At 40.8% G+C, this 543339-nt stretch overlaps 8 protein-coding genes, 2 long non-coding RNA genes, 2 other non-coding genes and 2 pseudogenes across 40 annotated transcripts; 9 read left to right on the top strand and 5 right to left on the bottom strand.

Moving 5' to 3' along the window:
• Positions 1–50807: 50807 nt before the first annotated feature.
• On the top strand, positions 50808–51385 carry LOC150060857 (ATP synthase F(0) complex subunit C2, mitochondrial pseudogene; annotated as a pseudogene).
• Positions 51386–63908: 12523 nt separating this feature from the next.
• Positions 63909–67023, top strand: LOC150060856 (uncharacterized). 2 transcript variants are annotated; one of them, XR_016536169.1, is made up of 3 exons: positions 63909–64062; positions 66415–66532; positions 66937–67023. It is a non-coding gene; the product is annotated as an uncharacterized LOC150060856 (long non-coding RNA). The 2 variants fall into 2 exon arrangements; XR_016536168.1 differs by having other exon boundaries at positions 66415–66545.
• A 71270-nt stretch (positions 67024–138293) lies between these two features.
• Hnrnpll (heterogeneous nuclear ribonucleoprotein L like) lies at positions 138294–175560 on the bottom strand. 3 transcript variants are annotated; one of them, XM_090337124.1, is made up of 14 exons: positions 175516–175560; positions 174645–174816; positions 167599–167717; positions 162113–162350; positions 160561–160646; positions 157548–157644; positions 157390–157462; positions 152934–153005; positions 147008–147225; positions 143662–143783; positions 142252–142453; positions 141097–141154; positions 140705–140803; positions 138294–139290 (listed from the first exon to the last, which is right to left on the bottom strand). In XM_090337124.1, the coding sequence occupies exons 4-14, from the start codon at positions 162341–162343 to the stop codon at positions 139235–139237; spliced, it is 1314 nt and encodes a 437-aa protein (XP_090193250.1). In that variant the 5' UTR covers positions 162344–162350; positions 167599–167717; positions 174645–174816; positions 175516–175560; the 3' UTR covers positions 138294–139234. The 3 variants fall into 3 exon arrangements, with proteins under 3 accessions (XP_090193250.1, XP_090193248.1, XP_090193249.1); XM_090337122.1 differs by lacking the exon at positions 175516–175560 and having other exon boundaries at positions 174645–175185; XM_090337123.1 differs by lacking the exons at positions 152934–153005; positions 175516–175560 and having other exon boundaries at positions 174645–175186.
• LOC150060855 (small nucleolar RNA SNORD88) lies at positions 150521–150610 on the top strand. The gene has a single exon (XR_016536317.1). It is a non-coding gene; the product is annotated as a small nucleolar RNA SNORD88 (small nucleolar RNA).
• A 24897-nt stretch (positions 175561–200457) lies between the features above and the next one.
• On the top strand, positions 200458–242920 carry Galm (galactose mutarotase). Its single transcript, XM_090337120.1, has 7 exons — positions 200458–200866; positions 208932–209086; positions 215330–215536; positions 221289–221370; positions 239387–239528; positions 241181–241355; positions 242755–242920. Exons 1-7 carry the CDS (start codon positions 200677–200679, stop codon positions 242830–242832), a joined length of 1029 nt encoding a protein of 342 aa, XP_090193246.1. The 5' UTR covers positions 200458–200676; the 3' UTR covers positions 242833–242920.
• Positions 242921–249287: 6367 nt separating this feature from the next.
• Srsf7 (serine and arginine rich splicing factor 7) lies at positions 249288–257330 on the bottom strand. 4 transcript variants are annotated; one of them, XM_090337117.1, is made up of 8 exons: positions 257162–257327; positions 254498–254678; positions 253644–253820; positions 252691–252765; positions 252509–252610; positions 251555–251608; positions 251033–251068; positions 249288–249581 (listed from the first exon to the last, which is right to left on the bottom strand). In XM_090337117.1, exons 1-8 carry the CDS (start codon positions 257187–257189, stop codon positions 249527–249529), a joined length of 708 nt encoding a protein of 235 aa, XP_090193243.1. In that variant the 5' UTR covers positions 257190–257327; the 3' UTR covers positions 249288–249526. The 4 variants fall into 4 exon arrangements, with proteins under 4 accessions (XP_090193243.1, XP_090193242.1, XP_090193245.1 ...); XM_090337116.1 differs by having other exon boundaries at positions 252500–252610; positions 257162–257322; XM_090337119.1 differs by lacking the exon at positions 251033–251068 and having other exon boundaries at positions 257162–257330.
• Positions 257331–257453: 123 nt separating this feature from the next.
• LOC150060851 (tetratricopeptide repeat protein 39B pseudogene) lies at positions 257454–264411 on the top strand (annotated as a pseudogene). 2 transcript variants are annotated; one of them, XR_016536273.1, is made up of 2 exons: positions 257454–257749; positions 262222–264411. The product of XR_016536273.1 is annotated as a tetratricopeptide repeat protein 39B pseudogene, transcript variant X2 (transcript). The 2 variants fall into 2 exon arrangements; XR_016536272.1 differs by having other exon boundaries at positions 257454–257808.
• Positions 264412–270719: 6308 nt separating this feature from the next.
• Positions 270720–275441, top strand: Gemin6 (gem nuclear organelle associated protein 6). 5 transcript variants are annotated; one of them, XM_090336166.1, is made up of 3 exons: positions 270720–270799; positions 272258–272398; positions 274933–275441. In XM_090336166.1, the coding sequence occupies exons 2-3, from the start codon at positions 272271–272273 to the stop codon at positions 275330–275332; spliced, it is 528 nt and encodes a 175-aa protein (XP_090192292.1). In that variant the 5' UTR covers positions 270720–270799; positions 272258–272270; the 3' UTR covers positions 275333–275441. The 5 variants fall into 5 exon arrangements, with proteins under 5 accessions (XP_090192292.1, XP_090192295.1, XP_090192294.1 ...); XM_090336169.1 differs by having other exon boundaries at positions 270736–270799; positions 272262–272398; XM_090336168.1 differs by having other exon boundaries at positions 270775–270809.
• A 2405-nt stretch (positions 275442–277846) lies between these two features.
• Positions 277847–323295, bottom strand: Dhx57 (DExH-box helicase 57). Of its 3 annotated transcripts, none has more exons than XM_090337110.1 (24): positions 323248–323295; positions 318909–319120; positions 317519–317677; positions 315569–315757; positions 314455–315293; positions 310583–310761; positions 308525–308646; positions 306851–307046; positions 305621–305745; positions 303438–303571; positions 302718–302772; positions 301687–301892; positions 296718–296834; positions 294911–295007; positions 294004–294177; positions 293154–293354; positions 290665–290941; positions 288926–289021; positions 288754–288837; positions 286964–287098; positions 284762–284836; positions 282748–282882; positions 281081–281281; positions 277847–279662 (listed from the first exon to the last, which is right to left on the bottom strand). In XM_090337110.1, exons 2-24 carry the CDS (start codon positions 319112–319114, stop codon positions 279519–279521), a joined length of 4146 nt encoding a protein of 1381 aa, XP_090193236.1. In that variant the 5' UTR covers positions 319115–319120; positions 323248–323295; the 3' UTR covers positions 277847–279518. The 3 variants fall into 3 exon arrangements, with proteins under 3 accessions (XP_090193236.1, XP_090193235.1, XP_090193234.1); XM_090337109.1 differs by having other exon boundaries at positions 323157–323285; XM_090337108.1 differs by lacking the exon at positions 323248–323295 and adding an exon at positions 322835–322925.
• A 90-nt stretch (positions 323296–323385) lies between these two features.
• Positions 323386–334279, top strand: Morn2 (MORN repeat containing 2). Of its 4 annotated transcripts, XM_090337111.1 has the most exons (6): positions 323388–323475; positions 326595–326748; positions 328070–328123; positions 329316–329422; positions 331487–331623; positions 334044–334279. In XM_090337111.1, exons 2-6 carry the CDS (start codon positions 326739–326741, stop codon positions 334144–334146), a joined length of 411 nt encoding a protein of 136 aa, XP_090193237.1. In that variant the 5' UTR covers positions 323388–323475; positions 326595–326738; the 3' UTR covers positions 334147–334279. The 4 variants fall into 4 exon arrangements, with proteins under 4 accessions (XP_090193240.1, XP_090193237.1, XP_090193241.1 ...); XM_090337115.1 differs by lacking the exon at positions 329316–329422; XM_090337112.1 differs by lacking the exon at positions 323388–323475 and having other exon boundaries at positions 326580–326748.
• Positions 334280–339518: 5239 nt separating this feature from the next.
• Arhgef33 (Rho guanine nucleotide exchange factor 33) lies at positions 339519–458596 on the top strand. Of its 10 annotated transcripts, none has more exons than XM_090337106.1 (19): positions 339519–339669; positions 346643–346715; positions 364709–364816; positions 367048–367097; positions 375479–375643; positions 375962–376083; positions 378086–378228; positions 382989–383048; positions 384547–384771; positions 388904–389033; positions 392379–392511; positions 394985–395068; positions 396017–396100; positions 398481–398629; positions 399540–399704; positions 401046–401853; positions 407329–407468; positions 412329–412403; positions 458016–458596. In XM_090337106.1, the coding sequence occupies exons 3-18, from the start codon at positions 364792–364794 to the stop codon at positions 412378–412380; spliced, it is 2535 nt and encodes an 844-aa protein (XP_090193232.1). In that variant the 5' UTR covers positions 339519–339669; positions 346643–346715; positions 364709–364791; the 3' UTR covers positions 412381–412403; positions 458016–458596. The 10 variants fall into 10 exon arrangements, with proteins under 10 accessions (XP_090193232.1, XP_090193223.1, XP_090193233.1 ...); XM_090337097.1 differs by lacking the exons at positions 412329–412403; positions 458016–458596 and adding exons at positions 372872–373015; positions 414541–416731; XM_090337107.1 differs by lacking the exon at positions 458016–458596 and adding an exon at positions 414541–414621 and having other exon boundaries at positions 401046–401844.
• On the bottom strand, positions 380720–401195 carry LOC150060847 (uncharacterized). Its single transcript, XR_016536271.1, has 4 exons — positions 398936–401195; positions 386635–386738; positions 382318–383135; positions 380720–381841 (listed from the first exon to the last, which is right to left on the bottom strand). It is a non-coding gene; the product is annotated as an uncharacterized LOC150060847 (long non-coding RNA).
• On the bottom strand, positions 425599–530546 carry Sos1 (SOS Ras/Rac guanine nucleotide exchange factor 1). 3 transcript variants are annotated; one of them, XM_090337096.1, is made up of 23 exons: positions 530421–530546; positions 498960–499085; positions 496298–496426; positions 493250–493414; positions 490433–490642; positions 486769–486912; positions 479262–479372; positions 478347–478445; positions 466889–467016; positions 465453–466108; positions 455877–455958; positions 454753–454875; positions 454378–454481; positions 453416–453638; positions 451780–451899; positions 448487–448649; positions 447481–447598; positions 440523–440695; positions 439973–440089; positions 436881–437145; positions 430854–430898; positions 428541–428659; positions 425599–426204 (listed from the first exon to the last, which is right to left on the bottom strand). In XM_090337096.1, exons 1-23 carry the CDS (start codon positions 530505–530507, stop codon positions 425914–425916), a joined length of 3798 nt encoding a protein of 1265 aa, XP_090193222.1. In that variant the 5' UTR covers positions 530508–530546; the 3' UTR covers positions 425599–425913. The 3 variants fall into 3 exon arrangements, with proteins under 3 accessions (XP_090193222.1, XP_090193219.1, XP_090193221.1); XM_090337093.1 differs by having other exon boundaries at positions 426114–427135; positions 530421–530545; XM_090337095.1 differs by lacking the exon at positions 430854–430898 and having other exon boundaries at positions 426114–427135; positions 530421–530545.
• Positions 427503–427633, top strand: LOC150060846 (small nucleolar RNA SNORA33). The gene has a single exon (XR_016536314.1). It is a non-coding gene; the product is annotated as a small nucleolar RNA SNORA33 (small nucleolar RNA).
• Positions 530547–543339: the final 12793 nt, after the last annotated feature.

Raw genomic sequence — 543339 nt, 5'->3', positions numbered from 1 at the left:
TCTGTTCAGGAAACCCTAACCATTTCTTCTTAACCCTATCCATCATACCCTCGGCCTCTGGCTCTCAGCGCCTGGGCCGAAAGCACTGGATCAGAAAATGAATTGTAACAGGTCCTTTCCTGACCATGGTGGACCTTCTTGGGGTGAGTCCAGTGACAGCCTGTAGGAAGTTCAAGTCCCAGTTTAAAGTTCAGTAGAGGCGTCTGTGAAACGCGGCCCCTGTTCCCTTGGATTTTTACCACAGCCTGAGCTGCATTTTAAAAGTGTCCAGGCATCCAAATGGCTATCTAGTCCAGGTATTCTCGTAAAAAATCTGAAGTTCACAGAGCTTTTCATCCTCTAAAAAGGCAGTGGCATGAAGCTTATATAGTGCCTTTCAAGAGGGGCTTTTGTTGGGGCCGGGAGTTTGGCCTACTGGTAGAGTGTTTGCCTAGCATTCATGAAGACCCGGGTTCAATTCCTCAGTACCACATACATAGAAAAAGCCAGAAGTGGTGCTGAGGCTCAAGTGGTAGAGCTCTAGCCTTGAGAAAGTCCAAGGACAGTGCTCAGGCCCTGAGCTCAAGGCCAGGACTGGCAAAAAAAGGGAGGGGGGGGGGCTTTTGTTGAGTTGTTTGGGGCATTGTTTAGTCCCCTGTCTTCCAGGGAAAGGGATTTGGAAGTTTCTTCTGGTCTAACTCCCTTCATACCAGTTCAATGCCTCTGACCCAAGCCAATCAGCTACTTGCTTAATAATAGGGTTCCTTTCATAACCTCACAGATGACATCTATTTAATATTGGCCAGCTCACTCTACAAAGTATCATCTTGGGCATGAAAGATACAAAAATGAGTGTGTTTGCCTTTAGAGACTAAGCTTTTGTTTAGACTCAACAGTTAATGTAACACTGACCATGCTTCTCAAGGGGCCCCAAGAGAATTTAGGTCATTCCCAAGGCTACACTGCTGACCAGTTAGTTTCTTTTTTGTTATAGTTTGTTATTATTATGGTAATGGTGATATACAAAGGGGTTACAGTTATAGAAGTCAGGTGATGAGTACACTTCCTTTTGAACGATGCCATCCCTTCCTTCACTACCTCCCAGGCTTTCCTCTCCCATCTCCAACACACAAGTTGTATAGTTCACAACTGGTTTTATAATTGGTGTCTTCTCTACTATCAGACATTGTTAATATCATGGGCTATTATTATAGTGCCCCAGACAGGTACATAGTTCCTGACTGCAAAAAGTGTTATTCCATTTCCCACACTAACCATCTCTCTCCCATCTCTTATCATAGTGAAATTTCAGCTTCATTCCAGACTTTGTTATCTCTTCTGCCCTCATCACTCAGAAAATCCATATGAAGTTGAGCCTGACTTCTCCATTTCTCTACAGGATCTAGACCAGTGCCTGGAACATGACAGAGATTCAGGGGCAAAAAAAAAAAAACCAAAAAACAGTGGAATGAACAAATGAGTAAATAAACCAATAAATAGGTTTGTAACCCTAATTCTATCGGTAACCCATCTCATACTTCTAAACTTCCAGGTTCTTGTTTTGTACAACTAACAGTATTCTTAAGAAATCAAAGTGTGAGAAGTTTCCAAAGAGTGAATACTTAGATGATGTTTACTATTTAGGCACTAGTCTACATAAACACATTTAGTCATTTAATCCTTACAACAATCCTAGGAGTCATGCCATTATTAGTCCTTTCCTACAGATGGACCTTACAGAGGCACTACAGGTAAAACAACCTGCCTAAATGACAAGTGTGGTACTAGAAGGTGAACATTGTGGGTACAGAGCTTCTGCTTTCACTCACTATAATGCTGTACAGGCTGTGTGTGAAGTCCAGAATCCATAGCGTATCCATAGTAGTAACTCAAGAGGTCTGCCTTCAATAAATGTAAATTATGCCAAAAGCTATTTCTTCCAAAGAAGCAACTTGTTTTTTTTTAATCTCATAGGGAAAAGTGAGCAAAAGCAATTCTCTATAAGAAGTTCTAAAACTGAACCCTACATATATAAAAGCACTCAATCTTATTGATAAGGTGAGAAAGATGAAGAAAAATGGCAGTAAGAAACAACTTCTCAACCATCCATTTAGCAAAAATTCAAAAGCTTGTGATTATAGTGTGTTGGCTGAGATGTGGAGGGATGTTATTCTTAAACTGCTTATTGCTAGTGAGAATGAATGTTTTTACATGTTTAACCCCTATGGATAGAAGCTTGCAACATAGCCATCAAACCTATTTGCTTTTACTTCAGCCCATATTTACCCCAAAGATACAACTAAAAAAAGTTATTGTCCAAAAAATATGTGTGGTGTGTGTATTAGCAATGAAATTCATTGCCATATTACTTACAAAATATTGAAAACTATCTAAATGACCAAGCACCAAGGACTGGTGATAAATATTCATGATGGAGTATTTTGTGATTATTTTAAAAAAGAGGGGTTGATCTCCATAGACTTCTATGAACTGATTCCCATGAAACATAATTAGATGAAAAAAGTAAAATGCAAAAGATCATATCTAATTTTTAATCAGGATACTTTTGATATGAGAAGAGGAAATGATAAGAATGAAATCCAGAAGTTTAAACCAAAGCAATTAAACGAGTTCCAAGGGCAGAAGGAATCTAGTAGAGGGATACTTCTCTCTGCCTGTCCCTTTATGGGATAGCATTAACTTCTGCAGACATTTTCTCTGTGATCAAATAAATTAATAAGAACTAAAAGTGATTGTGATTGCTGTTTTCACTGTACTATGTGCAGTTATTTCTTTTCTCTTTTTTTCCCCTTATGATTAATCTCATGTGGTTTCTGTATCTGACTTTTTTTACCTGGTGCATTGTATATATGTTCATTTGTTTATTTGAAATAGGAAAGGGAAGAGGGAAAACAAGATGACTGGGAGGGGATGAGCTAGGGAAAGGGGGTCAAAAACAGGAGAAGGGTATCAATGTTGAAGAAGTAATGCACCCACTACCTGACGAGTGTAATTGTAACCCCTCTATACATTGCCCAGACAATAAAAATTTTAAATTATTAAAAAGAACTAAAAGTGAAAACAAATTAACTGAGTGATCTCAACAGTATTTAAAAATAATATAACCATTCTGAAAAGGAAAAAAAGCCAACTAAACCAAACAATTTACAAGTATTATATTGGACACATAAATATTTCTCAATATTGTTCCATCAGAGGAGCAACAAAAAAACTAGTATTAATTCTTTATGATATACTTGTAAGTGTAGAACTATGAGCAAAGAAATTCTGAACTTATTTTAGAAGCATCATAGGATTGAGCAAATGAGTGAATGTCTTGATATTACAGAGATCCATGGTTCTCATCAGGGAAGAAAGGACATTCAATTATAAAAGAATGATAGCAAGATGGATCCCTCCAGATGGACTAACTTGGAGATAACTGATATGGTCTCAAGATTGCTAGTGTGTGTGTGTGTGTGTGTGTGTGTGTGTGTGTGTGTGTGAAACCAAAATCATGTAGGCTGGAAACATGGTCTGCCTAGTAAGCTTGAGACCCTGATTTCAAACCACGACTTCTTCGGTTTGTGAAGGATGGGAGAGAGAGAGACAGAGGAGATAAATGATATGTAACTTTAAATTATATGTAAATAGTGCCTTTGTAATTGTGTGTGATTGTATGTAAATAATTGTATGTAAATAGATTGTATGGCAAAATGAAATGTCCTTGGTACAACAAATTGGTATTAAATTTGTTCATGTGAAGGAAGAAAGGAAGTCTAAACATGCATATAAATGAACACACAAACATATAGATATGTGTGTGCATGTATTTACCAACTTTGTCCACAAAACAGGCTTATTAGCAAAAACTCAAGAGTAGCAATGATCATATGTTGTGCCCAATCTTGGTCATAACACCATTTCCCAAAGGAAGCAGGAGTCCTTAGAGAGATGGCTGAGTTGGGTCAAAGTAGGTACAGGACAGGTTATGAATACTGTTTCTATGGCAGAATTTAGGAACATACTCAAAAACTTAACAAGGTATGTCAACAAAGCACAGAAGTTAACCTGAAGGGGTTACCAATAAACTAATCTGAGACGATTTGGAATAAATGGCTATAATGTATGCAAATGCCACTTGAACAGTCAGAAAAAAATATGTACATAGAGAAAGAAGGTGGTATGGAAAGAGAGAAAAGCTCAAGCTTAATAATTCATCAATCTGGTAACTATTAGGCAAGAATTTTAGATCTTATTCTTGAAATTTCATTATTATTATTATTATTATTATTATTATTATTATTATTATTACCAGTCCTGGGGCTTGAAGTCAGGGCCTGAGCACTGTCCTTGGGCTTTCCTCAAGGATAGCACTCTACCACTTGAGCCACAGTGCCACTTCCGGCTTTTTCTGTGTATGTACCTAGGAATCAAACCCGGGTCTTCGTGCAAGCTAGGCAAGCACTCTACCACTAGACCAAACTCCCAGCACCTTATTCTTGACATTTCTATAAGTTTGAAATCTTTTAAACAATTGTAAAAAAATTATTTCTTTTGCAGAGCAAACATCTTATCTCCTTGATGGATCAAAGGTTTGGTGAAACTTACATTCCATATATTATTATTGTAATTTAAAATCCCCATCATTAATAATTTAATAATAGAAAAGTGCTTGTAATATTAAGTAGGAAAAACATGCATCATATGTTTGTGGAAAGCAAGAGATAAAGAACGGTAAAAGAAAATAATGGGGTTATATGGAATATATCCAAGTTCTTTGTAATATTTTGTGAGCAATTAATAGTTTCGTTCTTGAACTACCACTACAATCCAAAGAATAATTACCCTCCCTCTCCTCTCCTTCAAAGCAAGAACAAGCTCTTCATCAACTTATGAAGCAGCATTGTCCTTATGTCGTTGTTACAATTTGGAGAACTCACTTTGTCAGAACATTTTCTGTTTTATTATCAATCCCAAGAACATAGTGCTTCAAAGGAGGAAGAGGAGGAGCAGGAGGAGGAGGAGGAGGAGGAGGAGGAGGAGGAGGAGGAGGAGGAGGAGGAGGAGGAAGAGGAAGAGGAGGAAGAAGAGAAAACCCTTCCTTCCTTCCTCCCTTCCTTCTTTTTTTTTTTGTCAGTCCTGGCATTTGAACTCAGGGCCTGAGCACTGTCCTTGAGCTTTCTCTAGTGCTCTACCACTTGAGCCACAGCACTATTTCTGACTTTTTCTATGTATGTGGTACAGAGGAATTGAACCCAGGGCTTTGTGCATGCTAGGCAAGCACTCTACCACTAGGCAATACTCCCGGCCCCAAGAAGAAAACTTCAAAAGGATCATTTAGCTAAGATCTATGCACTCTTCACTTACTGACTTAAAAAAAAAAGTTACTGAGACACATAGAAAAGAAATAAATCATTCACTAACAGAGTTGTTAGTTTTTTTAATTTTTAGAAAGTTATTTCCATGTCAAAATTAAAACATAAGCCATTTGCTAAATTAAAGTTGTCGCAATCAAAGTTGTTACATGACAATAAACGGCTGCCTAAATGCATTCCTGCATGTAAGGTGCACCTAAGTCAGCTCACTTTCTTATTGTCCGCATAACACTCTTCTGGAAGACGAAGTGATCTAAGTGTAATAAGAGCTTTTATTCTCCTCTTCTCCCTGCCTTTAAGGAATCCAACTCTATTTAGTAACAAGTCAACTACTCCCTCTGTTTTTCTTCTTTACTTTTCTTTTGTTTCCTTTCCTCTCCTCATTTTGGCATTCTGCTCATTTTGGTCTCCCAAACCCATTCCCTTCCCAATATGTGTCATATCTGAGCCGAACTTTTATTTTTCAAGAAAAGGAATGAAAGCATGGCTCAAGTAGTATGGCACCTGGGTTGCAAGTTTAAGGCACTCAGTTCAAACTTCTGTACTGCCAATTATAATAACCTCTTGGAGGGATAGAGGTGTGGCTTAAGTGGTAAAGTTCCTGCCTAGCAAGAATGAGGCCCTGAGTTCAAACCCTAGTAAAACACACACACACACACACGCACAAATAGTTGCCCCCCAAAAAGTACAATGATTCCTAAAGAAACTATTTCACTGCCACCTCTCAGAGAGACATTCTTTCTTTCTTTTTTTTTTTTTGTGGGTCATGAGACTTGAACTCTGGGCCTGGGTGTTGTCCCTGAGCTCTTCAGCTCAAGGATATCACCCTACCCCTAGGCCTAGCCATTGTCCCTGAGCTCCTCAGCTCAACACTATTGCCCTACTCCTTAAGCCACAGAACCACTTCTGCTTTTCTAGTGGTTAATTGGAGATAAGAGTCTCATGTTCATTAGTGCCCAGGCTGGCTTTGAACTGCGATCTTCAGATCTCAGCCTCCTGAGTAGCTAGAATTATAGGCATGAGCCCCCATGCCCGGCCAAAGACATTCCTTCTTAGAAGTCTTCTTCAAGAAGAGGAGATACCAAAGGCAAGAAGAAAGCAAGCACTGATCAGAAATCATCCTGCCATCTTGTTCATCTTCATAAAGCTAATGTAAGATATAATGTTCTTCCACATGAGATGAGAAAAAAAAGCCAGCCAGGATTTAGATGTACTTTAATAAAAATCATTTCCTTGATTTGGAGGGCATCAGCTAGAAGAGGAAGGGCGGGGCTGGGAGAGACAGGCAGACAAAAGTGAAGTGGTGCGACTTTCAATAGAAAGGTAGTATTGCTGTGGTTTAAATGCGCTAAATGGCTTTCTCTGAAAATGAAAGTCAAAAAATGCTGTGGCAAATTACACTCTCTGAAGATCTGGTTGCTTTTTCAATGATGTAAGGGGTTTTTGGAAAGGATTGCTTTTGTTCCTCTGTTCTTGGAAGCTGTGGTTCCTAAAGATGCATGCAAGAATGTGCAAGGAAAGCTCTCAGGGCTGGGAAGGTGTCTTAGTGGTAGAGTGCTTGCCTAGCATGCATGAAGCCCTGGGTTCAATTCCTCAGTACAATATACACAGAAAAAGCTGGGAATGGCTCTATAGCTCCAGTGGTAGAGCGCTAGCTTTGAGCAAAAAGCAGCTCAGGGACAGTGCCTAGGCCCTGAGTTCTAGTCCCATGACTGGCACAAAAAGAAGAAGAAGAAGAAGAAGAAGAAGAAGAAGAAGAAGAAGAAGAAGAAGAAGAAGAAGAAGAGGAGGAGGAGGAGGAGGAGGAGGAGGAGGAGGAGGAGGAGGAGGAGGAGGAGGAGGAGGAGGAGAAGAAGAAGAAGAAGAAGAAGAAGAAGAAGAAGAAGAAGAAGAAGAAGAAGAAGAAGAAGAAGAAGAAGAAGAAGAAGAAGAAAAGCTCTCAGAAAATGAGTGAACTGCTTTCCTGGACTACCTGGGGATCTGTACAGGAGAGAAGTTTCTCTAAGACCTAGAAGACTAAAACCAGGGAAGGGCTTTTAGGGACTGGCCTCAGAGCCTGGTAGCATCAAAAGCACGAGAATCAGTCAGTTGCCCCATGATTGATTTTCATGGGGAACTCTACAGGTGTTTTTCCTTGACCTCGTTGTGTTAGTGGACATTGCCTAACCCCAGAAGTTGTGCAATGATTGGCAAACTGATTTGTTGCATCCATGCTTTGAGGACAAACATTTGGAAGGAGAAAAGTTCTTGTAGAGTCAGTAGAAAAATCAGAGTTCCTACTGTACTAGAGGCAACTGGATTGATTATTGTGTTAGCTTCATGCTCCTATAACAAATGCCTTAGATGATGTGTAAGAAGAAAAGATTTGTTTTGGTGCAAAGCTTTGGAGACACCAGTCCATGATCGCGTGGAGCTATAGATTTTAAGCCTCTTGTAAGAGACAATGGCCTCTTCTAGGGGTGCCAGATGGCAATGTCAGGAACCATATTGCAGAGAAAAATGGGTCACTTTATTATAAGCCAAGGAGCAATGACAGGGAAGGAGGGATCTGGGTCCCCTAATCCCTCTTTCAGACCAGCCCCTAATAACCTAAAGACCTCCCACTAGATCTCATCTCTTAAAGGCTCTACTGCTTCTCAATGATGCTAGCCCAAGGAACAAGACTTTAACACACGGAACTCAGAGGAACATGAGATCCACAGCCAGCAGCTGTTCATAGGCAGAAGATTTAATTTGCATCCAAACTGATAAGCCACAGTCTGACTCAGTACTCTCTAGAGATAATTGAAAACATCAAGGATTCTTGAGGCTAAGGTATGCTATAGGACCATAAGTACAGGTGGATACCTTCCTGTCACCTTATTTGTCTCAGAATGAGAATTGTAGGCATCTTGCAAAGCAGTTTCTCCTCAGACACCACTATCAAAGGCTGGGTTTCTACATGGGCTCAATGCATGGTATCAGAGGTTCAGTTTTTCTCTAAAGCAAAGGACTGCTATGTGTCATGAATGCAATAGGAAAATTATGGTCCTTCTGATCTCTATTTATCCACAGGAGCAGTGACTTAAACTGCCATATGTAAGCATTCATTTGGTGAAAAGAACACCAGCTATGGCATTTGGTTTTATGACCTTGTGAAAATTAACCTCTCTGACCTTTGTTTCCTCTGCTAAAAAGCAAAGGTCTCTCTACCCAGCCTTGTTCATTATGATTACAAATAGTGTAAATAAAATACTTACCTTGATGGCTGGCACTTGTCAATAAATGATAGCAACATGATTATTGATCTAATGAAGTAGATACTTCAAGTCTAAGACCTACCTTTGAATAACAGGAGCATAATTAATAGAATAGCTATTCTTAATTTCATGTAACCTACAAAAATAACTCCTCAAGGCAAGCATTGTTCACATAATACTCATTGTTAGCCTTTTACAAATGAAAAAAATTAAGAATTAAAATGTAACCTGATTTATTCAAGGGCACGTGACAAGTTAGTTGAGGATCTGAGATTGAACCTAGTTCTATCTGCTCGGATTGCCCATGTTCTTAAGCATGTATTATCTTAAACATGTATCATGTATCATCTCTGGATAATACACTGTCCTACAGCTAAGCACTGAAAACTCTATAGACATAAGAACCATTTTTTTGACTGAGCACTATAACCTTAGTTCCTAAGGAAGCTGATATCTCAGGATCAAGGTTCAGAGCCAGCTCAGTCAGGTACATCTAGTGACTCTTAACACACACACACACACACACACACACACACACACACACACACACACACGCATGCACACACACAATCATTTAGTATTCATTCAGGCCACTGAATAGCCAGAAGCATAGCTCTTAAATGTCTTTAAAACAGTTGAGGATGCCTGGAGGAGCTAAGGTCCAGGATGAAGACACCTATAAGTGTCATGGATACAATAAGGATTGTCTGCATGGACAAGTGACTTCTACAGAGTTCATAAGTGCCTTGGAGTCCACTAAAATAGTTTAGTAAAGGGAGAAACAGAAATGCAAATCCATCAACTGGACTTGCTAAGTATGTTTTGAAAAGTAGCTAGAGCGTAATCTTTAAGTCAAGATCACCATAGGAAAGAATGCTGATAGAAACCAGGTGCAGTGGCTCACGGCTGTAATCGTAGCTACTCAGGAGGCTGAGATCAAAGCCAGCCTGGGCATGAGAATCCAGGAGACTCATCTCTAATTAACCACCAGAAAACTGGAAGAGGCACTCTAGCTCAAAGTGGAAGAGCACTAGCCTTGAGCTGAAGAGCTCAGGGACAGTGCCTAGAACTATGTCATATTTCATAGCATTTTGAAAAAATAGTTATGAAGGAGTAAAAATAGCAATGATACATAAAATGTACTCGTGGCTTGAACAAATATTACTGTGTGCTTCAGATCCTCTGAGAACAGGGAAGTGAATGGAATCCACCTCAGATAGCCTATGGGAACACGACCTAAATGTTTCCCACAAGTCCTGCTCTCAAGAATGCCTTTGAAGTCAGTGGGAAACCAGACTTCATAGAGGAACTGTATGTTTTGGCTGCTTTTAGATATAGACATCTATATTTATATTACGATCAATGTAATTTATTTGCAATGGCAGGGCAGTCTAGTCTTTTTTTTTTTCATCACACACACACACACACACACACACACACACACACACACTTATGAACTTCTGAAAAACAGACCTGCTGGCAGGAAGAAACACATACATTGTCCTTGTTGTAATCTATTTAATCTAGAATTTATGGTCAAGGGAATAGCTTCATTGATTCTACTTTGATGATAAAAATCTCTCCTCATCCCTAACACAATCTTATGCCATGTCTCTGCTTTCCTAACATTCTTAAGATCTGACTCTAACTATATTGCTCAGAATTTGAATTCCTTCTTTCCATTTCCCATAATAGTTCTTTGTTCAAGCTAAGATAGCAGCATGTAATGTCACTGCCACCTGATCTGTTGGGCAAATATTTATCTTTCAAGATCATCCTGTTCACCATCCAGTGGTGAGATTTAACGCTGTGAGATGGTTGTTGCTCTAAGACTCTATATTTTGGCCTAATTCTTCATACAGCAATAGATAATTACAGGGAATAATACTAATGTATATCTACATGTGAAGTAATCACAGGTAAATGCGTAGCAATAATACTGAGTTCTCGCACCAGCAATCCTTCTTTGGTAAAGTTACATATTTCTGCTGCCTAAAGCAGCATTCTTAATATTTTTTGTTTTGATCAATGCAAGTGATATATACCATTCACCTGCAGAATTATAGGCCATGTAACTCCATCAATAATTGATTGAAAATTCATAAGCCTAAAGTATTTACAAATTGGGGAAATGCTTCAAGAAAACAAATTATTAAATGTGTAGAGTGTAAAAGGGAATTCTCCCAAGTCACAAACTTTATAAAGCTAATGCATACAACAAACACAAAAAAACACTCAAAAAGGTAATATTTTTAGTAATTAACTTCATTATATACCTATACCTTCCAAGGTTGCAGAGTCTTTGGCTGTTTATGCTTTCTAAAGAGAATGTGGGAAGAAAATTTATTTTGCCCTGTAGCATAATCAGTAAATATTTTATTTATTGGTCACCTAGAAAAAAAATCTTCCTCAGACTCATAACATTTCATTGCTAATGTTGTATAAATTCTTAGACCTGCCAAAGTTGGGAAAAGTTCTGTGAGATCTTCAGATTTCAAGGTATATCAAATTTTCTTTTCAGTAACAACCACAAATACTCTTCAGGCTTGGAAATCTATGGAACATTTATAATTGCACTTTTCTGTGTACTACTGATAGGAGAAAATTTACATTTTTGACCATTGATGATGACAAAAATATTCTTTTGAAATTTTTGCTCAACTAGTGATTAGAAGAATTTTCATAGATTAGTTTTAAAGTTCATACATCTCAGATACTATTTTCTACTCCCCACATACCTAGTGCTGCTATCAGACATTGTAGAACACATTTAGCCTCCAAACTTATTTATCCCTGTTTCTATCTCCTTTGAACCCATGAACATAAGAGGACGTCAATGTTTCCCCTTCTGAGCTTATTATGTGGGAAGGTGATATTAATTATATCAAGAAGAAAATAGAACTGGGGGGATTGCAACCTTCTTTTCTGTGTGGATCATGGAGAAAACCCATGCTGCACAGGATGATCTTTATTCCATTTAAACACACACACACACACACACACACACACACACACACACACACACTGCACTAAGCTAAGTACTGGCGGTTCCCCTTTATTATTATTCAGGAGGCTGAGATCCAAGGGTTGCAGTTTAAAGCCAGCCTAGACAAGAAAGCCTTGAGACTCTTATCTCCAATTAACCACCAAAAAGCCAGAAGCGGAACTGTGGCTCAAATGATAAAGCACTAGCCATAAACACCAAAGCTCAGGGATGGTGTCCATAACCTGAGTTCAAACCCCAGAACTAGACTAGCATCCCCCGACAAAAACATCCAAGGAGGGCATAGGGAGAGGGAGATGGGGACAAAAACATGAGAAGGGGTATCAATATATAAAAAGTAATGCATGTAACTGTAACCCCTCTATACATCATCCTGACAATAAAATACAGTCAAAAGAAAAAATCCACTGTATTTACCTTTTACATCTTTTTATTTCTTCAAAACTGAAAGAAGGAAGGAAACATTATAGGATTATAGGCCACATAATTCTATTAGAGACTGGTTGGCTCAAAACATGATAGTATTGTTTATTCTATATAAAAATTTAAGATATTTGTCAAAGATGGAAACTTCTATCATGTCTCTTTCCTATACAAGCTTCAGGTTTTATTTTTTTAGTGTTGATGTAGGCTTCCTGTTCCCAACAGCCCTTGTTTTTCTCAAAGCCCTTGTGGACAGAGCCATATCTTTACCAGGACTGGCAGTGCCCGTGGAGAAAGTTAGGGTCTGTGCCAAATGTGCAGAGTTCTGATGCTTCCAGAGTCTCTGGTCCACTGAGTACCAAAGCTAAGAGGAATTCTATGCAGAACATCACATTCTTCCAAGAAGTCTGTTCGTGCCTGTAGATTTTCATCCTGTGAATCGCTTTCCGCTTCAAACCTTCATCCTCTAGCTAGCACTGTCCGCATGCCTTGGGAAACCAACTCAATGGTTTCTGGCCTTCCCAGTCTAAGCAGTGGTCTCCCACCCCACTCAGGAGGGAATGTAGGAAACTGATAGTTGGTTCTCATCTTAACTAATTAATCCTCATAGTCCTCTCTCAAGGGCATTGGGGGGTCTCATGAATGACAATGGGCACAAATGTATACTGGGAAGAAAGAAACAGGAATCAAAAAGGACTGCAAAGATATTGTTCTTACTAGTTATATTTTGGCCACAGGTCAGTAGTTCAAAATTATCTTACAAGATGTGTTTGACAACCTTGTTTTAGAATAATCATACTGGGAGAAAGGAATCACTTGTGAGAAGCTGAACATGGAAAAAGGACTTACAGGACATCCAACTTAGGAAGAAAAGGACAGGTTGACCAAAGCCAAGAAATGCCCATCATAAATCATGAGAAAAGAAAAAGAAATTAAACAACAACAAAATTTTCAACAATCAGAACTCAGGGATCCTCTCCCTCTCTCTCTCTCTCTCTCTCTCTCTCTCTCTCTCTCTCTCTCTCTCTCTCTCTCTCTCTCTCTCTCTCTCTCTCTCTCTCTCTCTCTCTCTCTCTTTCTCCAAAAAGATAGAATGTATTAAAAAGTTTCAAATGATTCTGGGAAATCTAAATCCACTTCTGAAAAGATTGTGTTTCCAAGCTTCTCAAGTAAGAAAATAAACAATAAGGTGGTCTTGACTTCTTATCTATCCTGACCAGCATCCACTAAAGCAACAACTCCTCAGAGAGGGCAGAAGAGTTCAAACAACAATGGAAGAAACAGGAACAACAGTAGCAGCAAATATTTTAATATAGAAGAGATGTAGCTGAGAAACTGAGAAAAGAGCAGCATCTAAGCTGACCACAGACCGAGTGCCCTAAGCCTGAGAGGATCTACAGTGGGCTAGCCAAAACACTACTGTGTAGAATCATAAATCCTTTGGCGACCATTTGTTAGGAAATGGAAAGACTTAGAAAAAATCATATTAAGTGAAGTAAGCCAGACTCAAAGGAACTTAGGTTCAATGGTTTCCCTCATTCGTCATAATCAGTAGAAACCTTGGGCTCTACTAGCAGAGATTTGCAATAGAGCAAAATCTTGATACATAAGGACATATAATGTGAAGCTAATTGAAAGGACCTCCAGGATAGTGAAACAAAAGCCATATAATGAATGATTGTTGTCCTTAATGTACTATGTTGTCTCTCATCTCCTTTGCTGTCCCTTGGTTATCTCATATTGGTATAGTATCTCACTTTGTTATCTGATATATTGAATTTATTTGTATTTGGATATTTGAAATTTGATAGGGAAGGGGGGAAAACCAAGATGGGTGGGGGGTGTGGGGGGGAGGGAAACGGGTACCAAGACATGTGAAAGGGTATCAATCTATGTGAATTAATGCACCTTCTATCTGGCAAATATCATGTAACCCTTTTACTAATTACAATAAAAAAATAAGCAATAAAAAAACAAAAAAACAAACAAACAAACAAAATATAAAACATATTATCATATTGTATTTTCTCATTTAAGGAACAGATGTTTATTTTAACCAATAAAATTACACAAATAGTTATTTGAGGCTAATCATGGATTTCCACTACACCTCTGAATTCTCCTCTAAGAATCATTTCTGTGCATTGTAATGATGAAGTACATTTTTTTGTTATCATTTTTGTCACTGAAAGAGTTTGGACTCCTGATAATCATCCATTTGAGGGATAAAACATTTGTGTTATTGTGGTTTAAAGGAGAATTTATCTATAAATATTTTTTAACTAGCCAATTGGAATTTTCTTTCTGTGAATTATGATTAGACTCTATTTTTAAGAGTTCTTTATTCCCCAGTTATAAACAATGAATAATTTCAAAAAAAAAATCCTTTGGCGACCGAGATAAATCAGGTGAAAGTGTATGATTTCTTTTTTTTATTTTTTATTGTAATTAATAAAAGGGTTACATGATATTTGCCAGATAGAAGGTGCATTAATTCACATACATTGATACCCTTTCACATGTCTTGGTACCCATTACCCTCCCCCCATCCACCCCCCCCCCCCCGTCTTGGTTTTCCCCCCTTCCTTATCAAATTTCAAATAACCAAATACAAATAAATTCAATATATCAGATAACAAAGTGAGATACTGTAACAATATGAGATACCCAAGGGACAGCAAAGGAGATGAGAGATAACATAGTACATTAAGGACAACAATCATTCGTTATATGGCTTTTGTTTCAATATCATAGAGGTCCTTTCAATTAGCTTCATACTATATGGCCTTATGTATCAAGGTTTTGCTCTATTGCAGATCTCTGCTAGTAGAGCACAAGGTTTCTACTGATTATGACAAATGAGGGAAACCATTGAGCCTAAGTTCCTTTGAGTCTGGCTTACTTCACTTAATATGATTTTTTTCTAAGTCTTTCCATTTCGTAACAAATGGGTCAATGTCGTTTTTTCTGACAGCAGCATAGAATTCCATTGTGTACAAATACCACAACTTGTTGATCCACTCATCAACTGAGGGACATCTAGGTTGGTTCCATATCTTTGCTATGGTGAATAATGCTGCAATGAACATTGTTGTGTTAGTGGATTTAGTATGCCCTAGATTCTGGATGGTTGGGTAAATGCCAAGTAGTGGAATTGCTGGGTCGTAGGGGAGTTCTATGTTTAGCCTTTTGAGGCACTGCCACACTGCTTTCTATAGTGGTTGAATGAGTTTGCACTCCCACCAACAGTGTAGTAGTGATCCCTCCTGGCCACATCCCCTCCAGCATCTGTTACTATTCGTTTTCCTAATCCTGGCCATTCTAACTGGAGTGAGGTGGAATCTTAGAGTTGTTTTGATTTGCATTTCTTTTATGACCAGAGATGTCCAGCATTTCTTCATGTGTCTATAGGCAATTTTTGTTTCTTCTTCAGAGAAGACTCTCTTTAAGTCTTTGGCCCATTTTTTAATGGGATGGTTGTTACTTTGGAGATTAGTTTTGGAGTGATTCAATTTTTTGAGTTGTTGATATATTTTAGATATGAGGCTTGTCGGTTGTTTGGTTGGTGAAGATCTTCTCCCACAACATATGCAAATCAATTAATATAATTCAACACATCACCAGGAGCAAGGACAAAAATCACATGATTGTCTCAATAGATGCAGAAAAGGCATTTGACAAGATCCAACACCCCTTTATGTTAAAAGCTCTGGAGAAACTAGGAATCCATGGAACATTCCTCAATGTAATAAAGGCTGTGTATGAGAAACCTACTGCTAGTATTACACTTAATGGTGAAAATCTAAAGCCATTCCCTCTAAAATTGGGAACGAGACAAGGATGCCCACTCTCTCCACTACTCTTTAACATAGTACTAGAATTCCTAGCCAGTGCAATAAGGCAAGAAGCAAGCAAAAAGGGGATCCAAATAGGGAAAGAAGAAATAAAACTATCCCTCTTTGCAGATGACATGATTCTGTATTTAAAGAATCCTATAGACTCTACTCCCAAGCTCCTTGAGCTGATTCAAAGCTTTGGAAGAGTAGCAGGCTATAAAATCAACCCTCAAAAATCAACTGCCTTCCTTTACGCCAGCAGTGAGAGGAACGAGGCAATAATCAGGAAAGAAACTCCTTTCACAATAGCCTCAAAGAAAATAAAGTACCTAGGAATTAGCTTAACTAAGAATGTAAAGGACCTTTTTAAAGAAAACTTTAAAACCCTAAAAAAGGAAATTAAAGCAGAACTAAGGAAATGGAAAAACCTCCCATGCTCCTGGATTGGAAGAATCAACATTGTGAAAATGACAATCTTGCCAAGGGCTATCTACAAATTCAACGCAATACCCATCAATATCCCAATGTCATTCTTTAAAGAAATAGAAGAGGCAATTCAAAATTTCATATGGAATAATAAAAGACCCCGTATAGCAAAACACTTCTTAGCAGAAAGAACAGTGCTGGAGGAATTTCAATTCCAAACTTTAGACTCTATTACAGGGCTATAATTCTCAAAACAGCTTGGTACTGGCACAAGAACAGGCCTGAAGACCAATGGAATAGAACTGAGGACCCAGATATTAAACCACGGACCTATGGCCACCTTATCTTTGACAAGGGAGCCAAAAAAATAGAATGGAAGAAAGACAGCCTCTTCAACAAGTTGTGCTGGCAGAACTGGTTAAGCACCTGCAGAAAACTAAAGTTGGATCCTTCTTTGTCACCCTGCACTAGAATTAACTCCAAATGGATCAAAGACCTGGAGGTAAAAGCTGACACACTGAAAACTTTACAAGAAGGAATAGGAGATACACTAGGCCTCCTTGGCACAGGTCGAAACTTTCTTAATAAGGACCAAGAATCACAACAGATCAGAGAAAGGCTGGATAAGTGGGACTGCATTAAACTGCAGAGCTTTTGTATGGCAAAGGACATAGCTAGTAAATTAATTATGATTCCTTTTTTAGCTGTCTTGGAGACCAAACCCAAGGCCTTCTGCAGGCTAAGCAAATGTTCTACTACTGAGCTAGAGCCCAAGATCTGAATATGGGTGATTTAAGTCTATGACTCTGCCTGATTCCCCAGACAATATACCTAAGGATAAGAGTTGGGCACAAGCTTCCAATCCACCATAGATCACAGATAGCTCTCCTCCTGCTGCTGACACGTGTGCTCAGGCCTACAAGCCTTCAGCTGCTTCCTCCATGGACTGACAGTTGTAACCTACTAAGGCTTCTGTTTAATGTTCATAGGCGACTTCTAGCAAGGTCATTTTGAACATGACCTAATTTTGAGAAAGAAACCAGGTTATTTCAACATTTTCAGTGGAGTAATAACTAATAATACATGGTTTAGTTAGAATACTTTAGGGTAAGGGTAACAAGAGACCCAACCTCAAAAATTTTAACAATTGAAAAGCATAACATAATAGCTCATATAATAGTAAAATCAAAAGTAAATATATCTCTGAATTGTTAACTTACCATTCAAGAATATAATAAGAGAATCTAGGTATTTCTTGCCCAATTTCTGTTTTTGGTTTGTCTAAATTTTTTTTTACCAGATAACTGTTATTGTTATTATATCACAACTGTTGTGAAAATGAATAAGGTTATGCATAAACATTTCTAGAATGTTTTGAATGCGTGCAGGTCATTAACCCTTGTTATTACAATAGTAATATTGTTAAGATAAAATATAAATATTTGAGATCCTATATAAAGAACTGGAATTATTAATATGGACAGTTGGACTCAGCTCCTGCCCTTGAGAAATTCATGCTTTACACTGATAGACAAACACTAAATGATGAATTATCCTCTTACTTGATTACAGTTACCATAATGCTGCCCACAGAGGCAGAGAAAATGCCTTGCCTTGTTCAAATAGCAAGGGGAACTTTTCAGAAAAGTCAGTTCCCGGCTCCTACACAAAGCACACTGAAGTGAAAACTCTGGGTGTGTGTTTGTCTACATTTTATTAACAGATTTTTTTTTTTTTTGCCCATACTGAACTTAGGGCCAGGGTGCTCTCCTTTAGCTTTTTTTTTTTTTTTTTTTTTTTTTTTTTTTAGTGTTGCTTGTGGGGCTTGAACTCTGGGCCTGGGCACTGTCACTGAGCTCTTCAGCTCAAAGCTAGTGCCACGGCACCACTTCCTGTTTTCTGGTGGTTAATTGGAGATAAGAGTCTCACTGACTTTTGTGCCTACACTGGCTTTGAACTGTGATCCTCAGACCTCAGCCTCCTGAGTAGCTAGGATTACAGGTGTGAGCCATGGGCATTCAAGGCTTTCTTTAGCTTTTTTGCTCAAGGCTGGGTCTCTACCACTTAAGATGTTAAGATACAGCTCCACTTCCACATTTTTTTTTTTGCTGACTTATTATAGATAAGAGTCCCAAGAAGTTTTCTGCCCCAGCTGGTTCTGAATCCTAAGATATCAGCCCAAGTTTCTCGGATTACTGGCAGAAGTCACTGGCACCCAGCTCATTTGTTTTTCCTTTCTCTATACATTTATTTGTTTTACTTTTGTCTACTCCTCTATCTTTTATAGTTGAAATTTTATATGCCACCTCAAAACACAACAGAGAAAATAAAAGAGGGTGTATTTCCTACCTTGAAACTCTTCCCATCAGACAGAAAATTTCCTGAAGCTCTTAGATTCTCACTCAGTATCATTGCTCAGAGCTACTACATATTACCAGTCCTAACCTAATGGTTGACAAATAAAATGTAATTGACATAGTTACATCAAATCTATTAGAAAAGCATACATATTCGAAGTTGTCTTGATACCTGAGCAAAATTACAATACTGCCAGCAAGAATGAGGGGAGAAGAGTAGCCATTAGAGACATAGGCCCATAGTACCTGTCATTGGTAATAACATGAGGTATGATTTTCAAACATGCCCTGATCTGCCAGCTTCTTCTCTTCTGCTCCAATAACCTACTTGCCACAAAGAAAATGCCCTCAAGAGGCCAGAGGAGTGGCTTAAATGGCTTACCCAGCAGGAAACAGGCCCTGAGTTAAACAGACAGACAGGCAGAAGGGGAGGGGAAAGGAGGGGAAGGGAAGGGAAGGGAAGGGAAGGGAAGGGAAGGGAAGGGAAGGGAAGGGAAGAGAAGGATGCCTTGCCCCACTTGAGCATAAGAGAGGCATTCTGTCACATCAAGTCCTGAGACCCAGTCATGAATTCTTCAATTACAAGAGAAATTAATGTGAATTAAGATGTCTTGGTTGAAACATGCCACTTATGTTAGCTTTCTGTTTCTATAACAAATCCTGCTGTAATCAATTCTAAAAAGAAACAGTTGATTTCATCTGACAATTTCAGAGGTTGTAGTCTATGAATAGGTGGATGCCTTCCTTGTACGCCTCTGGTAGAGATGCTAGGTGGTAGTGGCAGAGAGCATATGGTGGAACAAAACAATTCATCTCATGTCCGGGAAACAGAGAACAGAGGCAATCCCACTATCCTCCTCAAGGGCATATCCCACTACCTAAAGACTTCTCATCAGACTCCACCTCAAAAATTTCCACTATCTTTCAATAGCAGCATGCTAGAAATCCACCTTTCACCACACAGACCTTTGGGGAACACTTAAGAGCCAAATGATAGCTGGGAGATGATGGCTCACACTTGTCACCCTAGCTACTCAGGAGGTTGAAATCTGAGGATCCCTGTTCAAAGCCAGCCCAGAAAGGAAAGTCCATAAGACTCTTAGCCCCAACAAATGATTCAGAAAAAGGCGGAAGTATCACTGTGGCTAAATCGTAGAGCACTAGCCTTAAGCACACAAAGTCTCAGGGACAGTGCCCAGACCCCATGACCCTTCCCTCCCCCCCACAAAAGTAATAATAAAGCTACTTAATGGACCTGGAAGTAATAAACTCAAGTGTCATAGGAAGCCTGGAATTGAAAAACAAATACATAAATAATAAAAGAATAGAACTATCTGAGACCTGAGACCTACAGACCATTTCCAAAGGAAAAACCTGAAATTCTCAGCCTGCCTCCCCCTCCCTACAAATCTTAGGAAGCCAGCCAATCCTGATAGGAGAGAAAGAGGAGAGGACAAAACATCCCTTGTTTCTTGGTCTGGCCTACAACAATCCCTGTGTTATGGGAGACCCAGAGCACTAGATCTGATTACCTGCTGACCATGATTTCAGCTTGCAGAACAAGCCTCGTCCCGCTAGCAAGGGTATACAATTACTGTCTGCTATGCCTTCAGAATCTCACCACAATATTCTTTTCAGGAATTTCTTACTTATTCGGCCATCCCCTATCCACAAGCACACTCTATCTTAATATTCCTAAAGGCAAATGGCCCAAAGAGACTATTTTCCAGCTCTCTAATGTTTTCTTGAGATCCATGTTGTCTTCCTTTTTAAATTTCCCCCTCATTATTCCCACTAAAAGCTATCTTTCTTAGCCAGATGCCAGTGGCACATGTTTGTAATCCTAGGTACTTAGGACAGTGAGATCTGAAGATCATGGTTCAAAGCCAGCCCAGGTAGAAAACTCTGTGAGACTCTTACCTCCTCTAAACTGAAAACAAAAACAAACAAAAAACAGAAGTGGAGCTGTGGCTCACGTGGCAGAGCACTAGCCTTGAGCAAAAGAAGCTCAGGAACAGCCCCCAGGTATTCAGTTCAAGCCATAAGACTAGCATACATACATACACACACACACACACACACACACACACACACACATACACACACACACACATATCTTTCTTGCTAAATGTCAAGGTCCAAAACAGAAAAAAGACAAGAAAATTCTTCCATCCATTATTGTCTAATCTGAATCTATATCAGAACAATTAAATTGTACTAACTTAACATCTAAAAATGAATGATGCCATATGTAGAAATGGGCAATCAAGTTCAGATCTTTTAGCTTATGAGATAATAGGCATTGTACAGTACTTTTAAAAAATGAGCCAGGGGGTGGCCGGGAGTTTGGCCTAGTGGTTGAGTGCTTGCCTAGCATGCATGAAGACCCGGGTTCAATTCCTCAGTACCACATACATAGAAAAAACCAGAAGTGGTGCTGAGGCTCAAGTGGTAGATCTCTAGCTTTGAGAAAGTCCAAGGACAGTGCTCAGGCCCTGAGCTCAAGCCCAGGACTGGCAAAAAAAAAAAAAAAAGAGCCAGATTTTTTTAATGGAGAAATAGTCTTGTGATTACTATGGTCTTTAGGGAAATTTATATCAAACTGGATTTAACCATAGGGAAATCAGGTTAATGTAATAAGAACAGACATTTGAGCTCAAAGTACCCTTTTTTCACAGCATGACTTCCAGCTTTTTTTTATATGTACATAGTACTGAAGTCTTGAACTCAGCTCTTCATGCATGCTAGGCAAGCACTCTACCACTAAGCCAAACTCCCAGACCCAAAGTATGCTTGTAAGCATAACAAGGCACAAACAATGCCTTTTCTGGATACATAGGTTAAACAGTCTTCTGTTTTACTTTCTTACTTCCTTGTGATCTAAGGTACATGTTTCAGAAAAACACAGGTTTGGTTTGTTGTTGTTTATTTGTTTCAGAGTACTAGGGTTCAAACTCAGGGTCTCATACTTACTAACAGGCACTCTACTGCTTGAGCCACCTCCCCACACTGTAGAAGAGCTCTTTCTACTCAAAGGTCTTAGGTTATAGCTCTGGATGAACATAAGTTGGACACTCTCTAAAACACCTCTCTCCTGGTCTTCTCCTTACCCCAAGAAGTACGTGGAAACAGAGCGATTAAGCAAAGAACTACAAACATTGATACACCCCATCAGTCTTGGTGGACTTACCTGTGGTATGTACACTGAGACTGAGATCTGAGGGTCACAGTACAAAGCCAGCCTAGGCTGTGAAGTCCCTGTGAGACTCTAATCTCCAATTAACCACTCAAAAACCAAAAGGGGCACTGTGGCTCACGTGGTAGAGTGCTAGCCTTGAGCACAAAGAGGCTCAAGCACCAATACCTAGGCCCTGAGTTCAAGCCCCACAACCAATGAGAGAGAGAGAGAGAGAGAGAAAGAGAGAGAGAGAGAGAGAGAGAGAGAGAGAGAGAGAGAGAGAGAGAGAGAGAGAGAGACTATTACCTTTTGATAATGTCTCAGCCATCAAGGATCCAATCACTTACTCCTAACCTATCGGCTGACAACAACCAACCCTTGAACTATGTGACTATAGGGGACATTTAAATACCTAATTTACAGCAGGCAGTATCTATGAATACACACACACACACACATACACACTCCTCTGTATTTGAGTGTTCTACAACCATGGTTTCAACCAATCACATATGGAAATATTTGAAAAAATTGTGCATGTGTAATCTATTTGTATGTACTATTTTTCTTGTCATTTTTCCCTGAGCAATACAACATAACAATTAGCTTATGTTGTATGAGATAGCCTAAGGTTTAAAGCATATGGGAAGATGTGCATAGGTTAACAAAAGTCTTATACCATTTCTTAAGGGACTTGAGCTTCTTCATATTTGGATGTCCTTGTGACCATTTCTCTATAGATACAAAGAGATGAGTGGCTTCTATGGCCTACCATATATCTGGACTTAAATCTACCTGAAGTTCACATATATTTTCACCAAAGGATATGTATAAGAAGAGTAATAGTAGCATTGTTCATAATAGCCCTTACCTGGAAACACTCTAAATGATTAGTAGTAGTAGAAGGCAAGATGTAATACATTCAGGCAATAAGAAGATACTGCAAAATAGTGAGAATAAACGACAATTATAAGTACAACATGGATGGGTTTCACCAATATAATATGCAGAAAAGAGGTCATATATCATTCATAAACCTCAAAAAAACAAGTACAACTAATCTAATGTGATAGAATTGAATTCGACATTTACCTTTTGGGATGTTTGTTGTTGGGACAAGATAAGAGGAGAACACTAATAATAATCTGAGTATTGTTAATAATGATAAACTTCTTGACTACCCAAGTTTACTTAGTGAAACTTCCTTGGGCACTATAGGATGTGCATGCTTTCTTACGTACATTGTCAGTAGAAAAATCCATGAAATAGTTACAGTCAAGCATTAGAATCACCATCAACATTTCCTAAAGAGGTCTTTCTCTTTTTTGTTTATTGTTGTTATTGTTTTTGTAAGGTTTGAATTCAGGGTCTGGGCAGAGTCCCTGAGCTTTTGTGCTCAAGCGCAGGCCTTTCCCATTTAAGCCATAGCTCTACTTCCAGCTTTTTCAGTCATTAGTTGGAAATAGGAGTCTCATAAGCTGTCCTGCCCAGCTGGCCTCACACCATGATCTTCACAGCTCAGCCTCCTGAGTAGTTAGGATTATAGACATGAATCACCAGCACCCAGTTCTCCAAATGATTTCTATGAGTGGCAAACTGAAGCCCAGAAGAACTGTAGGACTGCCTTCTAATAATCTGGGTGGGACAAGGAATTTTAGGCTTCACTCCAGGATCTGTTCTGTCGCTGACTTTATAGGTAATTTTACAAAAATGTCATTTCTATTATTTCTGTTTAAAAAGATAGCAAGGTTGGCTTTTATTTTTCATTCCCCATCAAACAGATTTTCCTTTAAGGTAAAAATGCATGATATTACATAGCAGTCAATGCTTTTGACATTAAGTCCAAATGAAAGCCTTTATCTACCATAAACCTTCAGATTTTCCACCATTCTATCCACGTAACTCTTTCCCATTACCCAATTTACTGCCTCATACCTGTGCAAAGCTCCACCAACATGTCCCCAGTCCAGCATCCTACAAGTTCTTTTATGATTCCATACTATGACACATGCTGCAAAAATACCTTTGCAAATATTTTTCCCTTAGCAGACGAGAACATGAGAATTTTAGGAAACTAATATTGCCAAAGTAACTCCAAGCATGTGCCATCTTTATGAATGCATCTGGCCCAACAAGCTCAATGGCTAGAACACATTTGATGCTAAATAGCTGCTCATTGACTGTATGGTTGTGTACTGGCTTTTCACAAGGCATAATCTTGGGCACAGGATAGTAACACAAACTATTGTAACTATTTGATGAGTCCAAGTTGGAACAATGCATACTTAATTCCTAACTTCCCAGCCAATGCAGCAAATGTTATCAGAAAGTTTAGTCCTTGCATCTGGCAAGAGAAGAATTCAGGCAAGATGTATACGCAAATAAAAATGATAAGGAAGTTTCTTAGAAGAGAAATATGACAGACAAAGAAAGCGCATGATATAGATAAGCCACAGGTAAGACGGCACAGTTCAGTTTATATCTGCCATGTCTTCTTTGTTACAGAGCTTGTAGCCTTGGCCTAAACAATAAGAATCAATGGCTTTTTGATTGGTGAGCTCCTTTCTGTTTTCTGTAATATTCCGATGCCAAAATATGTACTGCTTTACTCTTCTTTCCAGTTTCTTTTGTCCTTCTTGCCTTCTCATTCTCATCTGTCCCTTTGCCATCATCTGGTCGTCAAGCAGGTTTTGCCTTATCATCTTACTCTACTACCTAACTACAAGCTGTGTTGTCCATTATTGCAGGCCAGCATTTCTACGTAACCCTGTGTCACTAGGACCTCATATCATGACAGTACAAGAAATATAGGTTATGTTAAAGGAAGATTCCTCCTCCAGGGCTATCATGGACACCAGAAGTGAATGCTGTATGACACAGGTGAGAGGGACTTAAGAGGCTCTGATTTCTGCTTTTAGCATCCACGAGCAGACTAGGTTTCCTCAAAATATGGTCTAAACAAGATCAGGAAAATTATTTCATTTAGTTTTTATCTTTTAGCCATCATCACTGTTTCTTACTCAAAGACTCCGGGTGTTAAAGAGTGCTGTGTGTGTGTGTGTGTGTGTGTGTGTGTGTGTGTGTGTGTGTGCACGCGCGCACACATGTACAAGGGGTTCACCTGAAACAAGACTAGTTTTCTGATAGGAATAATGATTCACACAGAGGAAGACTGGCAAGGAGAAGGACCACTCAGTGTACTGAACTGTAGGCTGGAAAAGAGCAAGAAGAGAGAGTTCCAAGATTTAAAAAAAAAAATAGTTTATTGCCTGGCACTGGTGGCTCACACCTGTAATCCTAGCTACTCAGGAGGCTGAGATCTGAGGATCTCAGTTCAAAGCCAGCCCAGGCAGGAGAGCCCCTGAGACTCTCCACTGGAAGTGGAGCTGAGGCTCCAAGTGGTAGAGTGCTAGCCTTGAACACAAAGCTCAGAAAGTGCTCCCAGGCCCTGAATTCAAGTCCCATGGCAGACAGAAAGAAAGGAAGAACAGAGAAAGAGGGGGGGTAGGGGGAAAGGAAGGAAGGAAGGAAGGAAGGAAGGAAGGAAGGAAGGAAGGAAGGAAGGAAGGAAAAAAGAAATCATTTATTTACAGATCGTCCTGGCAAAAACAAAAGAATTCCTCAGATCCCAGAACATAGTACCAAGAAGGAAAAAGGGGAGGGGAGGAAGGAAAGGGAAGGGAAAAAGGAAAGGGAGGGAGGGAGGGAAGAGAAGGAGGAAAGGAGGGAGAGGGAGGGAGAAAGGGAAAGAGATGGAAGGAGGGAGAGAAGGAAGGAGAGATAGAGGGAGAGGGAGGGAGAAAAAGGAGAGGGAAATTGGGAGGAAAGGAAGGAGAGGAGGGAGAAGAGAGGAAAAGAGCTGGAGGAAAGATGGAAGGAAGGAAAATAAAAGGGAAGGGAGAAGAGGAAGGAAAAGAGAGGGAGGAAAAGGAGGGGAGGAAAGGAAGGAAGGAGAGAGGGAGAGCTCAAGAGGGAGGTGGCTTCAGGCAGGACATGGCAGGCTCGTTGTAGTACTCCACTGACATGTGACCCACAAGTGCAGGTAGAGGACTGAGGTGGACCTCGGCGTCAAGTCCCGTCCTGTAGCGGAGGCAGCATGACCTCTGGAGTTTCTTATCCATACCAAGGGACAGTTGGCCACAGGGTCTTAAAGGTTGCTTCCAACTGGAAGGTTGTTGTGTTAAGAAGCAGTGATGTTTGTGAGCCCTGACCCTCTGCCATCAGTAGGAAGCCACGCCTTTCTCTGACCACTTCCCAATTAACCCAAAGCAAGGATTAGCCAAGTAGGTCTCAGTCGCCCCTCAGTCCATTCTGCAGAGTCTTGTTAGTAATCAAACAAAAGAGAAAGCCTTGCAGGAAAAACAACCATTAAATTGAATTCCTTCCTTCCTTTGACCTTGAGATAAGAATGCCTTTGTTTGGATCTCCAGTTACATAACTCACTTTTATTAAAAAAAAAAAACTCTCCCAGACTGTTTTATATTCCGCTTTTTTAACTGCCCTGGTTTTGGCTTTAATTAAATAGGTGGCCTTGTATTTATGCTCATTTTTGTCCTTTCTCTTCCAGATCTTTCCAAGATAATCACATTGGTTTGTTTAGTAAACACCCAAACCAACTCAACCATCTCAGACCTCACAGTAACATGGGCTGTTCCCACAGTCTACCCCAGAACAAGCCCCGCCAAACTCAGCTCTGCCTCCTCCCCAAGCCTACAACCTTCACCCACACAACTTGTTTGTTTAACAAATAAGCTTTTTCATCTCTAGCACACATTCTTGTTTAACACTTCACAAGGATAAGATTTGTGCCTCTAACCCCTAGAGGACTCATCTCTGATGCCCCACCCAAAGAGAGGTGTCTCCTGCCATCCCTCATCATTCTTCATATTTCATCTTCATATCACATCTACTGTTGAAGCTATCCCATTTACTTACTTTGGTTTTATTACTGATGCGTTTCACCAGGCAGTGAAGTATGACCTTCACCTATCTCACACACACACACACACACACACACACACACACACACACACACACACACACACTACTCTACCTTGCCAAGAGTAAGAAATTACTTACAGGTGTCCATCTGTTCTCTTTTTTTCTGTCATATTTCTCTTCTAATAAACTTTCCTATCATCTGTAACTTATGTTCATGTCTTGTCTGAATTTTTCTCTTGCCAGATGCCAGGATTAAGATGGTTTGGCTGCTTTAACTTTCTGATCACATTTGGTGTGTTGGCCAGATTGTTAAGGATTAAAATTGTCTTCTTCTGACTTGCAGTCCCAAATAGTTTCAGTACTCTGTGCTACTATATTAATAATATGAAACTACCTATACCCTCCACGTTTCCTCTATTATTACAAATGAGGAAGAAGGAAAACAAAAATCCTGACTTACTCAATGAGTTAAAAGGCTAAGTATTAGCTACCCGAGCCAGGCAGGCTGGTGGTTATAGCTGTCAATCTAGAAGAACGCTGTTCAAGTTAGTTCAATGAACAGTGAAGTGGCTCTTTGTGTAGGACCTGCTGGCCAGGTTGAAGTAGAAGGCAGGCTCCCCATGTTTGACAGGTTTCCCGGGCATGTTTGGTCCTCCTACCTCTTGCTACCACCCTGCTGGATAGCAGGCAGAACTGGCAAGCTCTCCAGAACAGAGCAAAGCCTTGGGAGAGAAATTTTTCCTGCAACTCTGCCAGCGTCTCTAACTATTCTGGCTCTAGAGATCTTCAGACTTTAAATGACAAAGTAATAGATCTAAAATTTAGTTAGCCATGCCAAACAAACTAAAGACTGCCCATGGACTTGAGAATTTTAGAAGGGTTAGTTTTGAGTAACTGGATTTTGTAATACCAGCAAAGTATGCCAGAGAAAATGAAAACGTGCACTTCTGTGGGACCAGGTCCTTTATAGACTCTTTCTCTTTATTGGGCCATAAATTTGCACCAAAATAAAGGGTACCAGGCATCAAATGAGATGGCCTTGCTGAGTTGTTTTGCATCTTTCTGTGATTTTATCTGGGAAACAAGACCTTTTTCCTTCCTTTGGGTTCCTTCCAAGTTGAACGGTCTTTTAGCTCTGCTGTCTTTGGAGGTGAAAAAAATACAAAACATATGTTTAAGTTTCTAGTGCTAAATTTCTAGGACAATTCAAGATTGAAATCTCCCAGGATAACCAACTGCTTCCAGAGGGCAAATTCACACAATGCACCTTGAAGGGGAAGAGAGGGTTAAAACAGAGAGGAACACACCTGTTCAGTGATGCACAAGAGTGGGTTAATAACCTCCCAACTGCCTCTCTAGAAACTGCTACCCACCTTTCCTGACCATAGCCATAGCAAAGTAGGACCTACCTTGTCCTGGAAGTGTATTCACTCTGCAAAACTATCTTTTGAAGAGCCACCAGAAAAGCTTCATTTGATCTTATCACTAAGGATAGACATACATCTCTTGAACAATCTGGAGATTGTATGAATTTTTACAAACAGTCCTGGAAAGTGAGTCATAAATCCCGGATGGATTCTGCTGACATGAGAAAAAACTGCCTGCCCAGACTTCAAAGTCCCAGAGGACAGGACATCTTCCATGATAAGAACTCCATTATCAACAAAATTCTGACATCCTAATTCCCAAGTTCTTTCCTTCTGTGCTTCATCATAACATTATCTCGCATTCATACCCATTTCTCCATCCAGCCTAATCATTCCTGGCTGTGAAGGGCCTCTCTAGGCCTAAGCAGAGCATTTCTATAAACACAGTGATAAGTGAGAGAGCTAGCCACATGGAACTCACCTCTATTTCTCCAGGAGTTTAGAGAGCCTTAAAATACATGGCCAGCCGAGTGCTATTGGCCCCCGCCTGTCACCCTAGCTACTTGGGAGTCTAAGATCTGGGGACTAATTTGTTGTTCACTGCTAGCCTGGACAGGAAAATCTGAGAGACTTATCTCCAGTTATTCCCAAAAAGCCAGAAGTATAGTTTAGGCTCAAGGAATAGAGTACTAGCCTTGAGCAGAAATATAGTGAAGAAATCACATGCTGATATAATTTCTAGGCGTACAAGATAGTCAAAACCGTGGATCTACGAAGAGAAATTTTCAAGCAGTCATTTCCTTTTTCTCCATTGGCTTTACTGGACAAATGAGCTAAACAGACCTTGTGCCCTGATGTCAAACAGACAGACCAACAGCTAATCTTTCTCAACTAAGCTCAGGTATTTGGGAGCAGAAAACTTTAGGAACTATCTGATACTTAGACTAATTCTTTCTAGTTACTATGCTGGAAGACAAAGGTCAGGTATTTTCTGAAAGTACACCAGAGTTATCTGAGGATGGATTTGAACATAAGTGTTTAAGGATAAACAAAGAGGGGGGGGACCCAATCAAGTCCTATGTACTCTCCAATCTATGAAGTTTATGCTCTTCCAATGGATTGGTGTTGCTGTGAGGTTGTGTCCTGAACTTCTAGTCCACTAGAAATCATAAATGGCTCTATGACCTACGATGTAGCTCATAGGAGCAAGACAATCTACCAGCTGGGCATAACCTTACATATTATCCTGTCCATGTGTCTCTGTATGCCCAGCTTAGTTGGCATACATAGATTAATCTCACATTAATTACACAGATTACATTAATCGAGTATGTGATTATATCTCAAAGTATTATTGTACTATCTTAAATCACTTACAATTGCTATAAGCATTCCTTTCTGAGTGCAGAATATACGTTGTTTATTTATATAATGAAAGCTCTCAGGTTTTTTTATCAGCATACTTTAAACTATCACACAGTCAGTCTAATTCAGTGCGACCTGACCTATATCAGGTTCCCATGATAATTGCCTAATCAGATATCATGAAGAATAATTTTAATTATAGGTGTCACATGGTTTATTATGTATAGGTCAAGACTTTTATGAACAGTATTTTATTTGTTCTTTACAACAATGTCATTATTCATCTCCACTTTATAGGTGCTGAGTCTCAAATGCAGACGAGCACAGTTTTAAGTGGGGAGAGCCAGTGTGAGTTTGGATACAGCACTGCAAAGCCAGTAATATGGCAGACTCCTTTTCCTGAGTAGGTGTGACTAACGGACAGTCAGTCTTACCTTACATTCTTCATGACAGTCATCACAAGAGCTCAAAGTTTCTTTTTAGAATAAATTTCAGAGAATCTACAAGATGACCACAATGTTCTCCACACGACTGAGACCTTTTCCTTCATGTTCCAAACACAAAATCCAGACTAATAGGAATAATGGCAAGAGATGTTGACAAATCCTGGTGGGTCTGAAAATGCCAGGGACTAAGCTGGGCAAGGTGGCTCATGCCTGTAATCCTAGCTACTCAAGAGGCTGAGATATGAGGATCGCTGTTCAAAGCCAGCCCAGGCACTAAAGACCAAGAAAATTTTATCTCCAAATATCCACTAGAAAACCATAAGTGGCACTGAGGCTCAAGGGGTAGGGCAGTAGCCTTGAGCTAAAGAGCTCAGGGACAACACTCAGGCCCAGAGGTAGTGCTGTAGACTTGAATTCCAGAGCTCAGGGACAGTGCCCAGGCCCAGAGTCCAAGCCCCATGACCGGAGCGGGGGAAAAAAAAGAAAGAAAGAAAATCCAAGGAACTAAAGGGTGACTAGACTGTTAGGCAAAAAGCAAGATGGGAAATAGGGGAGACCTCCCAATAATCGAGTTTCATGTTAGAAAATATATACATACCAAAGAAAAGTGAATCTCACTCATTCTAACTTTTCTCAAACACCAGTCATGTGCCAGACTGTGAGCTGAATATTTGAAAATAAGAAATAATTCAAGTGGGGTACACACCTGTAATCCTAGCAATTCAAGAGGGTGAGATTTGAGGAAGATGGTTCAAAAACCATCTCAGGCAGAAAAGTCTATGAAATTCTTATCATTGACTAGTCAGCAAAAAAAAAAAAGCCAGACATGAAGATGTGGCTCAAATGATAGAAGTCCATCCTTGATCAAAAAAGATAAGAGACATCCAGGTCCTGAGTTCAAGCCACATACTAGCACGAAAAGAAAGAAGAGAAGTAGAGTCGGGGGGGGGGAGAAAGAGAAGGAAGAAAGGAAAAAGAGAAGGAAGGAGGGAAGGAGGGAGGGAAGGGAGGGGAGGGGAGGAGAAGAGAAAACAGGGGAGGGAAGAGGGGAGGGGAAGAAGAGAGGAGAAGAGAGAAAAGGAGGGGAGGGGAGGGGAGGGAAGGGAAGGGAAGGGAAGGGACTAAGAAAATTGCAACTCAAGGACATCTACTAATCTTCAGGAGATAACAGATCCCCCCCCCCAATTCACTGCTGATAAAAATATCGATAAAGGAAAGCTTATTGAGTCTAAAATTCAACATCCAAGAGTTTGTGTTAGCTCTGTCAATTGGCAACTGTTTTATTTTTGTATAGAGAAATATTTTAGGACTCTATCATTTCTCTGCACCATCATTTCAGGAGACTACACTTTCTCTTCTTGTCTTCTCAGCTTTGCCTATGAGAAACTGTTGAAAGCATCCACTATTCATTCTGGTAAAGTGATAGGCACAGTGTTCTTTTCTATGATAAAGCCTTCATTTTATCTTTTCATGTTCAAGCAAATATCCACAAGCCTGAGAGGCCTCTCAATTTGATTTTCATGCCAGTTTGGGAAGCTTGCAATTTTGACTCAAGCCAGGGATACTGAACAATAGCAACAACAAAAACATTGAACAAATTGAGCAAGCCAGTGCAAAAAGTTCAGGAAAGGAATATAAATATATATCCTCTTTGGCCAGATTCTTCAAGTTGGCAATGTTTCATCACACAGCTCAATGGCTCCTTTAATGGTAATGCCTGACCAGCGTGGCACTTCTTGGAGAGCTGACAAAGCAGGTTTGTTATCTCCTGACCCTACCTGCAGTCCCAGACCCTGGAGATGGCTGGGGTTATCACAAAGCAGGTGTTGGACTATGAGCCAGAAGAAAAGAGCTCTATCTAGTTCCAGCCAGTTGATATCCTGGAGTAATTTCACTTAAACTCTGGGTACAATTTTCTTTTTTGCATAACGGAGCTAAAACACCCAAAGATAGACAGTTAACAAAGCTTCAGCTTCAGAACACAGGCCATGAACCGAATCCTTTTCCTTAAAAAAAAAAAAATACTGATCTGTATAACCCCAAGACCTGCACAGCATTTTTGTAATGTTTTTCTTTCACTTTATTTTGAGTATTTGTATAAATACACTCATCTGTCCCCGTCCCCCCCTCCCCACCGCCCCCCCCCAAAAAAAGTAGAGGGGGGAGGATTCAGTAGAGGGGGGAGGATTCTCAAGACCCAAAAAGCCTGAGTCAGTCCATTAGTAATACCTGCTCCACTGAGCTCCAGGAAACTGGAATATGACAGGAATCACTATATCCCAGATTGATTGCTGTTTCCCCGGTCAGTGTTCCTCCTGGGTGGCTGTGAGGGGCTGCCGGCTGTCCCCTTCCCCAGGGAATTGCTTATGGCCACACAGTATCCCTTTGTCCTAGAGTTTACATCCCCATCCAAGATGACCCCAGCAGTGCCTAGTTGGTAGAGAATAGTTGGCTATACAAAAAGTCCCACCCCTTCCTGGGGGTGGGACCAGCTCAGTAGGGTACAATTCATATTCCCCTGGGATTAGACCAAGCCAAGTCTTGAGGGAAAAGAATCATATATTTGCTTAGCTCCTCCCCATATGCCTCGTCTGCCTCCACTACCCTCTTTCTTCGATAGCCTACACCACTAAGACATACATCTGAATTCAAGCTTGGGATCTGGCCTTTAGAGTACACCAAGCTAACACACAGAATGGTCAAAACAGTGCTACTAATTTCTTTCCTATGTACATGTTTGTCTGGTCCATGCTCAAACACAATCAAAAAGCCTCAAGTTTGGAAGCCAATGATCAAGCTATTACAAAAATGTATTTCTTCTACCAGTGACCTGGTCTAAAACTCATGATGAATGTCCATGTCTCAGATTTAGAGTTTTCATTTGGGGCTGGTGATCTAGCTCAACGTTACAGTGTGTGCTTGCTTTGCATGAGCAGGGCTCTGGGTTTGAGTCCCAGCAGTACTAAATATGTGTCTGTGTCTGTGTTTGGGAGGCTGAAAGCAGGAATGCTGACTATTTTGTAAAATCCAACACCATATAAAACATTTGTGTATCTCTCATTTATTTTTTTTTTTGCTTTGATATCAGGAAGGGTGCCAAAGAATTTGCCTAACATGTGCAGAGCCCTGAGCTTAATCCTCAGCATTACCAAAAAAAAAAAAATGGGGGGGGATTATCCAAGTTAAGAGAAGAATGTACAGTAATGTTATGTCCTTTTTATCATTTTCCAAGCTGTTTTTACCCCCAGGAAATTTACATCTAGTTACTTGTCTATAAATATTCAGGCTCTGCCATGTTGCCTATCACTTTAGAGAGGTACAGAATTAAAAGTTTTAAAATTGAGCGATTCCTTTCTCACCTGTGACTAAGTTCATGACTTAAAATGAATTAATCACTGTCTCTTAGCACGCCTATATATGGCATGGAGATTTATTTACATATCTTACAAAGGGCAAAGATTCTGAAAAGGATCACTGTAAGGGCAAGACCACTATCCACATGAAAGACACAATTCTGAAATCATTTGAAAGGACATGCAAAGGGAATGAAAAGAAATGCTGTGGGGTCCGAATGAAATATATTCACTACTCAAGCAAGCACAAACTCCTCCAAGACCCTTACTGGAGGGATCTAGAAATAATCGACTACTACCTTCTTCTATTAAAGGGCTTTGCAGGCAAACTGTAATTAGCTAGGTCCAATCCACAGTGTCATTCAATAGAGAGAAGATTGCAGGTAGGCCAGGAGTTGGATCTATCAAGATGGGGGGGAAGGGGCTGGGAGAAGCAGGAGCCCATATGAGTTTTCTTGAGCAAATCCATTTCTCTTCAGCCAGAATCATTAAGTTTCTGAGTCTATTTCCCATAGACTCCTTGACCTGATCTCAAAATGTAGGAAGCCATGAACTTGTATACGGAGCAAAGTAACAGGATTAACTGTACATGACCTTGGTAACATAACTTGACCTCCATTTCCTCATCTGTAATAGTTTCCTCTTTGCGTATTTCTCTACACCGTCATCAGATTCAGTCTGAGGCGGTGAATATGAAATGTGTACAAACGGCAAAGGAACCAATGTAAATGGAAGGCAATGGGATCTGTGGCTAGAGATGTGACTCTGGAGAGGAAATCTCTTGGGAACAGAAAGGGATTCAAGCTTTGCAGGCTCATCTTCTTGGTCTTTGAGCCAATTCAAGACCAAATTTGCAGAGCAAACCTTCCCCCAAATTGGAAGAAAGCTAGAAAGAGTTCCATACTCCATGTCAGATATTCCTAGGGTTTAAAAAAAATCTGTATTTAGGGAAGGAACTGTAGTCCATCACTAGCCACTGCATATGGCCCACCTGTCTTCTTAGTGAGTCAGCCGTGACTTCCTGGTCCTGCTCCTTTTTCGGCTCTTTGGAACTAGGGTCCATCCCTGTACACTTGTACCACTGGCTAGGGCCCTGTTTGTTTCAGATTTCCACACACCCTCCCTCAGCCCCACCCCACAGATAATCCCTTTAGTCCTTCAATAAACATGGCAGATAAAAATAGTGCATCCAAATTCTTCTTGGAAATCCCACTCTAAATGGAATTCCTTGCAGACCAACCCAGCCTAGATCAGATTCAGCTCTTCCCTAGCTTATTGCCTTGGGCCATGTGTCTTTCTCCCAGAGAAGAGGGGCTTATACACACTTTTTTTGCCTCTATTTCCTCTCTACCTTTTTTTTGTGGGGGCGGGGGGATATCAGTCATGGGGCTTGAACTCAGGGCCTAGGTACCACCTCTGAGCTTTTTCCCCTCAAGGCTAACTTTGAGTCACTGCTCCACTTTCAGTTTTTAGGTGATTAATTTTAATTGAAAATAAGAATCTGACACTTTGCTGCCCGGACTGGCTTCGAACTGCCATCCTTATAGCTTATCCTCCTAAGTAGTTAGTATTACAGGCATGAACCACCAGTGCCAGGCTTTCCTCTCTTTTCTTCTAATTCAACATTAATTTCTATTGCTCCTTCCTTGCCATAAGGAACCCTTATGGGAACCCTTATGATAATCCTGATAACAGTTTTTAATCTTTCTCCAAAAAATAAATAAATAAATCAGCAAAGAAAACAGGGCCACAAAATAAAGGTTCAAAAGAAATAGGAAATAACATATTTTCAGTGTTTACACCTCTCCAAGAATGTCAAAGATAATTAAAATATTGTGAGAGTAAAACAGATAGGATTGTAGTTGCATATTTTTCAAATTAATTTTGTGTTCTTAGGGGAAAATCCTTTAAGAACTTAGCTGATTAAAATGATAACATTTATAGAACTCTAAATACATATAAAACAAATACAGCTTGGGTGAAAATATAACTTGGGTTTTATCCTACTGCACAAAGCATAGCAATATGGCATTGATATTCATTTGGCATATGAATAATCATTGATATATTGAACGTGTTGGTTAATTTATGGTCAACTTGACTAGACCACAGTATCCAAACCTTACATAATAATAAATGATTTGGTCAGACATTATTATGGATGCTGCTATGAGAGTTTTTTTATATAAGATTAATATTTAAATTGATAGAATGAGTAAAACATATGTCCCCTACCAAATATAGGTAGGTCTCATCAAATTGGCAGAGTATCTGAACAGGATCTGAAGTAAAAGAGAATTCCTTTTTCTTGCCTGCATTTACGTGAGGACATGAAACTTGTATTCTTCTCCGGTCTTCATTCTCCTGACCTTCCAACTGGAACTACACCATCAGCTCTCCAAGGCCTACTGACTTTATCTTACCCTATACAGTCAGCTCTCTTGGGTCAACAACTTGCTGAATTACCCTGTAGATCTTGGTACTTATCAAGCTCTTTAATCATGTGAGCCAATTCTTTAAATCTCTTTACACACCACACACACACACACACACACACACACACACGCACACGCACACGCACACACACATTTAACATCCTATTGGTTCTTTACCTGGAGAACCCTGACTAATACACTAGGCTATCTTCAAATAAACATTGAACAGATAGATAGTAAGCTATTGGGCCAGAATGAAGTTGTTTCTGTTCCTCACCATCAATCTGCAAATACATCAGGTCATGATTGCTTTCTTGCCTGACCAGGCAGGAGTGAACTGTGAGTGGTTGAGTGGAGGGCAGAGGATACCTTGGCCTGATAGTGCTATACCCAGGTTCAAGAGGAGTACCCTAAAGGCCTCATCGGGACACCCAGACCAAACCAGGCTATGGCAAATCCCATTGACAGGTGGTAAAAAGCACCTTCAGTAGCTTGGACTGGAAGTTAGAGAGGCAGAGCTAGAAGAGATAGGTGTGAATAGATGGGAAATTGTCCTGGAGCAGATTTTACTGGAGCCTGCGTAATCTTGCACAGTCAGGAAGGGAACTGTTTAGTCATCCAGTGCGTCTGTATGTTTCCCTTCCTTCTGGACCTTAGAGATGGAAGAAACTGAAGACGTTTCTGGTTTTGCTTTTTTTTCTGTGTATGTTGATACTGAGGCTTCAACTCTAGGCCTTGCAATGATCCCTTACCTTTTTCACTCAAAACGAGCACTCTGAGTGGATGAATCTGAGCGAATCATGTTGAGTGAGACAAGTCAAGACCAAAGGAACAAAAGGTGCATGGTATCCTTAATATGTGGCTATTAGATCCAAACAGTACAAGAGTGAGGACTCATTATTTGCATACACAAAGCTATGGACATAGTATTGGAAATATAAACACAACTACATAGACATAAAAACCTATGACTCTATAGACATAATGTTTTATTTCATAAATTAATATGTATCTATAATATATGAACCCTTAGCCTAATTTTGATTATGTTCTAAAAAACTAAGTGCCAGTGATTGTATATATAGATTCCCTTCTTGAACACTTGTTTGTTAAACATGTCATTGGAAACATGATGTAAAAATCAATGTTAATAAATTCTTTAATAAAAAAGATACAAAATAAAAAAAAGAAGACCCCCACACACAAAAAAAACTAGCACTCTGTGCCTTGAGCCACAGCTCCACTTCCAGCTTTATGGTGGTTAATCGGAGGTAAGGATCTGACAGACCTTCTCTCTTGGGCTGACTTTGAACCTCAGATCTCAGCCTTCTGAATAGCTAGGTTTACAAGTGTGAGCCTCCAGTGCCTGGTGATATTTCTGTCTTTAATGCTTCTTCACCAACAGGACAAAGAGTTGGTGAGGACTTTCTCCTGAGATCAAAATTCTATCACTATTCTTGTCATCCCCAGTAGGCCCAGCCCGAAACTCAGAATATCTGAGTATTTGGAACAGAAACATCATACTTTGTTTGGATTTTTGGAAAGTCACTGCTTCTTTTAGCTTGAGTATTAAGTAATGTGACTGATTATTTAGGTCAAGTCTAGCAAATAAAGCAGGTCATTGAGTGAATAATATGATCTGAGACCCCAGATTATGCCATCTGTATGGCCAGAACATGAAGGTATCCCTAACGGGGACAGCTCCTGGGGGCTATGTTAAAGCTGGTGATTAATTTGGAGTGCAGAAAAGACGTCTTTTCAGAGGGTAAGGGTATATCCATGAGAAACAAAGGGACCCTTGTGTGGGTCAAATACTGAAATGACTACATATTGTGCTTACAGTCGCTCTCCTGCTTAAAATTCTCCCTCTGCTCCCAATTATTCATAAACAACAACTCTTGCTCATTAAAGTGACACACAGCACTTGACTCTGCTGTATAGCTGAGCTGACCTGGAACTCTCCATCCTCCTGGCTCCGCCTCCAGATGGCTGGATTATAGGCATGTCCACCACCTCACCAGGCCTCACTGTCTTTTGACATCATCTCCAGATTGCCAGGCTGTCTCACCACACGGCAGCTTCCCTGGCTTTACAATGATTTCCTGCTCTGCACATACCTGGGGAATGCCTCCTCACTCTTAAGCATCAACTGCTCCTTCTCCCTCCCGCTTTTCCATCCTTGATTGCTCCAGTGGCCTCAGAGCCATTTACCAAGACTGTGAATCCCTCCATGGAGAGTTGCTAAGTCTATGAGCCCCTCTGTCTCCAGTGCCCCCAGCACTGTCCGTGCACATAAATAGGTACTTAGCCAATACTTGTTGAGTCAAATGGAATTGAAACTGGAGAATTAAATGAACTGCTGACACTCACAACTTAGTTATACAATAGAGTGTGTGTGATTCTATGATATGTGTGTACATGCATGTATGAGTTGGTATTGAGGCTTGAACTCAGGGCCTTATGCTCTTACTTGGATCTTTCCATCAAGGATGGTATTCTAGCACTTCAAAATCAGTTCTAAGCCACTCGTGGTGGCTACTCCTTGCTACTCAGGAGGCTAAGATCTGAGGATTGTGGTTCAAAGCCAGCTCGGGCACTAAAGACCTAAAGACCGTGAGACCCTTATCTCGAATTAATCACTAGAAAATGGCAAGTGGGGCTGTGGCTCAAGGGGTAGGGTGGTAGCCTTGGGCTGAAGAGCTCAGGGACAGTGCCCAGGCCCAGAGTACAAGTCCCATGAATCCCCCCCCAAAAAAAAATCAGTTCCCTCTTTTATCATCTACCCTCTCCCACTAGCACCCCTTCCTTATTTTCTTTTCCTTTGTTGACTCATAAGCAATATGAGAAGAAAGAGTACTGTTGCATATCACCACAGAAAAATTAAAGAACAACTCCTATGAAACTTCTATATAGGCAAATGCTGTCAGAGTATACCCCTATGTTAGGCAGGACCGAATTTGTTTCTTAAGTTTATAGAAAAGAAATCAGTTTGCCTTGATTTTTTTTTTGCCAGTACTGGGGCTTGAACTCAGGACCTGAGCACTATCTCTGGGCTGTGTCAAGGATAGAGCTCTATCTCTTGAGCCACAGCACCACTTCCTACTTTTTCTATATAAATGGTACCGAGGAATCGAACCTGGGTTTTTGTGCTTGCTAGGTAAGCACTCTACACTAGGCCAAACTCCCAGCCCCATGACCTTTATTACTTTTTTTGTGGGTCATGGTGCTTGAACTTGGCCTGGATGCTGTCCCTGAGTTCTTCAGCTCAAGGCTACCACCCTACCCATAGGCCTGGGCATTGTCCCTGAGCTCTTCAGCTCAAGGCAATTGCCCTACCCTGGAGCCAAGCTCCACTTCCCGTTTTCTAGAGGTTAATTGGAGATAAGAATCTCAGGTTCTTTTGTGCCCTGCTGGCTTTGAACCTTGATCCTCAGATCTCAGCCTCCTGAGTAGCTAGGATTACAGGCAGGAGCCACCACACGGGCCCTGTATTACTTTTATTCTAGTTTTTCTACTCTACTGTTTCCTATGGACTTTGACTCAAGACATTCAGTATCAAAGTGTGGTTTATAAAATGTTCTTATTTAAATTGCTAGATAAGTTAGAAATGGATCTGCCAATGTGAGGTAACATTAGGCATTAGGCATAGAAGACCACTTTCCCCAGAACGAATATCATATCAAATACATTTAGTGCCAAAAAGCATAAAGTAACACTTTCCACATTCTTTGATAATTCAGAAGGATACTTCTGAGTCATCATCGCCTTTACCATCACACTGCAGACACCAGCTTGTAGAAAGTTTCATCTGATAGCATGCTACATAAAACTTTTCTTCTTGATAGTACTGAGGTTTGAACTCAGGGCCTTGAGCTTACTAGGCAGGCACTTTGCCTAAACAACATCTCCATCTCTATTTCACACCTCTTATTGGAGATAGCATCTCTTTTCCTGCCCAGACACTCACGTGATCTACTTTCAGGCTTCCTATCATCGCCAAAAAGACTGACATACACCACTGTGTCCAGCTCCCCTCTGATGAGATGAAAACAGGGATTTTTCTGTATAGGCTGGCCTGGAATCACAGTCCCATGTAGCTAAGGATTTCAGGTACTGAATATGCCAATAATGAATTGAGAAGGGGGTCTCTCAAACTATTCTGTCAAGGCTGGCCTTGGACCGTGATCCTCCTCTTTCTTGGTCTCTCAAGTATCTAGGATTACAGGTGTGAGCCACTCGTGCTCAAAAAAAGACCAGTTTCAAATACTGTTGGAACTCAGACCTAGGTCCTCACACGTGCCGGGCAAGCTTTCTACCAATTTGTGTCATTTTTGTTTGGCACCCCATGGAATTACCTAATGAGGTTATCACCAAAACAATCGTAAGGTTCTATGAGTTCAATGGAACGGTTTGATCTGACTCCATCGGATTAAACACTGTTAACTGGTCCTCAGAAGGTTTGGGCCAATGGTGTTAAACATCACAGTGTGTGGTCAGTGATTCACATCCAAATCATTGTTTATAGTCCAGAGAACCAAACATTTGGACAATAAACCTTGAAAGATTCTCCACTGTAGAGAGGCCAGACAGTCTTGGAGATTAATTTCGTCCAAAGAGAATTTTAAAGGCCTTCGTTAACTGAAAGTCTGAAAATTCCTTGTTAACCACAATGCCATAGTAACTGTATTCTAGGAAAAATAGCGGTGCTCCCCAGACTGTTTGGAAAGCATACGTTCTGGTGATTACTTCAAAAGGAAGTAATGGTCTGGGGCTGAACAAGAGTGGTAAATTGAGTCTTTATAAAATGCATTCACCACAGGGAGATCCTGCTTTGTCTTCTTGTTAGAACCAGAAAGAAAAGGCCTGAGACTCTTCTTGATGCATGGACTATATTATAATCTCTAGAGAAATAGAAGTAAATGGGATAAAGTGTGAAGGAAAGAGAAATGATTGAATGTATAAGCAAACAAAATGAGCCAGAAATAGATCAAGAAGCCAAAAATCAATGGAAAAAAAGTAACAGAGAAGCTACGGGAGGGAATTTGGCCAATAAAACAAAACGAAAGAACCACAAAAAAAAAGATTAATCTTATGCAATGTTGAAGCTTGAATAAGCCTCATCATTTTTGACACAAGCACAAAAAAACACCATCAGTGATCCACAAGCTCTCAGGTATGAGAGAAGCAGAGCATTGAATGGAAGCTTGAGGGGCAATGCTGGGCTTCAGCTAAAAAGGGTGTGCAACCCAGGCTGGGTCCTTGTTCCTAAGTGAGAGCCCAGTTGCTGTTGTTGCTGCTGTTGTTTTGGGTTGATTTGGTTTGGGTTTGGGATGGGTTTTTTTGTTGTTGTTTTCACACTGCAGGGGATTGAACTCAGGGTCTTGTGCTTTCTCTGCCTCCTAAACCACAGTGTACATCCTTTGGGACTTTTCATTTTATTTTTCAGGTAGGATCTGGTTTATCTGTCCATGCCAGCCTTGGACTATAATCCTCCTACTTCTGCCTCCTGAATAGCTAGAATTACAGGAGTGTATTTATGATCCTTAGATCTACTGAATCTGCATCTGCATTTTAACAAGATCTGCAGAAGACTAGAGATACAGTAGTGTGTGTGTGTGTGTGTGTCCCTCTTCTGTTTTTGTGTGTATGTATAGGTACTGGGGCTTGCAACTCAGAACCTGCTTTCTCTCTTAAGGCTACCTCTACCACTTGAGCCATAGCTTCACTTTCAGCATTTTGCTGCTTAATTGAAAATAAGAATCTCATATATCTTCCAGGCTGGCTTTAAACTCAACCTCATGAGAAGCTGGGGTACAGGCTAAGCTCCCCTGGCCCAGATAACTTCTCCTATTTGTTTTCTCTCTTTTCCTTTCTCTTTTAGCATCTTCCTCAAATTCCCAAAAAGAGTCGTGTATGAAAATCATTATGTTATGTGCCTACAACTCTGGTCTAATTCCAAAGCACAAATGAGTCTCAGTTCATAAACATCTGAGAAAAACCATTGCATTGAGCCCCAAAGAAGTCAGTAGACATCATGAGCTCTCCCTCACAAGATCTATATTTATATCATTTATTTATACAAAGCCTTAAGCTGACACAGTGCTTTGTTGTGGGGAACATGCCAAGAAAAGAATTCCTCCCTGGTGAAAAATATTTTTCTTTTTTTCTCATAACCCTAGAGAATAGTCAGGGTGGGGCTGGAATTATGAAATCTTTAGACCAAAACATTTAAAATGAATAGAAGGAAGCTGTGGGCATTTATTAGGACCTCCAGATCATTGTAAGAAAACAAGCAAGACTTGTCCCAAACAATATGCCTGAACAGATTTTTGCCTTGTGTGAAAACAAGCCCTGAGTTATCTTCAAACTCACACACACACATGCACGTATACTCAGACACCACAGAAAACAGATTTTTAATATATTTTGGTCATAATGAAGAAAAGAGGGGAAATGTAGTCAAGAATTCAAAGTATATCCTACAAAATTTAGAAAAGTAAGGGCAGAGGTGGGGAGGGGAGGGATGAGTGAGAAGGTTGAAAGGGGTGTCATTGGTCAAGATATACTCATAAACTACTTCGTCAAAGGGCAATCTTTGAACAACTACTTGAAGATCCTTTTTTTTTTTTTTTTTTTGGTTTGTCATGGGGCTTGAACTCTGGGCCTGGGTGCTGTCCCTGAGCTCTTCAGCTCAAGGCTACTGCCCTATCCCTTGAGCCACAGCACCACTTCCGGTTTTCTACTGGTTAACTGGAGATAAGAGACTCATGGTTTTTAGTGCCAGGGCTGGCTTTGAACTGTGATCCTCAGATCTCAGCCTCCTGAATAGCTAGGATGACAGGCACGAGCCAACATTCCTGGCAAAGTTTTTTTTTTTTTTTAAAGAATAAAATGAAAAAATACAGTTTGGTGAAAGATATCCACACTTCACATTAAAATAAAATTTTAAAAGAAAAAATGTAACAATACAAAATCGTGAAAATGTAGGATAAAACATGATGAAGCCATTCAAATCAGGGCTTCAACAATATTTTTTGGGGGGTCAGGGTAATGTATAGAGGGATTACAGTTAGATTCGCCAGGTGGTAGGTGCATTACTTCTCACACATTGCCACCCCTTCTCATGTTTTTGTCTCATTACCCTCCCCCACCCCTCCCAATCATCTTGTTTCCCCCGCTTTGCCTTTCCTATTTCAAATAAACAAATAAACCTATATACAATATGCCAGGTAACAAAGTCAGATGCTGTAACAATATGAGATTAACTAAAGGGCAACAAAAGAGAAGAGAAGTAGCATAGTACATTAAGAACAACAATCACACCATATAAAGCTCTTGTTTCCATATCCTAGAAATCCTTTCATTTAGCCTCATCCTATACGGTATTATGTATCTAGGTTTTGTGCTATTGTAATCTTCTACTAGGAGAGTCCTAGGTATGTAGTAATTATTACAAATGAGGAAACCATGGAGCCTATGTTCCTTTGGGTCTGGCTTACTTCACCTAATATGATTTTTTCCAAGTCTTTCCATTTCCTTACAAATGGGGTGATGTCATTCTTTCTGATGGCCACATAGAATTCCATTTTCAACAATATTTATGCCCAACTAAAATAAGTAGTAAATCATCTACTTTTATGTAAATACAAGCAGGGGAACTAAATATATCAAAACAGTAACAGTTTGTATCTCTGAAATGGATATTATGAGTGATTTAAATGGCCTTCTTTGGATACAGTCATAGAAGAAAACACATAAAGGGCTATGTGCATATACACATGATCAAACTGATGAAATGAACAATGATATATACCAGGGTAGGTTTCCATGGTGAAACTTCTTTGAACAAATAACAATTTAACAAAATAAATACCAAGAAGCTGAAACATTCCTTTGATGGAATGGCAGGGTGAGGCTTTAGGGGAGGGTGACAGGTGAATGGAGAGAAACAGAGTGTGAATACAGACATAATACTCAATGTACATATGTGAAAATGGAACTAGGTAACATGAGGTGAGGTTGGATAGAAGAGTAGGAGAGAAGGATGAAAACGATGACTCTGATCAATATACATTGCACACATTGTCACAGTGAGTTGAGACCCCTTTGTACAATTATTTAAAGAGAATTAAATCAATACATCATTTTTGTTTTCTGTATGTCCCTAATGTTTGTAACTAGTATTTGTACTTTCTAGTCCCTTTTATTTGGGTCAAATTTCTTTCTTGATTTCACTAAACTTTCTTTTCTCTCTGTGGCTTTTAGTAACTCACCATTTACTTAACTATTTCTTCCAATCCAGAAAATAGATTATTGCCCTGTCTGATGATTTTTTTTCATTGAAAATTCATGCTACTTCTGCCCAATGAGAAGAAAAAGAGGCTCCAATAGAAAGCAGTCAGAGCTAGAAAACTTAGCTTCCCAACCTCTTTAACCAGACATTCTGTATATGCCTTTAAGATTTCTTCCCAGTATTTTGTATTATTGATTAACACTAAGCCTATTTCAAAGCCCAAATGTGCCTTTTGTACAGAAGCTGCAGGAATTTTAAAGATCACCTAATCAAACACAGTGCATATTGGTGTCACCTACACAGCTTGAAATTTTCCTGATGCCAGAGTCCTCCTGTTAGAACTCCTGCCGAACTGTCCAGCCCTAGATCACTGAGTTTCCTTATAGCTACCAGGTGATTTGATATAGAACAAAGTGGATTAGAGGAGCAATGCTCTAATCCAAACTTCACCACAGCCCATTAATATGTACATTAATATGTACACTATGGTGTACAGTGGTGATTCCAGCAATCATTGATTCCCAGAGTCTAGTCAGGTCAAATAGTCATTCAGACCATAATAGTTAATTGACCCAGTAGTTGGTCAAGTTCTGTGGTTGTGGAAGGAGGGAAGGACTATTGTCAGTGGACAAGTTCCAGGCCATATTACACTGGTATTATTCTTTTCATTTCATGGATACTTATCTGTTGAAGATCTTTCAACTAGTAAGTGATCAGGCCAAGGCCAAGATTTTTCAAGAGGTTTTGGTTTTATTTCTTGTTTTTGTTTTGTTTTGTTTTGTTTGTTTGTTTTTGTCAGTCATGAGGCTTGAACTCTGGGTTGGGGCACTGTCCCTGAGCTCTTAAGCTCAAGGCTAGTGCTCTATCACTTTGAGCCATAGAGCCACTTCCATGTGCCTGGGCTGGCTTTGAATCATGATTCTCAGATCTCAGCCTCCTGAGATCAGCTAGGGTTACAGGAGTGAGCCACCAGCTCCCCTCAAAAGGTTTTAGAGAAAAACATAAATAACAGAATCAGCATAGAGTTTCTGTATAATCCTTCCTCCATTTTCTCCAAATAATATCTTGTTCAGCCAGATGCATTTCCCAAATCAAGAACTCAACATGAGAGTAATATTGTTAACTAAACTCTCAACTTCATTCGGGTTTCATCAACGTTTTTCCACTAATGGCCTTTATTCCAGAGTTCCACAAGATTACATTTTAATTTAAACATGAAGCAAATGTTACTGGATAACAGAGGACCACTGATTATCAGATACAGTCAGAGAAATGCTCACCTTCCCTGGGCCAGAGGCCTAGGTATACACCCAAGAAGTAAAATAACCTGACAGAGTTGGGCCTGAAAAGATAGGAAATTGTTTCCTGGTGAACAGAAAATGGTCTCCCTTACATGTCTCACATTACATGTGGCTCAGTATGTGTTGACTGTTTTAAGGAAATTGCAGTTCACATCAGACAAAGGAGGTGGAGTTCTAATTATGGACTCTGGGGCCAGAGAAGAAGCAAAGATTTAACATGTGCACACATTAAAGCAAAATTGTTCCAGGCCTCAAAGTTACACTCTTTGGCTCTGTACTATGGGAACAGTGTAAAGCCTCAGAATTCAAAGTTAACTTTCTTTTTTTGTGTGCCAGTCCTAAGGCTTGAATTCAGGGCCTTGGCACTGTCCCGGGTTTTGTTGTTTTTGTTTTTCTCAAGGCTTGCGCTCTACCACTTGAATCACTGCTTTACTTCTGACTTTTTTTTTTTTTTTTGCCAGTCCTGGGCTTGATCTCAGGGCATGAGCACTGTCCTTGGACTTTCTCAAGGCTAGAGCTCTACCACTTGAGCCTCAGCACCACTTCTGGCTTTTTTCTATGTATGTGGTACCAAGGAATCGAACCCGGGTCTTCGTGCATGCTAGGCAAACACTTTAACCACTAGGCAAAACTCCCGGCCCCACTTCTGACTTTTTGATGGTTAATTGAAGACAAGAGTCGCATAGATTTTCCTGCCCAGACTGGCTTTGAATTGTGATCCTCAGATCTCACCTTCCTGAATTGCTAGGATTACAGGCATAAGCCATCAGTACTCAGCTCAGGCTTAATTTGCAGGAAGTTTTCAAGCAAAAGAAACAAACATCACAAATCAAATATTTTGACCTTTATCCATAAGTATCCCTGATTTTGACCTCTCTACAGACTCCCTGTGCCCAGAAGCTCCACAAGGCTGCTAACACTGACAGGCCTCGGCCAAGAGAGAAGAAGGTTGAAGTTTCCTCAAGGCTGTCTTAACCCCCACTCGGGAACATCCAGCTATGGCCTTCCCTTCTGTGAGATCACTGGTCTGTGATCTAGTGCCCAGGAAGGCAAAGATCTATTTCTCACACTCTAGCTGTCAGGGGTTCTCTGGGGTGCTAGGCAAACACTCCAGCTCTAAGTGACATACACACACACCGCCCCCATTCCACCAACTGCATTCAATTCAGATTTCACTCTTCAACAAGGATAGAAAATTTCCTCTTCCCATTCCCTGCCTCAGAACCAGAGCCAAGATGAAGAAACCAGAGCCCAGCATGTAGAGAGGCTCTTACACAACCTTGAGAGTAAGCACCCAGCTTCTGAACTTTGGTATCCTAAGCCTTTTGCTTGCCTCACTCACATCCTGGCATGATAAATCCTTCCTCATCCCCTCCTCCACCTGCATCATGGCGCCACAATGATTTAGCACCTATGACAAGAATAAGGGCAGACAAAACCCCAAAATGTCTACCTTACCCTAGCTAATACTTGGGATAGTTTCATATCCCAACTACCAGCTTTAATGCAGGACTAAATAGACTACACAGTCTTTCAGAGGCCAAGTTCAAGAACCCTAGACACCTGCCACATGACACAGAGCAAAGTACCCTCTGTTCTAGCTCATCTATGAAATGAGTAAATTAAGAAACTGGGGTTTAGAAGGAGATGTTTAAGATCCTCTGAAATTTCTGACTTCAGAATGTACAACCAGCGAGGAAGAAGAAGCAGGATGATCAGACAAGTTGTCCAGATAGAACTATTGTGCAAAAAAGAGCTGGGAGTTTGGCCTAGTGGCAGAGTGCTTACCTAGCATGCATGAAGACCCAGGTTTGATTCGTCAGTATCACATACACAGAAAAAAAGCTGGAAATGCTGTGATTCAAATGGTAAAGTGGTAGTAGCACTAGCCTTGAGAAAGACCAAGAACAGTACTCAGGCCCGGAGCTCAAGCCCAAGACCGGGAGAAAAAAGAAAAGAGCTGGAGCCAGGAGTTTGGCCTAGTGGTAGAGTGCTTGCCTAGCATGCACAAAGATCCAGGTTCAATTCCTCAGTTACCACATACATCGAAAAAAAAAAAAAAGCTGGAAATGGTGCTAAGGCTTAAGTGGTAGAGCTCTGGCCTTGAGAAAGTCCAAGGATAGTGTTCAGGCCCTGAGCTCAAGCCCCAGACTGGCAAAAAATAAAGAAAGGAAGGAAGGAAAGAAGGAGGGAAGGAAGGAAGAAAAGAAAAGAGCTGGACATTACTGGTTGCTCTGATTTCCAGCTCTTCACATTCTCTGGACATCCAAGCCAGGCTAACAGCCCAGAGTCACCCTAAACACCTTGGTTCTCATTTTCTCACATTAAAATAAAGAATTTTTAAACATGGAATGATTCACAATGCTGACTATTTATTAGCCTTGTGAGAGAGTGTGAAAAGAAAAAAGCCAGTATTTGAGTCTACCTCTACAGACAGTATTGAATAAGTTGGAGTGGAGATTTGGGGAGTTTATTGTTTTTCTAGTTGATTGACTGGGGTTCTGTTGTTGTTGTTGTTGTTGTTGTTGTTGACAGCATCTTGTTCTGTAACCCAGGCTGTCCTCCAATTCAAGATCCTTCTGTCTCAGCCCTCTGAGGTTACAGGTATATGCTACCACACTCAGCTAATCTGTTTTGGTTTTTGTTTTTTTCTTTAACCTCGGTAAGCAGCTCTAATCACCAGGCTTGAGAACCTTTGTGGCAGATGATATTTCAATCCTTCTTTCACATTCTTTGGAATATTAGTGACCAAAATATTAAATAACTCCTTTTTTTGACTTGGTTTCTTCTGGCGAAACCTACTTCAAACATTCCCATCCAGATGACCAGAAGTTTCTAAAGGAAATTTAAGGATTTTGACTGAAGTCTCTGGCCCCTGGCAGAAAAGAAGCTGAAGCAAGGTAGTTCATGATGATGATGCTCATGAGTAAAATTCCAGATGGAAACTGTGACAGTCTCGGCCACAGCGGCAGCAAGCAAGTCAAAGCTGAGTGGTTGGTTGTGTGTGCTCAGAGGGCCGCGGGCCCAGGTCCCGAGCAGGACTGTAGTGCTCGAACCATGATGCAATTATCCAGCTAAAATGGGTGCTGGCCCTTGAGGAATCAGCTGACAGCCTCAGCTGCCCTCCTGAGAGGATGCCATCTGAGTTTGCTAGGAAGGTGACCAGCCTGGGCTTCCCAGACCTCTAAGTCCATAGCACACAGCAGTGCAATCACTGGGAGAGCCTAACTGTGCTCAGTACTGCGCTGGAACACAGTGACAAAGGCCTCTGGAAGATTGGGCAATGGCTGATTATAAGTCCAAAGTCCCGGGCAGAGAAGTACACGGAGTACTCCATGGTAGATAGTACTAGGCTGGCCGCTCAGTGTTACAACTGTTCAGGCTCTTATCCAGGACAGAAAGGGGTTTTTTGTGTCTTTTCATTCCCTCCCTGCTTTTTATCACTCTCCTCTGGACCTTCTGTGTACTATGAACCCTGGAGTTGGCTGCCCCCAAGTGCCACAGAATATGTGATGTGGAGCTTTCTGTAGCCTGGCCACTGAAGTCATCCTTGGCTGTACTCTGGACACAGTTGGTCTGGAGTGATCTTTAGGCATTAGATGTTTGGTTTTGGTTGGTTTCTTTTTTTTTTGCCAGTCCTGGGCTTGAGCTCAGGGTCTGAGCACTGTCCTTGGATTTTCTCAAGGCTAGAGCTCTACCACTTGAGCCTTAGCACCACTCTGGCTTTTTTCTATGTATGTGGTACCAAGGAATCGAACCTGGGCCTGCGTGCATGCTAGGTAAGCACTCTACCACTAGACCAAACTCCCGGCCCCTTGATTTCTTTTTTTAATGTCCCCCCCACTTCCATGTGATTCTTTTGGGCAGTTGAGAGTGCAAAACACTGGGCTAAGCCATTCCTCCCTGGCCTACTTAAGGTGTGGGATGGACTGGGAGAGGATATGGCACAGATTCTTGAGGTTCCAGGAGATGAAAAGAGAGCCAAGGCATGGAGATCTGGCATGTTTTCAGAACTGATCTAATGATTCTTTTTTCTTTTGCCTCTTTTGCTTTGCTTTCTTCCCTCCCTTCCCTCCTCCTCCTCCTCCTCTTCCTACCTCCTTTTCTTCTTTCTTTCTCTCCTGTCTCTCTGTCTCTGTCTCTTTCTCTCTCTCTCCCTTTGTCTGTCCCTCTCTCTCTCTCTTTTCGCTTTGTGTATGTGTGTGTCTTCCCTCCCTCCCTCTTGCCTCACACTTGATTTCTAGCCCAGGCTAGCCTTCTGCTCAAGATCCTCTGCCCTAGGTTTCCTAGTACTAACATTAGGACTGTCCCCCCACTCCCAGCCTACTGATGTCTTTCAGCATCAATACCATCATTGTGTCTCATTAATTCACTATTTGCCAATTATTAACATGCTATGGTTTAGAGATACAAAAGTGACTTGCAACCCAGGTCCTAGGGAGCACACATCTAGCAAGGGAGATTGACACCTGGGTACATAATGGTGAGATCATGAGGGTAGAAGCCCCACAGTTGCATTAGGAAAGGAGGCCCATATCATACCCTGCATCATCTGAGAACTCTACAGAGTCCCCACCAACAAGAAAGCACTGGCCGACTGTGGTCCCTCAACATGGGACATTCCCAGTATCCAGAAGTGTAAACCGAGTAAGTCTTTATTCCTCCGAAGTCATACAGTGTATAGTACCCAGTTGTAGCCATGGAAAGAAGCTAAGGTAGGGAATAAGAGACCTCAGCCAACCGGACTGAGAGTAGCAGTCCAGCTACAGGAAACACCTTATGTGCATGGGCAATGGGTCAAGAGCTTCCCGTGACCTGGAACTATCTGCAGCTAAGACCTGGGGTCTAGGAGGCTGGAGAGCAGTGGGAAGCACCTGAGCTGAGTGCACACCCAGCTTGGAAGTGTAGACTTTGTCCCATAACAGACAAGGGACCCCAAAGAACTGTAATGAGGATAGCTGCTGCGGGGAACTATTGCCAAGTGATAGAATGGCCTTGAGAAAATTAAGACTCCTTCCCAGCCTCTTGCTCCACATCCTGCTTTTGCAGGAAAGGGGAGATTAGTGGATTTGTGTTGAATCCTCAACCATCCATGTGTCTCTCACTGACAGTGAAGGAGTTGGTATAGGTCTCAACTGCATTCTCCATGGCTCACAATTTCCAGGCAGCACAAAAGCTTTGCTTTCTAAGTAGGATCTAACCTTCTCTCTGATTACACTCGTAAAATAGTTTATCTCTATCACTCGAGGCAAACTAAAAGGAATTACGTTTTGAATGTCAGGGGCCTGACTGCTTCCTAGATGGAAAACAAGGCACCTGAGTGAGGTCCTCCTCCACCTTGAGCTAGCTGACCTTGACCTTCCATCAACATTCCTTTCCCTAACACCCTGATTCTCATCACTGTCTGAATCGACCTCATGCTTCCTTCTTTCTCTACTCAGTTTCCTATAAGAAAGCACGCTCTGCCCTGGGAGCAGCTCTCTTGCCACACCCCATAGCCCCCGAAAATGTTCGCCTGCTCCAAGTTTACCTCTACTCCCTCCTTGGTCAGGAGCACCTATCAGCTGCTGAGCCGACCTCTGTCTGCAGTGGTACTGAACCGACCAGAAACACTGACAGATAAGAGCCACAGCTTAGCAGGCCCACGTCCCCTGACCTCACCTGTCCCCAGCCGCAGATTCCAAACCAGCGCCATTTCAAGGGACATTGATACAGCAGCTAAGTTCATTGGAGCTGGGGCCGCCACAGTTGGGGTGGCTGGCTCTGGGGCTGGAATTGGCACAGTGTTTGGGAGCCTCATCATTGGTTATGCCAGGAACCCTTCTCTGAAGCAGCAGCTCTTCTCCTATGCCATTCTGGGCTTTGCCCTCTCGGAGGCCATGGGGCTCTTCTGCCTGATGGTGGCCTTTCTCATCCTCCTCGCCATGTGAAGGAGCCGTCTCCACCTCCCATAGTTTTTCCTCCCATGTCTTGTCTACCCTATGTGTCCTTTTCCTGTACCTCCCCAGGAAGTCTGGGGAAAGTGGTTGGCTCAGGGTTTGACAGAGGGAAGACAAAATAAATACTGTATTAATAAGATTTAAAAAAAAAAAAGCACTACCCAATCCCAGGACTTGCTAATTCAACAGCCATTTCTAGGGTGCAGGGATTGTAACTCAGTGAGAAAGGTCATGCTTAGCACACTTGAGGCCTTGAGTTTAATCCCAGCAGTACTGTGTGTGTGTGTGTGTGTGTGTGTGTGTGTGTGTGTGTGTGTGTGTGTGTGTGTGAGAGAGAGAGAGAGAGAGAGAGAGAGAGAGAGAGAGAGAGAGAGAGAGAGAGAGAGAGAGAGGAAGGGAAGGAGGGAAGGAAGGAAGGAAGGAGGGAAGGAAGGAAGGAAGGAGAGAGAGAAAGGAAGGAAAGAAGGAAGGAAGGAAGGAAGAAGAAAGTCTATGCTATACTTAGATCAGAAAAAAATCTTGTGAGAAGAGACAGACAGGTAGAGACAATCAATACCTGATCATTTCAAAAGCACTATTTTTCAATTAGTTTGATTAGTGACTTCCAGATAGCTATTAGAACAAAAATCACACTTTGGGGCAGCTATGTCTATTTTTGTCTTAGTGAGTGAGCCTCTGCTGAGAGTCCAGGTACTGCTTATTAATCTTATATGTACTTGCCAAATGTTTGGATAAATAAAGGTACTGTGTGAAATTTGCTATCTGTTCCTCTACCACAAATGAGCATAGAATTGACTCACCAGTGGTTCATGTTCTGTTTTGTGGCAGTGTGATTTCCATGGCCAAGAAATGGCCGTAGTATGAGTGCCACTTCTAGCTTTTTACTGGTTAATTGGAGATAAGAGTTTCACAGGGCCTTTTCTGCCTGGGCTGGTTTTGAACCACATCCTCAGATCTCAGCCTCCTGAGTAGTTCAGATTATAGGCGTGAGCCACCACACCTGGCTCCAGCCACATTTCCAGTATTCCAGGAAGAATCAAATACTCCAGTCATCGTAGCAATGCCGAGAGGCAGCGGGGCCTCACAGTTTTAAAAAACAGGTATCTCTCTGACAGTCTCTGCTCCTCCCTATCATGCATGAAATTCCTGGTTTCTCACATATTAGAAAATCCAAACCAGATGCTGTAGGCTCATGCCTGTAATGCTAGCTACCCAGGAGACTGAGATCTAAGGATCGTGTTTCAAAGCCAGCCCAGGCAGGAAAATCCCTGTGAAATTCTTATTGCTCCAACAAACCACTCAGAAAAAGCCAAAAGTGGCACCGTGGCTCAAATAGTGGAGTGACAGCCTTAAGCACAAAGAGATTCAGGGATAGTGCCAAGGCCCTGGGTTCAATCCCCAGAATTTACAGAGGAAGGAAGGAAGGAAGGAAGGAAGGAAGGAAGGAAGGAAGGAAGGAAGGAAGGAAGAAAGAAAGAAAGAAAGAAAGAAAGAAAGGAAGGAAGGAAGGAAGGAAGGAAGGAAGAAAGGAAGAAAGGAAGAAAGAAAGAAAGAAAGAAAGAAAGAAAGAAAGAAAGAAAGAAAGAAAGGAAATCCAGATGTCAACAACTCCTGATTTATTTCATCCACTAGAGAGAAGACCTCCATTTCTTTTTTTCTAATTTTCATCCTAAGTCCTCTGAGAAGTCCCTTGGTCTACTCTGCCATAGGGAGGCTTCCAATATAGAAAGGAGATGCAACATGGCATGACAGCCCCCAAAGAAGAGCACTGCCACTACTGATCAGAAGAGGTGAGGGTCCAGAGCTACTTCCCACCAATACCAGCCCATCTAGCCAAATAAGCATCTCCTTCCCTGTTGGGTCTCAGCTATGTCAAAAATATGGAGGCTACAGTGCGTTTCAGATAAGACGTTTCTGGAATCCCTATCAATAATTGGCTAGTAATATGGAAAATTCTTTTGAATCACTAGGTAATGAAGAAAAAATTGTGGTACCCAATATGAAGTCCCTGTGTCTTAGAAAAAGACCTTGTTCTGTATCATGAATCCTGCCAGTCCTCAACAAAGTGCAGCATCACCAAGAGAATAAGGTGTTCATTTAAGGCTAAGTTCAAATCTTTGCTCTAACATTTATAGCTGGATATATAGTCCCAGTCTGACCATATAGATAAAGATACTTACGCATAAAGAGCACTTGGCATGCAGGTTCGTGGCACAGGCAAGATTCTTCATAACCTGGTCTTCTTGACATAGTCTTAAGTAATGTCCATTTCTCTTTCTGATATCATCATCATTCACTCTCCTGACATTCCCCAATGGACCCAGGGCTCTGCCTCCAGGCTTGCTCCCCACCTGTTCCACTTCCGTACAACTTGTCACCGGAACTTTACAGAAAATACATCTTCATCCCAATTTCAAATCCTTCATGTCTCACTAAACCTACCAGGATAACTAGATGCTGATGGCTCATGCCTACAACCCTGGCTACTCAGGAGGCTGAGATCCGAAGATCACAGTTCAAAGGAGCCCTAGCAGGAAATTACATGAGACTCTCATCCTTCCTGCCTTCCCTACCTCTCACCACGCTAGATCACGTGCTCTTTCACCCCAATATATTCAGCTGCTTCACAGGGAATGGAATCCAATACTGCATATAAATGTTAGAATTTCAAGTGGCTGGGAGTTTAACCTAGTGGTAGAATGCTTGCCTAGCATGCTCAAAGACCTAGATTCGATTCCTCCGTACCGCATACATAGAAAAAAGCCAGAAGTGGTGCTGAAGCTCATGAGGTAGAGCTCTAGCCTTGAGAAAGTCCAAGGACAGTGCTCAGGCCCTGAGCTCAAGCCCAGGACTGGCAAAATAAATAAATAAATAAATAAATAAATAAATAAATATTAGAATTTCAGATCTGAACACGTACCTGCAAATCCTCCTTCTTGTGATCTTGGTCTAATGCTTGAAACTTGTTTTTCTTAGGTAAGGAAAACATAGTTTATGACATATAAAATTGGCACTGTTTTCTGAGTGGTATTGCCATGGTTACTACTGAAAAGATGACAAATTTCTGGATTGTGAAGCCAAACTGAGTCCAAGATAATGCTAGCCATAGTTACTGTACTCCAGTGTCTGGGAATTGGAAACCTGGGGGTTTCCTATGCATTTTATATTCTCATGTCTGTGTACCTTCACTACAGCCCAGTTGTGATGCTGAACTTTCCTCAGAGGCCAAGCTGTGCAAGTAGGTTACAGGCAAAACTCCAACAGTGTGCTCTTCCTAGCACAGCTAGAAAAAACAACTTGGATAAGATATAACTTGTACTTATACAGATTTGTATGTGGATTATAATGAGATGAATAATAAAATGGAGATGCTAAATTTGTGAGAATGAGAGTCACATTATTCACCTGTAAGGATCATGTATTAGAACTTAGGTTACTTATATTAAACATCACGGGGCTTCCTCCTATTTATAATTATTAATAAGTTGATAATTATCACCTGGGAATACCACTCAAAGAGTGTACAATGGAAGAAGGTTAACTAGTTCCTGCGGTTAGTTGATGTCAAAGGGAGCCGTATATAAAATTATAATGTAACCATGAGCAATGAGGCCATGATCTATCTCACAGGTTTGAATTGTCTGAACTTGGAAGGAGGTACCATGACCTTGTCATGATTGGCATAGTTCTAAATTTTGTTCTGCTATGAATGGTGTGCCTGTGGTTGGCAACTCCTAAGTAAGTACCACTTGGAACCCAGAATGTAAACTTGGGGCAGGGTGGAAATTAGGAGTCCTTGTTCATTGCATAAATATTAAGGAAGCACTTTTAAATATCTGGCACAACAGCAAGTCCATTAAGCTCAGTGCCCAACCCCCAGAGGGACCCAATAATGTGATAAGGGCAATCTTCCAGATGTGCACATAGTACCAGGGGAAAGAGAAGCTAATCTTTCTTAAGGACTTTACAACAGAGATCTTTGAGGACATGACTTTTAAGCTAAGTCTTGACAAACTACCCCAACTGAGCAAAGGAAAGGGTGTGCCAGGTGAAGCAAAGCAAGAGTCTTTCAACTCTTGCTGTGCAGAAGACTGAGCGGGCTCTCCCAGGGCATGTACCCGGAAAGCTGGCCAGGATGGAAAAGCCAAGCAAAATGAGAGGAGAGAGCCAGAAAGGAAATGGCCAACACTTGAGCACTGGGAAGTCGACAAGAACCAAATTTAGGTCAGTTGACAAGTCAGAAGCTGTCAGAACAGGTACAAAGATCAGAGCTAGAGGGCATGGAGTCGCCTCATTACAGGTGAGCCATTTGTGGGTGGCTGTGGGTGAGCCTGGCTTAAAAGCACGGGACTGTAATAGCTAAGTTTCATGGCATAACAGTGGTGTTTGGTTAACAATAGCAAACTGACAGAATAGGAACAAATGTTGAGGAAGTTAAAGAGGCAGGAAGTGGAGGCAGGCAAGAGCCACTCAGAAGACTTTCCTGTAGCCTTCGTCTTGTACTCAATGAGAAATCAGCAAGGTTTTTTAATCTAAGGAGTGATAAAGAATTATATTCCAAAAAGATCATCCTGGCAAGCACTTCGGGCTGCTTGTTTGTTTTTATGATGATGGTACTGGGATTTGAACTCAAATCCCCGTGCTCTTTGCTTGGCTTTTTCTACTCAAAGCTGGTGCTCTGCCAATTGAACCACACCTCCACTTCTGGCTTTTTGCTGGTAAGTGCCACTCTTCTGTGTAGGCTAGCTTCCACCTGTGATCCTCAGATCTCAGCCTCCTGAGAAGTAGGATTATAGGCATGAGCCACAGCACCCGGCAGAATGACCTTTCTTGAAGACAATAAGAAGCCCACCTGTCTGAGGACAAGGATGAATGTTGTACATGAGGATGCAGCATTTGCACTCAACTCTGGGCTTACTGGTTTTTTTAATTCCCTGGGTAGATCTAGGAATCTGTATTTAATCAGAGTCTCTTTCTAGTCATGGGGAAGCACCTAGAATATGTAAACAGTTGAATTCTCAGGGTAGAAGTAAAATAATCAGGAGACAACAATCATCCAGGCAAGAGAAGGCAAGGCCTAAGCTAGCAGGAAATAGAGTAAAGAACTGCAAGTAAAAGCCCTGCCCTGCAAGTAAGCATGTGGTAAAACCCTGCTGAATACTGAAAAGGATGAGTGAAATATAGTCAGGTTCTAGAGACTTGTGAGATAAAAAGCGACGTCAAATTTAGAGGAGTAGATAAAACCATATGACGTTGCTATGTTTGTCTTAGCAAAGTATGATTGGAAATTTATGCACTTCCATTTCATGATGAAATTTGTATCAGATCTTCCTTACCATTAAGTTTCTTCACAGCCGGTAGTTTCTCCAAGGGATGACAAAAGGACTTGTACTCTTCTTCTGTGACAGTCTATATGGAGTTCAAGGGACTTAGGGCATATTAAGGGAAAAAAAAAAAAAACAAGACTGCCATCAGTCTTTTTTTATGGCACAAGAGAGAGGGAAGAAGGTTCCTTATCAAAGAGGCCAATGGGAGTTTCATGTAAGAGAACAAAGAATGCCCAGGAGGCCCCGGAGAGCACAACAGCCAGCTCTGATGAATATTCCAGTAGTCTGCTTGCTCCTTGATGGGTTTTTTAGTCTCGCCCCTCACTTGTATAACCCTATGAGTGATTCTGGTTTTCCATTTGGCTCCCCATGAACACACTCTCTTTATTCAAAATAATAATAAGCATGGTCTTTAACATAGAAAAATATTTACAAAGCCTTCCATAAAATGTGAACAAAGACAATTATAAAAAGAAATTTACCTATTTAAAGAATGCTATCAGAGGAATGGGGTGTTTCCCAGCCCAAGGTAAGGCCCCAGTTCCTCCCTTCCCCTCCATCTGGAAGCCCTGCTCTACTGAAGTCTCAGAATCACATGTTCACAGCAGTACTTCCTCGCAGTACTGTATCACACATGGGCCCTGCAGGGAGACAAATGAGGCCACCACCAATCTAGCAACAACCCAGTTATGATTCAGAGTGGAAGCCAGCTCTTCCAGACTGTAATACACCAACAGTTACAAGCTAGATTTTCTTAGAGAATTATCTAACTCCTAAAGTTCACTCATCTTTGATAAGCATCCAAGAACTACTTTTATCAAACCAAACCAAAACAAAACAAAAGCCAGTAAAATCACCTATGGTTCCAGAATTCCAGAGATAACCTCCTATTAACATTTTGGCATACTTCTACTTCAATGTGATCCAATGATAAATGATACTCCTTTAGTATCTGATTTTTCAGTTTAGTAATCTGTGAGCCTATCTCTAAATCTGTATTTAAAAAAAATAATGTGGGTGAAGCAATACTGTGCTTTGAACTCAGGGCCTTGATTCCATAGGCACACACTATACCACTTGAGCTGCACCTTTTTGCTTTAATCATTTTTCAGATGAGGTTCCACACTTTCGCCAGGAGCCAGCTTACAACTATGATCCTCCTACCTCTGCTTCCCAGAGCTGGAATTACAAGCAAGCATGCACCTGGCAAATGTATAATACTGTGTTGGCTTCCCATAACTAATAGCTGAGATCAGCTACTTAAGAAGAGAAGGACTTCTTTTGGCTCACAGTTTGGGGGTACCTGTCTGTGATCAAGCAGCTCTATGGATATTAGGCCTGAGACTGGAAACAGCACATCACAATAAGGATGTGTACCTGTGCAAACTTCTTCCCATTAGAGCTGGGAAGTAAAGGAGAGGGAGGGGTGGAGATTCCAATATCTAGTTCAAGAACATGATCCCAGCTCATGTCCCTTTTATCTAGGTGACAGCTCTTATTGTAATAACTTTTCACCACCTCCCAAAAGTGCCAACTAGAGGCTCAGTATTAAGCATATGGGCTTTGTGAAGAAATTGAAAATCCAAAGTACAGCCAACATTTAAGGGACTATCACCAAACCTCCATAGGGAGGAGTTTTGTTTTTGTGGTTCCCTTTAGGACTTTACTGTTTTAAGGGAATACATACTAGTACTACTAAAATACAAACAACGACAACAACAACAAAAAATGCCAACTACTCATGCGTGGTGGTTCATGCTGTTGTACCAAAACTCAGTCATGAGAAAACAGATAAACTACATTTTGAGAGATCAAATTGGGAGTCTTTATTGGAAAGCTAGCAGCTGCAGGTGAACTTCCATCTCAAAGACCAGCAGCCCAGAACAGAGCTTGAACCAAGCATCTATAGACAAAAACCACATGTTTGGGTGGGGCATCCAAGCCCAAGAAAAGCCATCTGTTGTCTTGCCCAATAAATTAGGCAATAGCTCAGGTACCAGCAGAGCTTTCCATCTAAGGAAATAGTTCAGGAGGAGTTCACTTAGACTTTCCATATTGGGGAGGTAGGAGATATACCTTAAACCTTCCATATAGGGAGATAGCCTCAGGGGTCAGCAAATTAAACCAGTAAGGGAAAAACCAAAGGCCAGCATTTTCTGTAGCAAAAGTTCTCCTAAGGTTAAACGACATACTATCTGCAATTCAAGGAATGGCCTCTCTCATCTCTAGGCTTTTCAGAGCTGTATAGAGAGCCCCCTTCACCTAGCAAGGCACCAGATGGTTGTGAGGACAAGGCCATGTTTCTTAGACCCAATCTCCTGACTTCAATGTCTTTAATTCTAGCTATGAGACAGGTAGAGATAAGAAGTGGGTGGTGCAGGGAAGCCCTGGGTAAAAGTGTAAGACTCTACTTTTAAAACAATGAACCAAAAATGGCTAGGTTGTAGTTCGAGTGGAAGAACACTTGCCTAGCAAGCATGACACTGTAAGTTCAAACTCCAGTACCACAGAGAAAGTGGGGAGAGAAAAACTAAAGCTAGATATATGCTACATGCCTATAATTTGCATCCTTGAGACAGGGGAAACAGGCTAAGACAGGAGGATATCATTACTTCAAAACCACAAAAAAAAATCCAGACTGGTCATAGTGAAACTTTGCCTCAAAACAAAAGTTAAATGGCTAAATTATAATTTCTAAGTAGTTAGGTTTGGCTAAGTACATTGTGATATCCTACATAGTGTCTACCCAGAGTCATGCAATAAATGTTGTGTCTTTAAAAAGCCATGTTTCACAAGGGTGTAGTGAACCTCTATGAATGATTTTCATAAAATAAGCACAGCCCAAATTTGTACAATATCAGGCTCTGCGGTACTCAACACCGACTATACATTAGAATCCCCAGGGAGCTTCATAAGTTACCTGAAGCTGGAACCCCACCCTAGGCCAAGTAAGTCAGGGGGCAAACCTGGTATCAGTTTAAACCAAAGCCCTCCAAGTGCCTTGAAGTTCCCTTGCCTCCAGCTTCCCTTGAAGATGGTGGATAACTGAGAGGATCTTGCTACTTTCCCCTGGTCATCTTAAGAGAAAACAGTATAGCTGGAATGAAGCTCAGCAGCCGTTTGGAGACCAACACGATTCACAGTGAGAGTTCACAGAGCAAGTTTAATACCTTTCAAAGCAAGGTGTTTCCTTCTGCTGGGAATGTGCCAAGCTTCCAAGAAAACCCTATCGGTTCCATCATCTTTCTAAGGAAACCAAGGCAACAGATGACAAGATAATAGATGATGTCTGCTCAAGTCAGAGCTGCTTTTATTTGTAAAGCACCAAAGTTCACACTGACTCTGACACAGGCTGATGGTATTTATTTCAAATGCAAATAAAAGCATCCTAGGCCGTGTCTGCACAGTACCCCAAGACAAAGTTTTGCCTTTGATCAAGACCCATCAGATGGCATTGACTGAAGCCATTTGCTAGGGCCACCTGTGGACATTCCTATACTCTGTGACTAAGCTGGAGAATCTCCATACGCCCCACCAAGAAGCCTAAATTCACAGCACAAATGGTTCCCACCAGCATCTCACTCAAGCAGAGTGGAGGGAAGTACAGGAGAAACACTGTGTATTGATTGATTGATTTTTACTGTTAACACTTTTAATTATATACTCCTATGTGTGCTCTCAAAAGCGCATCGTGATATTTTCGGAAGAAAATGCAATAGGAACAGCCCATTCATTCCAAAAAGAAGTGCCGCATGTGAAATGGACAACCAGTGCATACCCAGGGTGGTCCCAGCTCAGCCTCGTGGAATCCTGAGCCAGCCAGCCATGGGAGACTGTCTACTGCTCACTCTGCTCCTGCTCTGATATGGCTGCCTTACAGAAAATCCCCTGCCGGTGGGAAAGAGAGGGAGGAAAGGGAGCCTAGGGATGAACAAGGAAGATTCGAGCAACCAGAAGCTTCTTCCCCCAATCTGGGAAGAGGAGCCTCCAGGGGAAACACCACAGCAGAATGTTCCAGGGCGTTTTGGAGTAGAGTCAATGGTATCAAAAGGGCCTTAGATATTGGATCCCCAAGGTCATTGACGCAGTCTTGGAGATATAAATACCACTACATAAACATAAAAATCTATGATGGAATTTATACACTATAGACTTAATGTTATATAGATCGATAGATATCTATGACATACAAACTCTCAGCTTAAATTTTATGTTCTAAAATTTATGTGCCAGTGATTGTATATTGAGGTTCCCTTCTTGAATACTTGTTTGTTAAACATGACACTTGAAATACAATGTAAAAAAATCAATGTTAATAAAATGTTTTAAAATAAAAAAGGGGCCTTAGAAATCTTCTTGTTCACAACTCCTGATTCACAGATGAAAGAATGAGAGCAGATGGGAAAGCTGATCTGACATGGTGAACTGATTAAAGTAGTGTTTCAAATTTGGGTCTTCTCCTTCTCAGATCTATCTGCTTCCCATGAGAATCTCTCAAATCACTGCCAGATAAATAACCCACAGTCAGCCCCACCCCTACAGAGTCTGGTTGAACTGGTTGGAGCGTGTTTTTACAGCTCACTGGGAGATCTTCATGCACAGACAGAAACAGTAGTCTCACACCCTTCGAAGCTTGACTCTTCCCTCTACTCCAGAATGAGTTCACTAAATTGAATCAACTTGCTTCTTGCCCTAATGATGTTTGTCATCTGTCAGAAAATCAGAAGAGCTCATTACAACAGCAGAGTGATACACTGACAATATACATATAAATAAATAATAGCCAAATTGGCTCTGTATAGAAAGGTTGAAAGAAATGATAGTTGAGGCTATTGTTAAAGGACCAAGAGTTATCTGAGGAGAAAATGCAAAGATCTGAAGGCATGAAACAATGTGGTATATTTGTAGTTTGGTTTATCCAAAGAAGGTATAAAGTAGGAGCAATAGACCCTTAGGAAGCAGGCAAGGACAGAACCACAAAATATCCTTTGATAGAAGCCTTTCTAAGAGTTGAGATTATCCTGAAATGATAGCCACTGAAGAATGCTATGAAAAAAAGGACTGAGTACAATCTGTAATTGAGGAAAATAAGCCTATTGGTGGTATGATGGAACTACAAAGGGAAGAAGTCAGAAGCAGGTCGAGAAGTAGAGTGTAGGCACAAAGATGAGGAGCTGAGCTGGAAGGAGCCAGCTTGCAGACTGGGAGCAGAGGACGGTAACATCTAAATTTTCACCTCTGCCAGAAGTATTGCACTTGCCAGGTGGAACTGATAGGAACATGTAATTGTCTGGCTAAGGATGAGAAGGTCTGACTCCAACCTCATTTCTCTCTATTCTCCTTCACAATTTCTGAACTAAACAATTCCCCCACATTTTCACACAAAAAACTCTGTGTGTGTGTGTGTGTGTGTGTGTGTGTGTGTGTGTGTGTGTTGTGGGCATGCACCTGCCTGTACTAGGGTGTGGAGGTTGTCCCTTAGCTTTTTTGCTCAAGGATAGTGTTCTACAGCTCTACTGTCCCCAGCTCTACTTCTGGCGTTTGCGTGATGATTAACTGAAGATACAAATCTCACAGATGGGGAGCCCCGGTGGCCCCGCTCAATGGCCAGTGGGTGCCAGGACCTTGGCCTGGAACTGTGAATGCTGCTCTTTTGACTTCACCTGGGTTTTCTAAGCAAATCTCAAAGCTTGTGGCAGTGTCCGTGCAATGGTACTTCCTGGGCGTCAAAAGTGCAGCAGCATGCGTACCTGAAGGAAAGTGTTGGGAAAAGAACGCAGGGCCTTCTGACTGCTATGGAGACTCTCTGGGAATGAGCTACATCTGAACCCTACAAACAATTGGAATGTTACGCCAAGTCCTCCTAAAGTGTCAGTGGCAAAATGAAAATAAGCATGTAAAGTGTAAAAAACAATGTTTGCCTTGTCTGAATAATATACCAATTATTGTGTCATGATATTATTGTATCATTTGCTATTTTATTATCATTTTGCATTTGAAGTGCTCATTGATTTTAAAAATCACAGCATACTTTATGGCATTTCTTAAGCAATTAATGCTCTTAATGCTTAAAAGGCTAGCATAGTTTGCACAAAAAGTTGGTGATTACCTTCCCTACATAGTAATGAAATTAATTCTGTTTAGTAAACTTTTTATTTCATTTTATAATTTAGGCTGCCAGAAACACTGTTTCTATTCATAAAAAATGCTTTTGCATATGTATTTGATTTTAAAGAAATCATGTAAGATGATAAAGAATTTGAATGGTACAGTAAATGTAAAATAAATACAGTTTAAAAAATTTGTTTTGACATTTTTTATTTGAAATTAACCGACTTTGTACAAAAAGCTCAATAATACTAAAAAAATCACAGGATACTTAGGAAGCAGTCAATGTGTACATTTTCAAAAGTTAAAATATTGTTGTTTTATATGAAATTACAATAGAATCCCTTCGTTTTGGGGCTTTGAAATAAACTGTTAGTGTTTTATAAGAAAAAAACAAAAGAATCTCACAGACGACCCTGTCTGGATTAGCTTTAAACTGCGACCCTCAGATCTCAGTCTCTTGTGTTAGCTGGACTGTAGGTATGCGCCAGCAGCACTCAGCACAAAAAAGGAAAAAAAAAAGAATTTTCTTAACGAAAGAAGAAAGATCAGCAAGTTCACACTCTGTGTTTTCATCTCATCTTCTGAAAATAATCTTCTCATCTACAAGGAAACCACCATTCCTTCAAAACACTGCTGAAGGTCCTGTGTCTGGGGAGACATTATTAGCACCTATAGACCTGACTTATGTCTCCAGAGTACTTTTGCAATTCTCTGTCAATACTTTGAGGACAGTTCCATGTGGCTTGTATTTATTACTTTACACATGTACTCCCAGCCCACCAGGATAAACTCTTCCAAAATTCCCATTATCCTGCCAGTCCTGTAAAAAGGCAATCGCCTGTGTGAATAAAGATAACGACCAAGGGTAATCACCAGGGGGATTTTAGCAGGCAGGAACATAGCCTTAGTTGTTTCTTGTCCTAAGACAATGCACAGACAATGATCAAAGCTTGTTAAATCAATGAATGTTGGAGGCTGAATTCATGAATTCTGGGGAAATGGTCTATAATGATGATGACTAAACTCATGACGCCTATTGTATGTTACAATCCCTCCACTACAAGAAAATACCTGTTTCAACTTTGAAGGCTCACTGGAAGCCACAAGTAGAATATTAGACTAAGAACCCACACCCAAGTAATTGAATGAGGTCACAAGACTGCATGAACATTCTGATTCTGAGACATTCACAATGTTGGAGAAGCACTTCTGGGACATTTTTCAGAGAAGACTTTAAGCACGACAGGAAATAGAAGGTGGAAATCACCCATTGTGGGCCTATCCAGGAAAAGAGAGGCTTGTTGTTGCGATCTGGAAGTTCTCCTTAAGTTTTCCTTAAGTTCTCTTCTGCCTCCCTCTTTCAGGTAGCAAATACTTTCCATAAGCCTCTTCCTTGAGAGACAGGGAGTTAAAAAGATTCTGATTATCTGATATACTTTATGCCAGCACTGGTGGTTGCAATTTTAATTGCACCAAGGTATAACCCATTCAGAATGTTACAAGATTAATGGGAATTACAGGTATTGTTGAAAGGTAGAATTTAAGGCCATAGTAGTGTCTACTCACTCCCTACCATGAAGGAGACAAATACGTAAGTTTTTTCCAGCTTCTAGTGAGCCACAAATCCAGGCAATAGGGTCCAGGCTTTGAGACTTAGCTAAAGGCAACTGAAGGATGAGAGCTAGCATCAAATTGAGGGCAGCAATGGTTTGGCAGCAGTACTTAAATCAAAAGAGATCCTTGTTTCTGAAACAATCTCTCTACACACTGTTCCTCCCCCAGGGGAGTTGTGTGATGTTTAGATGAATGCTTTGAGTGAATATGTGAGGCTGAGGGGATTTGAGGAAGGAACCCCAAATTTTGTCAGGTGTGCTGCTAGAAGCAGCAGAATGAATGAACGCCTGCCACCCATGCTGCATTCCTCCAGAGAATGAGAAGAGCACGGCCTCACAGTGAGATTTCTAATGAGTTCTTGGCCCTGCGGCTAGCTCCTGGCCACTCTTGGGGAGCTGAGGCTAGCTCCTGGCCACTCTCTGAGAGCTGAGTCTGCCACGGAAGGGAGTACACAGGTAGGATGTGGGAAGAACATGCAGAACTGGCACAGTACTTCCTGATCAAGTCTAGTCTTCAGGACTTATGCTGTTACTTGGGAATGGTATCTGGTGGGAATGTCCATGTACAAAAGCTATTCTTTCAGGGAGACTCATCAGTCTTCACTCCCCTGTATAAATTCTGGGGTGGAAGCCAGTATGCAACATTAAGATAGTTAGCAACAAAAGGTGCAAAGAAATCTTGCTGAGAATAAGTAGAAACATCAGTCAAGATGGAAAATACAAGCTCTGCGTGAGGAGTGTCCAGGGAGCGCCCGAAACTAAGATGAGTGGACATGTTCTCCCCAGGAAATGCTGAAAAGCCTCCAGAATTTTTTTCTCAGCTGTCTGATTTGGTTCTTAAAGGCCAGAATTCTTCCTCCCTTCTACCTTAACTGGTAGTATTTTCAGACTGCAGCCTCAATACAGACCATTAGAGATTTCCATGAAAATCTTTCCTATGGGCCGGGAGTTTGGCCTAGTGGTAGAGTGCTTGTCTAGCATGCACAAAGACCCAGGTTCAATTCCTCAGCACCACATACATAAGAAAAAGTCGGAAGTGGTGCTGAGGCTCAAGTGGTAGTAGCACTAGCCTTGAGAAAGTCCAAGGACAGTGCTCGGGCTCTGAGCTCAAGCCTAGGACTGGCAAAAAAAAAAAAAAAAGAAAAGAAAAAAAGAAAAAGAAAATCTTTCCTATGCCTAATTGTACTTCTGCCCTGTATTTCATACAGACGCCTACTGCAGTGTCGACCTAGAACCCAGGTCTCAGCCAGAAGCTCCTCTTTTCTAAAGCATAAGCTAACAAAAGGAAACTGATCTTTTTTTTTCCCCAAATGGCCTTGAAGGGTCCTCTAAGTGGCTCCTTTCTAGGTACACTTAGCAAACATCCATTGGGCACAAAAGAAGACTGAAGAGGGAAATTGCAAACATCAAGATCCTTTTTTCCCTTGGGAATGGAGGACCGGCCATCAAGTGTGACATTCTAACTGAAAACTCTCATTTTTCAAGCCTCCCTTCTTGCCTTCACTGCAATTAGTCTTCTGGATGCTATGCCAGTGATAACAGAACTGAACTCTCTTACTGTTTCCTCCTGGCACAAGTGCACCTCATTGAATGTGGGAGGAGGAAACACAAAAGCATCTAGCATCGAGGCAACTCAAGCCATTCCATGCACGCTACCCGCACGTTGGCAGACTGTCACTGTGACTACTTTGTCACAGCCTACACCAGTGGCCCCTTCCTGACCTGCTCTCTCCCAGCAGAAGAGGATCAGGAAAAACAATTATGCTAAACCAGCCAGAGAATCTGGACCCACATTTCAGAAAACCAGTGCAGCTGATGCTTTCCTGCAGCTCTATCTTTAAGTCAAAGCTCTGCGCTCATCTTTCCATCAGCTAATGTGGGGGAAGGTGTGGCCTCTGCTTTTTTTATACTTCTTTTCCTCCTGTCCTCCCTCCCTGCCCCCATGGATTCAAGTCTAAAGACTTGAGGGAATTATTGCAAAACAGCTCACTTTCTCTCTCTACCTGGGAGCACTGAAAGGTTGGAAGCAAACATCAAAGTCTTAAAGAGCCATTATAGTCAGAGCAAGCACAATTAGTAGATGTTTTCAATTTCTGCCTTTAGAGTTGATACCAGTCTCCAGGCCAGTAGTTCCAGGGACCCTGGGCAATTCCAAGGACCAAGTAGTTGTATCTGAATAACGGAATGTTCTCAACTGTTCTTCCCTGCAACTGGGCTTACAGTAAGTAGTAGAGGTAGGCTACTGAGTATGAATCCTTTTTAAAAGTATGATCTTATATTTGATTATAAATCCCACTTCTGTAGCTCCTAGCATGTGATCACTGGGTCTCAGTTTCCTGGTCTGTGTAATGAGGTTAATGATCGTGTATGCTTATAGAATCCATGTGATGATTACAACACAAAGCAAGCATAAAGTATGCAGCAAAATGTATGGACCATAATTGCTACTCAAGTAATGGCCTGACCCTGTGTTATGGGTCTAAAGTAGGAGGCAGGCCACATGCTTTTGACAACTATTGTCTAGTGACCAGGAAAACTGAGAAGGTAACAATTTAGCCTAAATGAAACCTCATTCCTTTTCCCTTGTTTATAGTGATCGGTTCATTGTTTCTTGATTGTCTGTAGGAACATGGATTAGGAACCAAAGGCCAACATGACAACTTGAATTTGAGTTCTAATGTTTACAGGTAACATTACTCAGGAAATATATAATCCAAAGGTGGGGAGACCTGAGCTACTTCTGGAAGTATTGAATTCAAAGTCTCTTCAGCTCTTGCTGATTCACCGGACCTCATAGGAGAGTTTTACACAGCAAAAGGAGATCCATCATACTTCTCAAAGGTTTTTCAAGTCACAAAATCCCCCAGCAATATTCATCTACAAAGCAAAGAAATTAGGAACCTTAGCTGGGATGTGATTAAATGAGTCTCTGAGATGTAATAAAAGTCATATCCAAGGGCAAATATATCCATATAATTCCTCCTGCCCCTTAATTTCATTCTGGCTCCCCTGCCACAGGCTCTGAGTTAAACAAACCTCTGTTAGCTAATGAGAGAAGATACATTACAATTTGGTTAGTCACCACTGGATAGTTTGGATCCAGTTACGATATGTCCCCATATTTACAGTGGCTTTGCTCTTGAAAACAACAAAAACTTACAACACATAGTTATAGAACTTCTGAGGCACAAGAGTCCCTCAGCAATTAAAAAAAAAAAAAAGAAATCTGCAAATAACCCAGGAATTATCTTTATACCCTTCATCAACATTCCAGGGAATGTCTACTGTGCTTCTCCCTTTTAATCTCTTAGAAATCCCAGTGATGATGAGTGTGGGGGAAGGAAGACATGGGATGAGTAGGTCTGGGGTTTTCTGCTCCAGGGTGCTTGTATTTAAAAGATGCTTCAGCTTGAAATGGAAGCAAAGGCTCAGCCTGGCTCATCATGGCTCTGAGGAAATCATGATTCCAGACAAAGAATCGGAGTAGGAATTTGTCTGTATTTGTTTTATAAAGTAATACGACCAGGGAAAGTTCCTTAATGCTATCTGTAGACTTGCTGGGAGTTGGGAGGAGACTTCAATGCTGGAAAGAAACTTCCTGTCTCACAAGAAAGAGCATCTATCCTCAGAAAGGTCCCCAAAGCTATAGCTCAAGGCTTTGCCTATTCAGAAAGTATGGCTCACAGCTTACCCTTCCCACCTTCGAAAGTCCCTTCCTCCTGGAATTCCTACCTGCCCAGCTAACCCCATCCATCCCAGTGGCCTGGGTCACTGGAATCATCAGAACACCAGGCATGCGCAAGGTCACCCCCCAAATAATTCATCCAGACTCCTCAAAGTTAGGCTTGTAGCGAACCGGGTATTTTCAATGGGGAAAAGGAGGTAGATTGAAAAGAACAATGACAAAAAAACAAACAAAAAAAACAGCCTTCTTAACCTGCTTTATATTCATCTTTTACTGAGACCTAATTACCAAGTGCACTTTGGTCGCTCCTATCTCCTACCTCCTAACCTTGCTTTATTTTCTCCACAGAAACTGCCTTTAACATAATTGGTTTTTAAATTTGTATGAGTATGGCATCTCTTTTCAATAGATTCAAAATGGCTGAGATTCTTGCCTATCTCGTTCAGTATTCCAAAACCTACACTGGCATGTACTCAGTCAACATGTCTTTAGAATCAGTGCCCATGGATAGCAGCTTCTATGCCAGCCCTGTAAGTGAATGTTGGCTTCTGTGGAAACCTAAGTGTCTGCCCCAGGAAGAAGTTGAGTCACCCCAAGCCCTGGAAAGAGTTCTACTCTCTGGGGGAGTCTTAAGTGACTACTGTCTAATCACTGCCTGGTTAAGTGTCTCAGGATAAGTGGTAATGTTTTGTTTTCTTCTGTTGTTTTCTTAAATCCAAATTTCTTGTTCTTACTGGAAGAAGCTGAACAAGGAAGGAAGGTCCATTTCTAGCAATCATGTCTCTTGGTTGAACAAAAGAAACCCAAATGGGATCGTTTCTTCAAAAAGAGATATTGAAGAATATTATTAGGTCGTTCATAGACTCTATGGGAGGTTCTGAGAAATAGGCCTAGATGCTATGCAGTTTGAATAATTCCTCAAGTCACTCCACAAAAATGTTGCCCTAGACATTTGCTGAAAAGTAGATAAAATTAGAGTGAATCATGTTGAGGGAGATAAGTCAAGACCAAAGGAACAAAAGGCGCATGGTATCCTTAATTTGTGGATATTAGATCCAAGCAGTACAATGGCAACTCAATATTTGGGTACCCAAGGTTATGGACATGGTCTTGGAGATATAAACACAACTACATAGACATAAAAAAATCTATGATGAACTATATACTCTTTAGACAGAATGTTTTATTACATATACTAATTTGTATCTATGACATACAAACCCCCAGCTTAATTTTAATTATATTCTAAAATCTATGTGCCAGTGATTGTATATAGAGATTCCCTTCTTGAATACTTATTTGTTAAACATGACATTTGAAATGTGATGTAAAAATCAATGTTAATAAATTCTTTAATAAAAAAGAAGTAATGACCCACTACTTGATGAATGTAACTGTAACCCCTCTATACATCACCCCAACAATAAAATATAATAAAAAAATTTTTAAAGAAAAAATGCTGCCCTAGAGCCTGAAATCCTAGCTACTCAAGCAGCTAATATCTGAGGATCGCAGCTCAAAGCCAGCTAGGGCAGGAAAGTCCATGAGACTTTTATCACCAATAAATCACAGAAAAAAGTCAAGTGGTAGAGTGCTAGCCTTGAACAAAAGGAGCTTAGGACAGTGCCCAGAACCAGAGTTCAAGGCCCAAGACTTGGGAGGGACAGGACGGGGATGGGAGATGTGTGAAGTTCTGTCATCCAAGAGACAGCATTTCACCAGTCCCAGGTTCAGACATTACAGCACTTTCAGCCTACAAACACCTCAGCTAGAACATGAAGATTACCACAGAGCCTTGTCCACGGTACCTGAGAAACACCCAAGTGTTGGTGCTCGGGCCTGTAACCCTAGTTATTCAGGAGGCTGAGATCTGAAGGTTACAGTTCAAAGCCAATTTGGGCAAAAAAGTCTATGAGACTCTTATCGCCAATTAATCACTGAACAGCCAAAAGTGGAGCCATGGCTCAAGTAGCAGAGCACTAGCTTGGAGCAAAATAGCTAAGAGATCAAGCCCAGGCCTGGAATTCAAGTCCCTCAACTAGCACAAAAAAGGGGGAGAGGCAATTTGCCCTCAAAAAATGTGCAAAGCTGTTGATGTAATTAATTCTATTTCTAAAAGCATATCCTAAAAAAAGAAATCAAGATATGCATGAAAACCAAAAACGTTCATCCTGGCACGAAAAACCAGAAACAAGCTAACTGTCCAATTATCACAGTCTACTAAATATACCACATCTGCACTGATCATCAACCATAATGAAATCTTACTGTACAAAGACACTTAATGACATGGAAATGTGTTCAAGATATATGAAGTAAAACCACAACGGCAATGTAAATAGAAAACAACCCAAAGAATATATCCTACAAAGCCAGACACTGATGGCTCATGCCTGCAATCCTAGCTACTCAGGAAACTGAGATCTGAGGATCATAGTTCAAAACCAGCCTGGGTAGGAAAGACCATGAGACTCTTACAAAAAAAAAAAAAAAAAAAAAGGCAGAAATGAAGCTGTGGCTCAAATGGTAGAATGCTAGCCTTGAGCAAGAAAAAACTAAGGTACAGTGTCCAGGCCTAGAGTTCAAATCCCAGTACTGGTAAGAAAAACAAAAAGGCTGACCGTATTGACTAGTGTTTGTCTCTGGGTAGAGTGACCATAGAATATCTTATTTTCATTTTATTCATCAGTATTTTCAAACTTTCAACACTGAACATGTATTACTTTAAGAAAATAAATAAAATTGGGGGAAGAAGATTTGATCCTTACTATGTGTCCATCAGTAAAGAAGCCTTCTGAAGAAGTCCTCAGGGACCACCCCCTTCACACCCTTGGGCTGGACAAGTTTTTTGGCAGCTGTGAGAAGTGTGGGAACAAGAGCTGCTCAGTTCAGTCTCCAGCTTATTTGTCAGGACAACACCTTTGGGGCAACTGAGGAAGAACTCTGGCAGTGCCCCACCTATAGCCCTGGCCCCAGCTGCGAGCCTCGGTTTCACACAAACACAGGGGTGAGGGAGACATTTGGGTACAGATTCCAAGAGGAGGAGATCACATATTGACTCCCTAGAAGGCTGGTTGGTTTGTGGTTAACCACACTGCCTGAGGAATGAACAAGGGTGAGGCTAAGTGAGAATCCAATGTGTCAGCCCGTCATGGGAGATGGGGGGAAATGTAGTAACCAAGACAGAGAGGAAAGCTGAATTCCAGTGTAAGTGCTGGCAGTGACAGGACCTTCATTACAGACTTTCATGGGTTAGGTCTTTAAAGTATAACCAATTGTTTAACCAAAATGCTTTTGTGTAACCCCAGAGCATAGAGCTAAAATAATAATAGCCAGTGCCTCATTCCTGTAATACTTACTACACAGGAAGGTGAGCTCTGAGGATCACACTTGAAACCCAGGCAGGCAGGAAAGTTCATGAGACTATTATCTCCAATTACCTACCAAAAAGCCAGAAACAGAGCTGAAGCTCAATGGTAAAGCACTAGCCTTAAGTACAAAAGCTCAGGGACAGCACCTAGGCCCTAAATTCAAGCCACAGGACTGACACAAAAACAAAGAGGGGGAGGGAAATGGGCACAAAAACATGAGGAGTATCAATGGGTGAGAAGTAATACACCTACTATCTGGTGAATGTAACTGTAACCCCTCTATACATTACAATTTTTAAAAAGACAAGAAAAAATCATCTACTTTTGATTATAAGGAAGTGTCCACTGGGAGTTTGGCCTAGTGGTAGAGTGCCTGCCTAGCATGCACGAAGACCCAGGTTCGATTCCTCAGTACCACATACAGAGAAAAAGCCAGAAATAGTGTGGTGGCTAAGGGTAGAACACTAGCCTTGAGGAAAGCCCAAGGACAGTGCTCAGACCCTGAGCTCAAGCCCAGGACTGGCAAAAAAAAAAAGGAAGTGTCCAATGCTGAATATGACAAGCACATAACCACAATCCCTGACTTGGCACGGTGAGGCAGCAGCGTCAAGAATTCAGAGACAGTCTAGATTACATAGCAAAACTCTTTGCTGATGAAACAAAATAAAGTGACAGCAACAAATGTCCAAGATGAAGACTATACATATAATTTATAATTTACCCTCCATCCAACCCCCCATACATATGTACCATAACTTTTTTTTTTTTTTTTTTTTTTTTTGCCAATCCTGGAGCGTGATCTCAGGGCCTGAGCGCTGTCCTTGGACTTTCTCAAGGCTACAACTCTAACATATGAGCCACAGCACTACATCCAGTGTATGTGGTGCCTGGGTCTTCCTGTATGTTAGGCAAGCACTCTACCAGTAGGCCAAACTCCTGGCCCCTACCATAACTTTCAAATGGCTGAAAAGTTTCTAAATTGATTCTTTACAGTCAACCTCCAAGGCAGACTAGCAGTAGATGGCTCTCACTTTTCACATTAAGAAAATACCAGGGGAATTAAAGACAACTTTCTTCCACTTGATCCTATTCAAAGGTGACACTGCACAATCTATCCCATACATACTTTGATTTCTCTTCAGATCTTTTAAATCTTTCGCGTTTTACAATATATCCCATCCATTGTTTTACCACTCAAATGAAGTCAAAGACTGTGGATTTCCACATGGAATATAGACAATTCCATATGACAACATAGCTGAAGCTGTGGCATAACTCTCTAAATATCCAACTACCATACAAGTCTGGGTTCCAGCCCTATACCTAAGAGAGTTGTCTTACCTCCAGAGTGATCGTCTCTGTTATGGAAAGTGAAATTTACTACTCCACCAAATGCCTAATGAGCTCCCACCTGATAAATATGTCAGAGATAGGAACCAGTGCCGCATGCCTGTAATCCTATCTGTTCATGAGACGGAAATCTAAGGATTGCAGTTTGAAGCCAGCCCAAGTAGACAAATCTAAGAAACTCTTATCTCAAAAGAAAAAAAAATGACTAGCAGGGGTCGAGAGTTTGGCATAGAAGTAGGATGCTTGCCTAGCATGCACCAAGATCTGGGTTCAATTCCTCGGAACCACATAGATAGAAAAAGCCAGAATTGGTGCTGTGGCTCAAGTGGCACAGCTCTAGCCCTGAGAAAGCCCAAGGATAGTGCTCAGACCCTGAGTTCAAGCCCCAGGACTAGAAAAATAAATAAATAAAACAGCAAAAAGCTAGAAGTAGAATGGTGGCTTAAGTGATAGAGTGCTAGCCTTAAACAAAAGAGCTAAAGAAGAATATGAGACCATGATTTCAAATACTGGTAAATAGATGATAGATAGATAGACAGACACCAGGCACTTATGGATCATGCCTATAATCCTAGATACTCAGAAGCCTGAGACATGAGGATCAGGATTCAAAGCCAGCCTGGGCAGAAAAGTCTGTGAGACTCTTATTTCTGGTGGTTAACATCAGAAAACGAGAAAGTACAACTGTAGCTTAAAGGGGTAGAGTGTTAGTTTGGGGGAAAAATTGCTCAGGGACAACACCCAGGCCCTGAGTTCAAGCCCCACAAATACAAAACAAACAAAAAAGGCCATGAAAGAGATTCTAGGGACACATGATGAAACATTCCTGCCCTTGCGGGAATTGGTAACTATGGCCTACAAACTGTCTTCATATCCTACAAGTTAAAAATGTTCATTTTTTTTAATTCATGAAAGAAAATCAAAATGAGGAATATTTATATAACTTGTGAAAAGCTATATGAAATTCTGATTTCAGTGCTCATAAATAAAACTGCATTCAAAGACAGTCACCTTCATCTGTTTCTGTATCATCTATATCTATCTTCATGTACATTAATGGCAGGGCTAAACAGCTCTACCAAAGAATATATTGTCTATAAATTTAAAAATATTTACTGTCTGGCTATTTACACATCTAAAATTTTTTGGACTCTTGGACTAAAGTAAGGAAAACAGATAATTATAGGCTCAGGCAGGTTCTAAAAAGCTAAAGAGGTAGGGCTGGAGCTTTTCTTTTCTTTTTTTCTTTTTTTATATATTTGTTATTATAGTGTATAGAAGGGTTACAGTTACATTCACCAGGTAGTAGGTGCATTACTTCTCATACATTGATACCCTTCTCATGTTTTTGTCCCCATTTCCCTTCCCCAACCCCCTCCTAATCATCTTGTTTTCCCCCCTTCCCTTTCCTATTTCAAATAAACAAATAAACGTATATATAATATACCAGGTAACCAAGTAAGATACTGTAATAATATGAGATAATGAAAGGGCAACAAAAGAGAAGAGAAATAACATAGTACATTAAGAACAACAATCATACAAGATAAAGCTCTTGTTTCCATATCCTGGAGATCCTTTCATTTAGCCTCATCCTATATGGTCTTATGTATCTAGGTTTTACACTATTGTAATCCTCTGCTAGGAGAGTCTTAGGTGTGTACTAATTATTACAAATGAGGGAAACCATTGAGCCTATGTTTGTTTGAGTCTGGCTTACTTCACCTAATATTTTTTCCAAGTCTTTCCATTTCCTTACAAATGGGGCGATGTCATTCTTTCTGATGGCAGCATAGAATTCCATTGTGTATAAATACCACATCTTCTTGATCCAATCACCTACTGAGGGGCATCTGGGTTGGTTCCATATCTTTGCTATGGTAAATAGTGCTGCAATGAACATCATTGTGCTAGTGGCTTTAGTATGTCCTTGTTTCTGGACCAATGAGTAAATTCCAAGTAGTGGAATTGCTGGGTCATTAGGGGAGCAGTATGTGTAGTCTTTTGAGGAACTGCCATACTGTTTTCCATAATGGTTGAAGGGGTTTGCACTCCCACCAACAGTGTAGTAGGGATGGAGTTTTTCAAGGACCAAGGATTCAGGGAAGGTCCTGAAAACCCTGAGAGACAGGAGCTTGCTTTAAGGTTGTGTTCCTCAAAAATCACACATGGTAGCCAGGTGCTGGTGGCTCACACCTTTAATCCTAGCTATTCAGGAGGTTGAGATCTGCCTCAAAGCCAGCCTGGGCATACAAAAGTCCATGTGCTGAAGAACTCAGAGACCGTGTCCAGGCCGAGTCCAAGCTTCATGACCAACCAAAACAAAACAAAACAAAAAAAGAAATCACACATGGTTCATGAGCTGGAGTGCTCCCTGGTCTCACTGGACTCTGAGAACTAACCAGGTGAAAATAACAGGAGTGTCCACAGCTTTACTAGCCCACCAGGTCCACTCTGAGCCCACAGACGATCGGCGCCTGGGAAGGAGTCTCCATCACTCAAGCTGCCCTTCAGAATGCACCGGTATGCTCGCCGATGGCATGGGAACCAACATGGAGTCCTTGTAATCTCTCTTTATAAGAGCAAGCAATTTCTGCCTCCTTGGAAGTTACTTTGGTACCAAAGCAGACAACTGCCTCTGTCACCCAGAAGCCCTGTGAGAACTGCATCCTCAGTCTCCCCTACCACCGTCTCTCTCCCTGCCACCACCTTCCACTGAACTGGGAAACTAGGTCAAAGACTCTCTTCTTTCTATGCAAAACTCTTCACTCTCTGCCTCTCCCCCATCTTTGTTTTCTCTCCTTCTCTCATGCAAACGACATAATCAAACACATCAAACCTATGATGCCTGATACCATTTTCTCAGTATTTCTTCATCTACCTCCCAATTGGTCACTCATCCCCTTGTCTGATTTTTACTACAATTTCTGCCCAGTGAATACAACGTTGAAGTGTTCATTGGTTCAATTGGATGAACCTTCGGATGGTGATCCCGTTTCTCTCAGCCCCTCTCAGTTTTGTTTTGTTTTGTTTGCCACTTGTGGGGCTTGAACTCAGGACCTGAGCACTGTCCTTGGGCTTTCTCAAGGCTAGAGCTCTACCACTTGAGCCACAGCACCACTTCCATCTTTTTTCTATGAATGTGGTACCAAGGAATCGAACCCGAGTCTTCATGCATGCTAGGCAAGCACTCTACCACTAGGCCAAACTCCCAGACCCCCCTCCCTCTCAGTTTTAATGACTCCCTCAGATCCTAGATAGGCCCCAGGCAATTCTGCTAATACATCAGCTCCATGTTAGCCTCCAAAGCCCAACATTCCTGGAGGAAGATCTGGGGGCCTGGGAAGGCACCACACAGCAAGATCACAGCCTTGAAGAGGGCTCCTTCCACTGTACCCTGCAGGTGCCGTGGCTTCCCCCAAGGACTAGGCTGAGTCCTGATGTCTGAGAGGGCTGTAGCCTGCATAGGCTCTGGTTGCTGTAAAGGCTCTGATTCCACCAATGCTATGCTTCTCCTGTCATCCTGGCCATGATTCCTCTCAATCATCACAAAACCTCACTTGACTTTCACGTGCCCACTGAACCTTATACTCAATGGCCAAGCTAAGTGAGTACCCTCTCCATTCATGCTCGATCTTCCTATCCCCAAGAAATTTAACTTTTTAAAAAATCTGCTATCTTCCTTACCCTACAATTGCTCCCCAGTTTGCATGAGAGAGGGAGTGAGCATAGAACAACTTTGCTGCTCTAATGAGTTTTTTCCCTACCTGGCTTCCTGAATGACATGGGTCACCAAAGTGCCAGCATGGTTCACAGCCCAAACCTATTTAACTATGGTGGCAACCCGGAGTCACAATCTGATTCCAAGCTTACTAGAGAAAAACCCAAGGAGGGAGATAAGTGGAAAGGGTGACGATTCATCCATATCATGGACCACTTCTGGGTGGACTCAGAGAAGAGATGCACCCAGTTTCATGGAAAAAGGCAGGTAATGACCATCCAGAAGAAAAAACAGAGGGGCGAGAGAAGATGACAGGCCATTCCCCAGGGCCACGTCTGTGCTCTTCATGTCTGTGATTTTTAAGGAGACAAGAGAGCAAAGACAAAAATATATGGAGGGGTAAACAAATGAAGAAAGGAAGACAGGGGAAATGCAACCATAATATTCAATCTATATGCTATGAAACTAGGAAAATTGAAGGGATGGGTAGGGTCAGAAGGGTTAGGGAGAATGGTGAAAGGAATGATCAAGACACATTTTACTCATAAACTGACATGTTGAATGGTAGCCCCTTTGGACAACTACTTAAAGGTAATAAAAATAGGCCTAGCATGCAATTCCTCTGCACCACATTCATAGAAAAAAGCTGGAAGTGCTGCTGTGGTTCAAGTGGTAGAGCTTTAGCCTCCGGGAAGCCCAAAGACAGTGCTTAGCCCTGGGACTGGAAGAAAAAAAAAATAGATAATAAAAATGTGGGCGTACCCAACTTGTTTGTTTCTCTGTCTCTCCTAACCAAGGGGATGTTTGCATTAAGTGGGTGAAATGTCTCAGGTCCGGTAAGGCCTTCCATACCTCTACAATCAGTTTGTAAGAGTCCAGGTTCATTTTAATTCAGTTAGCAAACTTGGAATAGCTCATGCTCATTTCTGACTCTGCAAGACAAAGCTGAAATTTATGAAACTTTTTATGTGGAAATTGTAAAGATGGTGTCCATTATCTCACCAGCAATGCCCTTGACAATGCATTCTCGGAGACTAATAATTAACAATCTATCGGGAAGAGTTCTCTCGTTGGAAAAGTTTTAACTGGAGAACTTCTAAGTCTCTTCTAGCACCACACATGTGCGTGTGCGTATGCGTATGTGTGTGTGTGTGTGTGTGTGTGTGTGTGTGTGTGTATCACCCCTGGGTAGGTAACATCCTTGAGCCACAGCTCCACTTCCAGCTTTTTGGTGGTTAATTGGAGAGAAAAGTCTCATGGACTCTCATGCCTGGGCTGGCTTTAAATCTCTATCCTCATATCTCAAGCTCTTGGGTAGCTAGGATTTCAGGCATGAGTTACCAGCACCTGGCACTAACGCCAAAGTTTTATAAACTAGGGCTAAGTAGAGATCAAATCTCAGGCAAGAAAAATCATCTCACACAAAGATTTTTTAATGACTTGACCCAGTGTTTATCCAGAGCGACGTGTGCAAACTAGAGCTGTCAGTGAAGAACGTGTTGGCAAACCACGTGAAACTCAAAGTAAACCTCGGTAGGCAAATGAGAAACCTTCCCTAAAAAGGTAATCAGAGGGTGAGTGATGAAACTTGAGAGTGGTATTAGTAAAGATCTCACCACCATTCAACATGTTTTCACACGAGTAACTCTACAGAGACTGGAGCACATGAAGAAAAGTCCGGAACCTTGAAAAGTTGATGGAATCGTGCCCACGAGGCAGCCTGGGAAAAGCTGGAGGGAATGGAGTGTGTCAGGGGGGACCCAGAGGAGGAAGTAAATCCTGAAGGCTACTACAAGGGAGGGACAGGCAGGGGCTGGGCGGAGACCCCACCCCACAGCCTCACTGCCAGTGCCCAGTGCAGGAGGCAGCCATCACCATCTTCCTTTCTTCCTAGGCCATTGTGATCCCTTAGGGCACTACATTTGGAAAAGGCCTAATTCCTTTGAAGCTCAGACTTTTCCACCATACTAAATGCTCTCCCTTTTCTTTAAGTGGGGAGGGAATGGCTTGGAAGACCATCCCCTTCGGCTAAATGTATTTTTTAAATTGTTGTCATGGTGAAATAAACCATACAAAAGACTATAGCTCATCATCTATGAAGAGTTTAAATAGTATTAATGAGCCAGTTGCTAGTGGCTCATGCTTTCTAGGTGTTCAGGAGGCTGAGATTTGAGGATAGAAGTCATCACCAGGAAGAAAAGTCCTTCAGTAGGTCCAATCAACCACAAAAAGCCACAAGTGGAAGTGTGGCTCAAGTGGTAGAGTGCCAGTGTTAAGCTAAAAAGCCAAGTAAGAGTATGAGGCTCTGAGTTCAAGTCCCGGTTCAAATACCATAAAGAAGGAGAAGGCAGAAGAGAAGGGAAAGGTGGAGGAGGAGGAGGAGGAGGAGGAGGAGGAGGAGGAGGAGGAGGAGGAGGAGGAACCAAACACCCATGCGTACACTACTAGATTAAGCCAGGAATGGAACACTGTTGGTCCTTGGACAGTCCCTCTGTGCTGGGCCCCAGCTGCCTCTGTCTCCCTTCCTTTCCCACCCCAGGGTCAGCCATCAACCTGTCATTCATGTCATTCATCCCCTTGCCTTTCTTTACAGTTTTAATCCATTTGTTTGGGGTTTATAACCAGTATGTCATTTGATGATGCCTGGTTTTGAACGTCAGATGCTGAACAGATTAATTATAGTCCCCTCAAGCTGCTGGTCTTTGCTCAATAGTTTTCTTGGGTCAGTTGGAAGGGGGTTTTTTGTCTTTTTGATACAGGGCTCTTGCTGTGCATTTGGAATTAAACTGAACTCATGACGCCCTGCCCTCACCTTTCAAGTGCTGGAATTGCAGGAATGCTGCACCTCGCCTGGTGCTTCTCAGCGGTGATTGTGAAATTGGTTCGTGCTGATAAGTAGAGCCATACTGTATTCTCTGACTCTTCTATTAAGAATTCTACCAAATAATTTTGCCATGATCGCTTCTCTGTGCTATTATTTATGGACCTCTTTTGTTTCTTTTTATTATGAGCCAACTATTATGAGCATCCTTATATTTGTCTTACACAGAATGTGCAAGAATTCCCCCTTCTATTATGAGCAAACTTTCCTGAGCATTCTCATATTTGTCTCTAAGCAAGAATGTGCCAAGAATTCCTTCAGGGCAGAGTTCTGTACCTGCAGAAGCACTACTGGGTCTCAAATGATGGCCACTTAACAACAAAATAAGGAGTTTGAGCCACACTATAATAAAGCAATCACATCATTAAATCATTGTGCATTTTAACTGGCATTTTCCTAGCAGGACTCCTTTTCAAAGGAATAGTTGATTTACATTCTGTCACAAACTGCTAAGTCCCTCCCACCAGCAGATCCCAGCACACCCTCTCCCTTTCCTTTTCAGTCATTAACCAACCTCTGGGTCATCTCTACTTTAGTCAGCAGACATTGGCTCAACTGAAAAACAAAATTATGGGATGGACTAGCAATATAGCTCAGCGGGAAAGCATGTACTTAGCATGCATCAGGCCCTGGCTTCTACCCCCACACCACACACACACACACACACACACACACACACACACACGTATACATGAATGAATGGCAGGCCCTTCCCCAGTCATCCATCTCTCCCAGAGCTGCCATGCTCTTCCATGAACAGCTTGTCTAGGGGATAAGGATGAGTTATCCAACATTTGTCATCTTGAAACCAAAGGGGATAATAATATCTCTCAAAGGTAGAAGCTACCATGTCACTGTCACTTCTCACAGCTGGGCTATCACAATCCTACTTATCACCTTGGGAGGAAGCCAGCTGTGGTGACAGGATGAAATGAGGCCTGGGGTAGAGGAGGAGGGACAGAAAAAGAGCAGAAACCTAGAGTCAGAACACGCAGTACCTTGGCCTGATTCCTGCATTGTTGGACTGGATCGCATCCTGTTCTTACCATAATGAGTTTTTCAGCTTTACCTTCAACTTCTCCTTTTTGCCCAAACTGATTAGAATTGTGTTCCATGACTAGAAGGAAAACGAATGCAGTGCACTTTAGTCCTGAAAGCTGGAATCCAGGTTGCCCTCGGGAATACAAATCTGAAGAAGAGGAAAAGGATTATCGTTTGTTTTGATTGAGTTTGGGCTGGCTAACTGGTTGGTTGGTTAGTTGGGTTTGGTTTTTGTTCCTAAGGCTTAAACTCAGAGTTTGGGTGCTGTCCTTGAGCTTCTTTTAGCTCAAGGATAGTGCTCAACCACTTGAACCACAGTGTCACTTCTAGCTTATTTAGTGGTTTATTGAAGATAAGAGTCTCACTTTTCTGCCCCAGCTGGCTTGGAACTGCTATCCTCAGATCTCAACCTCCTACTTAGCTAGGATTACAGGCATAAGCCACCCACCAGTGCCCAGCTTTCCTGCCTTTGTCTTCTCTTTCCTTTTTCTCCTTCCTTTCAACCAAGAAGAGACAAACATGTATCTAAAAGCATGTGTTTGTAGCAGAAGGGGGAGGGAGAGTTGAAGAATTCCCAGTTCCTTTCTCCCTACCTCAAACTCCAACGGAGAACACTATTAAATATGTCAAGAAAAATTATGCTTTAGTGGAAAGAGGGAAGGATTTGGAGTCAGAAGACCTGGGTTCAAGACCGCTAACATTTCTCAACTGCTGGTAAATTGCACTTTGGCCTATTTTATATGTCCAAAACCTGCATGAAGGTGACTGCCATACTAAACATACTAAATATTAGGACAGAGCTATAAAGAAAACACAGAGTCTAGCTCCAACTTTATAACAAAAGAAAGGACCTTCAATAAGTTATTCAAGCTCTCTGGACCACAGATGAGAAGTCAGAAGCTAGGTACATACCTATAATTCTGGCTACTCAGGAGATTGAGATCTGAGGATCAAGTTTCAATCTCTGGCAGACAAAACTCCAATTCCAGCTAAAATCTAGAAGTGGAGGTGTGGCTCAAGTGGTAGAGACCCTTGAAAGAAAAATCGAAGTGAAAGCATAAAGCTGTAAATTCAATCCCAGTACTGGCACATATGGACACGGAAAGAGGAGTGGGGAGAGAGAGAGGGGGGGGGAGAGGGAGAGAGAATTGAAAGTCCAACCGGCTTTAACACTGAACTTCTATTGTTTACATTTTCTGAATTCCCTTCACTATTGTATTAACACCCAGCCCTATTTGAATGGCAATATATACGCCTTCAACTAAGGTCTCACTAGTCATAACTTCTTATACTGATGTTGTTATCTTAAAATTTTGTCTTTATAGACCAGATATTTATTCATCCTTCACTTCAAAGATATAACTATTTCTCATTGAATAATTCACATTTTTGTTTTCTATTTCTTTTTAAGTAAGCTTATTTTAATTGGTAAAAAATGTATGAATTTATTATGTAAATTTATTGCTTTCAAATACATATGCCTTGTAGAATGGTTTAACTAAATTAATCAATGCATATATTGTCTCCAATACTCATGGTTTTATATGTCTGTTGAGAATAGTTAAAATCTTCTCTTGGGGCCGGGAGTGTAGCCTAGTGGTAGAGTGCTCACTTAGCATGCACGAGGCCCTGGGTTCAATTCTTCAGTACCACATACACAGAAAAAGCCGGAAGTGGCACTGTGGCTCAAGTGGCAGAGCAAAAGGCATCCAAGGACAGTGCCCAGGCACTGAGTTCAAGTCCCAGAATTTAGAGCAAACATCTAAGATCTTTTGGAAGCATCAAAAGCTTGAGGTGATTCCATATGTCAGTCTGTCTGTCTGTCTGTCTATGTCTTTCAGTGACACAGGCCATACTATGTATACATTCATTTATTCAGCACAAAGGCATGAGCACCCACAGTGTGTCAGGTGCTAGGCATATGGTGGGGAACAAATTAGAAAAAGCCCTGTTCTTGCAGAGCTTACATTCCAGCAGTAAACCAGTAGAAAAAAAGTAAGTTCAGAGAATGTAAAAGGATAACAAAGCCAGCAGACAGGGAAAAGCAGATGGGAGGACAAAAAGAATTGCTGGAGTGGGTAGTTACCACTTCACACAGAATGGCTAGCAGAAGCATTTGCTAATCCGGAGAGATAAAGACCGTAAGGGAGTAAAGTATGTCATTGTCTTGGAGCAGAAAGTTCCTGACAGAGAAACAAAGCGACAAGTGTCAGGCTACAAATATCTTCAGTCAAGTTCTGGTTACTTCTGACTCAGTAAGTTCTCACCAATAGTATAGTCCTAGAGATTATTGATGTTCATTTAGAAATACAACAAATTGCAATGGTTCATTTCATCTGCAGCCATCTCTATCAAATATCAAGGGTTCTGTGATAAAAGATACAGATTCCTGCCCTCAAGATCAATGGCTAAGGGTCAACACCTCCCTTGGTTTGAGTGCAAGGGAAATACTTAAGTAATACAGAGCTCAGTTAGGGCTATGCTTGTGGGAAGAATGTTGCTAATACTGCATACTGCTAATGACAACATGCAAGTCTTCCTGGAATAGGAAAAGGTGGGGTTTCAAGCAGAGGAAAGAGCAGGCAGGAGGGCACAGACTCAGGAGAGAGGGAGAAGCATTCAGGGTCATCATAATGTTTTTTTTGATTGGAAGATCAAGTGTCAAAGAACAAAGAAATAACTGGATACTGGTGTCTCATGCCTGTGATCCTAGTTACCTGAGAGGCTGAAAATGGGAGAATCCGTAGTTCAAAGCTAGCCCAAGTAGAAGAGTTGTGACACCTCTTCCAAACCCATAGCTGGGAAAAAAAAAAAAAAACAGTATATGCTGGTCATTCTAAACTATATGGGAGGCTGACATTGAGAGGATCACAGGACTAGGTCAGTCAGGATAGAAAAGATGAGACTTCATCTCTCAGCAGGGAGTAGCTGAACAAGATGATGACCTCCTGTCATCCCAGCAACATAAGAAAGCCTAAAATACACGAGGGAGGGAGGGAGGGAGGGAAGGAGGGAGGAAAGGAGGGAGGGAGCAGAAATGTGGATGCTGCTATTGAAATTTTTCCTAGCTGCAGCCAATAAAGCAGAATGAGGTGGGGTGCAATATGGGAAAAGGTTCTAGAAAGTAGAAAGGAGCACATCATAAAGTCATAAATTTTCATGTTCACCACAGAGGAATGATATGATCAGACTTGGCTTTTGTAGCGTCTACTGAGGAAAAGCCTCTGCTTTCTCCATCTGCAAATGTATTTCTGCCTTCGCTTAAATCACCAAGATAAAGAACTGGGTAAGAAGAGGGCTGTTGTTTTCACTGGCTGAGATTTAGGTTTCAGATCTCCAAGGCCGCGAAGAGCTAGAACTGCCAAGACTGTGCCTTTGCCACTGGGCCATCCCCTCCTCCCCAAATATTCTCCTTGGACCAGTGTGCCAATAACCTGGAAGTCCACCTCTAGGGTTAAACATGTTAACTCTTCCATTCTCCCAGAATCCCATTTGAACATAAGATCATGGAGGGAGGACATGGGTGACCTGGCATAGGGAAGAATTTGGAACCGTCCACAGGTCAAGGCCACAAGGAAGGAAGGGAGTCCAGAAAGGGGAGACAATGCCACAGAGAGTCCAAACTGCAGCTCCTTTCCCATTTTCTTATTCATTTATTTACATAGCCAAAGAGCATGTTCTGAACATGAATATATCCACCTTAAATATACTTCCTGCTTAACATAAAGCATAGCTATCTAATACAGGAAATTTGGCAGAGTTGACTGGCAACTAAAACTGCAATCTAATGGGTAACACTTTCAAGACAGTTGGCTTGTGGTTCACAGTTGGTCCTACAATCCAACAGCAGTGTGGAATTCAATGAAACAGATTATTGACAAATAGAAGTTTCAGGGAAGCATTGAAAATATGTATCCAAAGCAGGTGAAGATCATATTAAAATAGTTCATCTAAAAATAGTGTAATTCCACCCAGTGGCCAACCCCTACTAGGTTTCATGTTCATTTAAGTTCACATTCTGTCTGTAACCTCCTTTGACCTCTTTAGGACAAGCCTGGGAGGAAAGAGGGCCTCTTCCACTGTTTTTCTAGTTAACCACACACTGGCCCTTCTGTTGAAACACAGTGCAGAACTTAAGAGTTTCAGGGACCAGGAAAGGGAGGAAAAAATGGAACCTGGAGCTACTACTGAGGGCTGAGAAGGTTTGGAAAGTTAAAAGGGAAGTTGATATGGGCATGTGCCCAATCAGTGGCCCCGGCCACTGTGTGGCAGAGAGAGTAGGCTACTCTCAATCTCTCCTCTTTAGCAATGAGGCCAAGTGGTGAAGCGGTCAGCCTTTGTTTGATTATTACTTTGACTTGATGCCATTTGTCAGCCATTGCTTTTCAATCTCTGCTTAGCTGACCGACCCCTTCTTTTGGAGATTTAGAGGAAACCAGACAAGAAGTGACTAGGGAAAGGAACCATGAGGAAGCCAGGGAAGATGGCAGGTTAGGAAGAACAGACACAGGTACCATTAAGGCTGTGAAATAGCCTAAGACAGGGGCTGGGAGTTTGGTCTAGTGGTAGAGTGCTTGCCTGGCATGCACAAAGACCTGTGTTCTATTCCTCAGTTCCACATACATAGAAAAAAGCCAAAAGTGGTGCTGGGCTCAAGTGGTGGAGCTCTAGCCTTGAGAAAGCCCAAGGACAGTGCTCAGGCCCTGAGCTCAAGCCCCAGGATTGGCCAAAAAGAAAAAAGAAATAGCCTAAGAGTCATGGAAACCAGCCAGCCCTCTCCTCTGTGGGATGCTGTAGCCTCTGGGATGCGCTGCATTGGTCTGCAAGAATCATTAAACTACTATCTATTAAAGCCATTTATTTGATCAAGTTTGAAATTTTTCTATTTTGCAAGGAAATGAGCCAAAGGCAGCTCTGCAAAAGGTCCCTGGCCTCTGCCGAGCACGAAAAGCCTCGGTATGGTGGGGACCGGCAAAGGCTCCAGTGAAGATCAGATGACTCTACTTCCATCAGCCCTTTGTTCTTTTCAAAGCAAACAGGGCAAACCCATGGCTCTGTTTCTCTGTAGACGTGTGTGTGTGTGTGTGTGTGTGTGTGTGTGTGTGTGTGTGTGTGTGTGTGTGTGTGTGTGTATGAAAGAGAGAGAGTGTGAGAGAGAGAGAGAGAGAGACAGACAGAGATTATGTGTGGGGGGGGGTGTATCTGTGTGTGTGTTGTGTGCTTATGCCAGTCATGGAGCTCGAACTTAGGGCCTGTGGGCTGTCCATGAGCTCCTTTTTAGCTAAAAGCTAGCACTCTACCACTTGAGTCACAGCTCCTCTTTTGGCTTTTTTTTTTGAGGTGGGGAATTGTAGTTTACTGAAAATAAGAGTCTCACTGACTTTCTTGCTCAAGCTAGCTTTGAACCACAAATCTGATCTCAGCCACCTGAGTAGCTAATATTACAGGTGTGAATGACTGGCCCCTGGAAATGTAGGGCATTATTTTTAAAGTTCGTTTGCCAGCATTTCAAGGCAGTAATGTGGTACAGTATAAACTAAACTAGATCAGGGTCATACGACCTGTACCTTCTTAATTAGCAATGCAAGATTGGCCAAGTAATTTAAATCTATGTCCTAGTTTTCTCATCAGAAAGACAGGATGAATAAAATTCACTACTCACCATGGAGATGTTGTATGAAGACCATAGGAGAAAATAAGTATAAGAAGCCTGAGAACACACATATTAAAACTACACAATTTCATGAATGTGAATGAAAATGGGAGAAGTCAAGGAAACACCTTCCAAGTCAACCAGTAGAAAGAGAAGTCTCTGCCATTCCAGCTCTCCCCAGCATAAAGTTCTCAATCTAAGTCTGAAAAATGAGTGCTTGAATCTCCCTATAAGCAGCAAAGGTTATAGATACCCATTTATTTCCAACTACCCTAAAGTGGCTGTTAATTGTACAAAGGAAAAGTAGCAGAATTGGTATTTGTCTCCCTCCTTTATCCCCTTGATTTCTATTATCTATATAGATATAGATATAGATACAGATGTGTAGATACAGAAATCAGAACGGTTTCAATTTCTGTTAGCTTAAAAGTGGCTAAAACAATAGCACATTCTGTGTGTGTGTGTGTGTGTGTGTGCGCGCGCGCGCGTGCCTCTGTCTGTCTGTCTGTCTGTCTGTCTGTCTGTCTGTCTGTCTGTCGTGGGGCTTGAACTCTGAGCCTGGGCCTGGGGGCTGTCCTTGAGCACTTCAGCTCAAGGCTACCACCCTACCCCTAGGCCTAGGCGTGTCCCTGAGCTCTTCAGCTCAAGGATAGTGCTCTATCACTTTAAGCCACAACCCCACTTCCATTTTTCTAGTGGTTAATTGGAGATAAGAGTCTCACAATTTTTTCAGCCCAGTCTGGCTTTGAACCATCATCCTCAGAGCTCAGCCTTCTGAGTAGCTAGGATTACAGGTGTGAGCCACCATGCCCGGCTCAGTAGCACGTTCTTGTACAGGCTCCAGTTCCAAAATGTGTTATCTAAGTGATACCTCACCATCCTGGAAGACTAGCTTCACATTCCCTTTCTGCCATTTTCCTCATGCTGGCTGATGTTCCCAGGGCTACAGCCACAGGCTCCCTGAGGGTTACTTTAGTGTCACACACACTAAACACATGGAAAACCAGGAAGACTTTTCTAAATTATTTCCTCATGCTGCTGGGAGTTTGGCCTAGTGGGAGAGTGCTTGCCTAGCATGCATGAAGCCCTGGGTGCCATTCCTTGGTATCACATACTCAGAAAAGGCCGGAAGTGGTGCTGTGGCTCAAATGGTGGAGAACTAGCCTTAAAAAGGCTCAAGGACAGTGCTGGGCCCTGGGTTAAAGTCCAAAGACTGGTAAAAAAAATTATTTCTTCACGCACGTGTGTGTGTGTGTGTGTGTGTGTGTGTGTGTGTGTGTGTGTGTGTGTTTTCAAAAAACACGCAGGGAATGTTCCCCTCCTCTCACCCATCACCTCCACATAGGTCCAGCAGCTACAGAGGCTGGAAAAGATCCTCCACTTCTCTGGAGAGCTTAGCTCCTGCTGACAAGGAAGACAGAGAGGACGAAGGTGTCATGAAGGAGACCGCTGTGGCACTGGCAAGAGGGTTTGTGGGTATAGAGCAATTTAGATGCAAGGATCTAATTTATTCTTGCTGAATGAAGCAAAAGGGATTTGTTTCAGAGTATTAACGAGACTATAAAATCACTGCAGGGCTAAGGAAATTCAAAAGTCACCCTGCAGAAATGAGCCACCAAATAAACAGCTGCTCAGTCTGCATTTTAAAAAAAAAAAAAAAAAAGGTTCCAGAACCATGCCACCACAACCACAACCAGAAAGCCACCAGCGGTGGCTCTGCATCTTCCACAGTCCACATGAGCTCAAGAGATCGCCCACTCTGCCTCTAGACACCCACAAGGCCAGGGACCATACACACATTTCCACTCTGGCTGCTGCAGGAAACTCAAATGCTTCCTCAACTGAAATTGGCAGAAGGACCCTGGCTCCCCCTCCATCCTATGGTCTAAGCCTCAAAGGAAGAGGCTCCCATGGGCAGAAACAAACCACAGCTGCAAAGCCTGGGAAATGGGATTGACAATTCTTTTCTTTTTTTCCTTTCTGCCAGTCCTGGCTCTTGAACTCAAGGCCAGGCACTGTCCTTGGGCTTCCTCAAAGCTATCGTTCTTCCACTTCAGTCACAGCACCACTTCTGGCTTTTTCAAATCCAGGGCTTCATGCATGCTAGGCCATGCTCTGGGGGGCTCCACCCCCTCCCCCACCCCGATTGATCAGTTGTAAGCCCCTGGGATTCACAAGACACACCAGAAGGGGGAAGGTTACTGTTCCAACTCCAACAGCTCCAGCACAGCAATCAAGTCTGTCTACCACATTCCCCTGACCTCAACTTCCACCTGCAGTTTGAGTCAAGTTTGTCTGTTTAAGAGCAGTTGAGAGAGATGTTAAAGAAAGGTAGAAAGGATATCATTGATCAAGATGCATTGTTGTTATAAACTAAGATACTGAAATCCCTTTGCACAACTATTTATAGATATAAAGAAAAGAAGAAGGGAGATTGCTTCCTGATTCCAGGGGTACATCCCATGAGAAAGTATTTCACTCTCCAGGCCACAGCAATTGCATCAGGCTGCCTTGTGACAAGGCTATTCAAGCTGGTCAAACCTCAGGATTTAAGTTCAAGCTTCTGAAAAAGAGCTTGCTGTTTCCAGCTGAACATGAACGTGTGAAATGTCTGGAGCTAGTACATTTACTGTAAGAAGAGAAGCTCTCTGAGAAAGAGGCCAAAAGAGAGATGGCAAAGCCAAGAAGCAGAGAAAAACTAGCATCTAAGGACATTTTGAACCCTTAAAATGAAACTTTCCTGGACCCATCTGGGATTTCTAGGTCCATGAGTCAGTATCTTTTCACTTGAATGATCATCCACTTTGTTCATTTCTCTGAACATATCAGAGTCACACTGGCTATTGAGATCAGACCCCCAATCTTTAAATTACAACATCCAGAGACTTGTTTTTTAACAGCTTAGGTATCTATAGCTGTGCCTTGCTCCAGTGGCAGAAAAACTAATCTATACCAGACACTGGTTGGCTCACACCTGTAATCCTGGCTACTCAGGAAGTTGAGATCTAAGGATGAGGGTTTGAAGCCAGCTCAGGCAGAAAAGTCCATGAGACTCTTATCTCCAATTAATCAGCAAAAATCTAAAAATGAAGGTGTGGGCTCAAGTGGTAGAGTACCAGCTTTGAGCAAAAAAGCTAAAGGTGAGCACCTGAGTTCAAGCCCCACTAACAACACACACACACACCAGGAAAAAAATCTGTCTCTGAGTTGTCCATAGGTCAGGCAGAGCCCTGGCCAGCCAACTCCTAGGATGAGCTGCCTCGACCTCTCTGTGGGGATGGAAAAGCTGATTCTCCCAGGAATGACTGGGAGGTTGTCAGCAGATCTACCTCAGCCTTTCCTCTCTTTGGAGATTATTTCCACTGAACTACTTCACCAAAAGGGTGCCTCCTTCTAGAGACAGCTCACATCAAGGGACTCAACAATAAAGGTAGAAAGATCCATTTCCTTCACCCCCACTAAGAAAGGCAAAGCCCATGCCACTCCAGAGCTCCTAGGAGCTGGCCGTGGCCTTGATGGTACCAGAACTGAAGTCCTGCTCTCTTCCCCAGCCACAGATCTTGATGTTCACCATCCTCCCGGGTGCATATCTTATTCTCCCATCTCCTGTACAGAGACAGCTTCCCAGGAGCCCCTGCGGCAGGCAACAAAGGACAGGTAGGTAGGGGTTGCTAGATGCCAGGATTTTACCAGTTATAACACAAAAGGACTCCAGACCTATTTTCACATAGCTAACGGCATCTGTTCCTGCTGCCCTCTCACCCACCTGTCTTCTTGTGGAAATAAATGAGCCTTCATAGTCTACCTGCATGGTCTACCATCCCCACACAAAACTCCTCTAACCCCAATCTGTAGTGATCCTCTAACCTCTACCCTGAATTTCCCATAGCCTCTGTGTGATTTCAGGATGTGTCATCTGCTGGCATTTTTCTTTATTTTGCATTTTCAGTTTCAGACATGGAGCCCTTAGGTCAGTGAGGCACGTGCTCAGAGCCAGTTCCCTGAGGCATATAACACAACATCCAGGGGTTCAACAGAACAACCCGAACACCTATCCTGGGGCCTGGTCCCCAGAAAAAGCTCAAGATGTGAAGACCCTCTCTCCTGCCTCTCAAAGTGCCAAAAGGATTGTGTGCCTCTTTCTGCTTTCTCAGACAAGGACAGCAACAGGATTCTCTGCAGCACACGTTCCCTTCTGGGTATCCAACTTCACACAGCTTCACTGTACTTGGGGGTCGGGGTGTTGGTTCTTTGCAAAGAGGAAGAAGAGTGGTCTTTTCTCTTTTTTTGTACTTTGAAGAGACAAGGACCCACACAGGTGCTTCTAAGTGGGCATGCTGCAAGTCAGCTTGCCCTAAAACATCTACATCTCTACCTATTTTTAGGATCCGTTCATTTTCCCTGACTTGGTGTGATCAGCCAGGATGAGGGAGGGAGTTAAAAGTAGATGGTGTTTCACACAGAGCATAAATCCCAAAGAATTGGAAATGGAGATTAGAGGTTCTTACACACGAATGCTCATTGTAGCACCCTAGCCAAAAGTGACCATCATCACAAAAACAGATACACAGAAGATGGACTATTCAGCTTGAAAAAGATAAACGAGGTTCTGATACATGTGAATGAACCTTAACATGGCAGAACTCGACTGTGACTGTGATGAATGCCACTCAATCATCCACTTAAAAAATGGCTAGGAGGAGCCAGGAGCAGGCCTATTAGTAGAGCGCTCGGCTAGCAAGCAAGAAGCCCTGAGTTCAATTCCTTGGTACCATATACTAAGAAAAAGCCTGAAGTGGCCCTGTGGCTCAAGTGACAGAGCACTAGCCTTGAGCAAAAAGTGTCCTCCAAGGACAGTGCCCAGGCCCTGAGTTCTTCAGGATTGGTATTTAAAAAAAAAAAAAAGAGGGGGGGAGGGGAAGTGGGGGACGGGGAGGGGGTATCAATGGTCAAGAAGTAATGTCCCCTCTATCGGAAGAATGTAACTGCATCGGAAGAATGTACTATACATTACCCAACAACAAAACACAATTTACGAAGAAAAGGCAAGGAAACTGGAGCTGGGCCCCAGTGGCTCACTTGTAATCCTGTTCTCGAGGCTGAGATCTGAGGAGCACCAGCCTGGACAAGTAAGTCTGTGACACTCATCTCCACCAAGCTACCAAAAGAGCTGTAAGTGGAGCTGTGACTCAAGTGGCCGAGTGCTAGCCTTCAGACATATACTCAGGAACAGCACCCACACCCTGAGTTCAAGCCCTAGGACAAAAGAGGGGGGGGGAATCATGTTCACTGTAATTATTTATTCCAGGCCAAATTCAGAGAACTGTATAAATTTGAATACAAAAACAAAAAGGAGGAGGGAGGGAGGGAGGGAGGGAGGGAGGGAGGGAGGGAGGGAGGGAGGGAGAAAGGAAGGAAGGAAGGAAGGAAGGAAGGAAGGAAGGAGAAAGAGAGAGGGAGAGGGAGAAGTCTGGCGTCCTCAGTGGCAGTTTCCATTTGGACTTTCTTCTGAGCACACAGAGCCAGCTGCTGGGCTGCTTGGTCACCAGCAGAATTTCTATGACACATCCAGATTAGCTGCCGGCAGATGCATTCTCCCAGGTCTGTGGTCATTTCTTGTGGCAGCTGAGGACCCCAGCTGGGGCAGGCCTTGTACAGACAGACACACTGGAGCAAAGAAAAGGACTGAGCAAGGTCAAAGGCTGGCTCTAGGCTTGAGCAAGTGGGAGCAGGGAAATGGGAGTTGGAACATGCCGTCTTCAGACAGGACTCAGAGCGTGCTGGGCTGGCTGCAGAGGCTTCAGAGGCAAGAGCTTGCAGGTTCTGCCAGTCCACACCCTGTCCTCATTGCATACCTCGCTCCCTCCTACACTCCATGGCCACAGGTCCTGCAGCAAGCACTTCTCCAGTGACATAGTTCTCACAGGGGGGACTCAGCTCAACACGCATCATTAAATAGGAGCCTGATTCACATGATCATGCAGGTTCCAGGAACGCGGAGCTGTTAGGAGCACTAAGGGAAATCTAGATGAATGAATCAGGCCCCAGGGAGAAGTGGCAGTTCCTTGCTGTCACAAGGCTTCATTATCGGTTGCCATACATTGTCAGCGCTTCTGAATTGGAGGGAGGGGAGGACATCAGGAAGCAGTGCTGAGAATGGAACCCAGGGTCGTGTGCCTACTAAGCCAGCACTGCATTACTGAGCTACAGCCCCAAGCCTCATGCTTCTGTACTTCAAGAGACACCAGAAGAAAGTGAAATCCTCAATACCTATGGCATGGTTGGCAACTATCTCACTTTTAAAAGAAAGAAAAGAAGTAGCTAGGTTCTTCCAAAGACTAAACATAGAATTTCCCTACCACTTAGCCATACCACTCCTGGGCATCCACCCAGGATATAGTAAAGGTAACACACGAGCTCCATATTCACTGCTGCACTATTCACAATAGCCAAGTTGTGGGAACAGCCCAGATTTCCTACAACAGATGAGTGGATCCAAAAAAAAAAAAAGTAGTACCTACACACAATGCAATTTTACACTGCCATTAGAAAGAATGAAATTATGTCACTTGCAGGAAAATGGATGGACCTAGGACAAATCATGTTAACGGAGGTAAGTCAAGCTCAGAGAGACAAACAGGACATGTTTTCTCTCATATGTGTAAGTTAGATCTATACCTGGACATGATAACCTGTAGGCATTGGAGGGAACATTTAGGGGAAGAAAAACAGGTTAACTTGCTGGAGAAAAAAAAGAAGGAAGGAGGGAAGGAGGGAAGGAGGGAAGGAGGGAAGGAAGGAAGGAAGGAAGGAAGGAAGGAAGGAAGGAAGGAAGGAAGGGGGGAAGGGGGGAAGGAGGAGAGAGGGGAGGGAGAGGAAAGCTACCTTCTAGGTCTGGAGATACATGTCTGCATGTTGGATACTGTGACCTGCTAGGTATTAATATCTGTGTAAACACAATACTTGTGATGAGAAACTAGCACTGTGTCAATAGTAAAGACACTGCTACTTGCACACGGGCCAAAGGAGTACCTGGCACTCTCTGGAGCTGCTTCATTTTCTACTGCCACATCGAAACTGTGTTGCCCTTTTTATGCACATTATCCTATCTCAACTTCATATTCATTACCCTAACAATAAGCCAAGATGAGGATGGCAAAAATGCTCACTGATTCGGGTTCAAGCGCATGTGGGATCGGCCAGGGACAGCACTGAGGAGTTCACTGTAGAGTGTGTGTCCCTTTGGGAGTCACACGGAGAACTGCTGACCCCTGCCCATCCCAGGAATGCAACTCGAGGCAGCCTAAGGGCTCCAGTGTCAGAGATTCTCTGGTTTAACCCAAGAGCTAGGTTCCTGAACTGCAGAATGGACACTAATAGCTTGCAGCATCCTTGTGAGTGAGAGAAGTCTACACACATGTAAGCCATGGGCCTTTTCTCAGCAGCTGGTTCTCCCTATCCGACACATCTTCCTCGTGCTTCTTACTTGCTTAGCAGGTCCAACTTGAAAAAAAAATTATCTTGACTAGAGATACAAGACAAGCCAGAGCTCCTCAGTCAATAGTTGACATCCTTCTTAATAACAGATTTGTTTAGATAAATGGTATAAGGTTTCAAAGCAATAATAATTATTGGCATTCTTCCTATTTTGACAGAGGGGGAGACAAGCAGGAGCAGGTATGGGCAACTGGGTGTGGGTAGGTAGGGAATTTAGCCACGCCAGGGGAAATCTTGACCATCTGTCACCCAAGGAGCAAGACCCCCTCAGAGCTAACCATAGAGACCTTTCTACAGAGACCTCCGTCTCTGCTGTCTCTTAGGAGGAAGAGTGACATCTGCTCAGCATCCTTTGGTTTTCCTTTTCCTATCCCTTCCTCTTTCAAATGCTTCCCTCTCTGTTATAGAACACTCCCAGAGTCCTATGCATCTCCCTGTGAAAGACCCTGTCCTTCATCCCCTCATTCTCGGCTCTCACACCCTGACAACCATTCCCTGGCCACTCGCCAGGTCCACTTTGCACAGCCTGCCAAGAATATTTCCCAAGAGATCAGTGGTGGACTATAAAATGGCTGGAATCAAGAAGTCTTTACCTTGGCTACTAATAGCTCACACCTATAAATCCTAGCTACTTAGGAGGAGAAGACTGAGAAGATCACGGTTCCAGGCCAGCCAAGAGAAAAAGTTCACAAAACTTCCTCTCAACCAATAGCTAGGTATGCTGGTGCACACTTGTCATTCTAGCTATGTGGAAGGCCGAGGTGGTTCCAGGCCAGCTCAGGAAAACCAATCATGAGACTCCATCTCAGCAGAAAAAACTAGGCATGGTGACACACATCTACCATCCCAGCTATAGTTAGAAATATAAATAGATGTATCACAATCCAGGCCAATCTGAGGCAAAAAAAAAAAAAAGTGAACTCCTATTTCAGAAATAACCAGAGCAGAAAGGACTGGAGGCATAGCTCAAGTAGGAGGCCCCCTGCTCAGAAGTACGAATGCTAGGGTTAAAATCCAGTGCTGAAAAGCAAGGAGGAAGAAGAAGAGGAGGAGGAATCATTTTGAGAAAACCAATAAGTTTATTCTCTGCCTTATTACCTAAGATATTACCTAAGGCATAAGACTCTCTTTTTTCCAAGTTTCATTTCCTAATATCTAATGCCAGATGCAAACTCTGAAAAGAAAAACTATAACCTATATTTACTCAAAAGAGTACAACTGTCTGTTTATCTCTTCTCCTCTTTACAGGACAGCAGAAAATTTGGTTCAATGCAAATAGTAAAATCCTGCCCCTTGATGTTATGGTAGGGGCTGGGAAGGGAGGAGGAGAGTACAATGGGGGAGAGACAGACAGACAATGTGTCCTCTTGGTGTGAGGTTCCAGCTTGAAAACCCCAGTAGAAAAGTTCAACATTGGAAGTGGTGCTGTGGCTCAGTGGTAGAGCACAGGCCTTGAGCTGAAGAGCTCAGCGCTCAGACCCATAGTTCAAGCCTGTGTGTGACCAAAAAGCAAAAAGAAAAGTTCAACATTATCCTCAACTTTGGAGAGAATTGTCTCAAAAGAGTGAATCAATGACAATCATAAACTACATATCTCAAATCGAGAACAATGTGTACCTCATAACGGCTGTCATTTCCAAGTCTCAGGGAGTCTAAGGGAGATTCCCAAAAGAACACCACCACATCATGCAACGGAGTTAAGAAAAAAAAATCTGCTTTTTCTCTGCCTGGTTCAGGCTATTTTGAGATATTTAGATCTTTTACTCTTCTTTGAACCCAATCCTAGGCAAGCTCTTACTGCCCTCTTTGGCTTTGAGTCCCTAAGGCCTCCTGCGTCCCACTGACCGGCTCCATAATGGAGCTGCTCTTGGGGTTCACTCTGTTGTTGGCTGAATATTTTGCTGTGCTTAAGAAGTTGTCAAGGTGACAACTTCCTGTGTCTCTGGCCCTGGCTACTCCCACAGCCGTGAGGATGTGAACTCTTAACGTCAATGCAGCTCCTCGACATAGCGGCAGATGAGAGGTGAGGAAGACATTCCCGGTGGAGATTCAGCCCAGGGAGATTCTGCAGAACACGAAGATGGCTGCCAACTACAATCGCTAATGGGAGAACCCACCCGAGAAGGGGTGGGTTGCTTAGGAGTCTGCCCCTACCATGGGGACCCAATAGCGGCCTGTGGTTCTCAACCCCAGTGCTTAAGAATGGATAGAAAAGAGTCAAAATATGAATTAAAAGCAATTCTTTGGATCTAGCATGCTTATCTCACTGAAAGTACAAGTCCAGGAATGAGGCTTGCTATCTGGGCTGTCAGAGAGTTCAAAGATTCCATTCTTTAATCATCTTTATTTTTAGCTGTGGGGACAAGAGCGTTGAATTACTGTGCTATCATCTCCTTGGGCTGAAATCCATTGCTCTAAAGGATCCTAATGGAAAAGGTAGGCCGCCTTTTCCTTCTATAACCTCTGTTCCAGGGGAATCGGGAAGCTCTAAACTCGACTCTTCAATCATATGAATTTGCTAATCTGCCTAATCATCTTATTTTTTTTTCCTCTTTAGCTTGATCATCTCTGTCATCATCATTATTCCCCTCAGCGCTTCCCCACCCCCACCTGCACACCTACTACCTAGGGACTGTGGTTTTTAAAAGTCATCTTTCCTTTAATAGATACCTGCGCAGAACAGCAAAGAGGCACGTGGGAAGGAGATGGAGCTCGTCATGGAACTTGGACAGCGAGCTTGTGTTCAGGAATTCAGCAGTCAGCAAAGGTGCTAGGACCTTTTTTTGGAGCAGATCTGTCAGTCCTGGGTTGAAATATCAGAGGACACTCCAGAGCTGCCTGCAGCCTCACAAGCTGCTACTGACCTTTCCAGCAGGGTGTGTTACAATGGCAAGTTTCCCATTGGTTCACTAAGCTTCATTTGGAATCAGATGAGTAATTGTGTCTTTTCTGGCTTCCCACCCCATTCTGATTAGCCTCCTTTGCCTAACCAGTGCCAACAGGAACTGCTTCTTTGCATCCTTCTGAATGTTTGACTAGACAGTAAATGTTAATTGCTAAAAGTAGCTCTTCACATGTTCACAGGCTCAGGATTCTTCCTCCTTGGAGTCGACTACCCCTGCCCCATCTTTCTGCTTCCTTCTCAGTGTGTGTGATGATAATAGCATCATTCTTTTTTTAATCAGTCTTTTTGTCTTGGGGCCACACCTTTGACCTTTTCCGAGAAAGAACTTTCAGGATGGAATGGAATGGGCACAGGATGGTAGCAAACTGTGGTGCTACCTGAGAGCTAGGAGGCTCAGAACCTTTCTGAGGAAAGGGAGCCTGACCAGATTTCTGCACACAGTGCCAGGGATGCTTCACAGAGTGGAAATGACCAAGACGTGCGTCTCGGGATGAGCAGGCTAGATGAAGGTCACCCAGAAACTGGCGGCAGATCTGAGCCTAACACTTGCTTACTCTCATCCTATGTCTTCTCTCTAGATCAATGCTTCTTGCAGTTTTAGGCACAGAACCTTCCCTTGAGTCAAATATAGACAGAATTCCGCTGGTCAGAGTTGAAAAAAGCTGAGTGGCTGCAGTCAAGGGGATGTGATGGTAATCCCTACCCCCCATCCTAACCTTGTTGCTTCTTTTGAATAGAAAAACATTTTAATTGTAAGTCTTCCTCTTTCTCACCCCCCTCACCTCCCCCACCCCCAGCCAGAGAGGACAACACAGGCTTCCAAGCAAATGAGCTGAAATTTAAGTCAGAGACATTCTTCAGAGCTGTTTACTTGGTGTCTCACACATTCTGGGGTGCCCTCTGGCTGAATCCTACCTCTGACAGGCCAGCAAATGGTGCCAGGAAACAGGGCTGACATGGAGTAACAGCAGACACATGGTGTCTAATACCTGCCCACCTGCCTATGATTCTTGCACAGTTCCCTCTTGCAGACAGATTCCTGGCTTGGTTATTTGGGGTTTCCTCATTCTTCTTAGCCTCTCTTTACTAAGTCTGCACCAGGAAAGCAGGGAGGAGAGACGATATACAAATATTGATAGTCAGGAAAATCCTGCTCTTTGTAAAAGAAAGAAAGAGACAGACACAGAAAGAAAAAGAAAACTCTAGGAAATACTCAGCATTCATCCAGAAAAGTGGGGAAGGTCACTTTCACCTAGCCTAAGGAGCTTGTTTCACTAGCGAATCAATACCTTATCATCTGCACATCTCAATACCTCCTGAGGGCAGTGGCGTATGCTGGGCCTGAGTGTGGGACCAAGCTCTGCTTCTAACAATGCCCCATGGCCATTGACTGAGTAAATGTCTTGACCTTCTAAACATAGCCTATTTAAAATAAAAAGACGGCCTCTAAAGTAGCTTCTACTTCCTCCGATGTGTTTAAAAGCCTACTAATGATCATTGCCTGACACTTGCTTTACCCCCTGTTACGCAAAGGGACCCAGGAGACTCTAAGTAAAATGGCCCTGGTGAGTGTCCTGCCCTTCAATAACTTTGCCCCTGGCCTTCAGAAGTAGAGAAACCCCCTGGGCCAAAAGCCATCCACATGGATGAAGGGAGCTTAAGCACTAGAAGGATAGCTGGTAGCCACTCTATGCCAAGAGGGTCTTCTTATGGATGGTCACTAGACCCTACTGCCCACTTGGTTAACAAAAGCTGATATGAGGTACTTACAGAGAACATTCCAGAACAATCCAGAAGAAGGCCCCAGATGCAAGCAAGAACTGTGATTGTTCCTCTGCCCCAGGCACTCTCACAGGCCAGCTTCAGGAACCGTGGAACCCAGCACAGCTGTGCCATCCTTGCTCTCATTTTCTCATGTGTTACAAATGAAGAAAGGTAGGCCTGTCTCATCCTTACAGCCCATTCTATCTTGTAGACAGGTTGTGATGGGTAAAGCCTGGGTCTTAAATCATCTAGGTTATATATGACTGTTCCTGATCCAACACATAGAATTAATTCTATGTGGGTCAATGGTATATACAGTTCTCCAACATCCCCAAGCCCCAGTAGTTTTATTGCTAATAATGTGACCCCCTAAGAAGGAAGCTTGACCTCAGTCCTGGGGACAAGGTAATCCAATCACCTGCTTCCTACTACCTACCTACATTCCAAAGAAATCAAATGGAATCATGTATGTGAAGATAGCAGTGAAAACTCGGGCACACAATACCAGGTAGAAACAGGAGAACGGAGAAATGAAGAGCCCCGGCTGTAGGTGTGATTGGGTTCAAATGACGATGGCTTTCCCGGTCCCTGCAAGGATGACTTGCCACAGACTACCTCTCCTCTTTAGTCCTCAGCTTTCTCGCCTGTCGTGTGCTGCTCTCCATACCTACTTCATTTGGTTAAGTTAATGTATGTCCAGTGTTATGATAGTACCGAGCATACAGAAAATGCAGATGTCTTTGCCTCGATTGTTCGGCCCCATAGGAAGAGTATGCTCCCAGCCTGTCTGGAGCTCATTCCTCATATGGCGGAGGAAGCCACCCAAACACACAGGCTCCAGTCCCCTAGGGGCCTGCCCTGGGCTGACTGGTCATCTTGATAATGAGCTGGGAATGGGAGCTGGTTGTAGCCATTTGCCAACTCAGTGACCACTGCAGTAGTTCTAGTTAAAAGGGTCAGGCAATAATCTTGTGAGTGGTCTCTAGAACCAAAACAAGAAAACTGGTTAGGAAGCTGGTCCCTGGTTCTATGCAACTCTTCTGTGTGTAGTCATAGCTGCTGGCTAGGTTTTCAGCAAAACATCTTGTCAATGACACATTCGTGTCCAGCCAGCATGCCATTCTTGGCTTCGAGTGTGGATTTGCTGACACCAGATGTGATCTGTGAGCGGCAGACAGCAGCCATGACCCATCCCTGGTATTTGCTCAGATGGCACAGAGGTCTTTGTCCTTGAATCACATCCCAAGCCAAACCTTTGATTCTGTCACCCTCGCTTCCACAGTTGTTCCACGAGGAAGTCCCAATGTGAGAATTAGTATGTCGATTCTCAAGCTTAACCAAGGACACCAACAGACAAACCAAGAAATCTCCGGAGTTAGGAGAAGGCTGACAGAGCACAGGACACCAAATGATCGCACAGACCTTGTCATATGAAGCCACCATATTTCTTTTTTTGCTTGTTTGTTTGTTTTTGTCAGTCATGGAGCTTAGACTCTGGGCCTGGGCTTTGTCCCTGGGCTCTTCAGTTCAAGGCTACCTTGAGCCACAGTGCCACTTCCAGTTTTCTAGTGGTTAACTGGAGATAACGGACTTTAGTGGCCAGGCTGGCTTTGAACCACAATCCTCAGATTTCAGCCTCCTGAGTAGCTAGGATTACAGGCATGAGCCATCACGTCAGCTTACCCATCATATTTCTCAAGGAAAGAATTACTCTCTGTACTTGACCTGGGAAGGCAAGCGGTGAGATCTTCTCTCTGGCAGTCAAAAATGTTCTTCAGATTTTACCCTTTCTAAACAATAAATACATACAAATTTTTTAAATTGAAGATGCTTTCTGAGGCTGGAGGCATAGTAGGCCTACCAAACCGTGAAGCCCCAGAAAGCATGAGTTCAATACTCAGTATAGTAAAAAATAAAATAAAATAAAAAAGCTTTTGGAGGTGAGGTTTATGTAAAGCAAGAGACTACTGGTGGTATGAATCCTGTTACACAGCTAACCAAGGCCCAGGGATCATTGGAGCCTAATTCACTCTTTCCCGAACCAACATCTGAATAGCATAAAACTAAAACAGCCTGCTAAGCAGTTCACAGGGTGCTCTCCCTGAAGCGGCCAAGAGTCACATTTGGCTGTGGTGGGCAGAGCCTAATCATGACCTCAGAGACCACAGAATTGGTAATAAAACCTCGCCTCACCTCATAGAAAAACAGCAGCCTGATGAAGCAGGCAGCATCGCCCAAACGATAAACCACTTGCCTAGCAAATAGAAAGCCTTGAGTTCACATCCAAAGACCACAGAAAGCAAACAAAAATACACCAAGTTACATTCATTTAAAAGCTTCAAAGAAGGAAACCAAGAATCTGATTTTCCTCATTTTGAATATTCCACTAGTAAATTATCTCCACCCCTCTCATCTTCTCTCCTCTTATTATCACCCCTCTATCATGGGAGAGGCAGGGGAGGAGTGGCATTTGAGTGGCAGATGTGAGAATATTGACTAGAAAGTGAAGGCTCCACCCTCAAGGAGAGAGACCTCCTTATACTGCAAAAGTGGTCAAAAGTAGGCCATGGCTGCTGATTGGGGAAGCTGAGAATTCCCTAGGTGGCTGAGTCTAAGTGGGAAAAGGGCTGAGGCTCGCAGTCCGTGGCGAGAGAGTAACACTGGAAAGAAATCAAAGGGCACATATGGAACCCACACAGAGAAGTCATTTGATTCACCCAAGAAATCAAGAACAAAAACAGTAACTTTGTTTCTACAGAGAAATCCCTGTATACCTGGGAAAGAGAGAGGGGAAAAGAAAACGCTCAAGGAGAAATATTGGCTTTCAAAGCCCACTTCAGCAGACAGTAGACTCAGGGGAGGGGCCACTGAAGGGCGGGGGAATTAGGAACGCTTGGAAAAAAGTGTGGAATGGTCTTGGCCCACTTACGCTGAGCACGAAATCCACCGTCCTTAGGCTGGTTCTTCACTTAGCTGGGGACTGACTGGTTGCATATGGTAAATAGCGTGAGAAAGAGGCATCATAGGAGCCAAAGGGGGCTCAAACTGGGAGTTCCAGAACACCCCCTTTTGGAAAAAAGTCATTTCTCTACAACCTCGCAGAGGGTGATTTAAGGTCCTAAATAGTTCACCCCTTCTCTATTGGTCTATTTTTAGCTTTCATAGTTTCAACTTCCTTCACAGAAATAGACAAGATTTGTATGTCCTGCAGCTCAATGCTTCCAGGATCATTTAAGACACACGATTAAATCAACTAGATCTTTGAGAAGGCCACACCTCGGGGCCAAAGTGTAGTAACTTGATCCACTCCATCTTCTCTCTTTTTCTAGGTTGAAGAAAGTGCAAACAAACAAACAAACAAAAAGTAAGCAGATCTGGAGAGCTGGGGCCCTAGCTGCCTCTGGCTTTCTCTGAGCTGCCTGCATGGGAGGGGCGGGAGCACCTGAGACAAGTCCTAGAAACTTGCCACAGCTGCTTTCTGCCTTTGGATGCCCAAGCCCAGAGGGGGGTCAGCAGCTAAGCATGCTCTGTGTCCCCTCCATCTTCTAACTCAGTCATGGTAACATTTCCCACCACTGATTCTCAGATGGGGTTTTTTCAGCCTTGAGGACAGGTACCTTACTACCCTTTAATACCTTCTACCTACCTCTCCCCAGCCACACATTCCGACTGGCCCTAGCTGTCTGAGTTCAAAGACATTCTAGGACAGATACAGGCCTTTCCTACAGTCTCCTGGCTCAAGTTGTCAAGCAAGATATATGAGGCCTAGCCCAAGTATTTGATAGGAAGACCAAGAGAGGTCTGCCCTGCTCCCAACCCAGACACACACACACACTCACACACACACACACACACACACACACACACACACACACACACACACACACACGTGCTGTCAGCACAGGAAGAAGGGGAGGGGAGAGTGCGCACACAGAGAAGGCTGGATTATGTAAGCAAAGTATCTGCGTTTGATTGATGCTATTCACCTGTTGCTAATTAGTACTCTTGCCTGCCAGGAGCCAAGGAAGGGAAAAAAATCCGTCTACTGACGCAAGCTCCCCCACTGTGGAAATAAAGCACACCAATACAGGCAGTAATGGTTCCACCAAAAAGGAAAATTGATGCACCCTCTGGTGAGTTAGATGATGGGGAGATGAAGAAGAACCAAGCAGAGTCCCTGCACAACAGGTCTCCATGGTCAAGTAAAGGGACAGAGAGCTAGAAAACAATCCTGTGATGCTCAGATATAAAATGATCTCCAGTGTACGAAGTTTGAAAGTTGAGTCAGACCCAGCAGTTCCTTCCAGAAAAGTGTTCTTCCAGGCAGAGAGAACAGTGTGTACAAATGCTGAGAACTTGGGGACCAGAATTCTCCAATCCTGACATGGTAATAGTAAGCTCAGATTCCAATGGCAGGAGCCTAGTCACAAAAAGGCAGTTTCCTGCCAATGGGGCCAGTAAGGAGATTGGAAATCTGAGAACCAGAGAGGAGGGCTGGACTTGCTGGGGGGTGGGGGTGATGTCTGGGAGACCACCCAGACCATCTGCTAAGCTGTATGAGGCTTGTCTTTGAGCCAGTAGGTGCCACTTGGTGTAGCCCAGCTCAAATGACAGCACGTGCAACACAACTGAATGCAGGAAGAGTGGGCCTGCTTCACTGGAAGAGTGGAAGCTGACCAACGTGAAGACCTCAGAGACGGCTGTCCTTCTATATCCTGTGGGGGAGGTGTGATTCCAGATGAGGGGGAGAATCCAGGAGTGGAGATGTACAAGAAGTTTCAAAGAGCCCTGGGAGTCACAGAGGACACAAGGGCAGAAAACTACAAAGCAGAAAAGAATTCATTGCAGGTATGCTTGGGGTTTTCCCTCTATGTCTCAACCAACAATGAATGTGATGTTCATTCAAACAGTGGGTTCTGTCTATTTTTTTGTTCCAGTCCTGAGGCTCTCCTGAGTCTCCCTGTCCTGAGGCTAGTGCTCTACCACTTGAGCCACAGCACCATTTCCAGCTTTTTTCAAATAGTTTATTGGAGACAAGAGTTTTATAGACTTTCCTGCCCAGGCTGGCTTTGAACCACAATCCTCAGATGTCAGTCTCCTGAGCCACTGGCACCTGGCTGGGTTCTTCTCAGCATCATTTTTCCTCACTCCATCACTTGGGCTGTGACATCAGCGACACATACAACCTTGATCTCCAGACCACTGTCCTGCCTTGTGAATAAATGCTCAGTTAACACTTCCACCTATGGACACCTCAAAAGTTAGCATGTCTCACACTAAATATGTCCCCTTCTCAATGAATCCTAGCTCAGAGAATGGTCCTCACCTCACCTTGATACCTAACCAGAAATCCAGTGAAGTTTCTCTCTCTCTCTCTCTCTCTCTCTCTCTCTCTCTCTCTCTCTCTCTCTCTCTCTCTCTCTCTCTCTCTCTCTCTCTCTCTTTCCCTCCCCTCCCCTCCCCTCTCTCCCTTTCTCCCTTTCTCTCTCTCTTAAAAGGTAATGCACCTTGATCAATGTCTTTTTCTAATTGTGTCTAAATAGTCTGTAACCTATTCACCTTGTATTTGTTATTGCTGCTAAAACAAATCCCCACAGTTAGTGTCTTCACACATTCTCACTACCTTTGTAATCCTAAAAGTCAGAAGTCCTAAAACTCAAGTGGGCTACAGGTGTATTCCTTCAGAGCAGAATATTTCCTGCCACTTCCAGCTCCTCTTGAATTCTTCTCCCATTCATCTTCAAAGCCAGCATCACAGCGTTTTCAAGTTTCTTTGACTCTGACCTCCTGTCTTCCTGAGCTCACTACATCAACCAGGACAATGTCAAGATCCTTAATCACAGATGCAAGGCCTTTTTGCCTTCCAAGGTGGCATATTTACAGGTTGTAGGGATTCAGAAGTGCCCCTTTGAAGAATCCATGTTCTACCCAGCTACACACCTGATGCCAATATTTCTTATTCAGAGTCATCAGCACATTTCCAATAGCACCGAAGAATCACTAAGTATATCATTCAGAGGAATAAGAGAAAAAAAGAGGGGAAGGGGAAAGACTTCCTGTGGACATCCTGAAGAAAAGGATGTCCATATCCATTGCTGCCTCTGTTTCCCATCCCTGCTGACTCCCTACCCACACCATGCTTGACCTGGATATTTCCTCTGTCCTTGTCCTTGGCCACTGAACCTTTGTTCTGGATATTTCTCCATCTGGAACATTCTCTACTTCTAACAGCTCCCTCTACTCCTCCCTAACTTTGCACAATGCACTTGACCTTCAGGGGTTAGTTGAAATGTTATGTCCTCAGAAGCATCCTCCAGCTACAGAGTTTAGGGGTGCAAGGGCCTCCGTGGCCCCATCTCACTCTGCTCTTATCTGCCTATGCCCTTATCTCATCTGTTCAGACTTGTCAAATCTCCATTGTTTTCCCCACTGAGCTGTAAGCTTGACAGTGAGATCCAAACCTTCCTCATTGTGTTCCAGGTACACTTTAAGACTCAAAAATAGTTCCTTAGCAGGATTTTATGTGTGCCAGTCATAGGGTCCAGCTCAGGGCCTGGCACTGTCTCTAAGCTCTTTTGCTCAAAGCTAGCACTGTATCACTTTGAGCCTCGGCTCTACAGTACTTTCAGTTTTCTGGTGGTTAACTGGAGATACAAGTGTCATACTTTTCTGCCCAATCTAGCTTCGAACCTCTGTCTTCAGATCTCAGCTTCCTGAGTAGCTAGGATTACAGGTATGAGCCAGGTACCTGGCTCTTAGCAGGATTTTAAAAAATAAATTAACATCTGGGTGCTAGTACCTCACATCAGTAATCCTAACTACTCAGGAGGCTGAGATCTGAGGACCACGGTTCAAAGCCAGCCCAGGCAGGGATGTCTGAGAGACTCTTATCTCCAATTAGCCACCAGGAAACCAGAAGTGGAGCTGTGGCTGTAAGTGGTAGTGCTCCAGTCCTGAGCGAAAGAACGCAGGCCCCAAGTTAAAGCCCCAAGACAGACACCAAAACTAAAAATTAAATAATAATAATAATAATAATAGCAGTAATAAATTACACTCCTTTTTTTACCAAAAACCTAATGGAGTTGGTTGGTTTTGTTTTCCAGCCTATCCCATGCCCTGCCTGCCTCCCCACCCTCCGCTTGCTTATTAGCTATTGTTGGCTTGATTGGAGGATGTGATAAACAAAGCGGTGGACATTTGCTTATAGAAAGGGAGGGGAAAACACAGCTCAGTGTTTGTTTCTTGATCCCAGATTGGGAAGGCAACTGGGGACAAGGCCTTGGCAGAGAGAGAGAGAGAAAAAAAAAAAAAAAAAAAAGAGAGAGACAGGCCTGGGAGGTTGTCCAAAATGGGGAGCCAGAAAGAGAGGTTTCCCTGCTCAGGTCACATGGGCGAGACTGCACCTGTTGTCTGTAATGCCCACGCTAGCCAGAACCAGACTCCTGAGACGTAATGAGAATTCCAAGGCCTCCCCAGAGGCTGCAGCTGGGCATCAGTGATCCCGGTGCTATAGGCAGGAGGCAAGGCTAGCATGACAGGGCCAGCCCGAGAGCCTAAGGTCTGCTCCTGGAGCACGCCTCCCCACCCCAGGCCTGCCCTGTGCACCTCCAGAGTCCAAGCTCACTCAAGGCAGGTGTTTGAGTACCACTGAACTTCTAGCCTGCCCAACAAATCTTAGGACTGTTGGAGTAAAAAATGCTAACAAGGGGCCAGGAGCTTGACTTAGTGGTGAAGTGCTTGCCTAGCATGCCTGAAGATCTGGGTTCGATTCCTCTGTACCACATGCACAGAAAAAGCCAGAAGTGGTGCTGTGGCTCAAGTGGTAAAGTGCTAACCTTGAGAAAGCCCAAGGACAAGGACAATGCTCAGGCCCCGAGTCCAAGCCCCAGGACCAGAAAAAAAAAGACTCTTTTCCATCTGTCTTTAATAGATGAAGGACTTACAAAATCATAGTTTGTCTCCAGCAGTCAATGCCAATTGTTCTTATAACCCAGAAGATAAACAATATCTCTTTCTCCCCCTTCTCTGCTGATATTATTATTATTATTATTATTAAGTAGTTGTACAAGGGGACTACAAGTCCATAAATCAGGTTATGAATACAGTGGCTAATGTCACCTGTTCATCCTCCCCTTTCTCCCCCTCCCATCCCTTCCCTTGAGTTACATAATTCATTTTTCACATGATGTACATTCAATAGAATGACTATATTTTCTCACCCTTCCTTTATCTATTACATCTTAAAAATAAATATTAATAGGCCTGAAATGTGTCTTAGTGACAGAGTGCTCGCCTAGCATGCACAAAGCATGCACATACACAGAAAAGGCCCGAAGTGGTGCCGTGGCTCAAATGGTAGAGCCCTAACATTGAGCAGAAAGTATCCAAGGACTGTGCCCAGGCCCTGAATTCAAGCTCCAGGACTAGCAAAATGAATAAATATTAATGGACTAATCACTGCCCAAGTTCCATTTTTCACTTCTCCCACATGTGATAACTTTTACCTTGGTTTGTTTCTTTTCACAGCTTTATGGTTTTGTGTTGCATTGTTTGTCCCTCAATTTATCCATTCATTTTTTTTCCTCAGTGGACATTTAGGATGTTTTGAGAGGGGTTCTTTCAAACAATACTAAAATATATTCTCCTGAATGTCCTTTTGTACCTGAATAAGAATCTCTGAAGTGGAATTGCATGGTACTTCCCAGTCTTTGCTAAGTAAACAATAACTATCCCAAACAGTTAATCTGACTTATACTTCTACCTACAGAATGTATGCTCTTGCTGTTCCATTAGTTTCCCCAGTGCTTTAACAAATGTTTTTGGAGGTTTTGTTATTATTTTCATCCATCTTACCATATATATAAAGGTATTTGACTTTGATTTGTTTTGACGACTAAATTGCACATCTTTTTCTGAATATGTTAACCTTTTAGATAACATACTCCATGAATCACCTGTTTATATCTTTTGCCTAATCTTTGTTTATTTTCATTTTCTTATCGATGTTCAGTTCAAGCTTACATCTATTTCACTACATTTATTTCTGGTGCCTGACAGGTTTTGTTTCCCTTATAGAGGTTATGTTAATTATATGTTTTCTGTGGTTGGAAAACATTATCAATATGATCTTCTATCTAATAACCTTACTGCACTCTCCTATAAATTTTGAGGTTTTTCTTAACATATGTCTAGCAACTTTTGATGATTCTGTACCCAAGGAAAATCGAGCAGCAAGTAACTTCCCTTGGTCACCCAAGCAGTTAAGTAGCTACTTGCTAACCCTGCAAGCTTGTTCCAAAAAAGCCTTTGCCTATCCAATTGACACACAGGATAGCAACGCCCCCTTCTGGAGACCTGCCAGCAAGACCTAACCATCCTGAGTGATGGCTGCTATGCTTGTTTAAAGATTCAGCCTGGCTTGTCAGCTTTGCTGTTGCAAAACAGAATGATCCCCAGGCAAAAAGGCTCCAAGCCAGCTGGGTTAGAGCAGGGGCTGCCTGGATGACCTGATTTGATGAGGATGCTTCTTGATTGGCCACAGCCACTCTGCCCTTCTACTCCCCCACTACTTGAAAAGGCTTCCAGGACTTGAGAAAGCAGGCCAGAGGAGGAGCTGCACTGAGAAAGGAAGTTACCGGAAAGCCTGCCCTTCACTCACCTACCCTCCAGCTTGACCCTCAAGCTGTTCCCCAGCCAAGGTTGCTCCTTAAGTGTCCATCTAAGTGCTATTGAGTAATTTCTTTGTCTTTCCATTGGCTTGCTATAAAGGCCTAGGTTTTATTTCTGCACCTATCCAAGCTGAACATCAGTGCCTTGAATCAAGATAAGTCTGAGTTCAAATCCCTATGTGTACTTACATAATGATCTGGAGCTTTTGGGTTATTCTTTTCTCTAAGGGGGAGGGAACCCCTCCCTAGTGGGATTAATGAGCTAATCAGATGACTATTGAATTCTATGCATCACGCTGCTACAGTAGTGGCTGCCTGATAAAGCTGTTGAGAGTCCTTGGAAGGGTAGTGTGGAATCACTGAGTCATTCCCCTTGTTTAATGAAGGGTTGGCTACTTGCCAATCTCACTTCTTTTCCAGTGAACCAAGAAATGTGAGTTTGCCAGGCAGGAGAGGCAGCCACTAAGAACCCTGCAGTATGAAGGAGCAGGGGATAGAATTTACTGACTTTTTTTGGCTTAGGAAAACTCTGAGAGCTGGATCAACATTACATCTCTGCTCCAAGTGAAGAAACTAAGGTTCAGAAAAGCACTGTGATTTCTGGACACAGAAAAGCAGTTGTCATCTGCTCATAACCTATAGTCATAGCTACTCAGAAGGCTAAAATCTGATGATTGAGGCTTGAGGCCAGCCCAGGTAGGAAGGTCCATGAGACTTTTATCTTCAGTTAACCAGAAAAAAAGTCAAACGTGGAGGTGTGGCTAGAGTGGTAGAGTGCCAGCCTTGAGACCAAAAGCTAAAGAGAAATCCATGCATGGTGGCTCATGCCTCTAATCCTAGCTATTCAGGAGGCTGAGAGCTGAGGATAGCAGTGCCAAGCCAGCCCAGGCACTAAGAACGTGAGACTCTTATCACCAATTAACCACTAGAAAACCTGATGTGGGGCTGTGACTCAAGGAGTAGGGCAGTAGCCTTGAGCTGAAGAGCTTAGAGACAGTGCCCAGGCCCAGCGTTCAAGCCCCACGACTGACCAAAAAAAAAAAAAAGGCTAACGAGACATCACCCAGGCCTATATTCCGAGTTCATGCCCTACGACCAGCACCAGAGAGACAGAAATGAGAGAATAAAAAGCCAAGAAGCTGCGGGGTCCTTTCTGGGGGCCCCTGGTAATTTGTCTACCTCCCCCAGCTCGTTACCTAGAATCTAGTCCTGAGAACCTGGTCCCAAGCATTAAGAAACCCCACAATTTTTAGCCTGGCTCCTGGGCAATCCTTATCATTTTTAAGAGAGAATAACTTAATCATTTCCATTTCCAGAAGCAACAGTTCTGACTTCTGCCGTCCTCCCAGTCTCCTGCTCACAAGAACTGACCACAAAGCTAGTGTTTTATTGTTCCAGCTTTGCAGAGAGCCTGTCTCTGTAGAATGTCCATGTGTGCAAGTACATTCAAAGAGTGCTAGAGATGAAACAAAGGCTAATGGGAAGAAAAGAAGCATTCGGAGCAATCAGCACATCCTGATTTAATGGAAAGCAGTTGCCCTGTTACATACTGTCTTTATGAGAGTGATGTCTGCATTTGAATCTCTCCCTCCACTGGCTTGAAAGCTTTCCACTGTCTTTGTGTCCATGTGTTATATGTGTGTCCATGTATTGTGTGCTGTGTAGTGTGTACTATGTCTATAAGGTGTTTGTGTCCATGTTCCATCTTCCGCCACAGCTGGCCCAGCATCTGGCATAGCAATAATGGACCCTTAGAAAGAAAGAACATGTGGCTCATCTCCCCAGATAGAAAGGTGCTCTTTTCTGGTGTTCAGAGGGTCTCTGTTCCTTGAAGTCCATTACTTTCAATGAAATTAACTAGGTCTTACCCACCATCCCTAGAGAGGCACAGGTTACAACGGAAAGGTAGCAAAGCTGCCCCATGGCACAGTCAGTCCTGTGAAAGACCCAGAGGCCACTATTTGCATGGCTAGGCAGCATGGCTGGTCTCTTGCCCAGAGGATGAAAACTCTGGATAGCTGAGAAGATAAACTGTTCACATTCTGTCCAGACTGCTTTGATTTACAACCTGGTTCCAGGCTGCAGCCTCACTGGCAAGCTGAGCAGAGAGTGGCTCCTGTGTGTGTCAAGTATGTGACCTTACTCTCAGCTAAATGACTTTGGTCTCTTCCCTCAAGATTGAGTGGATGTGAGGAACACAAAAGTTCTTGGGAGCCTAGGAATCCCATGAGCCTCATTTCACCATGGCAGGCCAAGGAGCTACCTTATTTTACTGTTTTGATTGGGATGATGATGATGATGATGATGATGATGATGATGATGATTATGACGACGACGACGACGACGACAATGATCCTTCTCTAGATCCTTTCCCACAGAACCAAGGTCAACATCCTTCTAAGCTGCCTAAAAGAGCATTCAAGTCAATCCACGGCACTGGTCCTACTCTCTAGTGCACAGTATTCAGCCTGTTGCTTGTGAATATGATAGTTCATTTGAAGAATTTTGGTATCCAGTATAATATGGGGGCATCTGAATGACCTATTGGTCCCCAACCATCTCCCCTTTTGTCAGAAATTTCAAATATCAAAATCCAAAGTGAAAGAGAACATATGTAGAGCTACACAGGAAACTCAAGAGGAAATCTGTAGCACCTTCTGGCCTTCTCCTATCTATGTGTAGCTTGGAAACACGAACTAAATGAGTTCATCACCGCTTTGGTGCTGGGTTAGTGAGATGAAAACAAGTGCCAGAGAAAAGTCCATAGCCAACATCAGCCCCAGGGAAACAAGAGATGAAGCATCAGCCTGAAGCCTAGGTCTGGCAGTTAAGTCCCAAGGAGGAAGGAGGCAAAGAGACCCTGCAGGAAGGTGATAGGAAATAGAAAAATACCTGCTTTTATGTACTGCCATCTTCCTTATCAAAGGGGCTACAAGATGCATGAGAGAGCACCAAAGGAAGAGAAAAAAAAACAGTTTATCTCAAAAGGAAATCAGCAAAGATCAAATGACCTGACTTCTGACCAGCCACATGACCTTTGTTTCATTCACAAAAGCCTTACCTCTCTCTCCCTTATGAACTGCCCCACCTCTGCTCTTATCCTCAGGAAGATGTGATTTCTATGCAAGTCATCCCACAAGGAGACTGGCTTGCTTATTTCTGAGAGGATGTGGTGCAGATCCATGGAGGGAAAAAATAGACAGTACAATTCAGAAAGAAATATGTTTTCTGAAATCCGAGTATGCCTTCTACTACCCATAGAGACGGGTGTCAGGTAGCTGAGGGTGGAGGACAAGATCATAAACAGAGATGCATCTGTCCATGACTCTTCTCCCAGCTGTCTGGGGATATTCTCTCAGTGGGAGGGGAAGCAGCCTCCTTAGGCCTAGAAGCCAGTTCTAAGAGAACAGCAAACCTTGCTGGAAAGTGGCTTAGGTGAGGTCCGTAGCTTAGCGGACAATGATGCAGACACAGAGAGGATACAGGCACAGTTAAAGATGTGACTGAAGTAAGGAACTCAAAGCATAGTGGGTGGGGCCAATACCAGCACAGGCTCTTGAACATATGAATTTTGTAGTGCTCTGCCTACAACCTAAGGGCTTTACCTGTGTTGTCTCACCCTTATTGCGGCCAGGAAAAGATGCAGAAATAAGCCCAAGCTTAGTTGTTTACTTTCGATTACCCATCAGCAGTAGCTGATCCATTCCACCATGCAGTCCATGCAGGGAAACCAAAGATCATTAAAGGGTTATGCAAAAGAAGGTGAGACACAAGTGGGAACTGATAAAAAGAGAACCAGATTATCCCAAGATAGGGGAAAAAAATGTCCCTTCGGGGGCTAGGGATCTGGAGCAGTGGAAGAGCATCTGCCTGACAAGAGCAAGTCCCTGAGTTCAGTTCTCAGCTCTGCAAACACATACACACACACACACACACACACACACACACACACACACACACCTCTTCACATAATTGGGCAGAACTGAAGAGGAAGAGTGCAAGATGAAAGGGGTCCTTTTCGATCCATAGGGAAAAGATTGACGGTGAGGTCCCCAAGAAATTACAAGGAGTCACAGGAAAGAGAGAACCACAACACTCCCATCCCCCACCAAATCAAGAGAAATCCCAGGAAATCGAGGGTATAGCTCAGTGGTAATGGTGTGCTTGCCTGACATGCAGGACACACAAAACTAAAAGGTGAGGGCCTTTTCTTTTAACTATACACATGAAGAAATAAAGCTGTAATATAAAACAGGATATCTGTCATTGGATATTCAGCTAGCCTGTCCCTTCCCTATGACACCCCTCTGCATCTCATATCAAATGCTGTTGTCTGGGCTGGCTGCTTGGTGGAGAAGCTTATGCCTGGAAGATCCTCCAGGCAGAAAGTTCATCCAAGCCGAGTGGCTGCTCTCTGCAGCCCTACCAGGCCAGAAGCATTAGGCAGCTGTTACTGTCCCCATTGCAGAAAGCTGCTTGGCTCAGTCCATGAGACAAGCCACAAATGAAATGATGAAAAGCAAAATCAAGTCCAAAGCTTGTCAGGCCTTTGAGCCTGCCACCTTCAGCATCCATCTGCAAGCTCCAGCATCAGTGAGCGACTTCTCACCAAGAGCCCTGTGTGCAGCTGGCGCCGCTGATTGGGTGTCTGCCTCTAGCCAATGAGAACAGCCTCGCTCCTCCTCATCCTCCAGGAGCAGGCAGCTCAAGATACATCTTCTTTGACCAGCATTCTCTCTCAGCCCCTTAAAAACCTCAGGACATTGCATTCACCTCTATTCACAACACTGTCTTCATCTGCTTCTATTTATCATTCAAAGACTACAGGAAGTCCAGCAGTAAGTTGCGGTATATCTACTGTGCTTGTCATATTGTGCTATGGGTTGGACAGACTTCCAAGGCAACTTCACTAGCCTCAAGAGGCGAGGATGTCAGGGAGAAAGCCCAGTGAGTGGAACAGACAGGAGGGAGAGTGTGCTGTGGGCTATTGACCCAGGAGGCTGTTGGGTCTCCTCAGTATGAGTTAGGGACAAACAATGAGAGGACACAGAGAAAACTAATTCACAAAATCATTATCTCAGAGAGGAGAAAGACCAGGGCCGTAGAATAAGAAAGGAGATAAGAAAGGACTAAAAACTACACTTCACTTCTTGCATTTATATTTTTGGTAACTTTAACTTTCGGTCATCGAATATTTTAGGGTATTGAAAAGCAAAATCCTCTCCTGGAAAAGCAGCCCCCTTTAATCAAAACCAAGCTGAGAGAAATGAAGGTACATCAAGCCGATTTCATGAATTATTTCACATGACTTAAAACCATCGTCTGTCCCTGAGGGACAGAGCCTAAGGATAAAGAGATCTACAAAGAAATCTAAAGTCATTTTTATCAGTCTTCTTATTTGTTCTACAAGACAGAAGACCTAGTTTCTTCAACCATGTGTAGAAAAGAAGCATGGTGGCTCACGCCTATAATCCTAGCTACTCAGGAGGCTGAGATCAAAAAAATTGCACAAATATTGTAAATACTTGAAACCTACAATCAATGCAACTATAATAAGAATTTTGAAATCATCAGACAAATGGAACTCTAGTATTAAAATATTAATTTGTGAGTATAGTTTAGTTGAGTTATATGGCTGTTACAGTTTATTTTATACTATGGTTATAGACTGTTTATTTGAACGTGGTACTTCTGTTTTGTTTTAATCCATTCCCAGAAGTGGTTTGTTCCTCCTATGTCTCTTGTGTATTTGTTGATTTTTAAGTTTTATTATGAACTTTGGTTTTGGTTTTGTTTTGAGGCAGGGTCTTGCTGTGTAGCCCAGGGGACCTGGAACTCATTATGTGGCCCAGGCTGGCTCAAATTCCCCATCCTTAGCCTTCTGAGTGCTCAGATTACAGGCATGCTCCACCACAAATGGAAGCTAGTATTTCATTTGGGGTCTGCCTGGTCTGTCAAAAACTTAAATCTCACCTCACCAAAAGAAAAAAAAAATATTTTTGACTATTCTCCATGTATGTTCCTTGCTTTACTCTGCAATCATTTGCTTTTCTTTTTATTTTATTTTATTTCATTTTTGCCAGTCCTGGGACCTGACTGAGCGCTGAATGCTATCTTTGGGCTTTCTCAAGGCTAGAGCTCTTCCATTTGAGCCACAGCACCATTTCTGGGTTTTTCTATGTATGTGGTACCAAGGAATCGAACCGCAGTCTTCATGTATGCTAGAAAAGCACAATCATTTACTAAGAGTCCCCTTTAAATACAGTCCTGACTCCTCTACCCAAAAAAGAAACCAGTTTGGTTTTTTTTTTTTTTTTTTGGCCAGTCCTGGGCTTGAGCTCAGGGCTTGAGCACTGTCCTTGGACTTTCTCAAGGCTAGAGCTCTACCACTTGAGCCTCAGCACCATTTCTGGCTTTTTTCTATGTATGTGGTACCGAGGAATCGAACCGGGTCTTCGTCCATGGTAGGCAAACACTTTAACCACTAGGCCAAACTCCCGGCCCACCAGTTTGGTTTTAAAAAATAAAAATCATTTCACAAAATACAATCACAGTCAAAAATTGGAAAAAGTTGGATTTGGACAAATGGCTCAGTTGGTTCTGTGCTAGCCAGTGAGCAAATGTGTCAGGCACTGATTTCAAGTCCAATCTTAAACCAAAAAAGAAACATTTAAAAAGTGGAGTTTGGGACCGGGATTTTGGCCTAGTGATAGAGTGCTTATCTAGCCTGCATGAAGGTTCGATTTCTCGAAATCAAAAAAAAGCCAGAAATGGTGTTGTGGCCCAAGTGGTAGAGCTCTATTCTTGAGAAAGTCCAAGGACAGCACTCAGGCCCTGAGTTCAAGCCCCAGAACTGGCAAAAATAAATAAATTAAAAGTGGAGTTTTAAATTCCCAAGTACTGTGTAGGGAAGAGACAATGTTTCTCTCTACTTTCCATTTCTCCCTATTTTATTGTATTTTATTAAAGCTTAAAAATATAAAAAGCAATCTACTGCATCAAATTCAAAAGTACATCAAAGGAAACAATTACCAGAATCAAGAAACAACCCACAAAATAGGAAACAATCTTTTTACCAGCTATCCAATGGATAAAAGATCAATATCCAGAATATAAAGACCTCAAAAAAATCATCAAAAGAATAATCCAATTAACAAGGAGGCAAGTGATTTGACAGACATTCCTCAGAAGATCGACGTGCAAATGGCTAATGGACATGTGAAGAAATGTTCAATATCCTTAGCCATAAAAGAGATGAAAACCATGACTGCACTGAGTCCATCTCACCCCAATCGGACTATCATCAAGAAAACAAAAAGCAACAAATACTGGTGAGGATGTAAATTCCTATAAACATCACTATCAATGTCAAAACAGATTGCTAAATGATATCTCTTCTGTACAACACCCTAATAACACTAAACTTTTATTTTTAAAAATCAGTATAGTGGGTCATCAAAAAGCCATGCCATTCTTGAGCATATATGCAAAGGAAAATAAAGTAACATACTAGAGGGAGAACTTCATAACCACACTATCCCAGATCTATTCACAGTAGTCAAGCTCTGGAACAAGCCTGGGTTTCCAGAATGGAAAGATTTTTTTTTTAAATATGGTATATATATTTACAATGGACTATTACTTATCCATAAAGAAGAATGAAATTCTGTCTTTTTCAAAAAATGAATGGAAATGGAGATCATGATATTGAGTGAGGCTAAGCTAAAAAAATCAAATAGAAAATATTTTCCCTTATATGCAAAATCTAGGCCTAAAGTGATTTTAAAAAATTATAAATTTGAAAATGACACAGTAGGGCTAGGAGTTTAGCCTAGTTGTAGAGTGCTTGCCTAGCATTCAGAAAGACCTGGATTCAATTCCTCAGTACCACATACATGGAAAAAGCCAGAAATGGTGCTGTGGCTTAAGTGGTAGAGTCTAGCCTTGAGAAAACCCAAGGACAGTGCCCAGTCCCTGAGTTCAAGGCCCAGGACTGGGAAAAAAATGACACGGTAGTGAGTCAAAAGGAAGAGAAAGGGAAATGGAGAGGATATTGGGGAATGAAGAGGATTAAAGTACATTACATATGTGTATATTCAGAGATAGCATAAGGAAACTCGCCAAGCCAAGCTCTGATAGCTCATACCTGTAACCTAGCAACTCTGGAGGCTGAGATCTGAGGATCATAGTTCAAAGCCAGCCCAGGCAGGAAAATCAGTAAAACTCTTATTTCCAGTTGATAGGCCCTGAGTTCAAACACCACAAAAACAAGGGGTGAGGGGGAGGGAAATGGGGACCAAGACATGTGAAAGGGTATCAATGTATATGAATTAATGCACCTTCTATCGGCAAATATCATGTAACCCTTCTATTAATTATAACAAAAAATATATGAAAAAAATACCACCAACAACAACAAAAACACACTCTACACTTCCTTTGTCACTCCTCTTATACACTAATGGAGCTGGGAAGCTTGGATTGGTGGTCATAGGACCAGGTCTGGCTTCCTCTATAAGGTAAGGAGAGTACCCTGGCTGCACCCCAGGGCACTGATAACCCTCTGACCCTTACTCCCTTATTCAAATGAGCAGTATTACAGACATTGCTGTCAATTTTCATGACTGAAGGATCTGGAAAAGTGGGAGGAGGAACATTTGAATTGGCCCATAGTAGACAGATTCAATAAATGGTCAGCTGACAGGGTGGAAGAAGCAGAAGCAAAGGTCCTGAGACAGGAAGTTGCAGGGCCTGTCAGTGTTGCACTCCACTACATCAGGCATGCATGCAGGGAAGCCACAACGCTGAGGTGGGAACATACCCACATATATCTAGGATTCTAGTTCAGGATGCATTTGGCCCCATCTGAGTTTAGTCTAGCCTATGATGCTTGAAGGAGGATAAAGACAGCCAGGCAGCTGCTCTCAGGACTGGTGTTTGGGTTGGCACAGGCAGATGGAGCTAGAGCCCTGAAGTTCACTGGTGCCTGCAAGAAGATGGGTGGAATGGTTGTCAGCTGAGAACATCAGGAATACATAGGGCTTTTGTTTTGTCTTGAGACATAAAGTTAGCACAGGTCCTCTGCAGCTCAAGCCATTTTCCTGTGGGCAGCATGCAAATGTGCTAGCAGTTTATCCAGACACCTAGCTCACCCAAGAGCCCACCCCCCACATCAGCAGCACTGCACAGGGGTCACTGCGAACGGCCTCTACTCAAGCCAACAGAGCCTCTGTGTAACCCTGGCCAGTCACTCGCTATGTGACTTTGGACTCTGAATCTCAGATTCATCAAGAAAACACAGACGGATACAATTTGCCTTGCCTTGGGCGTTCAGAAAGGAAGGATGCGTACACACACATTGAACGGCGCCACTTGCTACCCAAGTAGGGAGTGGCAATACTCTGTATCTCTCTCTAGAGCATCACTGCAAGGAAGCAGAAAGGGAGGGAGAGAGGTGATGAAGGGAAGATGCGATAAACAGTGTCTGCCAACTTAAAAGAAAGGCAGGTCTCACAGAAACACTGCTTCCAGACTGCGGATGTGAGGGGTCCGCCCTTTCTCTGTTCCATCTCCCCACGCGATTTCTGTGGCACTAATCACCATGGTACCGAAGTACTCAAACCAGCTCATTAAGATCCCAACAGAGCCTTGTGTGGGAAGACATATGCCAAGCCTGGAGAAGGAGCAATAAGGGGTTGGGCTCCTTGGAGGGTAGGATGTTGAGATTCATCTCTAGCAAATGGCCACCCGGTGAACTGTCTGATTAGCTGCCTGGAGATGCAGCAGTAATAAGTTCCTGCTCCTTCCCCTCAAGGACTTACCGCCTCCAAGGCGAAAGCCAGCTCTTCCCCCTTGTCACACATTTGATTACACTAGGGTTCTTCCTTGCCAAAAAGGGACAGCCCATCTCACAAAAATATCAGGAGCAAACCTGGTCTCATCTCTTGCTGTCCCCTGGGGCAAACCAAACTAACTGAGAAAGGTCAGTACCTCAGATGATTAAATAGGGAAGATGCAATGTAAGCAAAATAGTGCACATACCTGTTAAACCAGTTTGGGTGGCTTTTTTATGGTGAGGTATGTCATTAAACACAATGACAGGTGGGTGCTGGTGGCTCATGCCTGTAATCCTAACTACTCAGGAGGCTGAGATCTGAGGATCAAGGTTCAACAGCAGCCTGGGCACAAAAGGACCGGAGACTCATCTTCAATTAACCTCTAGAAAGTGAGAAGTGGGATTTGGTTCCAGGGTAGGGTGGGAGCCTTGAGCTGAAGAGTCCAGGCTGAGTTCAAGCCCCATAACCCACCAAAAAAAAAAAGGGTTCAGAGACAGGACGAGGATTGTGGCCTAGTGGTAGAGTGCTTGCCTAGTATGCACAAAGCCCTAGGTTCCATTCCTTGAAACAACATACACAGAAAAAGCTGGAAGTGGTGCTTTGGCTCAGGTGATAGAGTACTAACCTTGAGAAAGCTCAAGGACAGTGCCCAGGACCTGAATTCAAGCCCTGGACTGGCAAGAGAATTATAGAGCCATTTCTTTGATGAATGTTGATGCAAAATGTCTCAACAAAATACTGGCCAACCATCTTCAGCAACTCATCAAAAAATTATACACTATGATCAAACAGGATTCATCACAGGGTTGCAAAGCTGGTTCAATATATATAAATCAATTAATATAATTCAACACATAAACAGGAGCAAGAACAAGAATCACATGATTGCCTCAATAGATGCAGAAAAGGCATTTGACAAGATCCAACACCCCTTTATGCTTAAAGCTCTGGAGAAACTAGGAATCCATGGAACATTCCTCAGTATAAAAAAGGCTGTGTATCACAAACCCACAGCTAGCATTATACTTAATGGCAAAAAAATTAAAGCCATTTCCTCTAAAATCAGGAACGAGACAAGGATGCCCACTCTCTCCACTTCTCTTTAATATAGTATTAGAATTCCTACCCAGAGCAATAAGGCAGGAAGCAAGCATAAAGGGGATCCAAATAGGGAAAGAGGAAGTGAAACTTTCCCTCCTTGTAGATGACAAGATACTGTATTTAAAGAACATAGACTCTACACCCAAGTTGCTTGAGCTGATTTGAAACTTTGGCAAGGCAGCAGGGTATAAAATCAACTGCTTTCAAAAAAAAAAATCAACTGCTTTCCTGTATGCCAACAACAAGAGGAGTAAGACAGAAATCAGGAAAGCAACTCCTTTTACAATAGCTTCAAAGAAAATAAAGTATTTAGGAATTAACTAAGAATGTAAAGGACCTTTATGATGAAAACTTTAAAAACATGAAAAAGGAAATTAAAGCAGAACTGAGGAAGTAGAAAAACCTCCCTTGCTCCTGGATTGGAAGAATTAACATCATGAAAATGACAATTTTGCCAAGAGCTATCTACAAATTCAACGCAATACCCATCAATATCCCAGTATCATTCTTTAAAGAAATAGAAGAGGCAATCCAAAATTTCATATGGAAAAATAAAAGACCCCATGTAGCAAAAACAGTCCTTAGCAGAAAGAACAGTGCTGGAGGAATATCAATGTCAAACTTTAGACTCCATTACAGACCTATAGTAACCAAAACAGTTTGGTACTGGCACAAGAACAGGCCTGAGGACCAATGGAATAGAACTGAAGACCCATAAATCAACCCACAGACCTATGGCCACCTAATCTTTGATAGGGGAGCCAAAAAAAAAAATACAATGGAAGAAAGACAGTCTCTTCAACAAGTGCTGGCAGAACTGGTTAAGCACCTGCCGAAAACTAAAGTTAAATCCTTCTATGTCACCCTGTACCAGGATTAATTCCAAATGAGATAAAAGAGATACCCTGAAAACTTTTTTTTGCCAATCCTGGGCTTGAGCTCAGGGCCTGAGCACTGTCCTTGGGCTTTCTCAAAGCTAGAGCTCTACCACTTGAGCCTCAGCACAACTTTCAGCTTTTTTCTACGTATGTGGTACTGAGGAATTGAACCCGGGTCTTCGTGCATGCTAGGCAAGTACTCTACCACTAGGCCAAACTCCCAGTCCCTGCCCTGAAAACTTTACAAGAAGGAATAGGAGATACACTAGGTCTCCTTGGCACAGGTCAGAACTTTCTTAATAAGGACCCAGAAGCACAAAAAAATATTAAAGAAAGTTTGGCCAAATGGGACTACATTAAACTGCAGAGCTTCTGTATGGCAAAGGACAAAGCTAGAAACTTAAATAGAAAGCCCATAGAGAAGATCTTCACTAACCATACAACAGACAAAGGCCTCACATCTGAAATATACCTGCAGCTAAAAAATTAAATCTCTCCAAAACAAATCTTCAAAGAAACAACCATCCCATTAAAAGTGGGCCAAAGACTTAAAGAGAGTCTTCTCTGAAGAAGAAATAAGAATGGCCTACAGACACATGAAGAAATGCTCAAAATCTATGGCCATAAAAGAAATGCAAATCAAAACAACTCTGAGATTCTGCCTCACTCCAGTTAGAATGGCCATGATCAAGAAATCTATCAACAACAGATGCTGGTGAGAATGTGGCCTGGAGGGATCACTACTACACTGTTGGTTGGAGTGCAAACCCCTTCAACCATTATGGAAAGCATCATGGCCGTTCCTCAAAAGACTAAACATAGAACTCCCCTATGACCCAGCAATTCCACTACTTGGCATTTACCCATTGGTCCAGAAACAAGGACATACTAAAGTCACTAGCACAACGATGTTCATTGCAGCACTATTTACTGTAGCAAAGATAAGAAACTAACCCAGATGCCCCTCAGTAGATGAATGGATCAAGAAGATGTGGTATTTATACGCAATGGAATTCTATGCTGCCATCAGAAAGAATGACATCACCCCATTTGTAAGGAAATGAAAAGACTTGGAAAAAATATTAAGTGAAGTAAGCCAGAGTCAAAGGAACATAGGCTCAATGGTTTTCCTCATTTGTAATAATTAGTACACACCTACAATAATGCAAAACCTATATACATAAGACCATATAGGATGAGGCTAAATGAAAGGATCTCCAGGATATGGAAACAAGAGCTTTATCTTGTATGATTGTTGTTCTTAATGTACTATGTTATTTCTCTTCTCTTTTGTTGCCTTTTGGTTAATCCCATATTGTTACTGTATCTGACTTGGTTACCTGATATATTGTATATACGTTTATTTGTTTATTTGAAATAGGAAAGGGAAGGGGGGAAACAAGATGATTGGGAAGGGGTGGGGGGAGGGAAATGGGTCAAAAACATGAGAAGGGGTATCAGTGTGTAAGAAGTAATGCACCTACTATCTGGCAAACGTAACTGTACCCCTCTATACATTACCTCGACAATAAAAAATAAAATTAAAAAACAAAAAACAAAAAGAGCTCAGAGACCATGCTCAGGCCTTGAGTTCAAGCCCCATGCCCAAAGGAGGAGGGGGGAATGACTCACAATGATAGTGTATTTACAAAACTAACTAGATCATCAGTCTAGTTCTTGGCCAAGAAAGCATCTACAGATCTGGGCCTCCATTACTGTGTCTTCAGCAGTTCTGGCTGAGGGATAAAGCCCTTGGAAGGGCTGCCCTTCCTCAATGGCATCCAGTTGTTGTCAACTATCCCCTGTGTCCAGCACCCTAAAGAGGCCCCAGCAAATCCCTTCCTTCAGCTTGTGTTCAGCCCCACAGCAAAGCTGACCACAAGAAAGGGAGTGGGCATGCTGCCTTCACTGGAGGTTCTACTGATCTTCTTGGTGCCTGACAGGAGGGGCAGCTGGTACAGGTAGTCTCCTATTGCGCTAGGCCTCCTCTCCTAGTGTCCCATGAACCCTGTGCTCTCCAGCAATGCCCAAAACTATTCTTCATTCCCTAAACATATTCCCTCCTCCTCTAGCACTGGGAATAGGAATGGTCAGCTTCAGAGTGTCCAGGTCTTTGTAAAGGTTCTCAAGGTTCTACCCAGAAGGCCTCTCCACACACTTCGTCATTTACAGGACCAGGCTGTAAGGAGAATCACAGGTGCTCTTCACAGGCCCACTGTGGCCGTTATACGGGAAAGTACAACGATATATGAAGTCTGCCTCTTTAAAATCATTTTAATACCCTTTCTGACAAGAAGTGAGGATAGAAAGAAATAGAAACCTGTGTGCAATGAATATCTAAGTACTTGGAATTTCCAAAATGCTCATTTTTAAAGACCCCCTCGTAAACTGAATCCCTTCCCAGCAGAAAGAACTGTGTGAAGCCTGATCCACCTCCTGGACACCCAGCCCAGAGAAGACTGCAGATGCCTGGCCTCCGGCCACTCCCATCCTTGCAACCTTGTCTGCAGCCTCCCACTCTTCCCCTCCTTCCCCCTGCCCCCGCCCTCCTCCACCAGCCAACTCCCTGCGACTAAGTGCGATCTGGACTCCAGGCCACAAGGTGGCGCCACAGGCTGCCACAGGCTGGTGGGCCATCAGGCCTTGGGGTTTCAGAGCGCTCAGGACCAAGCCTGAGTGTTCATTGCTCACCAACTCTGAGCCCAAAATGCTGCCCCAGGCCAACACACACAGGTAGTTTCGGCAAAATTGCTGGACAGTGTTGTTAAATAATCACCTCACTTGCCACTCCTAGGTCAATTCAAAAATTAACAAACGGTAACAAACAGGAGCTGTTTTAAAGGAGTATAACCCAGGCACATCCCTGTAACCCCAGCTTTCTGCAGCAGGAGGATAGTGAGTTCCAGGACTGGCTGGGCTTCTTAGTGAGGCCCTGTCACAAAACAGAAAACCAGAAACAGCAACTAAAAAGGTGCATGAGTTCCGGAGTCTGATGGGTGACTTCAAATCCAGCTTAATGACCTTATGAGCATTATCTTATCTTCATACAGTCCCACTGCCTCATCTACAAATGCAGATAATTTATCTGTGCATGCTTTAAATGAGTGTTAAATGCATATGTTCATGTAACACACAATAAAATCATAGATAATTGTTAATGCCTAGTACATAGTAAGCATCACCATTAGCTACATTTTAAATTTCATTATGCAACTTCCATGAGTTATTTTTTCAATATTTTATTCATATAAAAGAAAGTCAGGCAGTTGGGGTTTGGAGATTTGAACTCTTTATATGGAAATTTTAAACACTGCAAAAGTTGAAGAAATAAGGTATAAGAAATAAGATCGTCTTGGCCCATAACCCAGGCTTAATCAACACCTGACAATCCTATTTTAGTTCTACCGCATGCCTCCACTTCAGCTGGGCTATGTTGTTTCTTTAGTGCTGAGGACTGGATCCATGGCTTTGTGCAAGTTAGGCAAGCGCTCTACCACTTGAGCTATGTCCTCGGGCCTTTTCCTTTCCTTTCCTTTTTGTTAATTTGTTTTTATAAAGGTGACGTACAGAGGGATGACAATTGCATGAGTCAAGTAATGAGTACCTTTCCTTTTGTACAGTGCCTTCTGTTCCCTTGCTCTCTCCCAGTCCCTCCAGGTGTCCAGTATTTTTCTTTTGTTTTTGACACAGATTTTATTTTCCCTCTACATTTTGCCAGAGCTGGCCTTAAACCTGAGATCCTTCTGAGTAGAAGCTGGGTTTTTATAAAGCCAATTCCAAATCTCATAATTTGTAAATAATTGAGTAATGTATAATATATTTTAAATCAAAGTTTACTTAATATTGCTTCTATGCACAATATGTTCTACTCATCAATCCACGGATTTCCTGACATTGAAAATTTTTAGCATGGGAATTGAAACTGACTATTGAATCAGTTATGAAAATTTGAAGCAGCAGCTTCTTTCCAGTTTCTCACCTCTGGAGAGACAATTACTTTCAACTGTTGTCTCCTTCCCAGTGAGAATCTGAAGAGGGATCTTTTACCCATGGTGACACCACAGGTGGAATTATTCCATAATTCCATAAATGGGAGTAGATATCTCCTAATTAGCCACATCTTGCTCAGAGCAAAATACGATATATTTTTAGAAGGAAACCATTTCTCCAGACACTGGAAGATTTTAGGATATACATCTAATATTTCAAGAAGAATTTTTCATCTGCCCCAAGTGCTCCTAAAACAGTGTCAATATCACAATATTCACACTAAAATTTTAACCATATTTAACCAGCTATTTTTCTCAAAGAATTATAAAGCCATGTTAATACATTAAGTTGTTGGCTTAAAATACACACATGCATATGCATGCATGCACATACATGCATGCATCTGCATAATTACGTTAAGAGCCCTTTGAGAAGAAAGGGAAAATAGACAATGTCAACTATATGAGTGTTTTTGGTGGGACTTGGACTTGAACTCAAGCCTCACTTTACCACTTGAGTCATGCATGCCCTTACCTCTTATCAAGTGCATGTTTCTAAAATCCAGCACTTGCTCTATGCCACTAGACACTGCCTGTTTGATGGGCAGTGACAATATGGTGGAAAGTAAGATCATGCTCAAATATTTTTTAACTTTAGTATACTATTAACAGTAAATATGTACATTGCTTCTAATAACAGATCAAACATATGCCTAGTATTTAATCCTCACAACTCTGTGACGTTGGCACTTTTTATGAAGGACATAACTAAACGTAAGAGAACTACACTGTCATTTGAAGCTCAGTAGACTCGGTGGATTCTCTCATTAGCATGTATTACTGCTGTTATGTGTATAAAGCAGACATCTGTTGTCCTCTTATTCTCCAAACAGGAAAAATGTGATCATGTGATTGCAAGCAGAGAGTCTAGGCTAATAACAGTTTCTCATTTTGTCTTAGCAGCTTAGTGAATAATCTTGTACAACACTGCTTCCATCTAATTATTTTCTAGTGTCTGGGTTGGGATTCTGTGGCAGGTCTCCTTCCTATGGCCTCCACACCTTGGAAATGAGAATCCCAAGGGATCAAGATAGCCGAGCAGCAGCTGACTCTCAAGGTCTTCGAGTGAGACCAAAAACTAGTGACACAGAGGTCCAGAAAGTGAGTCACAAAGGGGCCAGGACCCTTGTGCACTGTCAGGACAGGAGCAAAGACCATTGTGTCTGTGAGTGTTGAGCAATAATCTGAAACATCAAGAACTGAAAATGTGTTTCTTAGTTGATCTCTTCAGGACACTATAATCACCTCTTCCGCTTCTTCTGCATTCCCGTGACAATTTCGGCACATTTCCCAGATGCTTGTACACACAAGCATCTTCCATTAAATCATGATCTCCTGAAGACAGAGGTTGGCTGATGCAGATTTTAATTCCTCAGTGCAAAGCCTTAGAAAGGGGAAGGTGCCCAATATATGTTGATTAATTTGACAAGTCAAACACCTGAGGTAACTTACTATTATCATAACTGTATTCTCTCCTACATTTTCAATTACATATTTTTGTCTTTGGATATGTTTTACATTTCTCACAAATCATCTCTGGTCTTGTTTGCCTGATTCTTTATATGAATATCCCATATCCAAAAGGTCTTTACTAAGTGAGGTTGAACAAAGGCTCACTGGGGTACCCATTAAATGCAGAATTCAGGAACTACTGTATGGAGAGCTGGTGACCAGAATGGTAAGTTAGCTTCATAGGAGAGGTCTGTTTTTAGTTTTCTGAGGAATCTCCTTATTGATTTCCATCGTGGTTGCACTAGTTTATAGTCCCATCCTCATTGTACGAGGGCTTCTTTTTCCCATATCCTTATCAGTAAGTGTTTCCTTGACCATGGCCATTCTGATTGGAGTGAGATTCATTCCATTTTTAATTTGCATTTCCGTTACGGCTGGCTATTCTTCGGGTATTTATAAGCCGTTGGTATTTCTTCCAAGCTGTCTAATCACTCCATTTGTCTGTTTATTTTAACTGGATCATCTGTTCTTTGAGCTCTTTGTATATACTGAATATCCTGTACCCATTCACAATGAAACGCCTTATATTACACATGTACACTAACACAAAATTAAATTAAAATAAAAAGAGCAGCACTTGTAAAAGGTAGCCTTGACAACATGCTCCCCCATATTCTCCCCCTTGGAGTCCTCTGACTGAAGTGGAATGCCCAGCCCTTCTTGCTTTCCTAAAGTGCTAGGTAGAAGGTTCAGCATCATCCTTCCTATTTGAAGCAGCTTTTCTTCTGGGTGGCTGCGATCCCCTGGCAACAATCCACAGGTGGAGAAGGTTATGGCATATGGATTGGTTAGAAATAGGCAAAGCTAAGGAGAAAAACAGGCTGGAGGCATAGCTCAAGTACTAAAGTATTTTCCCCAGTAAGCACAAGGTCCTGAATTCAACCCCATACTATGAAAAAGGAAAAATACGCCCCCCACCAAAAAATAAAAAATAAAAACCAAAAAAAATATCCTGAGTGTTATACTCTGCATGTATCTGTTTCTCTAACCTAACCTAGAAATTGGTAACCTTTACAGAAGGAAACTCTAATATTTCTTCTTTCTACACTGTCCATTAAGGCTTGTCACAAAGGCTGTTCTGCAATGGTACACCTCCAGCATCGATTCTTTGCACATAGCAATCCAGAACCACTGTTTCCTGTGAGGATAGAGAACAAGGTTCCTCTATCCTCCCCCCGGGGACCTACTGCACACTGCCAGCAAGCCTATTCCCTTTAAATGCCCACTCTCCCTGGAGTGCTTCTCTCAGGAATCGGATGTGGCTGTCCATTGCTTACCAGGAAAGAAAAAGACTACACAATTGTTTGGAATCAATTCCCCTATGAACCAGGGGGTGCCGGTTGGCAGAAGAATGAGAGCCAATTCCAAAACACACATTTTCCCTCACAACAATTGTGTATACAAAAGAATACAGAATTGTACAGCACTCTGTAATCCCCTGTCCCCCTCTCCCCGATGTGCCCTCGCTCATTTTTTCAAAAAAAAAAAAAATACCCTGCCATAGTCAGATCATTCTCTGAAAAGTCCTCGCATATCCTGCTCATTCACCCCATGAAATAACCCTTATTTACCTGCTATTTTAAAAGGTACAGATGTGTAAGTGAATTTGCCACAACAACCCTACTCCATGTACCCGCCCTCCATGCCAGCTTCTTGTCAGTGCACTCCAGCTCACTGCAGTAAGGCTGCAAAGCTGTGTTGACTAACCTCTTGTAATGATGGAGATGCAGGGGTTGAGAAAGACATCACCATAGGATTTGTGTTAGGAGAGACTCTGCTCTGGATTGGATGTTGTCAGGAAGGAAGGATGGTTCTCATAGTTACATTTTTTTAAATTATTATTTAGGTGGTGCTGGGGATTGTACTCAGGGCCTTCTATTTCTTAGGCATGTATCTATCATTTTAGCTATGCCCCAGTTCTTTTGCTTCTTTAGTTTCCTTTGAGATAGGGTCTTGTGCTTTTCCCAGGCTGGTCTCAAACCTCCACATTCCTATATGTTTCTATCTCTGCCTCCAATCACCACACCTGGCTGGCACCTTAATTCTCCTTAGAGACAAGAGAAAGAAAGGCTCTAGTTATCACCAGAAAAGAAGCAGTAGTCGCTCCTGTTAACCACAATGGGAAGTTTTTAGAAGTCATTCTTATAGTTAAATTTCTTGGTTTGGATTATGGTCCTATGTGATCCTGGCTCTTGTCACAGAGTGGTCTTGTCTACTTTGCCAGTTCTAGGGTATCATAGGTTTGGTGAAACTATATCAAACAAGAATGAATATACTGGCCGGGAGTTTGGCCTAGTGGTTAAAGTGCTTGCCTAGCATGCATGAAGACCCGGGTTCGATTCCTCGGTACCACATACATAGAAAAAAGCCGGAAGTGGTGCTGAGGCTCAAGTGGTAGAGCTCTAGCCTTGAGAAAGTCCAAGGACAGTGCTCAGGCCCTGAGCCGAAGCCCAGGACTGGCAAAAAAAAAGAATGAATATACTACAAAAATGATCATACTCCACATTGCTGCATATTTTCATTTAATAATATATTGTCTACACCTATCCGAATTAATACATTTTAATTTGGCTTTTCTTTTTGGTGGTTGCAAAGTATTCCATTGATGTACTTTATTAAACCAACCCACCATTAATCATGAGTTATGGCTATACCTTAACTGCTGTTTTGCTGATTAGTTCACCTGGACTACCTCTATTTTAGTTGGAATTTCCTAAATAACAAAGGCCATGTCTTAAACAGGAATTTCCTTTCTAGAGCCTGGCATATCACTGCCTACTCATGTCATGCATTCCCTTTTAATTTTGGAAATGCTCATAATGTCTTTTCATTTGCTAAGAGGAAGACAGTTCTTAAAATGAGAGGCACATATTTGGCACATTTACTGAGCAGGAGGATTTTTTTTTTAATTTTCTAATCCCATATGGTCCAATTTTTCCTCCATATGTCTATTTCCCTCCCAACAGGAACATATTTTCCCACAGAAATACCCTGGAATCACTACAGAAATCATGTACATTATACCTCTGTACTATATAATTATTTAAATTTCAGAGCAAGGCTGCTTAATTTTAAAATGAACAAATTGAGGTCTGGAGGGATTAATAATTTGTCCAAAGTCACATGGCTACTTCCCAGAGGAGGCTCGATCAATGAGTAGCTGATCGGTGCTTTTGTCACTCACCGATCTGAAGAAGGAACTCTGCCTGACCCCAAATCTATGACTTGTTTTACCCAGAGGATTTATCTTGCTCCCATTTGCAGTTTATATAAAAGTAGCCAGAACTAGGCACTAGTGGTTCTCACCAGTAACCAAGAGGCTGAGATCTGAGGATTACAGTTTGAAGCTAACCCAAACATAAAAGTCCATAAAGTCTTATCTTCAGGGAACTAGCAAGAAGCCAAGAGTAGAGATATGGCCCCAGTGGTAAAGTGCCAACCTTGAGTGGGAAAAGCCAAATTAGAGCACAAGGCTGTGAGTTCCAACTCCTAGTACTGGCAATAATAATAATAATAATAATAATAATAATAATAATAATAATAAAAAGTAGCCCCATCAGAAGTAGATCCAGAGTTGTACAGTCTAAAGCCTTTAAGATTTTCATGATCATTTTAATGGAATATAATACAAAAATACCTATTTCTTGCTATTTATATGAAAATGTACATATATACTGCTTATCTCCTTGTGTCTTAGAAAGGTATGGGACCTTTTAAAGTGAAGATGGGATGCATGAAGCTTAATTTTCTTTTGCTTCAGAGTAAAATTACTCTGGAGAAATGAAGTAAAGCAGAATATAGTTAATGTAGTACCATTTCTGATCTGTCTACAAGGGTAGAGGGGTTCAGCTCTCGCTTAGAGGTATACAGCAACCAGAAGCCCCCAGTTTTCAGGATAGTTCCTGCTTAGATACTTTGTATTAAATGGTTGATCTTGACTTTAAAAAATTAGGTAAGATGGAAAGAACAAAAAAGAAACGAAACCAAAATAAAATCAGCCTACTAAAAGAAATATAAATAGGGATAGAATTACCATTGTTCTCTCTGGATGCTTTCTGTTCTATCTCAGAATGGAAGGAAGAAGCCCAGAAGGATTATCTGCAGCATCAGCAACTGCAGACACATTAGCTCCCACCTGCTAAGGAAAGAGAAAAAAAATTATCTTCCCTTTTTAGGGAATAAAAATTATGCTGCCAAGCAAATCTTACCTTTTAATTTTATTTTAGTGCCCATCCTGGGGCTTGAACACAGGGCTTGGGCACTGTCCCTGAACTCTTTGGCTCAAGGCTAGCATTCTACCACTTGAGCCTACCACTCTATTTCCAGCTACTTTGGTGATAATTGGAGATAGGAGTCTCATGAACTTTCCTGAGTTGGCTTTAAACCGTGATCCTCAGATCTCAGCCTCCTGAATAGCTAGGATTACAGGTATGTGCTACCAGTGCCCTGTGAAATCTTACCTTCTAACATACGTTGGATGAGAAACAAAATTTAGCTGGCTATTCTGTGGGCATTTGAAATAGACTCTGTGACATGTGAATATTTTGTGACTGAAAAATTCCAGTCTAGAGTCCCATGAGCACACACTGTATATTTGAGCAGCAATAAGCAAAACCCATCAGGGTGGATTGAGTTACCATTCCATCTCCCAATGGGATGCTCCACAGCAGTGTCTCAGGAGTGGAGGGAGGCTGCTCAGGGGTAGGACTTTCCCAGCGTGTGTTAAGGCTCTGGGTTCTATCCCTTGCACCTCAGAACTAAACAGTTATGAAAAGGGATAGTGGATAAAAGGTAATTTTCCTTCTTTTTGCAATGTTTATCCTGACTATCATTTATAGTATGCATCTCAGAGACATCAAGGAATCAAGCTGGATTTGTTCTATCTCCAGCAAGGCCTGATAACCTTGTTCCTCAGTTTCCTCATCTCTAAAAGAAAATGTAATTACAAAATCTACTTCAAAAGGTTGCCTTCAAGATTAAGTAAATTAAGTAAAATGCTTAGAATCTACCTGGCCCACAATTGGCACTGGTAAATATTAGCTATTATTATTTCATTCAGAAACACAAAGTTTATTTAGTGATTTGTTTTGATTATATCAAAATGTCTCTGATATCAAGACATCACTGGAGGGAATATGGAGGGCCCTAGCCCTTTTCCTTCATCGCCTCACTTTTTACTATGAGTTGAGCTTCTTTGCTCTGTAAAACCTCCCCACCATGGCATGCAGACTCACTACAGGCCACAAAAAAATGATCTAACAGATCAAAATCAACACTTCCAAAGTATGAACCAAATATTTTCTCTTCAGAGTTGATTGCTTTATGATGCTAGAAGAGTGACTAATATAAACACAAAGCAATAAATCTTTGTCATATCTATCAATATATACCAATGTCCACAGAATATACTAAAGCAGGACAAAGCTAGTATTAAAATTGAGGCAACTGTAACCTCTTTGTATATCACCTCTATAACAATAAAAAATTTTAAAACTTTTTAAATTAAATGAGGAACCTTTTTTTAGCTGTTAGATTTTATCTTTCTATTTCCAAGCTATGGCTGAAGTATATCAAGATTGTTTTTAATCTTAATTCTGTGGTCTTCAGTATTATGATTTCCTTTAGATTTGTGGTATCTTCTTCTTGATAAACATGCTTATCAAGGGGTGGCTATGGTATCTATGGAGACAGCCTTCCATTGTAAAAATAACTTTATTTAGAAAATTCTAAAAGATATAGTGAGATATGATGTGATAGAGATAGATATCTATACAGAAATCTCTGGGCAAAATAGTGAGACCCACTCTTTTACCACCATCTCAACTGGGTGTGGTGGCACCTAGTCCAGCCTGAGAACCTAGTCATCAGAGATTGGGCTCCTAACAAAAACTGCAAGACTCTATCTTAAAAAAAAAAAAAAGCAAAAATAGGAGCTAGGTATAGTCATGTGATAGACCACTTGCCTAGCAAACATGAAGCCCTGAAGCATTTCTCATGCCTCATGCTAAAGGAATAGCACAAAGTCTCATCCTATCTTTTATTCACTGAAACTCCTGTTAAAATAGCAAAATCAGCAGAGAAAACAATTAACTTCATCAGTTTAAGAAATCTAAGCCATGCGTGGTGGCTCACTCCTGTAAACCTACCTGCTCAAGAGGCTGAGATCTGAGGATCAAGGTTCAAAGCCAGCCTGGGCACAAAAGGACCTGAGACTCTTATCTCCAACTAATCTCTAGAAAATGGGAAGTGGGGCTTGGCTCAAGGCAGTAACCTTCAGCTGCAGAGCTCAGAAACAATGCCCAGGTTCAGGGGTAGGGTGGTAATCTTGAGTTGAAGAGCTCAGGGACAAGATCAAGCTCAGGTCAAGGTCAAGCTCCATGGCCCATGACCCACAAAAAAAAAAAAAATCTATTTAGCTCGACCTTAGCTCCGCCGCCTTCCTAGAAACTACTGCACCATGAGAGCCAAGTGGAAGAAGAAGTGAATGTGCCAACTGAAGTGCAAAGAAAGATGAGGTAAACCAAGCTGTGTACCCATCCAGGCCGCAGGAGCAGAAATAAGGAATGCCACAGGCTGGGGAAGCTAATGCAAGCTGTTGGACTGCATATCACCACCTATGACTTCCCAGTGGATCTAGAACTTCCATTGCCAAGACCATCTCCGAAAGACACCCACCTTGCTCATGACCAAGCCTGCCCTGATGGTCCTGTGCCCGGGCCTGTGACATTCTCCCCTAGTTCTGTTCACAGTTGTGGCCAAAAGAGACGCATGTACAATAAACCATCTCTTTTGCAGTTAAAAAAACAAAAAAGGAAATCTAGATAATTCTAATTCAGGCATGATTAAAATAGGCCCTTCAACATGATAATTGATGAAACCAGAAAATAAGATTGATAGGATACCTTAGTGGTGGACTTGCCTTGTATACATGAGGAACTGGGATCAATCTCTAGCACTAAAATATAAAAAAATTTTAAAAAATTAGAGATTCCCTCCTTGAACAATTGTTTGTTAAACTTGTCATTTAAAATATGATGTAAACATAAACCATATAATTAATGATTGTTGTTCTTAAGGTACTATGTTATCTGTCATCACTTCTACTGTCCCTTGGTTATCTCATATTGTTACACTATCTCACTTTGTTACCTGATATATCGGATATATTTGTATTTGGTTATCTGAAATTGGATAGGGAACGGGGGAAAACAAGATGAGGGGTGGGGGAGGGGGGAAGGGAAATGGGGACCATGACATGTGAAAGGGTATCAATGTGTGGGAATTAAGGCACCATTTATCTGGCAAATATCATGTAACCCTTCTATTAATTACAATAAAAAATATATTAAAAAATCAAAGCAAAAAATTTGACAGGCCATTATTTATCATTCCTGACAGTCTCTATTCCTGTGAGATCCTTCCATTTGTCATTAGGGGAAAGCGTCAGAACTTATCACAAAGCTCTGACACTCAATGTGTCACATCTGCTGGCAAGAAGGGTAATGATAAGATTCTGAAGTGTTTTCCTCTTTGACATCCAGTGTTCTGCTCCACCTGTGGACCACACTGTGGTCCTAATGGCAGAAACTCCCTCAAATCAACCATACCTTCCCCAGAAATACAAATAAATAACAGGCTTGGATGATCCTGAAACTAGCATTTGAAGCAAATACTTGTTCCCTGTAGGGACTCAAGGATTATAACACAGCAAGGGGGAGATATAAGAGACTGTGGAACTATTTGCCTTTTAGATCAAGAGGCAGAAATATTGGCTCAATGATTATATTAGGCCTTTGTAGGAAAAGCTTGGATTTCTATGGATAGAAATCCTATAAATGCTATTTATCCATCTTACAGTCTGGCAAGAAAAGCTCTAGGTCTTCAATGTGGGCATCATTCCTATCAATTATTTCCTACTGGGCAGGAAAAACTCAAGTTTCATCATGTATCATCTCTAAACACACAAAATATATTAACTATCTCATTTGAGGTTTTAAGAAAAAGACAACTAAAGCCTTCTGGAAGACTTATACACATTAACACATTTTAATTAATTATTCTATTGAATTCCTCAGCAAGACTTCAAAGCACCTATATGTGCTAGAATATAGGTCAAAATTGAAATGAAACTAGGTAGGAGTGATGAAGTAACCCATGCCATTTTAAAATAAATTCATAATAGATCATATGTCCTCATCCTACCTCAGTGGAACATTTACTTGCACAAGCAAGGTCCTGAGTTTGATCTCCAGAACCATATAAAATAAAATCTCTAAGATTAATATCCAGACTCGAGGCTACATTTAATTTCATTATATTCCTATTAGGCTTAAATAGGCAGATCACAAAATGTTTCATCTCTAGCTTACAATTTACTGTACCTAGAGAAAGGAAGGGAAGAATTATAAGAATTTAAGAATTATAAAGATTATAAACAACTATAAAGATTCTAGTTTCAAAATAACACACATAAGTGTTTATATGAATAGCTGATGTGGTGCTTGAAGTCTCATAGAATAAGTACTTATCCCTTTAGCCATGAAATGTTTTTAGTGCCTTCTCAACAAAAACACATTCCTAGCTCGGTACTAGTGGCGCATACCTATATTCCTAGCTACTTGGGAGGTTACGAACAGGAGGAATGAGGTTCACAGCCAGCCCAGGCAGAAAAATTCTTCATACCCTTCTCAATCAAGAGCTGGGCACAGTGGCTCACTCTTGTTTTACTTTTGTGGAAGATTGAGAGGCTCAAAGTTCCAGATTAAGTTCAAGCCCCATAACCAACAACAAAATAAAAAGCCACAAGTGTGGCTCAGTGGTAGAGTACCTGCCTAACAAGAGTAAGACCCCATGTTTAAACTCCAGTACCAAAAATTTACAAGTACCCAACATACTACCAGAAATGTCCCTGGATACTTCTCTTAAAAGCCACAGTACAGAGCCTGGAGTTTGGCCTAGTGGTAGAGTGCTTGCCCAGCATGCACAATGACCTGGGTTCAATTCCTTGATACCACATACATAGAAAAATGCCAGGAATGGTGCCATGGCTCAAGTGGTAGAGCACCAGCCTTGAGAAAGCCCAAGGACAGTGCTCAGGCCCAGAGCTCAAGCCCCAGAATGGCAAAAAATAAAAAAAAAAAAAGGCATAGTACAGAAAGCAATGAACTAAGACAATTAGGCTCATGTCTAGCCTTTGTTTATGAAACTGGGTAGAGTGAAGATGAATATCTAGTAATAACCAGCATTACTAACTTCTTACTTAAGAAGTTAAAACAGGGAGTTTGGCCTAGTGTTAGAGTGCTTGCTTAGCATGCATGAAGACCCAGGTTCAATTCCTCTGTACCACATACATAGAAAAAGCAGGAAGTAGTGCTGTGGCTCAAATGATAAGAGTGCTAGCTAGCCTTGAGGAAAGCCCAAGGACAGTGTTCAGGCCCTGAGTTCAAGCCCCAGTCCTGGCAATAAATAAATAAAAATAAAAAAAGAAGTTAAAACAGGGGCCAGGAGTATAGCCTAGTGGTAGAGGGCTCACCTAGCATGCACAAAGCCCTAGGTTGGATTCCTCAGTACCACATACACAGAAAAAAAGCCAGAAGTGGTGCTGTGGCTCAACTGGTAGAGTTCTAGCCTTGAGAAAGCTCAAGGACAGTGCCCTGGCCGAGTCCAAGCCCCACGACTGGAAAAAGAGAAGTTAAAACAGAATTCAAGTGTTCCCCTAGACCTGTAAGATTTATAAAAGATATTGTTTCACATGGTTGAAATGTGAAGTCTCAATAAAAAAAAACCATCAATGGGGCCGGGAGTTTGGCCTAATGGTTAAAGTGCTTGCCTAGCATGCATGAAGACCCGGGTTCGATTTCTCGGTACCACATACATAGAAAAAAGCCGGAAGTGGTGCTGAGGCTCAAGTGGTAGAGCTCTAGCCTGAGAAAGTCCAAGGATAGTGTTCAGGCCCTGAGCTCAAGCCCAGGACTGGCAAAAAAAAAAAAAATAATAATCAGTATCATGAACTCAATATCCACCAAACTTAAAATCCTTAATAACCTTGGCTTAACAGGAATCATGCTCATACACTTATTTTTTGGTCAGCACTGGAAGTTATGTCAAGGGATAGAACCATTGAATCTTTTTCATTGTTTCATCTAACAAATCAAGGTTTAAGGCTTACCTCCTATGACTAGATGTGGGTTACTAAAGGCTTACTGAGTCTTCATGGGGACTCTTAGTGGACTGTGTTAGTGACTGTGTTAACAGTCATAAGGAAGCTATACTATTCTTATGGGGAAGTCTGTCACCTAGGGATCTAATTTTTTTTAAGCAAAGATCTCTGGCTTAGCTTCTTTTCTTTTTTTTTTAACCAGTCATGGGCCTGAGCACTGTCCTTGGACTTTCTCAAGCTAGAGCTCTACCGCTTGAGTCTCAGCACCTCTTCTGGCTTTTTTCTACATATGTGGTACCGAGGAATTGAACCTAGGCCTTCCTGCATGCTAGGCAAGCACTCTACCATTAGGCCAAACTCCCAGCCCCTCATCTTAGTTTTTAGAGAATGAGAAGGAGACAACAATCATTACACAGGCTTATAAATTATATTTTAAAACTAAGACTTTTTTTTTCTTTGAGGTTATAGGGCTTGAATTTGGCCTGGGCACTGTCCCTAAGCTCTTCAGCTCAAGGATATCACCCTACCCTTGAGCCAAGCCCCACTTCCTGTTTTCTAGAGGTTAATTGGGGATAAAGAGTCCGAGATCTGGCGCCAGGAGACCTGATGGTAAGAGTGCTTGCCTAGCATGCATAAAGACCCAGGCTCAATTCCTCGGTACCACACATATAGGAAAAAAAAAAAAAGAAGCTAGAAATGGTGCTGTGTTTCAAGTGGTAGAGTTCTAGCCATAAGAAAAAAAAGCCCAAGGACAGTGCTCTGGCCCTGAGTTCAAGCCCAGGTCCTTTTGTGCCCTGGCTGGCTTTGAACTTCGATCCTCAGATCTCAGCCTCCTGAATAACTAGGATTACAGGTAAGAGCCACCACGCCTGGCTCAAGACTTTTAATTTTTAAACTAAAGTATTTAAGATGGGGGAAAAGAAAAAACTATTGTATGTTTTGTTTTGTTTTTGCCAGTCCTGGGGCTTTAACTCAGGACCTGAGCACTGTCCTTGGGCTTTCCTCAAGGCTAGCACTCTATCACTTGAGCCACAGCACCACTTCCAGCTTTTCTATGTATGTGGTACCAAGGAATCAAACCCGGGTCTTCATACATGCTAGGCAAGCACCCTACCACTAGGCCAAACTCCCAGCCCAAAAAAACTATTGTATTAGAAACACAAAAAACCCAATATCCTACACTTACATATCACACCACCAAGTTACTCTTAGCTTAACTTATTAGGTTAATGTAAGGATCTAAAAATAACTTTTCTAGATTTTCAGAGTGTCTAAAGGGAAGATATTTTGCTGTCAAAATTTAATGGGAAGTCAGGTACTAGTGGCTCACACCTATAATCCTAGCTATTCAGGAGACTGAGATACAAGGATCTCCACTAGAAGCCAGCCTAAGCAAAATAGCCTATAAGACTCTCTCAGCTGGTTGCCTGTAGCTTACGCCTGTAATCCTAACTACTCAGGAGGCTGAGATCTGCAGTTCGAGGTTCAAAGCCAGCCTAGGCACAAAAAGTTTATGAGACTCTTATCTCCAATTTACCACCAGAAAATTGGAAAAGGCACTGTGGCTCAAGAGGTAGAGCACTAGCCTTGAGCTGAAAAGCTCAGGGACAGTGCCCAGGCCAAAGTTCAAGCCCCAAGAACAACAACAACAACAACAACAAAAGACTATTTTTAACTAACCAGCAAAAAAAACTGGACTGACGGTGGGGCTCAAGTGGTAGAGTACCAGCCATGAGCAGAAATGCTAAGTGAGAGTGCAAGGCCATGAATTCAAACCTCAATATCTGAGGAAAAAAATTCAAGGAGAAATAATGTTATTACTGTGTATCCAGTTCCCATCTAACCTTTCTATTCAACATCATATATTTTTTTCTTTATTTTTATTTTATTTATTTATTTGGTCAGTTATGGGATTTAAACTCTGGGCCTGAGCACTGTCCCTGGGCTCTTCAGCTTAAGGCTACTGCTCTACCACTTAAACACAGCGACACTTCTAGTTTTCTGGTGAGTAAATGGATATAAGAGTCTTACAGACTTTTGTGTCTGGGCTGGCTTTGAACTGCAAATCTCAGATCTCAGGCTCTTGAGTAGCTAGGATAAGCCACCAGCACCCAGCTTCAACATCTTAGTTTTCAATTCTTGCCTCAATTCTAAAAGAACTAAGAGTTGCTTTTTTAAATTAAAATTAGAGGGCTGGGAGTTTGGCCTAGTGGTAGAGTGCTTGCCTAGCATGCACAAAGACCCTGGGGTTCAATTCCTCGGTACCACATACACAGAATAAAAACAGAAGTGGTCAGGCCGAGAGTTTGGCCTAGTGGTAGAGTGCTTGCCTAGCATGCACCAAGACCCAGATTCGATTCCTCGGTACCATGTACATAGAAAAAAAAAAAAAAGCTGGAAGTGGTGCTGAGGCTCAAGTGGTAGAGTGCTAAGCCTTGAGAAAGTCCAAGGACAGTGCTCAGGCCCTGAACCCAAGCCCAGGACTGGCAAAAAAAAAAAAAAAAAAAACAGAAGTGGTGCTATGGTCCAAGTGGTAGAGCTCTAGCCTCGAGAAAGGACAAGAACAGTGCTCAGGCCCTGAGTTCAAGCCAGGACTGGCAAAAATAAATAAATAAATAAATAGAAATAAAGCCTTTATATGACCTGAATTGAACTTGAAATTTGTTTAAAAGTCTCTCGATACTACACACTGCTATTGCTAACTTTGGACTTGCCAGTTATTCTAGCTAGATCAAACAAATTCCTTCCTCTTTTAAAGAGGAAAAGAAAATGTTGCATCATTTATTACTGAAAAGCTGTGAATTTTATAATAAATGTGCTTATTGTCTTCTAATATACTTAGTTTTTAAATCTCATTTGTCTGTGTACGATTATGTAAAAAGAAAAGAAAGAAACAGACATGGTGGGAGAATATTTAATAAATGGTATTGAGACAAATAACTACCCATTTTGATTAAAAATAAAATTAGATCCTTAAATCTTGTACCAGATAGAAAAATACATATATTATGCTGGATCAAAGAGTAAAAAAGAAAATGTAAATAACCAAAATTCTACACATAATTTTGGGGGCTTATGAGTTCTGCAAAAGCTACCTATGGATCTTAGATTATCATATAGAAGAGTTAATTATAACCGCTACTAAAATTTCAAAGCCAGATATATTTTCAAGATTAGGTCGACATGCAACAAATAAAGATAAACACATTAACTCATCATTATAACTTTATAAAATCTCCAAACTGGAACTACAAACAGAAGCATGTCAATACAAATGGACAATGACTTAAAAAAAATACACCAATTTAAATAAGTTTGAGTGCATACTGTACAAGTGTTTCTATTAGCCTTTCAAAAATATAAAATCAGCTAAATCTATAGATCTTAAGTCAGCATGTTCAATGTTATTCTCAAACTTGATTTAAATAATAAATACAAGTTATTAATGCAACATACTTCAACATCTAAACATATGGTAGGAATTCTATATTAAAATGCAATACCTTCAGCTGCATTAATCTCACACAATGGAAAAATACTTGCAGATAATTAGCATTAAGAATGTAAATATATTTTACTGTGGAGGAAAAATTATAGTAATACAGTTAGAATTATATATGTGCATAATCTACAATGAAACTGTAGATAGTCTACATTATATTCTATCTTAAAATGAAAACAATATTTAAGTTTACAACCAATTTACTTGAGGCAAAATGTTTATTACAGAACAGGATCTTAAAGTAAGCAAGGCAACAATAATTAGATCAACCATTTTAGATTTTCTTTAATTAAGTGTAGCTTTAAAACTGTAATAAAGATGAACATAAATTCTAACATGCTCTTCTCTTCTTATAAATGGGATGATGTAGAAAAGCAAAGCTTCAACGTATAGGGATTGGAGCCATCTGTAAAAATTTAAAAAAAAAGTCAATACTTCATTTCACTTCAAACTTTCAAGATCACTTCGGACTGGCAGAGGAAATTATGTCATTATTTTACAGTTTTAGAAATAAAAATTCAAAGGAGAATTTATCTGTACCAGAAGGGGAAGACTAACTGCTACTTTACTAGAAGGTATGCTTCATCAAACACTGCTACATTACTACTGTTGAAAGCTTTAAAAGAGATTCAGTGAATTCATCATTACAAATTAAAAACAAACAAATATGATTAAGTAGCGAAGTCCACTTTGCAAAAAATACTGCACATCAGGGCTGGGAGCATGTCCCAGTGGTAGAGAGCTTGCCTCGGATGCATGAGACCTAGGTTCAATTCCTCAGTACCACACATACAGAAAAAGCCAGAAGTGGTACTATGGCTCAATGGTAGAGCACTAGCCTTGAAAAATGCCCAAGAACAGTGCTCAGGCCCTGTATCTAAGCCCCATGACTAGCAAAACAAAAACAAAACAAAAACATTACTGCACATATTATATTTATATAAAAGCCAGTTAAATGACAAGAAGAGGGGCAAATTACAAATATATATCTATGATTCCCAAAAGACTGTTTGGTTTTTGCAGGCTGGCAATCTAACCCAAAAGTCTCACATGTAAACTACCAACTAAGCCACAACCCCAGCCCAAATGTTTGCTATTTTAAGCCATTAAATTTTATCATAAATATACATCAGTAGGTAATAATGGAATTCTATACCTGTTTGTTTCCTCTGTATTAAAAAATGTTGGACACCAGGTTCCAGTAGCTCACACCTGTAATCCAAGCTACTCAGGATTACTAGCTGAGATCTGAGAACCATGGTTCGAAGTGCCCTCTCGCCCTCTCTTCTCCAGCTCCCTCCATCCTACCCCCCACTCCTCTCACCAGTTCTGAGGCTTAAACTCAGACTCAGGACCTGGACAATGTCCTTAAGACACTTTGTGCTCAAGGCTAGCACTCTGCCACTTGCGCCACAGAACCATTTCCAGCTTTTTCTGAGTACTTGGTACCAAGGATTTGAACCCAGGGCTTCATGCATGCTAGGCAAGCACTCTACCAGTAGGTTACACTCCTGGCCCACTGTGACTCTTATCTCCATATAATCACTAGAAAACTGGAAATAGCTCTGTGGATCAAAGTGGTAGAGTAGCCTTGAGCAAAAAAAAAAAAAGCTCAGGGATAGTGTCCAGGCCCTGAGTTAATGGCTCACAAAAAAAAAATCTTGGGCAAGTAAATGTAGCTTGGCAGCAGAGCATATACATAACATGTGCAAGGCTAATGTTCTATATTCCCCCCCTCAAAAAACTCTTATTATCTCATGTTTCTGAAGATAATTCCTACTGAATAATTATGAGACACTCAGAAAAAGTATTATACTTACTTGGGACTCGTATCTGGTAGTGATTAAGTGCTGTAAGAGCTTCTACTGCATCAGTTTTACATTCCCATTCTAATAGCCCGGAAAGTGTTTTGGCAGAGGCTAAAATAAAACATAAGCCCAATTGTTATTTGCTTATCCTATTTATTTTATTTTATTTTATTTTTGCCAGTCCTCGGCCTTTAACTCAGGGCCTGAGCACTGTCCTTGGGCTTTCTCAAGGCTAGAGCCCTACCACTTGAATCACAGCACCACTTCTGGCTCTGGCTTTTTTCTATACACGTGATACAGAAGAATTGAACCCGAGTCTTCGTGCATGCTAGGCAAGCACTCTACCACTAGGCCAAACTCTCAGCCCCACCAGAAAAATTTTTAAAGAGAAAATGTTCACTTACGTTTTGCATCAAACACTTTATATTTGATAAATGTAAGAACTTCATGGTCATTACACAACTGTCAAAGAAAAGCAAAACTTCATTAAAAATATGCCCCCCCCCAAATAAACCACCTTCTCTTTTCTGAGTACAAATAAGGCACCTTCTCTTTTCTGAGTACGGAATCAATTAAATGCACTGTATGTATTTTCAGGTTTGTATAAATTTCTCTGAGAAAGAAATTTTTTTATATTTTTATTGTAATTAATAAAAGGGTTACATGGTATTTGCCAGATAGAAGGTGCATTAATTCACATACATTGATACCCTTTCACATGTCTTGGTACCCATTACCCTCCCCCCCACCCCACCCCTTGAGAAAGAAAATTTTATAATGAAAAGTATATATGTAAATACGTTCATGCTTTACAATAAAAACACAGATTTGTGCATTAAAATATATATTCTAAAGGCCTGAGTATTTAGTAACTAAGGCTCTGAAGCATCCCTGTATATGGAATATGACAAAGACGGATATAGTTTTGTTGTTATTGTTGTTGCTGTTTTTAGGTCTGTTGTGGGGCTTGAACTCTGGGTCTGGACACTGTCCCTGAGCTCTTCAGCTTACAGCCAAATCCTGGAGCCACAGCCCCACTTCCCTTTTTCTAGAGAATAACTGGAGATATGAGTCTCACTGTCTTTAGTGCCCAGTCCGGCTTTGAACCTCAATCCTGAGATTTCAGCCTCCTGAGTAGCTAGGATTAGGCGTGAGCCACTGTGCCCAGCTAGATGGATAAAGTTTAGTGTGAGGCTTAAGATCATGGTAAAAGTAAGTTTCTGAAAACAGAAGTAAAGGTATCTCATTATTATTCCAACTCTCAGAAGGACCAAGCCACAAACCAACAGAGACTTAGTAAAGAACATAGTCCAGAAAATTTAACAGTGAAATAATAAAAGTGGCAAATAAACAAAATAGTAGTAATATCAAAAGTATAATAAGTGCCAAATGTGGTAGCACATGCCTATAATCCCAAAACTTTGGGAATGGAGACAGGATTGAAAGTTTAAAGCCAGTAGGTTACACCCACACATACACATACAAAACAAACACAGGTACTCAAAAGATACAAATCTTAAAACAGTAAACATCAACATTCCACAGATTTCAGCACCTACCTTGGTGAAAGTCTCTTCTGTGACACACAGTGGAACATTATAGTAATGCAGCACACACGAGGGTGGTTGGATTATATTCTTAGATGCTTGGCCAGCACTTGTAAAGCGATTATTTTTACTCATGGCAAAATCTTTGTAGCTACTTGTACCATCCTCTAGCTCAAATATTTGACTTGGAACAACTGAATGTTGTTTAGACACACTGAAAATTGGAAAGGAAAAACATTTACAATATACTTTGTTAGGTAAAAAACAACAGATAACATAAAAATGCTTACATGGATCTTAACAAAACAAGGTACATGGGCTATTTAAATAAAGCAAACTAGACTGAAGGTGTGGCCTAGTGGTAGAGTGCTTACCTATCAGGCATAAAGCCCTGGGTTCAATTCCTCAGTACCACAAAAAAAAAAAAAAAAAAAAGCAAAAAATAAATATACGCTGTCCATGAGGAATGAGGAATGTTTCCAGTATCTCTCCATGGATATAAAAAAAGACCTTATATAAGTGGCATACAATTTTCATACAACCTATGTGTGACCTCTTATGTTCTTTTTTTTGGGGGGGTGGGGGGCAGTCCTGGGGCTTGAACTCAGGGCCTGAACACTATCCTTGGGCTTTTTCCTCAAGGCTAGCACTCTACCACTTGAGCCACAGCACCACTTCCAGCTTTTTCTATGTATGTGGTACTAAGGAATCAAACCCAGGTCTTCGTGCACGCTAGGCACTCTACCACTAGGCCAAACTCCCAGCCCCGACCTCTCATGTTCTTTAAACCATATCTAAATTGTAACGTGTAATGCTATGTAAATGCTATAGAAGTAGTTATTATATTAAGAAAATAACAGCAAGAAGAAAGTATGTACAAATGGGGACAAAAACATGAGAAGGGGTAGCAATGTTGTTAAGTAATGCACCTTCTGTCTTGTGAATATAATGTAACTCTTCTATTAATTATAATAAAATATATTTAAAAAAAGAAAATATGTACATATTTGGTAAAAGTATGTACACTTAACTTTTTTTTTTCTCAAGTCTTGCACTCTACCCTTGAACCACGGCTCCACTTCTGGCTTTTTTGGTGGTTAATTGCACGTAAGAGTCTAATGGGCTTTCCTGCTCAGAGCTCATCATCCTGAGTAGCTAGGATTTCATCATGAGCCACTAGCACTCAGCTCATGTTAGAAAACATTTAAAATAAATATTTGCCTATTTTAAAATGCTGTTGTAGAATCACAGAAGTAAAACCTAAGTATATGTAGACAGATTCTGAACTGCACTAGCTCTAAAACTTTATAATGTCAAAACTACTGCTGCCTGTTTCAAATTCTTGTTATTGAAAACTATTCTAAAATTGAATGTCTCTAATAAAAAGACAAATATTTTAAAATAATCACTTAAGATAATTACCAAACATTAAGTCTTTTCCCAAATAATTTAACATTATTAAGATGTGTAACAGCTCTTTCTACAGCATACTCATCACCCATTTCTACCAGTGCTGTGCCAGGAATGGTCTTCATAAATTTTACCTGTTAACACAAAATCCCAAAAAAAAAGAGACCACTTAATTACCTTCCATAGAAACAAATTTCTAAAAGACAATATGATTTAAGTGGTTAAAGTCAAATACAGAAGATCACCCAGATTCTGCCATGAATAAGATACTTATCAAAATTAATGAAGTTTTTTTTTTAAAAAAAAAGGATTATAATTATATTCTGTGCCCACTGAAGATGAGCACTGGCTTATCCTGGCTTTTTTGTTTGTTCACCACATAATTTGGAGACTATTTAAGATACTAGCTAAATAGGGACAATGACCTAACTTTTTTCACTATCCATTCATTCAATAAATATTTAAGTATCTAATATGTTTTGATAAACACTGTGCCAAGTACTGGAGATTTAGTGGTAAACATAATCTCCCTGAATCTTATATTCTAATACATGGTCAAAATTTTTTAAGTAAATAAATAATAACTTCAAACTGATTGGAGGGTTCTGTTAAGACAAGATGCTCTAATAAATAGCACAAAATAACATTGAGGCAACATGGTCAGTAGGGGAAGTATAATATATGGGCAATCTAAAAATAAGTAATAAGTTTCATGGCATCTTAGGCAATGGTAATAGTTTTCCCCTCAAACTATTTTAAATATAAAATGATACTGTAAAAATTGAATGAGATAACTGGTTAAATCATTCAGACTTGTCCTTGAAAAGTCCTCAGTACCACAACTAACATGATACCTGAAACCAACTACCTTCTTACATGTCAATCTCAAAAGAATACCAAAAACATAAGACAAATCTTTATTGCAATCATTTCAATTTCTTATTGTAATAGGATATCTAAGTATTTTAGACCATACATACATATATACATACATACACTAAAACTTAGTAGTACCAGAATTTTGAACTACACTTGAAATCATTTTATCTTCAAGAGCAAAATAACTTAATTAGTAATATCCAACAAATCTAATAGTGAACCAATATACAATAATATATGTAATTCTTATATTGAAATCTCCCCTAAAAGGTTAGGAAAAATTAACTCTCTTAATAGATAAGTATCATATTACTTTAAAAATAAGGGACATATATTTAGATTTTTAGATGTACCTCTACATCTTTATTATATATAATACATAATATTTTATACATATATCTATAGATACATGTCTATCTCTAAGATAGCTATAAAGGTAGATCTATATCTTTATTATATATAATATGTATTTTTATTATGTATTTGAAATGATTAAACACAGGGTAATAGTGAAACAGATTAGAATTAGCCAAAATACAATAACATTCAGAAAAACAAGTTGGGTTTTTTGTGGTTTGATTTTTGGAACCTCTACGAGGCTTGAACTCAGGGCCCTGCACTCTCTCTTGGCTTTTTCACTGAAGGGTAGCCTAGTACTAAAGCCAACCCTCCACTTGCAGCTTTTTGCTGATTAACTTAAGACATACAAGTCTCATGAATTTTTCTGCCCAGGATGGCTTTGAACTTGATTCTCAGATTTCAGCTAGGATTACAGCTGAAAACTTAGGTTTTATTAGAAAAACAAAAATTATTTTGGGTTTCTAAATCATCTGAAACAATAACATAAAAGAAAAATCTGATGAAGATATGGATCAAACTGCCTAAGTCTGATGATTATACAAAGAGAAAAGAGATGCTATGTAATGAAAAGTTAAAATATACATTAAAGCCTATTAATTACCAGAAATTCAGTAGTTCTAAGATAAATACCTATGTCTGTTGATCTATTTAATCCAATGCTGCTAAATCAATCACATGTACTCCCAGCCAGTATCTAAGAAAAACTATTCCAGCTGTTATCCTCAGACCAAATTGTGAATAGTTTCTTTTCTTCTTCTTTTTAATTTTTTAATGGGTTGTGGGGCTTGAACTCTGGGCCTCGGTGGTGTCCCTGAGCTCTTGAGCTCAAGGCTAGCACCCTATCTCTGGGTCTGGACGTTGTCCCTGAGCTCTTCAGCTCAAGGCTACTACCCTACCCCTTGAGCCACAGCACTACTTCCGATTTTCTGGTGGTTAATTGAAGATAAGTGTCTCATAGACTTTAGTGCCCAAGCTGGCTTTGAACCACGATCTTCAGATCTCAGCCTCCTAAGTATCTAGGATTACAGGCGTGAGCCACCTCACCTGTCTCTTTTCTTCTTCTTTAACACAATTAAATCATTTCAGAATTCATAAAAGCTGTTTCTAGTTCAAGAAGACTTTAGAATTCATAAACTAAGAAGAGCTCCAACTTTCCAAGCCATGTTTCCCCTTCCATATACTAGGGACTCACATACTTGTATTCTGTTTTTAATCACTGTGATAAAGAATATTTAAATTTAAAACAAGAGAAAGTAACATTACTAAAGTATTGACATTCTACCTAAGTATATCAGTTTCAAACACTGACTGAGCTAACAACAACAAAAAAAGCACATTGTTCCTCAGATGTTACTTACAGCAATTAGAAGACAAGTGTGCAAAGCCGTAAACGTTTCCCCAAATTCACAACTTCTGGCCAAGCTATGAGGCATGTTTATATACATGTGTGGGCGCGTGTATAATATGTGTGTCTGCGTGTATAACTCAATGAAAGAGTAATTTCTAATATCCTATAGCTCAAAATGCTAAATAAATCTGTTCAAAGTAACAAAAAATACAGATGTTCCTCAAATTATGATAATCTCACTGTTAAGTAAAAAAATGCATATAAATACACATAACTTTACAGCTTAGCAACACAGTACAGTCACAAGTATCAGCTATTTACCATGGCAATCCTCTCACTCAGAATTACAAAGCTTACTATTTCCCAGTAATAGTATGCTTATCACTTGAGCATGGGGAAAGTTCAAAATTTTAAATGCAAAGTATAATTTCTAGTGACTGTACATTGCTTTTACACCATCATAAAGTTGAAAAATCATGTCAAACCAAAATTGTCTGTATAGGCTTTATGCCTATAATATACAGCAGTTGGTTAAACTACTACCTTGGGCTCTGCTTTACAATGGGTTATCTTAAAATATTTTTATCACAATCAATACTGATCCTTTATCAAAAGTATAAGCTCTGAAATTCAAGTATATTAGATTTGTAGTTTATGTAGATCACAATACTGAAAGAAACCGGATATTACCAATTCAAGAAAATGTGTATTTGTATCCTTTTCTGAATTATTAATAGATATTCTAGCAAAATAAACTTAAATGAACCTTACCTTTTCAATATTTCCATATAAGCAGAATAAGTTGAAGACTCTTGAACAATTCATTTTTAGTTGATGTAATCCACTAACCATGACAACTGAACCAGAGGGATTTCCTCCATGCATATAAGAGGAAGATGCTTGTGGTAATGGATATGCAACAAGCTCAGGTGTATCTCGAGAACCCATTCTGTAGCGACTCGGTAAAGGCAACAATGGGCTATGGGATCCTACGAAAATGACAAAAGTAAGTAAATAAATAAATAATAAAAGTACATGTACATACTTCCATTTGTAAATACTCTGGTAGGTTAATTTCAACACACATAAAAATTTATTTTTTTCCCCAGTGTAGGAGATTGAGGCAAACATTCTACCAACTAATCCTCTAACCCTAATCTTCCCAAACAAAAATTAGACTTATTATTAGCTATCTTGATGTACAGACAAACCCTTCAAGTATATGAATATTTAAGCATAAACTAGAGAAAATAAAATCAGTATTTTATTTATTTGCAGACACAACATACTGTACCTACATACACCAAGCTAAAAGTTTTGATTGATTTTAGTGCCGGTCCTGGGGCTTGAACTCAGCTAGGTCTCGGCATTGTCTCCAAGTTTTCATGCTTAAGACCAATGCTCTGCCACTAGAACCACAACTTCACTTCTAGATTTTTTGGTGGCTAATTGGAGATGAGAGTCTCACAGACTTCTAATTGTGATCCTCAGCCTCCTAGCTGAGATAGATGTGAGCTACCAATGCCCAGCTAAAAAGATTTTTAAAAACAATAGGTGAACAAAAAAAGTACATAAGATTATAGAGCTGCAAGGGAGGAGCCAATGAAACATGATGGGCAATTATTCTGTAATGTTACTACACATAAATATTACCTCAAATTAAAAAAAAAACTGCCAGTGTTCTTTATAAGAGTAATATACAATAAAAATCTAGGAAGCTATTTTTATGCAGATAGAACGCAACTTTTGTTTCACAAAAAGTATCTCCTTGAATATACTATAATGTACTCAGGTTAGTATTCATCTTCTAACTGAAGAAAACTAAAGCCTAATTAAATATGCCCCACCTACAACATAGCTATCTTATTATCTACAATCTCCATTTTTTGAGATATCAAAAAATTAGCAAGAAATGCTTCAATATCTACAACTATTCTCTCTCATATACTCAGACACACATAGACACACAGACATGGACACACACACACACACACACACACAGGCCCTTCAAATTGGGACTCCTCATTAACAATCTCAAATTGGGACTCCTCATTAACAATCAACTTGCTAACTTTAAAGTAGTTCTAAACAACCTCATCTGATTTTCCCTTCTTTGACTTGGGGGCTGGGGAGTGTATGCAGGGTCTGGAGCATACCTCCTACTGCTTGAACTGAGGGACTGAGTGCTTGTCCCTGAGCTTCTGTGCTCAAGACTACCACTCTACCACACTTGAGCTACAGATTCATCTCCAGTTTTTTGGTAGTTAACTGGAGGTAAGAGTCTCAGACTTTCCTGCCTATGCTGGCTTCGAACCATGATCCTCACATCTCACTCTCCTAAGTAGCTAGGATTGAAGGCAGGAGCCACTGGCATCCAGCCTATCGAGGACATTTTTAATCTTAATTTTTCTTCAAGTTTTTAACTTGAAAAGAAAAAAGAGCATGGGAGAGAAAATAAGTGTAGAAAACTGTGATACTAAAAATAGGCACAGGACATCTTTACAACATTACAAGGTAGAAGTTTAGAAACTTCTAACGGCTTACAAATCATAGGTGCTCCTGAGTTTATGAATACTGAAGCATAACCTAGGATGCATGCAAATGTCTTCTTGATGTACAATCAATCAAAAACAACAAAAAAATTAAAACCCAAGTCCATTCCTCTTTTTCAAAGAAAGAATGTAGCATTACTGACTTTCATTTTTATATAGGACTAAGGGATAGCTATGATCTACTAAGTGAATGTCTAAAACTACTAAATTTTAGTATTCATTACATGCTATCAGGGATTATGGTGAATTCCAGTTATCAATATTTTATTATAGACTCTGTTTATAATAACACAGCACTACTACTATTGAGCATGTACCAACAACAAAATTTCTGTGATTGGAAGCCGGGCAGTGGCTCATGCCTGTAATACTATCTACTCAGGAGGCTGAAATCTGAGGATCGAGGTTCAGAGCCAGCCGGGGCACTAAAGAATATGAGACTGTTATCTCCAATTAATCACTAGAAAATAGGAGATGGGGCTGTGGTTCAAGGGGTAGGGCGGTAGCCTTGAGCTGAAGAGCCCAGGGACAGCACCCAGGCCCAGAGTTCAAGCCCCATGACCCACAAACAAAAAAAACAACAAAAAAAAATTTCTGCAATCATGGAGGAATATTTATCAATACATCATTCATTTTAATGCTCTTCTGTGTATTTTAAGATGTTGGGGATGGTACCCAGGGCCTTCCATATGCTAAGCAAGCATTCTAACACTGAGCTACATCCAAGCTTGTAACTGTTCTTCTTGTTGACAACTGGTAGTTCACAAAACAATATAGCTTATGGTGATTAAACTAGTAATCATACATATTTTGACTTCTAATTTAAACTGTTTTACATCTCCCAAAGTTCAAACACCATAATTTTAATCCCTATTGTAAAAGTACATCTTCATATTATACTGCCTTCCAAACCCTACCATTTGTTTACATGCAGTAATGACACACACAATAATCACATGGGAAGTCGAAAGACCTGTAGTATACTCACAGTACGCTCACTCTGCTCAAGTTGTCTAAGGTACAAAACCCTATGTAATAACCACTCAGTGCAAAGGAATGCTTGTAATTAGAACCTTGACTATCAAGATTAAATCACAATGTATATCATAGTTTAGTATATAACTTGTCACCTAAACTGTTTAAGAAAAATTAGAAGTCTGAAAATTTTCTGTCCTATTGCTTCTGTTGCAGTGAAAGACTTGATGCTTAAAAGAAAATAATGCTTCGTATTAGCAAATCTATTTGCCTAAGGAAATACTATATAGAGGGCATTACTAACATTTTGAAAGCATTTCCTACATTTCAAACCTAAAAATATTTGGTCTAAGAATCATACTCAAATATGGTAGTAATGAATATATTAACTTTTCTTGCCCTCAAAGCAAATAAATCTGTATTATTTTGTCAATGTTCAACATATAAGCCTCTACTAGTTCACCTCATAGGGCTGAGCTTACTCAAACAAGAAGATTTAGCTGGGTGTCAGTGGCTCAGTCCTGTAATCCCAGCTACTCAGGAGGCTTAAGAACTGAGGATCATGGTTTGAAGCAAGCCAGTGCAGGGAAGTTCTGGAGACTCTTATCTCCAATAAACTTCCAAAAAGTAGTGCTGTAGCTCAAGTGATAGGCACTAGTCTTGAGCAAAAGAGGCTCAGGGAGAGAGCCCGGCCCTGAGTACAAGCTCCAAGAAGGAGCACACTCAAAAAAAAATTTTTTTAAGAATTATGACAATTAGGCCCTATGATGTCCAGCATTGGGCTCTGATAGCAGGATAAGAACATCATGCCTCCTGGGACCTTTGATACCCAGGTGCGGAGGGGCCCTGGCTGGGGGGGTGGGGCGCAAAAGAATTTTAACAATTAGAATAGATTGTATGCTGCTATAATAAAGCAACAAATAAATTTAATCTAATGGAAACTATGGATCTTGACTATTCATAGTTTCTTCCATTTCCTCTTTCTTTCAGACCAAAACATAGGTAAAGCTGCCCACAGTATAACTCCAAAATACAAATAAAGCTGTTTTGCCTAACTGCTGCTCTTGTGATCTGCAAAATTTATGAAAAGGCTCAAGATCACTACTTCATGTATCTTTCTACTTCTTCATCTTATTTCTCCATCTTTTTATTCATATTCTCTCTTCTCTTATACCCCATTTATGCTTACTTCCCTAGGAAGTAAAAATAAATCAAACCTTAGAGTTCAATACCTTAATGAACACAGCCCAGAATGGATATCCCTCTGCTACACAATCCACCACCTTTTCCCCTTTGCAGGACTATACAGAACTGCAATGCCATCCTGAAGAATTTTGTACTTTATATAACCTTACATACTACTCCCCTAGGCAATAAATTAAGACATGAAACGGGGGCCGGGAGTTTTGCCTAGTGGTTAAAGTGCTTGCCTAGCATGCATGAAGACCAGGGTTCGATTCCTCAGTACCACATACATAGAAAAAAGCCGGAAGTGGTGCTGAGGCTCAAGTGGTTGAGCTCTAGCCTTGAGAAAATCCAAGGACAGTGCTCGGGCCCTGAGCTTAAGCCCAGGACTGGCAAAAAAAAAAAAGACATGAAACGGTCAAAGAATTCCACAATAGGTTTTTTAAAAGTAAAAAGTTCTTATAGGGCATTTAGTATTATTCTATTTACCCAATAAAATGTGTTTTGCAAAGGTTCTCAAACCTAAAAACCAATGTTTCAGCACTAGCCCTACTTCTTTGTCCATTTATTCTGTCAAAGATTTTTCTAGGGGCCGGGAGTTTGGCCTAGTGGTTAAAGTGCTTGCCTAGCATGCATGAAGACCCGGGTTCGATTCCTTGGTACCACATACATAGAAAAAAGCCGGAAGTGGTGCTGAGGCTCAAGTGGTAGAGCTCTGGCCTTGAGAAAGTCCAAGGACAGTGCTCAGGCCCTGAGCTCAAGCCCAGGACTGGCAAAAAAAAAAAAAGATTTTTCTAGCCTTCTTTGACAAAACATTTAACCAGTTTTTAGCACTTAATTGTCCCTGACTTATTTAACTACTATGTTTGTAACCTCTCATCATGCAAAGTACAATAGGTTCCAAATAGTTTCTTTACTACAAGACCAAAACAACACAACAACCTATTTAAAATTCACTTTTAGAGTAACAACTAAGAAAAATAATCAAGAAATACAATAAAACAAGACTGCGCCTAGCCTATTGTTTCGATATTAGAGATCTTTTCAACTCCTTTGCTATATACACTAGCAGGATACCTTGAACAAGTACTTCAGATGCACATACAAGAAATAAAATTTTTAGATGTTTAAAAAAAAATACTAGGGAATAAGCCAAAACTTAATTAAGAAGGGCTGTAAGTTAAATATGGAAGAAACTTTAGGATAATAGACAACACCAGCAGCTCTGTGACAATAAATCAGAGTTCAATATAGTAAGTTCTATTTTTCTACCACTTCTAATAGTATTATTTCTCAATCTTGAAACAAAAAATAGGTGGGTAACTTCCCCCAAAAAGTGTTTAATTATAGCCAGCTAAAAACATCAATTTTCAGCATTTACTTATAAGAACAATAATCTGATGCCTAACTCCGAGAATGATTACTTTAGGTTTTGTAATCTTAATGTATTAATATTGCAAACAGTAAAAGCCAAGAAGCCGTAAAAGTAAAATTAAACACAAATGAATTAACCAAAGCCAAAGTATCAACTGTAGAAAAGTCAAAGCAAAAATATTTATCCTTTTGAACAAATACCGCATTCTTTCTGCCTTTATTACTCAAAATTCCTGTTTGCTTACAATTGCTGAATGAAAATAAACTTACTGACTGAACAATACTCCTTTTTGTTCATCTTATAGACCAGAGCCCTTTACAAATCCAAACCAAACCAAACAAAATGTAACAGCAAAAAAATTTCAATTCCCTTCAATAGCTCTGTTTATCAAGAATTATTTGATATATCTGTGTCCTGAAAAAAAACAAAAACAAAAACAAAAAAAAAACAATTTTAGACACCTGAATACATTATTAAGGGACTGATAACATATAAACCACAACAGGTAAGTGGGAAAAATGCAGACAAGAAATAATGCCATTCTACATCACAAATACAAAAATTCTAATAGTTCATCTATACTACTTTCCTTCTGCCTTGACAAACTTACCATAGCCATCATGTCTAAACGAAGAAGGGTGTTCTCCCAAAATGGCTTGTCTCTGGCGACCCTTTCCTCTATCTGACACAAAAGTAGAAACATGGTTTTAACAATTTTGACTCAAATACTTAAGCAGAGTTCTCACATGGGAAGCACCCATTCAAAACATCCATTATACTTCATAAAAGAAATAGGACTCCTGTTAGCTTTAAACATCCATTCATGTCCAATTTAAATACAAACACCAAAAGTTTAAGAAAATAATTCTATCTAACAAATTCCACTTAACTTGAAAATATCTTTTTGGCAAATGTCAGATACAATCACACTTTCAAAATTAAGAGAATACTTTGCAGAAAGTGAATGTACACAATGCTAGAGTTTGACACTGTACAGAAGTTTTTACCAATACATGTCTTTAAAACAAGCTTTTAAGTGCAGTACTTTTGAAAGACAGTACCTGAATCATACTATTAGCTTCAACAGCAACACATTTTCAAAGTGGGCTTCTTTCAAGAAGTTTCAGCATAAGCCAACAACAACCTGTATTACATGGTTTCACAATCAGTAAACACAGAGTACTTTATATGTATATACACATATCACAAACACCTACTGACTTGAGAGCTGAAATTTAGCACATCACTGGCTCATATTATGTCGTAGACAGGTCATTGTCTACAGACCTTAACATCAGGCAGAACTATGACCAACCCCTAACGTTTAAATATGCCAAGATAAATATGCTAACCAAGGGGGCTACATTATTGGATGAGAATACTACAATACTCTAAAGGTAATTTTATATTCTAGCTATATTTTCAGGAAAGACGTGCCAATTTTCCCAAGTCTTGAGATACCAGTAATAGGTTTCTAAAGTATCATTTCCTATGTTGGTTAGTAATTTTTTTAAAGAATATAAAATATTATTTAAAGTTTGTTGATCAAATTACAGTGCCCAATAAGATTGTGTGTGTGTGTGTGTGTGTGTGTGTGTGTGTGTGTGTGAAGATTCTGGTCATCTGGTCTTTGAAAATTCAGAGGGAGTATTTCTGTAACTCCTTAGTCACCTAAACAAATGAGGTTTATGGGAGATGAGAAATACCTTTAACTTTCACTTCAGCCTAGAAAAGTATAGTTTTAATTACTCATTTTAAGTATCTAAAACGACTAAGGAGATCATCTAGTTCAACTTCCATTCAATGTAAAAACTCTTCATCACCCTTACTATCTAGTCTCTACATACCCAATACTAGGAACAAGAAACAACTTCCCTTACATTTTCAGACACCCTAATTTTTTTTGGGGGGGGGGAGGTGTCAGTCATGGGGCTTGATCTCTGGCCCTGGGTGCTGTCCCTCAGCTCTTCAACTCAAGTCTACCACCCTACCCCTTGAGCCATAGCACCACTTCTGGTTTTCGAGTGGTTAACTGGGGATAAGTCTCACGGTCTTTAATGCCCAGGATGGCTTTGAACTGTGATCCTCACATCTCAGCCTTCTGAGTAGCTAGGATTACAGGCATGAGCCACCACACACGGCCATATACCCTAAAATTTAAGAATATGTTGATAATTATAGAAACTAATCCTCTACCCACATTACAATGCTGGAGCTTCCTACACTTAGTATCTGAAACTCTTCCAAATACTTTGTAAGTTAATATGATCCTTCCCTCACTTTCCCAAAGTCATTGCATCTCAAGCTTATGCCATTCCTTTTTTTCTTACATGGCATTCAATATCTCTCATCATTTAAGTATCAGTCCTCTTGAATCAATTCATTCTGCTAATCACTTCTGTTACTATTCCTCTGCTTTAGCACAAGCTACCAAACATTGAATACTTATCTATTTCTAGAAATCTTAAAAAACTAAAACCACAACGTCATAGTTCAATTATACTAACACAGTGCTATAAAGTAACTATGTTGGGAATCAATTGATTCTAATTTAACCACTAACTTGCTGTATAGACACAAAAACACAATCTTTATTCATAAAGTGAAGAGCAGATTTCCAAGGTATCTTTTAGCCACTCACTCTCATTACTATTAATTTTTTATATAAAGCAGTCACTACCTAACATACGGTCACATAAGAGAAGTAAACAGAAAATGAACACTGAATATATTCAACTGTAAACAGTGGTTTGTAAGCTTTGAAATTTGCTCAAAAAATATATATAATAACTATATAATATATATAATATTTAACTTTTGTTTAACATATTTGAAAGGTTCCTTGGAGATAAAGTAAGGATTCTTCACAGTAAAATATAACTAGGTCTATGAGACTTTTGAAAATGAAATTCTGCTTTTTAAATGGGCCCTATTTTTCTCACAGAAAAAGATATATGAAGGTTTTATTTGGGCACAGCAGTCAATTTTAATTATCACCCTGACTTCAAGTTAAGATCACTTCAGAAATAAAAATATAAACTGCTAGTCTTGGCAGAAAATTATCTTTAAGAGTAGAAATAACTATTTTGCTTCCTTTAATTATATTATTTAACAACCTACTTGCCCATTTCTAAACAGATTTCACTAGAACTGTATGAAAAACTAAATGTCTAGCTTTGTGTAACATTCAGAACTTTATAAATACATGTTAACATTTAAGAACTATTAATGTTTTAAGACAAATGCAACCAAAACTCTACTTTAAATGAATGAACAAAACCCCAAACAAGTGTTTAAAAAAACTGACAGAAGTGAGAGATTTCTCATCAACCACTTGTCCTGTTATTGTTCGAGTGCTAAGGTTTTGTTTTCTAATAATGGATTCAACTGTACAATGCCTAGGCTAAACAAGTTGCCATTAAGTTGCTGGGGTCTAGCCAAAGTTGTATTACAAAACAAAATTATTTATAGCATTAGGCTAATGACAAGATGACTTTCTCAAAGTTGAGTTAAAGAAGCAAATCATCCTAAAGTCATAAATGTTTGAACATGCAAAGATCAACACATTTTATTATCTTTCTTTTGATGGAGTATTCTCACTAGATTAACTATGACCCAAAATACTATAGATGTCACAAATTATTTTTCTAGTTGAATTTACCTACTCAATTTTTCCAATATGGGTCCAAAGACTGATATTGTAGTTAAGATGTAGCCAATACTGCAGCCCCCTTGTTTTTACAAGATGCGCATTTTAATTTGTATATTCCAGAATTGCCACACAGTTATTTGAACAATTTTTATCACTCAAATCTATGCTGATGAAATTTAGCATTTATAGGATTATGTGATAGTGCACCTCAAATAAAATGCTTAATTTCAGATTTATCATATTTAAATATATTCTATCATGAACAAACATGTTACTTTCACCTATATTTAAAATACCAAGTTTTCTAGTTATACAAACATTAATAACCTTAATTACAGAAAGTGACAACTTATAAACAGCCACTTTACAAAAATCAAACCACACAAAAAACACCATTTACATATAATACATTTTTTTCCAATGCTAGAATTTCTGCTCAAGGTTCGTAATTGAGAGAAAAAAAAAGTAAATATAAGTGCATCAAAAATGCACCTTCTTTTTTGAGGGGAAGATGTTGCTGAAAATCAAACAGTCTTGTGCATGCTAAGCACACTCTACCACTGAGCTATACTCCCAGCCAAGTGTACATCTTTCTAATCCACGTATCTTTACTATTTGTGTGGATTGATTAATCATGGGCAATTCCCAAGACCTCTAAATAAATAAACTGACCTTGGTTATTTTCCAATTAACAATTTGACTCTACTGAAAACAGTTACAGTAATGGGCATTAACATTGTAAATAAAGTCTAGTTTCCGTTAGTGAAGACTTAAATTCTATAGCTGAAACTGTAAGGGAAATCAGACCAATATATACATACATATATAAATGGGCACAGTCTATCATGGTGTTCATCCCATGCAAGTCTGAAGTACTGTTAAGTGTCCTCCTCTGAAAACGTGGGGTGGTGGTGCATGCAGTATGCAGTCAAGGTGAATTGCAAGTCTGAGTTTTGCAGAGGGCTTTTTGCTGATGCCGATGTTGTGCATGATGAAGTGTAGAGTCAGCCTGCTGGAGTCCTCTATCCTTCTTAATGCCTTGTCCAGCTTGGGGGGAAAGTCCTTTCCATGGAGAAGCAGTGTGCAAGTTTGCAGTTTGTAAGGAATAGTCTGAAATCAGTTTCCTCTCCTCCAAAGAGAGAGAGCTGCTTGGAGAAATGCAAGTCCTTGAACTGCGCTCGTGCCTGTATGTTTGGGCACCTTGTTGAACTAAATATAAATAGCTCAATACATACCAGTAGGGGGCACTAATGTTCGAGGTTATTTCCAGCATACAGGGCCTTTTGTAATAAAAGCATTTACCAACAAGATTTTCATTTGAATTAACTAGTCCATCTCAGAAAAAAGAAACCTAAATGCTTGTAAAACTCTCTCAGCCAATGTAAGTACATTTTCAAATGTACAAAATACCTACCTCGTCTTCCTAAATATGGTTTAGTGTAGTCCCAACTGTCATTGTCATTCCTAATAACATTTAGACGAGTTGGCTGTTAAAATTGAAAATAAAGTAAGTTCAAATTATATAGTCAAAGCATAAATATTTAATAAAGCATTGAAAAAAAAAGTATTTACCCTTGCATATTCAATTTTTAGTGTGCAACATCCAGCATATATATCTGCTCCATTGAGTGCCGCCTTAGCTTTCTGAGCACAAAGGACGGATTCAAACATAAAAGCTCTATTAAGGAAATATAGTTTAAAGTATCCAATGTTTAAGGAGTATCAATGGGTGAGAAGTAATGCACTCACTATCTGGCAAATGTAACTAGAACTCCTCTATTCATTACCCCAATCCCCCCATTTTAAAATTTCAAAGGACTAAAAATAAAAATCTTTTACTTCTGGAAATGTTTTCTTACATAAAATTTTATATATATACATTCATTTTTATTTGTGGTGGTAGTAGTACTACAAATGTGTGAATTCAAGACCCTTTTTTGCTAGGCAGGTGCTCTTCCACTTGAGCCATGCCACTGTCTTTTTGGCTTTCATTCTTTTTGAAAAGTCTTCTATTTATGCCCATAGCTGGTCTGGTCTACAATCCCTCTCCCTCTCCTCCTGACTGAATGACAGGGGCATGCTACCTTTCCCACTTTGTTATTAAGACTGAGTTTTTATTAACTTTTTGCTCAGGTTGGCTTTTGCTCAGGTTGGCCCGGAGCCTTCCAGTCTTCACTATCCCAACTAACTAGAAATATAGGCATGAAATACTACATCAGTTGAAGAATTTATATTTAAGATTAAGGGTATAAAAGAAAGCATCATAGAGTCAAACTGCCTACAGTCAATCCTTCTAAGTCATCAGAAGTAAATAACAAAAAAAAAAAACCTAAGCAATTCAAAACAAACACTTGATTTTTTATATATTACTTCTGAAATGGCATTGTATTACATAATCACTTCACAATCTCAATTTTATAGTTTTTTAATCACTATCAAAATTTTGTTTTTTAAATGACTTCAAGGCCAAGTGCAGTGCCTCACACATATAATCTCATGTAATTACAGCTACTCAAGAGGTGGGGAAAAAAAAAAAAAAATTACCAAGACCTGGGCCAGGAGTTTGGCCTACTGGTAGAGTGCTTGCCTACCATGCACAAAGACCGGAGTTCAATTCCTCAGTACTATATACATAGAAAAAAGCCGGAAGTGGTGCTGAGGTTCAAGTGGTAGAGCTCTAGCCTTGAGAAAGTCCAAGGACAGGGCTCATGCCCTGAGGTCAAGTCTAGGACTGGCAAAAAAAAATAAAAAAAAATAAAAAAAATTACCAAGATCTCACCTCTGTCAACAATGTCAGGCAGTGGTGATGTCATCTGTGATTCCTAGCTACTAAAAAAAGGCCTAAGTAGAAGGCTGGCAATCCAGGCCCATCCTGGACAAAAAACAGAAGACCTTATCTGAAAAATAACCTAAAGTAAAAAGGGCCGGAAGCATGGCTTAAATGGTAGAACACTTGCCTAACAAGCGGAACATCCAGGTTAAAAAAAAACCCAGAGTCAAAGCTGGGTGAGGTAGCTCACGCCTATAATCCTAGCTACTCAGGAGGCTGAGATGTGAGAATGACGGTTCAAAGCCAGCCCAAGCACTAGAGCACTAAAGACCGTAAGAAACCAGAAATGGCACTGTGGCTCAAGGGGTAAGGTGCCTTGGGATGAAGAGCTCAGAGTTCAAGCCCCACAATCGCCAAAAAGAAAAAAAAAACAGAACCACTTCAATCTAAAAAAAAAAAAAAAAGAGGGGTGGGAGGGGGCTGGGAATTTGGCCTAGTGGTAGAGTGCTTGCCTAGCATGCAGAAAGAGTTCTACTCCTTGGTACCACATACAAAAAGTCGGAAGTGGTGCAGTGGCTCAAGTGATAGAGCTCTAGCTTTGAGAAAGTCCAAGGAGAGTGCTCAGGCCCTGAGTTCAAGCTCCATTGGGAGTGTGGCCTAGTGGCAGAGTGCTCACCTAGTAGCAGAGTGCTCACCTAGTATGTGAAGCGCACGGTTCCATTCCTCGGGACCACATACACAGAAAAAGCTGGAAGTGGTGCTGTGGCTCAAGTGGTAGAGCACTAGCCTTGAGAGAGCTCAGGGACAGTGCTTAGGCTCAGCCCCAGGTCTGGCTAAAAAAAACCTATCATACACACACACACACACACACACACACACACACACACACACACGTATGTACATAAGATATATATCTATATATACATTAGATATATATGCATATATAAACATTATACATAGGTATATGATTTTGTAACTTGCTCTTTTTATCCAACATATAACAAATTTAACATAGATTTAAAAAACAGATCTTATATTAGTGACCATTAGAAGGTCCAATAAAGAAAGGTAAGAAGGCTGGAAATGTGGCTTAGTGGTAGAGCTTGCCTAGTGTGCATAATGCCCTGGGTTCAATTCCTCAGTACCACAGAAACAGAAAAAGCCAGAAATGGCACTGTGGTTCAAGTAGTAAGTAGAGCACTAGACTTGAGCAAAAGCAGCTCAGGGGCAGTGCTAAGGTCCTGAGTTCAAGCCCTAAGACTGGCAAAAAGAAAAGGTAAAAAAGATTCTATTGTGAAGCTAAAGTTGTGCTAATTTTAAATTATTTCAAGAAAAGTCAGAGGTCATTTGTGTTAAATCATAAAAATGTACATGTGATGGTGCTGGAAGTTGGGCCTAGTGGTAGAGTGTTTGCCAAGCATTCAAGAAGACCCAGGTTCAATTCTTCAATACCACATGCATAAAAAAGCCAGAAGTAGTGCTGTGACTCAAGCGGTAGAGATTTAGCCCTGAGAAAGCCCAAGGACAGTGCTCAGGCCCTGAGTTCAAGCCAAGACTGGCAAAAAAAAAAAAAAAAAAAAAAAAAAAGAGCATATGTGTATATGTTATCAAATAGTGTCACTCACAATGTATAGGATGAGGTATGGGGCTGTTGCATTATACCGAGTTATTCTTTAATAACATCTTCAAATCTAAGCTAAGTAGAATGTAGAGTGCAGAACCGTCAACATTGCTTGTCTAGAAATAGCTAAGTAAAAAGCTAAATGTAAGTTACACAGCATTCATAGACCTAACAAATTTACAAATAAAGGATATTCAACCATTGCCTGTATCCCATTTCTCTTGAATATAACAATGCGTTGTACTTTTCCAACCGGGTTGCATACAGTATACAACACATCCTAGAAGGAAAAAACAGAATTTTTCATTTAGAACATTAAACCTACACTTCATTTGACAATGTTCAAGACATTCAATTATTTACTAATTAAAACTTTTTTTTTTAATCTGTGTTATTGAGGATCAAACCCTTAGGACTTCACACATGTTAGGCTGGCAGTCTATTGCTGAATTGTGCTACTCTCAAGCTAAAAAGTTAGTTTTTAAAACTTTCAATATATCTCAGTTCTTTCCTAATACAACATTAGATAAGTTCCAATGAAACATCTGAAAAGCACTTTAAGAAAAAAAATTCTAGTCATATAACTTTTTGAAAGTACAAAGCAGTGGGAAATTTTAAGTAAATAAATGAGTTTTAAATAAGCTATGCCATGAGCTGGGCATTGATCGCTCAGGTCTGTAATTCTATTGACTCAGGAGACTGAGATTTGAGGATCAAAGTTCAAAGCCATCCATGACCCTAACTACTACTGCCCCCCCCCACTCCCACAAAGGAAAAAAAGCCAAAAGTGGAGCTGTGGTTCAAGTGGTAAAGCTTTAATCTTGAGCACAAAAGCCTCAGAAATAGCACCCAGACCCTAAGTTCAAACCCCAAGACCCAAACCAAAAAACACATAATTTTAAAAATTAGACTATGATATGCACATCTTAATGCACTATTGGGGCACTATCATTACTTAATTGATGCTTACAGTCTGGTATATTAATGAATGACGTTTCTGAACTATTTCCAACAAGTTTATTTATAACTCCTTATCAGAAAAAAGATAATTCCTTCTTTTTTTTGGTGGGTCATGGGGCTTGCACTCCAGTATGCACTGTCCCTGAGCTCTTCAGCTCAAGGCTACTGCCCTACCCTGAGCCAAGCCCCACTTCCCGTTTTCTAGAGGTTAATTGGAGCTAAGAGTCTCAGGTCTTTTTGTTCGGGGATGGATTTGAACCTTGATCCTCAGATCTCGGCCTCCTGAGTAGCTAGGATTATAGGCATGAGCCACCACTCCTGGCTCCCAGGATAATTTTTTAAAATTCTAATAAGCCTACTTAATGACTTCCTTTTTTGTTGTTTTATTTTAGTGTTCATGATTTCTTGTTCATTAAACTTGATAGTCAAAATTAAGATTTTTAATAATTTGCCGGGCACAGTGGCTCACGCCTGTAATCCTAGCTACTCAGGAGGCTGAGATGAGAGGATTGAGTTTCAAAGCCAGTCCAGGCTCAAAAGGACCTGAGACTCTTATGTCCAATTAACCACTAGAAAACCAGAAGTAGCACTGTAGCTCAAGAGGTAGTGCAGCAGCTTTGAGCTGAAGAGCTCAGGGACATCGCTGAGGCCCAGAGTTCAAGCCTCACAACCTACCAAAAAATAAAAAGGTTTTTAATAATTTTAAAATTATTTAAAAACAGTTGGCAGATTAAGAAAAACCAAGTTGGCCACTCTGTACATAGTTTGTCATAATAAAATACGTACCACTGTGATTGGATAAAGAGGATTCTGGATTGACAACAGGAGAACTTTGTTGCCTCCTGATGGATCATCAGTATTTCCTGGCCGAGTAATCCTTTTACTTGTAGAGTAGTTGAAAAAAGCCTGTTGACCAGCAATGTACACCGGCTCTTCTGCAGCAAATGTCACACATTCTTTGGCACTATCTATGTTTTCAAATTCCACTAGAGCTTGTCGTTTAAATGGCATCATCATGACATAACTGAAAAGGGAATATCCAAACATAACAAGTTAAATTAACATTACTTATTCTCAAACAAGTAAAAGCAGACTTCAATTAAAAAAAAAACAATGTGTCAAGGGCCGGGAGTTTGGCCTAGTGGTTAAAGTGCTTGCCTAGCATGCACGAAGACCCGGGTTCGATTCCTTGGTACCACATATATAGAAAAAGCCAGAAGTGGTGCTGAGGCTCAAGTGGTAGAGTTCTAGCCTTGAAAAAGTCCAAGGACAGTGCTCAGGCCTTGAGCTCAAGCCCAGGACTGGCAAAAAAAAAAAAGGTGTCAAGTCAGACAGTTTAATTTACTAATGTCCAATATAAATCAACTCTTAATCATGCACAGAAATTGTAGATCAGGTAGATGATACACGTTTTAAGTTTAGTGTCCTATGATTGCCAACTTACCCATTTCATGCACTCCTCTAGGATATTAATGATATATATCACTCAGTTTGTTCTTCTGCTACTGATATATAGAAATCAACTGCAATAAACTTTATAAAGGCTAGCAAAAAACCCTAAATGGCGCAAACTACCCTATATTTTTCTTGCCCAACAGTATCGAAGAACTGATTGTACTTTTAATTATCCTTTTTTGTTGGTGTATATAGATTTTTTTTTTCCTACAGGGGTGAGCCACCTGTACCTGGCTCATAATACTTTCAAAGAACTCCTAAAAAGATACAAAGATATTCACTAGACTATGGTAATCATGACTGCCTATGGCAGAAGGGTAAGATATTTACTTTTCATAATGTATTTTTTAAGTATATTTTTAGGGGTTTTTTTCTTTCTTTTTTTTTGTGATGGGTCCTGGAGCTTGAACTCTGGGCCTGGGCACTGTCCTGGAGCTCTTCAGCTCAAGGCTACCACCTTACCCCTTGAGCTACAGCCCCACTTCCCATTTTCTAGTGGTTAACTGGAGATAGTCTCCAGTTCTTCCGTGCCCAGGGTAGCTTTGAACCGAGATCCTCAGATCTCAGCCTTATGAGTAGCTAGAATTACAGGCATAAGCCACCACACCCAGCTTAAAATGTATTTTAATACAAACGTGAATAACAAAGAAATGGAGGAAAAGAAAAACCAACAGTATATAGCTCAAAACAGAGGAAACATGTTCTCAATTCATTGTAACAAGAACCTTAGTAATATCTAAAACCACAAATAACATGCTTGCTGTTAGATTGGGCCAAATGAATCACATCAAGTCAGTTAACCAGTGCTTCTCAATTAAGATCTACTTCTGTACTTTAGCAATTGAAAATGATAAAGTACTAATAAGAAATCAATCACTTCACAGTGCAGAATATCATTCTTATAAATTTTAGCTTCCCAATTTTTATTTATTTGTTGTTGCCAGTCTTAAGGCTTGATCTCAGGGCCTGGTCTCTATCCCTGAGCCTCTCTGTGCTCAAGGCTGCAGGCTAGTGCTCTACTACTTCTGGCTTTTTCTGAGTAGTTTGTTAGAGGTAAAAGTCTCACATATGTTTCTTCCTGGGCTGGCTTTGAACCACGATCCTCAGATCTCAATCTCCCAAGTAGCTAGGATTACAAGCATGAGCCACCAGTGCCTAGCCATCTTCCTAATTTTTAAAACTTGAAGAGAGCAATAACAAGGTTATTAGCTGGTATACTGCAGAGCCTTAAAAAATGGTAACTATTACTGCACTTTCTACAGACCTTCCTTGTTTGTCCTTCTATCTTCAGAAACAGCCTCCTCACTGATGCTCTAAAGTCTTGTATATGAAAAATAGAAAAAAAAAATTTTTTTTGGTGCTGGTCCTAGAGCTTGAACTGAGGGTCTGGGTTCTATATTTGAGCTTTTGTGTTGTATTCAAGGCTAGTGCTCTACCACTTGAGCCATGACTCCTCTTCTGGCTTCCTGGTGGTTAACTGAAGAGTCTCATGAACTTTCTTGCCTCATTTGGCTTTGAACCATGACCCTCAGATCTCACCCTCTAGAGTAACTAGGATTTACAGGCATGAGCTACCGATGAAAAATAGAAAATCATAAGCCAGTCCCCAGTGGCTTATAACCATAATTCTAGCTATTTACAAGGCTAAGATCTAACGGTTGTAGTTCAAAACCAACCAGGCAGAAAAAATCCATTGAGATTCTTATAATAAACATCAAAAAGCCAGAAGGGAAAATATGGCTCAAGTGGTAGAATGTCAGTCTTGAGCAAAAAAAAAAAAACTAAAGGACAGCACCCAAGCCCTAAGATCGAGCCCCAGTAACAGTAATAATTACCTTTTTTTTTGCATTTTTTATTGTAATTAGTAAAAGGGTTACATGATATTTGCCAGATAGAAGGTGCATTAATTCACGTACATTGATACCCTTTCACATGTCTTGGTACCCATTTCCCTCCCCCCCCAATAATTACTTTTAAGAGTGGAGTATGACTCAAATGGTAAAGTGCTTATCTAGTGATCTCCAGGCCCCAAAACCATATATTCATAAAATATTAAGAATCCTTAAATGTACTAGAGGAAAGGTAAAACAGATAAGTCATCTCATTGACTCCAGAATTCAAGACACCACTTATTAACCATTAGAAGGTCTTTACAGAATGGAGTTAGTCTCATGTAAAGATTAAAGAGTTGCTTAAATATATAAATACATAACTCTCCTAGATTTAACTTTTAATGACTTTCACTACAAATGACTGAGAATTGATAGTCATATTAGTGTTATCTCAACATATAGGCCTTACCAAGTCCACGGGGCACTTAATACCTATAAGGATATACAATCTCTACAATTGGTTTTTCAAGTGTTGGAGTTGTGCATTAAAGGTCTGCCAAGTCGTATGTCACTTAATGGGGTCATCAAAGTAATCAATAAAATGATGCACACAGGAAGGTATCACCTAGTACCATTTCTACTTGTTTCTCTTACTATCCCTATTACTATTTATGCATTGCCCTTTCAACACTCAAACTTTTTACAAAATATTTTATTAACGCTTTTTCACAAAATTAAAGCAATCAGGTTATCTTATCACTACATTTTATCTTCAATTTTCATATTTCAGTTTAGATTGCCTAGTGATCTTAACAGTTCACAGAACTATCAAAACCAAAAAAAAAAATTATACATCATAGAAATTCATTTTAAGGAAGTGGTGCTGTGGCTCCAGGGGTAGGGCCGTAGCCTTGAGCTGAAGAGCTCAGGGATAGCACCCAGGCCCAGAGTTCCAGTACCATGACAAGAAAGAAAGAGAAAGAAAGAAAAGAAGAACAGAAGGAAGAAAGGAAGGAAGGAAGGAAGGAAGGAAGGAAGGAAGGAAGGAAGGAAGGAAGGAAAAGAGAAATTCATTTTTTAAAATCTCTAAATATACTAAAATAAAAATAAAGCAGACATGTCATCTCATTATAACTATAAGACAAGACACCACTTATTTACCATTAGAACACCCTTGGACAATCGAATTAGTCTTGTGCTAAGATGTAAGATGCCTGTAACAAAAAGCTCTATATTCATCAAAAAATATAAAACCCAATTCTACATTATCCAAAATAAGAGAACAGATACACCGCAAAACTATTTGGATTTTTTTACTATTTTGAGCAGCATATTCACTCTTGTTATGATTTCACTTAAAATTTTTATATGCAAATTTATTACAGAGTAATAGGGGTTCACAGACCCACAAAATAAACCTATGCATCATCCTAGGAAGGTTAAAAATAACAAGCACTGTGCAGCTGTAACAAGCTGTGGCTATAGGTCAGCACACAAGGCCCTGAGTTCAAGCCCCAATACTCCCCCACTCAAAAAAAAAAAAAAAAAAAGCAGTGACAGAGCACTTGCCTAGGCATTTTCAAGCTACAACACTGAAGAAAACTAAGCACAGAATATTCCAAAGATAGATTGTGCCTGCAATGCCAGCATTGAAGTGGCTGAAGTAGGAGACCCAAAAGTTTGAAGCCATGGGAAAAGAATGGTAGAAGAAAAAGAGAAATAAGATGTGAGCTTGGGGGAGGGGGAAAAGGGGAAGAAGGGAGGTTGAACTAACAAGAAGGATAAAAGAGGTCTTGAAGACAACCGAAAAAAACTTGTTTGCAACTATGAGAGCAGAACAATGAGGGGTTGGGAATGTGGCTTAGTAGTAGACTGCTTGCCTACATGAATGAAGCACTGGGTTCCTCAGTACCACATAAACAAAAAAGGCCAGAAGGGGTACTTGGCTCAACCGACAGAGCTCTAGCCTTGAGCATAGAGAGGATCAGGAACAGAGTACAGGCCAAGTTCAAGGCCCAGAAGCAGCAAAAAATAAAAAATAAAAAATAAAGCTGAAACTGAAAATAGAACAATGAAATCTTTGAAATTGCTTTGGCAAGGCTTGAAGCAGAGAGAAAAGGGAAAGTAACAGAAGGATATGACTGGGATACATTGTAAACATGTACGGAAATGTAACAATAACTAATGTAAGCTACTTTATTTATTTGCCAGTCCTGGGGCTTGAACTCAGGACCTGGGCACTGTCCTTGAGCTAGTGTTAGGCTAGCACTCTACCACTTGAGCCACAGCACCACTTCTGGCTTCTTCTGTGTATGAAGTACTGAGGAATTGAACCCAGGGCTTCATGCATGCTAGGCAAGCACTCTACCATTAGGCCATGCTCCCGGTCCTGTAAGCTAATTATTTTTTTTTAAGTTTGGCCAGGAAGTGGCACTATGGCTCAAGTGGTAGAGCACTGGCCTTGAGGGACAATGCCCAGGCACAGAGTTCAGGCCCCACAACCGACCAAAAAAAAAAAAAAATTTTGGCCAGACATTGGTGGCTCAAGTATGAAATCTTAGCTACACAGGAAGTTGAAATTTGAGGATCGTGGTTCAAAGCCAGTCCAGGAAGAAAAACATGTGAGACTCTTATCTTCAATAAACTCAGAAAAAGTTGAAAGTGATATACTGTGGCTCAAGCAGTAGAGCACTAGCCTTGAGCAAAAAGCTCAGGAACAGAACCCAGGCTCAGAGTTCAAGCCCCAGGACCAGCAAAACAATAAAATAAAAAGAAATTTGATGCCAGATTTTGCTACATAGCAAGTTCTAGGCTATCCTGAGCTACATGGCAAGACTCTTGTCTCAAAACCTGAAAAAAAATTTTTTTCTAAAGAGATATAAACTTTACACATACATACAATGCTAAGCATCAAGACTTAGATCAATCAAGCAAGGTCTGTCCCATATTCAGTTTCAATTTGCACAAAGTTCCTATTGTCCTTACCATATTGTCCCAAATTTTTCCAGAGCTTCCACAAGGTCTGCTTCCACCACCGATTCACAGAGCCCCCGAACATGGACAACAGGTGAAACAGAAACTTTATGATGACTTCCACCTGCCTCCTAGCAGAGAGAAGACAAATTTCTTGTTCACTTTGAAAGTCTAAAGTATATTTTTTAGCAAATTCAAAAAGCGCAAACATAGAGAAATTCCCAACCAAAATCCTATAACATTCCCAACAGCAAACAGACCTAAGGATAAAATAATCAGTGTAATGTTTGGCTTGAAATTTTTACATAAAAATGAATACTCTATCTAAAAAGAAGGAAAAAACAAAAAGTATTGAGTAACAACTTAATTTCAAGGAAATCTCAGGAAAAAAACATTTCAATATGCAGGGCATGCTATGGGGCATGCTATGATTAGTAACTAATATTAATATTCATAAATTTACTTTTTACTTTTAATATAGATTATACTTTATTTTTCCTGTAATACACATATCCTTGTTCATACTGGTTTTAGCTGTTTATCTAATCCTAGAATAAATTAACTTGAAGCTATTCACTCATCAGTATGTAAGACAAATTTATACAAGGTAACATCTTTGCAACAAGGAGAATGACTCAAAACTGTAAGCCCTCTGGGCTTGTATGCAGTATCAAGTATCTTTGAGTATGTCTAGAGGATGTCTCAAAATTTAAGAATACAATCTTGGGTTCTTTTGCCAGTCATAGGGCTTGCACTCAGTGCCTAAGCACTGAGCCTGTTTCTCAGCCGCTCTATACTCAAGGACAGTGCTCAACCACTTGAGCCACAGTGCCACTTCTGACTTCTTCTGTTAACGTGGTACTGAGGAATCAAATCCAGGACTTCATGCATGCTAAGCAAGCACTCAACCTCTATTCCCAGCACCAAAAAGAACACAAGCTCAAAGTTTAAGATATAATATCTGTAAGAATTATTTTGAAAATGCAAACAGCAGGGCCAGGAGTTTGGCCTAGTGGAACAGTGCTTGTCTAGCATGCATGAAGACCCAGGTTCAATTCTTCAGTATCACATACACAGAAAAAGCTGGAAGTGGCTCAAGTGGCAGACCACTAGACTTGAGAAAGTCCAAGGACAGTGCCCAGGACCTGAGTTCAAGGCACAGGACTGGCAAAACACACACACACACACACACAAAGAATTTCTTAAAACAAAGACATTTTTCTCCTACAGACTAATCTAAAAACATAAATGTTTTACCATTAAAACATCCATTTTAAGAACGTTAAGGTTATTTTTAAATAATCATCAATTTTATTTATTATAAAGGCTTTATAACATTAAAAGGAGCACCCTGCCAATACGAATTTGTCAGATTTTAAAGAAACTGACTTAAATATATCACAGTATTGTCAAATCGAACTGACTCAATCCTTTGCAAATATTAACTTGATCTTTGAAATACCATTTGAATCGGTATGCTTAAGTCTTTCGTATGACTAAACAGCAATTAAATGTCAGAGTTTGGAGTTAATCATCCTAACCATACCCTAATACACTAACACTCTTGATGCAACTCTTAAGTATCACTTCCTAGGTGAAACTCAAATCCAACATGTTTATCATCATTAAATTCTTAAATATAAGCAGACAATAATAACAGGAAGAGCGCACTAAATAATATTTAATTATTTACAGCATACATTTGATGTATAAATACCAAATTTTACTTTCAAAATAAATGAACTGTAAGATATTCAAGACAGTCATTTAAAGCAAATCTTAATATATTCTATAGATATATTGATGTATAGATCAATATGTATCTATGACATAGAAAGTCTCAGCTTAACTTTAATTTTGTTCTTAAATTTATGTGCCAGTGATTGCATAAAGAAATTCCATTCTTGAATACTTGTTTGTTAAACTTGACATTTGAAATATGATGTAAAAAAATCCGTATTAATAAAAATTTTTAATAAAAAAAGAGCAACACACTATCATTTTGGCCTACATCCTTCAAGAATCTATTAAAAAAAAACTAGTATCAAAATACAGTAAAGTCTCTACATTGATATTAAAGAGTCACAACAACCAAATATAGACGGTAAACCTTCATTTTATAGTAAAAAAAATACTAGAAACCAGGTATTATTAGCTCACTTCTGTAATCTGAGCTACTCAGGAGGTTGAGATCTGAGAATTGTCATTTAAAGCCAGTTCAAGTAGGAAAGTCCAAAAACCCTATCTCCATTTAACAAGTAAAAAAAAAAAAAAAAAAAAAAAGTTGAGCAAGCCGGACCCTTAGTGGCTCACACCTGTAATCCTAGCTACTTAAGAGGTCAAGATCTAAGGATCTTTAATGCCAGCCTGGGCAAGAAAGTCCATGAGATTCTCTATCTCCAATTAACCGTCAGAAAACTGGAAGTGGGCTGTGGCTCAATGAGGTAGATTACTAGCCTTGAGCAAAAGAGCTCAGGGATAATGCCCAGACCCTGAGTTCAAGCCGCAGTACCAACCACAAAAAGTTGAGCAATAACAGAAGGCCCCACCCTGGAGTTTAGCCTAGTGGTGGAGTGCTTGCCTAGCATACACGAGGACCCAGGTTCAATTCCTTGGTACCACATACATAGAAAAAAAGCCAGAAGTGGCGCTATGGCTCAAGTGGCAGAGTGCTATCCTTGAGCAAAAAGTGTCCAAGGACAGTCCCTAGGCCAGAGTTCAAGCCTAAGGACTGCAAAAAGAAAAAAAAAAAAAAAGGAGGAGGAGGAGGAAACAACATATACAAAAGCCTTGATTGGCTGTACAGGTATTCAGTATCTATAATCCCAGCACTTGGAAGGCAGAGACAAGATCATAAGCCTTTTACCTACATGGTAAGACACTGTTCTCAGGAAGTGCTCATCTAGAGTACCAAAGCCCTGGGTTCAATTCCTAGGTACTACATACACAGAAAAAAAAAAAGAAGTGGTGCTGTTGCTCCAAGGGGTAGAGCACTATCCTTTAGAAAGCCCAAGCTAGTGCCCCAGGATAGGCAAAAAAAAAAATCTAAACCTAGTTTATTACCACATAAAGCAGAACTGAAACACAGAAAATAACAAAACAAAGTCCCTATGACATCATCTAAAAATTCCTAGATCCAACCATGTCTGAAACTAATACAATAACCTGGCTTTTCCAGTTATATAAACTAATAAATTCTCTACCTTCATTCCTGCTATTTCTTTTTTAAATTTAAGCTCATCCAAGATAATGCTGTGGCTGTAACAAGTCTTGAAATTTAAACTCAATTTCACAGGGCAAAAAAAGATAATAAATGATGTAGAATAACAGTCGAGATATGGAATTTTTTTCATTTGCTATTATATCCCCCATCACTGAGAACAGACCCTGACACAGGATAGGAGCTCAACTACTTTCCTTTTTTTGGCTAGTCCTCAGGGTCTTGGTGCTGACTCTGAACCTCTCTGTGCTCAAACTTAGCACTCTACCACTTGAGCTCCACTCCTAGCTTTTTCTGAGGTAATAGCCTCATGGTCTTTTCTCACCTTCCCACCATGATCCTAGGATCATCGTGCCCTAAGTAGCCTGAGCCACCCATGCCTGGCTATTTTTTTTTTTTTGGTCAGTCATGGGGCTTGAATTCACAGCCTGGGAGCTGTCTCTGAGCTCTTTTGCTCAAGGCTACTACTGCTCTACCACTTTGAGCCAAAGCCCCACTTCCAGTTTTCTGGTGGTTAACTAGAGAAAAGAGTCTCCCAGACTTTCCTGTGCAGGCTTGCTTTGAATCACAATCTCCAGATCTCACAGTACTAGAGATTAAATGTAGGACTCCATACTTGGAGCCACATGCTTAGTTCTTTTAGCATGTTTTTCAGATGGGATCATACTTTGGCCCTGTCTAGCCTCAGAGGCCTCCTAAATCAGTAGGTCTAGAGGCATGTACACTCATACCTGGCTTATTTATGAGACCAAATCTCACTTTTACCAAGGTACCCTGGAACCTCAAGCCTCTCATCTCCATCTCCTTAATAATGAAGATTTGTTCAATAGTGAGCGGTAAATCTAAAATTCTGGGTGGTTTTGCTCTGTAAAAAATATGGACTAGAAGATATAAAAATCCCAAAAGTGTCTTATTTCTCATATCAAAAACATTAACTCCCACTTCCCATTTACATTTTCAAACATTAAGATCATTCACAATGATCAAATTCATCTTTCCATTTCTCCGCTCTGCTCTTTAAACCTACTTTTTATTAAAGCACTCACAGAAACTTAATTATGAAATGCCAAACAAAGGAGCCATTGAGGTTTTAGTTTGCAACTGTTTGCAAATTCCCAATTAGAAATGAAATGATTGCCAGTCATTGTAACTGATCTGAACTTATCTAACTGTCTGACCTCAAAAGTATTTCTTCTTTGGGCTGAAGATTAGGTCACAATAAGGTTGGGTCACACTCTTCAGTTAAATGAACCACCAAATATCTGCATGAAGCAGCACTAGGTCAGAGGGAGGGAATGTCTGTCACATTAAATCGTTTAGTATATATCAGGACAAATATTTAGGCTTCTTATTAACTGCCCATGGCCTGCACTAGTAATTTTATTTGGACTTTAAATAATGTTATAAATATCTAAATAGCCCCTGGCAGGGGAAAAAAAAAAAAAAAAAACAGCTCCCTACCTCCGCTGAAAGAGTACATTTCTATCCAAGGCATATTTATCTCTAATAACATAATTTCATTTTTTACAAGTGTCCATAGTTGCAGGATTTCAAAATAGTACCAAAAATTAGAAAAGAAAAAAAATTTTTGAAACAGGAAAATAAGATTTCATAGTTAAATATCAGTTCTGCTATTTACAATGTGTGGAAAAGCAGTACAGAGGAAGCAGGGCTTGGCTTCACACTTGCTAGTTCCCAGTTCTATTGTTGAACGAAGGTAATTCATCTTTTCCTAAAAAATATAGTAGTAATTAGAGAAACAAAATCTAGAATTCATAGCCAATCTGCATACAATATTTCAAAAACTAGAATTCACAGCTAATCTGCATATATTATTTCCTACCTTCCTAACTCAAAAGCTGCCCCTTAATTACTTCAGGTAAGGAAGACTCAATAAACTCAAGAGTAGTACTTAAAAGACTAGTAGTGGGTCATGAGATTGGCCTAGTGGTAGAGTGCCTGCGTAGCATGCAGGAAGACTAGGGTTCGGTTCCTCCAGTATCCCACACATAGAAAAGCTAGAAGTAGTGCTGTGGCTCAAGTGGTAGTAGAGTGCTAGCTTTAAGGTAAAAGCCAAAAACAGAGCTCAGGCCCCAGTTCAAGAACCAGGGGAGGGACGGGGGGGGGGGGGGGGGGGGGGGCGGGGCGGGACTAATTACCAGCCTGAGTGTAGCCTAATGGTAGGGTGCTCCCCTAGCATGCACAAAGCACTGGGTTCCATTCCTCGGTACCAAATACACACACAAAAGACAGAAATGTTGCTGTGGCTCAGGCTCAAGTCATAGAGTGCTAGCCTTGAGAAAGCTCAAGAACAATGCCCAGGCCCTGAGTTCAAGCCCTAGGACCTGCCAAAAAAAATGCCAGTACTAGCTATCTTAGAAGAAAAAGTTACTTTTTAAAATGAGATCCAACCTATCTGTCATCTTTCCATTTTTTAGAACACTAGGGCTCACTGAGGGAGTATTTCACATAAAAATTCAACCAAAATCTTTAAAAGGCTTCCGAGTTGCCTCTCATTTAAAAAAGTAAATAAAAGAGGAAACATTGTAACCTAATGATAGAATGTATGTATATAACGTGGTAAACTTCTGTTACAGCTTGCTAAATTAATCACAATTCAAATGTTCAAAAGAATGTCTTAAGTCATTAAAGTGGGTAACGGCACCAGAAAAAGAAAAAGACAACAATATTTGCCATCACTTTGTTTTCTTAAAGCTTCCATCCAACTGAAGCTGAATGCTTGCTTGCTGCAGATAATAAAATGGTTTTGCATTCCTCCCGCCTCCAGCTAATACTTCTGATGAAAGACAAGACTCTAGGAATGTGTTTAATGCTGTCCTGCATTCCGTTCCGTCTTTCGTGAAGGGAAATTCGGAGGCAATTTCCAATAAAGAACAGAAGTCATTTAAAAATGCCCTTTCGGTGCAAAGTCCTAACACTTGTCAAAACATTTTCACAAACCAAGAGGGAAAAATCTGTACTGGCCCATCGTCACAGAACTAAATAGCCCAACATACATACATACGCTGCCTACAAACGTTTAAAAAAAAAAACAACAAAAAACAAACAAAAAAGGCTAGGGGGTGAGTGGCTCTCGCCTGAAATCAGAAAGCTGAAATCTGAAGATCAAGATTCGAAGCTAGCGGAGGCAGACAGGAAAGACACCACTTATCTCCAATGTACCCCCACCCCCGCAAAAAAAAAAAAGAAGCCTTTCCATTTTAACCCCCACCCCACAAAAAGAGCCGGAAACGGAGCTATGGCTCAAGTGGTGTAACACCAGCCTTGCACAAAAAAAGCTAAGGCAACTCAGTCAAAACCCTGAGTTCAAGTCCCAGGACCAGCACGTTGGGGCGCGCGCGTACACACACAGAGTAACATGAATAATAAAACAATAAACCTTCATTGAACTAAGGCGTTAGGTGTTATTGGGGTGATAGGTGACGGAGCCCCGCGCAGGGATGCTGCGAGCGGAGGGGAAGCGGGCAGGCGGGCCGGAGGAGTTCACCTAACAAAAGAGCGCCTGGCGCCCAAGCCCCCCGGAGCGGAAGCCACCGCTCCACGCCCCCAGACCCTCCCCAAGTTTAGGGCCGGGCCGCGGGGAGGCGGCGAGGCCTCAGCCTGGGCCGGGGCCCGATTCGCTTCTGGGGATCCAGAAGATGGGAATCCGGCCCCGCGGCAGCCTCCGCGCGACCCGGAGAGGTGGCGGAGACGCCGCTGAAGGCTGCAGGCCGGGCCGAGGCCCGGCCGCCGGGCCCCTCCGGCCCCTCCGCTCCCCGGCCCCCCCCTTCCCACCCCAGCCTCCCGGCACCGCGGACGCAGAGCCGCGCTTTGTTACCGGCTGTGAGAAGCTGCGGCCGCCGCCGCCGCCGCCGCCACCCTCGCCCCCGGCCCGGGGGGTGGCTTCCCGCCGGTTCTCGCCTTCCTCAGCCGAGTAGTCGATCTCCCCCTCCTCGGTCTTGAGGCGCTTGGCCTGGCTCTCGTACTCCTGGTCCTCCTCGTACGTCTCCCTGGGAGAAGAGGAGGAGGAGGACATGGCGGCGGCCTCAGGGACCCGCGGGCGGGCGGCTGGGGGCGGCGGGCAGCGCGGGCCTCGCTGGCGGCCGGTCAGTTCCCGCCGCGGGCAGCAGCTCCTCCGCAGACGTCTGCAGCCGCCGGGCCGTCCGCGAGGGTCGCGCGCGCCCGGGAGCTGGCGGCCGACAGCAGCGGGTGGGATTAACAGGAGGCGCCCCGGGAGGAGGCTCCGGAGCGGCCGCTCCCCTTTATCACTGCGCCCACATCCAGCTCCCGCCTCAGCCCTCGGGGAGAGAATCTAGGGATGGGGACGCGGCCGTAGCTTCCGGTCTTCTCTCCTCGCGGCCCTCCCCCCCCCACACCCGCTTCCCCGCCTCCCAGGCCGAGCCTCCGCCCCGGAGGCTTGCAGACGCGTCGGATCGAATCCAGCCGCAGCCCGCGGGAAGCGTTACACTACCACCCCCTTCGCCCCCCCCACCAGCTGAGGTCCTGCTTCCTATTGGCAGAGAGAAAGCCCACCAGGCTTCCAATTGGCTGCGAGCGCTGTCTGTCAAATCTCGCCGCGCGCGGCCCGGCCTTGGCCCTCTCCCGGCGCCTTCAGAACTCGACGCCGGACTCGGAGGTAACAACGCCCGCCGCGCGCCGCCCGTGCGGCCGTTGTAGCCCCGTGGCGGTTGGCGCAGTTGGGCTCCTACCGTGGCGGGACGCCAGCTGAACGGGTTCCGGCGAGGAGACGCGCCGTGGGGCCTGGGCTGGGCTGCGGGTGTTAACCGCTCCCGCAAATTTACATGTTCTTCTAACTTCTCCAAAAGAGGCTGAGGGGAATCTGAGAGGCCGGCAGACAGCCGGCGCCGCCCCAAGTCCGTGGACATCCGCGGCCCAGGGGTTAGGAAGCAGGCCTCTCCTCCGCGTTTGTGTGCAAAATCTGGATCGAGTGAGTGGATTTCCCGCAGGCCAACACCTCAGTCATCACTTCCCCTCTGAAGATCCCGCGCCAGTGAGACTGATCCAGCCTTCACCTCTGCTGTGGCTCGACAGCCTCCATCTCAAGTCCTCTGCCCCTTCCTCCTCAGCAGGTGACCAGGTCAGGCTTGGCCACAACTTTTGATCCCCACCCCAGGCCCCGAACCACCCCTATCTCTGTCTGGAAGTGAAAGCCACCAGCCTGACCCCGGCTGTCTGTCGGCGTAGCTATCTTCTGCATCCGGTACAGAAAGATCTTTGAGACTCTTATCTCTAATGACCAGCCAAAAGCAAGATGTGGAGGCTTGACTCAGTAGACAGCCTTGAGAGAAAATGCTCAGGGACAGCACCCAGGCCCTGAATTCAACACACACACACACTCACAGTAGGTAATTGCCAATGCTGAATGAGTTGCCCTTGATAAAGGCCCAGTATGTCTTTTAGGAAAGAAACCGGGAAATCTAAGGCAACCTAGTGTCTCAAGAGTTTAACCCTTCGAAGATTGCCCGACAGCAGGAGTGTTGATGTATTTCCCTGTACCCTGTCTCTCAGTCTAAATGTGGCTCTTTTTTTCCTAACCATGTGGGTGGTTTTCTCCTGAAGCCTAGTTCTTTCCAAAGTCATTTGCTTCCAAAACGTTTTAAAATTTATTTATTGCGGACAATGCTTTACCATACGTTGTCTTGTACTTTTTTTTTTTCACTTGTCACTTGAGAACTCAATTCCAAGCCTTTCCGCATGACCATACAACTATAATCAAATTTGTATGAAGCTGCTAGTGTACGTTAGCAAAATAGAACTAACAAAAAAATTTTAATCAAACGAAAATGGAAATGGACAAAAAAGAGCAACTCAGGGCCAAGAGTTTGGCCTAGTGGTAGAGTGCTTACCTAGCATACATGAAGACCCGGGTTCAATTCCTCAGTACCACATACATAGAAAAAGCTGGAAATGGTGCTATGGCTCAAGTGGCAGAGCTCCAGCCTTGAGAAAGCCCAAGGACAGTGCTCAGGCCCTGAGCTGAAGGCCTGGGACTGACCAGAAAAAAAAAATAAAGAAGAGCAAAGCAGCTTAAGAGCTGGCAACAGATAAAGAATAATAGAGGCCTGAAGTGTGGCCTAGGGGTAGAGTGCTCGCCTAGCAATGCACAAATCTTTGGGTTCAATTCCTGGATACCACATACACAAAAGCGGGAAGTGATGCTGAGACTCAAGTGCTAGAATGCTAACCCTGAAAAAGCACAAGGACAGTGCCCAGGCCCTGAGTTCAAGCCTCAGGTCCAGCCAAAAAAAAAAATTAAGAATTATAGGCAAAAGTGCTACAATAGTTTAGGAAAATAAATAGCAATAAAGGAAACAATTATACCATTCTGTTTAAAACGTTTTGATTCAAATGCTCCCCTACCACATTCAGGATATAAAGACATTGCCCACAGAAAGCTAAAGATAGCAAGTATCAGAAAATCTAAAAATCCTTCATTGTTTTTTAACATGCTTTGTGTTTTTTACAGTAGTCTCAGCATCAATGACCAGGTAAGAATAAGTGTGAGGTAACTTCTTGACAGGGTGAAGTGGCTGTTCCAAAAGTATTTTTATTTTGTTCAAGTTAAAAAAGAAAATTGGGAGAAGGATTAGATAGGAGATAGAGTAAGTTTTCATTGTGTGTCAGTCCTCCTGTGTTCAGTCCTTAGGACCAAATTAATTTTTTTCTCTTTTGGCCATAGGGCTTGAACTCATGGCCTGTGCACTGTCCTTGAGCTTTATTTTTCTCAAGGCTAATGCTGTACCACTTTGAGCCACAGCTCTACTTATAGTTTTCTGTTGGAGATATGAGTCTCATGGACTTTCGTGCCCCAGCTGGCTTTGAACTGTGATCTCAGATCTGTCTCCTGAGTAGGATTTTGTAAGCCAGCATCCCCAGGCAAATTTTTAAAGAATTGGAACTGAGTCCCAGTTGCTCAAGTCTATAATCCTAGCAACTCAGGAAGATGAGATCTGAGAATCACAGTTCAAAGCCAGCCCAGGCAGGAAACTCCATGAGATTCTTATCTCCGATTCATTTGCTCACAAAAGCTGAGAAACAGTGCTGAGGAACTGAGTTCAAGTCCCAGGACAGGACAAACACTCACACACACACACACACACACACACACACACACACACACACACACACACAGATACAGACGAAACTCTTACCTTATCTGTTAGAGAAACGACTTGCTAAACATAGGTTGTTCTACTCAGTGCTCCTTATGTCAATCTGGCTCTTTAGAGACAGCTCTACTTCTCATTTTTTGTTTTTTGTTCTTTTTTTTTTTTTTTTTGGTAGTCATTAGAGATAAGATTCTCACATACTTCCTTGTCCTTGGTGGCTTTGAATCTGAATCCTCAAATCTCAGCCTCCTAGGATTAAAGGTATGAGCCACTGGCACACAGCAACTTTATTCTTCTTAATAGCTCAAATCATACTGTAGAGTTTTTTTTATACTGAAGGAATAAAGCCTAGAAAGCACATTTATCAGTTATTTGGCATCAGTTATTTGGCCCATGGGTAATATTTCAGCTTGTAGAGGAGTTGTTCAGTGACAATAGGTTCTTTGATAAGGGAAATACTGGCTAGCTCACCTCTAGACCATAAAAAGAACTCAAATGGGAGGTCATAAATTACAGTCTACGTGACTTAGATGAGATAAATTACCCACTGCTCAGTAGCCAAAATGCTTAAGAAAAATTTAAACCATACCATGATCATCTGGAACCTCTTTGTGTATTATAGCCTCTGCTCTTTAGCCAGTTTCCTAAATGCGTAGATTGGCTGTTGAAGGTAGCAATCAAGAATTTCACTGTGGTTGGGCTGGGAATTTGGCCTAGTGGTAGAGTGCTTCCATGCACGAACACCGGGGTTTGATTCCTCCGTATCACATACATAGAAAAATCTGCAAATGGTACTGTGGCTCAAGTGGTAGAGCTCTAGCTTTGAGAAAGCCCAAGGACAGTGCCTAGGCCCTGAGTTCAAGTCCCAAGACAGGCAAAAAGTTTTTCATTGTGGCAATGGCTAGCATAGGAATACTGACAAAGTCCTTCATAATCTATCCCCAGTTATGTGTGATTTAAAAACTCTGCTGATCAGTGTAAACTACAAATTGATGAGAGAATACTATAAACAACTTAATGAGCTGGTCCCTGCCTTATCAAAGCAGGAACATACCTAAGAGATAAGCTACAAGCCAAATATATGTGATAATGTAGTACAATAATAATCACATATAAAATACCATTTGCTGTGCTAACCAATAAAAAAGCCATGCTAAGCCAGGCACCAGTGGCTCACACATGTAATCCTAGCTATTCAGGAGGCTGAGATCTGAGAATCACAGTTCAAAGCCATCCCAGGCACAAAAGTCTGTGAGACTCAACTCCAATTAATCACCAGAAAAACAGAAGTGGTGCTATGGCTCAAGTGGTAGACCACTAACCTTGAGCTGAAGAGCTCAGAGATAGCACCCAGGCTCAGAGTTCAAGCCCCATGACAGACAAAAAAAAAAGCCATGCCAATACATTATGACACAAGCCCTCTTTTATCTATTTCATTATACAATTAAAATCATGGTCCAAGAAAGGTTACAAAACCTGTAGTAGACCTGCCTTATTGCTGTAGTTGGTAAGCTAGAGAGCAAGGACTGGAAGCCAAGTAATCTGGACCTAAAGCCAGGATTCTTTATCAAAAGAATGATGGTTTAATCACTGTGACATGTAGACATAATTTATAGTCATGACACTAATTTACTCCCTAATTTCTATCAGCAGTTGTAATTCTTGGAATTGGCAAATAGATTACAGTTTCTGCCTTTTGGGGGGGGAGTGGAGAGGGGGTCATGAGGCTTGAACTCTGGGCCTGGGCACTATCCCTGAGTTCTTCAGCTTAGCCTATTGCTCTACCCTTTAAGCCACAGCCCTGCTTCCCGTTTTCTAGTGATTAATTGGAGATGAGTCCCACATTCTTCTTTGGTGCCTGGGCTGGCTTTGAACCTTGATCCAAAGATCTCAGCCTCCTGAGTAGGATTACAGGCGTGACACCATGCCTGGCTTCTGCCATTTTTATTTGTATAAGAAAAGTCAATTCACTGGGGCTGGGAGTTTGGCCTATTGGTAGAGTGCTTGCCTAGCATGCACAAAGACCTGGGTTTGATCCCTCATTTCCACATACATAGAAAAGCCGCACTGGTGCTTTGATTCAAGTGGTAAAGCACTAGCCTTGAGGAAAGCCCAAGGACAGTGCTCAGTCCCTGAGTTCAGTCCCCAAGAATGGCAAAGAAAAAAAGTCAATTCACTTCTATAGGAAATTAAAACTATATTAATTTAAAATTCCTATAGAAAAGCAATTACATAAAAATTGATGCCATTCTCTCTTTTGTTTGTTTTTGATACCGTTTTCTGATGCAAAGTGTCATACCCCAACTTCAGTATTACTGCTATGCTATTGAATATGCAAACCCTTTCATTTCCTGCTTCAACTCATGATAAAATAAAAGACCATGCATACTTTACTGTGAGTCATACTCCTAAACTAGAGCCATACGGATCCGTTTTGATTAAGACCACATGTTCAGTATGAAATTCAGCTGTTCAGCAAGCCAATTTTTTCTATGAAATTTTGTTAAATTCAGATTTTACTATTAGTGATGTGCTTTTGTTGTTTGCAGAAATTGCCAAGAAAGCTGGGCTCTGGCTTACACCTATAATCCCACCTATTCAAAAGACTGAGATCTAAAGACAAGGGTTCGAAGCCAGCCTGGGCAGGAAAATCCATGATACTCCAACAGAATTCCAGAAGTGGCACTGTGGCTCAAAGTGGCAGAGCACTAGCCTTGAGCAAAAAAGCTCAGGGACAGCACCCAGGCCCTGGTTCAAACCTCCTGACAGATTAAAAAACTAAAAAGAAATCACCAAAAAAGAGGGCAGTGGCTCTATCATGCCTTTTATTTAACCCACCTTTGTTTGGTCATGGTGAGAAGCCACTGTTCCGGGAGGGTGCACCCTACAGGAAGTACCTTAAGCATGAATTAGCTCTCAGTGCAGTCAAGGGTAACCACAATGATATACTCTTCCAGGAGCTATTGTGAACATCTGTTTGGGGGTTCCTACTTGCACAGTATTTGCCCACTTTAAATTGTATCAGCCAGGTGTCAGTGGCTCATGCCTGTAATCCTAGCTACTCAGGAGGCTGAGTTCTGAAGATTGTGGTTCAAAGCCAGCCCAAACCCAGTGTTCAAGCCCCATGACGATTTAAAAAAAAAATTGTATCTTCAAAAATAAAATAGATCAACTTCAGAAACTCTCATATCATAGAGAGATAGAATTCAGGTTCAGTTACAGCCACTTCCTCTCCACCTTACAAATTATATTTAAATTATTTTCACTTTCTCTCTGAGTCATGTAAATTGATAGTGCTTTTAGATGTGGAACAAAAAAACAGCCAGGCATGGTGACACATTCCTGGAATCCAAACACTAGAGTGATGTATTTACCATTAAAGATTGTGAATTTCCATTTTATCTTCCCACTATAATTCCGACAAAAGATTATCATAAAAAACTGTTTTTATGCCGCTACTGGGGCTTAAACTCTGGGTCTTACATTCTCAGCTTTTCAGATCTGATACTCTACCACTTGACCCATGCCTCCTTTTCCTGCTTTTCACTAGCTAATTGGAGAGGAAAATCTCAAGGATTTAGTCTCAAACCTCAATTCTCTGGTCATAGCCTGAGTAGCTGTATTATAGATATAAGCCACTGGCACCTAGTGCAAAATCATTTTTAAGAAAATTACTGAAGCCAAAATTGATGTGTGACCCAGATGGAGAAGTACAGATGGACTCATTAATATTGGACAGGATTCTCGTTCTGCAGAATGCTTCTTGGAACTTGGACAAATTCCAAATTGCTACTGATTTTGAAGGAAATTTTGCTAAGAGAAATGAATTCAGAATTGTTTCATCACTAAGATAAACACTGGATTTGAGAAAGAATCTAATATATGGTTTGGCATCAATAAAGTTATTTAAAATACATTGATAATTTTTTTATTTTGAAGAGGCATTAAGAATTACAGCATGTAACAATTGCAGAACACAGTGTTTCATTTACTGGATGTTAACACAAACAAAATCTCAGTTATATACACACATTGAGTAATTGAATAAGTATGCAATATAAGAAAATGTTGGCTAATATTGTAGCAATGGGAAGGTATAAAACAATTGTCACAGCTACTAGACTTTTTGTTGTTGTTAGTCATGGAGCTTGAACTCTGGCCTAGGCAGTGTCCCTGAGCAATTCAGCTCAAGGCTATTGCCCCTACGTCTTACGCCATATAGCATCACTTCCTGTTTTCTAGTGGTTAATTGGAGATGAGAGTCTTACATTCTTTAGTGCCAGGACTGGCTTTGAACTACAATCCTCAGATCTCAGCCTTCGGAGTAGCTAAGATTACAGGCATGAGCCACCTGGCCTGACAACTATTTTTTTTTTTTTACAATCCTAGGGATTGAATCCAGGGTCTTACATAAACAAGGCAAGTGCTCTACCACTGAATTAGATCCCCAGTCCCACAGCTACCAAATTTTTAGCTGGTATTTATGAAACAGTGAGCTTTATGAGATCATTACTTCTATAAATACCATAAGCAGCATTCTACATTAAAATTTTCTAGAACTACATAAATTCATGTGTTCATTCAGAAAGTTTAATTTTTGGTACTATGCGCGAACTAAAAAGCTTAACACTGAAAAACTTTGTCAGACTATGAGTGAGAACAGTCTAAGAGACAAAGGAAAATTATATTTGGAAAAGCAAAACTGAAGAACACTAAAAACTACAAGAAAGGAATAAGACAGCAAAACGTGTGGCAAAACAAAATACTACAGCCCAACCCCCTTCACCTATGGCAGGTAGAAAAAAGAACAAACTCCCGAGGCCAGGAGTTTGGCCTAGTGGTAGAGTGTTTGCCTAGCATGCATGAAGACCTGGGTTCGATTCCTCAGTACCACATACATAGCAAAAAGCCAGAAGTGGTGCTGTGGCTCAAGTGGTAGAGCCCTAGCCTTGAGAAAATCCAGGGACAGTGCTCATGCCCTGAGCCCAAGCCCAGGACAGGCAAAAAAAAAAAAAAGCCCCAATGACCAGATGACCTAGTTGTAGAACAAATCCATACCTCCCACAGGATTCAAGTCCTAGTATAGAATTTGGTGGGTAAGTGACATCCCCAACATGACTGGCCAGCATTGAATGGAAAAGCTTTTTGCTGCTATATCAAGGCACTATTTGGTAGGTAGATCTCCAGCTTGAGATAGAGCTTCCCAGAGTATCATGTTTCATTAGCAAGCAGCCTAAGAGCTGCCTAAAGCTAGCCAGGCTCTGAGACTGAGACATAACTAGGGACTTGGAAATAACCAATCAGTGAGATCTGTGGAACCTAGCCAGGATCTCTGACAGCCATCAGAGGTGAGCATAAAGAGGGAAAGTTGACTCTCTCTGCAGTGAGATGTATTTCTATGTCAGTTCTATGTCAATTATTCCTTTGTCTAGAACACAAAAGGCCTAGCCTTTGCTGAGAGCTCTGAAGTCTCAGATCAATTTACATTGATTGCGTGCAGGCAAACTTAGGCCCTAACAGTCTGCAGCTCCACTCAGCAACTCTATTCTCCAGGGCCATTTCAGAAAACTTTTTAGCCTCACACTGTTAAATAGCCCTGACTATAGAGTAATCAACTGACATGACTGATTGCACACAGCTTGTGGCTAGATAGATTTTGAGACTGCTAAATGGGAGGGATCTAAACGCAAAAAAAGTAGGTTTAGAGTCATCCAGTATGCTACTAGTAAAGGTAGCTGAGATGTCAAAGATACCATTAGAAGCAGCTAGAACACAAACATGGCAGATACCCATAGCACTTCCCTCCCTACTCTAAAGTCTCTGAGACAGCTTTCTAATTAAGTCCCTACCTGTTAAGTTTCTATTTCCCCAATGTTGTATATTCCTGGTGGGACATAGAAATTCCTGCCTCATTTGCAACAGTCTTGTTACACTCCTCCTCCAAATGAGACTCTTCCCCCTTCCCCAATTCCTGTAGCCCACATAACACCTTCCCCCTTCCCCCAAATTCCCATGGTCTATGTGATATGACCAAGTGCTTAACCCCTACAATTGTTTAAATTCCATTCATACCCATCCACTGCTGCTACCTCCATTCCTGCTTGGAGCTGCCCAGCAGATCTGTCCACCAATAAAACCTTGAGCCTGTATGGGTCACTTGCTGTTGGGGGCCTAGTAACGCCATGTCTAATAACTTTCTGCTGAGGCATGTAGTAGGGATAAAACACGTAGATCTCTTTGTCCTGTCTATCTTGTATAATGAAAGGCTCCCTCATCCAATACAAGGAGGAGGGATTTAGGGAATAAAGAGAGAGAGATCTTCCTGCCTTGATGAAGCTGCGTGGCGTCTCTGTTCGTGCTCCAGGGTAAGAAGGCTGGGTGCGGGAGGACATTGGGCCCCTTCCTCTCGCGGCTTGGCCTGGTTGGGATGTGTTTTTCCCCATCCCCCTACTAGTAGAGAGGGACCAGGACGAAGGACCCCGACAACTCGCCTCTCTTTTCTTTCACCTATCTAGGAGAGAATCAGATAAACTGAGAGGGCAGCAATGATACTTTGGGCCTATCTGTGTAGTACTTTAAGGCCATTTCCAAGTTCTCTGCGCTGACTGGTGACAGAAATGGACTTCCCATCAAGATCTATAACATTTCCATAGCTGCCGGTACATTAAAGATGTACATGTGCACACACACACACACACACACACACACACACACACCATGCACACCTCAGAACAATTTTCAAAAACCATATTGGAGCCAGGAGCATGGCCTTGTGATAGAGTGCTTGCCTAGTAAGCATGAAGCCTTGGGTTCGAGCCAGGGGCCAGGCCCATGGCTCATGCCTGTAATCCTAGCTACTCAAGAGGCTGAGATATGAGGATGATGGTTCAAAGCCAGCCTGGGCACAAAAGGACCTGAGATTCATTTCCAATTAACCTCTAGAAAATGGGAAGTGGTGCTTGGCTCAAGGGTAGGTTGGTAGTCTTGAGCTGAAGAGCTCAGGGACAGTGCACAGGCCCAGAGTTCAAGCTCCATGACAGACAAAATAAAAAACAAAAGCTGTAGTTCAAGTGATAGAAAATTAGTCTTGAGCAAAATAGCTCAGGAATGTTATAGTACTCAGGCCCTGAATTGAGGCCCCCAGAACCAACACCAAAAAACCCAAACAACCAACAACTATATATATATGAATCATGGGAATACAAGAAAGAGAAGATATATTAAAAACTCATTGAGACCCTATCCCATAAAATAACAGAAAATGTCCTCAATCTTAAGATAAAGAGGGTATCCATGTGGAAAAATCTTGCACAACATCAAAAACAGGGAAGATCAGAAGAGAAACAAATATGCAGAATAAAGAATATTGAAACTGTGAGGGAGAAGAGACAGGTGACATGCAATGGCAAAGTTGTTAAATGAATACCATCAAAGAAAGACATGCAAGTACATAATTCACGCCCTAAAAAGATAACTGCCAGCCTGGATTTGTGTGCCCAGTGAAGCTATCCTTCATAAGTGAAGAAAAAAAACCTTCCATGATAAACAAAAGCTAAAGAAATTCCTGGCTACTAAATCAACACTGCAAAGATACTTTAGAGAAATTCTACCCACAGAAGAAAACCAAAAGCAAGAAAATATAAGAAAGAATAAACCCTACTAGATGAGTAGATTAGCAAAGGAGGAACAGGAAAGAAGCAAGTATCATAAAACATTCAAATGACAGGAAATGTGGCATATCTTTAAATATAAACATGTTCATGGTCTTAACTCTCCAATTAAGTGGGGCTTGGCTCAAGGGTAGAGCAATAACCTTGAGCTGGAGAGCTCAGGGACAGGACCCAGGCCCAGTTCAAGCCATATAACCCACAAAAAAAAAAAGTTCAATCATTTGTTGCCTACAAGAAACACATGTCCCTAACAGGCTTAGAGTAAAAGGATGAAAAAGACCTTCCAAACAAATAGATGCCCCAAACAAGCAAGAATAATCATACTTATGTCTGATAAAAAAGACTTCAAACTAAAATCAGCCAGAAGAGACAAGATCACATTAATAAAGGAAATAATCCATTAAGAGGAACATATAATTAACCTATACTTTGTTTCTATATGCTGTTCTCAAGCTTGCAAATTCATTTTTCTAAATCAAATCAGTTACAATTCTAAATTCTAGGAAACAGAAGCTGACTTACTTTGTTGCCTCTTGTAATTTAATTGAATACTTGTTCAGTCAACCACCTAAGATAACTTGTAGGATACAACCCTCTAGGATTTATCAGATAAGCATGCTCTTTTGTTGTTGTCCTAATGGTGGTCTCCTTGGAACCACATTTCGATGGAACCCAAACATTTACTATATTTTTATTGTCTTATTAATTAAGTTAGATGGCAATTAGACATAAAAGGCAATACAGTTTTTGTATACCTTAAATATGGACAAAATGACTCATGCCTGCAATTCGTTCTATTGAGGAAGTAGGGGTTGAAGAATATTTCAATCCAAAACCAGACTGGGCAAACATTAACCAAGACTCCATCTCAATAGCTGGGTGTGTTATCTGCCATTACAGCTGCATATCGAATGCAAACAGGAGGAGCACAGTCCAAGTTCAGGTTAGGGGCCAGGAATTTGGCATAGTGATAGAGTGCTTGCTTAGCATGCACAAAGACCCAGATTCAATTCTTCAGTACCATATATACATGGAAAAAAGCCAGAAATGTGGCTCAAGTGGTAGAGCTCTAGTCTTGAGAAAGCCCAAGGACAGTGCTCAATCCCTGGGGCTTGAGCCCCAGGACTGGAAAAAAAATCCTAAGCCAAAGACTCATAAATTGTACTGCTTTGATGGCCTGAAACCCTTCAGTCTGGAAATGTAGCTTAAGTGGTCCAGGACTGGTGGCAACCACACTTGTGGTAGATAAAAACAAATTCTCTTTGAATCCAGATTTCAGAAATTCCCATAATACTCCAAAATGATCTCACGAGCAAAATCATAACACAAGGGGAAATGGAGCAAGTCATAACAGTTAAATAACCAACAGTAAAACCAGACTTGCAAAAATATTTGTAAGTTACAAATTTAATATATAAAATATGATAAACATTGACAGTATAAATAAGAGAACATATCAAGGCAGATTTGAAAAATTAGAATAAAAGAGTAAAATGGTCATTTTATTGTGTATTTTTACAATCAAAATAAAATCTAAATTAAAAATACATGGAAAGGGGGCTGGGGGTTTGGCCTAGTGGTAGAGTGCTTGCCTAGCATGCATGAAGACCTGGGTTCGATTCCTTGGTACCACATACATAGCAAAAAGCTGGAAGTGGTGCTGAGGCTCTAGTGGTAGAGTGCTAGCCTTGAGAAAGTCCAAGGATAGTGCTCAAGCCCTGAGCCCAAGCCCAGGACTGGCAAAAAAAAAAAAAATACATGGAAAGAAAAAAATGGCAAACTAGAGGAAGTGACCAATATATTATTCAAAATACAGTACAAAAAGAAAAAAGAAGCCAGACTCATCTCCAATTAACCACCAGAAAACCAAAAGTGGAGCTGTGACTCAAAGTGGTAGAGTACTAGCCTTGAGCAAAAGAGATCAGGGACAGCACCCATCCCCTGAGTTCAAATCCCACAACAAAGAAAAAAGAGAGCAAGAAGAGGAGAAAGAAAGAAAAGAGAGAGACAGAGACAGAGACAGAGGCAGAGATGGAAGGAAGGAAGGAAGGAAGGGAGGAAGGAAGGAAGGAAGGAAGGAAGGAAGGAAGGAAGGAAGGAAGGAGATGATATAGTGAAATTACTTGCATTAGAGTAAAAAGTGAAACAGATTGCACCCATCAGCATTCTATTAGATATTGTTCTAGGAAGTATAACCAAGGTAAGAAGGAGAAATAGGAAAGTAAAAATATTACTGTTATTATTTACAAATATTAGATAATAAAAGGGCTCTACAGGTTCATGTTCAAAATAAATAGAAATTTGACAAAGTTGCTGGATACACAAACCCATTCACAAGTGTTAACAGCACTACTATAAAGAATAAAAAGGGGAGAGTAAAAAAAAAAAGAATAAAAAAACTTACAAAATCTTTTTTGTTTTGTCAGTACCAAGTCTTGAACTCAGGGTTTAAAGCTCTCATTTTGCTTGTTGGTTGGTGCTCAGCCACTCAGACCAAGCTCTGGCCTTGCGATTTGCCGGTTAATTAGAGATGGAGTCTCACATGCTTTTGAACCTGGGCTGTCTTTGAAACCTAATCCTCAAGGTCTCCAAAACCCTAAGTAGCTAGGATTACAAGCATGAACACTGGCACGTGGCCAAAATTAAGTTCCAAAATGCCATTTAAAAAAGCAATAAACAGTACCCAGGCCTCTGGGTTCAAGCCCCAGAACTGGGGGGGAGGGGGGGGAAAGCAATAAACACTGGAACATGGTCGATTATACAAGACTATACCTTCACACAAAGTGGACTAAAGGAGGATATTCTTAGGTCTTTGTTGCTGCTTTTGTTTTCTTTTTGTCTTATTTACTTATCTGTCTTTGGAAGGGTAAGCAGGGGCACAGAAAATGGAGGGACAAAGGGTAAACAATGTTGCACTGGCACTCACTAGACACTATGTTGAGACTGAACTATACAACTTGTGGGTGGGGACAGGAGGGAAAAACAAGAGAGATCGAGAGAAGGAAATATACTTATTACCTGACTTATACAACTGTAACCCCTCTGTATATCACTTTTATAATAACAATAAAAATAGCAATGAAATCTCATGCAGCTGTTAGATATGAATCTCATGAAGTATTTTCATGTATTATGTAGAGTAATATTGTACTGTATTGTCTATAACATATTGCTATAACAATAACAATTATACTATAATATACTTCCATAAACATAGCATTTGTTTTTGGTCAGTCATGGGGCTTGAACCCTAGCCTGGATATTGTCCCTAAGCTCTTCAGCTCAAGGGCTACGGCTCTGCCACTTGAGCCACAGGGCCACTTCCAGTTTTCTGGTGGTTGGAGGTTAGATTCTCATGGACTTTCATGCCTGGGCTGGCTTTCAACCACACTCCTTAGATCTCAGCCTCTTTTTTTTTTTTTTTTGCCAGTCCTGGGCTTGAGCTCAGGGGCCTGAGCCCTGTCCTTGGACTTTCTCAAGGCTAGAGATCTACCACTTGAGCCTCAGCACCACCTCCGGCTTTTTTCTATGTATGTGGTACCAGAGGAATCGAACCCGGGTCTTCATGCATGCTAGGCAAGCACTTTAACCACTAGGCCAAACTCCTGGCCCCAGATCTCAGCCTCTTGAGTAGCTAGGATTATAGGCATGAGCCACCAGCACCCGGCTGAAAATTGTTTTTAAAATTAAATTTCAGAATCACAAAATTTTAAACTGATCAAGTTTAGCACTAACTCATCAGTAAGTCATATAAATGGAGGCAAAATTGCTACAGAAGGTTAGATACTTCAAGATAGAATTGTAAAGTTCTGAAGGAAAACAAACATCCCCTTTTATCATACTGTCCTGTATCAAACTGCAGAGAAAGGACCAGTGAAGAAGTTATACCTTTGCTCTGAGACTGAACTTTCTCAAAGGAGAATGTGGCTTTGCTAAGATAAAAAAGAGGACCTATCAAAAATCATGCTGGGCTACATTGTTACCATGTGAAATCTCTCAGACTTGCCCTAAATCAATCAGCAATGCTAACAATTTCATAGAATTTGTCATATGTATAATTTTAGTAAGCTTTGTTGTTTTGACAAAACCACAGTCGAAAGATATGTAATTTTAATCTCTATGGAAAAAATTTAAGTAATTTTCTGAAGGAAAAACTTCTAATATAGAAACTCATGGAAGGAAATGTTACTTAAAAATGTGTCAGGGACATTTTATATGTAGCATAAATGACTTCCTCACATTGGACATTTTTTTTTTTTGTGGATCATAGAGCTTGAACTCAGCCTGGGTGCTGTCTCTGAGCTCTTCAGCACAAGGCTACCAACATACCCCTTGAGCTGCACCATTTCTGTTTTTCTGGTGGTTAATGGAAATAAGAGTCTCACAAACTTTTAGTGCCCATGCTGGCTTTGAACCGTGATCCTCAGAGCTCCGTCTCCTGAGTACCTACAACTACAGGTGTGAGCCACCACACCCGGCTTCACACTGGTCAATACTTATAATAATTCTTTTTAATGACCAAAAAGTTTTGGTTATTCCTGTGTGTGTATATGCGAGAGAGAGAGAGAGAGAGAGAGAGAGAGAGAGAGAGATGAGAGAGAGAGAGAGAGAGAGAGAGAGAGAGAGAGAAGGAGAGAGGAGAGGGAGGAGAGAGAGAGAGAGAGAGAGGGAGGGAGGGAGGGAGGGAGGGAGGGAGGGAGAGGGAGAGGGAGAGGGAGAGGGAGAGGGGAGAGGGAGAGGGAGAGGGAGAGGAGAGAGAGAGAGGGAGGGAGGGAGGGAGGGAGGGAAGGGAGGGAGGGAGGGAGAGGGAGAGGGAGAGGGGAGAGAGGGAGAGGGAGAGAGAGAGAGAGAGAGAGAGAGAGAGAGAGAGAGGAGAGAGAGAGAGAGAGAGAGAGAGAGAGGGAGGGAGGGGAGGGAGGGAGGGAGGGAGAGGGAGAGGGAGAGGGAGAGGGAGAGGGAGAGGGAGAGGAGAGAGAGAGAGAGAGAGAGAGAGAGAGAGAGAGAGAGAGAGAGAGAGAGAGAGAGAGAGAGAGAGAGAGAGAGAATATGTGCTCAACAGTTCACCAGAACTAGGGCTTGAACTCAGGTCCTGGGTGCTATCCCATAGCTTTTTTCTAAAGGCTGGTTCTCTACCACTTGAGCCACAACTCTATTTCTGGCTTTTTGGTGGTTAACTAGAAATAAGAATCTCATGGACTACTCAGAAGGCTGAGGATCCTGGTTCAAAGTCAGCCTGAGCACTCTTTTTTCCAATTAACCACCAGAAAACTGGAAGTGTCATTATGGATCCAGGGTTAGGGCAGTAGCCTGGAGCTGAAGAGCTTAAGGACAGTGCCCAAGCCCAGAGTTCAAGTCCCACAACCAATGAAAAAAAAATTTCATGGACTTTCCTGTTTGGGTAGGTTTCAAACCATCATTCTCAGATCTCAGCTTCCTTAATAGCAAGTATTACAGGCTTGAGTCTCCCTTGTACAACTTGATCAAATTCTTTTGAACTTTATATTTTTGGGAGGAAGGAGAAAGGAAGGAAGACTTTAAAATCTGGGGAAATAGGAGAGGGGACATAATAGGAGTTCCCTTAGGTAAAATTGCCTAAGTCTAGAAGTTTTCTTCTGCTATCATATCTCTTTCAACTTAACATGTTTCATAATTTTTAGAGAGGTCATGGGCTTTGAAGTTGGCCTAGGCGCTGTGCCTGGGCTGGCTTTGAACCTTGATCCTCAGATCTCAGCCTCCTGAGTAGCTACGATTACAGGTGTGAGCCACCGTGCCCGGCTCATAATATTTTAAAACTATTGTTCCCAGTCTATACCAAATATAGAAAATTACCCATTAAACAACCTTCATTAAGATAGTTTACCCTCCAAAAATATTCAGATTTCAGAAGCCAGAAGTGCACATAATCTGTTACTTGTGGCTATGTTGGAGAATCTGAAAGGCTTATGGACAAACAGGAAATCTTTATGCATCTCCCTGAATCATACCACAGTGGTTAGTCACATAGCCATCTGCTTAAGGATAGTCCCAGACCCTCAAAATACTGTAGGAAAAGTATTTTCATTATTTCTACCTTCAAGGATTTTCTTGGAATTATCTGGAATAACAAAAGAAAGAAGCAGGTTGAAAGTGTGGCTTAAGCAGTAGAGCATCTGCCTATTAAGAAAGAAAAAAAGCAAGAAAAGAGGAAAAGAAGATGTAGAAGAGGAGGAGAGTGGGAAGGAAAAAGAAGGAGTGGAGGTCAGAGAGAGTGAGGAGAGAGAGAGGGAGAGAGAAGAGGAATATATAGGTAACTCACTAATTACACAGGATTATCATGCATCTTAGAAAAGAAGAAAGAAATTCACATGATTTTCTTAGAAAAGAAGTTGCTTAATTGTTTTTTGGTGGCACTATGATTTGACCTCAGGCCTTGCACTTGTTAAAGGAGCATTCTACCACTTGAACCATGCCCCAAATCCATTTTGATTTTTCAAATAGGATCTTGTCCTTTTTCCCAAGCTGGCCTCGGATCCTAACCTTCCTACCTCCACTTCCCAAAGAGATGAGTTTACAGCATGTGCTACCATGTTTAGCTTGTTTAATTTGCCTTGAACTGTGTTCTTCCTGCCTCTACCTGTCAAGTAGCTGGAACTGCAATTATGAGTCACTATGCCCAGCTCTAGAAGGTTTTGTTTTGCTTTAGGTGGGACAAAAGGAAAGTTTTCCCCAGAAGAATAAATGATACGTAGCTGGTTATGTGATTAAAATATACCTAGACATTTTGAACTCTGTTGGGTTGCCTTACTGCATGAATCTGTGGTTTCTGTTAAAAAAAATTCTCCAATTCTCAGTTGTATTTTGTATGAGTATTCATTTATTTTTAAGAATACTTTCTATTTTAGGATATTTAGTTTCCTTGAGCTGATTAATAGCAAAGCCACAGGATGCAGGACAATAGATATTGTTACTGCAGCTGCAAAATTCATTTATGCTGTAAATCAGCATTTAAATTCGTCTTTTCCAGTTTGAATGACACATGATTCCATTATGGTGCTATTGAATACATCTATAGTATGAGCATTCACAAACATCCGTTCATAAATAAGATTTCTAAATTTCCCTGTATTATTTAAAACTTTTGGTCTATTGCCTGGTTCAAAACAATATAAAATGTAAAGTCACATTCAGGTATTTTACTTTTAGACCAGAAAGAATACAATCTTATCAAACAATTTCTTTTGGAAGGGAAGAAATGCATTTTTTTGAGAAAATGCATTTTCCACTCTCATTAGTGGAGCTTAGTTCTTAGTTATAATTTTTCCAAAGAATATGAACAAGGAAATTCTGATGCAGATAAAACATTGGAAAGATAGAAAGAAGTAAAAATACCCAAATCACTCTGAAACTAAATAACAATAAATTGTGACAGCTTTCAACAATTACTCAGGTCTTTGGAGAAGCAGTAACCATGGCAACATGGCACAAAATTATTGTTAAACAGGTCCTAAGTCACACACACACACACACACACACACACACACACACACACACACACACACACGGTGGGGTAGGAGATAATGTATCTTCTAGACCTATATTTGTGTAGTCTACAGAAAAGGGAGAACGAAGGGCGAAATGGTAGTCTCGCTGTACAACACTCAAAAGTAACAATAAAAGTACTTTTTTTAGAAAAAAAATGAAGAATGGCACTCTATGCCATCTTGTAAATGCTTTTATTACAGAAGTATTCAGACAGATGAGAGAGACCCATTTCTCCCTGAGCCACTGGGGCAAGAGTTAAGAATTGTTAGAACACTGTTGAATACTATCAGCTCACTGTTAATATTAATGAGCCTTTATTATAAGCATCCCTTTTAATGTTTACTTCTCTTTAAATATACTAAGATACTGGGAAGCTGGGGTGACTGGACTCACTAATTGGCAGTCCCTAGGTCCCTTCTCTAGTGCCAAGCTGTCTTAAGTGGGGAACTATCAGCCAAGTAGTTAGCTGGACTTCTTTTATGCTACTCCACAGATGACTTTAGAGAATGGAGGAGATCAGATGCGTGGTTAGATCACCAGCCCAGGGGATAAATGAAGGACAAAGCAGAAGTTCAGGGTCCAGAGCCAGAACTGTTCCAAGGAAACATGGCCAGGGGTTTGGTTTTGTTTGTTTGTTTGTTTTGTTGGGGTTTTTTTTTTGCCAGTTGTGGGCTTGAGCTCAGGGCCTGAGCACTGTCCTTGGACTTTCTCAAGGTTAGAGCTCTACCACTTGAGCCACACCACCATTTCTGGCTTTTTTTTCTATGTATGTGGTACCGAGGAATCGAACCCAGGTCTTCGTGCATGCTAGGCAAGCACTCTACCACTAGGCCAACCTCCCGGTTCATGGCCAAGGGTTTTTAAGAATCGCTTGCTAAGTCCTGCACACTGCTGGGTCAGAAGCCAGCAGCATATATTGTGAACAGGTGGACAAGGCAGAGGAACATGCCAGGGGATCCATTCTGAGGACTCTGGCTCCTCCTGCTGTGACAAAGACTCATAAGCCACCTGCTCCCTCTTTTTCATACACCTGTTCACCATGGTAGGAAAAGGACTGGGGGGGGGGGGCGGGGAGAGGGAAGTTTCCAGAGGCTCTGTATTTGAATCTAAGGGAAATTGAACACACAGTTAGACCCCCTCACCTCCAAAAAAGAAAAAAATTGGACCATTACCTCCTACTAAACCAATATTTTTTTGTCAGTTTTAGGGCTTGAACTCTGGGCCTGGGTGCTATCCCTGAGCTCTTCAGCTCGAGGCTATTGCTGTATCACTTGAGCTACAGTGCCACTTTTGGATTTCTGATGGTTAATTGGAGATAAGAAGCTCACAGACTTTTGTGCCTGGGCTGGCTTTGAATTGTTGCCCTCAGATCTCAGCCCCCTAAGTAGCTAGGATTACAGGTGTGAGCCACTGGCACCTGGCATCTACTAAGCCATTTTATATAAAATACTTAAGTATCGAAGGATTTTTATTATACCCAAGGAACCCTGTAACCAATCCCCAATGGACACAGAAAAACAGTTTATTCTATATAGAATAAACTTTTATATATAATTCTCTTAAGAATGTAACTGTTAGTAGACTCTATAGAAAGCATGAATCCTGGGGCACTGACAAAACGGAATTCTTGTCACAAATCCTAAGGATCCATAGACTCATAAGCAGGTTTGTAGCCTGAGCATGTAATGTCCATAAGACCCCCTCTTATCTCACTAAATTCTTCATCTAATTTTACTTTGTTATGTTTCAGTTGTCAAGCTTTTTCTATAAACCTAAAGCTGCTAGATTAAACTCATTTCACTTGATTGAGTTCCGGGAGTCCAGGCAAAGGCTCTGATGAAGGCTTCCTGGTACCTAAGGTGCCACTGTGCTGCTGTTCCAGTGTTTTGTTGTTAAATTCTACTCTTTTGCCTTACTTCTCTCTCCTACAGAAGACATATAGTTTCATCAATCATTGCTACCCATCTTCATCCATTTGTGTTGCTATGACAAAAATATCTGAGACTGGATTACATGTGAACAACAGAAATGAATTGGAAATTAATTTCTGCTTATGTGGTACTGAGGAATCAAACCCAGGGCTTCATGCATGCTAGGCAAGCACTCTACCACTAGGCCACACTCCAAGGCTCCAAGAGACTTTTCTTTCCAATTAACCAACAAAAGCTGGAAGTGGAAGCATGGAGCACCAGCTGCAACTGGAAAAAGCTGAGAATGACAGCATGAGGCTTTGAGTTCAAACCCTAACCCTAGACACACACACACACACACACACACACACACACACACACACACACACACACACGACCCCCTGCTCCCTACATACAATGGAGGCAAAAGGAGGGCTATGTGTTATACCTAATTCTGGATTGTCAATAAGTTATGAGGGAGAACATTATTGGAGTCAAACTTGAATATGTGCTATATTGACAAATAATGAATTTCGAAGATTTTACTGAAGCTTGTATGGATGATAGAAATGAGGCTTATTCCACATTAAATTGTAAGCTCCTTGAAGGTAAAAACGATGCTTTGCTTATTAATGTAAATCAGTACTTGGTGAAGTGCTTGGCACATATTCAATGAATATTTAGCAAATAATGGACATGCTATACAGCTAAATGTAGTCCATCTTCCTAAATAACTCCTCACATGCTTCCCATAATGCATTCCTGGCAGCTGCTCCAAATTTGTTGATGAAATTAAATGGAATTGAACCGTGAAGAATTTTGACTCCCTTGACCTTGGTGGTATTCCTGGCTTCCAAATACTGACATTTTTAATCTGAAACCAACTATAGTGAGTTTGAGTTACAAGATATGTAAATATATATACACACAAATACATACATATATACACATAGTCAAAATATTGAGACAAAGAGCCAATGGTTTAGTAAACAACAACACTGTTCTCCTGGAAAGATAAGGAACTAGTCCAGAACAGACAATGAACTCTGAGGAGTAAGAAGGGGAACAGGTGCATGGTAACACCAACCTGACAGAAGAAAATCTGGGTCAGCTGTCTTTCAGACAAATTATAAGTTCATCTGTTCCAACATTTTGGAGAGTTTTCTCTGTATAACAGAGACTGAAATTTTCAGCACTTCAGTCATTTGTAGCATGCGAGGGGCTGAGAGGTCCTGGGAGCAGTGTACCCTACATTTCTATCTGGCATCCAGAGATGGGATCACCCTGGTCTGGCTTCTCCCTTTTTAAAAAAAATTATTATTATTTTTTTTTTTAGTGTGTGTGGTGGGAGGGGCTAACTTCCAGTTCAGCAAAGCAGGCTTTATTCTTCAACTGTCTATCAACACCTTCCCCTCTGGTTGAAGGAAAAATTAAATAATTTCTCCTTTACAAAAATGTCACAGGGCCTGGAGTTTGGCCTAGTGGTAGAGTATTTGCCTAACCCTGGGTTTAAATTCCTTGGTACCACATACATAGAAAAAGCCAGAAGTGGTGCTGTAGCTGAAGAGATAGAGCTCTAGCCTTGAGAAAGCTCAAGGACAGTGCCAGGGCCCTGAGTTCAAGCTCCGAGACTGACAAAAAGAAAAAAATCACAATCTGTCGGGCACCAGTAGCTCATACCTGTAATCCTAGCTACCCAGGAAGCTAAGATATGAGGATTGCAATTCAAAGATATCCTGGGCGGGAAAATCTATGAGACTCTGTATCTTTAGCCACTAGAAAGCCAGAGAGGTGCTGTGGCTCAAGGTGATAAGAGAGCTTGCCTTGAGCAAAAGAGCTCAGAGGCAGCACCCAGACTCTTGAGTTCAAGCCTCACAACCACCACCACCACCAACAACAACAACCACAAGCTGAAAGTGACAATGTGACTTGAGTGGTAAAGCTCTAAGCATTCTTGAATGGAAAAAGTCAAATGAGAACATAAGGCCCTGGGTTCAAGCCCCAGTATGTGCACCAATAAAAGACAAATGATATATCTGAATAGAAAAAAACAAAAGTTCATGCCTGATACCTGATACTGTATGTATTCCTGTTTGGGATAATATGCTAAACATTTAAAACAAAAAGTAAAGTGAAATCAAGACTTGTACTTCTTACATCTTAAAGAAATAGCATTGTATATTTTATTTTCTAACCAAATCAAGCATCAAGACTTCTTCTCCTAGCACTATTTGGTGCTAGACACTCTTTTTCTGTGGTAACAAGAGCTTGGCAGAACACTGAGAATTAGAGGCTGCAAGAAAAGGCAGAGATTCTAAGACATTCTTCCTAACACAGCATTGCTGAAAGGGCTTGCATGAGTCAGACCCAACTGGTAAGTGGGCTGATGTGACTGGCAGCCTGGATGAGCACCTTGTGAAGTAACATGCTGTACAAAGGTAGTGTAGTTAGTTTATCATTTGATGGTTGGGTCTTTTTGTGATTATGTATTGTACTTCATTGAGGCCTTGTTGCAAGATTTTCCCCCTTTGCTGTCAGAATTCCCAAGTTTCTTGGGGGGAGCACTGAAGCTTGGTAGCAAGAATGTTAAATACTTCAAATTTCACAGATAGAAAGAGTTGAGAGGCAGTTATTATGTTGCATTAGCATCTGATTACAGGAAAAGGATCTCAGTTCTCCTCATTTCCAGACACACTTCCACATGAGCGTGTGGAAGTCTAGTCAGAGGCCATCTGAAGGTCCTAGGAAGGAAGCCAAAAGCAGAGCTGGGCAAAGACTCACTGTGCAGATGGATTGGGTAAAATCAGCCTTTAGCAGCTTTTTCCTTTTTCCTTCCTAGAATCAGGATCTTTCAGAGCTGCCAGATTTAGCAAAAGAAATAAAAAGATGTTTATATTTTAACTCAAAATCCTCAATAGTTTTATCTTACTGTCTACCATCAGAGACTATTTTCAGAAATTAGTCTTGAGTCATCAAACCTTAGAGAAGCATTTCTTTAAGTCTGCTCCCAGATAATCTATAGTGGAAGAGTCTGAGGGTACCATTGGCTCAAACCTCTAATCCTAGTTCAGATCTGAGAATTGAGTTTTGCAGCCAGCCCAGGCAGACAAATCAGAGAAACTTGTATCTTCAATTAACCAGCAGGAAAAAAAAAAAAAAAGGAAGTGGGGCCAGGAGTTTGGCCTAGTGGTAGAGTGCTTGCCTAGCATGCACAAAGACCTGGGTTAGATTCCTCAGTACCACATACTTAGCAAAAAGCCAGAAGTGGTGCTGTGGGTCAAGTGGTAGAGCCCTAGCCTTGAGAAAAATCCAGGGACAGTGCTCAAGCCCTGAGCCCAAGCCCAGGACTGGCAAAAAAAAAAAAAAAAAAAAAAAAAAGGAGGTTTGGCTCTGGTGGTAATGCTGCATCAGTTGTGAGGGAAAAAAAAAAAAACAAAACACCAAGTAGAAAAAAAATGCTCTGTTAAATGGCAACTCCTTTGTACAACTTAAGAAATTAAAAATATGTTATTAGAAGTAAAAAATAATAATATTGGGGGCTGGGAATGTGGCTTAGTGGTAGAGTATTTGCCTAGCATTCATGAAGCCCTGAGTTCGATTCCTCAGTACCACCTAAACAGAAAAAGCCAGAAGTGATGGATGCTATGGCTCAAATGCTAGAATGCTAGCCATGAGCAAAAGAAGCTCAGGGGGGGCCAGGAGTTTGGTCTAGTGGTAGAGTGCTTGCCTAGCATGCATGAAGCCCCGGGTTCAATTCCTTGGTACCACATACATAGAAAAAAGCCAGAAGTGGTGCTGAGGCTCAAGTGGCAGAGCTCTGCCCTTGAGAAAGTCCAAGGACAGTGCTCAGGCCCCAAACTCAAGCCCAAGACTGGCAAAAAAAAAAAAAAAAAAAAGAAGCTCAGGGACAGTGCCCAGACCCTTAGTTCAGGTCCCAGGACTTGCAAAATAATAATAATAATTTTTAAAACTTATTCTACAAAATGAGGGAAATAACCACTGGTGGGGTAAAATTAATAACTATGTACTTCAAAGTTGTGATCCATTTTTAATCCATTTTTAATTTACTCAGAGTACCAGTTATCTGAACATCAAGATAATTCACTCCTGTGCAATTAAAGTTATTTTTTTCAAGAAAGCTTCATGCTGAGATCAAGTAATGCAGAAAATAACTAAACAACTACTTAATATGGATAATTAATTTAGAGTATATATATATAACTATGAATCATTTTAGATGGAGAAGATATAGCTAAAATACTTTACTCATTCTCTTCCAAACGTAGATTGATTTCCTCTAGAAAAGTAGATGTCACTCACTAGCTAAATAAAGCATTACAAAAAAGGCACAAAAAGAACAAAAACAAAGAACAAATAGTCTGAGGGACATTAAAAAAAATGTAGATTCCTGTAGAACACGGAAGTGAAACTAGAGATAGGCATTTTTTTAAATCTCAAATAATCCTGAGGCAATTATTTAAGTACCTCAGTCTTTCCTACTCCTAAAGGAGATAACAAAATAACAGTACCTGGCATTTATATGCTCAGCAATAAACACGGGTTCCTTTAATTCCTTCTTACGGGAACTTTGTGGGGGTCTTTTTCCTGAAGAAAAGAACATCTAAGGCCCTCCTTGATGACTACATGAAGGCCTGTGCCCTATCTCTACCCTATCCCTGCCTAGCCTGCCAGTCAGAAGGCTTCTGCACAGTAGCCTCAGAAGGATCATATCCAAGGGACAAACACTTTTCAGTCAGTCAGCAAAGAGGCCTGCAGTGTTCTATTCATTCTTTACATTGCCAACTACTACTGTACTTGCTATATTCTGGATCAAACCAGGAATTCCCCCTAAGATTTGTCTCACTGTCTCTACCTAATTCTTGTTCTCTCTCTTTCATTTCCTCCCCTTTCCCTCCTTATCTATATCTACCTACCTACCTACCTGTCTATCTCTCTATGGATCTATCTACCCATCTATCTCCCTATCTATCTTCTATCTATCTATCTATCTATCTGTCTGTCTGTCTGTCTGTCTGTCTGTCTGTCTGTCTGTCTGTCTGTCTATCTACCTACCTACCTACTTACCTATCTACTTACCTATCTCTCTGTCTGTCTATCTATCTATCTATCTACCTACCTACCTACCTACCTACCTACCTACCTACCTACCTACCTACCTATCTATCTATCTCTAATTCTGTTCACCACATTTTCCCAACACTTTTTGGTCGGTCAGCCACCAACGTTAAGGACCAATGCGCTCCAAGTTGAGAAGGGAGCAGGACCCAGCTGACTCAGCATTTGGCTTTACAAAGACTACAGGTCCCAAGACGCCATTTCACCTCTCAAAGACTACGATTCCCAACATGCACCGCGGCCAGGGTTCGTACACGAAAAGAACCGCGAGCCCAGCGAGAACTTTTCCCTGAACACCTCGGGCAAAGGAAGACTTCAGACAGGCTCCGGGAGGTTAGGGCGGGGAGGGGAGAGGGGGCAGGAATGGTCACTCCCTAAATCCAGGAAGGGGAAGGGTCCGGAGTGAGCCCCGCCCCCTCCTCCCGTAAACTCCGGTCTGTCCTCACTGGGCCGCTGGGATTGGAAGGACGGGCGCTGCCCAGCTCGGTCCTTGCACACCCACCATGGTTTCGGTGACCAGAAAGGTGTTTGGAGAGCTGCCGTCGGGGGGCGGGCTGGTGGAGAAGTTCCAGCTGCAGTCAGACCTGCTCAAAGTGGACATCATCTCCTGGGGCTGCACCATCACGGCTCTGGAGGTCCCGGACAGGCAGGGCAAAGCCTCCGACGTGGTGCTGGGCTTTGCCGAGTTGGAAGGTGGGTTGCACCCTGCCCGGGGCTGCCAGGGGCCCTGACCTCCCCCCCCCCCCCCCATGCCCCATCCCCGTACCGATCCTGCAGCGCGAGGGACGGGGGCAAAGTCCCTGAGCTTGGGGTTGTCTAACATGCTGTGTGGCGATCCAGAGCTGGGAAGGAGGGGAAAGCTGGATGAATAAACAGCAGCCGGGCTTGACCTCTAGTTGCCCTCTCAGGTTCTGCCCAGGGGAATGCAAAAGTCCACCTAGAGAAGGGCGGAATTCCTGGGAGCGCAGGGCGATCTTTGAACTGCTGGCCACAGGGGGTGTGGCTTTCCTTAGTGCTCTCTCCAGAAGGAAAACCGTAGACGTGGGTCGTCTGCTTCTCCATTTTCTTCTTTAGATTCTCTTTGAGACCTAGGTTGGCTCCAAAATACTCCCGCTGTGTAAGCTGAATGTAAGCTCTGAAGGGAGCTTGGCTGCCTTGGTCAGTGGGAAAACAGTATCTGGTTTGTGGTTGCTCAATAAACACTTCCTGGGTGAAAATAGAAGTCCTCTCAGGAAAGAAGTCTCCTAACCAAATGGACTCCGTGAGTGTGGCCTGTATTGGCGTTTGAACTCAGGGCATTACTCATTTGTCTTTTTCCATTCAAAGTTAGTGTTCTACCACTTAAGCCACCCTCCGCTTCCGGCTTTGTACTGGTAATTAGTTATGAGTCTCACAGACCTTTCTGCTGGGACTGGCTTTGTACTCCAATCTTAAGATCTCAGCTTCCATTGGACATGCATGGACTTTATCTCATCCTGTCCTTTAGTAATTAGAATTATGCATTTAAAAATTAAAATTCAACCTGTTTGTTAAACACATCATTTGAAATATGATGTAAAAATCAATGTTAATAAATTCTTTAACTAAAAAAAAGTGACAATTCAGTGGACTCATGCAGTAAAAGACAAGGTTCGCCTATCCGGAGCTTGCATTTTATCTAGAGAGACAATTTTTTAGCCCAATAATTGCACAAATAAGTTATTATAATTGCAATTTGTACATCATGTTATCTTTTGGCATTGTAGTATAAACAGAAAAATGAGATCTGTAAAATAGTTGGCAAAGGTAAACAGAATAATCTCTGTTCAGGGATGGAGTGTGGACACATTTTATCTGAGGTTTGAGGTTTTCCTCGTGGCATGTCTTTCTGCCTGTATGGTTCTTTAAATGTTTAATGCCGCTCATGGTTTGGGGTCAACAGAAAAACTCTACAAGTTGCTCTCCCCCTCCTCACTTGGGGAAAATTTTGTTCTCAATCTCATTAACAAAATTTCTTATGGGACTCTTGCTGAGAATCCTATACTTTGTCTTGGGATCTTTGTCTGCCCTGGAGCCCCCACAGCTTCGGTTGCAGAAAAAAGTAATGAAGAGGCTGTTTTAGGACTGATGGGTAGGTTGAAGGTATGAGAACCTGGAGAACAATGCCACCTGCCTCCAGTCAGAAGGCCAGGACGGCAGGTGAGTGCAGAAAGGGAATTCTTTAGAATCACTTGGCTTAATCATTCATCTCTGCTGCTTCAAGCATCACTATCTTCTTGCCTTAAATTGAACCACAAAAACATGATTTGATTTGTGCCAAATTGCTCAGTGGATTAGAAGGAGAATTATATATATGGCCTAGACTTCCAGAGCCAGTGAGAGGATTGGAGATGATAAAATGTGGGCACCTGCCTTTATCATCTGCTTTCTTTCTCTACCTCATTACCATCTCCTCTACAAAGACATGTACATACCACTCTCACTGTTCACCATTTTTTGTCAGTAGTGGGGCTTGAACTCAGAGCCTGAGCACTGTCCTTGGATTTTCTTAAGGATAGAGCTCTATCTCGTGAGCCACAGCACCACTTTCGGCTTTTTCTATGTATGTGGTACTGAGCAATTGAACCCAGGTCTTCTGCATGTTAGGCAAGCATTCTACCACTAGGCCAAATTTCTGGCCCAACAGCTTTACAAAAATGCCAGATCAAATAAAAGATTTCATGTATTCTTTTTGGTATTGAGTCAGGATAGACATTTTTATTCATGGATCATAACAGAAAATTGATTTACAGTAAAGGGGAAGAAAGCTATGTCTTTTTTTTTTTTTAAACCTGTCCTGGAGCTTGAACTCAAGACCTGTGCATTATCCTTGGACACTTCTTGGTCAAGGTTAGCGCCCTGTCACTTGAGCTGTAGCACCACTTCTGGCTTTTTCTGAATATGTGGTACTGAGGAATTGAAACTAGGTCTTTGTGCATGCTAGGCAAGCACATTAGCACCAGGCTATGCTCCCAGCCCTTTCTTTTTCTTTTTGAATAATGTCACCCATACCTGTGCTTAAAGAAATCTATTTCAGAGAAGAAGAAAGGGGAAAATGTCCTCAGAATATTAACACTTTCTGGTATGTTCAGCTATCTTCAAGGTTATTGCAAGTAAACCCTACTTCCCTTTGGAAGGCCCTGTGTAAGTCGGGGGTTTTTTGCTTTGTTTTTTCAGTCATGGGACTTGAACTCTGGGCCTGGGTGCTGTCCCTGAGCTCTTCAGCTCAAGGCTACCACCCTATCCCTTGAGCCACAGTATTACTTCCAGTTTTCTAGTGGTTAATTGGAGATAAGAATCTCACCTTCTTTAGTGCCCAGGCTTGATTTGAACCAAGATCCTCAGATCTCAGCCTTCTGAGTAGCTAGGATTACATGAGTGAGCCACTTCCGGCTCCTGTGTAGCATTTTTGTAGACACCTATAGTGTCTCCATCGGTAACAAAGAGTTCATAGATGTCATAATAGGAACATATTGTCTCTGCTAGGAAAGTATGCAATGGCTCTCTGCTACTATTCTGGTAATTCTAGCATATGAAAATCCATATGAAAAGGTTGAAGTCGTAGCTCAGTTGGTAGAGCACTAGCCATGAGCAAAAGTGGCCACAAACACCAAGTTAAAGTCACCTCTCAGACCAGGAAAAAAGGAAAGAAAAGAAAACCCATATTAACCTGGGCCCTGGTGGCTTATGCCTGAAATCCTAGCTTACAGAGGCCAAAGTTTTCTTTCTTTCTTTCTTTCTTTCTTTCTTTTTTTCTTTCTTTCTTTCTTTATTTCTTTTTTCCTTTTGCTAGTCTTGGGGCTTGAACTCAGAGCCTGGGCATTGTCCAAGAGCTTCTTTTGCTCAAGGCTAGCACTCTTACCACTTGAGCCATAGTGCCACTTCCAGCCCTGTCTGTTTATGTGGTTCTGAGGAATTAAACCCAGGACTTCATGCATTCTAGGCAAGCATTCTACAACTAAGCCATATTCCCAGCCCATGGAGGCTAAGGTCTGAGGATCATGGTTTGAAGCCAGCTGTGGCAGGAAAGTCCATGAAATTCTTATCTCCAAGTAACCATCAAAAAGCCAATAGGGGCTGGAAGTTTGGCCTAGTGGTAGAGTGCTTGCCTAGCATGCACGAAGGCCTAGGTTTGATTCCTCAGTACCACATACATAGAAAAAAAAGCCAGAAGTGGTGCTGAGGCTCAAATGGTAGAGTTCTACCCTTGATAAAATCCAAGAACAGTGCTCAGGCCCTGAGCTCAAGCACAGGAAGGCAAAAAAAAAAAAAAAAGCCAATAGTGGCACAGTGGCTGAAAAGGTAGAGCACCCAGCCTTGAGTTTAAAAAGCTAAAGCCCAAGCCCTGAGTTCAAGACCCAGTACCAACACATACACACACACACACACACACACACACACACACACACACACTCCCAATGACCCACCAAAAAAAAAAAAAAAGAAAAGAAAGGTCTATAGGTATAGGAAGGAGACTTCATTTTCATTGTCTTTTTAAATGTCTGATTATATTAGTATATATAAAATGTATAAACCAATGAGGTAAATAACTTGAAATTATAAGATTGACAAGAAAAGGAATTATTTTAACATTATCCCCAAAATATTTTTAAATCAGGAGGAAGGGCTAAACAGGAATAACTCCCATGTTTAATAACTCTTTGTCCTTTGTAACTGCCAGCTTGGATGTGAGCAGCCTTGTTTTTCAGGTAGATTATATATACTGCTTGGATAATGGCCATAACAGGAGGTCAGAATGGTTCAATTTCTCCCTGGGAAAATGAATTCTTTCTTCTATAGCATTCTAAAGGAGGAAATTACAACCTAGGGAAAAAATAGTAATGCCTCTTGTGGGTTTTTCCTACCATTTTTTATCTTTAAAGGTATTTTTCATCTGTGTGACCCTCCTACATTTATTTGGACTGCTTTCAACACCTGTGATGAAAATATTTACTTATGAGCTACAGGTATAAACCATCAACCCATACAGTCATTGAGACTGCTTCTCTTTTTTGTTCCTCATTATTATCAAATACCAGCTCTTACTGCCATGAAAAGCATTATGGAAAGAATAAATTAATGTTTTAAGGATGGGGATGTAACTCAGTGGTAGAACACTTACCTAGCAAGTGTGAGGTTCTGGGTTACATCCTTTTAACACCACCACAGATAGATAGATAGATAGATAGATAGATAGATAGATAGATAGATAGATAGATGCATACATACATACATACATGCAACAATGTTTTTAGAAAACTTAAGAGTGGGGCACTGGGGACCCATGCCTGTAATCCTAGCTATGTAGGAAACTGATATCTGAGGATCAGGGTTCAAAGCCAGCCTGAGCAGGAAAGTCTTTGAGACTCTTATCTCCAATTACCCACTAGAGAACCAGAAGTAGAGCTGTGGCTCAAAGTGCTCGAGTGCTAGCCTTGAGCAGAAAAGCTTAGGGACAGCACCTGGCCCCTGACCAAAAAAAGAAGAAAGAAAACTTGAGTTAAGAAGAAGAGTTGCAGCCTAATATTGTAAATGTCCAAGTGTATCCTTGTAGGAACATTGAAATTTCTGGTTTAATTCTCTGCTTTGTCTCTTCTTTCCTTCCCACCCCACACTCCAACTTCCCTCATCACCCCTATAAGGCCACTTGTACTTGCTAGGCAAATGCAAACAGATTGTGATCATTAAATATGCTAGGGACTAGGATATGTATCTGACCCTATCTGACCACAAATGCCATGTCTCTGACTACAGAGAGCAATTAATCTATTTTATTCCCTTTGTCTCCAAATATCTTCCCTCCCTCTACTAGATTTTTTAAAATTTTTACTTTGTTAACTTTGGATAAAATGATGTAATTCATCTAGAAGAGCCAGCAGGAATTACAAGTATATATAAATTACATGATCCAGGTACTGCTTGCAATCCAAGGTACTTTGGGAGATGGAAATTAAGAGGATTTCAACTTAAGGCTAGACACAGATAGAATGCAAGAGGCTCCATCCCAGTCAATAACTGGGTACATTAGCAGACACTTGTTAATCCAGCTTCATAGTAGACTGATGTTGTAAGAATAGAGGTTCCAAGTCAGTCTAAGCAAATATGTTCAGATGACCCCCATCACAATCAAAAAAGGTAGTCATAGTGTCATGTGCCTACCTATCAGCTAAAACAGGAACTAAAAAAATAGGAGGATCACCACACATATCTATCTTGCATTCTGACCTAAGCATAAATGGATGGGTTCCAGTGTCACATAAAGCTATGACCAAATAAGTTTGCTATGCATGGTGCTTTTTAACCTGGTTTTTGTTATAGACTATCAGTCAGTCATAAGTCTTTATGGTGGGCAGGAAAGATAGCACCCCTTTTTTCTCTCTGAAAAACAGCCACTTGGAGCTGGGAGTTTGGCCTAGTGGTAGAGTGCTTGCCTAACATGCACGAAGACCTGAGTTCAATTCCTTGGAACCACATACATAGAAAAAAGCCAAAGAGGTGCTGAGACTCAAGTGGTAGAGCTCTAGCCTTGAGAAAGTCCAAGGACAGTGCTCAGACCCTGAGCTCAAGCCCAGGACTGGCAAAAATATATAAATAAATGAAAAACAGTCACTTAATCCCATGAGACTCTTTTTGGTTAACTAGTATAAGGGGTTTTAAAGCCACAACTTCACAAAGAGAGGAGGTGGGGAGAAAGGAGGAAGCTGGCAGAGATTAGCCAGCCTGTGCCTAGAGATGGTGGAAAGGTTAGTCAACTAGAATGCCTTGTGCTTACCAAACACAGCTGGCCATAAGTGAATGTGGATTCAACCAACCACAGATCGAAAATATTTGAAAGGAAATTTACTACCTGTGTTTAGATTTTTTTCTTGTCATTCCTAAATCATACAGTATATTATGTAGTATTTACATTGTAGCAGATATTATGTACAATCTAGCGAATAATTCAAGTATGTGGAAGGGTAGAGGTGGCTTATATGCAAATATTACACCATTTTCTATGAGGGACTTGAACTTCTGGAGATTTGGATGTCATGATTGAAGTCCTCAGGGATCCTGAGGGATGACTGGTTCCTAATGTGATGCTTAAGGACACAGACTCAGAGCTAGGCATGGTGGCACATGCCTGTAAGCTCAGCACTCAGGAGGCTACAGCAGGAGGACTGCATGTTCCAGATGAGTCTGACCTTTATAGTGTGGCCTTACCTGAAGAAAACAAGCAGACGTGGGTGTGTGATCAGGTCTACATGAATGTTTTGGTTGTACCACCAACTAGTGTTTTGGAGCCAGTTACTTAACTTTTCTGTCCGCAGTTTTTACATCTGTATAGTGGGGTGATGATAATAGTATCTACCTTGGAGAAATGCTCTCAAGTTATATTAATTAAATGCAGAGCCCTTAGAAACTTACTGGGCCTTAGGAAGTGCCCTGTAATCGTTAGCTATAGTAGTAGTCTTCAAAACATGTCTCTAAGAAATCAAGAATTGGCAAGGAATGAAGCAGTCAGTGAACTAGAAGTGAATTCTTAATACTTAACTCATGCCCAACCAGGTAAGTAATGAGAACCTGTGCTTGTAACTGGCTTAATTGATTCAGTGTCCATGAGAGCCCCTATAGCCATGCAAATGCTTAAATTATAGTATTTGAATTATATTATCTTCCAAGGTAGATGGATAGATGGTGAATACCTAAAACAGCGTGAAAAAATCAGATTACAAAGCAGCATTTTTTCTTTTTTTTTTTTTCTCTTTTGCTGGTTGTGGGGCTTGAACTCTGAGCCTAAGCTCTGTCCTTGGATTATTCTCAAGGCTAGAGCTCTACCACTTGAGCCACAGCACCACTTCCAGCTTTTTGTTGTTGTTGTTTTTATGTATGTGGTACCAAGGAATCGAACCCGGGTCATCGTGCATGCTAGCAAGACTCTACCACGAGGCCAAACTCCTGGCCCCCACAAAGCAGCATTTTTAAGAAGCACATGCACACATGCACTCAAAGAAGGAAGGAGCTAAGCACCATCAGCTCTCACTTGTAATCCTAGGCACTGATGAAACTGAGGCCTAAGAATTGCAGTTTGAAGCCAGCCCAGGCAAGAAAGTCCATGAAACTTTTACCTCCATTAACAACCAGAAAAACAGAAGTGATACCATGACTCAAATGGTAGAGTGCTAGCATTAAGCAGAAAATCTCAGGAACAGAGTTCTATTAGGCCCTGAGTTCAAGTCCCAGGACCAAAAAAAAAGGAAGCCGGGTAAGGTGGCTCACACCTGTAATCCTAGCCAAGATCTGAGGATTGTGGTTCAAAGCCAGCCCAAGCACTGAAGTTTGTAAGACTCTTATCTCCAATTAACCAGTAGAGAACAGTAAGTGGGGGTGTGACTCAAGGGGTAAGGCAATAGCCTTGAGCTGAAGATCTCAGGGACAGTGCCCAGGCCCAGAGTTCAAGCCCCAGAACTGACCCCCCCTCAAAAAAAAGTGTGGGGGGGAATAAATCAAAATTAACAGTGGTTCCTGTAAGCAATAAAATTAAATAGGATTTAATTTCTTTGTGGTTTTTAATTTTTCATAGTGAACATGAATTACTTCTGGAAAAGGGAAAAGTCCTGAGGACAAGGACTGCTTTTCTGTGGTACCATAAGGACTCTGCTATACACAACTTACAGGTTCTCACAGCTTCCTTCAGAAAAAGGCAATGGCAGCCACTAGTTTGACAGTTCTCAGCACTGGCATCCCCTACCCTTTGCAGGATACCTCCAGAAGCAGCCCTACTTTGGAGCAGTGGTTGGGAGAGTGGCCAACCGAATTGCTAAGGGAACATTCACCTTGGATGGAAAGGAATATCACCTGGCCATTAACAGAGAACCTAATAGTCTGCACGGAGGACTCAGAGGGTTTGACAAGGTGAGTGGAGGCATGTGGCAGAGTCCATAGACTTGCCAGAGTATGTTCAAGCATGTCTACGAGGCACAATCCTAGGCTGTAGACCCCACCCCTGGTAGAGTGATCCAGGAAAGAGGCTTTGTCCGCCTTCAAGGAGGAAGCCTCTGGTGGGCTACATCTATTCCCATGGTTTGTGTTTGTTGTAGATTTTGTGCTGGTACTGTGTCTTGAACTCAGGACCAAGAAGGTCTGTCTTAACTTTTTCACTCAAAGCTGGCACTCTACCACTTCAGCCATAGCTCCACTTCTGGCTTTTTGTTTATTCAGAAAATAAGAATCTCACAGGGGCTGTGGTAGAGTGTATGAAGCCCTTGGTTCAATTCTTCAATACCACAAAAACAGAAAGAGCCAAAAATGGCATTGTGGCTCAAGTGGTAGAGTGCTAGCCTTGAGAAAATGAAGTTCAATGACAGTGTCCAGGCCAAGTTCAAGCCCCAAGACTGGCAAAAAAAAAAAAATCTCAGAGTTTATTGCCCAGGTGGGCTTCAACCTGGAATTCTCACATCTCAGCCTCCTTAGTAGCTGGAATTATATTCTATGCCACTGTCCCGTGGTTTTCTAAATCATCTACAACCATAGGCAGAGGAGCCTCGAGTGAAAGGATGATCAACTCTGATTTAGAAGAGACAGGGAATGAACTTCTCACAGGGTTGGGATCAGAGTTCAAGAAATATGGATTTAGGGAGCCGGGAGTTTGGCCTAGCATAAACGAAGACCCAGGTTCAATTCCTTGGTACCACATACATAGAAAAAGCCAGAAGTGGTGCTATAGCTCAAGTGGCAGACTACTGGCCTTGAGAAAGCCCAAGGACAGTGCTCAGGACCTGAGTTCAAGCCCCAGGACCAGCAAAAAAAAAAAAAATGTGGATTTAGAATCATTCCTACCAATCTGTCCTCTCTCATCCTTACTAGAGGCCTGTATTAGCCACAAATGAGCAATCTAGGGTTCTTCAAAGGCCACACATTTCTGAAGTGGGACAGCCAGGTCAGCTTGGCTAAACCCACCTTGACTGTAATTGCTGTTGAGCTCCAAAGCTGCCACGGGCGCCTGACCCAACACTCCTCCCATAACCCGTTACAAACCTCTTCCTGCACAGTATGGCACCACACCCAGGCCTTTCCCTCCACTGTTATGCTTTGTGTCTCAGGTTCTGCCCAGTTCCCCCTTCCTCAATACAAGCTCCTATTACTTCTACTTTCTGTACAACATCAGGCCAAGAAAACAAATGGATTAAATTTCTCTTCTGACTTAGGTCAGAATGCCTGTCCTCCTGTCTCCAGGTCCCTCCGGAGTCTGTGTCACCCCAACAGTACAGCTCTCTAACTATTTTCATTTCAGGCTGTAAGGAAGAAAACGTCAACGATAACTTTCCTTTCCATTTTATCACTCAGTTATTTGCTAGATTAAATCTATCAAAAGCAGAAACATGTGGGTTTCTTCTTTTCAGTCTGTGGCCACTTCTCCCCCTGAAGGAAGATGGTTGTTCTGTTTTCTACTCTCCCACAAGCTTCCTGTTTGTGGCCTGGAACCAGACTATCCTGTTGGTTCCCTTTCCTCAGTGAAGGACTCCTGATACCAAGGAGAACAAAAAGGCAGAGGAAGGGTTTGCCCTGCCGGTTGCTCTAGAACAGGCCTTGGGTAAACCTCAACCGGAGTGAATTGGGCCCTGCTCTGGGTGGGGCCAACTCTCACTGTGGAGTTTTCTGTGATCTGCTTTCCCATGGGTCTTCTTTGTGAACACAGCAAAATGATAAGCATACATATCTGTTTATTCTTTATTACAATTGACTATACAGGTGGGGTAACTTAGAACTGCTGCATAAGTTAATTTGGCTCACAGTGATAGAAGCCCAGAAGCCCATGTACATGATGTTGCTTTCTAGTGAGGGCCTGTGTTGCTTGTAATACAGCAGACAAGCAAAGCGTCTCAGGTCTTCTCTTACAAAATCAGGAACACCACCCCACAGAGTTCTCGCTCTCGTGATTTTATGACTTGCCAAAAGTCCCACCTTCAAATATCATTACTATGAATGTATTGTCTAATACATGAACTTTGGGGGGACATAATCTATACCAATATCCTCCCCTTCAATAAACCAGGGAACATCAAATACTGGAAATTCCCGAGGCCCACAGTGGAGTGAGGGAGATGGGCCCATACACTGCTAACTATGATAAGTGAGCTGCAAAAACGTAGATGTGAACCATATGTCATTGGGGTACGAGGAAATGAATCCTTGGAGAACTTCCTGAGAGAATAGATAACATTTTAGTCAATCTATAGATATTAGAGAGAATGGCAATGAAACAGACTAGAGGCTGGGAGTTTGACCTAGTGGTAGAGTGCTTGCAGGAAGACCCAGGTTTGATTCTTTGATACCACATACATAAAAAAAAGCTGGACGTGGTGCTGTGGCTCAAATGATAGAACTCTAGCCTTGAGAAAAGTCCAAGGACAGTGCTCAGGCCCTGAGTCCAAGCCCCCACAACTGGCCAAAAAAAAAAGAAACAGACTAGAGATTAGAAAATATTTGAATGGAAAATATTTTATTCTTATAGAACCACTAAAATTTTTTGAATAATAAGATATAGATATATAGATATTTTTGATATATCTGTATATTTTTGAGTAATAAGATACATATATCATACATATACATATATCTAGAGAGAGCTCTGTGTGTGTATATATGTATTGTTTTGTTTTGTGCCAGTGTTAGAGTTTGAAGTCAGGACCTTGTGCTTATACTTGGCTGGTGTTCTATCACTTGCATCATGCCTCCAGCCAGACTTTTTCTAGTTAATTGGATGGAGTCCTGCAGACTTTTCTGAGTGGATTTCAAACTGCTATCCTCCAGGTATCACCTTCCTGAGTAGCTAAGATTATAGGCCTTAGCCCCGGGCTCCTAGCTTAAGTAAGTAAGTTTTGATATAATAACAACATCAGATAAACTTAGTTTTATGTCTTATTTGATCTCCACAAACAATGAATAATTTTGTTGGAGGCATATTCATATCAATGCACTGTTTTTTGTTGTTCTTGGCCGTGGGGCTTGAACTCTGGGCCTGGGAGTTGTCCCTGAGCTCTTCAGCTCAAGGCTACTACCCTACCCCTTGAGCCACAGTGCCACTTATGGTTTTCTAGTAGTTCATTGGAGGTAAGAGTCTCACGGACTTTAGTTCCAAGCTGGCTTTGAACTGCAGTCCTCAGATCTCAGCCTCCTGAGTAGCTAGGATTATAGGCATGAGCTACTGAGCCCAGCTTGTTGTTGTTTGCCAGACCTAGGGCTTGAACTCAGGGTCTGCGCACTGTCCTTGGGCTTTCTCAAGGCTAACGCTGTACCACTTGAACCACAGCACCTCTTCTGGCATTTTCTGCATATGTAGTACCAAGGAATGGAACCCAGGACTTCATGCATGCTAGGCAGGCACTCTACCACTAGGCTACACACCCGGCCCCAAGACATTGTTCTTAAAGATGAAATCCAGTAATCTGACAGGGCTAGAATTTTTTTTTTTTTTTGTGCCAGTCCTGGGCTTGAGCTCAGGGCCTGAGCACTGTCCTTGGACTTTCTCAAGGCTAGAGCTCTACCACTTGAGCCTCAGCACCACTTCCGGCTTTTTTCTATATATGTGGTACCGAGGAATCGAACCCAGGTCTTCATGCATGCTAGGCAAGCACTTTAACCACTAGGCCAAACTCCCGGCCCCAGGGCTAGAAATTTTACAAGAAAAGCTAGATATGTGAAATTTCCAGAGAATTGGAAACTATATTATCAGAGAAAATACTTCATAAGACATTTTATTTCCTAAATTCCTAAAATTTTTTTTCTTTTCATTTGTTAAAAATTTCACATGTTGAGGCTGGGAGTTTGGTTTAGTGGTAGAGTGCTTGCCTAGCATGCACAAAGACCAGGTTCCATTCCTTGGTACCACATAAATTAAAAAAAAAAAAAAAAGCCAAAAGTAGTGCTGTGGCTCAAGTAACAGAGTGCTAGCTTTGGGGGAAAAGCCCAAGGACAGTGCTTAGGACCTGAGTTCAAGTCCCACGACCAAAAAAAAGTTTTTTTCATATGTAAAAGACATCCAGGGGCCAGGAATTTGGCCTAGTGGTAGAGTGCTTGAGTAGCATGCACGAAGACCAAGGTTCGATTCCCCAGTACCACATACATAAGTGGTGCTGAGGCTCAAGTGGTAGAGCTCTAGCCTTGAGAAAGTCCAAGGACAGTGCTCAGGCCCTGAGCTCAAGCCCAGGACTGGCAAAAAAAAAAAAAAAAAAAAAAAAAGACATCCAGTGTTAAGTATTTGTAAAGTTCAACATTTCTAAGAGATAATTAGGGTATAAAATTAATTTTTTACTAAGCTCAGTGAATTTGTTTCAAGTGCCAGCTGTTTTCACTGTGAAGGAAGGCAGGAACCTCCATCCTGCTGGGCTCCCCTTCCCAGTCAATGCAGCATCCACCAAAGCAGGCTGCTAGGGGGGCTCAGGGGCCATTCCTCTAACCTAGAGGTTTCTCTATTTAGAATGACAGTTTGGCTTCAACTCTACTATTAACAATGGATCTCTGAGGTATTGACTTAGTAGAGCACTTTACTGTCATCTCAAGGACCTAAGTTCATCCCTAACAGAGAAGGCAGGAAGGAAGGGAGAGAGAGAGGGAAGGAGGGATGGAGGAGAGGAAAGAATATAGCAATCTGAACAAAACTTTCACTGAAACTAAGATGTAGAATAGACAGTTTGAATCCTAGCTCTGTCACAAATTTCATGGATGAATTTAAGCAAAAATGAAGTATGAAAAGTTTCTATTCCATTCCTCTGGGATGGGGGAGGTAGAAATAGTAAGCTAATGGCACAGAACCCAAAATAGGATGGTAATGTCAGTTGGAACTCTTATTGTCATGTTCAACTGTTCTGACCTATAAAGATGGTCATTTCATTTGCTTCAAAAAACTTTACTTAGAAGGTGATTCATATCAAAGACCATGTGAGGACATTGAACCTACTTTAAATCTGCTCTAAGATGTCTCACTTGACAAATGTTGATTTTCACATCTCTGTAAGTATAGTTTTAGGGCCTCCAGAACAAAGCTGAGAGAAGCCACTGTTGACTCGGGATTATTATGCAGAGAGAGTCTTGGAGTGTTTTTGGTAAATATTTGTATAGGACTTGGGGGGAATAGCTCAGTGATGGAGCCCTTGCTTAGTATACGGGTCCTGGGTTTGATCCCTAGCACCAAAATAAACTGCCAGGCACTGGTGGTTCCCACCTGTAATCCTAGAAACTCAGGAGGATAAGATATGAGGACCACAGGTCAAAGTCAGCCCAGGCAGGAAAGACCAGGAGACTTTGTATCTCAAATCAACAGGCAAAAAAAAAAAAGCCAAAAGTGGAGGGGTATTGCTCAGGTGGTAGGTAGAGTACTACTAGCCTTGAGTGAAAGGAGCTCAGAGACAGAAACCAGGCCTTGAGTTCAAGCTCCAAGGCTGGCACAAAAAATAAAAGGAGGGGCTGGGAATTTGGCCTAGTGGTAGGGTGCTTGCCTAGCATGTACATAGACTAGGGTTCGATTCCTCAGTACCACATACATAGAAAAAAGCCGGAAGTGGTGGTGAGGCTCAAGTGGTAGAGCTCTAGCCTTGAGGAAAGACCAAGGACAGTGCTCAGGCCCTGAGCTCAAGCCCAGGACTGGCAAAAAAATAAAATAAAATAAATAAATAAAATAAAATGAGAGGGACTAAATGAATATACTGTGTATACATGCATACATACTTAGGGGACAAGAGTGTAAGGAATGAAGCTGGGCTCCGATGCCTCACACCTGGAATCCTGTCTGCTTAGGAGGCTGATATCTGAGGATTGTAGTTCGAAGCCAGTCCAAGCAGGAAAAGTCTGTGAGACTCTTATCTGCAATAAACTAGTCAGAAAAACGCTCATAGCTCAAGTGGTAGGACACTAGCCTTGAACACAAAGAGGATCAAGGCTACAGCATGCAGGCTCTGAGTTCAAGCCCCAGGAGCAGTCCCCACCCCGATAAAAGTAGGGGAAAGAATGAAAGTAACCACAACAAAACTCCAGGCTATTATTCTGTAACCATTCTGCAAGAATTTCCCTTTTTGGAATCAGTTGTCTTCAAACATTGAAATGTGGCGTTTGGTTTGGCATTGGAGGGACTAACCCTCTTTGGAAACACTTTTCTTTTAGGTCCTATGGACACCTCAGGTGCAGTCAAATGGGGTCCAGTTCTCCCGCATCAGTCCAGATGGTGAGGAAGGCTACCCTGGCGAGTTAAAAGTCTGGGTGACGTATACCCTGGATGGCGGGGAGCTTGTGATCAACTACAGAGCACAAACTAGTCACCCCACACCAGTCAATCTGACCAACCATTCTTATTTCAACCTGGCAGGCCAGGTAAGTAAGCCTGTTTCTCCTGACTGGTTTTGTGGATGGATAGGTGAGGCTAGAGAGAGAGATCCAGTATGGTGATGGGCTCATCCCCAAGGTCATGAAAATGGCTCGCTAGAGGATTTGGCTCAGAGTAGATATTCAAGAAATAGAAGCCATATAGGAGGGTGGAATGAGTACATGGTGCTGCCAGGAAAAGTGACTTTCCTATCTGCGTCAGATAAGTAATTACTTCAAGAACTCTCTTTCCTCTGATTACAAAGTATGCCTACCCCTGCTTCTCTTCTTGTACTCATACTCTCCCTCTAACTTACTGCCATTTCAGTGTCTTCCCCCCTTACTTTGAAAATGTGCTTGCCCAACACCTTTAAATAATGCTATCAAAAGGTGCAATACCCATGAGCATCTGATCATATAAAATAATGTTTACTGAAATGAATTTCAAGAAATAGGAACAAAAGGTTTTTTTCTTTGTTGCTATTTTTGTTTCTTTTTTGTCTTGTTCTTTGATATGTCTTTGGGAGAGTAAGGGGGCACAGAAATGGAGGAACAAAGGGTGAACAATGTAGCCGTGGTACTTACTAGACTATTTGTGGGTGGGGATAGGAGGGAGAAAAAAAACTGAGAAACAGCGAGGGACGGACGGGGTGACTTTACCTGACTTATGTAACTATAACCCCTTTGTACCTCACCTTTGTGATGATGATGATGATGATGGTATCAATGTGCATGGGGTCCCATTGGGCAACCTGCCAACTCTTCCCAGGGATTCTAGTAGACAGCACTGCCCAGTACAGTAGATGACAGTAGAAAGAGCACTGGACTTGAATCTAGAAGAACTGGAGCTGGGTACAGGTGGCCCATGCCTGTAATCCTAGTTACTCAAAAGGCTGAGAGCTAAGGATCATGATTTAAATCCAAGCTGGGCAAAAAAGTCCATTAGACTCTGATCTCCAATTAACCAGCAAAATACAAGATGTAGAGATGTGACTCAAATCGTGGAGCAAGGCCACTGAATGAGAAAGCTAATCAGCAAGCACATGAGGCCTTAAGTTCAAGACCCAGTATTGGCAGAAAAAAAATAATTTAAAAAAAAATAGGGGGTCAGGAGTTTGGCCTAGCATGCACAAACACCTGAGTTTAATTCCTCAGTACCACATACATAGAAAAGGCTGAAAGTGGTGCTGTGGATCAAATGGTAGAGCTCTAGCCTAGGGACAGTGCTCAGGTCCTGAGCTCAAGCCTGGGACTGGCCAAAAAAAAAAAGAACTGAGATTTTTTTTTTTTAGATTGGTAGGTATGTTTTCAATTTCACAATAATATCTATGACTTATCAACCACTGTTGGAAGCATTTACAGAATTATTAATAAAGACATTGAAATAAGCCAGAAAAGTCTGTGAGATTCTTACCTCCAGTTAATCACTAAAAATCTGGAAGTAGAACTGTACCTCCTGTGGTAAATTGCTAGTCTTGAGTGAAAAAAATTTAAGGGACAGTGCCAACCTAGGCAGAAAATTCTATGAGACTCTTTAGGTCCACTAAAACTACCAAAAAGTGCCTGGAGCATAGCCTAGTAGTAGAATGCTAACTTAGCATGCACAAAGCCCTGGATTCAATTCCTCAGTACCACATGCACAGAAAAAGTTGGAAGTAGTGTTGTGGCTCAAGTGGCAGAGCACTAGCCTTGAGCAAAAAAGTGTCCAAAGCCCTGAGTTCAAGCCCTAGAACTGGAAAAAAAATGCAGAAGCACTGAGCAAAAGAATCTCAGGATCAGTACCAAGGCCTGATTCAAGACCTCAGCACAAGAAAGAAGGAGAGAGAGAGAGAGAGAGAGAGAGAGAGAGAGAGAGAGAGAGAGAGAGAGAGAGAGAGAGAGAGAGAGGGAGGGAGAGAGAGAGATCACCTCTTCTTAGAGTCACTTCTAGAGATTTTAAAAAAGGACCTATTCCTTTTTCCATACCACTGATATTGCCTTTCTAAAAATATGTAAAAAGTTTCCTAGAAGCCCTTCCTCCTCTTATACACGAACTTGCACATTTTTATTAGTCAAAAGTGTGACCTATGCATGCTCTTTCTAGCCTAATTACCAGCAAGGGGATTAGACACCATGATTGGTTTAGAATAAGTAATACTTGTCTTTTGGGGACAGGGAAAGGAGGGTGATAGCAAAGAAGTTACAATGACTTGTGGGTAATAACCTATAGACTGTTACTTCTTGTTAGAGGTAGAAGCAGTTGTGGCAATGTACAAAAGACTTTAAAGGGCCAGGAGGGTGGCCTAGTGTTAGAGTGCTTGCCTAGCATGCACTGGATTCGATTCTTTGGTACCACATACACAGAAAAAGCCAGAAGTCGATCTGTGGCTCAAGTGGTAGAGCACTAGCCTTGAGGAAAGCTCAAGGACAGTGCTCAGGCCCTGAGTTCAAGCACCAGGACTGGCAAAAAAAAAAAAAAAAAGACATTAAAGCCCTGTACAAGTCGAATGGGCTCTGTAAATGATTCTCCATAGCGACTGAACTAAGCCAACCAACACACTGAGCTCAGGATGGAGCTCAAGAACTATTTAAGAATCAGTGTTTCATATCAAGTGTTTATCCGCCCTGAAAGGAAATGAACCCAACAGTAATATTCCACCAGAGTTGCCCATTGTATTTTCCAGGCCAGAAGAGGCAGCAAATGTTAAGTATGCTGCACTTGAGACAAAGAAGGTCAGTGCTTGTGACCCAATGTCCATTCTCACCACGGTAACCTGATGGATATTCCTTTTCTCTTCAACTTATTTGGTGTGTGGTTTCTATGCTGAGTCATTTTCTTCCTGCCTTAATGCTTCAAGTAGAAGAGGAAAACGAAGAAAAAAACAGAAAAGAGAAATTCCTAAGCAGATTTTTTTTCATAATAGTAAAACACTAGGGGAAAAGAAACGCCGTAAATCTATCCACAGGATAAGGGATAAACAAATTGTGGTGTATTCATATAGTGAAATACTATCCATCAGTAAAAAGGACCATCTTACTAACTGAATAGCAGGAATGATCTCAAGAGCATTATGGGACTGGGAGTGTGGCCTAGTGGTAGAGTGCTTGTCTAGCATGCACAAAGCTCTGGGTTCAATTCCTTGGTGCCACATACACAGAAAAAGCTGGAAGTGGTGCTGTGGCTCAAGTGGTAAAGCACTTGAGAAAACCCAAGGACAGTGCCCAGGCCCTGAGTTCAAGCTCCAGGACTGGCAAAAAAAAAAAAAAAAAAGCATTATGTTATTGTGTTGTATGGAAGAGCACACAAGAATATCTGCCACGAGGGGCTGGGAGTTTGGCCTAGTGGCTAAAGTGCTTGCCTAGCATGCATGAAGACCCAGGTTCAGTTCCTCGGTACCACATACAGAAGTGGTGCTGAGGCTCAAGTGGTAGAGTTCTAGCCTTGAGAAAGTCCAAGGACAGTGCTCAGGCCCTGAGCTCAAGCCCAGGACTGGCAAAAAAAAAAAGAATATCTGCCACAAGATTCTAGTGTTTTTTTTTTTTTTAGGAGACCAAAACGTTTAAATTATTACATCAAATATTCAGAGTGATTTATTAATATGTACATGTTTACAAAAATGCACTTTCACAAGGAAGGTAGCCAAGGTGTATGATTCTATTTTATGAGAAGTTCTATGGTAAGCAAAGCTGATCTACAGCCATAGAAATCAGAACCCTGTTCTGGTTCTAAAGTAGGTCCAGTAAGCCTAACATTCAAGGATTTTATTACATACATGTCAAAACATAATACATAAAAAAAGAAATTTAGAAACCAAAAATTTTAAATTCCCATGTATGAATTTCATAGCTTAGCTGATGCAGAGAAGCCCTCAGTGGTCTCCTAGATGGTTGTGCCAGTCCTGAGCCTTGAACTCAAGGCCTGGACATTGTCCTTGAGCTTCTATGCTCAGAGCTAGCATACTACCCCACTTCTAGCGCTTGAGGTAATCATGGTGCTCAGTAGCATCCCTCATCTCTTCCCACTACCTTCCTGTAGCGTCACCATCTTCATGGTCATTAATTTCATATTGCCAAATTTTCCTTGTGGGCAAAATTATAACCAGTTGAGAACTCCAATTGAGAATAATTTTGGAGTGTTCACTAAGCAAAAGCCCTCACTGAGTTCCCTTTCCCGACCCTCTGCTATGAAAACTTTAAATATGGAAAATGAAAGTGATTCTTTGTACGAGAAATATGTATGTGTATATATATGATGTATGTATGTATGTATGTATGTATGTATGTATGTATGTATGTATGTATACTATGTGTCCATATAAAGTACTTTCCAGCTTGCTAAAGAGTATAATATGCCCTTACTAAGCTCTTTTTCTTAAAGACATGGAAGGAGTGAGGGCAACATTATCCCAATTTGTTTTGTTTTGATCTCTTGTGCTGGTACTGTGGCTTAAACTCAGGACCTAGGCACTCACTGTTCCTTATCTTTTTCACTCAAGGCTAGCACTCTATCATTTGAGTCACAGCTCCACTTCCTGCTTTTTGCCTATTTGTTGGAGATCAGAATCTTTTTTTTTTTTTTTTGCCAGTCCTGGGCTTGAGCTCAGAGCCTGAGCACTGTCCTTGGACTTTCTTAAGGCTAGAGCTCTACCACTTGAGCCACAGCACCATTTCTGGCTTTTTTCTATGTAGGTGGTACCGAGGAATCGAACCCAGGTCTTCATGCATGATAGGCAAGCACTCTACCACTAGACCAAACTCCCAGCCCTGGAGATCAGAATCTTACAGATTTTCTTGCCTGGGCTAGCTTCCAACTGTGATCCTCAGATTTCAGCCTCCCAAGTAGCTAGGATTACATGAAGAAGCCATTGACACACAGCATTACTCTATTTTTTACCCAAAGAAATGAGATTCTAAGAAGCTACATGACTTCCCTGAAGCTACTCAGTGATAGTTAAACTTAGGTAGACCTCAGGCCTTCTGACCTCTTTCCTGGGCTACCTAGACTAGCCTTTGACTCCCCAAAAGAGCCATCTCTCAGACACAGGGACCTCAACTCTGACTCTCAGACTTGTAACATGTAGTAGGGAGCAGGTTGTAGGTGACCCACTAGAGAGCTAATGAGAATGGAGGCCATGCCTTGACTGCCTACGACCTGTGGGTTGTACAGTCAGTGACCCTGGCTCCTGTAGTAGAACCCCTCCACTAAGAAGCCAAGGTCTTAAAGGCTCTCCAATACTGTGGGCACTCTGATTTTCATTTTTGTGTTTCACTTAGGAAAGAAAATGCACACTGGAGTCACACTTTGAAAACTTCTTCCAAATTCATCAGTGACCTGCCTGTAATCCTACCTACTCAGGAGACTGAGATCTCAGGGTCACCATTCAAAGCCAGTCCTGACAGAAAAATCCATGAAACTCTCATCTCCAATTACCAAGCAAAAAGTTGGAAGTGGGGATATGGCCCAAGTGGTAGAGATCCAATCTTGAGTAAAAAAGCAAAATAAGATAGAGGCCCTGAGCTCCAGCACAGGTACAAAAACAAAAACAAACAAAAAACAACCACTTAAAAATCTATAAGTTCATCAGTGACTAAATTTGGAAATGACCCTGTCTACCTCCACTTAAGTGATTCTGCCCTAATTATCGCCATCCATTAGCTAGGATTTCTAAAGTTTTTGTCAGTGTCTGAAAACGTTTTATCAAGAAATGTTATACAGTACAGCAAACATGTAAAATGAAACTAAACAGTAAATCTTTTCATTCTCTTTCCTGTTCCTTCCCAGGGTTCTCCAAATATATATGACCATGAAGTCACCATAGAAGCAGATGCTTTTTTGCCTGTGGATGAAACTCTGATTCCTACAGGTTAGTGAACTTAATTTTTTTTCCTTCCTTCCTTTCTTCTATAATGAAAATTGTGGATTGGATTCCAAGCTCAGGAAGGAACATTAGTGGTAAGTCTGGTGAAATGGTCATCAAGGCTATATTTAGTTAGCATTATACCAATGTTAGAATCTTTTTAGTTTTGATATTTGTACCATATTTATGTAACATTAGGGGAAGCTGGGTGAAAGGTACAATGGAGATGTGCTATTTTTAAGCACATTTCTGTAAATCTAAAATTGTTTCAAAATTTGAAGATTTAAAAAAGAATGTAAGATACTAATTCACTTTTCCTGGAAATGTACCCTATACTAAGTAAGGGCTTTTCTTTTCGTTTGTCCTCTTTAACACAGTGGAGTTCTGTTTATGACAGTACATATTTTTTTTTGCCAGTCCTGGGGCTTGAACTCAGGGCCTGGGTACTGTCCTTGTGCTTTCTCAAGGCTAGAGCTCTACCTCTGGAGCCACTACCAACAGTAAATAATTTTTTAAACAAGGAAAAAGATATATGAGCCTGTACACTAAACAGAAACTTCAATTACAAAATTAGGAATTAAAAACTTCCAGAAATATAGTGACTATAAAACTATTTGGAGGGATGGGAATGTGGCTTAGTGATACAGCGCTTGCAAGAAGCCCTGGGTTCAATTCCTTAGTACCACATAAACTTCCGTATATATGGAAGAAGCACTGTGTCTCAAGTGGTAGAATGATAGCCTTGAGCAGAAGGAACTCAGGGACAGTGACCAGGCCCTGAGTTCAAGCCCTAGAACCAGCCAAAAAAACAAAAAACAAAAAACCCAGGGCTGGGAGTTTTGCCTAGTAGTAGCATGCTTGTCTAGCATGCACGAAGACCCAGGTTTGATTCCTCATACCACATACATAGTAAAAGCCAGAAGTAGTGCTGAGGCTCAAGTGGTAGAACTCTATCCTTGAGAAAGCCCAAAGACAGTGGTCAGGCCCTGAGTTCAAGCCCCAGGACTGGCAAAAAAAAAAAAAAACTAATTGGAAAAACAACGAGAAATTGAAATAAATAGGATACAAACTTTGGCATCCCAGTTTTGAATATATTCTTAGCTTTAGGGCTGATTTAAAAACATTTATGCTGCCTTGGTAACGTGTAGAGTCTGATATTTAAATGACTCACTAGATGAGCCTTAGCAAGTAGTTCTTCCCATCCAAATTACATATGGATTGCATTAGAACTACATGCTCAAATTTCAAGGAAAAATAGAGAGTAGGGGTCAGGAGTTTGGCCTAGTGGTAGAGTGCTTGCCTAGCATGCACGAAGACCCAAGTTTGATTCCTCAGTACCACATACATAGAAAAAAAGCTAGAAGTGGTGCTGAGGCTCAAGTGGTAGAGCTCTAGCCTTGAGAAAGTCCAAGGATAGGGCTGAGGCCCTGAGCTCAAGCCCTGGACTGGCAAAAACAAAAACAAAAATAGAGAGTAAACTGGCAGCACTTAGACCCTGAGTAACTCATTCCTGTTATCCCGGCTACTCAGGGAAGCTATGATCTTAGTATTAAGGTTCTAAGCCATCAGACTGGGTAGGAAAATCTCTTAGACTCTTATCAATAATTAATCAGCAAAAGCTGGAAATAGTGATGCATATCAAGTACTAGAGAAACAGCCATGAGCAGAGAAAAGCTAAGAAGGAGGACCTGAGTTCATACCTCACTACCAACAAAAAGAACAAATGATGTGTGCTGTTTTGTGACTGATAAGGAAGAAATTTGAGCCAGAAATCTTATAATGTACATTGTGAAATAAAATATGTATAGTTTTGTGAATATTTGTGAAATGTTCTTATGATATCCTGTGGGGTTTGATCAGCTATAAATCATAAAAACACAGTCTGTGACATTTAAAGATGATTGGACATCATTAAGAGGCAATTGGGGCAAAGCATAGTAGAGCTTAACTTAGAAATCATATCAATTCATAAAACACTTATAAGCCAGGTGCCAGTGGCTCATAACTATAATCCTAACTACTCAGGAGGCTGAGATCTGAGGATTGCAATTTGAAGCTAGCCCAGGTAATAAAGTCCATGAAACTTCAGTTAACCACCCAAAATCTTTGGTTCAAGTGGTAGAGTGCCAGCCTGAATGAAAAATCCAAAGGATAAGGCTCAGGCTTTGAGTTCAAGCTCCCAGTATCCATGCAAAATCATCATCAGCAGCAGCAGCAGCAGTATTAGGGTAATGTTCTATACTTATTCTAATAATGAAAATGGTTACATTGAATAGGAGCTAAGAACTCTGGACTGTAACAGGCAACAGTCCTTTTTCTTAGCTTTGCTGTTTACTATAAGGGACCTTAAATGTCCTAACACTAAACTCTCATACAGTCTCATTTTCTTTTCTGCAAATAGAAGTGACATTGATGGAAATAGCAGGACCAGCTCCAGAGAAGGGCTGTCCTTCTAATGCTCCAGGCAGTGTGTGATCTGGAAAAAATTGTCCAGGCCATGTCAGATCTACACCAGATTCAATTGAACTGCAATCCTTAGGTTGGCTCTGGGAGAATTCAAGACCAGTCCACATAAAGTAGACTCACCAGCATACCTAAATCCAATCTCAAATTTCTAGTTATTCAGCTAGAGGTAGACTGAATCACAAGACCACTTCTCTAAGACTTTGCTATTATACTGGCCATACTCCATTAAGACTTATGGGAAATGATAGGCAATGTCAAGAGATTGTGGGGTTTGTTAAGTTGGGGAAAAAAAAAAAAGACCTTTGAGATGAGGGGAAGGTTCCTATTTCAGAGAAGACTTGTAAAGAAGCCATATTACAACCTTGTATGGTAGGTTCTGTTAATTTTTCTTATTTAACAGATGAGGAAACTGTAGAACAAGGTATTTGGGTTGGTAAGAGTGCTATTGTTTGGATATGATTTGTATCCCTTAAAGGCTTATATGCTAAGAAAACTTGATCCAGGCAAAGAGGCCTACTGCAAGGTAATGGTAATGGGCCACTGTCCTTAGAATTAATACCAGTTTCTCAGAGTGAGTAAACTCTTATGAAAGTGGATCATTATTAGAAAGGGAAGCCTCCTTATGTCACTTGAGCTTCCTGTTTCTCTGCCATGTTGTGATAGAGCCAAGGGTTCCCTAATAGAGGCCAAAAATGTGAGGTCATTTAATCTTGACTTTTCAGCCTCCAGAACTATGAACTAAATAATTGTCTATTTTTCTCAAGTATATTATTATGGCAAAAATAAAAATGTGTTGATAACCAAGTATTACATAATTAACAAGTGTTAGAAAGCTACTGGGATTCACACTTAGGTAATAGAGCTCAGTCCTTTGGACTAGGGATGTAGCTCTGTAGCTCATCTGTTATAAACAAGGCCCTGGGACTGATGCCAGCACTAAAAAAAAAAGTGAGAAGAGGAAAATAGGTTTCTAACTAGCTCATATTCCACAGACCTTACAATGTGCTAAGTATGAAAAAAGTTTAGATTGCAATTGTAGCTGGGTACCAGTGATTCATATTGGTATTCCCAGCCTAGTACAGCACTAAAAAGGAAGGAAGAGAGGGACAGAGGGAGGGAGGCAGGTAAGGAAGAAAGAAGGAATGGTGGTTTAGGTGGTAAGCAAAGATTTCTTTCCTCTTGGAAAGAAAAAAGCTTTGACAGAATTGTTCGTTTTTTTTTTTTCTTTTGCCACCTTTTGTATGGATTATATCATAGCTTCTCTTAATTTTCTTCCCTGTTTTTCCTTCTATACAACTTCTTTCTACCTTTCTACACACACACACACACACACACACACACACACACACACAAAACATGTTTGTTTTCAAAGGAAGAGAGAGGAATTCTCCTGAAATTAAAAGCATGAGTTTGTTTGCCTTATCAGCCTGGCAGTGAAAGGAATGTAGAAAAGGAAAACTCCAGTACAGACAAATGCAGCTAGAAAGTCTTCTCTGTACCCCGCTCTAGCCTCAAAGATCACTGCTCTGTTGTCTGTCCCAACATGGTGTTTTATGATATATCCCTTGTCTTGCTGGTTCTTTTCCTTTTTTAATTTGAAAAATCTTATATTGATCAAGTTACATTCATTTTTTCCATGTTATATTAACTACAATGTGGAATTCGTATTTCCTTTTTTTTGACATTAGTCCTGGAACTTAAAACTCAGGATCTGGGCACTGTTCCTGAGGTATTTTGCCCAAGGCTAGCACTCTACCACTTGAGCCACTGCTCTACTTCCAGCTTTAAGAGTACTTGGAGGTAAAAGTCTTCCAGACCTTCCTGCCCTGGCAGGCTCTGGAACTTTGATCCTCAGATCTCAGTCTCCTGAGTAGCTAGGATTACAGGCCTACTCATTCTTTTTCAAAAACTATTTCAAAGGCTGGGTACTGGTAGTTCACCCAAACCAAGCAGAAAGTTTGTGAGACTCTTATCTACTCAGGCAAAAGCCAGAAGTAGTGCTGTGGCTTATGTGCTAGCCTTGAGCTCTAAGAGGCTTAAACACAATCCCCAGGCCCAGAATTCAAGCCCTAGGCCCAGAAAACATAAACCCTCAGGTGATGGGCTAACACATCCTTATAAGAATGTAACACTTGGGCCGGGAGTTTGGCCTCGTGGTAGAGTGCTTGCCTAGCATGCACGAAGACCGGGGTTCAATTCCTTGGTACCACATACATAGAAAAAAGCCAGAAATGGTGCTGTGGCTCAAGTGGTAGAGCTCCAGCCCTGAGAAAGTCCAAGGACAGTGCTCAGGCCCTGAGCTCAAGCCCATGACTGGCAAAAAAAAAAAAAAAAAAAAAAAAAAAAGAATGTAACACTTTAAAGCCAGGCAAGCAGTGTCTCACGCTTGTAATCCTAACTACTCAGGAGGCTGAGATCTGAGGCTCAAGGTTCAAAGCCAGCCCAGGCACAAAAGAACCTAAGACTCTTATCTCCAGAAAATGAGAAGTGGGGCTTGGCTCAAGGGTAGGGTGGTAGCCTTGAGCTGAAGAGCTCAGTGACAGTAGCTAGGCTGAGTTCAAGCCCCATGACCCACAAAAAAATAAATAGGCCTGGAGTTTGGCCTAGTGGTTAAGGTGCTTGCCTAGCATGCACGAAGACCCAGGTTCGATTCCTTGGTACCACATACATAGAAAAAAGCCAGAAGTGGTTCTGAGGCTCAAGTGGTAGAGCTCTGGCCTTGAGAAAGTCCAAGGACAGTGCTCAGGCCCTGAGCTCAAGCCCAGGACTGACAAAAAAAAAAAAAATCTACAGGTGCTTCTTCCTTTCACTCTCCCCCGCATCTTTACTTATCAGGTCCTGCTGAGTTTTATCTTCAGAGTAATTCCGAGTCTATCTCCTCAGTGTGTCATATTTGCTATATGACTCTACTTCCATCAGCTCTGTCCTACTTTAGGTGTTTTTTCCTTCCTTGTATACATCAGTGCCTGGGCTTCATAAATTGGTATCAATGACTGAATAATGGATCGAGGTGATCACTCCCTAACTGAAAATGAAATTCTCTAAAAATTTATTTTCAAGCCAAGTGAAGGTGGCTTATGCCTATAATCCTAGTTACTCAGGAGGCTGAGATCTGAGGATGGGGGTTCCAAGCCAGCCCAGGCAGAAAAGCCTCCATGATACTATTATCCCCAATTAACCACTCAAAAACTGGAAGTAGAACTGTGGCTCAAATGGTAGAACACTAGCCTTGAGCAAAAGAACTCAGGGACAGAGCTCAGGCCCTGAGTTTAAGACCCATGACTACCACCACCAACAACAACAAAAGTATCTTCACTCTGTTTCCTAAAGCCTGAATCTAAAATGTAAATCCTCAAGCTGGATATATGATGTAAGGGCTAGAGCACCAACCAAGCACACCAAGAGAATGTGAGTCCCTGAGTTCAAAGACTGGTGCCAGCAAAAATAAAACAAACAAAAAGAAAATCTTAGCTTGATACTTAACTGCTTAAAAAAAAACAACAACTTTTTAGATGTCTATCTCCCCACTTTATGTGGGGAGCTTATATGTTTCTCATATTCTTATGTGTCTCTCATATTCTACCTATTTCTGCATATCTCCCCATCCCCAGCCTTCCAGGTCTGCAAATATCCATCTTAAGACATAAAACCCCATTCATCCTTCAAAACTCATCCGTTCTCCTTAGAAAGCTGTCCTTGCTTTCTGAAAATAATAGAATCCTTCTTGCACATGGTTTTTGTAATGACATAAGCTGCTTAGAATTCATTCTATGTTCAGACTCATCTACTCCAGAAGGTCTGGCGGGAGTTATCTGTAAAACCAAAGTAGAAATTTTCAAGTTTTACTGCTTTGAGTTGAAGGTGGAAAAAACTAATTTATGTTAAAAAAAAATTTAAGCCAAGTAAGAGCCAATCTGAGCAACCTAGGAAAAACTTCCTCCCCACACCCATCTCGCTACTGTTTGCTTCTTTACAGTTATTTTAAATATAGTGTATTCATGCAATATGGTATAAGAATTCAGATTCAGAAAATCAGATAAAGGCCTCAGCTCTACTCCCCACCACCCATGCCTTCAAGTCAGCAAAGAAAATGTGGATCTTACCAACCAAATGTATAATCCCTTATTAGAAGGGGATTGTGTGAGTTGAACTTTGAGATCCTGTCCATTTCTAACAGCAGTAGTGGACTTGGAGTTGCATGGCTATCTTTTCTGTTTCTGCTTGATCCCATGTATGGAATGGTCTTCACGGACCCATCAGCTGTTGGTGCCAGGGCTCAGAGCCAGGCATTTGTATGTGGACTGTAGAATGGCAGCCCTGCCAAGAGCATGGCCTAGTGGTAGAGTGCTTGCCTAGCATGTATGAAGCCCTGGGTTCGATTCCTCAGTGCCATATATACAGAAAAAGCCAGAAGTGGTGCTATGGCTCAAGTGGCAGAGTACTAGTCTTGAGGAAAGTCCAAGGACAGTGCTCAGGCCCTGAGTCTAAGCCCCAGGACTGCCAAAAAAAAAAAAAAAATGGCAGGCCCACTGAGTGACTCTGTAAGTTGAAAACTGAAGCACCAAGTTCTGATCACCATCTGTAGCTCCTACCTTCAGGAAACAAGGCCATAAGCCCTTTCAGCTGTGGGTCTGCCCCCCTCCCCACTTCTTATTCCAGCTTCCATTACCAGCTAGGATTAATTACCTACTATGTGGCAGGTACTATGCCAGCCCTCAGAAAGTAGCATTGAACAAACAGGATAATCTCTGCCTATGTGAAGAACATAACCAAGAACATAGCACAGATTCTGTTTTCAACCAGGTAAGGCTCTAAGTTCAGGAAATACTTGAGCAACACTGGAGATTAGTCATGACCCTGAATCTTATGGAACGGTGGCCCTGACTAAGAGCTACTTGTTCTGTGACAGTCTGTCCTAGACAGTACTCAAGGAGGTCAGTGCCAAACCTCCAAGGACCTGTCCTGGTAGTGAGGTTCCCTCAGGACACCTGACTAAATCCCTGTCTACAAAATGGCCCCAGGAACAGCTTTAGGAACCTCCACAATAACTCCCTAAAGTGCTTGTATCCCCGTCCCTGCTAAGAAACACATCATTGATACAAGCTTGGCAAACGTGACCATTATGGTAGAAATCTGGCAGGATAAAAGCTCAAAAATTAGCACTTGGCCAGGCTATGTGTAATTCCTGTGAAAATTGCAGGCTCACATCAAATGAATTTGTCAGGAGAGTTTGTTGCTAAAGCTCTGACCACCACTCTTAAACAGTTCATTGAACACCCACATTTCCTCCCTCCAGGGCTGAACAAAGGCTGGCTCTAGAAGTCATTTCATTCTGAAGGGACTGAGTGGTAAGGGGGAGGGGAGGGGCACTGGGAGGTTGAACAGTGGGTTAGAGACTGATTCAAGTGAGTTCACAGAACAGATGAGTTAGGTTCTGGTAGTAGTCATAGAGCACCTACTGACTGCTGCTTGTTTCTTGAGGCCTAGACAGACAATGAAGCACTGTGTCAGCCCTAGAGAAGCTCCCAGGGAGTAGAAGTACTACATATGTTTGGAGCTGGGTTAGGCATCCTGTCCACTGTGCTAAGAGAGCATAGAGGCAAGGCAGGAAGGCTTTCCTGAACTCACCTTGAGGCTTCTTGGCATCTATGAAGCGATCTAGCAACAAGGAAAAGGAGTATACCAAAGCACAGAATGCACAGTGGGGCTGTTAGCCAACAAGGGAGCCAGGCATCCAGGTAGAGATGTCCAATAAGCAGCTGGCAGATGATGGTGCTGTCAGGAGAGAAAAGAGAGCTGGAGATATAAGTTAGCCACATGGATTTTGCAGATTTCCAAGAAGGAAATGTAGATTGAGGAAGGTAATGAGAGGACCAAAGACCTCTAAACCATCCCCAATACTCAAGTTCCAAGAGGGCCCACACCAATGGTGCCAAGGGAAATGGCCCAGGGAAATGGAGTTTGAACACAGTCTCACACTTGCTAGGCAGCTGCCTTACCACTGAGCCACAATTCCAGCCCTTTTTTTGCACTTTTTTTCCAGACCTGGGGCTTGAACTCAGGGCTTAAGTACTGTCCTTGGGCTTTCTTTCTTTTTTTTTTTTTTTTTTTTTTTTTTTTTTTTTTTTTGCCAGTCCTGGGCTTGGGCTCAGGGCCTGAGCACTGTCCCTGGATTTTCTCAAGGCTAGGGCTCTACCACTTGAGCCACACAGCACTACTTTAGGCTTTTTCTATGTATGTGATACTGAGGAATTGAACCTGGGTCTTCGTGCTTGCTAGGCAACACTCTACCACTAGGCCAAACTCCCAGCCCAAGGTGGAGTCTCTTTTTGCACCTTGGCTAGGCTGAAACTATATATGACTAGGATGACAGTCAAGTGCCATTATACCGAGCTGTTGATCGGGAATCATGTATATGCTTATGCTGGCCTCAAATCTCAGTCCTCCTATCTTAGGCTCTTAAACAGGTAGTATTACCAGCATGGGCCAATTGTGCCTGGCTAAGACAATTTCTTAAATATGGAATTCTGGGTCTACCTCAGATATTCTGGTTCATTCACTTTTATTTCAAGAACATCCTAACAGCTGCTTATATAAGGTAATAAAAAGTAGTATCAAAAACACTTTCAAAGCTGGGGGCAGTGGCTCAAACCTAAAATCCTGAGATCTGAGGATGGAAGTTCAAAGCCAGCCCTGGCACTATAGTCTGTGAGACTCTTATCTCCAATTAACCACCAGAAAATCAGAAGTGGCACTGTGGCTCAAGGGGTTGGGCAATATCTTTGGGCTGAAGAGCTTAGGGACAATGTCCAGGCCCACAGTTCAAGTCCCACAACCTCTCCCCCTTCTCCTAAAAAAACCCACTTTCAACAAGCTGTGAAAGGAAGGAGAGAGGGGCCTCTATCAATCAGCTGGGCGTCGGGTGGCGCAGTGGCTCATGCCCGTCATCCTAGCTACTCAGGAGGCTGAGATCTGAGGATCAAGGTTCAAAGCCAACCCAGGCACAAAAGGACCTAAGACTCTTATTTCCAATTAACTTCCAGAAAACTGGGAAGTGGGGCTTGGCTCTAGGGTAGAGCGGTAGCCTTATGCTAAAGAGTTCAGGGACAGCACCCAGGCCTGGTTCAAACCCCATGACCCACAAAAATAAATAATCTTGAGAAGACCCTAAGAGTCCAGCTAAAGTCTAAGATCATGAATATGCAATAGCTTCAATTCATGTTTCTGTAGGCTTTCTCCAGTTTCTGTGAACTGCATGGAGTCAGGAACAGGGGAAGCCAGTTGTGGGGTGGTCCACAGTTGGGTTTTGTCAAATGGCAGGGGCAGAAGATCAAGGTGTGGACATCAGTGAGTGTCTCTAGACAAGTGGCTCTGGTCATACACAATGGACCCTTGACAAGTAGCAGTGTGAGGGACGGGAAGGACAGGTGCAGTGGAATATGGTATGTCAGGATGCTGGCAGAGAAGAGCAGAGCTGGTAGATACCTGCGTGGGTTGACAGAGCCAGAAAGCCTGAATGCCATAGACAGGCCATGAGCCTCGACAAGATGAACTTTTAATTGAGCAGCAGATCTCTACTTACCATCCTGACGGGGATCTAAAAATGGAAAAGTACCATCATGCAAATGCCTGTTCAGGTTCATCTGTGAAGTGTGAAATTGCCTTTCTGCCTGGAAATGGTCTGTGGTTCAGTTTAGCATTTTAGGCTTTTGATATCACATCATATCTAGAAGCAATCCCCTCCCCCGGTGCAAGAAAGTAGAATCAGAAAAAGCTCAATGGAAAGGGAGAGGGAAGGGAAAAAAAAAAAACAAAACAGCAGTAGAATAAAGCCACACAAACCCAAAGCAGCAGAGGAAGAAGTGTGTGTGTGTCTGGGGGAGGGGGAGAAACAGACAAGCTTTGAGGTTGCTCGATCTGTGAGAATGTGTAGAAATGTTACCTCTGCAAAAAAAGAAAAAAAAATTTCAAGGTACTTTACTTGCCAACTACTGGAATGAAGAAAAAAATTCCCACCCAGAGTGTTACTTTTAATTATCATTCTCTTTATGCTGTTTCCTAAAATAATAACTGACACTCTAGAAATGATTTACCAAGATGGCTTAATTAGGTGTCAGGTGAATACCTGTGCCCAGGAGCCTGTTACCACCAGCTTCCTTATGCAAATCTGAATGACTGTTCTGAACCTGACTAGATAAAAAAGACAGACATAATTGGAGCAGCTGAGCTGGAAGCACAGCTGGGCTGTTCCCATGGAGACTAGACTCCGGTGCCAGGCATTAGCACTTCCTGTTACTGCAGCCTTCCTCCCCACTCAGTTTTCAGAGAGAAGTGAAGAAGCCCATTCGAGCGTCAGATGCTCTCCATATCAATGCTTTCCAGCTTCAATTCATGCACCGATCGTTTGGGGAACTTGTTAAAAGGCTGATTCTGTCTCAGTGGTCTCCATTAGAGCCCCTTGGGTCCATGTTTCTAACAAGCCCCCAGGTGGTCAAGATACCTGTTGTCCTCCAACTAGTTATTTGCCAGGCCTTTAAAAGCTCTACTTCCAGGAAGAGCTGTTGCTTTTCTCATTTTGGCACGTATTTCTCCCATTTTGCTCCCCTCTCCAATTCCCCAATGTCTTCATGCTGCTCCTTAGTTCCCCCCTCCCCATTCCAACATGTCACATTCCTGGCTCTGGTTCTCTCATCAGATCTAGTCTCTGGGCCAGGAGAGAGGATTCACTTCTGTAATTTCAGATACTCAGGAGGCATAGCCTGTGGCAAATCCCACCAAAAAGCACAATATCCTAAAACATCATCAAAGCAAAAAATAAGGGCTGAGGGCATGGCTTGAAGCGGTGGAGCAGCTACTAAGCAAATTCAAGGCCCTGAGTTCAAACCCCAGTACAAAAAAAAAAAAATCCGCTTTGCAGGTCATTCTATAGCAAGGTGCTATCAAAGCAATGATCTCCCTAGATGAGCTAAAATGAATTTTGCAAGCATGCCTGTAACTCTAGCACTGAGAAGGCCGAGGTAGGAGCATCACAAATTCAAGTCCAGCCTGGACTACCTGGGAAATTCCAAACAGGGTTGAGCAGCATAGCAAGGCCTAGTTTCAACTTTTTCCAGGCGCTACTTTTGGGCCCACAAGGAAGTTTGCCTACCTGCAGTGCCTGGCTCATAGGTCAGTGAGAAATACCAGGCAGTGACAGCTACCCTGGAGGAAAAGAGGAAAGAGACAGCCAAGATTCACTACCGAAAGAAGCAGCAGCTGAGGAGGCTGCACAAGCAGCAGAGAACTTAGAGAAGAAATTCAACAAGTTTACAGGTGTCCCCAAGATCATGGACTCAGAAACAGTAAAGACTGTTTATGCCTCAAATAAATAAAGAAGCTACACACTGATGATCCACACCTGTAATCCTAGCTACTCAGGAAGATGAAATCTGAAGGGTAAAAGCTCAAAGCCAGTCAGTTAGAAAAGTTCAAGAGACTCCTCCAATTAATCAGCAAAAAGCCAGGCTAAAGGTATGACTCAAGTGTAAATCACCAGCCAAGAGCAAGCAAACTGAAACGAAGTGAGGCCCTAAGCGCAAGCCCTGGTACTTGGGGGGAGACCAGAATTTCAAGAGTAAAAGTATCTAGGCACCAAAGGCTCAAACCTGTCCTCCTACCTATTTAGGAGGCTGAGATCTGAAGATTGTGGTTCAAGACCAGCCCTGGCTGGAAAGTCTATGGGACTTTTTATCTCCCTCCTATTAGCCACAAAAATCCAGAAATGGAGCTGTGATAGGGTGCTGGGCTTGAGCAAAAGAGTTCAGGAACCACATCCAGGATGCAAGTTCAAGCATGTGTGCATACACACACACACACACACACACACACGGTGAAAACAAACTTTTTTTTAAAGATCAGAAAAATAAAAATATCACAGACTGAGTCTAAGAAAAACAACCTGCTTCATTATTGTTGTCACATGGACCAATAGACCTACAATCCTGTGATAATATGGTTGGACAGACAGTGCCACCCATCTGGCCCATATCTGAACCTCAGACTTGTGCACCCCACACACAGATGCCTTTAGAACAGGAGCTCGTTGTCTGTCTTGAGTAAGCATATCAGAAAGTTTTCAAATGCTGAGCTGAAATCTTATCTATCTAAAGATGATCTTCATTGGCCTTGTTGTAGGATCTCGTTCCTGGCACCTTTTTCATTTCTGCCTCACTTTTGCTCAGCTCTGCTCATAGAGCTATTTTGACATCTCTCTTCTATTCTTAGCATGAAGCACAAACTCATCTACGCAGATTAACCAGAGTTAGAACTGCATGTTCATTTTCCAAGTTCTTAGAAAAATCAGGAGTACTCGGGGGTGGAAGGGGCTGGCACCGACTCAGGCACTCTGTGGTGAAGTGGAAAGGGCCTTTGTGCAGGCATGGAGGCTTCAGCACTCGTCCCTTGCAGCAAATCCCAGTCTCTGCCTGCATCTTCACCTCTTTATCAGCCAAGTCAAGAGTCTGGATGAGGTAATTCCCCAAGAACTTTCTAGATGATGCCACCAAATTCATATTTGCCTGTGTTTTATACCTCTACTTCATGCCCAGAGGACACAAAAATAAATAAAGTATAATGCCTATATCTAGGGACTCATATTTCTTATAAAGAGCTTACAATAGTTTTATAATTATGCACAGTGTGATGAAGGATTTAGGAGCACCTGTTCTAAACATGGATTCATACTCTTAAATGATCATTTGGACTTTGCTAGAGTATGGTGAGGACAAGGGATACAGTAAGGACATTCTAACTAAGAGAAAGCCTAAACAGGTGGTAAATCCAAGGGACAAGTTCTCACTTTCCAGTATATCTGGTCATTAAGCACATGAGACAATAGAACTAAAAGAGGTCAATTGGAAGCTCACCTCTTTAATTTTTTTTTTTTTTGCCATTCCTGGGGCTTGGACTTAGGGCCTGGGCACTATCCTTCAGCTTTCCTCAAAGCTAGTGCTCTACCGGGGCCGGGAGTTTGGCCTAGTGATTAAAGTGCTTGCCTAGCATGCATGAAGACCCGGGTTCGATTCCTCGGTACCACATATAGAAAAAAAGCCAGAAGTGGTGCTGAGGCTCAAGTGGTAGAGCTCTAACCTTGAGAAAGTCCAAGGACAGTGCTCAGGCCCTGGGCTCAAGCCCAGGACTGGCAAAAAAAAAAAAAAAAAGCTAGCCACAGCACCAGTTCTGTCTTTTTCTGTGTATGTGGTACCAAGGAATCGAACCCAGGGCTTCATTCATGCAAGGCAAGCACTATACCGCTAGGCTATGCTCTTGGCCCCCATCTCTTTTCTCATTTAGCAAAGCTCATCTCATTTCTCATTCAGCAAAAAAAATTATTTTATTTATTTATTTTGTGGGTCATGGGACTTGAACTCAGGGCCTGGGCAATTTCTCTGAGATCTTCAGTTCAAGGCTACCACCCTACCCTTTGAGCCACAGTCCCACTTCCCCTTTTCTAGTGATTAATTGAAGAGTCTCACAGTCTAATTCCCCGGACTGGCTTTGAACTGCGATCCTCAGATCTCAGCCTCTGGAGTAGCTAGGATTACAGACATGAGCCACCACACCCAGCTTAAAAATCTCATTCTATAATTACTTTTTCCTTTCCTTTTCTTCTTTTGTTTTGTGCTAGTATGAAGCTTATTCAACTCTGGGCCTAGGCAGCTCCAAAACCAGAACTCATTGCCAGTTTTTGGAGTCCTACCAGTCTCTCACCTATTTTGTGAAATATATATATATATATATATATATATATATATATATATACATATATATTTTTTTTTTCCTGGACATCTGGACCATTTGTTTGTCTGTTGTGGGGATTGAACTCAGGGCCTGAGCATCATCCTGAGCTCTTTCACTCAAGACCAGCACTGTACCACCTTGAGCCACAGCTCCACTTCCAATTTTCTGGTGATTAATTGGAGGTAAGAGTCTTATAGACTTTCATGTCTGGATTGGCTTTAATCCTCACATCTCAGCCTCCTGAGTAGCTAGGGTCACAAGCCACTGGCACCCAGCTGGCCTTTGATACATGTAGGCCCTTTTTCTGAAGGTGTTTAGGCGTATCCCCTATCAAATGCTCCTTGTAAATGTGTCAGGCAGCACATAATATTAGGTTCATGTTATGGGGGAAGCTGTAGAAATATTTGTGTATCACTCAGTGCAAGTAAAATAAATGGACAACATATCCTGTGTCCTTCCTTCATGAAATCCTGAGGCTTTCTTTGTTGCTCATAATCTCCTACTTATAGTCATACTTTAATGGACATGTTACTAAGCAAGGCATGTTATCCCAAGTTTAAAGTTTGACTTCAAAGTGTGGCTTTAAGGAACAATGAAATAGTATTAGTATTTTATAGTATCAAGGAAGAGAGCAGACCAATCAACACTAAAAGTATGGGTTAGTGAAATTAAAAGCTCCCTGAGCTCATCAGAATCACTGCTCTTTGTGCTGTGTGGGTGTTGTGGTATATGCCTGTAATCCTGAAACTTAGAAGGCTGAAGCAGGAAGATCTAGAGTTTGAGGTTAGCATAGATAATGAGACATTGTCAGAGAGAGAGGAAAAGGCAGATTAAAAAGAGGAAGTGAGCCAGGAGTTTGGCCTAGTGGTAGAATGCTTGCCTAGTATGCACGAAGACCCAGCCAGGTTTAATTCCTCGGTACCACATACATTAAAAAAGCCGGAAGTGGTGCTGAGGCTCAAGTGGTAGAGCTGTAGCCTTGAGAAAGTCCAAGGACAGTGCTCAGGCCCTGAGCTCAAGCCCAGGAATGGCCAACAATAATAAAATAAAATAAAAAGAGGAAGGGTAGGGCCGGGAGTTTGGCCTAGTCGTAAGGTGTTTACCCGGCATGCACAAAGACCTGGGTTCAATTCCTGGATACTACATATATAGAAAAAGCTGGAAGTGATGCTGTGGTTCAAGTGGTAGAGCTCTGGCCTTGAGAAAACCCAAGGACAGTGCTCAGGCCCTGAGTTCAAGCCCCAGGACTGGCAAAAAAAAAAAAAGGAAGAGTAGAGAAATGAGAACAAGAGTAAGAAATGTGCAAGCATTTTGTGAAAAGCATTTTGTTCAAGAGAATCATTGTCGTCTTTTAAATATAATTTCACTGTTACTATTCAGGACTTGTACGGAGGAGTACAATTCCGTAAGTCAGGTAATGAGAACAGTTACCCTTGGATGATGTCATTCCTTCACTTTTCCGCTTTCCCATCCCTGCTCATAGTTGCATGGTTTAACGTAATGTAGAGGGCATTGTTCACCCTTCCTCCTCATTGTTTTGGAACAAGTGAATCTGTGAGATGAGTTAGTCACACAAACATTACAGAATGAGATAAAAAAAAATATGGTCTTTCGGCTTTAAATTGAATTATTCCAGCATGTACAAAACAGCCTTGAATGGGTTCACATTCTTGCTCCTGGCCCTCAGGAGACAAAGGCTGCTATTCAGATAAAAGATGACAGGGAACCGGATGTGACAGGCCAGTAATTTAGCACATTCTCTGCACATTTAAATAATGTAGGCCTCTATAGCCATTAAGCAAAATTAGTTTCATGATGTCAACCCAAAAGCCTCATGGGCTTTTTGTGTCATTAAAAAAACTGCCATCCTTATATATATTGAGAGAGAGAGAGAGAGAGATCTAAAATGTTTAAGGCTGAAGGGTATGGCTTAAATGGTAGAGTGCCATGTTAGTGAGCATGAAATTTAAATCCCAGTACTGCCAGGAAAAAAATAAAAATAAAAGTAGGGAAAAGCAAAGGATTGTCTTTAAAAACTATATAGCAATATGCTGGGCACCAGTTCTCATGCCTATAATCCCAGCTACTCTGGAGGCTGAGATGTGAGGATAGTATTTGAAACCAGCCCAGGTAGGAAAGTCCCCATGTGACTCTTATCTCCAGTTAACCACTCAAAAAGCGCAAGTGATGTATGGCTCAAAGCGGTAGAGCACCGTCCTTGTGCACAAAGCTCAGAGACAGTGCCCAAGACCTGAGTTCAAGCCCCACAACCAGTAATATATAGTTATATCTTAATGGAAGTATTAATAAGCAAGCTTGCCTGGTCTTGGGCAATCACATCATGCTCTCACAGTGTAAAGTCTAACTTCAAAGTGTAGCTTTAAGGAACAATGAAATACTAATATTTGTGATGTTAGGAAAGAGAAAATAACAATTGACACTGAAAATATGGATTAGTGAAAATAAAATCTCCCTATATACACAGCAAAATGTTGAACTAGCCATTTCCTCTGAATTTATTGGGGCTTAGAGGACTGGTTCAACTTAGATATTTGTCAAGTTACTTTTGTGTCTCTAGCACCATCTACTGGAAAGCAAAGTACTTTGTAGGAACACTTTCATTTAGAGGAAGAAGAGAAGGGGGAAAAAGGCTCAGAACAGATTCTATCAAAAATGATTACATTTATCATATTGAAGTGACTCATAGAATAAACAGGAAACCACTAAAAGTACAGCCTTTCTATGTTATTGTAGGAAAACATAGTCCTCATAGCAAGATTTTTTAAAGTCAACACCTAGAAATTATAAATACAAAGCACATTATAAACTATGATATATTCTAAGAAACTTAGATTATGTGGGCTTTTTAATTGCATCTGAATGCTACATTAGACCATCTTTCAGACTGAATCCCCAACAAAACCAGTAGAATGAGGTAGTCTTTTTTTTTTTTTCCTTCTTGAGGTTTTTGGGGATCAAACCCAAGATCTCATGCATGTTAGCCAGGAGTTCTACCACTGAGCTACATCCTCAACCTCTGATGTGTGTGTGTGTATGTGTGTGTAAATGTGTAAATACTGGGGCTTGAACTCAGGGCCTCATGTTCTACCTTTATCACTTGAGCCACTTTCATTTTCCTGATTAATTGGAGATATGAGTCTTAGAGATTTGTTTGGCCTGGTTGGCTTTGAACCTCAGTCCTCACATCTCAGCTTCTCTATTAGCTAGGATTATAGGTGGAAGCCACAGCATCCAGCTATAATTGGAGGGATGTAAATTAAAAAAAAATAAAACAGTTGTCTGAGGATCATGGTTCAAAGCTAGCCCAGGGAGTAACGTCCAAAAAGCCAAAAGTGGGGCTATGACTCAAGTGACAGAGCATTAGCTTTAAGCAAAAGAAGCCCAGGAATGGAACGTGCCCAGCCCCTTAGTTCAAGCCCCAAAACAGGTACAAAATATAAAATAAGGCAGAGGCTGTAGCTAAGTGGTTGACGACTTGTCTCACGTGTCTGAGAGCATGGGCTTAGTCATTGGCCTCAAGTGTTTTGACCCCCAGCAATCCCAGAGCCCTGCATGAACTCAAGGACCCTGGTCTTCCCATGGCAGGAAGCCGCATCTCTGAACAGTAGCTCTGCCCCTTAGTGTCCACCTTTGCCCATAGCATTTGGGACAGAACCAAAGGCTTTAAATAGCTACATTAGTTGTGCTTTTACTCATTTAGTTACTTTAATGAGAAGGTGTAAGTTCTTATTGACTTATTGCAAATTCTTCCCACCAGGAAATGTAGCTCCAGTGCAAGGAACTGCATTCGACCTGAGGAAACCAGTGGAGCTTGGAAAACACCTGCAGAAATTCAGCATCAATGGCTTTGACCACAATTTTTGTCTCAAGGATTCTAAGGAAAAGCATTTTTGTGCAAGGTTGGGAGCTTCTCACTTGTCACCTCTTTAGAAGAGACACCTCTTATTTAACAGGTTTCTCCCCTGACCCATAACTAGCATTTTCTTGGAGATGGGGAACCAAGTATCTCATCCCACGTCATGTCTTTTCAATATTCCCAGGCCACAGGGGAGCTCTTTAGGACCTGCCATCACCTGTGGGCCCCTCTGCTCAGGATCTTCTTTGTTCCCAATCGCTTCCTGTCCTTTAAGGCACATGTTCTGTCAGAAGGTCTAGTTCCCTTGACTGGCCCCCTCTGCCTTCCCTGAATTCCCAGAGTCCTTTGTACTTTGAATGTGTAGTTTATAATCTGCCCACTTCTCTGTAAGACCACAGCCTCTATTCTTTTTTCTTCTTTAGTTTTTCTTTTTTTTTTTTTTTTTGCCAGTCCTGGGCTTGAGCTCAGGGCCTGAACACTGTCCTTGGACTTTCTCAATGCTAGAGCTCTACCACTTGAGCCTCAGCACCACTTCCGGCTTTTTCTATGTATGTGATACCGAGGAATCAAACCCGGGTCTTCATGCATGCTAGGCAAGCACTTTAACCACTAGGCCAAACTCCCAGCCCCTTTATTTTTTTATTTTCTTTAAAAATTTTTTTCCATATATTTTTTATTGTAATTAGTAGAAGGATTACATTATATTCACCAGATAGAAGGTGCATTCCTTCACAGATACTGATACCCTTTCTCATGTCTTGGTCCCCATTTCCCTCCCCCATCCCCGCCCCTCATTTTGTTTTCCACCCTTCCCTATCCTATTTCAAATAACCCAATACGCATATATATAATATGTCAGATAACAAGGTGAAATACCGTAACAATATGAGATAACCAGGGGACAGCAAAAGAGATGAGAGATAACATAGTACATTAAGGACAACAATCACTCATATCACAGCCTCCATTCTTTGGTGACTCTTATACCCTAGATTTTCATGCAGTCTCTCTCCACTAAATTCCCAGTTCCCATTTCCTCTTTGTAAGTCCCTGCCTCTACTCTAAGACTCAGTACCTGGCATTAACAAGTTATCGCTACATAATTGAAGAATCAATGGACATTAAAGAAGGCAAAGAAAATGATTCACATTCTAATAATGACAGAATTTCATAACTCTCTGCCTTGGAGCCTCAGCATCAAAGCCCCCTTGTGTTTCTCTAGTTCAAAAACCTGGGTATGTCAGCTTCCCCTCCCCACTGCTTTCACCGGAGATACCCCTCCTGCCTTCTCCCCACTGGTTCAAGTCTTGACCCTCCTTTCCCTGACCCCCCTAGTTAAAAACTGTAGTTTTAACCATTTCATATGTAGATCCCCCTAGTTAAAAACTGTAGTTTTAACCATTTCATATGTAGATCTACCTCCTGATAAGTCGGTAGGACCCATGAGGCCTTAAGATGGGAGCATGGCCCTAGTAAAGTGCAAGACTCTAAGTTCATTCCCAGGAAATACACACACACACACATCACCATCACCATGTTCTTTCTCCCTTTATCTCCTTGTTTTGTGGCTGGGTTGGACTCCTGCTTTCCAGTTGCTTCCCAGCCTTCCTTCCTTCCTCTGCGTTGCTTCCCAGCCTTCCTTCCTTCCTCTGCGTTTCGATCTAGGCCTCACATGTGGTTTGTCTTTCTCTCTAGGGTGCAGCATGCTGGAAGCGGCCGAGTACTTGAAGTGTATACCACCCAGCCTGGAGTCCAGTTTTACACAGGCAACTTCCTAGATGGCACACTGAAGGGCAAGAATGGAGCTATCTATCCCAAACACTCGGGTTTCTGCCTCGAGACCCAGAACTGGCCCGATGCAGTCAATCAGGTAAAGCCATAAAGGCTGGCTTTTCAGACTGGCGTTGAGTCCAAAGCCATGAAAGTCATACTGTGGGATTGAGAAATCGCATGTTGTTCTCAGCAGATCCTGATAAAAACGTAACATCTATATCCATGTAACTAATATGGCATTCATAAGTTTTTTTGTTTTGTTGGCCAGTCCTGGGGCTTGAACTCGGGCTGGGCACTGTCCTTGGGCTTTCTTGAGGATAGAGCTGTACCTCTTGAGCTACCCAGCACCACTTCTGGCTTTCTCTGTGTATGTGATACCGAGGAATTGAACCTAGGCTTCATGCATGCTGGGCGACACTCCTGCCCCTCATTCACAAGTTTTTGTTTTGTTTTGTTTTGCAAGTCCTGGGGCTGGAACTCAGAGCCTGGGCACTGTCCTTGAATCTCTCAGTGCTCAAGGCTAGCACTCTCCTACTTGAGCCAATGGGCCACCTCTGGCCATTAATGTTTATGTGATACTAGGTAAACACCCTACCACCCTCCCCTCCCCGTCACACCCCCACTCCAGTTTTTATAAGGCTTGACTTGTACCTTCACCACCTTTTTATACTATTTCTCCTTATCAATATCTTACTTGTTTTTGGCAATTGTACTTCTAAGATTCTCTATTATCTTTTTTTTGTTTTCTAACAACTGCCTTTCTTAGCTATTAGTCAGTGCTCCGCAAAGTGCCAGCACACCATAAGAAGACTGGGAGTTTTGCTTAGTGGTAGAGTGCTTGCCTAGCTTGCATAAAGCCCCGGGTTCAAATCCTCGGCACCATATATACAGAAAAAGCTGTAAGTGGTGCTGTGGTTCAAGTGGTAGAGCTATAGCCTTGAGAAAGCCCAAGGACAGTGTTCAGGCACTGAGTTCAAGCCCCAGAACTGGCAAAAGAAAAAAAAGGAAAAGAAAAGAAAACAAGATAAAGAAGGTTGGGTACTGACAGGGTGCTGGTGGTACACACTAGTAGTTCTAGCTGTTGAGGAGGCTGAGATCTGAGGGTCCGATTCAAAGACAGGGCAGAAAAGCTGGTGAGACTTATTTCCAATTAACTAGCAAGAAGCAGGAAGTGGAACTGTGGATGAAGAGAGAGAACATCAACCTTAAAGGGAGAAGAAAAACAAAAACACTGAGAGTGGGTGGCCCTGAACTCAAGCCACAGTACTAGGAACAAAAAGGAAAACAAGGAGATAAATCAACACATTGTCTCACATTGTTTCCTCCAGAGTCTTGTTTGGACAATGTGTGCTGGGAAGTATAGATTTTCTATGTTATAGTTCTAGTTTTTCATCTCACTGCAAACCAATAGTACACTGGGCCCACTATGGCCCACAGAGCAGAAGCACACCCTGCCACTGGGGCCAGCGTTTAACTGTTCTTTTTCCCCTTTACAGCCTCACTTCCCTCCAATACTGCTGAGGCCTGGGGAAGAATACAACCATACCACCTGGTTCAAGTTCTCTGTGGCATAAGGAAGAGTAACTGCTTGGCAGCCTGCCTTAATCCAGAAGATCTGGAGGTTCTGCAAGAGATCCTTTGTATTAAATCATACAAATCATAGATTGAACATGATTTTTTTTTTTCAATAACCAGCTCAGGTCACATTTAACAGCCAGGCCATGTTAAAGACTGTGTGGTATATAGAAGTCAAGTGGACTCAACCACTGGTATCTCATCTAAGATCTGACCCTAGCCCCAAAGTGATGCCTGGGCCTCTTGGTAGTATTATAGGTACCTTCGTTCACCTTGCCTTGTTCTTTTCTACTTATGCTTCCTTCTTTGCTGTTCGTGTGTGTGTGTGTGTAGGGCTCGAACTCAAGGCCTAAGTTCTTTTTCTTTTTTTTCTCTCTGAAGACTGATGCTGTATCATTCGTTCGAGCCACACCTCCACTTGCAGTTTTTTTTGTTTTTGGCTTTTTTTTGCTGGTTAATTGAAGATAATAGTGTGGGATTTGTCTGCTTTAGCTGGCTTCAAACCATGATCCTCAGATCTCAGCTGATGATAGGTGAGAGCACCAATGCCCAGCTTCTAATTGTTTTTCTGTGCCTTCTCTTCCTCAAACCACCACCAAAAACTAGGACTTGAGTTCAGATCATACAAATTCAAGTCACCTTCATTTGCTTCTACCTTAGTCTACTGAGTCCTTTCTAGTGTCACTGAAGGACAGAAAGAGTCTGATCCTTGCTGTTAGAACTGGCCTTCTCAGATTCACCTTTGTAAGCAGCATTTGGATCAGCTGAGCTGTCTTTTTAGCTGTAGAGGTGGTGTGATTTAAGTAAAAGATCCAAACACACAGATTTGAGATTTTCTGCCTTTGGATTAAACAGAAGCCCCGGTGCAGGGCTGTTGCTGTATAGGCACTAGCGGATGGGTATCATGTGAAGTAGATAAGGCTAAGGCCTCTTTTCCTGGAAATCAGATCAGTGATGGTTTTGGGGTGATTTGTTAAATGAATGCACTTTGTACTATTATCTACTATAACTGGTTGTAATAAAACTAAATTCAGCATTTTCCAAAGACTCCAGCTCTTTGACTCATCTTTAAACCTTCATGTATCAGGCACAAACTTTGGGAAATGGGCTAAGTATCTGTTCTGTTCTGGGTTTTGTGTGGTTTGGTTCATTTTGTTTTGTTGTACCAATATTGGTGAGTAAACTCAGGGTCAGGGTCCTCTCCCACATCTTTTTCACTAAAGGCTGGCACTATACTATCTGACCCACACCTCCATTTCTGGCTTTATGGTAGTTAACTATAGATGAGTCTCATACTTTTCTGCGTGGTACTGGCTTCAAACCAAGGTGTTCTCAGCTTCTAGAGTAGCTACTATTACAAGAAGTGAATCCCAGGCACCCGGCTGGCTCTTTACTGAAGAGTGAAAAGAAGCCCCATGCTGGGTCCTACTTAGGAGGCTGAGATCTGAGGACTGAAACCAGCCCAGGAAAGAAAGGCTGTGAACCTCTTTATCTCCAATTAACCATCAGAAAACCAAAAGTGGTGCTAGCCTTTGAGTAAAAAAACCTCAGGGACAGGACCTAGTGAGTTTAAGCCCAATCACTGAAAACAAAAAAAGCGGGGTAGGTGGGGAGAGGGAGGGTTGAAAGGCCATCAAACCTTGTATCTCATGAAAATAGAGATTTAGAGATTGTTATTCTGTATGAATATAGCCAACCTATGCTTATGCAAAACACACAATAAATAACACTAAGAAAAAATTCTTTGTGGTTACAAGAAATGTACTGTGAGGGCTGGGGCGTTTGGCCTAGTGGTAGAGTGCTTGCCAATCATGCACAAAGACCCAGGTTTAATTCCTTGGTACCACATACATAGAAAAAGCCAGAAGTAGTGCTGTGGCTCAAGTGGTAGCGCTCTAGCCTTGAGAAAGTCCAAGGGCAGTGCTCAGGCCCTGAACCCAAGCCTCAGGATGAAAGGAAGGAGGGAGAAAACATCACATAATTAAAATAACTGCCTAGCATTGTTATAAAGACTTAAGATGTTACTCCACCACTCCACCACCCAAATAAAGGTCAATACGGGCTACATAATGAAACTTGCTATTAGACCTTCACTAGGTACCAATGGCTCACACCTACTACTCAGGAGGCTTAGATATGAGGCTAAGTTTAAAGCCAGTCAAATCCCTGAGACTCATCTTTAACCAGGAAAATGCTGGAAGGAGAGACATGGCTCAAGCAGATGGACAGCCCTGAAGAGGAAAATAAGCACTGAAGGCCGAGTTCAAGCCCCAGTACTAGGTAGCACACACAGGTGCACGTGTGCATGTGTGCGCGAGGTTATACCTTTAAGGCTGAGTGAACTGTTATGCCATTAGGTAACCGATGGCAGTTCAATCTTGAAAGACTAAAGGAAATGCAGTATCAGATACTGCATAGTGGGAGGCAAAGCCTATTTCAAATTTCCTGTAGTATTTTTCTTTGAGCACAGGGATCTCTACTGATAGTGATATGAAATTAAAATGTAATTAAAAGCAGGGCGCAGTGGTTCACACCTGCAGTCCTAGTTACTCAGAATCAGGTTTCAAATCCAGCCCAGGCACAAAAATTTGATATATATTTTTTTCAGAGGGTGGGGGGGTTAAGGGATGGGTAGTTCTGGGGCTTGAACTCAAGGCCTGGGCACTTGTTCTTGGGCTTTCTCAAGGTTAGTGCTCTACCCTTGAGCCACAGCACCTCTTCCAGCCTTTTCTGTCTGTGGAATGGAGGAATCAAACCTAGGGCTTCATTTATGCTAGGTGAGCATTCTTATCACTAGAGGCCATGCTCCCAAACCCCATGGGTCTTATCCCCAACCAGAGAAAACCAGAAGTGGTACTGTGGCTCAAAGTGGTAGAGCACTACTAGCATTGAGCCCCTTCCCCGCCCAAAAAAAGTCACTTCTGCCTGTTTCATAGAAAAGTTCCATCTAAGCATGGAGTGATTTGATTAGAGGGAATTAGAGTAACCTAGAGGGCACATAGTAATCTCCCTGAATCAATGAATGCTTTCTTATTACTATGACAATAAACTTCATTAACCTGACGAACCATTAGAGTTAGTTTTCAATCCTAGTGGCATGAGGATCACTGGAGATAGAGACGTTTTTTAGACTAATTCCCAATCTCACTCTGTGACTGACTTCACTAGGATGTTAAGTTTCCGGGACAATCCTAGTATGAGGGATAAGAACCACTGCCCTACAGCTTTGCCAGCCGTAACATCATATTCACTGAGTGCACCAAGGTGTTTAGAATTTATCCACAAAATACTTCAAGGAACGAGTCATAATCTTCCAGATCAGAGGGACCAGGAGTGTGGCCTAGCGGTAGAGTGCTTGTCTAGCATGCCCAAAGCCCTAGTTTCGATTCCTCCATTCCAAATACACAGAAAATGCCAGAAGTGGTGCTATGGCTTAAGTGGTAGAGTACCAGCCTTGAGAAAGGACCATGCGTCCAGGCGATGAATTTTAAGACCCAGGATTGGGGGAAAATCTTCCAGATCAGAAGTGTCTTGAGCCGAATGCCAGTGGCTCAGGCCTGTAAGCCTAGCTCAGGTCGAGATCTGAGTTCAAAGCCAGCCTGGGCAGGTAAATCCGTCCAAATCATCTCCAATTAAGCACCAGAAAACTACAAATGATGCCGGGGAACAAATGGTAGAGAGCTAGCCCCACCCCGGAGGGCGGGGGGGAGAGAAAGAAAAGCAAAAGTTCAAGGGCAGTGCCCAGAACTGGCAAAAACAAAACAAAACAAAACAAAACTGCCCCAAACGGCAAAAACTAACTGGAGCCAGGCACAGTGGCTCACGCCTGTAATCCTAGCTACTCAGGACAGCACCCAGGCCCAGAATTCAAGTCCCACGACCCCCCCCCCCCAAAAAAAAGCCAGGGGCTGGGAGTTTGGCCTACTGGTAGAGTGCTTGCCTAGCATGTAAAGAGATGGGTTCAATTCCTTGGTACCACATACATAGAAAAAAGCCAGAAATGGTGCTGAGGCTCAAGTGGTAGAGCTCTAACCTTGAGAAAGTCCAAGGACAGTGGTCAGGCCCTGAGCTCAAGCCCAGAACTGGCAAAAAAAAACAAAAACAAAAAAGCCAGAAGTAGTGCTATGGCTCAATTGGTAGTGCTCTAGTCCTAAGAAAGCCCAAGGACAGTGCTCAGGCTGAGTTCAAGCCCCAGGACTAGCCAAAAAAAAAAGGCAAACTGGGCATCACAGACCTAAAATCCCACTCAGGAGGATGGCATCAGAGGACTGCTGTTTGGAGCCAGCCAGAGGACGAAAGTCCCTGAGACTCATTTCCAGCCTTGAGTGAAAAAGCTGAGACAGTACCCAGGCCTTAAGTTCAAGCCCTCAGAACCACCACAAAATAACAAAGCCAGACAGGTGTGTACTAGTGGCTTATACTTGTAACCTTAGCTACTTGGGAGGCTAAGATTTCAGATTGTGGTTCAAAGCTAGCCCAAGGCAGGAAGTCCATGAGATCTTCAATTAAGCATCCAAAAAAGCCAAAGTGGAGTTTGGCTACACTAGTGGTAGTGCACTAGCAGAGGGAAAAAAGCGCACTCAGGCTGTGAGTTCACACACTTGCAGCCGAGGAAAGATGTGAGGTATAGAAACAGATCACTTTGAGGACACTCTATGAAGCAGTGCAGTATTAAGCTGTTGGACTAGACAACCATAGTCCTTTATTCCCCATAAGGGTAATTGCTTGTTTCCTAAAACCATTTTTTTTTTTTGACAGTCCTGGGCTTGAGCTCAGGGCCTAAGCACTGTCCTTGGACTTTCTCAAGGATAGAGCTCTACCTCTTGACCCTCAGCACCACTTCTGGCTTTTATCTATGTATGTGGTACCGAGGAATTGAACCCGGGTCTTCATGCATGCCAGGCAAGCACTTTTAACCACTAGGCCAAACTCCTGGCCCCCCTAAAACCATTCTTAAGACCCGTTCCATCCCATTCACATCCTTTTACACTAATTTCTAGGACCCTAGTTATCCAACTTAAAAAGCTATAGGTTTTTTGTTGCCAAGTCCTAAGGCTTGAACTTAGGGCCTGAGCACTGTCCTTGAGCTTTCTCAAGGCTGCCCTACCACTCTACCACTTGAACCACAGCACCACTTCCAGCCTTTTCTGTGTACGTGGTACAAAGGAATGGAACCCAGGGCTTTGTGTGTGCTACCACTAGGCCACATTCCCAGCCCCAAGTTTCCTACTTTTATCTCAGATTTCCAAAAATTGAGTGTCAGGATTATTTGTTCAATTGCTGCAGATTTATTGTTTAGCAAACTTATCTTTATATAACAGGACAATTAAAGCTAACCAAATTCAACAGATAAATAAGCCTGCCAATTACATATAGCTTTATACCAACCATGTAATTAAACCAGTTGTCAAAATTCCAAAAAGGATCCAAAAAACTTCCAACATAGTGATCACTCATACCAAATTATCAAACTGAAATATCCAAGAACTGTTTGAAATCCTAAGAAAATAAAGGGCAATCCATGCCACGTTTTTCACACCAAGGTTAGAGTAAAAGCTTATCAAAACAACTCTTAAATAGGTGTTTCGACCCCTACTATATGCTTAATATATTTAAAGTCTGAATAAAAACCTACTGGCTATACCATCCAGACATTTAAAAAAAAAAAAAGTGGTTGCTAATTGTGAGGTTTACAGAACTGCTTTAGTCTCATTAACATTTCTGGTTGACATCTTAAATTACTTCACACCAGCTTGGCAAAATAAGAATGAATTTTGAGAACTGCAAAATATAGCTTGGATAATAACAGGTCTTTGCACAAAATAAGGCAATCCATTTCAGAGAAACGTAAGGAATATTTGGGCTTGAAAATTTTGCAAAGCTGGTTTACAAAGTTTGTTCTAAACCTCAGACAATTCTGCGGCAAGCATGCATTTTTTGGTATAAAATCGGCTAATGTTTGAAAGCAATGAAACAAAAGAACATTGAGTAGAAATCATCTTACCTAATCGCCTGCAAGTTCCAATTAACTACTGAACAGCCTCCAGAAATAATTTTCTCCCTACATCTTAAACCACACATTTACTTTAGAAACTTTTGATTAGTTCCTGTCAAGCTCATTTATAAGTAAATCAGTGGTCCCTCTGGCCTGACAGATTTGACATCATTGGTTGTACAGTATCTCAACACCAACTTTAAAATCAACCTAGGGATGTTATGATGTGTTCATGCTATCATTACAGGGGACTCAAGATCATTTTACCAAATGTATAGGGTAAAATGGGGTTTTCAAAGTCCCTTAAGGTCCTTACCAAGCGCTATTGTATAAATAGGTAATGATGCTCAAGACTTAAAACACCACTTAACTTCGAATGTAAGTCGGTAGAAATATAATTAACAATTATCAAGTCTGATACTTGATTTTTACCAAATTAATATTGAACACAAATCAAAATCTAGTTAGAAACGTTTTATTTAAATGTGCCAAATAAAAACCCACATTTTCAGACCATAAGATGTTAATACATTCAACAAAAAACATACTTTACTGCTGTGAACTTACAGAGTAATAATCCAGATCCATTCTGATTAGATGGTTGAAAGATCTTTCCTAGATTACACTTTACAGACATCACAAATCCCTTATAATAATGTAAACAAAATAGCTTTCCCTAAAGGGTGAACTTGAGAACTTCAGTCCATTCTTTCAGGACTTGCACTTCTGCGTGGACTTCCTGATGGAGAACGACTAAAAGAAAAACATTAGGTTTGGAACCAATTAGTGTCTTAAAATTTACAGTTTTCATATGCATGCCAGGAAAAAATTCCTTTCAACAAATTCAAAGGCACTAAATTCCTATAGCAAAAACCTAAAAATTAGGCATGTGATATATTTGTCCTTCATTAATCCTGGGTCTTATAAAATGAGGGCCTGGGTGCTGTCCTTGAGCTCTCTCAAGGCTAGTGCTCTACCACTTGAGCCACAGCACCATTTCCAGTTCTGTGTATGTGGTACCAAGGAATTGAACCCAGGGCTTCGTACATGCTGGAAAGCACTCTACCTCTAGGCCACACTCCACTCAAATACTAGGCTTTTTTTTTCTTTTTTCTTGTGATTCATGGGGCTTGAACTATGGGCCTGGGAGCTGTCCCTGAGCTCTTCAGCTCAAGGCTACCATGCTACCCCTTAAAAGCTAGTCCCACTTCCGGTTTTCTGGTGGTTAATAGGAAATAAAGTGCCTCAGCATCTTTAGTGCCCAGGCTGGTTTTGAACTGTGATCCTCAGATCTCAGCCTCCAGAGTAGCTAGGATTACAGACAGGCATGAGCCACTGCACATGGCTAATACTAGGCTTTTAATATACAGTTCTTGTCAAAGTAAAGTTTTAGAAAAAAAAAAAAACTAAATGTTTTCTGTCACTAATATGAAGCACTAAGCCAGGAGCTGATGGCTCATGTTTGCTGTTTTCTTTTCTTTTTTTTTTTGCCAGTCCTGGGACCTGGGCATTGTCCATGGGCCTTTCAAGGTTTGAGCTCTACTACTTCTTGCTTTTTCCATGTATATGCTACTGAGGAATCAAACCCAGGTCTTTGTGCATGCTAGGCAAGCACTCTCTACCACAAAGCCAAACTCCCGGCCATCATGCTTATAATCCTAGCTATTCAAGAGGCTGAGACCTAAGTCTGTGATTCTATCTCTGATTAACCACCAGAAAATGGCAAATGCCACTGTGGGCTATGGATCTAAGTGGTACAGCAAGAGCTACCCTTGAGTTGAAAAGCTCAAGGGACAGGGTCTCATGCTAATTTCAGCCCCAGGACCAACAATAACAAAAAACATTAGACAGAACTTAGTTTTAAGATCTCAATCATCTTATAAAACCAGCCTTTCCCCAGTTCTTTCCTGTTCAATACCCATATAGAGAAAATAAGGTTTTTTTTTTTAACATGAAATTTCTACAACTAAGAGTTCACAGGACTATACATCTTAATAATCCTAACACCCTGTTAAATATTTCCAACAAAAATACATAATGAAGGAATAACACTCATTTCAAAAACTTAATACCTAATCAATACAGCACCAATTCTCCAAAGAGCTCAAAGATTGCTCGGCTAAGCTATACTGGCAGTAACAAGTAAGTTCTGCAGAGGCCATACCTGACAATTCTAAGACTTGACAATTCTAAGTTTAGCTTACCTTCTTTTTGGAGATGGCGATCGGGACTTTGATCGGCTGTCAAAACATGAGAAATTCTAGTAAGAGAGAGTTCTAACCAATACCTCTTATACTTGTTAATACTATCAAAAATACTATCAACCCCCAAAATGTGCTGTGTAAAATGTCAATGTTGAAGTTGAATTTTAGAACCTACAATTTTTTCTTTAATAAAAAAAAGGCCAATCTTCCAAAAATTGTTTTTCATAAAACTGACTGCTTGATATGTTGTGGTTCATCTTTTTTACATTCATCAGAATGTTTCTCCAAGCACCTACCAGGTCTCAAAGGGCCTCTCAATCCCAAAGTCACAAACTTCTATCTTAACATTCCTTCATTAGGAAGCCAGTAATGTTTGGTTTAAAAAAAATTGTTTTCAAACTAACACACAGGCTTTGGAGTATTGAGGTAATAATTGAATTTTAACAATTCAAATCACTTTGAACTCTTTGGATATTGGTGCCATATAACTTAGAAAGTTATCTAATCACATTTTTACCCTACCTGCTTCTTGGTCGTGAAAGAGACCTGGATCTTGATCTTGACCTTGACCGGGATCTTAAGAGAAAATTATACAAATCAGTCTCCAGGATTCCTTTACTACTAAACACATTAGGAACATTAGGATAAAGGAATGTTTATCTCACTAGTATAAGAACGAATGATCAAATTAAGCTCTGCAGTATCCAAAGGTTACTTTTTTCAAACCGGTATTTGAGTTGATTTTAAAGGAAATTAAATCAAGTCTCACAGACCTGACCAGTCTCAAACCAAGCTTTAAACAGACTTACTGTTCAGGTGATAAATACTGATCAAAGTCACTACTGGTTAACACTCTAATCCTGTATATATAGAATTTATTGTGGTTCATGACTATTATCTGTCAACTTTCCAGTGTTTCTGGACTCTAATGGGTCATATAAAATCAAGCTACTAGCATTTACTTACATAACAAATATAATCTGGCATTAGAACTGCTATATCTAAAGTGGGGCGTGTGGTGGTTTACCCTTGTAATCCTAGCTACTTAGGAGGCTGAGATCTTAGGATTGTGGTTCAAAACCAGTCCAGGCACTAAAGACCATAAGACTCATCTCTAATCACCAGAAAAAGGGAAGTGGTGATATGGCTCAAGGGGTAAGGCCCTTGAGCTGAAGAGCTCGGGGACAGCACCCAGGCCCAGAGTTCAAGTCACTCACACAACTTGACGGGAAAAAAAAAAAGTCTGGTATGATCAAGTGCTCCTACTGTCTCAGCCTGAGAATTGCACAACCAGGTGTGAGAAATATCTGGCTACAAATAACTTTTACAAGTCAATTTTCTAAACTATCTCATTTGAATTATGTTCTCAAGTATTATGCCACTCTGCTGTCATTAAGACAGGACATTCCAACTACAAGTAAGGAGGAAAAAAGTGTTACATAGTGGGAGGAAAAAAGTGTTACATACTGGAAATACCTCGATCCTTTTATAGAACCAGACCTAGATCTTCTGAGGGAAGCCGATCTCGATCTACGAAGAGACACAGATCTTGATCGCCGAGGAGATGCTGATCTTGACCTAAAAGTTAAAAGAAATTTAAGTCTATCTTCAAAAAGCTTTTACACTTGTGAAGACTTAACCTAGACAAGTTATCTCACCTCCGTCCCCTGCTCCTGCTGCGAGAGCGAGAATATCTCCTTCCTCTGGATCGAGAATGTGATCTAGACCGTGACCTATTTTTCAAGTTAGAAAAATACAAAATATTAGACAACAATTCATTTTTAGAGTTTGTGTGCCTCTGCTGAAATCAAATCTCAAAACTATTTAAAATTTAATGTCTCATTTGGAAATAAACTCTGGGCCTATTAGTTGAGTATTTTTTTTTTACTACCTAAAAAAAGATTTGTTAAAAGCTGAATTACAACTTAGAATTACATAATATAAAACACCATAATGTGTATTTAAAATAAACCTTGCAAGTTTGCAGGTCGACCCTCTTTGGCCCATGGTCTAGTAGTGGTCTAGAAGATCTAGACGATCTAGAAGTATCTATAGCCGATCGCTGCATCTAGATGTTTTCTTCAATCTAACGACGATCAAACTGACAGCCAAAAGAGCCAGATGAGGCTTGATTGACGCAAGAAGATTTTTCTAGTTGGGAATGTGGTCAATCTGGTGTTCCTCTTTCTAAAGCGGAGGGGGCCCCAATTGTAAGCCAAATTTACTGTTACGGCGATCACCGTCTCAAATTTTCTGCCCTTTAAAGAATAAGGTGAAGCTAGGTGTAGATGACTCGAGGGGATCTGGCCTCTTATGCTGATCACCTCAAGGTCTAGGAGGATCTTAATTGTCGGATTTGCAAGGCGCCTCAGCATGATATCATAAGGCTCGTGACATTCTGAATCAAGGCGACTGACTCAAACGAAGAAACCTGAAAGGTTTTGACCAGGTTGATTATTAATATATTAACATTTTTAATTAAAACAAAAATTGTAAAATACACCTGTACAATTAACATTCAAGTTTATAGAAAAACACTAGTTTCTGCCTTGCTAAAAGAATTACTTTTGATTAACTACAATACCAACCATTCCTTTACTAATTTAAATACCTGCTTCTCCTCCGCCGGCTATAGCGATGACAATCATAAGCATAATGTCCTTTTTCTCCACACTCATAGCATCTATCATTGGGATCAAAGGGACGTCGGGCAGGTGGTCTATCAAATCGAGATCTCCGAGGCATGCCTGTTGATAGTTCAACCCTCACTCGAGAACCACAAATCACCCTATAAAACAAATGTAATGAAGTAAGTACCACAGCTAAGTTAAAAACCCAACCTCTCTGTCCTCAGCCTACCCCTCCTCCTCCTATGAGGGCCCCTGTACCAAAAGCTGATGGGATCTCAAGTATCTATTGTAGGCAGGAGTCCTTTCCCTCACACCTCCAGTCCCTACTACCATGATGGCATTTCCGTCCCACTATACCTAGGAAGAGACCCTGAAGGGACCTCCACCCCCTCCCACCTCAAGAAAGCAAAATAAACGAAATGTTTTGAAAAAAATTATACGACTTCTAAATTTAGAACTCTTAACAGGACACTGATGGCTCACTCCTGTAATCCTAGCTACTCAGGAGGCTGAGATCTGAGGATCACAGTTCAAAGCCAGCCCAGGCACAGAAGCCAAATCCATGACTCTTACCTGCCTGCAATTTAACTACCAGAAAACCAGAAGTGGCCCTGTGGTTCAAAGTGGCACTAGCCTTGAGCTGAAGAGCTCAGGAACAGTGCACAGGCCCAGAGTTCAAGTCCTATGACTGACCAAAAACAAATTTAGAACCCTTCAATAATTCCACCTTTGCTGCTTCATCATTAGGTATTTAATGTCTTTAGACTATAGCATCCAAGGTAGGCATACTTAGATGACTATCTAGATCACCGAATATTTTTAACATCTCACTCACTTTCCATCCAGTCCACGTACTGCATCTTCTGCATCTCTAGGATCTTCAAATTCCACAAAGGCAAATCCTGGAGGATTTCTGGCAATCCACACAGTTCGTAAGGGGCCATAGTAACTGAAAGCCCTTTCTAACTCTCCTTTGCCAGCACCAGTTCCCAGGTTACCAACATACACCTTGGTTTCTGTTTTAAAAAAAAAAAGTTAGGCAATGTTTTTGACTCAAATTGTAATGAAGTATTATTTTCCTTTAAACAGAAACAGGTCATGCAAAGTCTGTGCCAAGTATGTATTTTGTTTTTCAGTGCTGAGCCATCTACCAGGGTCCACCCAGGGTGTGTGTGTTCATTTCAGCTTGCTATAAAATGCTGGAAATACAGGGGGCACACCATCACACCCAGTTTGGGCGAAGGATACTTATTTAGCCTTCTCTACTTAGGATTCAGTTTAATGTTAAAATCCAGATATGCACCAGTGCCAGTGACTCATACGTGTTACCCCTAGCTACTCAGAAGGCTGAGATCAAAGAACCACAGTTCAAACAGCCAGCCTGGCAGAAGAATCCATTTACTCCGAAATCAAAAAGCCAGAAGTGAAGTCATGTCTCCAAAGGAAGAGTGCCCAGAAATGGAGGGACAAGGGGTAAACAAATATTCACTGAGCACTTTTAAATGAACTATAACAATTTGTAGGTGAGAAACACGAAGGAAAAACTAGGAGATAACCAGGGAAGAGGTGACAATGTCCAAAAAGACATGTTCTCTTTACCTGACTTATTTAACAGAACTCAGGCCTGGAGTTCAAGCCCCAGGACCAGCACTGAACAACCTGAAACACAGCTGGGCACGGTGGCTTATGCGTGTAATCCTAGCTACTCAGGACGCCTGAGATATGAGGATCATGGTTCCAAGGCAGCCAGCACACTAAAGAACTTCTACCTCCAGTTAACCACTAGAAAACCGGAAGTGGAGCTGTGGCTCCACATGTAGGGCTGTAGCTTTGAGCTCAAGAGGTCAGGAATAGTGTCCTGGCCCAGAGTTCGAGCTCCATGACAGACAAAAAAAAAAGAAAAAAAAAAAGGCCTAAAACACCAAGAAACAGGTGCATGACGCATGGGTCTTTTCCATTGTGAAGAGCTTGTCTCTTTCCCCCCACCCTTCATAATAATGGAGAAAAAATTTTGAAGCAGTGATTTTCTAGGCCAAGAGTCCACTGCTCACATCTGTAACGCTAGCTGCTCAGGAGGCTGAGATCTAAGATGCCGTTTCTGGAAGCCAGCCTAGATTCTGATCTACAATTAACCAGCAAAAATACTGAAGTGGACTCAGGTGGTAGACTACCCTCGAGTGAAGAACCCGCAGGCCATGAGTTAAACCCCAGCTCAAAAGAATACATTTAAAAGTTAGTCTTTTGGGCCGGGAGTTTGGCCTAGTGGTAGAGTGCTTGCCTAGCATGCACGAAGACCCGGGTTCGATTCCTTGGTACCACATACTTAGAGAAAGCCAGAAGTGGTGCTGAGGCTCAAGTGGTAGAGCTCTAGCCTTGAGAAAGTCCAAGGACAGTGCTCAGGCCCTGAGCTCAAGCCCAGGACTGGCAAAAAAAAAATATTATTTTTATTGACTGAGGCTGTGGCATGGGAGTACGGGAGCATACTGACATCTAGTCTAGGGTAGAGGGTTGGGGCGCTGCTAAAAACACTCTATAATGGTTTGGGGGTAATCCTGATCCAAAATAGCAACAATATTGCGAAACCCCATTTTTAATCAACAGCGGCTCTTAAGTGCTGCAGCATGGGGCGGGGACGGGACGGAAACCGTCAACTCTTCTGCAGCTAGACTTGGCACACTTCTAAGCTGGAAAGGCCGCAAGCGGCGCAGACCCGTGCACCAGCAGCGCCCTCCAGACTGGGGCGGGCCCCGGGCCCCGCCCCCGAGTCCCGGCAGCCCCGGCGCGGCGCTCGCAGGAAGCGCGCGGGCCCGCGGCGACGGCGGCTCGGGCTCACGGGCGGGCTCAGCCCAGGGGTCGGGCCGCCGCACGGGGCCGCGCAGACCAGCGCCCCTCCTTCGAGGCCGGGCACGGGCGCGCCCCAAATCCTAGCACCCCGGAGCCCCGAAGCCAGAAACCGCGCTCGGAAGAGCTGAAAGGGAAGAGAAACCGGTCGCCAGCCTCAGCTCCCCGCTTCTCCCCCCACGCCACCCCCGCACCACAGTGTAACGGGAACGCGCGGCCTCAGGGCCCGCCGGGTTCCCTTCCGTCCGCCGGCCCGCCCCAGTGGCGGGAAAGCGCCGAGGAAATGCGCCACCGCAGTCGTCATGTGCGCAAAATGGCAGCCGCCGAGGGCGGGGGCCGGGCGCGCGCGCGAGCGAGGGCGGGAGGGCGGGCAGAGCCAGGAAGGGCAACGGCGAAGGCCCCCATCGCCCACCTGTCTCCCGCCAGGCCGAGCGACCCAAACCGCACTAGCACACGCAGCCCCAAGCGCAGACACGCCGCCATTCCCGGAGCCCGTCCACCCGTTCACCCCTGCGGCCGCCTCCAGCTTCGCATGGCGTGCAGAGGCCGCCATTACGCACGCGGAATAACCGTCTCCCAACCGCTGCGCCGTCTCTCCCCGGCCTCGCCATGCTCTCCACACCTAGCACCCTCTATTACCAGGCCCCAGCCCGCTCACCTCCTCCATAGCGCCCATAACGCGACATGCTGACCAGCCCCGCGTGCTAGGCTCCGTCGGTCGCAGCGCCCGGGACTCGAGAAGTTACGGAAGTCACTGCTCACCGTCTCTCGCCAACGGTCCCGGGGGCACTACGAGGAAGAGTCCCGGCTCGAGCTTATATACGCGGCGGCCGGGATTCTTTTCTTTGCGCATGCGTCATGTCGACGTTCTGCGCGGCACAAAGGAGCTGGGCGGAAACAGCCGGGAGCGACGCGGAGGGAACTCAGAGGCCGCCGCCGAACGCGGGCGGAGGGATACGTTACTATGGGAACTCCTCGATCTCGCGGATAAACCCGTGGCCTTTCCCCGCGGCGTCCTGATCTTCCCTTCCCCTTCCCTTCTTCCCTCTCCTGACCCCTTCCTGGTCTCCCTTCCCTCCCCCCTCAACCCTGATCCTCTACCCCCTCTCCGTTTTCCCCAACTTAGGAACCCTCAGCGGTAGGACTCTTCCTACAGGTGCATTAGGTTCGTCTAGGAAAGGATGCAAAACTGACCCCCTCGCCTAGAAGCTGTCGCCGCCGCCTTGCCGTTTGGGGACTTAGCCAGGTCTGCTACTCAGTCAGTGATCTTTGAGACTCATCCCTAGTGTCGAGCGTGTGATCTGGGTGAGGATCGTGGTCTTTGCATCTCAGGCCACAAAAGGGGTGATCACACACACACACACACACACACACACACACGCTCTGTACCGACCCTTTATCCCCTTCAGAACTAGTCAGCTATTTGTCACCAGCGGGGTTGGAAAGAATTCTTAGTATGATGAACAAAGGAGTCGGGGCCGGGAGGGGGAAGGGGGGAGTTGACAAACCCTAAATCCCAAAGTCTTTTGGCCTGTGGCAATCTGTACCCGAAGCGCGGAGTGATGTATTCTTCCCTTCCAGTGCTTTCATTTTGTACTTTAACCCACCTCATGCACTAATAATACATCTAGAGCTTAAGTATTTCAGTCGAGATTGGGGCTTTTACTGTGGATATCAAATAAGTGATATCAAAAAAGCTCAGGGACAGTGCCCCAGGTCTGAGTTCAAGCCCAAGAACTAGCAAAAAAGAACGAAAAAGAAAAAAGAAAAAAATGTAAATGTTTTGCCCATCTCTATTTTAATACATTTACTGAGAAAGGTCTATAATTCTTTTATACTATATTAAAATATCAACTTCTCATTAGCCAAGTAGTAGGCTACAGAGTATGAGGAGTAGGGATAGCAATAGGTAAAGCACTTAAACAATTTCCCTATGAGATTTTCTTTTCTTTTTTTTGCCAGTCCTGGACTTTCTCAAGGCTAGAGCTCTAACACTTGAGCCTCAGCACCACTTCCAGCTTTTTTCTATTCATGTGGTTCAGAGGAATCAAACCCAGATCTTTGTGCATGCTAGGCAAGCACTCTACCACTAGGCCAAACTCCGGGCCCCCCCACTCCATGATATTTTCTAAGGAATGCCTAATTGTATTTAAAAGTGAAACTACAAAATCTTTAGACCCTAAACTAATCAATTGTGTTGTTCCTTATTTATTTATTTTTTTTTTATTTTTTTTGCCAGTCCTGGGCTTGAGCTCAGGGGCTGAGCACTGTCCTTGGACTTTCTCAAGGCTAGAGCTCTACCACTTGAGCCTCAGCACCATTTCCAGCTTTTTTCTGTATATGTGGTACCCTGAGCACTGTCCTTGGACTTTCTCAAGGCTAGAACTCTACCACTTGAGCCTCAGCACCATTTCCAGCTTTTTTCTATGTATGTGGTACCGAGGAATTGAACCCAGGTCTTCGTGCATGCAAGGCAAGCACTCTACCAAGGCAAGCACTCTACTACTAGGCCAAACTCCCAGGAGCCATGTTGTTCCTTACTTAAAGAAAGAATGTAGCTGGGCTCAGTGGCTCATGCCTGTAATCTTAACTACTCAGAGGCTGAGATCTAAGGATAGTGGTTCCAAACCAGCTCAGGCACTAAAGCCTCTTATCTCCAATTAACCACCAAAAAACCGGAAGTGGAGCTGTGGCTCAAGGGGTAGCTCGGTAACCTTGGGCTGAAGAGCTCAGTGACAGAGTTCAAAGCCCCAGGAGGGAGAAAGAGAGTGGGGGGAGGGGAAGAAAGAAAGAAAGAAGAAAGCCAGGGAGTTTAAAAGGCAACCCAGGCAAAAAGTTCAAGAGACTCCATTTCTGTGTTACCCCAGCTTCAGGGATGAACAACAGCAGGGCATAGTAGTTTATTCCCACTATCCCCAGCAACAGAAGGAGGAAGTACAAGTAGGAGAATCAAAACCCAGGCTGGCCCTGGCATAAAGCAAGAGCTTCCCACAATAATGACCAACGTAAAGAGGGACTGGAGGTGTGGTTCAAGTGGTTAGAGACCTTTCAAAACTCTTGAGTTCAATCCCCTAAAAAGAAAGACAGTTGTTGAGAGTGATTCAGTCAGTCTGGTATCTTTTTTCTTTTGCCAGTCCTAGGGCTTGGACTCCGGGTCTAAGGGTTGTCCTTGGGCTTCCTCAAGGATATAGCTCTACCACTTAAGCCACAACTCTACTTCTGGATTTGGGGGGTTGGGGGGAGGTGGGTACTGGTCCTGGGGCTTTAACTCAGGGCTTGGGTGCTGTCTTTTAGCTCTTTTGCTCAAGGCTGGCACTCTTAATACCTGAGCTGCAGCTCCACTTTGACTTTTTGGTGATTAATTGGAGATAAGAGCCTCACAAATTTTACTGTTTGGGCTGGCTTTGAATTTCAGTTCTCAGAGTAGCTAGGATTACAGGCATGAGCTATTGTGGCTGGCTCCACCTCCAGCTTTTTTGTTGTTGTTGTTTTCCTGGTTAATTGGAGATGAGTGTCACAGACTTTTCTTGCCCAGGCTGATTTTGAACTGCAATCCTTGGATCTCAGCCTCTTGAGTAGCTACTGATACCCAACTTATACTTTTACTAAAAAATATATTAATAAACAACCCAACTACTGTTTTACCTAGTACATACGATGAGTTGACTTTATATTTCAATTTGGCCACAAAGTGCCTAGACATTTTGTTAAAATCAGTCTAGATGTGTTTGTGAAGTTTTTTCTGAATGAGATTAACACTTGAGACAAGAAGATTGCCCTGCTTAAAGTGAGTGGTTCTCATCCACTTATATGAACACCTCATTGTAACTGAAAGGCTGAATAAGAAGGACTGCCTCCTGCCTGACTTAGCTAGGACAACCATCTTTTCCTGTCTTCCAAATGGAACTTAAAAACTAGCTCTTCTTAGATTTCCATTTTGCAACTTTGGAGCCAGGATTAACACCGTTAACCATCTCTTGGTTCTCAGGTCTTTAGACTTTCACGGCAACTACCTACCCCACTCACTGGCTTTCCTGAGTTTTCAGTTTACCTACTACTGATCGTGAGACTTCTCAGCCCTAGATCTGTGTGAGGCAATTATATGTAATCTTTGCAATAAGTCAATACATTCTTTACAATAAATGAGGTGGACATGTAGAGGGGCAGATAGGTGTTCTATTGGTTTTCTCCGCAGAATCCAGAGGCATTTACAGAACAACATATTGTGTTATAAAGGATTTGCCCAGGGGCCAGGCACTGGTGGCTTAAGCTTGTAATCCTTTTCAGAAAGCTTAGATCTGAGGATCAAAGTACAAAGCCAGCTTGTGCAGGAAAGTTTGTGATATGCTTATTTCCAATTAATCACCAAAATGGAGTTGTGGCTTAAATAGTAGAGCACTATCTTTGACCAAAAAAAGCCAAACAAGAGCTGAAGGTCCTGAGTTCAAGCCCCAATACAGGCATCAAAATTAAAAAACAAAATCAAAACAAAAACAAAAAACCTTATTTTTCTTTTTTCTTTTCTTTCTTTTTTTTTTTTTTTTTTTTGCCAGTCCTGGGCTTGGGCTCAGGGCCTGAGCACTGTCCCTGGATTTTCTCAAGGGTAGGGCTTGAGCCACAGCACCACTTCTGGCTTTTTGCTACATATGTGTACCGAAGAATTGAACCTGGGTCTTCGTGCATGCTAGGCAAGCACTCTAGCACTAGGCCAAACTCTCGGCCCCTGATTTCTATTTTTATATTAATGAATGCTAATATTAATTTGTGTAGATTTTTTTTCTTTTTTTTTTTTTTTTTTTTTTTTTTTTTTTTAGGTCAGGTGTGGGGCTTGAACTCTTGCCTGGGCCCTGTCCCTGAGGACTTCAGCTCAAGGCTAGCACTTTCTGACTTCTGATTTTCTGTTGGTTAATTGGAAATGAGTCTCATGGGTGTGGGTGTGGGTGTTTGCATGTGTGCATATGCGTGTGCACCCCTGTGGGGCTTGAAGTTGGGCTGGGCACTGTCACTGAACTTCTTTTGCTCAAGGTGAGCATTCTACCTTGAATCACAAAGTCACTTCCAGATTTTTCTGAGTAGTTTGTTGGCGATAAGAGTCTCATGGCTGTCTTTGAACTCAATCCTCAGATCTCAGCCTCCTAAGTATCTAGGATTATAAGCATGAACCACCAGCATCCAGCTCTCTTATTATTCCTTTTCTTTCTTCCTCTCTCCCTCTCCCTCTCCCTCTCCCTCTCCCTCTCCCTCTCCCTCTCCCTCTCCCTCCCTCCCTCCCTCTCTCCCTCCCTCCCTCCCCAAACACTGTACTTGGACACTTTTTGCTCAAGGCTAGTGCTCTGCCACTTGAACCACAGCGCCACTTCTGGCTTTTTCTGAGTATGTGGTACTGAGGAATAAACACAGCGCTTTGTGCATGCTAGGCAAGCACTCTACCACTAGGCTAGCTCCAGGCCCACAACTTCCATCATCTTAACTAGCCTCTGGAAGGCTTTCCTACTGACAGATTTTATTGACATCACAGTACAGTTCTACCACAAAATACTGAAAGCATGATCCTATGAACTTGATATATGAGAGACATACTTACAAGAGGAATCTGCTTACAAAAGTTTGGCTTTTACAGTGTTTTAAGGGAACGATTCCTTTAGTACATTCCAGATAATTTGATCTTTTCAGAAATGCATCTAAATAATATTTTTTCTCCTCCTTTGTCTGATACAGATGAGAATATTCTGGTGCTGAACCACATAGCTAGAGATGCTCTTGGTTCCATTTTAAGAGCAACACCTTAGACTGGTCTTTGTGTAGAAGAAGTAACCCTGGGCCAGGAGTCAGCAGTGACACATTGCAGCCTCATCACGTCACTTCAGATACTTCCCACTGCCAATATGCCGCTTATTCTAGGAAAAACAGAAAATGAGCAGAAGAACAAGCTAAACATGTCACTCACCCTAATTGGAGGAGAAAATGGCCACAAGGCCAAATTAAGTAGACAACATACTCTAAACAAAAACGAAAATGATCAAGAAGACAAGTTTGAAGATGCCTACGAAATTATCCCTGTGGCATCATCGATGAATCTAGTATCTTCCTTGGAAGAATGCACAACTGGGTTGTACTTATTCCTAAATAACAGGTTTTCGGAGGCAATAAGTCTCATTCATCCGTGGTCTAAAAATAGCATATACCATGCCCTAATGTACAGTATGCTTATGATTGTCAGGGCCATCCTGACTTTTGATCCACAGGATATTGAAAATGGGATTTCTGTCTCCAAGGAAGCTTTGAAAATCTGTAATAATTTCCGCAAAAGACCTAGAATAATGACTTTGTCGTATCTAGTGAATAGGCATGGAATAAAGGCTGTCAATGACGAAGAACTGCATGCAGAGGTCTGTTACGCTGAGTGCTTGATCTTGAAGTCCTCCATATCATTTATACAAGATGACAGTTTGCTTGGTTTTTTTAAAAGCAGCATCAGCATTGGATCAAGTTATCAGATATACAAAGACTGTGAACATGTACTAACACTTATGCCAAAAAATCAATGCAAAGCCCACAAACACCTGGATGGAGGAATAAAGTTTGGACTTGGAGCATTCAATCTGATGTTATCACTTGTGCCGCCAAAGATACTAAGACTTCTCAGTGTCGTTGGCTATTCTGGTAATAGAGATCTAGGCCTGGCTTTGCTTCATGAAAGTGCATCTGAACCCCATATAAATTACATCTTAAGTGTTTTCACTCTACTCTTTTATTACAACTATATCCATGTAGCTTTCGGTATTGAAAAGATTCCCAGTCCTGCTACAGAGAATCTCTTTCTCATCTATCTTCACAAATTTCCAAACTGTGTTGTACTTAAATTTTTTCATGCACGGTTTAGCATGTTGAAAGGCAATTTCGAAAATGCACAGTTAAAATTACAGGAGTGCATTTTTACACAGAATGAGTGGAAGCAGATTCATCATCTCTGTTATTGGGAAATCATGTGGTGCCACATTTTTCTGCAGAATTGGAGGCAGGCATTCCACTATGCCAATCTACTCTCTCAGAATAGCAAATGGTCCAAGGCAATATATATGTACAGCAAAGCTATATTACTAGCTTTGCTTCCTTCTGATTTTGCAAAATCAGTAAGCGAGGACATAAGCTCACTGTTCTTAAATGTGGATAGCCTGAGAGTGAAAATTTTAGGCAACTCTGTACCAATAGAAAAGTTTGTTGCTGAGAAAGGTCAGCGCTATGGAACTACTTCAGGCTGGTTTACAGCGCAGCCCCTTCTGGAATTCATTTATGCCTGGAGTGGTTTCCGAGTCATGAGCAAAAAACTTGAGCTTATTTCAAGCTGGCTATCCATAATCGACAGAGGAAAAGACCTTTTGCAAGAAAACCCAAATGAAGAGTATGGTACAGATGATATCAGTTTATTAAATTTGCTTAAAGGTCTATGCCTGAAACACTTGGGCAAATATTTGAAGGCTGAACACTATTTCAATCGTGTTCTTCAGAATGAAAAATTGTTAAAATATGATCATTATTTGGTACCATATACTTACTATGAACTGGGAATCCTACACTACCTAAACGGAAATTACGCCAGTGCAACCAAAAGCTTGGACAACATCAAAAATTATAAAGACTATTCCATGGAGGCCCGGTTACAGTTTAGGGCTCATATAGCCCTTGAACAAATAACAAAAGAAATGTAATTTAAACACGAAGTACGCTTTTATTTCATAAAACGGAATATCTACAGATAGCGAGGTAATTAGCAGACTAATTGTTTCTTCTTGGAAAAAACAATCCCAACAGGTGGCAGTTAAGAACATGACTAGTAACAAGAAAGAAATTGGCTGTTTCCCCCCCTTTCCCTTCTCCTTACCTATAAAATGTAATTGGACCAGCAAATGGAGTGATGTATGTTCTTGAAAAGGATGTAGCTCAGTAACAAAGCAATTGACTAGCAAGTGGAATGTCCTGGGTTCGATCCCCAGTACCAAAAAAGAAAAGACAAAAAAAATATCTTTCTCTCTTCTGTTATGAGTTTATCAAAGTCAATATTTTCAAAACTTCAAAAGGTAATTTTTTTACATCTCCCAAGATAATGGGTACAATTCATATAAAATAAGAACAGCAGGGGCTGGGAATGTGGCTTAGTGGTAGAGTGCTTGTCTAGCATGCATGAAGCCCTAGGTTCTATTCATCAGTACCACATACACAGGAAAAGTCAAAAGTGGTGCTGTGGCTCAAGTGGTAGAGTACTAGCCTTGAGCAAAAGAAGCTCAGGGACACATGCCAAAGCCCTGAGTTCAAGTCCCAGGGCTGGCGCGCGCACACACAAGATAATCTACCCTTGCGATTTCAATGCTTTTTTTTTTTTTTTTTTTTTTTTTTGCCAGTCCTGGGCTTGAGCTCAGGGCCTGAGCACTGTCCTTGGACTTTCTCAAGGCTAGAGCTCTACCACTTGAGCCTCAGCACCACTTCCGACTTTTTTCTATGTATGTGGTACCGAGGAATCGAACCTGGGTCTTCATGCATGGTAGGCAAGCACTTTAACCACTAGGCCAAACTCCCGGCCCCGCGATTTCAATGCTTTCTAATTTTTTTTTGCCAGTCCCAGGGCTTGAACTCAGAGCCTGAGCACTGGTCCTTGGACTTTCTCAAGGCTAGAGTTCTACTGCTTGAGCCACAGCACTACTTCTGTGTATGTGGTACCAAGAAATCAAACCTAGGGCTTTGTGCACGCTAGGCAATCACTCTTCCACTAGGCCAAACTCCTGCTGTAAATGTTTTTGCCTTAAAGTAATTTCAAGGTCTGGCTAATATTTTGAGCAAATTGTATATTGAATGGAAGATTCTGAATGGTTTTTTTCCTTATGTAGAATCATTTTCATTGGATTTTTATATCAGAGATGATTTTTCCTCTGTATAGTAAGGAATATTTCCTATCCTTTTATCTTGGGAAGTTCAAATGTTTGTTTCTAATTTATCTGACAAACGAGAAGCTCCTACCTTGTTACACACACACACACACACACACACACACACACCCCTCACACTTTGAAGATATCCAGAGAGGTGAACATAGACACTATAGAGGGGGAAAGAGGATTAACTGGACACCCTGGCTCATGCCTGTAATCCTGGCTACTCAGAAGACTGAGATCTGAGGATTATGCTTTGTAATCAGCTGGGTCAGAAAACTCTTGAGACTATTATCTTCAATGAACTAGTTTAAAAAAAGTAAAAGCCCAAGCTAGGAGTTTGGCCTGGTGGTAGAGTGCCTGCTTAGCATGCACGAAACCCGGGTTCAATTCAATTCCTCAGTACCCCATACATAGAAAAAAGCCAGAAGTGGTGCTGGGGTTCAAGTGGTAGAGTTCTATCCTTGAGAGAGTCCAAAGACAGTGCTCAGGCCCTGAGTTCAAGGCCCAAGACTGGCAAAAAAAAAAAAAAAAAAAAGGCCGAGGTGGCACTGGGGCCCACGTGGTAGCATACTCACCTTGAGCAAAAGAAGCTCAAGTATAATGCCCAAGTCCAGACTTTAAGGTTCCAGGAATGGCAAAATAAATTAATACGTAAATTAAAATTTAAAGTTAGTATTTTTTTCTCAAGTTCACAAAAACCACTTATACCAGTAAGTCAAGACCTCTTTAGAAATGAAAGTTGCCCTTAGAAACAGAAGTTGCTGGATAAATGCCAACTCTGGAGGTGCAGGCCTGTAATCTCAGCATTTAGATGGCAAAAGCAACAGAAGCCTTTTTTTTTTTTCCCATGCTTGGGCTTGAACTCAGGACCTGAATACTGTCCCTGGGCTTTTTAAATTTTTTGCTCAAGGCTTGAGCCACAGCTCCACTTCTGGCTTTTTGGTGGTTAATTGAAGAGTCTCATATACTGTCCAGGCTGGCTTTGAACAGTGATCCTTAGATCTCAGCCTCCTGAGCAGGTAGGATTACAGGTATGAGCCATCAGTAATCTGTTTGAGAGGTTTGAATTCAAGGCCATCCTGAGCTACATAGACTTTTGTCTTTAAAAAAAAAAAAACTGTTGCTGGCTTTTGGCTTGCTGAAACATTTTAATGCTTTGGATGTCTAATCAACTCCCTGAAGCACAAAGAGGTGCTAATAGTTCACATTTAGATTTAACAATGTTTTTTTTGTTGTTTTTTTAGACAGAACATCATTATGTAGTCCAGACTGGACTGGAGCTCAAAATCCTGTTTCAGCCTCCCTTGAGTTGGGATTATAAACATGTACCACCATGTCTGATTTACAATATTTTTTTTTGCGGGGTGGGGTGGGGTGGTATGCTCATCTTGGTCTTAAATTCAGGGCTTGGGCACTGTTAAGGTTTTTTTGTTTAGTTTTTTTCTTTTTGCAAGTCCTGGGTTTTAAACTCAGGGCCTGAGCACTCTCTGGGTTTTCTCAAGGCTAGAGCTCTACCACTTGAGCCACAGCACCACTTTCAGCTTTTTCTATGTATGTGGTACCAAGGAATCAAACCTGAATCTTCATGCATGCTAGGTAAGTACTCTTACCACCAGGCCAAACTCCTGTTCCCACTGTTAGGGTTTTCTAAAGCTGGGTGCAGTGGCTCACACCTGTAATCCTAAGCTACTCAGGAGGCTGAGATCTAAGGATCATGGTTCAAAGCCAGCCCAGGCACTAAAGACAGAGAGACTCTTATCTCCAGTTAACCACTAGGAAACTGGAAGTGGTTCTGTGGCTTGAGGAGTAGGGTGGTAACCTAGAGCTGAAGAGATCAGGGACAGCGCCCAGGCCGAGTTCGACAAAAAAAAAAAAGTTGTTTTGCTCAAGGCCAGCACTCTCCCACTTGAGCCACAGCTCCACTTCTGCTATTGTGAACTGAAGAGTCTCTGGGACCTTCCTGCATGAGTCAGCTTCTAATGGTGATCTTCAGATCTCAACCTCCTAAGTAGCTAAGATTACAGGCGTGATCTACTAGCATCCAGCTGCAAGCAATACTTAAAAAAAATTTTTTTTCAGCCAGGAGTTTAGCCTAGTGATAGAGTGCATGCCTAGCATGCACGAAGACCCAGGTTCGATTCCCCGGTACCACATACATAGAAAAAAGCCCGAAGTGGTGCTGTGGCTCAAGTGGTAGAGCTCTAGCCTTGAGAAAGTCTAGGGCAGTGCTCAGGCCCTGAACTCATGCCCAGGACTGGCAAAAAAAAAAATAATAATAGTAAGTTTTTTTCCCCTCAAAACCAGGCACTGGTGGCTCATCCCTATAATAGTAGCTACACAGGAGGCTGAGAACTGAGGACTGAGGATGACAGGAGCCAGTCTGGGCAGAAAGGTTAGTGAAACTTTTATCTCCAAGCCAGAACTTGTGGCTCAAGTGGTAGAGCAATAGACTTGAGCAAAAACGCACAGGGACAGGGGCCGGGAGTTTGGCCTAGTGGGTAAAGTGCTTGCCTAGCATGCATGAAGACCCAGGTTCAATTCCTCGGTATCACATATGTAGAAAAAAGATGGAAGTGGTGCTAAGGGTCAAGTGGTAGAGCTCTAGCCTTGAGAAAGTCCAAGGACAGTGCTCAGGCCCTGAGCTCAAGCCCAGGACTGCCAAAAAAAAAAAAAAGCACAGGGACAGAGCTCAAGCTCTATATTAAAGCCCCAGTCCAGGACATACACGCACACACACACACACATTTTCCTCATAAAAATAGACTTTTAATTGTACTTGCTTAATTCCTATTATTTAAGATTATCTGGATATTTATTCTCTGTTAGTAATTAGGTATTGCCATTGGGCCTTTCTACTATAGATTCCTTAGCTATAAAATGTTCACTCTTCGATGGTTATGCTGCTTAAAATACATCTAATAAACATTATTATTGTAACTATTACTAATACTGATACACTATTCTTTAGTGCATACCACCTTTTTTTTTGGTCGGTCGTGGGGCTTGAACTCAGGGCAACGCCACTTCTGATTGTCTGGTGGTTAATTGGAGATGAGAGCCTCTCGGCCTTTCCTGCCCGGGAGGTGTTGAGCCCTGATCTTCAGAGCTCGACCTCAAGAGCTGGGATTACAGGTGTGAGCCACCGGAGAGAGCCGACTTTTTTTTTTTTTTTTTGCCAGTCCTGGGCTTGAACTCAGGGCTTGAGCACTGTCCTTGGACTTTCTCAAAGCTAGAGCTCTACTACTTGAGCCTCAGCACCACTTCTGGCTTTTTTTCTATATATGTGGTACTGAGGAATCAAACCCGGGTCTTCATGTATGCTAGGCAAGCACTCTACCACTAGGCCACACTCCCGACCCCTACCACCTTTATTTATTTTTTTGCCAGTCCTGGGCTTGAGCTCAGGGACTGAGCACTGTCCTTGGACTTTCTCAAGGCTAGAGCTCTACCACTTGAGCCTCAGCACCACTTCCAGCTTTTTTTTCTATGTATGTGGTACCGAGGAATCGAACCCAGGTCTTCATGCATGCAAGGCAAACACTTTAACCACTAGGCCAAACTCCCGGCCCTACCACCTTTTTTAAAGAAAGTAATACAGAAATCTTTACAGAAATCTTGAAGCAGGATGTGTGCTGGTGGCTCATGCCTGTAATCCTAGTTACTCACGAAGCTGAGATAAGCAATTATGAATTTGGTAGAGGGTTAAAGGTAGGACTGAGGGGATTATCTTTTTTTTTTTGCTAGTCTTGGGCTTTGAACTCAAGGCCTGAGCACTGTCCTTGCTTGCTCAAGGATAGAGCTCTACCATTTGAACCACAGCACTACTTCTGGCCTTTTTCTATGTGTATGGTGCCGAGGAATCAAACCGAGGTCTTCGTGCATGCTAGGCAAGCACTCTACCGCTGGGCCAAACTCCCAGCCTGAGTGATTATATCTTTGGAAGGAGATGGAAGGAAAGAATAGAATATGATAGGAGGCTGGGATATAGCTCTGTGGCAAAGGGCTTGCCTAGCAAGTGCAATGTCCTGGGTTTAATCCCCAGAACAACAAAAAAAAGACAATGGGGTTGGAGGCATGGCTCAGTGGTAGAATGCTAGTCAGTGAGTGAAAGTGTCAAAGTTCAAGTCCTGATCTCCAACCTAAAAAAAAAAAGAAAAAAAAAAAAAGAAAACATAAGAGGAAGGATATCAGCTGGAGTGATGAATGTAGCAGTGGAACAAGGGTAAGAGCTGACCTGAGAGAAAAACTTAACATAAACTCAGTAAAGCTTAGCTACAGGAGAAGGCCAGTTTATTAGCATTCAGTAATTTGCTTCAGCAATTCTGGAAATGAGCTTTTAAGAGGCTAAAGGTAGGGGACAAAGAAGTGAGGGAAACCGTTCCAGTCTCTTCACCTTAAAGGGGACAACTTTAATTTATCTTAAGGCTACCTTCTATTTGTAGAACTATATATGTAGAAAAAGAAATCTAAAGTCATTTTGAAGTATAGAGAGAAGCTTAAAATGCAAATGAACAATTGTCACATATTGGTTGTAGCTGTTTTGGACTGGATTTTTATTAGGTCAAACATTTCCCTCTACACTATAACACTTGGATTTTACACTACTGTTTGTAGATTTACAGAAGTTTTTAACTGATAAAATCTAATCTATTAAAGCCTCATTAATTAGTCATTCAGTAACTGAAAGTTTAGAGAAGGATTATTTGAACACATTTTGAGGATTATATGGAATTCCAAGTAGTATTGGCTTGATAGTCTTCTAATTCCGTTGTTTTGCAAATCTCCCTTGGTTTCCCCATTTTCAGGAACTCAGCACTTACCACCCCATACCACTTTTCAGGATCACCCTCCTGAACGATGTATGTGAGCAGCAATCTGTAGCGGAAGCCAGTCATTTGCTGTTTTCCACTGGAGAGGTTTATAGCAAGCCATCTGCCAGGTGGATTTCAACCCAATCAGGTGAACTTCTTTCCAGTGGATCTGCACTATTTTCAAGCCCTACTGAAAGAGCTCCGATGCACAGAGATTGGCCGCCGACTTCTAGAGCTTTCCCAGAGGCGTTCCATGCTTTTCCTGCTGGACACCTAGTGACCTGGGGTCCTAGCTACTCATGAGGAACGCAGCCAGCCGGGGCAGAGCCTCTCCCAGCAGGGAGAGGGACACACGGACACCACGCGCGAGGGAGAAGGACTCCCGCCCCCCACCCCCCGCACCCAGCTAGCCCCGGTCCCGACCCAGGACTACAAAGCAGGGGATTGTGGGGGAAGGAAGTGCGCGTGCCGCGGGGCATGCTGGTCCTGGGCGGCCCGCCCCGCCGCCTCCCGGGCAGCGTGGGTGCGGAGCGGCGGGTCGGCGTGCAGTTGAGGCTGGTGGGTTTCGGTGGGTCCCGGTGAGCCCCGGCGGGCCCTGGCGGGTCCCGGGTTTACCGGGAGGAGGTGACGGGCCGGGAGCGCGAGCTACAGAAGTTGAGCCCCGCCCGCCCGCCTCCAGGTCCGGGAGCGGAGGTGGGTGCGGGCGCCGCGGAGGCCCTGCCCGGAGCCCGGCGGGCGTCCTCTTCGGGGCGGGCCTCCAGCGGGTGCGGGGCCAGATTAAATAACGGCTCCTTTTCGGAATCTAGCGGACGGAAAAAGTTCCCAACCACTCATTTCCCGAGCCCGGTTCCTAATCGAATGCCTTTGTCCTTTGGTGTCTGTAGAGGTCTTGAACCGGGCAACTGGGCCGTTGTGCTCAAGGCTAGTGCTCTACCACTTGAGCCACAGCGCCACTTACCTTTTTTTAAAAAAATAATTTCAAGCCGAGCGCCGGGGCTCACGCCTGTAATCCTAGCTACTCTGGAGGCTGAGATCTGAGGATCAAGGTTCAAAGCCAGCATGCGCATAAAAGTACCTGAGACTCTTATCTCCAATTAACCTCTAGAAAAAGAAGTGGGACTTGGCTCAAGGGTAGGGCGCCTTGAGCTGAAGAGCTCAGGGACAGCTCCCAGGCCAACTTCAAGCCCTATGAACTTGGGGCTTGAAATTATTTAAAATTAAAAAAAAAAACTTCAGACTTTCCTGCCCATTTTGGATCCTCAGATCTTAGCGTCCAGAGTAGTTTGGATTACAGGACTTGACTTTTTTTTTTTTTTTTGCTAGCCCTGGGGCATGAACTCAGGTCCTGGGCACTGTCCCTGAGTTCAAGTCAAGTGCTCAAAGTAGCAGTCTACCAAAGGAGCCATAGAGCCACTTCCAGCTTTTTCTGTTTATGTGGAATCAACCCCCGTAACCAACCCAGGGCTTTCTGCATGCTAAGCAAGCACTCTACCATTAAGCCACATTCCCAGCCCCCCACTCCCCCATTTTAAAAAACAGAAGCAGGTATCGCTACATTGCCCAGCCAGATACATCGAACTGGTGGACTTTCCAAGTGTTTTTCTTTTTTCAAGTAGTTTTGACTACAGATATGTACCACTGTTTGAGACTCAGCATAATAAACAGTACCTATGTGATTTGAGACAAATCACAGCAAATCACAGTTTTTTTTTTGTTCTTGTTTTTTCTTTGCCAGTCCTGGGTTTGAGCTCAGGGCCTGAGCACTGTTCTTGGACTTTCTCAAGGCTAGAGCTCTACCACTTGAGCCTCAGCACCACTTCTGGCTTTTTTTCTAGATATGTGGTACCTAGTAATTGAACCCCGGTCTTCGTGCATGCTAGGCAAGCACTCTACCACTAGGCTAAACTCCCGGCTCACTTTTTTTTTTTTTTTAAATCTCTAGAAATGAAAATAAGAGGCAAGACATTTGTGTGGAACATATATGTTCGCCCTAACTAATGGTGATTTTACATTCAGGTAGCTGGCAACCATGAATGAATGGATGAAGAAAAGCCCCTTAGAGTGGGAAGATTATGTTTATAAAGAAGTCACAGTGGTAGCCAGTGAGAAGAAGGAGTATAAAGGATGGTTTTTAACTGCAGATCCAGTCTCTGCCAAGTGAGTATGCATCCTGCTTCCTAAAATCCTCACCATTCATCATGTTGCCTCTATGGAATACCTAAACTAAAAGGCAGAGCCATGAAAAGTTAATATGCTGTTTTAACTATAGATTATTTTCTCACATCAGAAAAGCTAATTATTATGAGCTATAGAAATTCTTGTATTTCTAGTGAAGAATTGCAGATGTTCACAAAAGTAAAGAATAATATCATGGATACTAACTTTGTACCCCTTCCTAAGTTGTTTTTATGTTGTTGTTGTTTGTGCCAGTACTGGTGTCTGAATTCAAGGCCTAGATATGGTCCCTGAACTTTTTTGCTCAAGACTAGTACACTACCACTTGAACTACACTTCTTCCGGCTTTTTTTTTTTTTTTGTCTGTCAGTTGTGGGACTTAGACACTGGGCTTGGACATTATCCCGGAGCTCTTCAGCTCAAGGCTACAGCCCTGCCCTTGAGCCGTAGCACCACTTCCAGTTTTCTTGTGGTTAATTGGAGATAAGAGTCTCATGGACTTTAATGCTGGGGCTGGCTTTGAACACGATCCTCAGATCTTAGCCTCCTGAGTAGCTAGGGTTATAGGCATGAGTCATCGTGCCTGGCTCACATTTAATTGTTTTATCTCTTTAGTCTTCCCTTACTTATTTCGATGTCGGCGTGTATTTTTTATTTTTTAGTTACGGTACAGGAGTTTTTAACTAAGGGCTTTGTACTCTTGCCTTTTTTCGCTCACAGCTTGCACTCTGCCACTTGAGCCACTTAGAGCTTTATGCTGGCTGTTTTTGCCACAGCCATCTGGGTTGGCTTCAAACTATGATCCTCTCAGGTCTTTGCCTTTGGGGGACCTAGGATTACAAATGTAAATCAACTCAGCCAGCTGTCTGTTCCTCTTTCCCCCTCCATTTTGTATCAGTAATGTACATGTTTCTAAGAGTTTTTTAGCTTCAAAATTATTGTCATATACAATCCAGTTTCAATTTTCTCTGTTATTTTCATTTCTCCAATAAGACTGCTTTTTTAAAAAATTGTGACAAACAAATTATTGCCATAGCTGGGTGCCGTGGCTCTCGCCTGTCTAGCTACTCAGGAGACTGAGATCTGAAGATCAGAGTTCTAAGGCAGCCCTGGTGTAAAAGGATCTGATACTCTTATCTCCAATTAACCTCTTGAAAATGGGAAGTAGGGTTGTGGCTCAACAGTAGGGTGATAGCCTTGAGCTGGAGAGCCTAAGGACAGTGCCCAGGCCCAGAGGTAGAGTGGTAACCTTGAGCTGAAATGCTCAGGGACAGTGCCCAGAACCAGTGTTCAAGCCTTATGACCTACAAAAACAAAATTATTGTCATACACTTGTTCTTAGGATGTTCTATCTTTGCTACTTTCTTGTTTTTTCTGTATGTCCCTCCCTCTTTCTATTAATCTTTATTTTTGCTGATACCAGCCTTTTTTCTTTTCTTTTCCCAGTCCTGGGGCTTGAACTCAAGGCCTGGGCGCTGTTCCTGAGCCTTTTTGTGTTCAAGGCAAGCCTACCACTTGTGCCACACTTCTGGTTTTTGAGTGTTTTACTAAAGATAAGAATCTCACAGGACTTTTCTACCCCAGGCTGGCTTTGAACTGTGATCCACAGCCTCCTGAGATCTTCATGTACAGGTCTTCATGCTTGCTTTGGTGTTTCACTCACTTATCTGACATTCTACCACTTAGTCACACCTCAACCAAGATGGATTATTTTGGAGATGGAAGCTGATAAAACTTTTCGGTATAGGCAGGCTTTGAACTAAGAACCTTGAGTTCAGACTCTCGTTGTTAGGATTACAGACATGAAGCAATAGTGTTTGGCTTGTTTTTTTTTTTGTTTTTGTTTTTGTTTTTTTTGGTCAGTAATGGGACTTGATCTCTGGGCCAGGGCATTGTCCCTGAGCTTTTCAGCTCAAGGCTACCCCTTGAACCACAACACGCCACTTCGGTTTTCTGGTGGTTAATTGGAGATAAGAGTCTCACGGACTTTAGTGCCAGGGCTGGCTTTGAGCTGCCATCCTCAGATCTCAGTTTCCTGTGAAGCTAGGATTACAGGTGTAAAGCCATCGCTCCCGGCTGCTTTTTTATTTATTTTTAAACTATTATACTTGACTGAGTCTTCTTTTTTAAAGAATGATTTTTTTGGTTTAATGGTATTGGCTTTCTTTTTCCTCTTGGTACTGGAGATTAAACCCAGGGCAAGGCACATGCTAAATACACACTTGCCATTATCCCCAGACCTACCAACTTTATGTAATACATTTTCTGTGTACTACAGTGTTTATAGTTTTTATCTGTGTGAAATGTTTGGCTATTGAGGATCTTCAAGGAATGCTTGTTGAGCAAGTAAAGGCATTTGGTGGTCAGAGACTGAATTTCAAACAGGGAAAATTGTTCCCTCTTCTGGTGATCTTGGGTTGATGATGCCCCTAAAGAATCCATTGATTCTTTAATAGTATGTGGGCCTTTACGTTTTTCCCTTGCCAGTTTGCTCTGACTTTACTTTTCTTTCAAAGTATTGTCCTTGTGAACTTCCTTGAAGATGGCAGCCTGTCTGTGACTGGAGTTATGGGACATTCTGTGCAGACTCTTGATGTCGTGAGTGAAGGGGACCACAGAATGAGAGAGAAGCTGACACATTTGTTCATGTCTGGAGATTACAAAGGACACAGCCCTGAGGACCTGGAAAAGAAAAAGAACAGCTTAAGAAAATGGCTTGAGAAGAACCACATCCCTGTCATTGAACAGGGGGAGTCACCAAGGACTCTCTGTGTGGCTGGGGTTCTGACTATAGACCCACCATATGGCCCAGAAAATTGCAGCAGTGCTAATGAAATTATTTTGTCCCGGGTTCAGGATCTTATTCAAGGACATCTTGAAGCTTATCCACAGGAGGTGTTTAAATACACAGATTGAAACTGATTTCATTATTTTGTTCTTTGAAAAATGTGTTCCTCATATTACAGGATTTCAGAGACAAATATGGTTGTGTGTATGTGTGTGTGTGAATATATATATTAAAGTTTTTATTATTTTAGTAAAATAAAAATGAAATTTTCCTTTTTTTCCCCTTTGGTCAGTTTTGGTGCTTAAATTCAGGGCCTAGGAACTGTCCCTGGGCTTTTTCATTCAAGGCTAGCTACCACTTTGAGCCACAACTCCACTTCCACTTTTCTAGTGATTATTTGGAGCTAAAAGTCTCATGGGCTTTACTGCCTGAGCTGGCTTTGAACTGTGATTCTCAGATATCAGCTTCCTTACCTGAGTAGCTAGGATTATAGTCAAAAGCCACCAGTGGGGGCAGGAGTGTGGCCTACTGGTAGATTGCTCACCAATCATGCACGAAGAACGGGATTTCATTCCTCAGTACCACCTATACAGAAAAAGCCGAATGTGGTGCTGCGGCTCAAGAGGTAGAGTTCTAGCCTTGACAAGGACAGTGCTCAGGCCCTGAGTTCAGCCCCCAGGACTGGCAAAAGCAAGCAAACAAAAAGCCACCAGGAGGCTGGGAATTTGGCCTACTGGTAAGAATGCCTAGCATTCATGAAGACCTGGGTTTGATTCCTGGGTACCACATGTATAGAAAGAAGCTGGAAGTGGTGCTGTGGCTCAAGTGAAAGAGTTCTGGCCTTGAGAAAGCCCAAAGACACTACTCATGCCCTGACTTCAGTCCCCACAATGGGCAAAAAAAAAAAAAAAAAAAAAGCCACCAGTACTCAGCTGAAATTTTCTTTCCTTTGTTGGTGCTGATCCTGGTACTTGAATTTGGGCCTGGGTGTTGGCACAGAACCTCTTTGCTTAAAGCTAATGCTCTACCACTTGAACCACTCCTCCCCTTGAGGCTCTTTTATAATTGGAGATAAAAGTCTCATGGCCTTTCCTGCCTCAGCTGGCTTTGAACCATGATCCTAAGATCTCAGCCTTCTGAGCAGCTAAGATTATAAATGTGTGCCACCAGTACCTGACTAAAAAAATAAATTATGAACCCAGGCGCGGTGGCTCACGCTTATAAACCTAGCTACTTGGGAGGCTGAGATGTGAGGCTTGAGGTTCAAAGCCATCCCAGGCACTGAAGAATGGGAGACTCATCTCTTAATTAACCACTAGAAAACTGGAAGTGGTGCTGTGATTCAAGGGGTAGAATTCAAGCCCTACAACTGACCAGAAAAAAAAAAAAAATGTGTGTGTGTATATATATATATATATATATATATATATATATATGAGTGATACAAAGTTTCCCTAGGAATAAGGAACTGTACAAAGATAGCATCATATACCGTGAAATCCACACAATAGTGTTGGGATTGAAAGGTCTTTTTGGTATGTGTGATGAGGGTATGCCCCTATTTTTGGCTAGAAATATATTTGAAATAAGTGTAACATGACTGGTTCAGTGTGAAATATCAGATAACACAAAGTTCTTAACCCTATGTGCATTTTTTTTTTTGTCAGTTGTGGGGCTTGAACTCAGGGCCTGAGAACTGTCCTTGAGCTTTTGCCTCAAGGCTAGAGCTCTACCACTAGAGTCACAGCACCACTTCCAGCTTTGACTATGTATGTGGTACCGAGGAATCAAACCCAGATCTTTGTGCATGCTAAGCCATCACTCTACCACTAGGCTAAACTCCTGGCCCTCTCTATTCTTTTTTTGTTGTTCCAGTTCTGGGGTTTGAGTTCAGGATCTCCATGTTGCCCTTAGCTTTTTACCTCAAGATTAGTGCTCTACCACTTGAGCCATAGCTCCACTCCTGGCTTTTTTGCTCATCAAATGGAGATAAAAATCGCATAGACCCTCCTGTCTGGGCTGGCTTTGTACCGTGACCCACTGATCTCAGCCTCCTGAGTAGTTAGGACTTCAGGCCTGAGCCATGGCCACCCAGCTCCTAAGCCACATTTCTTTATAAATAGCCCAGCATAGGTTATTATATGTAAAGCTTTGTGTGGATGAAGCTTGAAAGTTGTGGCTCTTAGTAAAATCTTCACTCATTAAGTTTATAACTTTCAAAGTCTTTAGAGTGAGTTTTGTTTAGTACCTTTGAGAAGAAAGGTTAAATGAATTCTGCTGCTGAACTCTGCCCAGTTCTGACACATAGTGAATTCAGCCCATTCTTTGGACTTATGCTGTATTACTCAATTTTTCATCTCTAAGAAATAGCTGAGAAAAACTGCTTAAAAGAGGAAAGATTTATTTTGGCTTATGATTTCAGAGTCTTTAGCTTGGTTGACTGGCTCCATTGCTTTGGGCCTGGGGTCTAGGCACTCTATTACTTAAACCATAGTATCAGTCCCTTCTTGGGATGGTTATTTCCTCTTAATGATGGAAAAGGAAACAACAGCAACAAAAAACACCTCTTTGGAAGCTCAAGTATCCTTTTATTCTAAAAATAATTGTTGACACCATGTTCAAAGACTATGCAGGTAGCCACTTAGCGATAGCTGTAAAGCCAGCTTTGGGGAAGAAATCCCTCCAGAGAATCGGATCACAGCTGCTGCTAGCCCAGAGGTGGAAGGATCTGACACAGGTGAGGTAAATTCCTGGGGACAGTCTTAGCTGAGGCCCTGACAGAGGAACTCCCTAAGCAGAGCTGGATCATTTTCCCTTTCTAGTACTCAGGTTTTGTTTGCAGGGAAATCGTTTAAACAACCAAAGGACTCAGTTGCCAACAAAGTCTGTGTCCCCAGCTCATTAGTTTGACAGCACCAACACCAGTGTACCACAACCTGTCCCTGAGCTCAGGCTCAAATTTTCTGCATGGCTTCTCCCTTTCCAAAGGCTTCCTCCATCTTCTCAGAATCATTTCCATGCCAAATAAGTTCTTAAGCCCCACCTTTTTTTTTTTTTCTTTTTGCCAGTCCTAGGGCTTGAATTCAGGGCCTGAGCAACTGCCCTTGGACATTCTCAAGGCTAGAGCTCTATCACTTGAGCCACAGCACCACTTGTTTTTTTTTTTCTATATATGTGGTACCAAGGAATCAAACCCAGGTCTTCGTGCATGCTAGGCAAGCACTCTACCACTACAAACGTCTGGCCCTGCCACTTAGCTTTTTCACTCAAGGTATTCTAGGGCTGGGAACATGACTCATTGACTTTCCTAGCTGGGCTGGCTTTGAACCACTATCCTCAGATGTCAGCCTGTGATCAGCTAGGATTACAGGCTGTACTTGGCTACTTCTGGCTTTTTGATGGTTATTTAGAACTAAGCCTCATGAACTTTCCTGCCTGGACCAGATTTCAACACAGTTCTGAAATCGCAGCCTTCTCAGCAGCTAGTATTATTTTATCTATTTTATTATTTATTTATTTTTGCCAGTCCTAGGGCTTGAACTCAGGGACTGGGCACTGTCTTTGAGCTTTCTCAAAGCTAGTGCTCTACCATTTGAGCTGCAGCACCATTTCTGGCTTCTCTGTATGTAGTACCAAGGAATCAAACTCAGGGTTTTGTGAATGCTAGGCAAGCACTATTACCACTAGACCAAACTCCCAGCCCCTGGCTTATATTTTAGTATCCAAAAGAACTCATTAAATTTTCTTTTTAAACTTTTAATGAGTACAAGTAAATTAAGTTTACTCAATAGTCAACAGCCTGAAATGCAGTTTTTATTTTTCTTGCTTGTGTGTGTGTATATATATACATATATATATACACACATATACATGTATATTTTTTTTCCCTCTGCCTTGATTTCTTTCACTTGAACTTTTATTGTAACAGGACAAAAACCTCCACTATTTCTTTTCATGCCCAATTAAAAACACAAGACATAGATTATCTATAGACATACAAAATAAAAAGTAGGGGAAAAAAGCATACATAAGTAAAACAGGATTGTTTTGAACATTCATTTGTATTCAGTCCAGAAGAATCACAGAGAAGAAGACAGGAAGCTGGGTTTCACTGACACTCCAAATTGTGCTGGGAGTGTCCCCACTTGTCAGAAATACAAAGTGTGGAAGATGTCTCTTCCTCACGTGGGGCATCAGCGGGCTTCACACTGCAGCCAGCCCCAGCTCAGGCCTTCAGTCCGAGGTAGAAGTGCTGCTGTAACTTCGGGTGAGCAAGCGGCAGCTGAGTAGCCAGCACATGTGCTAAGATGGTCTTTATTGTGTGGTGACAAGTTTCACAATTGTGCTGATGATCCGAGAGCCTCGAGGACAGGTACACAGGTCTATGCTTGGGGTTTTAATTTTATCCTGGAGGAGATGGTCAAGTTCACAACGAAGTTCTTTTACTAATTCAGCCACCTGTAAGGAAAGCTACAGTGTAAGCAGTCCTTGGAACAATGGAGAATGGGTTATCAGTAGAGATGCCCTAATTATGATGATTAACACAATTTCTACTCTTCTATCTCATCTACCTTATTAGAGACAGAGTCTTGCTGTGTAGCATAGACTCAAACTCAGATCTTCTTGCCTCTGTCTCTTGAGCACTGGAGTTATAGATGTGTACCACCATGCCTGGCTTTATCACATCTCATTTACAGAAAAGGTTAATTCTGGAAGGAAGTATGGCTTTTTTTTTTTGTCAGTCATGGAGCTTGAACTTTGGGCCTGGGCGCTGTCCCTGAGTTCTTTGCTCAAGGCTAGCACTCTATCACTTGAGCCACCACACCACTTCTGGTTTTCTGGCAATTAACTGGGGTAAGAATCTCACAAACTTTCATGCCCAGGCTGGCTTTGAACCATGATTCTCAGATCTTGGCCTCTTGAGTAGGTAGGATTACAGGTGTAAGCCAATTGTACCTGGCAGAAATATGGCTTTTATGGAGTATTTTCCATATTAAAACTTGTTTTGCCTTTTATACTTTGCTCTAAAATAAGCAGGAACATTGAGGATTAAAATAGAAATTAAAAAATGCTATGGGTTAAGCTGAGCGCAGTGGTTCACGCCTGTAATCCTAAAGAACTTGAGACTCTTATCTCCAGTTAACTACTAGAAAATGTCAAGTGGGGTGGGGCTATGGCTTAAGGGGTAGGGTGGTAGCCTTGAGCTGAAGAGTTCAGGGACAGGGCCCAGGCCCAAGTTCAAGCCCCATGATACCCCCCACCCCCCACAAAAATGGTATGGATTAGAAAATCAGAAAACTCTTTAGATTCAGGATACAGTGCTTTTATAGCATTCTGCTTATCTTGATGGTTTAGAGGTATTGTAGCTATTTTCTTATTTTTTTTGGGGGGGGGTTTGTTTTTTTTGCCAGTCCTCAGGGCTTAGGTGCTGTCCTTGAGCTGTTTTGCTCAGGGGTAGTACTCTATACTTGAGCTACTTTTGCCCTCCCCTTTTATTGTATTTTATTGCTGGGGTACTGTATAGAGGGGTTACAGTTATATATCAGGTAGTGTGTATATTACTTCTTTTCTTTTTTTTTTGCCAGTTCTGGGCTTGAGCTCAGGGCCTGAGCACTGTCCTTGGACTTTCTCAAGGCTAGAGCTCTACCACTTGAGCCTCAGCACCACTTCCGGCTTTTTTTTTTTTTTTGTATGTATGTGGTACCAAGGAATTGAACCCGGGTCTTAGTGCATGCTAGGCAAGCACTTTAACCACTAGGCCAAACTTCTGGCCCTCTCCTATCTTTTCTAGAGGAATATTCTAGAATTCATTGTCAAAACCTTCCCCACCCCACCCCCCACCTCAAACCTTGAGAAAATAGAAGTCATCCTTCTACCTGATGGGAAGCAGCTACAAAACGGATCCAGCCATCATCCAAGGAGACAACGAACTCTCCCCTCTGAAGCTGCACGTTCACTTGGCCTCCTCCGAACAAGACCAGTGGGTATACAGACACCATGCTGCAGTCTCGGATGAATACCCGACTAGTTTTGATCTTCTCATGGTACAAGAGATAGGGACTTTCAAAGTGTCTGACCTGTAACATGAAGCCTTAGATGACACAGGCTACACAGAGCATATCCCATCAGTCCTGTGGATTTAAATATTACCTTTACCTGTTTATTAAGGACGCCCAACCACCTTTCATGTGAGCGAGCACCAGGCTTGCTGGCAGGGAGGGGCACCTTTTTTTTTTTTTTTTTTTTTGTGGGTCCTGGGGCTTGAAGTTTCAGTTTTTAAGTTTGGAACATCAGAACATCAACCTCAGCTGATACTGTACAGCAACAGCTCAGAGAAACCCCAGCTTGGGAGAAAGTTTTGGGGTCTGGTCAGCATGTGCATGCTGTCAGGAAGTATGTGTATAATAGAGTGAGAAAAGAAAGCCAAAGGGGCTGGGCACTGGTGGCTCATATCTGCAACCTTAGCTACTTAAGAGCCCAAGATCTGAGAATCATTACTTAAAACCAGCTCAGGTTAAAAAAAAACAAGTCTGTGAGATTTCTTAACCAGCAAAAATTTGGAGTTGGAGATAAGGCTCAAGTAGAAGAATGCCTGTCTTGAGTAAAAAAGCCATGCAAGGGAATGAGGCCTTGAGTGTAATCTCTAGTTCTGGTGCACACACACACACACACACACACAAAGGCCAATGACAGAACCACTATTTCTTTTTTTGGGGGGGGGAATGGGAGTGGTGGGTGATGGGGCTTGAACTCAGGACCTAGGTATAGTCCTTGTGCTCTTTTGCTCAAGGCTAATACTCTACTACTTTGAGTCACAGTTTTACTTCTAGTTTTCTGGTGGTAAGAATCTTATGGTCTTTGCTGCCCGGGCGGGCTTCAAGCCACAAACCTCAGATCTCAGCATCCTGAGTAGCTAGGATTACAGGTGTGAGTCCCCAGTGCCAGGCTGCAACTACTATTTCAGCTGATAAAGGAGACAGACAGTGATCTGAGAGTGGAAAGAAAAAGTGATATTTCAGAAGCAAAACTATCACAGAGAGTAGTGTGCAGAGGAGGTAAGGTCAGCAATGTGGAATACCACCACAGAGGAGGTAAGGTGAGCAATGTGGATACCACCGCAGAGGAGGTAAGGTCAGCAATGTGGAATACCACCGCAGAGGCCAGGCTGATGGGGCCCGAGGGTGACCAGTAGGAAGCTACTTATGATCTTTAGGTAGTGGGAGGGGGCAGAAGCAATGGGCTGAAGGGAGGACAAGAGTTGAGGAAAAGAGATCAGCAAAAACGGGGCAGTGATGTCATTAGCGCATGAATTGTATAATGCGGAGACAATTTTACACTGGAAAGTAGCCTTGGACGTTTCTTTTAAAATCCAGCAGAATTTTCTTAAAATAGTCTTTCTAGAAATAGTCCACTTGTCTGTGTATTCTGACTCAACCTTCTCTAAGTCCGTGGAACTGCGGGGGACCACTGCGTGGGACAGGAGCCGGTGTTTCCCATCCAGAATGTGCCACATGTCAAGGTGGGAACACTCTACCACTCTGACCTGATAGTTCACTGAGGAAGGGTGAATGTGGACATAGCCATCGTTCTTTGTGACGAATTTCAGTTCAGCTGATTTGGGTTGCATTCTCACAGCTCCAGTACTAGTCTTCTGAAATTTTCCTTCTGGGGTCTTCACCTGGACAAAAAATATTTGGGGGAAAAAAAAAGGAAATACACACACAACCCATTTTATTTTATTTTGGCAGAGCTAAGGATCAAATCAAGGCTTTGCCAGGCAAGTGCTCTTCCACTGAGCTAGATCCCTATTTTTGGACTCATCTTGGCACAAATGAATATTGTATGAATGGTTTTGTGGTTTCACTCTCTTTGTTTTTCTTCTCAGAGTCTTGCTATATAGCCTTGAGCTTTTTGTGTAGTCCAGCTCTCAACCCTCTGCTTCAGACTCCTAAAATACTGCATTTCAGGCTTATGCCACCATGCATAGTGCTTTGCTTTCCCCTTTTACTTAGTTTCTTTTTGAAAACAGGTAAGCACACTTTTACTTTGTAGTACAGGACTTCGAACTTTAGGGCCTGGAATTTGCTAGGCAGGTACTTGACTGGTAAGCTACATCTTTGGCCTATTTTTGTATACTGGTTATTTATGCTTTTTTAAAATTTACTGCTAGTGTCAGGGCTTGAATTCAGGGCTTGTTTGCTCATAGCTGGTATTCTACCACATGAGCCACATGAGTTTCATCTACAGCCCAGCTTTTTTTTTTTTTTTGGTCAGCTGTGGAACTTAAACTCTGGGCATAGATGTTGTCCCTGAGCTCTTCAGGTCTAAGCTACTGCCTGACCCCTTGTCCTACAGTGCCACTTCTGGTTTACTGGTGGTTAATTGGAGATAAGAGTCTTGTGACTTTAGTTCCTAGGCTGGCTTTGCAAAGCTACTCAGCCTCCTGAGTAGCTAGGATTACAGGTGTGAGCTGCCAGTGTCCAGCTCTTTGTTTTCTTTTTACTAGTAATGCTGAGTATGGCTTTTGGGTATGTACTGTATGTTTATTACTTGCCTTTGCTTTCTTGTCTAATTAAGAAAACAATGGCTGGGAGTTTGGCTTAATGGTAGAGTGCTTGCCTAGCATGCACGAAGACCTGGGTTTAATTCCTTGGTTACTACATATGTAGAAAAAGCTGGAAGTGGTGCTGTGGCTCAAATGGTAGAGCTCTAGCCTCGAGGAAAGCCCAAGGACAATGCCCAGGCCCCAAGTTTAAGCCCAGGACTGGAAAAAAACAAACAAACAAAAACATATTTTTCAGATTTTGTTTATAGTCAGGTCTTTCAACTTTTCTTTAAGCATTTTTATCAATGTATCACTCTACCCCTTGAGCCAATGGCCTGACTTCCCATTCTCCAGTGGCTAATTGGAGATTAGAATCTCACGGTCTTTAGTATCCAGACTGGCTCTGAACAGCAATCAAAGGATCTGAGGATCTGACCCTCCTGAGTAGCTAGGATTACAGGTGTGAGCCACCATGCCTGCTACACAATGAGGTATTTTTTGTAATTATAAGTCTCCATGTGAATTTCTCCCATGTATTTTCCTTATAAAATCTTGTTATTTTGATTTTTTTTGGCCAGTCCTGGGGCTTGAACTCAGGGCCTGGGCTTCTTTTTCTCAAGGCTAGTAGTGCTCTACCACTTGGGCTGCAGTGCTACTTCTGGCTTTTTCTGTTTATGTGTTACTGAGGAATTGAACCAGGACTTCATGCATGCTAAGCAAGCACTCTACCACCAAGCCACATTCCTAGCCCCTGAAATAATTTTAGATACACAGAAAGTTGCAGTACAATAGAGTGTTCTTCCTCCAAGGGTGACACCGCTCACAGCTATAGTAGCATATCAAAACCAGCACATATACAGCTAAATCACTTTTTCTTTTCTAGTTCCAGTCCTGGGGCTTGAACTTAGGGTCTAGGTACTGTCCCTGAGTTTTTTCTGCTTTACTACTTGAGCCATGGTTCTACTTCTGGCTTTTTGCTGGTTAACTGAGTATCAGGAAAAATGTCTGTTACCTGTACTACGTTTGGATAGAGAGCAGCACACAACATTGCTGATATCAGCTTGTGGTTCTCAGCATTTACGTTTGCCTACAAGAGAAATACAGAGTTAATCTTGTAAGAAATTTTACCAACTAACATACTTCTGCTGTGCCTTGGCCTTTATTATTACATTTTATTTGATTTCTATCTTAAAACAAAAAAGGCCATCTACTTTCTTTTTTTTTTTTTTTTTTGCCAGTTCTGAGGCTTAAACACTGTCCTTGGGCTTTCTCAAGGTTAGAGCTTTATCTCTTGAGCCACAGCACCACTTCCAGCTTTTTTCTATATATGTGGTACTGAGGAATCAAACCTGGTTCTTCCTGCATGCTATGCAAGTACTCTACTACTAGGCCAAACTCTTGGTCTCAGGCCATCTATTTTCTATCTCTTTGTAGTGAGTAAAAAATAAATCTTTTAAGCCATATTTACATAGGACCCAAATCTTTGCAAAACCATGTTCCTGTTGTGCTATAGCAAAGAGGGCCCACACCAGAGGCATGGGGAGATATGACTTTGAACTTCTAAAATAATTTTTCTTTCTTTCTTTCCTTCTTTCTTTCTTCCTTCTTTCCTTCCTTCCTTCCTTCCTTCCTTCCTTCCTTCCTTCCTTCCTTCCTCCCTCCCTCCCTCCCTCCCTCTCTTTCTTTCTTTCCAGTTCTGGGCCTTGACTTAAGGGCCTGGGTCTGTCCTTGGGCTTTCTCAAGGCTAGAGCTCTACCACTTGAGCCACAGCACCACTTCTGGCATTTTCTGTGTATGTGATACTAAGGAATTGAACCCAGGGTTTTGTGCATGCTAGCCTAGGACTCTACCACTAGTCTACGCTCCCAGGCCTTTCTCTCCTTTTTAGTAGGCTGAAAAAAGCAAAGAAAAGCTCGTGTGGTTAAGCCTTAGTGGAGAGATGTCCAAAATCTCTAAAAAATACTTAGGGCATTGTCCCTTAGCGTTACTACTCTACCACTTAAGCCACAGCTCCACTTCTAGCTTTTTGCTGGTTAACTGTAGATAAGAGTCTTACAGACTTTCCTGCCAGGGCCATCTTCAGATCATGATCCTCAGGTATCAGCCTCCTCAGTAGCTAGGATTACAGACATTCACCACTGGCACCTGAAATATTGCTTTCTTCCCCATGTATTTTTTTTTATTGTAATTAATAGAAGGGTTACATTATATTCACCAGATAGAAGGTGCATTGCTTCACAAACATTGATACCTTTTCTCATGTCTTGGTCCCCATTTCCCTCTCCCTACCCCCCTAACTGCTTTTTAAACAGATGTATCAGGTTCACTGTGAAAGGGTACTCTTTGACAACTGTACAAAAGACTGGTTTGAAAAAGGTTGGCCTCCCGGGCGTGGTGGCTCATGCCTGTAATCTTAGCTGTTCAGGAGGCTGAGATCTGAGGATCAAGGTTCAAAGCCAGCCCAGCACAAAAGGACCTGAGACTCTTATCTCCAATTAACTACTAGAAAAATGGGAAATGGGGCTTGGCTCAGGGGTAGGGCAGTAGCCTTAGGCTGAAGAGCTCAGGGACAGTGCCCAGGCCCAGGGGTAATGTGGTAGCCTTAAGCTGAAGAGCTCAGGGACAGCACCCAGGCCAAGACCAAGCCCCATGATCCACAAAAAAGAAAAAGGCTTGCCTGATTTGAGAGAACATCATTAGAAAGTCTTGTTCTACCTTTATGACTGTATCAAAATCCATTATGATACTTAAAAGCAATAATGACAACCATCAGAAGAGCTCTGGTATTCTCTTGTGTTAGCGAACACATTTGTGGAAAGGGGAAAAGTAATAAAGTCACTAGCTTTGGGTGCCAATGGCTCACACCTGTAATCCTAGCTACTAAGGAGGCTAAGATCTAAGGATCAGGGTTCAAAGTCAATCCAGGCAAGAAAGCCCATGTAGCTCTTATTTAGAAAATTAACTAGCAAAAAAAGCTAGAAGTAGAACTGTGGCTCAAAATGGTAGAGCACTAGCCTTGAGCACAAAGGCTCAGGGACAGCACCAAGGTCGAGTTCAAGCCTTAGGAGCAGTAGGAAAAAAAAGAAAAAAGAAAAAGAATGACACTAGCACTCGCTCACTGGACCTAAGTGAAGGACATCCACAAGCGTTAGCAAGTTCCTGAATTATTCGTGTGCTACTCAAGGGGAAATAAGAAGTAATAATACTTCCTTACCTCCTCTCCCGTGGCATCTAAGACTCCATCTCCTCCCTGGGCCCTCTTCTCAATTTCCCTTGCTCTGAGTCCTTCTTTGGCAAACCCTATATCTGATAAGAGTTCAGTGAATTGTCGTTTAAGGCTGGCCATTTCCTAAAAGAAGAAAAAGCATCAAGGAAGTAGAAATGTGGCTTAGGTGGAAGAATGCCAGCCTTGAGGGGAAAAGACTAGCCAGAGCTGGAGGCCCTGAGTTCAGGCTCTAGGACAGGCGCATACATACCCCAAAACAAGAAAAGAAAAAAGAAAAAAAAGAAAAGATACCAACATATCAAAGGGGAGTGTCTTCAAGTCTTACAAGTGACCTCACTCACAAATACGTAACTATATAACTTTGGTGGCTAGCATTGAGACACCGAGTATCTCTCTTTTTTTTTGCCCATCCTAGGGCTTGAACTCAGGGCCTGGGCTCTGTCTCTGAGCCTCTCTGTCCTCAAGGTTAGCACTCTACATGAGTCACTGCACCACTTCTGGCTTTTTCCATTTATGTAGTCTGAGGAATCAAATCCGGAGCTTCATGCATGCTAAGCAAACAATCTACCACTAAGCCACATTCCCAGCCCCTTATTTAACATTATTTCAATGTTCTAAAACATTTTCATTAGAGTTGGATAAGCCTGACTCTCCTACAAATTCTTTATTTTTGCTGTGGTACTGTCATATAATTTTTTTCTGCTTTCCCTTTCTGTTCAAATTACTCAGTTCCTTTCCCATACCCAGAGGGTTAATGTTTCTTGCAATGGAATGCTCAGAATGCTCCGTTTCTCCTACCTTGTAGTCTTGCTGACTCACATCTGTTCCCAAGAATGGGGATATTATTAATTGTTTATACATGAAGACATTAAAGTATGCAAATCTCTTTCTCTGTGGATTTTGTTTAGAATACAGTCAATAAAAGCCAAGCTTGGTGCCTATGGTCCTAGCAGTGGGAAGGCTGAGACATGAGGTATACTCAAAGCCAGAAGTTCATGGCCAACTCAGACAATATAGGAAAACCTTATCTTTAAAAAAAGGGCACTAGGAAGGGCTATAGGAAGTAGAGGGCTTACTTAGCATGTATACAGATCTGGTTCTATCCCCAGAAACACACACACACACACACACACACACAAAGAAAAAGAAGAAAGAAAAAGGAGGGGAGAGGGGTGGGGGGAGGCCCCAAGTACTGACATGGCAGAGGGCTGCAGAAGACAATGAACCTTTCTCTCTTGTACACACACTATTGACACATAGTAGGTTCTCATGGACCTAAGAAAAATTAACAAAGATGATCTGGCCCAGTGTTAGTTCTTTTATTTGCAGGGGGGTGGGAGGAGAGTGGGATATGGGGAATGTGTTAGAGATGGTTACAGACCTAACAAGTCTGACAAAAACTATGATCTTTCTTCTTAATGCAATACATGCAAGCACATAACTGATTACAATGGTAAGGATTTATGGATCCTGGTTAAGAATATCTGGTATGATTACTGAGAAACTGACTTCTACTAAGCAGTCATCTCTATTATGCTGACATTCTACTGTCTTCCATATTGAGAAAACTAGCAAGGAAAAACAGGCTAGGGAGATTTTTTTAGCACAGAAAACCTGATGTCACAGTTGGGGATTCTGTTCTACACAGCTGGACAAGCCAGTATAGTCCAGGAATAACATTTTCAATGTCAGGACAGGACAAGCAAGGTGCAGCTGTAAATAGTCTCTGGTGAGGACCACAATGGAAAATAATTGAAAACTATTCAGAAACTACTCACTTGCAGAATTCTTCCCGACAAAAAGTTCTGTCTGCAGTAATTATAACTTGTACGCACACCTTCTTTTGTACTCAGCTGCCATCCCTAAATTTTGGAGAAAATCAAACTGAAGTGACTCTGATTTTAGCACCGTCTCTAGTAGTGAAGCTAAGCTAGGAGGTCACCTTCTTACCTTATATGCTCGTAGAAGGGCCAAATAATCACTGTTGGCAAATGCAAATTCCAGCTTTTTCTGATTTGCTTCCTCTTTTTTATCCCAGGGAGACACCTAAATGAGGGAAAATTGGATTTGAATGACACATTTCAAATGGCATTTTGCTACTGTTGAAGCCAGCAGCCTTGGGAAAAAAAGCAGTTTTGTCTGAAACAAAGTGTACTCTAGCATGAGATACTATGAAAAACCTTATGCTAATGAATTAAGTAAGCTAAAACAGACAAATTCCTAGAAAAATACTAACAAACTTGACTCAGAGACCCAGGACAAATGAAGAGGTTGAACTAGTAACATAAATAAAGCAATACTATTGATCTAATTTCCTAGGCCTGGTTGTCTTTACCAGACTTCTATTCAACACCTAAAAAATTCAAACAAAATCTTCATAAATGCTTCCCCAAGAATAGAAGAAGGAATTTATTTTATATGGCCAATGACTGAAACTGAAAACATTGCAAAAAGAGAAAATACCAAGATCTCTTACGGATATAGATGCAAAAATCCTCCAGAAAATCTTAACAAATAGCCATAAGAGAAACAAGGGGTTTCCTTCCTTTTTTGTTTTTAAGGACTGATCTGAAGTGTCTTGTGCATGCTAGGCAAGTGTTCTACCTCTGAGCTACACCACCCGTCCCTAAAAAATCTACTAAATTGGGGGTTAGGAGTGTGGCCTAGTGGTAGAGAGCTTGCCTAGCATACATGAAGCCCTGCGTTCAATTCCTCAGTACCACATACACAGAAAAAGTCAGAAGTACGGTGGCACAAGTGGTAGAGTGCTACCCTTGAGCAAAAGAAGATCAAGGACAGTGCTCAGGCCCTGAGTTCAAGCCCCAGGACTGACAACCAACAAACAGACTACTAAATTGTATGCTTTAAATGATTGAACTGGGCCAGGAGTTTGGCCTAGTGGTAAGAGTGCTTGCCTGGCATGCATGAAGATCCAGGTTCGATTCCTCGGTATCACACACATAGAAAAAGCCAGAAGTGGTACTGTGGCTGAAGTGGTAGCGCTCTAGCCTTGAGAAAACCCAAGGACAGTGTTCAGGCCCTAAGCTCCAGCCCCAGGACTGGCACCAAAAAAACCCCCAAAACTATTTTCAATAACACTAACCTGATTCAACAGATTTGTTTTATTGAAAAATCAAGTAGGATTTTTTTTATTGGTTTACATCCTTAAATTTTTCTACAAATAGGCACAGCAGATACATTAAAAAGCATATTTTAGTAAGTTTAGTTCTTAGTCATTATTTGGAACATGGATTTTTTTTTTTTTTTTTTTTGGGTGGGTCATGTGGCTTGAACTCGGCCTGGGCACTGTCCCTGAGCTCTTCAGCTCAAGGCTACCACCCTACCCTTGAGCCAAGCCTCTCTTCCCATTTTCTAGAGGTTAATTGGAGATAAGAGTCTCATAGTCTTTAGTGCCCATTGGACACAAGAGTCTCATGGCCTTTAGTGCTGGGGCTGGCTTTGAACCATGATCCTCAGATCTCAGCCTCCCGAGTAGCTAAGATTACAGGAGTGAGCCCTCACCCAGCTGGTCATGGATCTTTTGGGGAAAGAAATACCACCATGTCCTGAAAAATTCATATCTCAAGCAAATTTTTAGGGGGTTCTCACACCATTATAGTACCCCTCTCCCTGGGCCTGTTAGAGAACTTATGGCATCACCACAATTTAGATGCATGTTGTTTACTCACAAAAGGAGACTTAAAGGCAAGGCTGGCAGCAATGGTGAGTGCAGGGTCCAAACAGCGGAAGATAGACCCAAACAGCATGAGCTTTCCAATTCTCACATCCACAGGCAGAGAGGCCAAGTGGTAGCCAAGAGGTGTGAGTACTTCATCTGGAGTTAAGGCTCCCAAGTCTCGTAGTCGTATTTTTGAAGCACGGAGAGAATCAGCATGTGGAGGTTCAATGAGCCGAGAGAACACAGATTGGAGATTATGAGAGCTAAACATCTCTAAAATTTTAATCCTAAAAAAGAAAACCAAGGAATGATATATGATTAAAAAAAAGTCTTTGGTGGATTGATGCAGAACAATCTCTCTCTCTCTCTCTGGTAGGAATGATTTACAGATATGTGCTTCCTAGATATATGCTTTTTTTTTTTTTTGCCAGTCCTGGGGCTTGAACTCAGAGCCTGAACACTGTCCTTGGTCTTTCCTCAAAGCTAGAGTTCTTGAGCTCTTGAGCCACAGCACCACTTCTGGCTTTTATTTTTTTATGTATGTGGTACCAAGGAATCAAACCTGGGTCTTCGTACATGCTAGGCAAACACTCTATCGCTCTATCACTATCCTGGCCCCAGATATATGCTTTTATAAACCATATAATGCTATTTTTTTTTTTTTTTTGGTGAGACCAAGTCTTCTGTGTAGTCTAAGGTAGCCTCAAACTCAACATCCTCCTGCCTTAGTCTTAGTGTGTGGATTCCGTAAGTGTGCTATTGGTCCCAAACACAGTATGCTAGCTAGCACTCATGTCTTCTAGTTTTCCTAGCAATACACTGCAAAAAGTTTTTATATTTGAAACTTCTTATATTTGAAACTTCTTCAGAATAAAATTCTTGCCAGGCACTGAGGGTTCACACTTGTAATCCTGTGGCTCAAGTCCCATCCTTGAGCAAAAAAGTGCAGGACTCTTAAGTTTAAAAAGCTATGGGGGGGTGGGGGGACTGGGAGTTTAGCCTAGTGGTAGAGTGCTTGCCTAGCATGCATGAGGCCCAGGTTCAATTCCTCGGTACCACATACATAGAAAAAAGCTGGAAGTGGTGCTGAGGCTCAAATGGTAGAGCTGTAGCCTTGAGAAAGCCCAAGGACAGTGCTCGGGACTGGGGGAAAAAAACCCAAAAAGCTATGGGGTCCAGGCAAGGTGGCTCACGCCTGTAATCCTAGCTACTCAGGAGGCTGAGATCTGAGGATTAAGGTTCAAAGCCAACCCAGGCACAAAAGGACCTGAGCCTCTTATCTCTAATTAACCTCTAGAAAAACAGGAAGTGGGGCTTGGCTGAAAGGTAGGGCGGTAGCCTTGAGCTGAAGAGCTCAGGGACAGCACCCAGGCCCAGGCAGAGTTCAAGCTCAATGATTCACAAAAATAAATAAATAAAAATAAAAATAAAAAGCTATGGGGAGGTGGCACTGTGGCTCAAGGGATAGGATGGTAGCCCTGAGCTGAAGAGCTCAAGGACAATGGTCAGGCCCAGAGTTCAAGTCGCACGACTGACCAAAACAAAACAAAAAATCAAACTGAGTTCTTGTGACAGGGCAATGCTATGCTAATAAATGTTTAGCTGGGTGCAGTGTCTCAGGCCTGTAATCCTAGCTACCTAGAGGCTGAAGATCAAGGTTCAAAGCCAGCCCAGGCGCTAAAAAGTCTGTGAGACTCTTATCTCTAATTAATCATCAGAAAACTGGAAGTGGTTCTGTGGCTCAAGGGGTAGGGCAGTAGTCTTGCATTGAAGAGCTCAGGGACAATGCCCTGGTCAAGGGGTAGGGCAACAGCCTTGACCTGAAGAACTCAGGGACAATGCCCAGGCCCTGAGTTCAAGTCCCATGACTGACAAAAAAAACACACAAAAAAGCTATGGGACAGGGCTGGGAATGTGGCCTAGTGGTAGAGTGCTTGCATAGCATGCACGAAGCCTTGGGTTAGATTCCTTGGTACCATATGCACAGAAAAAGCCAGAAGCGGTACTGTGGCTCAAGAGGTAGAACACTAGCCTTGAAAAAGTACAAGGAGCTGGGCATTGGTGGCTTTTGTCTATAATGCTAGATACTCAGGAGATAAAGTTCTGAGGATCATGGTTCAAAACCAGCCTGGGCACTCTCAGGCATTCTCAACTCCAATTAACCACCAGAAAACTGAAGAGCTCAGGAACAGCACCTAGGCCCAGAGTTCAAGTCCCACGACCGACCAAAAAAAAAACCCCAACAGTTCCATTTCTGGTTGCTGGTTAACTGTAGATGAGTCTCATGGGCTGTTCTGCCTGGGCTGACTTCCCACCTTGATCCTCAGATCTCAGCCTCCTGTGTAGGCAGGCATATAGACATGAGCCACTGGTGCCTGGCTCAACCAAGTCTATTTTCAGAGAAATGTCTTCTGCTAGAAAAAAGGAAAACATGCAATTTCAATAGGCTGAGAAACATTTACACTTGCTGGAAGCAGACTATAAAATTAAACAGGTAACCTTAGACACAGCTGCTCCAATGGCACTCTCTGTATTTCTGGTAGCTGCTGCTTTAAAAGCTGGTGGCTATAGTGATGGCTTGTGAATAAATGGAAGCAGACCCCTGATGCAACACGGCCTGCTCGACCTTTTCTTTGTAGAGCATTGGCTTGAGAAACAAAAGTATCCTCTAGACTTTCCATCCCTTTGCAGGCATCATATCTATGAAAGAAAAGGAAATCATTAAATAATATTGAGTTAATTAAGAAATATGTGACCAAGACATATTGAGGGACATAGATGAGTCACCATACTTCTTCCTTTTTTTTTTGTCAGTCATGGGGCTTGAACTCAGGGCCTGCGAGCTGTCCCTGTGCTTGTAGCTAAAGGCTAGTACTCTACTACTTTGAGCCAAAGTGCCACTTCCGGTATTATGATAGTTAATTGGAGATTCTTACAGACTTTCCTAGCCGGGCTGGTTTTGAATTATGATCCTCAGATCTTAGACTCCTGAGTGAGTCAGCTTTGCACCCAGCTGGCTCACATCTATAATCCTAGTTACTCAGCACACTGAGATGTGAGGATCAAGGTTCAAAGCCAGGCCAGGTAAGAAAGTCTATAAGATGCTTATCACCAATTAATTACAAAAAAAGCCCGAAATGGATCTGTGGCTCAAGTGGTAGAGCACCAGCCTGTAGTGAAAGAACTAAGGGACAGCTCTCAGGCCCTGAGTTCAAGCCCCAATGCAAACACAGAAAACAAATTAGGTTAAACAGCCACCCATGTAGCTTAGTACCTTAGTATTAACCATTTATAGTCATGATATCCTAAACAAGGCATCTTTCCCTCTATGACTTCACCAAATTAATACCTCTTTTCTTTCATCTTCCCGCAATCAATGACATAGACAACATCATCAATAGTTATGGATGTCTCAGCAATGTTGGTGGAAATGATAATTTTAGTTACACCTATTGGAGGTTTTACAAATACAGCCTGCTGCTCCTCACTGGACAGAGATGAGTGGAGAGGGTGAATCACACATCTGAAAGGAAAAACACAGAAAGGATTCTGACCGAAAGCACTGACACTGAATGAGTGGGTTGAATTCCATTAAAATTAAGAATGTCTTTACATATCAGCAACTTCTCTGCACCTGTACTCAGGGCTCAGTTCCTCTCAGTGGGAAGATTCTGATCGTTACAAATGCTCAGTTCCAGGAATTAAAACCTTGTACCAGTACCAGTGCTGGAATATAATCAGAGGAATAAATAGTAGGTGTTCTACCACTAACACAGTTAAAGCAAGTAAAAACAACCTTTCTCTTGAGACCAGAGACAGAGAGAGTGCTATATGCTAAGAAACTTCATTCTTCCATTTCTAGAGAGTGTTATTGGTTTGCTAGTTTTCTTCTTAAATGTGAAAAGAACAAACCCTAGTGCCTTGCTACTATGAAAGATCTTCTCCTAAAATGGCAGCATTTCTTAGTTATTACTAATGCTATCTTGATCCCCATTTTCCTTTCCTTCCCAGGAATGTAGCAACTGAAATGACACGCAGGTTTGCTGAGTCACTATGCTGTGACTGAGAAATAGGTTTTGTTGTTGGGATGGAATAACATATTTCCTGGAGCAAATGGGGCTGCCTGCCTCCAGCTGGCATAAACAGGCATGCTTGAGGAGTGACCCCAGAGTGCAAAGAAGGCAAGGACCATAAAAAGACCTTTCTGGATGTTCATCTCTGCAGATAAACGCAATGGAGAGCAGTAACTGGCTTACCGATTATTACGTCTGTTGTTGAAAAGAGAATTAGACTGTAGCTGTTCATAGAGCATTTTGATTTCTGCTAATCCTGGTAAAAACACAAGTATAGCACCTAGATATAGAAAAACAAGCAGTAAGATGAATGAAAAAGTTAATACAGATTACTAAGCTCTTTACTTATTTATTTATTGCCAGTCCTAGGGCTTGAACTCAGGTCTGGGCACAGTCCCTGAGCTTCTTTCTGATCAAGGCTAGCACTCTATCACTTGAGCCACAGAACCACTTTTTCTGTTTATGTGGTACTGAGAAATTGAACCCAGGGCTTCATGAGGCAAGTGCTCTACCACTACACCACATTCTCAGCCCTATCATTGACTTTCTAGTCACATTATTTATTCTGGCCTGATTAGGTAATTTTGTATCATTTCTTCTTGGCTACTATAATCATTCCCCTTCTCCCCCACCACCCCTTCTCAGGAAGTTTTCCTTTGGAATGAAAAAAGATTCTCAGTCCATGGATAATGTATTATTTACACCTTGTAATTTGTCAAGAGAGGAGAAATGAAAATTAATGTAGCCAGAAGAGGGCAGTCATTTACCTTACTCTTAGGCACTGCAAAGAGCCTATCATTTTGTGAGGTCCCATTGCATTTAATGATCACCCAACAGAGCTGACCTTCATTTACATATGAAACAAAAATTTATTCTCAAACTAAATGTTCCAAGCACTCATTGTTCTACAGTGTTGAGTAAAAATCACTGTTATCATCATCATCATCATCATCATCATCATCATCATCATCATCATCATCATCGTGTATGCTGGTCCTGGGGTTTGAACTTTGGGCTTGGGTGTTGTGCCTAAGCTTTTTTGCTCAAGGCTAGCACTCTACCACTTGAGCCACAGCTTTACTTTTGGCTCTTTGGTAGTGAATTCAAAATAAGACTTTTGTTCTTGGGCTGGCTTTGAACTATGAGCCTTAGATCTCAGCTTCCTGAGTAGCTAGGATTATACTGGCTAAAAATCTTTATTCATTAGGAATTTGGAATCTACTGAAGGAGATGTTATAAAACACTAACTTCAGATGGGCTTAAGTGTTCCAGTCATGTTGAGTATAATGGAGTAAGCAGGAGAGGGAATAAGGCAGAGAAGGTGGTCTGCAGAGGTGACACACGGCAGACATCTCTTGATGTGAAGAGCTCAGGTATGAGGTCTGAGCATAAGGCCAGGCCACAAGTGAGGTAAACATGGCCATGGATGGGGAGGCAGTGAATAGGGAAGCAGTGATTGTTCTGGGATATTGCATCAGCAGCGGCAATAGCAATAACAATAACAACAGTAAAGTGGAAATAACAAAATAGGGGTGTCATTATTAAGGGAAGGATCCATTAGGCTTGAATTTACACAGGGTTTCATACTATGTTAAATGCTTTATATGTGTTTTCTTTCTTTTTAAAATGTAATGTAATGTAGTGTGTGTGTATGTGCCACTGGATATTAAACGCAAGGCTTGCTCATGCTGAGAAAGTGCTCTACCACTGTGCTACAACCTAAGGCTCTATATGTGTTCTTACAATATTTGGAATAGCACTATATCCATTACAGAATTTTTCAGTCTTCGTTTTACAAACAAGAAAAGAGCAGTAAAGAAAAAGAAAAGAACATTATTTAGGGCTATAAGATTCCTAAGTTCTTAATTCCACTGCCCTGTAACTACATGTTCAGAGTTTTATGTCACGCAAACACTCAAGACTGGTTTAAATACTCAGGGATTGGCTGTTTAACAGGTGGGTTATCAGGGCTGAGTGAAGAAGCAGTTACCTGGAGGGTAGGAATGCTTCCCATCCACAATCCACTCTAATAAGGCCTCTATTAGGTCAAGATTAACCTTCTCAAAATCCAGAATGGACATTGTTTTGATGACTGACTTGCTAACCCCTGAAAGACAGAAGGGTAAAAGTCAGAAAAATAACTATACTTTATTGAAGACAATATACCCAGGGACTAAGTGAGTACTGAGATGATTTAAAACACAGAGGTTCACAGTGACCGTACTGAATTTTTTTACTTTTAGTGTCTCAAAATACACAGCCTTGCCAGAAGTACCTTCTTCTTTCCTTCATTCTTTCTTCCCTTCTCTACTCTTCTCTTCCCTCCCTCTCTCCCTCCCTTTCCTTCCTTCCTTCCTTCCTTCCTTCCTTCCTTCCTTCCTTCCTTCCTTCCTTCCTCCCAAGTCCTTCTTTTCTTGACAGTGTCTCACTAGAGGTAGCTTGGATTGAACTCACTAGCTCAGGCTAGCCTCCAACTTTTTGGGGAAGGAAGGTAAGTATTAGGGTTTGAACTCAAGAGTCTCATGCTTGTTAGATAGGTGCTCTAGCCCTGAGCCTCACCTCCAGTTTGTCCCACTTTTATTTCGTTCTCATACACACACGAATACATGTATATACACATATAAACACACATACACATGTATATACACATGCATATACTCATGTATATACATATGCATTTATATACACATATATATGTATACATATATATGTATAAATACACACATATACATGTACATCCATCCCCCCATGGAAGGCTGGTGCTCTACTACTTTAGCCATATTTCTACTTCCTTTATACTGGTTATTTATTTATTTATTTTGCCAGTTCTGGGCTTGAGCTCAGGGCCTGAGCACTGTCCTTGGACTTTCTTAAGGCTAGAGCTTTACCACTTGAGCCTCAGCACCACTTCCAGCTTTTTTCTATATATGTGGTACTGAGAATAGAACCTGGGTCTTCATGTATGCTAGGCAAGTACTTTACCACTAGGCCAAACTCCCAGCCCCTATACCGGTTATTTTTTATTTTAATTGTTGGGATAATGTATACTGTTTTTGTTTTTTTTTTTTCCAGTCCTGGGCTAGAGCTCAGGGCCTGAGCACTGTCCTTGGACTTTCTCAAGGCTGGAGCTCTACCACTTGAGCCTCCGCACCACTTCCAGCTTTTTTCTATGTATGTGGTACCGAGGAGTTGAACCTGGGTCTTCGTGTATGCTGGGCAAGCATTCTACCACTAGGCCAAACTCCCGGCCCCATACTGGTTATTTTTGAGAGAGGGTTGCTCTGCATGGACATGCTCTATGTACAAGCATGGACCACCCTCACTGCATTTTAGACTCCCCGTAACAAGTGCAGACCACTATGTTCTAGTGATAAGAGTGCTTTGCCTAGCATGCACAAAGACCTAGGTTTGATTCCTCAGTACCATATACATAGAAAAAGCTGGAAGTGGTGCTGTGGCTCAAGTGGTAGAGCTCTGGCCTTAAGAAAGCCAAGCCCAAGGACAATGCTCAGACCCTGAGTTCGAGTCCTAGGACTGGCAAAAAAAAAAGGGTAAAATTTTCAAGACTTTTTTAATGGGTAGAGTGGTAGCCTTGAGCTGAAGAGCTCAAGGATAGCACTCAAGCCCAGAGTTCAAACTCCACAACTAACCAAAAGAAAAAAAAGAAAACTTTTGCCTTGGGTTGGGAGCCTAGTCTAGTAGTAGAGTGCTTGGCTAGCAGGCATGAAGCCCTAGTGAAGCCCTAGGTTCAATTTCTCAGGACCACATACAGAAAAAGCTGGAACTGGTGCTGTGGCTCAAGTGAAGAATGCTAGCCTTGAGAAAGTACCCAGGCACTGAGTTCAAGCCACAGGACTAGGAAAAAAAAAAGTCAGATATAGAAACTCCTTCCTGGTTAAATCATCTCATTATTCACATTAGTTGGAAGACCAGGCAACAGTTACCATGGAAAAACATATGAAGAGGTCATAGCTTTTTCTTTTTCCCCTAGCATCTTTGTATAATGATTCAAATTCTAGGTTCCTTTGAGGAAATGAGAAAATATATAGGTCCTCTTGAAAAGTACATGTGACTACCAGGTGCTGGTGGCTCAGTCCTGTAATCCTGGCTACTCATGAGTCCGAGATCTGAGGATCATGGTTCAAACCCAGTCTGGGCACAAAAGGACCTGAGACTCTTTTATCCAATTAACCCCTAGAAAATGGAAATGAGGCTTGGCTCATCGGTAGGGCAGTAGCCTTGAGATGAAGAGCTCAGGGACAGCGCCCAGGCCAAGTTCAAGTCCCATACCCACCCCCCCCCCCCAAATACTGCCCATCATGCAAACCTACAGCCTAATTGGAAAAAGAGAACTTATTGTCAGTGTTGAGGTACTGAGATAGGGATGATGCTGAAAAGTCTGAAGATGAGCAAAAGTGTTGCTTTGGTAAAAGGATCCTGTTGTGCAAAAAGAAAGGAAAAAGTAGGCCACACAAACAAGGATGTGGCTGGATATGGAAGGCAGAGCAGAATTAGCTTTTCCTTGCCCAAGACTATAGAGAGCTAAACTTTTCAAAAAGGAGAAAAAAAAAAAAAAAGAGAATGGCAAATAAGCAGAGAGCAAGAAAGTTATTTTTCTCATTGTTTGATCATTTAGCTAGTCAAATATTCTTATAAGAATTGACTTTTTAAAAACAATTATTTTTTTGTTAGTATCAAGTAGCTGTACAAAGGGGTTATAATTCCATAAGTCATGTTATTGAATACATGCTCTGTAATCAATCTTACCCTATCATTTGGCTTTAAAAATTTTTTTATTTTTTTGTGCCAATCCTAGGGCTTGAACTCAATTCTAGGGCTTGATAACTAGGTGTTATCCCTGAGCTTTTTTTTTTTTTTTTTCTGCTCTACAACTTGCTCTACACTTCTGGCTCTGTGTGTGTATGTGTGATTAATTGGAGGTTAAGAGTCTTACAGACCTTCCTTGCTCAGGCTGGCTTTGACCTAAGATCTGAGGACCACAGTCTATAGTCTGAACTGTAATCTTCAGATCTCAGCTTCCTGAGTAGCTAGGATTAAAAGTGTGAGTCACTGGTACCTGCTCCCCCACCCCCCTCCTTAAACTACACTTCTACTCAAAATTGAGCTGGGGAAATCAGTTAACTTTTTTTTTTTTTTTTTTTTTTTTTGCCAGTCTTGGGCTTGAGCTCAGGGCCTGAGCACTGTCCTTGGACTTTCTCTATGTATGTGGTACCGAGGACTCGAACCTGGGTCTTCATGGGTCCCGGCCCATCAGTTAACTTTTGAAAGGTAAGTTTTCTCAAAGGCACAGACTACACATCATCTAAACAAAGGGTAAGAAGCTCAGAAAAACTAAGCAAGGCTGGCTGTGGTGATCTACCCCATAGTTCCAAGGCTTGGGCGACTGATGCCAAGAGTTTTAGACCAGTCTGGGAGAAACTACAAGCAGAGCTATGTTTTCCAATTTCAATTCCTTCATTCTTCATCCTCAGAAATTAGGACCTAGAGATACTTCCTTAACTTTGTTAAACTCAATGCTTCAAATTAAAAATGCAGGGCTGGGAGTGTGGCCTAGTAGTAAGGTGCTTGCCTAGCGGTAAGGTGCTTGCCTAGTGTGCACAAATACCTGGGCTTGATTCCTCATTACCACATACATAGAAAAAGGTACAGGTGGTGCTGTGCTCAAGTGGTAGAGCTCTAGCCTTGAGAAAGCCCACGGACAGTGCTCAGACCCTGAGCTCAAGTCCAGAACTAACAACAACAAAAAATGTATGGCTGGGCTGGGAGTTTGGCCTAGTGGTAAAGTGCTTGCCTAGCATGCACGAAGATCCAGGTTCGATTCCTTGGTACCATATACATAGAAAAAAGCCGGAAGTGGTGCTGAAGCTCAAGTGGTAGAGCTCTCCCCTTGAGAAAGTCCAAGGACAGTGCTCAGACCCTGAGCTCATATCCACGACTGACATACACACACAAAAAAATGTATGGCTTAGATTCTCTCATAATTATTAAAGAAAACTGAATTTTGAAAGTGATACCAAAGGGATTTTCCCTTTCTACAATTTAATAAGGAATTAAATTATTAGCTTATCAGAATTTTTAAGTTCAGGTGCACTTAAATTAGAATCACAAATCTGTACTTAGCTGGGCACTGCGGGTTTGTATTATTTTGGTCACTCCTCAAATGACCCCATTTTAAAGATAAAGGAACTGAGGTGTGGGTGTGAGCACATTCATTTAGGAGAAACTCTGGGAGTTAAACCCAGGTTTGTAAGAAAGAAGTCTATTTTTCTAGTCTTACAACTCGCGACACTGCGAAGAGTTAAATGAATCATGTTAGAGAACTAAGAGTATATATTTCATAACAATTGAATAATAACTGGTACCCTAACTCCTGGGTGATTGCCATTCCACATTCAGGACTGAGAACCACCTTTAGTAGAGGAGAGAAAGGAAAACTCATTGGCCTTTTCTGTTCTACAAGCAGAAATAGGTCAGAGGCTCTTACGTGTAAAAGATAACCATTCTTTGATGGAAGGTCTAAGAGGAACAGGAATGGAAGTCTAGGAAAAGATAGCAAGAAGGGCAACTGCGACCTACCCATCACTACTCTAAGTTTTAAGGAAGAAGCCAAGGTAGTAACTTACGAGTTTATTTGTGCTCTTGCCAGTGTATGTAGATAAAGAACCACACAGGATAAAGAGTAGCTGAGAGAAGTCTGGCACAGAAGAAGGGAGCACCTAACCACATAAATGAAGATGTTCAACTCAAGGCAGATCTTTAGGGATGTTGTAATATTTAATCTAAAAGAGTTGATCAGATTTTTTCTGAGCAGGCTAGCTTTGAACTGCAATCCACAGGTCTAATCTTCTGAGTAGCTAGGATTATAGGACTGAGCCACTGTGGGAAAAATACTAACAATCTTCAGCATAGTTATACTTTTATCTCAGAAAGCACATTACCTTTATAACGAGTCAGGAGCTGCTTGAAATCTAATTGTTGATCTGGCACTGCGTCTTTGACAGAATCCTCATCCTGGAGGTGAAGCGAGAGTCTCAGGTCTTCCTCCACTTCTTCCAAGGCAGTTCTGTTGCGCCTTGCTTTAAGTTTTTCCTTTGAAATTTGTTTCATGGAGCGCATATATGGGCTCCCATCTTGTAACACGTACCTGAGGAAGGAAGATCAAAACAGGGCTATGGTGGGGGGCGGGGGTGTCTGCTGGCAGCTGTTTTACTAGCACATTTGGCAGAACATTGCTGCTTCTGTTCTACTCAGGTTATCCTATCAGTCTATGATTCCTTCTGGTTAGAAATACATTGGATGGAGTATGTTTCAGTTTTATCTAAGAATTTGAGAAAAACACTAGCCAGGAGAAATAAGTCATTCAGAAAATACATTTAAGCTGGTTCTCATTTTAATTTCTTCTTTGTTTTGGAGCTTTGATGCTGTCTCTTAGGTGTGTGTGTGTGTGTGTGTGTGTTTTTCTTCTTCTTCTTTAAGACTAGTGCTCTACTAATGGAGCCATAGCTCCATTTCTGACTTTTTGGTGGTTAGCTGGAGATAAGGGTATCATGGATTTTCCTGCCCAGTCTGGCTTAGAACTGTGATTCTCATTATTTCAGGCTTCTGAGAAGCTAAGCTTACAGGCATGAATAATTACCTGGCAGAAAGAAAGTAGCAAATGATAGTAAACTCATTTTACATATGATAAAACTGCCAGATTTTGTACTTGCCAGAATTACAGTTAAGGAGATGGATTTTAAATACTGGTATTTTGTTACCTTTTTTTTTTTTGGTCAGTCCTGGGCCTTGAACTCAGGGCCTGACCACTGTCTTTGGGCTTTCTCAAGGCTAGTGTTCTACCACTTGAACTACAGCACCACTTCTAGCTTTTCTGTGGAATCGAACCCAGGGCTTCATGTATGGTAGACAAGCACTCTACCACTAGGCCACGCTCCTGGCCCCTTGCGTACTTTCAGTAACATCTTCCTACCTTGTCACAGCTATTGCATCTTCCAGAAAAAATTGGTCAACAGGAAATGTGCGACCTAGAAACACAAAAAGAAATAGAAAAGCCTTAGGAGATCCATTAATCAATTTTGAAATACTTTATATATGTAAAATTCTCTACAAATAAAAGTTGGGCATTATAAGATACTATTCATTGTACTCACCCCATTCTAGAAGTGGGTAGATTCCCTACAGATAAACACATTCTCTCTTTTCTAGTATATTGCTACTAGAAACGTACATTTTGATGTTAAGCACAATGGATTGCTAGAAATTCCAAAGAACCGAGACATTGCCGGGTGCTGATGGCTCCTGCCTTAATACTAGCTACTATGGGGCTGAGATCTGAGAATCACAGTTCAAAGTCAGAAAACCAGAAATGAAGTGGGGCTGTGGTTCAAAATGGTAGAGCTGTAGCCTTGACCTGAAGAGCTTAGGGACAACACCCAGGCCCAGCGTTCAAGCCTAATGACCAGGAGGGGGAAAAAAAAGAACCAAGACCTTTCCCAAAAAGTAATACAAAATGGAAATCTGAAAAACAGATGTATTACCTCCTCTATCAACTACATTATATAGTGATGATTTTAAATCAATCTACTTCAGAAAGAGGCATAAGAATCTATTAATTTATGTCTCAAATGAACTCTAGAATAATGATATTGGGGGGTTAGAATAACAGACATCTACTGATACCATTACTTACCTGGTATAGTAATAACTGGACAAGAATTGAAATATTCAGAAAAGAGCTCAGCATTTAGAGTAGCACTCATCAGGATGACTTGAAGAGTTGGCCTCTGCAGCACAATATCCTTTAAAACCAGCAGCAAGAAATCACTAAAGGAAATAAGAGAGATACCTGAGGATCAAATGAATCCAATATACAAAAATTAATAACTTTTCTATTTTGGGGAGTAGGGCATTTATAAGACCTATGGAGGGAAAACTGTAACATTCAGAAAGATGTACATTTAATGAAATTCTCTCCCCAAACTCAGTGCAATCCCAACTGGCTTGTAATAAAATACCAATAGGGATTTATGATTAAGACTGATCAGTCTACTTCTAGATATCTGTAAGTACACAGGTACAAATATTTTCAGTACAGTATTGTTTGCAAAAAACCAGAAACTACCTAAATGCTAGTCAGCTGCAAAATGCTAAATAATATCATTCAAGTTATGAAATAAGATGAGGCAGAAAAAAAGATTAAGACACAGCTCTAGGTAATGACATGAAAACATCTCTAAGACATATTGATTAGAGGGAAAAAAGAACAAGAAGCTGGGCATGGTGGCTCGCGCCTATAAACCTAACTACTAAGGAGGCTGAGATCTGAGGAACAAAGCCATCCCAGGAACTAACGTTTAAGAGACTCTTATCTCCAATTAACCACCGGAAAATGGAAGTGGCTGGCTGGCGCTGTGGCTCAAGGGGTAGGGTGGTAGCCTTGAGCTGAAGAGCTCAGGGACAGTGCGTAGGCCCAGAGTTCAAGACCATGATCAAGACCATGATCCTCAGGTCTCAGCCTCCTAGCAGCTAGGATTAAAGGTGTGAGCCACTGGTGTTCAGCTTCTAAGTCTTTTTTTCTTTAGTTTCTAATTACTACATATTTCTTACTGGCATATTAATGTATTTACTTCTAATAGTCTTCTGGCTATAGATCTTATTAATTAAATCCTCTCTTCAATTGGTTTGATTTTTTAACAGTTTTATACATTGTCATATAAGATCCTACAAGACTTGGATCCTACTTTACTTCCTGCCATGTTAGCTTTCATTCACTGCACAGAAGCCTCAATGGCCTTCCTTTAGTCTGTGCCCACCATGCACTTTCTCATGGCATACAATTCAGTTTTCAATTTAAATGCCATCTCTTAAGAGATAGGGGTTTGTGGGGCACGTCACATTAGGGAAATAGAAACCTATGCTGTAAAAGGAGGCCTAACTCGTGGCCCAGTGCTCATTCCCTGGTCTTGGGACCACACCTGGCTGAGATGGTGCCTGCTGACTGATTGGAAGGCTTGGCTGTGGTTTGTAAGGCCACCTCTGGGATTGAACCCTTCTGCCCTGTGCCTTCAGCACATGCATCCTATTTCCTCAATGAGAGTACCTCCCCCAGCCCTGCCCACCTTTGTGCTGATATGCTCCTGCATCCTATATTAGCTGAATGGACTTCCTCAATAAACGAGTTCCTGCCTTGATGGGTCTCCCTGAGGCATCTGATTGTCCTCCAGTGAGGGAGGGCTGGTTGCGGGCGGTCAGTCGGCCCTCTCCTTTCTCGGCTTGTCCTGTTGGGGCGTGTTCTCCCTATCCCTCCTGCAGATCGGGAGGGACGGAGAACTAAAAAACCCCAACATGGGTTCTGACCATGTTATGGGTCATTCCCTCTAAATGCAGCATCCTGTTTATTTTTTCATTTCTGTTTCCTACCACACTGTCAGAGAGACAGACTTTTATATTCCAGCAATGTATCTATCACTTGGCATTTAGAAGAAATATATGAATGAATGTTGACTAAAGACTACAGAATAAAGAAGGAAGCACATATTGGTCAATCCATCAGTTATAGCATATTTCTAATAAGTAGTGTCTTAGTTCAGCTTGATAAGTGAAAGGTTATGAGGTGTCTCTTTGGATCCAATGGAATGACTCCACCTAGTAAGGTGACTCTCCTGGTGATGAACATGTGATGTAACACTGCTAGTGTTACAGACATTAAGAAAGCAGTTCCTCTTCTCAAACTTAAGCCTGGTAATTTTAAAAGTGTAAGCTCTAAGAAACTCAACTGGAAGCAGAACAACAACAATAACAACAACAAAAATTTAGTCATATTTTCATTTTACAAGTGTGGGAGTTCATCGGGGCAAAGTTTCATCTTATTACCTTTCTTCTGTCCTCTCGTGAACTTCATCAACAATGATGTGGGTGACTCCTTGCAAAGCACTGTCCCCTTCCAGCCTTCTCAGCAGCACTCCTGTGGTGCAGTACAACAGCCTAGTGGCTGAGGACTTACACAGAAAAATGTCAAGATTCAATGGGGTTTTTGAAAATGCATCAACTAGTAAGTTTTTTTGAAGGGTTAGCCATAAAGAATATGAAAAAACAATACTAGTTCTATTTAATATGAAACAGCATTAAGGATATAGCTTCTTGGCGGTAACAATAAAACCTTTTTGCTTCTAGCAAAAATTTAATATTCACATGAAATCATTAAAAGATTCCCATAAAATATTTCAAACAGTGAGTGATAAAATCAATTCAAAATGTGTTCCAGGTTTAAGAGTAAAAGAGTATTTACGGGATCACCCTAATAAAAAATAAAATGCCTTTATAAATGAAATTTGGTATAATCAAGTAAGTTTTAATACATATACATACATATATTTTAAATGAAGAATAGATATTTATCTAACTTCCACTTCTGGATACTAAAAGGTAGATCTCTCCCTTCCTCCCTCTCCTAAGGGGACTTCAACTGTAATGAGAGAGGTAATTAATTTAAAACATCCTTAGATGGCTGGGAATGTGGCTTAGTAGTAGAGTGCTTGCCTAGGGTACATGAAGCCCTGGGTTTGATTCCTCAGTACCACATAAACAGGAAAAGCCAGAAATGGCTCAAGTGGCAGATTGCTGGCCTTGAGCAAAAAAAAAAAACCCAAAACTCAGGGACAGTGTCCAGGCCCTGAGTTCAAGCCCTAGGACTAGCAAAATAAACAAATAACAACAATGATGATAAACATTGTAAATTTAAGCTCTGCACCGGTGATTCACTCCTGTAATCCTAGCTACTCAGGAGGCCTAGATCTGAGGATCATGGTTTGAAGCTATTCAAACAGGAAAGTCTACGGGACTCATCTCCACTTAGCCACCAAAAAAGCTAGAAGTAAAGCTGTAGCTCAAGTGGCAGAATGCTAACCTTGAGTAAAAGAGCTCAAGGACAGCACCCAGGCCTGACCTGAGTTCAATCCCCAGTACTGGTACTGAAAAACGTAAACAAAAAAACATCCTAAATTTATATATTCTAAATTTCCCATGAATCTCTAGACCCTTAAAATTCTTTGTATGTAAAAACTTTCAATTGCTATTATCAGGCAATAAGTAGAGCATACAGACCTTGACACTTTCTAACCGGATCTGGTAGCCCACGGTCAGACCCACCCGTTCTGCTCGTTCCTTAGCTACACGTTCAGCAACAGAGATGGCAGAGATTCGTCGGGGTTGGGTACAAATGATGTTTGCCACCTTATCAGGTGGTCCATTCAGAGAATCATCCAGAATAAACTGTGGAATCTGTGTGGTTTTCCCACATCTGTATGTCAAAACAAATGAGTCCTAAAATGAAGTTTTCAAGGGCTAGTTAACACAGGCAATGAGGAGTGCTAAAGCTAACTAGAGTAAATGTTGTTTCATCTAACTTATGAAACTATTTAGCAGCTAGATCTACTAAATTCTAGGAACTTAAATTAATAAGACGACTAAATAATATCATTTATAAATTGGGAGACCTGAACAGAATACAATTAAGGTTAATAAATTCCTCTAGAAATGTGAACTTTACAAATGGATCCTAAAGGACTATTGCCTTTTGGTTCATTTTTTTCCCTTTTTACATGTATTGATTTGGCTGTAACTATACTGAGGCTAAAAATAAACTAGAAGATACAAGAGTGCTAGATTAGTGAGTATAGGCACAACTATAACTTATAAATTGGGTCTTACCCCGCCTCCCACCCTGCTTTTTTCTTTTTTGCAGTTCTGCAGCTTGAACTCATGACCTCATGCTTGGGTTACACTCCCAGCTTTAATTGTGTACTCTTGAATAAAGAAATTAAGCCTGAGCCAGCACGGTACAGTGGCTCACACCTGTAATCCTAGCTACTCAGGAGGCTGAGATCTGAGGATCAAGGTTCAAAGCTAGCCTGGGCACAAAAGGACCTGAGACTCTTATTTCCAATTAATCTCTAGAAAACTAGAAAATGGGAAGTGGGGCTTGGCTCAAGAGTAGGGTGGTAGCCTTGAGCTGCAGAGCTCAGGGACAGCGCCCAAGCTGAGATCAAGCCTTATGACCCACAAAAAAAAAAAAAGAAAAAAAGAAAAAGAAAAAGAAAGTAAGCCTGCAACATGTCTTTGCACATATGGCATGAGTGAAATAGGAAAAAAATGACCCTCCCCCCCAAAAAAAAGCTTGGCCAAGTGGTAGAGTGCTTGCCTAGTATGCACCCAGGTTCGATTCCTCAGTACCACATATGTACAAAAAGCAGGAAGTGGTGCTGTGGCTCAAATGGTAGAGCTCTAGCCTTGAGAAAGCCCAAGGACAATGTTCAAGTCCTGAATTCAAGCCCCAGGACTGGTTAAAAAAAAAAAAAAAAAAGGTCTTGTCAAAGTAGCTGGAAAACTTGCCTTAAAATTGTTTCAAGATTGAAGAATACAAGTCTATGAGCTGGGAGTTTGGCCTAGTGGTAGAGTGCTTGCTTAGCATGCATGAAGACCTTGGTTTGATTCCTGGTTCCACATACATAGAAAAAAGCCAACACTGGCACTGTGGCTCAAGTGGTAGAGTTCTAGCCTTGAGAAAAGCCCAAGGGCAGAGTCACACCCTAAGCCCAAGCTCAGGACTGGCAAAAAAAAAAAAAAAAAAAAAAAAAAAGAAAAGAAAAGAATACAAGTCTATAAATTCCTAGATGAATTTCTGGGTTTTATGCTCTATAAATTGAATCTGGCTATGGTAATCTGTATATATGTCACATGTGTAGCATGGAAACTACTTGAAATAAATTACTATCTCACCCCGTCATACCACTTATGACAACCACTTGGTGCTTGCTCAGCAATTTTAGAATAGTTTCTCTTTCTTCCCAAGCAGGGAGTGATTGTCTTTCTTGCAGAATTGACTGGAACTGCCTGGAAGCCTAATAAAATCAAGGATAATGCATTTGTTTAGTTACTTTTCATTAGCTTTCACAGAGCCCTAATTAGTTTGCAACATTTCTGCTTTTTGACAATTTGTTCTCAGATAGAGATGGCAGGGATTTATGAAAACAGAATGCAGATGGCATTAGTGAGGCTGCTGCTCAAACAAGGACAGAAGCTGCAGAATCTGTTTGATTTCCCCATATCTGAATAAACAAAGATCTGGGAAATAAAATAAACCCACTCTGGTTTAGCACCTCTCCAGCTCTTCCTTATAAGCTCTACTAGTAATGCCCAGTAGAATTTTCTGTACTCAAGGTAATCTTCCCCACCTGTCCAAAAGAGCAACTCCCAGCATGCATGGGTTGTAATATATTGTGTTACCAAGGAACTGTGTTTCAATCAATTATTAAAGTTTAAAAGCTACTACTGAGAAAGCTAAGCTGAGGATCATGGTTCTAAACTAGCAAGGACAGGAAACTTCATGAGACTAATCTGCAGTTAATGACAAAAAGCCAGAAGTGGAGCTATATGATTCATGTGGTAGAGTGCCAGCCTTGAGTAAAAAAGCTAAAGTCCCTGAGTTCAATTCCCAGTACCAGAACTAAATAAATAAAAGCCGGAATTGGTGCTATGGCTCATGTGGTAGAGTGCTAGCCTTGAGGAAAGCCCAAGGATAGTGCTCAGGCCCTGAGTTCAAGTTCCAGGACTGGCAAGAAACAAAAAACAAATTGTCAAACATGATTAGGAGATATATAAATATCAGATTTTTCTTAAATCACAGATCAAATAATTCTTTCTGGCATTATCATCCCAACTATACAATTAGGTTTCATACCTAGTGACAAATACTTTAAACACTGTTTTGTGTGATGAGACTATGCAGGAGGAAGACAAAGAGAGAACGGTTAAGGAGCATGGGGTGCAGCTAGAAGGGAAGAGGAACTTCCAACGCTCAGGGCCTGGGCACTGTCCTTGGGTTTTTCTCAAGGCCAGAGCTCTACCATTTGAGCCACAGCACTACTCCAGCCTTTTCTATATATGTGGTACCATGGAATCAAACCCGGGTCTTTGTGCATGCTAGGCAAATACTCTATGACTAGGCCAAACTTCCGGCCCTCACAGTTCAAAAGTTTCTTTTAAAATAATCTTCATAGACAGGCACTGGTGGCTCATGCTTATAATAATAGCTACTCAGAAGGCTGAGATCTGAGGATCATAGTTCAAAGTCAGCCAGGCACTAAAGTCCGTGAGGCTCTTATCTCCAATTAACCATCAGAAAACCAGAAATGGTGGTATGGCTCACATGGTAGAGTGATAAACAGCTTTGACCTGAAGAGCTCAAGGACAGTGCCCAGGCCCAGAGTTCAAGCTCCATGACTGACCAAAAGAAAACAACACAAACCAAAAAACAAACAAACAAAAAGAAAACCAGTCTTCATGCAGATGAGGTAAAATTAGTATGGACTTTGGAACCAGAGAGCTGGCTAGAATGTGTGTTATAATTGAATGATCTTGGGTATATTATTTATCCTGTGATCCTTTGAATGGGATGAGTCTCTCCTCATTTTTCCTCTTTTTGACAATGATTCTCTAAATCACAGTACAAGTTTTCCTTCTACATATCAGATTTTTTATAACAGTATAAAAGGCACATGATTCTGAGAGTATTTGTGATACACGTACATTAGATATTTATCAGTTGAGAAGTTTTCCAAAATCATTTAGTATATGCACCCAAGTTTGCTGTGCATACAAGGCGAAGGGAAAGCCAAGGAGAAAAGGAAGAGGGAAAAGAAAAGAAGAAGGAAAGGGAAAGGGAAGAAAGCAGGGAAGAGTAGCTAAGCTTTCAAATGAAAGAGTATTAAAAAGAAAACAGAAGGTAGACAACGCCTCCTAAGTTCCTGATTCCTTCACGCAGACATTGGTGAGTACCTGTTTTATACGAAATTGCTTGCAGATTTTGTCATTCTCAGCATGTACTGACTTTGCCTGCCAGTCATATCTCCTAGAAATCTTTTTCTTAAGGTTCACATAACTTTCGTTCTCCACTACCACTGAGGGGGGATCTTCATCCTCCTCTGCTTCCTGCTCCAGTTCTGATCCTTTTTCAACTTGAAGAGAACAGAAGAAAACACTTTCAGTTGCCATTTCTTTTCTTTCTTTCTTTTTTGCTGGTCTTGGGCTTGAACTCAGGGCCTGAGCACTGTCCTTAGATTTTCTCAAGGTTAGAGCTCTATTACTTGAGCCACAGCACCATTTCCGGCTTTTTCTATGTATATACGGTACCAAGGAATTGAATGCATGCTAGGCAGGCATTCTACCACTAGGCCAAACTCCCAGCCCTCTCCTTTTTTCCCCCCCAGTTGCCATTTCTTTACCAGAATGGGTAAGTAGCAACAAAGTAACAAAGGGGTAAAGCTAAGGAAGTAACACTATCATAAAATGGAGGGAGGGAATGGGGCCTGGAGTTTGGCCTAGTGGTAGAGTGCTTGCCTAGCATGCACAAAGACCCATGATCATAATTCCTCAGTACCACGTACATAGAAAAAAGCCAGAAGTGATTGAGGCTCAAGTGGTAGAGCTCTAGCCTTGAGAAAGTCCAAGGACAGTGCTTAGGCCCTGAGCTCAAGCCCAGGACTGGCAATAAATAAATAAATAAATAAATAAATAAATAAATAAATAAATAAATAAATAAATAAAAAATGGAGGGAAACTGGAAGCTGAAAGGAAGCAGATTTTTATTTATTTATTATTTGAGCTCAGGGCCTGAGCACTGTCCTTGGACTTTCTCAAGACTAGAGCTCTACGTCTTGAGCCTCAGCACCACTTCCGGCTTTTTTCTATGTATGTGGTACTGAGGAATAGAACCAGGGTCTTCCTGCATGCTAGGCCAGCACTCCACCACTAGTCCCAACTCCCAGCCCGCAGATTTTTATTTCAATACTATTAGTGCTTGGACTATTCAAGAACTTAAAATTTGTCTTCAAATAAGCTTTACTCAAGTATAAGAAGTAAAATTAAGTCAAAAACAGAAAATTAAGCCAGGCACAATGGCTCATGCCTGTAACCCTAGCTACTCAGGAGGCTAAAGATCTAAGGATCGCAGTCCAAAGCCGCCCTGGGCACTAAAGTCCATGAGACTCTTACCTCCAATTAACCACTAGAAAACAGGAAGTGGCACTATGGCTCAAGGGGTAGGGTGGTAGCTTTGAGCTGAAGAGCTTAGGGACAGTGCCCAGGCCCAGAGTTCAAGCCCTACAACAAACAGACAGACAGACAGACACACACACACACACACACACACACACAAATTAGGCGGGGATCAGTGGTTCACATCCGTAATCCTAGCTACTCTGAGGATCATGGTTCAAAGTTAGCTAACACAGACAAATCCCCCAGATACTTGTCTCTAATTAATTAGCAAAAAAGCTGGAAATGGAGGTGTGAGGTAAGAGGCTGAGTGCTAGCCTTGAGCATAAAATCGAAAACAACAACAAAAACAGATAAGCACAAGGCCCTGAGTTCAAGCTCCAGTACCACACCAAAAAATAAAAAGGAATTAACATTCAAAGAATTAGTACTGAATGTTCCAATTATTTGAAAATGTTCTCCAATTCAATATTCAGTGATATAAAACAACCCAACTGGCTATTAAATGAAAAACTGAGCAACAAAATGTGGCTTGTCCATTTAATGGAATATTATTCAACAATAAAAAGGAATAAAGTAGGGCTGGGAGTTTGGCCTAGTGGTAGAGTGCTTGCCTAGTATGCACAAAGACACAGGTTTTATTCCTTGGTAGCACATACATAGATAAAGCCAGAAGTGGTGCTGTGGCTCAAGTGGCAGAATGATAGCTTTGAGGAAAAAGCCGAAAGAGTGCTTAGGCCCTTAGTTCAAGCCCCAGGACTGGCACAAAAAGAAAAATCTTCATGAGAGTCAAAATCTACATAGGACAGACAATCTTCATGGAACAAAGCTAGAAGCCTAAATTTTTTTTTTTCTTTTTTTGCCAGTCCTGGCTTGAGTTCAGGGCCTGAGTCAGTCTTTAGGTTTTCTCAAGGCTAGAACCCTACCACTTGAGCCACAGCACCACTTCTAGCTTTTTCTTTTTTCTTTCTTTTTTTTTTTTTTTTAACCAGTCCTGGAGTTTGAACTCAGGGCCTGAGCACTGTCCTTGAGTTTTCTCAAGGCTAGAGCTCTACCACTTGAGCCACAGTATCACTTCTGGCTTTTTCTATGTATATGGTACCAAGGAATCGAACCTGGATCTTCATGCATGCCAGGCAAGCAGTCTACCACTAGGCCAAACTCCCAGCCCTCATGCGATTCTTTTATCACCAATTAATCACTCACCCATCCACCTACCCATCAAACAAACAGAAAATCCCAAAGTGAAGCTGGGGCTCAAGTGTTAGAGCAGTAGCCATGAGCAAAAAAAAAAAAAAAAAAAAAAATCCACAGGGACAGCATCCAGGCTGAGTTCAAGCCCCAGGACTGCTGCCACAAAATAAATAACTAAATAAGTAAACAAAATAAATAAAATAAAATAAAAAGAGAAGTCAGACGCCATTGGCTCATACCTTTAATCCTAGCTACTCAGGAGGCTGAGATCTGAAGATTGTGGTTCAAAGCTAGCCAGAGCAAGAAAGGATCCCTGAGAATCTTATCTATAGTAAACTACTAAGAAAAAGCAGGATTGGTATTGTTGCTCAAGTAGTAGAGTGCTAGCCTTGTGCAAGAAGAAGTCCTAGGAACGCGCTCAGCATGCTATTTAAGCCCCAGGACCGGCCAAAAAAAAAAAGCAACAAAATAAAATTAAAAACAAACAAACAAAAAAACAAACGACAACAACAACAACAAAAAACAATGTAGAGATTCAGGCCTGGCTTCCCCTTGTAATCCTAGATAAGTCTAGAAGCTAATATTTGAAGGTATCAGTTCAAAGCAAACCCAGGTTGAAAGGTTCATGAAACTATATGTCTCCAATATACCAGCAATAAGCCAGAGTAGAGATGTGGCTCAAATGGTAGAACATTGGCCTTGTGCAAAAAAAAAAAAAAAAACTAAGCAAACGGTTGAGGCCCTGAGTTTAATCCCCCCAGTACCAGCACAAGAGAGAGAGAGAGAGAGAGAGAGAGAGAGAGAGAGAGAGAGAAAGAGAGAGAGAGAGAGAGAGGGAAAGATGTAGAGGTTCGAGAGTCATAGACAACTCTATTCTGATGGAATTTTGGCCACTGAGTATACTAAAGGCTGAGCGCATGAAGAGTATAGAGTACAATAAGTAATCAAAACCAAATAAATTAGATGAAACAGACTTTTCCTCCCTTTTTTTTTTGCCAGTCCTCGGGCTTGAACTCAGGGTCTGAGCATGATCCTTAGGCTTTCCTCAAGGCTAGTGCTCTGCCAGTTGAGCCACAGCACCACTTCCAGTTTTTTCTGTGTATGTGGTACTAAGGAATCCAACCCAGGGCTTTGTGCATGCTAGGCAAGCACTCTACCACTAGGCTACGCTCCTGACTGAAACAGACTTTTGAGAAGTACCTTACAAGTCTTTCCAATCCTCAGATTCTAGATCATTAAAATATACTTTGTCTCTACCCACTTTCAGTTCAGTGAACAATTGGGAGGAGTCAGATACAAAGATAGTTCAGGAGATTCTAGTCCCTCTTGCCTGAGAAACTGAATAACTTACTATCACTGGTAGCTCCTAGGCTAGTCTCAGAAGTTTCGACTTCTAAATCCATCACTATTAATTCCTCCTTCCCACCTCTCCCCACCAAAATTATCAACTCTTTACATACCTTCTGAAATCTGATTTGAAACGAAAGAATTATTTGGAATCACTGGTTTATGAGGGGCAGGATTATTTATCCTGGTCCCACAGGCCAGTGGCAGAAAGTTCACAGGAGGGACACTATATTTGTGATGAGCATTTGTTAATAACTTGACAATTTCTGACTCTTCCTCTAAAAGAGTTATCAAAGAATATACAACAGGTTCTGAAGTTTTGGCACATGTCAAGGCTTTACCATAAAGAAACTCAGAAATACGTAAACGACAAGGCAGAGGTAGATGCTCATTGGTGGAATAAAATGCTACAAGAGGAGCTTCATAGGGGTATTTGTGCTCTTTAGAAAAACGAACTTCAAGCTCATATAAAAAGGATGTTTCTTCATTAGCATTAAGGTGAGAATCATCTACAACTTGCTCTGCTCTTCCAACGATTTGGTTTGGGGGCACTTCATGTTTGAATTTGCATCTTGATCCAAATTTACAATTTCCTTTGAGGTAAAATTTACAGGTTTCCAGCGAAGTGTCTTGTACATTTTTGGCACTTTCCTTTTGCTTGGATTTGCAGAATTTACTGGTTAGATAATCCAGTTCCAACCCAATGGTCCAGACTCTGTTCTGAATTCTCTCTATAAATTTTTCTCCACAGATGGACCTGAGAGCGATAGCCTCTTCCTGCCGCTGCTCCTCACACTCTTCCAAGGTCGCATGGTTGGCTGCCTCCGAGATCCTCATCCTTTTTCCAAATGTCTCTAAAAAACACTGAGTGAGGAGATATTCTAGTGCTGCCCCCAAATCGCCATCACAAGCCCTCAAGGCTACTTGACAGCGCTGGATGTGGAAGCCATACCTGATGAGGACAAACCATGGCAAAAACAACATGTAAGTATTCTTGCATCACCGACTCATTTAAATAGTGAGTAATGCTATGACTATACACAGGTAATGCATGGACTCTGAAAAGGCATCTCTAATAATACTAATCCCCTTGGCTTATAAGAATAGTGGGTATCGACTGCCGGAAAGCATACAATAAAACAGTACACAAGGAAGGGGAGTTGAGTATATAATGATTCTGTTGCCTTGAATTCTGTCACAATGCCCATACATAACAAAAGCAATCACCTGGAAAGTTTTTGCACTGCAAATGGTGAGAGTGCGATGTCTGGAATATGAGGCTCGACTGGGCCTGCACCAGTATACTCCCAGGGATTATAGTCAGGAACAAGGGACGGTTCTTGTCTGGCTGGCCAGTACAGCTCATCATCGCAGCAATCAGGCTCATCGTCTTCCTCCTCCCCGGAAGCGCCTCTTCTGGCAAAGGCAACATTTTCATGTAGAAGACAGTCATTCTGTTTACTTCGGAGGAATATTTAGCAAGGATCTAAGAATGCAATTCAAGAGGCCACCAGAGATAGGATCCTGTTTTCACTGCTATTTATTTAAGTAGGGCTCAAATTCAGCACCTGGGTATTGTCCCTGAGCTTCTTCCTTTTTTTTTTTCTTTTCTTTTTTTGTTCAAGGCTAGAGCTGTATCATTTTGAACCACAGCTCTACTTTCAGTTGTTTCTTTTTTTGTTGTTGGTTTTTTTTTTTGCCAGTCCTGGGCTTGAGCTCAGGGCCTGAGCACTGTCCTTGGACTTTCTCAAGGCTAGAGCTCTACCACTTGAGTCACAGCACCACTTCCAGCTTTTTCTATGTATGTGGTATGAAGGAATCGAACCTGGGTCTTCGTGCATGCTAAGCAAGCACTCTGCCACTAGGCCAAACTCCCAGCCCCTACTTTCAGTTTTTGATGGTTAATAGGAGACAGGAGTCTCACAGACTTCCTGCCTAGGCTGGCTTTGAACCAAAATCCTAAGACCTCCTGAGTAGTCAGGATTAGAGGAATGAGCCACCAACATCTGGCTCAGTTGCTGATTTAATCTTCTTATCAAACTGATATATATTATATATATTAGATCTATATCTATGTTATAATATATATCTATTATAATATCATTTATCATACTATTATAACAGATATATATCACACATAAATTGTATCTTGGCAATTAACATTGATCAGGTAATTTTTTTTTTTTTTTTGCCAGTCCTGGAGCTTGATGCCAGAGCTTGGGCACTGTCTCTGAGCTTCTGATTTTTTGGCGGGGAGTAGTCAGTGGAGCCTGAACTCTGGGCCTGGACGCTGTCCCTGAGCTCTTCAGCTCAAGGCTAGCTCTCTACCACTTTGAGCCATAGCACCACTTCCAGTTTTCTGGTGGTAAGAGATAAGAGTCTCAGTGGGACTTTTCTGCCTGGGCTGACTTTGAACTGTGATCACAGACTTGAGCCACTGGTGCCCTGCTTTCTCTGAGCTTCTTTTGCTCAAGGGTGGCACTCTACCACTTGAATCACAGTGCTACTTACGGCTTTTCCTGTTTATGTGGCACTGAGTAATCGAATCCAGGGCTTCATGCATGCAAGGCAGGCACTCTACCACTAAGTCACATTCCCAGCCCCTCTATTTTTTCTTTACTGTATTAACCCTTTTCCTAAGCCTAAGACAAACAATTCTGGTAAATGGAAAGCAAGAACTTTTTCTAACAGAAATTATAGTACAAAAGAGGCAAAATGCAATGCAGAAAAGAGGAGAAGTGACTTAAGGATGCAATCTACCTCACTGAGGCAGATGCTCACGATAAGTGCCATCTTTACATTCATCTCATCCACTCAATACTTACTCCTAGAACAACATTTTACTTGTTAACTTCAAGGTTTGAGTTGAAAGGTTGTCATTAATGCAACTATTGAACCCATAGTAGTACTGTCCTGGAAAACAAAGTAATATAAAAAGGCCATCTGTACTATTGCTCAAAATAAATTCCCTCTAACACTATGGCTGAGTTTGCATTTCTCTTGGCTCACTTTCAACTAATTATATGGCTATCACAGGATCTGTATCAATACAGTATTCTAAAGATGTCCTGGGATTTCATGCTGCCAAATGTCTTCCTTAATATAATAATTATGTTACATAATATATTAGTTATAAGTATGTATTATAATATATAATAGTTATATAAAAGAATTTACTCAGATGCAGCATCTGTATCTTGTTCTTGCAGGTCCCTCAGAAGAGCTTTTACTTTCTCCTGATTCTCAGAGGTCATATGCAGGGTTTGAAGGGCCACTTTGGCTTTAGGCTTCCACTTAGGGCGTGTTTCTCCTTTGCTTGTGCTACTGCTGCTTGGTCTGAAAAGGACACAAGATTGAAATTACACTATACTTACTGCCATCAGAACTTTTATACTTTCCTCAGAATTCCCAAATATTACCAACATAAACTGATTGTCAAGTATTTTACACAAGATGATGATAAATGTACATAGTCTTCATTTCCCACAGTACTGATCCAATTTTGTTATATTAGAACTTCTGGGGAAAATGATCAAATTCTTAGTCATTAAACTTGGCTTCACTAACTCAAGAATTATATTTAAAATGTTAATGATGACTCCCTTTTTACTACAGGGCTTTGAAAAGAAATAAGCTATATGGAGAATTTATTTTACTTTATATCAGGTAGTCAACCTAACTTCTTACATGTGACTATTTTAAATATACATGTGTTCACATGCATGTATGTATGTATATGTGTATTAATGGTACTGGAGTTTGAACTGAGAGCCATGTGCTTGCCAGGAATGTTCTACCTCTTGAGCCATACGCTTGCCCTTTTACTTTTTATTATTTTATGAATAGAGCCTTGAATTTATGTCCAGGCTGGACTGAGCATTATCAGTTAGCTTTTTCACTCAAGGCTGGCACTTCACTGCTTGAGCCACAGATCTACCGGCTTTTTGCTGGAGGTAAGTCTTACAGAGGCCAGACTCGGTGGCTCACCTCTGTAATCCTAGCTATTCAGGAGGCTGAGATCTGAGGATGGTGGTTCCAAGCCAGCCCAGCACTGAAGACCGTGAGACTTTTTTTTTTGCCAGTCCTGGCAAAAACTCAGGGCCTGGGCACTGTCCTTGGGCTTTCTCAAGGCCAGAGCTCTCCCACTTGAGCCACAGCCCCACTTCTGGCTTTTCTCTATGTATGTGGTACCAAGGAATAGAATCCAGGCCTTCATGCATGCTAAGGAAGCACTCTACCATTATGCCAAACTCCCAGCCCCTGTGAGACTCTTATCTTCAATTAACCACTAGAAAACCAGAAGTGTTGCTGTGGCTAAAGGGGTAAGGCAGTAGCCTTGAGCTGAAGAGCTCAGGGACAGTGCCCAGGCCCAGAGTTCAAGCCCCCTTGACAAGGAAAAAAAAAGGGAAAGTTAATCTCTGGGTGAGGGATGTTGTGATTTTTCATCATATCCAGATCATAATGACTTGCTTGACCTTCTACACCTCCTATCCTGCCAACTCTGGTTCCATACTTGATTAGGAATAGATACTATTCCCAAATATGAACATTCAAAGAATATAATGACCTGGATGGACGCTTTGATTCACTGAAGATGCAAAAATCATCTCCTTCATCCCAGAGTCGACTTGAGGCCTTTCTATTGCCACCACCACCGCCGCCGCCACCCCCAGAAGATTTATTGATGTGACCCTTGCTTCCTTTTCCTCCTCTAGAAGATCCTTTCCCACCTCCTTTGCCTGGTTTGCCTTTTCTTCTCACTGAAGAACTCATTTTCCCCTGAAAGAGAAAAAAATTAGCAAGTTAAAACCAGCCAGTGTTTCAGTTATGGATAAAACCTTCCTTAAAGAAATAAAGAAAAATGACAGATTTTAAAAGGGTCAGTTTAAAGGAAATATGGGTAACTTGCTTTAGAAAAACTTACACACTGAAGACTAATATTTAGTGAGTTTCTCTAGTATAGATTTACTTTTTCCCCCACCTTAGTTTAAAATGCAATTGTGTATGATTATATATGTATATGATGCAACACTGGGACTTTAACTTATAGTAGTTTAGTATCTTTGTAAAATATTTACACAAAGATGAGTAGAAGCAATGTTGTACTGGGCTGAGAAAATTATTACAAATGATAAAGTTATAACCATTAAACTGTCAACTGACAGGAAAGAGAGGGAAAGGGGCTAGGAATATACCTGAATGGTATGGTACTTGCCTAGCAAGCCGAAGACTAGATTAAATTCTGGCATCACAGGAGGAAAAGGAAAGAAAGAAGCCAGGTGTGAGTAGCTCACACTTGTAATGCTAGCTATGCAGAAGGATAAAATCAGAAGATCATGTTTTGAGGCTGGCTAGTTTATACCGTATGTTCTCAAGACGTCATCTCAATCAACAGCCAGCACGGTTGTGGGTACCTGTCATCCCAGCTACATGGGAGGTCGAGGTCAGATGGACTGCAATTCCAGGCTAGTTTGGGCAAAAAAGTTCTCGGACTCTACTTCAAAAGAAAAAGATGCACCGGGCACAGTGGCTCATGCCTAGTTACTTTGGAGGCCGAGATCTGAGGATCACCATTCAAAGCCAGCCAGGACACTAAAATCTGTGAGACTCTTATCTCTAATTAACCACCTGAAAACTAGAAGTGGCACTGTGGCTCCAGAGGTAGAGTGGTAACCTAGAGCTGAAGAGCTCTGGGATAACACCCAGGCCCAGAGATAGGGTGGTAGCCTTGAGCTAAAGATCTCAGGGACAGTGCCCAGACCCCGAATTCAAGCTCCATCGAAATAAACCAAACAAAAAGATACACTATCTGTTATTTCAGTTATAGCTTGAAACATAAGTATGAGGACTACAGTCTAGGCTGACTCAGGCAAAAAATCAGAGCAGGCCAGGAGTTTAGCCTAGTGGTAGAGTGCTTGCCTAGCATGCATTAAGACCCAAGTTCAGTTCCTTGGTATCACATACATAGAAAAAGCCAGAAGTGGTGCTGAGGCTCAAGTGGTAGAGCTCTAGTCTTAGGAAAACCCAAGGACAGTGCTTTGGACCTGAGCTCAAGCCTGAGACTGGCAAAAAAAAAAAAAAATAATAATAATCAGAGCAAAAGGGGAAGTGAACTAAGTCAGACTCAAAGGAACATAGGCTCAGTGGTTTCCCTCATTTGTCATAATCAGTAGAAACCTTGATCTCTCCTAGCAGAGATTTGCAATAGAGCAAAACCTAGATACATAAGGCCATATAGTATGACGCTAAATGAAAAGACCTCTAGGATATAGAAACAAAAGCCATATAATGTTATCTCTCATCTCTTTTGCTGTCCCTTGGTCATCTCATATTGTTACAGTATCTCACTTTGTTATCTGATATATTAGATATATTGTTATTTGAAATTGGATAGGGAAGGGGGGAAAACAAGATGAGGGGTGGGGGAGAGAAATGGGGACTAAGACATGAGAAAGGGTATCAATGTATGTTAATTAATGCACCTCCTATCTGGCAAATATAATGTAACCCTTCTTTTAATTACAATAAAAATATATGAGAAAAAAAAAGTGATAGAGACTGCCTAACAAGTTCAAGGCCTTAAGTTCAACCCCTATACCACACACAAAAAGAGAAGAAAGTAGTATAAGATTCAAAGATACAAATATAGGAAAAGCAAATGAATAGAAAATGATGAATTATGTAAATAGAAGCCACAAGAAAGGGAGAGTGGTTCTGTTATCAGTCAAGATGGACTTCAATGCAAAAACGTTACTAAAGATGTAAAAAAAAAATAATGTTTTAGGATACAAGTGTCAATCCAGCTGGAAGATATAACAAGCATAAATATACCTAAATCTAATAACAGTGTACCAAAATATATGAACCAACAACTGTTAGAAATGAAGGAAGCCAAACTGGGTGCGGTGGTCCACACCTGTAATCCTAGCTACTCAGGATACTGAGATCTGAGGATCAAAGCCAACCCAACACAAAAGGACCTGACACTCTTTACAATCAACCTCTAGAAAATGGGAAGTAGGGATTGGCTCAAGGGTAGGGTGGTAGCCTTGAGCTGAAGAGTTCAGGGACAGCGCCATGACACACCCAAAAAAAAAAAAGAAAGAAAGAAAGAAAAGAAAAGAAAGAAAGAAAGAAAGAAAGAAAGAAAAAAAGAAAAGAAATGAGGAAGTCAAGTGATTTTGAAGCCAGAGGGCAAATCTGAGGGACATTTATCTCCAATTTACCAGCAAAAATTTGAAACTAGAAGCATGACTCTCAAGTAATAGAGGGCCAGCCATGAGAGAAAAAGCTGAATACAAGGTGCTGAGTTCAAGCCCCTAGCTCTCCTCATTCTCTCTCCACCCCTGCTCTCATACACACCCAGAAAGAAACACATCAAACATTTTGAATAATAACTGAGCTGGGACTACAAATCAATGAATATTTACACAATAGCCAAGGTATACAGGATAAGACCATGTTGGACATGATGGCCTGCCATGTGTGCGATGTAAATTAAGATTTTAGCATAAAAATGTCTTGGCAACTAAAATCCTTTCTACAAAACCTCATAATGATCACCCTCCAACCCTTGTAATTAAATTTAGGACACCAGCGAATCTTTGCTTAGATCAGGTCTCATCCCTTCTTGGGAATAACTCAACGCAGGACAGGGTAATTCATTTAGGGCTGGCAAGCTGTACTAATTCCAGTAAGCCTGAAGGCATTAGGACTGACTCTGGTTGTACAGTATGAGGCTCCATATTTTTTTTCAAGAAGAAGCATTATTAAATTGGAGTGTAATTTAGATTGGATTGGGGTATGCACCCTGGATTGCTTGGTTTGCATATAAAGTTAGGGTCATTAAAAGTTTAACAGATGACCGAAATACTGAGACAAACTAAATTCTGATTGCTTCTTGGCTCTTTGGCTAGACCAAGTGCAAGTTGAATTCTGTAAGGTTGTGCACCAACAACTACCTATTATTTCTAAAATTTAGAAAAAACAAAAAGGAAAGGACATGCAAGTTAAATACATCAAAACTTCATCTCACAAACTACCCAACCCCGGTAAAATTCTTGTACTGAGAAACAGGTAAAAAGCAAGAAAATAGTTACGGATGTAAAACCATTTGTTTCACATCAACCTGGGAAATGTTACCTTTACAATCTCACAGCTGAGATTTGCACACATTACATTTTAAATGAAGCCCTGCCAGTTTTACCTCCAAAATCTTCCTCTACAGACGTCTGCCAAAGCATAAGTGTTAGATTACATAATTCATTGAGTTCGATTCCACTATCCTATGGCATCCAGCCAGGAAAGATTCCATCTTTCTTCACCAAGAACACTGGCAGCCAAGTTTGGCTCTTAAGAGTAGCCTTTGTTTTACATCCAAGTTTGGCTCCTGCGTACAGCATCACCAAAAAAAATGCTGAGCTCAGAAATGCTAAAGCACACCCACATCTCCTCTAAGGGAGATTAAACAAAACATCCCTGGCCACGACATACCATGCACCTCCATTCAAGACACAGGAGGGTACCTGTCCTCCCGCACACGCCGTCTCAGGAGGCAGACAGGACACAGGCCCTAGCCCTGCGACCCAGCCCCGCTCCTGACCCACCAGGCTGGTGGGCAGCCCCTTCGGGGCGGGCCGCTGGGCCTGGTCTCGAGGTCTGGAACCCGCGGGTCCGGGTTCCCGGGCCCCAGGCCCACAGGCTGGGACACCCGGGGGCCGCCGTTCCTCAGATGCTGGCCGCTTCAGAATCAGGGAGGGAGGCACCGACGACGGGCCATGCGCACGCCAGTGGTCCGCGGAAGGGGAGGACGTACCTGGCCCGCAGTGTTGCGCCTCCGGGGAGCGGACTGGAGGCGGTAAACCCAAGCGTCAGGGGTCCCAACTGGCTCCGGCCTTGGATCTCACCTGGAGCGGCGCGGCGGGGGCCCTCCTCAAGGCAGCCACACCAGCACAGCGCCCTCTTCCGATTGGCTCCTATCCTATTTACTTCCGGGTGAAAGGTCGCCTGGTTGCCCCGGCAACCGAGTCGCTTCTGGTGGTGTGTGCCGGCGCCGGCTTCCCTCCAGGCGACCGAGCTGGCGGGCCAGGGGGAAACGCTGAGTCCCCGAAGCGCCACCTCCACCTCTCCGTCGTGTGAGTGTCCTGCCACCCGAGGCCCCGGCAGGGAAGGGCGCCTTGATCTAGAATTCGCGTTGAGCCGGAGCTGGGCCTGGCTGGCTCCTGTCCTGGGGGCGTCTGCACTTGGCAGGTGGGGTGGGGTGCCGAGTTAGGGAATCCGAAGTCAGGGGCCTAGCTCATCCGCTGCCGCCCATTCGCGGTTGTGACCTCCTAGGCTTCAAAATGCCAGTTTCCCTCCACTACCCCACCCCCAAGGGAGTTCCTGCTCTGCTTAAGACACTTAAGGACTGCTTTCCCAGTGGCATTCATTCATTAGTGCCCGATGAGTACTCAGCGCTGAACAGGACCGTAGCATGAAAGAAAAGATCTGGCTAATCTGAGATCCCTTCTCCTAGTAGAAGGGATGGAGGTGCTAGGGGATTCTGGCGCATTTCCTTCGGCTCTGAGAATCTGGCGGCTATGTGTTCAAATATGTGTCCTCCCCTTGTTCTCTCTTTCTCAATCCATTACTTGTTTATTTATTTGCCAATAGATTTTCCTTGTGTGGCCCAGGCTGGCCTGTAACTCACCGTTTGCGTCTCAAGCTCCTACCCCCTCACCTGAAGTGTTGAGATTACAAGGGTCACCACCACCCCAGCAGCAATTCTTATTAAACTGGCGTTAGCAATTTGTATTTATTTTCTATTCATGTAAATGTTTTGTTATTTCTGAGGAAGCTCTTCAGTCTTATTAATTAAATCCATTCTGCTTCTCAAGCCTTATTTAAAAAAAAAAACATCTTATTTTAGGGGTTGGGAACATGGCCTAGTGGTAGAGTACTTGCCTAGCATCCACAAAAACCAGGGTTTATTCCTCAGTACCACATACACAGAAAAAGCCAGATGTGGTGCTGTGGCTCAAGTGTTGAGTGCTAGCTTTGAGGAATGTCCAAGGACAGTGCTTAGTCCTTGAGTTCAAGCCCCAGGACTGGCAAAAAAGTATTATGCCAGTTGAATTATTAATTTGTTGGATTGGTAATTGATTCTTCAGTGTAGAGAGCACTGTACTGGGATTACATTTAGAACCTTACTCTTGTCCAAGCCTTCTACGTCTTGAGCTACACCCCAAGTTTTTCCAACTGATTCTTAAACATGTAATTCCTTTTATAATACTATACCCTCCATCTCTCTCTAAGGCTATTACAGTAGTTTAAAGTCTTAAACTGTTTCCTCAGAGTTGGGCTCTAGTCTTTCTCAGCTCACAACGTGTGTGTGTGTGTGTGTGTGTGTGTGTGTGTGTGTGTGTGTGTGTGTTGGGCCTGAGGCTTGAACTCAGGGCCTGGGCTCTGTCCCTGAGTTCTTTTGTTCAAGTCTAGGGCTCTGCCATTTAAATCAGAACTTCATTAATAGCTTTATAGTTAATTGGAGATGAGTCACAGAATTTTCCTGCCCAAGTTGGTTTAGGACAGAGACATTCATATTTCAGCCTCCTGAGTAGCTATGATTACTGACAAGAGCCACAGGTGCTCAGATTTTGAGCTTGAACTCTGGGCCTACGCACTGTCCTTAAACTCTTTAGCTCAAAGCTGAAGAGTTCTACTGCAGGAGCCACAGCACCACTTCTGGTTTTCTGGTGGTTAATTGGAGATGAGTCTCACTGAACTTTTGTGTCTGGGCTGGCTTTGACCCACAATCCTCAGATCTCAGTCTCCTGAGGATTACAAGCATGAGCCACTGGCACCCGACTCAGATTAATGTTTTATATGTAATCTTGAAACTATATTTTTGTCCTTTTCCTTTTTTTTTTTTTTGCCAGTCCTGGGCTTGAGCTCAGGGCCTGAGCGCTGTCCTTGGACTTTCTCAAGGCTAGAGCTCTACCACTTGCGCCTCAGCACCACTTCTGGCTTTTTTCTATGTATGTGGTACCGAGGAATCGAACCCGGGTCTTCATGCATGCTAGGCAAGCACTTTAACCACTAGGCCAAACTCCCGACCCCGAATGTCCTTTTCCTTTTTTTTTTGCCAGTCCTGGGGCTTGAACTCAGGGCCTGGGAATTGTCCCTGACTGAGCTTGTTTTGCTAGCACTCGACCACTTGAGCCACAGCAACAATTCCAGCACTTTCTGTGTATGTGGTACTGAGGACTCGAAGCCAGGGCTTTACGCATGCTAGGCAAGCACTCTACCACCAAGCAGCATGCCCAGATGTCAGTGTTGTTTACAGTTTCATTTTTTGCAATCAGACTAAGGATGTTGAGGTGTTCTTTGAAAATTGTTCATTTGTCCACTGATCCTTTTATAAATAATTTGCAAAGATTTTTCTCCTATGAGTTATATCTTCACTTTGGCCACTGTTTTCTTTAATGTGCAGAGGCTTCTTAATTTGATCAAATCCATCAAATCCATTTGTTAATTCTTACTCATATTTCCTGGGCAATTAGAGTCCTATTTAAAAAAAAATAGCTGCCTATGGCTATATCTTCAAGTGTTTTCCCTAAGTTTTCTTATAGTAGTTTCAAATCTTACACTAAAATCACACACATATATATATATATAATTTTTTTTTGCTTGTTCTGGGGCTTGAACTCCAGGCCTGAGAGCTGTTCCTGGGCCTCTCTGTGCTCAAGGCTAGTGCTTTATCACTGCAGTCACAGTGCCACCTCTGGCTTTTTTTTTTTTTTTTTTTTTTTTTTTGAGTATACTTCATTGGAGATAAGTCTCATGGGGACTTTTCTGCCTAGGCTGGCTTTGAAACACAATCCTCAGATCTCAGCCTCTTGAGTAGCTAGGATTACAGGCTTGAGCCACCAGCACCCAGCAGCTACTGATATTTTAATGTTGATTTTGTAGCAGATCTGGAAGGCTTTGTTGTTGTTGTTGAAGTCTTTTGGGTCTTTTCAGTATTGGCACCTATCATCTACAAATAGGAATGGCCTGATTTCTTCCTTCTCTTTGTATCCCTTTTATTCCTTTTTCTTGCCTATTGCTCTGGCTATGCATTCAAGTATTATACTGAATATGAGTGGGGAAAGTAGATACCGTTATATCATTTCTGACTTTAGAGAATGTGGGTTTTATTTTTTTCCATTTAGTATGTTGTTGGCTGAAGATTTGCCATACATATAGACCTGTTGAGGTACATTCCTTCAATTCCTAGTTTCTCCAGAGCCATCATCAAGAGAGGATACTGAATTTTTTTAATCATATTGAGGTAACTGTAAGGTCTGCCAAAAGGAAACTCCACGCAGTTCAGGAGAAGAGGGTTTATTGCTGAGGAAAGAGCAGACTCCTGCCACCCAAGATGGAGTCAGGTGAGCAAGAGACACCAGGGGAGGGGTGGAGTCAGTGGTGACTGGGGGTGGAGTCAGTGAGGACGTCAGGGGGTGGTGTCACTGAACATGGGGCAGAGTCAGTGAGAACAACAGGGGGTGGAGTCAGTGAGGACATCATTGGGTAGAGTCAATAAGGATGTTGAGTGGGAAAGTAGAGTGTGGGGGGGAGGGGGAATCCAATCTCACCAGAACAGATTGGGGGGGGGAAGAGGTCTTAAACTAGACACAGGGAGAGAGCCCTAGGCAGGGGTGGTTAAAGGAGACAGAAAAGAGGCCTGCAGGCAGGAGTCACTCACTTACCAGGTGCAGACAGGAAACATTATAGCGAATGCACCTCCAGCAATGGGAAAGGCAGAGTTGGGAGTGGAGTTTCCTTTCTCTGGTTCAGTTGAGGGGGGGCAGAAGGTGGATTGACCCTCGAGAAAAGAGGGGATCCAGCCACTCCTGACCCTCTCCCTCATCCGAGTCACAGCACCAAATGTAAGGTCTGCCCAAAGGAAACTCCACGCAGTTCAGGAGAAGAGGGTTTATTGCATGAGGCAAGAGCAGACTCCTGCCACCCAAGATGGAGACGGGCAGAGTAACAGAGCTTATGGTGGAAAGTGAGAGATTATATAGGGGGAGGGGTGTAGCCACAGCGGAAGTGGATGTGATCTCAGAGGATAGGGAAATACCTCAGTGGGGACCTCCCACTGCCCCTAGGCATGCCATTGCCAGGGTTACAGGTGCTGGGCGGGGATTTCCAGGGTACAGTGGGAGAGAGCCAAGGGAAGAAGTCATTTCCTCCAGTCTGACCTAACAGTAACCATTTTCTATTTTTTGTGTGTCAAACAAAACTTGAACTCAAGGCCTTGGACTCTCTCGCTTGGCTTTTCAATCAAGGCTGGTGCTTTACCACTTGAGACACATCTCCACTTCTAGCCTTTTGCTGGCTAGTTGGAGGTTAGAGCCTGATGAAGTTGTTTGCCTGGTCTGCTTTCAAACCATGATTCTCAGATCTTTACTTCCTGAATAGCTAGGATTACATGTATGAATGACTGGTGCTCAGCTAAATTAAAGGGTAAATTTTGTGATATTTTGTTAATAAAGTTGTTAGACAAGTAAATCAAATCACATCACCAAGGCAAAATTATTTCTCCAGGACTCCAGAATAGAAAATGGGAATAGCAATTCATCATAATATATGTGTGATCATGTGAAGGGAGTTTATTTATAAGGATAAGCCTTAAAAAACATTTATTATAGATCATAGAACATTAAAATATTTAAAATCATATGGCTTTTCTTAAATCTTTTATAGCATCTTCAGGAGTATTTAAGATAAACTTTATATTTCCAAATGGAGACAAATATGGTAAGCACATGTCTTAATTACTTTTTTCTTTTTTTTTCATGGGTCATGGGACTTGAACTCTGGGCTTAGGCACTGTCCCTGAGCTCTTCAGCTCGAGGCTACCACCCTATCCTTGAGCCACAGCCCCACTTCCCTGTTTTCTAGAGGTTAATTGGAGATATGAGTCTTATGGCTTAGTAGTGCCCGGGCTGGCTTTGAACTATGATCCTCAGAACTCAGCCTTCTGAGTAGCTAGGATTACAGGAGTGAGGCACCGTGCCCAGCTAATTACTTTTTTCTATACAGAAAATTGAACAGTTTATGTTTAACAGGGCAGTCATATTTTATAAAACTATTATTATGGTATTAACTCACTTAAATAAAATAACATAGGTCCTAATAGATGAACAGGTTTTAAATCAATCCCAGTGTTACATCTGACAGTGTGCCTTAGAAACCCATGAGATCTGTCTATTTCTTTTCTTTTTTACTTTTGGCAGTACGGGGGATTGAACTCAAGACTTCATACTTGCTAGGCAAAGGTTCTTACCTGGAAGGGCCTCCAGCCCTTTTCCACACCATCTACTTGTTTATTTATTTATTCACTTTTTAGCTTTTACATCAACTTTAGTCTCAAAGCCAACCTGCATGAGGAACAGTAATTCTACCATGGTATTTTTGACATAGGGTCTTGCTTGCTTGTTTTCCTGACAAACACCTGGGATAATTCTCCTAGCCCTCTCTCCCCATGTAGCTGAGATGGCAGATGCATGCCACTAGGCCTAGCTTCTTTTGTTGAGATGGAGTCTCATGGACTTTTCTGCATGGACTGGTCTGGAACCCCAAACCTCCTGATTTTAGCCTCCTAGGTTGCCAGAATGACAGATATGAGCCACCTGTGCCCAGCTGGAATCTGTCAGTTGTTCTGGACCGTGGGTCTCTGTGGTTATGAGATGTCCTAATATCATGTATCTCTGGCCTCATTAATCACAGTGCTAGAAAGTAGCAAGTACAACATCTGGGTTTTGATGCCCAATACCAAAAAAGATTAAAGAAAAGGGATTAGAGCCAAAGGATTAAAGCAAAAGCAAAAATAAACAACAAACAAAACAAAAATATCCACACGAGGGTACAGTTGTAATCACGGTCAGACATAAATAATACAGTGCTTATTACTATTCATAATTCCAATTCATAATCTTCTCTTGTTTAGATGGTGACTGTACAAGAACATCTTCTGGAATCTATGAGAGAAATGGAATAGGCATTCATACCACCCCTAATGGGATTGTCTATACAGGAAGTTGGAAAGATGACAAGGTATTATTGTTAGCTTATTTTTTTTCCAGTCCTGGGGCTTGAACTCAGGGTCTGAGCACTGTCCTTGGGCTTTCTCAAGGCAAGAGCTCTACCACTTGAGCCATAGCACCATTTCTGGCCTTTCTATGTATAAAGTACTTGAGGAATAGAACACAGGTTTTTGTGCATGCTAGGCAAACACTTTACCACTAGGCTAAACTCCCAGCTCCTTATTGTTATTTTAACAGGTTAAGAGATTTTAGGGATTTCACTACGAACTTAATACATATAGAGGGGCCAGGAGTTTAGCCTAGTGGTAGAGTGTTTGCCTAGCAGGCACAAATTCCCATGTTCAATTCCTCAGTACCACATACATAGGAAAAGCTTGAAGTGGTGCTGAGGCTCAAGGGGTAGAGCTCTAGTCTTGAGAAAGCCCAAGGGCAGTTCTCAGGCCCTGAGTTCAAGACCCAGGACTGGCAAAAAAAAAATACATGTAGTGATTCTGGGCATGACACTCGTACTTGAAATCCCATCACTTGGGTAGCTGAGGCAGAAGATTTTAACCCAGCCCAACCTGGACTGCATAGCAAGATCCCATCTCAAATAAACCAAAACCATCCTATGTGCTTACATATAATGAGGAGACAGTACAATAAAAATAATGAATGATTGCTTTTTCACATGTAATAACCATATATGTAATACTAAACTAATGTAGCAATGTAATCCTCACTATTGTCCTTTCGGCCTCTCATTCACTGAGTAGTCAAACCCATCATTTTTTTTTCATTTCATCCTGGAAACATCCTCCTGAATTGGTATTAATCAGTCTCAGGTTTCTCATCCAGATGTGATAAAACAAAAATATGTATGCAATTGAATTCAAATTCACATTTTATTTTTTTTATTTTTATTTTTTTTGCCAGTCCTGGGCTTGAGCTCAGGGCCTGAGCACTGTCCTTGGACTTTCTCAAGGCTAGAGCTCTACCACTTGAGCCTCAACACCACTTCCGGCTTTTTTTTTTCTATATATGTGGTACCAAGGAATCGAACCCGGGTCTTCATGCATGCTAGGCAAGCACTTTAACCACTAGGCCAAACTCCTGGCCCCTCAAATTCACATTTTAATAATTATCTTGTACTGTTTCCTGAACTAATTACATTTTTGATATATTCAAGTTATCTTTAACAGTCTTATTGTCCTCATCACTGACCTCCATACGTTCAAGTTCCTATATCCTGAATGTTTGGTCCAGTGAGTTTTGCTACTAGATACAGAGGAAAAACAATGATAAGTATTCTTGGGGCCAGGAGTTTGGCCTAGTGGTAAAGTGCTTGCCTAGCATGCATAAAAACCCAGGTTTGATTCCTCATTACCACATACATAGAAAAAAGCTGGAAGTGGTGCTGTGGCTCAAGTGGTAGAGCTCTTTAGTCTTGAAAAAACCCAAGGAGAATGCTCAGGCTCTGAGTTCAAGCCCCAAGACTGGCAAAAAAAAAGTTTTTTTGGGCTAGGATGTAGCTCAGTGGCAAAGAGTTTGCTTAGCAAATGCAACATCCAGGGTTTGATCCCCAGTACCAAAAAGAAAAGCCCCGCCCCCCAAAAATACAGTTTAAAAAAAGCTTTCTGGCCAGGGGTTTGGCCTAGGAGTAGAGTGCTTGCTTAGCATGCAGGAAGCCCTGGATTCGATTCTTTAGTGCCACATACATAGAAAAAGCTGGAAGTGGTGCTGTGGCTCAAGTGGTAGAGCTCTAACCTTGAGAAAGCCTAATGATAGTGCTCAGGCCCTGAGTTCAAGCCCTGGCCAAGAAAGAAAGAGAGAGGGGGAGGGGGGAAGAGGAAAAGAAGAAAAGAAGGGAGGGAGGGAGGGAGGGAAGGAGGGAAGGAAGGAAGGAAGGAAGGAAGGAAGGAAGGAAGGAAGGAAGGAAGGAAGGAAGGAAGGAAGGGGAAAAGAAGCTATTTTTGTGGAGCCCAATGATAAAAAGTTGATTAAATAATAACTATAATGATATATGTGTATATTTCTGAAAATTTTTGAGGGAATGAAGTTTAGTTTCTGAGGCCATTCTCTTTGTTACAAACAGATGAATGGTTTTGGCAAACTTGAGCATTTTTCAGGAGCAGTATATGAAGGACAATTTAAGGACAATATGTTTCATGGAACGGGGACTTACACATTTCCAACTGGGGCAAAGTACACTGGAAATTTCAATGAAAACAGGTAAGCTTAAATTGAACAGATCATTAAAGTTGCACAGAATCATTTTCTTTTAAGTGTTCAAGAAATTTTCTCAGATCTGACAATGATTTAATCCAAAGTTTAATATTAGCACTGAAAATATAAACCTAAGATTTTTGTGCCCCGGCCTGCAGGGTAGTCAACTAGAGCTCGAGAAGGAGCAGACCTGAATGAGAGAGACAAACAGACACAAGGAGGGAGACCAAGACAGTATTCTGATCAAGGTCTCAATCTATTTTTGCACAGCAGAATATATACGTTTATCAGAAAGGTGATTGACGCAAGCAGGTTGCTTAGTGATATTGCTTAGTAACCTTCTCTGCACAACATGTACCTGAAAAGGTCTGGGGAGGGGGTCAGGAGGCAGTCAAGCTGTTCAGCCAAGCAGGATATATATAAATCAAGATCTTTTTATCCACCAGGATATTGCAGTTGGGCCATCGTGGGAAAGGTAGTAGAAACAATAACTAATTCTTTCAGTTTACAGACAGAGTCTTACAGTTACTAGGTTCTTTCAGTTTACAGAAACTTACAGTTTCTAGATATCATAGTAACAGCTATTTGGTTCCCAGCATTTTTGTGGATTACAAATGTATCTATGTAGATAAATAAAACCATAAAAGCAGATTAGAAATTGATTCTTCAAGTCAATCCTTTTTCTTATAGTATGGAAATTTTAAGTGATAAGCAAATATTCCAGCCTTCTTTTCTTGGTATTTAGGTTGCATTTCCTAGACTACTTGTGTAAATATATGATCTCCTAGAAAGATGAATACTGATCCATTGTACCACCTACCAATTTCATTCCTAAGAGATACGTTTTAAAATATTTAGATTACACTTTGGCAGTAGTAAAATATTCATTCTCAGGATAATGAATGAACACATTGCAAAATAATGACATAATGGAATAAGATACAATAGTGAAAATTATTTTCCAACGGCATTCAGAAACTGATATAAGTTATTTCCAGTAATCTGGAGGTAGAGACAAGAACAAGAGTCTTTGGCTAGCCTAAGCTACATTGCAAGACCATGTCTTCAAACCAAAACTAATTCAGTTATTGAATATTGAGTAGAAAAAGTCTACATCCAGTATGATAAATTAGTTAACATTCAAACCCAGGTAAAACAACAACAAAAAGACTGAAGGATTATTTGCAGTCATGCTTGCTTAGATATTATATTTAGTTAATTCTCTCTAATTAATCATTCTTTTGTAATATTTGTAGGAAATAGAGTGTTATTATTTTAGGAGGTAGAGAGTATTGTAATAAGGCTCTGAAAGGAAACAGCATTCATGAGGATGATCAGAGTTTTCATTTACCCCTTTCACTTCTCTCTTGCTATAGAACTTTTAGCAGCCAGTGTGGGAATAGAAACTACTAGGAAAGTTGAGGCCCTAAAAACATTTTTACTTGAAATATATTGATACATTTAAAAAACTTTGCAGATAATTTCATAATGATTTATTTCATTTCAACATGCTATGTGTATCTGTTTTATTAGGCAGAAATTCCAATGTATCCATTGTGGTTCTCTCTTGAGTGTAGATTTGTAGCAGAAATAAGAGTGAAAAGAAAAAACTTATTCTCCACACTGAATGCTATGCCATCCAGAGTTCAAGTTCATTTGTATACATCTTTACTTTTAAAATGGAAAGTGTACTTAATGATTGTGAAGTGGTAAATCTGACTACACTTAGAGGAATGCAGAATAGTGTTCATCTATATTGGCTAAAAGTTTGTAATAATCATAACTTTTTTCATTGGTGTTAATAAAAGAAAAGCTTAATCTAGGGGATTAAACCTGTTTGAATATGAGTACATTTTTGCTCTTTTGCAGAGTTAAAAAACACACACCAGGCCAGGATCATGGCCTAGTGATACAGTGCTTGCCTAGCATGCATGAAGCCCCAGGTTTGATTCCTTAGTGCCTTAGTGCCACATTCACAGAAAAGCCAGAAGTGGCACTGTGGCTCAAGTGGCAGAGTGAGCAAAACGTGTCCAAGGACAGTGCCTAGGCCCTGAGTTCAAGCCCCAGACTGGCAGAAAAAAAAAAAAAGATTACCTCAAATGATGATCCAGAAGTATTTAACTTAATTAATCCAAATAGCCAATATAAATGTTTCATTAAAAAACATTGTTTTGAAAACTCAAAAAAAAACATTGTTTTGGTTTTATACAAAGTTAGTTTACATGATTCTAAAATCTTCAACATCAAAATTTGTAGAGTGATGGTGTTCATCTAGATCTGAAAAGAGCTGGTAGATATTAAATCAATACTGGACAGTGGGAAGACATACTGGTTCAGACATAATATACAATATACTAAGCTATCATATCTGGGCTAAAAATTCTTAATCTTGATTAATGAAAAAAATGTATTCTTTCCAATCGCAGGGTAGAAGGTGAAGGGGAATACACAGACATTCAAGGACTGCAGTGGTGTGGTAACTTTCATTTCACGGCTGCTCCAGGCCTGAGACTAAAGCTCTTCATGTAGATAGATATTCTGCATAAGTTACATTTGGTAACTGAACTTTCAGTTGTATGTGAGCACCTAAATTTGTCATCTGAATTGATATCATACACTACTTGTATATTATGTTTGGCAATAAATCCATTATCCACATATACCCCATGGATTTAATTTTCATTACATAGTTTACTGTCATCTGCAAGTGGCTCATGTCTGTAATTCTAGCTACTCAGGAGGCTGAGATCTGAAGGACCATGGTTCAAGAACAGCTGGGACAGAAAAGTCAGTGAGAGTCCATCTCCAAAATAGCTTGTAAAAATCTAGGCTGGAGGTATAGTTCAAGTTACAGCATTCTAACTGAGCATGTGTAAAGTCAAGTTTAAACCCCAATACCTTCAAAAAATAGAAACCCGAATGCTAGGCTGGCCATGCCTGGTGCATGCCTGTAAAATCCTAACAATTTAAGAGGCTCAGATATAAGGACCTCAGTTTGAAGCCAGGCCAGGCAGGAAAGTCCATGAGACTCTTATTTCCAATTAACAACCAAAAAGTGAGACATGAAGCTGAGGTTCAAGTAGTAGAACACTAGCCTTAAGCAAAAAAAAGCTCAGATTCAGCGCCCAGGCCCTGAGTTCAAGCCCTAGGACCTGCATATACATACACACAGAATCCCAAACCACAGAAGGGGAGGAAGTATTTACAAATCAGAAATTGATTATCACCGATTTGTTTAATTTACTTGCTGTTCAGCATCTGTTTCCAGGACTGGCAGAAGTCGTTTGAAATGGAGGCCTACCCCATCACCTTTGTCCTAGTTAAACTTCCTTTCCCGGTGTGGTCATTTGTGATATAGCCCAATTGTTCCTCATTGCACTGACTCCAAACCCAACACAACCCACAGCTGGTGACCACAATAACAATTAAAGACCAGCATGAGTCATTAAGTAAGTTCCACACTTCCCAAGTTTTCTTTTAAAAGCCAGTCACAAATGATTAATGGATAGTCTAATGGTTAATATCCATTAAGTTTAACAAATCATAGTCCTACAGGTCCTTCCCCTCTGAACCCCAAACCTCTCACACCAGCTGACTGAGTGCCCTGCCACCACTCACCTTCCTAACCTCTCTGGAATCTGCTAGATAAATTTCTTCTGATTCATGTCCTTTGGATTCATTTTCTCATCATGTCTCTCCTGACCAAGACATCTAAAAATGGTTTTAACCCTTGTCAGGGTTCTCATGGAGGGTGTCTCTCTTGGCTTTTTGGCCACTCTTGGTATACCTCAACACCAAATTAGAAAAAAGACATAACAAACAAGGATGAAAGAAGATAAAGATGGCCAAAACAGATAGTTGGCATGTATGAAAATATAACAGTGAAATCTGTTACATTTGTACTAGCAAGTGGGTGGGTAAGGGAAAATAAGATAAGATTGACATAGGTGCAAGGACATGCCACTATAAAATCCTTTGTGTAGCTAATTATGCTAGTAAAACAGATTAAGAAATAAATAACAATAGAAAACTTAACACTGATAATGGTCTAGTTTCCAATAATATATAAAGAACTCTTACAATTCAATAATAAAAAGACAACCCAACTATGATGGGCTATATACTCTATAGACATGTTTTATTGCATAGATTAATACGTATCTATGACATACAAACCCTCAGCCTAATTTTAATTATGTTATAAAATCTAAGAGCCAGTGATTGTATATAGAGATTCGTGAATACTTGTTAAACATGGCATTTGAAATATGATGTGAAAATCAATGTTAATAAATTCTTTAATAAAAAAATTTCAAAAATAAAGACAACCCAAGGACGAGAGTATAGCTTGTATGATGCCTGGAATTTGAACACCAGAACTACAAAAATAAACAAGAAAACAACCCACCTGAAAAACAGCAAAGAATTGGAATTTCTTCAAAGAAGATCAGTAAGTAAAATATGTTATCATTCTTCAAAAAATACAAACTTAAGACCACTGTGAGCTATCACCTCACAATCACTGAAATGGATATATAGAATAATTAAACCCAAAACAAAGGTTGGTAAGGGTATGAAGAAACTGGAACGCTTAAGAAGTAAAAATGTAGCTGGGCATGGTGGCTCATGCCTGTAATCCTAGCTATTCTGGATGCTGAGATACAAAGCCAGCCAGGGCAATTCACAGTGGATAGACTCTTATCTCCAATTAAAGTCTAGAAAACAGGAAGTAGGGCTGTGGCTCAAGGGTAGGGCGGTAGCCTGGATCTGAGAAACTTAGGGACAGCACCCAGGCCCAGGGGTGGTAGGGTGGTAGCCTTGAGCCTGAAGCTGAAGAGCTCAGGGACAGCGCCCAGGCCAGAGTTCAAGCCCCATGACAAAAAAAAAAAAAAAAGTAAAAATGTGTCACCTGGTATAAAACAATTCCTCAAAAAGAGATAGTGTTGGGCAGAGAGTTTGGCCCAGTGGTAGAGTGCTTGCCTAGCATGCATGAAGATCAGGGTTCAATTTCTCGGCTCTAGTGGTAGAGAACTAGCCTTGAGAAAGCCCAAGGACAGTGCTCAGGTCCTGAGTTCAAGCTCCAGAAGTGGCAAAAAAAAAAAGTGTTACTGTTGCCAAAAAACTCATGTAATATGTGTTCAAGAAAACCGAGTTTCCTGTAAATGTTTACAGCACCCCTATGGGTGTTTATTCACCCCTATATTCTGAATGCTTGTTTCCTCCAAAATTCATGTTGACTCCTAACTCCCACTGTGGTGCTGTTAGGAGGTGGGGACTTTAGAAGGTGACTAGGGAGTACAGAGGTGTGTGGGAGCTTGGTGCTTCTGCTATGTGAAGATGCAACAAGAAGGTGCCATCTTGAAGAAGAAATCAAGCCCTCTGCAGAGACTGAACCTGCTAGCATCTTGATATTGGATTACTCAGCAAAGAGTTGTAAGCAATAAGTTCTTTATCTATCTATGTATCTATCTATATTTGTCAATTGTGGGGCCTGAACTCCAAGTCTGGGTGCTGTCCCTGAACTCTTTTACTCAAGGCTAGCACTCTACCACTTTGAACCACTGCTCCACTCCCAGTTTTCTGGTGGTAACTGGAGATAAAAGTCTCAGGCATTTTCCTGCCGAGGCTGGCTTTGAACTATGATACTCAGGACTCAGCCTTGTGAGTAGTTAGGATTACAGGTGTCACAACTAGCACTTTGCTAAAATCTTGTTCTTTTAAAATTATTTGGTCTACAACCCTAAGATACCACCTACCCCAACAAGAATGGCCAAGATTTTGAATTCAGACAATGACAAATGCTGGTGGGGTTGTGGAGACACAACACTGCTGGTGGGATTGTAAACTAGTTCAACCACTCTGGAAAGTTGTGTGGAGGTTTCTTAAAGAACTGAAAATCGACCTTCCCTACGATCCCGCCATACCACTTCTAGGCATCTACCCTGAACATCATAACCCAAGATATGATAAGGACACCTGCTCAGCTATGTTTATCTCTGCACTATTCACAATAGCCAGGTGATGGAAACAATCCAGATGCCCTACTGCAGATGAATGGATACAAAAAATGGGGTATATATATACATATATATACACACACACACACACAATGGAATTCTACATAGCTAAGAGACACGATAAAATAATGGCCTTTGCAGGGAAGTGGAATCATGTTGAGTGAGACAAGTCAAGACCAAAGGAACAAAAGGTGCATGGTATCCTTAATATGTGGCTATTAGATCCAAATAGTGCAAGAGCAAGGACTCAATATATACCCAATGATATGGACATGGTATGGGAAATATAAACACTACATAGACATAAAAACATGACTCTATAGACATGTTTTATTACATTGATTAATACATATCTATGATATACAAACCCTTAGCCTAATTTTGATTATGTTCTAAAAACTAAGTGCCTGTGATTGTATATAGAGATTCCCTTCTTGAATACTTGTTTGTTAAACACATCATTTGAAATACTATGTAAAAATCAATGTTAATAAATTCTTTGAAAAATTATTTGGTCTAAAGTATTTTGTTATAACAGCCCAAACAAACATAACATCATTATAATAGCCTAAAATGATGAAAGAATGTAGAAATATGGTTATTTTAGGGTAATGATGGAAAGGTTCTAGAATTACTTATTTTGGTAATGGTTGCAAAATCTGTGAACACATGAAATGTTACTTCAAAAGTTGTTTTTTTTTTTTTTTGGTGGGTCTTGGGCTTGAACTCTGGGACTGGGTGTAGTCCCTGAGCTCTTCAGCTCAAGACTACTGCCAAAAGGTTATTTTGTACAGTTGTGAATTATCTCAATTTCTTAAAAAGTAGACATGTGTATCCTCACATACTCTATGCCTAGAATGCTTCTTTATCTTGCCTCCCTGGTGGCTCATGCCTGTAATCCTAGCTACTCCAGAGGCTTAGATCTGAAGATCAATGTTCAAAGCCAGCCCCAGCACAAAAGGACCTGGGATTCTTATCTCCAAGTAATCTCTAGAAAATGGGAAGTGGGGCTTGGCTCTAGGGTAGGGCAGAAACCTAGAAGCTCAAGGACAGCACTTAGTTCCCGGACTCACCAAAATGAAAAAAAAAAAAGCTTCTTTATCTTTCAAAGTAACAAAAATATCAGAAGTACCTATGTTGCACTTTACTCCATATATATGTACAACTAAAATTTATTTTTAGTGAAAAAAGTATCAGAACAGTAGGTCAGCTACATTTTAAAAATTACACTAGACATGAATGTTTTTCCTGAAATTTCATTTCCAAATAGCATGTTATAGATCATGTCTGTGTAATGTTTCTTCATTCAAAATATTATAAATTACTGGAGTTTAATGTACTAATATAAATTTGAGTTAAATGTCTTTTGAAAATTAAAAATGGTATTTTATTAGTTTCTCATATTAACAACTTTGTTTTTAACTGGAAGAGGCTAAGTGTTCAAAACTACATTTTAAAAATTGGATACATTTGAATATATTATTTATTATTAGCTGGTATGGTTTCCAATGAAATATTATCGTACCTGAATTTATAAGGAGATGAATATTAAGACAAGATGAGAGGATGTTTTCAGAGACTGAACATATAATGCAAATTCAAATCTTCTGAAAAATATTATTTGCATTGCTACAAACTAAAGTTTCTCATAATTTCCTTCAGAGTATTTAAAGTAGCAAGGTATATATTATTCTTAATAACTTAAATTATTCATTTTTTCTTGCTATGTTACTGAATTTTCAATGTATGAATTTCTAGATTTCTAAGAGATCAGAGTCATTTCTGCTAAGTGGTTCCTTCTTTCTACTCCTTGAATTAAGACACAGTTCAGTTCTTTGATTAGTTGGTGCTAGAATTTGACCTGGAGCTTATATAATTAGAGGAGACACTGGTTTCCCTCATTTAAAAGCCTGTTAGCAGTGTTGTTTCAAGGGAAACCAAACCTCTCTACTGCTTCTTTTATAGCCTTTAAGGTAATTCAAAATCCAGACGAGCACTGTGCTGCGGAGGATATAACCACAGCAAGCAACATGGGGTGAGTGTGGATTTTTATATGCTTTAAGGGACATTGAGAAGGAACATCGATTCCCAGATAAGAAAACCATATCATGTGGTATAAAAATATAAGTTCAAAATATGCTAAACTAAATATGTTAACACTTTAAGGTAGCCGTTCAAACGACTTTTTATTCCAAAGTTATAACAATTTGTAAAGCATATTCATTTCTTTGCTTAATTTTTATATGCTACTGCAATCCACCTTTGCAGGTTGTCTGCTAGTAAAATGTGTAGGGGCTAAAGTTCTGTATAGTTACATATCTAGTTGAAGCTAGGCTAAAATTTGAGAGTGATCTTAAAGATAGAATTCTTGATTCACAATGCTGCATAAATCTAAAATGAACATGCCTCTGTGAGATTCAGAATAATAAAGAATGAAAAAGATTAGAGGCAGTGAAAATTTGGTTTATGCCTTTGTACAAAAGGAAAAGGTTGGAGGATTTTGTCAAGAGTTCATTTATGCCACCAGAAGTACGCCAATTGAAAATGTGTGCTGATTAATTACACAGGGGCATTTGTTTGTAAAACCTAATTCTACATACTTTAAGGGACTTGGAAATATATTTAAAAGAATTAAATTTCCAGTTTTAAGGCTTTTAAGCTTCCTATTCTTAAGTGAGTGGAGGGTTCTAGTATAATTAATATTGGGACTATATTAGTTTTGACATGCAAAAAAGAGTAGTTATTCTGAATTATAGACATTTGTCTTTGCAGTGACCTTTCATCTCTTAAATAGTGCCTTTCAAGACGCAAAATTTTACTCTTGAAGATAGTACAACTGTTGATTTACTTCTGAAGGACTCAACATAAATGATTAGACATATATACCAGAGAAACATTTTTCACACATATTTCTTCTAAATGTTTTCTAGAAATTTAAAAAGTATACATTTGAATTGGCATCATGGGTTCTAGAGAGGCAATATACACCTTTTTACTTTTTTAAAATTAGATGCTATTGAAAGGAAGATCCTACTATTGCTAACTTTTAATACAATTGCAAATGAATGGTACACTTTGAAGCTGAAAGTTAACAGAGTGGTATCACACACAAGGAATTTGGGCATTTGCTTGATTTGATTTGATACAGAACTAATGAGACTCCCAGATTCTCCTTCTTCCTCCATTTTCTTTGCTCCCTCACCTTCCTTCTCTTGTATTTCCATTAACAAGCAGATACTAAATTCTAAGCAATGTTCAGAGTGACCTCTCCCTCCCTGCTAGTCTTCTTCTCTTTTCCTCCCTTCTTTCCCTTAACACCATGGTGGTTCTTAACCTTATGGAATGTCAAGAATCATTTTAAGATCTTTCAGACACCCAAACCACCCAAAAATAATGAAGTTACACACCATATTTTATACAGTTTCATATTTATAGGTGGCTTGAAATCTATCACCCCTCTCACACCAGGTAAGGAATATTTTGTTTTGATTCTAGGACTGGAATATGAGCTTTTCAATATTTTTCTTAGTTTCTACATTTTTATAAAATGTAAGAATCCTAAAGTTAATATATTTTGTTAATTTTTCTCTCAGGGACTGGGTAAAAGAATGCTGACTCTGTTCCCCACTCACAATTTGCATAATGGAGAAACATAGTTTAACCAATATCCACTCAAATTACTATTCTTGGTCCCTAAGGATTTGATTAATCACATGCACCTCCACAGAGAGAACCAGAAACTACCTCTGCTGTCATCTGAAGAAAAAAAAAAATCTCATTATGTTATTTGTAAGGCACTTTCAGTGCCCTAAATAAGATGAACTAGACAAATTGTAAATTACTACATATTACACAGATGCTCTTTTGAGGTTCATGATTTAAGTTTTGTCTGTTACTGCCTTACTAATAAAAAGCATTTAATAGGTATTAATGCTGATTTTAGTCTTCCTAAGATAATGAGATAAAATAATAAAAATGGAAAGTAGCCTCTACCCATTTGAGGAAAGCTGAACTTATTCCCTGAGAGCAAGAGAATGGCTCTCTTGGATTTGTCTTTGTTAATCCACTTATCTCAAAGCTATTTGTGGGTCTATGCTAGCACTTCCCATTTCATCTCAGGCTACACAGGTACAGCTTGAGTGAGCAATAATGAGGCAAACATTAGAAAATTCTTATGCTCTCTATAAAGCCTCTTCCTCATAAATTTTCATCTGGTTTCTTATGGAGTGCATGGATGAGTGGAGTGGTTAAAGATGGTGCATAAGTCTGGTGCTGGGGGCTCACACCTGTAATCCTAGCTACTCAGGAGGCTGAGGATCATAATTCAAAGCCAGCTAGGGCAGGAAGCCTGTGAGACTCTTATCTCCAATTAATCACAGAAAAAAAATCACAAGTGGTGCTGTGGATCTAGTGCTAGCCTTGACCAAAAAAAAAAAAAAAGTTCAAGGACAGCCCCTAGTACTGGCAAAAAAAAAGTACATAAAGACAGATCCTCTGACATCTGATATTTATCATATCACTTGGGAAAAGAATGTACAATAGGAAAAGAGTGGTCATATTTCTTACTGGAAACTTCTAAAAGATTATCTTTAAGTAGTTGTATAGTTGTACAAGAGGGTTTTGATTCATATTTCTTTAGGAGCTTCTCCATCTATTTTTTTCCCCCTAGTGGCAGCGATCAAGCCCCAGACCTTGTACTTGTACATGCTGGGTAGATGCTATATCACTGAATTAGAGTACCAGCCCTGATTGCATTTCCTTACTAAGATTGTTTTAAAACTCTTTCCCCATCAACTCACAATGTTAATCATGGAACCTCCAGCTGACATCTAGAGAAAATAAAATTAAGGCTCTGGTAATATTCTAGACCTAACAAGTTCATTGATTGCAATACAATTAGCCTTATTTTTTATTTTTATTTTTTGGTCTGTCTTGGGCCTGGATTCTGTCCCTGAGCTCTTTGGCTCAAGGCTACTACTCTAACCTTTAAGCCAGAGAGCACTTCCAATTTTCTGGTGGTTAACTGGGGATAAGAGACTCATGGACTTTCACGCCCTGACTGGAACCATGATCCTCAGATCTCAGCCTCCTGAGTTGCTAGGATTACAGGCATGTGCCACTGGTGCCCAGCTCAATCAGCCTCTTTTTAATTTCTCAGTTCAATTAAGTATATGTTTTTAATTAAAAAAATTTTTTTTTACCAGTCCTGAGGCTTGAACTCAAGGCGTGAGCACTATCCTTGGGTTTTCTCAAGGTTAGTGCTCTACCACTCGAGCAATAGCACCATGTCTGGCTTATTCTGTGTATGTGGTTCAGAGAAATCAAACCCAGAGCTTTGTGCATGCTAGGCAAGCGCTCTACCACTAGGTCATACTCCTGGCCCCTATATAGTTTTTTTCAAAAGATTTTTTTTAATTAAAGAATTTATTAACATTGATCATATTTCAAATGACATGTTTAACAAACAAGTATTCAAGAAGGATTTTATGAGTATATTTTTCCATTTCAGAAATGTGAAGAGTATAACTCAACTCTTGGGTATAACATACATTTAGCTCAGGCAGTAACCTTTGAAATGTCACTTCTATCTGTGCCCTCTTTTCCTTTCTAATTGTCATATCTCTAATTCAGATATGTGCTCTACAAGTTTTAGCAATCCTTTACTCTGTCAATTAGTAGAAGGCTTCAAGGAATATATTTATGGGTTTCCCAACTGTCCCTAAGCTGGCTACCTAGACTTACCTTCTACCCTTCAGTCTTCTTAGGATCCATGAATTCACCGTGCCTTATATTACATTCTTTTGGAAATAGGTGAGTTGGGGGTTAGAGATAATGTATAAAAATAGGTAAAGAGAAAATTTTGAAGCAGAAGAACTTTTGTGTGTAAGGTACTTTGACATTTGCTATTTGCCATATCACCCGAGGAAAAGAAAAAACATGGAAAGTAGAATCCTCTGTCTTTTTAAAACAACAACAACAAAAACCCAAAACATCTGCAAAGCTCAGCTCAAATCCTGTAGTCATGAAACTTCCTTTAATATTAGAGACTGGAGCTTATCTTTTCTCCATGGAAATGTTTAGGCACTTAATACTTTGTCAATCTGTCATGTATTATAGTTATTTCTGTGACCCAACTTTGTTACTAGACTGTAAGCTCGTTGGAGCAGGAACCAAATCATCTGTGTTTCTCTCAGCTTTAATAAATACTCTTTGAGGGATAGGCATCAGTCATTCATGCCTGTAATCCTAGCTACTCAGGAGGCTGAGATCTGATGATTGCATTTGAATCTAGCCCAGGCAAGAAATCCATAAGACTCAATGGCTCAAGTAATAGAGGGCTAGCTCTGAGCAAAGAAAGCTCAGAGATGATGCCCAGATCCTGAGTTTAAGCCCCCTTTATTGGCATATGCACACGCGCGTGCGCGCACACAGACACACACACACACACACACACACACACACACACCACACTATACACATTTCTTGTTTCTGGATAACGTCCTACAGGGATTAGTTCGATAGTATGTGGGAGAAGTAAAAACTAGTGGATTAAATACACTAGAACTGTATTTCTTTCTTACCCATTAAACATAAACAAAAACAGGGCCAGGAGTTTAGCCTAGTGGTAGAGTGCTTGCCTAGCACAATTCCATGGTACTATATTCATAGAAAAAGCCAGAAGTGGTACTGAGGCTCAAGTGGTAGAGCTCTAGCCTTGAGAAAACCTAAGGATAGTGCTCAGGTACTGAGCTCAAGCCCAGGACTGGCAAAAATTAAAAATTAAATATTAAAAAAAAAAACAAAAGCTACCAAGAGTGGGCTGGGGGTTTGGCCTAGTGGTAGAGTGCTTGCCTAGAATGCACCAATACTGGTGTTCGATTCATCGGTACCACACACATAGAAAAAAACTGGAAATGGTTCTGAAGCTCAAATGGTAGAGCTCTAGCCTTGAGAAAGTCCAAGGACAGTGCTCAAACCCTGAGTTCAAGCCCAGGACTGGCAAAACAAAAACAAAATAAAAAAAACTACCAAGAGTTAGGCAGTCCAGACCTGTTAGCTCAGTGCTTAAGGGCAGGGGACTCAGGTTCTTTTGCCTTGCTCTTCCCATCCCTGCACTGTGTCTTAGTCTAAGAAGGTCAATGTGGAGGTTGCTAGGGCTTCACTACTCACTGGTATTTGGCCCCCAGAAAAGGTCGGAAGTGGTGCTGTGTATCAAGTAGTACAGCTCTAGCCTTGAGAAAGCCCAAGGACAGTGCTCAGGCTCTGAGTTCAAGCCCCAGAAAAAAGTTCTCATGGACTTTTTCTGCCTTGGCTGTCTTTGAACCATGCTCCTCAGATCTCAGCCTTCTGTGGAGCTAGGGTAATAGGCATGAGCACCCAATTGGATTTTTTTCTCTCTCTCTCTTTTTTTTTTTTTTTTTTTTTGCCAGTCCTGGGCTTGGGCTCAGGGCTTGAGCACTGTCCTTGGACTTTCTCAAGGCTAGAACTCTACCATTTGAGCCTCAGCACCACTTCCGGCTTTTTGCTATGTATGTCGTACTGAGGAATCGAACCCAGGTCTTCATGCATGCTAGGCAAGCACTCTACCACTAGACCAAACTCCCAGCCCCTGATTTTTTTCTCTTTTAAGCAGATTTTCCACAGTATTTACTTACGGCATATGGGTAGAAATCTAATCTTGTGGTTACACCTGGGTGTGCAGGAGGAAGGGGAATATATAGACTTTGCATGGAGTTCCTAAGGAAAAGAGGAGATGGCTCTTGGGTGGCAGCTAGCAGTGTCTGACAGAGCCAGTGTCAGGCTTTGCATGGGCTCTAACATTTCTTTCAGACCAAACACAGCATTACAAATAAAGGCAATCCTTTAAGAAAAATATTCAGTATAGTTAAAGGAAAAAAAAAAGAACACCACATAAGTCAAACTGGAATACACATAGGATAAGGGCAGGGCTCTTGACAAAATGACAAAGGTGACTAAGTAACATTTTGCTCTCTGTAACTCTCTTCTCTTCCACCTTCATCTCCCTTAACCCACTAAGAAGAATGATTATTATTGCTCTAGTTATTTAGCTCAGAAAAGGAAGAGCCTGAAAGAGTCAGTGAAATGACTAAATTACCTAAAACATTTCAGAGGATGAGAGATAAAAACATATAGCTGGGTTGGAATTACTTATTGCTCACAAAGATCACATACATCATGGAATATTGCCCAAATAGAGTCATACTTAATTTTGGTTGTCAATCACCTCATTTAGCCCCTACAAAAAAATCTAATTCCAAGACTATTTTACTCATCACTTGAAGTGAATTATTTCATTTAGTGTGGGATACTTCAGAGAAAACTCTCAATTTGTAGCTTGAATATTTTTGGGTCAAATCAAATACACTGAAGTCTTCTGATTGATAGAAGCCCACTTAGTTGTGTTAGAGTGTTTAATGTTTTTAAATTTATAAGAATTTATTTTGACTAGTAGCCCAAAAGATATAAACACAGAGGTGTTTGTGCCTATGCAGTATTGTCTTAAAAATTAAAAAGCTGAGTGAGGACTCAATATTTACGTACCCAATGCTATGGACATGGTATTGGAAATATAAACATAACTACATAGACATAAAAATCTATGACTCTATAGACATAATGTTTTATTACATAGATTAATTGTATCTATGATATACAAACCCTCAGCCAAATTTTAATTATGTTCTAAAATCTAAGTGCCAGTGATTGTAGATAGAGACACCCTTCTTGAATACTTGTTTGTTAAATATGTCATTTGAAATATGATATAAAAATCAATGTTAATAAATTCTTTAATAAAAAATTTAACAAGCTAAGAGATATAATGACTTTGACAATTTTACTTTATGTAGTTCTGAAGAATTAGAAAAAACAATGAATTGAATATGTAATAAGTTATAATTATAAATTTATAAGGGGAAGGGATAGTAGAAAGATGTAAGGTAGTTGTCATTGGAGTTGTCAGAGAAGTGACATTTTGTTTTTTACAGAACCTCTAGAGAAATCAGGAAGAAGGCTTCAAAAAACATGCTATGATGTCTCCTGCTGGAGACAAGGCACAAGGTGAGTGTGCATTGCAAAGAACTTGTTCCCAGCAAGAAAAGAGATGGAATAGGGTGCTGGTAGCTCATGCCTATAATTCTAGCAGTTACTCAGGAGTCTGAGATTTGAGGAACATGAAAAGGGAGCAGAAAAGTGCTTGAGACTCTTCAGTTAACTACCAGAAACCAGAAGTAGAGCTGAGCTCAAAGTGGTAGAGCACTAGCCTTGAGGAAAAAAAAAAAAAAGCTCAGTGACCGCACTGAGTTTAAGTCCCATAACTCACCAGAAACAAGCAAGCAAACAAACCCATAGTATAAGCCAGTGATCATTTTTGAAGTAGAACCATTATAAATTGAATGAAAGAATTCTGTAATTGTCTTTATTTAAAAATCACCAAGTAAGCCAGGTACAGTGACTCATGCCTGTACTCCTTATTCAGGAGGCTGAGATCTGAGGATCGCTGTTCAAAGCCAGCCCAGCCACTAAAAAGTCCAGAGACTTTTATCTTCAATTAATCACTAGAAAAGGGGAAGTGGGGCTGTAGCTCAAGGGATAAGGCGGTGGCCTTGAGCTGAAGAGCTTAGGGACAGCACTCAGTCTCAGAGTTCAAGTCCTACAACCAATAACAACAAAAAAAATCATCAAGTAAACAAATTAGGGGTTTCCTTAAGCAGTCAGGGGGGACAACAGCTACCTTATAAGCCAACCATCTTGTATCAGACTTTTACACTTTAACTGTGTATATGAATACTTATCCATAATATTGAGAAAAAAACAAATTGCATATTTTTATAAATAGTATGAAGGGGTTACAATTCCACATATCAGGTTATGAGTACAATTTATCCTTATACAAATAAATACAGTGACTCTTGATCAATGTCACCTCTTTCATCTTTATCCCCATTTTACCCCTCCCACCCCTACCCTAAAGCCAATAGCTCAATTTTTACCTAATGTACAATGAATATAATGACTGTATTTGTTTACCCTTTCTCCCTCCCTTTGTGTGCCCCTAATGAGGTATTATCAATTAAATTCTATTTTGAGTAACTTTGGGACTGCAAAAAGGGAAAAAAAACTTAAGACAACATTTACCTTAAACTGAACTAATATGTACTGAATTCTTACTTCATGCTGGGCCTGTAATTCTGGCTATTTCTTAGGAGGTTGAGATCTAGAGGATAGCAGTTGGAGAGCAGCCAAAGGAAAAAGTTGGTAAGACCCCTCCTCAACCAGTAGCTGGGTGTGGTGTCACATGCTTATGATTCCAGGGGCATAGGGGCATAGGAGCATGAGAGCGAGGGGATCGCAGGTCCAGGCTAACCTGGACAAAAAGCTCATGAAACTTTTTTTGTTGCCAGTCCTGGGCCTTGAACTCAGGGCCTGAGTTGGCTTGGGCTTTTTCAAGGCCTAGTGCTCTACCACTTGAGTCACTGCACTACTTCCAGCTTTTTTTTCTATGTATGTGGTACCGAGGAACTGAACCTGGGTCTTCGTACATGCTAGGCAAGCACTCTACCACTAGGCCAAACTCCTGCTCCTAGTGAGATTCTATCTTGATGGAAGAAACTTGGTGTGTTGGTGCACTTCTGTCATCCCAGCTATGATAAGACGTGTATCATCAGAGGATCACAGTTGAAGCACATACCCAGGCAAAAAGCAAGACCATATCTAAAAACAAAAGCCAGTGCAAAGAAAGGGCTGAAGTCATGGTTCAGCAATAGATCGGCTTTGCCTAGCAAACATAAGATGCTGGAGGAAAGGCATTGCAGAAAAAGAAAAATGGAATTATTACCTGCTCCAGGATTACAAAATTAAATAAGTAGAAGAACTAGGGTTTAAGGTTAGATAGATATGTGGCACACACATTAAAAAAATCCTAGAACTTAAGATATTATGTTTAACTTTCAAAACTAAAAAAAAAATAAATTGCTGGACAATACACAAACATGATCAAAACAAAAGAACATAAGTAAAACCTAAAAGACTTGTCTCTTTCTCTCGGTTAACTACTAGGATTTTGTATAAATGTTTCCATGTTGGGTTAAAAGTGTGGCTCTGGTGGTAGGGCCTCTGCTGATGAGGGAAAGCATTTTCCTTTTGGTCCAATGTAGTTTTCGCTACATCAGATTTCATGTGTACTTAAAACAACAATGGCTACTGGATAATAAGTTTACTTATTTTTTACTAGAAAGATATTTACCGTTAGATAATAACTAAAATGCTTATTTAGCAAACATCAGATATCTTATGGTAAAGTCTAAGAAGAGCCAGTGGTTGGTGATTTCATGCCTGTAATTCTAGCTACTCAGGAGCTAAGATCTGAGGATCACAGCCTGGACAGGAAAGTTCATGAGACTCTAATCTCCAATTAACAACCAGAAAATCAGAAGTGAAGCTGTAGCTCAAAGTGGTCGAGGGCTAGCCTTGAGTGAAAAAGCTCAGGGACAGGGCCCATGTCCTGAGTTCAAGCCCCATGAACAACAACTAGTCTAAGAAGAATGGAACACATTCTGTTTCTTAGGGATTCATAACAAGTGCAGAGGTTCCTTTATTTATTTATTTAGCCTGTCCTGGGCTTGAGCTCAGGGCCTAAGCACTGTCCTTGGACTTGAGCACTTGAGCCTCAGCACCACTTCCGCCTTTTTTTTTTTCTATGTATGTGGGACCAAGGAATCAAATCCAGATCTTCATGCATGCCAGGCAAGCACTCTACCTCTAGGCCAAACTCCCAGCCCTATCTTATTTTTTTATTAAATATTTTAAATTGTTATTTCATAAGTCAGGAAATTAGTATATTCCTTTTTGGACAATATCACCCTTTCCTTTGTTCTCTCCTAGTTTTCTCCTCCTGTTTTCACCTCCTAGTTCTTTTTTTTTTTTTTGCCAGTCCTGGGGCTTGAACTCAGGGTCTGGGTACTGTCCTTGAGCTTTCTCAAGGCTAGCACTCAACCACTTGACCACCACTTCCAGCTTTTTCTGTGTATGTGGTTCAGAAAAATTGAACCCAGGGCTTCATTGCATGCTAGATAAGCACTCTACCACGAGGCCCCTAACTTACTTTTAAAGAATAATTATATAAAGCTGGGCCAGGTGACTCATGCCTGTAAGTCTAGCTACTCAGGAGGCTGAGATCTGAGGATCAAGATTCAAAGCCAGCTCGGGCACAAAAAGACTGAGACTCTTATCTCCAATTAACCCCTAGAAAACAGGACGTGGGGCTTGGCTCAAGGGTAGGGCCGTAGCCTTGAGCTGAAGAGCTCAGAGACAGCGCCCAGGCCAAGTTGAAGCCCTATGACCCACAAAAAAAAATAATAATTATGGACTTTTTTGAGAGACTGATAGGAAAATTTTATCAACAGTTAGGAAGATTTATAGGCACTCTGAATGTACACGAACTGATCCTATAGAAATATAAGACTTTATTTTGTATTAGTACTAGACTTTGAATTTAGAATCTGTGCACTAACTTTTTTTTTTTTTTTCCTGAAGGCTGACATTCTAACACTTGAGCCACACTTCCTCTTCTGGCTTTTTCGGTAGTTCGTTTAAGATAAGAGTCTCATGGACTTTTCTGCCAAGGCTGGATTTAAACTAGGATACTCAGATCTTAGCTTCCCAACTAGTTATGATTATAGTCACACAGCAAGACTTTCACATTAATAATTTTACACAAGTACAATTGTAGAAATGCCAACCAATTCTGCAGCAACACAGGAAAGCCGGGCTTTATGGGACACAGAATCATTCAGGATACTGTGAGTTTGACAGCTAACTTCAGTGAGCATATCCACTGAGAAAACAAAGCCCGGAGGCTAAAGAAGGAAATGGTGACTCCCCTTGTAATGTGGTAGGAGCCCAGAATACTGTGTATCAGGACTGACAGTGCATGAGGTTTCAGAACATGAGGAGTCACTCAAAGGTGGGGAAGTCTATAATGAGATCAAGCACTGTGGTTCATACCTGTAATAGCAGCTATTAAGGAAGTGAAAATAGGATCAATTGATATTTGAGGCCACCCTAGGCTCTCCCATGTCAATGCAAAGCTGGGTGTGGTAGCTTATCCTTGGGATTCCAGCTATTTGAGAGGCAGAGGAGAAGGATCAGGATCTGAGCCCCACATAAAATGCAAAACCCTACCTGAAAAATGACCAAATCAAAATGTGGCTCAACTGGAAAAGCATTTACCTAGCAAATGTGAGGCAATGGGTTTAAAATGCATTAATAAATAGATGTAAGTGTAATAATAATTTAGATGTTTGAATAAAATATAAAAAGATATAAATCAAAACTAGGCCCAGGGTCAGGAGTTTGGCCTAGTGGTAGAGTGCTTGCCTAGTATACAGGAAGACCTCGGTTCGATTCCTTGGCACCACATATGTGGAAAAAGCCAAAAGTGGTGCTGTGGCTCAAATGGTAGAGCTCTAGCCTTGAGAAAAAAGCCCAACGACAGTGCTCAGGTCCTGAGTTCAAACCCCAGGATTGGCAAAACAAACAAACAAACAAACAAACAAACAGGCCTAGAGGCATATGCCTGTAATCCCAGCTGCTTTTGAGGTAGAGACAGGAGCATCAGGTTCATAGCCATCATAGCCAACCAGGGCAAAGTTATAGAGACCCTATCTAAAAAAGTACATATAAACAAAAAGACTGGGGGAATAACTCAAATGGTAAAGTGCTAGCATGAAATCATGGTTTAATCCTCATTACTGAAAAAATTTGAGACTTGGAAAAGAAGTAGACCACTGGCTAAATAATGTATCATTATAAAGCTATATTGTATCATTATGAAGATATATTAGCTAGGCACTAGTGGCAGGACATCAGTAATCCTAGCTACTCAGGAGGCTAAAAGAGGAGAATCATGGTTCAAACAACCCAGACAGGAAAGTCAGTGAGACTCTTATCTCCCAATTAACTACCAAAAAGCCAGAAGTAGCCAGTAGCAGAGTGCAAAAAACCTTGAGCAAAAAACCTAAGGGACAGTGCTCAAACCTTGAATTCAAGTCCTAGTACCAGAAACCAAAACAAACAAAAGATCTCAAGCTAATTTTGGTAATATCTAAGTGTTTGAATATCTATCTAATGTTAAAAATCAAGTAAAATTGCTCCTATAAAGCCATGTACTTCAAGCCATGAGGCTTCAAGTCTAACATACTTATAGTATTGACATTATTGCTAGGAGAAATGAACTATCTGTCTTATATTTAGAACCACAAAAAGAGTCAAACTCATAGAAGTGGAGAAGAGAATGATAGTTCCCAGAGGCTGGTAGATAAGGAGGTAGAATAGGGAGAAGTTATTCAAAGGTACAGGTTTCCACTAGACAGGAAGAAGTTTTGTATTTTGTTTTGTGAGACAAGACACCTTGATTTGTCCCCGTCTGGCTTCAAACTTCTATCTCAGCCTCTAGATAGCTGGGAGGTTCTTGAATTGACCCTTGAAAGCTGATAAATATTTCCATCAGAGGGACAGAGGATGGGAGGAACAAAGGTATGAAAGTGTTTGTTAAAAGGCATGAATTGTAATCATTTATATCTCTGTGTTGCATATGCTATTATAAAGTTTCATTTGGAATGGTGTAACAGAGAAATCAAGGAAGTTTAGCTAGTCCAATCACTAGTGGCTACAGTGGTAAGACTGGGTCAACAGTCCAATTGGCTCCAAAGACACTTGGAGAACTCCATCATTCAGTCTCTCTCTCTCTCTCTCTCTCTCTCTCTCTCTCTCTCTCTCTCTCTCTCTCTCTCTCTCTCTCTCTCTCTCTCTCTCTCTCTCCCTCTCCCTCTCCCTCTCCCTCTCCCTTCCTCCCTCTCTCTATCTCTTCCTCCCCCCCCTCTCTCTCATGCCTAGGCTAGCTTTGAACTGCACTCTTCAGATCTCAGCCTCCTGAGGAGGCAGCATGCCCAGCAGCCTCTCTCTTTTGATTAGAAGAGTGGCCCCCAGAAGAAGTAGTGAGAAAGTGATTTGCAGGGGCTTGGTGAAATGAGACTCTGAGCTTTTGAATTAAATTCCCATAGATAGACCTGGATCAAGATCCCAAGGTAGTGGAATACTCTGGCATTTGTTCAATGAATTTCCTTTTTTTAAATGAATATTTAATTAATTTTTTTTGTGGGGGGATGGCTGGGGAAACTTGAACTAAGGGCCTGGGTGCTCTCCCTGAGCTTTTGCTGCTAAAAACTAGGGCTTTACCACTTCGAGCCATAGTGCCACTTCCATGGACTTTCTTTTCTATATTCAACATTTGGACAAACAGAGCCGGCTCCCTGAGTGGAACAGGGTGAAAAGGAACCATATTGTCACCTGGAATAAGAAGCTGCCCTGACACCAAACTGTCAGGAGCACTGAGGCATCTCTAAAAAACATAAGAGGCAGGAAACTGTAGTTATCAGGATTTCCCCCAAAGGAAAATATCATGTATGACTGACCTAACCTAATTCTAGACTAACCTAGTTCTAGACTCTGATGGGATGTCTTTCTCTTTGTTCCAGACTTATCAGATGTAAAGAAAATGACTTACTGGCTGGGTTCTAGGGAGGGCATGCACAAATAGGTTGAAATTATAAAAGAGATAAACTAATGTTGAATGTACACTTTTTACTCATCAACAAAAATATTGAGCCTTGAGATTATACAGGATGAGCTTTGCTTTAGTGAGGATATCTGGTGGTCAGTGAGATCAAGGCTGGTGCAGCAGCAGAGCTGCCTTTACAGTGTTGAAATGGGCTTGAAATGATGGCAGACAGTGGAGGACTTGTGGCAGAGAATCTGTAGGGACTGAGGCACATAACTTGTGGACAGACTGGTTCTGAAAGGAAAATGCTGATATTAGTGGCAAGAGGATATTACTGACTTCCTGTCAAGTCATTCGGACTGTGGGTACTTTTTTACCTGACACGTAGTGGGGAAATACGGTCATTTGAAAGATTAGAGTCTACACTCTTCTTTCTGGCAGCTCTAAAAGTGCCAGAGGCAGATCCAAATTGGTTGAACTATGAAAAAAACAGTGTCCCAGGGAGGCAGAAGTAACCTGGTTTCCTCCTCTTACTTAAAATAGGCTTTGGTGACTGATGGTCTATTTTATGGCGCTACTAACTCAGCCATGTGACTTAGATCCTGTGCGCAAGGCGTCTGCTTCTGCCTTAGCAGAGGGAGTATTTCCCACGGACAGGTTCATTTTTCCATCTTGATATCCTCCTTGCAAATCAGGGATGTCCCCTTGGACGTGAGGCTTGAACTCTGGGCCTGGACACTGTCCCTGAGCTCTTCAGCCATGCCCCTTGAGCCATAGCCTCACTTCCGGTTTTCTAGTGGTTAATTGGAGATAAAGTCTCTAGGTCTTTAGTGCGTATGCTGGCTAGAATTCAGGCGTGAGCCATCATGCCCAGCCTGGAGGGAACATTTTCTAAAGCCCCAAGGCCCTTCTGCAGAGGACCTCAGCCCTGCACTGCCCCTTCTCCTAGATAGGGTTTACCGAGTGACAGTCACTGTATTTATTTTTGAATAGATGTTTACCTTGTACAAGTATCTCTGAGTGTTTCATCTGAGTAAACTCAATCCATCTGAAAAATTGGATGTTTCAGAAACTGGGATTACAATGTATATCTTGCAAAATTAAGAAGAGTGAGGGAAGGGATGGATAGGAGAGAGATGGGTAAGAATGTTGAAAGGGATGACTTTGATCTATATATTGTATTCATAAACTACTTTGTTAAATGGCAGCTCCTTTGTACAACTATTTAAAGATATTTCAGAAAGATATAGGTAATAGAAAAACCTCTTAGTAAAACTACTTAAAGTTAATTTTTAAAAATTAAAAAAAAACCAACTTGTGGGTGAGGACAGGAGAGAAAAATTGTGGAAAAGCCAAGGAAAGGAGTGACATTTTCCAAAAAGAAATGCACTCTTTACCAGACTTATGTAATTGTATCCCTTCTGTACATCACCTTTATACTAACGATAACAAATATTCACACACACACACATGCACACATACACACAAACTGGTGCTAGAAACTGCTGATAGAAAGGTAAATTGAATACGGGGGAGGGGGCTGGCACTCAGTTACCAGGGGATGTGGTGCCACTGAACTAGGGGCCACTGTGTTTCTAGAAATATCCATATTTGAGTGAAGGTCAGGAACAAAGCTGACTGGAAGACCAAGGACCATTTTTTATTTTTGCTAGTTCTGGGGCTTGAACTCAGGGCCTAAGCACTGTCCTTGGCTTTCCTCAAGGCTAGAGCTCTACCACTTGAGCCACAGCACTACTTCCAGCTTTTTTCTATGTATGTGGTACCAAGGAATTGAACCTGGGTCTTCGTGCATGCAAGGCAAGCACTCTACCACTAGGCCAAACTGTCAGCCCCCCATTTTTTGAAAGTTGATTAACACTGGTTTTTATATCATATTTCAAATGTCATGTTTAACAAACAAGCATTCAAGAAGGGAATCTATATAATATATATGCAATCACTGGCACATAAGATTTTAGAACATATTAAAATTAAGCTGAGGGCTTGTATGTCATAGATACATATCAATCTATATAACATTATGTCTATAGAGTATATATCCCATCATAGATTTTTGTGTCTATGTAGTTATGTTTATATCTCTAAGACCATGTCCATAACTTTGGGGTACCCAAAGTTATCCACAAATATCCACAATCAAGGAGACCATGTGCCTTTTGTTCCTATGGTCTTGACTTATCTCATTCAACATGATTGACTTTAGTTTCATCCACTTTCCAGTGAATGCCATTATTTTATCTTGTTGGTTGGCTATGTAGAATTCCATTGTATATATGTCCAAGGACCGTTTTTAAAAGGAGACTGCTTATTGTTTGAATTGTCTGGTGGCAGAATCCTATTTTAATACTTTATTGCCTAGGTCACTTTAAAGTATTATATATTCAAAGATGATTTTGTTTGGAAAGTTACAGTATCTCTGAAGTACCCCCATTTTAAGCACTTGTGTATAATGAGATTTGTCTTATCTCCTTATTGTATGGATTCCAAGGTTACACTGTTTTCTTTGTTGATTAATGGATTATATATTTAGATCTATAAAACCAAGCCATTTTATATTCCAGAGCAAACTTCACTAGTCATAGTAGTGCATTTTTTGATTTTTTTTTTTTTTTGCCAGTCCTGGGCTTGAGCTCAGGGCCTGTGCACTGTCCTTGGACTTTCTCAAGGCTAGAGCTCTACAACTTGAGCCTCAGCACCACTTCCAGCTTTTTTCCATGTATGTGGTACTGAGGAATTGAACCCAGGTCTTCATGCATGCTAGGCAAGTACTCTACCACTAGGCCAAACCCCCGGCCCTTTTCTGATATTTTATTTAGCATATGTACAATTTATTTACTAGAGTAGCTTTGGTATCAGAACCTTACAAAATAGATCTGGTAATTTATATATAATATATATAATATATATAATATATATAATTATATATTATATATATAATTATATATATTTATATATTCTATTCTCTGTATAATATAGCCTGTTAAATATCATAGTCATAGTTATTTATAACATCTTGTGATATTATGCTGAATCATATCTTATTTGAGGGGGCAGATATTTGACTTTTCTTTCTTCTTAGCCTGCCTGCCTGCCTTCCCTTCCTTTCTTCCTTCCTCTCTTCCTCCCTCCCTCCCTCTCTCTTGCCCCACCTCCCCCTGCTTTTTTTTTAGTTGGTCATAGAGCTTGAACTCAGGGCCTGGGCTCTGTTTCTGAGCTCTTTTGCTCAAGGCAAGCATTCTATCACTTTGAGCCACAGTGCCACTTCTAGTTTTTGAGTAGTTAATTGGCGGTAAGAGTCTCATGGGGCCTTTTCTGCCTGGGCTGGCTTTGAACCTCAATCCTCAAATCTCGGCCTCCTGAGGAGCTAGGGTTATGGGTGTGAACCACAGGGACCTGGCTTCTTTCTCTCTTTCTGAGGCTATGTTGACAAGTACCCAGGCTGGCACTACACAAGATCCTCTTGACTTACTCTCTCATGTGCTAGACTTATAGCACACATTCTAGATGTGTTCTATTATACCTGTCTTGATTCTTTCAATATCTTCTATAGACAATTGTTATAGTTTAAAATACAAATTCTAATAGTCTATGAATTTCTAGAAAGCAGTCCATTTTATCTAGCTTTTTTACTGATATTCTTTTACATCATCTGAGCTAGTATCTTTGTTCCACTTTCCAGGCCTGCTTTTCATTTCACATCTTTTATTCAACTTCACCTTCAGCACACATTCAATTCTATTCATATAAGAAACAGAGCCTATGAAAGAATGAATACTTTTTTGTATGGAAGGTGCCGGGAATATTGTTTTTTAATGTTACAGTGTTTTGAATGCTGAGCATAAAACAGTAGCAAAACTAACATCTTATTTGGGAATTACTTCCTGTGTAGCTAAGCTATTGTTGCCCTCTATAAAAAAATGGATTAAACATTTACTCTGCCCAATTCACAGACGTGCAATGATCAAGGAAGATACTCCATGTGGGAGTGTTTTGACAACTATGAAACATGTACAAGCAAAACATGTTATTGTCACAGACTACAGAAAATAAACACATATTTTTCAGCCTTTTTTCTACAGCATGAAGATTATATAAGACTCTCCTCACTGAAATGCCGCAGGATTTACTTGGTGAATTAGTTTAGTTTCAGGGGGGATATATTTTCTTATTAACCTTCCCCCAACATAAAAAGTTCTCATTCTACTAAATTAGAAATATGCACCAAAGGCCCATTCAATAGAGGACATTGAAATGGAAATTAACTCAAGTCTGCTTTCAATTAATTTCAATTCCCTGAAGTGCCAACTTTCCTTTTCTGTCACAGCAGTAATTGGGAGGTAATAGACAATGCCAAGGCTTTGTGATCTGGCATGAGGAGGATGGGTACTCATTCTAGGTCGCTTGGAGGGAGCATCAGATTTTTCAGTGATCTTTAGGTTTTTATTAACTCCCTTCTTAAATTTTTTGAGTTAATTTTACTAAAATGGGGTTATAACTTGCTAGATAACTTGCTTCAACATTCTGATAATAATTTTAGTACCTTTGTTTTTGGATGGCAGATGTGTCCCAACTATAGCCTGTGAATCAGATAAGCAGAGAGAGACTGTGGTTGAAGGTGAGGGGGAAGGGGCCCAGGCTTCCCTCCTGCTAACACTTTGGTGCCTTCCTTCCAGCCCCCAAGGCAAACTAGGGAAAGTTTGGGGTCTTCAGAGTTTAAATTGAAAGCCTAAGCTTTATATAATAACCCGGTATGGCTCTGGTGCTGGTGGTTCATGCCTGTAATCCTAGCTACTCAGGAGACTGAGGATAACTGTTCAAAGCCAGCCCAGGCACAAATGACCATGATACTCTTATCTCCAATTAACCACCAGAAAACCAGAAGTGGTGATGTGGCTCAAGGGGTAGGGCACTAACCTTGAGATGAACTCAGAGACAACATCCAGGACCAGAGTTCAATGCCCATGACCAAAAAAATAAAAACAAAAAAACAATCCTGGTATGGTTTTATGAGACCAATGGACCTTTTCTAAACATTTATTTTCTCATGGGTCTGATCAGACTTGGGTGGGCATTTGAAAACCTATTACTGCAATTATGCAGATAGAAAGAAAGGAAAGGTATGGAGGAGTAGAAGTCATGCTGGCTTGGTGAGAGGCAGGTGGCAGCACCTAATGGAACTTACTCAAAGTCAGATAGTGGTCCAAGTGCTATCTAGGTCAGAGTACAGAATTCCTGTGCTCAGAGAGTAAGGGAGTCCAAGTAAAGGATGAATAGAAACTAAAGGTAACATCTCCAAGGGAATTTCATAACTGTATCAAGGCTTTTTGTTCATAGGAAAAGTCATTATTTTTCTATGTGATATAAAATGTATGTTCCCTTACATATATTACTCACTAGTATAATGATAATTGGTAACCTTGAAATTTCCTTGTAGAAAGCCAGGCACAGTGGTACATACCTGTAATCCTGGCAACTAAGGAGGGTGAGTCAGGAAGATAAGAATTCATGGCTATCTTAAGAATATAGTGGGCCCCCATCTCAAAATAAAGCAAAACAAAATATGTCAATGTTCTTCGTGAAAACCTAGTCTAAGGAAAAATGTTCTAAATATTAAGAAAAAGAAGGCTTCCAGGCACAGTGGCTCACACCTGTAATCCTAGTTACTCAGGAGGCTGGTATCGTAGGATCGAGGTTCAAGCCAGCTCGGGCACGAAAGTCTGTGAGACTCTTATCTCCAATTAACCACCAGAAAACCGGAAGTGGTACTGTGGCACAAGGAGTAGGGTGGTAGCCTGGAGCTGAAGAACTCCGGGACAATGCTCAGGCCCAGAGTTTAAGTCTCATGATGGACAAAAAAAAAAAAAAAAAAGAAGGCTATATTTCTAATTTATAATTTAGGAGTCAGAATATACAGATAAGAATAGAGAACCCAGAATATTTCAGTGTACATAGGAATTGAATATGTTACTGAAGTTGATATTTTAGTTCTATGAAGAAAAAGAGTGGTTGACGTAATGTGTTCATGAACGAGGGGCTACCCATATGAAAAACAAGGAAGTTAAACATTCCCTTCTTGATGTGAAAACCAAATTTTAGAGGACTAAGTAATATACAGGAGCAAATCTAAATGCCCAATGAGTATATGAAGTGATACACAGTAATAAGCAGAAGAATTAACTATGAAATATCACCTATCTGACTGAAATGAACTAACAAGTGTCCACATCCATTGTTGGATGGAATGCAAGAGAATGGGCACCTATATATTGTTCCTGAGGGAAATCAGAATAATCAGAGACTTTTTAGAAGACAGACCAGCCATATCTTTTAACTCCTCTCATAATAGAACTGCCAACACCAAGGTGCTAAGTTAATGAAAATCAAAAGGAATACCCATCAGTATACAAATGGTTAAGAGTTTATCCAAATCATGGATTTTATGAAGCTATTAAGAATAATTTCCAGCCAGGCACTGGTGGCTCATGCCTGTAATCCTAGTTAGTCAGGATGTTGAGATCTGAGGATTGCATCTCAAAGCTAGCCCAGGCAGAAAAGTCTGCAAGAGTCGTAATTCCAATTTAATATAAAAAAGCCAAAGTAGATTTGTGGCTCAAGTGGTAGACTGCTAGCTTTGAGCAAAAAAAGTTAGGGACGATCTGGGAGTTTGGTCTAGTGGTAGAGTACTTATCTAGCATGCACAAAGATCTGGGTTTAATTCCTTGGTACCACATACATAGAAAAAGCCTTAAGTGGTGCTGTGGCTCAAGTGGTAGAGCTCTAGCCTTGAGAAAGCCCAAGGACAGTGCTCAGGCCCTGAGTTCAAGCCCAAGACTGCCTCCCCCACCAAATAAAAGTTCAGAGACAATACCCAGACTCTGATTTCCAGCCCCTTCGATTGGTGCAAAAAAATTTTTTTTTAGATTTATTGCTATAAATTAACTTTTGTATTAAATAAGAAAGGTAAGGTATAGAAACACTTACGCATTTACTTATGAAACAATTAATTTACTTATGAATCTACAGTGACAACCCATCTCACACAAGCATGGTCTGTATAGTATGTGATTATATGAGGATGGAGAAAAGAATAGACTAGCAGAAATAAACATCTGTTGGAATTTAGGAACATTTGTGTTCTCTGCACAAATGGGCATGATGAAAATGCTTGATGGTATGTAATTAGCATACCCAGGAAACTAAGGGAGGATGATCATGAATTCAAGCAAGATCTGAGCAAATGAATGAATATGTAAATAATAAATAATAATCGGCCAGGAGTTTGGCCTAGTGGTTAAAGTGCTTGCCTAGCATGCATGAAGACCCGGGTTCGATTCCTCGGTACCACATACATAGTAAAAAGCCGGAAGTGGTGCTGAGGCTCAAGTGGTAGAGCTCTAGCCTTGAGAAAGTCCAAGGACAGTACTCAGACCCTGAGCTCAAGCCCAGGACTGGCAAAAAAAAAATAATAATCATCCAAATTTTTAAGGAAAGTGGAAAATATGGATTAAAAAAATCTTAGGTTGGTTCCATTAACAAAGATGTAGAGCATTCTAGTGATAAAAGGTTCTCAGACAATACTAACAAATGGTCATAATTATTTATTTGCTTAGAGGCATTATGTGTGCTTTTTTTCCCTCTAAGCAGTACAAATTTTCTCTATTATGTCTTGAAATCAACAGCCAAATGAGTATCTATGAACTTGGTGGTGTTAAAACTCTGAAAACACGTATATTTTCATTTTATCTAGGATATATATATATATATTATTTTTGCTTGGTTATTTTCAGTTCATTATAGATTAGATAATTAAATCCTCAAGAATAAAAATTCCATAAAAGTATGGATTTTCATTTTTTTTTTTTGGTCAGTCCTAGAGCTTGAACTCTGGGCCTTGGTCTTGTCCCTGAGCTCTTCAGCTCAAGGCTACCAGAATCTACCCCTTGAGCCCCAGTGCCACTTCTAGTTTTCTAGTAGTTAACTGGAGGTAAAAGTCTCACGGTCTTTAGTGCCTGGGCTGGCTTTGAACTGTGATCCTCAGATCTCTGCCTCCTGAGTAGCTAGGATTACAAGCATGAGCCACTGCACCTGGCATCAATATTTTTTTTCTCCAATAGTAAATAAAATTACTTCTAGCAATAATTTCAAAGCCTTCTGGCAGGTAGCTTTTCTTCCTGCATCCAGGCCTTAATTCTTCCTCTGTAAATAAAGAAATTGGATGAAATTATTTACTTACTGTCCTTTTAATTCTAACAGTCTAATTCTGTGATCTTAAATGGGATTGATCAGATATTAAATAAATTAACAATTGCTAATGAGAAGAAGTTCTAATTTTTTTTTGCAAGTCCTGGGGCTTTAAACTCAGGACCTGAGGGCTCTCCCTGATTTTGCTTCTTTCTTTCTTTCTTTCTTTCTTTCTTTCTTTCTTTCTTTTTATTTTTTCCTAGTCCTGGACCTTGAGCTCAGGGCTTGAGCACTGTCCTTGAGCTTTCTCAAGCCTAGAGCTCTACCACTTGAGCCACAGCACCACTTCTAGCTTTTTTCTATGTATGCGGTAACGAGGAATTGAACACAGTGCTTCATGCATGCTAGGCAAGCACTCTACCACTACCCACCTCTTAAAAGTTTTTATCTTAGTAATGCTCTGTTAACTATGCAGTATTCAGGAAACTAGGGACAATGTTCCATTTAGACTTAACTTTCAAGATTCCATAAAGAATGAAAGATTCCAAAGAGCAAGGCCTTGGCTTTTGGGGTGTGTGTGTGTGTGTGTGTCCTGGGACTTGAACTCACAGCCTGGACACTGTTCCTGAGCTTTTCTATTCAAGGCTAACACTCCACCACTTGAGTCACAGCTTCACTTTTGTCTTTTTTTAGTGGTGACTTGGAGATAAGAATCTCAGATTTTTCTGCCTGGGCTCTGTTTGAACCTCAATCTTCCGATCCCAGCCTATGTAAGCTAGTATTGTAGGTGTGAGCCACCAGTGCCCCGCTGGTCCTTTCTTTATATTTATTTATAACTGTGTAGCTGTTTCTGATGCTTATTAATCCATATGTATACCTTCTGTGCCTAACAAATTGTTATTTTGCTATTATAATGGTCAGTGTGTGAATGAAAGTTTTAAGTTGGCCTTTTTGAGGTGTAATTTACAAGGAACAAAATATACCCTTAGTTAGGATGGTGGCTCATGCTTGTCCACCCAGCTATGGGAAGCATAAATAGGAGGATTGTAGTCTAGGACAGCATGAACATAAATGCCTGACCCTGTTGGAAAAATAACTGAAAGCTAAAAGTACTAGGGGTATTGCCCAAATAATCAAGCACCTGCCTGGTAAGTGCAAGGCTCTGAGTTAAACCCAAGTGCTGCCAAAAAAGTATCCAATTATATGTATAATAAATTTGCACACATTTCTACACCTTTATACTACTACCAGAATTAAATAACAAGACTGTACAGCTCTCTGTGCTTCTTAGCCACCCTTCCACCTTGGCCTAGGCAATTTACTATATTTTTTTGTTGTTGGTAGTGGGGCTTGAACTCAGGGCCTGGACCCTGCCCCTGAGCTCTTCAGCTCAAGGCTACCACCCTACCCCTTAAATCACAGTGCCACTTCAGGTTTTCGGGTGGTTAATTGCAGGTAAGAGTTTCATGGGCTTTAGTGTGCAGGCTGGCTTTGAACTGCGATACTCAGATCTTAGCCTTCTGAGTAGCTAGGATTACAGGAGTGAGCCACTGATGCATGACTATAATGTACATTTTTTTTTTGCCAGTCCTAGGCTTGATCTCAGGGCCTGAGCACTGACCTTGGGCTTTCCTCAAGGCTAGTGTTCTACCACTTGAGCCATAGCACCATTTCCAGCTTTTTCTATGTACTGAGCAATTGAACCTGGGTCTTTGTGCATGCATGTATTTTGGTTGTTTCAAGCAATACTCTCTCTTGTGAAAAGAAAATAAATATTTTAGCAGCCAAAGAATCTGTTGAAAGGATATGGGGCAGAATTGACAAGAGACTGAAGAACCAAGCAAGGGTTTATGTGATCAGCAACAGTGCCCCAAATCATACAGTAAAACTTCTGGTAAAGAAAGTTCTACAAAGCTGGGAGCAGTGGCTCACGCCTGTAATCCTAGTTACTAAGGAGGCAGAGATCTGAGGATCAAGGTTCAAAGCCATCCCTGGCACAAAAGAATGAGATTCTTATCTCCAATTACCTTCTAGAAAATGGGAATTGGGGCTTGCCTCAAGGGTAGAGTGATAGCCTTGAGCTGAAGAGTTCAGGGACATCACCCAGGTTGAGATCAAGCCCCATTACCCACAAAAAAAAAAAGAAAGAAAAAAGAAAAGAAAGAAAGAAAAGAAAAGAAAGAAAAAAGAAAGTTCCACAAGCAATGACTTCGGTCTCTTGGGGCTGTCTGTTCCAGATGATGGGATGTGCTTTCCTTACTGCCTTTGCCATCTTAGCAACTCTTACATTTGTTAGAAAGTATATCTAAAGAGGAAGTAATAATGTTTGACAAGAAATATACACAATGTAAGCCCTTTTTACATCACCCGGAAAATGACACCAAATTAAAGAAAACAAGAGAAAGTATATCTACAACATTGAACTTAGGACATTTCCTAAGGACATTTCCTAAGGCTTTAGGACATTTGGGGTGACCGTATTGATGTTGCATGTCCTATGTCCCATGTCCATCATGCCTCAGCTGCAACAGAGGCTAAGAGATGCTGTTACTGAGTTTCTGGAGTGGGAAGATCATGAGGTGTGAGAATTCCTCAAACATAGAAATGTCTTAAAATTCTGGGTGAATAAAAGGAGGCCCAATGGCAACATGTCTGGTACGATTGCATTCTGAATTTTCAGCTTCCTATCTAATGATCACATTTGATAAGAATTTCCTGGGTGCAAAGGAATTTACCAGCCCATTAAACTTAGTTTAATGTAATAGAAACAGTTCTCTTGGTCTTCACACCTGATCTGTTTTTCTTCATAAGATAATTTACCTAAACTCCGGCTGGGAGTGCTTGCCTAACATTCACAAAGACCTGGCTTTGATTCCTCAGTACCACATATATAGAAAAAAGCCAGAAATGGTGCTATGGCTCAAGTGGTAGAAGTCTAGCCTTGAGACAGTGCTCAGGCCTTGAGTGCAAGGCTCAGGACTGGTCAAAAACAAAAAAAAAGATAATTTACCTAAACTGCAACCTTCTAGTCAAAAAGCTCAAATTAATTGATTAGAAGTAAAATGGAATAGAGCATATTATAAGCCACCATAATTTTGGGTAATGAATTCTATAGATATTAAAATATTTACCTTTGGATTTTAATCTAAATATTTGTTCAGTTTATTTTTCTAGCTTTCTGAAAATGGATAAACTGCTTGCTGTGTTCAATATTTTAAAGATAACATGTGAAGCTCATCGAGTTTCCTACCACTTCTGTGTGCTATCCTTGATCCTCTATTTCTGCTGACAGGTGTGGGGAAGGAGACGTGGCCTGATCCAGAACAATAATGATGCAATGTTGAAGAGGAAGTTGGAGGAGGAGCAGCAGGCAACATGGAAAAAACCAAAACAAAACAAGGTCAGATTTTTTTCTTGACTGTTTTACAGCTCAAATACAAGAAATATAGGTGTAGAGAGCCAGGAGTTTGGCCTACTGGTAGAGTGCTTGCTTAGCATGCACAAAGAGTTAGGTTCAAGTCCTCGGTACCACATACATAGAAAAAGCTAGAAATGGTGTTGTGGCTCAAGTGCCAGAGTGCTAGCCTTGAGGAAAAAGCCCAAGGACAGTTCTCAGGCCCTGAGTTCAAACCCCAGGACTGACAAAAGAAAAAAAAAAAGAAATATGGGTGTAGGAGTAAGAATGTTCAAGAAGTAATGTACTCACTACCTTATGAAAATAACTGTAACCCCTCCATACATCACAATGACAATAAAATTTAAAAAAAGAAATATACATTAGTCTTATCTAACATCATTGTCCCATCATCACATAATGACAGGAAATGTTCATGTTTTAAATGTTATATATTATACTTGTTACATATAATGATCATATAAATATATATATATAATGTATTTATATATATCTGTTAATGGGAATATATAAACTATATATATATATATTTGACTTACATTGTTATTTGTCTTAGCAATAACTTTAGGACTGCCTCAGAATAGCATACTAAGAAAGGCAAAGATATACATCCAAATAAGACATCTAGCAACTTCAAGGCTGGCCTAGAAGCATGAGCACTTTCTCTTTATGTTTCATGTTTTTCACATAAACTCATAAGTAGGTTCTCTGATCATCTCCAATTTACAACAGAAGCAGCAGCCATAGAGAAGTCAGATTGTAACTACAGAGTACCAATCCTTGGTACTCTGGGGCTGTGTTTTGGCATCTTGATTCCTATAGAAACTGTTGGGCCAATGGTAATAAATATTCCTTACTCAAGCTTGTGCAGGAATTTTTTGTATTCAAACTCTTGGATTTTTACAGGAATAGCCCATCACAAGTACAAATTCTAGGCTGAGGTTATATGTTCTTATGAACTTCAAATACTGAGGCTGGTCCTGCTGGTTCTTCATATGAATATATTTGAGGGAACAGTATACACACTCACATAATCAAAGGCTTACAATCAGAGTTTCCACTGGTAAACTGGTTAATTCATAAAAAATAACAATGGAGCAGTATTCAGTAATGAATGAGAAAGTAACCATTGTTTTCCATGGGTTGTTTCATTTCATGACCAACCAATGTGGTACATTCTAGGTCAAACTCTGTTCTCCCTATGATGCAATTTTTTTTTTTTGCCAGTCCTGGGCTTGCGCTCAGAGCTAGAGCTCTACCACTTGAGCCTCAGCACCACTTCCGGCATTTTTTCTATATATGTGGTACCGAGGAATCGAACCTGGGTCTTCATGCATGCTAGGCAAGCACTCTACCACTAGGCCAAATTCCCACTCCCCCTTTTTTTGCCAGTCCTGGGGCTTGAACTCAGGGCCTGAGGACTGTCCTTGGGCTTTCTCATGGCTAGAGCTCTGCCATTTGAGCCACAGCACCACTTCCAGCTTTTCTATGTACTGAGCAATTGAACCTGGGTCTTTGTGCATGCTAGGCAAGCACGCTACCACTAGATCAAACTCCTGGCCCCTGCAAATGGTTTTTATAGTCCACATGTTCTCTGTATTTTCCTTGTGACTCCCAATCTCTAGTGTTGACAATACTATTTCTGTTCTACCTGTGGTTTATCCAGAAATTTTCCATTGACAATTCCTTCCTATATGTGCCCCTGCAAGATTTCCTTATCTGATATGGACAATGACTGGGACACAAAGCTCAGAAGTTTGGCAAAGATGAGAGATAGGAGAAGCAGTAGACATTTATTCAGGCCTCTGGAGATTAGGAAGTGACAACTAGACAGATCCCTGGTAGAGTGGCTTTCCTAACCATAGAATACTCCCTTCAGGTAAATGTCAGCTCCAAGAACATGAGGGAGATACTTCTGCACATTCACTTCTGGCTGTCCAATCATTCAATTCAGTGGGGACATTTCCCCACTGTGACAGAACGTGGTTTTCTACTACGGGAGTTATAACAGGTGGCTGGCTATAGTTTGGTCATTAGGATGGTGATATAAAATCTACCAACACTACCTTACATTTTGTTCTAGAGTCACTGATTTCTTCTCAGGCAGGCACAGGGTTAGAATACTATAAATTCCCTTATTCCCTGCATGTGTCTAATGAGGGTTGAGTAGGGACATAATGAGCTGTGTTGATTGAACAAGCTTTTTCCTCCTGCAGGAGAGAATGAACATATGCCAGTGAATAATCCTTCTACACAGATCTACCAGGTAAAGAGAAACGGATTGTTTTGAATGCTCCTGTATATAATAGTGGTGACTGTTCTCTACATACAGAGTTTTTATTTTAGCACTCAAAACACTAAAAATCTACATTGTTGCACTGATGCAATGTGAGGTAGGCAGGGAAGAGGACCACTAACATTGTGGGTGGGTCAGTACTGAGGCTTGAACTTAGAACCTCCCATTTACAAGACAGGCACTCTTAGCATTGAGCCACAATCAATTGAGAGAATCAATTATTAGAGAATACATAATCTAATGTATACAATACAGCACACTATCACCTTTATTTCATCCTTTTTTTCCTGTCTGTTCCCTTCATCCCATCCTTATCACCGAGGCTTTCATATAAAGCAGTAAATTGCATATCCTTTGATAAAATGAGAAGACAAGATCTATTTTTTAATTTCATATTTAGGAAGATATAATTGGAAAAGGAATGGGAAATTGTCAAACATGGTAATAGGAAAAATTAAGTAATTTAAAATAACAGGAATTGTTTGAATTACAAGGGAGATAAAAACCTTTACAACAAAGTTCTACCAGGCTGCTGTAGCTTTGTAAATAGAATTTATTTGGCTTCTTTATTCTGACTATAAATTTAAAGTAAATTCTCACTCTTACAAATCATGGAAGTTGGGTCAGCAATGAGCCTAGTACTAGAGTGGTTGCCTAGCATGCTTGAAGCTCTGGGTTCAATTTATTGTACCACATACATAAAGAAAGCTGGAAGTGGTGCTGTGGCTCAAGCAGTAGAGCACTAGCTTTCCAAGGACAGTGCCCAGGCCCTGAGTTCAAGTCCTAGAACTGGCAAATAAACATTCTAATCACATTGTTCCTAGTCTTAGATCATCATGATAAAGAAGAACGAATATCATGTGATATATAGTTATTATACGCATTCCAACACTTAGCCTAATGAGAAATTAAACAGATGAAACACTCATTGATTTTTTTTAAAATGTCTACAACCTAGGAAACACATTTAATAAATAGTTCATGCATAAATACATGATAGGCTATTGAAAATATTACACTGGGAACATTGATAAAACCATGAGAGAAAGACAGACAGACTGAGAGGGAGGAATATAATGACTAAAGGATCTGAACTAGACACATAAGGACAAGTTGGTTGTTTGACAAGCGGATATGAGGAAAGCAATTCCAGTTTGTCCAGGACCAGCCTGAGTTTTCAGTTGGTGTTGATCTGATGCTACACTGGTCCAAGGCCTCTAATGCTACTCTTTGCTCACCTCCCCTGTGTTCACGTGTGACCTGGGTATGGCATTTGGATGAATGGGAGTGAGCAACTCTTTAAACTCAGGTATGATTTTAAATCTATTATAGATTTTATGTAGGTCACTCCCTGGATGTTGGCTAAAAATAGCTGCAGAAGGGATGGCCTCATTATCTTATTGTATTGCAAATCCAAGTACATCTGTTCACAGTGGAATACATGAAGCAGTGAAAGTGAAGCTGGTCTACATGACCTCTATGATGCTATGAAAACCCAACCCTTCTCTTAAAAGAACACTTCCTAAGTCTGTGTACTCCAAGCAACTTTTAGCCAAAAGAAGAAAAAGGACAAGTAACAAAGAAGAGGAAGAGAAAGGAGGGAAGCATTAACTATAAGAGGATGCTACCTCTATCAGAAGGGAGAGTATCGGAAGCAAAATGTGAAGGCTCAGCAATACTTTATCTCCAGATTTTACTTTGACAGATCTCACCCCTACCTGGTGTTATCCTATACACATTTGCCTTTTCTAATACTGCCTGTCTCTTCATCTAGAATGTAAGCTCTAAGGGCAGGGATTTAGTTTATTTTGCTCATGTGTTGTACTCTCAGCATACAGGACAGTGCCTGGCATATCATATGTATTCAACAAATATTAGTTGAACAAATGAGTAAATTTATGCAAGATAAACCAAGAGGTCTGATGCAGTCGTCCAACTTGGCTCCAGACAGTTTTGGGAAAACTGTCATTCTCTAATCAAAATAAATCCCAAAGCATTTGTTAAAAGGATTAAATATCAGAATCAAAGCCAGGCACTGGTAGCTTATGCCTGTAATCCTACCACTGAGGAGGCTGACATCTGAGGATCATGGTTCCAAGCCAGCCTTGGCAGGAATGTCCATGAGACCTAATTAACCACCAAAAAGCTAGAAGTGCAGTTGTGGCTCAAGTGGTGGAGTACCAGCCTTGAGCAAATTTTTCCCCAGCCTCAGGTACAGTGCCCAGGCCCTGAGTGCAAGCTTCAGGAAAAGCATCTCCCCTCACCCTCTGCCAACAAAAAGGTTAAATATCAGAATCAAACTAAGCTAGGAATGATGGTATACATCATTTAGAAGGCAGGAAGATCATGAGCTCAAGTCTGTCCAGGGCTAATTACATAATGAGTCCCTGTCTCAAAAAATATTCAAAACAAAAAATTTTACAAGTATTTTTTCTGTACATGAAATATCTAAATAAAAAACATAAAGACCACAGCACAGTTTATACAAGATTAAAAAGGTAAATAACAAAACTGAAAGGATATTTTCAACTAATATTTATAAAATTTAATGTTATATAAATATGATATGTTATGAAATCAATAAAAATGGGAAATTTCAAGACTCTAGGAGAAAATGGGCAAAGAATAAAATTTTCCAGCCAGTGGCTCACACCTATAATCCTAGCTACCCAGGAAGCTGAGATCTGAGGATCAAGGTTCAAAGCCAGCCCGACACAAAGGACCTGAGACTCTTATCTCCAATTTACCTCTAGAAAACAGGAAGTGGGGCCTGGCTCAAGGGTAAGGCAGTAGCCTTGAGCTGAAGAGCACAGGGACAGTGCCCAGGCCCAGGGGCAGGGTGGTAGCCTTGAGCTGAAGAGCTCAGGGACGGCGCCCAGGTCAAGTTCAAGGAAAAAAAAATTGTTTCTTCCAAAGTAAAAATTAGAAATGGTGAATAAACAGAAGGATAAAAAGATAAAATAGCAATGTTTAATGTCAGGAGTATTATTTTTATTGCCTACTCGGTAACAAAATGGTAATGCTTAGTTCTAGTAAGTGTGCATGAATTGTAGAAAATCAGGAAAATATTAAAATGTGGCAAATGTTTTAAAAAGCAGTAGTTTCCTGTCCTATAGCCTTTTGATGGACTTGGCCTTCTTGGTGACAAGAAGGAACTGTACCCAAAAAAGGTAACAGAAGTCAGCAGGAGAATTGCTACCGTCCAGCTTACCCAAGATGGAATTACCAAATAACTCATTGTGGATGCACCAACTATTCTTGGGTTTGCAAGCTTATATATTCCCTTTTTAAGTCCACTTCCCTCTTCTCTCATTCTTTGTCTCTAGACATCTTTCTTTTATAATTGTGGGATGAAATATCTCTTCCAGAATCAGGTGGTCATATGTCATCTTTGATCACTGTATTTTGCACATGGATTTAAAACTCTGATTCCATTTGGGAGATGGAAAGTCCATGATGAAGGCTACATATGAATGTTAATCATTGCTAGCCCAACCTCACCTCAACATTGTGAGCTCCAACTGTGACTTTGGCTCACTCCTTGGGAATGTAAACATTATGGCTTCCTCCATTTCTATTATTTAAATTTCATATATCTTAATAGCCAAGACATTTTTTTTCTAAATCCACTAATTCAGGAAATTTTACAGATGATACAGAATGTTTCCAAGAATACACAACCACAATCTTAAAACTTTCTGAGCTCTGTGGGAAAATATTTTCTTTTTTTTTTTACATTTTTTTATTGTAATTAGTAAAAGGGTTACATGATATTTGCCAGATAGAAGGTGCATTAATTCACATACATTGATACCCTTTCACATATCTTGGTACCCGTTTCCCTCCCCCCCACACACCCGGAAAATATTTTCATATAACATGACTTAAATATATCGCTATAACTTGTTGAGCCCTGTGGTAAGATATTTTTGTATAATTATTATTTAATTGAGTATATTACTTCTGTATAATATAGTACATTTCCTTTGGGATCAAATACTACCTAACATTTTAGACTCAACGTATTTTCATATTTAAAAACTTAACCTAAGGGACGGGTGCGTTGGTTCATGCCTATAATCCAAGTTACTCAGGAAGCTGAGATCTAAGGATCAAGGTTCAAAGCCAGCCTGGGCACTGAAGTCCATGAGACTTTATCTCCAATTAACCACCAGAAAACCGGAAGTGGCACTGTGGCTCAAGGGTAGGGTGGTAGCCTTGAACTGAAGGAAGGGCTCAGGCCCAGAGTTCAAGTCCCATGACCGAACCCCCATCCCCCCCAACAAAAAAAGCTTATCCTGAGGAAATATATGCAAAGTTCACATACAAAGGATAATGATAATTTATAATCTTTAAAAGTTATAAGCATAAATTTTAACTAGAATGAATGGGTGGGTAGATTCTGAAATATTATATACAATAGAATATTGTATAGTCATTAAAAATAGACATTCAGAAAAAAATTAAGCCTGTTGGAAGAGAGCTTAGGCCAAGCCAGGCATGGTGGCATATATCTGTAATCTCAAAACTTAGGAATCATGAATTTGAGGTTAGTCTGGATTATATAGTAAGACCCTGTCTCAAAAAAGCAAAGAACAAACAAATGAAAAGAATCTAAGGGGCTGGGATATAGCTCAGTGACAAAGCGCTTGTCTAGCAAGTGCAACATGTTGGATTCTGTCCCTAATACCAAAAAAGACAAAAAAAAAGAATCAAAGGGCAAAAAATATGAGGAGCAGAACCAAATATTTCTGTATTATAAATACCATACACATGGCATTTACATGGATATAATAAAATAGAAGGAAATGTGAATGTTAATGGTTATAGTGAAGTAATCAATAGTCAGATAACTCTCATTTTTCTTCATCCTTTTTCTCTGTAATGAAAGTAACTTAATAAAATACCTATGTGCCAAAACAATCTCTAGTTGAAAAACTATGGGGACCACTTCATGTTTTCTTCTAACAGAAAAAATTTTCCTGGGTGTATTCAGAGATAAAAAGGAAACATTTTTCAGCCACCAGGTTTCATATCAGCTTCAAAAATGCCCTGTAAGAATGACCCTAAGGGTGAATTTCTGCAGGGAATGTAGAGGAGAGGATCAGAAATTTCATTTCAACATTACTGCCCACTTTGTGCTTTAAATCACTGCATCTCTGGGGAATCAATAAAGAGCCTAAAATTGGAAGACGGAAGTTGACGGAAAAAAAAAAAAAACCCAAACCAAAAATCCAACAACCAGGTTTCCTCAGAAATGACCCTGGTTTCCTGGGAAAGCAGAGCAGTTACCTGGGCATACTTGCCATCACATGCTACTCCAAAATACCTGGGCTGTAGTGTCAAGTGCTGAAGGAATTTCATATGCCTTGTGGAGGTGTCCCAAACCTTGACATTTAGGACATGACAGAGCTCCCAAGGCACAGGCCCAGTTCTCTGCATTTGCTTCCTAGTAGCCACCTGACTGGTAATGTGGCAGAAGGGAATGGAAAGACCATTAAAAAGATAAATAAAGTCAAGTTGAAACTCATGAACATTTTAGTTTGGGGCCAGAGAGAGACAGAGAGAGAGAAAAAAAAAATCAGAAGACCTCTGCTAAACTTCATCTTAAGAAGAGTTAAGAAGCCAAGAAAGGCAAGAAAATTGAGAAGCAGAAATTAAGAGCAGGAAATAGGAAGAATTCGGCTTCCTCTTCCCCTCTCCCCTATTTCTTTGAGCCTAAGATACACTCTGTGGAATCCTAGGCTTTGAAGTTCAAGTCTTCCCTGAACCTGCCTCCAGTGGGAGCCCGCCTCCAGCGGCAGAATGGAGGGGTCATAATCTCTCTAGAGCAGCTTCATGAAAAAATCAACGAGATGAGGAACGTGTTCAACTCGCTGGAGAACAAGGTAGACCCCTGTTCCTAATTCTTGGGGTGGGTATGGGCTGTCAGATGAACAGAGAATGTTAAGACCACATCTTGCAAGTATTTTTCACTCAAGGCAATGATCAGGTTAGTAGCATTCTGCAGCAGCTCCACAGTAAGAACCTTAAGCATCTTAGAGGTGACCTACGTTATCGCGTGTGTGTGATCATGCTTCTCGTCCTGTTATTGGCTGTGGAGCTGTTCATTAGGCAGCAGAAATGATGGAGGTGGAAATAAGCCAACAGTTTCAGAATTCCCAGAGTTCCTGTGTAACTTGGTATTAGAGAACATTGTTTTTAAGTTTTTGAGAGCTGAAGTTCTACAGATGAGGGCAAGTCTCTTTCTCTAGAACTCTGCTGTTGTCTTTTGACTTCTAGACACCTATGGAAGCAATAATCATGACACCTTTTTCTGTCAGAGTAATTCCTTCTTTATCCAGGCAGGAAAACTAAGTAAATGTCAGGGCACTGGAATGAATGCTTGGGCAATGGAATGAAGATTCCTTCCTTCAGTTTTGAAATTTGTGTATTTTTACTTTGATTTTATATAGCCATCAATTTCATTTTGCTCACAGATGAATTTACATAATGAAAATGAAAGTATTTGATGTGGTACTTCAATCCATATTGATGACGAAATTAGGACATGTGTCAAGATCCATCACAAAGACTAATTCTACTTTAAAACATTTTTGGAATGTAAAGCACATGCTTATGCTGTCTCATGGTCTCCAAACACTAGGTTCTACTTTTTCCTTTCCTTCAGAATGTTCTCCTTGGTGCCTCTTATTTTTTCTTATTCGAAGTCCTAGAAAGAAAATATCTGTGATACCCAGGCAAGAGAATAGGAAGACTTAAAAAACATAATGGAAGGTACCCCTGTAATGTGAAGCCACTTCAATAATCTAACTCTGAAAATGTGCAGAAAATACATATAGGAAGAAACTTCCCTAAGAGAGATAGGCTTTAGTTTTCAATCTTTATTTAGTGGGTATTTTAATTAGAGAATAAACTTAAACATCTCTGGATGGGAGACATGGTGTTATGATTCCTTCCACTTAGAGTATAAGGTCATAAATGTCAAAGAAGTAATGTTACTATTGTTATTATCATACTTGATTTAATTTCTTTGTTGAAAATTCTTTTGTGCATTTGTTCCATAAATAAAAGTGATCTTTACAAGTGTTCCATATTTGTTTGTGCTTAACTTTTTTTTGTTTCATTCATTTTTCTAGCATTTTGTTCTCACTATACCAGCCTTATTCTCCTTAACTTTTTGATTTGCCACTTAAAGAGGAAAAGAATTAAACATTTTAGTACCCTTATTTATAAAGCATCTGACATTTACTCATTTAATTCTGAAGAAAATAGTTATTTTAATTGTTATGTTAACCAAAAAGTTAAACGACTTGTCTAAAGTCTTCATTCTTATAAAATTAGAATTTATTCTCTTTCTAACTCCAAAACTGACACCTGTTTGTAGTGTGGAATTTGATGTATACACTCCTACAGATCTGGCTTGACTGCTGAAGATGATTCATGTCAACATGGCCAGCTCCTACCATTGCAGATATTTCTGAGTCTTCTTTATGGATCAAATTCTCTAGCATTAAAAACACACTACTGGGCCAGGAGTTTGGCTTAGTGGTAGAGAGCTTGCCTAGCATGTACTCTGGGTTCCATTCCTCGGTACCACATACACAGAAAAAAGCTGGAAGTGGTTATGTGGCTCAACTGGTAGAGTACTAGCCTTGAGAAAGCCCAAGGACAGTACTTAGGCTCTAAGTTCAAGCTCCAGGACTGGCAAAAACAAAACAAAACCACACTACTTCTTTTCCATGATGATATCTGAGGATTTAAGGGGGAAACAAAAGCATTTTTTATTTCTTTGAAAGAAACCTTTATAAATCTTTTTTTTAACTTCTTAAGGAAATAATTGAATTTTCTTACTCTCTCATAATAACCAGGCAGAATATGACCTTTACTTCTTTTATAGAATTCAGAGTTTTTGGATATTATCTTTCGCTGTCAAGTACACTAAGTATATGTAGCTTGCAGGAGTACTTGGAAACTTCATGGATGCTATTTTTTTTTCTACATATTAACTTTGACATGTGTTACATAAAGAAAACATCTTTGGGCTCGGAGTTTGGTCTAGTGGTAGAGTGCTTGCCTAGCATATATGAAAACCCTGGTTCAGTTCCTTGGTGTCACATACATAGAAAAAGCCAGAAGTGGTATTGTGGCTCAAGTGGTAGAGCTCAAGCCCCAGGACTGCACAAAAACAGATGTTGGTCTGGAGGTCCCCTTAGAGTGTTCCAAACTTAAGTTACTAATAGCTAGAGATTTACAAGAACCTGGTTTCTCAAAGAAAAGACAATAGAGCCAGTGGTTCCATTTGTAATAACTTATGGCAAATTGAGATCACGTTTTCATACATTGTTTAGTTGCAGGCCCTGGCCTCGGAACTGAAAACTGGTTTCACAGAAGCAATGCAGGAGCTGTCACGAATCCAACATGGAGAATATGCTTTGGAAGAGAAGGTTAAAAGCTGCCGATGCTCCATGGAAGAAAAAGTTACTGAGATGAAGAACTCACTAAGCTATTTCAAGGTCAGTGCCTCTTATTTTCCTGCTCTTGAAAAGCATGCTAATTTTTAAAAGAAGAGGAAAAATTTTTCCTTTCCTCATAGCAACCAAATATAAGAATTTTCTCTCTGAGAAAATTAACTATCCTAGAAAATATTTATCTTATATATTTCTTTTTTGGAGCTCTGTGTTGATGTAGATACCACAATGGAAGTAAAATTTTCATTTCTCATTTCTCCATTCAAAACCACATGCTAAATAACAATGAATAGATTACAAAATTTTGTGCCTATACCTTTATTCTATGTCCCAATTTAAGCAATCCTTGTTTTTCTTTTTTAGGAAGAGCTGAGCAATGCAATGTCAATGATTCAGGCTATCACCTCCAAACAGGAGGAAATGCAACAGAAAATTGAACAGCTTCAACAAGAGAAGCGAAGAGAATCTCGAAAAGTTAAAGCCAAGTGAGTATCTTACAGTTACCCAAGGCTAAGCCATCCACAGTGGCTGGTCCAGACGACACTATCTCTACTGTATAGCTCAACATGTGTTGTAAGGGAAACACAAAACTTGGCTAATATAAATGGATGAAAGATACTGCATGGAAAAATCCATTTAATATGATATGGTATAAAATGACACCTACCTTTTGAATACAAGTATAGAAGCTTATAAAATAACAAACAAATACATTTTGGGTTGTTTTTGTTGGTTATGGGACTTGAACTCAGTCTGAGCACTGTCTCTGAGCTCTTCAGCTCAAGGCTAACACTCTATTCCTTGAGCCACAGCACCACTCCCCATTTTCTGGTGGTTAATTGGAGATAGGAATCTCACGGACTTAAGTGCCCAGGCTGGCTCTGAACTGAGATACTCAGATTCAGCCTCCTGAGTAGCTAGGATTACAGGCATGAGCCATCGTGCCTGGACAACAAGTACATATGCTTTTAAAAGAATGATTTTTGTGTTAAGGACAGGTAGCCTTCAGTGAGTTTCTTTTTATTATTATTCTAAGATTTCTTTAGTACTGCCATTATTTTGATCCTATGATTAAAATGTTTATGTTAAATAATGTATCAAGCTGAGCACTATTGGCTCACATCGATAATCTTGATAAAAACCGAGAGCTAGATGTGGTGGCCTGGGCCTGTTATTTCAGCTACAATGAGAAGTCTAACAGAGGCAGATCATGCCCAAAATCATGTCCTGGCAAAAACCAAACCAAAACAAAAACCAACCTAGATGCAATCTCAAAAATGACCATGGGCCAGGGGTGTGCTCAGCTATGACATACTTAAGTTCAAGCTCCAGTACCACAAATACAAAATAGTCTTAAGCAGGTAGAATCCAGTAAAATTTCACCTTTATGTATTTATAATCTTTACTGTCATAATATGATCATATTTAAAATAGAAATATAGGAATAAAATTTGTGTGACCCTGGAGAATTGGTTATGGTTTTCAATTGTAGACCCACAGCTCCCTGGAAACTTTGGGTTGTTCTGTTAAGATAAACTATCCTGTCAGGTGCCAGTGGTTCACACCTATAACCCTAGCTACTCAGGAGGTTGAGATATGAGGCTCTTAGCTCAAAGCCAGCCCAGGCACGAAAGTTCATGAGACTCCTATTTCTAATTAACCACCAGAAAATGGGAAGGATCACACCCAGGTCCAGAGTTCAAGCCCCACACCCAACAAAAACAACAAAAAGATAAATTATCCCAAGAAAATAGTTATCACAGCAAACTTTAAAGAGACTGAGATGCCAGTAAGAGAAAAATAAGGAAGAAATTTTAATTAGATATTAATGTAGATATTTGAAGTTTTTCTTCAGTTTAGGTAACCAATAAAGTTGAACTAGAGGAATTGCTAGTATGGAATATAAGCTTATAGTCTGGACCTCTTTATCAGTTAAGCCATGCCCCCAGCCCTGTTTTGTGTGTGTGTGTGTGTGTGTGTGTGTGTGTGTGTGTGTGTGTGTGTGTGTGAAATGCACTTTATTCATAAAGCAAAGAAACATGACAGGTGGGAAATCATTTTCATAGAAAATATTATTCTAGAAGTTTGCTTGTTATTTTTAAGATGAGGTCATACTGATTTTTTTTTATTGTAATTAGTAAAAGGGTTACATGATATTTGCCAGATAGAAGGTGCATTAATTCACATACATTGATACCCTTTCACATGTCTTGGTACCCATTTCCCTCCCCCCCCCCACACTCCCCAAGGTCATACTGATTTTCTATCCAGGCTGGCCTCAAGCTGCCATCTTTTACTCTGTCTTCCAAATACTAGGATTACAGGTGTGAGCCACCTATGCCTAGTTTTTTTTTTTTAAACAAAAGTAATTTATGTACGTTCAGTCTAATAATTCAGACATTTTCTTGAGTTATTGTTAACTGAATTCCATCCTAATCTATCATTATTAAGAACTAAACTGGTCTTATCATTATTTCCCTTTCCTAGGAAAACTCAGAAAGAAGAACACGGCACTCAGGCTGGACCTGCACAAGCACCAGGAAGTCCCTTCCGTTCCATCAACATTCCGGAACCTGCTCTTCCAAGTGAAGACTTTACCAATATTTTGCCTTCTCAGGCTTATGAAAAAGGTATAATTCACAAATCAACTAGATATGATCCCCCTAGACTCCCCTTCCCCCATGTCCAAGGCTTAGGTAATAGTCAGAATGAGTTTAAGTCTTTGATCTTTAGTAGAAGAGAGTAGTATATTATCCAGAATTTTTCTTTGTTATTAGAATTAGAAGAGTCCAAATGACCCAAGAGACAGATCCTAGGAATCCAATTGTAAGGATTTTCTGTTTTGAGGAAGTACCAATTTGCATTTTTCTAAATTTCAATTTAATTAAAAATAATTTCTTTCAAGTGGCTTTTATCTGGTGGTATACATCTATAATCCCAGACCTCTATACTTATTAAGTATGATGTGAATAACTGAATGTAAAATTCTAAATCAAAGGGCTTTTACCTGATGTACTTCTAAGTACAGATATCCTTGGCTGTTTTTATTTTTCTTTCCCATATGAGTAGTTATTTTGAAGGCTCATAGGTGCCTCCAGGAAAAGGTCAGTGAAATGGGTCCACTAGTGGACTCTGATGTGGAATAAAAGACATGAAAGGATAACTCTTCGTTAGGAAAGAGTAGAAAATGGGCTTACAAAGTAGAAGTCAAGGGCCGGGAGTTTAGCCTAGTGGTAGAGTGCTTGCCTAGCATGCATGGGTTCGATTCCTTGGTACCACATACTTAGAAAAAGCCAGAAGTGGTGCTGAGGCTCAAGTGGTAGAGTTCTAGCCTTGAGAAAAATCCAAGGACAGTCCTTAGGCCCTTAGCTTAAGCCTAGGACTGGCAAAAAAAAAAAAAAAAAAAAAAAAAAAAAAGAGGGTTATGGGCAAAGATCCATTTTCTGTAACTTCTTCAAGCTGACTCAGGGACCCTAAAAAGCTTTAGCCTGTTTTCAACTATGGGCGGTGGCTCCCTATTTTGCAATTCTGCACCCGAGCACAGGCTTTCTAAATCGCTACCACTTAATTCTTTCTCTTAAGTATTTTTCTAAGCGTCTCTGTGCTTCTTTTCACCTGTTCTTAAACTGTTTACTCCCGTATAAGTTGCCTCATAGTTTAGACTTAGATTTATCCAATTGCCTTTGTTTTTCAAGTATGAATTTATCTATTATTTAGCATGCTACTTGCCCAAAATTAGTATTGGTGGTTCTGGTCTGAACCCATTTCGGTTCTAAAATTCCTTATTCCGGTTCTTTTTCCGAACCCCTAATTGCCTCGCCCTTATACCACTCTGGCCAGAGACTCCCGCGAGGTTCCTCAGTGACCACCTACCGTGCCAAAGTGACCTGCGCTTCGGAGGTGATCTGGGAATGACTATTGCCTAGCCCTCCGCGAGGTTCCTCAGTTTCCCCACCGGCCGAAGTGACCTGCGCTTCGGAGGTGGACTGCGAATGATTAAAATCTTTTACTGTTAAAACACCTAGCTGCTTCTGCTGTGTTTGCCTCTCCGCTTTGACACAGCTGCAGCTTCTTTGCCTTTTTTTATGGGTTTTTCTTTTTCTTTGTGAGCAACTTTAGTTTGTATTTTCCTTTCAGGTTTCTCTGGTTTTTCAGTCTTTGAGGAATTTTTCTTACTTCTTTGACTTTTGCAGGTAGTTGCTTCCCTTTCTCCTATTTACCACCTTTTCTTTTTGTCTTTCTCTTTGCCCCTCTCTTTCTCCTTGTCTTCCTCCCTGTCTTTTTCTTTTTCCCTGTGAGCAACTTCAGCCTGCATTTTCCCTTCAGGTTTCCTTGGCCCTTCAGTCCCTCCTTTTTCTTTTTTCTCTGGTTTTTCAGTCTTTCCTCCATGTATCTCTCACTTCCCCTCCTGAGGAAGTCCCTCCAGCTAATATACCCTCACTCTAGGTCCCAGCAGAGAGTGATAAACAATAACACATTTGTAACCAATGGTAATCAAGTCTTGCGCCCTGCCTCTTGCGCCTTGTCTTGTCTCAGCAGAAAGTTTTTAGACATGGCATTACTCAGCCCCCAACATCCTTGGGCTTTTTCCTCAAGGCTAGCACTCTGCCACTTGAGCCACAGCATCATTTCTGGCTTTTTCTATGTATGTGGTACCAAGGAATCAAACCCGGATCTTCGTGCATGCTATGCACTCTACCACAAGGCCAAACTTCCAGCCGTCAGATTTATCATTTGTTTCTGTTTCTAACTCTATAGCCAAGCACTTGTTCTTTTTTTTATTGGGGGTAGTGGGGATGGGAGGGGGTGCTGGGTGCTGGTCTTGGGTCTTGAACTCAGGGCCTGGGTGCCATCCCTGAGCTTTCTTTGCTGAAGATTAGTGCTCTACCACTTGAACTGTAGTTCTACTTCCAGTGTTTTGGTACCTAATTGAAGAAAAGAGTCTCACAAACTTTCTTGCCACAGCTGGCTTTGAACTTCAGTCCTCAGATCTCAGCCTCCTGAGTAGTTAGCATTACAGGAGCGAGCCACCAGAACCTGGCCTGTTATTCTTTCAGATCTTGCAATGCCCTTGTATTTTGTGGTCTCTGGCCCTTCACAGCGTTATTCCCTTTACTTGTCCTTCATTATCTCCTTTCACTTTTCTGAGTGAACCCCTATTCTCCCAAGTTAAAATAAGACTCAGATGCAGCAGGTCTGGAGGTGAAGGGGGTTGGGAATTGTGCTTCCTCATTACAATAATCTCCTATGTAATAATGCTGCCAGTCTGTGAACCACACTTCCCAGGTACTGTTTGGGCAGTGGTATGTAGCAATAAACAAAACAGCAAAAATTGGGGGCCCTCTTCAAATGGAGACTCTTGCTACTTTTTCTTTTACAGGTTTCTTTTCACCTTTTTGTTTTTTGTCACTTCTGGAGCTTGAACTCAGGGCCTGGGCATTACCCTTGGGCTTTCTCAAGGCTAGTGCTTGATCACTTGAGCCACAGCACCACATGTGGCTTTTTCTATGTATGTGTACCAAGGAATTGGACCCAGGGCTTTGTGCATGCTAGGCAAGCACTCTACCACTAGACCACGTTACTCTCAGTCCCCTTCCCCCCACTTTGTTTTTTCTAATCATGGACTTGAACTCAGGGCCTGGGCACTGACCCTGAGCTCTTTTTTTTTTTTAAACTCAGGGCCTGGGTAAGGCTAGAGATCTATTACTTTGAGCCACAGTGCTACTTCTAGTTTTCTGGTGGTTAATTTGAGATAAGAATCTCACAGCCTTGGGGTTGGAGATTTAGCTCTATGGAAGAGCTCTTGCCTGAGAAAACCAAGGCCCTGAGTTTGGTCCTCAGATCTGGGGGGGAAAAAAGTCTCTTAGCCTTTTTTGCTTTCCTGCCCAGGCTGGCTGGCTCTGAACCATGATCCTCAGACCTCAGCCTCCAGAGTAGATAGGATTACAGGCATGAGCCACCAGGGCCCTGCTCTTTTTACTTTCAAGTAAACTTACACTGTATGAAAAAGTTGTGAAGCCTTTGAAATGAGGAAAGCAAATAATGAACAAGATAAGTAGAATACATAGTATGTTCCATAGTGATTAGAAGAAAATTATATTGTAGACAGGGTACCAGATAAGGAAATTTATGGATATGGAAGAGAAGAGAGGGAATAGCTATTGCCACAGGGTATTTCCACTGTCCTAGGCTTTGACTGTAGAGGTTCCAGTAGGCCAGATTTCACCATTCATTATCCAGGGTCTAATCAGACAGAAAAGTGGTGACAAAGTAAGAAATCATTTAGGCCTTGCCCTACAGGGGATTAGCATCCTAACTAGATACGGACAATAGCTCTAGGATTAAACATGAGGAGCAAAAGCTGGAATAGGGGTATGCGGAATCAAGCATCTTTATCTCACATATGGTTTTGCAGGGCTTCATTGTCACCAAAGGAGAGCCCTATGAGGTTCACTGTTTCTGGGAAGGGGAAATGACTCAGACAAAGAAGAGCCTAGAGGAACAAAGAATCAATTGGTGGCAATTACTAAGTCCTCATTCAGGTTTAAGGACATGACTGGAGACTCTACAAGTCACTCTGGTGTATCTGGATCAGGACATTATACAAGTTAATAGACGATAATCTACTGATATCCCTGGAAGTCTCCAAAACAGCTTAGTTACTCTTAAGTTAGTGTCTATAGTCTTGATCAGAGGGGCTAATTAAACTTTGGACTTACCAGTTTTGTAGTACCAGTTTCAGATAGACATTCTTTAGATGATTGGTGTCTCCAAGTAGAGTTGAACAGGAATCTTATCCAAACTTTACAAAGAAGGAAGACAGATGCAACATGAAGACATCTATCTGAAGGTTGGAGGGAAGAGTCAGTGCTTTTAGCAAAAGCAGCCTTGAGTGTTGCAATCCTGGTGGGAAGGTGATAGGCAGGAAGACTAATGAGGCTTGAGCCATGTGAACAAGGAAGACAACAAGGGATAGATTTTTTAAATTAATAAAGTAGCAAGCAGAGATGGGGAGCAAATATAGGGCTGTGTGATCATTGTAAGGACATAGGCTTTTACACTGAAATGGGAAGTCATTGAAAAGCTAAACAGAGTAAGTCTGATTTATAGTTATTTAGCTCTAACAGTATTCTAGGTACTGCTTTAAGTAGTTTACATGCATCAGGCTATTTAATTTTTACAGTAATCATTTGATGTAATTACCAATATTTTTTGTATGTCTGTACAGCTAAGAAAATAACTATGTTATACTATACTGTAACTATTTTTTCTAGCTGTCTCTCCAATGAAATTATAAATTCTGCTAGTCTGTCCTTAGTGCCTTGCTCATAGAGGTATGTATTTGTGTTTGTGGAAAAAATGTTGAGTGAAACCCTTCCTTTCTCTGCAGCCCAAGAATCCAGATCCGTCCATGTAAGCGATAGTAACGTGAAGGGAATGATGGGTCCTGGTAAGTGGCTCTTCTGTTAGTTCTTCTAGCAACTCCACACTTCCTCCTTCTTCTACTTTCCTCAGTCCCATAGCAGCCATAAAAGAACTTAAATGAGAAGGTCAATTTGTCATCACTCTGACAACATCTAAGAAAAATAACTCAAGATGGGCAAGGGTTATTTTAGTGTATGGTATCAGAAGTTTCCGTTCCTGGCTGGTGTGTTCCATTACTGTAGGGCTCAGTGGAGCAGAATAGTGTGATGGTGGGAGCCTGTGGCTGGGAAGCAGAGGAAGCAACAGAGGGGGCTAGGGGCAAAATATATCTTTCCAGAATACATCTCAAGTGACCATCTCTGGTGGTCACTATTAAAATTTTAAATCCATCATTAGGTTACTCCATTGATGATGGCAGAACTCTCATGATTGAATTTCTTCCCCAAAATCTTACCTCTCAACCCTATCTGGGGGCCAAGACTTCATAACAGGTGTCTTTTGGGAGAATCTTTTTTTTTCCCCCCGAGTACTGGGGCTTGAACTCAGGACCTGAGGACTGTCCTTGGGCTTTCTCAAAGCTAGAGCTGTACCATTTGAGCCACAGTGCCACTTCCAGCTTTTTCTATGTATGTGGTACCAAGGAATGGAACCCGGGTCTTCCTGCATACTAGGCAAGCAGTCTACCACTAGGCCAAACTCCCGGCCTGGGAGAATCTTCATATACAAACTATACCACCAGGTCAGACAAAGCCTTACTGTCACTAAGATTCCAGGATGTGTACTAAGGAAATCAATTGATGCCTTGGGTTTAATCCAAGCAGAGAGAAGGGCTGGCAAAGATAACCCCAAATTTGTATTCTTGGTTCTGTCTGCTTGTTTCAATTACTTAGTGAACTAACATTTATTGAAATCTCATGGGCAAATATTCTATGACTTAAGTATGGATCGGACCCTTGGTAGTATCATTTAAAAGTTATTTATTCTCCCATTGGTGCTGCCAGCACCTGGTGTGCTCACCTGAAAGAAAGCAGATAGGAGGAATCCAAACATCTTGCCCTAAATCACTTGTAGTATATTACAGACTTATTTTAACTTCTTGTGTAGTGGATCTATGTATAATAGTAGAAGATGTATTGACCAGAAGTAGAGAGGTAACCCCTTGTAGTTGTGGAAACTTTTAATGCATAATGAAGATACTTAATCCTTAATGGATATATTTAATACATTAAATACCTAAGCAGGGGCATGATTAGAATTAGAAACAAATACTATGTATTTTTCAAAAAAAGGAAAATATTGGGGCCAGGAGTTTGACCTAGTGGTACAGTGTTTGCCTAGCATGCATGAAGACCTGGGTTCAATTCCTCAGCACCCCATACATAAAAAAAAAGCCAGAATTTGTGCTGTGGCTCAAGTGGTAGAGTCCTAGCCTTGAGAAAGCCCAAGGACAGTGCTCAGGCCCTGAGTTCAAGCCCAGGACTGGCAAAAAAAAAGGAAGATGTTGATAACAATTTTTTTTTCAGGAATGAACCCAACAACCCCAGAAGCAGATGAAAACTTGAAATCTTGCCTCTCAGTTGATATCCAGTCCAAGAGCCATCTGTCATCTGGTGTGTGGAGGCAGCCTAAGGATGGCAAAGAGTGGGGCGAAGAATATGTCACAAAAGACCACCCCGATAAACTCAAGGAAGTGGGCCAGGGTAGACACAGCTCCTTGGAAAATGTTTTGTGTGAAACCTCTTTAGCTGGTAAGTTCCAAGAAGGGCTACAAGGCTGAAATTAGGCAGAACATGTACTAGAGCTTGGAACCTAGTGGCTAGAATCTTGGTACTATAGATTCAGTGGCCATATGAGATGAGTCAGTCTCTTTGGCTTTAAAGATAAAGTAACTAAAAAGCCAGGGGTAAAGGACTCAGTAGCAGACACATGGCTTGTTGGGAGTTCCATTTTCGGGGTGGTCATGACCTTTAGTAATGTAGTGCTTTGAAAAGAAAGTGTGGCATTGAAGCTTTCTTGAGGGATTTCATTTCTGTTCTTTTCATTAAGACTGAAATCAAGCATACATATAAACGATTGGTAATTTAAGTTTTCTTTTGTGTGTTCTGTGTAAAACTAATTTGGAAAAAGTGCAGGTTATGAAAATAAGCATTTAAACAGTGAAGAAAAAAAAGGTATTCAAGCCAGAATCTCAGGCCTGTAACCCTAGGATCTGAAAGGTCGGGAGGATATAGTCAAGGCCAGCCTGAATGGACAAATTCATTAGATTCCTTCTCTACAGAGGGAGCTGCATGTAGTGATACATGCCTCAAAAATAGTGTGCAAGCCTGGCGTCAGTGGCTCACACCTATAATCCTAGCTACTCAGGAGGCTGAGATCTGAGGATCTCGGTTCAAGCCAGCCTAGGCACGAAAGTCCATGAGACTCTTTTCTCCAATTAGTCACCAGAAAACTGAAAGTAATGCTATGACTTAACATGATAGAGTGGTAGCCTTGAGCTGAAGAGCTCAGGGATAGTGCCCAAGCCCAGAGTTCAAGCCCCCAAACCCCCTCCCTCCCCCCAAAAATAGCCTGCAAAAACAGGCTTAGAGGATGAGTTAAATGGTAAGAATACAGTCTGGCAAGGGAAAGATCTGCATCTAAATCTAAGTAGTGAGTAAAAGCATAAGATTGTAGCTGGGCATGGTAACTCAAGTCTGTAATTCTAGCTACTTGGAAGGCAGATGGTGAGGATTAATTTGAAGTTAGTCTGGGCATAAAAGTTTCTAAGACTCTATCTCAACCAATGATTGGGCATGGTGATCTGGGCCTGCCATTCAATGACAAATCAAAACACAAACAGGAGGATCCCAGTCCAGGCTTCTCTGGGTATAAAGTAAGGCCCTGACCTGAAAAGAACCCATGTCAAAAGATAATGCTGGAAGTGAAACCAAAGGAAGGATCACAAAGGCTAATAGCTATGTGCATATGACCATATAGAACTCTTAACTCCAAGAACTGGATACAAAAAGTTTTTTATTTTACTTTTTGTGTCTCTTACTTGTTTTTCCTCTTTTGTCACTGTTTTTGACTTCTGTACTTTCTGTCCTGTATATAAGTTTATCTATTTGGGGGAGGGTAAGGGAAAGCACAGAAATGGTGGGACAAAGGATGAACAAATACAGCAGTGATACTTACTAGATACTGTTGAAAATGAACTAAACAACTTGTGGGGGGGGGGTGGTCGGGAGGTGAAAAAAACTGAGAAAATGAGAGGTGAAACTCAAAAAGAAATGGACTCATTACCTGGCCTATGTAACTGTAACCTCTCTATACATAACCTTTACAATAAAAATTTTTTTCTTTTTGATTTTTTGTTGGTCGTGGGGCTTGAACTCTGGGCCTGGGCATTGTCCTGAGCTCTAGGGACAAGGCTAGCACTTCTGGTTTTCTGGTGGTTAACTGGAGATAAGAGTCTCACAGACTTCCCTGCCCTGGCTGGCTTTGAACTGTGATCCTCAGATCTCAGCCTTGAGTAGCTAGGATTATAGGCATGAGCCACTGGTGCCTGGCATTTTCATGCATCTTTGTATAAAAGCTTTAGTTTAGCTTCCATATTGAAGTCTATGACTTACCTTGAATAGATTTTGATACATGGTGTGAGGAAGGGATCCAGTTTCATCTTTTTTCCAAGTGACTGTTTGCTTCAGTATTATTTACTATCAACACCTTCCTTGTCCTGTTCATTTGCATTGGGGAAAGTAAGGTGATTTTATATAAGTAAGTCTGACTCCTTATTCTTTGTATATTACCTAAATTTTACTTTTTTTTCTTTTTAGTTTTAAAGTCTTATTTTGTGTGTGTGGTAGTGTGGGGTAAACCCAGGACTGCATATTTTCTAGACAGGCAAATCCTAAGCCAGATCCTGAATGTCTGTCTGTCTCTCTCCTATCTATCTCTACTTCTATTTCCACTTTCTACATTTCTTTTATTTAGCTTCTAACTTATATCTATGCTTCTAAAAATGTCAAAATTTCTTCTTTAAAATTGATTCCTTTTGCCTGGTGACTGTGGTTGATGCCTGTAATCTTAGCTACTCAGGAAGCTGAGATCTGAACATTGTGGTTCAAAGCCAGTCTAAGCAGAAAAATCCACGTTACTCTTCTCTCCAATTAATCACCAAAAGCCAGATATAATTATTTGGCTAAAAAAATTTTTTTTGCCAGTCTTGGGGCTTGAACTCAGGGCCTGAACACTGTCCTTTGACACTTTTTTTTTTTTTTGTGGGTCATGGGGCTTGAACTCAGCTTGGGCACTGTCCCTGAGTTCTTCAGCTCAAGGCTACCAGCCTACCCTTGAGCCAAACCCCACTTCCTGTTTTCTAGAGGTTAATTGGAGATAAGAATCTCAGGTCCTTTTGTGCCAGGGCTGGCTTTGAACCTTGATCCTCAGATCTCAGTCTTCTGAGTAGGTAGGATTACAGGCATTAGCCACCACACCCGGGACCTTGGACACTTTTTACCCTGCCACTTGAGACACAGTGCCACTTCCGGCTTTTTCTGTGTATGTGGTAGGGAAGAATCCAACCCAGGGCCTTGTGCATGAGAGGTGAGCACTCTATCTATAGGCTATGCTCTAGCCCTAATTATCTGGCTTTTAACTGAACCAATTATTTAACTGGCTTAAATGGTAGAGTACTAGCTTTGAGCAAAAAAGCCCAGGCCCTGAGTTTAAGTCCCAGTACCAGCACACATACACAAACCAACAACAACAACAACAAAAACCTACCTTTTTTTTTTTTTTTTTTTTAAATAGCAGACTGGGGGCCTGAATCTAATGGTAGAGTGCCTAGTATGAATGAAGTCCTGCATTCAATTCCTCGGTACCACATACACAGAAAAAGCCAGGAGTGGTGCTGTGGCTCAAGTGGTAGAGCTCTAGCCTTGAGAAAGTCCAAGAACAGTGCTCAGGTCCTGAGTTCAAGCCCCAGGACTAGAAAATAGAACAGCATGTAATTGTTAAATAATGATTATTTTCCTCATCTCTTTGGGAATATTAATTTCTAGGAGGTTTTTTCTTTGTTTTTGTTTTTTTGCTGATCCTTGGGCTTGAACTGAGGGCCTGGGCACTGTCCTTGGGCACTTTAGCTCAAGGCTAGCACTCTGCTACTTGAGCAATAGCACAACTTCCAGCTTTTTCTGTGTATATGGTACCAAGGAATCAAACCTAAGACTTTGTGCATGCCAGGCAAGCACTCTACCACTAGACCATGCTCCCAGGCCTTAGTTCTAAGATTTTTTTTTTTAAGTTTTCATTTATATTCTGTAGTATCTACAAATATAAGCAAGCAGATAGCAAAATGACCTTTTGGTGGGTACTACATTATGTCAATGTCTGATGGCCTTTTTTTAGTTCAACAAGTATAAGACCTTTCGGCCTCTTTTGTGGAATACTTCATCCTGGCTGCCTTTCAGAATGCAAAGCTTCCCTTTGTTTCCACGCTAGCCTTTCAACCTTGCCTTGGACTCTGCCTGGATGTCTTTCCTCCTGTAGTTTCCTTTTCTTGTATTCTTTGGTTAATAAATGAGAAAAACATCTGGCTGGGAGAATGTTCCATTGTACCTTATATAGACTTTTAACCATTTCACTTGTTTCTAGCATCATCCTATTTACATCATACTTGTTTTTCCAGACCTTGAGATGGTAGTGGATGCCCTGCTCAATAGGCAGGGACAATAATATTTTGTGTCTTTTGTCCTGCTGAATGAGTTATTATGCTTCTACTCTTTTCATTTTACTATTTGTTGTCTTTTTACTACTTTCAGTATTTTTTACTTTCTATTTTTTTCACAAGTTTTTGGGGAGAAGTTAACAAAAATTCCCTTTCTGGTTTATTTTTTCAAGCTAAAAGACAAACTGTGGCTCTAGAACTGCTTGAATCTGAAAGAAAATATGTCATTAATATCTCTCTGATTCTGAAGATTAAGGCAACATTCCAGGGGTCAGATGGAAAGAGGAATTCTAAAGAGAGAAGGTATCCATGCATTTATTGCCTTTGCTTTTCAGGGTGATTTGGACATGAGGTAAGTTGTTCAGTTTCCATTTGAGGAGTTCTGTGGCTTAAAAAGAGTTGCAGAAATAGTCTTGGAAGAGAAAATAGTGATGACAAATAACCTGTCAACTCTCAAAGTTAGATTCTCAACAAGTAAGAGAATCAGTGTAGTCTCCTGAGCCTTCTTCAGGGATTAGAGGGCCCCCATGACAACACACACAGAACAGGTCTCACAAAGGTACAAGGCAATGGAGATAGTAGAGATCTGAAAACTGAGTACACTGAGTGGCCATTACATAGTGACTCAGAACTACTCTTGTTCTGGTCATCTACCCTGTGTGTATGTGTGTTCATACATGAGTGCACATACACATGCACATGAAAGAGAAAGACAGAGTCAGAGAAAGGCAGAAACAGAGAAAGGCGGAGAGCTTCTGCAAGGTAGACAGCATATTATATAGCATTCTAATTCGAGTGTCATAACACCATCTATACCTGCTCAGTTTCTGTTTTTACTATGTCCCTCTGTATTTGGAGAAAGCATAAAGGATCAAAGTAAGACTTGGGCTGGGAGCTGGTAGTGTTCAAAGACAGGTAGGCAGTCAGGAAAGACTTATTTCCAATTAAACAGCCAAAAGCTAGAAACAGAGCTGTGGCTGGAGAGACAGATCACCAACCTTGTGCAAAAAAGGAAGCCAGGCACTAGTTGCTTACACCTGTAATCCTATCTACTCAGAGGCTGAGATCTGAGGATCCTAGTTCAAAACCAGCCCAGGCCGAAAAGTCTACGAGACTCTTATCTCCAATCAATCACAGGAAAAGCCAGAGGTGGCACAGTGGGTCAAGTGGTTGTGTGCTAGCATTGAGCAAAAGGAGCTCCAGAATAGTGCCCACACCCAGAGTTCAAGCACCAAGCTGGGAGGGGGAAAACAGAACCTTACTAATGTAGTTGTTCATACAACTGAGGAAAAGACCAACTGAATGGCAAGTTTGGATTATATGTCATTATTACTATAAATATTCCTTTAGATAATGCACTTGGATGATTCATAGATTATGATTCTAATTATATTTTTGTGCTTTTTATAATTCGCCTAAACTTACTTGACTTTGCAGCTGCCAGCCATATACTCTGTCACCAAATCACATGCTCTCACTACTCTAAATGCATGAGTTGAGAGAACATTTCATGAATGTCTTGAAATTTTAAGGAACTATTTTCTTGCAAAATTGAGGTAAGCCAAAAGCAAAAAGGGGAATGTGACAACAGTTAGGGCTGGTTTCAATTTATCTTAGTGGTCACCCAGACTCTCAATGTTTGGTTTTCCCCTTCCAGATTCCAATACAATTTCTCCTTCCACCCAGCTGCTCCTTCAGGCTCTGAGAAGTTTCTGAACTCTGGCTTTTTATATTTTTTGCTGCTGCCAAATACCCATTCAATTTGTATCAATTAAATCTAAAGGCATGTCTACCTTTTAGATAAATAGTTTTACTTCATGTCTCTTCTGCTGATGTAATATTTAGATCTTCCATTATCCTTACTTGTACTTTTTTCCTTTACTATTGGTGTTTTCCCAGTTTCTGTGTCTCCCAGTTACTTCTCTGATTTCCCCTTGAATCTGGATGGGGATTACTTAGATCTTCCAAATTTACCACCCCTCTATGAGAGCTCAAGAGGCCTATCCTATGGAGTTTAGGAACTGCTGGTTTTGCCTATGTGGACACTCATGGAACAGGAAGATGGAATCAAATAGAACATGGGAGCTGAAATTTTCTCGAATCTTTTCACAAGGAAGCTCACTAGTCTAGTCTGGTGTTTGCCTCTTCCCTGTGCTACAGCTACAGGGAAGTCTCTGGTTTGCTTAGATTTTTTAAAGCCTCTTCTCATTCTAGTGTCCTATTTTCTAGCAAAGGTTGGTGGAGCTTGATCTCAGGGCTCCGTTTTTGTTTTTTCTGCTCAAGTGTGGGGCTCTATCACTTGAGCTGTATCTCTAGTTTTTTGCTGGTTGACTGGCAGTAAGTCTTGTGGACTTTCCTATCTGGGCTGGCTTTGAACCTCGATTCTTAGATCAGCCTCCTGAGTAGCTAGGATTACAATACCTGGCTGGCTATGGCTTTATCTTCATTAAATTTGCTGTTTGGGAGCACAAGCAATCTACTTTGTTTTCCTGAGCTGCCAAGTAACAGCTCAGATCCTTACCGTAGTCCAGCAAAACTGTCGTTTCTTCTTGCCTTGTTCCTATAGTACCTTGACTGCCTCAGAAAAATGGAGGCATTCAAAAAGACAAAAGAGAAAGACGGGACAGGAAAGAAGACTTGAAGTAGGAAAGGGGCTCAAGCTCCACAGACCAACTCTGATCTGTAGTGTCTCTAGGCAAGACTGTCCTTGCCCATTATGCCTCTTCAGTAAATGAAAGGGAAACAGGAACTCTAATGCCGAATTCATTATACTTTAAACACATTTTTCTACTTACTCAACTAGCAATCTCCTACCCAGGAGCTAAAAATAACCCAAATGCTACTTTAGGTACTGTCATTTATGGCATGAGGTAGAACAGATCACTTACACTTCAAATTGAAATAATTTCAAAACACTGAAAAAGATTTCCCTTAGAGGTCGGGAGTGTGGGCTAGTGGTAGAGTGTTTGCCTAATATGCATGAAGCCCTGGGTTCGATTCCTCAGTAGTACGTTAACAGAAAAAGCCAGAAGTGGTGCTGTGACTCAAGTGGTACAGTGCTAGCCTTGAGAAAGCTCAAAGACAGGGCCCAGGCCATGAGTTCAAATCCCAGGACTGACAAAAAAAAATTTTCTTTAGTGCCAGGAGTTTGGCCTAGTGGTAGAGTGCTTGACTAGCATGCATGAAGACCCAAGTTCGATTTCTCAGTACCACATACATAAAAAAAGCTGGAATTGGCATTGGCGCTCAAATGGTAGAGCTCTAGCCTTGAGAAAGCATAAGGACAGTACTCAGGCCTTGAGCTCAAGTCCAGGATTGGAAAAAAACAAACAAAACCCCAAAATAACAACAAAAAGATTTTCTTTAGAATTTCTACTGTTTACAGTATAAAGAAGAGTGTATTGGTTTAGGTTTTATAAGGTCATTAAGGTGTTCTTTACCTTTTGTCCAAAACATATTCACATCAGTAAAGGGGTCTTCATAGTCTTCGGCTATGTAGTTTCAGACTGTCTTTGGATATTATAAATATAGACCCATTATTCAGAGTGTTTTGGTTGAATGTGAAGAATGTGACCCGTTTCCTTTACTCCTGAAGAGCCTTTTCTTTTCTACAGCTGGTTTGTGTGATTCTCTCTGTTCTGTTTCAAGCCTCTTCCCTGGCTCTTTACGGTATCTTGTCCAGCAGCATCTAGATTTGCTTCATGCACTGCAGGAAAGGGTCCTGAAGTGGCCACGCCAAGGTGTCCTTGGAGATTTATTCCTTAAGTTAACAAATGATGAGGTAAGGTGTTTTTTTATCTTTATCATCTTTGTGCAGATCTGTGTTGTCATCTTCTCTTAGTGAGAAGTTTTGAATGAGGGAATTTCAGAGCTAGGAGAATCCTGGTATGTGGTCTAACCTCTCCATTCTAGTTTGTGGCATAACTTTTCCATTTCACAGAGACTGAAAGGTTTTTTTTGTTTGTTTGTTTGGTCGTGGGGCTTGAAATCTTGGGCCTGTCCCTTCTGGTTTTCTAGTGGCTAATTGGAGATGAGGGTCTCTCAGTTTTTAGAGCCTGGGCTGGCTTTGAACTGTGATCCTCAGATCTCAGCCTCCTGAGTAGCTAGGATTAAAGGCGTGAGCCACCATGCCAAGCTAAGAGACTGAAAGATTTTGATGAAAAGACCCAGATTGCTAAATAGTTGGATATCTGTGAAGGGAACCCAGTAAGTCTTCCAACTAACAGTGCATAACTTAAAAACTATATTAAAACTGTCTCCAGTGAGTATATGTTTGCATATGTTTATATGTGTGTGTGTGTACGTATACCGTTATGCACATATCCATCCATATCAAATAAATATTCAGGGGTTTGTATATATGTATTTTCATATATTGTTTTTGTTCCTCAGAGGTTCTTGGAGTACTAGGGCATGAACTCAAGGCCTTGTGCTTGTTAGGCAGGTGCTCTGCCATTCAGCCATGCCTCCAGTCCTCAAGGATTTTTAAAAATATGTGATAAATAGCTATTTGTCCTAAATGTCTTTTGTCTTCACTTCCTTGGAGAAAGGATTTTTTTTTTTTAAGTTGTGGGGCTTGAACTCAGTCTGGGCACTATCCCTGAGCTTTTCTGTTCAAGGCTAGTGCTCACTTTGCGCCACAGTACCACTTACAGTTGTATGGTGGTTAATTGGAGTTCATTTCATGGGTTTTTCTTCCAAGCTGGCTTTGAACACTGATCCTCAGATCTTAGTCTCCTGAGTAGCTACGATTATAGGTTTGAGCCACTAACACCTGGCTAAGGGTGCTAAATTTTGGAATCTCTGTAATGTTCTAGAAAGAAAATAGGAGTCAGGCTTGAAGTTACAAATTCAGATGTCTACAGGCCTAAACAGTGAAATGAAATGAGTGTAATACCATATGGTCTGATACGGACTGACCAAACTGGAGAAAATAAGTTTTGCTACAGGACACAGCTACTCAGATTTATTTGGTTATTACTGGTGAAAAAATGGCCAGAGTTGACATACCTATTATTTTAAGAAAAATGCAAAATCCAGAATATTGTGTAAAATTTTGCTTTTGAAATATTGTATGGGCTAATTAAAATTAGCCAGGCACAGTGGCTCACACCAGTAATCTTAGCTATTCAGGAGGATGAGACTTGAGGATTGTATTTCAAAGCTAGTATAGGTGGGAAAGTCCATGAGACTCTTATCTCCAATTAAGCACCAAAAATGCCAGAATTGGAGCTGGGACACAAGTGGTCGAGCACTAGCCTTGGGCATAAAAGCTCAGAAACAGTGCCAGGTTCAAGCTCCAGGACCAGTATCCAAAAAAACAAAATTAAATATATGTGTGTGGGCTAATTAAAATACATCTTCAAGTCATTTTTTGTTTGCAACCAAACTCTGTGCATCAATGTCTCAACTGAAGATAAAAATACAAAATTTCCAAATGTTTCCTTGCATAGAAGAGTAGCTCATACAATCCTTCTAATATCAATTTTACTCATTGGTATGCAGCATGCTTTAGAGGACTAAAATTTATAGTAGCTATGGGGCTATAACTTTGGAAGCTATGAATAATTTCCCTGAGGGGAAATTGCATAGGTGAATATGCAATTAATCAAAACTGCAATTAGTTGAAAGCATTAAGAACTCCAAGATAGTATTAGGTTGATCTCATGTGTTTGTAGATGATAACAGCAAAAAGGTATTACAACAACTATTCATTCTTATCATTTAATAATTTTAAAATCTATTTTTCAATTCACATGATCTTTACTCCTCTCATGGTTTATTATTCCTTTTTCTTTTCTTTTTTTTTTTTGTGGTTCATGGGGCTTGAACTCGGCCTGGGTGCTGTGGGCTGAGCAGTGTCCCTGAGCTCTTCAGCTCAAGGCTACTGCCCTACCCTTGAGTCAAGCCCCACTTTCCATTTTCTACAGATTAACTGGAGATAAGAGTCTCAGGTCCTTTTGTGCTAAGGTTGGCTTTGAACCTTGATCCTTAAATCTCAGCCTCCTGAGTAGCTAGGATTATAGGCGTGAGCCACTAGTCTGGCTATTATTCCATTTTCTATCATTTCTATAAGAGTATTGAATTTTGGTTCCCAGCTTTAAGTATTTATCTTAAAACTGAAAAAAAGTAAAATATTAATTATAAAACTCCAAAAGGACACATAAATGATTAAAATAGTAATCTTCCTTTTCCATATAATAGTCATTCTTGCTTTCAGATTCTTACCATGCATTTTTGTGTTTGTTTTAAAGAATAATTTCTTGGATTACTATGTTGCTTACTTGAGAGACTTGCCTGAGTGCATCTCATTGGTTCACGTTGTTGTTTTGAAGGAGGTAAGTTAATTGTGTTGGTGCTATCCTTTGCTTGCATATTATCTATATGGCATTGTCCTTCACATTGCCAACAGAGCAAGCACACTCTAAGCTTGTCTTCCATGCTGAGGAATGGCTTGAATGAAGTGTCTTGGGATTAAAAGAGGCCACTTATCAAAGCAGAATTTTTGCTTGGGTTTTCCTCCTGCTTTTCTATGTTCCACTGTATTAGAACTACAAAGTGGTAGGTCTTCTTAGCTGAGCTCTTCAGGCTGTAGCTTGTTTGATGTGTGCACATGTGTGTGTATACTCATGTGCAGAAGGTATGAATCTCAATATTAAACCATCCCTTGTCAGTTTAGAAAAGTATCCACCACAATGATACATTATGTCCTGAGCAAGCATGTGTCCATATATAACTCATTATCTTTGGTCAAACAAAACATAATCAGAAGCTCCAAAGCTGACAGAAATGAGGGGTTCTATCTGACTTTCTTCTACTTCAATTCCCTTCCCTCTGCTTCCCTCCCAACCCAACACACTGTTACTACATATTAGCATTCATCATCTGGGAAAGGGAAAAGGCAAGGGGTAAAAGGGGGTAAGGGAAAGGTAGAGAGGGTAGGGCACATAGGGAAAATTTAATATGTTTTCTGTGGAGATGAATGATCAGTTTCTAATCATATTCCTTTTCACTTTCCCATGAGGCTTTGAGTCACCCTTATTCAGTATTTCTACCTGGAACTATAGGGGGTGAGGAAGTAAAGGAGAATAAAGGGAAATTTAGGTGGATTCAAAAGAAGTGTGTGATACACTCCTGCTGGAGAAGAGCATTCCTCTCAGGCATGTCCCTGCACATGTGGCCTGGCTGATGAGAAATCTGTGCTGACAGATAGTCTCTGGGGGATGGCTTGGGGTTCTGCTGCCAGAGCTGGAAAGACACTGAGGGTGACTCTACCTTTCTTTCAGGGCGATGAAGAGATTAAATCTGACATCTACACATTGTTTTTTCACATAGTCCAGCGCATCCCAGAATATCTGATACATCTGCAGGTAGGCATGGGGGCAAGTCACATCACAGATTCTCACATCTAGCTATCATTTTTGGCTCCCAACTTAAAGATATTATAAACCAGCAAGAAATTATGAATAACTGTTAGCAGTATTTGTATGACTTAGATTATTATGATCGCCTTGTGCCTTTTCATATGCTAGGATATGAACTAAAAATCCCTATCTCCTAAAATATTGACTCATGATGTCTATGTTTATCATCTCTGGTAGTCTAGAATCTGTAACAACTCCTGTTAGATTCTAAGTGCTTTATTCAACTCCTGCCTCTTTGGTTCTAGAGCCATCTAAATGTCACCTACTAACATCTAAATTTCTTTTTTTTTCTTTATTTTTTATTGTTGGGGTAATGTATGGAGGGGTTATAGTTACATGTACCAGGTAGTAGGTGCATTACTTCTCACACATTAATACCCCTTCTCATGATTCTTTATTTTTTTGCCAGTCCTGGGCTTGAGCTCAGGGCCTGAGCACTGTCCTCGGATTTTCTCAAGGCTAGAGCTCTACCACTTAAGCCTTAGCACCACTTCCGGCTTTTTTCTTCTATGTATGTGGTACCGAGGAATTGAACCCGGGTCTTTGTGCATGCTAGGCAAGCACTCTACCCCTAGGCCAAACTCCTGGCCCCTACACTGGCTTCTTTACTACCATACTATACTGTGTACAAATCCTGAGCTTCAATGCTAGTTTTTTACCCACTGATTATACAAACTTGGGCATATTACTTGACATCTTTGTTCTTCCATATCCTTACATAAAAAACAGCAAGAACTTACAAAATGGGATTATTGAAAAGATTAATATATTAGGAAACATGCTTTTAGGACCTACAACCAATTACAACTGAAAATGTATTGGGTTACTTCTACCTGAGATTAATCACAAGCATTTCTAAGATGTTTCCACAGAATTACTAAAGATGAGTCAGCAATTAAATCAGAATAGCTGATGGGAAATAGAGGGACTGATAAAAGAGGTGGAGAGTTTATACTTTATGATGTCATGAGGGTTTCTCTGTGGGAAAATGGTGTGAAAAGATGATTCACTAGCTTCTTCCTGTCTCTTTTGTGGCACAGTTTGAGAATTATATGGCAGGACTTTGGACTCAAGCTAAGCCATGTGAGAATTAGCAGGATAGCTGTTCAGTGGTGGAGGTTAGATAGAAATTTAGATGTTAAGAGCTTTATCTTGTGTGATCGGTCTTCTTAATGTACTACATAATGTATGTAAAAAGGAGAGGTTATCTCCTATGACAGAGGAAGCAAGAGAGAAAGTAGTGCTCAGCCTCTTATTCTAGAACTCACTCTCACAGGAACCCAGTCCAACAATATTAGCATTAATTCCTTGAAGAAGGTTGTCATGGGCCCGGAGTTTGGCCTAGTGGTAGTGTGCCTATCATGCACAAAGACCTAGGTTTGATTCCTCGGTACCATAGAAAAAGCCAGAAGTGGTGCTGTGGCTCAACTGGTAGGGTTCTAGCCTTGAGAAAGCCCAAGCCCAGCCGGGCGCAGTGGCTCATGCCTGTAATCCTAGCTACTCAGGAGGCTAAGATCTGAGGATCACAGTTCAAAGCCAGCCTGGGCACTATAGACAGTGAGACTCTTATCTCCAATTAATCACTAGAAAAGGGGAAGTGGGGCTGTGGCTCAAGGATAGGGCAGTAGCTCTGAGCTGAAGAGCTCAGGGACAGTACCCAGGCACAGAGTTCAAGCCTCATGACCCAAACATACAAAAAAGCCCAAGCCCTGAGCCCAGTTCTCAGAACCTAAGTTCAAGCTCCAGGACTATCCAAAAAAAAAAAAAAAGATGGTGGTCATCATTGAACCCTATTTTCATAGTTACCCTCCCCCGCTTTTAAAAAGGTTCCAGCATCTTTTATATATTATTGACTTTTAGACCAAAATGTCAATACATGAGTGTTTATGAGACAAACCATGTCCAAACCACAGAGTAGGCAACATAAAAGGGCCTCCAGCCTTAGTTTGATCAGCATCACTCACCTGCTATCAATCTCACCAGCCTAACCACACTGATACTTGATGTTGTCATCATTGCAAAAAGGTATTGCTTACAGGCAGTAATTGTCAGAAAACCTCCATTACTCCAGATATTGATAGATCCTCCTAACATTTCAAATGGAAATATTTTATATTCCCATCCAACTCAAACACAAACTGTAATGACTCACTTTTCCCTTGGCCAGAGAACAGCAAGTTCGACACGTTAGCTTATTAAGTGGGCCATATGTACTGTTGTTTTGATTAAAGAGCTACTAAATTTACAATATAGGTCAAAATAAGATGAAGAAAAACAAAGCAATATTTCATTCTAATTAATGCAATGTCACTTTCCCTTCATCCAGAATGTTCTGAAGTTCACAGAACAAGAACACCCTGACTATTACCTATTACTGGTGTGTGTTCAGCGCCTTCGAGTATTTATTTCACACTACACCCTGCTGTTTCAATGCAACGAGGATTTGCTTATTCAGAAGCGGAAAAAGCTCAAGAAGTAAGATTCTGGTGGTGCAATATAGAGGGTCCTGCAAGTTTCTGAGAAATGGCAAAAGACCACTTAATGTGGGTATCTGTCACAAGTAAACTGTGCATTGAATGAATGGCTGAAAAACATTGAAGGAGGCAGAAGGGGAGGAAGATGGAAGAGAGGTGGCCAGACTAGCTACAGGAGGGAGACACTTTACCCCCAGGTGGACCTAAGAGGAAGAAAAAAGGCACTCTAAGGTCCCTTCATATTTCATGTTGTTAACTGTTTCAAAAATAGCTCATTTCTCCCCAACTTACCAAGTTTTAAACTTACCAGTTTAAAGGCCAGAATATGGTTTCTTCTTAATGTAACATTTACTTGGCATCTATTGTGTCAGGTACTGTTGTACACCATGATGAACAAAACAGAAGTCCCTTCCACAGGGAGCTTATTCTTTACAGTTGGTCAGTGAGACATAAAGAAGTTAGCTGTTAATAGGTGCTATGGATACAGCAAGTGAATAGACTTCATACTATGAAGAAACCCCTTTGATTAGGCAGCATCTGGGATTCTGAGGGAAAGAAGCAACCCATGGCAGAGTTTCTGAATGGTCTGAATTTTCTTCAACTGTATTCCAACTCATTTGGTTGATTATGCAGAATCATTTCTATCAGGACTTCAGACCAGAAAAAGATGCTTATCTTCTGTAACAGAAGTCCTTCCATCTCACCTCTTTTCAGATAGTTTATCAGCATCCTCATACTGCCCAGCTGTCAGTTTATATCTTATATTATAAGCAACTTGGTTATAGAAGGGCCCTAGAGAGATATCCTTATAGAAAGCTTTATCTAGAGGCAACTCTTTCTTGGCATAGTCTCTGTGTTCAGAGAGTCAGTTTCTCTCTGTATACCCTGAGAATGATTACTTCCATTGTCAGGTCATCCATGGCGAAGCTGTACAAAGGGCTGGCTTCCCAGTGTGCAAATGCTGGCCAAGATGCTTCTTCCACTGCAGGCCCTGAGGTTGTCCGGGACAGTGGGATCCACTCGGAAGAAATGTTGCAGCCCTATCCTTCTGCTCCTAGTTCTGGCTCTGCTGTCACGTAAGCACCTACTGCTTTGGAAAGGTTAAGGGGTGGGGTCAGGTTAATATTCTGCTTTTCTTTCTTTCTTTCTTTTTTTGCCAGTCCTGGGCTTGAGCTCAGGGTCTGAGCACTGTCCTTGGACTTTCTCAAGGTTAAAGCTCTACCACTTGAGCCTCAGCACCACTTCTGGCTTTTTTCTATGTATGTGGTACCAAGGAATTAAACCCGGGTCTTCGTGCATGCTAGGCAAGCACTCTATCACTAGGCCAAACTCCCGGTCTCTGCTTTTTTTTTTCACACCAGTAAATCTAAGACCTAATTTTCATTGGTGATCCTCTAAGATATTCAATGTGGGCATCTATATTTGCATTCTCTATGCATTTTTTGTGCCAGTCTTGGGGCCTAGGCATTATTCCTGAGCTTTTTTTTTTCAGTCAAGGTTAACCACAGCTCCACTTCTGGCTTTTTGATGGTTAACTGGATATAAGTCTCTCTGACTTCCATGCCCAGACTGGCTTCCAACTTCCATGCTTCATCTCAGCCTCCTGAGCAGCTAGGATTACAGGCAAGAGCCATGGGCATTCTACATTTCTGATCCAGAATTAAAATGTGAATGTATAGAATTAAGACAAATTACCACTTTCGGTCAATTCATTTATTTACACCTGGCTGGCAGCTAAATTAACAAAACTGAAAAATTCTATCTAATGAGTATGTTAAGCTACCTTATAAAGCATGTCATTACCCATGTTCCCACAAATCAAAATTCTGCATGAATCGGGCAGACACAGAACCATAACCTTCACAATGTATGAACGCTGTGTTAATATTTAGCTCATTTAGGTATATTCTGGGTTTTCTGAGTGCACAGAAATTGAGTTTGTTTTGTACGACTGTTAGAGCAAGAAAGGATGAGCCCTGAAGAGATGTCTATATTGGGGGAGGGTCAGAGCTTCCATAAGTCGGGGTGGACTGCCAAGTTTTTGTCGCTCGCGGGGCTTGAACTCAGGGCCCAGGCGCCGCCCGTGAGCGTTTTCATTGCAGGTTACCACTCCACCATTTTGAGCCACAGCTCCATTTCAGGTTTTCTGGTGGTCAATTCGAGATAAAGAGTTTCACGGGCTTTCCTACCTGGGCTGGATTCCAATCGTGATCCTCGGATCTAGGCCCCCTTGAGTAACTAGGAATACGGGCGTGAGGCACTGGCGCCCGGCCAAAAGCCACGTTCGAGGGCCTGGAGGCTAAATGGGTACTTTGAAGGCATTCGCTTTCCTGACGTGCGGAGGGGTGCGGGTGCAAAGGCCAGCACTCCTAAGTAGTAAGTAAGCGCGTCTTTTTTGTACTGTTTCCCCTCTGAAGACACTTAATGCCGCCCGCGAAGAAGAGCCAACCACAGCAGGGCTTGATGGAGAGCCTGCAGCCCGGGAAGCCCAGCGACTGGGAGATGGAGGCCCGGAAGCATGAGAGGCCCGAGAGCCTGCTGGCGCCTGCGCAGTTCTGCGCGGCCGAACAGGACGTCAAGGCTCTGGCTGGGCCGCTGCAGGCCATCCCGGAGATGGACTTCGAGCCGTCTCCCGCCGAGCCGCTGGGCAACGTGGAGCGCTCGCTGCGCACGCCAGCCGAGCTGCTGCCCGACGCCCGCGGCTTCGTGCCCGCGGCCTACGACGAGTTCGAGTACGGCGGCGAGATCTTCGCGCTGCCGGCGCCCTACGACGAGGAGCCCTTCCAGGCCCCGGCTCTCTTCGAGAACTGTTCTCCCGCCTCTTCTGAATCCAGCCTGGACATCTGCTTCCTGCGGCCCGTCAGCTTCGCCATGGAGGCCGAGAGGCCCGAGCACCCGCTGCAGCCGCTGCCCAAGAGCGCCACGTCGCCGGCGAGCAGCAGCGGCGCCTACAAGCTGGAGGCGGCGCAGGCGCACGGCAAAGCCAAGCCGCTGAGCCGCTCGCTGAAGGAGTTCCCGCGCGCGCCGCCCGCCGAGGGCGTGGCCCCGCGCCTCTACAGCACGCGCAGCAGCAGCGGCGGCCGCGCGCCGCTCAAGGCCGAGCGCGCCGCGCAGCCGCACGGCGCCGCCGCCGCCGCCGCCGCCTCCGCCCGCGGCGCGCCGCGGACCTTCTTCCCCCAGCAGAGGTCCCAAAGTGAAAAACAGACGTATTTGGAAGTAAGGAGGGTAAAGTAAAACCGAGCCGACACGAAGCCCACCGCGCCGACGGCCCCGGGCCTAGATCTCAGGGGCAGCCCGAGGGCCCCCAGCGCCCAGGGAGTGCAGCGAGGGAGGCCAGGCCGGGGGCGGCGAGCCGTGGGGGAGCCGGGGAAGCTCCCACCTCGGCTCGCTCCTCGACGGCCTGCCAGTGCCAGGAGCAGGTGGCCAAGGGCGTAGAGCAGGTCACACCGCACATGCGCAGAGAGAAGGCCTCGGCTCTCCTGAGACCTACCCCCCCCCACACACATACACGCACGATCTCTTCCTGCCCAGCCGGTGGCATCTCAGCTCAGCGTCGTCTCTTCCCAGAGCTCCGCATGTTAACGCGAGACTTAACCAGTTTCCCCCCCCCCCCCCCGCCCCCCGCACCTGCCTGCTTTAAACAAGATGCACCTGCTCGTTTAAATGTGCCGAGTGTCCTCCGCCCACCGTCCTTGTTTGCTAGGGACAAGATAAATTATCCAATCCCTGTGCAGGCTGCAAACTTTGCTGCAAAGCCAATACATTTCCACTTGTTTTTCTTTTGACTAGAGATGGCTGTCACATTGATTTGCTAATTCCCTTGCATAGAGGACATTCTGCTAGAGTGAAAGAGACATTGACTCCAGCTGTAAACTGGAGGCTCATACCATTTACCCTAGCTACTCAAGAAATGGAGACCTAAGGAATGTAGTTTGAAGTCAGCCCAGGCAGATAATTCCAAGACACTCCCATTAACCAGCAAACAGCTGGAGATGGAGACTGGCTTAAATGGTAGGACCACAGATGAGTAAGGAAAGAGCCCAGTGAGCTCGAGGACTTGAGTTCAAGCTCTAGTAACTACATTGGTTCGGAATAAAAACATCTTTAGCTTTAATGCATGTTGGTTTCTGCAAGCTTTGGGACATTTAAAAGCACATATTTAGGTTCTGATGTGAATTGAAAAGAAAGGCAATTTCTGGTGAAGCTGAGAAAAATTTAAAAAGCAACTCTCACCATGCACTTGTAGCTCATGCCTAGCCACTTAGGAGACTGAGATTTGAGAATCACAATCTGTTTGAAAACAGCCATCAGACTCATATCTCCAGTGATCCACCAAAAAGCCAAAAGTGGAGCTGTAGCTTAAGTGGTAGAGTGCTAATCTTGAGCCAAAAAAAGCCCAAGAGCTGCAAGCCAGCCCTTGAGGTCAAGTCCCAGGACAAACCTCCTCTCCCTGGCTTTCTCCCCACACACCAAGTAGCTCTCATCTGTTTCACCACCTTTCCATTCCATTCATGTTCAAGTGAATGGGGACAGGTTGAGGATCACTAACTCCATTAATCTTTTATAGCATGCACTGCCTGCCTTATATCAGGCTCAGTGCTGAGGATTTAGAGATAGATCATATCGCTGGGTGAGGTGGCTCACACCTATAATCCTAGCTACTCAGAGACTGAGATCTGAGGATCGAAGTTCAAAGCCAGCCCATACACTAAAGTCCAAGAGACTCTTATCTCCACTTAACCACTAGAAAACTGGAAGTGACACTGGCTCAAAGGATAGGGCGGCAGCCTTGAGCTGAAGACCTCAGGGACAGCGCCTATGCCCAGGGTTCAAACCCCACGACCAACAAAAAAAAAAAAAAGAAAGAAAAAAGAAATAGACAATATCCAGGGTCATTCAGGGTTATTTGCTTAACACACACAATTGTAAATAAACTGTGGGAGCCCATTGGAGGAGTATCTAACATTTCTGGGCTAGCCAGGCCCAGTGGCTCCCACTCTAAACCCTGCACTTAAAAGGCTGACAGGAAGATTGCAATTTGAAGCCATCCTGGTTGAAAAAGTCCGTGAGATTCTTCTCTCCAATTGGCAAAAAGCTGGAAATACAGGTGTAGCTCAAATGGTAGAGTACCAGCCTTGAATGAAAAAGCTAAGTGAGGCCCTGAGTTCAAGTCCCACTACTGGCACTAAATTAAATCTCTTGAGGTGATAGTCAGAGAAGAGCTACATACACTGAATATCAGAATTATACCCTAAGGTACTTTAAAGAGTTACTAAGGAAATGGAATGAGAGATGGACCATGAAAAGGAATTTCTGGGAATAAATCAGCAAAGAATGCTTTCCTTTCATCATAGTGTTCATCATAGGCTAGGGGACAAGAAAGAATCCATTTGTGAAAAGCTGTGGAGTTTGCTGCCCATCTGTACACACCAAATCAAAGTCCGTCCATGTCTGGTAGTAGCAGAGGGCAAAAACACCCAGTATGTGTTCTGGTAAAGTTGCTAAAGTTCTTTAGGGTTCTTTCATTTTCTTTAGGCTATGATTTTTCAGCTTCAAACGTCATAAAATTCTACTAGGCAAAATTTCTTGAAAAAAAATACAATCAAAATCAATCTTAGGCATGTATCTGAGTTTAAAAACTTATTTAGAAGCCAGGCACTAGTGGCTCACATGGTAATCCTAGCTACTCAGGAGGCTGAGATCTGAGGATGGCAGTTCAAAGCCAGCCCAAACATAAAAATCCATGAGACTCTTATCCCCAATTAATCACCAGAAAACCAGAAGTGGTGCTGTGACTCAAGTGGTAGAATGCTAGTCTTGAGAAAAAGAATCTCAGGGACAGCACGCCAACCAGCACAAAAGACACACACACACACACACACACACACAGAGAGAGAGAGAGAGAGCGAGAGAGAGAGAGAGAGAGAGAGAGAGAGAGAGAGAGAGAGAGAGAGAGAGAGAGAGAGCGAGAGCCAACAACAACCCTCAATACCCAGAAATCTGGCTGCTGGTAGTTCATGTTTATAAATGTAGTTACTCAGGAGGCTGAGATCTGGAGGATCTGAGTTTGAAGCCAGCCTAGGTGAAAAATCCCCAAGATCCATCATTAAAATAACAAAATAGTAGATTGGAGGTAAGCTAAGCAAGCTCAAAGCCCTGAGTTCAAATTCTGATACTAGCACAAAACGACACAAAACACCTCAGAAGGCCTGGATATCTGGGACTCCTAGAGAGAGGTAATAGGAGTGCAGGTGGTCAGAGGCTATCTGAGGGTATGTATATTTGTGCATGTGTGTGTGCATACATGCATGCTTGTGTGTATGTATAGTATACACGTTAGGCATGTATATGTGAGAGTGAATATGTTTGAGTTAAACCTCTGTCCTCAAGGATGTCAGCTGTTGGCTGATGAGATATACAAAACTTTTCCATCTCTTCAAATATACTCTGCATCTTCCATCCCTGCCCAGGAGATCCAGCTAAAACCTAGACTTTATTGTCCTCTTTCTAATGACCAAGAAATTGTATGCTTCCATGCAAACAACACTGACAGTGATAGGAACTCTAGCTCTAGTGCTAGCACTGCTGCTAAACAGCTGTGTGCTTTAGGACAGTTCACAACTATTTCCAGTTTTCTTATCTATAAAAATAAGATAGGTTGTTGTTTCTTTCTTTTTTTTTTGCCAGTCCTGGGAATGAGCTTGGGGCCTGAGCACTGTCCTTGGACTTTCTCAAAGCTAGTGCTCTACCACTTGAGCCTCAGCACCACTTCCAGCTTTTTTCTATATGTGGTACTGAGGACTCGAACCCCAGTCTTTGTGCATGCTAGTCAAGCACTCTACCACTAGGCCAAACTCCTGGCCCCTAGATTTTTTTTTTTTGCCAGTTCTAGGGCTTGAACTCAGGGCCTGGGCAATGTCCTTGAGCTTTTCCAGGCAAATACTTTACCATATGAGCCACAGCACCTCTTCTGGCCTTTTCTGCTTATATAGTTCTTAGGAATTGAACCAAGGGCTTTGTGCATGCCAAGCAAGCACTCTACCACTAGGCCACACTCCCAGCCCCCAAAATAAGATAGAATTTATCTTACTTTCTACTTCATAGGGATCAGGCCAAACAATACAAAATTTTATGAATATCTTTTATAAAGTATGCAACGCAATACCGATGCAAGGTATTATCAAGATCATGGTTCCATATTTCTTTACGTGGGTCCTAATTACATATCACAGTAATGGAGTATCCACATTTTATAGGAGGCACATCCAAGGCACATCTCTGTGTGGTCCTTCTGAGATTCTAAGTCCTTGTTGTATGGAACCTCACTCAGCAGGCATTTTGGACAGCACAATTACCTGGCTTTAGTCCCTCCAAATATTATGGAGCTACTAGTGAATGCATTACCTGGTAACTTGTTATAAATCCAGAAAGAGTAGCCACACCTACTGGATAGAAACTGTAGTTTAGGATTCATTCTTAGGTGATTCATGTATTACTGCAGATGGGGCAGAAATATATTTTAAACCACTAGTTTTCATATGTAAGTGCACATGAAGACTAAGCTTCATTCACTTCAGAGGTTCTGATTCAGAAAGTTTGGGACTTCTGGGCTCAGACTTCTTTTATCATCTGGTACTACTTTCTTGTTTAAATTCTCTAAGTCAAACCTGTATGGTTTCTGGAAAATTTATCCTCATGCTTTGCTGCTCTGTCAACAAGCAGTCATCTTCCATTTTATGAGATTCGTGTGTGTGTGTGTGTGTGTGTGTGTGTGTGTGTGTATGTGTGTGTGTATGTGTGTGTTGGTTTCTTTGATACTCTGTTATTCAGAATTAAGCAGCTAATTTTAGATTGCTTTTAAATTAAAGTCATCTCAAGGTTCATATAAGATAGTGACACCTAGTTTGTATATGCATCTCACATTTAAAAGAAACCAGTGAGTTCACAAAAGATATAGCCTTATTTTTCATTCTGTATGGATTAAAAATTGAAGAAATAGATTTAAGGCATATTTACAAGTTGGAAATGTTAGTTGGCATTTCTCAATGGGTTAGACCTTTTAAAAACTCCTTCCATTATTTATGCCTAAAATAGAGAGATAGAAATACAAGTTTGGATATAATAGTACACTGTGTTAATAACATCCCATTGGTATACTTGTTTCTCTCCCGAGTTTAACCAAAAGACAAAACAAAATTCCTAGAGTTACAGTAAACAGGTTTTGCATTATATAGAGAAAGAAATATATAGCAAAGGATATGAAGGACTTATTACTGGGTTTCTAGCAAGGCAATGCTGACACCAGAATAAAATTTTATTTTCTATAGTTTCATAATTAGCTAAATTATTTCTTTATCTTTACTTAGCATTATAGTCTACTCTAGACTGTTTAATGTGTAGAAGATACCAAATTCAGAAATTTTTTTCCATCCACTGATTTCTTCCTAGCCTAGATATGCTTTAGTTGGGATATGGTGTTCATGATGGTTTTTTAGGGTAGGATAGGAAAGTGACACAAAATAAAGAAAAAAAAATCAAGAAGGAAGGAAGAAGGAAAGGAAAGAAAGAAAAAGAAAGAAAAGATAGGGAGGGAGGGGGAAGAAAGAAAAAGGAGAAGGAAAGAAAGAAAGACTGTCCCACAGCCAGGATTGGATGTTTTTAGAAAAAAGTGAAAAACTATCCCCTCTTTTGTGTTTTCAGGAGATGCATTTAGAAGACACCACCCGATTCTGTCCAAAGGAAGAAAGAGAAAGTGAACAAACATCTTTCAGCGATCAAAACCCCAGGCAGGACCAGAAAGGGGGCTTTCGCAGCTCCTTCCGCAAGCTCTTTAAAAAGAAGTGAGTAGCCCTTAGACAAGACAGCATTGTAACTCATTTTCCTTTGGGATAAGACTTGAGGTTTTAACAATAATGATTACCAAATAGTTTGGTTCTCACACAACCGCTTCAAATTCATTGTCTGCACCCAGTGGCCATGATTCCTGTGAGGGGAAGATATTTCTCCTTGTAATCTCCCAGCCCTCTGCCCTGACATATCCATCTATTATCCCAAAATCTTGGGTCCTGAGAGGCATGAGCAGAGGAGAGCCCCCAAAGGGAGCTGGGAGGAGTGGGATGCTCTCCTGGATTTAGGTGTGATGGGAGCTTCATCAGAATCTCTACCAGTGGGAAGATTTGTAAGACCATCTCAGCACTAACCCCTTTATGGGCCTATACATATCCTGAGTTTATTGGGACTTCTGCTAGTGTTTTCCTTGGATGAATGGATTTGGTTTGGGTCTTAGTTTAAAAAATTGCATTAATAGAGTGTCTATCCTACATAGGAGACAAAACCAAGGCATTTCCTCATGTGGTTTTCCCAAGTCTTCATTATTGTATGAAACATCAGCCAACAGATGTGTTACAGTGTTAATACAGTGCTGGGAGTTAGGGCCAAACACTAGCATAAATGTAGCAGAGAAATGAGCATTAACATTTGACCACTGAGGGATCAAGAAGTCCAGCTAGTGACTGCTTGAGTGACTTTATGTTGTCTGGCTTTCCCTTGGGGAACAAGCTCTCCTTATTAATTTCTCTTGGTAGAAGTTCTTGCAATCAGTTCTAAATACCAAGCCATCATATTCTAGTAGATGGAAAATAAAGGAGTTATTGCTGTTTTGAAGACTTGCTAGAAAAACACTTTGTCCTTGAAGGTAGAGATTATTGGCTGATTTCCATAATATTGGATGGAAGAAAAGGAGGAAGGCCTAGTGCATGTGTGTGTGTGTGTGTGTGTGTGTGTGTATGCGTGTGTATGTGTGTGTGTGTGTGTGTGTGTGTGTATTTTCATTTGTAATTTGTCTAATTCCTCTCCATTGCAGAGGATACTACTAAGATCAGTAGGTCTTTGTTGATCCTTGCCTGTTGTTACTAGATGTTACCAGAGATGTGCAGTTTACCATGACCCAGGTCTCCTTATAGTACAGTCCAGGGCATTGATGACTATTGCTGGATACTCAGCTGCTTTCTTCAGGGATTAAGGAGTTAAGAATTGTTTATCTCTCTATAGGTTCATGGATACATCTTTCTTGGCCTAGTGACTATTTCTGTTAGGGTTGACAGGGATGGAAGAATCTAGAAGCAGAGAACTTTCCAGTGTGAACTTGAGGAATTAGGCTCTGAAATCCTAAGGACTCCAAACTCTTAAGAATACTACTTGAACCTTACCATTTTTTTAAACCATAGTATTCCACTGTGATTTATAATGTGTGGATACTGGCTGTTGGAAAACCATCTACCACTTATTCCTTTACAAATTCTGTTTATCAGAGACAAGCAAAAAAAAAAGTTCTGCCAGTTGCTTGAAGACAAAAGGAGTAGATATGCCTTCTCTGTATCTAGAGAGCAGAACTAGCATAAGTGAGAGGCTGAACTCCCCAAGAATGCACCTGCCTAGAACTAGAACTGGTGATCTCATGAGAGTAAGATCTCTAAAATAAAACTAGGTGATTCTGGGCAAGGGACTGTAAAAAGGATTCCCACACGACTGCAAGACTGCTCAAGAAATTGTCAGAGTCATTTCTAATGTGAAGATTTGCTTTATCTATTGTTTGTTGTAGCAAAGACCAAGTAGTCATATCTTTTTATCACCAAAAGAAAGAAATTTGTGTGACCGTGGGCCTGTGATTCTAACATTTCACTAGGCAGGCAGGCACACTGGCTCACACCTGTAATCCTAGCCACTCTGGAGGCTGAGATCTGAGAATTATGGTTTAAAGCCAGCCCAGGCAGGAAGGTCTGTGAGACTCCAATTAACTACCAAAAAGCTGGAAGTGGAACTGTGGCTTAAGTGGTAGAGTGTTAGCCTTGAGAAAAAAAAAATCTCAGGGATAGCACCCAGGCCATTAGTTCCAGCCCCAGTACCAACACAAAAGAAAAGGGGAAAAAGGGAAGAAGAAGATTCACCATGCAGGCAGACCATATTTTTATCTTGGTATAACCTACTGATGTAATGCAGAGGACTTGCTATCTGGCTCCTCAAATTCATGCTGGTTAATTGCTTTAAGTCTTCATTTTAAGATTCTTCTTTAAAGGGCCAGCAGATTTCTTTAGTCCTCTTGTCCTTTCTCATAGATCAGTCTGCATCAGTCGTATTTTTGTTAACAATACTGGAACTGTCTTTTGTATCTAAAATCTGAAGTGTTATCTAAGTGAAAGTAAAGGTAAGGCCACACAGATGACTTTCCCTTGGGCAGGCTTTCCTGGATTATTGGATTTGACATAATGCCACAGTGAGAACTTTGGAGATTGGACATGGGATAAAGAAACATAGCTTCTCCTGAGTGTTTTCTCTAAGGACCATGGAAAGTCCTCAGTATGATACTATAGAGAGAAAGGGAAGAGGCCTAAACGTGGCACAAAAGGGCCAGGGTCTTTTACTAAACTCAAATGAGAATACACTGTTCTTAGTTGCATGCACTATTTCAGACACTTATGGCAGCACTAGCTAATGCTGGGTTCTAGAGCTACTCCAGAGTTAGGCTTGTTAGGCCCAAATGGGCCACTTATGTCATGTTTGGGGTTCACTGCCTTCCTCCTCTACAGCCCTTTAGAGGCTCATTCCTGTCTACACTGACACACTTTTTGTTCCATAGGGGCTTGTTTGGCTGGTGGCCCCACACACCCAGAATGCTGCTTCGGGATGAAGCTAGGCATGGAGCCAGATGCAACAGAAAACCTGAGAAAGGGTTCTCTTCCCTCTGAGGCTGGGAGGGCCGAATGCTTACACCCACAGGATTCAAAGGGGAGTCAAGCTGACATCATTAAAAAAAAAAGTCCTGAAAAATGCCCATGATATTTGAGGGAATGAATGACCCTTTGATTATTCCCCTTTCAGGAACATTTGTGCTAGACAGATACCAGGTTACATAACCATGATAGGTTTCAAGAATTTATCAGAATAAAGTTTACATATCTTAGAGTTTAAAAATGTTAAGTGACTTTACATATTTTGTAACAATTTCTAAAAGCCAGGAACAGAACTAATATGGATGGGTGATGCTGTATGAGACACCTTGCTCTTGAGCAAGTTGGAAAATAAACTATCTCTTCTAGAAGATGCTATATGGAAACTGGAAAGGCCCTAAACCTAGACTGTTGTGAAGGCTAAGGCAAATAGTACTTCATCTTTCATATATAAGCTTGCGCTTGGGTAAACAAGTGTTCTTGGATGGGTGTATTCTTTGGATGGTGGCTATAAGAAAAAGGATCATGTAAGACAGTTTAGGAGTAGGGAATGTAGGTGGCACTTTCTTTTAATTGTCACACTTGAGGGAGGGAGCATAAGATAAAGACTTTGGCGTCCGAATGATTCTGTTTTCTTAACAATTCCCTGGCTTTTTAGTATTTTGTGACATGCCTTAGGGTATTTCTATCTCCATCACCACCCTGCCTCCACCTATCACCTCATAATCTATTTTTAAAATTACACACTAAGAAAGTACTTCTACAGGGCTCGTATAAATAAATGTCAGGGAATCTTCTTCTTTTGGTGTCTTCTCAACTGTTTTGTATTTGTTCAACCAAGTCCATGGAACAAACTATATAATACAAAGCAGGAATACCAAAGAACTAAGCAATCATTTTACCCTGACCTTCTTTTCCACCTCCTGAAGCCCATCTCAAGCCCTTCCCCATTCTTACCTGCTTTGGGGATCTCTTACATCTCATTTAATTATCTATATAATTTTAAAAATCAAGGGACTATTTAAAGAGTATTTTAGATCATTTATTAATATTTCTCAATAGGCCATGTGAAATCAGTCTTTAGTGTACTAGGTACAAGCCCTAGAAATCCTATCCATTAGGAGTTTATAATTCAATGTAAGGGTAACTTAACTTCAAGTTACAGTATCTAGCATGTAATAAATACTCAACAAATATTCATTACACATCCACTACCAAAGCTAACTGGTTTGGGTAGGAGAACAGTTGACAAAACCCTTACTTTTTTCTCCATGCACATGTCTTCTAAGGCTTTCAAGGAGGCCAGATTTCCCCATCCCAGGCCAATTCTTCTTAACTCAGAGAGGCTTCTGTGGTATTAGACTCCACCTCTTTCCCTTTCCCAGCTCTAGACTTCCCACGTTTACCAGTACTGAACATGTTGAATAACCAACTTGTATTTGTCTTTGTTACTTGAATGTAAGCAAAGTTAGTAACAAGACTATTCTCTTTTTCGCTTTCTATCAAATACTTATATGGCCATCTGTTAGAATACACTGGCAGCCATTATACCTTTTCCTACTGAGTGGTTGTCTCTTTAGAGTCTGCTTAAATGTGCCCTCAAGTCAACCAAGATAGCTGTGGGAGCTCAAAAGCCATTTCTGTGTCTCTGCAACAGTTCAGATCCTAACAGACACACCTCTGGAAGAGTCCAGGTGTCCATACAGCATGCTGAACATTATCAAGAGGTCAGTTCAAATCGATTTTAAAAAGATTTGAAAATGAACTTTCAGTTATGGGGACAGTAGAAGGATAGTTTTGAAAAGGATTAGCAAGTTAGCCATTAGTCAATTTGTAGTTAACACTAAGATACGAAAAGTCATTCAGATACTGGAAACAGAGGGAAAGTAAAAGAGCAGTTTTTATAAAAAAAAAAATCAAGTGGAGTCTGTGGACTTTAAAAACTAGACAGGGCGATTTTGGCATTTGTTTCAGAAATGGGAACGCAACTGGTGAAGATTTCTGTGGTCCTTGGGGCTGGTGGTGACATCAAAGCTTTCCCATTTCCAGGTAAACATTGAACAGTTGCATGTGGGAACATCAAAGTGGAACATGTTGGGTTTTGGAAAGATCAGATGTAGATAAGAGGGGAAATGTGAGGTGATGATTTTTAAGTTTTGATTAATGACTTTCTGTTGAGAAACTGTCATGGGCAAGAATAATTTAGAAGAAATTGCAGGATCCAGGAGTGTGGCCTAGTGGTAGAGTGCTTGCTAGTATGGACGAAGCCCTGAGTTTGATTCCTTCGTACCACATGCACAGAAAAAGCCAGAAGTGGTAGAGTGCTAGCCTTGAGAATGCTCAAGGAGAGTGCCCGTGCCCTGAGTTCAAGCCCCAGAACTGGCACAAAAAAAAATCAACCCCATTCAATTCCTGCTCTCTGCTTGCTGCCCCTGGTGGGGGGAAAAAAGAAAGAAAAAGGAAAAAGAAGGGCATTCCTAGGCTCCTGAACAGAAGACATAGGCAAAGGATGAAAAGATCAAAATATAACTTCTGCACATTAGGGGCACAACCATATTGATTGGGGGGGTGATTTGAAGTAGGCAAGAATACTGAGAGGTGAGAAGTCTCAAAGTGATAGAGAGGAGCATGTGAAGACTTTTTCAAGGGAGGATTTAGGGGGCCTATGAGTGAAAGAGAACTTCACCCCATCCAAATGTACTAGAGTTGAAAGTAGCTTTCCTCTCTTCGCTGGGATGTGGCCCAGAAATACTCCTTACCAAAGTTAAAGGCATGGCGAGCCTCTTTGACTTCATCTGGGATAAGTCAGACCAGGGTACAAAGTGAAAATGCCTAGTCCACCCATCAGATCTCCACACAACCAGGAGTGTGTGGAATCACTTTCTTTCCTTGACTAATGTAAAGGAACATCTGAATCTGGCTAGTTTATTCAGTATATAATAGACTTATAATTCACTAATAAAAGCAAAGAATCAAAAATAGTCTACTGGCCTGGAGTTTGACCTAGTGGTAGAGTGGTAGCATGCACAAAGACCTGGGTTCGATTCTTGGGCACCACATACATAGAAAAAGCTGGAAATGGGAGCAACTCAAGTAGTAGAGCTCTACCCTTGAGAAAGCCCAAGGACAGTGCTCAGGCCCTGAGTTCAAGCCCTGGGACTGGCAAAACAAGACAAAACAAAACAGTGTCCTAACACAACAGTGAAAGAAAGTGCATGACAATGAATGCAGATAGTCAGCTATTTGTTTGTGGACAGGGGAGCACACCTAACTCAACCTCAGCATATGAGAAATTGTGTAGCTGTGTAGGAACTTTGGACAAAGAGCTTTCTTTGTCTTGCATCATTTTCATATATCCTGCATGAGGTCTTTTGATACTGATTCTTGGCTATAGGGCTAGTTTTACCCATCCTAGCTCAGAGTTTACATTAGTGAATGGGGCCCTGTCTAGCTTATTAGAGGTTATTTCCAGAAAGCCTCCTCCCTCCAGGGACTTCTGACATGAACAAACTGGAGAAGGTGCAGAGCTGGAATGGATTACCCACTGGCTTAACCAAGATCTAAAGGAAGAATGATCCTCGACTGGGGACTCAGATGGACTGATTTCAGTGTTGACTATTGATTGGCCTTGGTTTCCTTTGTGGTGGCTGAGATTATAGTATCTCCTCAATCTGATTACTGTACTGACTTCTGCATTCTAACAAATGTAGCATATTTATGTGGTTGGCTTCAATAAATCATTCATTTAAAAATGAAAATAAGCAAAAGCAAGAGTTTGTAATGCAATGCCTAGATTCAGTTAAGGCCCTTAATAGCTTTGGTTGGGTTCGGTCCATTTTAATTTTAGGGCTTTGGTATTTTTATGGTATAGTTACTTCACCAAAAATAGGATATTGTGCATTTTCTGAGCTTTTCTTCCCTTACTACAGTGTAATAACATGGTATCTTACACCGACATATACAGTGGTTACAACTGTGTTGAGGAGGCATTAGAAAGAATTCTCTTTATGTTTGCTGGAAATCCTAGATAACACATATCTTGAGTCTTAAAATTTAGGAGAGTAAGATTTATTCCAAATCTAGAAGGCAACTGTTTTACAAATGCAAAACAATTTGGATAGATAAACTATTTGAAAACAAGTAAAACCAAATCAACCTGTACTTTATCTGTGTGCTGAGATTTTAGGTCCAGTGGATCAGAATACAGGGAAAAAACTAATGAGAATCCCTCAATGGATCCTTCACCCACCAAACAAGATTTCTTCAGAAACCGACTTGCTCTTGCAAATGACCTTGACCAAGGAACAGCTGTGTAAAACATATTTAAAAGTTGTATTGTCAAGTGGTAAGATGAGGATTAAAAGACGTGTATATATTTGTGTAGGAATATATATATATATATTTCAATGTATAAATCCCCAAGAAAAACTCATATAAATACTTACATATGAAACTTAAATCAACATACAAGACATGAAGAGATGAAGATTAGTCTATGGTTAAGACCTGGCTTTTTGAACCTCAACACTTGGGAAAAGGGAACTGAAGACCTCTCACACCATTTCAGAAAACACAATAAATTTGGAGGAAAATAAATGTAAGAACAAAATCTGGCACCTTGAAGTCATTCCCCTAGCATCATCTTGAGTATGTTTTTATTTAACATGGATGTGACTTGTGGGCGTCCTAGTCATCTAGCTGATTAGTCCTTCCCTGAGTGCTTAGACACATATAATTATGTCAGGGATCAGTGATATCTTACCATGTATCATTCAAAAATCCCTCAGGTGATATATAATATCCCTTGCAGGCAAGGGATTAACCCAATTATATTCTACATACCAAAATCTGAGTTATAGGGACATTGTGACTAAACTGTGATATAAGAGGATCCAAGCTTGTTTTATGGTTATAGAAATTAATCAAGAAAGGGAGTGATGATTGCTGCAGCAATGGGAGTGGAGACTGGGGAGTGCTGAGGATGGGAAGAGTTCAGAGTCTTTATTTTTTGAGTATGCAGTATTTTAAATTCACTAGTAATCCTGAGTGTCACACACACTTAGAATCAGTGTCCAGGAAAAAAAGACACCGATTTAGCCACATCATCTTAAAAAGGGTTTCTTCAGTCTGGACAGAAGGTGGTAATGGCACTAGTGCTTTAATGGCTTGCACACACACTGCTTGCTACAAATACCAGGTCAGAATAAAAACTCAGGGATATATTCACTTCCCCCTACCCATCCCCAGAAGATGTAAAGAAAGAAAGCTTTTACAGATCATGTAAAACAAAGCCTGCTTGTCTCTGTGTTCTGTTTCCACATGAATATGTCATAATCAGTATCCTTAACAGGCCATAAATATCAGATTCATAATAGAAAAATAGCTTTAAAATGGTCCCCATTCCCAAAAAGTTGTCAAAATTAGGGGATTTGGCTTCCATTCATTCACAATCTTGGCACTCAAATTAACTTCTTTGTACACTGCACCTCTGTGAACACACTTTGATAAACTAGTATTCCCAATAGTCTTCTCCTCATTTGATGGTTAATTAGGAACTCTTCCTTGAGAATTTTGAATAGTAGGGGTCTAGAACATAGAAGGGATCACTGCGATGTTTTTCAAATTTGCAGCATTTAAGCCAAAGTTTTCCTCTCCCCTAAATTAATAGATATGTTTGAAGTTAGATTTTTTCTCTACTTTTAGGACAAGGTTGTTTTGGGGCACTGCTTGAGAGTATAATGTCAAATTACTTGGACATATAAAATGAAACAATTCACATCCTCTTAAATAAAAATGTAAACAAGATTTTTTTGTCTTTCATATATTGTTTGTCATTAAAACATTTCATTCCTGGTTTAAAAAAAACTCCTAAATTTTCATTTTGATAGCATCCTCTGAAAAATCTTGATGTTATATCTGTATTTTATAAAACTGACACATGAAATTCATAATAAAAGCTGCTCTACTTGGTCCCCATCTCCTGATACTTGGAGGTGATATAGATTTCTGTCTTCAGCACCCCTTCCCCTCTCCATCCTACTCCATCCTACATGTGTCTAACATCCATATTGCTCAACATGGCTTTATATGATACTTTACTTTTGCCTTCCCTGGAACTGCAAATTTCTTGGATGATACTTCAGGATCTCTCTCCAGGATGGCTGATGGGGTTCATTCTGATGACCATCTCATACTTTGTCTTCAGGGTAAAGTGACTTCACTCGACTACACTGACCATCTACTGTTTCCCAGTAAGCTTACCATAAACTTACCCCAAATCACTCTTGTTTTACGCCTATTCTCTAGCTCCTTCCTCTCTCTCTCCTCCTCACTCTCTCTCTTTCCTCCCTTTAATGTAATGTTGCACTAGGGATAAGAATCTCTATATCTGAGATCTCCAGCCATCTTGAGAAGTGCACTTTACACAAGAGACCTAGGATATCTTCAGAAAGTATTTGTTTTGATAAGCAGGAAGAAAAACTACAACAAAAGATGCTAGTTTTTACAGAGGCCAGGAAGTTATATATCTTTTGCAGACTTGTGGTATCTACATGCAAACTTAAACAAGAACTTTCTTGTTTTCCTAAGCAGGTTGGAAGCTTTGAGAACTAAGGATTTTTGGAACAAAAGTTTTGGCTTCTTCTAGTTGGCTGTTTATCATGTAACAGTTTAATCTGAGCTCGAAACTGGATTGCCAATGAAATCCTTTGAATAGTGTTTTCTAAAATAATTCACATCTCACCCTTCACTTCCTCCAAGAGTTTATTCATGGTAGCATCTCCATGAGGATGCTTGTAAACATGCCGAGTTCTGGACACTGAATCCTAATGAACTGAAGATTTAGATTTAGTCCAGGCCTCTGCATTTGAAACAGCCACTACTTCCTTAGACCAATAATAGATGATCTAGTCTGCAAATTTCAGCTGATTCTTTTTAATAAATTTAATTTTAGGGCAGAATAGAGAATTGATTAGATTTACCCTGAGATACAGAAAATTAATCATTAATTGAAACCCAGGCTAATATTTTTGTATTCTTTGTGACCTTTGCCGTCATACACAGTTAAGGTTTTGATTAAAAGTATACATTGTTGGGCACTGGTGGCTACTAAGGAGGTTGAGATCTGATGAGTCAAAGCTTGAAGCCAGTCTGAGTAGGAAAGTCCATGAGATTCTTATTCTCAGTTAATCATCAGAAAGGCAAAAGTGGAACTGTGGCTCAAGTGATATAACTTTGAGCAAACAGAAGATAAGAGACAGTGCCTGGCCTCTGGGCACTGAGTTCAAGCCCTGGTACTGGCACATACATACAAGTATACATACACACATGACAAATACATATCATAAAGTGGTCAAATTTATGGCAAGTTCCGGAGAATTATATGCACTTAAAATGATCATAAAATGTTTTATATTCAATTGCAAAATAAAATTTAGTTTACAGACTAATATCTTTTTCTTGAAACACTGTCAATAACTTTCCTATCACACATAAAACAACAATATTGGGATTCTCATCTCCTAAATATTGACCTAAAGATAAACTTACAGTACTCTTGATCTCTAAGTCTCCTAGTCTCCTAGCCCTATGGTATAAGGACAGCGAGTCTCAAATGATGGGGAGGGGTATGGTTAACTGAGGAGGGAAAGTTATATTTGAAGATGACTTAAAACACATGGCTGAACATTCAGTAAGGATCAGGTATCTTGAGAAAAAATAGAGCAGTACATGTTTGGTGGTATAGCTCAAGGGGTAGAGTTTGTTTAATCCCTAGTACCAATGCCCTGTCCCCCAGAAAACACAAACACAATTATATGAATTTAGGCAGTGTTAAAATGCTTTTGAGAAGTTGTCAGATGTTCAAATTAGTCAATATTTTTATCCTCAAAGTAAATAACTTGTGTTCCAAATTCTTTTTCTTTTTTGCCAGTCCTGGGGCTTGAACTCAGGGCCTGAGCAAGGCTAGAGCTCTACCACTGGAGCCACAGAAAAAGCCACTTCTGGCTTTTTCTATGTATGTGGTACCGAGGAATCAAACTCCAGTCTTTGTGCATGTTAGGCAAACATTCTTACCACTAGGCCAAACTCCCAACCCCAAACTCTTGTTTTTCAAGAGTTTAGTACATAATATTGTCTTCTAAATCTTTCCCCTCTCTGTACAATAGTTATTTTCAGCATCTTGCCTCATTCCCTTGAGATATAATTAACAATTTATTGTCCCTGTAACTTTCACTAACTCCCCTCCCCCTGACTCCTTGGGTCTAGGTATGAGTGTCATCCACATGCTAAACACATGGTCCACTCTCAGTTATCTTACGCTGTCAAGAAGTATTGGGTCACTTTCTCCTTCTGAAATCATTTACTGTACCCTAAGGACACAACATGTTTCTGTTTGTCATTTTTCATCCTTGACACTTCCTTCTTGGTTTGTCACTTCTGCTTCCTTACTCCTTTGATATTTGAGTGCCCAAATTCTCTTAGGTGATCTCATTCTCTTCTGGGCTAAGAATGTAGCTCGGTGGTACAGTGCAGTCCACACATGCCCTGAGTTTGATACTCATTATCATACTAAAAATTGGTCATGAAAATGACCACCAGTTTTTTTTTTTTTTGCCAGTCCTGGGCTTGAGCTCAGGGCCTGAGCACTGTCCTTGGACTTTCTCAAGGTTAGAGCTCTACCACTTGAGCCTCAGCACTACTTCTGGCTTTTTTCTATGTATGTGGTACCGAGAAATCGAACCCAGGTCTTCATGCATGCTAGGCAAGCACTCTACCACTAGGCCAAATTCCTGTTCCTTTAAAAATTTTTGCCAGTCTTGGGCCTAGAACTCAGGGCCTGAGCATTGTCCTTGGACTTTTTCTCAAGGCCAGAGCTCCACCACTTGAGCCACAGCATCACTTCCAGCTTTTTTCTATGTATGTGGGACCCGGGCTTTCATGCATGCTAGGCAAGCACTCAACAACTAGGCCAAACTCCTGGCCCCTTGGACACACTCTTTGCTCAAGGCTGGTGCTCTGCCAAATAAGGCACAATGCCGCTTCTGGCTTTTTCTGTTTGTGGTACCAAGGTATTGAACTCAGGGCTTTGTGCATGCTAGGCAAGCACTCTACTACTTGGCTATGCTCCTAGCCCTTAGATTTTTTTTTTTAAGATATCTGATCTACTTGTATCAAACTTGTGTTCAAGTCATAACTTTCCCTTCTCAGTTAATTGTAAACATGTCCTTCTATTTGCTCAAACTAAGTCTTGAAGCCATCCTTGATAATTCTTACCCCATATTCAGTCCATCAATTAATTAGTGTCTTCCAAATTTATCCCTATTCTGAACAGGTTGGCCTGTCTATTCCTTTTCTTAACTTATTATTCTCAACAGAGTAGCCAGAAAGCAAATCCAATTATATCACTCTTGTCTCAAATCTCTAAAGGCTCTCTTTTTTTCAAACAGAAGTCAGAATCATTACAACAGCATTTAGTGCTTTGAGCTAGACATGTTAAACCTGATAGTGCCTACTTACATGTATTCTTTTCCCACACAACCAGCCTCACTGCTCTTGATACATCCTGCCTTGGATTTTGATCTGGTTTTTCTCTGACAGGGCATATCCTCAGGTACTTGCATGTCTCATGCCTTCACCTCCCACAAACGTTTATTTATATTGACTTTTTAAGGCAGACTGTGCCCATTCCATTTAAACGTCACTTTCCCATGGCCCCATTCTCAGTCACCTATGGTTTTGTTTGGTGGTTGTTGTTGGCTTGTTCAAATCAGTTACAACATTCTAATGTATCATATCCTATTTATTGTGTTTATTACTTATCTACATCTCACCAAATTATAAATCCCACGATGAGATGGATATTTGTTCACTGTTGTATTTCTTAAACCAGAACTGTACTTGGAATAATAAATATTTGTTGATAGTTAGATGAATCCTTATCAAATGCTTATAACACAAAATCAATTTAAATGATGATAAATGGCAAAGGACACCCTAAAAACAAGTCAACACCGGCACTGGTGGCTCATGCCGGTAATCCTAGCTATTCAGAAGGCTGAGATCCAAGGATCATGATTCAAAGCCAGACCAGACAGGAAAGTCTGTGAAGCTCCTATTTCTAATTAACTTCCAGAAAACTGGAAGTGTAGCCATGGCTCAAGGTGGGAGAGCACTGCCTTCAGTAAGAGCTCAGAGACAGCACCCAGGGCCTGAGATCAAGCCCCACAACCAACAATAAAGCAAACTAACAAATAATCATGATGTCAGGATAACCAACCTCTTTATAAAATCAGGCAAACTTTAAAAATATATCCTGCATAACTTTGCTATCTATTAAAAGCATCTATACTGTGAAAGGAATTACGTTGTACAGATATTTACTTTTACATTTCATAGTAGTCCTAGGGAGGTATGCCATCCTTCTTGTATAGATGAGAAACAGACTAACTTCTTTTAAGTCACTCTTGTGAGCAGATGCCATTCCAAAGCACCTTACTCTACCAGTTCTTCCCTTTCTTGATGAGTTATTAATGTAGAGAAATTAGCTTCTAAACAGACTGTCGATTTTCCTTGTCTCCAGTAAGTATGAGCAATCTTAAAGCGTGAGGACATAAGCTGTCTTTTTGGAATTACAGTATATCCAATCTGCAAAAGTATGTCTCAGCTATGGGATTGGCTCTCATATTCTTGCTCTTGAAACTTTAATTGCCTACAATCTATGATAACGTAACATAGTTAAATTAAGTAGAAAAAAAAGCTATCTGATTAAAACTCAAAAGTAATGGTTTGAGTGAATTCAGAATTAAATACAATTAATATCAATGTTAACATTGCTAAATTACCTACAATAACATATCAGTAAAACATGCTTGGACTTCACAGTGGCAAACCAAAAGAATCTGTATAAAACAATTTTTATTAAACTAGGAAAAAAACCCAGGAAGTAGTGGTGGCAGGAAATCACCATTTTAAGCAGCCCTGAAAGCAGTCCTGTAAACAGCAGAGAGGAACACTGGGTCAGTGGTCTCAATCCAGATGAGATCACTGGCTCCACTGGTTCCATGATACCAGTCAGTTCACCTCTTCAGGCCTTACCTGTATCTGCTTTTAAGAAAGGTGACTTGGATCTCTAAGGATTCTTCAATTTATACATTACATAGTCCATTCCAAATGACTTCATATTTATATAATTCTTTAGTTGAGACCATTCTTAGATCTGTGTATGCCAAGCCTAGGAAGAGTTTTGAAGTTAAATTGCTTCGTTCTTTCTAGCAGGTCTCAGCAAAATGTCTGCCAGAAAACTTAAGATATTCTAAAACTTCTTTTGAAAATATAATAGCTCTCTGAAACTTCAGGTATACACAGGCTATCTTATTAATTTCTTTCACTTTTTTTTTTCCTGGTCCTGAGGCTTTAACTCTCAACCTGAGTACTGTCCCTGAGCTCCTTTTGCTCAAGGCTAGCACTTTATCACTTGAGCCATAGTGCCAAGTTCCAGTTTTTTCTGTGACTTAATTGGAGGTCTCACAGATTTTCCTGCCCCAGCTTGCTTCAAACCACGAACCTCAGATCTCAGTCTCCTGAGTAGCTAAGACTACAAGTATGAGCCACTGGTGCCTGACTCATTTTACTAATTTCTAACCCAAGGATTTGCTACTTCAAGGCACATTAGAAAATATGGAACTTAGCAGGGAGCGTGACCTAGTGATAGAGTACTTTCCCAGCATGCATGAGGTCCTGTGTTCAATTCCACAATACTACAAAAACAGAAAAAGCCAGAAATGGTGCTGTGGTGCAAGTGGTAGAGTATTAGCCTTGAACAGAAAAAGCTCAAGGGTAGTGCCCAGGCCCTGAGTTCAAACTTCAGGACTGGAAAAAAAAAAAACAAACCCAAAACCAAAAACAAAAAACTTATTTATCCTTTTGCACTGACTTATTACCAAAAAAGAAAGTATCCTCAAAATAAGACCACAATTAAATGCAAAGTAGTTCTCCATGGAAAGTTTAAGCTAAATAACCATTGTTAATGACATAAAAATACTGCACTCTCAAGTAAACACATGCAAAAATGATACACTTGTGGGCTATGTAAGGCATTTTTCTTTATTATTTTTCAGTTTATCTTAGTAATGCCAGAAAAATAACAGCCATTATTTTCACTTTAAACGCAAACCAAATACTGCTGCACACAGAGTACAAAGATTACCTAGGAACATGGTTGGTACAAAGGCCATATTAGATGTATAGACCACACTTCGCTCTTACATCATAGTAAGACAGAGCATTTTTTTTTGACAATTATCTTAGCAAATAACCGTGCTACTAAACAAAGGCAAGTACACATATATACACAGACACATCTCAACTAAAATTATACATGTCACTTTGACAAACAAATTTTCTGGTGATTTCACCAGATATTTGCACCCCAAAGTCCCCTGCCCTAATCCCGCCCCAAAATGCTGACTTGATCTGAAGAAAAAAATTAGAGATGTTCTTAATTAAAGGCACGTTTGGCAGCTACTGAAAGTGGCATGCATCTGGCACAGGTGTGCGCTCTTAAGCCACACCCAATGTAACTTCCATCTTTATGCATCTGGATTCTGAGTGGCAGTCCAATGTGACCCACCTTTAGCTATCTTACTTTATAATTTTGCAGCAGTTGGCTATTTAATGCACTATTTTCATTAAAGGCAAAAGGGAAATTTGCTCACAGTTGACAGAAAATGCACTTTACGGTGTCATAAATGGAAAATAAGGCATGAAATTTATAAGAGAAGGTACAAGTGCTTTTGTTGTTTAGATTTACCATAGACATCATGCTTTTATTTCTTAACTAGAATTCAGAATATCTCATGGGCTCATGTATAGGGGATTTCAAAAGTAGTGAGATGTTTCTAAAGAGAAAATACTGAATAAAGTCATCATTTTCCCTTACAATTTTACTGCATAATTCTTTTTCAGCCAAATCAAAATTAATCTTGTACTGTGTATTTAATGGTAAAGATTAATGCTCTGCAATAATCAATAGTCACATAATATAGGTCAAAATAAGTTAACCTATCCATCGCAGCAGAATACCAAGAAATAAATGGTTACACTGTTTCTGAATCTGAAAACAAAATTCTCTCAGTATGTACAACACTAATAAATTGGATCAACTCTCCCACTGAGCCATTAATCTGAATTTAAGCCATCAATTTAAGAGACAGTGAAATTAAAGACTGAAGTGAGCCAAATTTGAGAATCACAGAGATCATGATCAATACATACCAACTCATTTTTGTTTTGCATGAAGAAACTGATTTCTGATGACATTAAGGAAGAATTTAGAACCCTAAGATAGCCTCCCTCTGAAACAGTACTTGCTTGCTAGACTGCTTTGCTGATTGTGTTAGTGTGTATATTCTCAACTCATTCATTAAAACTCACTCGCTAAAATATATGTGAGTTACAGAATAGAAACTTACTAAATACATACTTTGATGCCCAACAACCTTTTATTTAAGCAAACTTTCAACTGTGTAAGACTATCATTATAGTCTTAACTTATATTTGGAGGGGGGTAAGAAACAGAAATGGCCTCAGGTTTTGAATATATTTTAAAATGTTAGCTGTTTTTGTTTTAGAAAGTGCTTAAGATATGAAAAGCTTCCCTTTCTATTATGTTGGTTATGAGCCCTCTAAGTAACTTCAGCCTTGAAATACTCATTTTGTGATTCAAAGATAATGCAATACTCCACATGTTGGAACATGGTAATAAAAGATCATGCTGCACTGATTACCTTATGTCTTGGATTCAAAAGCGGAATTTTGTAATGATGCATTATTTTTTTCTGCCACTTCTTGTCCCTGATTCAGTTACTACTAAGGAGAAATTTATTAGCTAGATAATGTTTCACATAAGAAAAAGGATACAGTCTTCACCTCCACATAAGGGCATTCAACTGGCATTTTTCTACTCAGTTACCACTACAACAGAAAATATTTTTATTCAAATGTCATACTTCAGAATAAAAATATCCTCTATTCACAATGCATATAAAACTGTTGCACAGTGAAGTGGTCTTCTAGAACCACAGGGTAGAAGAATGGTTCCCTTTGGGAGAAATATGATTTGAATTCCAATCCAGTTTTTCTTCTTTATAGGTCATCACCTTATTGAAGGTTAACACACTAGCCAATGATACAGAATGTAATGCCAATATGACTTCTTGGGTTCTCATTTGGAGTAGGGATGGGATAACCAAGAAGTGTAAGTCACAGAAACAATAATCCTATAGACAGTTAGGCTGGCCCAATAAAAAGCCATGGGAGATTCTGGAATGTGTATCACAATTAACTGTAGCAGCAATACTAAATAGGCATAGATAATATTCATTAAACGAATGCTCTTATGAATATTTTGCATCCAAGAGCGGATTTGAAATTAACATTTTAGGACACTTTTAAAAGAGGAACATTATACAAAGAAAAAATGGCTACTATTAAATGGTAGGGATACTAAACAAAAAAGACTCAACTCTTAATAAATAAGAAACGATATGATAGGATGGACTGCTTAATGATGCGATTAACATACTTTCTGGTCTTATAGGACTATACATTCTACTATCATGATGTACATTTAATGCTCTAATAAATATGACAAAAATTATTAAAGTACTAGGTTTCCACCATGATGTGGTACTCCTAACCACATGGTTAACAGAAATGCTGAAATGTTGCTTCATTATTCAGCGGACACATGCAGATACTGATGACACTCTAAGGATGGAATACTTCACATTTCACAGACATTATAGTTGGGAATAATAAAACATTTTCTCTTCAACAAGTTGCATGCATTTAAGTCACAGTATTTGTTAGACTTAGAAGAGCAGTACATAGGCTTAATGAATAATCCACATTGTGATTTCAATGATGTAGGTAGATGTTCTAGAATGAATAATTCTGATAGAGCAGAAGACCTTAAGCAAGGTAGAATGCTCAACAAAAACCTTGACAAACTGTATATGTGTTGCTTAGGAAATTAAAAAGATATCCATCCTATTCTAGCCAAGTATCTTCCTACATGTCAAACTGCAACTTCACATCATTCTTTAAAGATTAATACATATATCCAGAAATAGTAACCAGGGCGTACCACAATACGTGCTTTTATACTTAGTGCTTTTTTGTGTGTGTTTCAACTGGAAAAAAAAAAAAAGAATCAACCATTTTCTCCATAGAATAATTTAATATATGCCAGCCAAACAAAGTATTTTTATCTTTATTCAATTAAATTAAAACAGACCTGCCAGGTATATTATATAACGTTCATTATATACACACGATCTAGGCAATGGAAGAAGGTAAGTCTAGGTATGCAGCCTACTCCACTACAGGCAAAATACAAATGTGTCAGTGGTGCCCAGCAAGTGCTCCATTTCACACTGGTGCCTACATTTCCATGGGATGGTTAGAAGGACAGCTACGAGCCAGGACATGTTTCATTGGTAAACCTTTGTGGGAAAGGGGTGGGGTAACAATCTAGCAGAGGTCAACAGTCTCCTAAATGTCAAAAGTACATTTGACAGTTACAATTCTTAGAAAGTTCACTTCTCCTTTGAAGGCAACACCACCATGTTTTGTTTACGTGTGGGAACAGATGGGGAATGTTCTTAAAATTGGTATCATTATTTTTAAAACAACAACAACAACAAAAAGTACCTCTTTGGTGAAGCCTCGGTACCCATTCAATTCTCTGTAATTGTAAACAGGACTGCTGCACAGTGCTGGGCTTGCTATCAACAAGGCCAGGTACCACAGCCTTCCTCACAGTCCTCTGTATGACTTTTATGAAAGTATTCTAAAGTAGAAGAGTAAAGCAAAGGAAAACAAAGGAGGATAGTAAAATCCCTGTTTAAGAATTTTTTAAAAGTGCATAATATTTTGAATTATAAAAACTGTCCTCGTGTGGGCCTGCTGGACACTAGACTATGCTCCCATCCCTTTACAATAAAGATCACTTCACCAAGTAAGGACTTGCTTATTGGCAATGAAAAGTCCCTTCAACTGATTTTCAGGTGCAATCACTTGTCCAATTCCTCTACATCAGTCTCTCCATAAACTAAAACTGAAATACCATTTCATTTCATAATTATAACTATTTTAAAATTCACTGTCTTATACTGCATCTTGAAGTGGAGTCATTAGTGTTTTAACTCCTCAGTGCTGGCACGCTCAGTGCATCCATTGCCAGCAATGGACTTGGGGCTAGGAAGGTGGACCTCCTAGTTCAGAGGAACTCAGGAAGAATGGGCATTCTCCAACAGTGGCGGTCCATCTCTGTGCATGGAGGGGTGTGTATGTTCCCTCTTGTAAGTTTTTGGAGGGAGTTTAGGAATATGTTGAGAAGTGCTTTGACGTGGAGGAACAGGAGGCCCAGCAATGGAATGGAGGTCCACTTCTTGTGTCAATGGTGGTGACGGCAGATGCCTTCTTGTGCCATGAGGAGAAGGGGTCTGAGGAGGTGGTGGTGTAAAGGGAGCAGGACTGTTTGGAAAGAAGGCATTGCCATGGTCACTCTTTTTGCCCAAAGGGGGAGGTTGGAGATGCAGTGGTGAGCTTGAAAAAACATCAGGTGTCCTCACAGGTTCTCGTGGTGGTAACAAGGGAGGGCTTTCAGGAGGGTCTGATAGAGAGGTCCGGTCTGATACTGAATATCGAGGTGAATAGACTTTTGATGTGGGTTGCCTAGGAGGAATGGCTGGGGGGCTGTCCAAGTGCTTAGACATAATCTAACAAAAAAGAATAAAACACATTAATAATTTGTGTAGTACATAAATATAGTAAGAATCAAGTTATGTTTTCAAACATACTATTTATTGGCAGAACACTGGGTGTAGACCAGGGAGTTTGCCAGATGTTCTAAATGAGAAGTTCTACCAGTTCATATAAGAATAATTTTCCAGTGTTCATTTTATATTTTTTTCTTAAAACTTTTTTTTAATACTGCGAGCCTATCATGATATAACTTCTGATTTGGAATAAATTGCCCATTAATTTTTAATTTTTAATTTTACTATACTTACATGCATGAAATCCTGCAAATATTTTGAGTCTTTGGAGGTCCTCTAATTTCTAGACAGCTTAAGAACAAATGAGATGCCAGCTAGTGATTCTGCTTACCTAAACTTATATATGTAGAGACTTAGAAAAAGCTGGCAAGAGCAGTGCTATAATGGGAGCCTTAAGGACAATTCAAGTCATAAAGGTTCGTGAGAATGGCTATAACAAATTCAAATATCTGTAAGACCTCAGTAGTATAAATAGTGCTATGAATTGAAATGAAAACTTAAAAACATTAATTGCATGTGATCTTTTTTTGTTTTTTGAAGGAAAAAAAGATCAGTTAACAGATGACAAAATGTTAATACTTGTGAGGCTAAGATCAGGAGGACCACAGTTCAAAGCCAACCTGGGCAAAAAGTTGTCCCCATATGAACAAATAAAAAGCTGGCTGTAGTGAAGTGCTCTCATCATTCCAGCTATATGAGAAGTATAAATAGGACTGTGATCCAGGCCAACTTTGGCAGAAAACAAGACTCTATTCAAAAAGTAATGAAAAAGTAAAACAGTTGAAGTCATGGCTCAAGAGGTAGAGCACCAGCTAAACAAGTACAAGACCTGAATTCAAACCATTATACTTTAAAAAAAATTCAGATGGCAAAAAGGAACAAAATTCAAAAATGGGTAAACAAAACTTATGAATGTTCATGAAAACCCCCTTCCAGATCCCCTAAGGGTTCAGGTTCAGCGAAGAATCTTTATGTGCTAAGGCACTGTCTCATTTATCATATACCTTCGCACGAAGCTTTAGACCTCTTTTTCTGTCCTTTTTCTATGTCTATATGCTTAAAAAATGCATAAGGCTAGATTACTCTTATATGTATATTAAAACACTTTTCTTGAACGTACTTATAGTTTTAGATTTGCAAAGGTTATATACAAATACCAAATAACTACTTTTGAGAGGAGTAACAAATATATTGCATAAATTCCTATTTAATTCTTGTTTAAACTATTAAGCCCAAATACTCTGAAATGTTACCTTGTCCCAGTGAGGAATAAAACAGATGTAAACAAATGACTATAACGTAGCTAATGATTCCAATTTCCAGATAACAAGATTTTCTACTGTACCTTAGATGGCGAAGATTCCGCTGGGGCAGATTCTGGTCGTCTTCGTGGTGGAACAGGCGGGGGGACAGGCACTTCATCAGTGCCCTTGGTTAAACTTATAGAGGATACTGACGCAGACCCTGTGGGATGTTAAATTTTTTTAAGTTTATAATAAATTTTATTTTACTCATTAATCTGGAAAAGGCTTAGCTGGAAATGTCTTATACTTATTAAAAGAAATGTCTAGAGATAAAAAAGCCGTTTAATAAACCAATACCCAGGTGTATTTCATTAAAGCAAACTGTTATAAAACATGCAGGAATTTCTTGGAAAAAAATGCTGCCTAAGATGCTGTTATTTTGCTTCTGGAACAAAGTAACATTCTCACTGTTAATCTACTATTGGAATATACAATAGGGTGCAATTCTTAGATTTATATTGGAATGGTAATTTGAAAAATCTTAGGAATAACAATTTTTGTCAAGCTTAATAATGAGCTCATATTTTTCCTCTGCCTTTATCAATATATATTTCCCCTGCCTTTATTAGAGAATCCTTAGGACCAATTTCTATCTTCACAGTTTTCCCCAATATGTTGTCTAGCAAGTCTGTTGAAGGATGGAGGAGAGCGAATCTGGTGCCTGGGGAAGGCCTTGGGTACAGGCATGTAAGCAAAATCCTGATGGAGTCAATTTAAGATGACTGGGGCAGTCCTGATAATAAAAGCAAAAATCACTCTTGACATCTAGTGAACCTGATTCTAATTTCCTTTATGACGAACAGGTCATAATATAGGCACATAATTACACATGAAAGACTTTTTGTTTTTTTTTTGGCCAGTCCTGAGGCTTGAACTGAGTGCCTGAGCACTGTCCCTGAGCTTCTTTTGCTCAAGTCTAGCAGTCTACTACTTGTGCCCCAGAGCCACTTTTGGCTTTTTCTGTTTATATGGTACTGAAGAATCAAACCCAGGGCTTCATGCATGCTAGGAAGCACTCAATCACTAAGCTACAACCCAATGCTTTTAAGTATTAGCTAGTTTATAAACACTAAAGAGTTGAAAAAATACTTAACATTCAAAATTTGTACTTGATAGGTTCATAGATTCTTTTTATTTCTTTAAACATTAGGCTTTTATTCCCCCCTCAGGTGGGTCTTGGGGCTTGAACTCTGGGTCTGCTACCACCCTACCCTTGAGCCAAGCTCCACTTCTCTTTTTCTAGAGGTTAACTGGAGATAAGAGTCTCAGGTTCTTTTGTGCCTGGGCTGGCTTTGAACCTTGATCCCCAGATCTCAGCCTCCTGAGTAGCTAGGATTCCAGGCATGAGATTAAAGGCATGAGCCACAGTGCCCAGCTTAACATTAGGCTTTAAGAATACATTGTATACTGATATTATTCAAGTGATCAACATAATGATCACCTATTTCATTGATTGGTCGATGGATTAGTTGATTGATTAGACTCTGGCAAGCTAGGCAGATACTTTACCACTTGAGCTCTGCTCCCAGCTCTGATCACCTACTCCCTCCTGCCCCCCAATCTTGAACTCTGGGTCTGGTTGCTGTCCTTGAGCTCTTCAGTTCAAGGCTATCTCTCTACCCCTTGAGCCACTGCACCACTTACAGTTTTCTAGTGGTTAACTGGAGATGAGTCTCCTAAGACTTTAGTGCTTTGAACTGCGCGATCCTCAGATCTCAGCTTCCTGAGTAGCTAACATTTTTTATTGTACACATTTTGAAATTTTCTATATGAAAGTAGAGCAATACTACTAATCTATTAGTTTAAAATAATGGATTTAGTAAATTGTTAGTCGTCTTTAAAATGGAAAGTAAACTAGCAACAATGACCCGTCCTCTGTTTATCTGAATGTTAAGGACTTATCATTTAAATAGTTATAACTGTGAGACAATAATTCTAAAGTCTAAAGCAGTTATCTGCCCACAATCTATGTGCTGTCCCTGGCTCTGTGGATCTTGTGATTTGAACACTGCATGTAGCTGCCAGCAACCCCATATGCGCATGCATGCTCTTGCTTTTTAAAGTTGAACATAAAAATATACTTAGGCTCTATGTTTAGAAAGAGAAATAGTGAAGCATGGAAGCCACTCAATATGTTCTTTTAAAAGAGGTTTTATAAAAAGCATGAGAAGTATAAATTTGAGCAAATAATTTATGATCAAAGGATAGCACAAGTGAAGGCCTAACTTTTAACATGGAGCAAGCAGGTACTAAATGCTGCCAGACCCAAGGAGAATTTTAGCAGGAAAGCTGACAATTGGTTTGATTTTTAAAGCTGAAGCAAGAATTAGGAGTCTGAAACCAAATATACTAACTTGGGCCATGGGGCAGTGTAACCGGGATAAAGACGGTATCGCTGCCTGTGAAAGGAAACAAGAAAAAAAAATAGATTTTTTTTCTTCCATTGATACATTCAACTCATTTGTAAAGCTTATCTCAAAAATATTATTTTTGTCACTCTAGTTTTAAAGAATGCTGAATTGTTTCTATTAAAGCTTGTTACTGCCTACTTTTGAGAAAAAATAACTGCCAACAAACTGGGGAATTTGAAGATTCTTTTTAGATATACTATTGATGTTTTGATAATTAAATGAAAACCATTAGAAAATGAAACTATGCTGTTATTGGAAGACTTTATTTACAAGGTATATACTCAATTCAAGTGAAAAATTGACCTGAATTCATGTTATTTCCTAATGACTAAAGAAAGCTTGAAACTAATACCTTATAATTCTGAAAATGACCTTGGGCAGCATAAGTTTCACTAAAAAAAAAAAAAAAGGAACGTTGGATATTTAAAAAGCTTAAAAATGAGTTTTTCTCTGTCCCTATTCATAAGTATTTTCTAAATCAATGAATAAACACTTTATGCTTAGACACTTTATAAGTATCTGATAAATTTTAAATGCCTAATTTCCATAGTGTTGATTCTTAAGGGGAAAAAATAACCCCTGAAAAATAAAAAAACAAAGCCCCAAGAGTATCAAGTAGGAATACCAAGACAGAGGCTTGGTAACGTATTGGTTTGTAACGTATTTAGATTCCAATACCAACTCTTGGAATTTATATTCAAGAAATTAAAACTGCACAGTAGATTGAGCTGAATTTTTATTTTAAATGATTTGGAACATTCATGCTTACACAGTCAGAATGAGAATGACTTTACATTGTAGGTACAGCTAACTTGACCTGATGCTGGTTAATTTGATTGCTTTCAAAGATACAGTGGTGATATTTCTTTGGCAATTCCAAATCCAAACAATCCATGGCATTATCTTCCTTTTCTGTGTACAAATATTTATTTGGAACTACTAACTGTAGCAATCCAGCTCATTTTACTATATTATCTCAGATGATTAAAATTCATGTTTATAGCCTAAAATTATTTTAAACTGTTGCTCTATCAACAATTTTTCTTTACAATTAGGCACTTACAATAAAACAGGTAATAAGGTGAAATCCAACTCTATTGTTTACCTTATAGATGTCTCACTTTGTTTTGTTTTTTGCCAGCCATGGGCTTGAGCTCAGGGCCTGAGCACTGTCCTTGGACTTTCTCAAGGTTAGAGCTCTACCACTTGAGCCTCAGCACCATTCCTGGCTTTTTTCTATGTATGTGGTACCGAGGAATCAAACCCGGGTCTTCGTGCATCCTAGGCAAGCACTCTACCAGTAGGCCAAACTCCCGGCCCCTCACTTTTCTTCAGAAGGAAATAAATACATCTCTTGAAGCTAGCTCTCCACAACATAATATATTTAGTATATAGGAATAAAGCAAAGTCATTTATGATTTCAAAAAAACCTTTTCCTATAGGAAAAGGTGATATATATATATATATACATATATATACACACATATATATGTAATAGATAACTCCTATAATTCATGAAAGCCTTTTAATAAGAAGTGCACTGAGATTACAAATTTGCTACCTGTTCCACAATCTTACACACCAGCTTGAAATACCTGTACTTTTTTTTCCCCCAGTTGTGGGGCTTCAACTCTGGGCCTGTTCATTGTCCCTTGAGCTGAAGAGCTAATACTCCACCACTCTGAGCCACAGCACCACATCTAGTGTTTTCTGAGTAGTTTATTGAAGATATGAGTCTCAAGGACTTTCTTGCCCAGGGCTGGACACAAACCATGATTCTTAGATCCCAGTCTTCTGCGTAGTAGGTGTGAGCCACCAGCATTTTTTAAATTGGAAGATAATAAGGTCTATTTATCATTTTCTTTTTTCTGCTGTAGGAACAGAAAGCTAGAAACTCCTGTTCTTTCCTTTCTTATCCATCTACTACGACAATCTCCTCTAAGGGAGAACTGGCAGATGAGAAGGTACAGAGCAGGGCTGTAACACTAGGGCACATCTGGCGGCACTAAATAGGTAGAGGATCTCTTCCCATCTTTTCCACAAAGCTCTCAGTGACCATTCCTATGCATTATCATGTCACCTTTCTGCAGATGTCTACAGCATTTATGTCTGCATCACTCATTGGGCAGTTTTGATTCATGGGTGCTATGCTTATTATGCTCCCAACCCTCATTGGACATTTAACTACCATTTTCTTGACATTTTCATTGTCTTTCTTTTTAATTATTTTTTTTTTGGGGGGGAGCAGCCATGGGACTTGAACTCTGGGCCTAGGCACTATCCCTGAGCTCTTCAGCTCAAGACTACCCACCCTATCTCTTGAGCTTCAGCCCCACTTCCTGTTTTCTGGTGGTTAACTGGACATAAGAGTCTCTTGTTCTTTAGTCCCTCAGATGTCTTTGAACCTTGATCCTCAGATCTCAGTCCCCTGAATAGCTAGGATTATAGGTGTGAGCCACCTCACCCAGCTAGTTAGCAGACATTTTTAATATGAGGTTTCCATGGTATTTCTTAGATGTATACAATACAAATAGAACACATTTACCTTCTCCACCATATTTTCACTCCGTTTTCCTTTCCCCCTTGTTTGGAATGTTTCATTACACTCTGTGTGTGTGTGTGTGTGTGTGTGTGTGTGTGTGTGTGTGTGTGTGTGTGTGTGTGTGTGTGTGTGTGTGTGTGTGATGTCCTTTGATTCTTATCATCCCTCAGATCCCCTCCAATCATTATTTTGTATCTCTTTGTAAGACTGTAAGTTTTCCCAGCGATATGAAGTAAATGCTTAGCAAGGAATAACACATTCAAGACACTGGCTGGAAGAAAAGCAGAATTTTTAAAAAGTACATTAGCCAGGTACTGGTGGCACATGCTTGTAATCCTAGATATTCAGGAGGCTGAGATCTGAGGATTGTTGTTCGAAGCCAGCCTGCACATGAAAGTCTGTGTGGCTCTCACCTATAATTAACAACCAAAAAAGCCAGAAGTGGAGTTGTGGCTTAAGGAGTAGCAGAGTGTTAGCCTTGAGGAAAAGAAGCTCAATGACAGTGCCCATCCTTAGTTCAAGCTCAGGACCAGTAAGTGCACATACACATACATAAAGGAGCATTAAAGTTTATTTTTAAAAATCATTTTGGGTTCTGGGAATGGAGTTTCCTGCTAGTTTGTACTGACTACAATATGTTCAGGTAACAGAAGAGTGTAGTTTAAGATAGTTCTTTTCTGCCAGAGAAACAGAAAGTGTGTACTCAGTCTGGCTGCAGCACAGTGGTGCAAGTAGGAAGCTCTGATTATCTCATAGCAGTAAGAGATCTGTTAAGCAAAAGTGGAATCAAAGGGTGGTGAATACTTTTAACACACACAGGCTACTGGTAAATTATGAGATTAAGCATGTGGTTGGTTTTCTGGTATGCTGTATTATTTTAATTTCAAAATTGGTTCTTTTTAGAGGGAGTTTCTTTATCATAAAGAAAGAGAAAGTGGGCGGGGAGTTTGGCCTAGTGGTAGAGTGCTTGTCTAGCATGCACCGAGACCCGGGTTCGATTCCGTGGTACCACATACCTAGAAAAAGCCGGAACTGGTGCTGAGGCTCAAGTGGTAGAGTTCTAGCCTTGAGAAAAATCCAAGGACAGTGCTCAGGCCCTGAGCTTAAGCCCAGGACTGGCAAAAAAAAAAAAAAGAAAGAAAAAAGAAAAAAAAGAAAGAAAAGAAAAAAGAAAAAAAAAGAGAAACTGAAAAGACTCAAGCTTAAGATTATAAAGTTTAAGTCCTGGAACATTTTTCTACTTGTCTATGTGTTTAATACTGTTCCACTGCAACATATAACAAAGCACTCATCCAGAGCATGGTATTACTAAACCAGTTTTTCCATTTGACTAATTGTTGAAGATTTAATACTAGCAGAGAAGCATCATGTGCAAATACCCTATTTTTCTATCCTTTTTTTAGTGGCTTAAAGTGGCTTCCCTAACTTAGTCTACAAGGCACAAAAAAGAAGTTTATATAAAATCAGAATGCTTAATTATTATACTGGGATATTAGACTGGGATAACAAACCAGGATTCCTAATTCAAAGTTTAATGCTTCTCACCCTTTGACATAATTATGTCACTCAGCCTCTGGGAGTACATCATTCCTAGGGCGGAGCTTGGGCAGTACATTGAGCTAACAGTCAATGTTAAGAACATATGGAAGAATTATGAGAGAGCTAAAGGTAACTGATTCATATTTTGACTTAACCATGAAAAACTGAAAAAGACAAGTTCTTGGAAGAACTTTAAAGCTACACATGACAGATGAGAAAATTAATGGAAATCTAGATTTAAGAGAAAGCTCTTTAAATGGCTAGATCTTCAGAAGCCACATGATTACTGAAATCTGGGTGTGTTTGTCATAACTAAGATGGACTATTAAGTATAAAATTCACACTGGATATTAAGGATTTAAAATGGCAACAAATAGAATGTAAAATATCTTGATAAGCTGAGTGTGGTAACACATGCCTGAATTCATATCATTTTGATGGCTGAATCAGAATATTTCTAGTTCTAAGCAAATCTGGGCACTGGCTTATGCTTGCAATCCTAGCTACTGAGGTCTGGAGGATTATAGTTCACAATCAGTCTGGGAAGAAAAGTCTGTGAAACTTTTGTTCCAACCAGCAAAAAGCCAGGATTTAGGCAATACTTTAAGTGATAGATGGCCACTGCTAAGCCCAGTTTTGTTTTTGTTTTTTGTTTTTTTTAAAGTTCTAGACCAATATGAAACACAGGAATACCCTGTCTCAAAAAAAAAAAGTTTTGCAAGCCAGGCCTGGTGGCTCACGCCTGTAATCCTAAACTCAGGAGGATGAGATCTGAGGATTAAGATTCAAAGCCAGCCAGGCACAAAAGGACCTGAGACTCTTATCTCCAGAAAATGAGAAGTGGGGCTTGGCTCAAGGGTAGGGACAACGCCCAGGCCCAGGGCTAGGGTGGTAGCCTTGAGATGAAGAGTTCAGGGACAGCACCCAAGCCCAGAGTTCAAGCCCCAAGATCCAAAAAAAAAAAGTTTTGCTAATAATTTTTTTGTAATGATCTTAAAATTTCATGTTAAAATAGTATTTTATATAATGGGCTCTATAATTATTTTTACTTAATTGTATTTGTTTTCCTAATGTGGCTACTAGACCATTTCAAGTTATATACATGGCTTTCACTATGTTTCTGTTGGACAGTGCTGCTTCAGAAGTAAGAGAGGGAAAGTAAAAGGAAAAGTACATTATCATAGATACTACATAAAATCAGGTAGTCTGAGGGAGTTTGAATTTGATAAGCTGCAAAATCATAAGCCATTACAGAATTTGGTAAGTAGGAGATAGTATATCCTGAAGTTTTAAAATATAGTAGCTATGGAAAAAATATTGTTTCCTGAAGATTTTAAAGAATGGTATGTTTTCCCCTGTTAAGAGAGATGCATATGGAATACTCAAATACAATTCAATTCCCAATTTTACCACCAGGCCTTTATTGTCACCTATACTAAACTTAAGGAAGGCTATTCCTATTCCAACTGATTTCTAAAAATTGTAAATTGCTAAAATTCTTACTTTATTTTTATTTTAGTTTATTTTATTGCTAGTCCTGGGCTTGGGTTCAGGGCCTGAGCACTGTCTTTGGGTTTTCTCAAGGCTAGAGCAGCTCTACCACTTGAGTCACAGCACCACTTCTGGCTTTTCTATGAATGTGGTACTGAGGAATTGAACCTGGGTCTTCATGCATGCTAAGCCAGCACTCGTGGCCCTTGAGTTTATTTTTAGCATGGTCTTGAAATAGAATCTGACTTACGTACAAGCATACATGCTTGCATGAGCATACACACACACACACACACACACACACACACACACACTTACAGAGATTCCCCCTACCCCGCTCCCCCTTTGCAGATATAAACTAACAACTGCTCTACAGCACTTAAAATTTTAGCACCTACTTGAGTGGAAAGGGCTTGAATGATCAGAATCAAACACACTGCAAACATCTGTGGCACTGGAAGCACCAGAAGCAGGAGGAGGTGTGAGTGGTGTTCTTGGAGAATTTGGTGCAGATGCTGTACTTTCCGTTTCACTTTCAGGGATCCTACTGTAACTAATTTTCCTTGGTTCTTGCTGCAGAGGTGTGGGATGCCTCATTGTACCAGGTCTTGGGTTTGACGGACGAACGCCAGGGGATTTTAGTGGATAGCTATACTTTTTTGGCTATAGATATGTCAAAAGAAACACAATACTTAAAACATCACGACAGAAAGGAAGGTAAAGATGACTCATAAAATTCAACTAATAATAAATTATACATCATCAATAAGGCAGTTACATAATGCTTCAGATTATAAACTGTTCAGGCATTACCATTGTATTTTGCAGAAGACTGGCTATCTAACTTGTAAGAAAATATATTTAAGTAAGCTAAGTTTAGTTCTAGAAATACAAGAATATTTATTATTTTGATATTTGGGAGGGTAGATATTTTTAAAATCTAGAATGCTTTTAGAAATAATTACATAATTATACATAGAAATAAAATGAAATATTAGTTCCTTGACTTCTAAATTTAAGCTTGTTGGGAAAGCTAAAATCATCATCATGAATAATCCTACCTCACCTGCTCCACTAGGACTATTTGAACTATTACAGGTGCATTAAGTCACCTTGGCTTTCATTTGTGTGTATATTAGTACTTGTAGCATTTTCCTTGAGTAGAGTGATCCCTTGTCAATTAGTGTGCTAGCTCCCTAGAACAGACTAGATAGGCTAGTCTAGACTAGATTTGCTGTTTTTAATTCAAGTATTAAAAATTATTTTAAGGCTTGAAAAATTTGTATGGCAACTGCATGAAATAATTCATAAACTTGAAATTATTTTGAGAACTTAAGAGTTATTCATATTTATCTCCTGATTGTTCATTTTCTTCTGAACAAGAGAACTTTCTCAGATTAGTCAGGTAATGATACTAAACATAAATTTGGCCAAGTACTAACTAGTAAAACAAAGCTACAAAACTATCAATAGTATATCTAGCTAAACCTGGTATTTCTAGGGCTAATGATTCATGGTTACAAGCTCTAATAAATCAGTAATTTAAAAAATCCCCACGTAAATATACTTAAATAATCTAAATTCATTATATGTTCTGCCTCTAAATTCTAAATAACTTCTTTTTTTTTTGCCAGTCCTGGGCTTGAGCTCAGGGCCTGAGCACTGTCCTTGGACTTTCTCAAGGCTAGAGCTCTACCACTTGAGCCTCAGCACCACTTCTGGCTTTTTTCTATGTATGTGGTACCAAGGAATCGAACCCGGGTCTTCATGCATGTTAGGCAAGCACTTTAACCACTAGGCCAAACTCCCAGCCCTAAATAACTTTTTTTTTGGCCAGTCCTGGGGCTTGAACTCGGCCGTAGTTCAGCACTTAGTGCTGTCCTTGGGCTTTCTCAAGGTTAGAGCTCTACCACTTGAGCCACAGCCCTACTTTCGGCTTTTTCTATGCATGTGGTACCAAGGAATCAAACCTGGGTCTTCCAGCATGCTAGGCAAGCACTCTACCACTAGGCCAAACTCCCAATAACTTTTTTTTAGGGTTGGACATGGGGCTTGAACTTGGCCTGTGCACTGTCCCTGAGCTCATCAGATCAAGGCTTCTGCCCTACTCCTGGGCCTGGGCACCTGGGTGTTGTCCCTAAGCTCTTCAGCTGAAGGCTACCGCCCTCCCCTTCCTTGAACCAAGCTCCACTTTCCTTTTCTAGAGGTTAACTGGAGATAAGAGTCTCAGGTCCTTTTGTGCCTGGGCTGGCTTTGAACCTTGATTCTCAGATCTCAGCCTCCGGAGTAGCTAAGATTACTGGCGTGAGCCACTGCCCAGTATAACTTTTTTTTTTTTTTTAAATACCAGCCCGGGGCTTGAACTGAGGGCCTGGGCGCTGGTCCCTGACTTATAGGGTTCAAGGTTAGCGTTCTATCACTTGAACCACAATTTTACTTCCAGCTTTTTGTAGCTAACTGGAGATAAGAATCTCATGGAATTTCATTTCCCAGAATGGTGTTTAATCACAATCCTCAGACCTTGGCCTTCTGAGTAGCTAGGATTACAGGCATTACCTACTAGCCAGTGCCTGACTTAACATTTTTGTTAAAACCAAAAAACTATTAAAAAAAAAAAAAACTTAGCCAGGTGAGGTAGCTCATACCTGTAATCCTAGCTATTCAGAAGGCTGAGATCTGAGGATTGTGGTTCAAAGTCAGCCAGGGCACTAAAGACTTTGAGACTTTAATCTCCAATTAAACACCGGAAAAGGGGAAGTGGGGCTGTGGCTCCAGGGGTAGGGCAGTAGTCTTGAGCTGAAGAGCCCTAGCATTCAAGCCCCATGACCCACAAAACAACCAAACAAACTCTGGGCCAGGAGTTTGGCTTAGTGGTAAGAGTGCTTGCCTAGCACGCACAAAGACCCATGTTCGATTTCTCAGTACCACATGCATTAAAAAAAAAAAAAAAAAAAAGCCAGAAATGGTGCTGTGACTCAAGTTGTAGAGCTCTCACCTTGAGAAAGCCCAAGGACAGTGATCAGGCCCTGAGTTCAAGCCTCACAACTGGCAAAAGGGAGAAAAAAATGCTAGAATTGGTATTGTAGCTCAAGTGGTGGAGCTCTAGCCTTGAGAATGCCCAAGGACAGCACTAAGTGCTGAACTATGGCCGAGTTCAAGCCCCAGGACTGGCCAAAAAAAAAAAAACAAAAAAACAAACAAAAAAACCAACCCCTCCCCAAAAAACCTTACATATTGGTTCAGCTTCATCATATCACGTAAGAATTTATTAAAATTAATATATTTGGAACCAAGCAGGATATTCCTGGGTATACTGTTGAACACTTTTTAGGAAAACATTACTTTTAACTATCACATGTAAACTTCATCCCTAAATGCCTTATTGAAAAATAATCTTCATTACAGATGTGGTAGTAGTGATGGCATCACCAGATATAGATGACAAACGCAGGAAGCATATCAGTATAAATGTAAATATATGGGTGCTTACAAATCTTGGGAGAGGCTTAGGATTCCGTGGTTCTATTTCTAGGGATTTGTTAAAAAGATAATCTGTAAATTCTTTCTCCATGCTACTTCCCATTGGATTCAAGTTTTCGAAGAACCTCTAGAATAAATATAAAGAATTATTAATATGAAATATCCAAATATCTGAAATTCATAAAATTTAGTAAAACATTTAACATAAAAATAGGATTTATTTATTTATTTTTGTGCTAGTCCTATGGCTTGAACTCAGGGTGTAGGCACTGTCCCTGAGCTTTTTGTTCAAGGGTAGCACTCTACCACTAGAAGCACAGCTCCACTTCGTTCTTTTTTTGGTAGTTATTTGGAAATAAGAGTCTCATGGACTTTCTTGCCCGGGCTAGCTTGGAATCACAATCCTCCTGAGTAGCTAGGATTGCAGGTATGAGCCACTAACGCCCAGCAGGAATGACTTATTTTTAATTTTGTTTTTCACCTGTCCAAAATCAACTTGTCTTTATCAGGCATTTCACTAACTTAATCAGAAATATGTACCCTCACAAAATTCCACTTACTTTGATATCTGATTCTACTCGTAAACAGTAAGGCTGGTTTTGGTACTGCTGGATTTCTCCTGTTATTTCTGCTACTTTCCTCCTTTTGCTAAAGTTTATGAGCTCTTTTCCATGTCTTTTTAGGACCTCAGGGTTGCCTTCTTCTGTTTTCAAGATATTAGTGAGATAAATTCCTAAAAGATATATAATGAAATTATTTCAAGGATAAGGAGGGAAATACAAGCTTACTTTTTTTTTCCTCATTAAGTGTAGTGGAGCACCATAATCAAAGAATCAAGTCTCAGCTTTCATGCTATGAAAAATACGCTCAGGAACTATTAAAGACTTCTAAGTATCAAATTCTTCTATGAAAGACTTAAGTCTTACAAATCCAGGAAAAGGGAGGCTAAGTTTAAGGAAGTAATGGACTTTTGGGGAAGAGTGATCAATTTTCTGTACTCTCCAAATCCTATTACTTGATGTAAGTCACAGGTTTGTCACTGAGCACCAAGTTCTTTGCTTATTCAATTTTTGATCTCAAGAGGTTGTTAAGATTGGCAACTCAAGGTAGCTCTCTTTGCATAGGTTTGCTCATGGAAATGAGAGAAGAGATCCAAGCCTATTAACTTAGGACTGTAAATAGTTTATGTGTATTCTGGTCTTCAATACTTCTAGATTTAGTGGGAACCTAACAATTGATCTCCTTTTCTTCCACTACTACAATCTGGGCAGTAGAAAGGAAAAGAACGAACAAAGTATCAGGCATTTTCACTCTTTATCCAGCATTTTGGTAGCAGGAGCACTTTAGTTCCTGATGTGTGCAAATTGTTTAGTTTCTCTGTGCCTCAGTTGTTTATATGCAAAACAAAAGGAGAGTTGCCAAGAGAAATAAATGAGTGAATTAATACAGGTTTAGAAGAGGGACTAACAAACACAGCACTAATTAGCTATTGTTGCTAACTGTTAACACTTCTATCTTTCCCCATTCTCTTATCCTCTTTTTCTTCTCAAAGTACTAACTATTGCTTTGGAGAAAACCAAGGTGTCAAAACCTAAATCCATTCACTAATATAAATGTATTGAGTTTTTGTTGCATGTCAAGTACTGCATTAGGTACTGCAGATACAAAGATGAACAACAACAAAAATCCACAAAACAGTCCCTGACCTCATGGATTCCAGAGCTTTGAACATGGGCCACTCTGGTACAATTTGGTAAGTGCTGTATTAGGAGATTCCATATTAGCAGTAATGTGTAAGATGCCATGAGGGCACAAAGGAGGGAGGCCATATCTGACCTGTAGCTGAGGGCATTAGAAAAAGCAAAAGAAATGAGGCTTATATCTTTTATTCACTCAAAAAATAACTATAGATCTAATGTGTAGAGTAAGACAGAGTACAAAGCAAAGCAGCAACATGATAATAATTTGTGATAATATCTGAAAGGCATAGTTGAGATAGCAAATTGTTTGGTACAGCTAGAATATAGAGAGTATATAGGTGACAGGAGATGAGAACAGACAGCAGGAAGATCAATGGTTCTAAATACTTCTGTGGTAGAGACATATTCCTAAATAACAGAACTTTTGCCACAACCTTGAAAACATTACATAATCCAAGCAAAAATGTGATTAATACCAATGCCTGTTGAGTTTTAAAAAGCATCCAGTTGTTGGTTTATTGGTTATTTGTCTGATTTTGTAGGACAATCCCATGTGTTCTACTAAGTCACAGGCTTTTTTTTTTTTTTTTAAACTTTTCTCTAGTTATAGTCTCCTCTACAAAAATTGCATGATACCGAATGGGAATCAGTATGACAGGCATGTCTATATTTAATGTGCTTATTTAATGGCAGCTGAAGTTAATTTTGTATATAAATTACAAACTGATGACCCTTCCATGAAGAGGAGTTGAAGCACTTGTACTGGTCTTAAAATGACTTTTGGTAAGGACATTTAACTTTGACCCAGGAGACAAAGGAGGACTTGAAACATTTTTGCATTCTGGCATCAACTAGCTTTATTGAAAGCTGAAGAAGAGCAGTTAAGCAGGCTAGCAAGAATCACTAGAGTAGCTAGTGAGATGATAAAGGCTGCCAATGGTACATGAAGATAGAGTAGTGGGTATAAACAAGATGTGGTTTGGGCATGAAGAAAGGACAAGAGGGAGGAGGAGTCACATATTTGTGCTCAGGTGAATGGGTGACGGACCTTTTCCTTAGAGGAAATGTTAGTTTGCCCACATATATAGACCAGAAGTCTAGATATATACCAGAAGTCTGATGAAACTTGGGAAGAAATAAATATGCCCTGTTTTTTCTGTAAGTGGTGGCAATACCAGTAAAAGAGTAAGAACTGCAGTGAGATGTCAGAGGAAATGAGAGTGAAGGGCAAAACAGTATCCAGAATTAAAGATACAAATATGGAAGGAATTTTTATAAACTACCATACATAGACAAAAAAAAATTTAGAAGCAACAGTAACATCACAGTCTACCTCTTGGGTCAGATCAAAACCATAAAAATCCACCTGGCCAATTATGGGAACTGGAAAGTTTTACCTTGAGAACAGCAAACATCTTCCCAGAATAGCAGGACAAACGAGGGACAGTTTCTGAAAACTAACTTAGAAGAGCAGAAGCTTAATAACCAGGAAGATAAGCAGAAAAGACTAAGGGCCAGCAAGCAGGCTGTCTTCTGGGTACTATCAAACTACACATATTTTTGTATTTACTCACTAATCCACACAGCTCATCTTAAAATGCTTCAATGAATCATGCTCTAAATTTAGGTCTGAAATTTCTTTTTTATGTAACACATTATAGAAATGAACTATGTTGGTTCATAAAGAACTGATAGATTTTTCACAGTTCAGCTGATATGGATTGAATATCCACCAGTCTGGGTGACCAGTAGTATGGACTATGAAGTGAGTCCAACCAAAAGATCTCGACATTTCTTTTTATCTCTGCATATCAGAAACTTTTGGAAGAATATCATGAGAAACAACTGTAAGCATGTGTTATAGTTCCTAGTACTTAGTAGGTGCTTAGGAAACATCTGTCCACAGGCGGGAAAAATGAACAGGCAACTCCTTCCCCTCTGGATCCCTTCTCAGATCTCTTGTATAAATTGGCACTAGTAACCACTATGAAGACTAAATGTATTTAGTAAATATTACTCAGTGTAATTTTCAGCAGAAAAAAAACTGAGCTCATTGTGGTGGTATATGCCTATGATCCTAGCACCTAGGAGGCTGAGGCAGAAGAATCTTAAGTTTGAAGCTAGCCTGGGCTGGGCACAAAGTAAGAAAGAGAGAGAGGGAGGAAGGGGAGAACTAGAGAGGGAGGGAGGAGAGGGGAAGAAAGGGGGAGAGGAAAACAGAACAATACAATAACTTGAAAGTGACATTAAAAAACCAAGTCAGAGTTGGGTATGGTGCCTCATGCCTGTAATTCGAACTACTCGGGAGGCTGAGATCTGAGGATTGCGGTTCAAAGCCAGCCCGGGTATAGAAGACCGTGAGACTCTTATCTCCAATTAACCACTAGAAAAATGGAAGTGGGGCTGTGGCTCAAGGGGTAGGCCAGTAGCCTTGAGCTGAAGAGCTCAGGGACAGTGTCCAGGCCCAGAGTTTAAAGCCCCATTGCTGAAACATACAAACTTAAAAAAAAAAATCAAGTCAGAAGGAGAGGCACAGAATTTGAAGGACAAAGAGTAAACACATGCAGCAATGGTACTTACTCACTGGACACTATGTTGAAAATGAATTATACAACTTGTGGGTGGGAGGCAAAAATTGGGAGCGAGGGAAGGGGTGGCAATGAACAAAAAGAAATGTACTCTTATGTAACTGTAACTCCTCTGTACAACACTGTTTTTCTTCTTTTTGCCAGTTGTGGGACTTGAACTCAGGGTCTGGGCACTGTCCCTGAGCTTCTTTTGCTCAAGGCTAGCACTCTACCACTAGAGCCACAGTGCCACTTCCTGCTTTTTCTGTTTATGTGGTACTGAGGAATCAAACTCCCAGCTTCATGCATGCTAGCCAAGGTAAACACTCTATCACTAAACCACATTCCATCCCTGTATAACACACTTATATATATATATATATATATATATATTTTTCCAATCCTGCAGACTGAACTCAGGGCCTGAGCACTGTCCTTGGGTTTTCCTCAAAGCCAGAGCTCTACCACTTAGCCACAGCACCACTTCTGGCTGTGGTACTGAGGAATTAAACCTGGATCTTTGTGCATGCTAGGCAAGCACTCATTCCCAGCCCCCATTAAATTAAAAAAAAAAATCAAGTCAGAAGTTGGGTGCCAGTGGCTCATGCTTATAATCTTAGCTATTCAAGAAGTTAATATCTTAAAAAAAAAAAAAAAGAAGTTAATATCTAAAGATCACAGTTCAAACCGAGCCTGGGCATGAAAGTCTGTGAGACTCTTATCTCCAATGACCCATAAAAAGCTGGATGTTCATCAAATGGTCAAGCTGGTGTACCTCAAGTGGTACAGTGCTAGCTTGAGCAAAAGAAGCTCAAGGACAGCACACAGGCCGTGAGTTTAGGCCCTAGACCAGTGCTAAAACAAAGCAAAACCACCACAACGAAGTTTTGTAGAAATAACTGTTTTTAAATAATGAAATCAATTCTGTAGCAAGAAAAAAGTATTTCTGAAAGTGTGAGTGCATGAATGCGTGAGTGTGTATAAGTGTTTTGCTGGATATAAAAACCTAGGGCCTGAATCATACCAAGTAAGCATTCTACCATCATTTATGTGAAAGAGTGCCCAGCCCCTGAGTTCAAGCCGTAGGACTAGCACACACAAGAAATAACTATAATAAGATATATACAAATAAATTTAAAAAATAAAAGTAGAGATACAAAAATGGTTGTAGCTGGTTTTAAGTCTTAAGACAATAAAGTACAGAAAAATATATTAATTGAAGAGACTATCAAGATTTTAAATCCTATAAAATTAGACAAGTTAAAGGATAGAAGAAAATCTGTCAAATACTAAAAAGACTGAGTATAAGAATGTTATCACAGTTTCTGTTAAGTATTCAGAGGAAGACTCATTGAACATGCATACAGGCAGAGAAAGAAGCTAGAGTGAGAGATAGTGAAGATGTGAAATACATCAAGTAGACTCAAGGAAGATAAGGAAATCTGCAGAAAGGGAATAAAAGTACATTCTTCCTTTGATGCAAAAAGAGGAGACAAAGAAGTGGGTGAAGAGAATAAAACTTGGATATGTTAAAGGACACAAAGGCATATACCCTATCCTCTTCCTTTTTTTTTTTTTTTTGGTTGGTTGTGGGGCTTGCATTAGGACCTGGGTGGTGTTCCTAAGCTATTTTTGCTTAAGATTAGTGCTTGGCCATTTGAGCCACAGCTTCATTTCTACTTTTCTGATGGTTAATTAGAAATAAGAGTCCCATGAACTTTCCTGCCAGGGCTAGCTTTGAACTACAATTCTCAGATCTCAGCCTGCTGAGTAGCTAAGATTACAGGTATGACCACCAGAGCCTGGCTATAGTATTATTTTAATCAGTAAAACTTCTTATTTTTAATGATTAATTATAAATATTGAGGAGTTTGTATATGTGTCTTCTATTATTTCTTATCAGAAATAAAAAGATCTCTATACATATAAAAATATAGCTAGGCACGGTGGCTTACACCTATAATCCTAGATACTCAGGAGGCTGAGATCAAGGTTCAAAGTCAGCCAGGGCACAAAAGGACCTGAGAGGGGCCGGGAGTTTGGCCTAGTGGTTAAAGTGCTTGCCTAGCATGCATGAAGACCCGGGTTCAATTCCTCGGTACCACATACCTAGAAAAAAAAAAAGCCGGAAGTGGTGCTGAGGCTCAAGTGGTAGAGCTCTAGCCTTGAGAAAGTCCAAGGACAATGCTCAGGCCCTGAGCTCAAGCCCAGGACTGGCAAAAAAAAAAAAAACACAAAAGGACCTGAGACTCTTATCTCCAATTAACCCCTAGAAAATGCGAAGTGGGGCTTGGCTCAAGGGTAGGGTGGTAGCCTTGAGCTGAAGAGCTCAGGGACAGAGCCCAGGCCAAGTTCAAGCCCCATAAAAAAAAAAAAAAATATATATATATATATATCATATATATAACAAAAATGAAAATAGAAAGTATAATATATATGCAGACTGAGTATCCCTTATCTAAGATAACTAAGGTCAGAGGTATTCTGAGCTGAGAGCATGACTCAAGTAGTAGAGGCCCCTGCCTGGCAAGCACAAGGCCCTGAGTTTTTTGGCCAGTACCATCAAGAAAACAAAAACAAAAACAAAACAGAAAACAAGGGAGGAAGATGTGTTTTCAATTTATTCCATTTGGAATATTTGTGAATAATGAGATATCTTGGGTATGGGACCCAAGTATAGAAATAAAACTCACTTATCTATCATATAAATTTTAAACACACAGCCTAAGACTTTTAAAACATTCAAACATAGAAATACGAAGTCCAGACTGGCATTGACCTCCTAACTATCCATTTGAAGGGCCTGCCTTCCGATTGCAAACTTCAGATTTTATTTATTTATTTAGTCAGTTCTGGGCTTGAGCTCAGGGCCTGAGCACTGCTCTTGGACTTTTTCAAGGCTACAGCTCTACCACTTGAGCCTCAGCACCACTTTCGGCTGTTTTTTCTATGTATATTATACCAAGGAATTGAACACGGGTCTTTGTGCATGCTAGGCAAGCACTCTACTAGTAGGCCAAACTCGCGGCCTACATCCGATTTTTGTATGGATTTTCAAGTTAGGGTGGTTCAATTTGAGTTTATATTGGACTTGATCTTTAAATCCTAATAGAGAAAAACTCAGAGGGGAGTCACTAAATATTTATTAAATAACTATTTTCTGCTATTACACATGTCTATAAGCTCAGTTAATAAACTAAATGTCATCTTTTATCCAGAAGTAGAATAAAATTCCAGGAAGAAATACTTACCAAAGAAAGGCACACATGGTGGGTTAATAGACCTGAGTTTTGCTAAATATTTCTTATAATGATCTTCACTCAATTCATGAGCTTCTTCTAAAATTTTCTTTTGCCGACTTGGTATTTGCTGTTTGAAGAAAAAAATAACTTTTGAAGGCCTAAGTTCATAAAGAAATCACAGATCTTGCTAAAATATGCTGGATTAATCATTAAAGCCCAAATATAAAACATTAGTTTGACTTGAAGGGTATGAAAATAATTAAAAAATAAAAACAAAAACACTAAAATGTGTATGACACATAAAATGTGAGTATTTGGGGGGGGCGGGGAGGTGTTGTCATAGGCTTGAACTCTGGGTCTGGGTGCTGTCTCTGAGCTATTCAGCTCAAAGGCCAGCACTCTATCACTTTGAGCCACAGCACCACTTCTGGTTTTCTAGTGGTTATTTGGAGATAAGAGTCTCATGGATTTTTTGTGCCCGGGCTGACATTGAACTGCAATCCTCAGATCTGAGCTTCCTGAGTAGCTAGGATTACAGGCATGAGCCACTGGTGCCCAGCTTACATGTATATGAGCATTTCAATGAACATTTTTTTTTTTTTTTTTTTTTTTGGCCAGTCCTGGGCTTGAGCTCAGGGCCTGAGCACTGTCCTTGGACTTTCTCAAGGCTAGAGCTCTACCACTTGAGCCTCAGCACCACTTCCGGCTTTTTTCTATGTATGTGGTACCGAGGAATCGAACCCAGGTCTTCATGCATGCTAGGCAAGCACTTTAACCACTAGGCCAAACTCCTGGTCCCTCAATGAACATTTTTTTATAACATTACTAAGTGCTGGACATTTTTCTTCTAAAAAGTTAGGACATATAAATACATTTTAATGAGAATAATCCTAAAAGAGGAACCAATTCATAACAAAATAGACATAATTCCATTTTATAATCTAGTCCTACAAAGACAGATGCTAATCCGTAATATACAATGGGAACTCATTTAAAAACCTATGTATACACTTACCTCAAATGTGTGGTCTAGTCTGTAAACAGGTGAGGAATTCATAGCACTCACAACTTCAAGGACGCCATTGAAGTTATTCAGCTCCTGAAAGACTTGTAGAATCTCAATTATTCGACTCACTACTGCTACTCTTTCTTCTAAATTTTCAGTTTCTACAATACATCTGGGAATTAAAACAGAAAATTAAATATTTTAAGTTCTCAATGTGGTAATATTTTCAAAATTTTAATAAGTGCAATAATCTAGAGTATGGGGACTGGCTATCATGTGATTACTGGGAATACCCAGCTTCAGTGACAGTTGGCTAGTAACAGTTTTAACTCACTTCTATTTTCATCACAATTAAAAATAAAACAGTTGGACAGCAAGAATTTGGCTTAGTGGTAGAGTGCTTGCCTAGCATGCACGAAGATCCGGGTTCAATTCCTTGGTACCACATATATAGAAAAAAGCCAGAAGTGGTGCTGTGGCTCAAATAGTAGAACTCTAGCCTTGAGGAAAAAGCCCAAGGACAGAGGTCAGGTCCTGAGTTCAAGCTCCAGGAATGGCAAAAATAAATAAATAAATAAATAATAGTAATAATAATAATAATAATAAAATAAAACAGCTGGGGATGTAGTAGAATCCTTGCTAACATACATGAGAGGCTTTGGTTTCAATCTCTAGTATTAAACATATAAAAACAAACAAAATAAGAAAAATGTAAATATTACCTGAAAAGAAAAAAAAGCATTCTATACTGATAATTCTTGAAAACTATATAAAATATATTATATAGTACATCTTATGCTACTAGTAAAATATATAGTACATATGCTATAAAGTATCTATTATATATTTTATATGACTTATCTCCCAGAAAAATTTGAAAGCATGCTACATTCAAAAATGAAATTACTTAGTATTTACTCTCTTTGTCTAGTATTTGAAATTTAAACTTGGCTTACTGTCAAACATAATTTCCTCATATTTACAGTATTAGTTAAGACTTTTTTTTTGTGGGTTATGGGGCTTAAACTCTGGCCTGGGCGTTGTCCCTGAGCTCTTCAGCTCAAGGCTACCACCCTACCCTTTGAGCCACAGCCACGCTTCCCCTTTTCTAGTGATTAACTGGAGATAAAAGTCTCAAGGTCTTTAATGCCCCAGCTGGCTTTGAACTGCATTCCTCAGTTCTTAGTCTCCTGAGTAGCTAGGAGGACAGGTGTGAGCCAAGCAGCAGGCTTGAAGTCTTTATAAATTTCTGGGTAACAAGTTAACTGGACAACTGAAAACATGAAACAAAGTAGACTTTACATCTTTTATTTATACTTTACATCTTTTAGCTGTTTCCCTTGTTGTAAACTAGGGGAAAAATTAAGATCCCCAGTGGAGCTCCTGACTCCCATTTCACTGTGTACCCCAGGCTGTGAACCACTGTGGCACGTTAACATGAACCATTAACATAGAAAGGGCAAGAAAAAGCCTGTTAAAAAGCAATACAAAAATGAAATTGAGCTCTGGGATAGTGATGCACAGCTGTAATCCCAGCTACTTGGGCAGTATAGGTCAGGGGATCACAGTCTGAGACTGGGAAAAACTACGCTTAAAAAAAGTTGTTAAGAGTCTGTTCCAGATTGCAGCAGCTAAGAATACCAACGGGTTCTCCTCCTAGGAGGAAAAAGACATCAGAACATCCTACCTCCACTTGCTGTTCCACTTGCTGAGGCTAAGTCCTAGCAGAGTACAGCTAAGAAGTTAGGACTCTATTTTGTTTTGTTTTCTATGTGCCCATCTAGGGCTTGAACTCAGGGTCTGGTTACTATTCCTGAATTACACCATTCCAGGCTAACATTCTACCTCTTGATCCACAGCTCCACTTCTGGCTTTTTGGTGGCTAACTGGCATTAAGAGTCTCATTTACTTTCCTGCCCAGGATGGCTTTGAACTGCAATCCTCAGATTGCAGCTTCCTGAGTAACTAGGATTACAAGCATGAGCTACGAGCACCCAGTAAGAACTTTCTTCTTTTGTCCAGCTCTCACCTGTGGCATGGAAAATACCTTGGATTGAGTGTCAAGAATGCAGAAAATAGCCCTTTGTCTAATTCCTAAGGCAGTGCCCTGTCAAAAGAGGACAGCTTAAGAGGACCTGAGGCTAATGTACCATTACCTGCCCCTCAATACTTCCAAGAGTCCCTCTGAACCTCCAACTAAGTTTAAGTTCCCTAAGAAAAAACGTCAGTCAGAAGCTTGTCACTGTCTCCTGTCTTGGAGCCCCGTCTCAAACAGAAACTGCTAATGTCTTGCCATTTTCAAAGTGGAAAGTTTAAAGTTACACTAAGGAACAGGGGAGGTTGTGGTGAGAGGCAATAGGAGTAGAATTGAGATCTAAGGAAGATACAGCTTCACCTATGAGCTGGATAGTGTGAAAAAAGTTGAGAGGAATTCCCATGGGGTCAAAACAAACATTTAATAAAGAGAATTCAGAAGGCATTCCTTCCCAAAAGCCACAATTTGAATGGATTAATTTGTACCACAAGGATTTTTGAAACAATCAGCCAGCAACTAGTGACATTTAACAGTAAAATGTGTGTGGTACCACTGTCCTCCTACAGTGAACATAGGAATGTTCAAATCTAGCTTCTTGAATAAAACAGATTAACCCTTTATGTGGCAGAGAAGAGAGTAGAAGAAAGGGAGAGAAATGAAGGAAGTGGAAGAGGAAAGTTAGGAACAGACAGATGGACGGACAGACCTGTCTGCAGGCAGGCAGGCAGGCAGAATAGGCTTTACTAAAATAATCCAGCTAATTACTGAACAAATAAGTGAATAATAGCAATAAGAAAGCCTACAAGGAAAAGAGCCAGTACTCAGAATTGCTACAATATATAGACTTAATTTTTCAAGTTTCCAACAATAAAATGACAAAGCATGCAAAGGAATAGTTAAGTATGATCCATACAATGAAAGAAAAGCTGGAACAGAAACTGCTAGTGAAATTAAGATGTCATATTTAATAAAGGATTTTCAGGGCCCGGAGTGTAGCCTAGTGGTACAGTGTTTGCATGCATGAAGCCTTGGGTTAGATTCCTCAGTACCAAATAAACAGTAAAAGCTGGAAGTGCTGCTATAGCTTAAATGGTACAGTGCTAGCCTTGAGCAAAAAGAAATTCAGGGCCAGTGCCCAGGCCCTAAGTTCAAGTCCCAGGACTGGCAAAAAAGAGGACAAAGAGATATATAGCACCTAGAAAGAAAATTATCCCACATTCTTAACATAAATGATTGCTATAAATGTGCATATGTCAAGGATGCTTACTTTTCAAACCAGAGAGTGAGATTAGTGGTGTGTCGGATCATTTTCAGAAGGTTGGGAGAATTAATTTCTTTGTCTTCTTTTGTCCATACACTTCCAACTAATTCTGATGGCTGCACAGCTCTAAAATCAACAGAAAATGTTACATCATACTTTTCCCTCTAATATATTTTATTACATAAGTGAAACAAAAAACTAAAGTATCACAAATTCTTCTCTTGCACCAACTGAAAGGCTTATGAAAATACAGTACACAAAGCTATCATTATACATCTTTTTCAATCTCTCTCTCCCTCTCTCTTCCAGTCCCCCCCCCACTCTCTCCCCAGTCCAGGAGCTTGAACTCAGGGCCTGAGCATGGTCCTTCTACTTTTATTTTTTTCCTCAAGGCTAGTGGTCTGCCATGTGAGCCACAACACCACTTTCAGCTTTTTTTCTATGTATGTGTCCTAAGGAATCAAACTTGGGTCTTCATGCATGCTAAGTAAGCACTCTATCACTAGGCCAAACTCTCAGTCTCTCAATAGTTTTTATAAAAAGTTCAGATTGCTACATTTTTTTAAAGATTGTATAAATATATTTTTAATATCTAATACCTACTCCAAAGAGGGCATAATCATCTCTAAAAATCACCACTATCTTTTTTGTCTAATGGACAGGTCAAAAAAAGCCCACTACAAGCCAGGCACAGTGGCTCATAACTGTAATGTTAGCTACTCAGAAGACTAAGACTGAAGACTGCAGTTAAAGCCCAGCTCAAGCAAGAAGTGCCAATGACCCCTTATCACCAATAAAAAGCTGGAGTGGTAGTATCCCCAGCTACATTGGAGGCACAAATAAAAGAATCAAGAGTCCTGGCTAGTATGGGCAGAAAGAAAGACCTTATTTGAAAAATAACAAAATCAAAAGTGGCTACAGGCATGGCTTAAGTGGTAGAATGCCTAGCAAACACGAAGTCCTGATTTCAAACCCCAATACCAACACAAAAACCAACCAACTAAACAAAAAAACCCGAATTCCAACATACACCCACACACACACCCACACACTTAAGATTAAAATTTTGGGGAATATAATGATCATTGGTGGGAGGAGGGATATAAAATTTGTTTTCTCTTATTTAGTTATTAAAAAGTAATTTAGTTTGAGATTCTAAGTAGACTTTAAAATTAGAAGTGCAGTTCTTGAGTCAGTAGCTACACTGATATGCAATAGTACATTTAAAGGGTCAACTTAAATTAGCAATAACTATTATTGAACTTGTACTTTGTGCTAATAAGCCATATATATATATATACTATTTTAAGTTTCAGAAAAGCCTCAGAAGTCAGTATGATCTTTAGCCTCATTTAGTCTTCAGGAAACTCCTAAAAAGCAGGAAAAGGTTTCAAAGGAGGTTAAAGTTGCCAGTAATTGGTAAAACCAGGATTTGAGCCTAGCTTCACAAATGAAACATAAACAGCATAAATTCAAGCACAGCAAAAGAGACCAAAGGAGTAAGAAAGCAGAACTGCTTTGCAAACTTTTTTGTTGCCATCTCATTCACATCTTATGACAACTGTACAGGACAAAAACAGTTTTGCATTTTAAACCTTAACTCATTCACAATGACTTTCAACTTGAATGTCAAATTACATACCTATATAGATCTGATTCAAGTAAAGTGAGTTGTCGGGCAATTTCTATTGGGTGTAAGGTGAGTAAGTCAAAAGTCTCTGTGTGCCCCGGTCTGCTGATGTGCCACTCGATGGTAGGAGGTGAACTCTGAAATGTAATATTATGACCTGGTCCATTGTCTCTTGCAATTTTTTTCCTCTGGATTATTTTAGTGATGGATTCAACCCATTTTTTCATTGCTTTACCTGAAATGCATTATATATTTATTAAAACACTTAAAAATTAAATATTTAATAGTTAATTATTAAAAAAATAAAAACCACATAAGTGATACCCAAGTCTACAGTAATGTAAAGTTCAGATGACCCAAATAAAAGTGGAAAGTTTTCCTTTCCCAGACCCCTTCTCATTGTCCACATAACCATTGCTAATAACTTAGTATCTTTAGATCCTCTCTAAATAAAACTAGAAACGAATATTGTTCTGAACTTTAGTTCTAAACACTATCTTAATCCTCCTAAAAAAGTTTTATTTTCCACAAATTCAAAGATTGATAAGAATTCTATAATTCATCATTAACCTGGTCAACATTGAATTTTAGAAATCAGTGTTAGACGACTGATATTCCCTCATGTCAGCCTCAGTTTTGATGTGATTATATTTTCTACTATATAAGAAAGTATATTTTAGACTTTTATTTTCATTTAGAGTATACAATAGAAATAAAAACAAGACTGTCTAGAACCTCTTGGGTTCTATACACTTGCAGAATGTTTTAAATTAGAAGGGAAATCTTGGACACTATCAAACCTAGATCTTCATCTTTCTGATAGAAAAGTGCAGTCAAAAGAATCCAAATGACTTTGCCCAAAGGCATATACCATCATAAATATTCCTTAGCACTCATCTACAATGCTATAAATTGGTAGGTATAATATTGGTGCTTTTATCATAAATAAAACTAGGCATTTATGAAAAACATACCTCTTACTGTTCCAATAAATTCCTCCATTCGTTGCAAAAGATCTGCATCTCTTTCAAAATCATAAAAGTGGTGCTCTACCCAGTGCCGGCAAACATTTAACACTCTATGGCATTAACATAGAATTGAATCACAAGGGAACCCAAATAAATGTTTATCACAATGAATGGTACAAATAAAAAGAGGAACTTTTGCCAAATTAAATAATTTTTCAAAATTCTAATTCATATGAATACAATAATTTCTGACAACTTCTCTTCTTTAATTGACTCCTTTTACATATTATCTTCTTGCTTGGGAAAGGTCCTTATATATTCCAACTTGGAAACTGAAATTTGATAAACACTTGTTTACTTCAGTTATTATTTAATCCTTACCGCAGTTGTACAGGCTGTATATATTCTTTCCTAAACCTTTTTAGTTCTGCACTCAGGGGTTGATCTCCATTTTCTATAGCTATCCGATCAGCTTCCGTTGGCTCAGGCTCTGGAATTTCAAACCTAAGACAAAAATTAAAAATGTAAATATTAATTGTAAGTAGAAATATTTAAACTTTTTCACTTGTTAGCAAAGTCAAGAGAACACTGCAAAAAAAGACTCAGGCTATATACATCAAAGAAACCACTGAGGCTTCTGTAATACAAGAGCTAATGAAAATATTTGAAAAAAGAAGTTAATACTTGTCAATATAGATAAAACTAGAAATAAAGACACATGTAAAATCTAAAAATAAATATGACTTGTAAAGCTGTGGAACTGATGTTCATTTTCAGTTTGTAGAATAACTCTAAATCAGCTGACATAATTTTCAAGGCTAACTAATGTTCCATGCCTCTCTTTTTAAAAATAAAGACCAGGACTGGGAGTTTGGCACAATGGTAGAGTGCTTGCGTAGTATGCATGAAGACCCAGGTTTGATTCCTCGGTACCACATAGAAAAAATACAAAAGTGGTGCTCAAGTGGTAGAGCTCTAACCTTGAGAAAACCCAAGGACAGTGCCCATGTCATGAGTCCAAGCCCAGGACTGGCAATAAATAAAATATAAAGGTGTGTTGGCTCACACCTGTAATCCTAGCTATTCAGGAGGCTGGGGATTGCAGTTCAAAGCCAGCCCAACAATAATTTAAAAAAAAAAAATGTCGGCAGGGAGTTTGGCCTAGTAGTAGAGTTCTTGCCTAGCATGCATGAAGACCTGGGTTCGATTCCTAGCTGCCACATACACATAGAAAAAGCCAGAAATGGTGCTGTGGCACAAGTGGTAGAGCTCTAGCCTTGAGAAAGCCCAAGGACAGTGCTCAGACCCTGAGTTCAAGGCCCAGGACTGGCCCAGAACTCCTCAGTACCACATACATAGAAAAAGCCAAAAGTGGTAGTGTGGCTCAAGTGGCAGACACCTATCCTTGAGGAAAGCCCAAGGACAGTGCTCAGGCCCTGAGTTCAAGCCTCAGGACTGGCAATAAAGAAAGAAATAGTCCTTAAAACACTTAAAAATTCACATACCTTTCTATTATAAGACTCAGTAATTCTTGAGGTTTACAAAAGGATCGGTATGTTGTAAGAAATGTCCGAACGAAATTGGGATCTAAGAAAAAAGAAAGGTATTTTAAAGTCTTTAATTTTGATTTATCTATATTTTTTTATTAAAGAATTTATTAACATTGATTTTTACATCATATTTCAAATGACGTGTTTAACAAACAAGTATTCAAGAAGGGGATCTCTATATATAATCACTGGCACTTAGCTTTTAGAACATGATTTATCTATATTTTTAAGAGATTAAATAATCAGTTTCAAAAGTCTTCATTGCTTTAACATGTAGGATGCCTTGAATTTTGTAATGTACTACTATTAGCTCTAATGTTTTCTAAATCAGTGATAAAAATATTGATACTAAAATTTTATGTCATTTATTTTTTTGCATTCTGCATTCTCTGGGATCCAGTCTTAAATTTATTGTTGGCTACAGAAATGCACAAACAAAAGCAAAGGTGGAGCACTGACTGAACCCAGTTCATTCCTGTGACTTGGATCTCAGAGCATCACCAGTTAAGTTTATATTCCTTGTAAGAAGAAAGGCAACAGCATAGTTACACATTTCCTGACACCCACACAAGTTTATATAGGATTAGCTATCTTCATTTCTTCAAGTCATGTTACAGAGCATACCACTTGAAACTAGATCTGACAAAAGTAGTGGATTAAGTTACATGCAGTTTCTAAACTATTTTAATTGCCACAAGCCTTATTTATAACTGCTAAAACATGCTTACAAACATCTGTAAGCTATTAGAATTACCAACCAGATCAGAATTATACAAATTGTTGTTTTAATCCTGTTCCCAACTATTAATTCTTCCTCTCCCCCAAGGAATAACAATGAAAATTCAATCATAAAAGCAGGAGTCTCCAACTCTTTCCATGAAAGGATCTACTTTTCATTCATATCTCCATGAAGTGAAACAGGAGGCTCACTGAGTGAGATCACTTCTCCAGGCCTGGCCTACTCCCATCTTTCCTTGACAGTATTCTCCCAAGTTGTGGGGAAGGGCTGCTGTCATGCACAGGAGACGTGAGCACAAAAGGCTGTGCCATCTGTCTAACAAGGGGAAAAATATCTTCCCCTACTGAAAAAAAATTGTCATTCCCTTCTATAATTCAGCTTCACCAAGGTGTACAAATAGAGTTCTAAGAGACTTTTAAAAAGGAGGTGAAAGTTCATTAACTTGAGTTGTTTGTGGGTACACTCTCCTGCTTTACACTATGGACTGTTGACTTTCATGGTAGTTTTCCTGAGGTAGTTTCCCTTTATTTTTGTCAGGCTACATACATACTGTGGATCAAAGTTTTATAAGAAGTACCTATCTTGTCATATGATTTAGCAAAATCAGAATGTACTTTGAAATTTTTTATTTGATTCTTTCTGATTAAGAAGCACACTAAATTTTGCCTTAAAATATTTATAACAGGGACTGTAAGTTCAGCCTAGTGGCAGAGTGTTTGCCAAGTATGCACAAAGACCCAGGTTCCATTCCTCAGTACTACATACATAGAAAAAGCTGAAAGTGTTGCTGTGGCTCAACTGGTAGAGCACTAGTCTTGAGAAAACCCAAGGACAGTGCTCAGGCCCTGTGCTCAAGCCCAGGATTGGAAGAAAAAACACAGACACACACAGACACACACAGACACACACAGACACACACACATATAAAACATACTTTTTACCCTTAAGGCAAATTCGTGGATTTATTATGAAGCAGAAATCTATATCAAATCTACTATTACATGTGGTTATCAAGACAATGAATCAATTTCAAGGACAAATAAGCTGGATTTTAAAATTATAATGCTTTTTTAAGTTAAAGAAAAAGTTGCTTAATAAAAATGTTATTGGGTTTTTTTGAGACAGGGTCTAGGCTGGCTTCAGCTCCAAATCCTCCTGCACCAGCCTCCAATATGCTAGGATTGCAGGTGTGTATCACCACACTTGGCTGAAAAGAACACATTGGTTTTTAAATGTTCCATTTACCTTTAGCTTTATACCTCTAAGCCTTGAGTGGGTTACTGATAAAAAGCATTTTAATACATATAATTCCTTAATAATTTCCTTTCTGTTGGTATTTTATTGTTTGTCTTCAGTTCCAGAGTTCCTCAGTTAAAGACTAATGTCTCAACCAGAAGAACAGATTTTAAAACAGAAGGCTGTACAAGATTTTAAAAAAGAGATTTTTATCGGTTTCATCACAATCTTCCCTTTCAAGAATCTTCTTCCTGTTCTGCAAATCTATTTGTAAGGTGAGGCCATTCCCAACAGTATGTGTTTAGGAAGCAACAGCAGTGGCAACACAGGGACAGCTGTCATGGCTGGAGAGAGCCCCTGAACTCAGTACAAAGGTCTCCAAGCATCTCTGATCTACGCTTCAAATTTAGGGTATTACCACCCACTCCTATGAAGGAAAACTTATTTTAGTCTGAAGATTTAAAATCAACATCCAGAGCTATCTCTTTTCAAATACTATCTAAAGTCAGGCTAAAATGTTATGGGCTATTAAAGGTACCTTGAAGTTCAACACGAATAAAAGCAAAAAGTATGTTTTAAGAAAACTGGACGTTTCATCTTTTTAAGCCATTTCAGTACTTTAGTAACTGATGATGACACTGGGAAAGATACGAAGTGCCTCCGTGCCACATCAGTCCCTGGTGGCTATTATCTAACATCCTCAAAGGGCTTTCACCTCGATTTACTCACAGGATCTGTAAGATGAAAGGGACAGGTGAAAAATAACTAAGGTATCTAATGGTACACAGGGCAGTGGCAGAGCTGGAAGGATTCTCCATTTGATGCTTAGTGCTCTAAGGTACCTAATGCTATACAGAGCAGTGGCAGAGCTTGAAGGATTTCTGATTTGATGCTTGGTGCTCTTCTCTACCATGACATGTCACCTCCCTGGCTTAAAGAGTTGCTTAGGAGCTGGGCCCATAGCAAACAGAATACTTCCTACATGTGAGAGGCCCTGGTATTGGACCTGGGCCCAGCACCACCAAAAAAAGGGGATCCCGAAAGATTTCCCCAGCTGTAAGATCTAAACATATACAATTTATGCATGAGTTATATAATCACCATGGAAATTTACATAAATGATTAGTTGGAATGTAGCTGTAATTGCTGATCTGATTAAAGGCACCAGAGCTACTAAGAAATCAGCAATCACATTGTGATTTTTGTAGTCTTGGTAAGTCTTCTTCCAGATTTTAGGAAATAACAGCTGTACCTTCCTGTACACTGTATTCTAAAGAGAGCTTCTGGCGATGAAACAATCCCCCCACAAGCATCACTGGTGTAGTAGGTTCTAAAAATGACTCTAGTTTAAACTATTTTTGGCTTTGGTTGGAAGTCAAGAGCAGTCTTGCCAAAAGAGAGAAAAATAAGGCAAGAAACTAGGCTACTTATATCTCAGGCTGATATATTTTTCATATCTAAAGAAATAAAAAATATTAAGGAATTAAATGATGTAGCATTGAGAGAACATAGCTAGATCTGACATTGTGCACAGGAAACTCACCTACTCCTGAAGTTACTTTGCTACTACATTGATTTCCTCACTTTAGTGACTATAACATATACCACCCCATAACCACTGGAAATTTTCATCTCACTGATGATTGCCTAGTGGTAGAGTGCTTGCCTAGCATGTATGAAAGACCTAGGTTCAATGCCTTGGTACCACATACTTAGAAAAAGCCAGAAGTGGTGCTGAGGCTCAAGTGGTAGAGTTCTAGGCTTGAGAAAAATCCAAGGACAGTCCTCAGGCCCTGAGCTCAAGCTCAGGACTGGCAAAAAAATAAATAAATAAATAAAAATTAAAAATAAAAAAAAATAAATCTTAAGTACTTAATTTAACAGGCAGTGATAAAAACTCAGATATATACAATTGTAGACAAATATTAGTTTGGTTATGGACAACCATCATCTACCCCTTTATTTTAACATGATGTTTCAAAAACCAGTCTAGGTTGGTCTTCAAAACACAAGCAAAAACAGTCACAAAGAAAATAAAAAGCTTAGATATTCCCTTTCTGTTTATCACTTGTTTACAAAAGTTATTTACAAACTTATCCCTCAAATATGACTCCCTAATTGCCCTCCATATGATCAACAACAAAAACTTTTCTTGCAGTCTTCTGCCTCAACTTAGGCATTTTGAATTCTCTCACCCTGCACTAAGATTTCACCATAGTCACTAGCTTCTATCTCCAACACACTATACAAATACCTGCTAACCCTAAGCCTGAATAGATCCAGGCTGTTGCAAACACAAGATGCAGTTACTGTTTTTGGCTGGCTTTCTATAGCTGTCTCCTTCACCATGAAACCTTTCTTTGTTATTTTACTACACAATTGCTCCAAAATTCAATGAATTCAGAAGCTGCCTATATAGATGTTTAGAATGTCAAATAGGGAGGTGAAAAAGTTAATCCTTGTATCCCTATTTTGATTAGTACTTCACATTTTCTATGGCAAGACTAATGAGACAGATGATGATTACCCCTCCCCCCATGGCAGTTAACCAGGATGTCTGCTCATGTGATAATACTCCCTTTAATATAGCCATTTAAAAGCTGCAAGAAACAATACACTCCTCAGCAAGGACTTATAAACAATCACTCTTGAATTCCTTAAAAAAGGAAACAGACGTTATACTGACGCACAAACACTTTTTAAAAAATCAGTTTAAAAATAGACCAGCACTGCCCTATAGATCAAAAACTGTTCAAAGGATTTAAAAAAGTTAAATGCCTAAACTGAACTTATATAAGACACACATTCAAATTATTGCAGACTTAAACATTTTATATATGAGTGCACAAAGCAGAAATTTTAAAATATTTTAAAGCAGTTTTAAAATACCTTAGAAATATATTCTACTTGAAGTTTTTTTTCAATTCCATCTTTGATAAAGGAGAAGTTTGCTATGCAAGGGAAGCTCCCTTTCCTCAAGCTTCATATAAAAAGCTCTCATTTCCATATAATGTCAGTTCTGAAATCTACTATCTTTACCAAAGTGCCATCTCATTTTTCTAAAACAGAACTGGATACACTACCAGCAAGCATTTCTCCATTTACACCATTAAGTTTCAATAATGAACTTGTAGATTACTGCCTACCACAACTTTATGAAATAAACTTCCTACTCCTAATGCCTTTCCTTGAGCACATTGCTTTCGGATTGCTTACTCAAAGTAAGGAAATAGTCTCTTTATATTACTGCCAGATTTAGAATGATCCAACTGGGTAATTCTCACCCCACCCTAATTCTAGCATTTGGGAATAAATCCTAAAGCCCTAATATACTCGGTGAATACAGTTCAGAAACACTGGAGCAAGAGTCCACTTGTAATTAAATTCCATTGCATCCTTTACACAAGACCATTTTCTTTAGTTCACCTAAATTTAACTTGTTTTTCTTTCCCAGAAAAACTTCCTTTTATAGAAATGACAGCAATAGACTAATGACTGGATTATACCAAAACACAGAATGGGCCAAGTGTGGTGGCACATAGCTAAATCTCCAGCACCTGGGAAGTTGAGGCAGGAGATTCACTGAATTTGAGACCAGCCTAGGCTACCTAAGCAAGATCCTGTCTTAATATGTAAAGTAGAAAAAAATTAATAATGAAATGGCATGTCTGGAAGCATAAGTCCATGACAAAATGCTTATCTAGCATACAAGGCACATAACTACCAGCACTTTAAGTCAGAGAGAGCCAGAGAAAGACAGAGACAGAGACAGAGAGGGCTAACCATACATGAAAAGTCTATGTATTATAATGGCCGTTTAATCAGATGTTTCAAGAATATCTGAATTTTATTACCTATTTCAAGATGAAATGAACACACATTTATATTAACCATTAACATGATATACTTTTTTTTTTTTTTTTGCCAGTCCTGGGCTTGGGCTCAGGGCCTGAGCACTGTCCTTGGACTTTCTCAAGTCTTAGCACTCTACCACTTGAGCCTTAGCACCACTTCCAGCTTTTTTCTATGTATGTGGTACCGAGGAATCAAACCCTGGTCTTCGTGCATGCTAGGCAAGCACGCTACCACTAGGTCAAACTCCCGGCCCTGATATAATTAGTTTTACTTGTATCTTTTATCATAACTTTTAAAAAACTGGACTATAGGAAGTGGTACAGTGGCTCAAGGAGTAGAACACTAGCCTTGTTTGAGCTGAAGAGCTTAGGGACAGCGCCCAGTAACAGAGTTCAAGTCCCATGACTGACCAAAAAAAAAAAAAAAAAAATTCATTATATTCTAACAATGAAAAAAATTCACTTTGAATGAGTGAGTATAATATGGTGGAAAATACTCTGCAGTGTATGAGATCTAGTTTCTTCAATAGATTTCTGGAATTAAAAATGGTTTCTAGCAAATCACATCTTCAAGGATCTTGATTTTATCTATAGAATGGAGGCTTGGACATCTCTCCTAGCAATAAAAATTTACAGCCTCCCCTTTTTGTAAATTATTGTTGAATGTCTTGAGGAATCAAGTTGGCTAAAGCCATAATTAAGTCTCCTTTATGCAAGGTTAAACCAGTTTCTCTGTTTAATTTTTTCTTTTTTTTGTCAGGGGTGGGACTTGAACTCTGGGCCTAGGGACGGTCCCTGAGCTCTTCAGGTCAAGGCTACCGCCCTACCTCTTGAGCCACAGCACTACTTCTGGTTTTCTAGTGGTTAATTGGAGACAACAGTCTTATGGAGTTTAGTGCCCAGTGGGCTGGCTTTGAAGCACAATCCTCAGATCTCAGCCTCCTGAGTAGCTAGGATTACAGGTATGAGCCACTGAACCTGGCCTGTTTAATTTTTTTCTTTTTTTACAATGTCTTACCAACCTATAATAATCCAACTAAAACATCTAAGACTTGTTCTTCAGCATTAGCTATCAAATTTTTCCATGCATTATATACGACTATTAGAATTCTATAGTAAAAATGTGCAAGTTAAATGTTAGTTTTTGTTTCCATTTAAGCCACAACCTGTACTGTATATTTTGCAATAAAATTATCTATTAACCAACTACTCATGCAAAAACCCCTCATTTATTAAAGCTGAAAAACAGCAAAAGCAGACCAGTTCTTAACACTATGGAAAATGGATGTTATTATAAGCTGATGCAAGGCCATTTTAACTGGAGGGGACCTTAAAAATAATTGGTGGCCAGGCATCTGCAATCCTAGCTCCTCAAGAAGCCTAGCTCTGAGGATTATGGGTCAAAGCTAGCCCAGGCAGCAAAGTCTATGAGGCTCATCTCCAAACAACCAAGTGTTTGAGAACTCAAGTGTTAAGAGTACTAGCTAAGACCCCAAGTTCAAGCCTCAGTACTAACACAAAATAATAACAATAACAATAATAATATATTTCATGTTTACAAAATTTATAGTTGGTCTACTAAAAACATTCTAGGGGCCAGGAGTTTGGCCTAGTAGTAGAGTGCTTGCTTAGCATGCAAAAAAACCCAGGTTCGATTCCTGGGTACCATATACATAGAAAAAGCCAGAAGTGGTGCTGTGGCTCAAGGGTAGAGCTCTAGAATTGAGAAAACTCAAGGGCAGTGCTCAGGCCTTGAGTTTAAGCCCCAGGACTGGCAAAAAAAAAAAAAAAATTCTATATTGCCAGTAATAAGTTCAGTGAACAAGCCTTATAAAATGTCTAAACTAACACTAATACCTTCATGGTCTACAAGTGACAGTTTGTGGTAGTAGTAGTATATATATAGTACAGTAGTAGTCTATTTGACATAAAATATTCCAATAAATTTAGAGGAACATTGACAAAATCAGACATGAGTTAGAGGCACATTTGGTAGAGTGCCGACCTAAAAGGCTGAGTTCAAACCAAAGCTCTAGAGGCGACAGGGGGAAAAACTGAGTCACAACACTTTTAAAACCAACACTGACAGTTTATTTTTTCAGGACATTACTAGAAGGAACTTTTCTTAAAACAAATTTTGTCTTTCATTTTATTTAATTTTTAGATCAGTAAAATGAACACACCTAATACAGGAGTTTCTAGGTGAAAAACTAAATAAAACCTGAATTTCAGAATAGTTAACTCTTGCTACATCCAACATGCCTCAGTGAAGGCCAGTCTACCAAATAATGTGTGCTTCAAGAACCCAAACTACTAGTAAAGCTAGCCCATGGAAACAGTACTGTGTTATTCTAGAAAGACTAGAAAAAAAAATCTATACATTAGAGATCAAATAAACTAAAACAAAAATCAAACCAAACATTAGCTTAATTATCCCAGTACATGTTATTTTATAAAGTAGTTTGCCATAACAGGTAAAAATACTCACTCAATTTCTCTTCTTTCATAGGGTCCCTGTCCCTAGTAATTCCCAACCATGCAAGTAGTTTTGATCATTTCCCCCCCTTCAATGGAGAAGCATTAAGTTCTATTCATCTTTACTTAAGTAGGTAAATTAATGAATATATTAGAAGATTGATTTAACTAGTGCCAGAATAGGATAGAAAACTGAGTAGATACTTTGAAGGACTCTTTAAGTGGAATAAAAACTTCCCTAGAAAAACACATTTCCTAAGTACAGAAATGTACTTAACTGACAAAGTTACAGAATCTAATCTTCACAGTCAACTATTTAAGAATATACCTTGTTACTCATATTTGATTTGAAATCATTTATGTCTTTTTAATAAAAACATTCTTTGAAAACAAGTTTACATCTGTATTTACAGAGTTTTCACATGCAACATTTCATTAATTCTAACAACATACAAATATAGCTGTTTGATGTTTAATATTTTTAGACGAAAAATTAGTTGTGAGTCATTAGTACACTGCCAAATGAAGGTGCAAAATCAAAGTTCAGTGAACTTCCCACTCCACAACTATATGAAACTATACAATTATCAGACGTCCTACTGTACAGAGAAGTTGAAGACTGAAGAACAGATGATAGTGTTACCTCATCACAACAAATAAAATTACTTAAAATTACCTTTTTATGCACCTATCTCCCAACCACTATATTTGATTCCTAGGTGCGTAAACAAGTTTATCTTTTAAAAACTGCTAAGAACTATTTTCTTCAGTAACAGTAATACTTTTTTTGAAGTAGTATTAAGAAAAAATACTAGAAAATGGCTTGAAGAGTTGTTTATACACTCACAACTTATACGGCCAGCACAATTTTAGTGATGGGTATATACTTAAATTTGTTATTTATTTTATCACATCAATAATGCAAAAAGAATAATAACCAAACAAAGAAACAGAAAAACATTTTACATGCTAATGGTGACTTATCACTAATTTTAGTTTTGTTTCTGCTGCTTTATAACTGGACCAATTTAGCCAAGGAACCTTCATTTCTTATCTGTAACTTGGATGATAAAGTGAACTAGAAGAAAAAGATTAAAATCTCAAGACATATAAAGTGGTGAAGCCAGTCTTTGTTGTTACTTTGTTATCTATTTTAGATACAATAACTCACACAATAATTAGCTTAAAGCAGGAAAACAAATTTAACAGGCACTTCTTATTTCTTACCTGCATACATATGGTATGTAAGCCTTTCTATAAGTTTAATAACAGTTCCTGCTTTGATAATTGGGATTCCAGCCTTGGGCTGCATGTTCTCTTCAAATATAATATTCTCTTCAGAGTCAGGCTCTGCAAATCTATACACATCGGCACTAGGCAGTCTCATTTGCTCCTCCTTCTCTTCCTGTAACATTGTTACATCAAGCATCCTTTCCAAGGTACTCCGATACTGTAAAGATATCAATGCTGCCATCCAATTGTTTTTCTCTTCAGCTGACTTGGCAGAGAATATAACACTATTTTCATCTTTTAGAATTATTTCAAAAGCATGCTTGTATTCATTGGTGTCATCTTTATCATTAATCTGTACCTTTCGCATAAAAAACTTTTCTTTAAGACGATATTCTGCATTGCTAGCACCAGGAAGTCTTGGCTGCCCGTGATTTGATTTACAGCAAATCATTAAGCCATCAAAAAGAAATATATGTCTCTCATGTTTGGCTCCTACACGTGTAAGAGTTCCTTCCATTATAAACTCATTGCAACACTGTCCAATGTCTTTTCCCTCCCAACCATCAATATTCTTCTGAATCTCGTTCATTTTCTTGATTGCTAGTTGTTTCCCCTTCATTTGTTGACTATAAAAACGACACGCAGATTCACTGGGATAAAGGAAAAGATATTATTAGTATATAGATGAGAGGCTCTACAGTTCATGTAAATAAAAGATAGGTTAAACTACACTATAAAAAAAACACTGATGAAGTGTTCATGAATTTGCTAAATACATTAGTGTTACACCACTATAATTTTTTTTTAATTAAAGCAACAGATTTTTTTTCAGTGCTCTGAAAAGAACAAAAACAACTAACAAATTCAACCCTATAAATTCAACTACAGAATAATTATTTCTACCTTGGCTACTAAATATTTAAAATGACAATATTAAAAAGTAGCCCAACAGGTAAAAAAAAAAAGAAATTTAAGAGATTAAAATTAATTTATAAGTGTTTAAATGGACAAGACCCAAAGCTAAAAACACAGAGCACATACTATAATTAGAAAAGTGGAAGCAATGTTATTAGAATTAATGCCTCAAGTTACATAGTCCACAAAATAAAGGACACCACTAATTTTACTTTGACAAAACAATGATGCTGACATAAATCTACTCAATACATTTTGCTCTAGCTCTCCTTTAGCTTACCAGTTGATTCTCAGGAGGTCTTGTCTGCGAGTATGCAAGGAAAATGCACAAATATGAAAGGTTTTTCAAACAATAACAAATTCTCTTGGCTTTGATGTCACTTCCTCTGAAAGACCAAGCTTGTCACTAAAACTATTTTCTTCATTGTTTACTTGAATAGGGAACTGGGATCCCTGATATTATAACACAATATTCAGAGTGAAAAGGAGGACATGTAAAAAGTGAGCATATTCACCTCAGTCTTCGTTTAGCAAGACTTTTAGAACATATTTTTTCCATACCACTTTGAACATTAAGCAAAGCTGTTATTGCTTGTTTCAAACATTCCTTGTCTTCTTGATCTTCACTCTTTTCTTCTAACTGCTACAAGGCAAAAGAGACAAATCTGAACCAGTAAAACAGTTTTTAAACAAAATAATAAACATATTTTATAGATAAGAATAAAAATGACATTCATTCAACACTTTATACCACAATAATTTAAAATGCATTCTTTTTGTTGTTGTTGTTGGTCTTGGGGCTTGGACTCTGGGCCTGGGCGCTGTCCCTGAGCTCTTCGGTTCAAGGCTGCCACCCTACCTCCTGAGCCACAGTGCCACTTCTGGTTTTCTAATGGTTAATTGGAGATAAGAGTCTCATGGTCTTTAGTGCCCCAGCTAGCTTTGAACCCTGATCCTCAGATCTCAGCCTCCTGAGTAGCTAGGCTTATAGCCATGAGCCACCATGCCTGGCTGTATTCTTTCCCCCGCTCCCCCCCATTCCTGAGCTTGAGCTCAGGGCTTGACTTTCTCAAGGCTAGAGCTCTACCACTTGAGTCTCAGCACCATTTCCAGCTATTTTCTATATATGTGGTACCGAGGAATCGAACCTAGGTCTTTGTGCATACTAGGCAAGCACTCTACCACTAGACCAAACTCCTGGCTGTATTCTTTTAAAAAGTGTTTTTCTTTGTGTATTTCCTTTATCTGCAGTAACATGTAACTAAGTTTTCCATGTAAGAACATGTTAAAACACATGCTATAGCTTGTAATAATGAGTAATGTGCAATTTCTCAACGTATATGTTACTAAAAAGAAACAAGAGGCATAAACTGCTTTTAAACTATCACAGAACTTAGCATAGCACTAGACACATAAATAAGATTTTTGAGCTCTTGAGCTCAAGACTAGCGCTCTACCACTTGAGCCACAGCACCACTTCCAGTAAGATTTTTTTTGCCAGTCTTGGGGCTTGAACGCAGATGGCCTTGGGTTTTTCTCAAGGCTAGAGCTCTACCACTTGAGCCACAGTGCCCTTTCTGGCTTTTTTCTATATATATATATATATATATATATATATATATATATGGTACTGAGGAATTGAACCCGGGTCTTCGTGTATGCTAGGCAAGCTTCCGGCCCCTCAGTAAGATTTTTTTAAACTGTAGAATCTGGGCTTAGGTCTCTGAATGCCATATTATTACTGTTATAAATATAAGGACCAGGGTTAGTAATTATGATATGGTTAAGATAAACAAACAATGTAGTATGTAATACCATGGCAAAGAACCTCAAATACAAGCCTATGATTAAAAAAAAAGTTTTTTTTTTTGAGATGGGGTCTCATCACCCAAGCTGGCCTAGAACTCTTGAATGAAAATGATCCTCCTGCTTTACCAGGATTGGGACTATAGACATGTATCACCAGAATTAATTTGTGTGTGACCTTAGGCAAGCTTCTTTTTCTGTTGCATTTTTATCCTAAACTGTGATTTTTAAAAAGCCTGCCATGCCTCTTTTATAAGGCTGATGTTAAAAATCAAAATGCTTTGCAAATGTCAACAATCTGAGTGTACATGTTTTCTTTGTAGTTTGTAGTTTTACAAAATTAACATTAGTATCATAAAGAAGTCTTGATAATATCTTCATGTTAATATAGCATGTAAAGACAGGACTATCTACATTTGTGAACCTTTAGTATGTTTTCAATTAATAGCAAACATCTACATAGATTTAACAGGAACTAATTATTAATGGCAAATTCAATATGGTAGCACTTTTTTTTTAGTTAGTACCAAAGCTTGAGATTAGGGTCTTACACTCTTATTCAGCATTTTTGTTCACAGCTGATGCTCTATCACTGAGCTATATCTCCACTTTGGTATTTTGCTGGTTTACTGGAGATATGACTTAGATTTGTCTGGCTTGGCATCAAGCCTGATCCTCAGATCTCATCCTTCTGAGTAGATAAGAAATTAATTGTGAACCAACACCAGTGCAGTAAGGCAGCTTTAATTTGAACAACAGTTGATACAAAGTATGAGTGACAATAACTAACATAATCCAGTAACTTCCCAAATTTGCTTCTGGTGAACATAAAGAAGTTAGAAAATAGCAATTTAGTAGGGCGCTTGCTCATGCCTGTAATCCTAGCTAATCAGGAGGCTGAGATCTCACGATCAAAGTTCAAAGCCAACCCAGGCACAAAAGGACCTGAGACTCTTATCTCCAATTAACCTCTAGAAAACAGGAAATGCACCTTGGCTCAAGGGTAAGGTAGTAGCCTTGAGCTGAAAAGCTCAGGGGCAGTACCCAAGCTGAGTTCAACCTTATGCCCCACCAAAGAGAGAGAGAGGAGAGAGAGGAGAGAGAGAGGAGAGAGGAGAGAGGAGAGAGAGAGGAGAGAGGAGGGAGAGAGGGAGAGAGGGAGAGAGGGAGAGAGAGAGAGAGAGGGAGAGAGAAGGAGAGAGAGAGAGGGAGAGAGAGGGAGAGAGAGGGGAGAGGGGAGAGGGGAGAGGGGAGAGGGGAGAGGGGAGAGGGGAGAGGGGAAAGGGGGGAGAGAGAGAGAGAGAGAGAGAGAGAGAGAGAGAGAGAGAGAGAGAGAGAGAGAAGAAAATAGCAATATATCAATGGCGCATTCACAACTATTTCAGAAAACCTACTTCATCACTAAGAAAAGACCTGAAAACTAAAACCACAGAATGTATAAAGCAATGATTAAGAAATTAGTTTTTAGTAAACTTTATTATTTCTTAGCATATCAGTACTTCAATGAGTTTATGCTGTTTAGAGGTATTCTTAAAGTTAAAACCATTCTGGGGCCGGAAGTTTGGCCTCCTGGTAGAATGCTTGCCTAGCATGAACTAAGACTTGGGTTCAATTCCTTGGTACCACCTACATTGAAAAAGCTGGAAATGAAGCTGTGGCTAAAGTGGTAGCGCTCTAGCCGTGAGAGAATGCCTAAGGACCATGCTCAGGCCCTGAGTTCAAGCCCCAGGACTGGCCAAAAAAAAAAAAAAATGTTAAAACCATTCTTTTCTTCTTCAATTGAGAAAAAATTAGTTATACACATACAGAAATCTTGAGAAAAATAAACAGATTTCTTACTCAATGTTCCAAACCATTTCTTTTTCCTTTTTCTTTCTTTTTTTTTGGGGGGGGGGGTGGGAGAACAGGCTGTGGGGCTTGAACTTGGCCCGGCGCTTTCCCTGAGTTCTTCAGCACAAGGCTACCATCCTACCCTTGAGCCAAGCCCCACATCCCATTTTCTAGAGGCTAATTGGAGATGAGTCTCAGGTCCTTTTGTGCTCAGGATGGCTTTGAACCTTGATCCTCAGATCTCAGCTTCCTGAGTAGTTAGGATTATAGGCATAAGCCACCACACCTGGATCCAAACCATTCCTGAAGAAATAATTTAAAATACTTCAGTAAAGAAAAAACGTATCAGGGCCGGGAGTTTGGCCCAATGGTAGAGTGCTTGCCTAGCATGCACCAAGACAGACCCGGGTTTGATTCCACGGTACCACATACATAGAAAAAGCAGGAAATGGTGCTGTGGCTCAAATGGCAGAGTGCTAGCCTTGAGGAAAAAGCCCAAGGACTATGCTCAGATTCTGAGTTCAAACCCCAGGACTGGCAAAAAAAAAAACCAAAAACCAAAAACCAAACACATATCTTGGGCTAGGAGTATGGCCTAGTGGTAGAGTGCTTGCCTAGTATCCGGGTTCAATTCCTCAGACATAAATAGAAAAAGCTGGAAGTGGTACTGTGGCTCAAGTGGCAGACCACTACCCTTCAGAAAGCCCAAGGTCAGTGCCAAGTCCCTGAGTTCAAGCCCCAGGATTGGCAAAAAAAAAATAAATCAAATTAAAAAAATCTTAATATTCAAGTATTTCAAAAGTAATACTCCATTTAATGCTTAGCTTTCATTATCTAAATTCCTTCTTACATTTATAAAAAAAAAAATTACTGGGACCAGTAGTTTGGCCTAGTGGTAGAGTGCTTGCCTAGCATGCACAAAGACCCAGATTCGATTCCCTGGTACCACATACACAGATAAAAAGCCAGAAGTGGTGCTATGTCTGAGTTCAAGCTCCAGGACTGGCAAAAAAAAAAAAAAAATACCATTGTCAGGTACCCGAAGTTTATGCCTCTAATCCTATCTCCTTAGGAGGCTAAGAGAGCTGAGAACTGTGTTTTGAAGCACACCCCTCCCTGCCCCCCCACCCCCCCGGGCCAGTCTTTGAGACGTTTATCTCCAATAAACCAGCAAAAAGCTTTAAATAGAGCTGTGGCTATAATGGTAGAGCACTGGCTTGAATGAAAAGGCTAAAAGACAGCAGGCTGGGCCTGAATTTAAGCCTTAAATAAGCCCACGTGTGTGTTTGCCTCCTCACACTCATGCGCGCGCATACACACTCTCTCACACAGAACAAAACCCAGCTTCTATTGGAGATACTTACATAAGAAAAAATCCAGCCTCAATTATGTAAAATAAAGAAATTCTACATATAATTCCAAAAATAATAAGGAGAATATGTTTTCCAAAGTATAAAAATATCAAAAAACTTTAAAATGTTACAAGGGCATGGGAGCTCACACCTATAATCCTAAGATACACAAGAAGTGAAGATCAGGAGGATTGTGATTTGAGGCTAGCCTGCGAAAAAATTCTGAGAAACACCCCATCTCAATCAAAAGCCAGACATGATAGTATACCTGACATTCTAGCTTTGCAGGAAGCTGACACTGATATCCAAGTTCCAGGCAAGCCCAGGAAAAATAGTTTATCAGACCCAATTTCAAAAGAAAAAGCTAGGTGTGGTGGCAAGTTTAAATAGAAGGATCATGGCTCAGGATAATCAGTACAAAAAAAGTCAAGAGGACTTCAAAAATAATCAGAGGAAAAGAACTGTATTCATGACTCAGGTGGTAGAGTCCTCATCATAGTAAGCATGAAGCTCTAAGTTCAAACCCCAACACAGCCCTCTCTACCTGCATGTGCATGCATGTACAAACACACATACACACAATCCAAAATACACACACACACACACACACACACACACACACACACACACGGAGACTGATGACAAAAGTTAAGGACTTTGATCAAGAGACCCTGTATATATAAATGGGCATGTTGACATTAACTAGTAGGTGAGCTGATGACTAGATTCCAAAGAAAAACACTTTCTACCTTTAATGTTCTAAACAAGTTGCTTCTTATGTGATATAACTGAGACAAATAAAATGTTACCAGTAATATTATCAAGTTTAGGCTCTAACCAAAAGAAAAATCTAACATGCAAACTACATACATTAAAAGAAAAGCAACTTGGACTAGGATGTAGCTAGGGGCAAAGCACTTGCCTAGCAAGTACAAAGTCCTAGGTTTGATTCCCAGTACCAAAAAAGAAAAGACAGAACAAAACAAAACAAAGTCAGGCACTAGTGGCTAATGTCTGTAATCCTAGCTACTCAGGAAGCAGAGATCTGAAAATCACTGTTCAAAGCCATCATAGGCAGGAAAAATGCGTGAGACTCTTGTCTCACAATTAGCCCCCAGAAATTAGAGTGGAGCTGTGGCTGTACGTGGTAGAGCTCTAGCTCTGAGCAAAAGTGCTCAAGGATAGCACCCAAACTGAGTTCAAGACCCATGATCAACAAAAATAAACAAATAAACAAACAAATGCAATTTAATCTGGGCCAGGAGTTTGGCCTATTTGTAGAGTGCTTGCCTAGCATGCACAAAGACCTGGATTTGATTCCTTGCTGTGCTGTGGCTCAAGTGGCAGAGTGCTAGCCTTAAGGAAAAAGCCCAAGGACAGTGCTCAGGTCCTGAGTTCAAACCCCAGGACTGACAAAAAAAACTTAAAAGTACCACTGAAGAATGAACTATTTCACTGAGTTGTGAAAATAACCAAAAGACCAGAAACACTAACTTAAATCAGCAAGATTTGACATTAACAGGTAGAGACAACTAGGCTTCTTATTTATTATCCTTAAGTTTTTTATATTATTAATTCTTGAAACATATATAACCTCACACCAAATTTTAACAGCAAGAATGTAAAACATAAATCTGTTTAGATATGCATTTGATTTTTCTATTCTAAAACATATTTAAGTTTGCCACTTACCTATCTACCATTTAATTGTAGCATTTCTTTTTTGTACAGAATACACAGACATCTTAAAAATATTTTTAGTATTTTAAAAACCATGACAAGCTGAGCTAATGCCTATAATCCTAGCTATTGAGAAGGCTGAGATCTGAGGATCATAGCTCAAAGCCAGCTTAGGCACTAAAATCCATGAGACTCTTATTTATAATTATCTACTAGAAACCAGAAATGGCACTGTGGCTCAAGGGGTAGGGCATTAGCCTTGAGCTGAAGAGTTCAGGGACAGCACCTAGGTCCAGAGTTCAAGCCCCACACCACAAAAAAAAAAAAATGAACAAACAAAAACCAAGATAAGTACTGATGGCTCAAGCCTGTAATCCTAGCTACTCAAGAGGCTGACATCTGAGGACTGCAGTTTCAAGCCAGCCCAAGCAGAAAAGTTGTGAGATTCTTATTTTCAATAAACTACTTAGAAAAAGCCAGAAGTGGTCCTGTGGCTCAAATGGTAGAGCCTAGACTTGAGCACAAAGAGGCTCAGAGACAGTGCCCAGAATTCAAGTCCCACAACCAACAAAATAATATTATTAATATTATTATTATTCAAGCTAACACAGTCAAAATAAACCAGCTGGAAGTGGTGTTGTGGTTGAAGTGGGACAAAACTAGCCTTGAGAAAGCCCAAGTACAGTGCCCAGGCTCTGCGTTCAAGCCCCAGGACTGGCCAAAAAAATAAAAAAATAAAATACTGTATCATAAATTATATTACCAAATATGACCATGTTTAACCTCATCTAAGGAATCATATTCTAAGACACAATAAAAACTCATATACTCTATATACAACAAAATTTGTATTTTCATAGAAAAAGAGCAACTTTCATCAGTGACTTTTTTGTAAATAATTACATAATAGGGGCCAGGAGTATAGCCTAGTGTAGAGTGCTCACCTAGCATGCATGAAGCCCCTGGGTTTGATTCTTTGGTACCACACACACAGGAAAAAACCCAGAAGTGGTGCTATGGCTCAAGTGGCAGAAATGATCGCCTTGAGCAAAAAGTGTCCAAGGACAGTGCCCAGGCCCTGAGTTCAAGCCCCAGGACTGGCAAAAAAAAATACATAATATACTAAATGTTTCTCTTTTTGATAATCTTATCCAGCACCAGTGGCTCATACCTATAGTCCCAGTTAACTGAGGAGGCTGAGACCTAAGAATTGAGGGTCAAAGATAGCTAGGGCAAGAAAATCCTTAAGATTCTTATCTCCATAAAAGCACCAAAAAAGCCAGAAGTGGAGCTGTGGCTCAATAGTAGAGCACTAGCATTGAGCAAACAAAAAGCACAGGACAGTGCCCAGGCCCTGAGTTCAAGCCATGGGACCAGCACACATGCACACATGCATGCATGTACAGACGACATCATCATCATCATCATCATCATCATCCTGTAACTCCTTTGTAAAATTAATACATACTAATAAAAGAGAAATGAAAAAAATAAAAAGTTAATTGAAACAAAAAATTCTATATTATCAAAATGGTATGCCATTTGCAGTCTGGAAATAGATGGCTAAGAGCTTTGTAATTCTGCCTAGTGATTAAATGTTACCCTTTAAACCATAGTTAGCCTCCTCTGTAAAAGAAAACCTAAATCACTGCTATGGAAAGTGACCTTAAAAATGGAACGAAAATGCAATGAGTCTAGTTTCTCCCATTTACTAAATCTAAAGCTTTCTACTTACTCCAGATTTCATTTTCGGGAACTGATTGCACTACCTGTTCCTGTAAACTAAAAATATGATTTCCACATCCTCCATAACAAAATCTTAACACTAAACAAAATATTTCGATGACACAAATTTTCATTTAAGTGCTAGGGAAATAATAGGGATTTAAAGTTTCTTAAAACTTTAGTCTTTAAGTAAAAGTGTATTTCAGGGGCCAGGAGAGTGGCCTAGCGGTAGACTGCTTAGTAGGCACAAAGCCCTGGGTTTGAGTCCTCAGTATTACATACACAGAAAAGGCTGGAAGTGGTGCTGTGCCTCAAGTTGCCTCGAAAACTTAAGGGCAGTGCTTAGACTCTGAGTTCAAGCCCCAAGACTGGCAAAAAAAAAAAAAAAAAAAGTTTATTTTACTGGATGCCACTGGCTGATGCCTGCAATCCTAGCTACTCATCATATTGAGATCTGATATCTGAGAGCCCGAATAGGAAACTCCCTAAGACTCTTATCTCCAATAAAATACTCAAAAAAAGCTGAGAGTAGTGCTGTGACTCAAGTGGTAGTACATTCACAGTGAACAAAAGGAGCTCAAGGACAGTGCTTAGATCCAACATTTAAACCTAGGACTGGCACACCCCCACCCCCAATTTTTTTTTTAAGTTTCAATAGCCAATCTCAATTGGCTAAGGGATAAGTCAACTCTCCGATTAATGAAAGGTTTTTTTTTGTTGTTTTGTTTTTTGCCAGTCCTGGGCTTGAGCTCAGGGCCTGAGCACTGTCCTTGGACTTTCTCAAGGCTAGAGCTCTACCACTTGAGCCTCAGCACCACTTCCGGCTTTTTTCTATGTATGTGGTACCGAGGAATTGAACCCGGGTCTTCATGCATGCCCCAAGGTTTTTTGTTTTTTAATTTTTGATTAAACATATTCTCCATCCTTTAACACAGTCAAAATAAACCAGAAATAATAAATTTGTTAGTGTGGATCTACCTGCTTCAATCATTGTATAAAGCATTACATAAGCAAATGCAAATCTACTGCATTTTTATTTCTTCTCTACTAGTGTAGTCAAAGGAAGTTACTATAGGTACTTCTATTAAGTTTCATCTCAACTTAAAATTTTGAAGATGTACTTTTTTTGTTGTTGTTTTGTTTTTTTGTCAGTCATGGGGTTTGAACTCTGAGCCTGAGCATTGTCCCTGACCTCTTCAGCTCACAGCTACCATCCACCCCACCCCTGGGCCTAGGCATTGTCCCTTAGCTCTTCAGCCCAACGCTATCACCCTACCTCTTGAGCCACAGCACCACTTCCAGTTTTCTACTGGTTAACTGGAGATAAGTGTTCTCATGGTCTTTAGTGCCCAGACTAGCTTTGAACCACAATCCTTAAATCTCAGCCTCCTGAGTAGTTAGGATTATAGGCATGAGTTACCACGCCTGGCGAAGATACACATTTTAAAATATGCATTCTTAGCCAGGAGTTTGGCCTACTGGTAGAGTGCTTGCCTAAGCATGCACAAAGACCCAGGTTCTATTCCTCGGTACCACATACATAGAAAAAAGCCGGAAGTGGTGCTGAGGCTTAAGTGGTAGAGCTCTAGCCTTGAGAAAGTCCAAGGACAGTGTTCATGCCCTGAGCTCAAGCCCAGGACTGGCAAAAAAAAAAAAAAAAAAAAAAAAAGCATTCTTTTTGTGATTATAAAAGTACAGATCTCGGCCGGGAGTTTGGCCTAGTGGTAAAGTGCTTGCCTAGCATGCACGAAGACCCAGGTTCGATTCCTCAGTACCACATACATAGCAAAAAGCCAGAAGTGGGGCTGTGGCTCAAGTGGTAGAGCCCTAGCCTGAGAAAATCCAGGGACCGTGCTCAGGCCCTAAGCCCAAGCCCAGGACTGGCAAAAAAAAAAAAAAAAAAGTACAGATCTCGTCAAGTTTAGAAAGTGCTGAGTGCCAAAATATAAAGTTAACAATTTATTAGTCCTTAGTTCTAAGTGTGTATCAGTGTATCACACTATCTACAAATGGGGTAGTGCCAAGATAGGTTGAAAAAAAATGATAACTCACCAGTACAGAAAGCAAATTCTGGGGCTGGGTGTTTGGCATAGTGGTAGAGTGCTTTACCTAGCATGCATGAAGACGCAGGCCTGATTTCCTTGGTACTACATATACAGAAAAAGCCACATATACAGAAGTGGTGCTGTGTGGTTCAAGTGGTAGAGCTCTAGCTTTGATAAAGCCCAAGGACAGTGCTCAGGCCCTGAGTTCATGCCCCAGGACTGGCAAAAAAAAAAAAAAAGCTACTTCCTATGCCCCAAAATTAATTAGAAAAAAATAGTATAGTATTGGTATATGTCATGTTTTATTTTTATGGGGCTAGTTTAGTAAAGTAAATAAAATACTACTTTGCACTACACTAATTAATTACAGTTCACACAGACAAAAGGTTTCCCTTTTCCTTTTTTCTTTTTTGCCAGTCCCAGGGGTTAAACTCATGGCCTGGCACTGTCCTTGGGCTTTTTCTCAAGGCTAGAACTCTACCACTTGAGCCACAGCACCACTTTTGGCTTTTTCTGTATATGTGAAACTTCATACATGTAGGCAAACATTCTACCACTAGGCCACACTCCCACCCCTCCCTTTTCCTTAATTATAATGTATACCAAGAAAAGAAAATGGTTCCTTTTAGTCTTTTCAATATTTTGAATTGATCTCAAATAGGTCTGTTACTCGGCACATACAAATTCGTCATTTCTAAAGCAAGCATCAGCAATTTAACAGAAACACTTGCAATGAGTAATGAAAATGGGTAAATTAAATTTCTGCATTATTTCAGCCTTATTCTCATGCTGGATCCTTTACTTGAGTTCCTAAATCTGAGGTCACCAAATAGCCATCAAAGAATAAATGACCTGTGCATACAGAACTCTATAAAATAAAAATATTCAGTATTAAAGATGAATAAAATATACTTGGGGGGGGTTATGGGGCTTGATCTGGGCCTCAGTGCTGTCCCTGAGCTCTTCAACTCAAGGCTATTGCCCTACCGCGGGGCCTGGGTGTTGTCCCTGAGCTCCTCAGCTCAAGGCTACCCTACCCTTGAGCCAAGTTCCACTTCTCATTTTCTAGATGTTAACTGGAGATAACAGTCTCAGGAGCTTTTGTGCTCGGGCTGGCTTTGAATCTTGATCCTCAGATTTCAGCCTCCTGAGTAGCTAGGATTACAGGCATGAGCCATCAGGCCTGGCAATAAAATATACTACTCTTTTGCATATTTATTTACAATTGCTTCTAAACTGAAATAAGAAAATGGGTATATTAATGTACACTGATGCCTCACCTAATAATTTACAAATGGCACTACAGAAATAAATAGGATCAAGTTCATGTATCTATCCCAGGTACTGAGAAAGCAGAGATAGAAAGCCTGGGTAAAACACAAAATCTTATCAAAAACAAACTAAAGTAGAAAAGACTCAAGTGGGAAAACAATTCCTAGCAAGTACAAGGCCCTGTATCAATTCTCAGAACCAACACACACACATGAATCACATTTGGATGTTTCCTAACTACCAATAAAAGTGTTCTTTCTTACCTTCAGAAGTTCAAAGTAGTGCAGACAGTGGTAAACAGGGGCTAGCAGTAGCCTGGGTAAAACATATTGAACAGCTTCTTTGAAACCTTCGCCTATTGACTAGAAAAGAAAGTGATTTTAATTTTTTAAGTTAAATTTAATTTTTTTCAGACATTGTACAACTTGATTTAAAATTTACTATTCCTGCATTGGCATGGTAGCTCATGTCTGTAATCCTTGCTATGTGGAAGGTAGAAATTGGGAAGTTTATGATTCTAGGCTGGCCAAAGCAAAAGAGTTCATGAGACCCCTATCTTAACAAAAAAGACTGGGTGTGATATCAGTCACATATCATGCAAAGTATAAACAAAAGGCCAGCCCAAGCAAAGAGGGAGACATTATCTCAAAACTAACCATAGCAGTCATACACTAGTGACATATATATCTATAATCCTAGCTACTAAGGAGACTGAGATCTGAGTATCATGATTCAAAGCCAGCCTGGGCAGAAAAGTCTCTAAGACTCTTCAATTAACCATCAAAAAGCTGGAATTGGACTGGGATGCCAGTAGCTTATACCTGTAATCCTAACTGCTCAGTAGGCTGAGATCTAAGGATCATAGTTGAAAGTTGGCCCAGGCAGAAAAGTCAGCGGGATGCTTATCTCCAATAAACCATCTCTCAAAAGCCAGACTTGAAGCTCCAGCTTCAAGTAGTAGAACAAAATAAGTAGCCTGGAGTAAAATGGACTGGGACCTGAGTTCAAGCCCCCATTACCACTACATACATACACGCATGCATTTATACCAAACAAACAAAATTACTAGAGCAAAAAGGGCTATAGAGACGTGGATCAAGTGAGAAATGGTCTGCCTAGCAAGCATAATGCTTGTGTCCAGCTCCCCATATTGCCAGAAAAAGAAAATATGACTATACCTGCAAGTAAAGTGCTGCCCCAGGCTTTGATAACTGACTGAGGAAACGATCATGAAAACCAGGTCGTAAAATATCTCGAGCGTATGATTCATATGGATCAAATGCCAGTTCCTTAGAAAATAAGGGTAAAACATAAATAAGAATAATGCTGTATGATTAAGTTAAAATTTTAACAGACTAAATCTAATATTCTTTTTTTTTTTTTTTGTGCCAGTCCTGGGCTTAATCTCAGGGCCTGAGCACTATCTTTGGACTTTCGTGCATGCTGGGCAAGCACTCTACCACTAGGCTAAACTCTCAGTCCCTAAATCTAATATTCTTAAGTAAATCAATTCTTTCTTCTGAGTAATAAGGTCATCATATCAGCCATTTCATTAAAGGAGTTCAGTAGAGTATACAGAGTTGCCATAAGAGTGTACAGACTTATATCTGGAAAATAGTAACAAAGCTTAACTTGAACAACAAAATACAGATCATCAGCAATTAGATATAGGATAAGCTGTTACAATATGGATGCCTAATATTTGTTTTCTCACAGTTTTTAATTTCGCAATATACGTTTCCTTTCACAATCTGTAAACCAGAAGTAACAATTTCTATCATCTAAAACTCATTACTGGCTGGGAGTGTGGTTCAAGTAGTATAGTACCTGCTGGCCAAGCATAAGAAAACACTGGGGCTAGAAGTGTGGCCTAGTGATAGAGTGCTTACCTAGCATGCACAAAGCCTTGGGCTCAATTCCTTGGTACCACATACACAGAAAAAAAAGGTGGAAGGTGCTGTGGTTCAAGTAATAGACCACTAACCTTGAGCTGAAGAGGGACTTAGCTCCAGGGTAGGGCAGTAGCCTTGAGCTGAAGAGCTCAGGGACAGCGCCCAGGCCAAGTTCAAGCCCCATGACCCACAAGGAAGAAAGAAAGAAAGAAAGAAAGAGAGAGAGAGAGAAAGAAAGAGAGAAAGAGAGAGAGAGAGAGAGAGAGAGAGAGAGAGAGAGAGAGAGAGAGAGAGAGAGAGAGAGAGAGAAAAGAGAGAAGGAAGGAAGGAAGGAAGGAAGGAAGGAAGGAAGGAAGGAAGGAAGGAAGGAAAAGCTCCTCCTCCAAATATATACAGAGAGAGAGACATTGAGTGTGTATACTCATTCATTGATACAGTTCTCATGAAACTGCCAAAAAATTGAGACAGGAAATAGGGAAGTAAAGAGAGAGGAGAGAACAGACAGACTCTTAGCTCCAATAATGACCAAAAAGCCAGCTGTGGAGGTCTGGTAGACTGCCAGTTATGAGTAAAAAAAGCTGACCAAGCGGGCGCAGTGGCTCACGCCTGTAATCCTAGCTACTCAGGAGGCTGAGATCTGAGGGTCGAGGTTCATCTCAGGCACAAAAGGATGGGAGATTTTAACCTCCAATTAACCTCAAGAAAATGGGAAGTGGAGCTTGGCTCAAGGGTAGGGCAGTAGCCTTGGGCTGAAGAGCTCAGGGACAATGCCCAGGCAGAGTTCAAGCCCCATGACCCACCAACAAAAAAAAGGAAAAAATAGTGACTTGTTTTATTTTGTTTTCAAATTCAAGTATTATTTATATATTAATATTAATTTTCAGCTACTTCGTTCAGCTATATTTAGGTTAAGATTTATCTATTTTGAAGAATGTTACTAGTCCACTCACCTAAAAATCCTTAGTAATATTTTATACTATTAATACAATATTCTTTTGTGTTATCATTGTTGGTTGTGGGGCTTGAACTCTGGGCCTGTCTTCAGGCCTTACCACTTGAGCCACAGCAACACTTCTGGTTTTCTAGTGGTTAACTGGACCACTAAGGGACCTTAGTGCCTAGACTGGCTTTGAAACTGCGATCCTAGGATCTCAGCTACTCTCCTGAGTAGCTAGGATTGCAGAAGTGAGCCACCACACCCAGTATGTTACTGTTCTTTACTCTCTGAGAGTCACTGATAATCTCTCATATTCCACAATTATAAAATTAAAAACATGTCCGTCTCTTATATCCTATCTTATTATTCACAGGTGCGAGTTAATATCTTTAAAAGCACATTAATCGCCTCCTTTTAGAGTATATATTGTTTCTTTGATGTATTTATTTCATTTCTGTTGAATACATACTTCGTAGTGAATTGTTGGATCATATACTTCTATTTTGAGTTCCCACCCATAGTGTACACAGGTTTGTTTTTTCTTTGCTCAAGAGCCTTTTCTCTGCATGTACCAGTCCTGAGGTTTGAACTCAAGATGTGGGATCTGTCCTTGAGCTTTTTTGCTCAAGGTTAACGCTCTATCACTGGAGTCACAGTTACACTTCCAGATACCAATGGCTCATGCCTGTAATCCTAGCTACTCAGAAGGCTGAGATCTGAGAATCATAGTTCAAAGTCAGTCCAGGCAGTTAGTGAGACTCTTATTTCCAATTAACTACGAGAAATTCGAAATGATGCTGCAGCTCAACATAGTAGAGCACTAGCTTTGAGCTGAAGACCTCAGGGACAGAGCCTAGGCCTGGAGTTTAAACTCCAATACTGACCAAAAAAGAAAGTCTCATAGACTTTCCTGCCAGGCTGGCTTTGAACTCAGATCTCAGCCTACTGAGTTACTAAGATTATAGATGTGAGCCACCAGCATCTGGCTTTTGAGAGTCCATTTGATAAGACATTTTAATAAAGTAGGTGATAGCTCATTCTAGTTCTGATATGCATTTCCTTGATGATTACTTATACTCAAAATTTTTTGTGTGTGTGTCGAGGGCTCATGGGGCTTGAACTCGCCTGGGCACTGTCCCTGAGCTCTATAGCTCAAGGCAATCACCCTATCCCTGGGCCTGGGTGTTGTCTCTGAGCTCTTCAGCCCAATGCTACCACCCTACCCTTGAGCCCCACTTCCTGTTTTCTAGAGGTTAATTGGAGATAAGAATCTCATCTCAGGCCCTTATGTGCGTAGGCTGGCTTTGAACCTTGATCCTAGATCTCAGCTTCATGAGTAGCTAGGAATACAGATGTACACCATGAGCCTGACCATACTCAACATTTTTGCATAAGTATTTTTATTTTTATTTTGCCAGTCCTAGGACTTGAACTCAGGGCCAGGGCACTGTCCTTGGACACTTTTTGCTGAAGGTCAGCACTCTGCCACTTGAGCCACAGTGCCTCTTCCGGCCCTTTCTGTGCACGTGGTTCCAGGGAATCGAACCCACAGCTTTATGCATGCTATTCCAGCACACTACCACTAGGTCATGTTCACGGCCGCTAGGGTCAATTTTTAAAGTAGAGGTTTTTTTTGTTTTTGATATTAACTTGCTGGGAGTTTCTCACGTATTCTGGATATTAACCCTTTATCTGATGTATAATTTATGAATATTTTCTATTTGAGTCTACTTTCACTTGTTTTTGGTGCTTCTTTTCCAAAACATCCCATTCCAATGTCTGCAGCATTTGCCCTATAGTTTCAAGTCTTATGTTTAAAACTAGCCCATTTTGTTAGGGCGGTAGCCTTGAGCTGAAGAGCTTAGGGACAGAGCCCAAGCCCAGAATTCAAGCCCCATGACCAAAAACAAAACAAAGCAAAAAAAAACCTAGCCCATTTTTAATTGATTTTGTAACATGGTAAGAGATAAGGGTCGTTTCATTCCTCTATATGTGGATATCCAATTTTCTAACAAAATTTATTGAAAAGACTCTTTTTACACCACAGTATATTTGTAGTCCCTCTGAAGAGTCATGAGCTTTCAGTGTAAAGGTTCACATCTATACTATCATGCTCCTATTGGTCTATGTGCCTGTTTTTATGCCAAAGTCGCTACAGCTTTACAAATTTAAATTTGTTTGCTTTGGGATTTTATTTTATTTTATTTATTTATTTAGCCAGTCCTGGGCTTGAGCTCAGGGTCTGAGCACTTTCTCAAGTCTAGAGCTCTACCACTTGAGCCTCTATGTATGTGGTACCGAGGAACTGAACCCGGGTCTTGGTGCGTGCTAGGCAAGCACTCTACCACTAGGCCAAACTCCAGGCCCCTGCTTTGGGATTTTATGTGTGTCAGTGCTAGGGATAGAATCTGGAGCTCCACACAGCAAGGCACCACCCCTGACACACTCCCACTCAGCCTTCTATTATTTATAATATTTTGAAGTTAGGTTGTTTATCACCTCCTACTTTGTTCTCTTTTGCTTGACTGCTTTGAGTAAGGCCAGTGGAGGATGTCATAATAAATCACATAATTTCAGACATTATACACTTAAGAAAAAAGAAAACAAAAGACTGCTTTGACTATTTGGGATTTTTTTTTTTTTTTTTTTGCCAGTCCTGGGCTTGAGCTCAGGGCCTGAGCACTGTCCTTGGACTTTCTCAAGGCTAGAGCTCTACCACTTGAGCCTCAGCACCACTTCTGGCTTTTTTCTATGTATGTGGTACCGAGGAAGCGAACCCGGGTCTTCATGCATGCTAGGCAAGCACTTTAACCACTAGGCCAAACTCCTGGCCCCGTATTTGGGATTTTTGTGACTTCATACAAACCTTAGGATATTTTTCTAGTTTTATAAAAAATATATGTGGTATTTTTATTCAGATTGCATTGAATATGAAGATTACTTTGTATACTATAGATATTTTTAACAATACTGATCTTCCAATACATGAACACGGCTTTTTTTGGGGAGGGGGGATTTCTAATCTAAAGAGAACTTTTGTAAAAGATGTAAACTAAGCCAGGCATCAGTAGCTCACACCCTGTAATCCTGGCTACTCAGAAGGCTGAGATCTGAGGGTCACAGTTCAAAGCCAGCCCAGGCACAGATGACTTGTATCTCCAATTAACCACTAGAAAACCAGTGTGTGCTATGGCTCAATTGATAGAGCAGTAGCCTTGAGCTGAAGAGCTTAAGGATAGTGCCCAGGCCCAGAGTTCAAGCCCCATGACCCACCAAAACAAATGAAAGATGTAAATTAAATTATATGAGGCTGGGAATGTGGCTTAGTGGTAGAATGACTGCCTAAAATGCATGAAGCCCTGATTTTTGTTTCTCAAAAGCACATGAACAGAAAAGGTTCAAGTGGTAGAAGTGTGCCTCAAGCAAAGAGATGCTCAGGGACAATCCCCAGACCCTGAGTTTAAGCCGCATGACCAGGAAAAAAAAAAAAAGATGCAAGTTATAGAATATTTTTCATACAGATAACCAGTTTTTACCTAGCATTATTAGATTTTTCTTTCGTTACTGATTAATGCTATCTTTGCCTCCTATCAGGAACATATGTGTGTATTTTTTTCAGGACTCTCTTCTGTTCTGACTGGTCTATATTATTTGATCCAATACTATACTTTTATCACTCTTATTTACTATATACTAAATCTTTTCTTTTCTTTTTTAATGCCTGTTCAGGGGCTTGAACTCAAAAGAGCCTTAAGCCTTTTGCTTAAGTCTGGCTCTCTACCATTTGAGCCATAGCTTTTGCTTGTTTTCTGCTTTTTGGTAGTTAATAGGATGTAAGAATCTCATGGGACTTTTCTGCCAGGGCTAACTTAGAACCTGATCCTTGTATCTCAGCTTCCTGAGTAGATAGGATTACAGGAATGAGCTACCAGCATGCAGTCCAGGTCTTACTTTGATCCTTCATGCTAACAGCATCCAGACACATAAAAAAATATTAGTATATAATACAGGACGTTACCTCAATTTATTAAACCTCCAATTTTTTTTGTCTTGTTTTTATACGCCAGGCTACTCTCAAACTTTCTATAAGTAAGATTACCCTCAAACTCATAATTCTCCTGCTTCAGCCTCCCAAGTGCTGGGTTATCGGAGTACCATACCTACCTACCTAGCTAGCTACCTCCCTCCCTCCCTTTCCTTCTTTATTACTATTGTTATTGCTATTGTTGTGACAGTATGAGGGCTTGAATTCAGGGCCTTGTAGCTGTCTTGCTCACAGCTGTGTTCGATCACTTGAATCATACCTCTGCCTTTTTGCTGGTTAATTAGAGTTAAGAGTCTCACAGACTTTTCTGCCTGGTCTGGCTTCAAACCAAGATCCTTCTTAGGCTCCAGAGTAATAGAATTACAGGTACAGGTCACCATGGCCTGGCTGTCTTTCCTTACACAGGAATTTTAGGATTAGATCAATACATACTGGACTGATAAGATTATTTGGGGGACAACGGTATATTGTATCTGTCCATTCAAGAACATGGTTTGAGATACAGTTCCATTTATTCAGGCATATAAATCTAGTTATTTTATTATCTTTCTTAAAGATCTTACACATCTTTAGTTAAGATTTATTGTTAAACACCTAGTAAATGGAACCTTTTGCCTTTAATGCTGTATATTCAACGAGCTGTAATTCAACAAAGTCACACTGATACCTCAAGCTACTACACCGAACTGCTAGCTTTAATAATTTATATACATCTATGTATATATATATATATATATACATACATATATACACATATGTATATACATGTATTCTTGGATTTGCTATTTAGACTTTTATATTACCAATAGGGAAAATCCATCTTGACAATTCCTTTTTTGTCTTTTTGCAAAAGAGAACAGAATGCTGATAAGGGCAGGGTAGTACTAGTATTCTTTTCTAGTTTCTGAATTCTCTTGTTTAAATATTGTAACTCTTAAAATATAGAGAGGAAAATGAAATCTAATATAGAGTAGATTTTATTGTGAGGCTACCCCAGAGAATAACAAGAGACTACAGAATAACTTACATATTAAGCATTAATACATATTAACACTCTCATGTTAGCCCTTGAAGGTTACCAGATTTTGTACCTCACAGTTCCTGAAGCATCTAGGCCCTGGACCTCATTTTCCTAGGTATTTCATTTCTCCTTTTTTTTGCCAGTCCTGGGCTTGAGCTCAGGGCCTGAGCACTACCCTTGGGCTTTCTCAAGACCAGAACTCCACTTGAACCTCAGCACCATTTCCAGCTTTTTTCTTTCTATGTGGTACCGAGGAATCAAACCCGGGTCTTCGTGCACACTAGGCAAGCACTCAACCACTAGGCCAAACTCCCTGCCCTCTCCTATTTTTTAATCATAATACATACTGAATAGCTTACTGTATAAAAATGGTTGGCTGATTACTACAAATAGGTTATTTTATTTAATTTTCATACACAAACAATCTTGAGTCCTGTTACAATTGTGCATACTTTTGAAGTACATGTATGTTTAAAGAAAGAAAATAGCTTGCTCACGAGTACATAAATAATAGTGTTGTCTGCAGCCATACCTTCCTGACTGTGCACAATTTAGATAGCAGTGTTTGGAGTAGAATACAAGTAAATGGATTCCAGATCCAAGTTGTTCATTGAGGCCTAACTTCTGTTGGCCCTGCTGTGAAAGATTTTACAACAGGATATTGCAATTAACAGATGTGCAGTCAGCACTTTCTATGACTTTAACTGAAAGCAAGAATTAAGATTCAAAATATTAACACAAATAGAAATTTATATACAGATTTAGTTTATTATTTAATTAACATACTTACTTCTGCTAGATCTTCAAAACAGCTTCCTACTAATGGGTGGGGACTGCCTTCATCTGTCATTTCAACAGTATCTTCTATATGGCCCAGTAACTTTATACTAAGTTCATGAATATCTACTATTCGACTAAATATATTTTCTACATCCTGTTGAGAAGAGGACAGAAAAACAAACTAATTCAGTCAGCTCAAATAATAGAAGATACATTTTGAGCTAATAACTTATAATCACAAAATTTAACATAGCAGATACACTGAAATTTTTAATGCCTTACAAATATAAGACTTTGAGATTTTCTTTTATAATGACTCATGATTTGCAAATCTATTTTTAGATCAGTGATTTCTCAAGCTACTTAGTTTGAGGATTCCATACTCTTAAAAAGCTTTTGCTTAAACCTATGAATAATACATAGTTGAAGCTTAAAGTCAGTAATTTCTTTAATATTCAATTCATTTAAAACAATAATAAATCCACTATTGTTAGCAAAAGTAACATAAACAACTTTTTCTATAACAGCAAAAAAAATAACTCGTTAGTAGAAAAATGACAGTTTTGGGGTCTTTTGTTTGGGGTTTTTGGTTTGTTTGCTATTTTTGCATTTTTCCAACTCTCTAATAGGAAGTTTAATAGAAGACAACAGGGTTTTCCCATTTCTGTGTCCAATCTGGTACAATATATTATTCTGGTTGAAGTACATGAAAAAAGTTACATACATAGAAAATAATAACAGAAGGAGACTTTTAATAGTCTATTCATATCATTGTGGAGGTTTTTTTGTGCAAGTTTCCTAGGGACATAATTTATGACTGTAAAACGTACTTATTATTCAATAGTTTTTCAGTGTATTTAAGAGTTGTACATCAAGGTAAATTCTAGGACATTTCACAACCCAACAAAGATACCCTAAACACGCTGCTAGGCAAGCTCCATTCAATTTTCTTCCCAATTCCTGGCAACCACTACTCTACCTACCGATTTGCCTATTCCGGTCATCTCATCTAGACTTATTATCTTAACATTACACTAAAATTTTTTAAGATAGTGGTTTCTTAAAGGTTAATTGTAATGTAGAATCTGAAATCTTATAAATGTTGTCCTGCTATATAAACATAATCTGGTTACTATTATTTAACATAATTTGTTTTATCATTGACTTTATTTTTGTCAGTCAATTAATGTTAAGGTATAGTTTATATACAGTAAGATATAACTACTTTACATGCTCTTTTTGGTGAGTATTACATAGTTATTAAAACCCCACCAAAATCTAGATATGGTAAGTTCCCTTATGCCCCTAGACATGCTCACTCCCACAAAACTAGTTATCTACTTTCTGTAACTAAAAAATATCTTTTTTACAATACTATTAGATAGAGTGTATCTCTCCTGTTACTCTTATTTTAAGCCATCTCATTGAAATATAATTTACATACCATGCAATTTGTCGATCTAAAGTAATTCAATTGTTTTAGTATATTTACAGCTTTGAATAATTACCACTGCAATATATTCTTCTTTATTATTTATTTTTTGCAGTGCTGGGGTTTAAATCCATGACTTCATGCCTACTAGGCAAGAACTTTACTACTGAGCTATATCCTTGACTCTGACCACTTTATTATTTTGCTGGTCCTGAGGCTTGAACTCTGGGCATGGGCATGGTCCCTGAGCTCCTTTGCTCAAGGTTGCCACTCTACCACTTGAGCCACAACATCACTTCTGGCTCTCTCTGTCATTTAATTGGAGATAAAAGTCATACAGAGGGGCCGGGAGTTTGGGCTAGTGTTAAGAGTGCTTGCCTAGCATGCACAAAGACCCTGGTTCTATTCCTCGGTACCACATGCATAGAAAAAGCTGGAAATGGTGCTGTGGCTCAAGTGGTAGAGCTCTAGCCTTGAGAGAACTCAAGGACAGTGCTGAAGCCCCAGGAGTTGCAAAAAATAAAAAAAAATGTCAGGGGCCGGGAGTTTGGCCTAGTGGTAGAGTGCTTGCCTAGCATGCACAAAGACCTGGGTTCAATTCCTCGGAACCACATACATAGAAAAGGCCAGAAATGGTGCTGTGGCTCAAGTGGTAGAGCTCTAGCTTTGAGAAAGCCCAAGGACAGTGCCAAGGCCCTGAGCTCAAGCCCCAGGACTGGCAAAAAAAAAAAAAAAAAGAAAAAAGTCATACAGAGTTTCTTGCCCAGGCTCGCTTAATTCATGATCCTCAGATCTCAGCCTCCTGAGTAGCTAGGATTACAGGCATGAGCCACCAGCACCTGGCCCTACTCCTTAATTTTTAAATATTTACTTACTGATAGGTACCTGTAATTCCAGCTACCTACTTAGAAGGCTGACTTGAGCCCCCAGTTCAGCTTCTACAAGGAGCACTGTTTCTTCATCAGCTGCTTATGGATACGTGATTATAGATTTTGGAATTAATACATATTCTCATTTCCCAATCTAACCAACCTCATCTGTTCTTGATCAGTCTATCTTCAGAACCCAGGTTCTGTAGGTCAGTACAGGTACTTTTTTTTTTTTTTTTTTTTTTGCCAGTCCTGGAGCTTCAACTCAGGGCTTGGGCACTGTCCAAGGAATCACACCCAGGACTTTGAGCATGCTAGGCAAACACTCTACTAGACTATGCTCCCAGCCCAATACAGCTACTGTTCTAACACCAGCCATTCTCTTCTGGGTCAAAATTTTACTGGATCCTTTCTTTGTATTACCAGTAAATTGCTAGATCCTTCAATTATAGCTATCATCATACTATCACACTGTAATTCTAATCTTTTTTTTTTATTTTGCTAGTCCTGGGCTTGAAGTTCAGGGCCTAAGCACTGTCCTTGGACTTTCTTAAGGCTAGCACTCTACCACTTGAACCTCAGCACCACTTCCACCTTTTTCCTATGTATGTGGTACTAAGAAATCAAATCTGGGTCTTTGTGCATGCTAGGCAAGCACTCTACCACTAGGCCAAACTCTCAGCCCTTAATTCTAATCTTTTGTAAGTATCAACTAAAGTTAATGATGGAGCGAATTAGGAAAGAAACATTTTATTTATTCATTCATTTATTTTGTGGGGCTTGGGGCTTGACATGCCTGCTGTCCATGAGCTCTTCAGCTCAAGGCTACCTTTCTACCTCTGGGCCAGGGCATTGTCTCTGAGCTCTTCAACTCCAGGCTACTACCACTCTACCCTACCCTTGAGCCAAGCTCCACTTCCCATTTTCTAGAGGTTAATTGGAGGTAAGAGTCTCTGGTCCTTTTATGCCCTGCTGGCTTTGAACCCTGACCCTCAAATCTCAGCCTCCAGAGTAGCAAGAATTGAATCACTCTTGCTAAGAACAGTGCCTGACAGTACAATGGGTGCTGCTCAAGTACATTTGAAGTTTTATTTGGCTACAAAACATACTTATCTTCTAAATAAATGAGAGGTTTTATTCTCTAGAATACAGAGAGATTCTATGAGTTCACTTTCACTTACATATAATCAGCCCTTAATTTTTTTTTTATTTCTGACCTTTAATTTCTTGAAACTTCCATAGTATCTTATTAGTGATCATGAAATACATCCCACAACTTAAAATACTGACTTAGTAGTTGTGAGTATACAAATTCAAACATAAGTAAAACTGAACAACGTGTGAAATGATAGACATATATACAATATACTTACATTAGCAGAAAACAATTTGGAATTGGAGATGAAGGGCTCTCTAAAAACTTTTATAATAAGATTTAGTTCTCTTATATATTGTCGAATTTCTGCCATAAATGCTTTAACTAAATCATAGTATGTTTGTTCTCCTGAGGTGGAAGGCTCTTCATCAGTTAAAGATAATATATTTATATCTTCTACATCTTGATGAAACATATCCATTAATACCTATAGTCAGAAGTATTAAAAAAAAGTATGAAATTGGAAACTAGAGCAAATTTGAAAGTACATGCCCTCAAATGCTTTGAATAAAATTCTTAAATGATTAGAAAAAGATAGTCTCTTTGTTATTGCAACTACTATTTCACAGCTTCTCTGTTTTCTCAAATATTAGATACTTCCTCTATCTTCTGACAATACCAGTACCTGTCTTAAATTTCTCTCTGACTTTGTGTCCTCTGTTCACATGCTTGCTAGCCTCATCTTTTACTGTATGGCCTCACTCTCTCATATGCAAATAATGCTTACAGTCATGGTGTTGGTCTATTTTCTTACATCTGTTGGTATAACTCAAGTCCAATTTTCTCCCGTATGTGCTGAAACTCATCCTTCCATTTCTTCCATACTTCTGCAGTACTGCTACACTTATAATATTTAAACTTTGTGCTTGATCGCAAATGTAAGCGACCTTCCTTCAACAAATAAGAGCCTGTTTATTACTTCTCTTGCTTTTCCCTCCCTGTGTGAGCATGCAGTAGGGACACAAAAATATTTTATTGACCTGATTCATTTAAAAACATTTTTTAAAAATCAAACATCTGCCAGGCAAGGTGGCTCACTGCTGTAATCCTAGCTACTCAGGAGGCTGAGATCTGAGGATCACAGTTCAAAGCCAGCCCAGGCAAAAGTCTATGAGACTCTGATTTCCAATTAACCTCTGGAAAACTGGAATTGGTGCTCTAGCTCAAGGGGTAGGGTGGTAGCCTTCAGCTAAAGAGCTCAGGGACAGTGCCTAGGCCAAGAGTTCAAGCCCCACAACTACCAAAAAAAAAATATGTGTGTGTGTGTCTATACATATATATATTCACATATCAAACATTTGACATTCATCTTAAATATTCTTTTTTTTTTTTCCCAGTCCTGGGGCTTGAACTCAGTGCCTGAGCATTGTCCTTGGGATTCTCAAGCCTAGAGCAGTACCAGTTGAACCATAGTACCACTTCTGGCTTTTTCTATATATATGGTGCCAAGGAATCAAACCTGGTTCTTCATGCATGCTGGGCAAACACATTATCACGAGGCACACTCTAGTCCCATCTTAAATATTCTTTTTTCTTGTTGATAGTAGTCATGGGGCTTGAACTCTGGGCCTGGGCACTGACCCTGACCTCTTCAGCTCAAGGCTACTGCCCACTTCCGATTTTCTAGAGGTTAATTGGAGCTAAGAGTCTCACAGTCTGTAGTGCCTGGGCTAGGTTTGACCTGGGATCCTCAGATCTCAGCCTCCTGAGTATCTAGGATTACAGGCATAAGCTACTACACACGACTTAAATATTCTTTAAAAATCAGATAAAGATTCATTTTAAAACATCAAAGTATTTGAAATTCTTCAGATCAAGTAAAATTTTATTCTATTATTCTTAAATTATAAATAAATAGTAAAACAATTAAATGAATTCAGTAATGAGAACAAATATTCAAAATTGTAAGAATATCGCAAGAAAAATAGCGTGAAATGCTTTATTCCAAAGTATTTTCTGCAGGCAAGGAGTTTGGCCTAGTGGTAGAGTGCTTGCCTAGCATGCACAAAGACCCAGGTTGGATTCCTTGGTACCACGTACATAGAAAGCCAGAAGTGGTACTGTGGCTCAAATCATAGAGCTCTGGCTTTGAGAAAGCCCAAGGACAGTGCTCAGGCCCTGAGTTCAAGCCCCAGGACTGGCATTTTCATAACGAAAACACTCCTGTGCGTCACTGGCTCATGCCTGTAATCCCAGCTCTGGAAGCTGAGATCTGAGGATCACAGTTAAAAACCAGTCCGGGCAAGAAAATCTGGGAGACTCTTTAATTAACCACTAGAAAATTGGAAGCGTTGCTGCAGCTTAAAGTGGTACCGTGCTAGCCTTGAGCAAAAAGCTCAGAGACACACAATACTCACTCAGTCCCTGAGTTCAAGCCCTACAACTCCACCCTCCTTCCCACACACAAAAAAAGGAAATACTAAGGCAATAACTAAGTACTTAGACTCAGTTCAGGGGTTAAAGTCTAGGCTTTGAATCTTTCCAGCAAAATCTGGATCAATTTTTCTCTTTCTCTGAACTTCAACTTCTCTTTTATAAAATGTAGGTAAGCTCACTTTTCTTAAAGGAGTATCATAAATCATGCACATTCTTCATGTTGTTCTTAGTATTACTGAAATGCTGTACAACTAGTAACAAAAAAAATTAACCCTAGTAACAGTAATACTTAAGGAAAAAAAGCACTGTATACGTGTGTGTGTGTTTGTGTACACACACATTTTTTTTGCTAGTCTGGGGATTGAACTCAGGGGCTGGCCACCATCCTTGGGGTTTCTCAAAGCTAGCGCTCTACCACTTCAGCCACAGCACCACTTCTGGCTTTTTTTGTATATGTGGTACCAAGGAATCGAACGCAGAACTTCGTGCATGCTAGGCAGGCACTCTACTACAAGGCCACACTCCTGGTCCACAATATGTTTAAAACCATTTTTATACTATACATCTAAGATCCTACTCAGAATCTGAATACCATTAGATTACTGGAAATGCCCTCAATACATTATACAATGTAACATAAAAAAGCTCCGTTTCCTACCTTGTCAGCACACATTGCCACTTTAATATCCTGTTTTGTAATTTCATAATGCCGAATATTTCTTACATAATTCCCAACCAGCTTTAAAATATCTGCAGAAATGTATTCTAATACTGCTACTATGTAAACAGAAACCTGGTGGTCAATTTTATAACCTAGGACCTCCTGCAAAATTAAAAGAAAAGCATGTTTAAACATCATATAGTATGAATTTAACATACCGATTAAAACATTTTACTGAGGCCTGTGACTATCAACATTTAATTTCATAATTTAATTTCCAATGGTTCAATTATGAATATGTGTGTCCCTTAAAAATCCAAAGCTAAGAAAAAACAAGGCAATATTACTCTTGGATGTGCATACTAATGAAGAAGTATACATTAGTAAACAAATAATACCACAAGTGGAGATGTAGCTTAAAAGATAACCCCAAATATAGAAAGAGAAGTCCAAGTTTAATGTAGGGAAGCAAATGTTCTCCAACATCTAAGTAAGAATACTTGGGAGTAACTATGAGATAGGAGTTTTCTCTTTTATATAGTACAGGAGTAGCTCACTGTTATCTAGGAATGTCTATTAGTCTTACACCCCTATCCTTTCCATAGGAATATGGACTCCCCAAAATGCAAGTTACATATTGATATCTCTAGCTGGTTCCATTAAAAAAAAAAAAAAAAAATCATGGCCGGGAGTTTGGCCTAGTGGTTAAAGTGCTTGCCTAGCATGCATGAAGACCTGGGTTCGATTCCTCAGTACCACATACATAGAAAAAAGCCGGAAGTGGTGCTGAGGCTCAAGTGGTAGAGCTCTAGACTTGAGAAAGTCCAAGGACAGTGCTCAGGCCCTGAGCTCAAGCCCAGGACTGGCAAAAAAAAAAAAAAAAAAAAAAAAAAATCAGGCTATGTCCTACACCAAGCAATGGTAGTTATAAAGAACATATTAAATAGTCTTATTCTTAGACTTTAAATTGTTATTTTGTTAAGGTGACCAACTCCTAAAAGAGAACAATTTCTAAACAATTCAATTAAGGAAAAAAAGATGAAATAAGCCTTGCTATTTTTAATAGATGTATATAATATACTTTTAAAAAATCACATCTACCCTTTATTTCTGTCTCTGTTCTCACCTTTGATTAGTCCCCTTCTTCTTCCCAAATGATCCCCTTTCTGCTTCAATATCATTTTAAAGAATCTAAATTTTGATCAGGAAGTTGAAATATGTCTTGAAAGGGGGGAGGATGGGAGAAGAAAGGCGATTGGAAAAAGGAATGTGAACAAATTGGATCATAATCATTTAATTAATGCATGTGTGTAAAAACAAGTGGGAAGCAATGTAATTTGTGGGGCTAGAGATCAATGGGAGTAGAGAATGATGGAAGGGTGACACAGATCAAGATGTATCATACCCCTATGTTGACATGTTAAATTGAAAACTCCTCGTACAACCATGTGAAGGTAAAAAAATTTTTAAATAATAAAGGAATTTAGATTCTGTAAATTTAAAAATGGCAGGGAAAACAGATTTATTGTAAGTTGGGGGTAGGATTCATTTACCATGAAAAATATATAAAATTATCAGACTGGGGCCGGGAGTTTGGCCTAGTGGTAGAGTGCTTGCCTAGCATGCACGAGGACCCGGGTTCGATTCCTCGGTACCCTACATACATAGCAAAAAGCTGGAAGTGGTGCTGAGGCTCAAGTGGTAGAGCTTTAACCTTGAGAAAGTCCAAGGACAGTGCTCAGACCCTGAGCTCAAGCCCAGGACTGGCAAAAAAAAAAAAAAAATTATCAGATATATTGCTGCAAACTGTATTCATAAATTGAAATATTTATCATGATAAAACTCCAAAATTTAGGACCACTAAAAACATGTGCATCCCAAATTGTTAATTCTCTTAGTGTATAATTCAACATATGGCTGATAAAAATCTTGAAAAATTAAAAAATATTGTTAACAATTGTATAATTATCAACAGCTTAGTAATTTCACATAGATTTCATAATTTCTCAAACCAGTAATATAAAGGAAGACATCTTTATTCACACACCAAAAGCAGAAATACAACTTTCCAACAATCTAAAACATTCCTAGTGGTAAGCTTTTAATTTTTGATGTTTACGGAGGCTTAGATTTCTTAACACTATCATTTATAGTCCTATGTACCCAGCAATAGGGAATTGGTCAACTGCTTTTTACCTTTGTACCTCATTTACAAATTGGAGATGATTATGTTAAGAATAAATCGCAGAGACAATATATGTAACTATTAACATTTTGTATTTATTATACTATATGAAAAATTGTTGAAGTATTAAGATTTTAGTTGTTACTACAGCTACATCTTTTGTGATGAATTAGTAATTTCTTCTTTGTATTAAAAACAACAGAACATAATTATGGTTTCCAGGACTTATTTTAATTGACTGATTGATTGGCTGGTAATAGGGCTGGCTAGTTCAGCTGAGCTTCAGGGAATTTGTTCAAAGACTACACACAGAGGTATGGTAATCTCACCAAAGTTCCCATAAAAAATATGAATCCTTAAGTCCAACAAGCACCAAAAAATTTTTTAAAAAGTGAAAGCGAAAGAAAGAGAGAGAGAGAGAGAGAGAGAGAGAGAGAGAGAGAGAGAGAGAGAGAGAGAGAGAGAGAGAGAGAGAGAGAATATTTTATATACGCTCTTTGCAGTTTTAGGAACACCTGGGATAAACAAAATCCATAAAAATAACTTTCCTTAGTCCCTTACATCTGCTATTACTACTGATATGAAATTGCCTTAAATCTTGTTGCCCAATTTATACCTCATGATCACAGCATACTTCCCTACTACATGAGTCCCTGGAAGACTTAAAACAATACTCTTTTATATTTGGTTCAAAAATTCTTAATGTTTGAAAATGGTGGGCTTTATTTTGTTTTGTAAAAGTTAAGAAGGCAAAAGAAATGCACTTATTCTGACTTATGTAACTGTACCCCCTCTGTATATCACCTTTATAATAACAATTTTCTAAAAAGAAAAAGAAGAAGGCAGTATTTCAACTTTACCCTTAATAAAGGATGAATTTTTTCTACTGGGAGAGTTGGATTTCTTCGCTTCCTCTTTTCAATAGCTGATTGTGCATCAGCTATTGCCCATTTATCAATAGGATGAGGGAAACTTTTCTGAACACGTTCCTTGGGAAATAGAAAGATAACTAAGTAATAAATCAAATAGTGATTCTCACTTGAAATTTAGTTTTAAAATTAAAGAACACCAAAAGCAAAGCTCTTTACATATGGCATAATTTACACTACAAACATACTTAAGAGAAAATTATATTTCTCAATATATTTATTAAGAGACTACTTGCTCCTTCCATTATATAGGGGAATAATATATTCTGAACTCCAACTTTATTCAATAAAGCTAATGACATACTTTCATAAACTTTCAAGGAACAAGACCCTATGCTCAAGAAGCAAGAGTCTAAGTCCAATAGACATTTATGTTCAATACCAATTACTAGATCACAAGGTATTTTGCATTTAAAACCTGTAAGTTTTTATTCATCATGTTAAAGAATTTAACTTCCAAAATATCTACAAAACCATGGAAATTAACAGTTTACACTGGTAACCTTTCCCCCACCCCCTCTCAGGAGGGCAGGAGAAGAGAAGCCAGTCCTGGTTGCTGTCCCTGAGCATTTTTTGCTCAAGGTGAGCACTCTACATTTGAGCTACAGCTTCACATTCAGCTTTTTAGGTGGTTAACTGGAGATAAGAATCTCAGGGACTTGGGGGCCGAAGTTTGGCCTAGTAGTAGAGTGCTTCCGAAGACTCAGGTTCAATTCCTCGGTACCACATACATAGAAAAAGCCAGAAGTGTCACTATGGCTCAAGTAGTAGAACTCCAGCCTTGAGAAAGTCCTAGGACAGTGCTCTGCCCCTGAGTTCAAACCCCAGGACTGGCATGCGTACACACACACACACACACACACACACACATATCTCAAACTTTCCTGCGTAGGCTGGCCTCAAACTGGAATTCTCAGAGCTCCTAAGTAACTAAGATTACAAGTATGAGCTACCAGTGCTCAGTTTATATTGGTAACAATTTTAACGTACTGTACATTATCTTTAAAATCCTCTATAAATCATTGATTTTTGTTTCAACTTAATTTCAAGCGACTAATCAGAACTTCATTGAAAGTGAAAGAATTCAAGTTATTGTACTAATTGAATTTCCTTACACTAGTAATCTAATTCACTAGAAACAATAGGTGCTTCCACCCCTCAAAATTTTAACTTACTAGCAGCATACTAAAATTAAAACCAGTAGAGGTCACTATTACACAGCTCTTAACATTTAAATTGTTGACTATGTGCTCGCTTCAGCAACACATATACTAAATTGTTGACTAGTCAACTGTTATGTAAAAATGATGAAATTAAGCATCATCTCTGATTATAAATCTGAATAGAAGTTTTGTAAGTTACTGGTAAAATGTTCAAGAGATACATCGCCATCTAACAATGGAGGTGGATGCCAGGAAGGAGAAATACAATGAGTTTAGGACGTTATACAAACTCATTTATCCATTGACCAGTTTTTTTTTTTTGTTGTTGTTGTTGTTGTTTGTTTCCCTTGGTCGTGGGGCTTGGACTCTGTGCCTGGGCACTGTTCCTGAGCTTTTCAGTTCAAGGCTACCTCCCTACCCACTGAACCACAGCACTACTTCCTGTTTTCTAACTGGAGATAAGTCTCCGGACTTTAAGGCAAAGGCAGGCTTGGAACCGCAATCCTCAGATCTCAATCTCCCGAGTAGCTAGGATTACAGGTGTGGCCACTTTTTTTTTTAATGATCATTTAAATTGCCTTTAAAACGTGGAAATGAATTATTTTGGTTTAAAAAAATGAGTGAACAGATCTCAACTGCCTATTTGAAAGTCTATATGCCAAGATATTAGTTCCATTTAGTAAAAGTAAACGTCAAAAATATTGGAAGAGCAAGAGTGGGTGTAAAAGGTGAGAAGAAAAAGGGAAAGTGGAAAGGGACATACAAAAGAAATTATTTTCTTTTGTCCAAGTCAATTTTGCACTTTGGTTAATCCATAAATAACAAGAGAGATAGCTGGGTGCGAGCTACTCACATCTAAAATCTTAACTACTCAAGATCCTCAATACCTGAAGGATCTCAGTTCAAAGCCATCCTGAGTAAAAAAGACAGAGGTTTCATCTCCAATTAACCATCAAATTGCCAAACTAGAGGCATCACTCAAATGGTAGAGCACCAGCCATGAACAAGGAAGGCAAATAAAAGCACAAGGATATGAATTAACCATGGTACTGACACAAAATTTAAAAATATTCTCCTAGTCTCTTGATTCTTTAAACATTTCATTTTTAAGGAATTTTATCTCTAGTTGAACAATGGCCACATCCTGCTTTCCATTACCAGTGAAATCTTATATTTAAACAACTCTTTTTCTGGTTCTGAATTATTAGACTTCTATCACTCAGATATTTTCAGTTTCTGAGCTTCTAAAATTAAGGGTAACATTTTTACAATGCAGCTGGCTTTACCAGAGACAAGGGAGACATCTACTCTTAAAGGTATGGCCAGATCCCTCTAGCATAAAACAGTTGTTCCTTTTAGCATAAAAGCAAATATTTAACAGTTTACACATAGACTAGATATACTTAAAAAGAAGATAAAATTTGTCATACCTCTACATCTGAAGTACTTCGTGGCTGAGCTTGACATAACATATTTAACAACTGCAAAATTAATTCTTCAACATACTGAAGAGCCTCATCATTAGACTCAAGAGTAGGATGAACTTGCCCCTGGACCTATAAACAAAAAGTGAAATAATGAAAATGGTTGTTTCACATAATAAAAGCAAAATTTAATTTGTTGAATGAAAACCCCTTTGTACAAGTAAAGATCATTTTAATATTACTGCTCCATTGTAGGGACTTGGGCACTGTCCCTGCGCTTTTCTGCTCAAAGCAAGCGTTCTACCACTTTGAGCTATAGCAGCCCCACTTCCAATCTTCTGGTGGTTAATTAGGGATAAGTCTCATGGACTTTCCTGCCTGGGCTGTCTTCAAACATGATCCTCAGACCTCAGCCTCCCAAGTAGGATTATAGGTGTGGGTTTTTCTTTTTTTTTTGAAGTGGACTGGTTTACAAATCCAACCTATTCAATTATTAGTGTTGGCAAAACTGGGCAGCCACATGCAGAAAACTAAAAATTGACTCTAGCCTTTCGCCATGCACAAGCATTAACTCAAAATGGATCAAAGACCTCAATGTCAGACCAGAAACCTTGAAACTGCTACACGATAGAGTTGGAGAGACACTGGAACTTAAAGGCACAGGCAAAAACTTCCTGAACAGAGTCCCAGGATCACAATAGATTAGAGAGAAACTCGATAAATGGAACTGCCTAAAATAAAAAGTTTCTGCACAGATAAAAGCATAGCTACTAAAGTAGAAAGACAGCCAACCAACTGGAAAAAGATATTTACCAATAATACAACAGACAAATGCTTAATATCCAGTATCTACAGGGAACTCAAGAAACTAATCCCCAAACCCAACAAACCATTCACTAAATGGGCAAGGGAACTAAAGAGAGACTTATCAAAGAAGAGATTAAAATGGAAGAAAAGCATATAAGAAAATGCTCATTATCCATGGTCATAAAGGAAATGCAAATAAAACAACCCTAAGACACCACCTTATCCCAATAAGAATGGCCAAGGTTTTGAACTCAGACAATGACAGATGCTGGTGGGGTTATGGAGAAAAGGAAACCCTACTGCACTGCTGGTGGGATTGTAAGCAAGCTCAGCCACTCTGGAAAGCAATGTGGAGGTTTCTTAAAGAACTGAAAATAGGCCTTCCCTACGATCCCACCATACCACTCCTGGGCATCTGTCCTGAACATCATAACCCAGGATATGATAAGGACACCTGCTCAGCTATGTTCATCTCTGCACTATTCATAATAGCCAGGCGATGGAAACAACCCAGATGCCCCACTGCAGATGAATGGATACAAAAAATGTTGTATGTATGTACAATGGAATTCTACATAGCCAAAAGACAAGATAAAATAATGGCATTTGCAGGGAAGTGGATGAATCTAGAGAGAATCATGTTGAGTGAGACAAGTCAAGACCAAAAGGCGCATGGTATCCTTAATATGGGGTTATTAGATCCAAGCAGTACAAGAGTGAGGACTCAGTATTTGCGTACCCAATGCTATAGACATAGTATTGGAAATATAAACACAACTACATAAACATAAAAATTTATGACTCGGCTGAGAGGTTGGCCTACTGGTAGAGTGCTTGCCTCACACGCACAAAGACCCGGGTTCAATTCCTCAGTACCACATACATAGAAAAAAAAAGCCGGAAGTGGTGCTGAGGCTCAAGCGGTAGAGCTCTAGCCTTGAGAAAGCCCAAGGACAGTGCTCAAACCCTGAGCTCAAGTCCAGAACTGGCACACACACAAAAAAAAAACAATTTGACTCTTCTTGAATACTTGTTTGTTAAATATGTCATTTGAAATATGATGTAAAATCAATATTAATAAATTCTTTAATAAAAAAGAGCATTCTAACAGCTCAGAATTTCAAATGGGACACCACACAGAACATGAGGTTTAAAAATATAATTTTGAGCGGGGAGTTTGCCCTACTGGTAGAGTGCATGTATAGCATGCACGAAGCCCTCCATAGGTTTGATTCCTTAATACCACATATACAGAAAAGGCTGGAAGTGGTGCTGTGGCTCAAGTGGTAGAGTGCTAAACTTGAGAAAACCCAAGGACAGAGGCCAGACCTTAAGTTCAAGTCCCAGGACTGGTTTAAAAAAAAAAAAGCCGAGTGCAGTGGCTTATGCCTGTAATCCTAGCTACTTGGGAAGCTGAGATCTGAAGATCAAGGTTCAAAGCCAACCCGAGCACAAAGAGACCTAAGACTTTTAGCTCCAATTAACCTCAAGAAAATGGGTTCAAGGGTAGGGTAGTAGCCTTCAACTGAAGAGTTCAGGGACAATGCCCAGGCCCAGGGGAAGTGTGTTAGCCTTGAGCTGAAGAGGGCAGAGAAGAGCCCAGGCAGAGTTCAAGCCCCATGACTCACCAAAAAAAAATAAAAATAAAAAAAAAAAAAATTTAGCCAGAAAAGATCTCATGTAAGCCAGGAGTTTGGCCTAGTGGTAGAGTGGCACTAAGATCCAAGCTCGATTCCTCGGTACCACATACATGGAAAAGGTCCTGAAGTGGTGCTGTGGCTCAAGTGGCAGAGCTCTAGCCATGAGAAAGCCCAAGGACAGTCCTCAGGCCCTGAGTTCAAACCCCAGGACTGGCCAAAAAAAAAAAAAAAGGAAAAAAAAGAAAAGATCTCAGTGTGTGTGTGTGTATAGTGTGTGAGGAGAGAGACAGAGACAAACAAAGGGAGGAGGAGGGAGGGAGGAAGCTCCAGGTTCACTAACATGTCTTGAAAAATGTTGCTAAAATTGTGGGTTATATTCCTATCCAAGGCCCTAACATCATACAAAGGTATCTCCAGATTTACAAAAATCACAGACTTTTAGAATTAAAAGGAACTTTAAAGGACATCTAATTCAGTCCTTCTACTAAACAGAGGAGACAAAAGAGATACTAATAATCCTATTGCTAACTAGTAATACTGTTAAATATTGAGCCTGGGATTCCTCATGCCTAGACTAGAGCTCAAAGTAAAATATCATGGATAATACAGAGGGTCCCAATGGTTATACTTCTTCATTAACACAGCACTATTTCCAGGTCTCTTCAATTTAAATTTTAAGAGGGCAATGGAGTGAATATTGTATATTACTATGTAGAAGCAAATATGCTTTATATTTGGGCACCGTGGCTCACTCCTGTAATCCTAGTTACTCAGAAGGCTGAGATCTGAGGATCAAAATTCAAAGCCAGCCAGGGCACTAAAGATCATGAGACTCTTATCTCCAACTAATCACTAAAAAACTGGAAATGGTGCTGAGGCTCAAAGGGTAGGGTGGTAGCCCTGAGCTGAAGAGCCAAGGACAGCACCCAGGCCCAGATTTCAAGCCCCACGACCAAAAAAAAAAAATATTGTGTGGGTGGGTGTTTTATACATCCATAGCACTGGAATACAATGGTTAAAAACATCAACTAAGGACTGGGAGTTGGCCTAATGGTAGAGTGTGCATTGCCTAGCATGCATGAAGACCCAGGTTTGATTCCGTGGTACCACAAATGTAGAAAAAAGCCACAGGTGGTGCTGTGGTCCAAGTGGTAGAGCTCTCGCTTTGAGAAAATCCAAAGACAGTGCCCAGGCCCTGAGTTCAAGCCCTGCGACTGGCCAAAAAAAAAAGCCCCCAAAACATGTGTGTGTGTATGGCATAGTATTTAAAAAGAATACCACATGCAGTCCAAATGCTGATTAAATTGGTACTTTGTGTAAGGAAATTTTTGGAAATTCAAGTTCAAACAGTTTTGTTTATTGGTGGTTACTAAAAGGTAAACAAAATATATTATATAATTAAATTAGTTTGTCAAATTAGGTTCATAAAATTCATTCAGAAAAGACCACATGTTGTTTTACTTCCTTAAAAAGACAAAAACTTCAACCTCTGACTGAAAAATACAAGTACTACTCTATGCTTAAGTCAAGCAGAGTGTCAATTCCTAAAAATACACCAAACTGATCTTTATTCTTTCAAAGAGGAAACAGTAGTAGTATTATATTCCACATAATGATGAAGAAAAAACATTTTTCTTCCATGACATACTATTATAACTACCATACTCCATCACATCAAAAATAGCACTAAGACTTTTAATAGGTCAAATGATATAAACTGTTGAAGACTGTACACAATAGGTACCTTGACAAATCTTATGACAGCTGCCAGAAGCCATCTATAGCTGCTAGTTACTATGTGTGTTTGTACTATGAGAAATCATAATAAGCATTTAGAATTGGGAATTGTGGGTTTTTCTTTGATAAAGCTTCCATTAACACAGGAAAGTCTGGATATTTTTTAAACTGCAATCAAAATAATTTAATCACAATAAATGTAAATACTTCACTAAAGAATTAATGATAGCCATGAATAAGAATTTTATATGATCATGACAGTAATTCCTCCTTTAAAGTATAATTACCATATTTAAAGATGCCACATCTTGAATTTTAAGTCTTCCTTAAGGATTTCTTGGCTTCTCCCTTGGCAGTTCATCTGTTAGTAAATCCTAGCTGATTTTAAAGTGACTTTATTACGTATTATTATCAGATATTGTGGGATCAAAAAGCAAAGCAATTTTGTCTAAATCAATTCCTAGTTGTTTGATACATGAGTCCTCCAAGAATATTCAGGAACCCCTAGGGTAAACTGCCAGAAAACAGTGTGTTGAACGCTGATAAATTTTTAATAGTCTTTTCTAGCTAATGGCTTGCTAAAGAATTAGAAAGGCTTTTACATTGTATTGGACATACCTTAAGCCTAGAGATTGGTTACTTTTATTACAAAAACAATGGGAGAATTTGAAATACAACTTATTATCAAAGCCTTTACCATAGTAAATAATAAAGATTTGGTGATTCGAGTTTTACTCACTGTTTGAACTGTTTGTCCACTGTTCGATGCTTATTTCTCCTCAGTCTAAGGTTAGTCCAAAATCAAGGTAAAAAAAATATTTCAAAAATTTACAAAGATAGCTGGGCATGGTGGCTCATGCCTGTAATCCTGTTGCTCAGGAGGATCTCAGTACTAAGCCAGCCAGGCACAAAAGTCTGTGAGACTCTTTATCGCCAATTAACCACCAGAAAACTGGAAGTAGCGGAAGTAGCGCTATGGCTCAAGAGTTAGGGCAGTAGCCTTGAGTTGAAGAGCTCAGGGACAGCTTCCAGACCCAGAGTTCAAGTCTCACAACCAACCAAAAAAAAAAGGTAGGGGGGAGTTTGGCCTAGTGGTAGACTGCTTGCCTAGCATGCATGAAGACCAGGGTTTGATTCTTCCGTAACATATACATAGAAAAAGCTGCAAGTGGAGCTGTGGGTCAAATGGTAGAACTCTACAGTTTTGAGAAAGACCAAGGATGTGCTCAGGCCCTAAGCTCTAGCCAGGACTGGCAAAAAAATAAAAATTAAAAAAAAGGCATCGGTTTTCATGTAACTTAGTTCACTGAGGAGCTAGATATGCAAATGAACTAACACAGTGTGATGAAGGCTAATATGGAGTTGTTTACTTAAGTTACAAGGATGACCCTTGAATACAAGGTTAAGAGCACTAATAGAGTTGTGCTGGCAGAACTGGTTAAGCACCTGCAGAAAACTAAAGTTAGATCCTTCTTTGTCACCCAAATGGATCAAAGACCTGGAGGTAAAAGCTGACACACTGAAAACTTTACAAGAAGGAATAGGAGATACACTAGGCCTCCTTGGCACAGGTCGAAACTTTCTTAATAAGGACCAAAAATCACAACAAATCAGAGAAAGGCTGGATAAGTGGGACAGCATTAAACTGCAGAGCTTTTGTATGGCAAAGGACATAGCTAGTAAATTAATTAGGAAGCCTACAGAGTGGGAGAAGATCTTCACCAACCAAACAACGGACAAAGGCCTCATATCTAAAATATATCAACAACTCAAAAAATTGAATCACTCCAAAACTAATCTCCAAAGTAACAACCATCCCATTATAAAATGAGCCAAAGACTTAAAGAGAGCCTTCTCTGAAGAAGTAACAAAAATGGCCTACAGACACATGAAGAAATGCTCAACATCTCTGGTCATAAAAGAAATGCAAATCAAAACAACTCTAAGATTCTACCTCACTCCAGTTAGAATGGCCAGGATCAGGAAAACGAATAATAACAGATACTGGAGGGGATGTGGCCAGGAGGGATCACTACTACACTGTTGGTGGGAGTGCAAACTCATTCAACCACTATGGAAAGCAGTATGGCAGTGCCTCAAAAGGCTAAACATAGAACTCCCCTATGACCCAGCAATTCCACTACTTGGCATTTACCCAACCATCCAGAATCTAGGGCATACTAAATCCACTAGCACAACAATGTTCATTGCAGCATTATTCACCATAGCAAAGATATGGAACCAACCTAGATGTCCCTCAGTTGATGAGTGGATCAACAAGTTGTGGTATTTGTACACAATGGAATTCTATGCTGCTGTCAGAAAAAACGACATCGACCCATTTGTTAGGAAATGGAAAGACTTAGAAAAAATCATATTAAGTGAAGTAAGCCAGACTCAAAGGAACATAGGCTCAATGGTTTCCCTCATTTGTCATAATCAGTAGACACCTTGGGCTCTACTAGCAGAGATCTGCAATAGAGCAAAACCTTGATACATAAGGCCATATAGTATGAAGCTAATTGAAAGGACCTCCAGGATATTGAAACAAAAGCCATATAAGGAATGATTGTTGTCCTTAATGTACTATGTTATGTCTCATCTCCTTTGCTGTCCCTTGGGTATCTCATATTGTTACAGTATCTCACTTTGTTATCTGATATATTGAATTTATTTGTATTTGGTTATTTGAAATTTGATAGGGAAGGGGGGAAAACCAAGACGGGGGGGGGGGGGGCGGGGGGTAATGGGTACCAAGACATGTGAAAGGGTATCAATGAATGTGAATTATTGCACCTTCTATCTGGCAAGTATCATGTAACCCTTTTATTAATTACAATAAAAAATATTTTTAAAAAAAGAGCACTATTAGAATTCTTGCCAGAAAGACATGCTTCAACTGGAGCAAGAAGGACAAGAAGGTATGGTAAGAGTTTGCATATAAAAAGGCAGAGGCCATGAATAAAATGATGTGTTGGATCAAACAGTACATATTAGGGGATGCAAATCAGGCTTGCATATCACTCTAAGAAGTCAGGGAAGTGAAACATCAAGATGAAGGATGAAATGAAAGAGAGATGAGGTTAAAGGAGGCAAAATTAGTTGGAATAATACCCAAGACTAGGTAAGAAGAAAAAGAAGACTTGGACCAAGGCAGAAACTGTATAAATTGGAAAAGAAGAAACTATTATTAAGGTATGAGATATGTGTACATATCCCTCTCTATGGGGGGCAAAGGAAGCTTCTGGTCATAAATGAAAGAGAATCACCCCCTTAGGAAAGAAAATACTACAAAATTGAAAAAAATGTTTAAGGCCGGATTCAATAGTATGAACACATATACAAGCAACAAGGATCCCTGAATTAAAACCCTGTAGCCACCACACACACACACACACACACAGAGATAAAGTCAGAAAAAAAAAGTGAGAGACAGAGAAAGACAGAGAGAGAGGAAGAGGAAGAAGAAAGGGGATAGACGAGGTTAGGTGAGAAGCAGAGAAGAGATCCAAGACTGACTCCTGAATTTAAAGTCCAGTATTACATTTAGAAAAGCAAAATGAAAAAACTTCTAAATTGATTCCATGTTTTAAAAATATTTTAGCTGTGAAGATTTTACCCAACATTATTTTAAATATTTAAGTGGAGAAAAAAAAATCCTCAATATCTGACAGGTATTTATAGTAAAAGTAAATTTAGTACTAGTCTCTACGCTGTTGTAACTAGAGAAAAAAAAAAAATGAGGCCCGGAGTTTGGCCCAGTGGAAGAGTGATTGCCTAGTATGAACGAAGACCTGGGTTCAATTCTTTGATACCACATACATAGAAAAAGCTGAAAGTGGTACTGTGGCTTGTGGGGTAAGGAGATAGCCTTGAAAAAGCCCAACGACAATGCTCAGGCCCTGAGTTCAAGGCCCAAGACTGGCCAAAAAAAAAAAATCTATCATAAGAAAGCCAACAGAAAAACTCATTTAATGTTTAATATTTTGCAAGACAATTGATTCAGTTCTTATAGGTCATTCTTACACCAGGATGAAAGTCTACAGCTAAAGGAAATCTATGAGACACAAGGCTATGTATAAGTAATATGGAGACCTTTGTATGACATTTGAAATCAGTAAGCAAAGTAGAAATGACACTCACAAGCAATTACAAAACTTAAATTTCAGGGGGCCGGGAGTTTGGCCTAGTGGTTAAAGTGCTTGCCTAGCATGCATGAAGACTCGGGTTTAATTCCTCGGTACCACATACATAGAAAAAAAAAGCCAGAAGTGGTGCTGAGGCTCAAGTGGTAGAGCTCTAGCCTTGAGAAAGTCCAAGGACAGTGCTCAGGCCCTGAGCTCAAGCCCAGGACTGGTAAAAAAAAAAAAAAAAAAAAAAAAACTTAAATTTCAGGCGGGTGATGGCTCTCATCTGTAATCCTAGCTACTCAGGAGGCTGAGATCTGAGGATCAAGGTTCAAAGCCAGCCCGGCACAAAAGGACCTGAGACTCTTATCTCCAATTAACCTCTAGAAAACAGGAAGTGGGGCTTGGTTCCAGGGTAAGGTGGTAGCCTTGAGCTGAAGAGCTCAGGGACAACGCCCAGGCCTAGGAGTAGGTTGGTAGCCTTGAGCTGAAGAGCTCAGGGACAGCGCCCAGATAGAGTTCAAGCCCCATGACCCACCCAAAAAAAAAAAACAAACCAAAAAACCTTAAATTTCAACTGGCAAAAACAGATGATATCAAATTACTAATTTTGTTACTTTAGTATAGATATAGCTGTTACCCAAGAAAAAGACACATATTTAAGTGATTCTGATGTAAGCTTATTTACAAAAAACAAAAAAACTTTTGAGAGCAGAGCACCAGTGGCTTATGGCTGTATTTCTAGCTACTCAGAAGGCTGAGAACTGAGGGTCCTATTTTGAATCCAGCCCAGGGAGGAAAGCCCATGAGATTATTTCCAATTAACCCTCCAAAACTGGAAGCAGAGCTGTGGCTCAAATGGTAGAGTACTAGGCCTTGAGCAAAAAAGAGTTCAGGAACAGTGCCAGGCCCTGAATTCAAACTCCAGGACTGGCACAAAAATCAGATATATGTGTAAGTATTTAAGGCAAATATGACCTCTGATGACAGATTTGTTTTAAAGAACATCAGGAGAAGAAAAAGGAGGTAGAAGCACATGTGGTAAAATCTAGGTAAGTCTTGGCTTTAAATGATGGGCACATAAAAATCTACTCCATTCCAGCAATTTATTCCCTTTAAGGTTTAGGAATGAATCTGAATCTTAATCTCCCAATGGATTCTTGATGCAAGTGATCCAAAATCATCTCTAGAGAATCATTAACACACAGAGGGAGATATTCTTACAGTCCCAAATACATCCAAAGAAGTTAGGAGAGGATGTATAAAAAACCTGTTTGTTGAGTTGACTTCCAAAAAATGATTAGAAATTTACTAGGTAAATCAACTGAAGAAGGGAATGTAGCAGGAATAACAGAGAAACAAGACTATAAGCTATAGTTCAGGAAATAGGCAATTTGATAGAATAGAAGGAGGCATGAATGAGGAACATATATAGGAACAGATAAAAGATGTTATCAGATCCTGTTTGGCTTCTGAAATTAATAAGCCAACTGTAAAAATGACACAGGCAACTAAGAAACTTGAATTTCAAGCCTGGCATCAGGGGCTCACAATTGTAATCCTAGCTACTCAGGAGGCTGAGATCTGAGGATAACAGTTCAAGGTCAGCCCAGGAATGAAAGTCCATGAGACTCATCTCCAGTTAACCACCAGAAAACCAGAAGTGACACTGTGGCTCAATGTGGAAGAGCGGTAGGTAGCCTTGAGCTGAAGAGCTCTAGAACAATGCCCAAGCCTGGAGAGTTCAAGCCCCATAACCGACCCAAAAAAAAATTACTAATTTTGATAGCTTTAATATAGGTATAGCAGTTACTCAAGAAAAAGATACATGTTTAAATAATCTGTCACTCAAATAATGTGAGACTACAGTGTGGTGACAGCAGAGGTAGAGAAGAGGTCAGGGAGATAAGAGAAGGCAAGATCCTTAAAGACTTTAGCTTTTCAGTGTAAAGGAGTTGCAATTTTGAAAAAGTAAGAAAATGGCTTTTCTAGCCTCTTCATAAGGACTCACTGCTACTTTCACTGAAGGAACACAAAATTCAATGCTATGGTTCAGATTTCACACTGCAACTAATTTTTAAGAAACTAACATTTGTAGAGTGTGATATCAAAGAAAACTATTTATAATGTCAGAAAGGATGATAAATACATTTTCCTTTTCCATTTATTTGCATGAGGCTCAACATTCTTTACATATGTATTTCAACTAAAATAGCATATCACAGGCCTGGAGTTTAGCCTAGTGGTAGAGTGCTTGCCTAGCATGCACGAGGACCCGGGTTCAATTTCTTGGTACCACATACATACAAAAAAAAAGCCAGAAGTGGTGCTGAGGCTCAAGTGGTAGAGCTCTGGCCTTGAGAAAGTCCAAGGACAGTACTCAGGCCCTGAATTCATGGCCCAGGACTGGCAAAAAAAAAAAAAAATAGTATATCACAACTGGTTGAATACCTATGTTCCTTATTGACCATTCATAAGGGCAAAGATGTGGAAATAATGTGTCCAAGACAAATGAAATGCTTATGTATATATATGATATATGTTTATTACATGATGGTTTATTCAGCTAGAAGAGGAGGAGGAAGGGGGAGGTGGGGGGAGGGGAAGGAGGGGAGAAGACCAGGGGAGGGGGAGGAGGGGCAAGAAAAGGGGAGGAAGGGGGAGGAAGAGCAAGAAAAGGGGAGAAAGGGGGAGGAAGGGGGAAAAGGGGGAGGAAGGGGGAAAAGGGGGAGGAAGGGGGGAGAAGGAGGAGGAGGAGAAAATAGCCAGGAGTCAGTGGCTCACACCAGTAATTCCAGCTACTCTGGGGGCTAAGATCACAGTTTGAAGCCAGCTCAGGCAGGAAAATATCTTACCTCCAATTAAACATAAAAATGCCAGAAGTGGAGCTGCGGCTCAAGAGGTAGTAATGCTTGTGTTGAGCAAAAAAGCTCAGGGATACTGCCAAGACCCAGTTAAACGCCAGAACTTGTAAGAAGAGAGTGAGAGGAGAGAGAGAAAGGAGGGGACAGAAGATAGAGAGGGGAGAAGGGAGAGAGAAAAGAGTAAGAGAGAAGGGAGAGGGAGGAGGGGGAAGGAAAAAGGAGGAAGGGGGAGGAGGCAGGAAGGGATGGAGGGTGGGAAAGGGAGAGAAGGAGAGAGAAGGGGGAGGGGGAGAGAAGGGGGAAGAGGGAAGGGGGAGGGAGGAGAGGGAGAGAAGGAGGAAGAGGGAAGGGGGAGGGAGAGGGGGAGGGGGAGAGGGGGAGAGAGAGGGAGAGGGGGAGAGAGGGAGGGAGGGGGGAGAGAGAGAGAGAGAGAGAGAGAGAGAGAGAGAGAGAGAGAGAGAGAGAGAGGGAGGGAGGGAGGGAGGGAGGGAGGGAGGGAGGGAGGGAGGGAGGGAGGGAGGGAGGGAGGGAGGGAGGGAGGGAGGGAGGGAGGGAGAGAGGCAGACTAAGCCAAGCACAGGTGGTTCAGGCCTGTAATCCTAGCTACTGAGGAATGTGAGATCTGAGGTTCCAAGCCAGCCACCATGAAACTCTTACCTCCAATCAACCACCAGAAAGCTGAAATTGAGCTATGGCTCAAAAGGTAGAGTGCTAGCTTTAAGAACTTAAAGACAAGCTGTGAGTTTGGCCTAGTGGGTAGAGTGCTTGTCTAGCATGCATGAAGACCTAGGTTTGATTCCTCAGTACCACACACATAGAAAAAATCTGGAAGTGGAGCTGTGGCTCAAGAGGCAGAGCTCTAACTTTGAGGAAAGCCCAAGGGGAAGAGCTCAGGCCCTGAATTCAAGCCTCAGGACTGCCAAAAGAGAGGGAGAGAGAGAGAGAGAGAGATCTGGGACAGTAAGCAGGCCAAGTTCAAGCACACATATATGTGCATGCATGCACACACGCAAATTTTTTGAAAGGATATTGCCAACTGCAACAGTATGAACATACTGCATGAAATAAAACAAAGAATAGTACTATTGAACAATGAGATTTACAATAAACTTCATACAAACTATTACATGCATTCATCCTGACAGCGTTCTGGGCACCCTTCCTAAGCCTGGTTTGAATTATATTTATTTTGAAATAAACTACCAAAACTTGTTCCAAATTTTGAAAAGTCTTACAAATATCTAAATGATTTTAAGATATATTTTAAAAAATAGAATATTAACTGTCAATAAATCTTTAAGAATTTCATAAAATGCTCAACTAATTGCTTGCTTTAATTACCAGCAGTGCAAAGAGAGCAAGGGTTTTCAAATTTTAAGTGCAGAGACAGGGCTTCCTGGAGGTAATCCAGGTATACCAGAGAAGGAGGCAGCCTGATTCTACTCATGTTCTGAGTTTAAAATGTATGTGTATGTGTGTATACCTTTAGAAAGAAATGCAGGGTCTTATAATTTGAGAGAAAATTAGGCAAAGATGACAAATTAAATTAAAATCATCAGAATATAGCTAATCCTTTCTTTTGTTTAATGCTTATTTATTTTTGCCAGCCCTGGGGCTTGAATTTAGGGTCTGGGCACTGTCTTTGGGCTTTCTCAAGCTAGGGCTCTACCACTAGGCCACATTCCTGGCTTGTTTTTTTTATTTTTATAGTTATCAAAACAATTTTTTAATTTATTATGCAGTAATTTGTAGTGGAATATAATTACTAATAATTGTATTTATGGCAGTTTTTGCTTAAACACATCAGTGGCATTATCATTTCTAGACATAAATTTGATAACTTCTTTGGATTTTTTTTAATGGTGGCAACCTGAAAATTTTGAACAGTCCTTGTTACTTGCTTAGGGCTTGTGTTTTACCAACCTTAGAATTTACATTTTCACCTTTTCTGCTTCTTTTTGGAATCGTGTCTTGCTATGTAGTACAGGCTGATCTTGAACTCATAATCCTCCTGCTTGTCAGCCTCTCCAAGGCATGTACCACCACACATGGCTGAATCCATTTGTTAAGTGTCATTAATTACACTTATAGTTTTAAAGAACTGTTATTTTCAGAGTTTTTAATAGAAACTCTACATTAAACAATAATTCCTTATTTCCCCTTCTTTTGGGGCCTGATAACCTCCAATGTATTTTCTTTCATTTACCTATTCTAGATATTCCATATAAGTAGAATCACAAAATATTTGTCCATTTGTGTCTGATTTCTTTCATTAGTATAATGTTTTCATGTACTATGCATCATTTCATTTTTTTTTTTTTTTGCCAGTCCTGAGGCTTGAACTCAGGCCTGGCTGGGTACTGTCCCCCGAGCCTCTTTGTGCTCAAGGCCAGTGCCCTACCACTTTAGGCCATAGTGCCACATCTGGCTCAAGTCTCAGCCTCCCAAGTAGCTAGGATTACAGGTGTGAGCCTGCAGTGCTTGGCTCATTCCTTTTTTTTTTTTTAATTAAAGAGTTTATTAACATTGATTTCTACATCATATTTCAAATGACATGTTTAACAAACAAGTGTTCAAGAAGGGAATCTCTATATACAATCACTGGCACTTAGTTTTTAGAACATAATCAAAATTAGGCTAAGGGTTTGTATATCGTAGATACATATTAATTTATGAAATAAAACAGGTCTATAGAGTTATAGGGTTTTTTGTTTTGGGGGGGTTTTTTGCCAGTCCTGGGCTTAAGCTCAGGGCCTGAGCACTGTCCTTGGACTTTCTCAAGGCTAGAGCTCTACCACTTGAGCCTCAACACCATTTTCGGCTTTTTTCTATGTATGTGGTAGAATCGAACCCGGGTCTTCGTGCATGCTAGGCAAGAGCACGCTACCACTAGGCCAAAGTCCCGGCCCCAAGTTATAGGTTTTTATGTCTACGTAGTTGTGTTTATATTTCCAATACCATGTCCATAGCATTGGGTATGCAAATATTGAGTCCTCATTCTTGTATTGTTTGCATCTAATAGCCACATTTTGAGGATACCATGTACCTTCTGTTACTTTGGTCTTGACTTGTCTCACTCAACATGATTCTCTCTAGATTCATCCACTTCCCTGCAGATGCCATTATTTTATCTTGTCTGTTGGCTATGTAGAAGGCTCATTCCTTTTTAAGGCTGAATAATATCCTATTGTGTGTAGGCAACACATTTTGTTTCTTAGTTTATTGACATTTGGTATTCTGCTTTTTTACTACTGTGAATAATGCTGTAATGAATATTGACATACAAATATTGATTTGAGTCTTTGTTTTCAGTTCTTCTGGTATGTATTTAGAGTGGCTTGCTGTGTAATTGTAGTGCAGTTGCTTTGGTTAGCTTTTTGAGGAATGGCATATTTTTTGTAGGGACTATTCCATTTTCCATTCCCATTAGCCTGAGTTTACCTTTTTCTTATTTACTTTGTGTGAAATGATAACTCATTGTGTTTTGGGTTTGTATTTTTCTAATAAATAATGATATTTAGCATACTTGCTGTCTTTCTGTAGATCTTAGAGAAATCAAGATCCATTGCTCAATTTCATTTTTGTTGGCTTTAGAAGATTTTTCCTTTTGTGTGTGTGTGTGCCAGTCCTGGGCTTGAGCTCAGGGCCTGAACACTTGAGCCACGGCTCCACTTCTTTTTTTCTATGTATGTGGTACCGGGGAATTGAACCGGGGTCTTCATGTATGCTAGGCAAGCACTCTATTACTAGGCCAAACTCTGGCCCAACTCTCTTTATATTTCTTATTGGTTAGGTCTGATGGTAATGAACTACCTCTACTTAGTTTCATTTGTGAACATCATCTCTTTCGATTTCACCTTTCAAATTTTATAGACTTCCTGCAGTGGCTAATCTTTTTTTTTTTTTTGGTCTGTCATGGGGCTTGAACTCTGGGCCTGGTCACTGTCCCTAAGCTCTTCAGCTCAATTTCATTTTTGTTGGTTTTAGAAGATTTTTTACTTTTTACTTTTTTTTGGTGCCAGTCCTGGGCTTGAGCTCAGGGCCTGAACACTTGAGCCACTGCACCACTTCCGGTTTTCAAATGAATTGGAGATAAGAGTCTAATAGTTTTTAGTGCCCACTGGCTTTGCTGGCTTTGTATGGAGATCCTCAGATCTCAGCCTCCTGAGTAGCTAGGATTACAGGCGCCAGTCACCTCCCTGGTTCACACTGTGTATTTATGTGTGGGTTAAAAAAAATCTTTAGCCAGGCACTGTGGCTCACGCCTGTAATCCCAGCTTCTCAGGAGGCTAAGATCTGGGGATCAAGGTTCAAAGCCATCCTGGGCACCAAAGGACCTGAAACTCTTATCTCCAATTAACCTTTAGAAAATAGGAAATGGGACTTGGCTCCAGGGTAAGGTGGTAGCCTTGAGCTGAAGAGCTCAGGGACAGGGCCCAGGCAGAGATCAAGCCCCATGACCCACAAACACACACACAGCTTTTTTTTTTTTTTTTTTTTTTTGCCAGTCATGGGGACTGAACTCAGGGCCTAAGCACTGTCCTTAGGCTTTCTCAAAGCTAGAACTCTACCACTTGAGCCACAGCACCACTTCTAGCGTTTTTCTATGTATGTGGTACCAAGGAGTCGAACCCAGGTCTTCGTGCATGCTAGACAAGCACTCTACCCCTAGGCCAAACTCCCAGCCCCCCCAAAAACCTTTTAGTAATTTTACTTTCAGTATGTGTTCATTCAAAACATAGGAAAAGTTGGTGTTTTGTGTTTACTTTTTACCTAATAACCTTACTACAATTACTTATTAGGTCTAAGAATTATATTTTTAGTTGAGGAATGTTTAATTTTTCCTTTTAAATCTTTTTCTTTTTCCTTTCTCTCCCTCCCTCCCTTTCTTCTTTTCTTTTTCCCTTCCCTTTCTTTTCTCTTTCCTCCCCTCCCCTTTCCTAGATGAACCTATTATATAGTCTAGTGTAACCTTGAACTCATGATTCTCTTGTATCAGTCTCTTTAATGCTGGGATTACAGATGTATCTCCAATTCTGGCTTCTGTGTATCTTCCCCCCTGCCCCATCACTTCGTTGCCTCATTCTAGTGGAAGAAAGTTCCAGCATGGATAAGGAGCTGAATATAACTCTTTTTTCTTCAATTTTAGGGGCAATTATTTAATTTTGTAATATTAAGTATACAAATGTAAGTTGCTGCTTGGTGCCAGTGGATCCTACCAATAGTCCTGGCTATTCTGGAGACTGAGATCTGAAGATAGTTGTTCAAAGCCAGCCAGGTAGGAAAGTCTGGAGACTCTGATCTCCAGTAAACAGGAAGAAGAGAGAGGAAAGAGGGAGGGAGGGAGGGAGAGGGCAGAGAGAGAAACTTACTAAAGCAGTTTATTCTGGGGTTACAAGTCAGGTTCATTATTTTAAAATCAAGCAATTTATCATATCATATTAAACAGCTGGAAATATCACATGATCACCAATGCAGAAAAAGTAACAAAATTCAGCATCCATCTGTGAACTTTTAAGTCAGAAAAATAGAAATGGATGACATCTTGCGTTTTTCTGGTGTGGGTAGTGGTGGTGGTAATGGTGGGATGTATGTGCACCCCAGTCCTGGGGCTTAAAATCAGGAACTAGGCGCTGTCAAGTCTACCATTTGAGCCAAAGCTCCACTTTGGGCTTTAAATCCTACAGTGGATACATAGCCTTGTGCTTATACAGTTGGCCTCTACTCCTGTCTACCAAATTACTGCCCTACAGGTCAGGGCTTGGTTTGTCCATGCTCAACAATTTCTATTATGAATTTTAATTTGATCCATTCTGCTCAACACACTCTATGTGGTCCTATTTCTTTTAAATTCATTAAGGTTTATATTGTAGTCCAATATATGGTCTATTGTTTTGTATTACTTTAAAAGAATGCAGGTGTTTTATTTTTGAATAGTCTTTATAAAATTTGCTTCATATTCTGGTTAACAATATTACTGAGTTCTAAATTTTTGAGAGAGGGAGTTTAACTGTGGATTAATTTGTGTTTCCTTTTTGTGTCACCAGTTTTCCAGCTGGTACATAAACATTTAATATTACTGCCTTCATAGAAGATGTAAAATTTTATCATTATATAATTTTTTGTCTCCAATAGATTATTTCCTTTGTAATATACTTTAGCTGGTTAAAAAAAAATCAGGGTTGGGAATGTGGTCTAGTGGTAGGGTGTTTGCCTAGCATGTACAAAGCCCTGGATTCAATTCCTTGTCACCACATACACAGAAAAAGCCAGAAATGGTGATATGGCTCAAGTGGTAGAGCTCAAGCCCCAGGACTGGGAAAAAAAAAAATTCATGATACAAACAGGGAAATTTGAATACAAAGTAAATATATTTTTCAGGTATTATTTTTCAAATGTAGAAATATTGTTGCAGAAATTATAAAATATCTAAATTTTTTTAGATTATAAACAGCTATCTAACTCATTTCTGTTTCTACTTTTTTGGCCCTAAACAACGCTATTTTCTTTTCTTTTCTTTTCTAAGTGGGTCTGGGGGCTTGAACTCCACCTGGGTGTAGTCTCTAAGCTCTACAGCTTAAGACTATAGCCCTACCCTTGAGCTAAGCCCCATTTCCCATTTTTCTAGAGGTTAATTGGAGGTTAGAGTGTCAGGTCCTTTTGTGCTCCAACTGGCTTTGAACCTTGATCCTCAGCTCTCTGCTTCCTGAGTAGCTAGGATTACAGGTGTGAGCCACCATAGATTTATTTTCTTTCTTCCCCCCCCCCCCCATGGATATGGGACTTGAACTCTGCCCTGGGTGCTGTCCCAGAGCTCTACAGCTCAAGGCTACGGCCCTACTCTGGGAGACATAGCCAATTCACTTCCCATTTTCTAGTAGTTAATTGGAGATAAAGAGTCCCATGCTGAACTCTTTCACCAATATGCTTAGGGACTAATTAAGGCATGTCTCAGCCACACACATTCAGCCCAAGAGCATGGACAATTCAATCCTAGCAAGATTTGAGAGGATTTAATGGAAGGATTCGATCATTTAGGAGAGGTTGTGTGTGTTTCACATTTTTCTGGTAGAAGCAGAAAGCTTCTGTTTAAAGGCATTTATTTAAGTTGGAACAATGGAGCATATATTCTATGTTTCATCGAATGGTACATTTGTAATGTAGTCCCATTGTATATAATGGTGTTTCTTTTATTCTTACCATTGAATACTATCAAATTGCATAAATGTAAATATAATTCATTCGATAGTTCACGATCATCTGCTTAGGAAAATAAAGTTACCATGAGGAAAAAAAAAGTCTCACATTCTTTAGTGCCCAGGCTGGCTTTGAACCACAATCCTCAGATCTCAGCCTCCTGAGGAGCTAGGATTACAGGCATGAGCCACCATGACCAGCAAAGCTATTTACTAAAATTGATCCTATTTGAAATAAAGCTGTTTTGGCATGTGAGCAGATAACAGATTTTTTTTTAAGACTTTAAATCTTTTTAGTCAAAACTATTTTTTTTTTTTTTGGCCAGTCCTGGGCTTGAGCTCAGGGCCTAAGCACTGTCCTTAGATTTTCTCAAGGCTAGACCTCTACCACTTGAGCCTCAGCACCACTTCTAGCTTTTTTCCATGTAGGTGGTAACCAAGGAATCAAACCCAGGCCTATGTGAATGCTAGGCAAGCACTCTACCACTAGGCCAAACTCCCAGCGTTTGTATGTGTATGTGCATTGGTACTAGGGCTTAAACTCAGGGACCAGGCACTGATGCTTAAGACTTCTTTGCTGGTAATACTTGGCCCCATTAGATGGAGAGAGGGAGGGACAGGGAGAGGAAGGGAGAGACATGGATGTATGTATAACTTTTTTCCCCCCATAAATATCCCCACTCCCAACTTGTCTGGGCGATTATTATCGGAATTTGACTTTACAAGGAAGTTAATTTACTTATTTGCATTGTCTGCCTTTGAGATAAATCAGACTAGAAAAGAAACCTAACCAAAAATGTAGCATCTTCATGGCCATATAGCTAGACTATTTAGAATATGTAACAATAAGATTGTCTGAAATACCAGTTCACTGATTCATATAGTAATAACCTGGGTATACCTTGAATTGTTTCTTTTGTCTTCTTGTTCTGTGTACGATTTGTGTATGACAGAACTTTGTGAACATTAAACAATGCTCATTTGATTAGCTACTGAAGCAAACTGTATACCATTAATTTTAATGAAAATTAAGTTTTTGACTATTAAGAGTTCACCCCCCAGAAATCTTTTGATTTAATGTAGGAGTCTGAAGAAACAGATCACCCACTTTAAGTGGAAGGGAAATGAATTTAATTATCCAAAATCAGAGAGAATTAGGAAACCATCATTACTCTTGGGCTGAGAGCTGAGAAGCCCCAGAGATGACCCCAATTGGCCATCAGAATGAGCCTTTAAGGCAACATAATTGACTGAGGGCCCCAGCTGCTGCACTCTGAAATCCATCACTGGGTTTGCTTCTAACTGGCCCCTTCCAGGCAATGACAGAACAAGGCAGGCATACTAAGACAGCTAAGGCAGGCAGATACAGAATTCCTGTGACAGGCAATTTTCACTGAAAGACTTCCTAAGACCTTGGTAAACTTTTTTTTTTTTTTTTTTTTTGCCATGCCTGAGCTTGAGGTCAGGGCCTGAGCACTGTCCTTGGACTAGAGCTCTACCACTTGAGCCTCAGCACCACTTCTGGCTTTTTTTTTTTCTATGTATGTGGTACCAAGGAATTGAACCCAGGTTTTCGTGCATGCTAGGCAAGCACACTACCACTAGGCCATATTCCCGGCCCCTAAACTTTCTTTAGTACAGCACTGCAATCTAAGATTAATTTTACCCAAAGTTCCTCCTTCCTTTGCCTATTTCACTTGAAGTTAGACTTGCCTAAGTCTGACAACTGCCCCCTGGTCTCTTGCCCCTTGTTCTTTTCAACACTTTATTTAGTAAATGTCTTATGACTTAACTCATTAGTAATGTATTCTTTTTTTCCCCTTTTTTGTTGCCAGTATTAGGGCTTGAACTCAGAGCTTCATGCTCTCACTTGGTCTTTCTGCTCAAGCATGCTACTCTACTACCTGAGCCACACATCCCCTTGTGGCTTTTTGCTGGTTAACTGGAGATAAGTCTTTCTCACATTCATCTGCCTGGGCTGCCTTTGAACCTTGATCCTCAGCTCTCAGCTTCCTGAGTAGCCAGGATTATAAGTATAAGCCACCTGCTCAGCTTGTAGTGTATTTTTGAGGGGACAGAGTCAGAACCCCAGCAACTCAAAAATATATACTGAACACTATGGAGAGAACTATGAGAAGCAGCATCATGGTGAATGTTGAGAGTAAAAGGGATTTTGTCCTCACAGTACTCCATTATCTACAAGGAAGAAGTCACTTTAAATACTGTTTCAAGGGGCCAGGAGTATGGCTTAGTGGTAGAGTGCTCACAGAGCATACACAAAGTTCTGGGTTTGATTCCCCAGTAGAGTGCTAGCCTTAAGAAGATTCAAGAACATTGCCCAGGCTCTGAGTTCAACTCCCAGGACTGGTAAAAATAGATAGATAGCTTTAAAGATTTAAAACTGTCAAGACAACTGGCTCATGCGTGAGCCACAGTGCCTGGCTAAAGGTTTTTTTTTTTTTTTTTTTTTTTTTGCCAGTGCTGGGCTTGAGCTCAGGGCTTGAGCACTGTCCCTGGATTTTCTCAAAGCTAGGGCTCTACTATTTGAGCCACAGCACCACTTTCTGGCTTTTTTCTACGTATGTGATACCGAGGAATCGAACCTGGGTCTTCGTGCATGCTAGGCAAGCACTCTACCACTAGGCCAAACTCCCGGCCCCTGGCTAAAGGTTTTTAACCCACACATAAATACACAGTGCGAACCAGGGAGGTGACTGGCGCCTATAATCCTAGCTACTCAGGAGGCTGAGATCTGAGGATCGCTGTTCAAAGCCAGCGCAGTTCAAAGCCAGCCCAGCACTAAAGAACACGAGACTCTAATTTCCACTTAATCTCTAGAAAACAGGGAAATGAGGCTTAGACTCAGGAGTAAGAACAGTAGCCTTGAGCTAAAGAGCTCAGGCACAATGCCCAGGCCCAGAGTTCAAGCCCCAAGACCCACCAAGGGAAAAAAAAAAAAAGATTTAAAAAACCATAAAAAGGACCAGGAGTTTGGCCTAGTGGTAGAGTGCTTGCCTAGCGAAGACCCAGGTTCGATTTCTCGGTGTCACATACGTAGAAAAAAGCTGGAAATGGTTCTGCGGCTCAAGTGGTAGAGCTCTAGCCTTGAGAAAGCCCAAGGACAGTGCTCAGGCCCTGAGTTCAAGTCAGGAATGGCCAAAAAAAAAATCATAAAAAGTGCTATTATAACTAAGGTTCAAAGTTACTAAAATATGAGGTGAGGGATTCAGTCTACCTTTAGAGGATGTAGAAAGGCTGTGGAAGAGGTGGTAAGTGGAAAGTACTTTGAAGAACAACACAAGCCTTCAGGCTTTACCTGCCTGTCATTACCGACAGTACAGTCCACCAAAGTCCTATGTGTTTTGCCATACATGGCTACTTTCACAGTGTAAATCCCTCCTACTACAGCTCCTAGCCCCACATTACTGCGGTTTCTTAAATTTTTCTCCAGAATGTTTTCTTCTTCTAACATTCCTTCTTTTATCTCCATCATACTTAAACCACTAATCAGATACCTGGGAATCCTTTTTCGATTCCTCAGTGTTCTGCACAGAATCACCAATCTATCTCTTATCAGCCTTAAAATTTGTCCAGTATTCTTTATCTCTACCATCATCCCTTTCACAAATGGCTGCAAAAAAATCTTCTAACTAGATTTCCTCCCTACAAAGTCTAGCTCTAATTTAATCCATGTTCCACAAAGTATGATTATCCTTCAAATTTCTTATCTACTAGTACCCTGCTTAAAAGCTTTTCAGTGGCTCCCCAGTGCTGGCCCCACATCCCAGCCTCCAGCTAGACAGAATTAAGATGGTAAGTCACTTAGCCTTCCAGCTACCACAAATCCTGGGAATTCATTTCTTTTAATCCTTTGCTGCTTAACTCCCACTTCCTTAAAATATCCCTTCTTACCAGGCCCAGGGTGAGGATATAATCTGAGGATTATTGTTCAAAGCCAGCCCAGACAGAGAAGTTTCTGACATTCTTATTTCTAACTAACCACCAAAAAGCTGAGAGTGGAGCTCTGGCTCAAGTGGTAGAGAGCTATTGTTGCACAAAAGCTCAGGGATAATACCCAGGCCCTGAGTTCAAGTCCCAGGACCAGCCCCCCAAGAAATCCCTTTGAGCTGGAGACATGGCTCTGTAGTATAGCCTAGCAAGCATGAGGACCTCAGTACCATTCCTCACTCCCCTGCCCCCAAATCACTTCTATCATACCCAATAAGAATGCAAAAAAAGTCTCCTAATTATCCTCAGCCCCTTCCTTTATGGTAGTTTACATTCGCAATAGCTAGTGCCTTTAGGTCTTTCTTTTGCTGGGTAGATAGCTGCACAGCTTAGTGGAGCACGTGCTTAGGAGGCCCAATGTTCAATCCCCAGAATCCCCCTATTTTTACTTTTTTTTTTTTTTTGCTAGTCCTGGGCTTGAACTGCTTGAACTCAGTGCCTGAGCACTGTCCTTGGGCTTTCCTCAAGGCCAACGCTCTATCACTTGTGCTGTACCACTTTGGGCTTTTTTTTTTTTTCAGTGTATGTAGTACTGAGGAATCGAACCCAGAGCATCGTGTATGCTAGGCAAGCACTCTACCACTAGACCAAACTTCTGGCCCCCTCCCCCATTTTTAAATGTAGAAGTCTTTTTCCCAAATGAAATACTACATAAAAGCCAATATATAAAAGTACTCCTCAAGCCAGGCACTGTGGTGGTGCGCGATTGGCTCTAGTCTGTAATCCTAGCTACTCAGGAGGCTGAGATCTGAGGATCAAGGTACAAAGCCATGCCCAGGCACAAAAGGACTTGAGACTCTTATCTCCAATTAACCTCTAGAAAATGGGAAATGGGGCTTGGCTCAAGGGTAGGGTGGTAGACTTGAGCTGAAGAGCTCAGGGACAGTGCCCAGGCACAGAATTCAAGCCCCCAGATCCACCAAAAAAGTGGGGGCTTCTCAGTTGAAATGGGGAAAGAGGGGCAAAGCCATCTGCATTCACTCTCTCCTGAAGAGGCACTTATTTGCTAAAGTCAAAGATTCCAAAGAATTAGAAAAATAATTGCACTGTACTATACTACTACTCAAAGGAGGCAATATTGTATTAAGAAAAAGGTTGTCTTAGAGATAGACAGATCATGGTTTTCCTCTTTATTAGTTACTATACTGTATGTTGAGCAGTTTACCCTTTGAAGATCCTTTCCTCATTTATAAAGGTGGGATATTACCACCTTGGAAAATAGTGCAACAAAGTACATATTGTATGTATATGTGAACTATACATACGTATACTATAGTGCCTAAAAACTGGCAAATAGCTGGAACTCAATAAAATACTATCTGCCACAAGCCAAGCAGAAAAAAACACAGCTTCAGCATAAAGAGTTTTTAAGTTCAAACACAAAAAATAAATATAATAAAATAAAAAAGGCAAGTCACAGGCTAGAATATTCATAAAGCATACATACAGCAAAGGGTATTTAACCAGCATATACCAAAGGCTCACAATTCAATGCTAAAGGCCTGAAGTGTGGCTTAAAAATAGTGTGCCAGGGCCGGGAGTTTGGCCTAGTGGAAGAGTGCTTGCCTAGCATGCACGAAGACCTGGGTTCAATTCCTTGGTACCACATACTTAGGAAAAGCCAGAAGTGGTGCTGAGGCTCAAGTGGTAGAGGTCTAGCCTTGAGAAAAATCCAAGGACAGTCCTCAGGTCTTGAGCTCAAGCGCAGAACTGGCCACAAAAAAAAAAAAAAAGTGTGCCAGGCCCCGATTCAAATGCTAAATTCAATGCTAAAAACAGAAAATTCAACTTTTAAATGGACAAATGTATAAAGCAGTCATTTCTCAAGGAAATGATACTAAGAACAAATACTCATAGTTAACAAGGTGGCACAAGGTCACATTTAGATACCATTACAAATGCACCACGATGGCTAAAATTAATGACTGGTCGCACCAAATACTGCCAAGGTATGGAGTAATTAGATTTCTCATACATGGTTGGCAAGAACAAAAAATGGTACAACCTCTTTGGGAAAAGATCTGGCAGTTTTTCATAAACTAAACAGACACCTACTCTATGAGCTATTTCTATTGGTATTGTGCAAGTGTAATAAACATGTTTCTTTCTTAAAGAACAACTTGTTTGTGTAAGAAAAGTCATTGCAACTTTAGAGGTATGGCTTAAGTGAAAAAGTGCCTGCCTCATAAGTGGAAAGCAGAGTTCAATCCCCAACATCACAAAAGAAAAAAAGAAAAAGCCACAATAGTCCCGAAGTTAAACATCCCAGTATCTATACAATGCATAAACAAACTACAGCAAGCACACTTACAGGATGGGAAAAAGGACTGAATTAATTAGAAAACAACCTCACAACTTCAGCAGAGCACTAGTAGCTCATCATACCTGTAATCCTAGCTATTCAGGAGGCTGAAATCTGAGAACTGTGGTTCAAAGATTCTTATCTCCAATTAACTAGAAAAAAAGCCACACTGGAGACATGGTTCAAGTGATAGAGAACCAAAAAAAAAGCCAAGCAAGAATGTGAAGCCCTGAGTTTAAGCATGCCCGCACATGCACATACACTCGCACATACACACATACCCATACACGAAGTTTTACTTATTTTTCAAATATACCAGTCTTGAACTATGATCCATCCCCCTACCTGTGTCTCTTGCTATGTCTAGCCATACATATTCCACCATCTAACTTTTTGTTTTTCTTTTTTTTTGGGGGGGAGGGGAACAGTTCTGAGATTTGGCAGTACAGAGCCTAGTGTTCACTACCCAGGCACTCTTCACTACAGCCAAGTTCCTAACCCTTTTTGCTTTGGTTAATCTTGAGATAGTCTCAGATTTATACCTGAGCATGACTGGACTGCAGTCTTCCTATTTATATTTTGTATCATCACACTCATCCTAATTTTTTTCATAATGAATTGTGATAGCAAACATCTAGCTCAATAGTAGAGTACGTATTCAATATCCTCGAAGCCCAGAGTTCAAATCCCCTGCACTACACAAAAAATAATTAACCACCAGGAAGTAGCACTGTAGCTCAAGCGTTAGAGCACAAGCCTTGAGCTAAAGAGCTCAGGGACAGTGCCCAGGCCCAGAGTTCAAGGCCTACGACCAACCAAAAAAAGAAAAAAAAATTAACCATCAGATAAAAATATGCTAAGATGAACAGCAAAGATTGTTTTTTTTCCTATTCCATCTACAACTGTAGCAGACAACATATTCAAGGACTGTGGGAAGTACTTAGCACTTGTAACAAGCATATTGGTTAAAGCATCCTTCCTACTATTATTTCTGAACTTGTCTGCCAATTCTGGACTACAGCCTTCCCTCTACCATAATCCTTGTGGAGTTCACCATCCACATCTACAACCTGCTTTTCAATACACCAACTTCAGAGTTGTATATCCCTCAGCTCTGACATTTTAAAACTCTAAAATACAAACAATGTCATCTCTATTCACAAATCCCAAATTTCATCACTGTTCAAATTCCTTACTCTAGCCGTAGGGAATTTTTTTTTTTTTTTTGGTGGGTCATGGGGCTTGAACTCGGCCTGAGCACTGTTCTTGAGCTCTTCAGTTCAAGGCTACCATCCTACCTCTGGGCCTGGGCATTGTCCCTAAGCTGAAGAGCTACAGCCCTACCCTTAAGCCAAGCCCCACTTCCTCTTTTCTAGAGGTTAATTTAAGATAAGAATCTCAGGTTCCTTGTATACCGGCTGGCTTTGAACCTTAATCCTCAGATCTCAGCCTCCTGCTTAGCTAGGATTACAGGTGTGAGCCACCATGCTGTGCCGGCTTTTTTTTTTTTCTTGACGAGGAATATTTGGATATTTATAACATCAATCACAATCATACAAAATTATCAATATGGGCAGACAGCCACAGCAGCCCATAAAAAAGCATCTGCCCCCATTCCATATAGAATGATTTGGGGGCTTTATATGGCTACTAGGACAGTAAGTCTTGCTTTAATTTTACCCCATCAAAAGAGGCTACCAAGCATTAATTTTCTCTCCTCTAAACACCAAGCCAATCTGTATCTCTTTTAACTCCTATCTCAGAGCAAAGTCTGTCCCCTTCCCTGCATACTACGGTGTTTTTAAAAATGCAGACTGTAACAAAATTACTTGGGAAAATTAGCTTTCCCAAATCTGTTTTTTCCTTCCATTCAATGGAAACAAACACGGAATCCTGGCCCAGAATTTCAAGTGTAGGCTTGTCTGGGTCCTCTGGCATTAAAAACAACAACAACAACAAAAATCCTATGAGAATCAAGTGGAATCACATGTGAAACATTTACTAGTATCTGACAAACAGTACAAGGCAAATTCCACTAGACTCAACTCCTTCTTCATTACCTTACTAGAATTCTCTGTGTCCCAAAGGTTTCTGCCCCAAAGAATTTTAACAAATTTCTGCTATCTTGAGATAAGCAAAACTCTCTTTGCCAACTTTAAATAATCCATCACTTGCCTAAGCAGAGTATCTTTCCCCTTCATTTTCAAGTTTATAGAAAAAAAAAACAACTTAGAAAATAAAATAGGCATTAGCGTTCATATTGTTCCTATGTTTATCCATCTCCTATCCTCACACTAACACTGCTTTGACATAAGTAGCCAATGGCCCCTTTGCTGTCAAATCCAACACTTTTCATTTTTCTGTAGGCCAATATGGTAACCCATCTTGAAGCTCACACCTCTCTCAGCTTCTCAAACACAGGGTCTCTCTTTTTCATCCTCCTCTCCCAGTTCTACACTCTTATCTCCAACTGAACACCAAAACAGTTGACAAAGACCAAGATTGTACACACAAACTGCTTTGTTAAATAGCAAAATAATAGTACATAATAGTCTAAAATTGGGGGCCAGGAGTTTAGCCTAGTGGTTAAAGTGCTTGCTTAGCATGCATGAAGGCCCAGGTTCAATTCCTTGGTACCACATACATAGAAAAAAGCTGGAAGTGGTGCTAAGGCTCAAGTGGTAGAGCGCTAGCCTTGAGAAAGTCCAAGGACAGTGCTCAGATCCTGAGCTCAAGCCCAGGACTGGCAAAATGATAATAATAATAATCATCATCTAAAATTTAAGAAAAGCAAAGAAAGGAATGGGTTGGGAAGGGTGGATGAGAATGCTGAAAAGGGTGACACTGATCAAGATGCGGTTTTTGTAAACTGCTTTGTTGAATGGCAACTCCTTTGTACAACTATTTAAAAATAATAAAAACTTAAAAAAAAAAAAAAAGGTCTTTCTTCCACCACCACTCTATCCTGATTAAAAACAATTCTGGGTCTCCCTTCCCCAGTTCTTTACATGTTTCATTGGCACTCAGGTCTCAGGTAACTAAGTACTGTAAGTCCAGAACACAATAAAAATGTCCTTTTTTTCTACCTGCCTAATTTTCCCAATTTGAATGTTTTCAGTACATGAGAAAACATGTACAAAAAGAACCTGAAAGATTCCCCCCAGTAACCCAGAAAGATAGTAAATCCTGCCAATTACACCTTTTAAACATTTCTCAATCTAGGCCCACATCCCCATTCTAATTCAAATACATGTCCCCTCTTAGCTGCACTTTTTCCCCACTTTATGTCTCTTTATTCTCCAACCTATTTTTCAATTCTCAAGTCAAAGTACATTTTCTAAAATTCAAATCCATTATTATTTTCCTATTTCAAACTTCACAGTGGCTTTATTTCTTCAAGATAAAATTCAAATCCTTAAGCTACCACCAGTGGCTCACACCTGTAATCCTAAATATGCAGCAGGCCGAGGTTTGAGATTTGAGGATTGCAGTTCCAAGCCAGCCCAAGAAATGAAAGTCTGTGCAACTTTCATCTCCAATTAACCACCAATAAGATATAAGTGGAGCTGTGGATCAAGTGGTAGAGTGATATAGCCTTGAGCAAAACTGTTTAAGGACAGTACCCAGGCTCTGAGATTCAAGCCCCAGGACAGCAAATGAACATACACATACACATACACATACACATACACACACACACACACCCCTTAGCTCAGTGTACAAAATTTCTCTGTAAATCAATTATCTCTCCAATCCAGCCTACCAACTCCCATTACATTCTAGTTTCTTATTATGTCATTTATCCTTTTATCCTTAGTGCCAATGGCAATACTTGTTGAGGTAGGCATGATGTATCTGCATGATAAGAAAGGCCTTAAACTGGTAGATGTAGTCAGAGAGTGGGATATTCTGAATTTATTCAGAAGATGTAGCCAGATCACCAATCTCCACAAACTATGCTAAAAACTGTGCACTTTACCTTACATTAAGTTCAAAAATCATCTAAACAAAAGCGTGGTGTGTTCATAAGTGTACTATTGTTCCTGAAATCTGGTAATGGCGAGTGATGGGCAGTGGATTCAGTCTAAAGGCGACTGTATTGACCTGTTAAAAGGGATGCGGGGCAGGACGAGACTGGAGGAGAGATTATAAGAACAGGTTAAGGGGGAATGAACCAGAACGTGGACAGTAATGCAGAAGTCAGAGGGGACACCAAAGTTATTTTTGTTTGTCAGTCGTGGGGCTTGAACGCTAGGCCTGGATGCTGCCCCTGAGCTCTTTAGCAAGACTACCACCCTACTCCTTGAGCCACAGCACCACTTCCTGTTTTCTGGTGGTTAATTGGAGATAAGAGTCACACAGACTTTAGTGACCTTTAGTGACCAGGCTGGCTTTGAATCGAGATCCTCACATCTCAGCCTCCTGAGTAGCTAGGATTACAGGCGTGAGCCACCACATCCAGTGACTCCAAAGTTTTGAATCCCCAAAAATACTAAAGCTATTAATGAAGAAATTTAAAACAAAAAAAAAAAAAAAAAAAAAAAAACTGGTTGGTTGAGGGATAGATGTGAAAGTTAGGTATTTCCTTTCCCATTTATTCAATGTGTCAGGCACTGTATACAAGGGAAATAAAATAAAGGTTAAGATACTATTCCTGGGGTCCAGGAGTTTGGCCTAGTGGTAGAGTGCTTGCCTAGCATGCATGAAGACCCAGGTTCAATTTCTTGGTACCACTTACATAGAAAAATGCAGGAAGTGGTGCTGAGGCTCAAGTGGTAGAGCTCTAGCCTTGAGAAAATCCAAGGACAGTGCTCAGGCCCTGAGCTTAAGCCGAGGACTGGCCAAAAAAAAAAAAGATACTATTCCTGGTCTCAAGAAGCAACAAATCTAGGAGGGAAAGGGAGGAACAGACGAGAAAACGGAAACTTAAAAATTCACTGCTACAAGTTAAGATGGGATTCTAGAAGAAATCAAAGGAACAGGATCAAATTCTTCCCTAAAAGCTGAGATAAGCTCTAAATTGGGGGACTGGGAATGTGGTTTGGTGGTACAGCACTAGCCTAGCATGCATAAAGCCCTGGGTTCAAGTCCTTAGTAGCACACAAACAGAAAATGCCAGAAGTAGCACTATGGCTCAAAAATTAAATAAAAGAAAACCTCTTTAGGTTAATCCCAAGGATATGCAGAGTTAGGCCAGGCAAAAAAGGGCATTCTAGGTTAAAGGAACAGCAAGTCAAAAAGAGCCGCCGGTAAAAGAACACAGTTGGCCATTCTACATATAGTCTAATAATAAGTCTGAAGAATGAGTTCAAGATACAGCAATCTCCACATGAAACATCCAGAAGGCAGGTGAAAAGCACATATTCTAAGGCATGAAATGTTTGTCCAACCTTGTCTTAGCTGTCTTACAATCCCAGTCAGTCGATATTTACATAAGGGCCTTACATATCAGATTAAGTGCCTCCTTCCCTTATTTTTGCTAGAGTAAAAGGAAAAAATGAGATTGTATAAATAAACAAACAGTAATGGAACCAAGCCAAATCAGAGATAGATGTGTTTACTGAGGGGCAACTATTTACACAACCCCAGTAAGTTCAATATCTTGCCTGATAGGGGCCCTAAATGGAGAGATTCTCCCTGATCTTCAAGAAAAGCTGAAATTTCAGATTTTCTGTAGGCCTCATTTTTTAATATTTTACTTAAAAACAAAAACCTGTCAAACAAAATGCGTTTATGGAGATTTCAGTAAGAGCCACCCATTAAGTCTGCCAATCTCTAATATCTCTTGATGGTTTTCTTGGAGCTGCCTGCGTCTAAGCAAAACAGCCCTAAACTGGTAATGTTTTTATGAGGGACTTTTTTTTTTTGTACATTTTAAAACTTTTTTTTTTTTCTGTTTCCCCTTGTACTGGCCGGGCATCAGCTTCAAGCATCAGTTAGATACACTAACTACCCTGCTTCTGTAACAAGCTAAAAAAGTAAGCTTGCAGGTAACACAAACACAAATGGATGCAGCGGAGCTTGACGGTCTATGAAGAATATAAAATACACGGCATCTCTTTGATTTTCTTAGAAAACATCGCAGTTGTTTGTGGTTATTGAGCACCCTTTCTTTCAGAGAGCAAAAAGTAACTTCACATCTGAAATATTAACGGCAGACTCTGCTAAACATATCAGCTTCTAGAGTGAGATACACCAAGAGGGTATTTTCCAATCTGCAAAATAGTGACATGTGCACCACCTCCCACTTAATGGAGAGAATGGAGAGTCATTACAGAGGGCGGGCAAAGCGAAGCAGAAGCAGAGCAGGCCAGCCAGGTCCTGCTGGCAGGCAAGCTCGCAATTACTTATCGCAAGCATCATGGCCAGAGCATTCAAGAGCCAGTAAAACGAGCGCACAGGACACCTAAAACGGGAGGGTGACAGCAGCAGCTCCGCGAGACTGACCAGGCGGAAAAGTGACCTGCTTTGACCTCCACTGAAAACGGAGGCTCCTCCAACTGCCGTCTGACCATCGGGGGCAGGGCATGACCCTCCCCGTGGCTGGGTTCTCCGGACCAACTCTCCCAGGCTTTCGGCGGCCTGCCCCCACCCGCCGCCCCTCCCCGGGGCCCCCGGGGTGCAAGTCAGCCCCGGGAGCCGGGCTGGGTCGGTGTGCGCGCTCCACTCGGAGGGGAGAAGGCCGGCCCGGCGCGCCCCGCCTCCCCCGCCCTCGCCCGGCCCCGGCGCCCGCGCCGCGGGGCGGCCTCGGGGAAGCGGGGCTCCGCGCGCGCGCGCGCGCCTCACCTTTTTCAGCGCCGGCACCAGGAGCCCCCGCCACTTGGGCGCGTTCTCCTCGCTGAAGAACTCGTAGGGCAGCGGCGGCGCCTGCATGGTGCCCCCGGGGCGCCTCCGGACGGGGAGAGAGGGGCGGCGGCGGCGGCGGCCGGGCCCGGGAACCGCGAGAGGGCGAGCTCGCAGCGCGGAACAGGGCCGCGGCCCCACCGGACGGCCCGGCCCCCTCGGGGCGCCGCGCGGCCCGACTAGCCCCGGCGAGGCGACGGCGGGGCGAGACCCGCACCCGGTCCCCCACCCGTCACGGGCACCGACCTCGGACAGCCGACGCAGCCCGGCGGCGGCGGCGGTGGCATCCCGCACCACCGCCCCGGGGCAGGCCCCCCCGCCCCTTCCCGGCCCGCCGGCGCCGCCCCGGGCCGCCCTCCGCTCCGCCGAGGCTGCGCTCCGGGGCCCGGCCTGGCCCGCCGAGGAGCGGGCGGCTGAGGGAGGGCGTGCGGGGAGGGCGCTCCGGCCGTTCGTTCCCGCGGGGACTCTGGCGCGCGGGAGCCGCTCCGGGCGGGGCGGGGCTCGGCCGGGGTCTCCGGGGAAGGGAAGGGCTCGAGGTCGCGGTCCGGGGAGCGGGCTGCCGGGAGCTGCCGCCGCGGCCGCCGCCGATGCCGGTGTAGCGCCGGAGCTTCCTACTAACGAACTGAACCTGCGCGCTACTGAGCATGCGCGGGCGGGCCGGGCTGGTTCGCTCCGGGTTTTCCGGCTGCCCGGGGAGGTGGAGGGACGCGGCGGCGGGGAGGGCGGGCGCGTGGCGGGGCCGGGGCCGCGCTCCCGGAGGCTGCGGACGGGAGGAGGGCGGGAGACCACCCCCCCCCCGGAGGCGAGTCCCGGCACCGCGGGGCCTGCGGGTGTGGGAGAAGGAGGGGCGGCCGACCCGAGAGCGGACGCCATTGTGTGGTTGGGTCGCCCGGGATCCCCGGGTCTGGAGGACCCTGGGCCTCGGCGTTTCGGAAAGTGTGCGCGCGCGCGTGTACTTTGTTCCCGAACACGAAGATAAGGAAGGCTTAGCGCATGCAGTGTGGACTAAACACACTGCCCCGAAGACCGAGTTTCCTCTCGCGAAACCCTGTCTGCCCGGCGCTGCGCGTCCAGCCGGCCTCGGTGCCGAGCTAGCGAGTCCTGAGGGGTTGAGCTGCGGGTTCAGGACCGGACTGGCGCCAAGCCCGCTTCAGATGGGAGTCCCAAGGAGCCACCTCTTCTGCAGATCCCAGAGCATTTAGAGTATCCGGGTTTACACCTCTTAGCTCTCGATGAGATAATAGACTTGTGGAAAGCAGATCTTTTCCACCTGCGGCTTCAGTGTTTGTGAAGTGCTAAAGAAGCAGTATCCAGAGTCATCCCTAGATTCCCAGGGGTGTTGAGGGGAGAGTGGCAGGGTGGTACAATGCACTACCATGAACACTAAATCCTTGAAAGCTTTCAGAGCCCCACGACGAGAGCCCGTGCCTGTAACCCTTGATGTTCATAAGGCTGAGACTTGGAAAGGATGGTGGAGGTCCGGAGCCAGAAAGTTCTGAGACAGAACTAGCAAAAATGCTAGACTGTTGATGTGACTCAAAAAGTAGACTACCAGCTATGAGCAAGAAAACCGAGCAAGAGCTGGAGGCCCTAAAACTTGAAGGGGGGGGGGAAGAATTCAGATTATCATCTCATTTAGTCCTCATAGCAACCCAATGGTGTTCACCTCATAGATTACAAAATCATTTACTGAGACCTAGCGTGAGTAGCTCACATGTTAAAGGCTCTTTACAGAGTCTTGTCGAGAATGACTAAAATCTTGATTCCTTTAGTTTAAAGTATATGCACATTTACCTTTTTTTTTTTTTTTTTTTTGGTCGTGGGCTTTGGACTCTGAGTGCTGTCCCTGAGCTCTTCAGCTCAAGGCTACTGCCCTACCCCTTGAGCCACAGTGCCACTTCTGGTTTTCTGGTGGTTAATTGGAGATAAGAATCTCACAGTCTTTCGTGCCCGGGTTGTCTTTGAACCATGAGCCTCAGATCTCAGCCTCCTGAGTAGCTAGGATTACAGGCATGAGCCACTGCGCCTGGCCATCATTTACATTTTTAAAAAATCTCCCCATACTTTCAACATTTTCAAAATGGCCTCTTGAAATGTCCATAAATCCCCTGGATAAGAAGCAGCAGAGAAACGCAGTTTGAGGAGTTGGAGGAATGACATGAGTTTCTGAGAACACGACAGTTATCTTGACTTGATTTCCGTGGTTCTATGAAACTGAACCAAGGTCAGCCCTCTGCAAAAAATTATTTTTGGTTCTCATTGCTCTTAGCATACATTTCATACTTCTTACCATAGCCCACAAAACCGTGCATCTGGCTCCTATTTACATTCTCGCCATTCTCCAACCATGGCTCACCACACCCCAACCACACCAGCCTCTGTCTATTCCTAGAAGGCACCAACTTCTCCTGTTTCAATTGCTTTGCTCTTTTTTTCAGTCTAGAGTTCTTATTCACTTGCCTGGTTATAAACATCTCTGCTTCCAAGAAGCCACCTTTGATTGGTCTAAATAGTTCCCATCTGTATGTATATGTCTACCACAAACCCCTATGTTTTCTTGGTAGCACTCCATCAGTATTCTATTTTTGTCATTAGTCTCTGCAAACTAAGATGTCATTGCAAAGAGATCAGCTGTCTTGTCTGTCGAGTTCATCCTTGTATTCTCAGGATCTACAGTGCCTGCACACGACTATTTGTGAAGGAATCGAGGTTGCATTGGAAGAAGCCTTCAGAAAAGTTGTGCCCATGAGTTGATCTTCGAAGGTGTGCTTGAAACTGTGGGGCTCCGACGTCTCCTTTAACTAGAAATATCTTGTTTAACTACAGAGGGACACAGGCCTGGAAACATGAATTATAACCTGGGGCAGGTCAGGCTCACTGACTGGCACAGGCTGTCACTAATATAGAAGTTTGGGCTGAAGATTGAGCAAGCAGCTAGAGGGAAATTAAAGGCTCAAACTTCTCAGCGAAATAGCGGAAGGGAGCGTCAGGATCGGTGAGCTCCACAGAGCCCTGGTAGCCTCCATCTTTTGGAACAGAACACCTAGCGGGTTTGCAGTAAACAAACATCAGGAGCCGGGAAGCCGGTGGCCCACGCCTGTCATCCTAGCTACTCAGGAAGCTGAGATACGAAGATCACGGTTCGAAGCCAGCTCGGGCAAGCAAGTCCGCGAGACTCTTACGTCCAATTCAACCACGGGAAAACCAGAAGTGGTGAAGTGGTGCTGTGGCTCAACGTGGTAGACGGTCAGCCTGAAGCGAAAACAGGCTCAGGAGTGGCGCCCAGGTCCCGAGCACAAGCCCCAGGACAGGTGAACAGTGTGTGGAGGTCACGAACAAAAGCCCGAGATCCTTCAGGGCTCGCCTCCCACAAGCTGCCAGCGGCGCATGTGCAGAGGCTCCACCTGAGGTCTCACACGCCAGGCGCCGGGCCGGACGTGACGCGTGAAGGCGGGGCCAGGCTCACTAGTTGAAGCCCGATGAGCCGCTTCTAGGCTGGGCAGCGGAGTTCCGAGGGCGTCGGACTGAGCGGGAGATTGGGGGGGGCGGGGCGGTGAGGATGCTTGGCCCCAGGTGTGTCCCCTGCAGGTGAAAGGAAGGCAGTCTAGCTTTTCGCGGCACCCTGGCCACGACTGTGCCACCGGATTCCCCGTCTCTCCTCAACCACAGTTATCTTCCTGGAGCAAGCTTCGGATCCAGCGTCCACTGGTGTTCCAGCGTAAAGTCCAAAGTCCTTAACCCAGCGCTCATGGTCTTGCACAATCGAGCCTCTACTGATCCTTCCAGATACTCGTCCCTCCTATGAACACCTCGTTTGCCCATCCTGCACACACGGTCCCGGGTGCCTGCGATGCCTGGAACCTTTCTACGAACTCAGATCCCGGGTACTCGCCTGCCAAGGAGCTCCCACCCCCTCCACCGGTCCCCAGTTCAAACACCACCACCAGCCCCTTGCTTGAACTGAATTCAGGGCCCCTCAGACTCAAGGAACAGCGCTGATTACAGCGTGGACATCCTCTCTCCGGAGAGAGATGTGGCCTCCTCGGCCTTCTAAGTTGAGTATCCCCAGGAAATACACCTGATAAAATAGTTGAGAGGAACATTCTCTCAACTCTTCTCTCCTCTGCACCTTTTTTTTTTTTTCTCTACCCTCTCCGGCCTTTGCAAAGGTGGTAGGAAGCTTGGGGAGTAGGGACCAATGAAAAGAGATGATCCAAGGATCTTTAAGAACCATTGGGCTGTCCCTTGCCAATTGTGTGTGTAGGTGTGAGTGTGCACGCTGGTACTGAAGGTTGAGCTCTATGCCTGGGCACTTGAAAAAGCTTTTCATGCTCAAATCTAGCACTCTATCATAGCACTCTTATCACAGGGGCGCCACAGCTCCACTTCTTGCTCTTTAGTGGTTAATTGGAGATAGCATCTCATGGACTTTTCCTGCCCAGCCTGGCTTCTTCAGATCTCAGCTTGCTGAGTAACTTGGACTACAGGTGAGAGTTACCTGTTCTTTTTCAAGAGCGTTTTTTTCTACCTATACTAAGTCCCATTCACTTTCATACAGATTTTAATATCAGCTTGTCAACTTCTTAAAAAAAAAAAAAAAAAAGGAGGGCCAGGAGTTTGGCCTAGTGGTTAAAGTGCTTGCCTAGCATACACGAAGATCCAGGTTCAATTCCTCGGTACCACATACATAGAAAAAAGCCGGTAGTGGTGCTGAGGCTCAAGTGGTAGAGTTCTAGCCTTGAGAAAGTCCAAGGACAGGGCTCATGCCCTGAGCTCAAGCTCAGGACTGACGGACCAAAAAAAAAAAAAAAGGGCAACTGGGACTTTTTTTTCTTCTTAAATTGTTTTCTTATTATCTTTAAGTATTTGTAAAGAAGGGTTTCAATCTAACATGTCAGTTCATGAATACAGTACATCTTGACCAATGCCACCCTTTCATCATGTTCTCATCTCCAAGTGTTCTCTTAACGAATGGTAATAATAATGATGATTATTACTCTTTGTCATCAGAAATATGTTAAGTTTGTACTGCTTGGCAAAAAGACTCTTTTCCTTTCTTTCTTTTTTCCTTTTTTTTTTTTTGTTGTTGTTTATGGGGCTTGAACTCAGGATCTAGGCACTGTCTCTGAGCTCTTTTGCTCAAGGCTAGAACTCTATCACTTGAGCCAGAGGACCACTTCTGCAGCTAGGATTTGTTTGTTTGTTCTTTTTGTGGGTCATGGGGCTTGAACTCTAGGCCCAGGAGCCTTACCCCTAGAGTCTCAGCCCTATTTCCCCTTTTCTAATGATTAATTGTAGATAAGAGTCTCACAGTCTTTAGTGCCGGGGCTGGCTTTGAACCTCAGTCCCAGATCTCAGCCTCCTAAGTAACTAGGATTACAGATGAGAGCCACTGCACCCGGCTTGCAGCTAGGATTTTTAATATGGAGTGCATTGACTATACTGAGTGATTTGGTAAGTATTGCCTTCTTAATAGTACTGTGACTACTGCTGTTCCATGATCATGGACTATCTTTCCATTCCTTTCAATTCCTTCCAATAATATTTCGAGGTCCATGAAATAAGTTTGTCACTTTTTGTTAAATCTGTTTGGAGTGTCTTACTCTCTTTTTTTTTTTTTTTTGCCAGTCCTGGGCTTGAGCTCAGGGCCTGAGCACTGTCCTTGGACTTTCTCAAGGCTAGAGTTCTACCACGTGAGCCTCAGCACCACTTCCGGCTTTTTTTTTTCTATGTATGTGGTACTCAGGAATTGAACCCAGGTCTTGGTGCATGCTAGGCAAGCACTCCACCATTAGGCCAAACTCCCAGCCCCAGAGTGTCTTACTCTTTCTGATCTTATGATGTACATTCTTTGAGCGAAAGCTCCCCACTGGGCTGTCTGCATGTTTTGAGCTAGAACTCCCCACTGGCTGTCTGCATGTTTTGAGAATTTGCACCATGTTCTGATGGCTTGCCTGACTAGTTTCTACTTCCTCCTTTCTCCTTTCACAGATTTCTAATCTGGAACCTTTTATACCTTCATATTGTAAGCCTTTTACATCCTTAACTCTATCCTAGCATCTTCCCAGAGGACCCAAATGATACATTTGTAAGTACATAGTGTTTTATATAATAAACATTGTTTTAAATCATGGTTTATCTATAGAATCACCTAAAGTTAATTAATTATAGAAATATATTACTAATTTTCCAAACTAATTTCTTTCTCAACATGTACAAACATTAGAACAGCTCTGAGTCTATGGTAGCATGAGCCACCATGCCTACATAGCAGAGTCTTGCTATGTATTCCAGGCGGGCCTTGAACTCTCTGTCCCCCTGCCTCCAGTGCTGGGATTAGAGATAAACACTACCAAGTTATGCCTACCTTGGCTATATTTCTTAAATAGTTTATTTATGACACATATGGCTTAGGCAATCATATTTCATGAGCTCTATACTTCTCTATTTCTGACTTTTTTTTATGAAGATATGACTATCTCCTCAGCCAGATGTGATGGTACATCCTTATAATCTAACACTGAGTACAGATGGGGGCTCATAAGTTTGAGGACAGCATGGTGTATATAGCAGACCAGCCTGAACTACGCAGTGAAACCCTGTCTTGAAAACAAAACCCAAACCAAATTTACAAAAAATATAGCCAGGTGCTGTGGCTCATGCCTGTAATCCTAGCTACTCAGGAGACTGAGATCTGAGGATCCTAGTTCAAAGCCAGCCCTAGGGCTGAAACTCTCAGAGTCAGCTCCCAGGCCCAGAGTTCAAGCCCCACAACCAACCAAAAACAACAACAACAGCAACTGGCAACTCTTTTAAAAAGAAAGAGAAAAGAAAATAAATACAAGGACTATATAACATTATTCAGCAATTTCTTGGGCACCCTCCTGTTTCCTTAAATCTTTGAAAATTACTTATACATGCATGATTTTGAAGAGAATGCCGAGAACAGTTTCATAAGGATTAAATTAAAGGTTACTCTCCCTGAGGCAGAAACATGACTGCTTCAGAATGATTTTCTTCTTAACTTTCTTTGTGCAAAATGGGAGAGAAAAAGGCTGCCTTGATTTATAGGGAATATAGCTTTTGTTTTCTTAGCTCTAACATTGAAATTAAAACAAAAACAAACTTTGAGGTAGAAAGCAGTAATAACTAAAATTTAATATGTTCAGCTGATGAGGTTTTCTATTACACAGACTTTAGTAAGGAAAGTTCTCATGAAGTATTTTGTTATAACATTCCTTTTCATTGTTTATTGATTTAGTAGGGTGAACATATTGAGAAGATAAAAGAGAGTGAAAGAGAGCTGAAACAGAACCTGGGTGCTGAATACTTCCAGTGCATTTCTTGTTAGTTGAATACCGATTCTGGTTCTTATTTTGTTTGTTTTCCTATAGGGATTTTTTTTTCCCCAGTCCTGGAGCTTGAACTCAAGGCCTGGGCACTGTCCTTGAGCTTTCTCAAGGCTAGTGCTCTACCACTTGAGCCACAATGCTACTTCTGCCATTTCCTGAGTGTGTGGTACCAAGGAATGGAACCTAGAGTTTCGTGCATGCTAGGCAATAACTCTACCACTAAGCCACACTCCTGGCTTGGGTTTTTTTGTTGTTGTTGTTTTGTTTTGTTTTGCTTTAGTTATACTTTGTTATAGCCAATTGTTGATAAGTTAAAGAAACAACTTTCTTGCCTGGTACTGGTGGCTCCTGCTTGTACTCCTAGCTACTAGGAGGGTAAGCTCTGAGGATCATGAGTTAAAGCTAGTCCAGTCATGAAAATACATAAAACTCTTATCTCTAATTAACCAGCAAAAAGCCAGAGTAGAGCTGTGGCTCAAGTAGTAGAGCACTAGCCTTAGGCATAAAAGCTTAGGGATAGTTCCCAGTTACAGGACTCACTAAAACACACAAACACACACACACACACACACACACACACACACACACACACACACACACACACACACGCAGAACCAGAAGTGTATCTGTCTCAAGGAGTAGGGTGACATCCTTGAGGATAAGATTCTGAATTCAAGTCTCAATACCAGCAACCCCCTCCCTGCAAAATAAACTATTTTTTTGGATAGGTGGCTTAAATTGGATCACCTTATTTAATTCTTTCATTTGTTACAATAGGTATTTTTTTGCTAAGATAGTTTCTGATTCTCTATGAATACCATCATTTTTATGTGCAAACATACAGATTTTACCTGTAGCCTTTTTAATAAAGTCTGAGAGTAAAGATGAAAGCAGAGGGCTCCGGAGCAACTCCTCAACCTTATAACCACTCTGCCTGGCCCCAGATAGAGAATTCAGCCACCACTGATGCTGCAAGCTGCTGAATCAAGAAGTTATCCCCCAAATGAATAAGCTGTTGCTCCAACAGCTGGCTGCAGACCACGCCACTTGTGCCACAGTCTGCACCAATAAAGCAGATGATCTTTACACGTCTCTCTACAGATGACTCAGTTCCAAGTCAGAGGTTCCCATGAGTGCTTCTGTTTGGTGAGCTCCAACTCAGATCTTAACTCCCAGCCACAGAGAATCTGAAAAATGTCATTTTTAAACTTTTGTCTAGACATTTTTTCCAGAGCATGATAATATGCATTATCTGTCATTGTATCTTTTAGCATATCTACAAAGTATCCTTCTGTTTTTAATTTTTTTTCATCTTCAGCCTGATGTTCATGGCTCAAGTCTATAATCCTTGTTACTCAGAAGGCTGAGATTTGAGGATCCTGTTTCAAAACTAGCCTAGGTGGGAAAGTCTATGAGATTCATCTCCAATTAACAACCAAAGAGCTGGAAATGGAGCTGTGGGTCAAGTGGTAGAGCTCTCTAACCTTGAGTGAAAAAAATTCAGGGAAAATGCCCAGACCCTGAGTTCACATCCCAGGACCAGCAGACACATGCAGAAATCTTTGGTAAAAAGTACATACATACAACATAAATTTATATCTTAACTTTTGTTGTTGTTGTTGTTACCAGTCCTGGGCTTGAGCTCAGGGCCTGAGCACTGTCCTTGGATTTTTTCAAGGCTAGAGCTCTACCACTTGAGCCTCACCACCACTTCTGGTTTTTTTCCATGTAGGTGGTAACAAGGAGTCAAACCCAGGTCTTTGTGCATTCTAGGCAAGCTCTCTACCACTAGGGCAAACTCCTGGCCCTATCTTAACTATTTTTATTATAGTTTAGTCTTGTTAAATATTTTCACACTATTGTGCAATCAATCTGCACAACTCTCTTCCTGTCACAAAGCTAAAAACTGTGTCCATCAAACAACTCTTCATTTCCCTTTCTCTTAGCTTCTGGTAACCACCATTTTCTCCATTTCTATGACTCTGATTAATCTAGGCACTTTTTTTTAGTGGACTTCCATGGTATGGTTATGTATCAACTAACAGAGATACATTCTGAGAAATGTGTTGTTAGGCAATTTTGTCAATTTGAAAGAGTACACTTACACACACTGAGATGGCTACGATGACAACAGATGTTATAGTATTATGAGACTTGTCTCATAGGGTCTGCTGTTAACCAGAATTCTTTTATAAGGTACATAATTATATTTCTCTTTTGGTGATTGGCTTATTTTACTTAGTATAATGTCATCAGGACTCAGGACTCATCTCTGTTGAAGAATGTATTAAAATTTCCTTTTTAAGACTGAATAATATCCATACATATATATATATATATACATATATACTACATTTTTGTCTATCCATTCATCTGTTGATGGATATATGAATTGCTTCCAACCCCTACCTATTACAAATAATGCTGCTAGAATCTGGGTGTGTCTGAGATTATTTCATTTAGAGTTCTTATCTATCTTTTTTTTTTTTGTCGGTCATGGGACTTGAACTCTGGGCCTGGGTGTTTTCCCTGAGCTCTTCAGCTCAAGGCTACCCCTTGAGCCACAGAGCCATGTCCTCTATCTTTTTTTTCTTCTGGGTATGTGGTACCGAGGAATCAAACCCATGGCTTTGTGCATGCTAGGCGAGCACTCTATTGCTAGGCTATGCTCCCGGCTCTATTTTTTCTTTTGATATAAGAGCTCTAAAAAGAAAGTGGCTCCTGAACTTTATTAAACAATATGTCTGGTTGATTGTGTGTGTATGTGGTGTGTGTTCCAGATGGCCACATTATTTCCTACCCCACATGCTCCACATGATTTCCACTGTTCCTACCACACAGCCATCTGTGGTCTCGTACAATGTCTTAGTTGCTATCACAGCATTCCACATAGGAATTCTGACTCAGGAACTCACTTCACAGAGATGCTACTGTACATCAGTAAGCACTGAGACCATGGAATTCACTGGTCTTACAATGGCTCCCACCACCTTCAATTATCTGGCATTAAAGAATAGTAGAAGAACCTAACCCAATCATCTAGTTCTAGGTACCTGCATTTTGTTAGAGGACCATTGAATTACATGGATGAGATCACCTTTATATCCCCATCAGAAGCCTAAAAAGAGCATTTAGTATCAACCTGCAGCTACTAAATCTCTTTTGAATTCAGTCCTAGTTTTTACTAATTTGTTTTCCTTTTGGTACTAGGGATCAAGCCCTGGGTTTTGCATATGCCATGCAAGTGATCTACCAAGAGTTATACCCCTAGCCTGTATTTCTTCTTCTCTTACATTATTTTCCACCTGCTTTTTGTTCCTGATATAAATTTCTACTTTCCTGAGGTGGAGGGGAGAGGAAGCATCGACTTGGGGTTAGGCTCATGCCTATAATCCTACCTACTTAAGAGAGAGATCTGAGGAGCATAGATTCAAGCCAGCCCAGGTAGAAAGGACCATTTCATCTTATTCTCAATTAACCATAAAAAAAACAGAAATAGAGCTATGATTCAAGTGGTAGAGCACCAGCCTCAACACAAAAGCTAAGACCTGAGCTCAAGCTGCCAACACACACACACACACACACACACACACACACACACACACACACACATCCACTTGGCTATTCCTTTATCTTTCTATCACTTTGACTTTGTGTGTGGTGGAGAAGAAACCAAGGGCCCTGTGCATGCTAAGCAAGCACTGGCTGAGCTACATCCTATAAACACTGCATAGCTATGCTCTGTAATCTTGCTGCCTCTTTCAGAGAAATTAATTGTCTGTAGGGAAAGGAAACTACCAGGCTTTAGACATCTCCCACATCCTAGTACCTTCCTTATACCTAAGTTTATGAAACAGTGATTAGTATTTCCTTTATTTCTGAGAACATCGAAGCTGACTTACTTGAAGCACTCTGCCCTACTTTGTCCAGAGACAAAACTATTGGTTGTTCCAAGGTCACTGCTTACCTCATTGCATCCCTGAGGCTCCTGTGTCAAGGACTGGATGTACGCTGCTGTTGCAGATTGCTCCCTTGGAAAATGAGGCTCCTCAAGACAGAAAAATTCCAACCGCTTTGTTCTGTAATCTTTTGAAGAAAAGCACTGTGCAAGCCTACTTTGTCAGATCCAGCTGGCAGTAATGGCGGACTGTGGCTTAAAGACGTCTCCCTTCTCAATCATGTGCTGTGGCCTTTTGATCTTAAGAGATAAGCATGTTAGTCACTCTTCAACAAATACCTTTAAAAATACAGACACCAGGGGATGGGGGCTCACGCCTATAATCTAGCTACTCAGGGGTGCTGGGATCTGTAGATCACATCACAGCCCAGGTACAAAAGTCTGTGAGACTCTTATGTCTAATTAACCACTAAAAAAAAAGTTGGAAGTGGAGGTGTGGATCAAGTGTACTAAAAAAAAAAAAATCAGGGACAACACCCAAGCAACTTCCATGACCAGCACCCTAAACGAAACGAAATGAAACTTAAAAAAAAAAAAAGCCAAAAGACAGTATCAGAGCCTAATTTCCAACTCCACTACCTCAAAACTAGCATAGGCACACACAAAAAAGTTACTGTTCAATGTTTAATCCTATAAAAAGTTCATAATAGGAAAACAGAATAACTCAAATTTATAAAGTCAAAAACGCATTTGTATGTTTATGATATATCATTATACATGTATTTCACATTATATAAATATGAGATACATATATATGACACATCTATATGCATATATTCATACATACAATGCATACATACCAGTTAAACCATGAAACCAGTACTGAGTCTTACAAAAATTAGCACCCTCATCAGAAAAAAATGGTTATGTTCTATTAACATTCAATTCTTTCTTTCTTTGTTTTTTTTTTTTTTTTTTTTTTTTTTTGGCAGTTCTGGAGCTTGAACTCTGGACCTAGGTATTGTTCCAGAGCTCCTTTTTGTTTAAGGCTAGCACTCTACCACTTGAGCCAGAGCCACTTCTAGCTTTTCCTGTAATTAATTGGAAATAAGAGTCCCACAGAGCCAGGCGCCATGGCACAGGCCTGTAATCCTAGCTACTCCGGAGGCTGAGATCTGAGGATCAAAGTTCAAAGCCAGCCAGGTCACTAAAGAACCTGAGATTCTTATTTCCAATTAATCACTAGAAAACGGGAAGTAGGGCTGTGGCTCAGGGGTAGGGCAGTAGCCTTGAGCTGAAGAACTCAGGACAGCACCCAGGCCCAGAGTTCAAGCCCCATAACAAATTATAAAAAATGAGAGAGTCCCACAGGCATTCCTGCCATGTCTGGCTTTGAACCTCAGTCCTCAGATCTATAGCCTCTTGAGTTACTGGGATTACAGACATGTGCCACTGGTGCCTGGCTTAGAAACCTTTTAAATTATGAAATATTAGGACAAAGCCTTAAAACCAAATGCATAAATACATATGCTCGTGGGTTTGTGGGGATGTCTGTAATTATGTGTTGCTGTTCTTTGTTATTATGGAATGAACATGAGCCAAAGGCTAGGCT

The sequence above is a fragment of the Megascapheus bottae genome, chromosome 7, assembly GCF_031878675.1.
Source record: "Megascapheus bottae isolate mThoBot1 chromosome 7, mThoBot2.hap1, whole genome shotgun sequence".
Lineage (NCBI taxonomy): Eukaryota > Metazoa > Chordata > Mammalia > Rodentia > Geomyidae > Megascapheus > Megascapheus bottae.
The sequence above is the reverse complement of the archived record's forward strand: the minus strand, read 5'-3'. Positions and strand labels throughout refer to the sequence as shown.

What these genes read in the sequence shown, in the direction of transcription:
- Galm (XM_090337120.1), top strand. Translation starts at nt 200,677, where the DNA reads ATGGTTTCGGTGACCAGAAAGGTGTTTGGAGAGCTGCCGTCGGGGGGC. An exon ending in GGGCTTTGCCGAGTTGGAAG is followed by an intron (nt 200,867 to 208,931) that starts GTGGGTTGCACC and finishes TACCCTTTGCAG; the next exon opens with GATACCTCCAGAAGCAGCCC. An exon ending in GGCCCGATGCAGTCAATCAG is followed by an intron (nt 241,356 to 242,754) that starts GTAAAGCCATAA and finishes TCCCCTTTACAG; the next exon opens with CCTCACTTCCCTCCAATACT.
- Dhx57 (XM_090337108.1), bottom strand. An exon ending in GATACAGATGCTGCATCTGA is followed by an intron (nt 315,758 to 317,518) that starts GTAAATTCTTTT and finishes TGCCTTTGCCAG; the next exon opens with AAGAGGCGCTTCCGGGGAGG. An exon ending in CCCTTCTACGAGCATATAAG is followed by an intron (nt 288,838 to 288,925) that starts GTAAGAAGGTGA and finishes TCCAAAATTTAG; the next exon opens with GGATGGCAGCTGAGTACAAA.
- Gemin6 (XM_090336166.1), top strand. Translation starts at nt 272,271, where the DNA reads ATGAATGAATGGATGAAGAAAAGCCCCTTAGAGTGGGAAGATTATGTT. An exon ending in GCAGATCCAGTCTCTGCCAA is followed by an intron (nt 272,399 to 274,932) that starts GTGAGTATGCAT and finishes TTTCTTTCAAAG; the next exon opens with TATTGTCCTTGTGAACTTCC.
- Sos1 (XM_090337093.1), bottom strand. Translation starts at nt 530,507, where the DNA reads ATGCAGGCGCCGCCGCTGCCCTACGAGTTCTTCAGCGAGGAGAACGCG. An exon ending in CCAAATTGTTTTCTGCTAAT is followed by an intron (nt 486,913 to 490,432) that starts GTAAGTATATTG and finishes TCTTCTCAACAG; the next exon opens with GATGTAGAAAATATATTTAG. An exon ending in ATTTATTGGAACAGTAAGAG is followed by an intron (nt 453,639 to 454,377) that starts GTATGTTTTTCA and finishes AATGCATTTCAG; the next exon opens with GTAAAGCAATGAAAAAATGG.
- Arhgef33 (XM_090337098.1), top strand. Translation starts at nt 364,792, where the DNA reads ATGGAAAAAACCAAAACAAAACAAG. An exon ending in AAGCGGAAAAAGCTCAAGAA is followed by an intron (nt 398,630 to 399,539) that starts GTAAGATTCTGG and finishes TTCCATTGTCAG; the next exon opens with GTCATCCATGGCGAAGCTGT. An exon ending in CGTATTTGGAAGTAAGGAGG is followed by an intron (nt 401,854 to 407,328) that starts GTAAAGTAAAAC and finishes TTGTGTTTTCAG; the next exon opens with GAGATGCATTTAGAAGACAC.
- Morn2 (XM_090337111.1), top strand. An exon ending in GAAGTTGGAAAGATGACAAG is followed by an intron (nt 329,423 to 331,486) that starts GTATTATTGTTA and finishes TGTTACAAACAG; the next exon opens with ATGAATGGTTTTGGCAAACT. An exon ending in GGAAATTTCAATGAAAACAG is followed by an intron (nt 331,624 to 334,043) that starts GTAAGCTTAAAT and finishes TTCCAATCGCAG; the next exon opens with GGTAGAAGGTGAAGGGGAAT.
- Srsf7 (XM_090337116.1), bottom strand. Translation starts at nt 257,189, where the DNA reads ATGTCGCGTTATGGGCGCTATGGAGGAG. An exon ending in AGCAGGAGCAGGGGACGGAG is followed by an intron (nt 252,611 to 252,690) that starts GTGAGATAACTT and finishes TTTAACTTTTAG; the next exon opens with GTCAAGATCAGCATCTCCTC. An exon ending in TCGCCATCTCCAAAAAGAAG is followed by an intron (nt 249,582 to 251,032) that starts GTAAGCTAAACT and finishes TTTTTCTTTTAG; the next exon opens with TCGTTCTCCATCAGGAAGTC.
- Hnrnpll (XM_090337122.1), bottom strand. Translation starts at nt 174,842, where the DNA reads ATGTCCTCCTCCTCCTCTTCTCCCAGGGAGACGTACGAGGAGGACCAG. An exon ending in GGGATACAGGCAATGGTTGA is followed by an intron (nt 157,645 to 160,560) that starts ATATCCTTTATT and finishes TAGAGCTTTTAT; the next exon opens with GTTTGAATCCGTCCTTTGTG. An exon ending in GTTTAGACATGATGGCTATG is followed by an intron (nt 147,226 to 152,933) that starts GTAAGTTTGTCA and finishes TCATTTTCGTAG; the next exon opens with GATCCCATAGCCCATTGTTG.